Source organism: Elgaria multicarinata, chromosome 3 (assembly GCF_023053635.1).
Source record: "Elgaria multicarinata webbii isolate HBS135686 ecotype San Diego chromosome 3, rElgMul1.1.pri, whole genome shotgun sequence".
In the NCBI taxonomy this organism is placed as follows: domain Eukaryota; kingdom Metazoa; phylum Chordata; class Lepidosauria; order Squamata; family Anguidae; genus Elgaria; species Elgaria multicarinata.
Window position 1 is genome coordinate 70,418,468 of NC_086173.1, and position 576,716 is coordinate 70,995,183.

At 40.6% G+C, this 576,716-nt stretch overlaps 5 protein-coding genes across 5 annotated transcripts in view; 3 read left to right on the plus strand and 2 right to left on the minus strand.

Annotated features, from left to right (window-relative positions):
• The window catches only part of SLIT3 (slit guidance ligand 3), a 538,785-nt gene extending 501,806 nt beyond the window's left edge, over positions 1-36,979 (minus strand). The window contains exons 1-3 of the mRNA XM_063120567.1: positions 36,795-36,979; positions 1,760-1,831; positions 617-688 (exon numbers count right to left, since the gene is read on the minus strand). Coding sequence (XP_062976637.1) covers positions 617-688; positions 1,760-1,831; positions 36,795-36,979 — 329 coding nt within the window. The remainder of the gene's footprint in view (positions 1-616; positions 689-1,759; positions 1,832-36,794) is intronic.
• A 59,244-nt stretch (positions 36,980-96,223) lies between these two features.
• On the plus strand, positions 96,224-121,210 carry SPDL1 (spindle apparatus coiled-coil protein 1). The gene is made up of 14 exons (XM_063120565.1): positions 96,224-96,240; positions 98,628-98,774; positions 101,524-101,636; positions 102,777-102,958; positions 103,677-103,853; positions 104,633-104,827; positions 105,104-105,253; positions 105,978-106,076; positions 106,996-107,106; positions 108,052-108,192; positions 110,610-110,719; positions 112,700-112,887; positions 113,975-114,260; positions 120,583-121,210. The coding sequence occupies exons 4-14, from the start codon at positions 102,794-102,796 to the stop codon at positions 120,734-120,736; spliced, it is 1,776 nt and encodes a 591-aa protein (XP_062976635.1). The 5' UTR covers positions 96,224-96,240; positions 98,628-98,774; positions 101,524-101,636; positions 102,777-102,793; the 3' UTR covers positions 120,737-121,210.
• Positions 121,211-127,540: 6,330 nt separating this feature from the next.
• Positions 127,541-444,681, plus strand: DOCK2 (dedicator of cytokinesis 2). The gene is made up of 52 exons (XM_063120569.1): positions 127,541-127,642; positions 133,183-133,266; positions 138,035-138,075; positions 143,973-144,028; positions 145,002-145,098; positions 146,957-147,105; positions 148,996-149,131; positions 150,088-150,242; positions 152,769-152,850; positions 155,151-155,286; positions 156,565-156,640; positions 157,276-157,349; positions 157,668-157,793; positions 161,427-161,551; positions 164,431-164,529; positions 167,501-167,573; positions 167,672-167,775; positions 169,989-170,172; positions 170,271-170,368; positions 176,446-176,535; positions 177,018-177,118; positions 178,499-178,633; positions 189,965-190,073; positions 200,180-200,250; positions 202,045-202,151; positions 225,335-225,483; positions 235,899-235,994; positions 341,846-341,944; positions 345,013-345,107; positions 362,939-363,017; positions 370,106-370,206; positions 370,302-370,360; positions 374,588-374,736; positions 388,362-388,447; positions 395,061-395,217; positions 397,267-397,307; positions 398,816-398,906; positions 400,361-400,480; positions 402,293-402,382; positions 403,952-404,056; positions 405,790-405,931; positions 413,027-413,108; positions 421,588-421,672; positions 423,327-423,413; positions 423,743-423,919; positions 424,054-424,137; positions 426,916-427,053; positions 432,528-432,655; positions 434,756-434,930; positions 437,034-437,154; positions 438,851-438,993; positions 441,759-444,681. The coding sequence occupies exons 1-52, from the start codon at positions 127,603-127,605 to the stop codon at positions 441,825-441,827; spliced, it is 5,496 nt and encodes a 1,831-aa protein (XP_062976639.1). The 5' UTR covers positions 127,541-127,602; the 3' UTR covers positions 441,828-444,681.
• Positions 247,061-274,615, minus strand: INSYN2B (inhibitory synaptic factor family member 2B). Its single transcript, XM_063120568.1, has 3 exons — positions 273,297-274,615; positions 269,142-269,216; positions 247,061-247,264 (listed from the first exon to the last, which is right to left on the minus strand). Exons 1-3 carry the CDS (start codon positions 274,598-274,600, stop codon positions 247,084-247,086), a joined length of 1,560 nt encoding a protein of 519 aa, XP_062976638.1. The 5' UTR covers positions 274,601-274,615; the 3' UTR covers positions 247,061-247,083.
• An 11,609-nt stretch (positions 444,682-456,290) lies between the features above and the next one.
• On the plus strand, positions 456,291-458,541 carry FOXI1 (forkhead box I1). The gene is made up of 2 exons (XM_063123284.1): positions 456,291-456,864; positions 457,929-458,541. Exons 1-2 carry the CDS (start codon positions 456,291-456,293, stop codon positions 458,480-458,482), a joined length of 1,128 nt encoding a protein of 375 aa, XP_062979354.1. The 3' UTR covers positions 458,483-458,541.
• The last annotated feature ends 118,175 nt before the right edge of the window (positions 458,542-576,716 follow it).

Here is a 576,716-nt window from a genome sequence, read left to right on the forward strand (position 1 = left end):
ATAAAACCTCAGCTCACTGAACAGCACATGATATCAGTGATATAAATTATATAAATAAATAACATATAACCAAGTTTTAAACAGGGCACACTGTAGAAGGTTTAACTTTTCTATACAATTATAACAAGTTGAATATGCGTCATCTCCAGGTTTAGACCACATTTTTCAGGATATAGCCAGCTGCTATGATGACATGTGTATGACATTGACTGGTTCGCACGATTGCTGAGGGGGAAATAAGCCACGGTAACTTATTTCCTCTACCACACGTGCCAGCTGTATTCCAGGCAGATTTGCATCATTACCTTCACTGGTGCATCTTGCCTTGTCATGCTGACCCAATGAGGGGGCTTGTTGCTGTGTTTAACAAGCTACTGGAACCCCTGGGCTGTTTTACAATTCTAGGCTGGCTTGTTAACCACCACAACAAACCCCTCTCTATGGGATTGCACAACACAGCAATCTGTACTGGTAATTATGTGAATCCAGCCCCCGGCCCCCAGTATGCATGGTAGGGGAAACTGGTGACGGTGGCTAATTTCCCCCTCTGATCATGTGAAAGATAGTGTACAACCTCTTAACTGGGGAATTTGGTTTAGCAAGACATAATACTTACAGCCGTTCTAGTTGTTTTAGATCTTGAAACGCTCCACGTTCTATCACACTAATTAGATTCTCTTCCAAATGCCTATAAAACACATGTATTGGTGTTAAAAGAATAAGCAGCCTTCAAATTATTCAAATTGGGCATCTAAAAGATTCCCCCTCCCTAAACATCTATATGTCTGTCTGTGTCTCTCTCCAGAATAAATATACACACAGACAATGCCTTTAAAAAAATGCTTTCTCTGTCATTTTGTTTGCTTGCCTTTCTCATGTGTCACATTAATATGTGACATAATGACTATGAACAGTGGAACTTACTTCTGAATAAACATACATAGGATTGTGCTGCTAGTACGTAGTAATCATCAGCACTACTCAGTTAGCTAGACTTCAGGCCTAATTAACAACCGATGCACACATCACTCAGTAACTGTCAACTGAATATGTAAACCATCTTCATTGAACACTATATTAGAGGTACTATCAGCTGATTGATATCTTTCCGTTTTTGATCTGTCATGGCTCTTTCATGCATACAAGTTATTACTTGATGCTGCAGTGTCTGAATAATGAATAGCCATGGGCGAACTTTGCCTAAGGCTGAAATTCTAAGCATACTTACTCAGAGTCAGAACCAAAATTCCACTGAGCTCAGTGAGATTTATGTATGAATAAATGTTTTCCAGATCACATTTTTAGGTCTGCGCATTCTATTAGTAAGTATTCATTAGTTTGGTAATTCATTAGTACATGGTTATTTCTACCATGGCATCGCTTCAATAAATCAGACCATTGTCTACTTTGCTTTTTCTTTCAGTGGAGACTTCTTGTCACTTATACTAGTCTGATAAACAAATATACTGAGCTGTACTGAATTTGTTGCCTAAAGCCAAGTTTTGAACAAGTAGAAAGGTATAATGTATTTATCAAAATCAGATGAAAAAATTACCAATAGTGGACCACACTGCACCACTGAAAAATTAAATACTTGGGTGCAATCAAATATATGCTGAATAGTTGGATATCTGCTGAAGGCAAAGTAATAAAAAAAAATCACACAGTCTGACAACACATAGGTGAGTGCATTGCTTATGGGAGCTACTGAATATTAAGTAAAGGAACTGCTTTAGGGAACATGTTTTTTCATACTCACAGAACACGAAGATTCTTAAGCCCAGCAAAGTCCACCTTTGTAATCCTTGTAATGTTGTTTCGGTCTAAGTCACTGCAAAGGAGAACACAAATTCTGGTTTGACACAAGCACTTGCCAGGTATTTCAACTATTTAAGAAATAATTTAATATCATCAACTATCCGAGCACATCTACTTTTCCGTACAGGATTCATAAAATCCACTAAACTAAGGAGAATTTATGAATGTCAAGTTTGTAAAGACTGGTGTGCTAAACAAGACCAGTGGTACTTGAATAATGTTACTCTTGCCTGTTGCAGGTTGCACACTAAAGGATCTACTGTGTTTCACTTTGTGCAACTCTTCAACTCCAGGGTTGACACAACCACAGATGGATTTTAGGCCTCCTCTGGGTATCCTCAACTGAAGTTAGTTAACTGTATGGAAGCCAGGGTACACTTGGAAGCCAGAAGAGTGCCTTTTTCAGCACTGACCAAGAGCAGAACCAGAATTAAATGTCGCAAACAAGCCCTGGTCGATTTTGCAGATGAGAATCTTAAGGATATAGGTCAGATGAACAGGTGCCTTTGCTACAAAAGTTAGTACTTTTCTCAATATGGCATGCAAGAAATTTTGCAGAATCTGAAAAATGTCAAACATTGCTGAAAATGCAATTTTTTAAAAAAAATTTTTTTAAAGCAAGTTCCTAGCTGTCATAGATTCAAGAAGGCCTGGAAATTGAGTATGTTGCAGCTACAAAAGACTCCATTGTTCAGGAAACAGAGCTTTGGTACTGAACATGACTACAAACTCGACAGCTTTAAAGTGGGATTCTCAGTGTCCTTAGGACTGCAGCTTAAATGGACAATTTTAGAAAATCCCCCAGCCTGATTAGCACAGCATTTTATAGTATGTCCGAACACAGAGTCCAAGTGTTACTGGCTGTAATGTCTTTAATAGGTTTTCCAAAGGAAGATCTTAAATCTCAAGACGAAGAGCCAGAAGCAAGGGACAAACTATTTTCCACAAAGCTCATCCCCACCTCTCCTTCGTATTCTAGAATTGAAACACACACACACACCCTTTCCATGGTCTTTCCATTTAAGCAGAGATGGGGGAAGGGAGCAACTATAGCCCAGGCCCTGGATCTTTGCTTTCGGGCCCTGGATCTCTGGAGGCCAAGCCAGGCTCAACCTATTTTGCTATCCACCGCCTTCCTTCCTTCCCAGAGCTAATACAAAGTTCCACAAGAACTCACAAAAACACATCTGAAGTCTAAGACTTCAGGGGAACTCCTTCAAGGCTTTGGGTGAGTGGAGGTGCACACTGAGACAGCAGGTGGCTGCTCCAGAGAGCCCTGCCGACCATTCTCTTGCTGTGGAAAATGCCACACTGGGGCTCTTAATGAGCCCTAATGGGGCTCTTAAGAGCACTCACTGGAGATGGCAGCAGGCCCTCCTGTTGGGGGCAGGAAGGGGTGGCGCAATTAAGCGCCACGACCATATACGACTGAAATTTACAATGCAATCCTATGCAATATACTCAGAAGTAAGCCCCATGTTGTATACCCACCCTCATTTGCTTCTATTTGCGGAGGCTGCCTTCCTTCCTTGCTTTTATTCATGGCTGGAGATCTTGCTATTTTATTGCTGTATTGGAATCATTTTTATTTTTGTCCCAAACCCTTTTGTGCTAGTTGGTGGCCTTTGTGCCCACCCTTACCATCCGCAAGCCCTTTTCTGCTGGTTGGTCCACCCGCTTTTTAAACCTGTTTGGGTTGGTAATGGTGGTATTTCTAAGTAGGGTTTTGATGCAGTCAGAACTTGTGGTCAGGTTTACTCCTGAATAATCTAATCATTCTGGGCTTTTTAATACTGTATGTACAGCTTCTTGCTGTTGCTTCTGGAGAGCTTTTGATAGAGGAGTGCTCATGTAAAGATTTTTATGGTTGGATGCTCAGAAACTGCTGGCCTTGATTACCAGCATTTTGGATGTTTTTATGCGTTGCTCTGGGGATATTACCATCATTTCCCTAATCTTCTTTCTGTCTCCCCATTTGCAGTGGGTTGCTCTTTGGTTACAAAAACTGCTTTTCATTGTGATCATCATCACTACCACCACCTCCTTGTGTGGCTGTGTGGATTCTCCCCCACTGTTTTGCATTCATGATCTTAAAGTGGTGAGGATGTTCATATAGAGAAGAGTGAAATTGCTTGTGGAGCAAGTTAATGTGGACTCAAAAGATTTTTTTCTGATGCAGTTCTATGGGTAAGCTCTTTGCATCTCATCACCCCTAGGCCATATTTCTTATGACCCATCCTCTGACTAGGGCTTGTGCCCTGCATTTCAGTATCTTTTTTCTGTGGGAGAGAGTAACTGAGAGACAGATACAAATACAGGCATAATAAAAATATTTTGAAAAACGCCTAGGAAAAAGAACAACAATCCTGAATGAGAGATTCAGGGTTGAATCTCCAATTCATACTCTAGGCTTCTAGAAATATTCTGGAAACCTAGAATATTTAAAAAAGAAAAGAAAAGAAAAAAGATGTTCTAGTGCAGCATACCTATGCAGTCCTGAAAGTACATCACAAGGCATGCACACCGCAAAACAGGCTGGCCTGGCAGAATTCCAAGAGATCCAGAGTAAACTAGAAAATCCTTCAGGGGGAAAACAACCCCCCACTTTGCCTCTGACACTGGGGAAAAGATGGTCCAAGCTAAGAAGGCAATTACTCTTATTCCAAACAACTGAGAGGATTCAAAGTCCCTTCCCTTCCTTGGATAGAACAGAGAAAAGGGGATACAATTGGAAAACCCTTGAGGAGGAAAAAATCCTCCCAGTCAGACATTTCATAAACAAAGCGACATTGTACAAAGAATTAATTTTCTCCTTGGGCAGCAAATAGCTTGAGCTGGTCCTGCGTTTCACATATTTGACAACTATCACAGAGCTTGTTCTTTGTTGACTGCTGCACTGAAAGTCTAGACATCTGCTAGCCCCAACCTGAAGATGGCTCTTTCTTGCTCCTCCCACTTCTATTTGCACCTCTCCCTGATCAGGGCCTCCTGAATCCCCAAGCCTTCAAACATTTGGTCACCCTCCCTAGATCATGAAAATATGACCTTCTCACTTCCCCAGTCGAACAACACCTCTCTGTTGCTCACTGCTCACAATCTGTACTGAGTTTCCTGCCTTGACTCTATGGTTCTTAAGGTAGGAAGAAGGCCTTTGAGAGAGATCCGGATACCCACAAAAATGCAAGTGGCCTTATAACTGCTTTAAGTAGTTATTTGTTGTTTTTGTTAGCATTATACTTGTATTCACTTTGCCTCCAAAGAACTATAAGCACCTTCATATGGTTCCCAGGCGGATCACTTAATTTCAGCAAATTTGAATCATGTCCTTCAATTGAGTCAGCTTGGCATTTTCCTTTTAATCTTGGGGCTGTTCACACATCGTAACCCACACGCAGTGGTTGAGTGTGAGTTGTTTTGAACCACGTTTTTTTTGTTGAACCGTGGTTTAACATGTTGTCTGAATGCAACCAGTGTTGCTCATTAACCATGTAGTGTGGCTTATTTTTACAACAAGTCACCATGAGAAGCCATGATTTGTTGTTGGGTTGTTCACTGTGGTTAAGTCACACTGCATGGTTAACAAGCTACCCTGCCTGCGTTTAGACAACATGTTTACTCTCCCTGTGGAAAATGTGCTCTGCTCAGATAACATGCTAAACCATGGTTCAACAAACAACCTATGGTTCAAAACAACCTACACTCAACTACTGAGTGAGCATGGGTTAGCGTGTTGTAAGAACTGCCCCCTTGTCTTTAACACAAGAAATAAGCTCAAGTATGAAGACCAAGCTGCATGTCACCTGTCAACCATCCACCTGGGCCTCCTCCTAGAGTCTTTTCTTCTACAGACACAACCACTGGCCAAACCTAACACTGCCCTCTGTTGGTTTATCCACTCAAGAACAAAGAACATATTTTCATTAACTTCAAAGTTAATGAACTTTTACCAAACTACTTAAAGAGAAATAAATATGTGAATTGGGGTCAACAGGTTCTGTGAATTAGTGTGACCCACTTTATTATAAAAAACTGAAATTGAAATCTAAATCCATATGTTACTTAGACTGCTGTTTTGTGCAAAAAGCCAATGTTGTCATATTTGCAAATGTGAATATTATTAAGGGAATTGTGTGGTAATGGCAACGAAAAAGAAAGCTTCAGAGGCATATTCATTGACAAGTGTAATACACTATGACAATCATAATATTGATGGCTCTGAAAAACTAGTACCAAGACAGACACCAGCAGAACATTTTTCCTTAGAAGAAGCAATTAATATTCTAAGCTATTTATTTATGTATTCATTCATTTCTAAGCAAGGGTCTGACACTAACACAGATGGGTATTACAGAAACCATTTCCAACTGTCTCACAATATCTATGCAGGAACAAGCAAAAATAAAAAAGGGCATAGCCCAATGATGTGTGCCCTTATTAGTATTTCCCTCTCATTGCTACATTTGTAGGGAAACCATTCACTGAGAATTGGAAGAAAGTTAAACTAAATCATCACACAAACAGCTGCAAAACTCTGTTAAGCTGCAGGGGCCAAAAAAAGATACCAACATGTTAACATAAATATAAGGTGTTGATTTAATAGCAATGTAGTTTCAAGAGCATGATAAGGGAGACAGAACAACACACAGTTATAGCGAGGAGAAGTAGCAACGTTACAGATAGTGTAGATTTAGAAAGCAGTGAAGAAGGGCCAAATTTTATTATCATGTATTTAATTCTATACATGAGAGTCAAGCGGCATAGATTTACACTCAAACACTGTATGGTTCAAACATACTTTTACTTGTAACCACTAAGCAAAATAAGCCACAGATGGTCATTACCAAGGCTATTTGGTATGTCATCTTTAAAAGCGTGTGAGGAAGCATTTGTTAGGTTGGATGAATTCCTGGAGGAGAAAGCTATCAATGGCTACTAGTCCTGATGGCTATGTGTTACCTCCAGTATCAGAGGCAGTAAGCCTATATAAATGGGAGAGGGGGTGCTGTTGCACCGTGTCCTGCTTGTGGGTCCCTGGTTGATAGCTGGATCCTTGGTCTGATCTAGCATGGTTTTTCTTATGTGAAGCACAGAGCTCACATATTAAGAAGAGTTATACAACAGTTATTGAAGAATGCTACACTATTACCAATGACTTCAAGACCAGATAACTTTGATTTACCTGGAAGACTGCCTCCCAATGTAATTAGACAGTTCTGTGAGCTCATTCTTGGTCAGTTCAAAACATGAGAGACTACTAGCATCAATGGATTCTGAAGACTTGTTTCATATGGAAAAAGAAAATGTCTTACTAGGGGAAACACTTGATGTGTACACATAAGAAAAATATGAAGATACTTATTTCCATCCAATTATAAAAGCCAAAGAATTTTGTATGAAAAAGGATATGTGATAGAAACTTCTAAAACACAAATTATTCAAGAATTGCATATGCTTCAGGAAAAACTGCTTTTGAACAATACTGTACATAATAGCTCTTTAACATATCTGTTGGGTTTGCTAATTCTTTATCTCCAACAACACTGTCTATTTCCAACAAAAGGCAGTTTCTGACAGGTAAATAACATAACATTTGGGAATAGCATTCCCCCTTACCCCCAAAATCTATGAAATGTGATACATCACCCACATGAGCAACCTGGATGACCTATGGCCATGTTTCTCTTTAAGCAAATGTGACAATACCGGCTCTAACCAATAAAAGCCTTGTATGGCTGATTAACATTGTAATTTGGATTCAGCACCCAAAGTCCAACAAATGGGTTGGACACATTTGCAACCCACGTCACCACTTTTCTACCTTTACGAAGTGAGGTAAACCAAAGTTTTCTTTAATTACTCAAACACCATAGTTTAGAATGCAATTATGCTGCAGTTACAAAGCAGTTAGAATTAAAACTCTAAGCAAAGCTGTTTATGTAACAGTAAAGAGCAGGTGCAACAGACTAAAACACAAACAGAAATCTCAAAAGTGGAGTAGTTTGACTGCCATCTAGGTACTGCCTGACTTCAAGGAGTTCCTGTACAACCTAACTTACGAGGAGAACTTATTGGGAGTTTAGTAAATGTGACTCAGAGCTAGAACACTGAAAATCTTACCAAGCTTTCCAAACTTGTTGCAAATTTAGGGCTGCACACAACTATGTTGGAAGTTTGAGTGGTTGTGCAAAGCATGAACAGAATAATGAAAAACAAAAAAAACTAACCGGGCAGAAACCATCTGTCTGAATTGCACTGCCTCCCTGCATTGCAGTGATTAGCAACATGTTAAGAGCTATTATTTATTTTTAATGATGTATATCCCATCATTTCACTATGTTCGGACCACACAATAGTCAATGGTGGGTTAACAGTCAACTCCATGGTTGATTACTGAGGGGGTACTCCTCACACAATATGACTATAATCAACTGTGCTGTGGATTAAGGCCGGCATCAAATTGACTATTAGTCAACAATGTGTTTGATTGACACATCCTCGCCTTCTCTCCCCCTCAGTCCTTCTGCTGGTATCCCATCAGCCATTCTGAGTTCTGCTGGCTGGAGCAACCACCACCACTTTGGTCACTCTTGCCATGGGACTCTTCAAATACTTAAAAGGTTGTCACACAGAGGAGGGCCAGGATCTCTTCTCGATCCTCCCAGAGTGCAGGACACGGAATAACGGGCTCAAGTTAAAGGAAGCCACATTCCGGCTGGACATCAGGAAAAACTTCCTGACTGTTAGAGCAGTGCGACGGTGGAATCAGCTACCTAGGGAGGTTGTGGGCTCTCCCACACTAGAGGCATTCAAGAGGCAGCTGGACAACCATCTGTCAGGGATGCTTTAGGGTGGATTCCTGCATTGAGCAGGGGGTTGGACTCGATGGCCTTGTAGGCCCCTTCCAACTCTGCTATTCTATGATTCTATGACTCTGTAGTTGCCGAAAATATCCAACTGTGTGCAAAAAAATAGTCAACGGTGCCCAACAGACAACACGATAACCAATGGTTGTTCAAATAATTAACTCGGCTCAGAGTTATTTGCGTTCGGTCAAATACCAACTGTGGTGTGAAAAAGTCCTGACAGTTGACATAATAACCAAGTGTTTCTTCATGGAACATTCCTAATATAACTGACAAACACTTCTCGAAAGATGAGAAATCCTCATAATTACTTCAATATTTTAACTAGGTGTTTCCTCACCTCATGAAAAGGTTTACCACCGTAATTAACTATTGCATGTTGTAGCTTACAGAATGCAAAGCTGACATGCGTTACAGGCAGACAGTGATCTGATACAATGTACCAGACTATTATGCATGAACACCGAGACACTCCTTGCCTACCAAAATGTAAAAGAAAAAAGATCATTATAGGGGTACTCACACCACCACCCATTTGTAGAATGCAGTACATCAACTTTGAAACACCACACTGCAACCTTTTTGTTGCAGGGCTCTACTACTTGTTCATTCTAATACAGATTCCAGCCTTCCCATACTCATGAAGCTAAAGCAAAAAAAAAAAAAAAATACCACACACACACACACACAAGAGGGAGGCATGAAGAGACTTGGCATAAGCCCAAGGTCTGTAGATATGAATATGTAGGGGGAAACCCCTAAGGGGATGGAACACACACACACAACAAAACAACCCCATAAGAGTGCAATGACACAGAATGTTGAGTGAATGACAGAGAGAAACTGGCAATTGGGTGGGAGGGGGAATAGAATAGAGTGGTTGGAAAGGGAGGAAGTGATGTATAGATATACTAAAGTATAGGAGGAAATATCTAATTGTCTGGATAGGTCAGTTCCTAGTTCTCACTGAGAAGCTATTTAAAAATGTCCCCAGAGATGGAACAGAGAGCTGCCCATAGACATCAGTGGAGAAATTAAATAACTGAAAACCCAGGGAAAAAAAAGGGGGGGGATAGCCAAACAGGTCAACAGGTCTGAATATTCTAAATAGGCAAAGAATGCTGACTGACTGTTAAGGATGATAGCGGGGTGGAAAACCAGTGGGGAGGAGGTTGCTGTGGCTGGAGACCTGAATAAATGCACTTTACACTACAACAGTTTTGTTGCAGAGCCCCATTTCTAAAACACTTCTGATTGGCTCCACTAAATCTCACAAGATCTAGACACCTCTGGCAGATACAACAAAATAAGTTTGCATGAACTTTATCAAGCATAATCTACCATTTAGGCCTCATTTTTGTTTCTTTGAGCCCAAGCTGGGTCCCATGGATTCCCAAGTAAAGTATACAACTTCCCCTTCCCCGTTTTGAGTTCTTGGAAACATAACTATAATTCACACCGTGTTACACTGACACTTTAGACTGAGCGTCTGGTCAGAGAAGAATTCCTTTCCCTGAGCTGAGGGAATCGTGGGATTGTACACAACCGCACATCACTTTGGGAAGAAATATCATTTGGATCAGGCTAGTCAGGTTCTCTCAGAACCTCCTATACATGCCCATCAATCCTTAGTCAAGACAGTGCTTTGCAGTCTCTGGCAAGGAATACTTTGGAGCAAGTGACTGATTTATGTACGCTGTAAAAGGGGGCAGGGGAAGTGAGCACAAGAATGTTTAATGGGGACAGTACCACAAGCATGGCTATTGGGACCATTACGTTGCCCAGCACCCTTCCCAATCAGCTTGTGGCTGATTGAGCTATGTGTGGGGCCTACAGAAGCAGACCAGAGAGAAGACTGCTTATCTCCAGTGCATATAAAGGGAAGGCCCTTCAGGTTCAGCTGCTCAATTTTAAGAATATAAGACGGGTCATGCTAATCAGACTAAGTGTCTATTTTGTCCAGCATACTGTTTACACAGTGGCCAACCAGCTGTCAACAGAGAACCCCTAAGCCAGACATTAATGCAACAGAAACCTCCTGTCCATGTTCCCCAGCAAGCAGTGTACATAGGCATAATGCATATAACCATATAACCACCACTACTAGTAATTGATAGCCTTCTTCAGGAATTTATCCAAGCCCCTTTTAAAGCCATCCAAGTTGGTGGCCATCATTACCTCTTGCAGTAGCGAATTCCATGGTTTAACCATGTGCTGTGTGAAGAAGTACTTCCTTTTATCTGCCCTGAATATCCCACCAACCAGCTTCATGGAATGACCCTTGGTGTTTTTTTTTAATGATAATATATGATTGATGGCCTATATGGAAGTACCAAATAGTCAGCTCTAATACAGTTTATTTGTTTCACTTGGTCTAACATAATATGCGGATGCTGCACATTTTAGATGATTCACATTTATGATCAAGCTAGCAGCTTTCCTTTATTATAACTGGCTCTTAATGTTAATTACAGGCAGAATCAGAATGCCCACAGTGCTGTAAATGTGACTTTTAAAGTCAACATAGGGTACGTTCAGCAACTTTTCAAAAGTAAAACCTGACCATCACAACAAAACAAAAATCACTGTAATAGGTCCACGTTTTCCAGCTGAATTAGGAAACATCACCTGTTGAACTCTGGAAAAACTACTGCTGTGTCTTGCTAAAATTTAATCTTTATAATCTCAAGTGCCAGCCAGCCCAATAATTAAACAAACTGGAGACCAATTTGCTTCTGCAGGCTTGGTTTTCTCCTGCCAGCTACCAACCACCACCATTGCAGCACTTCAATCCCGGCCATTTCAAAATGCAGACGGGAGGAACAAGCATTTTGTGGTTTCCTAGTAATCACAGGGCACATTTGTCAGCTATATATACTTGCCATGTTGTTGGTTACTAGGCCATCACAGAGAGCCTCCCTTCTCCTCTACTGAACCAAGGGAGCAGTCATCTGGCACAGGACAAAGAACAGCAGAGACACCTGTCAATGGACTGAAAATGCCCCAATATATCAAGAGAAATGGATGACCACAGCCATCACCCAGAGCACTGAAATCTTTAGTTTACTCATAGGACTATCAAATAGCCACCCTGCACTCATAAACAACTAAGGTACTCTTTTTCTTTTCTTTTTTAGTGTTAAATTTAACCTTGGAACAAATAAAATGCAATATCGTCACTGCTGAACTTATGGGCAATGGAAGACTGGCAGATGATCTTGAGCTAAAGAATCTTTTGGTAAGATTTTTCCAATACAGACAATAGCTCAGCTTCAGAGCGTCAATGGGCAAATTCACAGGTAGCAAGAAGCCACCATGGGTACATTTCCTCATTGGGCTTCTCGTCGCTGTGGCCACTACCATTTCAAATATTCAAGCCACAGCAGCAGCACCATAGCTTGTTGTTACATGCAAACCTGGCAAGGGCGGGTTGTTGGGATAATTGACAAGCCATCTACAACCCTAAAATGGTGATGGGTTCTGGGTGGCTTGTCAACCACCCCAACGACATAACCTCACCAGTTTCACATGTTAACAACAAGCTATGGTGCGACCCCACCATGGCTTGAATATTCAAAATGGTAGCCATCGCCACAATGAGAAACCCCACAGGGAAATTCACCCACAGTGGCTTCTCTTCCATGTGAACCAGGTCAATGTGGTGCAGTGGTTACAGTGTTAGAAGTTGGGAGATCAGGGTTCTAGTCCCCCCTCAGCCATGAAACTCCCTGGGCTCTCAACCTTAGGGTGACCATATGAAAAAGAGGAAAGGGATCCTGTATCTTTGTTGCATAGAAAAGGGAATTTCAGCAGGTGTCATTTGTATATATGGAGAACCTGGTGAAATTCTCTCTTTATCACAACAGTTAAAGGTGAAGGAGCTATACTAGAGTGACCAGATTTAAAAGAGGGCAGGGCACCTGCAGCTTTAACTGGTGTGATGAAGAGGGAATTTCACCAGGTTCCCCATATATACAAATGACACCTGCTGAAATTTCCTTTTCTATGCAACTGTTAAAGATACAGGAGCCCTGTCCTCCTTTTCATATGGTCACCCTATTCAACCTAACTTACCTCACAGGGTTGTTGTGAGGATAAAATGGAGAAGGAGAGGCATGTTCACTGCCTAGGGCTCCTTGCCAGATGGGGGAAAAGGCAGAATTCAATACTGTTAGTTTTACCCTACCCAGTACCTGTTTACCCTACCCTGTGCCTGTTTGCATTCTCTTCCCCTCCTTTTTGTTTTATTATGATTTTATTAGAATGTAAGCCTATGCGGCAGGGTCTTGCTATTTACTGTTTTACTCTGTACAGCACCATGTACATTGATGGTGCTATATAAATTAATAATAATAATAATAATAATAATAATAATAATAATAATAATAATAATTGAATAAGACAACTGTTAGACGATTAGGAAGAAAGTAATAATTATACCTCTGTGTTCCTTGAACTGTATGGTAGAAAATTCCAATTTAGCCATCAGTGGTGGAGATGAAGAAGCAAGTGGTAAAGTTTATGCTTCCTTTGTACCATTACTCAGGTGTGGGACTAGCAGCAAGTACTCTGGCTTTTTCAGCTCAGGCAGCAATAGGGATAGGACAAGGCATCCTTGCCTCTCACAAGACTTGCTGTTGCTGTGACCTCCCATCACTAGCTCTTCCTTGTAAGTCAACTCGGGTTTCATAGTGGGCATCCCAGCAGCCAGTGCATTATTATCCATGACACTCTGGAAGTTCTCAAGAAGAAGACCCAGACCTACTCTGGACTGCATTCAGGCCCGGCTAGTGCACCTTGGGAGAAGAACGTGCCACTCACAGTTTCGTCACCTAGGAATATAATTTCACCTCACCCTGACCTGGCTCCTTAATCTGAAAAACCTGTTTTCAGAGACAACTAAGAGCTGAACTACACATTACACTAATCACATAGCATATAGCTGAGGGTTAGTTTTTTCTTTACTGTAGAGTAAGCACACATGGCCCAATTCAGGTTGGGATCACTGCACACCAGGAGGGAAGATTAAACCTGCCCCCATCTGCTTCCCAAAGTTTTGAGGGATTAGTACCCGCCTCTGCTCTACTACAGAAATATTTTCTAAATTGTCATTTGCAGAAGAAAGGTGCAAGGTAATCCCTAGACTGCATTACTTGTCAGGAGCAGGGTTTTGGTTTGCATAATGCAGGGGTGGGCAACTTGTGGCCTTCCTGATGTTTTGGCCTACAATGCCAATCTGCCCTAGTCAGCATAGCCAATGGTGAGGGCTGATGAGTACTGTTGGCAAAAACATCTGGAGTTGTCCACCTCTGCCATAAAGAGAAAGAATACAGTGTCTACTGCCTCCATTTCTGCTAAGTAATTCTACTACCAGTTCCCTTTCCTTTCTGCCTGATCTTGCAAAGTTTATATCTCTTGTATTTTTGCATTGGTTTAGTGATGGCCTTCTTTTACCCCCAAATAATTAGAGAAGGTAGTAGTTGTCAAGGTCAAAGTTTATTTATTTATAAATAAACTTTGGCACTATCTGTTTGACTTTTTTCTTTTACCCCCTTCAGAATAATTCAACTGTGCTCACCAATGGAGGTTAGAAAGTTCAACTTGCTATACTGCATTTACTTTCACTGTAAGTTTCTGCAAAGAAGCACCCATCTTGAGGTAAGTACGTGGCAGGGAGTACACCAGGGAGTTTCTCAAGAAGAGAAAACACAGTGGAATGTAATGATTTCGGATAGAAACATAAACACAGACTACAATGGCATGGAATGCCTACTTAACATAAACACCAATCATGTGAATTCAGACCTAAGCTGTTACTTTGGAGGGAGCTTTACCAATAAAACATGCTGTAATAGCCATTTAATGTGAAGCATATTTGGTTAAAACCTAGCAGAGTTTTAAAAATGTAGTATAACTTTCTACAAACAGGAATGTTACAAGCATGTGAGCCAATCCTGATACGAAAACAAGTTTGAATTGCTTAACCACACCATCCCCTCTGCAAGAGCAATTACATTAACTATTGCCAGTCATTGGAATACTGTTGATCTCTCCATTGCAATACCAGTCTTAATCAAAGCTTTAAAATGGTGTGATCGTTTAGGGGCAGTTAACATTACAAAATAAACAAATTTAACCTTTCATCCCAGATCTGTTACTGAACTATTCAAAAAGCTTTAAAATCAATTTTATCCTGCTCATTTCCTCCTACTGTTTAATGATATACATACCAAGTCTGCCAGGTTTCATCCTACTTCAAATATTTTCTTAATTCATGCCTTTGTTTTTTTCTTTCTACTTATATATTTTAAAGCTTTCTCTAGCCTGCAAGCTGCCTTGTTTTACCAAGAGAAAGGAGAACACCAATCCAGCCTTTCACACTGACCAAGAGGATTAACAGCTGCCAAGAGCTCATGGACTAAATATTCCAAGGTTCTTATCTCTAGGTTATTGTCCTGACATAACCACCCTTCTCTACAAACAATTAATTTTAGGGTGTTTCAGTGCACCCATGCCACTATGTTTCTTTGTGACACGTATGTGATAATATCCCATTATTTTATATATCTTCTCCAGGATAAGAGAGAGACAAGTCAAGAGCAATTAACCTTCATGGGATTCCTGACTTTATTTCAGCTGGCATCTGCCTGTTAAGGGCACAATCCTCTGCATGTATAGACAGATTTCCCACCCACCCCATCGCCAGAACTCCCATCATGCATGGCTGGCTAGGACATGCTGGGAATTAAATGACTTTTTCTGTCTAAACATGCTTCGGATTGCACCCCAAGTTACTCTCTAAATCAGGACTGTGGAAAGTGGCCCCCTCCTAATATTGCTGGACTTCAACTCCCATCATCCCTCACCACTGGCCATGTTGGGGTGGTGGTGGTGATAGGAGTTGCAGCCCAACATCATCTGGAGGGCCACAGAATTCCTACCCCTCCTTTAAATGAGTAAAAATGGATCAGAGGTTGAAATTCATTCAAGAATTGAATTAGGTTAAGTTGGGTAAGAGAGCACTAATTTCATCACCAGTCATTTAAACTTCACCACATCTCTCTGGCCCAGTCCACAGGCTGCTGCTCTTCTAGTGATAGAACAGGCAGGTGGGAGTCCTCCGCTTCCTCTCTAGAATACCTCGCAGTTAGAACAAAGGGTGGCAGAAGAAGAGGCTTTGGGGAGTAGTGTACTATCATTTCACCAAAGCTCTTACAGAAGAGGAGGAGGAGAATTAAGCAGAAGCTTTATGTTCTTTGGTGGTTGGGTATCTCTTAAAGCAACACACTCCCCTTGCCTTAGATCTCCACTAAGGCAAAGGGAGATGGTGCTGGAGCAAAGGATGAATCCCTACTACAAACAGCCACAGTCGCTGAGAGGAATGGGTTGGTGTGGGGCAGCACTGGTGGTGCTAACAACTCTTGCTCCTTTCTCTCCAACAGCACAGTTTTACTATAATTTAAAGTTTATCAACAGGTTTTCTAGTAAGTACTCATCAGCAATGGAGCCCCCTCTCTCATTATTCCACAGGACAATACAGGGAAGATAGAAGGCTGATTCAAGTTAACTCTTTGCCACCTGCAGTACACAGTTAATAAGAGCCTGTATTTCTAGGGCAAAGATTTAAGAAGCAAGTCATTTGTTCATTTGTTGTACTCCATGACAACTCCTTATACTAGGGTGACCATATGAAAAGAAGGACAGGGCTCCTGTACCAGTTGTTAAATTTCACCAGGTTCCATTTGTATGCATGCAGAACCTGATGAAATTCCCTTTTCATGACAACAGTTAAAGCTGCAAGAGCCCTGCCCTCTCTTGTATATGGTCACTCTAGAGGGCAGGGCTCCTGCAGCTTTAACTGTTGTGATGAAGAGGGAATTTCAACACATGCTGCATGCATACAAATACCACCTGTTGAAATTCCCTTTTCTATACAAGTGTTACAGATACAGGAGCCCTGTCTTCCTTTTCATATGGTCACCCTGCCTTATACAAACTCTAGAGAAAGGAGGAGTGAGCCATCTCCATAAATTCTCACAAACAGGCAAATGATTTCAGTTGCAGCTTAAAACAATGTGCAGTTATGTCCACTACCGCTCATTCCTGTACGAAAAGGAACACAAATGCCATACAGCTGCCTTTAATGGTATGAACCCAATCCAATAACCTTCAGCAGAAGGTGGCTGGCAAAGCATGCAGAGTAGCACACTGCCCAGCTGGTTTTAAACATTTTATTTTCCCAGCTACCATTACAAGAAGTCTGCAAAGTTTATTTTTCAAAAGGAATAGTATAAAAATAGATCAAAGTGAGCATGTCATAGTGAATATATGAGTCCAGAGATGTATACCAAAAGAAAGTAAAATCTAAAAAATGAAAATAAAAAAGCTCCATTTATAAACAATGTATTACTACTATTATATATCCTGAGTCAGAACTTTGTGTGGAAAATGGTTAAATAAGCCCATGGATATACTAGTAGCAAACGTGTGAGTTCAATCCTGTCAAAGCAGATGACTTTGTATGTCCTATATCTGTCTATGGTTTTGGCCTTGGCATTTTTTTGTTTGTTTGTTTGTTCCATGGCATTTTGTCCTTGGCTAGATACTTCCTTCTTCCATTGAAAAGTGGTATTCTGCATACCGCAAACTTGTTCTTTCAAGCAGAATGTCAAGATTCCTTCCACCCCAGGAAGCAGGGGTCACCTGTGTTTTAGCCTGTGTTTCAGGCAGGGATTCAAGAAATTGAACTTATGCATGGAGTTGAACCAACTGAAAAGGTTTTACCTGCCAACCCTTTCCCAAAGAAAAAGATTGCTAAAGAATCCTGTGACACCCATTGATGGTTAGCATTTCTTTTCTTTTTTCAGTTGTAACTTAAGGTACTTATTATTTACAGCTATAGTCTCAAAGACATTGAAAAAACACCACTTAGCTCCAGACATGCTGAACATTCGAAGACACAGATTTTCCAAGCTCAAAACAAGCTAAAATTATTTAGGGAGCAACTGCTGTAGGAAGAGGATGATAGATTATGAAAAACTTCTTAATTAAGGTCAGCAGTTTGTTGACTTCCAAATTGTTCTAATAAGAACCAGAACTGCTGCATTTGCCAGGAGAACATGAGGACACTTTTAAACTCCCACCCATCGGCCAGATGCATTCTCATGTTAATTTTTTGCCATGTGCTTTTCAAATCCCACTTGCACTGTTTTTATTACGTTGGTGTTTCTACATATTTGTGCCATTAAGTCATATTAAGAATTCTGCTTTCAACCATTATTCTTAAGGGCTTGGCACTGGGTGACAGTGTATCTTTTGTTCCAACCTTCCCAATCATAGAATAGATATTTCCTAAAACTTGCATGGTGGGCTTATCTTCCGTCACTTAACTTTGAAAATTACTTCTAAGCATATTTATATTTTGTTCAAATAGAAGTCAATGGTTAGGGAAACAAAATATTTAATGGACATTGCTACCTCCACACCAACTGTAGCAAAGTTTTATACCTTGCCACAGGAAAACAGCATATAAGAGACCAGATTTCCTCTGCCTTTTAGAGTGAAGTTTGTCGAAAGTGGATGGGTCCTTCTGAGAGCTTCAGGCATTAGCAACACTGGAAGCTGAAACCAATATATCCTGGTGATGCCCAGAGTGATGGCAAGATGCCTAATTACTTAAAGGAAGTTACTTAAAGGTTTATGCTAGGTGTGTGCAATGGAACTACAAGCATTAAAACCTCTTGCCAACCTCAGTAACAACAAACAGTCTTGTGGCACATTAAAGACTAGCCATTTTATTCTTGCATAAGCTTTCATGGTCACTGTCAGTGGACCATTTGATGCATGAACTATTAAGCTCTAATAAGCAGATCTATATTCACATAAAGCTTCATCCCATGCACCTGTTTCCCTCGAATTATCCCTAGAGCGCTAAGCTGTCGGCCTTGTTGTTGCTACCAGGCGGCAAGATCCTTTGCATACCAGGAAGTGGTTTAAGGGGGGAAATGTAAAAAAATCTTTAAAAATTAATGGATGACCCAATCCAATTTCAATTTGGTATGCTTAAAGCTCTCCTTAATATCTATTACTGTGCCAATTTTGAAGTCTTTATCTTTAAAGCTTAAACAGATGTAAGCATTTGTTTAATTCATATCAAATCCTGCTCCTGTGCCCCAGTGGTCGCTCGGAAGATACACTCGAAATCTGGTAGCTAAATATTGCACTTCTTTTGGCTTTACAGCACAATTAAAGCAGGATGCATGGGAGTACTTCACAATAAAAGCAGATTATAAACTGGAAAACTTCGGAGTCCTTTGCATGCAATTCACAGTGATTCCCCTATCTGCTGTAGGAAGCGGGACTGTCGTTATGCTATTCATTGGGGCAGGGGAGGGGTGGTGAATGAAAGAATAGGGGGATGGTAGGTGGGTGGGAAAAGCCAGATCTGCCTCATTTCACAATTCTGCAACAGATTTAAAGTTGATGGAGAACCTCCAAGTTGCAAACAAGCAGCCCTACATTTAATACAGTGGTCTAAATTTCAGCAGCATCTTTGGTTGGGACACACTGCTTGTTGCCCCATCTATGGTAGATGAGGATCTGTGCCTTCTAATAATGCATTTTAAGATCTATAGAAATCTCACTATGATTAAAAAGTGCCAAATTAATGCTATAACTAATATGCCTATGTTAGATATGCTCACATTACATATGTGAGCATATCTAACATAGATACTACTTTACATATGAACTTTACACATTACCTACTTTACATATGAACTGCAATTTAAACACCAACAGTAGCATGAAGACTAACTCCCAATGTTACCATCACTCTCCCATTTAGACACAGATAAGTGTCCTGTCCAAGACCCAGGATGAATTCCTAATGGCAACCAAACAGGTTGAGGCCTTCCCATGGAAGCAGAAACAGCTTGACAACTGATGTGTCTCTGGTAGAAGTTAACATGGAAAGAAATTACATAAACTTTTATTTGCACTAGCCAAAGGCCACGGCAAGAAAAGGGGATGAAATAATATAATCCTTTCGTTGGTCCAATCTGCCAATTTGGCTATTGAAGCTAGCAAAAGTGAAGATGCTGCAACCGCTGATGATGCACAAGAAAACTGTGGTGGATCATTATGTGCAGAGGAAAGATGTTAGGGTTTTTAGTTGCTAAAAAGAAAATGAAAACCCGCAATTATCTACCCATCCTTAGATTTTTCTCCCACTTGGCAGGCCATGCCATGCCCACAGAGGAAGTAACCTTTGGCATCAATTGTGTCAATATTCTGAGCCCTGACCAGATTTTTCTCTAAACCAATTATTGTTCCTCTAAGTTAAGCAACAACCAGATAATTGACGCCATTCTTTGTAAAAGACATAAAGCCAGATTAATCAGGGTTCCCCACATATTCAGTTGTGCAATTGGAATGATTCAACTCCAGCAAGCTTGTATGTTATCATACATACCAATAACAAACTAAATTATCTGAGTGTGGCTCCTCATGTAGCCAAAATGGAATGATGTACACATAAGAGAGTGGTATCAACAGTCTTGGAAGAACCTCAAGCTTTGCAGAAGTACAAAAAATGTTTTTTTGGGGGGGGGAAACTAAAGGAGAAATAGAAACCCGTGCTCAGTGGGTACACAATGCTGACATGGGGGGATGGGGAAGACAAAAAAAACTGAGGGGCAGGGAATAGAATGAAGTTTTCTGGAAGAAGTTATAGCTGGCTAGAGCAGTCCACACTGCAACCTTTTTGTTGCAGGTCTCACTTATTATTTAAGTTCGCTTTTGTGTTCTTCACGTTGCTTACAGTACTCAAAGTGGCAAAAATATTGGCTTCATTTATTCATTACATTTCTATACCACCCAATAGTCAAAGCTCTCTGGGCTGACAAAGATTAAAAACCTTAGAAAAACAGGATTATGCATAACACAAAAAAATAGTTTAGCTACAAACAAAGACACACACACATACATATCCGAACAATATCACACGGCTTGATTAAAAACCTAATGATATGCTGTGAAATGCCTGGGAGTAGAGGAAGATTTAATTTGGCACCAAAAGATAACAATATTGGCAGGCCTCACTGGGGAGTTCATTCCATAATTGTGGGGCTGCCATTGAGAAGGCCCTTCTCTTGTTATCACACTCCAAGCCTCCCTTGGAGGAAGGCCCTGGAAGAGGGCCTTAGGCAAGCAACACAGTGTATGGGTAGGTTCATTCTTTATCATCTTGTAGTTCTTCAGCCTACAGCAACAGTGGTGGCCCAAGACATTTTACAGTCTGAAGTGGGGCCCAAATGGTGCCTTCCTTCCATTATGGCCTACACTTTTAAAATACTTGTTGCACATTCAAACACCAAATCTACCCACCTGCCCCACTATGGTGCCAACTGAAGCTGGTTGCTTCACCATGTTGCATAGCAGAAGTGGCCCTGTACAGTGAATAAAGCACATGCTTAAGACTTAGGAGAGATTCACATGTTAACTTTTTTGAGGAGGGACATATACAGTTTTTGCTCTTTTCAGAAAACTGAGGAAAGTCTATCTGTATCAGAGGTGGGGGTGGAGAACCAGCCCTGAATCCCAAGTACTTTGTGTCCATATTCCTCAGGCACTCAAGCAGTGTAAAAGGTTAAGGAAGCGACAAAACCTTCCCATCTTTCCTGGTTCCTTTAAACATTCTCCAAGATCTGATGCTCCCTAATCTGGGTGCCTTCTGATTGTCAGTTGATAATTTATTATAATCCAAGATCAGCACATTCTGAACGGCTGAGAGTCTTAGTAAAGCTTCCCTGGGACAGACGAAGGAAGTGACATTAACGCTTCAAGGATATGACATACTGCTAACAAGTCAGAACTGTCCTCCTCTCTACGGACATACTCGTTTGCCTTCTTCATGCCTTTGACTCCTGGTCTCCTTCATCTCAACCTTGTCTTTTGCTCTCAGTATTATCACCAGTGTATACCTGCTTGACAACACTAATTTATGACTGAACTCTAGAAACCAATCACAGATGAATACTTATTTATTTATTTATTTATTTATTTATTATTACGTTTCTATACCACCCAATAGCCGGAGCTCCCTGGGCAGTTCACAAAAATTAAAACCATTCAAAGTATAAAACAACAATATAAAACCATAATATAAAATACAATATAAAAGCTCAACCAGATAAAAACAGCAGCAATACAAAATTACAAATTTAAAACACCAAGTTAAAATTTATTTATAGACCGTTAGAATGCTGGGAGAATAAAAAGGTCTTCGCCTAGCATCTAAAAGCATATAATGTAGGTGCCAAGCGAACCTCCTTAGGGAGCTCATTCCACAGCTGGGGTGCCACAGCAGAGAAGGCCCAATTACTAGTGTTGGTCCTGTATCCAAACTACCCATTGACTGATAGCCAGATTCCTGAACCATTGGAGCAAGAGCCAATGTGATGAAGTGGCCTAAAATGTTGGATTGGGATTAGAAAGACCCGGGCTCAAAAGCCCACTCAGGCATGAAGCTTACTGAGTGACCCACGATCAGTCGCTGGCCCCGTTCGGACATATCCACCTAAGCCCTTTAACCCAAGGTTATGCATGATTGTTGTGTCTGCCAACTACATCCTCATTTTGTCTCTTTCCTCCCCAACCCTTCTTGGCACGCCACAGTTGAAGTCTTCTTGGGTTTATTAACCAGAGCTTCCTGTTACATCCAAACTGAGAAACTATGACTGCCAGGATCAGACAAAACAAAGATCTTAAAGTTCAAACCACACTTCATTATCCTGGTTTGTTCTAATGCTGGTAACTATAGTTTCCAAGTTCAGACATTACAGGAAACTATGATTAATTAAATCAGGAAAACGTCAACTGTGGCACATAAAAGACAGGGGAAGGAAAGGGGGACAGTAGGATGGAGTAACCGAACCAAGGCACACACCTATCTTGGATTAATAAAATGTTTAACATCTGAAATCTTTCAGCCTAACCTACTCACATAAGAATAAATATATTCTATGTGTTGGTATTATTAGACATGTAAAATTTCCAGAAATTTTGAAGCCATGGGAAAAAACCATTTCAGAAAAAATGAAAAAAATACATTAGCACTTTTTACAGATTGAAAGTCACTTTGTTGCTTTAGGAACATAAAATGTGATTATGTACAAGTTGGTTTGACATAAAACTATTACGTTTGGTATATTAAAAGTACAGTGGCATTCAAACAATTATTACAAATTGAATTTACTTTTTAAGATTTTACCTTTTTTTGGTAACAAATGGAACTGCAAGCCCCTGAACTGTAAGGAACACCTGAACTGCAAGGAACCTCTTTGGTTTTGCCAGGTTATGAGCCCATTTAAAAAAAAACAACCGAAGAAACCATCAACATTAGTAACAAAAAAATTATGCCTCCACTAGTCCTCCACAGTGTCAAGCAGACATAAAGCACCCATTCCCATAAAAAGAACTGAGAAAAAAAGGGGGACCAAGATTCAATGAATATGCATGAAATTTAATCAGACTCATTTTCTCAGCTATCGCTTTCACTATCAGTTTGAGTCTCTGCTCAATGACAGTGCCCACTAAAGGCAGAAATGATCTTGCTCTTGCATTTGAGAGTTGCTTGTCCTTGGTGCACAGAAATTGTAATAATCTAATACAGTACATAGTTTTTAGAAATCATTTGGAGAAGTAAATATCTGAACACCTTGTCTTAAACATTTTATTCATCATGCAAAAATAAAACATTCCATAATCCATTTTTAATTTTTTAAAAAAATTTCAGGGGGAAAAGAGGCTTCGGAAAAAAATGGGGGAGGGGGGACTGGTATTTTCCCTAATTTTTCCAGTTTTTTTTCTGGGCCTTCAGATCTCTAGGTATTATATGTTTATGTTTTTATGGCTTGTGACACAACTTTGAAAACTGTAGGTGTAAACAGCTTATCAATACTTGTAAATAAATAAGGGGAGGGGCAAGGACCATGTGTGCTCCTTGGAGAAAGACTGGGATTAATCATCATCATCAAACGATGCACAGGGCATTAAATACATTAAAACTAGTAGTGAGCAACAAATGCCCATATAAGACCTGAAACATCCGAGTATCTGTTGCACTACTGCCCAAAATGGTATAGCAATATTAAGATGCAATGCAATATCTATAGGGCTGATTACATCCATATGATTAACTAATGCATTTTCCATGTTTTAACATTGTTACCAAGCCAATGAATGACTGGGTTTCTGCTTGCACTGTTGAAATGCAAACCAGGAGTTCCCTTGTTTGTTTGTTTTGTTTTTTTAGCCAGTTACAGCAGGTATTCCTTTAAGAGGGTAGTGGTTATGCAAAGTACAAGTATTTTACTAGGGTGACCATATAGAAAGGAGGACAGGGCTCCTGTATCTTTAACAGTTGTATTGAAAAGAAAATTTCAGCAGGTGTCATTTGTATATATGGAGAACCTGGTGAACCTCCCTCTTCATCACAACAGTTTTAAAGTGCAGGAGCTATACTAGAGTGACCAGATTTAAAAGAGGGCAGGGCACCTGCAGCTTTAACTGTTGTGATGAAGAGGAAATTTCACCAGGTTCTCCATATATACAAATGACACCTGCTGAAATTCCCTTTTCTCTGCAACTGCTGATACAGGAGCCCTGTCCTCCTTTTCATATGGTCACCCTAATTTTACCAGCTCTCATTTGAGAAGCTGTTGGACTATCAGGAACTGCGTGAGCAGACCTGCAAGCATTTTACATGTACTTAAGTCTGTGGCGACACTTAATTTTTAATTCGGCTAGTAGTAAAATACACCACTGCCTCCCTTTTTGGATTACACATGTGAAGGAGCCACCACTGTACAAAAGCATTTGCAAAGGGAATCTGCTTGCTTATGAGATTACCGACTTGCTCTTTCTTTGAGGCTGTGCAGACAAGATTTCAACGATTAAGCAATTTGAACAGGAGATGAGGGAAGCTCACAAGCTGTAGAAGCACCATCCTGGTTTTGCCATTCTGGCAGCTCTGCTTTTTGCATGAAGGCTGAAATTTGTCAATGGTAACATGTTTTCACTGAAAATACTCGGAATAACCAAAAGGATGGACTATACCACACAACAGCACCTCTTTCTTTCCATTGTAGATAATGCACAAGCTTGCAAGGAAAACTCATCCCATAAGCATGGTAGAACTGGATATATAAGAGAACCACTAGGTGCTTCCCCCCCCCAACATAAGCTCATGAAGGAGGGGCATGCCAAGATGAACAGCAGGATAGCTGCATCCTAGGGTCTGGAAGGAAGCAGGAAATGGCTAGCATATTGCTACCCCTGGTTCCAGCAAACACTTTGTGGGTCAGAGACTCCACAGACTACCCTAGGAAGCCCTCTTCCTGTTCCTTCCCCAAAACACTCCCTCACAGGTACCAAAGCTTCAGTGAAGGGCTACAAGACATACACACGGATTAGATCAGGGTAATTGACCTTTTGGGGCCAATGGGCACATCTGGCAATTTGAAAAACATTCCTGGGCACTACCACAAAATGGCTGCCATGGGAGTCATGACTACTCATGAAGGACAAGTAACTTGCCCAAAAGATGTTCCAAGGCAGAGGTGGGGACTGATCCCCAACACACCAAAGAATGCCTTTGAAGCCACAGTTTTCAAAAATAACCTAAAATCAAACTTTTCTCTCCTCTTCCTCTGCCAGCCAATTAATTCTGCCTACCTTTTTCTGTCACTTATTCTGGGTCACCAGCCATGCATTCACTCATGCTTACCACATACCTACTTACATGTTTGCGTGTGCGCGCACACACATGCACACACACTTTTTCAGGATGCATCCAAAATCCCCCCTTAAACATTTCCTCTCTCCCTTTCTTTTTCACACACAGGCAAACCCCATTCATTCATTCACTCACACAACCCTCCCCAACCACGTTGCTACCAGCCCTCCTGCTGCTTTCCCTACTCCTTCCTGCTGACTTCCTTGCCGCCACCGCCCCTCCCCCGGCTGGCTTACCACAGCTTACCACTGCTCTCCCTAGTGCCCAACTTACCAGTCAGAAGTGACAGGAGTCCCTTCTCCTTTCCCCCTTCTCTCCTTTGGGGGCTGGGTGTCCTGCAGAGGAAAGCATTGGCCTGCAGCCACCTGCCATCTACATTTCCTCAGCAAGTCTCTGAGCAATGCAGGTGGCTGAGAAGCATTCATGGGAAATGAAGGTAGCAGCAGCTGGAGGCCCTCACTTCTCTTTGAAGCAGTCCCAGCTGCCAGGAAGAAAACGATTAGATAATGCCCCAGGAAGGCCTCATCTCAGTATTCTTGCTCACCTGGGCTACTTGCATTGCCAACCAGAAGCATGTTATGCTTTTGAGACAGCTGAGGCCTTGAAGCTGGATTTCTTATAGGGGCACAAAGAGGCATGCCATTGCTACACCACTGCCTCATGTGTTGTCCATAGCTGGTGTAACTATCCCATGGCAGGGAAAGTCCCTTCCCAGGTGCAACCCTCAGGAGCTAGACACAGGCCTGGTTCAGATGACATATTAGGCAACAGAGGGGGAAGAGGCAACTGACCATTCATTATTTTTCCTGTATTCCGCACACTACATGTTGCCCCTGAAAGTCCCTGCATCCTTCTGGGCTGCTGGTGCTCCTCCCTTCCTCAGTCCTTCCAGCCCTATCCCATCATGCATTGAAAGTTCTGCCGGCTGTACAGGAGCAACCGGGTGCTTCCGGCCACTTCTGCTGGAGAACTCTATGACCTTCTGGAATAGTGCATTCGATGGGGAAGATTACACAACAGAGCCTGCCACACAACATTTTAATCAACAGGTCTCCAGATAAGCAATGTAGCAGCCTGTTGCTTTTCTCTGTGTTTTAAATCAACAAAACAACTTACTGTGTTATGTGTCCCCTCCCCCCACATGACACAATAATCAACACAATGGATGGTTGCCTCTCCCCCCGCCCCCGTTGATTATCGTATCGTCCGAACCAGGCCGCAAATGCCAGTGGCAACCAGATCCTTTCCCACACTCAGCCTCAGAACCCTGAATTGTGCTCTTTACTCACCACAGAACAGTTCACTAAATGAGTACTCTGCCTCACAATACTCCTTCACAAGCTGATAGTTTCATTTACACATGCATGTGTATGTACAGATTGTTAATCTCAAGAAATACTTTTCGCAGAGAATAACCATCTACTAACCACCGAGCCAGGGTGTTTTTTTTAGAGATGTTGAAGCTTAACTAACTAAACTCTGCACTGTAAATGAAACAAACCAGGCTGTAACACAAAATGTTCCCCCCAAAGTTGGGAGAAGTTCATTCATTCCATCCAAGAATGCATTTAAGCATTTATGTAACATAACACTGCAAACCTCATAAAAACTTCATGGTCAGCAAGCCCGAGTCCAAGCATTCAAAATGTACATGTTCAGAGTCTATATTAAGATAGTTTATCCTTGCTTTGAGCAAAGCTAAATCTCATCAACTGTTCTGTGACATGCAACATACATAAATCGTGCAGTGTAAAAATCGTTATTCATTTTCACATTGAGATGATGTCACATACTCAATCTATAAAGGGTGTTAGGAAATCCATTAAACAAAAGCTATAGGCTTTTAAAGTTAAAAGACTTTAAATCCAGATATTTCAAGCAAAGAAATGCAGGGATATTTCTGCAATCTTACTTCCAGCATTAAAAGTTTGGCTGAAGCATTTTGCAACTTTTACTAAACTCACGTGCCCCATTAACTATACTACTTTCGCTTCTAGTAACAAGCAAAAATACCCTATAATACAGCATACTTTCAGATCTCTGGAAATTATGGATCCCAGCTCAAATTATGTTTTGTCATTAGCTCAATACAGGCAAATAAATGGGACAATAATTTTATATCTCATTTCCAACCTTTTATTTTAGGTAATCCATAACAGTTTTAGCAACCTTGTAATTAAGTAGGTGGCTGGTCACCTGTGGTGAGCGAACATTCTGGCAGGTGACTAAGCACAGCCTGCCATTGCTTTATGTGAGTTATACAGAAAAAGACAGCATAATGAAGCCCAGTATTGGGCAAAAGGCGGAATGATGATGATGATGATGATGATGATGCTGTGGCTGCTTTTTTATTTCCAGACAGAAGGCAGAGAGGTCCCAGGCCATAGCTAGATGGGGCAAAATCCGGGGCAATCCCTGGGATCGTCCCTGTGCATCCGACGCACAGGGGATCCTGGGAGCAGGGAGGGATGATTGCCCTCCCCTTCGAGCCCACTTTTTCCATGGTCTTGGGCTGATCCCAAGACCACAAAACGTGTGTGCGGGCATCGAGGTTTGTCCCGGTTCCTCATAGTTACTTGCGAGGAGCCAGGAGCCGCACACGGGGCGCAGAGCTCCTGAGGGGGTGGGGTGGGGTGAGCAAGGAAATTCATTTAAAATAAAATAATGCTCACCTTTTGCGCACAACCGTTCATGCACTGTTCTTTAACACACACAAAATGGCGGCCGCAACATCCTTTCCCTGCGAGGTTGTCGCACGCCGCGTGTAAACAGAGGGAGAGATCTTGCAATAAAAATATTGCGAGATCCTCACCCCTCCGTCACGCTAGACCCATAGGTCTAGTTGAGGCCCCATTTGCTTTTTAGGCTATTTAAGATGCAATCTTACATATACTTATGTGGGAGTAAGTCTCAATGAGTTCAATGGAATTAAATTCTGTGTAAAAAAATAGGATTGCACTGTTAGTCTTTTATTTTGTTTTTATGCTGAGATTTCTGGCTGCTCTATTGGTTTAATTTATTGTATTATTTTATTGATGTTGCTTAATTAATTTGCTTTTAAATAATTGTTGTTTTTAGTCCGAAGAGCCTCAAGAATAAGGTATTAAATAAGCTAAACAAACAAACTGCTGCAGTATGTCTGTGACTGCCAGAACTACACAGAAGTTTCCCACCATATCCTCTGCCACAGTGGACACCTTGGTGGAAAAACCCAGCCAATTGGATCACCCACATGGTTCCACTATTCACATGCAAACCCTAGCAGTATAGGATCACAGCATGGGAAAGCAGCTCCCCTACCAGTGCATGTTAATGAGATCAAGGAAAGAGAGCACACAAACCACAAATTCTGTCGAATCTCCCCGAGGAGCGAAACATCATGGTTCATATGGCTGCTGCAGCACCGGTTTGCACTTAGCATTAGCATGGGCTTCTTCCTGGTTTGTTTACTAGTTGTTGTCATGAAGAGGAGCAGGAGTGAATGGGCTGCATGCACCAGCATATTCACAATAAGTCCTGGATTATCGTTCCATACAAATGCAGCCATTGTCGCAGTCTGGTTGTATTCTCAGGCTACAATCCTAGACACACTTACCTAGGAGTAAGGCTCACTGAATACTGATTCTGGGTAAACCTGTTTGTGGTTGAATTGTCATTCTCTTTTCGGAAACGAGAGAGAGAGAGAGAGAGAGAGAGAGAGAGAGAGAGAGAGAGAGAGAGAGAGAGAGAGGCTGTGTACCACCAGAAGCAGCAACAGCAGGGGAAAGAGGAGGCAAAGTGACTGGAGAAAAGCAGGGTAACCCTAGAAGTGTGAGTTGTAGCATGCTTACACACCTTAGTTTTGAAGTGGAGAGGAAAATGTGGATATTCAGTTATAGCTTTACAAGTTTCATCCAGCCTACACTGCTCCCCGCTTGGTGGGGGGGGGACGAACCTGTGGAAGGTCCCCACATTGTTTCATTTCTGCATGGAAGCACTGAAAGGAGATCACTGAGGAGCCACCCTAAGCACAGAAGGCGTAGAGTAGAAACATTTTAAATAGATAAAAACAATATGAATAAAATTATTCGAATTGCCTGGGCACGTCCTTAGGTTATTTGAGGCTCTATGTGTCCAATTCAGCAATGACACTGACTCCTCAGCTCAAATTAAAGTGAACAGTCAAAAGAATAGTTGGAAGTAGGATTATTAAGCATTTGCAGGTGAATTACCAAAATATCTCTGAAACTATTTTGCACAGAACTCCCCCCCACCCTTTGACAGTAAATGCCAGAAGAAGAAGAAAACACACACAACGTGTTTCAGTTTAACTAGGAACCGACAGCTGGGCTAGAAGCAGCATGCCCACACTGTGTCAGAATTCAAAGTGACCCATCAACATTTCTGTGAGAGAACTGAAAGACGGATGTATCATATTGGCATGAAGTACATGCAAACCTTGATATGCCAGTCAGTGCAGCCTACAATATACGAGCCTCCTTACAACTCCTTTCATTATTCATAAATGGGACTACCTGTTTAAACTTATTTTAATAGACTGTTAGGGAAAGCAGTTCACCATTGTGATGGATGCTTTTAAAGTGGCCACGCTCTATGAGCAGGAAATGTCTAATGAGTTATAGCTTTTAGCAGCACATCTTAATCCAACTAAGAAAATGAAGACCATACATGCTCTAGCTTTGCAACAGCAGAACCTGGTCATGTGAAAAGTATTTGAAAACATCCTTGGAGGGCGGGGGGTGGGAAGGGGAAAAAATAGAGGCTAGCAATCTAAATTCTTTTTCATCTTCCTTTTTCCTTTCTTGAGGTTTAAGAGGAAAATAGTTTCTGTGGATTTAGGGTAGGCACTCTGGGTGTTTACTATGTGAATCATCCTAAGTATTTTTTTATTTTATTTTTAACCACCATTTATGTCCTCTGTATTTAGTCTCCCTAATGCTATAAGGATGTATCGCTGAGACATTTCTGCATTGTTTATTTAGGCTTATGTGTGACATTGCTAACATCACCATAGCTCTGTAAGAATTACAACAGACATTTCGAGGCAAGCCTAAAGTAGGCCATGTAATGCAAAGTACAGAACTCTTCATTCCCTGCCAATTACGGAGCTTCATAACAATTACTAGCAGCCTTCGTTCAAAGAGAACCACATGCCACTTACTACATATATAGCAAACATTTCACATTAGTAGATTCTAGTTTCGTTGGAGGTCCCATGTGTAGGGCAGAAAATGCAAGGCGGTATATAATAAATTAATTTAGGATGCAATCCTATGCTGGGAGTTGTAGGCTTTTCTCTGTCTAAACATACATAGGATTGCACCTTTATTTATTTAAAATATTTGTATACCACTCCATATCCAAAACAGAGTGGTGAACATAAGAAGCAAAACAGTAACAGATCAAAAGATTAAAACACTGTATTAAAATTATACTTCTAAAAACAGAATACCAATAAAAACTGTGGCTGTCAGTTAAGGAATGCTTCCTTGAATAGCACTATTTTCAGGAGGTGCAAGGAACAACACAGTGTTGGCACCTGCCTGACCTAGGGACAGGAAGCTCCAGAGAAGGGGGCCATCACGCTGAAGGCTCTTCTCCTGGTGAACTCCAGTTGGGCCATAGATCCATGTGGAATCACCCTGTGATGACTTCAGTGACCAGGCAGGTTGGTAAGGGAGAAGGCACTCTCTCCGGTTCCTGGGTCCAAGTTGTTTAGGACTTTGTACACTAGTACCAAAACTTTAAACCTGTCCTGGTAGCAAATAGGCAGCCAGAACAATTCCTTCAGCAAAGCAGTTGCTTGCTGAAAACGGGCAGCTCCTGACAGCAGCCAAGATGCTGTCTTCTGCACTAACTTCAGCTTCCACTAACTTCAGCTTCAGCTGCCTTTAGGGCAGCCCCATACAGAAAGCATTAGAGTTTTGAAGAAAATCCTTCAAGGATTGGACTCTGCTTCAGACAACAAAGGGTTTTAATCTAGCACTGCAGACCAGCCACTGACCCTGTTCAGACAACACGCTATAAGCCATGGTGATTAAGCATTTTGAGCTAAACATTATGGCTTAGCATGTCAAGTGAACCATTCCTAGCCATGGTGGCTACATAACCATGGTTTAAACACACTCACTAACCATTTGCTGCAAAAGGGTGAGTGGCCTAACCATGGCTTAGTATGTCATCTCAACAGGGTCACTGGTTGCATACCCCAATGCAGTGGGAGATGACGCCACTTCAGCATCTTCTGTCTATTGTCTCTTCCCTTGCCCAATTGTCTGCAATTCCCTCACCTGCTGTGGACTCCACTAAGCAGGTGTAAGGAGGGCCCATGACAAGACAGGGGAGGGAGTAGGTCAGAAGAGCTGTGGCAACTTTGTTTTGCTCTGCATGGCAGTAAAGTGTACACATCTGATGTGTCCCACCTATCCACATTTTACAACCATTTCTTGTGTGGTATAGTGGTTAGAGTGCTGGACTAGGACTCAGGAGATCTGGATTCTAGACCAGACTCAGCCATGAAGCTCACAGGGTGACTTTGGGCCAGTCATTGACGCTCAGCGTAAGCTACATCACAGGTTTGTTGAGTGGATAAAATGGAGGGGAGAAAGATAACATAAGCCCCTTTGGGTTCTTTGCTCAAGGAAAAATGGTGGAATATAAATGTGATAAATATCATGGCAACGCAAGAAGTTCATTTTTCTTATTCTTGATTGTGGGGCCAGCGCTACCATTAGGCCAACTAGGCAGCTGCTGAGGGTGCAGACCTCAGAGGGGTGCAGTACTGACCTTTAAGGGTCACAGTTTTATACAAATCAGCTGTTTTAAGAAAAAACACAGTAAGTTCAAGTTTTGTGGGTTTTATTTTTTCTACAAAACATCTGTTCTTAAAAATTGAAGTTGGCAATTTTGGTGTGTGTGTGTGTGTGCAAGTAGCTCACCTTGCCTAGGGCGCAAAATAGTCTGGCAACGGCCCTGCCTGGTTGAAAAGCAAAGGAGGGAAACATCTTAAAGGGCTTATCCCATTCAATGATACTTCCAGCACATCTCCCACGGAATTCAATAGGGCTTAACCCCTAGTAAGTGAATTTAGGATTGCAGTCTGTGGAGACAAATGATCAGATGGACTAGAAATGTGTCTAATTTCATATATTTTTAGGCACAAAATTTAATTCCAAATAGTTATCAATGATCACAAATCAGGTGGAAAGAAACAAGCTTTTGGATTTCAGCTGTTACATCTGCTTTCAAGATCCCCAAATGTTTGCTTTTGTAACTCAAAAGTCAGGGAAAGGAAATGGACTTTTGCTACAAATGCTGATTTCATAATCACAAAACCCCAAAGGCAAACTCTCAAAAACCTTTGCATTGCAAGACTTGTGACTCCAAGTGTAAGTTAGTTTTTAAACATTTGTTTCATCCTTTAAAATTTTCTGGCAAAGTAGTAACTTCAAAAGTATGAGTGAAAGTTAGCCCCCCCCCACACACACACACACTTAGGAGGGCCAAAGAAGTCAAATTATCAGCCATGAAAGCCTTACACTATCGTACTTCTAAATGACATTAGGGGATTGGTTTTCAAACTATTGTGGTCATGATTTCAAGATTACTTTCAAGCATGGTCAAATTATCTTGGCCAAGAACATCTGCCCCATACTTACATGCAAAAAATACACTAATCCATTGCGCATTTATGTGGAAGGTAAGTCCCACTGACCTCAATGTTCTTAGTAGCGTAACACAGGTTTCATATACAAGCAAGAATGTATTTCTTTAACCATAAGCTGTAAGCTAAATTGTAGGTTTAAGAAGTCTGAATGCAATCATACATAACTAAGTTCAGGCAAACCTAAATCGGAAATATATTTATAAATCCTGCTTTTAGCTAAGGAGAAGCAGACTCATAACGATACTTGGGGTTTAAACATGATGCCCGAAACTCAAGCATATTTATATTAACAGCAACAGGCACAGTAAAGCTGTCTCATATTAAATTCTTCTCACAATAAAAGTCATTCCCATTTTGTTAATGAATTCTGTGCTTTTGCGGCCCATGTAGAACTTTTCACATAAGACATTATTAGGTTTTGCTTTCTTATGTCTCACACTGGCAAAGTCTTGCATCCATCTAGTATTTGCACACCAAGGAGCTCAAAGATAATTGAAGATTTGTAGGCATTATGTTTCTCTTGGTGGTAGTTTATTATAGCCAATTCTAAGTATGTTTACTGAAAAGTAAGACTTACTGAGTACAACAAGGTTTACTCCCATGCATGTGAGTACTGTATTGCCTACATTGCAATCCTCTAGACAGATAAGCTACTTAAATTGAACTGAAATGAGTACTTAAGCAGGCTGTGTGCAAGGTTGAACATCAAGTCTCCTGACAAATTACAGTTTTGAAGAAATATAGGACAATTTGGCCACTACAAACTAGCAGTATGCAACTAAAGGGTATGTACAAGTAAATATTAACTTGCTATAGTAAGGGTAATTTCATTGAGTCATTACATATAATATTTTGTTTCACTAGATTGTTCTACAAATGCACTGACGTTTTCTAAAGTCTGAAAATTGCTGCTCTCTCATAGATGTAACCACCAAGTGACCCAAGCATGCAGGGCAAAGCTTGTCATGCCACTGGGCAAGCAGACCTTGATCCAAGGCACCAGATTATAGTAGTGTTCCCAGCAGACTGATGAGCAAAGAACTAGAAAGCAGGGAGAACCAGGGAAGTAGGTATTAAATCAAGTCTCTACCCAGCTTTGGTCAGGGCTTATGACATTGCGCTGGCCCAGCAAGTATTTGAAAAGTGCTTCTCAATTTTTGATGGGTTGGGACACACTCTGAACAGCTGCTTCCAAAAGGTGTTTCCTTCCCAGTCCTTCAGAACAAAATCTTTAGCTAGGGCTGTTTATTGTCCCATTAGTATCAGCGAACTTGATCTGGAGCAAAGTGCTAGTTCCATAAATCTTTCAGATGTGTGGCACCCAGAAAAGCATAGTATCAGAGAGCATGTGAGAAGGAAGAACCATTGTCCTAATTCTGGCCAGGGTGCCACATACCAAACAGAGGCCAGCAGTGCAAAATAGTTCACCTTTTCATGTAAATTGATAGGTAAGGATGATCAGTTAAGTGTATTCAAATTCAGACTTCTGAGTGAGGGAACTTCGAGATCATAACATTGCTATCAATGCGGAACCATCATTTTTCTACCTAGGAAATTTCACCTTGGCTTGAAATTTAACATGTAGTATCAAAAGGATTCTTTAGCAAAAGGAAAATCTTGGCAGACATTTTAATTCATTATTTAGGCATGGGGTAAGAGCTGAGAGACATTATCAGGGAACTTCGAATATCCATTAACCATCTTCAGGCCAACTTTTTCCTGAGATTATATTTACACATCAGGCTTTTAAAATCTCAGCCACTACCATGTAAATAAGACCTCTTTGATCCATACTTCAGTTCAGTTATTACTGGCTCCAAACAGTAGGAAGGTGGCCTCAAGTGTTCAGTTCTGAGTGTTTCTAGCTGCATAATGAACTCAACTGTGTATTTTAGGTTATATGACTGAAGCAATCAGCTGCTGAGAGTAGTACCTATTGTGGTAACTGACACCCCAGCCCTAAGCACATATACTTAGAAGTAAAGCCAGTTTAATTTCCCATGGAACATACTCATACAGATTTGACAAAGTCAGTAAAATAATACCTTTATTAGGACCAACTGATATTTATCATGCCAGCAGGAACAAGAGTTGGTCCTAATAATGGTTGTATTTTAAGTGGGTATTTTACTGACCCTATGGTTGTTGTTGTAATAGATCAATATGACTATTTGATTTTTATTTCCAAAAACTTTCTGACCATTCTTTAGTTACGTTAAAGGAACAAAAAGGAAATATTACATTGAGATGCACTGAGATAAGTAGTGGCTCCCATGCTTTGGAAAATAATGTAGAGCAGTAACCAGAAATATATACAGATTACATGTTAGCCTGTTATAACAACTACAAAAGAGAGATTCTGGGCATCTTAAAGACTCATTGTGACACAGACTAAAGCCCACTTCCTTAGGTAACTGAACTGTTATTCTACAGTATATAACATAGAGAGTAGAGACTTGTTTTGTAAATAGTGTTAAGTTTTTTTAAAAAAAACAAACCCAAATGTTTAGTCTCACTATTTAAATGTTTTTAAATCTGTACCTCTCTGAACATAGGACAAGTCCCTGTAACCATCTTCCATCAACTGAGTATAACACTTCCTGCATCAGATGAAGCATCTTTCGTCCATGAAAGTTTACGGCACAATGAATCTTTTAAGTCTTTAAGGTGCCACAGGACCCTCTTGTTCTTCCGAAATGTATACCCTACACAATACTAGGCCTTTTCATTTGTTGGCTGTATGGCTGGTTTCATAAACCCACTAAATACTGAATGAAAACTGATCACACATTAGATACAAAAGGATGAGATTACTATTGCCGTAATTATTCTGGTCAATCAACAAGCCACAGGAAAGGTAAATGACCGGCCACCCATTAGGTTTGGATTTCTTTGCTAATAGCTCCTTTGGCCACTTCTCTCCCCAAATCTACTTGGCATGTTGCATGGACGCGCGTGCACACACACACACACACACACACACAAACAGAGAGTTATGTGGTACTCATGGAAAGCCAACTGCGGAGACTGAAGGCTGAGTTAGTCCCAGATTGTTCCTGTTAGCCATGCAAAGCTAGCACAAGGCAGCCTATACAGTCACGGTGGCAAATGCAGTCAGATGGCAGCCATATAGATGAGCCCAAAGAGGTGCAATGGGGATGTCCCAGTGTGAATCAGCCTAACGCACAGTGCTTGTAGTGAGACATTCCAGTGAGCATCATGTGGAAAAATGCCAAACATACTTGTTGCATGTGGGGTTTATTTCTTTCTCCTTCTTTTCTCGTTTCCTTCCTTCAACATTTACACACAATGGCTAAGCTGCTACGCAATTAAAAACACACTCACACAAAGACTCTCTCTTCCTGGAGTGCTTTCGGCTCTGTTTCTTGCCAAGAAGACAGATGAGCAGCCCTGTAGCTTCCCCTTGGCTCACAGTCCACCCCACCCCAGTGTACGCCTCAGTGCCATTCGACGACCCGTGGCCACAGCTTGATCTCGAACACCAGCTCAAGCCTAGAATAAGCTCCGCTCTCCGCTTTATCTAAGGTGTATCTGATTTCCCCCACGAGTGTTTCTAGATAGCCTGGCCGGCACCGCAGCCGCGTCCTCTTCCCCCGCCTCCCCCCCCACCCCCCGGTCTGGTACTCACAGTCTCTCTGCATTCCTGGGGATGCCTCGTGGCACTGTTTTGAGTCCCAGTCCGTGGCAATCCACATTGGATCCGGAGCAGGTACATTTACTAGGGCATCCCTCCGCAGGCAACCAAAGCGCGACGCTGCACAACCCCAGGAGCAACCAGAGGCGACCCGAACTCTTCCGCCCTGCCGACAGCATGCCCGGTCAGAAGTGGGGAGCGGACTCGGGGCCGGCAGTGAACCCAAAAACCTCGAATCCCAGAAGCAGCAGCAGCCCGCGCAGGAGCCACGCAGCAATCTCAGCACAGCCGAGCGAAGCGCATCTCTTTCAGATTCCCGGGCGGATCTTCGCTTTGCGTCGAAAGCCCAGGCAAAGCAGGATCCGGGGGGCGGGGGGGAGCGGCCCGATCCGGCCCAACTCTTCGTAGCCGAAGGCACAAACTGCCTTGCCGTACCCCGCTTTGACTAGTCCAGGTGACTGGGCGGCGGGGAAAGGCTGGAGGGGCTGGGTAGCTCAGGCGTTCACTCGGCAAACCGATCCTGTCTTGGCTAGCCCAGCGTGGCCCCAGGAGGAGAAGGAGGCGGCCGCAGCAACGCGCAGATCCCGAGATCGGAGCCACCGGAGCTGGGGAAGATTCAGGGGCGCTCTCCGCCGGCCGGCCGCCTCTCCATGGACTGGGCAAGGCGAAGCGGGCGGACACCGGAGCCGCGGGAGCCGCCCCCTCCCCTCCCCAAAATAACACCTTCGGCGCCGATTGGCGGCCGCGCTGCTGACGTCATGAAACTTTGGAACTTTGGCAGGGAAGGTAGGGCAAAAGTTTTGGGAGCGCGGCGGGCTGCCGAGCGGAGTGGCGGCGCGCAAAGCCTCCGGGGCTTGCTGCTGTAGTTTCACCGCGCCATTGGCAGGGCGAGCGCTGCCTAATTCCGGCTCAAACCACCAAGTGGCACCTTGAAGGCGAGTAAATGTATTGTGGTATAAAGAAACTGTAAAAGAGAGAAAGAGAGAGAGAGAGAGAGAGAGAGAGAGACTCTGAGTGTGAGCAGAGTGCCTTTCTCTTACTGCAGCCAGTCTTCACACACCTACTGGCATCCTGGCAGATTTGAGCCCTTCCTTTCACCTCTCGTTTTAGGAATGAGTGTTGATCAGCTCTCCCTCTCTGACCCTCTCCTCCATTTGAGACTGATGTAACTATGGCAGGATCTACACTATGGCTTTAAAATGGTTTATAACTATAATGACAACTGTTGTGGCCCAGAACACACTCGATATGCAGTTTTCAAACCATTTTCAAAGTGTCACATCTTGCTTGGTGTAGATCAGGTATTTTATTGCTTGATCTGAAACAGGATTCAACACCTGAACCAGGGAGCTTAAATACTTTATTTGCACAGGGTGTTTTTTTTTTTTTTTAACTAAACACCTATCTCCCAGCCTCAGGCTAGAACCTTGTAAGATTTGTGTAAAATCTTACATCAGAACCACATGAGTTGCATAATACATTTCACCATCCAGTTTGACCACCATGGCCAGAAATATCAAAGAGTCTATCTCCATGCTTAATAAACAATTGTGGCCTTAGATTCTGTTACAAAATTACAACTATCTGTAACTCCATTCACAAGGGTTGGAAAAGAATTATATCTCTGAGAATTTGCAGTGGGGACAGGCTGCTATTTGGAAGTTCCTAATTCAAATCTCAGCCAAATCATAATTTCAGGTGAAGTAGGCCATGTTTACTTCATGACTGGCCAAAGATATTTTGCTGCCTCAGGCAAAAAAAATGGAACGAATGTACAGAAGCTGAATGGAAATTGAATCTTACTGCCACACTGATGACAGGACAGTATCCTCTACTTCAGCTGGTCCAGACCCCCAAGGCCCACTTCGGACTCCCAACCTGCAACATGGGACCCACTTTCACAGTTTTCTCCATGACCAACATGGCGGCAACAGCTTTGCTGCGACTCATCTGGACTGATCTTGCAACCTGCTTTCGGGTCTATTATAACTAAGAGCAGCAGTCTTAGAGGGCACAAGGCAGGCACTCAGCATCTCTCTGACACTCCCAACATCCACTGCACAAGACTGCCATATTACTCTGCTTAATGCAGGACTTTTGAAACTCTTTCAGCCTGAGGGCTAATTCAATTTTGGAGAAGCTCTCTGGAGGCCCCATTCCAGTGGAGGTGTAGGCCGAATGCAAAATGGGAGAAGGCTAAAGGCAAAGGGTGCAGGGCCAAAATACCAAAAACATCAGCCTATTTTAGCTTAAAGCTCTTACTGTTGGTACTTAAGTGTTGGCAGAAGCATTTCAACCTTGTTGAACATGCAAAATGTGAGAAACCACCAAACATTTGGCTGTCAGGGGGAACAGGTCTGTGGCCATCTGGTTCTGAGGTTCTGCACCCCTGACTTACTGGTGGTGCAAACCTCTACTTGGAAGTATGTCCCACTGAGTTCAATGGGGTGTATTCCCAAGAAAGTGGGCAGAAGAATAGGAGAGTTATGCTAGCGCAGTCTGACCCTTGCAGAGTTTGGTCCCCTCCAATGATTCTTTAATTGGACTTTGGTGCCTCTAAGTACACAAAGGAAAAGGTGGGTAGTGGTGTTGAGTGAGCTGCTGTGCCTCAAGCACAATCCTTCACCTGAAAAATAGGAAATAATAATCTTAACCTGCCTTACAAGGTTAGTGTAAGGAGAACTGAGATAATTTTTGTGCAGAGTTTGACTACTTCAAAAATAGACAGAAAGAAAAAGGGGGGGAAAACACTATACAAATAAACGAACATTTCTTCAACACCGAAGTCATTATAGGCAGCCTTCATGGAGAGCAGGACTTCTGGGGCTAAGGAAACAGTTCTAATCAGGACTGACTTCTGGCTCTCATAAATTAAGTGGGGCTTATAACTGAGGAATATGTTCGGCCATTATTTTCAAGTCCAAAAACTGGCTCTTGGTTTTCAGAAAAGATTTTAGAGTGCAAACCCATATCTGTTTAGACAGAAAAAAAGTTCTACAACTGGCTAGGGAATGCTGGGAGTCGGCCTTTTCTCTCTCTCTATCTAAACAGGCACAGGATCGCACCCTTAATGAGATTGCTGGTCCTGGGGTTCAAAGGGGCATCTCTACCCTATCATACTCCCCCACTCTATTGCACCTCCACTCCATTTTCGGATTGCACTGTTTGCTTTAGATGCCTGGAAGCCTTCACTACTTGGTTCTCTGAATCATCGGAATTGTGAAATATTTGGAAGAATCGGGGTTATAGTTATCCTTCCCAAAGAAAAAAATGCGGTCAAGAAAACTTCTTACATGCAATAAAGTGGAACAATTTCAAAAGGCATGCATAGTTGAGCTTACTCTTCCCTCTTCATGGAAGTGACCTAACTCTGTGGGTCACAGAGACTGGAAGCAGAGACCTAAGCGGTTGGATCGAACTCGACAGTTGGCAAGGGATATAATGAATTCCTTACCAGGGAAATTTGAAGCTTTCCTCTGGACACTAGAAAGTGACAATTGTAGCTCTGTGTAATCTGCTCTATTATGGAGACCATAACTGATTATATAGAGCAACACATGCATTAACATAGATGGTTTTATTGGGTAGGCGGGAATCACATGGCTTTTTAAAAGGCATTTTTTGCTACGTCTTGCTGAATGAAACTTGTTTCAAGTCTAACTTTAGTTCATTTATTTGTGGTTCATTTTTTTATTATTCATTGGTTTGTTTACATAGCATCATCAGTGTGCTCCTAATCTCTAAAATCAGGGAAGAGCCATTCTGCCACATCCGGTACAGCCTGGGCGTGGGGAAGCGTTTGCGAGTGGGGGAAGAATAGAGACGTACCCTGGGCCATGAATGGCTCGCCCTACTCAGAAAAGTCTGAAAACCAGGCCAGACTGGATGTCCCTTTAGGTTCCCCCTTTGCAGATCTTAAATAAATGTGGCCCTGTTTAAACCCAAAGTTCTGTGTGTCACCTCTTTATTTACTGATCTCCGTCTCACAAGAAACAGATGCCAGCTCCCACAGCATTTAAGATACTGGCCAGCACTGAGGATGCGGAAAAGCCTTCAAGTCCATATTTTCCCTGCCTGGGTGCATAGTTTCTCATACACTGCTAGGTTTCCCAGACACACATTTATAGTTAGCAGCAATGGGAAAAGCCACCCAACACGTTAGCCTTTTACATAGAATTCTCAAGTTTCTGAACTTTCAAGCAAATCTCATTTTTCTTGGTTTTTTCCCCACTCTTGTACCACCCTCTGGTGGTAGAAATGCTTTACATTTTTAACCAGCTATAACTTTTTCAATAGGTCATCCGTTCTTATGTTCTGAATTTAAATGGTTTTTCTAGACATCAGAACTTCTCTTCATTTTTAGAGGCCGCAGCGGAAGAAACATCCTGAAAAACTTTCCTTCTTTTCCTTCTCTGGGCCAGACTTGATGTGTGCTTGCTATGTAGCTTGTTTTTATTTTAATACATTACAGATGTAGGGAGGGGGATCTTTTCTGGGAAAACAGGGCATGGAGAGGGTAGGCTTATCTCTTTCCTCCCCAGTGCAGTTAAAACAAAAATCTGCTCTACACACACACACACACCCTACACTACTAGGAGCATTAGAGGGGAAAGTTCCCATTGACACCAATGGGAACTTTTTTCTTCTAAGTATTTTAGCCATTTCAGTTGAATTGCAGAGGGAAGAGATAAACCTCCTCACCCATGTGCTGCATTCCTGGGAAAGTTCACACACACTATACATACCCCTGTAATTAATTAAAGTTTTTTTAAAAATGGATATGTAGCTGCACACTGTGCATTAAACGTAATGTGACAGTTGTACTAATTCACTTCAGCATTTCATTTTGGGGGAAAGGAATTACTGTGTGTAGTAGTGGACACGCACCTAAAAAAGAAGGTTGCCAAGTTAGAAGAAGTGCTGAAAGGGGCAACTAAAATGATCAAGGGGCTGGAGCATCTCCCCTATGAGGAAAAGTTACAACTGCTGTGTTTGTTTAGTTTAGAAAAAAGGCAAGTAAGGGGAGACATGAAAGAGTGTGAAACATTATGCACAGCATGGAGAAAGTGGACAGGGAGACTTTTTTCTCCCTCATGATAATAGAACCTTAGATCATCCCATGAAGCTGATTGGTGGGAGAGTTGGTGCTGCTAAAGGGATGCGCTTCTTACACAGTGCATACTTAATCTATGAGATGTATTGATGAACACCATCTTTAATGGTTTTAAAAGGGAATTAGAGAAATTCATGAAAGATAAGGCTAATAATGGCCACTAGTCATGACGACTATATGCTACCTCTAGTATCAGGGGCAGTAGGCAGCTGGCCGGCCACTGTATGAATAGAATGCTGCGCTAGGATGACCCTTCGTCTGGCCTAGCATGGCTCTTCTTATGTTAAGTGAAATGGATCCAATACTGTCATTCTATTGACCAAATTGCTTCTATCAGCAGAACTGTAAGCAGGAAGATTAGCTCCAAATCTGCTCCAGAGGACTGGGAAACCTCTGGAGCAGATTTTCTGGTAGAGAGGGCTGCAATGGTGAGCAAGGAGGGAGAATGCCCTGATACACTAGTGAGCTTCTGCACAAATGCCATTGGTCGCTCATGGAAGTTTGCAGATCCTTTACTCAACATCATCAACCTCCAGGGTATTTTCCATGCTTTTTGACCTTTATCCTGCTTTTTTAAAGTACATGACACTTTACAGAATAAATTAATGGGGACAAAATGTCCTTTCCCAAAGGAGCTGACAAACTAAAGATAGGTAGTGAAGAAACAGCATGGAGCAGGGAAGGAATGAGAGAGAGCCAAGGGTAACAAAGGGATGGATATGAGCAAATGCAGTTACATGCACTTTTTGTGGCACATAATGTTGAGGTTGAGGAGGACTCTGGGTAAAGGTCATTTTATGTCTCAGCATGGTACCCAGCCTCACCCTGCTGCACCTACTTTGCATCCAAAAGTGCTCCCTTTTGTGCTCTGTTTCCTGGCAGGTCCTATAAGCCCCTGCTTAGCAGACTTATCCACACCAGCTATATTTGCTGGCCCTGTCATTGATGGACAGTACCCAACTCCATTAAACAAGCATTGCAAATTATTATTTTTAAAAATGAAATGTATTAAGGGTGGAATTATACAATTTTCCCCCCTGTCAAAACATGCATAGGATTGTACCAAAGTGCATGATGCAGTTCGACAATGACAGCGTGAACAGCCAAGGGGAAATGTGAAAAATATTTATTTTTTCTAAAACTTGAAAATTATAGAATTGTAAGCTTACAATATACTCACATAAATATATCTGTTTTGGGCATTCAGTAGTGGCTGAAATTTATTTTTTATTTTTTTAAGATGAAATATTGTCTCCGGTAACCATATTGTGGAACCGCTGCAGCTTGAATTCTCAGTTCTTCTAACATAAACATGAAAATCTGTTACTTTGAAGAGTTCACATTTTCTACTTGGAAAAGCTACAGCTGGAAAGGCGGATATTAAGGATAGGCATAGCCAAATCAAAAATATATGTGCCATGTCCAGTGTGAAAGCCACATGAATGTAAATGAATGCGACACACGTTTCTTAAAAAGCTATGAAATACCAGCTGGGGAAAGATCAGGCTGACATTTCTGAGTTGTTTTTTAAAGTCACATGCCTAATTCTACACATATGCCCCACTCTTATCTCAGACCTAGATACATTGCTAACAAGGAATTCCACTCACCCTTGGGAAGAAGTCAAATTTGCCACATTTAATAGGTCTGGAACAGAGGGTAAAGTAAGGTGAACAACAACCAATGTATCTTCTCTCTGGAAATGCACCTAACTGACAGCTGTTCAGAAGACAGCTTAAACCATGGCTTTAACCACGGTGATTAAGCCAGAAAGCCAGGCTGTGTTCAGAAGACACCTTAAACCATGGCTTTAACCATGGTGAATAAAGCAAAAAGCCTTATTCACCATGGTTTAAGATGTCTTCTGAACACAGCCTGGCTTTCTAGCTTAACCACCATGGCTAAAGCAATGGTTTAAGGTGTCTTATGAATGGGGCCAATGTAAGACTTGGGGAAATAGGGACAATTCTCCACAATTTGGGAAAAATAAAGAAAAATAAACTGCTCATTATGAAAAGTCTCACTTTTCTCTAGACTACATTTCAATAAACAATCCATCAGGGTAAGTCCTACCATTAGTCAAAGGGAGGCAGCTGCCTCAGGCAGCAAATGCTGGGGAAAGGAGGCGGCAGTGGCTTGGATTAAACGTACTGATGAGGAAACAGGCATGGTAAGTATCTTAAGGAAAGAAACTGGGACCAAAGATGATTTACAAAGCAATTCTAAAGTGCAGATCCAATGGCTGACAGGTATTAAGATAAGGCAAACAGCAACTCTGCTGGTCCATGGCACCACCTCCAGAGGCCCCAGTTACATCTGTGGAGAGGCCCACAGCCATAAATCTATGGTTGGCAGTATTTCTGCCAGCAGTGGGCCCCCAAGTGGGTTACTCTGAGGGCAGCACAGAGATGGCTTCATTTCCCCAATGGATCAGGGAACAACAAGGAGCATGAAAAATGCTGTAAAAGTTGGGGAACACCCCAACCCCACCCCACACAGTTGCACCAATAGTTCCCAACACATTTCAAGATTTCGATGGAAATTCTAAAACCTCCTAAAGAGCTACTCAGGGCAACCTTATTACCTTCTCTATAAAGTTAAGAACTTTCCCTTGATAAAAGAGACACATCCTGAAATGCATTAGGGAGAATATGTATATTGGTCCAGCTATATAGCTAATTCTTCCCTGCCCCATTGTGTTTCAATGGGGAAACATTAACAAAAACAAAACAAGATTTGTCAGGCTAGAAAGCCTGGTAAATCTGTTACCCTACCTCCTACAGCATCACCATCTGTACTTAGATAGCACCTCATGTTCATGACTCTAAATTGGCCTTCCCTAATCTGGTGTCCTCCAGATGTGTTGCACTAGAATGCCTAAACTTCCTGACCATTAGCAATGTTAATTAGTCCCAAACATCTGGAGGGCACCAGGTTGAGGAAGGCTGTTCTAAATTGTAAATATTGCATGTCATACATAGGCAGGGCCCAAGGGGAAAAAAGATGGTTCAAAGCCAGCTGAGATGCAAAAATGAGGCTGCAAAAGAGGGCAGGGCACCTGCAGCTTTAACTGGTGTGATGAAGAGTAAATTTCACCAGGTTCCCCAAATATACAAATGCCACCTGCTGATATTCCCTTTTCAATACAACTGTTAAAGATACAAGAGCCCTGTCCTCCTTTTCATATGATCTCCCTATTCAACCTAACCTACCTCAAAGGGTTGTTGTGAGGATAAAATGGAGAAGGAGAGGCATGTTCACTGCCTAGGGCTCCTTGCCAGAGGAGAATTCAAATGCTGAAATTTCCTTTTCAATACAACTGTTAAAGATACAGGAACCCTGTCATCCTTTTCATATGGTCACCCTAACCTGACATATCTGGGGGGGGGGGAGGGGAATGGAGCCTAGATGGGACATTGCCCCTGGCAAGCAGATTGTGTCAGCTAACTTATATTACTTGATCTCTGAAACAGTGGGTTTCCTTTGGACCCTATATATTCCCTTCCCTTCCAGGAAAGTTTGGCTTTAGACCTGAAAAGAGAATAGGCTCAAATGTTATTCCAAGTGGGTCATGCCCTCAGTCATAACAAGGACATCACAGGATAAGTTAAATGCCTTTTAAAATAGTTTAAGGTGGATAGCCACTAATGGTCTTTTTTTAAAGGGACTTTTATTTGTCCCACACAGGCAGTAAGCTGTATCTCTTCTTCTTAATGCAAGATGGCCTTGAGTCACATTGAATAACACGTTCTGTGGATTGCCCAAAGACCTGTGCCAGGAAATGTATTCTTGCTTGCCTCTAAATACAGTTGTCTTTTAAACTCACCTTAGGTGCATTCATATTTCATTTAGCTAAGTGCAACCGAGAGACATATTTGTGAAGGAATTAAATTTTAATCAACAGGTTCCATTCAAGTGCTGTGTCACTTATTGCCTTCAAGCTTGAATCTTGACCAGTTATTAGTACATGTTAAGATTTTTCCTGTTCAGTTAATTGCATTTCAGTAGCTTTTAAAGCTGAGGCAATGAACAGGGGAAACTAAAGTTAAACAAACACTTAAAATATTAAAGACTAATCACATCTTCCTGTTTAAATGTAAGTTAAGTGAGCTTCCACCTGTGCACTTAAAGATAACATACCTGGATTCATCTGGTCTGGAGGTTAGGTTCCTCATACCCTGGATATGTACATAGTTGGAGGCAGTGAAGTACCTGGATGTGAGGTTTAAACATCAGGATGTGATAAGCTTGAGTGGTGCTTCATTTCTGAAATAAGAAGTCCCAGGGTCAAATCCTGCCTGTAGCTGTAAAATATGCCTTTTCTGACCTGGAAGTGCTGCTCTGATATCTCAAATGTGCCTAGGGCCTGGACTGGCTGTGGTTACACAGCAGTGAAAGCAAAGCAGTCTGTCTCCATCAAACAGAATACTTCTTTAGGATTGCTACATATGTTTAAGCCAGGAGTGGGGAGCCTTTTTCTGTCTGAAGGCCAAATTTAATCTTAGAGAAGTTCTCGGGGACTGCATTCCAATGCTAGATGTGCCAGGTGTCATACCCCCACTGAAGACTCCTTCACTTCAGAAGAACTGGACAACCAGAAGCCACCCACAATCAGCAAAGCCTAGGTTGTGTGAATAGACCAGGAGGGGCCCAGGCCCTCAGGGGTTGCTACCATGAAGGCATCACCTATGGAGGACCAGGACTCTGCCTCAGTGGGGGAGGCAGCTCCCACGGGCTCTTCACCAGCTGGGAGTGAACCTTCTCCAGAGCTTATCTCCTCAAGGGTAAAGAACACACAGTCAGTGGGAAATCAGTATTCTTCTGAGGGGGAGGGCAAGGTGAGATTAGCCAATCCTAGAGTATGGCACAGACTAAAATGGCTGGAGCTAAAGGAAGCTGAGAGAAAGTCAGCCTGGCTAGCATCTTGTAAGAAGCTGTATCAGAACCAGTCTCCCTGAAGTTAACGCTTTCTGGGGAAAGGCTTTCCATTCTTCTTGAAAGGACAATTGTCTTGCTTAGTTTGCATAGTTTTGCCTAGAGGAAAGTTCCTAGAGATTAAACTCTCTTCAGGTGGGAAGAGATGTTTATTGTTTGAATAAAGCTTTGTGGATTACTTAGCAGACCTCTTTATTGTCTTCTAAGAAGGTGGGAGTTCTTGGGAAACACGATAGATAGGTACTGTGTCGAAGACGCACTCCTGCGCATCAATATGTTTGTGTAAAAAAACAAAACCAATGCCCATGTACACACTCCTCACAGTGGATTGGCTGTTTGCTGTGCTAGGAGCTCACTCCGAACAGCAACAGCTTCATGAAGGGGAGGCACACCAGCCGCGGACTTCAGGATCGTAGCAAGAAAGCCGAAGAAAACAGTGACAAAACCAGTCAGTGATATTCCTGAATAACTGAGTGGTCGCCCCGAGATCACCGCTGGAGTAGGTGAACATTATATGGCCTGGTACGGATGACTGCGATACTATTCAGAAATAAACGGCTGGTGTAGACACAGCCTCAGAAGGAGTGCTAGACTGATTCGGAGGCATCCTTTTGAGAAAAGGTCTCCTTGCCCATAGGGGGCTTGCTGAAGGAGGACCTTTTCAGCTGCCACTCACAGCTAAAGCCTGTGTGTGGTTTTGACAGCCCCTGCATAAAAAAGCAGTGTAAGGCTGAAAGAGCTGCTGGAAACAACATTGACCTGACCTTCCTGAATCCAGCTTCCCTTGTCTTTGGACTGTTGCCTCTACTGATTCCTGGAGTGAGTACTTCTGGACTGAACTCTGACTCTAATTCTGTCTGCTCCTTGTCTGCTGTGTTGCCTTGGGACCCTGTTGTCTGGACTAGATGTTGACCTTCTTCCTGCCTGCCTTTTGTTTGCCTTTCTCCTTTTTCTTTTTCTGTTTTTTTTTTTTTTTTTTTTTTTTTTGTCTTGGAACCTTGTTGAGTGAGACTTGGACTGTTGAGACCTTGCCTTTTGCTTTATCCCTGTTTGTGCTGACCATCTTGGAACACTTAAACTCTTGAACCTACAACTGCTATGCTCAGACTCAGGAAATGTGACACTGAAGGCAGAAAGAGTGGGGCCAAAAATACAAAACAAATGTCAGTATATTGTAGCTTAAAGCTCTTACTGTCAGTGACTAATCCTTAGGAGAGACATCTCACCTCGTTAGAATTGGGCGGGCGGTGCACAAAAGCTGAGAAACCAACAAATGATATGTGGTCAAGGAAAAGGGGGTGAGGGCCAAGGAAGGGGCATGGCCATTTGGGTAGGCCAGGAAGGCACGACTGGGACCCCAGAAGGCTGAACTTTAGGCTGAACTTCCTCACCCCTTGAGAAATGAGGATGAAGCCCTGGTGATTCCTCACACAAATGAAGTCATGGCCTCTCTCTCTCTCTCTCTCTCTCTCTCTCTCTCTCTCTCTGTGTGTGTGTGTGTGTGTGCGTGTGTGTCAGTGTCAGACAGTCATGTAGAGCAGTGATGATTGTGGAAGGACATTTAATAAAGGAAAAGTATCAAATTGGAGGGCTCCTAGTGCTAGCAATCAAAAAGCAGTGTGCAGCTGTTCTACCTTTCACTCCTTAAGGGATTTTTGTTCTGCTAAGAGAAAAGACAGAAGAAATGGTGAGAAAACACAGGAGACTCAAAAATGCAGGATGACAATGATGTCTCGACTCACCCCCACCCCATAATATTCCATGAATGAGGCATAGCAATTGCATGATGAAAGCCTTTAGGCATGATTCTTGTTTATTATTATTATTTTATTATATTAAGCAGATTCCACAGTACAAAGCCTTATATCATGAACAATATCTGTACAATTCAACAGTTGTTCAATAAGCTGTTCATACACAAACTTTCCAAACAGGTAACTGGCAAAGATAATTACAATTTAGAAAGTGTCTGTCCCAGTGCTTTGAAACATTAATCTAGCAGTAACATACAGCTGCTCAGTTATGATTAGTGAAGCAAAGTCCAGAGTACAGGCAGTACTATCATTAATCCCAGGAGCCAAGTTCCTTGGGTGCCAGTCACAAACGCCACGGCTATGTTACATCAAGCACAATCAAAGGTAGTGTAGGCTGCATCCTCAAATACCATTATTTCCCATGGAAAAAACATGCATTTCATCTTACACATGCATTAAAAATGGATAGTTCTCCATAAGTACCTGTGTCTTCAAGGACTGCAAAAGAAAGTCATTCCTATTACAGCTATTTCATGATGGGGGTGGGGGGCAGGGGGAAGTAATCCACTTCCATAACTGTCAACGGTATTAAAAACTCAGAGCATGGGAATGTGTCCTTGTGTGGATTTTGTGAGATTTTGATCATATTCACACCACAAGTCTTATTTTTGCAGTGTTCAATCAGAAGGGGAATTTATGAGCTCAAAACAGTAGATTTGTTACTTATAGGAAGTTAAACAGTGGAATACCAGAAGCAGCTCAAGTTGCACCTTTTTCACATCTGATGTGTGCTCTATTTTTAATTTGACTGATAAACTGCAGGTGCGCAAGTGAAATATCCAGCCATAGCTATTCCGCTAATTAAGTAATATTCATTCATTGGTCATTTAAATTGATTAACAACATTCCTAGACCCCTCAACCAAAAGTGGGGGAAAGGAGAGGGGGGAGAGAGAGAACATGAGAAAACGTGAGAGAAAGAATGCAGGAGCATCAGCAAAGGAAACTAAGCAATTACAGTGTCCATATCCATGCCAACTATAGCTCCTAGACCTTGAGGCATGATTCAACTACTGATGGTATGGAAGCCAGAGGAGCTATTCAATGATGTTCCCTCTGCTGTGATGATATTTGTCCTTGAATGAGTTCTATCCAGTACCACCACTGGGAGATAATAGAAACAACCCAGCCTCCAGCAGCAGTATAAGCAACTGCTGGAGGTAAGCAAAAGAAGTGCAGAGATGGTATCCAGAGCTGCCGAGGCCCAAAGTAGGTGCCACCTGGCCCATGCAAGCTGCACATGGCTCCAAGATGCCTGCTTCCCACCCAGCCAGAATGGCTTGAGGCAGGAGGGCGGCTTTTGCTGGTAGGAAGGGGGGTGGAAGAAAGATGCTGCATGTGCAATGGCACGTGGGCAGCGTGAGGTGTGGGCGGGGCAGAGCCTATAAAGGCCTGCCCCACCGAAGCTGGGCCTCTTTCGCTTCTCCGCTCCCACCCTCCCTCGCTTTAACTAGTATGGGATTAGCCAGTCACCCCCTTTGGAGGGGGGCTGAGTAGGAATTTTACCTGCCACAAATTTGTAGTTGTGTACAGGTTGTTTGCCTACTCCATACTGGAATTACAATTAGCAGAGGGTGAGTAAATAGGTGGATTAGATTGGATTGACAGGCGTGTGTGGGAATTTACAGGATATTACAATAGGGACAGTGAGCACTCTGGCACCTTTTGGTGATTGGCATATCTGGAAGTCCTGCTCCTCGGGGGCTATGCAACTCTCATGTCAGGATATGTTTTGTCTTTGGGGATCCTCCTGTCTCATCTACTTGGCTGTGCTGCACTGAGTGGGGATAATGCAGGCCATTCCCCCCATACACTGAAGTGTAGCTTGAATAAGGGGGTGGGTTTACCCGACCCCTGTGTTCAATGGAGGGGCTCACCCAGCTAGGTGCCTGAAGAAAGTGTCTAATAGATTCCTGCACTTTCACATGCAGATCCAGGGAGGGGTAAAGTTCTCTTATTTAAATAAAGAGCCCCTAGTTTATCCCAAGCTCTGGTGTCTGTGTCTTTATTCCATGCTTCCTTCTCCACTCGCAAGCATCAATAAGGCTATGCCATACGGATGCAGTGTTACATCTTTTTTTAACCTCTCAACCCATCATCCAATAGTTGAGGTTCTGCTGGCCTGTGCAAATGCTTCACATGCCTGGAGCATGAAAATGTTTTTCACAGTTCCAACCTAGCTGCATCTACAGGGGATCCATTGTGGGGCTGCCATTCAAGGGAAAGAGTTTTAGCCCTCACCACTGCCATATGGAATGATTTAACTGATATCAAATAAAATTGCTTCTAACTTGAATTCAGCAATGCATCCCTGACTACAAATAAAAATATCTTATACCAGTTAAGAATGGCACATGTGCATTTAAACCACCCTTTGTCTTGGTAGAACACATGAAATTCTGAACGGGAAAGCATTATGTACCTTGCCAAGAAAATTGACGTGCACACAATCAACTGATCCAACAACTCCTAAATGTTTATTTAGCAAGATGCCCCTGTGTTCCCCTTCTTACAACTGGCAACTTGCTCCTCTTTCCTTCTCACTCTTTTGGTGTCTACATTATTTTGATTGATAATGTAGGTGCTTTAAAAATACTACTATTATTACAATGAATGTATTTTGTACTTGGGAATCTGTAGCTGAGTACAGAAATGAAAAGTGAGAAGCTGTCCTAAGAGAGGTTGCTGTTTAGAGGAACTGGAGTAAGAGTCATCCTCCATATGTCAAAGCAGGGACAAGTAGGGTTTGTTTTGCCACTTGGAGATGGCATACAACTGCTTGGGATCTTAGGCTATAGCTAGATGGGGCAAATCCCGTAGTGATCCCCGGGATCATCCCTGTGCATCCTCAGGAGCTCTGCGCCCATCAAGGGTGGGGTGGGGGGAGCGGGGAAATTAATTTATAAATAAAAAAACCCTACATTTTGTGCACAAACGTTCGTGCGCTCTGCTCCTTTAAGGAAAAAGGAGCAGTTGGTCTAACTGAGGCCTCTGAGTCTGGCAGTATTGGCTCAAGATATTTTACTGCTTGAATAGTCTGCCCACCCTCACATAAACACGCATGCACACATTATGGCCAACATTTGAAAAGGCTTGCTTCTGGCAACCGTTCCAGCCATCTTTTGTGTCACTGTCATACCCAACCACTCTGCCGCCTGAAGAGGGTTGCTTTTACCCTGCTGTATGGAAGGGTCAACCCTGTGGGGGCTTGAGGAAACATTGCACCTTAATACCTTGGGATATTTTGTGTGATGTAATGCTTTCCTTTCATTCCACGTCTCAACAAGAAGATTGACTGGATATATTTTGGACACATGCTTCTCATACTTTTCCCTTGACAGATTCTTTTTCAAAAGACTCTTGCTTTTTCAAGATTGGTTGTCAAGATACTGACTGAAGCTTTCATACAATTATGTATGGCAATTCTACTTTTAATAGGTACCTTTCCTTCTTTCCCAGATAACCTCTATCAGACCCCATGTTCCTTGCTCTGCTTGTCATGTCCGATTGTGTATGCTTTAACCCTCAGGAGTAGATGTGTGTGTGTGATCACAGATTGGATTAGCTTTCCCAGATTAATACAGAAAATATATATTTTCCCTGTATTGAGAAACAGACAGGAATGAGTATAACAGAAAATGTCATCCTTTATTTGCTTTATAAGAGTCTGAATCTTTGAAGCTTTTAGGGTTATATGAATTAGAAAATTCAGCCTCTTATGTTAGAATGACCTTGGGCATGAACTATATGTACAAATACAGAAAGTATACCTGAGTTACAGTCCTCAGATTTTACAATCCAGTGGGCATTTAAAATACAAGAGATAGATACTTAGGCCCCATAAGCTAAGTCATGAAAGTCTTGTCTGTCAGAGTTTGCATTCAAAGTAACCAATGTAATTATCTGGAAGAAAAGTTTTTTCAAAGACAAGTTCTTAATACATATTTAGAAATGTATATATAATAGACTTGATAGTAAGCAGTAGTTAGCTCACACAAAGTAAGCCCATTTAGCTATACTAACCAGTATTTCAAGGACCTGAACATTAAGTACTTCAAATGAAATACAGACGTGACTTGAGGCGAGGGAAACCTACCTTCGTTTTTAGTAGAACCACATTTGTCTCTCATGCACACTGGATATTTCCCCCCTTTTATGCCTGCAAAAAGAAAAAGAAAAAGAAATCCCATTTAAATGACTTCTGGGCCCATGGTAATGTTTGAAACTTTGTTGGTGCGGGGTCTCGTGGTTTGAGAAAATATTTTCTTTGGCATGCAGACCTGCACTGAGTTATATTCCCATTAATAGAACTGTAGCATGCAAAACTGGACGGAGGATTGTATCCATTGCCCTTCTCTGTGGATTAATTTCTATTTATGGGCAGGTACATTCTTAAGCTTCATTTGAAGTTCGAATAACTCAATAAAGATCTTACAGTCAGCAGAGATATCTGTCTTCACGTGCGGTGATTTTATTCATTCATTCAATTTATACCTTGCCACATTTTAATATGATTTCAGATAGACTTTATAAACAATTCAAATTACATTGGTTGACACTAAACAAAAAAAAAATCATATAGCAGTGGTTCATGTTTTTTTTTTTTTAAAAAAAAACCCAAATAGGGGTGCAGTTCTATTGTTGTATTATATAGTTCTAAGTTTTGTAAATTGACCAGAGAGCTTTGGCTACTAGGTGGTATAGAAATGTAATAAATAAACAAACATATGAATGAATGAAGGAGGAGGGCCTTCTCTGCTGTGGCACCCCGGCTGTGGAATGAGCTCCCCAGAGAGGTCCTCCTGGCACCTACACTGTATTCCTTTCGTCGCCAGCTGAAGACCTTTTTATTCTCTCAGTATTTTAACACTTAATTTTAACTTAAATTTAAATTTTACTGTTCTAACTCTGTATTTTAATCTTATATTAATTTTTGCTGCGTGGTTTTATCCTGGTTGTGCTTTTTATACTGTATTTTGTATTTGTGTTTTTAACCTGTTGGTTGTTTTATTATGGTTTTAATTTTTGTGAACCGCCCAGAGAGCTTCGGCTATTGGGCAGTATAAAAATGTAATAAATAAATAAATAAATGAAGGTGCAATCCTATGCATGTTTATACAGAAAAATGCTGACATCTCCCAGCAGTTGTAGGTCTTTTTTCTGTCTAAACATGAATAGGATTGCACCCAAAATGAATAAAATAAAAGTGAAAGAGACATGGGAGGGGGTAATCGCTATTGCTCAGAGAACAAAATAACTATATTCTTGTGTTACAGGGGATGTTAACCAGATCTTGATAGCAATTTTAATGTTTCTTTATCGTTCTTTTGTGATATGGCCATCTGTTTGTTTTGTTTTGTTTGCTTTCATCTGATGTCACACTTTAAAAATGCAAAATGTGATGGTAATAAATTATGCTTTAGGCATACTTAAAGACTTCAAATCTCTAAATAATCTGTTTAATATTATGGTCCTGGCTTCTTATAAGCACTCCTTATGTAACTAGATTGAACCAATGACCTCTGACATCACAAGACATTCTTCAGGCCCAAGAGACATGTTATGAATATAACTACGTTAATGTGGTCTCAATTTGTCTTGTCATAGTAAGGTTTCCCCAATATCCATGGCAGGGATCTGGAGGAATATTCTACCCAAGCCTTATTACTCAAGCCAGTCTGTTTCCAGAAAGGATAAAAGTAATATCTCAATTCAACTTCTTTTTAAAGTCATACAATGCAACAAGGAAACAGGTTAAGTGTTTGGTGCTCCATTTCATTTTCCTCTAACTACCTTTGTCATTACTAACCATTAAATATCATTCTAGAATTTAAACATATGGGAACAAATTAGGTCAGTGCAGTTTCCAACGTCCTCCAAGAGATTTTTGGTTTCCTGGTATTCTTCACTTCCTTATGATTTTATTTATGTTTATTATTATTATTTTTAATACATCCAAACAATACAATACAATATAAAGCAATACAACATAATACACAATAATATAAAGTAAACAGTTTGATAAACATATGTTCTAACTTAATTCTCTTCAACATAATCATAATTAACATAAAAGTGCTCCCTCCAACCACAGGATCTTATTCACATTTCCAAAATTTCATTACTTCTTCTGGTGGTGTTTTCCCTCTCCCCTTTAATAATACAAATTCTAAAAACTGTTTCCATATTCCTTCAAAGTCATTCATTTTTATCATTCCTCTTCTAACTTTTATATTACATGTTAGTTTATCATTAATAGCAACATCCCATATTTCTTTATACCAGTCTTCTATATGATAATCCCCTTGAACCTTCCAGTTCCTAGATATCATTAATCTTGCTGCTGTTAACAAATTCGTTAATAATTCTTTTGTCTCTTGATTACAATTCAACTCTCCATATACTGATAACAATGCCACTATAGGTGTCTCTTCAATCTCCATTTCTAAAATTTATTTTATCCCTTTAAACACCATTTTCCATAATTTTTGTACAAATTCACATTCTCACCACATATGTAAATACGTTCCTTTCTCTTGACAACCTCTCCAACATGTTGCAGAATTCGTCTTATTTATTTTATTTAATTTTACAGGGGTTAGGTACCACCTCCAGACAATCTTGTAATAGTTTTCTTTTATCTTCACAGACATATTTCTCAACACTCGTTGTTTCCATATCCCTTTCCAACTCTGTTGCCCTATTTGTTCCTTCAAGTCGGTTTCCCATACCGTCTTGCCTACACTTTCCGTCTCTCCCTTTCCCACTAATATTCTATATATTTCACTCGTTAGACCTTTTATTAGTTTGTTTTCTCTTTTCTCATTTTCTTTTTTTAAAATCAGCTCCTCAAACTTCGTAATTCCTCTACACTCTCCATTGTCATTTAACCATTTCTTCGTCCACTGTTCTAATTGGATATAATTTAACCACGTTATATTTCCCTCTTTTAATCTCTCCTTTATTTCTTCCCTAGTTCTCATCCTTTCTAGCCAATCTTTTAACTCCATTACCTTTCTTTCTTTTAAGATGTTATTTATGTTTTTAATATGCTACCAATTTTAGTTTACAGCTACTGTTTTCTATAGATGCATATTTACAAATGTATGATTATTTCCCCAGAGCAATTGAGAACCAAGCACAGCATTGAGCAAAAATTAAGAATGTGAAGAATGAGTGAAACTTATGTGGCTAAACATTGATATTTGTATTCCAAACTTTTTCTAAAACTAGTTGTTGATATTTCTTCCTTAGCATATTTGTAATATGAAAATTTTGTAGAAAAAAATGTATTAGTCTCCGTCCTTTTCTTTCAGTCACACATGGTTGGTGGCTGTGATTGTTTCCATGATAAAAGTATACAGATCCTGAAAGAGGTTAAGAAGCAGTAATAGATTCCAAATCTTCCAAGATAAGTTTTCTTCACATGCAATCCTATACATATCTGCTCAGACGTAAGTCCCATTAAGTGTAATGGGGCTTACTCCCAGGTAAGTGGGTACAGGATAGCAGCCTAAGATATCCCAACTGCACTGTTGTTGAAGTACTAGGGATTTCATAATCATATCTATCATCCTTTACAGGATTTCTTGCAAAAATACCTCAGCTATTTTTTCAACTCAAATGTCACTTCACATTTTTTGGAACTCAAAAGACATAATACATCTTTAAAATAAACTCCAGAGCTCCTCTCCCTTTTCTAGGGTGACCATATGAAAAGGAGGACAGGGCTCCTGTATCTTTAACAGTTGCAGAGAAAAGGGAATTTCAGAAGGTGTCATTTGTATATATGGAGAACCTGGTGAAATTTCCTCTTCATCACAACAGTTAAAGCTGCAGGAGCTATACTAGAGTAACCTGCAGCTTTAATTGCTGTGATGGAATTTCACCAGGTTCCCCATATATACAAATTACACCTGCTGAAATTTCCTTTTCTATGCAACTGTTAAAGATACAGGAGCCTAGTCCTCCTTTTCATATGGTCACCCTACCTTTTCCTCACACACCAGAATGATAAAAGAACTTATGCGTACAAGAACACGAATACAGCTTAGGTGTGATTCAGGGCAGGAGTGGGGAAATTCTAATTTTCAAATTCTAATTTGGGAACAGTCTTGTGGGCCACATTCTAGCAGTGGGCAGGACTAAGGTTAAAGAGCAGGGCCAAGGACAGAGAAAACAAAGTGGGTAGGCTCCGATGTAATTCTTACCAATTTGGATATTTTCTCACCAAGGATACAAAACACAGCTCAATTGTATGTCTGTCTACTGGGGAGTAAGCTTTCAGGCCTACAAGGTTTAGTTCAGGTTTATGCTGGGTATTTAATAGCAGTGATCTTATCTTCAATCACCGATTGGAGATAACAGCACTAATGAGCCAGATGGGGAACCCATCTCTTCATAAGTTACTGAATTTTGCCTACAATATTTTTTATGGCTTATTCTTAAATTCAAAGTTAGAGTGCAAATTAGCACAGCTAACTCAAATCTGATATTACTTCTAGACCAGGGTTATGTGACACCACCCTAAGGTTGTTCACTCCTAAGTTCCACGGAGCTCAAGGGTACCTATGGTAAGTGTGCCTGAGGTTGCAGTCAATACCATTTTTAATGAGGACTAGGAAGTAGCCAGACTATTTGTCCATGTAGCCCAGTATTGTCTATTCTGGCAGCAGTTCTTTTAGGAGGTGGGTCTTCCCCACTACTTGCTGCCTGTTCCTTTTAACTGGACATGTCAGGGGTTAAGACCTTCTGCATGCAGGCAAAGCTATGGTTCTTCCCCTTAAAGACCCCTGAAAGGATGCTATACTACACCTTTTGTTCTTCAATACAACTGCCAATATTTTTGCTCCCTTAAAGTTCCAGTGTATTTAATTGCTGAATTCCCTGTGTGGAACTAAGTTCCATGCTGTTCCAGACTACCGACTCCGAATACTTACATTGTCATCAATTGGCGCTTTGTTTGACACAAAAATAGTTCATAACCCAGAACCTAATTGAATCTGTGGATGGGTTCTGAAATAACACTGATGGATGAAGTCAAAGCAGAATGCTGGAAGCACTCCAGGAAGACTCCCATGAAACAGATGTAAACTGAAAGCTGATACGATGTAGTCCACTACAATCCCTTCCTGACTATTGGGACACAATTTATCAGATATATTCTGTTGTTTCACATAGTGCTACAACTGGCCTCTATTCTCTTCTAGGAGTAGGAGTAGACATCTGGCTAGTGTTGGAATATTTCTCAAACCTATTTAGCTTGCCAGACATATTGTGCCATCCAGATCTCTTTGCCTGACACCAATTATATGTTTGCTGGGTGAATGCATGGACGTTTAAAGGGAGGATGCAGGAGTTCTCCCTTTTGCACAAGATTCTGCAGGGTGTGTGAATTGCTCATACTCCAGTCCGTCATCATAAGAACATAAGAGGAGCCTTGCTGGATCAGACCAAGAGTCCATCTAGTCCAGCATTCTGTTCACACAGTGGTCAACCAGCTATTGATCAGGAACCCATAAGTAGGACTTGAGTGCAATAGCACCTTCCAACCCATGTTTCCCAGCAACTGGTGTACTTAGGCTTACTGCCTCTGCCACTGGAGGTTGCACATAGGTATCAGGACTAGTAGCCACTGATAGCCCTTTTCTCCAGGAGTTTATCTAACCCCCTCTTAAAGCCATCCAAATTGGTGGCCATCACTATCACATCTTGTAGTAGCAAATTCCATAATTTGGCTATGTGCTGTGTAAAGAAGTACTTCCTTTTATCTGTCCTGAATCATGTGTGAACGTCTCTTAACACAATTATCCTATCAATTTTAAAGAAGTAAACAGTTCTTCAGCAATTAGTACATGTATTTTAATTTCCTTTTAAGATGAACTTTCCCCCCAGGAAAAGGCATAAACTGTTGGGTTGTGTTTTTTTTAAAAAAAATGTCTTCCACATTTCCAGAAGCTTTGTATTTTGAATCGTGCCTGCTAAACTCAACTGATTTCCATACTAAATTTGTAATTAGAACGGAACCTGCTTATAACACAATTGGATTACTTCACCTGCAAGATATTTCTTCAGTGCACAAAGATTGCAAATCTTATTTGTTCGGCCCTTCTAGACACTCCTGGTAGAAGCAAACGAGTGATTCTTAAACTCTGGCTTTTTTCCCAGATGCCACATCAGATACTTGACGTGAGTTTTATGTTAACCCAATGTCAAGTGACAGCTTTCTTTTAAGACCAAAATGTTCTTATGGGATGTGAAAGAGAAGTCACACTTTCATTGAAACACACACACACATACACAAGCAGTATTAATTATATCCAGTAAAGGACAAATAAGGATAGGAACCACAAGAACTTATTTCCTTTGTATATTCAGGGCGTTTTAAAACAATGGCTAAAGAGAAACAGATGAGCTTCTATCCTTGCTCCAGCCAGCAGTTTATCCATGCAAGAGTAGATTCAAACAATATCTAGAAGGATAACGACAGTTCACTATGCCTGATTTTTTGGGGTGCAACAGACCTAAATTCAATCTACCATTAAATCAGATTGTAGCATTTTAGGTGGTCTCTTTATTATATAAAATATACTGCATGGGCCAGTGTCAAGCACACGAAATGTTTGGAAGTTCATTTGTAGCTTTTAGGTTTATGAACTACACAACCACAGGACACTCACTGTTTTAAACCCAACTTTCCAATGAGTTCTTTCTTTGACTTCACAACCTCTGCTACATCTAAAACCGGGGCAGGATCTACACTAGTGCTTTATTTATTTATTGCATTTATATCCCACCTTTTCCCTCCAAGGAACCCAAGGTGGCATACATAATCCTCCTCCTCTCCATTTTATCCTCAAAACAACAACCCTGTGAGGTAGGTTGAGCTGAGAGTCTATGACTGGCCCAAAGTCACCCAGTGGGTTTCCATGGCCGTGTGGGGACTAGAACCCGGATCTCCTGATTCCCAGTCCAACATTTTAGCCACTACACCACACTGGCTGTTATAAATGGTTTATAACAGTAGTGACAACTGTTGGGGCCCAGGACCCACTCCATTATACAGTTTTAAAACCGCTTTCAAAGTGTCATATCCTGCTTGGTGTAGATCTGGCCCAAGTCTAAGTACTCATAACTGCAGTTACATCCATACCCTTTTCTCTTTTCCACTTTGATTCCTTATTTCCCTGTTTCCCCCATTGTCTATCTGTAAAATTGTGAACGGGTTGAAGGGGTTGTTTTGCTTATGTTAGTGCAGGCACACTGTTAGCGTTCTATGTATTTATGTATACATAACTAGACAACGATCTCATGATTATGCCTACTTTTAAAGTTACCCTGCCACTTTCTGTTTCATTTCGTCAGAAGGAGGATATAACAACTATGAGTGAATTAGGCTGTGAGCTTGCTTTCCCCGAGTCCAAAAGAGCAAAGATTAACAGCACTAACCTTCCACTGCCCAACTACACCAAATTTAAAGAGTCTCAGCCCTCTGGCTGCCCTCGCTGCAGAAGTGCAATGGCAGCCAGAGGTAATGCCGAGCGCCTCTTTTGTGTGCCAGAAGGAGATGTTTGGAGGACACAGAAGAGGTGGAGCCCTGGCAACCTCACTGCACAGTCTAATTGCCTGTGCCTTCCCTTCAGTCTCACTGTCGCCACAGTTACCTGCACACCTGGGTGCCTGACTTTCAGAAAATTAAGTGCTACATGGTGGGTCTGGCTAGCTGTGTGTCTGATTTTGCTTTAGTTGCAGTGGTGCAAAGCCATTGATTGTACTCTTGCATTTACAGTGAAAACAGATGTGCTTTGTTGGTTTAGTTGCTTTAATTCCATAAGTCATATTCTGGATACATTGTGACATTGCATACTTTCTATGAGAGAGAGAATAGGGCTGAAATCAATGTTACTTAGTTGGACGGTTTTCTCCAGTGGTTCTGTTTAATGCAACAGAGTTCCCAAGGGATTCTCTAATATTTACGCAAAGAAGTCTGTTCAAGGATTTGACATCTGCATTTAAATCCAGAAGGCCAGCTATTCTGCCCCCATCCCCAATAACTAAATGCCCCCTCCTAACAGCTTCCTGCATTAATCTTACTTTCCTGCTGGAGGAAATCTGAAGTTAGTTTGACTATTTGACATTTATTCCTTTCTTTATAAGTTACTTTCCCACATACCAGAGATACAGCTGATACCAGTGACAAAATGGATGACAACTCATTAAGTTTTAGAAAACATAATTATCTTCTTTCTTGATCATTCAGGGGAAACTATATTTATATTATTTATACTGCCAAAAGATTCTCATGCAACAGATATATAAATCAATATCTGCAGTAATAATAATTATACACACACATATTTTATATAATAATGTAGGTAAATAAACATTGACAGTGGGCCCAATGCAGCCACATTTGTAGGGCAACCCTATCTATACCCTGAAGAAAGTCTTACTGAACATAATGGGGCTTACTTCCTAGTAAGTGTGATCAGGATTGCAGCCTTTGTCTTCATGAAGGGCTGTTTCACAAATGCATATTCCTCATTTGAGACTTTATTATGATTTGCAATTGTGGGTTTGAACTGCTTCCACAGAAAAGAATTGTTAATGATGTGATGGCTGTTCACATGAGCAAGTCATCACTTAACATCCCTTCAGACATTTGTTCTACATCTTCAAAGAATGAATGGAGAGGGGCTGTGTGTGCAGTGCCCACCCCCAATGTTGCTATCCCTGATGTTTCTTCTGGCCTTGCCATCCTGACCTCTGTGCGTAGGGCAGAAGGTCTGAAGGCTGGAAGCACCTAAACTCCCTCTTCAGATCTCCCACCTAATGTACGGAGGTCTGAAGCCAGTAGAGGCTGCAACTTTGGGGTTAGAGCCACAACACACTTCCCCACCCCCCTCTGCATGTTCTTGAATGCCAGAAGCAAACTTTAAGGGGCTTTAATGCTTCAGTTGTCAAGTGATGGATTTGCACATATATTGCCAATTGCACTTTGAACTCTAGTCTTTGTGCAAGGTGGTTCCATTCTGACATTTCAAGCTACATCATATGTGTAAACGACACTGCAATTAGTATAATGTTTAGCTTTATATTTTAAGTGATGACACATACACAAAGCTGGACACACACACCCTATGGAATGGAGTGACCTTGCAGTGGAGCATGGGTTATGGCATGTTTCATGGTCTTGACACATCCTCTCTTCATCACAGATGACAGCTTGAATGACGTATCTCCATAGTTCTTACCAGGTCATAACAGACCAGAAGACACTTGACTCATCAGATTTGGAAGACTTTTTCACAGCGCAGCCTATAGCTCCCTTATCATAAGAGCCAACAACTGTTGAATAAAGTAACTACCCTTTAGGGTCCCAAATAGCTTCCCATCAGAGGTGAAAGCTATAGCACTAGATGGTCAGCCAGCTTTTTAAGTTCTCAGAAGGCCTTTGCACTCTGCTGAAGCAACAGCTCACATTGCTATACCTGAGAAGCATTCAGCCAGTACTCTATCCAAGGTCCTGAACAGTTCTGTCTAGTTCTAGCCTGGGTCCAGTCAAGTCTAGACCTTGCTGACTAAGGCCACAGCTAGACCTAAGGTTTATCGTGGGATCATCCGGGGTTCGCCCCTGCCTGAATACTGGATCCCCTGTGTGTCACCTAGATGAACAGGTTTGACCCCTGGATGATCCAGGGATAAACCTTAGGTCTAGCTATGGCCTAAGACTTTTACTTTGTTCAAGCTTCCCTTCCCTTTACCTCCTGGAACCTGCCTTGACAAATGTGGTTCTACTGCATCTGCCACTACACCATTCCATTATAAGGTACTGCAACCACAACTCTGGGAGCTCAGAGGCTCAGAGCAAGATAGGACAGATTCAAAATATGTTTGATTGCCTCACTGCTAAAGGTTTCCAAATTTGGTTTGTCTGGAACATAACAGGAAGGCATGATCAACTTACCTAGAAGACTATATTTCACAAATGAATTTGCATCAAATTTGCAGTAAGTTATGTTGCACTGGGAAAACTCACAGTGTGTATGTAAGTAGGAGTAATATTTGTATGCACGTATCTGTGTAAATAAAACTTTCTTAATGAGTAAAACTGTGTTTATATTTTGCTTTGAGGAACCTGCTTGCTGCCATTCTGTGCTTCCAAACCACTCATGCTGACATCTGCATCTTGTGCCCAAGTGGTTAGGTTGGATTATGTGGTTATGTATGATGCTACTGATCCCTGCCACATTAGGCATTGAGCATATGGTTTTATGTAGGTTTGTAACATCTGCTTTTATTTGTTAAATGTTCTGCTGTTTTAATATTCCTAATATTGATAATTGGTGTTTAATTGATTGATTTTAATTAGTGGCTGCTCTAAGAAACCTTCAGAGTAGAAGAGTAGGATCTCAATAGTAAAATAAATAAGACAATTACAATCCCATATAAAACATACTACAAGACTGGCTTAAGGCATGTAGTGTGATTGTTTACAGGCAAAAAGTTCTAGGAGGCTCATAGCCTTTTGTACATGTGAACTACACTGAACAGAGTTTATTTTGGATGTAGCATTCTTGGAATTTTACACAAGCCTTGTTGAATGAGAACATACATCATTAAATAACTGAATGCTCCATATCCCCTCTTCAAAAGAGTTCCTCTTGATGTTTCTTGCATCAAGCATTTCTACAGTCAAATTGAGAGGCCCATCCCTTGGTTTTGATCTTGTACTTTTGTACTGTTTAGATTGTGTTAAGCTGTTTTGATTTTATCTTTAAAAAAAAAGGCAGGATGGAGACATTTAAAAACACACACATGAAATAACTAGAAAATGATACACCATTTCATGAAATCATTGACGTCAAGATTTTAAAGCACGTCATTTATTTTCCTTTATACTTAGTATCATATCCCTTCCAAAACACATCGCCTAATTTTTGTCATTTGCTCTTCAGTTTCCTTTCTGTTTGTAGTGGCTGATTGCCTTCATGCCACATTTCTTCTATCACTTTCACAGATGCATTTTACAGAACCACCATGTCCCCACAATAGAGTAATAATAGCAGTTCTCTTCCAGGATAATGGATTAGAAATTGGAGCACCTTCTCTACGGGGAATACACTTGAGGCTTTTCAATTTAGGGTAGCGGGGGAAGATTATTAAGAAGGGAAACAACGGAGCTTCATAAAGGCATGAGCAGTGTAGAGAAAGTGGACAGAGGATCTTTTTTTCGCTTTCCCATAATAGAAGCCATGACATCCAACTAAATTGATTGGCAGCTGATTTTGCATAGACAAAAAAAGTATTGCACATTATTAACTTCTGGAATATACTGCTGTAATATCTGGTCGTGGCAGCAAAGAGATGGTATTTTTTAAAATATTAAACAGTGTTATTCCCTCTCAGTTCCAATGTTCAGGCTGTGAGAACTATTGCTGATGTAGCCAAAAATGGTACTAGCCATGTACAAGAGGCAGGTATTAGCGGAACTCCAAGATTTGCAGAGGTAAAAATAAATAAATAAATCATTAGGAGGGAAAACCCCCAAAGAGGGGACCTCTGTCCAGAAATAGGTATCCTCAGTGGCCATGGGATGCTGACTGATAGTTTTGGGGGTTGGGATGGAAAAGAATAGCTAGAAGAGCAGTAATCCTGAACAGCAGCACTCCACACTGCACCATTTTGTTGCAGGAGTTCTCACTTATCAGTCGCTATATTGGCCATGATAGCTAAATGGAACCTCCATGGAGAGCTCCTCTGAACACCAGGTCTGGTCCAAACAGCTGGGGAGAGCTATTACCTAAGGTGACCATATGGAAAGGAGGACAGGACTCCTGTATCTTTAACAGTTGGTTAGAAAAGAGAATTTCAATAGGTGTCATTTGTATGTATGCAGCAACTAGTGAAGTTCCCTCTGCATCACAACAGTTAAAGCTGCAGGAGCTATACTAGAGTGACCCGATACAAAAGAGGGCAGGGCTCCTGCAGCTTTAACTGTTGTGATGAAGAGGGAATTTCACCAGCTGCTGCATGCATAAAATGACACCTGCTGAAATTCCCTTTTCTAATCAACAGTTAAAAGAGACAGGAGCCCTGTCCTCCTTTCCATATGGTCTGCCTATATTACCTCTGTGCCTGCCTTGATATTCAAGGTTGTAAGTGGCATATTTTGTGGAACAAAACAGGAAGCAAGTTGCTTATAAAGATATAACTTACTAAATGTGTCCACAGCACTGTAAACAATAAATCTACCTCAATTAATAAATTGACCAGTTGTGAATTGGCTGACCTTTCTAATCAGCCAGTAACTCAGGTTACAGGTTATGCATTTAATTCAAGAGAGGTGTGTTCGCTTCACATATTTAACCACTAGATGGCTAAGAATGTAAGCAGCAATACTGACAACAAGTTCAGATGCTGCGTAGTGAAACCGCCCAAGACAGGCCAAAAACTATTGCTTTGAGCAAGCAACGTGGCTTTGAAGCTGAGAAGGATACTCCTTGAAAGGATTCCAGACACCTTTTAAAATGGGTAAAACACCATCTGTCAAACTGAATGCTGACAGTGCCAGAAAGTTGAGGCTTGCTAGGTGGCGGTGCTAAGGGGAAGTGGTGTACGAATTAGATGGAATGAAAATAGTTCATGAAAATAGACAGGGATGTTTTAAGCCCTTTTGGTTAACTCCTTGCTGAGGTGTTGACATACCCTGATGGATTTATCTATGTGTGGTTTCTCTACATATTTAGCAACAAACAAAAATGGAATGGATGCCTTAAAGCTTAATGTTTCCCCAGGGATTGCGGGGTTGTCTTGTCTGGAACAGCATATAGCTCAAAAAGAATAAGATAAAACTGATTCTTTGTCATTTTCTGCTTCCCTCATTTTTTATGATTTTTACACAGCACTCTTTAGGTTGTATGCAGAGATGCCCTATGAAGAGAGCAAAGCCCTATGAAGAGAGACTGAAAGAACTGGGCATGTTTAGCCTGGAGAAGAGAAGATTGAGGGGAGACATGATAGCACTCTTCAAATACTTAAAAGGTTGTCACACAGAGGAGGGCCAGGATCTCTTCTCAATCCTCCCAGAGTGCAGGACACGGAATAACGGGCTCAAGTTAAAGGAAGCCATATTCCGGCTGGACATCAGGAAAAACTTCCTGACTGTTAGAGCAGTGCGACAATGGAATCAGCTACCTAGGGAGGTTGTGGGCTCTCCCACACTAGAGGCATTCAAGAGGCAGCTGGACAACCATCTGTCAGGGATGCTTTAGGGTGGATTCCTGCATTGAGCAGGGGGTTGGACTCGATGGCCTTGTAGGCCCCTTCCAACTCTGCTATTCTATGATTCTATGATTCTATGATTCTATGTATTGTGTTTGACGCTTTTCCCATTATCCCAGTTCTGTTTCCAGTTCTTGGCATTCTATCTGTTTTCTATTTCTACGGCAAGAAGGGTTGATCAGTTTTTAATTTTCTAATCTTGATTATTGGAATGTTTTGCTTTCAGGTGGTCTTCTCCCTTTATTTTCCATCTTCTTGGTAATATGTCCAAAATTCTTTCTCCCCCAGCATTATTTATCTTGCTCATTCGTAGGATGATGTTGATTATATTATATTACTCCTCCCTTTTGCTCTCTTTACTAGTCCAAGTTTTATCTAATATTCAGTCTGTCTGTTTAGTTATTTGCATACCCCTTTTACAGCTGGAGGCCCTCACAAAGCTGTTTGAAATTAAAATAAATAACAACTAAATACTAAAACACAAAACTAAAACCAACCAATGAAACATCTTACTTAAAAACAGCAACCGCTTTTCAGATCAATAACTTCATTAAAAGTTAGGTCCTTAAGGCCAATTTAAAATGTACCAATGAGGGAACTATCTGCACATTCCATAGAAGGGAATTCCATAGTGATGGAGCCGCCACTGAAAGAGACCTGCCTCCCTTATTTGCCAACCTAGGTAGCATATAATAATACTGTTTATCAGGTAACTCCACCTATGCTGGTGAAATACTTCTTTCAAATGTCAAGCTACTGAATAATTTGGAATGTACTATTTTTCCAAGTCCTCAAAATTTACTTGACTCCTTCTCCACCATAATTTGAATGAAAATGGCAGGTATTTAATCCTTGTTCAAGAGTGGGAAGGAAGCAATGGCAGAAGAGTCAGCCTAGTTCAGTCTGAAGGGCAAGTAAAGCGGCATTAACCAAGGTTACAGTTCACAGATAGGATATCTACAGCAGAACAGGGTAAAGTAAGGAGCAGGTAGATAGACAGGCTGAGGAATAATCCAGAAAGTAGTCTATTAGCATCCCTCAGCAATGGGTTGCTCAACCTGATGACTTGCCATGTCCTTCTGGTTGTATAGAAGGATGTGGAATGTTTTGGTTGCCTCAAGAACATTCTTAGAGTTTTCTGCTGGTTGTCTAGAAATACCAGCAGCTTCCTCTACATCTAATTTGGTGATGCCATGAGCAGGGAACTGATGTCTGGCATATATATATATATATATATATATATATATATATATATATATATGCCTAAATTAATGGCTTGCGATTTCTTCAGATGTGCAAATCAAGCAGTTAAAGTCACCAGAAATATCTTTCTAATCTCTTTTAAGCATCTGAATGTTTATCCAACTTAACCATAATCCATATTCACATCAATACATTTCATCAAAGCTATGTTTTCATTCATATATTTGACACTGCCCTGCAATCTGCCCTGCAATCTTTCTGGCTCAGTGATTCTGTTTGGATTGCTTTCATATTATTCAGATCTGCCTTGAATCAGTCTATTGCAAAGCTATTTTCTGGCCACTCTCAGTTGTTGCAACAGTGCAACTGCACTCATCCTGACCTATTTGCCATGTAATTATTGCCCAACTAAAATAATCTACCAACAGATAGCCATTGAAATGAGTTTGCCATGTTGCTAGATGCACACATAATCTAACACTGGGCTCATCTCAATTGAATCTTGACCAGTTTTGACCGACTGAGAATAAACAAGTATTTATGCTTGACCATTTCTGTCTCCTCTCCATAAGTTGTCTTGGCAACTCTGCTCTTGGAATCTGATCTAAGAGGCTGCTCACTCAGGTTGAATGCTCTCACTTTGTGTGTATGCAGCGCAAGCCCTTCCATGCTTATATGGCTGTTTACTTGGGAAAAATGCCAAGCTCTCTAAATGGACTCTATCTAAGATCTGGTATGTGTCAAGGGTCTTCCATTACTTGGATGAAGCTAATGTATGTCATGAATATAAAACTTTGTTGAATAATGACACTCAGCCTAACCCATCGCCATTGCCAGCTTTACGTTGAACGACTAAATGCACACGCACACCTGCTTTCCCCCACACACTTCACTTCAAAGGATAAAATAGGTGTCTGTTATATAAAACATCATAATTCACAGATTGTAATAGATAAAATCGCATTTGTTCATTGACGTGATTAAAGTTCTTCAGTTGGGCCACAAGGGCTAAGTCCTAAATCTAACATATCATTAGCAGAAGGAATTGCTGTGCTAGCAGAACTCCACTGCCTTTTCCTCTTGAGCAACTGCACAAGCAAACCAGTGTGTAAAAACCTAAGATCTGCAAGTGGTTGCACAAGTGGTCGGATTCTCCCCTTGCACATAGTTCAGAAGTTGCCCTACACTAGCACAACATCATTTGCACTAGCCAAATGACATCGTTAGATAAAACCCTAAGGCTGAAAACCCAGGGATGAGTCCAACTTTATTCCGTGGAATTTACTTCCAAGTTCAGGATCATATTTTTCTTAAGGTGGTGTGTGTGTGTGTGTGTGTCTGTGTGTGTGTGTGTATGTGCATGTTATACTTTGTTAAGTACTTACTATGAATCTGACATAAACTGAAACCTAATTCCAAAACACTGCAAATGTCATTCTTTTTTGTTCCTCCGGTTCAACTTTCCCTTGATTCCAACATGTCTGGGACTAATTAGCCTGAGAACTAAAGCTGACTCCTGTGGTGGTTCTTTGGCCACTGGCAAGCAGACTGGTGGCTCTACTAAATGGCCAAGGTTGTGGTGGGCCATCGGCAGGCTGGATGAGAGCCTTCCCACCATGAGAAGGCTAATTCCATTCAACCATAATTAGGGACCGGCTAATTCAATGCAACTGTTGTACAAAGGATTGGCATCCCCTTGGTGTTTTGATATGTGGGCGGATGTTTACTCAGGATAAGCACAGAAATGAAGCTAAAAGTTTTCAGTGGGCAAGCCACAACGAGGAACAAAGTACTTTGCCTCCTTCATAGATTGGAACATTTGCATTGGGATAATAGGCCTTGAACTATGAAACAAGCTAAGTTAGACATCCCACATAGTCAAAGTTACAGGCTCTTTTCAAGCTGAAAGGTACTTCTATCTCAGCCATTCATCTTCTGACTCTCACCTGGTGGATGAATTCCTGTGCTCAAGGCAAGAGCATAATTGGCAGAAAGATGATAACCTCATTTAGATTATGACTTCCCACACTGCAGATTAGGTGATAAAGCACAGCACTGGGATTGTGAAGAGTTTCCCAGGGTAAGGCAGGTATCACACTTCATACAGTGAGCAAACCTGCCATATGGACCACACCTTGGATCCTGGTGCAACTCTATGGACTAGGAAGTACCAAAAACAGGAGCATCCATTTTCTGTTCAACTTCCTTTGCTTAATCATTTTTAAAATCAATGTTGTCAATCAATTCTTTCTTTGGCCTGGTTCAGATGTGATGCAAAGCCATGATTTCTTGCTACATGAACAAACTTGTATGAACCTCTGGCATTCACATTCCCTTTAGCCCTCCCTTTTCATGCCGCAAGAAGATGTTTTGTTTCTACTTTTAAACAAACTACATCTCCCCCATTCCTCGTGGAACTATAGTTTTTTAGAACAAGCTAGAATCAAACCATGATTTTGGAGCCTGGCTTGTTCTGGAAAAACACAGTTCAAACCAATCACACTTTCCGGCGTTTGGCTGTAATGGGGGACTGGTTTCTTTTAAAAACAGAAGTGAAAGCTTCTGATTTCCTAACAGCCATTCAAAGGGAAGAGAGGGAAAGTGTCTAAGCCCAAGTCTCATCCAGTCTTGTTCACATTATAGGAAATTATGCTTTCTAGTTATGTATGGACCAGTTTTTTATATTACATTGAGTTTTCAGGTTCTGTTGTACACTGATTTCCATCTCATCTTTCTAACTGTTCTTTGATGGTGCTTTTTCTTCTTGATTGATTGATTGCATTGTTATACCGCCCAATAACCGAAGCTCTCTAGGCGGTTCACAAAAATAAAACTATTCAAAGTATAAAACAAACAGTATAAAAGCATGATATAAAATACAATACAAAAATATGTCTGCTATAAATCCTCCCACCAATCTGCGAAACTGTTTTATGTATTTCATATGGGAATGTGCATCTCCTTTTGAAAAAGCTCAAATCCAATACCAAAGCAGGCTTCTTCGGAGCAATTCAAGCTTTGTCTGAGAAGTGGTGAACTGGATGGCTCCTGAAGCTCCAGGTCCACTTTGGAAAGTCAGACAATGTCAAACTGTTAAAAGTTGTTACATTCCCCCTTTAATCCAGGGATTAGGAAGAGGGAGAAGAGGGGAATCACAGTACTGACTGGGCAGAAAACAAAAACAAAGCTTCAGGCTGTTTTACATTCATCAGAATACCCAAGTCCAGTGTGGAGAGAACCTCTTTTAGCCTGAGGCTCAAATTCTATTTTGGGGAGGCTCTTGTGTGCCACATTCCAGTTGTGGGCTAGTCCAAAGGCAAAAGGGGTCACTCTCCAAAAGAGCAGCATATTGTAGCTTAAAGCTCTTACTGACAGTGACAAAGCCTTAGAAGAGGCATTTCAACCTGTAAGAATGGGAGGGGGGGATGCACAAACTTCAAAAAACACCAAATAGTTGATGGCTTGGGGGGAAAGAGTGGGGACAAGGGAAGGGGGTCTGGGGAAGTCCAAAGGGCCAGATCAGGACCGCACACAGGGCAGATTCTGCACCCCTGACCTAACCCTGCATCCAGTATAGCTAGAGTGACCAGAGACAAAACAGGGCAGGGCTCCAGCAGTTTCACTGTTGTGATGAAGAGGGAATTTCATCATGTGCTGCATGCATACAAATGACACCTGCTGAAATGCCCTTTTCTACACAACTGTTAAAGATGCAGGAGCCCTGTCCTCCTTTCCATAAGATCAAGTTCAAGGGCCCTGCTCTCTGTCCCACTGCTAAGGTCAATCAGGTTGGTAGGTACCAGGGACAGGACCTTTTCGGCAGTGACCCCCACTTGTGGCACTCCTTCTCCCAAAAACTGCACTTGGAACTCTTGCGGCTTTTGAGCAGACCCTAAATAATATTTTATTTCACTAAGTATTATATTGCTTTTATTGCAGCCTGCTATATCGAATTTTGCTAGGTGTTGATTTTATGCTATGCTGTTTATCCCACAATTGTTGTAACTTTTCTATTGCAAGCTACCTTGTAGAAGCTTGCTTTAAAAGGCAGGGTAGAAATTCAATATATTTATTAGATGGCAGCTCACTCAATATGGTATGGGGTTGTTGTTGTTGTTAAATTCCTGTTTATGTTTTCACCCTAGTCTGAACCATAGCCTGTTCTTACCCTAGTCTTTGTCACAAACCTTTACTCTGGCATGCCAGGGCTTACTGGACATTTTTAAAATAAATAAATACATACTTGCATAGTCTCTAGCTCAAACTTCCTACAACCTCTAGAGCTGGCATGGGGAACTTCTGGCCCATGGGCCAGATATGGCCCCTGGGGGTTTCCTGTCTGGCCTGCAAGATTCTTCTGCTGTTATCTCCCATCAGTGATCAAACATAAGAGGGGATTTATAGGCAATTTAACTTTAAGTAACCTGCACAGAATTGAGCTGTGCTTTGCAGGCCTGAAAGCTGTCACACTGGGGCATATTCCTGATTAGACGTGTATAGAATTAATATAAAAAAATGTCCAAATGGGTTAGAATTATATCCCCATCCCATACCCTTAGCCCCACCCAGTGCTGGAATGTGGCCCCTGCACTGCAAGAGGTCCCTCCTCCCTGCTTTGGATTCCCGCAATGCCGCACCGCAGGGCTAGTCTTATCCTGACACCATGTTGAGTGGAAGAGGCCACTTATGCAAAAGCAGCTTGTCCCACCCAGTAGGTATGCCCTGTCCCTCCTGGCTTGGCGGGATGCTGCGGTGGGGTGGGTGGGCAGCTCCAATTCCATCTGTTCGCCGCCGCCCTGCCCCCCAGCATCCCGGCTTGTCTTTGGCTGGGAGCCCCCAGCCGAAACCAAGCCGGGAAGCTGGGGGAAGGCAGTCAGACGGCTCCACATTCTGACTTTTGGCGTGTGCCAGAAGTCAGAACGTGGAGCCATTCCTTCCCTCCCCCCAGCGTCCCGGCTTGGGTTTGGCTGGGAGCCCCCCGCCGAAGCCAAGCCGGGAAGCTGGGGGAGGGCAGTCAGACGGCTCCACGCCCCCCAGTGTCCCAGGTTGGCTTTGGCTGCTGAGCAGGCGCCCAGCTGAAGCTAAGCCAGGGACGCTGGGGAGCAGGGCGGAAGGCTTCGGAACGGCGCGCACCCGGAAGCTGCCCTCACTCGGCCAGAGTAGCTCTGGGAGTGGGAGGGCGACTTCCGAGGGCGCCGAACTTGGCGCTCTAGGCGGCTGCCTAACTGGCCTCTATGGAAGTGCCGGCCCTGTGTGGGGCTGCCCTTAATGCTGGTTCACAAGCTGGAGCTAGTGCAGAAAGCAGCAGCTTGGCTGTTGACAGGAACTGCTCCTTTTAAGCGTGCAACTTTGCTGAGGGAACTGCACTGCCTATTTGCAACCAGGCCAGGTTTAAGGTTTTGGTACTAGTATATAAAGCCCTAAATACATGGGGCCAGGATACATGAGAGAGCACCTTCTGCCTTATCAACCGGCCCAATCACTGAGGTAATCAGAGGGCATGCTCCTGGTGGTCCTTCATAGATCTCTGGCCCGATTGCAGTCCAACTGGAGAATAGCCTTCAGTGTGGTGGCCCCCTTTCTATGGAAATCCCAGCCTCTCAAGGTCAGTCAGGCCATGTTGTTTCCCATGCCTCTTAGAAATATCTTTATTTCTGGAATCCTTCTTTGACTAACCAGCCATGGTTTTATCTGTATTCTATTTCTTAAAAGTAATACTTTTTAATATGAAGTTTTAATCTTTTATCTTATTTTTTTTAAAAAAATCTTCTATCGTTCACCACTCTAGAATCTGTCCAGATGCAGAACAGTAGATAAATGTTGTAAATAAATAAACAAACACAGTTACCTGAGGTTAAGTATGCTTGTTATGTATGTTTTCTGACACTGCAGCCACAAAAGTGTTGCTTAAACTGAGCAATGCAGCTCAGTTAGAAACAGTTGGAGCCGCCTGACATGGTCTGAAACTCTGGACACAGTCACTAGTACCACAATGTATTCCATGCCAATTCCTCAGTGTGACTCCAATAAACATAGCCATGCCAATTCCTCAGTGTGACTCCAATAAACATATCACGATTGTGTCGATGGGAATTCTTTTTTTGTCATCCAGTTGTCCATGGTTTCGTAAGCTTTGCATCAGTGATCTTCCCAGCACAGCATCAAGGAGAAATGTCTGAACTTCCTCAACTGTAAAGACACTAACATCTGTCTTATATATGACTTTTAAAAACACACGTCCATGTGCATGTAGACTTCATTTAGGAGTCTTCAGTGAGCAGAAGTTTAAAGTAATAGTTCTTTCTTACTAGGAATGACAAAACGTAGGGGCTCAGAAAATAAAAAAACTACCACCAACTACAATTTTAAAAGCAGTGACTGTTTCCATTAGTGCTCTTTTCTGTTTTGGCTTTATGGGATTGAGCATGAAATAGTCTCACTGTATGCTTTCAGCGATCCTAATATGTGTCTTGGCGATTGCAGAGAGCCAAGGTTTCATAGTCAGTTAAAACTGATCTATGTTGAAACAGCTTCACCTGGTAACCCTCTCTGAAAATGCATTAGAAGGACCTGGTTATAAAAGATATATGTCAAATAACTTGCAAGGAGGGGATGCAGAATGGGAGTGACTGTAACACAGCGAGGAACATGAAATAAGACTCATGGTATGCAACAATATGGTTTCAATATTTATATTAATGCTGGCCTTACAATACAGGAATCTCACGACCACCATGGAGAACATCCCACATAACTTCCAAACTTGTAGAATATAGCAGGATAGGAATACATGATGTTCCAAAATTTGACAATGTCTATTTACGCAGGGTTTTTTTATATAGCAATGATGGAAATAACAGCTGAGCAGAAGTAAATTACAGTTTTGAAGGCAAGACTATGATCAGCTTTTGAAATTAATATGCTGCAATTTGGTAAGTTGCTAAATTGGGTTCTCCCAGCAAGAAATAGGATACAGCAAAGAGGGGGGTAATAGCAATTTTTCACATCTTATTGGTAAATCTTATAAACAGTCAAGGTTTGGAGCTTCCTAAAGTTTGGGTTGTGCCCTTTCTGGTTCACTGAAAATGAGAGGAGTAGTCCTAAGTCTGTCTGTTGCAGATCCAGTTATGTTTTCAAGAAAAGGAAATGCCGAGGAGTGTGGTGTCGTGGCTAAGGTGTCGGACTGGGAATCGGGATATCTGGGTTCTAGTCCCCACTCGGCCACGGAAACCCACTGGGTGACTTTGGGCCAGTCACAGGCTCTCAGCCCAACCTACCTCACAGGGTTGTTGTGAGGATAAAATGAAAAGGAGGAGGATTATGTACACCACCTTGGGTTCCTTGGAGGAAAAAAGGCAGGATATAAATGCAATAAGCAAATAAATGCAACAAATATAACTGCAACAAAGAAAGAACATACTGAGGGAGAGAGTGCCACTGGCCATTTAGGGGCAAAGTCTGAGATATGCTGGAGTTGGACAAAAGCTGTTGGTGGTAGTTGGTGGCACCAACGGCTCCTGGGTTAGAGATTGTGTGTGTGCGCATGTGTAAGAAAGAGGAGTCACCATCTGGTAAACCTTCAGAAGCTCTGAGCTGAAGAAGTGATGAAACTGCTGCAGCAGCAAAAGCAATAGTCCCAAGAATTCAGTCCAGACGAAATGCAGCTTGTTCTAAAGCAAATCCCCAAGAGACGTGAATGTTCCTTCTCAGTGTCCTATCTTGGTTCCTTTCCCAGACTGGGACTTGTCAAAGACTCAAAAGATCCCACCACCCGTTCTTCAGCAACTCTGGGTGGGGTAGGGTGATCAAATATTTATTAGCTATTCTTAGCCATCACTGTTGAAAAATGCTTATTCTGGCTCTGATTTGTAGTTTGACTAACGGTTCATTCAATTGGTTATTTTTTTGATTGTGTCATGTTTTCAATTTATGTTATGAGTTGCCTTGAGGGTGCCAGTATCTGGCTAAAAGGTGGGATATAAATATTTTAAACAAATAAATACATAAATAAGCTTCTGAATGGCAGTAATATACATTAACTCTAATTGTGATTAGAGTGTCTGACTAGTGCAGAGGACAAGGTATAAATTCCCACTGAGCACTAAAGTTCACTGGGTGAGTCACTTATTATTTCTCAGTCTAGCCTATCACACAGGGTTGTCGTGAGGATAGAATGGGAAGGAGAGGACCATGTATGACGTCCTTGGAGGAAAAAAATTAACTTAACTGAAGCAGGAAACATTTCTGAGCATGTTTTCAGCTGGAGTCTGGGGAGTGTTTTAGAAAAACCAGCTTACTCATCCTTCTGGACTTAAGCTAGGGTGTCTGGTCCTGTTTTTTGCCACTGCTGCAAAAAATAAAATAAAAATAGATCAAACCATACTGGGCCATACCAGGAGTCATTGTGATAGGCAGAAGCCATGTCTTGATTCAAACATTATGTTAACACAGCTTTCCTCAACCTGGATCCTCCAACTGTGTTTTACTACACTTCCCATCATCCCTAGTCCAACACATCTAGAGGGCACGAAGTTGGGGAAACTGTGTTAAAAGGTTCCTGTGGGCCAAAACAGACATATTTAAACGTATGTCTAGAAACGACATCCCCCCGATTTTACTCTAAAGAAGGCACAGCCCCCCCCCCGATCTGGGTTGGTACCCTAGTGTGGGTGGGGTGGGGTGGGGTAGGGGAGTCTTTAAAATCTGGTTCAAGGGCTCTGTTCCCACTCTATGGTAAAACTTAAAAGAAGACATAGCTGCTAGAGAGGCGCATTTAAAATAATGTCTGCTTTGGCCCTCAGTGGAATCTGGATAGATGGAAACAGGTTTAATTGGAATACAGTTTCAAGAGCATTCGGTGCTGGGAAAGTTGCATAAAAGCTGTAGGCAAAAATAGGCAACTTATGCTGGCATGAGCAGCTGCACTTGGCAAAGCAGGGGACCAGACAAGTTTACAAAAAAATAAATAAACAAAACCGCACTGTTTACAGGAGGGTAAAATAAAGATTCAAATGAAAAGCATCTTAACATTTGGCTTCAGCCATTGGTAAACCACTTCCTGCTTTCAAGCTGAGAACGAGCCATTATAGCTATTTCTGTACTAGGTTCATCACACATAGAATGACACTGTTACAACTGCAAGTGAGCAGTCTTCTTTGAAGACCTGCCCTTTTTGATGACAAAAGAGGTGGATGGGAAAAAAGTGACGGAAAACAGGATGGTTGGACAGTAGAGGTGCTTTACAGCATAATCGAATACTGAAGATCTGGCTGAGGAGCTATAGAATTCGGCAGAAGCCCGGCTTCATCGCCATAACATTAGATATGCGGCTACCATGAAAGGTACACTAGCAGGACACCCTGGATATGCTGGGGAATGGCTGAAATGGGACTGAATAATGGGAAGGGAAAGGGGGTGACCAACCCCAGGGGAGAAGCACCCTTATGCCATAAGCAACATCCGTTCAGATCACAGTCATGCCCCTATCGACAGCACAATTTCACACCACCCCCAAACCTGTTTCAGAAAATTTCTCTCAATTGGGGGTGGGGGGCAGGGGAAGTTGAGTCTTACGCACCCAAGTGGCACTACTACCCCTTCTTTCTCATTTCCCTCAGAAATACGGACTATGCATCCAGGCTCAGGGGCTCTGAAATTTCTACGCAAGTATCCGCTTTTGATTTCGTCACAAAACTGAGATCCAAGCACTACACGAAGAGCATTTTGTTTCCTGGTTTTTGGGTACATAACCACTAGGTGGCACTGTGGTATAATAGCAGAAATACACAAAAAGAAATCACGCTGTCTTTCGCTTTCACAATTAAATGCTGCATTTTTCCTGCTCTAAAAAAACCTTCAACGAAAGTGCTGGCTAGACATGGAACTGAAATGTCATCTAAAGAACCCATAAATAATGATGAACATGTGATAAATGCCTCATGTAGAAAGGCATTTATCACATGTTCACATGCAGAGCTCCTGTTTGTTCCAGCCACTGACTATTGTTCACAGCTCTCTGTGTGTGCATGCGTCTCCCCTTTCTCTTCACAGAACCTTCTCCCATAGGTTCAAAATGCACCCCACGCTTCTTTTCATGCAGATCTGGAGGGAAGCCCACCCCATAACCGACAGGGAGTGACTAGGATGTTAACCTACTTAATCCAAGTAATGGATTAACTTTACAGGCTCTGTGACAGACAGTTCTACAATAAGTGAAGTGATTCCTAACCTGGAGCTGTTATAAAAAGTGCTGTTATGCTGTCTCTGCCTTGGACAGAGTCACTGTCCAATGCACAGGAGCCCTGCTTGAGTGACCAGTTGGCAACTCCACACAGGTGTTTTCCCCTTTCAGGATCACCTCCATCCTGAAAGCTTATCCAAAAACCTTCAACATTGCCCCATGTGTTGTTTCTTTGTTGCTAGGGAGTGGTAGATTGGGTGCCCTTTTCTAAATCCCAGTAGGATTTGGCTTCAGCTGGCATCAGGATGAAACTGTCAGGGAGCCTGATGGGCTCAGAAGCAGCAGCTTTTCATTTTTGTCTGCTCATTCAGGTTCCCTGGACTGTGAGGGAGCAAGCCTCTCAGGCCTGAGCTAGATAGGCTTTATCACGGGGCGATCCCCAGGATTGTCCCTGTGTGTCTACATGACACACAGGGGATCCCGGGATCGGGGAGGGATGATTCATCCCTTGCCCCAGGATCTCACCCTCCACTTTAGGCCCAGTTTTTCTGTGGTTTCGGGCTGAGCCCGAGACCATGGAACTTGTGGCTGGGTGTTGCGGTTTGTCCCGGCTCCTTGCGGTTCCTCGCAAGGAGCCGGGACCCACGTATGGGGTGCAGAGCTCCTCAGAGCCCATTGGGGGTGGGGTGGGGTGGGGGGAGTGGAGTTTTTTTTTTAAAAAAAAGACGTACCTTTTGCTCACAAGTGCTCCTGCCTCTTTAAAAACAAAATGGCGGGTGCGACGCCACTCCATCTGAGGCCGTTGTGTGCCACGTGTGAACAGAGGGGGAGATCTCACAATAAAAATATCACAGGATCTTCACCCCTCCATCCCGCTAGGTGTAGCTGAGGCCTCAGAGTGCGCATGGGATGGGGGCCGCTGCTAGGGTGTAGTAGGATGCTGTCACTCTGGGGGAGGAGGAGGAGGAGGAGGAGGAAGAGATATGTGGGTGTGTTTTAGGCCTGTTGGACTAGTACCCAGAAGGACTGGCCTACCAGGCAAAGTGGAGGGGGTGAATTGGTTATGCTGGTTACTGAGGGGTGGAGAATGGGATCAAAGGAATTATTTGGCCCATCCATGAGTCAGGCTATTGGTCCATGCAGTGTTCCTCCTGATTGGCTTAGGTGTACTTGAGTGTGTGGGTGGTGGCGGCGGCTGCCTCTTCTCCTAGTATATAAAGCATAAGTTATTCTACTGGTGCAGCGCTCCTCCTCCGGCCCCTATTCTCCTGCCTTTTATAATTAGGGGCATGGGGAGACAAATGCCCCATGATGTGTATAAATTATCTCTGCTGCTGTGGCTCTATAGAAATTGCTGCATTTGCTCAAATCCTGGAAGCTCCCTATCTTTTTACCCTGGCACGATGTTTGCTTACCAGAGATAAAAAGGTGACGTATGTATGTGTTATTTTCGCCTTTCCTCTGGTGACGTTAAACTCCCATGTCCTGCTTCCCAGTTCTATGGCCTATGTGTTAAGCTATGCATGTCCGAGACCCATTTTTGGCAAAAGAGACTTTCTTTTCCTAGGTGGGTCTTGAACCCTTTTCTCAGGAGAACTGTGGGTCAAACTAAAAATTCTATTTACATGGGTCTGATTAGAGAGGGGGGATTTAAGCTTCTCCCCTTCTGTTTTCCACCCAAAATCCCCCCCCATGTGTAAGGTAGTGGGTTTTTAAAAAAACAAACTACGGACATTCCCCCCCCCCCCATTTTAATCCCCACCCCCACCTCCGGCAGTAGTATGTGTGGAATTTCAGCTGAAAACAGAAGGGTAGAAACTTAAAATTCCCTCCCAAATCGCCATGGTCCAGATCCAAATCAGGCCAACATGTGCTTACACTAAAATAAGTAAATAGAGCCATGTGCGATTAGCAGAGTGTTCAGTTTGTCCCTATGTGTGCTCTTTGCAGGCTTTCTGCCCAGGGAGCCATGTGGATGCTGTGTTCTCCTTCCTTCCCTTTATGTGTTGTGCTCTAAAACAGTGGTTGTGGGAAGCATATGTGGATTTGAACCCCCGCCAATTGGTTTATCTGGGGACTGGGAGCTAACCATCAAATAATGTAGCCATCTGTAAGAATTGTAGTTCGTGATGTATTATGTGTTTTATTTTTTGTGTAAGCTTCCTGTGTATGAAAATACAGAAAAGTGGGATATAAATTATAGTAATTACTTTTTTTTAAAAAAAGATTAAGATTATGGTAATATAAGCAGGGAAGGCTCAGCACGATACTTCACAGGACAAACAACACAAACAAAACACAATGGAGTACTAACTGTCCATGCTTGCACTTAGCATAGGAAACACAATTATACATACAAGTATGAACTGGAAACTATCCAGTGCAGAAAAAGGCATGGTTTGGTTCCAAGTGCCAATGTACTTATGCAAAGCTGATACCTGAAGTCATGACACTTAAAAATCTGGTTACCAAAGCAGATCTTGGCTTGCCCCCGCCATCATTTAAAGCCCAGGCCATTCTTATTTTAAAAGGCCTATGCCATAGGGCTGTTTTTATTTTGTGACAAGACAAAAGGGAGGGTGGGGTTTTCACTTACCACCACCATCAGCCAAAACACGCTCTAGCTGATAAGAGACAGAACTATAACTGGAAACAAGCCAAGAGCAAGACAATGAAGTAAGGCATTGATACAAAAGTATGGGCCAGTCAGCTAAAATAGTACAGGAACGGGTTCTGACGACTGCTTCAGATCATGTATTTGTGCACACACCTTCTCTTATTCCGTAGCATTCCAATTATTGCTTTCGTAGAGGTTAAAAGAGCTTCTAGTTCGAGACTCAAACAAAGGACATAGAAGTGCAACTAGTGATAATGAACTGAAACAAGCATCAGACTTGTGACACTGTCACGGGCATCCATGGGATAGTGCCTGTGAAATCACAAGGGATAAACCACACTCTTCCACCATGTCCTGCACTGTGTTTAGTACTGTGTTAAATTTCTTCATATAGAATGCTTTGATTACTGCATCCTTTTCTGTAACACTGGAGAGTGCTTTCCAATATATCTCAGAACAATAAAACTCAATGCAATAAAATTACAAAATCAAACCAATAAAGCGGAATCAGATAACATTAGACTTCTATGTGGAACAAAAGATTTTCCAAACCAAAAAAGTATTATCCCATCTCCTAAAATTAAGTATGGATGAACAGTGACGAGTACTTCTGTTAGAAGAATGATGCAGAGAATTGGACCTACTCAGGTCCTGCTACTTTCCCTGCATGATCTTTAAATCCTCAGGGGTTTTAAAGTGTGTGTGTGTGTGTGTGTGTGTGTGTGTGTGTGTTTGTGTTTGTGTTTGTGTTTGGTAAATAGTAAATATATAGCCACTGTACTATAAGAGTGCTCACTCGGACTTGTAACCTTTAAAACAAAAAAAGAATCTAAGGCAATGGCTAGACCAGGCCTATATCCTGGGATTGTCCCAGGATCATCCCTGTGCATCCAAATGACACACAGGGGATACAGGGAGTAGGCAGGGATGACCCCTCCATTTGCCTGGGATAATCCTTAGGTCTAGCTAAGGCCTATGGCTACCATTCAAGCAATATTGAAATACTAATATTCTGCTACTTCGGGGTCCTTTTCTTTACTTCTTTTAAGCAGGCCTGGCATCATGTGTAGCCATGTTTGGGCTCCTGCCAAGGGCCCATTCCCCAGCAGGAATCCACTGAGAAGTGCCCCCCGGGGTTGCTCCTCTTTTTCACCATTGTCCACTGATGGTGTCTTGAGCAAGGGCCCTCAAAAACCTGGAGCTCACATTGCCTTTAAGGTAAATATGCTACACAGCTCATATAAGAACATAAAGCTTGTTCTAAAGCTTCTATTTGTGGCTTCCTCGGTTCCTGCTACTTTGGCTTTGTCAGTATACAGCCTCCTGTGTTGTACCTGTCTGGGGTCATTGCTGTATCCTGGCTTGCCAAGAAGGCTGATTCTTGGTTCCTAACTACTGAGAGGTTTTGCTGTGAGCTATTATCCTGTGAAGATTTATGGCAGCTCATGAGGAGTACAGTGTGACAGGTACTGTTGCAAACCAGCTGCTTCTTCTGAACTATCATCAAAGGAAACCCCATATAGAGTGAAGAGCTTTTGAACTTCAGATGTCAGCAGTAGGAATACAAAACGTTAGCTGTAGAAATACAAAATGTTTAGCAGGTCCCCATACCATGGGCTTGAGTATATTACAACACTTAAAAGGGCTAGGGTATCTTACAACACTGTTTTTAAATAAGTGAAGTCTGAGGTTGCTTCAAAATTTAACACAATTCTAGCACTTGGGGCCAAAAGAGACATTACTTTAAATCTGGCAGCTATGTCTCTTTTTCTTTTGATTTTTACTCCTGAGTAGGCATAGGGCCTCCAGTGCAAATTGAGACCCTAGGATGGGGGTGGGTTAGAGAACTTTTAAGATCGAAATTGGGGCCTCTGCATTTACTCTAGAGTAAAAATGAAAAAAATGTAGTTGATCGATATGGATTTCAATGTCTGTTTTGGTCCTCATATTCAAGGTTGTCTGTTTTTCATACTTCAGCCCAGCTTTATCATTAATAGATGTGTGAACTAAGCCAAACGGAGATGGAAACCATTGAGCAAAGCATTCTAGTACAATAGGAAATTCCTGCAGAAGAAACTTGCTTAATGCGTAGGATAAATGTGGCAAGGGAACACACTGTCCTAAAGGAGAAAACATGTCTGTCAACAGAATGCTGTTTTTAAGCAAGTGAAGTAAGATGATCGCTAAAGTTATAAATTACTCAAATAACACAATAGGCCACAGGCAGATGAGAAGATATATTCCCAGATTAAGTAATAGTCATTTTAAATAAAAGTTGTTCTGTGGGTTGTTGTTTTTTTTAAAAGCAATCAGCTGCTCTAAGCCAAGACAATTGAAAAGCCACCATCTGCTGCTAATCCAATTAGACAGTTCAAAGCTACTTTCGCAAAGCAGGCTGTTATTGATTTATTCCATAAACGTATTTTTCAATTATACAACATGGAGGTCTACATTCCTTCTAATTATGCTTTCCTTAGAAATTATAATGATCCATGGATCAAGGAGAAATTTGAGTGGTACAAGAAAAAAGAAAAAAATGGATTCCCAGTGACGTTCCTCCGTACATGCATCCAGACACATATCACCACACTCTTCACTTCCATTGTGCTATGTATGTTGCTAATGTGTCTTTCCATGAGATAATGAAGTCTTTTTCAGAAGTATGAATGCAGGTAACATATAGAGTGTGATCCATACCCATGTCTGCATTTCTGGAAGATAACATGCAGAGGCCTTGTATAAATAGGTCCCAGTGGGTAGATAGAAATATGCAGACTGTAAAAGTTGTTGGGTCCTGAGATAGTTTGCTCATGGGAATATAGGACTCCAAAGAGTGAAGAAAGCGAAGAAAATGGCAACATTTAGACCATCCCTAACACTATTACAAATCCTAGAGTTAATTTGTCTGCATTTTAAGTGCTCTAATATTTACATTTGTTCATATGTATGATTACATCATGTGAACAGTTCATTGTGTTTTTAAATTGGTCTTACAAAACTCTTGCTGGGATATGCATGCTGCCAAACAGCTTTGTAAATTGTTAATAATTGTTTTATTTCAAATGTATTTAGATCTGTTTCTCACAGGCTCAAGGCAGCTTTAACTGGGTGGATCCAGCATAAGCCACCTCTAGTTGGAAGGGCTCCTTCCGGCTGTGGGTGGCTTCTGGTCCAGCAGGGTAATCTTGCTGGCGGAAAGGAACAACTAATCTTCAAGATTCCTCCACTCACCCTGCAGCCCCTGTGTTCCCCTGCCAATCTGCTACAGAAGATTGGGGGATCCTCTGGAACAATGGGGAAAGAGGTGTGGGAGTATTCTGAGCAGAACTCCATTCAGGGCTGCACAAATGGAAGGAATAAATGCAGGATCCAACCAAGAGTCTATAAATACATATTTTCCTCAAACAGTCCATGGCCCAACATTTTGGCACCAAACACTTTGAACTGAAGCAAATTCATAAACACAGTCCAAAGTACATGTGATATGGGAGGCAGGGTTTGCCTCTGATCCTGTCTCCAGTATCAGAGACAGAATATCTATGTACACCAGTGGCTGGAGAACATGGTGAGAGAGGGTGTGGTTGCACTTGTGTCCTGCTTGTGGGTCCCCAGTCAGCAGATGGTTGGCCACTGTGTGAACAGAATGCTGGACTAGTTGGACTTGGTCTGACCCAGCATGGCTCTTATATTCTTCCATGAGGCAGGGTGGATCCCCCACCTCAGATGGAGGAGCAGAAGGAGCTGAAAATTGTGCCGTTCTCCCTGCCAGGAAGTCCCACTGCTGACTTCACCAGCTTGTGCTGGCCACTCTCCTGCCAAGCCACTTTCCTGCCAAGGCATTTTCCACAGTGTGTCATGCCCCTGCTGGATGAATCTTCCTTCTCCAAGAATCTAGAGTTCCTAGAAATGAACAACTAGAAGGAGCCATGTCAGGAAACTGGGGAAGCATGGGCCCTCAGGGGAGCTGAATATAGGCCTCTTTCTGCAGGAGCAAGGAACTTCCACTGCCAATACAAAGGCTTGGTGACCACCTAGCCCCCAAGACCTTTGAGAAGAAGTGCTTGACTTCAAAGGAGGAGTCCTCAAGAGGAAAGGACTCCTTCGAAGCAAGACCCTCCTTCTGAGTAGGAATGTTTCCTCAAAGGCCTGTAACAAACTACAGCTGAGCCCTGGGTGGGGCTCAGGAAGCTCTAGCAATATAAGCCTTCAGTTTCAGGCTAACTTTTGCTGAAACAACGTTATTCTACAGGTCCTGTGCCTTATATTTCTGTCCTTGTGATTGAACTTCCATGCTACTGACCTGTACTCCAGCTTGACTCTGCTTCTTGGACTGTGTGTTGTATCTTTCTGCTTATTTGTGTTTGAACCTGGCTGTGTTTCAGACATCTCCTCTGGAAACCACCTACTTGCCTTGTAATATGATGCTTTGGCTGTTGTTTTATATCCCATACTAGCCTGATCCCATACTAGTGTTAAACCTTTGTGCTTGATCATTTGCCTGCTTAATTCACATGCCTATTAGACTTGCCCCTATACTTGCCTAGTGTATGCAGATGTTATGCAAATCACTGTCCTCTTTTGTGCTTTGTTTTTTGTTGTAGTGAGGCATTCCCTCTTTTTTTGCAATTAAAAAATGGCCACCCTGGTTTTAGACTACATAGAATAGGAAAAGTGTCTGTCACAGGCTAGCTGCTGGCAGACAGAACCCATTCGAGCGCCTAAGTCCTGGAATCCTGTTCCATCACAAATGAGCTGTCTCATTTGTTTCAATGGATGCAAATGTATTTGCTAATAGATTTGTCAACTGCCTTGTGACATCAGCAAGAATATTCTCATTTGAATGTTCTCAGACTGTAATGGCATAAAATAGAAGGCCCCAAGGCGGCATCATCATCATTTCCTTAAGCAAGCGGAAATGGTCTACAAGACTTGTGCAAGTACTGACCTGGGGAAATCTCTTTGCCCATAAATGCAGGATGGCTTGTATAGAGCAGATACCGTGGCCTTTGCACCAGAAACTCCTTTAATATCACTCATAACAGAAAACATATGCTAAATACTGATACTGGGGATCTACAGTGCCAAGATTAGTGGGGGAATACTACAAGTGGGAGGTTAAGTGAACGTTGTGGTGTTTAGACATAGATTGTTAATACCGAACAAAAACAAAGATGGAGAATTGGTATTCCATTCTTCCATTTGCATTTTAAGGAATACACAGAACTCTGTTTCTGAGTAAAATACTCAACTAGTCTGTGATAGAAGCCCCATGTGAAAATGGAAGCAAACTTCATATTTACTAGGTGAAAGTGAATAGAGCTGTCAAAAGACATTAGAGCCTGAAGATTAAAATTCTGTGAAGTCTGCTCCATTAGCTCGTGCATGCACGAGCCTGCTTAACATCAGGGAAGGGGATGAGAGAGTTCAGGAATCCTGGCTCACAGAAGAATACAAGTTACGTTGGCAGGGCTTCACATAGTATTGCATAAAAGTGTGAAAAAATTGGATCAGGCTTTTGGCTCCAAAGAACAATGAAGCAACCCACAGTGACAAGAATGTGATGCAGCATCCTGTTCCAATAACGTGCATGGATGTCTTCCAAGATCCTGTGCTTTTGATCAAAAAGTGATTTACGGAAAAGATACCCAAGTAAAAAAGGATGATGATCAGGGAAAGATGTGAATAGCTGCGATGCTCTCTTGTGGCTGAGGGCTGCCAAGGCCTACATCGCACCCTGACCATAATATATCGAGTGCAATTCATGTCCTGGCTGTTGATTTCTTGCTTTCCTCCAGTATGTCAGATTCAAGTGAAGTAGCCACAAGGTCTTGGGTCATTTAATTAATGGTCCTGTCATTCGACCTTAAGTGCAACCTAGTGTGAAAGAATGAAAAGAAATCTCCATCTGTGTTGGAGAAAGGGTCCGAGAGCCTGAAATTACTGCTGTCAAATGCTTCTGTTTTCTCTTTCTGTTTTTGTCTAAGGTCCCTAAGCTTCTCAAATGGAAGATGCCAGGTATTTACACCCAAGGTTGTTGGCAGCAGAACCCAGGTGCTTTATTCCTTGCACCACCACGACATCAGGTGGGCAGCGGGAACTGCTGGCTCAGCTGCTGTTGTGCTGTAGTGCCACTGCTGCAGATGACTGGAGGCTTAGTTCAGCCCAGCAGCAGGATGGGATGAGCCATCAGAGTCCCGTCTGGTGTGACATAGCTGCAATCTGTCACACAGTGTAGGATGAGTTTGTGCAGACTGCCTGGGAAGCTTGCCTGATCTTGCTGAAGTTCTGGCCTAATTCCCAGCTACCAGCTCTGGTAATCTGCTCATACAATCTCTTGTGGCTTTATGCAACTGCTGAGGAGCACAATGGAAGGTGCCCACCTGGGCCCCAGAATTGAGAGGACCAGATTGCTACTCTGCAGACAGACAACTAGCAGCTCTAAGATCAGAGGTGGTTCTATTGGAGGCAGGAAATGGTCAGCTTGCTGAAGGAGCCATTTGTGAGATACGAACCAAAAAAGAGTGTCCTGGATCAGACTGAAGGTCTGATCTAGTCCAAGGCCAGATCTACACCATCCAGGATATGACACGTTGAAAACAATTTGAAAGCTGTATATGGAGTGTGTCCTAGGCCCCAACAGTTGTCACTACTGGTATAAACCATTTTAAAGCATTAGTGCAGATCCTGCCCAAAATTCTTTCATACACTGGCCAACCAGATGCATCCGAGAAACCCACATTTAGGACATAAGTGCAAAAGCGTCCTCCCATGCATGTGTTCCAGAAACTGGTATATAGATACTGCCTCCAATATTGGAGACAATGTTTAGCCATCATAACTAGCAGCCTTTTTGTAGATTATTTTATTGTGTTTTATTGCAATGTTTTTATTATTTGTTAGCCGCTTTAGGCTTTAGAATATGGGAAAGTGGGATAATTTTTCAAATAATAAATTAATATGAAGCTCCTTTAATAAATACAAAATCTCTTTAGTCACCCCTCATTTCTGTCTGTCTGATCCCAGGTCTCTATTTTGACATATTCTTCTCTTTAGGTTCCTGTATCTCAATTCGTTACTGATTCTGCTACCTCTGGGCTCCTAATCCTTAACTTCTCTGCCTCCTGGGATCTTACACAGCTGGCTCTTCTTACCCTATACAGCTCCTTCTGTCCCTAGAGCCAATGTTAGGCTTTAATTTCAGACAAAGTAACCTCTCAGTTTTCTCTGAAAAGACCAATTGTGAATGTTCTATTCTCTATGCATTTGGAATGTTTGTGAGCAATTTAAGAAACCAAACAGCTCAGACAATGGGAGCAAGAGTTATCGTTGGGAAATCTCTCTAACACCATAATCCTATTCAAGTCTACTCACAAGTCTTATTGTGTTGTGGGACTTACTCTCAGGTAAGTGTGTATTGGATTGCAGCCTTAGAGCAGTATAATATAGAAAAGCATACTTTAAAAAAATTAAAAATATTTAAAATAAAATGCACACATCCCTTAAGGTATAGCTAGGCTCTTCTTTGATTTCGTTTTGCATTTTTTGAGTTAACCAGGTAGGGTTAACTCAAGAAAGTGGAACATTGAATGTGGTTTCTTCAGGAGGGCTTTTTCTGCTTTGCATCTTTAAATGCGAGTCAGCCAAATCAAAGTCATGCTTTGGCAAGCAGGAGGTCTATGAAGCATCTATCCTGAAAAATATTCAAATATTATTTTTTGTATGCTTTCCATTTTTCCAAAAATTAAGGGTTCACATTGCTGAGTGAATAAAGACTAAACCAAATTATTGAAAAGACAGACAAAACAAAGCCTTATGATCCCTTTTAAAATGAATATTTTGACATGTGTATTGAACTTCCCACATTTTAGCTAATGTTCAGGTCATGTTGATCAGTATAAAAAGCTGTAGTTGGATTCTGGCTTTAGAGGCCCATATGGAGTGGTAATCCCAGACATTATGGAATCCCGTGAAAAACAAAAATCATGATACAATTGGCTGGCCTAGCTAGTTTCATACAGTACAATGCTTTCACATACTCCTAGCTCTGCTGTTGCTAATAGTCTCATGACGGCTTAAAATGACATAATCTTTCAAATATGTAGATGGTGGCTTCTCATGGGTGGAATTTATGTATAGAACCATTTCAAAGAGTAATTTGTTTTTCACAGTCTGTGAGCGAAGCAATTTCAACCTTAAATTATCATATGTTAACAATAACTGCTGTCTTAGTAATACAAGTAAGTGATATGTCAGACAAACACTGTTTAAGGGTGGGCTTTTTTTGGCATGTCAAGGTGGTAATTATCTATCTTTGGCACCAACAACTTCAATGGGAGCTGCAGTTTTTCTTGTCTGATTAATCTGCTAAATGCTACGTTATTCTCTTGTAGTGTAAACTTATCGGATAAATATTTGTCCCTTGCAGTTCCTGTCACGTAGTCAGCAGCATGCATGGAGAGGGGGCAAGATCACTCCCACCGGTCACATACCTGATCTCTGGTGGTCCCACCCTATCCTACATGTTAAGCTGACTATGTAAAGGAAACAAATGGAAGGAGCTATTGGGCTTTTACTATTATATTTATTATTATATTTATTTGTATCCCGCCTTTTGCGCAATACTGGGCCTACATGAGGTGTTTATCGTGCAGTCAGCATTCCCTACTCATGGTTGTTTGTCGGATCTTTAGATGTTGACGGGATCCTCCAGTTTCACTTCTGTGTCTAACAAGCACTTTTTTAGAGCATTTAATTGTGAAAGCAAAAGAAAGTGTAATTTCCTCTTGTGTATTTGCATTATTCTGCTCTGCCATAGTGCCATCTAGAAGTTATTTAGTGGAAAAGCAGGAAAGGAAGCGCTCCTTGTGTAGTGCACGGAACTCAATTTTGTAACAAAACCAAAAGTAGATACAGCGAATTAACGACCAATTAACAATCCCTTCCTACCCAGTTTTCCATTCCACTCTCAGCCCCTTGCAATAGTTAGCATTCCATGTTAAGCACTGACCTGTTTGGCAGGTCTCCCCCGCCCCCCCAGATCTTTTATACTTCTACAAATTCCAGGATTCTGCCAAGCCTAATACCTCCCTCTTGTGTATGTGGCACTCACACTTGAACGTCAGAAATAAAGGGAAAGAGGCCACTGGATCCAGTAACAGTGTTCCTAGAATAAATGAGAGAGCATAGCTGGCACCATGTTTGTTAAGTAGCTGTTTTGAACAGACTTTAATGTCCCTTTCACTTTCTGACTCTTTGCATCTCCACACTGGTGGAATTATTTCATGCCCCCATCATATGCCTGGGTGATGTGCAAGCTATTTCTGTAGAACATATATAAAGGATTCTGGGACCTACAATACACAGCCAGAGGGGCTGGGAGTGGGTGGGAATAGATTGCCAAATCCAAATAATACCTTGGGAAGACCTATTACAAAATCACAGCTTGTGGTTACCTATAGTTGCCAGAACTTATTCAGAGTTCCATTAATAATCTATATCCCCTTCTGAAAAGTGTTTTGCTCATTCAGGCCTTGGGAGGAAGTCTGTTCCTTGCATGCAGACACTCCTATTACTTGAACCTGTGATTCACCCAATTTCAGTATCCTGAATACACTATTTTAGAATCCAAGCCTTGTAACAAAATCTGGCTACAGAAATGCCCCTCTGGCACCCTTTTATGGGAGATGGTGTTATGAAGGATACTATCAAAGATTCATTCACTTTTTAGTATTGCATTTATATCCTACCTTTTTTTCCTCCACGGAACCCAAGGCAGTGTACATAATCCTCCTCCTCTCCATTTTATCCTCACAACCACCCTGTGAGGTAGGCTGGGTTAAGAGTCTGTGACTGGCCTAAAGTCACCCAGAGGGTTTCCATGGCCGAGTGGGGACTAGAACTTGGATCTCCCAACTCCCAGTCCAACACTCTAACCACTACACCACATTGGCAGCATGCATGCCATTTTATATCAAACAGGAGAGTTTCTTTGTTAGAAAATGATTAGGCATAAATCCAGCATTAAAAATAGCAATACAGAGAAACTAGCGGGTGACCATTTTTTAAACTTCAAGAACATTCACACCACAGTCCTATTCGTGTCTACTCAGAAATATGTCGCTCAGAGCTCAATGGGATTTACTCCTTCCCAAGTCAATGTGAAGACTATTGCAGCTTCAATCTCTGACTTCAAGACCTAATTACAAGATGGTAGAATGTGAGCCTGCTAAGTTATACTTTGTTAACAAATGTAATACTGTTTCTTTTTTTCTGAATAAATTTTATTGGGTTGATTAACTTGAGCTTGAGGAAGACCTATGAGAAACTCAAAAGCTAGCTCATTGTTTTGTGATTTCGACAGAACAATCCTCCCTGGAAGGACGTCTCAGAGAACATAGGAGGGCGTGGATTCTTCTCATTCCAAGGCTGTGATCTTGGAAAGGGGGGATCTGAGCAGGGATTTCCCCTCCCCCTCCCCACCTCCCAGCTATAGCAGAAAGCTCTGCAGGGGCTACTTTTCCATGGTCATTGTTGAGAGCTTGGAAAAGGGTTGGGGAAGTAGGAAAGGGGGGCACATTGGTGGACAGAGAGGAGAGGGAAGAGGAGAGAAGTGGATCTGCTAGATTCACAAGCCTTTCCAATGCCTGTCCCGCCCTCAGCAAGACAAGCCGGCTAGACAGGCTTAGAGGCCCATCTAGCCAAACATTATTTTAAAGATGCAAACACATCCAACAGTCTGCCTGCCCTGCCTACCTGTTGCTGGCATGCCTTTAGCTGGGCGGAGAGCTCCAATCTCAGAACCCTTAGTGCAATGCTATTTTCTGTTTTGGTTTTGTGAGTTTTAGTATGATATTGTTCTCCTCTGGATTTTTTTCCTAATAGACCAAAAGAGCTTGGAGCATTATTGTCTACTTCGGATAGTATCACATGTAGTTGTCTGGGAGGGGAATCCTAAAACTGAGGAAAATGGCCTCTTACTATGTAATAATAGAACTTTGTCTAACAAGCAAAAATTTGCCATCCAGACCTTAGACAACAGTACCTAATTTGGTTCCTGTTGTTTTTGTAAATAGTGCATTATGTAAAATTAGTCTCTAGCGTTGCTAATATGGGGGCTATCATTTTTTCTTTATTTTTGTTGTCAAGATGTATCTTTGATTAGCACTAGACAAATTAACTGCTGGTGTTTGCATTTTCAAAGGAAGAGTAGCCATTGCTTCTTTTCCCCATTGGACAACCTACAATATTTTGCACTGGGCTCACAAATAAGCTTAATTTGCTGGCAAAGTGTGTGTTGAATCACCATTATATGGTTTCTCCCATGTCCTAGACCAGAAACATGTCAACCTCTCTTTTCCCTGTGAAACTTGAACTCTAGCCCACCATTTTATGATTTTTAGTTGATCTTCCAGTAAACAATAATAATATTGTTCCCGTTTGGATTTTTACGGTTACTATTCAACTCATAAACAGTGTGTAGATTGACTGCCAGCCTATGAAAACAGCATATGTTTGGATCCTCTTTTATCAGTGGATTTGTTAATTTCATGAGATTAGATTACATATTATATCTCTGCTCTCATAACAGGTTTGTCTATCATTTAACTTCATCTTATAAATTAATGTTCCCTTTCTGGGCCTCTGTGTGTATATAATATATCTCCAACACCTTCACTGTCTGATGAAGTAATCTCTGTTTTATAAATGCTCATGCTGCAATAAATTAGTTAGGCTTTAAAGTGCCATACGACTCTTTTCTTTGCAGGAATTAGCAACTTTTCAAAATGCTTCTTCCGAGGGGTTTTTTAATCTCAAAATGTAACAAGCCATTTGTCACTAGCCATCACAATCAATCTTAAATAAATTGTATACAGATACATTTCAATATATCATGGTTCCAGGATTTTAAAAACAACCCATACATCTAAAACCAGGAAATTGCACACTTGGAAAAATCAATTAAAAATAAACAAATCTTTGTTTCATCACCGTCTGCTCTGTGATCTGTTTCCATGCTTATATTGTAAATCATAGGGTTGTTCCTAGTTACCGCTCACATTCTGGCAAATGGCTGCTTTTGTGTCTTGATGGACTTAAGACTTCCATTCTTTTCCAAACCCTCCCTTGGCTAGCTCAGAGAATGTAGGAATGATGCCAGGAGTGTCTGTCACTGTTCCAGGCTTGCTCTAGTGGCTCACATACCTGTCATACTCGAGGTGGTGGTTCCTAAAACAATTCCTTCACTTCCTCAATAGTATTAATTAAGGAATATAATTTTGAAACTTCAGTGGAGTGAAGAACCACCACTTCTTGAAGCTTTTCTCTGCTTTGCTACAGGCAAGTCATCAGGGCAGCAATATCCCTTTAGGCTGTTTTGCTATTTCCAGTGCAACTCTCACTCAAACAGCCCATTGACTCCACTTGTCATGGACATTTAATAAAGGGCAAGGTGGCATTTTAGTTGGGTAAAAGCAGGCTTCATTTTCCCTGCCCAGCTCCCTAAGACCCATAGTTGGAGATATAAGACTAGAGTTGCAAGCTTTCAGCCCTTTAATATACGTTTAAGTCTCCAAAGGCAACTGTTTGTTTCCTTTCCTAAACCTTCCTAGTCCTTCTATTCAGGGTTCTCTCCAGCCAGGACACCGTTCTCTATTTTTATTTTCCAACTAAAACTCAGCACTCATACTAAGCCTGCTCAGTTCTCAAACTCCCCCCCCCCATTTTTCTTTTTCTTCTTCTTCCTTTAGTTTTTTTTTTAAAAAAAGATGGTTCGTACTTCTGCAAACCTCAAGTTTCCTCAAGTACCTCCCTTTTGTTTCTTGGTGGCCTACTTTTGCTCCAGTTCTGTTAGCACTCACCACCTGAGTTTGCTATTAGAAGGTGTGAGGAAGATTCTCAGGTTTGCAACCTGGCAATGCCATACAGGAAACCAACTTCCAGTGTGGGGATTATTGCTCAGTTCTGGAGTCTTTACAATATTCCAGCCCTTGGAAGAGATGTAGTGACCTGATTTGGAGACAGTAGGGCATTTTTATAGCTGAGATTGTGTGCCTGTGTGTTTTGTGGGTAAAAACTGCTCATATAGTTCATACAGCTGAGAGCAAGACAGGATACAGCTGGGCTGGACAGACCAGGATCCTGTTTGGGAAGCAGGTATAGGAGCCAAACAGAAGGGAGGTACAAATCATGAAATCAAGTAGAGGAACAATCTAGAGGCAATGTGTCTTCCCTCAACAATATGTTGCCCAGAGTAGGAATGTAGTAGCCTTGGAGTTACAGAGCAAAACTTGGAGTATAATTGGTTCTTCATTAGACTTCTGGCCAGCATGTCTGTTCCTTGGCTTGAAATACCTTCACCTTACTCTTCCAACCAATTAACCTGCAGGTCCAGAGAATAGAAGATAAGTGACTAGACCAGGGGTGGTGAAAGTGTTCTCCAAATATTGGTGGACACCCATGAACCTCCAGATGTTGGTGAACTCTCATGAACCTTAGCCATCATATCCAATGGTGAAGGATGATGAGAGCAGCAGTCTAATGACATCTGGAGGGCCACACCTTCCTCATCCCAGGGCCAGACTGTGGGACCAGGAGCAGCCAACAGAAACAACCAGTTTGCTTGTGCTGTCATTACCTGCTATGTCTACGATCAGGGAATCCCCTTTGCACATGGGATTCCCAGAACATTATGGCAGATGAAGTTCCAGAAGCACATAAAGCTTTGTTGACAAATACTTTTTTAAAAACAAAACAAAAGAACTTTGGCTATTGGGCGGTATAGAAATGCAATAAATAAATAAATAAATAAATATTTTATAGCAAGCAAGTGGCTAATAGCACTTGGAATATTACTTTGTACATTACTGTGAGACAAGGCAAGGGCAAAGTGTTTCTAAATCCCATCCCTCCAATATGAACAGTAACCAGCCCTGTTATGAGTTCTCCTTATATGCACCTCAGTTGCTCCATCCCATTTGTCTGTCTTTTGGGGAGTGAGATGCCTAACGGATGAAGACTCTAACAGAATCCCCATTGCTGTTCGTTCTGGGGAGGAAGAGGCTTAAAGAACCCAGCTTGGGTTGAAAATGTGAGAGATATGTGAGCCCTTGGGATTAGGGGTCATGTGGGATAGGCAGGAAGCCTTTGGCTGCCAGGCAGAAGGATGCTATTACACTCATGTCCTACTTATGGACTACCCACAGGCATTGGGCTGGCCACAATAAGAACAGAACACAGGGCTGGATAGGCCTTTGCTCTGATCCAGCAGGACTCTTCTTACCTTCTTAGGTTTTACCTCTTTTTATAGTCAACAAGAAGGTTGCATGTATTGCCATAAACAAGTGCCCCAACCGCTGACCTTATGCTGACAGATTTCTTCCTGTAGTTTTATAGCCTCATAGATGTGGGAATGGGTGGGATGGAGGAGGAATGTGCCCATGCCTGCACCTGGATCCCTGCTGTCAAAGTATCTTTCAATCAACAAATCTGTCATAAGAAGTTGTAAAAACTCCCCCCCCCCCCCGCTTTGATCTTTCTCCAATAATTTCACTGGGAACATGTGAGGAAGGGAATGAGAAGCAAAGATTTCCTCCAGGGTAAGGTGAGAAATATTGACATTGGCCATGTGGCCAAATCATTGTAAGAGGCTCTAACTGTGTAGCTCTCTCCGTGCTGGTTAATTTGGTTTTTATGAATTTGCTTAGTAATGTATTTCCAAGACGGTAAGTATTTTACCCACACTATTTTCATTTGAACTGGTTCAGATGTTGCTTTTCAAATACATACTTTGTATCTTGCTCTTCCTATGGGGATACTAATTTTTAACCTCACAGCAACTCAGAAGTAAAACTCCATTGAGTTCAGTGGGACTTAGTCCCAGGTATAGGATATCAGCCTAGATTTCTTCCTTTGGTTCATGGGACTACAAAGTGGTTCGCTATGAGTGGATGTGTATACAACTGGGCTCTTTTTCACTGTTAATAAACTGCCTTACTTAACTTGGAGCAGCCCTGTGAGGTAGATACAGTAAAGACAGACCAATTGTATGCACATGCTATCAGAATTAAGCACTTCTGAAATCCCATTGAATCAAAGGAAGAAATCTAGGCTGACATCCTATACCTGGGACTAAGTCCCACTGAACTCAATGGGGTTCACTTCTGAGTACACATGTATAGAACTTTATTAATAACCATGTATGAAACTTTTCTATTGACATCAATGTGATTTAAAAGCCTTTTACTTCCCTGGGCTATGCCCAAGGTGTACCAGATGTAAGGCTCAAGGCAATTTCCATCCTCCACAATCTAACGTAGCAATAAAAGAGTGACACTGTCAGTCTTATTTTAGAGTCATTGTCAAAAGTAAAATGCCTTTAAAGGATGCTAAATGCATTATTTGACCAAAGTACTGTAAGATAAAGAAAGGATGCCCCCAGTGGAGGCTGGTGGCTCTGATGTCAGTGGGGCTGTAAATCCATCCTGGTCTTCACTCAGAACCAGCTACAACTCTAAAAATGCTATCCAAGGTGCTAGATGTATTTTGGGGTGGGGCAGGATTCAGTACTTTGAATAGCTCCTTTAGAATTACGGCTGAAACCCAGAATGGATTCACAGCCCCAGTGAAATTAGAGCCGTCAGCCTCTACTAGATGCACAAAAAACTTCCTATGGAGCTACTCAACTTCACAGTAACTCAGAAGTAAAACCCAATTGACCTCAGTGGGATTTACTCCCAGGTATAGGATGTCACCCTTAAGCTCCAAACTTAATGCCAAAATTTGTGTAGGCCGACTGCCACAAGGTGGTGCTAATGCCACAATGTCTGAATAGTTAGGCTGCCCATGGCTCAGAAGCATTCATATCCGGATTTTGACAGTTTGGCAGAAAGTCTGGCGTAGTATCAGAACACCCTGATCTATCTGGCAGCGACAGGAAGCTATGATAGTCGCTATGTATCGAGTGTATGACAGAACTCAAGGAAATTTGCCTCCCGGTCAGCGTCTAACAAGCAAACACCATTTGCAATACGGGCAGGCTCCTAACTACGACTGAGCATGCTCAGTGCCCTCGGCCGGCGGAGGGAGTCCTTTCCTTACGTCCGTTGCTCTTATATAGAGCATGCTCAGTTTATTGGAGGTTCGCTAAGTGTCGTACAAACGGCTAACGGTCGCTTTTTCGAACCAGCCTCGCGCGCGCGTACGGTTGCCTCGTCTCGCAAATTATGACTCGGCGGCGCGCGCACCCGGATTCTGGCGCAGGTCTCCCCGCCCTCCTCCGGATGTAATAATTATCGCGAGGTTTGTTCCATCTCGCGCGGGCTTGGGGGCGAAATTTAAACGGAGGTCGGCGGAGGCGGCCCGTATGGAAACGTTGGGGAGTGGGTGAGCGTCTGCCGTAAAGGGAGCCTTGTGCGGCTGAGGTGCTTGACTCACTTGGTTTTCTGAGGGGAAAGCTGAGGGAGTGGCGCGAGGGTTTCAAAAGGACGGACGGACGGACGGACTCGGCGAAGAGGGTCTTGCTAACCTCTGCCCTAGTGACCTTACCAAAGTGGGGTGGGTTCGTTTTGTTTCAGCTTTTCTGGTGCTTGGGGGTTTTCACGGCCGCCAAAACAGCGAGGTGCAACTTTCCTTCCTCAGTGCATCTCCGTGCTGTGAAGAGATCCACCTGCTGTCAGTGAAAGGCCGCCTCCACCCCACGTCCTCCTCCAGGCTCCTTCAAATGAATCGCTGCGCCGTGTTTCTCTTTCTCATCCTGTCCCTTCGCAATCCCACAGCTGTTCAAGTGGAGACTGCTCCTCCCTCCTCCCCCTCAAATTGCTTTCCTCAGAGCTCCTCTTTTCTTCGGGTGAGGCCAATCTGTCACCCTAGCCTTTCAGAGGGCTAAGAAAATAAGAGGGATGTATGTGCGTGTCCCCATGTTTGTTGTTTGTTTTGCCCACTACCGTGTTGTGGGAAGGAGAACTCGGCATCACGGATTCACAGGAATGTGAGTGGGGACCATAGCTAGAGGAGGGGTATTGATCTCTTGCTATTTTTGAACAGGCTCAATTCTCCTTATCCCTCTTAATTGTCCTGTATGGCAGAGGTCCCCAACCTTTTTGGCACCAGGGACCGGTTTCGTGGAAGACATTTTTTCCACAGACCGAGGGGCGGGGTTGAGGGGATGGTTTGGGGAAGCCCCCCGCCCCACCCCCCACTCCCATAGCGGCTTCTGGCCGGGTGCGCCGTTCCGAAGCCGCCCCCACCCCCAGCGTCCTGGCTTCGCTTCGGCTGGGCAGGCGAGATGGCGCCCCCGCGCCCAGGTACGCTGGGGTGGGGGTGGGTGAAAGCAGCTCACCTGCGCTTCCCAGTTCCTAACAGGCCATGGACTGGTACTGGTCCGTGGCCCGGGGGTTGGGGACCCCTGCTGTATGGCACTGAGGTTATTGTGGGTTGCTGTTTTTGCTTTTGTTGCTGTTTGGATTTTTTTAGTTGCTTTGACTTTAAAAACACACCCAAGGCAACTTACAACAGAACTATTAAAACATACAAAATGAAATATCTAAAAACAAATTCTATTAAAAATACCAAAGCATAATAAAACAATTAAAACATCAGTACGGACCGTTACCAAAACATAAAAAGTTTGTCTGTAAGAGATCCAGTTACCTTTCACTGGCTTAGGATACATTCTGTGCTCCATGACTACCTTATCCTGATACCTTTTTAATTTTTTCAATCTCTACCCCATATTTTCTCTTTGCTTCTATGATGTCCCTGTTGTCTTTGTTAGGAAGTTCTTGGCAACTTCCCCAGCCCACTTGAAGGAGACGTACGCAGTAGTTTGTGTCTTATGAAACTCACTGAGACACTAGCATTTAGGTAGTATCACCATTTTTCAGTGATGTGTTCAAAATGCGCCCATTTCGTTCATTGGACGTTCTGTTTTTCTGCATTTAAGCGTTCTCCCTCCTCTGAACAACTTATTGGGTGCTGACATTAGTGGTTCAGTACCTATAGTTTGTTGGTGGAGAAAAAGGGTTGTGTGTCTTGCTGCTGAAGGTAGAGTTGCTGTTCCATGTGGAAGGGCAGCCTTGTTTTGCTCTTTAATGTTGAAAAGGGGGTGAAGAGAAAGAGCAAGGCTAGAGCTAGGAGTGGGGAGAAACAGCAAAATAAAGGAGAAATAGCAAGGCTAGAGGCTTGGAGTAGAGAGAGAAAGAGCAAAGGGAAAAGATCAGAGTAGATGGAAGAAGATTGAGTAGGGCCAGAAGTAACTCTTTCGTTCTTTTCCTGTCCTCTGAATAGGTGATTAATGGAAGGTTCAAGAACAGGAAGAACCTGGTGCCCTAACATTTTTCAAGTTATTTAAATAAAAAATAGTTTTGATGGGAGCAGGGAGTAGAGAGCTTCACAGGCACTGCTGGAGGTCCCTATGGCTACCGTGTTAAGGAACCCTGTTCTAGCCTGTTACCGGAGTTCCTTTTTTAACTAGAGATACAAGGATTTGGATATGGTAATGTCAGCACTATAGTTTATGCTCTGCTACTGATCTGGAAGTATTACTGTGTTGTGGGGCATGGGTAGGTACACATTACTTGTTAAAATTCAGAACCCGTAGGAAATAAATACTCTAGGCTTTTATACCTCCATTGCTATCTATCAAACTAACTTGTTTCCTCAAAGTTTCCCCTTTTTCATCTTTGCAGGGTATTAGGAGCCTGTAGTAGTTCCTGAGTGCTGGATTATAGCTTGCAAGTGCTGACAAGAAATATTTGCTCTTTCCTGCCAAACTATTCAGAGAAAGGAAAAATTCTGAAGTGCAGTGCATTGGAGGAAACTATTTCCTGTGGCAAGTATGATTATCTCCAGCCTTCTTCCCAACCTTGGAACTGGAGAAGGAGGCAGGGACCATCCCCGCAGCTGTGCTGAACTTAGGAAGCTTAATGCCTTCATAGTGCAACTGCAGAAATGGTCCTTACCTTGCTCCCTAACTCCAAAATTGAAAATAAATAAAAAGCTGCTGCTTTATTTGCTTCAGATGCATAGTGCCAAAACAAGACAGCTCTTTCAGGTTGTTACTGGTCCGCTGAGATCTAGTCCAGGAATGGGAGTAGCATTGGGAGACTTCTGCTCAGCTCCTTGGCAGTTATGCTGTGGGGTTCTATAAGTTCCATCTTGTCTCCCATACTATTTAACATCTATATAAAACAGCTGGGGGTTGTCACCAATTTGGAATGCACTATCAGCAATCTATGGATGATACCCAACTCTGTCTCTCCATTTCATCTGAATCAGGAGAATTGTGCAGGTGCTGGACTGGTGTTTGGAGACAGTGGTCGGCTGGACGAGGGCCAATAAAGTGAAGTTAAATCCTGATGAGATGTTGTGGGTAGGTGGTTCTTGGGGATAGAATTCAAGTAGGCCTACCTAGAGTAAGTCTTGACTAAATTAAGTCCCATTCATTTCAATGGGTCTACTCTAAGTAGGAGTTCAGTTTAATTCTATCCATTGTCCGGAAATTAGGTAGACCACTGTCCTGGATGGGGTAGTACTCCCCCTTAACCTGGCAATAGTAGTTCTTGCTTGGATAATTTTCTGTTGCATGTTTTCTGCATGGAACTTTCTTTAAAATTAGTCTTGAAGCAGCTAAGTTGGTTTGGAATGCTGCTGTCTTTGTGTTGACAGGCCAGTGAGATGTGAACATATTACATCAGTTTTAAAATCTCTGCACTGGTTGCCAGTGATCTGGGTCTAATTGAAGGTGATAGTACTAGTGCACAGCCTAAACAGCTCAGGACCAAAGTACTTGAAAGGTTCACCTTTCCCCAATACTGATTATCTGGAGACTCTTTGCTTGATGTGGCCTGTGAGGCTGCCACGTGTGGCAGGGTGCTTTCATCAGCCATTCTAGGCTCAAAGTCATCTGGTAAAGATTTGGCTGTCCCCATGCCACTTAAAGACCTGTTGCTTGCCTCTGTTTTAGAGTATTGATTTTAATGTTTATGTTGTGAACTGTATTTTATGTAATTAGTTAGCTGCCTGTGAGAAAAGGTGGGACATAACCACGTCAAACTACTTTGACGTGACTTACAGAATAAATGGAACTTAGCACTCAATATGGAATGCAAATTACTTATAACTATGGAGTGGCCCTTCCTCATCCTTGTAAGTCATAGTTAAAAGGGTTACAAGTTTGAAGGAAAGAGGATCATTTCACTATCACTATGAAGCAGCCAGGGATCAAAACCAGTGGTAATGTATCACAGAGGAAGAAAATAGCTCCATGGATTGTTCTTCTGCATGATTGTTAAAACAATAAACCATTAATATATGGAGAAGAAAGAATGAGAAATTTACCAGTTCTTTATATAAGAGTTTTTCCATGAAAAATAATATATTGAAAGACATTGGGGATAAAGAACAATCCATATAGCTGTGTTTTCTCCATTCTTTCAACCAAACCCCCTCTCATTCCAACAATAAGTGGGAGGTAAATATTGTATAGCATACAATCCCAAACACACTGATTAACTAGGGAGTCATCCCATTGAATGTAATGGGATTACTTCTGAGTAAACATGCTTAATGTTGCACTCTAAATGTATAAATCTAACTATATTAAATCCATAAACTAGAACCAGATCAAACTTGATTTCTATAGGTTTTACCCCTGAATTTCCAATAGCATTTACAAATACTCTGAAGCAGTTAGTTTATATAGCTTCTCCTATTCCTGCCTCTTCTTTACAGTTTAAGATAGTAAAAGTGCTGTGGCACATCTCTAAACTGCTCAGCTATTGGGCCAGCAGTGTGTACAGCAGATGCAAGTCAAAACGTTTTAATGGTATAATCTCTACAGGATTTTTACTGTTAATTTCACCTAACAGAATTGGGTACGAACTAATCTAATGTTCTGGGCAGGCTCTGAAATTCTTTAAAACTGAATAAAAGTGATTGGGGGAAACTTGCTTTATTATTGTGACTTGATACGTGTTGGAAGGGAAAGAGACTAGAACTATCTTGGCCTTGGTTACAGAGAGCCACTGTTCTTTGACAGCCTTGTAGGCTTTGGCAGCCATGGAAATAATGAACAGCTGCTTCAAGTAGATTGAAAGGGATTTGCATTTCAATTATCTCACCATGTGATTTTTACCTATTCTGGGAAGCAACAGTAAGGGTGATGGAACAAACTTGAAGCTATTTGAAGCAAAAATAAGCAGATTTACCAGTTAAAAGTCTGTATTGGATTTAAGTTTGCAATATTATAAGATGGAATGCACTTGAAGGTAAGTCACTTGTTTTTTTCTTTATGAGAGGAGTGATGTGATTGAAAACATTTGGTTTCTTTAGCTTTCAGGATTGTACTTTGTAAAATGTTGTCTTAATAATTTGTTGATGTCTATAGCAGGAGTTTTGAATTCTGGCTTCAGTTTCACAATGTTTACAGTTTAGGCTTTCAGTTGATGGTTGAACTTATACTGAGTTTCTAAACATTGCTGTCAGGTTCTTGCTTTTGAACTGATGCTAGATTCTTCTTTAGTGCTTCTTCTGGATTCCAAAAACAGACAAAATACTACTCAACTTCTACTTTCAAATCTTTAGGTGTTTCGAATGGTCAATAATGGAGACTATAATGTATATTACTGTGCAGACTGAAGCTACCTAGCCTAATCGGGGGGGAAGAGCCTAAAGGCACTTATATTCACTGCCACTGTGTAAGTAATAGATAATATCAGCCAGTTTTTTTTACTAATGAATGATACTAAATTTTTTGCTTATGCTACAGGCATATTAAAATTCAGATGTGAATGAAATCTGCATTGCCACTTGTTAAAAATAAATGCACTCATATTTTGTGTTGCTTTAATAACTCTTGGAGAAGTACATATGCAGTTTCAGTGGGTAGAAGAAGGGATTCAAGACGTATTCACAATTTTTGATATGCCAGTATAACGGTGGGCTATGGAAGTTCTACAGTTTGTTAGTTCATGGCTCTACCTGTTAGGAGATGGGTTGCTAGAATTATGCAAGTTCTATGCTATATAAATAAATAATAATAATAATAATATGTCTGCAAGACAAGACATCATTCTTTGCAGAGTCAAAGTCAGTTTGGTTGCATACCTAATCTGAAAGTGACATGCTCTCATAACCTCTCATTTGGATTACTGCAACGCATTACATATGGGACTGCTTTTGAAAACGGTCTGGAAACTTCAACTGGTACAAAACAGGGCAGCACATTTACTAACAGGGACTGGCCAACAAGACCACATCATGCCAGTCCTCTGCCAGCTTCACTGGCTGCCAGTCCAGGTCCAGGCCCGATTCAAAGTGCTGGTATTAACATTTAAAGCCGTAAACGGCTTGGGGCCAGGCTATCTGAAGGAATGCCTCCTCCCATATGTACCTGCCCAGACCCTAAGGCCATCCTCAGGGGTCCTTCTTCGTGAGCCTCTGCCAAAGGAAGTGAGGCAGGTGGCTACCAGGAGAATGGCCTTCTTTGCTGTGGCACCCTACCTGTGGAATGAGCTCCTTAAGGAGGTTTGCCTGGCATCTACAGTATATTCTTTCAGATGCCAGGTGAAGACCTTTTCTCTCAGCATTCTAACAGTCTATAAATTAGTTTTAACTTTGCTGTTTTAAATTTGTATTTTAAATTTGTATTTCTGCACTGCTGCTGATTTTATCCTGGTTGTGCTTTTACATTGTATTTTATATCATGTTTTTATACTATTTGTTTTATACTTTGAATGGTTTTAATTTTTGTGAAAAGCCCGGAGAGCTTCAGCTATTGGGTGGTGGTATAAAATGCAATAAATTGATAAATAAATGTGTCTGTTATTTACATACAGTATAAGTGTTAAAGAAAATGGAGACAGATAGAGACACAATTTCACGTCTTCGATGTCAGCTCAAAGAAGCCGAGGAGGAAAGAAGAAAGGCAGCAGAATATGGTTTAAAGCTGGTGGAGAGTGAGAACTTGTTGCAGAATCGGTTAGATGAACTGCAAAATGAATTAGTCACCATAACAGAGGTGAACTTTTAAATACTTAAGACAGAGTTTGGTGGTGGTGGTGATGATGTATTAAATTTATATATTGTGCAACTGGCAGATACCCTCGGAGCAGTTTTGTTTAACTTGATTCCACTCTTACTTATATGGAAGTATAATAACCATAGCTATTGCATTTCTAGGGTTGGGGCTTTTAGAACAAATTACTAACAATTTTTGAACTTTGAGAATAACTGAATATCTTAAACGTCTTGCATAAATTAAGGATGAGGTTTCCTACCAACTGTTGCCACATTATGGAAAGCATATTTCACAGTCCCCTGTATCTTGGGATAACTGAAATTTCTCTTCTGACCATAGGCTGTGGTCTGGGAGTTGTATTTACCATTAGTAAATATTAATAAGTATTAGTAATAAATAATTAGGTGGTATAATTCTGTGGGATTAACTTTGCTATCCTGTATGGATAGCATTCTTAACTGCTTTCAAAGTAATAAATTGTCTTTAAATGTTGGATCTGCTAAGCACTTCCATGTGTACAGCATATATGGGACTCTGTTTTTCCACTATGCTATTCTGGTGGGCCCTCTGATCTTAGGTGCTTTCTTTTGTGGGGGATAGGAAGGAGGACCTGGAAAACCCAAGTACACATTGGACCTTTCCCTCCTTGCCAAGGCCTACCACACATTTGACCTACCACCACATTCGCCTAGTCTTCTGTCCTGCACTTCTTTTCCAGAATTTTGAACAAGAAAAATATACTCTTCAGAAAGATGTAGAATTGAAGAATAGAATGCTGGGAAGTCTAAACCTTGAATGTGAGGCTCTTAAACAGCAGCAAAATATACAATTAGATACACTGCGTGGACAACTGGAAAGACTACATGGACAAGAAATAAATGAATTTAAGAATAAGGTTTGTAATATGCATGCAAAGGATGTACATCTTACTGACAATAATTGAAGTAATTACTTAATGCATACACTAAAAACATTTTAGACATACTTTTCTTGTTGACAAAGCTCTTTACAATGTGAATAGATTTCATTGCTATTGCAGCACTAGATATGCGATTATTAGCTACCTGTTGCACTGGATTTGCTATTGTATCATATGCTATATAGTGACATTTAAAGTTTTATTTTGTTTGGGATCCTGAAAAGTATATTTTTCTCAAATGGCATATACAGCCTTTGTCCTATTTTCTTAAAACAGTACACAGTTCAGAAGTACTTGAATTAAGAGAAAACTGTAGGAGGATGGCCTGACTTCGGTTGGCATATATTAGTTGGATAAATGCCTAGATGAAGACACCCAGAAACCTTATGTGCGGGCCTTGACAAATACACTTGCCATGGCAAGCGGCTCTCCCTGCTGCTGGCTTTTCCTGCTTTGGAACAGGAAAGGTGAAGTGTAAGACTGCTTCCTGACGATGTACAGAATGCCTTCAGGAAGTAATGCCAAACCTTACATACTCTCCCTTGGCTTTTCTCTTGAGAAATATGGGAGAGTGTTCTGGCAAGTACAATTTTTGGTTTAGCCAACGAGACCTGTCAAAAATGGTTGGTCCTTGAAAGAGAGGTTCTTATAAATATAAACCAAGATGGAAAAATGTGTTGGCAAATGTGAAGAGGGACATGTTTAAGGGGCTTTAAACACAATATGTCTTTTCTCTGGAATATGCTGTTTCGAAGGTGGAAAAAATGAAATCAGAGCTAGATGAAACACTGCTTAGTGAGAAACAGTTGAAACACAAAGTGGACCATCTGAAGGAGGTCATTGCTTCTAAATCAGAAGAACTACGTGTAATGTCAGAACGTGTTCATGAAACCATGTCTTCAGAAGTGCTCAATCTTCAACTTGAGCTGCTGGCACTTGAACAAGCAAAGGTATGCAGCAAATTTAGTAGAATTCTGTTTGGTATTCTGTGTGTTTGTAGATAAACTACACATGTGATAGCTGGGGAGATCAATCTTCCCACTACAGAATCCTGGGTTGTAGCCGGATCTGTAGGTGAACATGCTCTAGAATCTTTGAAAATAATCATCCTGATATTCAGCTCTGTGTATCAAACTGAAATCACTCTCTTTTTGTAAGTGAAAAGACCACGAAGTCTTTTCCAACTGCTCAGTAAATTACACATGTGGTATTTAATTTTGTGACAGGCAGAGCTTGAGGACAGGTTACGTGATCTGCAGTACAGCAAAGAGCAGCTAGAACTTGGAAACAGCAATCTGACTAATCGCGTGGCACGTCTTGAAGAGGAGAAAGAAGAGAGAGAGAGAGATCTTGTTTCTTATTGTAATGCATTGGAGGTGATGTAACATCCTTGCTGCTAATAGCATTGACAGATGGACAAATATTCATATTTAGTACTAAAATATTAAAGCTTACATTTTAACAAATGTTTTTTGTTTTTTTAACTGACTTGCTGAAATCTTTAGCATAAGTTGGAATATTTTCCATTATGTCACTACAGAGCTGTTTTGAATTGTGAAAGGCCTGTTACAACTTGGAGTGCAAGAGGGTGGGAAGTAATCTTTGGTAGCTTGCTGTAACAAGTTTGCAAAACACTTTGCTGATAAAGTCTGCTTAAGATCAGACTCGCTGGATATGCTCTGCTTCTGCTTTTTCAGTTAGGAATATATTTCAGGTTGAGGCTGTGGACAGGAGACTTGGAAGAATGAAGCTGATTGCTTATTGTCTTTGTGCTTGTCCTTTCTGACTGAATCAAGTAGCAACAGTGTTAAGAGAAACTGATGAGGCCATTGTCAAAGACATCTCTGGAGCCACTATTCTGAACAATTACTGGCCCATCTCAGATTATTCTTCCTCTCCAATGAGTGAGAAGTAGGAGATGTTGTGACTTGCCCTATACAGTGATAGATGTATTGTGTTGATGCTAAAACTGGTAGGAGCTAAGTACTTGAAAGCTAAGTATGTGGAGCAAAAAGAACGTAGTGAGACCGAAATGTTGCAACATGTATTTAGCTGTGACAATGAGATGGAATCTAATTACCTTTCTTGACTCACATTTAGAAAGCCCGTGAGGTGAACAGAGATCTTCAAGCTCAGCTTGACCATGCACTGCAACAGGCCCTGGATCCCGCTACTAAAGGCAATTCCTTGTTTGCCGAGGTACTGATCATATTGTGCTTAATAGAAAGTACATATGGCAATGAATTTTAGCAGAGGTGTTTTTAGTTCTAAAGGCCTCTTACATTTGGTCACTTCTGAAGCTGACCAGTTTTTTCAAATCATTTGTACAATTTCAAAGCAGAAGGCTACTTTAAGGCTTAATTTTTAGGCAGATATCTTAATTGATTCTAGTAATGCTTTAAACTAAACAACCCCAATGTGTTTGACTGGTATCCTTTCCTAGCTGAGATACTTCAGGAACGACTATAACATTGCTGTGCTTTTTCTGTTAGGCCAAACAATCCAATAGTATCTGTACAAGTAGCACTGTGATGGTATCAACCTGCCTAGCATCAGAATGCCAATGTAATTGAGATACCTCCTATCCAATTTCCAGTGTGTATTTGCCAAAGTTCCTATCTCAAATGAGAGCACTCTTAAATGCTTTCTAGGAATATTACAGAGGCATGAATGAATTATGTCGTTGCTGAAGGATGAGTCAGTGTGAACTGCCCAACAAATAAGAAACCTTAATTAATGGATGCATGTGTTTTTAATATAAAAAGCCCCAGTAATCTCTGGTGGTGGTAACATGTAACCACTAGATGGTCTGACATCTACTAAAGCACAGAGTGTTCTTCAAATGCTTGTAGTGGAAACAGTTCAGCTTGGTTGCCTGGCAACTAAATCGTTTGGTAGTAAACTGGCAACTAATTCTTGCCATGTGGCACAGAAGCTTCTGTTGATGTGGTTAATCGGTGCAGAGATACCTATTGTCGCTATCGTACCAGATGGCCTGAAAGACAAATTAATGCAGTTTTTCTGGAGAATTGTTTGACTTCGTTTTAATTTTTAAAACGTGTTAAATTTTAAATGATGCCCAACAACTTCAAACAATTGTTTAAAAAATGTATTATAGGTGGAGGACCGCAGAGCAGAAATGGAACGTCAGTTGATTAGTATAAAAGTAAAATACCAATTGCTACAAAAAGAGTATACTTTCACTAGAGAACAGCTGCAAAGAATGAAGGTATGATTAATTCAAAGTTTCCTTTGTTAAAGTACAAACTTTTTTATTTATTGTTTTGCTGGAGTGCTTTGCTTCCTAATAATGAAGGCATTTCTATTTCATGTGCATCAGTTGGGGAATGTGTGGCCCTCCAGATTTTTTTCGACTGCATCTGGAGGGCCATATGTTTCCCATCCCTGGGGTACTTAAATAACAACTACATAATTGTTCTTGAAGTGATTTAAAATGTGAGGACAGTTCTACAAAAAAACAACCTTTATTTTTGCACAAGTTGGAAAAATGGGCAGTGTTTAAGAAACTGAGCTGAGCAACGAAGTCTTTCCATTTCAATCAAATTTAGGATCTCCTTTGCCATGTTCGTACGCTGCTCTTCTACAAACAGATTGGCTCCCATAATGGGCCAGTTTGCATGATCAAGCAGCCCACCATGGCTTATTTATTATTTAAGCCATGGTGGGCTGCAGCACATGGAGACAGCCATTTTGAATATTTGAGTTACAGCTGTGGATTGTCATGAAATCTGAGCTCAGCGATGGTGGGTTATTGATGTGGTTAACAACCCACCCACAGCCCTAAAGCATCCCATTGGTTCTAGATGGTTTGTGAACCATGCCACCAAACCATCCTTACTGGGGTTGGACAACGTTTCGGCTTGCATATTCAAAATTCGCCAGCGCGTGCCACATCTCACTGTGATGATTGTGTGCACAGTGTCAGTGTGTGTTATCACTTTGTAAAATATCATAATGCTCAGCGCTCAGAGTGCTTTTGAAATGCCAGTTAGTTTAAAATGCAGTTTGACAAGTGCCATGTATTTGGTGGTGGTGAATGCAAAACCCGGAGCTAGTCTAATGGTTCTTTAAATCTTGGTCATCCTGTGTAACTTCAAAGACTTTATTGGCTGAATGTGTGCTGTAACAGAATATTTGTAAAAATGCTTTGTAGCTGCAGATGGCTACACTCCTACGGATGAAAGGTTCACAGGGAGAACATGATCAGATGGAACGTTTGCAAAGCATGCTTCAACAAAAGAATGGTGAAATAGAAGAACTTCTCATGAAAGTGAAGCAATTGGAAAAGTTCACGGTATGATCATGGGCCATTAAAATCACTTTGTCCAAAACATTGTTGGCAGTTGGGTAAGGAATGGCATAGAATTGGATTGGAAAATGTTATACAGTAAGCACACAACCAGGTAATCTGAATAACTGATTTGACCATAGGCATGAATTAGTCCACATCTCAAGATATACAACTGACCCTGAAGAGAATAATATCAATTGGATTACAAACAATTATGCTGGCAAGTACAATACAATACTACATTTACTGCAGTTTATGATCCTCACAGCATTTATATCTGGATGATATAAAACCTCAATTTTGGGCTGATCCAGCTTTACTGGACCACCATTTGGATGTCCAGACTATCCACTATGAACACCTCCCACTATAATTGCAGTTGCCAAAAAGAGATCCCACTTGTGTGTGTTTGTATGCCTACCTAGCAGGGTATATTCTCTGGATCCAGGATTAAAACTTTCCTCATCAATGTATTTTAGTAAGCTGTGGTTGGGGTTGAGAGATCATTCAATACAACCTTGGGTATGATGTTACGTTTGTGTTCTATGGCTGAACACGTGTTAGAAAAGCTCAGTGATTGAGTACTGATTTAAAGGAAGCCACCCAATCTAGAGCCCATCCACACTCTTGCATACTTGCTTACCTTGGCTGTCTCATATTCCTGACTAGAGGGACAGAATTCTGATTCTCAACTCTGTTATGTGATGTGATCTCATTAGACCCGTGTACAAACTTGCACATGTTGTAATGAGACCTACACACCCGCTTATAAGGAATCTTTAGACATTGGCAATAGAGTGTCTGTGGCTAAGTAAGGCGATTCTTACTCAGATCTACACCATTGAAGAGGATAACACTACAATGGCAACTTATTGAAGATTAAAAAGATTCTTATGCACAAGCTATTTTGGGGGAAATTAGCTGAGCAAGTAGAGGCTTAGAAGCAGTTTTAAGACTGAAAAGGAAACTTTCTGAGACTTAGAGCATACACACACATACACAGAGCAGGGGAAAGAGGGGAGGGAACCTCTAAAAGCAATGTACCTTTCCCTGGGCTGAAGCCCTTTCCTGTAGACATGAACTGGTGAGCATTGCAACTCCTGGTCTCAGGTGAAGAGGAAGGAGGAGAGACTCAGCAATTTTGGCAGCAGTGTGGCATCTTACCTGGGGGGAGTCCTAGTGGTTTCAGCAGCATGGCCCCATGCCTCTGGGAAGAGGGGGCACCTGACTCAAAATCTGAGGGTTTTTATACAATCTAGAGAAAAGCAATGACATCACTGCTCATAAGCATTGGGCGTGGTGCTACTTGCTGTGGGAGAAAGACATTTAGAGATGATGGCTGTACTTGCTAGAAACATTCTTTTAACAAAAGATAACTTTATAAAGACAGGTGTCCAGGCTGGACTTCAACAACCGGAACACATTAGTGTATGCATGACCAGGTATATTACCAGATATCACTCTTGCCATCCAGCATTCATATTCTGCTCAATTTTACCCTCACCTTTGCCTCTGCCTTCTTTGCATTTTAGGAGGTCTATTAGAAAATTGATTACTTGACTTAGCCTTTTGTGATTGCTCTCAGTCCCAGTCTTGTGCTTTTGTCCCAACTCTGTTAGAGATGTGGGATGAAGATGCCTTGGCTTTTGGGCTGCCTCAAGATGGAGTCAGTAGTGCTCACTCACCAGAGAGCTACTTTGTAACAACTATTTTGCAAGGAGAGATAAGTAGAGATTCATCTGTATCCTGCAAAACCTAGCATCTTCATCCCATATTTGGAGGCATGGTGAGGACTTGCTGGAGTGTTTCCATCTATTACTTCAGCTTTTGCACCTGTGGCAGTCATTCCAGCTCTGATTTGTAGCTCATGCCTGGCACAGGGAAGTGCTTTTGAAGGGACAGGTGTATTCCAGCTTGGCATTCTTCCTGCAGATGTGCAGAGCCAAGCTGTTTTCACTGCCCAATCCCAGAAGCTAGGCCAAGGAACAGCCCAGGTTTGAATGATAACTTAGTATAACAACTCTCCTTGCTGAAAGGTGTACACGTTTTTGTCTTTTCCAGTTTGATTCCAAAAATGCTAGTAGCAACCAAGTTAATGGATATACCTTTAGGCATGTAACCCATTGGTATCTTTTGTGTGCTGATAAATTCTCCTCTATAAGGCCATAGTAAATATGAATTACTCCCCCCCATAGTTACATTCTCCTCTATAAGGCCATAGTAAATATGAATTACTCCCCCCATAGTTACATCCTTATTTAATTTTTTCCACGAAGTGTGCAGCATAATTTTTATTGGATTTGAATCAGATACAGTTATTCTATCGTAATGCTACTTATTTGTTTTTCTTTTTTCAAATCCAGATTACTGAACTAATCAAAGGCAAATAGCTTTAATTTTAATTTTAATTGTCTTCCCAGAAGGTATCTGAAAACTCAAAAGAAATGAAGCTTTCTAACACTTCAGATTGTGCAGATTTTGAAGAAGGCTATTACATTGATTTGCTTCAGATGAAACTTGAGAATTCAGAGTAAGTCTTATGAGTTCGAAGTATGGAATGGAAACTGACAGCCTCATCCTAAGCATATTTACATAGACTTGAACATCACTTCGCTAGATCTATTATGACATTGGGATGTCGGGATTAATAGTCAATCCAAAGTTTATTGTTCTAGCCAAAGGCCATGACAGATACATCAAAAGAAAGCATCCATACATATATAGTAATACAAATATCTCAAAAATACACAAATAACTTGAACTTTACCATAACTAAAACTCAGCTTTCACTCAGCAGTCTGAATCTCCATGGCAGTTTATGGCAATTTTGTCTAGTTCTCTCTTCCTTATCTTTTTTGCTGCCAGTGCAAACAAAGCCACTTTATGTGTCACATAACTGTTGGTATCACTCAGAAGATTAATAGTCTAGTTCCTTAGGTTTTCTTGTTGGCTAGCTTAAAGTAGCCCATGCTGAAACAAGTACTTTGTACTTTGTATGTATAAATATTTTTGGGATGGAGACAATGTCATCTAACTTCTGCACAGGGGAGAGGAATTATACAACAATTCCTCACATGTAGGGCTCACCATTGGCAAGGGTATTGTTCCCCCCAAAGTGGTTTTTTTTTGCACTTTTATTGTGTCAACAGCATCACCCTTGCCCCCATTTGGCATTTTTCCAGATTTGGGTGGGTGAAGGGAGGGAATGCAGAGAACATAAAAATAATGGTGGAAAAAATAGAGAAAATTCTGAAAAGTGGTATTTTATTTCCAGGGAGTAAGAAAAGAAAAATCTCAGGATTTTCCTGAGAAAAATATCTTCTGAAAAATATTGGCTCAGGTCCAGTTTTCATTACTCAGAGTGTATCTCTTTCCCCAAGATTTTCCAAAAGTTACATTTCTGAGGGCTGATTGTGGATACATTTTGTCTCTGATGCAGGTAATGGCAACGCCTCTCCTTCCCTGCAAGCCCTATATTAGATGTGAGAGGGGAAAGTATTGCATCCAGCTCCACAAAAGAAGTGTAGCTAGTGCTGTGCCAAAATCTGACTTCCAATCTCCTGAAAGCCCCATGAAACAGGCTTCCATTTTTCTGCCTCATTCTCAAGGCATTTTATAAGTTATTTTGGTGATGTTTTTGACCTTACCTAATCACTCCATTTGTGTGTGTGTGTGTGTGTGTGTGTGTGCGCGTGTTTGTGTTTCATTCTATTACACATCCCTCCATTGGTCTTCAGTCTCCCAGGCTGCCTGCACTTCCTGATCTGAGGAATCACCTCATGATGTTTTCTCTTGGGTGGAATTGCAGGAAGTCAAGGAGGCTACAGGCTACTAGAGGTGATTGTACAATGAAAGACAGAACACTTGTGCACACTGTTCAGCCTCCTCCTAAGTAAGGAAACGAAAGAAACTGGAATGCGCTCGAGAATTTCTCCTCCTTTTTCCTTTCCAAACTGTTTTTTTCTATCAAATTGAGGAAATATTATCTAGGTATGATACTTGTCTGAGCTGTAGAAGGGTGTAGTGATTTGTGGCAGTGGTTGTTGGAAGCTTCCCTTTTATTTTTGAGGTGCCCGTTTACGAACCTTAGGAGTTTGCTTCTAAATCGTATTTGGATGAATGTCCTTGGCATCTCTAGTGAGCAAGTGGTCTGGTTTGAGCTGTAAACTCCCTGCAAGTCTGCAAAATTGTATCCATATCCTACAGGTGGTAGGCTATCACTGGCTCAAAACCCAATTACTGTTCAGACCTGGCGCTCTCCGTACATTGTCATTAGTAACTCTTAGGCTGTGCTCCTAATTCTGCTTTGCATTATGGTCTCTAACCAATGATTTTCCACACTTTTACTGCAGGTTAATATTTTAACGTTGTACACATACAGAGGTGAGAAATGTGAGAGGAAATAGAAAAGTAGTAAGCGCAGGCCTGAGGGGATAAAGACACTGAGAATGCTTATACGGTTGTATGTTGCTTAATACTCATACACATCCCTTTATTATATTTTGGGCAGTAAGGAGATAGAAAATTTGAAGAGTGAATTGTCTTTACAGCGGATGAAGGCTTTATTTGAAAGTCAGCGAGTCTTGGAGATGGAGCGGAAACTTTTTGGAAATGAAAGACAGCTTGAATCTTCTCAGAGTGAGAACATAAATTTGCGTGTGCTGCTGGATGAATTGAAAATCAAATATGAACCTGAAGGTAACGATTTCTATTCCCTAGTAGAAATTTCATCTGTATGCATCCATTAATGTGGGAGTAGCTAGTTATAAAGGTAACAATTTTTCATGAATAACTGGGGAAATCTTTGTAACTTAATCTGAGCTTTGTAAGCATTCTGTGATAGGTATCCTGAATGAAGCTAGCTGTGAGTGTTACGGCTTTTTTCTCCATTCGGTACAAGATGTTATAATGTGATGAGTTGATTAGTAGGAGTGTTGTACTTTGTTTCCAATAAAGCTAATCAACTCTAATAGGAAAACTGAGAGGCCTGGCTGTTTGGAAACTCTACCTCAATGCATGGCTATTTACTTCCCCAGACTTCTGGTTCCTCAGTTGCATTTAGCTGTGCATGAATGGTACTGGTTGTAAAATAGTCTCTTTATTAGAATCTTTAGGACTTGTGGCAGTTTCATGACCAACTGACTTACTATTCCAATATAATTAAAATAGAGTACCAGGATATAGCCAGTTACCAAGTGGTGAATTCTACTGTTTATTTAAACTTGCATAATTAAGCAATTAAAACAATTTCTATACTCTAGAATCTACTTCTTGGGGTGCCAGCCTTTTGGGGTAATGTTTTACACAATCTCTTCCTATTTTGAACATTGTGTACAGAATACAGTGATGCTCTAATAAGACTTAAGCACTGCATATGCAATCCTCACAGTAAATGCTTTAGTGACACAAATGTTGAAACATCTGTTCATCTTGCAAGTTCTCTAAGTGAATGGACTGTGAGGACTTTCTTCTAATAAGAATGCATCTATGGCCTTAGCTAGACATAAGGATTATCCCTGACAAATGGAGGGGTCATCCCTGCCTGCTCCCGGGATCCCGTGTGTCATTTAGATGCACAGGGATGATCCCGGGACAATCCCAGGATATAGGCCTGGTTTAGCCATGGCCTATGTGATTCAACTCCACTTAAGAGTCTTCCGAACAGTTGTACAACATGCCTTTCTTTTAAGAAAAAGTGAATTAATACTCTATATGTATCTATATGGAAATCAGATTTATTTGACCTGGATAATTGTTCTGGTTTGGTTTTTGTTCTGTCCTCTAGAGTTAGTGAGAGACCAGATGGATCTCAAGAAGGCTCCAGGTGACATGATTTCAGACAATTTAAATAGAAGGTCCTCTTGCTTGCTGTCTCAAAACAAGGAAGAGGCAAAACCAAGTGAGGATGCTCTGAAAACGACACTTCAAGCGGTGTCAATGAACGTAGTTGCTCCTCCAGCAATGGAACAGAGAAGTGATCAACCTGGAAGGAAGAAAGTTAGAATTAAGGAGGAAGAATTTGACATAAATAAGAAATATGGAAATGATATTGGACCTTCTCATGCCACCAGGTCAGTGTCTTCTAATATGTATGTGCAAGGCAATCAGCACAGACCTGCATCTCTGTTTTTTCGCTGCATGAACTATGCTATCCACTTTTTCATTTACTTTCTCAGTGTTGCATGCAGTGTAATTCCCCAATTCCAGCTGCCTAGTTTGAAATTTCCAAAATTCTTTAAAAAGATCAAACTAACAGAAAATGAAAAGGACCTGTAAATCATGGACTTCAATCTTCCTTACAGCTAAAAGGCTTTTTCACTTTTTAAAATCATTGTAATAATCTAGCGTTTCCACTATAATTTCCATCTGCATTAGCAATTGTATATTCATCGTACTGTGCTTTCCTGCTCATTATAGTGTTTAATGAAAATCCAAGCTAAAGAAATTGCAGTATTGCCTTCCAAAAGCTGTTTTTAGCTTTTAAACTAAACTAAATGCACTATATATTATAATAAGTGGATCTAGAATGTAATAATAGAGACATTGAAATCGTGGAGAAAAATGGTAACTAAATGAGCTTTTCCTAACATGGAAGACTGTTAAACTCTCAGAAGTAAAGAGTTTAATTACAGCTTATTTTTCTCTTGTGTTCTATCTCTTACCTTCACCCTCTGTTCTGTTCTTAATATACATTTTTGTATTTAAAAGGGAGGATTAGCATTAAATATTTGACTTGCCCAGAGGCACTAAGTACCCTTTAAAAAATAAATAAGAGCAGGTACATCGCAGCTAGACTTACTTTAATGTTACCTTTTTCATTGCTGTGAATGCATACTAATTGGGAAACACCACATCTTATCAATTATTTCGTCATTATGCAATATAGGTCCAGTGTATAACTTGTAACGATTGACTTTTTTAAACTAAGGCGCAAAACATAACATTTCATACTTGTATTGTCCATCATAGTAACTTAGTAAAAAAGAGAAACACATCTGGATATTTGTGACTTGGAAAAGGAAAATATGGCTTCACAGATATGGCTTTGCACGTTTGAGTTGGAGCTAGAAATGGAGGATGCCTTAATAAAATGATGAGCAGAAGAATTTTAGGATAATTGTGCTCTCTGGATTTGGTTGTTGCCTTTGCTAGGTTAGTGAAAAGCTTGTGTTTGAACTTTTCTTCCGTCTTGTGGATTTGACATGGGATATGTCACTTGGGCATAACTATGTTTTTTCTGCCAAGTACAATAACTCAGAAGATTTTTTAAACCATGGCAGCTACTTTTCTGCCACGGATAAATGAATGCAGTACTGAGGCTAGCTCCTAAGTGGTGTGTGGGAATTACTTCACCTCCAAATAAAATTAAATTGTATGTGGAAATACATACCGTATTTCTTCGATTGTAAGACGCCATCGATTGTAAGACGCACACTAATTTCTGTACCACCAACAGGAAAAAAAACCTAAGACACACCTGCAATTCTAAGACGCGCCCCATTTTTAGAGATGTTTATATGGGAAAAAAAGTGCGTCTTAGAATCGAAGAAATAGGGTAATTGGCTTGGGCAACTAATACTAAAATAAACCTGAGTCTGTTTGCTTTTTAGATGGAAGTTCTACCTGACCCCAAGATTTCAGGGAAAATCCTGAAAAGGTGCATTCTGTAATTCTGGGGTTGGCTGCACAGTGCCCCTGTAACCCCCTTGGCAAACATCCAAATATTTGCCATAAATGGTAGAAAAGCACTCTTTTCCTCTTGCCCAGAATATCTCTGAGCTAGAGATGTAAAATTTCCAGAAATTTTGAAGCCATGGAAAAAAACCATGGGTTTTTTTCTGGGTATTTTTGGGGAAAAAACAAATTTTTGGAAAAACTGAAATTATACAATATTAGCACTTTTTACAGATTGAAAGTCACTTTGTTACTTTAGGAACTTAAAATATAATTAAGTCCAAGTTGGTTTGGCATAAAATTATTACATTTGGTATATTAAAAGTTCAGTGTATTCAAACAATTATTACAAATTGGATTTACTTTTTACTTTTTTTTTGTAACAAATAGAGCTACACGCTCCTGAACTGTTAGGAACACCTGAACTGTAAGGAACCTCTTTGGTTTTGCCAGTTTATGAGGAGCAGGCAAAAATAAGTTAAAAACAATAACAGAGGAAACCATCAACATTAGTAACAAAGAAAATTATTTATGTCTCCGCTAGTCCTCCATGGTGTCAAGCAGACATAAAGCACCCATTCCCATAAAAAGAACTGAGAAAAAAGGGGGACCAAGATTCAATGAATATGCATGAAATTTAATCCGACACATTTTCTGAGCTATAGCTATCACTATTCAGTTTGAGTCTCTGCTTCTATGGCAGTGCCCCCTCGAGGCAGAAATGCATCTTGTTCTTGCATTTGAGAGTTGTAGTCTTAGTTTGCAACCTAGGACTTGCTTGTCCTTGGTGCACAGAAATTGTAATAATCTAATACTGTACATAGTTTTTGGAAATGACTTGGAGAAGTAAATAGATGAACACCTTGTCTTAAACATTTTATTCATGTTGAAATAAAACATCCTATAATCCATTTTTTCTTCATCCCCTTCCACATTTTTCAGAAAACCCCCAAAACAGGCTTCTGAAAAAATGGGGAAAACATTTTTTTTCTGAATTTTTCCGGGTTTTTTCTGGGTCTTCACATCTCTATTTGTCTTCTGCCCTCAACAGCCCTTCTGTGGAATGGATGTTTTGTTGCAGTAGTAAATTTTGTGATTGCCCAGATCCCATGACTGTCATTTTGTGATAGTGCCTGCAATACTTTAGCAACAATCCAAATGTTTCCATGAACCCAAAAGGTTGTAGATCCACTAATGGCAGGCATCCACATGGAACCATTTCAGTAATATTGTGGATATGTAACGGTGAGGATTGATTTAATTCAGGTGATTTCTAACAGTGATTTTAATTGGTAAGACCAATGACTTATTTAAAACAAATGATTTTAACCAAGTTTCCCATTGAAACTATTTCATATATTTCCTAAACAATGATGAATGTTTGACCACTAAATCATGATAGTTTACAGCTAGAGTATCATTTATACTGTTTCATTCTTATAGCAAGGCATTGTATACATTTTGCAGGCTTTCCTTTTTATCTACAAATGGAGTACCTTAGAAATATCCCCATATAGGATTTTTATTATTCTTAGATGCCATGGTAGTTTGAGGTTAAATATGAAACTGTAAGAAGCTGACCTTTTTTTTATCAGTGTTGCGCCTTTCTCCTTCCATCTGCCTTGGTTCAGCCCCACTCTCACAAAAGCAATGTAGCAAGCACAAATGAAATGACTAGGACTGACAGGTAGAAGTAAAGTCTGACAGTTACGGGATAAAATAGATAAGGGTTTTTTTTAATCAGGTGAAAAGAAAATGTCTATGTTTAAAGTATGGTGTAAATATTCATATTTTAGAAATGATCAAATTGGTTCTTTAACATAGAAAAACCTAACTCCTTGTATCTGGTAGAGGCATTAATTTAATTAAGAGAAACTGTGGGATAATATGCTATTCATATTATTTTATGTTATCTTAAATATTTCAGAAACCTGGTGTTGACAATTTTAAGAAATTAAAATTGTAAATTTAAATTCTGTTGTTTAAAAAAAGCATCATTGGTCCCCCCTCCCTTGCTATGCAAGTGTTACTGTATGTTCAAGGCAATTCTATGTTGAAAGTGATAAAGCATGAGGTGCTGCTGCTGCTGAAGCTGATAGGCAGTGGTTGGGGTATGGTAGGTTTCAAGATGTGAATTGAGTGGATGTTAGCCGTATGTGAAGAGGGTATTTGGGTAGGAAAATCTTGGCCCATGAAATAGAAGGGACCGTCAGTGGTCAAAAGAGAAGGAATAGATAGTGGGATTGTAAAGGAAAGATATAACTTAAAAGGGAGGATGTTGAGTGGTATCTGAGGGAATAAAAAATTATGGGAAAAGTTCATCTAGGTGTAAAGTTGGAATAGACCCCCTGAAAATGTGGGGCCAAACTTACATGTTGATAATACAGATAGGGTTTTTTAAGTGAACATTAGTGTGGATTGATTTAATGCAAATTTAATGTTTATATGTGCTAACTAATACAATTAAACTTCTATAATACTCTATATCTCTGTGAGTCTGTCTGTCTGTCTTCTTCTCCACTGCTTTGCCATCTTGAGTTGGAGAGCAATTGCCTGAAAGTTGGACGGCAAGATCAGCTCGGTATAGGCAATCTGAAACGTTAACCTGGGAGAGAGCAGCACCTCCTCTTTGCTTTCCAATTAGGAATTGCAGAGGGGAGTAGTATACTTTTCCTCATATTTAACAACAGTGTGACTTCATGATACCAACACACATTCATTGTTTCATTAATGTGAGATGTGCTGGTTGCTTGGCTTGGTAAATCACTCTAAGATGAGAGTGGGGTCTGGAGTTAACAAGACCTGGAGGAAAAGGTTCAAGAATGACTGTGGGTTTATAGATATAAATAGCAACAGCAGAGCTACTATCTGATGCAGTACTTTAGAAAGTCTGGACAGAGGCAAGAGTCCCAAGGGGCAAAGAAAAGAAAAGGAAGAAAGATGGATCAGAGGGGAAGAAAGATGGATCAAAGCCAGCACAACAAGTCTAGTAAGTTATTATTTACACAGCCCATCTTTTTGGCCACGTTTCCGTGCACGTTCCCACTAAAGATGCAAATTGAGCTTGTAACTGTACAGTTTAAGTATAAAATTCAAATAAGGCATTTGTCTCAAACTTCTGACCCTCTCCTACATCATGGAAATGTCTTCTGACTCTTTACTACAATAAAGGGTTGTATGCAACCCCCAAAATAGAGAATAATGCTAAGTGTTAATGTTAATTGTACCAGCCACAGGATTGCAACCACATGCCTAATCGGAGTCTACAGTACAAACCTGCAAAGATAGTTGAATGAGGTGGACCTATGTCTAATAGTGATGCATTCAGTTCACTTGGTTTAGGACAGCCTAGTTGATTGTCCTCTTATACTTGTTTCTAAAGCTTTGCCTAAACCCATTTTGCATGGCCAATCCCATGCCAACAGGGGAGTGCATGTGATTAATGAGATGATGATGATGATGATAATAATAATATATAATAATTTATTTCTTACCTGTCTCTCCATTTTGATCGTGTAGGTAGGGTTAGTTATGTGGCTTTCAGCCACAATTAGCACCCTCTGTAAGGCAGGGTACCAGTCAGGTAGAAAAGTCTTACACAATCAGCCTCACCCATGCTATTGTGTTAATCTCAAACTCCCTTGCAGTATGGATTACTCTACATGGAAGATGATCTCACAGTTCTGAATGTGTTAATAGGGTCTGAGGACAGGTACATTTGTACTGAGTTTTGGCTATTGGGCGGTATAAAAATGTATGTATGTAATAAATAAATAAAATGCTTATCTTATCCCATAAGAAGGAGAAAAGCATTACTCAAGGTATTGATAGGATGAATTTAGGCTTCCCAATTCTCCCTGTCCTTGGGTGGAGAAAGGCCCATACTGCTTCAATTTCAGCAGAACGGGAACTGAACCTTTTCCCTCTCCTTTTCTGCCTTGCCTTTGATGGAAGAGAGAATGGTGCCAGTGTTTCCAGAGTGCTTGCATTATGGCCCTTAGTTTGTCCAGACACTGTATATTCACAGACGTTGTTTGTAGAATGCAAGTGTCTGGGGCTGAGGCAGACCTTCCTTCCAGTTGTCCATGTTTTCTGTTTAGTCTAGGTCTCATCTGTTATTAATACTAAATAATTTTGACTTGCCTGACCACACTTACCAAGGTCAGTAATACATTAAAGGTTTAAGAAAAGAATCACTATTTCTCTTCCACTTTATGAAAGTTTTCCTGCTTGTTTATCTAGAAGCAGCTCTTACATATCAAAGGTGAGTGGCTATTTAAAAGTCTGATTTAACAGGATTCTCTTCCAGGAAGAAGAGAATCCTGTAGCATAACCCTCAGTTTCAGTACCCTCTCTGTACTAGCCAAGTCAGAACATATTTCTTGCTTGTGTACCAGATGTATCCACAGAGTGTTAGTTTGATATGTTTGAAGTAGCTGCTGATAAATCTAGTGGACAAATAAACACTAAGCTTCCAACTGTACCTGTGTGTGATGTAATTTGTTCATTTAAGCTTTCTTTTTATGGCTTTTTTGTATGTCTGTGTCTTGCTTTTGGGCATGGCTTCATGTAAATGAGTTTAAAAGTAATAGTAACAAGTGAGCTAGGAAATGCTGCCATTATTCCATGGTATTTAACATTTGAATAGCAGTTTAATAAACATCAGATTTTATATTGTTTATGTTTAAAGTGAAACTAGAGTGGTTGCTTTACCTATAGGTTAACCTCTGAACCTGGAGTAAAGACAGAAGAAAACTATGGTGCTGCAGCTGAAGATGCAAGTAAACATGAGAAGAAAGGCAAAAAGAAAACTTACCCTATAATATATATGTCTTCCAAACAAGGTCCTGAAACTCAGTGTGCTCAGCAATAAAATAAATACCTTTTCATGTTGTTGAGGGCCTTCGATATAATTGTAGAGCAACATATTGGAACTTTAAAATTGTATGATTTCTTCAGTGCCTTTCATTAAATACCTGGGCCTTATATAAGCCTTTAATGGTGCCTTTAATGGTATAGATATGTAATACTGAAACAAAAAAGTTCAAATCTACTGCTACAGTTTGGAGAAGCTATACAGCACACCTCAAAAGCTATTAATCTACAAGGAAACCAAGCAAGCCAACCATAAGATAACTTTAAAAGTGATATTCACATTAATATCATGAGCTCCACATTGGAGAGTGTAATACATATGCCGTAAGTCATACTTGGGGTATGTAGATTAGTCATTTTCTCACACATACCCCTTAAGTGTTGCAATAATAAGTGTGTCTGCTCTTTTAAGATGTACTAATGTGTTCAAAGTTGTATAAAATGTTGGAATTAAAGCTCTGAAGCTATTGTACTCAATTTGTAATTTTCATTCTTAATAAAGAAATCTTAAACCTAAACCAAAGTTGTACAGAAATTAAAGATAGAATGCAGCATATTCTTCTGGTTCTTTCATTAGCCAATTGGTTCTGTGATATTAAACAGTCCAGATCAAACTAAGCATTTTAGTCCCATTTACCTGATTGAAGCATATGCTTAATTTGTCATCTACACACTACGGTTTGTATCCAATGGTGGTGAGCTGCCAGTGGGAAGGAAACAGTGGCAGAACAGATTTCCCTTCCTATATGCATCCCCAAATCTGCCCCAGAGGGCTGGAGGAGCTTCCTGAGCCTATTTGGGGCACACATGGGGGGCTGTGGGGGCACGAGAGGTCAGGGATGTCCTGCTTGTCAAGCACATTTCTGTTTGAGGGTTAGGTTCAATCCAACAGTAAATTTATTTTATTGTGGATGCACTTTACAGAGCTATGAACCCTGCTTTAAAAACAGAAAAGAGCTCTAAATCCAGGTTCAGATTGTCAGATTATATGCAATGCCAGATAGAAAAATAAAGCAAATCAAAGTGGAAAATGATGACTCATTGATAATTATAATTCCAAGATGGTCTAAGGAGAACAACTGTGATCTATGTATAAGACTATTGGAACTGCAGACATGAACTGTTAGTTACTGCTGTATACTTTTCTAAGTTTTTAAACATCTAATAAGTAGTTTCCAAAAGAAAATGCATGAGGGCTGCTTGGTGAATAAGTGTAAAAAAGAAAAGAAAAATGACCATGAGTTGTGATGGCCACGGATCATTCAGGGAGTTGTTATTGCTAATATAGTAGGAAACATTTACAACTCTGCATTTCCATCCAAGACAGCAGAGCCATTAAACCCTTTACTGCCACCAAGTGGTCATCCATGAAAGTTGGCAGTGATATACTTGGAACTCAAAATTACACAATAGTTGCAGATTAATTTTCCATGTATCCAGAAAGTTGCACACAGCCTGAATTATGTAATAAGTGGGACCTTAAACAAAAGGTGCCAGCTGACCATGTCCTCTTCCAGGATACTCCACACAACTTACACCCACACTAATAGTATTCTGTGACCACTGAGCATGCTCAGTCCTTGTTGAGCAGTTCTTGGGGTGGGCAGGTGCTCTCCAATTTTAATCTGATCAGTTTAAACAAGAAACAATACCATTCCAGATAGATTGTTGAGATTTATAAGCTCAAGAGGGATTTGTGTATGAGATGGTTCTGTTGGTAATTCATACTTTTTTATTTCAGATCAAGCTTCTTGGAAATAAGTTTTGGCTGTGATTAGAGGAACCACTACTCTTTTGTTGCCTTCATTTCTTTTGAAGCTTTAAATTGGAGGTATTTGGGCCTACTGTTGGGGGCCATAGACACATGCCATATACCACTTTCATAGTGCAATATCTTACTTGGTGTAGATTAGGCCCTGGTTTCCACATACCAATGAGTATTGGTCTTTAATATTGTATTTGCTGCAAGAATTGTAATAGCAAGAGATGGAAAACAGTTGCAGGGCTGAGCCCAAGGGATTGGTTAGAAAGAATTTGAAATGTATTATTTATAAATGGGACTTGGGGGGAAAAACACTATTTAGTGTGTGTTATTGCTACCGAGCAGGAGTGTATGTTCCGGGTTTCTGCCAACCATGCACTGTTTGTAAGTAAGTGCCTCAAATAGGGCATCTCTTCCATCCCTCTGGTTTTTCTTCTTCCAACTGGCACTCATTTTGTAACTACTAAGCAAGCTTAGTCCTCATTGTGCTGTTTTCTGAAAACTTTAGGGTCTTCTGACTCTGACAATATCTCCCTCTCGTTTCTTATTGTCCTTGTTTCGGTGCTTTTGTAATCTTATGACAGGTAGTCAGATAGGGCAGGTGTCTAAGTGTGCATGTAGGTTCTATGCTCCTTTCTGAGCTCAGATTTCAACAAAAGGGGTGGAATGGGATTGTCCTGAGATGACTGCTGTTCCCATGGCACAAGAAAAAGAAGCACACCGGTAACTTGAAAAAATGGAATGATTTCTTTGGGAAGCTATGACTCTGTAAGGAAAGTGAAACCTGAAAGACTCAAAGTAACTTGTTAACCTGTGGGGACAAAGGGAACTAGGGAAATGAATGGTAAGGAATTTTTCCAGAAGGCTGTGTTAGATTGCTAATGGAGGGAAGATGTGATGAATAGATATTTAAAAAAACATAAAGCCATAACCATGACCTTCCACCTATGCCTTGGATCACTACTTTATATGTGAGGATATTGCCAGACAAGCAATAGTATAAATTTATTATTTATTTATTTAAAATATTTATATCCCGCCCTATATCACTAAGATCTCAGGGCAGCGTACAGATAAAGCCCTAGATATTCCATTAAATAATAATGGATAATGCCAATATTCTAAGTAACACCATACTGTCATCCCTGGGATGATAGATAGATAATATCTCTTCTCTCAGGCAGTTAACAACATATGCTGAGTTTTTAACTGACTCCAGAATAGTTGTTTTAAATGGAAGTTGTTTTTATGCTTTTGATGGTTTTAAATTTCTGTACATTTGTTTTTAATGTTCACTGTTTTTAACCTTTGTAAACCACCCAGAGAGCTTCGGCTATGGGGTGGTATATAAATGTAATAATGTTGTAACATAGGGAATTGTCTTTTAAATTGCTTAATGAAGCTTGCAACAGTTGTAACCACTGACTTAGTAGTTTTGCCTGTCTGACGGCTGAAGGAAGGAAGCCTGCTGATGGGGTGATGGAGATTGTTTTTGTCCCTCTATTCTCCCTTATAGCATTTCCATTAGACAGGCGTCTGAGCCCATCTACTCTAGTCATGCTACTGGGGATAGGCCCAGGGGCTGGGAGGCCATTGGATCTGGGTGAACCATGGCCCCTGTCCTCCTCACCCACCAGCACAGGCCCCCATCTGTTCCCTTTCCTCCATCCTCTGAGATTGCAGCAACCTTAGGTACAGTAGCCATCGCAGAACTTTCCATACAGTGTGGAGGGACTGGGGAATCTACACTCTGATATCCTCCATGGTTAGAGCTCCAACCATGGAGGAGGGCATCCACAACACCCTGTTGTGCCCTAGACAAGCTGCTAACTGACAGGTCCCAGAGCCCTGTGGTTCAACAGTCACATTGTGCATCCCAATAGGCTCCTGCTGTTCATCACTTGCCATACATGTGCTGGTCGCTTTGCTTAAAACACATTGTGGTTTGAAAGGGAGCTGCATTATGTTTAGAAAAATGGATTTTCAGTGTCCAGTTCAAGCATAACTCACAAACTACTATAGGTTTTGCTACTGCAATAGTCTAGCCAAATGTGAGATGCTTAGGAAGGGCAAAACTCAAGAAGCAGGTATGGTGGTCATGATATTCTGTTTCCATGCTATGCAGTAATAAAAGGAAGAAAGCGATTGATAGGCCTATACATAGTTTTAAAAATGCTATAACCATGGTTTTGAAGTATACAATCATTACAATGATTTGTGATCAAATTGGATATCATAGTTCCATATTTTACATGGCAGTTTAAGCATGTCTCTTCAGTACTGTAGAAGTCTTATTTACTTTTATTATATGAAGTTAGCTATTTGGAAACTTGATTAATTTAGAAAAAATAATGGTTCAGAGTTCAAATTGGTTTTAACTGTAGCTAATATTAAACTGCTCAGTGATACTTGAATTTCAAAGGACATGAGAATGAAAGCTTTTTAAAAGGCTTTACTGGGTAAGTGAGCACACATACAGCAGAATAACACATGTTTCAAATTCTCAGCTATGCTCCTTAATAAAATATAAAATTAAAAAAGACAAATCTTGCCAAGCTGAGAAAAGGAAGGAAAGAATACTTTTGCCTCTATCTGAATGGCTGCAAAATGAGTGGGTGCAGAAAATTATCACAACAGGAGAATGACTATGCTTTTGAAGTAAGGTAAGACTCTTACGTATAAGTATGTACATTAAGTGCACAAACTTATTTCTATAATCTTCCAAGTCTCATAACTAATAAGTAACCCAACAAACCCTGAATAAGACCAGCGCATAACACACAATCCATAAAAACATGAGAAGCAAATAAGAATAGCATTTCATTTAAAAGAACAATAATTGTTCAGCACTATTTCATGAATGTCTAAGAACACAGAATTTTTTTTAGCTGGTGGCAGAAAGCACAATGTGGGATTTTGTTAGAGTGGATACCACTACTAAAAAAAGCCCCCCTAAGTAGTTATCACAAAAGTACAATAAGATGTACTCTCCAAGTCTTAGCAACAAGCAGATAATGGGTTTCTGAAAATGTATTTGCGCCTCATCCTTTCCTGATTACTATTTGCAGTTTAAAGCTAAACTAAGCATAATTGTTAACTCTCCCTTTTTCACATCCTGTACATTACTTGGATATATAAACTAACCTAACGCATTGCTAAGTTCTTCTAGGCATGTGAAGAATAAAAGTAGAAGTTAAAGTGAAAGGAAAAAACCAAGACTTGGAAATATTTCTAAGTTCCTTCTTTAGAAAATGTTACAAGTCCCAACCTGAGAAAATATTCCAAGTCCTAACTTCAGAAAATATTCCAAGTCCTAACTTCAGAAAATATTCTAACTCGTAAATGTCAAAAGAAGTCCATGGTTATCCAAATTCTTGGGTCCACTAATCTAGAGAAAATTAGAAGTAGCGAAAGAGCGAAGCGAACTGTAGCCCTCGCTACCTGTGCCTTTTATACAGTTCTGGTGAAAGCTGGGGTGGGGTGTTGCTATGAGTGATGACACCACCATCTTCCAATCACAAATGGGATGAGTAAGTGATTAAACCACCCATTCACCAATCAGAAGTTAGGTGTCTCTCCCTTCCCAACATCTCACATGTTATGCTCACGTGGTTTGGGGAACATCTCTGGCCTTATCACTAATGAGTTAATTTGAAGTTTATTAAAACATGGCTAAAAGTTGGGCATGTTATCTTGAGTGATGTATTTCTCTCTGGTACATCTCTGAACTCACACTCATTATTTGTCGTATTTGGTTATATCCACCCGAACACCTCCTCACTTGTGCTCAGTGCTATGACTTCCCCCACCCAACTGGCATCATGTAAGGACATTCTCTTATTAGCATGTGCATACCATGAGATGTCAAAGCAGTAATTTTCCTTCTCTTAGTGGGCATCTGAGCATGCCCAGTTCTTCTATTCAGCTTGCTCATGGACTCTGTTGCCCACCGTGGCCTTGAACAAGACTTGTAAAGTCAACTGCATTTCCCCCCTTTTTTTCAAATCCAGTCCTGCAAGTCTTAGGCCTTAGCTAGACCTAAGGATTATCCCAGGCAAATGGAAGGGTTGTCCATGCCTGCTCCCGAGATCCTCTGTGTGTCATTTGGATGCACAGGAATAATCCTGGGATATAGGCCTGGTCTAGCCATGGCCTTAGTTTAGGGTGACCATATGAAAAGGAGGACAGGGCTCCTGTATCTTTAACAGTTGTATTGAAAAGGAAATTTCAGCAGGTGACATTTGCATATATGGGGAATTTCCTCTTCATCACACCAGTTAAAGCTGCAGGTGCCCTGCCCTCTTTTAAATCTGGTCACTCTAGTATAGCTCCTGCAGCTTTAACTGTTGGAATGAAGAGGGAATTTCACTAGGTTCTCCATATATACAAATGACACCTGCTGAAATTCCCTTTTCTATGCAAATATTAAAGATACAGGAGCCCTGTCTTCCTTTTCATATAGTCACCCTACCTTAGTTAGGCTCTTAATGAACTGAAATCAATTAGCATAGAATCAAAACCTTAAGGTCTTCATGCCCATGGCTCACGGGTCTTTTAAATATGAGTCTATTCTTTGTGTGTGTGTGTGTGTGTGTGTGTGTGTGTGTGTGTTAAACACACGTTGGCTGCTGGAATATAATCTGTCAGGTTCGCCATTTCCCTAAATGCATGATAGTTATCTTAACACAGTGAATTGACCAAATTTGAATACTTCTCTGATTGGCCTTTGTATGTGGTGTCTAAGCGCTATGATTTGCTTAGTTTGGAGTAGTATTTTAGAGAGACTTGTGTTCCTATTTGCTTATACTATTGTCATTTTTTCCTGTCAGTAGAGTGCTTAATTTGCCCCCTCCTCCACATACAACTATTACTTTCATTTAACGTAAGAGCCTCATCGAGGAGAGCGCACAGAGAAAGAGGAAGGAAGCTGAGGGATTGTGAAAAGAGTAGAGCCCACTGCTGCAGTTGCAGCAGCCAAACCTGCCTTGTGATTCATGGGAGCCCATCTGCAGAATTTGCTGGGATTGGATCCAATCTGCCTCTAGTAGCGGCCAGCCATTCCACTGAATCACAGCTTCCGTGGCCTGCTGGAATTGTTGGCAATGGCTCCGTGGCACAAAAGTGATAAGAAGGTTGGAGTGGGTATGTATCATGCTGTGGACTTTTCATTCTCTGCAGGGTGTTGGGAGAAGTGCTGAAATGCCTGGAAATAAACCCATCAGGTTGCAAAAAAAGCACTTTTAAAAAAAATTGTTGTGTGACTTGGGACCATTTTGAACACACATATTTTGAGTATGTATGATTGATGAAGGTTGCTTCCAACCTTACTTTGCTTAGTACTGATCCCTGAGTCTCAAACCCCTGTGGAAATAATCATTAGATTGCTGTTGACTTTCAAATTTAAAAGATGAAAAATCATTATAAGGTGATAACCAAACTGGAGGCTTAGAAGCTCAGTTGTGCAACTTGTCTGCTTTTAGCTCTGTCATGGACAGGAAATGCAAAGAGAGCAAACACATTTTCGGAAACCAGTTATCTGCTTGGTGCCAAGACTTGCAGAGTAAGGACATGTGATTGTACTTTTGTGATAACTACTTAGATTGTTTCTTCCACTTGCTACAAATTCTCCTTGTTTTCTGAAATTTTCCACACATTTTGCAGTAGTAATACAATTATAACTCTCCCCAAATTACTTTTAGGGAAGCATAAATTGTACAATGTTAAGGGGATTTCCAAGTGAGAAATCAGTAAATGAGTGAGCTAGCCACTGCTTAAACCAGACTTCCCTACAGACATGTTGGACTGTAACTCCCATCATTCACACCCAGCATTGGCCATGCTGGTTGGGAATGATGGGAATTACAGTCCAACACAACTGGAGGGCAGCAGCTTGGGGAAGAAGGGCTTAAATATTCATTATGCAATGAAACTAAGGAAATACCATAACTCAATGTGTGCAAAAGGTCCCAGGTTCAATCTCCAGCATCTCAACATATGGCTGTAAAAGACCCATCTTAAAATCCTGGAGAAGTTGCTAACAATCAGTGTAGAGTTCACACTAGGCAATACTGGGCTTGATGGACCAATGACTTGACTCAGATAAAGCAGCTTCCTATGTTCCTGTGATGATAGCAGGACAACATACACATTCTAAAATACTTGATGTTCTAGGAAATAATCCAGGTAATAATTTGATTTGCAGAAGGAATGTTGGATACAAATTACTTTTCCATTTCAGTGCAATGCTGTAGGCATATTGAAGAAATAATTCAGAACTCATAGTACGTTTGGTTGTTACTATTGCAAAATGAAGGAACTGGGATACCAACCCCTTTGGTAAAAGAGCAGAATTGTGTTGTTGAGTCCTAAGCTGCTTCTCAGGCCTATTGCTTGAGTTTCTCCTTTGACATGGGACTCTCAACAGTTGCTGAAGGAACATGACGAACCCAGGACCACCCAAGATGGGTCCATGCTGTGGCTACTCCTCAGACTCATGTCAATACTGTTTCCTGAAAGTTCATGCTGGTGTGGGAAAGAGCCTCAGTGTAGGCTCCTCCCATGTGGCCTGGAGCCTCATATATGATTCCCATAATGCAGGAAGCAGCACTGCCTCTGAAGATACCACCCTACCAAGGTAGCCTAAGAATCCATTGTCTTACATGCGGTAGTTGAAGTGTGCTGTCAAATTGTAGTCCAACTCAGCTGGACGCCAAGTTGGGGAAAGCTACCTTAAACTAACAAGTGTAGTGTGGCATAAGTTTTCATGGACTAGGGCATACTTGGGTTAAGGAGTTTTCTTTCATTGGTGTGCATGTGAACTGGGGATGTTGGAGAAATCATGAAATGGATTAAAATGACTTTGGATTTCTATGAATTCGACTCATTGATTCTGCAGAGGACTGGCATCTTCCGAGTTGCATGGATTCCATGGAGTTGTGGACCATTTTTTATTTTTATTTTCTGGAATTGTATACAGATGTAGCTGTATGAAAATATGAAAGTTACTGCAAAATATGCTAATACATATGGCTCCCCCCTCCCATGCTCTGCTCATCAGTTCTATGCTGCACTAAGAAAAATACACAAAATGTTATGCTCCAGCAGAATTTACTTAAATTGTAATGGACCTTTTTGATATTTTTGTCTGAATGCTAAAAAAAAATATGCTTATTTATTTATCTATTTATTGCATTTCTGTACCACCTAATTGCCAAAGCTTTCTGGGTGATTCTATTAAAGAATAGCCAATGGTACAAAAGAAGCCCTGATAATTCACAAAAAGCACACAAAATGGATTAAACAAAATCTGAACATCCCTACTGTGCACACACACACACAAACACACACACACACACATATTAACCAATAGGTTTTTAAAATAATAAAGGGATTTTCTTCTTGGGCTCCTGGTATTCATATATAGTTTCCTGTATGTCAGGTCTTCAGAAGCATGCATTTTCTGACCCGCCCCAGTATTAGTTTTTAAATGGCAACTTTGTCATTTCAAATGACTTGGGAGCACTTAGGCTGTAAATTTCCACTTACTCAGAAAACATCAAGCCTGCAAAACCACTTCCTTTGTCAGTTATGTGATGTCACCATACTAACTTACTTATTTCCACCCATCTGATTCTTGACAGCTAGTTTCTTTAAATGCCAAAATAAATAGGAAAGATATTAAGATAGATGAGCAACTGGTTAATTGGGAGACTCAGATCTAAATATTGATTTAAGTTTGGAGTCAGTGAAACACATTATCTGTAATGGATTAGCAATGTGTAGGTATCTATTTGCCAATGATACCTCAGAAGTTTGAATGCTATAACGTATCAATTCATTCAAGAGGTCCTTTGTATTCAAGCAGGTGAGTGGGCACTTTAAAAACTAACTTAAATCTTCTACAGAAAACTTTCCCTTCATACTCTCACCTAGAGGGTCTCTTATGCAGCCCCCATGGTAGCCACTGTGGCTACAGGGCCACCCGCAAAGCTATTCCCCATCCCCACAAGTGAATGGAGTGATTCCTCCACTTGCACAAAGCCCCGCGCTGCTGAAAAACAGCTGGAGGAGGTTGAAGTCCAGCCCCCTCACCAAGGACCCTTGGGGCAACAAGGTCTTTGATGGGAGGAGGGGAAGGAAGGACAGAAGAGGAGCCAGAAAGAGAGAGAAGAGCCAGAGACGGAAGAAAGGAAAGAGAGGGAGAGGAAGGCAGGCAGAGAGAAGCCAAAGTGCAGGTGCACATTCATGCCTACACAAAAACACACATAAGTGGGAGGGTGCCCACAGCATTTTTGTGATTGCCCTCAAGCCCCTCACAGCAACTAATTTGTGGGCGGTACCCAGGACACTTTTTCCAAATTTATTATTTATTCGTTTGTATAAATAATTTGTATTAAAATTTATTATTTATTCATTTGTATACCATTGTATATAATGAAATCCCTCAGCAGATCACAATTAATATTAAAAAAAATATATGTATTTTATACATATTTATTACATATTGAAAATGCCAATATGTCCTCATGGGGGTAGAAAGGTTGGAGACCCCCTGGTCTAACCGGTGCCACTTCATACTCTACAATAAATCTACTCCTCAATAAATGTACAATAATCCACGATAAAAGGTCAATTATTCTGGGTTATTTCATCTCTCCTCTCCCGCCAAAAATCCCATCAGAAAGTATGATTTAAGTGAATTAATATAACATATGAATAGAAGAGCCTTCCTCAGCCTGCTTGTGCTGGCTGAGGATCATGGGAGCTGTAATCCATCACATTTAGAGGGCATCAAGTGGATTAGAATCTAAATGATGGCAGCATTAAAGAAACAACACCTTTATGATAATGCAGCAATGAAATAAAGCAGGTATTTGTACAATATTCTTTAATTTTCTGAACATTAATGTAATATCCCTTGTAATATCCTTTACAGTAAAATGGCATCTTTGTCAATCAAATAGATCTAGAAAGAAAGGGAAAAATTATGAGTAAGCATCAAAATATACATAACTTTCACAACTGAATGGTGCTATATAAATAAATAAATAATAATAATAATCCCAATGTCTTTACCTTAAAGACAGCTGCTGGGGCTTGCTGGACCAGAGCAAGGGAGCTAACAAATTTTCCACTGAAAATACCACTAGGCTACTATTTGCCCCAATTTGAAGAAGGCTATGAGTGCCAGCCGATACGCCCACCATTTCCCTCCGGCTGGGGCAAATGGCAGCTTTCAAGGAGGAGAGCTTTTTTGGGATGGGGGGGGGAGAACCAATGTAGGGCACAGTTCCAATTTATATTGTTGGCCGGCTGTAGCTGCTCTTTGTAAAATTATGTTGTTGGGAGCTCTGATCATCAAGTCTACTTTAACCCTTAACTGGGGTGCCCTTCACAAGAATAGGTCGCTGAAGTAGTCAAACAGCTTCTGCCGGAACTAAGTTGCAGTTAATTTTTTTTTAAAAAATAAATAAATTAGAGAAGACAAAAGGAATCTAAAGGTAAGCCTTCCTCTCCTATTAACCAATGCAGGGGCCAGGTAGGAGGAGGTACAGTGAATAAGGGTAGAACAGAAATGGAGAAGGTAGTCTCCCAAAATGTTCAGAACTTTTAGGGTGTTGAAACAGCCCCCACATTTTTTGGAAGGGTCACTATTTTAATGACAATGGAATGGAATGCATTTAAAGAATAGTTTTGTCAAATACTCTATTAGTGAAGATAACTTTCTAAAGTTTTACATACTTAAAGGAGAGAGCCAAATGTAAGGTCAAAATGCACTAACATTTGCTTTTAACCAACCATTGCTATGGTATACTTTTGCTGTTGTTTTTGTTTCCCTTTCTTTTGCTCTATCTTGACACTGCCTTCTGTGGCTCTCTCTCTCTCTGCCCAAAGTATTGGAAATAATGCCACGATTGATTTCTGAATGTCACTGGAGCTAGGAGCACAAGGGGAGAACTTGGAACAACTTGAAGCCATTAAATGTGTGTGGAGGACTAAAATGTATTGACTGTTTTAAGACAGTTCAGCATAAGCCAATTTATTTCAGATTGAAAGCCCAATTCTCACTTTGGAACAAGTCTAATTCTTATGTCCTCCAAGTTGATTTAACAAAAACGTGAAATGTTTGCTACACAAATGGCATTTATGCCTCAGAGCAGCCTAATGGCTGGAATCCAAAAGTTTTGTGACCCTAGGTGGCTGCTCACTTTTGTGTACGCCCTCTATCCGCTGCAATGCACCTCCTCTAGTGCTCCTGGTCCGGGAAATCTCTGGAACAGTATGGAATGTACTACAGGTACAGGATAGGGGAGATTGGTTAAAATGGGGGGGTGGGCTTGTGTAAATGGAGCTTCTTTCTATTTATGCTACAGGACAAAAGGGGATATAAACTACTTAATATACTTCCTTAAAGTCCCTGGTACTTGTAATGTGGCTGTGCTTCCTGGAACCGAAAGATTGCCTTATAGTTTCCTCATTTCAGAGAGTGCCCACTTGCTAGACCCATATTTCTTACATTTGAGGTTTCAGGTGTAGAATTACAATTGAAACAAAACCAAATAATCACCCGGGCTTATTCCTATAGTTCTGAAGTGTGGTTTGGCGTTATGTTCAGACACAGTCATTGTTTCCGAAAAATTAATTTGCTTGATTCCATGACAGTTTATTCTGCATTTTCACAGCAATCTACAATTTCAGTGCTGCAAGAGTGCCACAGTTATCTCTGCATATTGGTGATGTAGTCCATATACTGGAAGACTGTGAAGGTGAGAAAGCAATGTTACATGTCATGCTTTCTGTTGGTCTGAATATATTGCTACAGCCCTATTTTGGTGATGGCTGCTTCACATCATCCACTTGAATTATGAGCACATTGGGAGAAAAGATTTTCTGGGATAATGGTTTTATTACTGTTTCCTTCTATACACAACCATCATGCTGGCTTATTAGAACCAAACATGTTTGTTGCCTGAGTACATGGGTGAATAAATGAGATTTCACTCAAACCAAATGGTTACTTATGTCTTCAAGCTTAAACTGTATTGTGTGTATTAGACTATGGAGAATAATTAAACTAATTCATATTGGGAGAAGAACCTTGATTGACCTATCTCTTTTTGTCACTGTGTTCATTTTTACTATATGGCTATTTCAGATAAAATAATGAAAATTAAGATAAACAGAACACATCCATGTTGATTTTGGTTAAATTATACATGGAAATGGCTTATCCGTAACTTTATCCATAAAGCAGGCTTTGTAGGTTTGTAATGTGTCAGTATAAAAACATAAGAAAAGCCATGGTGTATCAAATCAAAGTCCTATCTAATCAAGCACAATGGCCAACCAAATGCTCCAATGGAAAGCTCACAAGCAGGGCAGGAGCATAACAGCACTCTCAGCCTCAGGCTCCACAGCAACTGTACTGCATACTGCCTGTGATACTAAGGTAATTAAGGATGTTAAGGTGTTAAGGATGAAGAGTACAAACAGCATTCCACCATATTAAAAGCCGTTATAGGGGTGGGTGGGTCATTCTAGCATCCTAAAATGGAAAATGTTTCACCAATCTTTCTGAAACGGGGTCCTGCCAGAAAAAATGCTGGTTTTACATACCCTGCGCGTTTCAAGAAGATTGGTGAAATATTGAGGGCAGGATTAGCACTTTAAATGACAAAACGGGGAATTTGAATATTTGCCATTGAATTTGTCTAAAGCTGTCTAAGGTGAATGCCATCATGACATCTTCCGGAAGTAACTTCCACAGTTTAAATATGCGTTGTGTGAAGAAGTACTTCCTAGCAATCATACTTGTGGAGAAAGGTATCACCATGCAAGCACAACATACAGTTTTGATTTGAGTTGTGTTTTCGATTGATCTATGTACTACTATGAAATCAATGAACTTCTGGTGCATATGTGCCTGAGAACCTACAATGCCTCCTCCAGTTGCTTTCTTGAGCTTTTTAATAGTTCATATATATATATATATATATATATATATATATATATATATCCCCAGTGCTGTCCGTTTGCCTTAGCGCTGTTTTTATAATGTGTTTAAATAATCTGCCTTATTAGTATTTAATTTTGTACTGTTTAGTGGTTTGCCATAAATGTCTCTAGGTACAATAATTGCCATAAATAAATAAAAGTAATTATTAGTCTCCGCGGAGGAGACCAAACCCTCCAGCCCAGAGCAGAGGGGTGAGGGAAGTGGTCGTATCCCCTTGCCCTCACTCAACCAAGCAGCACTTGTGGATCAGATAAAACAGTGAAACAAAAATGTGCCGGCCCTCGTTGTCTTGAAACAAACCATTGCGATCTTGCTCAGTTTATTTTTAGCTTATCTGTTTTGAAGGCACTGTGACTTTTCAGGGTTTGCCCAGCTGGAGAAGTGACAACTTTTAGATTACATAAATGTAACGATAACAGTTGTGCACAGAAAAGAAACACAAAGCAATAGCGCTTTTGGAAATTTGAAACATTTGGCAGAGTTAATGTATACAATGATGCATAGCCCCAGAAAGAAGGTCTGTGGGTTGATGTCACAGATGAGATGAGCATAGATACCAAAAAACAAAAACAAAATACCCTCCCCACAAAAAAACTCAACATGCCAAGCACATTTCCCACCAGAAGAGGTCTCTCTTGAACTACATGCATTGAATTTATGAAACTTGATTCTTCCACAAATGTTTAGTTATTTCAGTGAAGTAAACTGACAGCCTTGGCCAGAATGCCTGTATTTTTTTGTTTTGTTTGGGTCCTTGGCCACTTTATCCTGTACAGAGTATATTCTAAGTGTTCTACCCTTGAGAGGGTCTTAACCCTTAAAAAAAATCAGCCTCAAAAATGTTTTTAAATAAATAAATTATCATCCTCTGTTGCCAAAAAATTGTCTCAGCTTCCACTTCTGACAGGGTTCACCAATGGGGTAAGTGTGCATTGTTTCCTGTTTTTGAGGGTGTTACTTCGTTTGCATTGAGCTTGCATATGAGCCCCCAGGTTCAAAGTAGGGACTAGATGACATGCCAAAAGGGAAGTGGAGACACTTCCAACCATGTTGAACTGGCTGACAAATGTGGTGACTTCTAGCTGCACAACAACTTCTTGACATTTAATATTTATCTCTTAGCAACTGTACATACCAATACACATTATTAGCATTCTAACCAGCTGGTTGCTGCAGCATGGTAGCCTTGAGGTTTAGTAAGATGCCCATTCCTGGGTTTACCTGTGCCTAGATGCAATAGTTAATACTGATAATTGAAGCAAATACTTTTTCTGATAGCAGAGAATATTTCCCTGCCCTGTACCATGGCTGTACAGTATAGTTTCTGCATGCCTGCCATGTCCTGGCTGCTGTCAGTGAAGCTATGCTTAGACTCAGGTGGCTTTTCCCTCTAGGAAATGGCTGTCAAAGCAATTCTGGCTCCTATTGGTAGATTATAGTCCAGTCCGACAGCCCTGCAAGGCAAAACAAGCCTCAGAAAGGGATGCTGCTTTATTCAGAGTAGGGGGAAAAATCAACTGGAGGAGAAGTAACATTATTACCCAACCCCCATGCACCTCACCCCAAAACTGCAGAATATTTTGGATTGTCACAATGGTGTTTTTGTTGTTTTTGTTTACCAATACAGGAGAAATAGTGAAGTGAAATGTTAGTTGAGAGAACCAGTAAGGGCATGTCAGAGGTTTATAAAATTACGCACAGTGTAAAGAAAGTGTATGTGGAGAGTCCGCCCGCCCCTGGCCATAGTACTATTCTAGAAATACTGAATCATGGAAGAAGTCAAAAGGAAGTACTTCACACAGGGCAGTGTTAAATTTGGGAATTTGCTTTCAAAAGACCTGGGGGGGTGGGTCTCTTCTTGGTGCCGAGTTGGCGCTGCATTTCCCCCAAACCCTACACTTTTGTTCCTGTGGGGTTTCCCCATGCCACAGAGCAAGCGTGGGGTTTATGACTGTCACCCATCCCATGCCTCCTTGAGACAGGTGATGGAGGAGGAGGCAGCAGCAGCAGCAGCAGCTGGGGGAGAGAAAATATTGCAGGAGGCAGCTGGCGGGGGATAAAAAAAAAATCTTTAGCAGGAGAAGGTGCTGGGTCAGAAAATAAACTTTTCCCCATGAGGCATTCTGGTGTCCATTCTTCTTGCTGACATCCTTCCCTCTGTCCGGGTGGATGGTGACCAAATTAGGGTTCATCATCCACCAGAAATGCCCCCTGATTGACTCTGTAGCAGCTTCCTGAGTAAGAACAGACTGTTGGAAGAGCCAGGCTGCCCTCACTCTGGCTGGAAAAGTTGGGGTAAGTCCCCAACTTTTCAGCCTGGCATTTTTGGCTCTTTGCTCCAGGGCAGCTTCGAATCTGCATCTGCATCATCTGACACCATGCAGATCCTGCACCACCCTGGGGCAAAGAAGATATCAAGACAGCCCCTAGGTGATGGCCACAAACATAGATGGTTTTGGAAGGATATTAGACCCTGGTGTTCCTTTATGAAGAAGAACTGGGTGAGGGAAACATGCGAGTCTGAGGCTTGCTGTGGCTTCCTTATTTGGCGGGAAACCATGGTTTCCATTACATCTGAAGTGGGGCCAATGTTTATTTCATTTCATTTCATTTATTAATTCAATTTCTATAACACCAAATAGCTGGGCAGTGCACAAAAGTTAAAATCATAAACTATAACAACATGATCAAACGTAATATAAAAGTTTTAAAGGTTTAAAACAACAATATAAAACCAAAGTTAAACCCAACAACAGTAATGATTATGAATACAGAATCAAGAGTAAAAGGCAACACTAGAATACTGAAGAGCAATCAGTCCTATTTAATAAGATCTGAAAATGGAGCCTTTTGTTCTTGTAAAAACCCTTACTATTTAAAGCACACAGTAATTCCATTTTTGTAGAACATTTGTCTTTTCTCCTGTTAGGGAAGCAGTGTTAGGGTAAATCTGAAGCTGGTACTGTTGAAAATTTCCCTCATAGCCAATTGTAGCTAATTGGCATCTGCAACCTAAATGGCTATTTATTCAGCAAATAATTTCTAGCCTTTCCGCCTGTCTTGATATAGCTACCAAATGATTCCCCCCCCCCCGGATTTCCCTAATAATTTGTGTAGTTCGTTGAAGAGAATGAGCTTCTATTGAGGTTGAGATAGCGTGTTGAGATGGTATAGTGAGTCAACCTTTGGAGTCCTGAAGAGAATTCTAGTTTTGAGTATGGGCAATCTCAAATGTTCTTCTGCCTCATAATCAAATACTATTATTCTATTTAAAATCTACCTGAAAAAACATGAAGATCGAGTAAAGAAAATACTAATTCACTTTCAGCACAACCCTATGCATGTTTACTTGGAAGTTCATCCTACTGTATTCAATGCAACTAACTCCCAAGTATGTATATATAGTATGTATATTTAGAATCCCAATCTCAGTTTTGTAGAAATTGAATGTGTGGGCACAGTTTGGACATTTTTTAAAAAGTATATAATAGAAGATATGGTTCTGCTTTAAATTTTAGATTGGTACAAGGGATACCTTGTAAGACATAAAGGCACAACGGTAAGTTTATTCTTATTGACTTCATTATTCTTATTTTTTTTTGCAATTTATTTATTTAATTTTTCAGTTACTATCCATTCTCCTCCTTCCCTTTTTCATATTTGGAGGTTAATTTTGAGAATATTACTCACTTACAAGACAATCCTATACACATCTATGCTGAAAAGTCCCATTGAATTCAGGATGTGTATAGTAGGATTGTAACCTAATTCTGTTTGGGTGGGAAATGAATGGTTTTGGATCTGATGTATGTTTTAATATGATGGAAAGATGGAAGGATCTTCTGTTAAGTACATTTAGTAAGGAAGATTGACATTGCCAGGATTCACCTAGTTAAATGCACTCAAGATATCTTTGGGCTTGTGTTTCTCAAGAGTAGCCCTTACCTCAAGGAAACCACTCCTGAAACTGAGGTGAAATTCAAAATCATATGGCAATTTAGTTTGTTGTTGAAAGACGGGGAAAATAAAAATCACACTAGGTTGGATTAAACTCTTGTAAGGTCTTTGGAACCTAGTCTTCACTTCCAAGTACAAAATGTTGGTCAGTGAGGACTTCAATGCCATTTATTTATTAACATTTTAATTCCACCTTTCTTTAAGTGTGCTCAATACAGCTTACAACACACAATTTTATATCATAATATAAGTAAAATATACAATCAGAACCATAAAGACAAATGCAATGGGTTGGGGGCAAAAGTGCACCTTCTGATCATAGAAGGGACTGAGGCCCCCACTGCAGGAAGGAGGGAGAAGCAATTTTCATTAATTTCCCCTGCAACCCCCAGCCTGACAAAACAGCATTCCAGGGGTCACGGGGGACCTCAGGAGAAACTGCCAAAAATGCCTTTCCTCTCCTTTTCGCCATTGGGAGAATCCTGTGAGCAGGGTTCCATTAATGGGAACACTGGATTCCAGCCATTAGCAACAAAAGTATTATGAAACAGCTCCGCACAAAGTTAGATAAAAGCTTCCAAGAGTAAAATGCCTGAATCGAAATGCTACCATGAAAACTAACACATTAAGGGAATAATCCTGTGCATATTTAGACAAAAAAGTCCTACAATTCCCAGCAGTGCTGGCTGTGGTATACTGAGAGTTATAGGGCCTTTTTTCTGTCTAAGCATGCAGAGGATTATGCCTTTAATAATTAAAATCAACACACTGTAAAATGCAGTTCAACTTCCTCTTCTCAGTATTATGTTGACTGTGACAGTTCATAAATTGCTCATATGAGGGCTAGAGTTCTGTTCCTGATCCTTAGGTTCCACCCATCTCTTTCATTGTGGGTGTCTACCCAATTATTTTTTTTAATTATTTTTTTTATTTATTACATTTATATCCCACCTTTTTTTCCTTTTTAAGGAACCCATTTATCCTTCTATATTTTGAAGATTTCCTTTTAGAAATGCATAGCTAAATAATTGTCACATTTCTTTGACACTATGGTCCTGTCTTGACGCCGCAAGGCCTCAGGCTCCTGCATTGGAACTCCTTCCTGGCATCTGCACAGGAAGGAAGGCCAATGCAGAGTTGCCTCCACTGCTGGGTTGAGCACCGGGGTGGGGAGAGGAATGGGGCAGCTGGCTCTCCTCCCTCTGGCCTCCCTCTGCATGCCCCGTTCCTCTCCCCTCCCATTTTTTTAATCTATAGATGTGAACAGAGGGGGAGGAAAAGCTGGTTTGGACGCCGCATGCCCCTCTTTCTATCCCCCCGGCTGTCCTGTTCATTCCCCCCCTTTTTTAGGTTTGCATCTACAAATTTTAAAAAAATGGGGGTGGGGTGGAGCAATGGGGCAGCCAGAGGGGGAGGAAGAGAGGGATGCACAGCACCTGAACTGGCTCTCCTCCAGCCGGTGGTGACCAGTCAGGGGGTGCCATTGGCTGTGGCATGCTGTTGTGTTTCTCAGAAAGCTCCTGCTTTCGATGGGAGACAAATGAAGAGCCCTGCTAGGTTATCCACAAAGCTTTTATTAAGCAGCAAACATCTCTTCTACCTGAAGAGAGGCTAATCTCTTAGAAACTTCCCCCTAGGCAAAACTATGCAAACTAAGCGAGACAATTGTCCGACTAAGGAGAACAGGAAGCCCCTTCCCAAGTGCCTGTAACTTCAGAGAGCCTTGTGCGAGGGAGGTTCTGGTGCAATCTGAGTCGGACTGACTTTGTCACGCCTTCCTTCTGCTCTGTGTGTTTTAGCTTCTGGCAGACCCTAGCATCAGTTAGCTTGTCTGGGTGCTCTCCTCCGGAAGAAAGCTCACTTCCCACTGTGTGTGTAGGATTTAGCTTTGAGGAGATAAACTTTGGAGAGAGCTGACTCCCAGTTGGTGAATTGCCCGTGACACCTTCCTCGCCCCTGGTACAGGCTGGCTGGTGTCTGGTGCCACGTCTTCTAGGTCTGAATCTGATTGATTACCTGAAACACCTTCTCTCAAAACAGAGGCAGTAGGGTTAGACACAACACATGCCTCCGCTTAAAAAAAGTAAGTGTAAGTGCCCGACTTTTTTAAAGCGAAATTTAGGGGGTTTGCTTTGGGGTGGCTTTAGGATGGCGGCTACATCATATAGATGACCTGCCGCTATTCCGAATCCACTCCAGGACAAACCCCTCATCAAGACAGCCTCTATGCTGTGCAGTCAAATCTGAGAAGACATCTGCAGAACTGACTTGAAGAAAGTAACCTTTTAGTTCTTTGTCCCTAAAAATGCAATTCAGAGTTTCTTATTTTGTTAGATAGTATGAAAACTCATTTCCTTGTTCTCTGTTAAATAGAAATAGCTTTCTGTTTGTTACCTAGCACAACAATTCTAAGCAATATAAAACTTAAAAAGTACTTTAATGGCTCTGTACTTTAGAAATTGCTTTTATAAACAAACCTTGGCCTTTTTCTTATTGATGTTATACCCACGTGATCAAGTGATAATGGAATTACTCATGTAAGTATCTGTGGAACTCTTACTTTTAAAAGCTTAATGTCCCTTTTTTCATTTTTCCATTGTTACTTCACTCACTTTGTTTTCATCATGTAATGGTTGTGAAGCAGCTCTTAGACAGATTACTCTACATGAGATGATGCAATACAGGTCCACGTACTAGTTTTGTATGTTTAGATCCCTCTGGACCTACACAGATCCCTCTGTGTGGTTACACAGGTTGCAAGGTGGGATGGGGTACACTGGTGCCAATTGAGGCTTTTCCCCCTAAGCCTTGCAATCATGGTGGGAGCAGGGTGGGCAGTTTATTGGTAAAATAATGGCTGGGGATAGAAGGATCAAACCTCTGCTGCCTGCTTGTGATAGTGAAGGTTATTAGGGGTTCCTAATACAAACCAGACCCCCAACTTTAAAATAAGTAAATGTATAAAAAAGATAGAGCTACTAGCTACATCTTGTAATAATAATAATAATAATAATAATAATAATAATAATAATAATAATAATAATAATTTCTTACCCACCTCTCCCTCTGGATCGAGGCAGGGAACTGGGCATGTTTAGCCTGGCAAAAAGAAGATTGAGGGGAGACATGATAGCACTCTTCAAATACTTGAAAGGTTGTCACACAGAGGAGGGCCAGGATCTCTTCTCGATCCTCCTAGAGTGCAGGACACAGAATAATGGGCTCAAGTTACAGGAAGCCAGATTCTGGCTGGACATCAGGAAAAACTTCCTGACAGTTAGAGCACTACGACAATGGAACCAGTTACCTAGGGAGTTTGTGCGCTCTCCCACCCTAGAAGCATTCAAGAAGCAGCTGGACAACCACCTGTCAGATATGCTTTAAGGTGGATTCCTGCATTGAGCAGGGGATTGGACTTGATGGCCTTATAGGACCCTTCCAATTCTACTATTCTATGATTCTATGAACAACATTAGATACAAATACCATAAAATACATAAAACTGATTAAAACATATAAAACTAGTACAATATTAAAAAAACAAACAAACAGTCAAATAACTTAAAATTCGACTGGTTAGGACTGCTGGAAGAGATTAGTCTTTATAGCCTCCTAGAATTCAAAAAGACGATTAAGTTGATGAATCTCTCCTGGCAGACCATTCCACAGTCTGGGAGCAGCAGAAGAGAAGGTCCTCTGGGAAACATGAAGTTTGACCCTCAGTTTACCCTCTCTAATTCCAAATGTGTTCCTTTCCCCTGTCATTCCTCTGTTTTTATATTCAGCTGTGCCTCCTTAAGTCACATATCTGCTCACGTTGGCCTTTTCCTTCTTCCTTTTGATTTTCTCTTCACTTTTTCCCTAATAGTCCAGTTTATGAACCTGGGAAGAAGGGTCAGGCCTGTACATTCTTCCCTTTCCACACCAGCTTTGGTGTGAAGATTCCGGTTCGCTTAAACCAGAGTGCCACATCTCTTATGAAACTGGGAACTCTGGTTTAATATCAGTTTCCTAGCTTGACTGCTGATTACTAGAGGTACAGAGGTGGAATGTTATATATGCTCTACTAAAGATAGGGCTCCTAAATAAATCTCAGGCTCAAAGCTTGAAGACAGAGTACTGGAAAATAAGAAGCACAGAAATACATTAATATATAAATTCCACTTGAGCCTCTTGGGAATTGTGAAATAACATCTAAATGAAGATGCTGTCTTGCATGTTTGTACTTGGAGGAAATCAAGGGTCCTGGGAGGACAAATGGCAAGCTATGCTACTCTTCACAACACCATTAACCGTTATAAGGTCATCCATAGTATACCAAACATCAATTACAGCTAAAACTGCAAATCTGCTTGAGGATACAGGAAGGTCCCTTTTTAATGAGGTCTGACTATTTATCCATCTTGTCCAGTGTTATGTACTCCCAGGCAGAACTCTTTTACATCCCAGGGTACCCAATCCTTTTAACAGGAGATGGTTGGGGACCAAACTCAACATACAATGTGTTCTGCAACTGAGCTGTAGAAAAACAGAATGCTGCAGCATTTGCAAGCAACACTTGGCTGGGCACTGTCAAATACTTGAGTCTAAAGAATGAACAATGGGTGTTAATCTGCAATGTCTACAAACAAACCCTGTAATGAGGGTAACATTATGGTAATACTTTAACTCCATATGTTGCGTTCAGATTTAGTCATAATTTGAGCAGACCCACTGAAGTCAATGAAGTCTTTGTACTAAAATAGTGCTCAAGTTAGCTAACAATACATTACAGATAATACAGAAATATAATCAAAATATAAAAACACACCCTTTAATAAACATAAAGAAAAAAACAGAATAAAGAAATGAATGGCCTCAGCTTCTGAAATGACCTCTTCAAGAATGAGTGGGGCAGCTGTAAAATAGTGCCTCCATCGCAACCCAGTCAGATGGTCCAGAATGATACCTTGGTGAATGGTATTGAAAGCTGAGGAGAGGTCCAGGAGAATCTATAGGAACACACTCCCCTGCCAAGTTACTGGTGCAGATTCTCCACTAAAGGCACCAAAGTAGTCTGTGTCTCATAACTAGGCCTGAAGACAGATTGAAATTATAATTTGCTTTATTCAAAAACACCTGGAACTGAGAGATCACCATACACTTCAGCACCTTGTCTGACAATGGAATACTAAACATTGGCTGGAAATTATGCAATACTTTGGGATAGAGAGAAGTTTTTTTAAAAACACCACCACCACCAACAACAACATAATGTTCTCATCACTGCCAGTTAGTCATGGTTAACTTAGAGCACATTTATTCAATGGGTCTCCTCTAAGAATGACTAAATCTGAACCTAGCTGTTTAGGTTGTAGTTGTAGTAGCAGATTTTATCTCATAATAAAACTTACCAAAACTTTTTCTTGGACCTCTGTATATTTAGTTCTGCTCCTTTTGGTTTATTATCAAAGATACGTTAGTAAAGCATAATGGTTGTGCATTGTTCTCTTCCAACAGGGAATATTTCCAAAATCTTTCATCCACATCAAAGAAATTACCGTTGAGAAAAAAAGGTATTACATTTAGATAACTCTTTTGAAGCGTTGTATGTTCCTTGGACATGGTAAGTTGTTTTTGGAAAGATTCACATGTAGGGTAAAATATATTGAAATTACAATATTCTGGTCTGGCTGTTGTCTTATAATCTACAGCTTGGGTCAGATGGTGAAGCTAATTGGAACACATAATTAACTATGGGAATTCACTCCCACAAGATGTAGTGATGTGGTCACTTATTTAAGTAGCCTTCAAAAGAAAGGGATCACAACATTTCATGATGTCTGTCAACAGCTGCTTAGAGGCTATCTTACAATAGCAAATGCTCAAGGACAGACAACAGGAGACAATGGCTGCCTTTGTAAGATCATAGAAGCATCTAGTTGGCTGCTGATGGAAACAGAAAATAGATCAGCTTGGTTAAATAATTTCCTTAAAGAACACTTGAAAGCAATCCTCACAGGCATTGATTCCTATCATAAAATGGATAAACCCAGAGGTGCACAGCCAGGAGCTGATAGGCAAAGATTTGTGAAGTATTCTATCCTGAGTGGAAGACCACAGAGCATGAAGGGCCACTCACTGGTGTGTGATCAGGCAAGTAGCAGTCCACAGTTTCAGTACCTTGGACAGCTCTGAGTTAACACTTTGCTTTTACAAGGTCTGGAGCTCAACTAGCCAGACTAACCTTACCAGGCACGGTCCCTTTCCTAAAGTGTGGAGAGGCTTAAAAGGATAGGCTTCTCCTCTCTGTCAGTTTCCTAAGGGTGAATTGCGCTGGAGAGCAGGTGCTGGTGTACATGAAGCCCCTGGTGTAGACAGGATTGGCTCCTTGGAGGGATATGGCCAGTGTTTGTGTGCGCTGTCTCTGGAAGCACCCAGTTCAGATGTGGCAGTTTCAAGCTGTTCCACTCCTCATCTGACTGAGAGTGCAAGCTGCTGATCAGGATTGGGTCATAACATTAAGAAAGTGTTAATTCTTCCATTCAGAAATGTAGAAAATATAATACCTGCCGAGATTCCTTTGGTGCAAGAAGTTACCTGTACACTTTGGGAATGGGGCAATATCTGGAAGCAACTCTATGTGGTAAGTTATTTCCCACCCCCTCCCAGGGGAGTTTTATGACTGCAGGAGAGAAAAAATTAGCAGGGCTAGGGCCATCCATAGTGAAATAAAAGATCTCTATTCTCTTATAATGAGATATGATCTTGCTATTGCTTATACAGACAGGGATGCGTAGATTATAGAAAAAGCTGGGAGCCTATTGTAGAACAAAATTCCTTAAAATAAATTATGATAAAAGCAAAATCATGGCGTTTGCTAAAAGTCCCTAAAGTCATAAATGCTCATTTTTTAAGTATTTGGATGTGCATTTTTCAGAGGATCTGCCCTTGAAGGCTACAAATCTGGCTGCTTCTTGACTGATGAAAGTCTGTTATACCTTCCTAAAAGCAGGGGAGGTCAGTCGGTGCAGCCAGCACTGAAAATATTTGAGGGGATGATCTTGGCAGAACTTTTTCATGGTGTAGAGGTTTGGGGATTGGGCAAAATAGATGATTTGAATATTACACAAATTTTTTCGAAGCCTTCTAGCCTTTCCTCCTAGTACTCTAGCTTCTCTTCTTAATGGTGAATTGGGGCTACCATCAATTTCTAAATAACAAAGTTTAGCCAAATGGGGTCCGACATATTGATCAATCTTCTCCAATAAAAGGGAATTGCCTTGCTAACTCTGATAGAAATTGATAGTAGCCCCACTCCACCATGAAGAAGAGCAGCTGGACATGGGTGGTTGGGCTTTTTCCTGTTTTGAAAGACTAGTCCATGGTTCCTTTCATTGGATTCCTTTTATTTAAGTGAATCCAAGGTTAAAATTAAAGAGATAACTAGATGAATAAGCCTGGTGTTTCTTTATTGCTGTATTTTGTCTTTAATTTCACAAACAGAGCACTGTTTTGAGAAGGTTGATAAGGAAGCAATCCTTTCATTGAGGAGTTTGGGTTCTATCATTAAAAGTTTGCCTGGATATTTCCACTTTGGGTTTTATGCTGCTCCAGTCTTGGACTGACCTTTAATGCATAATGCACTGCCAGTCTAAGGTTGAAAGCACCTGCTATTCAGAAGCTACTACTTTTGCTTATGGGGGAAAGCTGCTAGTATACATTACTAAGCAACTTGTCTCATTTTAATGTGTTGTGACAGCCTGTCTAATTTGAAAAAAACAAACCAACAAATCTTGTGTGTCAAAGGATAACCCTAGTGTACAGTACATCGAAACCTTAAGTGGAAGCGTCATTATTAGAAATAGCCTCTGTTAACTTCGTTTGTGCTTTAGGTGACACGATCAGTACATCTGCATAAAGCAGTGTAACTCAGTGAGCACATTTAGCCCAAGGCACAAATCAGAAAACTTAAAAGCTTCTTTCTCTTCAAGATGAATTCCACACACCAAAAACAAACTAGAAAAATGCCACCATGACAATACTGTAGGGATCCCAGGGAGATTATGCTCCCTCTTCTTCAGGCCCCTATCAAGTCACGCTAAGATAAGTAGTCATCCTCTTTCCCTTGGTATGGGGAAGCCTATCCTAACCCAACTTTTTCTGTTGTCCCATCTAGTCTGTCTTTTTACTTCTGTTTTACATGGATCCTCTCTTTCTCTCCATCACTCTAAACAACTTTCATCTTAACCAGCTAGCCTGGCCACTGGTCAGAGATGATGGGAGTTGTAATCCAGCACATTTGGAGGGCACCAGGCTGGGGAATGCTGCTTTGAAGTATGCTTGAAATGCACTATACTGGAATGCAGGGTAGCTTTTGATTTAACACCCCCCAAATATCTCTGTTTTCCTGCCATACAGTAGTGGTTTAGCTTCTGGAAAGAAGCAAATGGCATTTGAAATTTCAGATAAATTGAAGTTTTGAAATGTTTTTCACATTTCAGGCGAACAAACAGGAACGCTTCCGGCAGGTACAATCTCTGATGTGTGAGTTAATGGAGTGGAGGTCACAGCTCCTCTCGGGGACATTGCCCAAAGATGAGCTCAAAGAACTGAAACAAAAAGTCACTTCCAAAATTGACTATGGCAACAAGTAAGTCTTCTTGTTCTGGCTCTCCAATATATTTCAACTCAGGTTTGTTGACTTGAATTGTGTTCACTCTGGTACTATTTTTTAAGAATAAGCTAATAAAATAATAATAATAATAATAATAATAATAATAATAATAATAATAATAATATGTTAACACTGCTCCAACTAGGCGTATTATAACAGGACGATAACCTGGCAACCAGGGCTGGTGCCAGACTATTTTGTGCCCTAGGCAAGGCAAGCTACTTGCACCCCCCCAATAAAAAATTGCCAACTTCAATTCAGCTGTTCAAGAAGAGTTTCTGAACTGTTATATTTTCCTTTTATTATTATTTTTCTTAAAACAGCTAATTTGTATAAAACTTAAAGATCAGTTCTGCGCCCCTCTGAGGTCTGCGCCCTAGGCGGCTGCCTAGTTGGCCTAATGGTAGCACTGACCCTGCTGGCAATCCATTTTTGGGTGTTGTCATATGTGTCACTTACAGGCTACCTCTAGGTGAATGTGTGTTGTGAACCTAGGAGACCACCTCTCTTCTTATGTCCTTCTAAGCCAGGCTGCTGAAAAAAGGAGTTGGGAAAGTGCTGAAGAGAGGAAGTCTCTCTCTCTCTCTCTCTCTCTCTGTGTGTGTGTGTAGGATTAGTGGAACTGGGAAATTGGCAGATTATCTAATTATAGTGCAGCTAGTAAAATCCCTTCTTGGCAAACCCTTGATATATTACAATGACATATCATTGTCAAGTGTATGCTCTGATGGTGATGATGGTGACGATTATTACCACTATTTTCTATAACACTTTAAAGTGTTCTAAGCACGTCACACTGATGACTTCAGAGACCTGTAGAAACAGCTTTCATAATAGGTTACTATTAGGGGTGGTCTAGCTCATTTTGCTGCCCTACGTGAAGGACATAATGGTGCTCCCCCACCCATTCCATAGATACAACCCAACCAGATTGACAGCTGAATCTTAAGCTCAACACTAGCAACAACACAGCGTCTTCCCCTATACCTCAGGGCAACAGACTAGCTTAGAGAGGCTGATGCCTGCCTAGTGAATTCAGTGCTAAGGTGAAATTTGAACTAGGGTCTTCCCAGGTCATACTTTTGGCCATATAAATAACACCAACTCTAGATGACCACTACTAACTGACCAATTCTAGACCTCTACTACACTGACCAACTCTAGATAACCACAACATTATGCACAACTTATCCACTTCACTGACAAATTCTAGAGGTTAACTAGAGTTGGTGTATATAGTAGTGGTCATCTAGAGCTAGCCAGTGTAGTGGCTAAGAGCTTGAGATGAGCATGGATATCCCTGGCTTAAAGCTCAACTCAGCCATGAACTCAAAAGGTGGATTGAGACACTTCATGTAGAAGAGTTCCTATCTGCCATGGGTACTTGTCTGAAGTCCCATTTATAATGATTTTTGGTTCATGAATATAAACCATAGAATTGGGACAGGCATATAACATAATTTGGAGCATGCTTTGGAAAAGTGGGTGGGGAGGGAAGAAAGAATTAAAATTCCCCTTCTCACCTCTGCAGTTCCTGGCTGCTCAGCCTTCCCAGAAGCTGCTATTTAACAAATGATTTTCCCTGAGTATATTGTTTTGTTTTTAAAGAGCTTGTATTACATGGTCTGTTAACCCAAGTCATTTATTAGACACCTGACGTACTATATGGTTTCATGTGAATGTAATCATTTTAAAAGTAATTTTTAAATACATATTAAGGAATCTCATCCCTAGTACAGGCCAAAACAAGCTCAGACTTGAAATGGGTTATTTTTTATAAGGCAGGTGATGTGAGGGATAGATTTAAATATGGGGGAATAACTGTTAATGTTGCTGATTGGATTTTTTTTCTCTATATGTCTGCAGGATTCTTGAGCTAGATCTGATAGTTAGAGATGAAGATGGGAATATCCTGGACCCAGACAAGACCAGTGTCATTAGCCTCTTTCATGCTCATGCCGAAGCGACTAACAAAATCACAGAACGAATTAAAGAGGAGATGGTATGGAGTGTGGGTTGGACTATTTATACATTACAGGAGAAGCTTATTCTCTTTTCCTGACTTTAGCTGGTGAAACCTTCCAGCCATATTGTGTATATTGAGAAGAGCTTCCCAACATTGTTGTGAGATCAGCAGCAACTGCACATTCTAATACTAATGTTAGGCCTTCTCCTGTAGTCTAGGGCCCTTAGAACGTGGCACGCTTGAAGTGTTCCACTTTCTGTTTTTTTATGGTACAGGAGTATTTCTAGCATTTCTAGCTCTCCTTGAGGTACCAAATATAATACCATGAATTCATATATAGTTGGCTGGAAGGAGGTAGCTGTCCACTGTGAGGTTTGAGTCCACCCTTGAAATGAATGCTTATGTCTGGAGATATTCTCAGTACCCTTAGATTATTGTTTCAGCACCTCGTTAATTCTTGTATTTTGCATTAATTCTTGTATCTCAGGAATATGAACCCAAGGGTTAAATCTGCACCTAATAATTAGCCTGCCACAATGTGGTACCATAGATGCGTGGTAGAGCACCTGCATTGAGCTGCTTTGCATGCAGAAGGTCCCAGGTTCAATCATCAACATCTCCAGGTAGGGCTAGGAAAGAATCCTGCCTGAAACCCTGGAGTGTCAGCTGCCAGTCAGTATCAATACTGGGCTAAATGGACTAATGGTGTACAATATAAGGCACTTCCTATGTTCCACCAGACGTGTTGGATTGCAACTCCCATCAACATAACCATTTGGGGGCATGTTGGGGGTTGTAGTCCACCACTACTGGAGGACACCTGTTGGAGAAACCTGTAATACGTTGTGGTTCAAATTGTGCCCTATCTACAAAACTATGATTAGCCATACTGTGATATATAAGAAAGGGGAGAAAGCATGCCTGCTTTACCAATTGCTTCTAGTTTTATTTTGGATAATGTTATACCACTCTTGGCTTTTGTTTATGCACAGTCGAAGGATGAACCTGATTATGGAACCTACTCCCGGAACCCTTCGTCCCCCACCCACAGCCTTTATGTCTTCGTTAGAAATTTTGTCTGCCGAATAGGAGAAGATGCTGAACTTTTCATGTCTCTTTATGATCCCCAGAAACATATAATTATAAGGTAGGTTGATTTTCTTTGACCAGTGCAAGGTGGCAGTCTTTTGCATCAAACTCAACTGCACTTATGTGATAAATGTGTAGCTCCATACAATGATCCACTGAACTGAAAGTGAAAAACACCCATTTCACAGTGGGAGGAGATTGTAAATCAGCAGATACTTCACGTTAAATCCTTGCATGGAAACTTTAAAGAGACTTTCACACTAATAATGAGAAGCTTTACAACAGCAATTTCAGTATTCAAGCAGGTGTTCAGTGCTTAAGGGAGAGAACAGCTAAAGAATCTAAGAGATTATGAATATGCATATTTAACTATAAAACAGAACAGGAAAAGGCAGAGAATATACAAGGAAGAAATCAAAATGCCCTGTAATTAGCAATTCTAAGTATCTCAGTAATCTACACACACACAAAAAACAATGAATAAACTATGTTGTTACTGGACTCAATCACATGTTAACCCATGTTCTGAAATGTTAAGTGAAGAATTTACGTATTACATATCAGTAAATGCATTAGAAATAAACTGAACGTTGGAGTTGGGTGAATTTAATGTGCACTGTGAAGCTTCAAATAGCTCTGATAGCTTGCAGTCTATGAACTAGTGAATTCTGTGACAGAAGGTTTGAAGGGTTTATTATAAGCAGCCTCAGTATGCTTTCTTAAAATAGTAACATATAGAGCCAGTGTGACAACATGATCTCTTGAAAACCCTCATCCTTTATGTAATGGCTTTTCTTGCTTAATACCGTTTTTACTCCTCTTAGAGGAAAGAAGCTAATTAAGCTATGATTGTTGTTGAACACAGAAGCAAAGTATCTGTGAAAGGACTAGACTTCTGTTTGAGCTGTTTTGAGATAGACACAAACTCAGCTACTGGTTAAAGCATGAGGGATATATAATTGTGAACGTCACTCTTGTAACACTGGAGGGAAAATGTGGTAGCAGCCAGTCTTGGGGGCTGTCTATACACAGTTTAAAGCCGTGTGATGGCTGTCAATCTGTGCGGTGACAGATGACGTAGATGCAAATTTGCAGCCACCACAGAGCTTTCCTGAGAAACTGCGCAGAAAAAAAGGTGGGGACGTACCCTGACTTTTTTGGTGGGAGCAAGGTCACCCTGGCCGATCTGAGGTGTGGTACAGGAGGAAGGCAACCAGTGATTGGTCACCAGAAACTAGAAAGAGGGCAGTGGGGGTGGGGTGGCTTGGCTCCAGTACCTGGATGTCCCACGCTCCCTACTTGGTGCTGGGATTACCCGACGCCACCCCAGGTAAGTGAAACCGTGGGGTTTGGGGAAAATGTGGCACCAACTCGGCACTGTGAAGACATCCCCCTGTTCTGTATCAGCTTTAATCTATGTTCTGGAACATTCTGGCACATTCTATTCTAGACTGCAGTCATATGGAGCTAGATGGGTAATTAGCTACAGCTGTGTAGCTGCAGATCCAGGATTAGCACCTGGGCAAGCCCCAGGAAAGCCTAATATCAGGGCTGACACCAGTTGCATTCCTTTTCCTTTCCCCACCCTTTACATTTTTAGTAGGGCAGCAGGTGCACTGTGGAGTGAAGTGCTAGTCAATGCCACCAGGATGGCACTTTGCCTATGGCACTCTCAAACCTGGTACTGTCTCCACAAAAGCTCAGGTTTGCCATCTCATTGAGAAACAGACATACATCTGAAAACATAAGAGGATGCATACTTAGGGAAATCAAGATATTCTAGGGAAGCAATCTCACTTTTTCCTCAGAATGGGTTGCTAGAAGAAACATATTTTTAGTCTGAAAGAGAAAAAACACAAATGGGAATTTGCCTGCTTTATACACAATCCATTAAAATGGGTTGGATCCAGAAGAAGAAGGCAAGGGGTAATCACTTTGCTGCCCCCTCCTACCCTCATCAGCCCCCAGAGCACCCTAAAAATGGAGTGGGAATGAAGAGTGGAGTGGGAGTGAAGAGGAGAGATGCTTGGGGCTGATGGAGAAGAGAGAGAGTTGGCAGAATATTAGGCACAGACAGCTGTGAGTAGGGTAAAAGGTGTCTCCCCCCCACAGTTTTCCACACACCTGTTCACCCCTGTGCCACTGTCCACCACACTCAGCATCCTCCACCAACCCTCAAGGGAGCATTCTGGGAATAGTCTAGGGAGTGGTGTGGAGAGGAGGTGGTGGAAATGTCCGCTTCCACCAGCCTCCCTTTATGGCTGGGTACCTCAATTTAATCCAGCGTCCTTAATTGTAGATACAATCTGCATTGCAACCCTGTTTCTTGGATTTAGATATCAGCTTGGGTGGCATAACATTATTTTGTCTTTCAAGTGATGATTGTCAAAAGCCATTGATTGAAACACTACAAAGAATTATATAATATTTCAGTATGTGTCCGTTTGTAGAGGTGGCACTGTGAACTGTTCAGTTTTGAAGGGAGCAATGGATCTTATATACTGTTATTCTCCAATACTATGTTCTCAGGCTATTAGATGACATGATCATACTTTACATAATATAATGTGTTCTTTTTCAACAGTGAGAATTACTTGGTGAGATGGGGGAGCAAAGGTTTTGTCAAAGAAATTGACAATTTCAACAATCTGAAAGTGGTTTTCACTGTGAGTAGCCTCTTTTTTTGGTTTGTTACGTTTTTATCCCACCTTTTCCTCTAACAAGCCCAAGCGAGTATACATGATCCTCCTCCTCTCCATTTTATTCTCACAACAACCCTGTGAGGCAGGTTAGGCTAGGAGTCAGTGATTGGCCCAAAGTCACCTAGTGACCTTCATGGATGAGTGAGAACTAGGACCTGGGTCTCCTGACTCCTAGTCCAACACACTAACACACTGGCTGATGGCACACTGTTTATATAAGTTACTTGCCAACCACCAGTATCTTTACTGGAAAGTTTACTGACTCAAGTATTTGCTATCTGCTATCTTATCTCCACAATGTTCTGTATTTTCAGGAGACACAACTTACTTTTGCTGGGTGATTTGACCTGATTTAACCACTTGAGTAGAGGAACTTATTTTGACTTGGGCAGAGTGATCTCTTAAACTGCAATCTGAAACACACTTACCTGGAAGTAATCCCCACTGAAGTCAACCATAGCAATGATATATATAGGAAACATTTGCATGCAAATGGAACGTTGGGGCCAAGGCTAAACCCCTGGAGAATTTATGCTATATTAAACTGATGTAAATTAAGTTGAGCTTTTAGCTCCACTTGCATTCTTCATCTTTTTCAAGATTAAGAATACGCAGGTATATTCAGTTTATGGCTAGATGTAGATAGTCTAGATACATGATCTAGTAGAATAGAAGTTCTAATAGAAGTGGTAATTAACCCATATAACTGTAGCTTCTTCATCGCTATATTTGTCAGAAGTTAATATTGTGTTACAGGAAAAAATATCATTATTAAACTTATAGGCAGATGTTACATTAAATAGGGGAGTGATTGATTAATTAGTCAAGGACATCACTAAATTATTGCTCACTAGGGGAAGAGAAGAAATCTTACTTGTCATCAAGGGACCAAGAAGATTATTATTTTTTTGTGTTGCAGTACAAGCTTAATAAACTTATGGTTGTTCAGTTTTATCAGATTTATTTTGTTTGTTTTTTAATCAGACTGCATAGGTAGCTCAAGACAAGTTTAAGTGAACACACTTGAAGTATTCTAGGAAGTTTCTCTTAGCAGCAGCTACCCCACCAAACTTCAAGTTTTCTTATTAAACTCCCTTTTGCCCCATCTTAAAAAGCAGCTGGGATATTGGGTTTGTGAGGGAAAATTCCATTTGTATATGTGCAATTAATCCTTAGTTACCAAGTTTAAAACTCTTGAGCCAAATCCTCAAACTGCCTTTTTAGTTTGGATGAGTTTAAAAATCAATTGGTGGGGAGTCTCCTACCGAGCGCAGAGCTCTGCAGAAATCAGATAGATAATGGGACAGCATTGGCCCACAAAGGCGCCTGGAAATTCAGCTTAAATTTCAGAACTTTGATAGATCAATATATTTATTTATTTATTTATTTATTTATTTTATTACATTTATATACCGCCCCACAGCTGAAGCTCTCTGGGCGGTTTACAACATTAAAAATAGTAAACATTAAAAGTATACAATTTTTTTTTAAAAAAACATAAAAACAGTATTGGCTCCCATCCCATTTTATCCCTACATTTTATCCCCACATTTCGTCTTAAAATGGTCAGGCTGATTCTGCTGTGGTTAGTCATTTGCTTTAGTTGACCTGAAAACGCTTCAACAGTGCGGTCCTATACATGTCTATTCAGAATTAAGCCTCATTGGTTTCAAGGGGACTAATTCCCAAGTAAGTATGTAGGATTTCAGACCAAAGGGGAAGGCTCAACTGGGTAAGAATCTGTTAGTTGCTTGTTTGCTTAATTACTTAGTGACCTGATTCTCACAACATGGCAGGCTCATGGGGGATTGTTTAACCCATGATGTACCAGAGTGTTGGCATTTTGATTATATAAACCCTACTTGGGGATTGTCATATTATGTGAACCTGGCCACCGAGGGCTAAACAATCTTCACATAACATAGGGTTATGTAGGGTTAGGGTACATGCCATGGTTCATGGTGGGTTAAATAATGTACAGTGAGCCAGTCATGTGAACTGGCCTACTAACTTGCTCCTCAAGGTACTTCAAAGGCTTCACTTAGCTATTTACAATGTTGCCTATTCCAAATCCAGATTTCATTCTACTCAAATGCAGTTGTTACTGAACTGACATTTTGTGTTTTTTTTAATGAAACTTATGTCATTTTCCCATTATGAATTCTTTCTTGCACCAGTAGAAGTTCTTGTAAATTTGGAATTTCTCCTTGGCATGAGATTTTTCTGTGGATCTATTAATGGGCCTTTGTTTTCATATATCTTAGGATCTTGGAAACAAAGATCTTGGAAGAGACAAAATTTACTTGATTTGTCAGATTGTACGTGTTGGAAGAATGGATCTCAGAGACACTAACACTAGAAAATATACTCAGGGCATAAGACGGCCTTTTGGAGTGGCAGGTAAGAAAAAAGAAAACTAGGACAGGCTCCAAAAGATTCTACATGATCTTTCTCATATATCTATATCTATATCTATCTATCTATCTATCTATCTATCTATCTATCTAGGCTTTTTAGCCACTCTTTACTCACTGAAATCCCTAAATGGATGCCCCTGAAAATTGGGTGGAATTTTGTTAGGTGCAAAGGTCAGCCATTAGGTAGAAAAATCTGCAACTTGTGGGTTGAGAAGCATTCTGTGCATAGGCCTCTCTGGATCATAGCCCATATAAAATACTTGCTGCCAGCAAGCACCTTGAATACTTTATAAACTTATTTACTTTTCCCAAATAATGTTGTAGGTCTAATATTTTATTCTAATATTGAAGTAAATGTTGAGTATGGAATTTTAACTTCTCTATTTATTGAGAGATTAGAAGAGATTTAAGAGATAAAAGTAGCTGTCCAAATTTAGGTCTCCCTTCTAAATTTGTTCAGAGTGCTGCTGCTAAGTGTTCTTTGAAGATTTTTAGTGCTCAAAAACATCCATGAGACTGGGTGGGTTGTGGCAGAATGACAGAAATGTGTACATGGCACAAGAGATCCCATGGGTGATGGAGAAGATATACAGGAGGGTAAGCACTTAAACCATCTGACTACCTGGGAATACTTCGGCATAGGATGTTACATTAGTATTTTACAGGGTAAAAAAAAACTAACAATATAACATACATGAGCAAAATGTGGATGCTAATGTATTATTTAAGCAAGCACAACAAATTAGCTATCTCAGCTTCCTTGAAGTCAAGTTAATTGCCATCTACCTAGGGTTCTGGTATTTATTGGCTGTTCTCCATTGCCACATAATTAAATTAATTGATATTGCAGGAATTGGAGGCAAATAATCGAACATTTTCTTGTAAAATCTGCATAATTGAGAACACATACAATGTTTACTCTGGCATATATTGGCTTTCCAGTAGCAGCGACATCCTCAGCAACATACTGACCATGCTGAAGAATACGTTTCATTGTGGCATTTTGCCTTGTGATAAAGATTAGACTTAAGCAGTAGAGAATGCAACGTTCATTTTGAAGGATACATGGAAAAAGTACTTACATTTGAAACTATTTAGGCTAATTTACACCATAAAACCTAAGAATGTAATTTGAATATAATACCTGACTGTGGTCCATTTTTACAGAGTTCGTGAGGTACGTGATCCTAATAAGGGGGGAAGTTAGTTATCTATCTATTTCTTTCTTGCATGTCATGATGGATTATTTTTCCTCCCTCAGTAATGGATATTACAGACATCGTAAAAGGAAAAGCAGAAAGTGATGAAGAGAAGCAACATTTCATCCCTTTTCATCCGTAAGACAATCTTACTGTTTTGTGTTTTTAGTATGTAAAATAAAAATCTTGTATCAAAGTTGCCACAGTTTTGTCTTGCACCAAAAGTAGAAATGGGCTGCATGGCTATTTGAAGACAACTTCTACTCATGGAAAGGCAGTTTTACACCTCATACTAAAGTGATACATAAGAAAAGACTAAGTCGAAAGATGTTTTTCCACTTCCACAATTCGCACCGTTGTGAAAGGGAAACTATGAGCATGACTAAAAAACTAGTTATCATCGCACTGATTGAACCCTTGTGCAAAAATGTGTGGACCAGCCCTAGCAGCTCTTTTCCATAACTCCCTGCCCAGCACAACCACTGTACTTGATCTTGAATCTGTTGCTTGCCTTTAACATTTCCATTGGTTTGTGGCTGTGACATTATTTTCTGTTCATTAAGCTGGGAACTCCTGTTGTTTGACTGGTACACATTCTTACAGTCATCTCTTCAACGTCTTTATCTGCCTGGTACTACAGGTATATTGTTACAAATGGAGGAAACAGAGGACGTCTAACCGAGTGTTCATTCCAGTTGTATTTCTTGCTTAGTTTACTGCATTGTTTATATCAGTGTCTTCAGTTTGCACAAATATTTTTCTTCTTGCTTTAGAGTGTCGGAGAATGAGTTTTTGCATAATCTCTTAAGCAAGGTCACAGCATTCAAAGGTGATAGTGGAGGACAAGGTGAAGTATATTTTGTATCAGTCCTTATCTACACTCGCCCCACACCCTTTAACCTAAATATGGTGGCATTATTGATGGCCCTTAGGGATAGTTTACATTGCTGCCAATGCCATGCTGAGTGCTTTGGGAACATGTGAAAGCAACAATCTTGAGTTTGCTGGCACCACATGAGATGCTTGCTTGTGGGTGGCTGTAAATGTGAACTTGTCCTTAGATGTGGGGCTTGTGAATTGGGCTTTCTCAACAGATTGTTCAAAGAAGCAATTGATAGCTCAAGATTTGACTATAAATATGAATTGTCTTTCTGTTCTTTTACAGGACTGTGGGTAACTATGAAAATGCTTGTGGGAGACATTACTCAAATTAGGAAGGATTACCCACATCTTGTTGACAGAACAACAGTAGTTGCTAGGAAGCTTGGCTTTCCTGAAATAATCATGCCAGGTATGAGGTTGTTGGTTTTGGCTTAGGAGCTGAATTGCAGTTTTGCCCCATTTCACCCCACCCTCCTGTTCAGATACCACATGGGATAAGGGATATGTGGAAACTATTTTTAATCACCCTGTCCTTTCCCTGCCATCTACCAGAGCCACCTGGAAATTCTGCCTTTTGTGTTGGGGAACCCTGTTGAGTGGAGTGGACTGTGATACAGGGAGATGTGGGGAGAGGGGGAAGAATTGGAAAATCGGGAGGAAGGCCTCTTTTGTGAGGAAAGCAGAAAGTGCCTCTATTCTACACTTTTCCCTTCCCCCCTCAAATCCCTACAACATGACCCACTACTCTGAGCTGGGTACCCTGGCCCTCAAGGGAACATTTCAGGGGGGACTCTGAATCTAGCAGGGAAAATAGGTGCGGGAGTCTACTTCTACCTGTCCTCTTTTGTGGACAAATAATTTGATCTAACCCAACGCATTTCATGCATTTCATTATTTATAACATTAGGAGTCTGTCATAGATTCACAGAAACGAAAATTAAATGCTTTGTTTTCTAAATAAAATGAAAAGATATATTCTAAATAAAATCACCAAAATTTCTATGTGTGGGTTCTGAGATACCGAGAAGGTGAAAATATTTTTTTACATGTTTCAGTGTTCCCATTATTATTTAACAAAGCCAAAATTTAGTTTATCCAAGGACATGAACATCAGTTGATATGCAGGTTTTTATTTCATAAATTAATGTATTTTAGGATCAGTGATGTTGAAACAAAATTCAACCATATGTGTGCATTATATTAGCAAATTACAATATAGCTTTTCATTAAATCCACTGGGAGAAGTTCTACTTTATTAACCACTACTTAAAACCTCCAGGTTCTTAAATGTTACATGTTGATGGCTTTTTAATCTCTAAGTTTGTTATTACCGGAACTGATTATGATTCACCACTTTTCCAATGCAAATGTTAATTTTTATCAAATAATTTATTCTTTTCTTTTTGTGAATGCATCACATCCTACATAGCTTACATTGTATGGGGGCTTTCCCACCAGTATCAATAGGGGATACTGGGTAATCCAACCTATGGAGTTTCTTATTTTTAGCAAATGCATATATTTCAGGGCCCAAGGAACTCTCTGCTACTATAACTCAGAGTTCCAAAAGCTGACTCTTTTCCTCTTTTACCAATTCTCTTAGAATATTTGTTTTTAGATATATGTGTGTGCTGTCTTTTTTATATGTTTTAAGTATATGATTTTGCAGTTGGTATAATGTATTTTAATGGTTTTTAATCTTTGTGAACACCCTAGAGCAGTGGTTCTCAACCTTCCTAATGCCACGACCCTTTAATACAGTTCCTCATGTTGTGGTGACCCCCAACCATAAAATTATTTTCGTTCTTCTCTACATGATCCATTGTCATGGGATGGTTTGCTAATGAAAATAATACATAACAATAGCTTTAATAATACAAAAGATGATACATGACATAGTTCAGTCAATACAGTTTCCTAAGACCATCGGAAATATGTATTTTCCGATGGTCTTAGGTGACCCCTGTGAAAGGGTCATTCGACCCCCAAAGGGGTCCCGACCCACAGGTTGAGAACCGCTGCACTAGAGAGTTTCGGCTATGAGGCGGTATAGAAATATAATAAATGGAATTAAATACTTGGTATAAGAGGCTGAGACATGAGATGGGCATCACCATTAGAGACAAGATGAATTATTAAACAAATGAATTTATTAAAGGGGTATTTTGTACAAATGGGAATACTAATATTTACTTTGGGGTTTTCAAAAGACTACTTGCTGACACTTCTTAAGGACTCAAGAGACACTTTTTTCTAATACAAGCCTTTTAATGACTTATTTTCCCTCAGGCCAAATTCCCTAAACCTCCATCCCAGCCATATACACTCACAACCATGTCCAACTCTTGGGTACAGTCTTTCTCTGACTCTCCAAAACTCCTCCTATTGTATTTCTGGCTGCTTAGACAGTTTATCTGGGTTTTTACTGCCTGCTTGTGTAACCTTCTTGCAAGATCTTAGGGCAGCCTCCTGGCATCGCACAGCCATCTGCTCCCTACTCCTGATCTTCATTAGTTACATATAGTTATCACACTGAGAAGAAAAAACTTAATTTTCAGGCCTTAGCTAGTCACTTTGTTCTCAACTTTTCCCTACTCATTCTGTAACACCACCCACCAACCAGCAGCCCTTCTCCCTGATGCTCCACAGACTGATACTCTAACCCTGACAATCTGCATTTCCCAACCACTCTTTTCCACCTAGCTAGAATCCCCAGCCAATCAAATTGAATTTACCTGATCCAAGCCCTATCTATAAATATTCAAAGCAATTGTCTCTTTCTGCTCCCTCAGAACATCACCATGTAACTATTACACAGACCTTTGACAGTAACAAAGCAAAGCTCAGGCTATTTCAGATACATTTTAGCCTCTTAGAGACTACACAAAGTAAACATTACAGAACAACAACAGTTATATGGATGGCATTTCTTGACAGTGATATTGCCTTTTGGGACTTTAGAGAACTTCAAGTGTGGTCCATGAATGGTGTAATCCATTGCCTTGAAATATATGAAGACTGAGTTCCAAATGGTTGCTGTAGGTCTGCCAAAGGACTTGTGAGCAGTGTGTGTAGTTTTTATGATTTAGTTGAATTGTCTCCCCCAACTTTGCCATGCTTTTTGCATGGCAAAGTTGGAGAGGGCATTGCAAAGAGGTGAAACTTGTCATTAACTTACCACTGGCATCATCGTGCTTCTCAGAGTCACAGCAGAGCTGTTCCATTTCTTTCCCAGAGACCCCCAGAATAAGAGCAGGAGGCATGGCCCACGCTGATTGCCTTCGCGATCCTGCTGGGGGGTGGGAGTAGCCATCAGGACTTGCAGGAACATGAACGCGGCTGCACTGAGAACCACAAAACAGGCAGAGATTTGGGGGTGGGGTGGTTTCGTGAACTCTTTGACCCCTGTTGATCCTCCTAGTTTTGAGCCAGAAGGTTCAGTCCTATTTTGGACTTCTTTTTCTTAAAGCCATAGGCTCTCATAACAACCCCAAAATATTGCTTTTGAGTCTCTCCTTGGTTTCAAAACATCTTTGCTAAACAGCTGCGTGTGTGTGTGTACTCTTTTAAAAAATGCAAGTCCAAAGCATCTTAAGAACATGATACTAGACCTAAGATGAAATTGTCCCCTGTGCACCCCCCTGAGTTTTGTCCCTTCCAACTTTTACCCCTGCTATCAAGTTTGCTATCGAGTTTCAGCTGTGGTATTTCACTTGGTACTACATGGTACTGACTGCACAATTCTTTGAATCTTACATGGCTTGTCCCCACTTGCTGGTGTGCCTTAGCTATGCTTAACCAGAAGGTGTCATTGCAGGACGAGAATTACATATTGATGTAGAAACAACATTAAGCCCTTTCCTGACAAGAGGATAAAGTCTGATAATAAACATCAAAGTTGAATTTCATCCCCCCCCCATTGCAGTTTCACACTTCAGAATATCACTGAGTATGCAAAGGCATAGCTTTTATGTGTTCTGTTACATTAGCTGCTTGCAGTCCTTTTTATTTTGGCATCTAACTTTCTGCATTTCTTTCATAGGTGATATAAGAAATGACATCTACATTACCTTGCTGTATGGAGACTTGGATAAATATAATAAAACCACTCAGAGAAATGTAGAAGTCAGCACATGTGTCTGTGATGAAGAAGGGAAAGTGATACCAGTAAGTGTTGCTCTGTTACATGCATATTAAAGACGAACAAGTACAACTTTGCCATACCCCATTCCCTAACAACAAATGCCATTTCTGATATGCTTGTGCCGCAGTTCAAATCTATTGGCTAGCATTTGTATAATGATGAATAATACTGCAACCAAAATCTTTGCCCATGGAAATCTGCGCCCATAGGCTTATATTTGCAAAGCATCTTGTCACAATCATGAGCTACATTTTGAGAGATACATCAGAGGAGGGCCCTTCTCAGTATGCCTTCAACAAGAGACATAGTGCATTTAACATCTACAAAAGAGAGGACATTTTCTGTGGTGGAACCCTGACTTTGGAATGCCCTCCCCCTGGAGATCTGCCTGGCACCACTGATATACTCTTTTCAGCACCAGCTTAAAAGTGATTCATTTGCACAGGCATTTTAAAACAAACTTTATTTTTTCCCCAATTTTAAATTCATGTTTATATTTTTTTAGCTGATTGAAATAGCGTTATGCTTCTCGATGTTACTTTTTTGCTGTTTAGATTGTAGATGGTTTTTATTGTATTGTTTTGAGGCCATTTTGAAATCCTTTGGGGGATGAAGACATGTTTTATAAATTTTTCAAATTAAATAAAATAAGAGCAAAACAACATGCTAGCTAGACTTCACATACACAGCTTCAAAATGGTTCGTGTTTAGCTCACCCACTTGCTGATGAATTCCCTAGCTTCTTCTCCCTACTCCTACTTACATGAACCATGTTGCTTGTAAAAGGTATTATTGCTTTGTTACAGGAGTGGAGGTGTTCAATATAGACTGTTGATACATGAAGGTATACTTTATTTGCTTTGAGGCTTTTTGACAGATTTCCAGTATTTCTATAAACAAACTGCTGGCTAGAAAGGACTTCTGTAGCATGGATACTTAAAAATAGAAGTAACAACTTGAGTAAAACAGAATTTGTTCAGCTGCAGAATGAAGGGATACATCCTTTGAGCGTGGGTAGTATTAAAGAGGGGGTAGTGTTCCACATCTATGATGCTAGACTGATATTGCTGAACATCAGTTCATCAAGCTTCTGTGTCGGAGAAACTTGTTCCATTATAAGTTAATCCATATTAATTTGCAAGGGACCCAGCTACTTTATTTATTTATTTATTGCATTTCTATACCGCCCAATAGCTGAAGCTCTCTGGGCAGTTCACAAAACTAAGACAATTCAAAACAAAACAACAGTATAAAACCATAATATGAAATACAATATAAAAGCACAGCCATGATAAAAACAGCAGCAATGCAAAAATACAAATTTAAAATACAAATTTAAAACAGCAAGGTTAAAATTAATTTATAGACTGTTAAAATACTGGGGAGAATAAAAAGGTCTTCACCTGGCGTCTAAAAGAATATAATGTACGTGCCAAGCGAACCTCCTTAGGGAGCTCATTCCACAGCCGGGGTGCCACAACAGAAAAGTGTCTTCTCCTTGTCTATGGTGGGAAGTAAGATCATGACTTCCTGCTCCATCCACAGGTCCATCCATGTGTAGGGTCACCCTTCACATTAGGCAAAATGAAGTGCATAGGGAGTGGGGGTGAGGTATTGGAGGACACAGCTGGAGGACAGCAGTATTGGAGGACACGTCATAATATCTGTGTAATAATTCCACAAATACCTAGTAGACTGAGTAATTAGTTAGAGCAAAAGTAAGACTTCTGGTTCCTGCCTGAGCATAATTAACAACTACTAGCAAACAGAAAGGAAGTGAAACTAAACTAAAGCAACAGCCTTGCTTCTAAGAAGCTGTGTCCAAATTATTATAGGGCATAGTTAGGGTAAGTCGCCAAATTCTGCTGACCTTTTCAGAGTCTCAATTTTAATGGTAAGGAGTGAAACAAAAAGAAAGCTATTGGGAGGGGAAATTGGTAGAAAGACTATACAAAGAAGAAATCTAAAATAGATTTAACAGTGGAATCATTTGTATGTGTGTGTATGGAACTGTTAAGAAAGGGGAAAGGGACAGAAAGGCAATTCTTCAGCAGGATGTAGCTTGCTCAGATCACTCTTACATGCACTTGAAAAACTGATGAATTACACTAGCTAACTGAAATGCAAATGGGTTTACGTTAGTGAATTTTCATTGGTAAGACAGAAAGTATTGTCCTTTTTCTGTGCACCTATACTGATGGGAGAAGCAAAGCATTTCCTATTTGGAAAAAAGAGACCAATACAAGTATGACTTTTCTCAGACAAATGTTGTCTTTTACAGTGCTTCTGTCATGTGGGGATTTTTGTGTACCAGCATTTAAGCCACTAAACAAAATTGCTGTTTTACTCTTATTATTACCTCAGCAAGTATGACTCTTAATACCAGATCCAGGTACTTGGGGCTTCAAGCAAAGTGTCTCCTAGCAGTTGCTCTATGGTTTTACCGGTAATGGGCAGCAGCAGTGGTGATGGCAGGTGTCTGAGAGTCAGATGCCATTTTAAGTTTCGTGCAGGATTTGAAATATTGGGGGAAATAAGAAAAAGCAGCTGACTCACAGCCATCTACTGTATGGTAAAACCAGGCCAAGGAGTCATGGGCAGATGGGTGGCGGGACAACAGTGCCAATTGTTGATGCTGGCCTGATTAATATTTTTATTGTTGCCCTGAGTTATATCAACTTCCCACATAATTTTCAGTGACACATCTTTAGAACAATTTTTGGGTTTCCCTACTTTGAGGCTGTACATTTCCTCTCTCTGGAGGGGCAAGAGACAAGGAACCCAGAGCAGGTTGCATGGATGGCAATATTAAAAACTAAGGAATATAGTTCTGTGATGAAAATATTAGGTACATAAAAACTAAGAAGCTGCATCTCTTATCCCCCCCTTCTGTCTTTGTAAGAATGCAATTTGTTTAGGAGCTGGGGACAAGCCCGTGAGTGAATACAAATCTGTTGTCTACTACCAAGTCAAGCAGCCCCGCTGGATGGAGACATTAAAGGTATGTCAAGGAAAAGCCTTCTTCTTCTTCTTCTTCTTCTTCTTCTTCTTCTTCTTCTTCTTCTTCTTCTTCTTCTTCTTCTTCTTCTTCTTCTTCTTCTCCTCCTCCTCCTCCTCCTCCTCCTCCTCCTCCTCCTCCTCCTCCTCCTCCTCCTAATTATTTATTACATTTGTATACTGCCCCATAGACAAAACTTTCATAAGGTTAAGACACTCAAAAACAATATATAAAAATTAAAAACCACAAAAACATACAATATTCACATACATTTAAAACTTCTATAACAACTTTTTAAAAAACGATGAGCCTAAAAAACACACCCAGGCTCATCACATATTGCTAAATGCCTGGGAGAAAAGTCTTGACCCGGTGCTGAAAAGATAACAATATTGGCGCCAGTCAGGCCTTGTCAGGGAGATCGTTCCACAGTTGTGGGGTGGGCACCACAGAGAAGGCACTCTTTCTTGTTGCTGTCCTCCAAGTTTTCCTTGGAGTAGGCACATGGAAGAAGTCCTTAGATAGTGTTCGGATAGATTCATATCGGGAAAAGGCGTTCTGTCAGGTATTGTGGTCCCAAGCCGTGTAAGGCTTTATTGGTTAAAACAAGCCCCTTGAATCGGGCTCAGAAACATACAGGCAGCCAATGCAAGGTCTTAAATGCTCTTCTCCCCATTTAAAATCTCCTTATAAGTAAGCTAGGGCACTACTGCTTATGCTAAATCAGGGACTCTTGAAAATGTAGCAGAAGAAATGCAAGTCATCAAGGAGCTGCTTGCATTGTTTTGTTGTCAAGAAACAATAGGAGCAATTTTTTTCTTTGAAAAAGTGAACAGTTAACTCACCATGAGCCTACAAACAGACTGGATAGAAATTCAAACAATAATCATTATAAGACTGTGTTTTTTTAATTTTATTTCCTCCCAATTTGTTTCATTATGATGTACCTTCATTTTTTTTAGTATAAGTGTACAATTCAGTAAGTTGAGGAAATAAAGAAAATAACTTTTTCCCCCACCCCAAACCCTCTTACAATTCATTTCCATCTGGTGTGTCCTTGTTAGTGAAGAATCAATAGTCATCTCTGTAGTTTGCATGTAACTTTTAATAAGGAAATTCTTGGAAGGTTGTGATGGAAATAATTACAAAATGGCTGTAGGCTACTAGAAAAGCTTATTGTAAATCTCCCCTTTTAAAGAGAGAGCACTATAGAAAATTACTGTAATAATATGGCTCTTAGGTAGATAATGAGTTTAATTCCATTAAGGTGTTTTGGCAAGAGTAGACAGAGGGCAGCAGGGAGAGAGAAGGCATAATAAAATGCATTCCTGGGTAGTAAAGCACATTTATTTTTCTGTGCTTTCAGATATTTCTAAGCAGTGACCATTTTGTAAATGGTGTACTTTAATGGAAATCCAGATTGAGCTTATAATGAAATATTTGGGGCTTCATTAACAAGCCTTTGGAATCATCCAATTCCAAGTCAAATTCAAATTTGATCCGGCTCCAGCTATTGGGCGGTATAGAAATGTAATAAATAAATAAATAAATAAAATTGAATTGAATTGTAATTGTTCTTTGTTTTTAGCCGTGTATATTTCTATTGTAGTTTTTTTGTTGCACATGGCCTAGATATGTTGTACATGACAGGCAGTATTAAACGAATAATAAGTAATACTCAGCAGCATCTGAACTTACTTCTATGATTAATGAAAATAGTGGGATGGAGCCGGCAAATTGTGAACTTTCCTGGCCCCTCCTTCCCACTGTGGCTGCCTACATCATGTGAAAAGCTTTTACTGAGGATCAGGAAAGTGTTTGAAACAACACGGGATGTCGGTGGGGCGGAGGTGAAATGGGCAGAAACCTGAGTGAAGCACCTTGCATGAGCAGAAGTGCCTTTTCACTCATACAAGGCTCCTTTGTATCCAAGTTTGTGATATCCTGCTTATTTAAAGGATGGTTCAGGCATCAGGAATTTTCTCCATGTAGAGCCACACGGCAGTTCTGGGGTGCACCTGTGCTGAGGATGAAACTTGACTTGGTACCTTCCCCATACTGGCACTGCTCCTTACAAGGATTTGCATGAGCATGTGTGGTGTCCTTTTCTGGTATCGCTATAATGTGAATCATCCTCACAGAGTGGCAGCTGTATCTGGGGATGGATCAGGTCAGATGTTTGTTCATCTTCATGGCTGCACCTCTGGGAATGGCTAGGCTGCTGCTTTCAAAGGAATTTTCATTTGAATTGGCCCTCTGTTTCTACATCTGTAGATCATTTTATTGCTCAACGTTTCCTTCTCTATTAATCTAATCCACACACAATTTAAAAAGCAAAGAATGCAGGTTGCCTACATGTATTAGAAGATGCTTTAGACAGTTTCGGGGACTTCAGAGCAAGCCCTTTAATGCATCCATGACTTAAGTGATGTTATCTTATTCAGTGGCTGATTTGACAGATACATATAAGAAGGTGTATGGAATAGTGGTTTCATCTGTGGTGTGAATCAGCATGAATATGTAAAAAACTCCTTCAAAGGCATATACCCTGGCATTTGATGATGCAATAGCAACTAAGGAGTTTTATTTGGCAAATAATAAAAGTTAGGCCCTGAAAATCTGGAATCTCATTTGACAAATAATAAAATACATGCTCTGAAAAATTGCAGCAGAGCATCACATTAGACCATTATGTGTAAATGGCCAACAGTGAGAAGGACAGCATGTCTCTAGCCATGGGCAGGATCTACACTACACTGTTGGGGCCCATGACACATTCTATCTACCATTTTCAAACCACTTTCAAAATATTATGTCCTGCTTGGTGTAGTTCTTGGTTATATCCTGCCATGGTTACATGTTGGCTTTTGGTAGTCCTAGCTCAGAACTACTGGCAGACCTTTCCTCCTTGTATTCATCTTATTCTTTTACTTTGCAGCTAGCTCTTTGTTTCATATGCCATTTCTTTCAATAGGTAGCACTCCCCATTGAGGACATGCAAAGAATTCACTTGCGCTTTACGTTCAAACATCGGTCATCTCAGGAGTGTAAGTAACCCACTTCATTTTTGTTTCAATAAGCAAAATTAGGTAAGTTGATCTCTTTTAGAAAATAATAATAATACACCAAATTTTGTATTGTGCAGCTAAAGACAAAGGAGAAAAGAATTTTGCAATGGCCTTTGTGAAGTTAATGAAGGAAGATGGGACAACTTTACTAGATGGTTTTCATGACCTGGCAGTTCTAAAGGTATAATCTTGTAGTTTACCATGTTGACTTTCATTCTGCTTTGCGTAATCCAGTGACAACCCCTTATTGGTTATCAAAATATTACACTCCCATTCTCAAAGCAGCCCAAGACTTACTCAGTTATTCCCATAGCAATGTAATGTTGTGATATGCATGCATAATCCATCTCCTCCAAAGCTTGAGGTAGGTTGCCATACTGAAAATAACATTACCTGTTCTATGATTACATGTCAGTAGAGTGGCCAGCTTATGATTTTTTTAAAAAAAATGCTGGTGCTTGGGAAGGCTAAGCGGTGGGACTTGGAGATTTTTAGGAGGCGCTGGAAGCAATGAAAAATTGGTCCTGGTTGACCTCCAAAGGTAGGGAATTCCATAGGAAGGGGGCCACCACACTGAAGGCTCTTCTCCTGGTGAACTCCAATTGGACCAGAGGTCCATGTGGAACCACCAAGAATATGTCCTCAGGTGACCTCAATGACCAGGGAGGTTGGTAAGGGAGAAGGCATTATCTCAGATAGCCTGATCCCAAGTTTTTTTAGGATTTTGTACATTAGTATTAGAACTTAAACCTGGCCTGGTAGCAAATAGGGGTGCTTCAAAGATTACCCACCTTGCACCCTGGTAGCAAATAGGCAACCAGTGCAGTTCCCTCAGCAAAGGAGTTGCTCGCTGAAAAGGAGCAGTTTCTGACAGCAGCCGAGCTGCTGTATTCTACACTACCTACAGCTTCCAGAGCAGCTTTAAGGGCAGTCCCACATAGAGCGCATTGCGGTAATCCAGCCTTGAGGTTACTAATGCCTGTACCACCATGGCCAAGTACAACATAAAACGAATATAAAATATAGAAGCTTAAACCTACAGTATAAAAATACAACATTTGTTCCAGGAAGACTTCCTTTAACGACCAGCCGTAGTTTTATTTGCACTTTTCTTTTAAAAATGTACTTTTAATGAGTTTTATTCTGTTTTATTCTTTTATTCTATTTGTCCACCACTTGAAAATTCTTGAATGGGGAGTAGTATATAAATATTGTAAATAAATCAGAACAAACCTAGCAGCAATGCAGAGATTTAAAAAACAGTAAAAGAATTTAAAGAACAAACCTAAAAGACTCTAATACTAAAATGCTGGGAAAATAAAAAAGGTCTTTACCTGGTGCCAGAAAGAGCACAATGTAGGTGCCATGCGAACCTCTCTAGGGAGCTCATTCTACAGCTTGGGTGCCACAGCAGAAAAGGCCCTTTTCCTGATAGCCACCCACCTCATTTCCTTTGGCAGGGGCATCTGGAGAAGGACCCCTGAAGATGATGTTACATTTAATTTAGTTCTATTTGTATTTAATTCTGTCATCTTTTTTAATATGAAATATTTCTATATTACTTTACTACTAAAAACATAATATCTAAAGACGATTACAAAATTCAACATAAAATAACAGTAAAAGCATAATATTTTTTTTAAAACATACAACAGTAAAAATAACATGAAGCAGACAATAAAAACAGTAATCAATCACCATTAACAGACTTTGAAAATAAAGTGATTGACCTAACTCCTAAATGATAGAAACACTGGTGACAGCATACTGGGAATTGTAGGACTTTTTTTTCTGTTTGTCAATTTGAATGACAACCTGGCAGCTGTTGCCCAAATAACTGAAATTAATCATTGTGATTCCCTTTTGGAAAACAATATAGGGTTAGGGTTAGAAACATCTTCTAGTTTCTTCGAAGAGAAAACAAGAAGAGCTGTGGAAAACAGACCTTGCCATGGTGGTGACGCATAATCTGGTTACATCCAGATTGGATGACTAAAATGCACACTACTTTGTGGGTGCCTTTAGTTCAGAATTTTCAGTTGGTTCAGAACGTGGCACCAAGAATGCTAGTAGGGGCTGAGCATTCAAAACATACGACATCAATTCTGTACCAGTTACACTGGCTGTCTCTTGTTTCCTGGGCCGGATCTACACTATTGCTTTAAAGCACTTTAAAGCAGTAGTGTAGATCTGGCCCTGGTTAATTTAAAGTACTATTTTTGGACTGGGAAAAGAAAATTAAAACATTTTTTAAAAAAGTTCTTTAGAACATTGCACATGAGTCTGTAGTCTTCTTTGGGTTATGTCCCCGTCCAATGCTGGAAATGTGGAAGAGTGTGGCTCTGTATAAATGTAAATAATTCCAGTGATTCTCACCCATGTCTTGTTTTCAAGGGGGATAGTAAGAAAATGGAAGATGCCAGCTCTTACTTGAGCCTCCCTTCCCTACGCCATCACGTAGAACCTAGAAGCTCAACCTTAAGTCGGAGTTCAAGCAGTGTAGGAGGGCTCTCAATAAGCTCAAGAGATTCCTTTGCTATTTCAACTCTTGTTTGTTCGACCAAGCTAACTCAAAATGGTAAGAGGATAAGCTTCTGACAAAAGTATTTATGTTGCACTTGAAAGGTAATCTCACTCTCTTTCCGTGCCTGAATTTATTCCTGCTCTTCTCTGCAGTGGGTTTGCTGGGCCTTTTGAAGTGGCGCATGAAGCCAGAGCTTTTGCAGGAAAACTTAGAAAAACTGAAGATTGTGGATGGTGAAGAAATTGTGAAGGTATATCTTGTTCAGTGATGCTATTAAAGACACAGTAGTGTAATTTAAAGTTTGGGACTTTCTAAAGAGCAAGAAACTGTGAATAATGTTTTCCTCCCAGATGACTATCATTGCTGCTGTTTTTTTTTTTTTTTTTGGTAGAGCATCTGGCATGTTGCTCACCTTAACAATTTACAGTAGAATTGTGATCTGTGATTTCAACACATCATTATTTGTCCATCTTTAAGTGTATTCGTTAAACAAAAAACCTACGGTTTACAAAACAATATTAAGGCTCTACATTTTTCAACCAAGCACCAAAAAGCAGGGAAATTGGGAGTTAAGGCTCACAAGCTTTAATGCCACATCCTCCCTAAGGAGGCAGAAAGTGCCAGTGAAATTCTCATTCTCCCAAAGCAGATAAACCATGAGGACAGGATGGAGAATAGGATATGCAGAGGTGACTGTGAGGTTGTGGAAAACTAATGACAAACAACTTAGGGCTACCTACTCTTTTTTTTGTTTAGAGCAGCCCTTCCCAAACCAGGTGCCCTCCAAGGTGTTGTACTACAACTCCCATCATTGCATCACCAGCCTATGTTTTCAGTGTCATTTTGATTCAGAGAGGTTTTTTCTTTCTTTTGTACTTTAAACTGCCATCCTTTCCTCAATCTTTCACCATTCTTCTTGAAATTTTCAGGATATGTAAAACCATCATTTCTTTCTGGCACATGTAAATTTCAGCAAGATTGTTGAAACATTTTCAATTTTATGAACATTAGAATGACCCACCCCTCAATTATTGCTTTATAATGGCGGAATGCAGAATCTACTCATCGTCCTTAACTACATGGACACTACAGTGTCCATGTAATACACTGCACATCATTCAATTTAGAAAGAACTGTCTTTATAAAATGCCTTGGTATGAAACATTGTGTCATCCCTTGGTTCCTCATGGGATTACTGTTTCCTAGCGAGACAAATTAGAAAACCTAGTGCTATTCCTCAAATTCTTCCCAAAATTCGTATAAGAAACATTAGCAATTTTGTTGATTTGGTTTTCTTGCCATTGCTTAAACTGACATGGTTTTCTCTCAGTAGTCTGCATTTCTGTTATATGCTAAGTGGGAAAGAGTAGTCCCTTGAGAATGGCTCAGAAATAGCCTAAGATGGCTAACTGAGTAGAGGCAAAGGGCATGCTATCTACTTCAGTAATGTAGTCATGTTTTCTTTTTCTAAGGCATGCAGCCTTACTTTATTCAGAATTTTTGGATCATGCCCATCTTCCAATTCTGAAACTCGGACAAACCCATGACATTCTGCTGCCTGAGTCAAAGGACAAGATTCCCCTCCTCCGTTCCACCTACCAAAGCTGACTGGACTGGTGGTTGGATATTACTTCAACACTGCTGATGGGACAGCATCCTCCACCTCACTGAGAGCAGCAGGCTAGCTTAGGAGGTGCAGGGCAGGTTGCTTGGAAGACCCAGCCCTATCATTGGGGAACAGTCAAGCGGCTGCCAGCATCTGCTTCACATCATCCAACATCTGCTACCTGAGGCAACTATCTCACTCTGCCAAATGGTAGAGCCAGCCCTGTTGGAACACAGCAGAGCTAACAACCAAAGATATTAAAACAGCCATAAAAATAAGCATCACAACATTTATATTAAAACACTACAAAACAGCTATGATAAATGTTCTAGGATTGCAACTAACACACTCAAGATCAACATTTAAATGCCTGAACAAAAGCATATGATGCCTTTAGGAAGGCTAAGTTTCTTTGACAAGGTCTACCTAATCACCAAGAAATTCTCCACAGGCCTAGGCATCCCTGGATATAATAGTTATTGAAGCCAACATCTTATATGCCTATACAACATGGTATGGCAGTTTTGGCCTTAGACATTTTCTAGAGGACATTTTAGGGTGGGACAGTGAGTATTTTGGCCAGGTCTGCCATAGGCCCCACAGCAACAGCAGACCAAACAGGGTTTGCCAGACTCAAGTCAGCTGGGAAAGCCTTCATTAATTCCACCTGCCTCAGCTCTCCCAATGTGGTCACAGGAGGGGGAACAGGAAGCTACCTATACCCCTCCATCTAGGTCTGGCTGAGGATAGTCCTGCCTTTCCCTAAGTAGATCTGAAATACTTGGCTCTAGTCAGTGAGGAACATTTACATTGCATCAGAGCTGTTAATGGGAATATCTTTACAGTTTCCTAGTGAGGGAAAGGAATGATTTTTATTGGAGGCTGGACTCAGTTTTTTGCTGAGTGAATAAACTTAAGATCCATGCATTTAACTGTCATGTGCCTGCTACTTGGATTTTAGCATCTAGTTTTTAGATGAATTTGATTTGCCTGTTTTATTCATTTTAAGCTTGTTTCTGACTATTTGGCTCCTGTTACTTCTTATTACAGTTTTTAGTGATCGTGACTTCTAAAACCCAAGCATACAGTATCTTGTAATACTGTATGCTTGGATTGTAATTTCTAGGACTTTTACCTTTCATATTAACATCTTGAATGCACATTGAATTTTTATACCTAAGAGCACTTTAACTGTGTAATCCTTTAACTGAATAAATATGTTCTTGGGAAACTGTGATTATAATCGGGGGGGGGGGGGAGGCAGGGGCACCCTTGTATCAGTTATTACATGTAGTAGTAGATATGGTATTGGGGAGTCAGAAAAGCCAGGTGAGGGATGGGGGCGGTCAGAGAGGCGATCTCTCTCCTGCTCTCTGGCCTTTCGACCAATCTCAGTGTTCTTGGTTGTCCTGCTAGCCTTCCCTCAGCCCTGTTGCTATTGGTGCTGAAAGCAAGATTAGTCAATAATAGAGTCACAATAACTCATTACTAGATCATGGGTGAGTGGGCAGAACTGGCTTGTATCACTGAAACTTGATTGGATGAAGTAGATGGGGTTGATCTCTCTTAATGGTATCCACTTGGGTGCTCAGCTGAACACCAGCATAGGCCAGAGGGCTGGTGATGTAGCATAGCAGTGTTCTATAAGAATTCCATCTCCCACTCTGGGCTTCCTGTCTAGATTATTATTATTTATTTATTTATTTATTTATATAGCACCATCAATGTACATGGTGCTGTACAGAGTAAAACAATAAAATAGCAAAACCCTGCCGCATAGGCTTACATTCTAATAAAATCATAATAAAACAATAAGAAGGGGAAGAGAATGCACCAAACAGGCACAGGGTAGAGTAAAACTAACAGTATAAAAGTCAGAACAAAATCAAGTTTTAAAAGCTTTAGAAAAAAGAAAAGTTTTTAGCTGAGCATTAAAAGCTGCGATTGAACTTGTAGTTCTCAAATGTTCTGGAAGAGCGTTCCAGGTGTAAGGGGCAGCAGAAGAAAATGGACAAAGCTGAGCAAGGGAAGTAGAGACCCTTGGGCAGGTGAGAAATATGGCATTAGAGGAGCGAAGAGCACGAGTGGGGCAATAGTGTGAGATGAGAGAGGAAAGATAGGAAGGAGCTAGACAGTGAAAAGCTTTGTAGGTCAACAGGAGAAGTTTATATTGGATTCTGGAGTGAATTGGAAGCCAATGAAGAGATTTCAGAAGTGGAGTAACATGGTCAGAGCGGTAAGCCAAGAAGATGATCTTAGCAGCAGAGTGGTGAACAGAAACCAACGAACTGATGTGAGAAGAAGGAAGGCCAGTGAGAAGAAGGTTGCAGTAGTCCAACCGAGAAATAACCAATGCATGAACAAGAGTCTTGGCAGAAGAGACAGACAAAAATGATCGAATACTGGCAATATTATACAGGAAAAAATGACAGGATTTAGCTACTAAATTAGATCCAGATTGAAGTGTGTGCAACACAAGATGCAAAATCGGGACACAGCAGAGATTCTGCTGGTGTACAAGCAACTATACAACTGTCCCAACATGTCATCAGCTCAACTCATGTAGCTGGGCACACATATTTTCAAATAAAAGAAAACAGTTTTAGAAATGCCAAGCATTTCTAACCTGCATGTTGCTCCTCTATGCTGACTGTGCTCTCCCAAACCATGCGTCCTGCCCTAGTGAAGCTCTTTTTTCTCAGATTGGCCTCAATGCTGAAAGCAGCTAAAGCTGCGTGTGCGTAAAATACTGCAAGGAGAGGCAGTAGCATTACTGTACAGCAAGTATAATTCATTTTCTCTTGATCTGAAGCTTCACACAAATATTCTTCTGGGACACTCACCTTGATTAAAGTAGAATCAGCAAGCTGCTGCTTTAGCACTCCCCAAACTTATCAAAATTCCAGGCATGGCAGTTTGTAACAATCATAGATCCCTTGATTCAAGACTTTACACTTTAATGCATGATTACCTCATAGTAAGCATAACACCAAGGCCAATTTGAAAGGCGACTTGCCTTTACCGGAACAAATGAAAAAAAGAAAGAAAGATGCTTATATAGGTGTACAGATAATAAAAGCCACCAATTATCTTCCTTTTTCTGTTAATGTACATGAACATTATATTAATCTCTGAGCACAAGTTGAGTGTAGCCTAACTTGGGAAATATTTGTGTTAGTGGTATGGTTTATTTCTCCTTATGAAAATGAGTGCAAGTTATTTTGCTGTGAATAACTTATGTACTCCAGGCTGTGACTATGGAAACTAGGGAATACATGTTTCCATGAAAAAAAAAAGTTGCATGAATGCTAGGATTTAAGGAGCACTGAGGAAGAGGGCAAAATTGTAAACCGTTATTCTTCTGAGTGCAAACTGCTGCTTAATGGGCTTAAAAACAAGCTGAAATGGGCCAGGTTGTTCTATAAGGACTGTTTCTTGTGTTTCTGCATTTGAAACTCCTATTCTGTCCCCTGTGAATAAAAAACAAAACAAAACTAAACAGATGTCTTAATATTTTCTTAGCATTGCGCTAATATTAAGGGTATTAGTGCATTTCATATTCTATTCCCCACCCCTGGGAATTTTCCTGTGCCGAAAGTTCAGAGTACCATATAGCTTGCATATTTTTTGTTTATTTTTTATTTATTATTGCATTTATATCCCACCTTTTTTTCCTCCAATGAACCCAAGGTGGCATACATCCTCAACCTCCTCTCCATTTTATAAAAAGCATCCATTCATCTCCTGACGATCTTCATGGTTTTGACACCCATTTCATTAAACTGTAGTGGAAGAACTTCTTTTGGAGAAATAAAAGTTTTTGTCATTCTCTATACTGCCTTTCTGTCTATAGAACACTGCAGCCTCTTCTAAACTTGAATCCCAAGGTGTTGTTGAACTACAACTTCCATGATCTCCAGCTATTATAGCCAGAAATGATGGGAGTGGCAGACCAACAACATCTGAGAAAGTCTGGAACAGAGATTCACAACTGGCAACCCAATGGCTGACCCTTCCTCTCATCTATGTTTCATGACACATTATGGAAGGAAGGAGATCTGAGCTGGTGAAAGTGGAAGGAAGAATCTTCTTCATGTTGGCATGTTCCACTCTATCCTTCCCCACTTGGCTAGGAATCTAGGTAACAATAGAAACTGAGCTCTGGCATGTTACTATCTTACTATCTCCCCGTCCCTTTTTATGTTTTAAATATCTTGATAGGGGTACAACACCGCCTTATACCATCAGGCCACTTTGGATCGGAAAGGTGGTACTCCCCATTGTCTAAATTATTCCTCATTCATACTTGCCCACCTTTAAAAACAATTGTAGACCAAAGCTTTAGAGTCTCTAAGATATAAGGACCTGTGTTACAATACAACTTGGAAAAATCACAGATAAAACTCAGGAAAAAGGAAATGTAATCCACAAGCAATGTTTAGCATTAAAAACACCATGATAACCACTCCTGTGCTTTGTTTCAATTAAATGATTGTAATGACCAAAATAAATCTTCAAAGATGTGGTGAAGGTCCAGGTGACAGGCCTAGAGGGATGGATCCTTTGAGGCCTGAAGCACTCTCCCTGAGGTGGGGTGGAAGGTTTTCCACTTAAAGGAACTCATTTTTGTTTTTGTTTTTTAGGAATCTTTATCCTGTCACAGAGCCAAAGTGATTAAACTGTTAGTTCACTTTTTTCATTCCTTCTTTTCCTTTCTTTAGTTCCTCCAAGACACTTTAGATGCCCTGTTTAATATCATGATGGAACATTCTCACAGTGATGCATATGACATCCTTGTCTTTGATGCACTGGTAAGGATTACAGTACTAAATACTACAGATATATTTGGTGCCCTTTCCCTCCGCTGTTCATTAACCTTAATCTGTGGGCTATGTTTGAGGAAACTACTCACTATAGGGATAAGGCACTGCCCACAACTGAAATAGCTTTAGGATTGCAAACACAGATGTGTTATATCCCTGAAGAAGGAACATTTGGCTTTAGCTAATACAGGCTTCTCCAACTTTGTGTCCTTCAGATGTGTTGGACTCCAGTTCCCAGCACATGAGATTGGCACATCTGGAAGGCAAGAGGTTGGAGAAGGCTAAGCTAATAGATATATTACCTGGTAGGGTTTTTTTAAAAAATGTTTTTTATTTTATTTTTACGAGCTCATTGTAAACTTCAGCTTTTAAAGAGTTGTTTTCTTTAAAAAGCGCACACCAAAGTTTGTAATTTATGCTTCCATTTTTCGGCAGTAGGTGAAAACACTAATCCTACTAATCTGTTACAGATTTATATAATAGGACTCATTGCAGACAGGAAATTTCAGCATTTCAACACTGTCCTGGAGGCTTACATACAGCAACACTTCAGTGCGACTTTAGCCTACAAGTAAGTTTATTACATAGTTTGTGTCATTATGGAGAAAAGTCATGTGTAGATCACATACTTTGCATGGAGAAGGTCCCAGACTCAGTCCCTGGTATCTCCATATAAAATGTTCTTGGCAGGGAATGGCATCTTCCTGAGACTTTGGAAAGCTGTTGTCAGTCGTAGGAGACATTCTCCAAGAGACAATACTCTCATTCTCTCTCATTTTCCAATACTTCCATTTGCAAATAGTCCCATTCTCCAAGAATTTGGAGCACTGTTGTCAGTCGTAGGAGACAATACTCTCATTCTCTAGGTGCTCGCTAGATATTTTGGATTACAATTCCCATCATGCTTGACCATTGGCTATATTGACTGGGGTTGACATAGTAAAGCTCCAGGTGACAAATAAAACTGTTGATGGGTCCTTCTTCCCTTTCTGAGGACACTGTGAAAGTCTCAAAATTTGGTTTACGCTAAGGTGTCATAAGCAGTGATTTGGAATAAGACCACCTATTCAAATGCTTGTTGGTATAATTCTATAGTCTTGTTGAGATGACTTATACATAGAGACATTTGCCTTCCACATATGTGTATAAACTGTGTAATATGTTTCTGAATGTTTCCTTAAATTGCTTTAAATAAGTGAAATTTCTAACTTTTTTAGAATATGGGGTGGATTCAGATTGAATTAGTTTACGCTAAGGTCCTATTGAAATTAATAGGAAAGTTTAGTCATGACATTTCAGTGGGAACTAAGTGCAATATACGAGCAATGCAATTCTATGCATTTCTAATTAAAAGTAAATTCAATGAGGCTTATGTCCAGGTAAGTGGGTATAGGATTACAGACTCAGTCTACATCCAACCCAATATTAAAAAAATAGATTTTTGTTTGTTTATTTTGATAACTTAGAAAGTAAGTGGAGCCTATGGCAAATAGTATTTTCTTTACAATGTCTTATTCCACCCTTAGCTATGAGCTAATAATATTTAGGTACAGTTCTTCTTTCTTGCTGCTCATCGCAGTCCTTGCCAAAATACTCTGCATGCTGCAGAAACATAAATACTGCAACTCTAAGTATTACTGGTACAAATTGTTTGGCTCAAAGAATTCCCAGCCCTCCACTGAACTTGTACTGTAATATTATTCTGTGCAATGGCTGTGGCCACTGCCCAAGACCTTCCTCTGTGATAGATAGAAATAATAACAGGAAATAAAGGGTCATGCTACTGTATATTTCCCCCTATTGAATTGTGTAATATTTGTATTTGAATTATTACATAATAAACCCCAAGTCTGCCACATTACAGCATATATTTGCTGTGTTACACTTCTTAAAAATCCAGTGTGACAAAGTCATTTTTCTCTCTCTTTCTAACATATTTTCCTGATTTCAGGAAGCTAATGACAGTTTTGAAGACTTACTTAGATACCTCCAGCAGAGGAGAACATTGTGAACCTATCCTAAGAACCCTGAAAGCTCTGGAATATGTGTTCAAGTTCATAGTTCGGTCAAGGACTTTGTTTTCACAGTAAGTATTAGATTTTGATGACTTTTTTAAAAAGCACTAAAGTGTAGTATAACAACAGTGCTATACAAGGTTGGGTGAGGAAGTACATCCAGAGCCATTTTCTGGTGATGTTTTAGCTAAATGGATTATAAATTATTTGGTATGATAGCTATATCCATGTGCCGAAATAGGGTATCTCTAAATCATAGATACTGGGCACCAAAAATATGGAAGGGCATCTCCTTTATTCTCTGACTTTGAACAGCCCAAGACATCTGGGGGGGATCTACACTACTGCTTTTAAAGCGCTTTGAAAACATTTTGAAAACTGTATATGCAGTGTGTCCTGGGCCTCAACAGTTGTCAAAACTGTTATAAAGCGCTTTAAAGCGCTTTAAAGCAGTAGTGTAGATACCCCCCCTGGTTGATTGCTTCTGAAAATAAATAAATTAATACTAATACTACTAATAAAAACTGCACTTGCCTTGCTAGCCTTGTCATACTCACCAAGGCAATTATTAAATTCTTCATAGCACAGTTACATGAATCCTCATACTTTTGGACTTTAGGAGTAGCCCCCTGGCTTTGGATACTGTGCAATCTGAGGGTGCAGAGATTGCTGATTGTAGTAGTTTTTCATTATCACCAAACACTTTTAATGTGTTAATTGCCCATGGCATAGTATCCATAGGTATTTTACCATGAACACCCCTTTCAACATGTGTCTGCTGTATGTGTGATAGGAGCACCACATATACAACAAAAACCATTGTGGACTTCTCTGGGCACAGTAGCAGTTCCCTTGGTGGCTGCCAGTTTGACCAGTCAGTTGACACTTTTGTAGATTCTGTTGTTTAGGTCATTAACAGTGGGATCCTATGCATGTTGACTCAGAATTGAATCCCAATAGGGCTTACGCCCAAGTAAGCGTGCTGAACGTAAGCCCCTTTGAACTCAGTGGAATTTACTTCTGAGAAGATTGCACTGTAAAAGCATTTTATCTTTTGACTTGAAAGTAAATTAGAGTAGGAATTGCACTGGCTGCCTATGCACTTCCAGCTGAAATTCAATGTCTTGGTAATGATATTTAAAGCTCTAAATGGCTTGGGAGCTTGATACTTGAGGGAGCGCCTCTGCCTGTATATGCCTGTCTGAACACTCAATCAATCAATCTTTATTTATAGTCAACAGACCACCATTACAACATATAAGTACACAGTAATAAAATACATGATGGTAAAGAAGAAGGGATACAAAATCTTGAGCTCTGTTGGAGGAGCCCACCTCCCATTCCACCAACGTGAGACATATGCTATGGTGGGACATGGGGGAGGGCTTTTCTCTGTTGTGGCACCCTAGCTGTGGAATGCCCTCCTCTTGGAGGTCCAACTGGCACCAGCACTGGCTTCATTTTGGCGCCAAGTAAAGACATGGCTGTTTAACAAAGCCTTTGATGTCTAAATTCACCCAGCTAGCACATTGTTTTAACTGTTGTAACTGGTTTTTGCTGCTAAATTCTACACTGGTTTTAGCTTGATGGTTTAATTTGTTTTTAGCAGTGTACATTTATTGTTTTAGATAGTTTGTATAATTTTATCTGTAGACTGCCCTGAGATCCTAGTGATATAAGATGGGATACAAATGTTTCAATAAAATAAATAAATAAATAAATAAATTTACTTGGTCACAACAGAACCCCCAACTAACACTCCTTGTTGGGACTTTTTCTGTCTTGCTACTTCCTTCCACTCTCCTTCCAATTCTGAGTTGTATAAGGCCTTGATTTATTTACAGTGTATAGTTACTGTATATTCTAATAATAACAACAACAACAATAATAATAATAATAATAACAACAACTAGCCAATTGGCTGTGTAGTCTTGTTTATCCAAACCAGGACTTTACAGCTGTTTTGCCTGACCTTTATGGGTGATAAAATTGATGCATGGAAACATTGCCAAGAATTTTATTGAATAGATATATAGATTTTAGGACATGACTTTAAAATTTCTTGTAATTGAATTGGAGTGTGTAAGGTCAGAAAAAGGCAAGTATGATTTGCATACTGAACTTGGTGTGTACTTGAAATATACTTGGTGGGAGCATTCACTTCTTTAAATGTGCTCTGGCAGCCTTCCTTCAGTGGTGCCTCCAGCTGCTATCTACAACTGCTACCATTCCCACCCAGCATTTAGGCCACAGGTTGGGGAAAGCTGCTCTATTTTTCTTTTAAAATTATAGTGATTGATTGATTTCAATACCCCACAGTTTAGGATATCTAGCCACTGCCCATTACAAAAAGTAATGGAAATTAAATGATAGGGCAGAACATGGTTCATCTCATCAGAAAATAGCTCAAGAACCCTTGATTTAGAATTCAGCTGAGTCCTGTGGTATTTTAAAGATAAACACATTTATTGCGGCATGAGCTTTCGTGAACAAAAACCTTCTCCTCATGCAGGACAGAACATAGTTGCACACCTCTGTAACCAGGCAATACGATCTGCGGGTAGCATCTAGAACATCTGGAAAGTGATCCAGAGAACTGTTTTGTGTATATTGTGGGTTATATCCAATTAATCCCTCCTGCTAACAGAGTGATTTCTATCACTGGAATGGAGAAGGGGCAAGTCCCCTTCCCCCTGCAGCCCCTTGTACACCCTCAGAATATTTTTTGGAGGCTACAGTAGGGAGAAGAAACTGGATTTCACTGTGTGTATGATATTGCAGAGTTGCAGCAGGGGTCTTGAATTCTATCTTTAAAGCAGTAATCCCACCCTTCCTCCTACCCAGGCGCACACACTTTGGAAGCTGCTTCCCAAAGCTCCCCCAGGTTTCACATGCATGCAGAATTTCTCATCCAAAGTGGACAAATTTTTTGTGAGGTGCATGAAACCCTTCATGCAGATTTAAGCTCCAGTTCTTTGGATTCAGGGTTGTGTCATTATGAACATAGGCAACGTGCATGTCAGTCATCTTGTTGTACTGCTTTCAAAATGTATAGAAAATGCAAAATCAGGACGTTATGTACATGTGATATTTGATTGATCAAATAGAGTAAGTAATTGGATAGATGCTGCTTTTACCATGGCAATGGGTTTGTGTGGTTTTTGTTTTTTTCATGTATTGGCAATGCTTGGAAGGATAAACAGCCATGGGGTATTGCTGATGAAATTTTGGTAGCAAAGCCAATAGAAGCTGAGATGGTACAAAGGTAGCCTGGCACTAAATATTATATCTGATGCAGTGGCACGATTTGCTGCATTGGCAGACGTTTTCAGACCTTGTGCATGTAGTCCATAGAGGCATGAACTGCACTTATAAAATAGCCTCCTGTTTTGCAAGAGAGAAATTCAGCACGGCATTTTAATACGGTATAGCAATCTCACTCGCTTTAATTGTGTTCTTCAGAATCAACCCATTACTGTTGCCAAATGGGCCCAGAGAGGAGAAAGGAGTCTAAAAACCCAATAAATGTGTAATCAACTTGTACGTTTCATTTCAACAGTTAGTCTTGGATTTGGGGTAATGTTTGCCTTAAGATCTACCATTTTTAAGAGCATTAGTACTTTCAGAACAAATGGAGAACTTGAGGCTTGCCATTTCAGCATGAATTTACTCTTGAATACATTGTTTTCTTCTATAAATAATTTAATTTAATTTTAGCATATACAAAACACACACTGTCAGACGTATTAAAAAAAGAGAAGTCTGAGAAAACGAGAGAGATTCTGCCCACTGCACTCTCAACCAGGTGTAAATAAAGCTTCATTGTGTAAAGAAACTGCCCTTTTGTTTGCAGTACAAAATTGCAAAATAGAAATAACTCTTCAATGTAGTTGTTATCTTCCATGCAATAGGGGTAAAAGAATAGAACAGAAAATAATAGCACTAATTGGACAATTGATAATGTTTTTCATTGCAAAATGCCACAATGAGAATAAATATTTTAAAAAATTAGGAAGGAGCAGACAGGATCCGAGGACTATACCATTGAATACTTCCTTGAAATGTCTGAGAAATGAGTTCCTTATTTTCTCAGAAGTATCTAGATGCGTTTTATAAGAAATGCATTCCTTGGGTGTCAGAGCCAGAATTTCTGCTCCCCGAGTTTGAATATCTGGAGGACACACGGCTTTCTGCACTTTCAGTGCTAAACATTTCACTGAGGAAACAGCAAGTCACCATAGACAGGGTTGCTGTGGCTTTGAGACCACACATTTATTTATTGCATTTATATACCGCCCCATAGCCAAAGCTCTCTGGGCAGTTTACAAAAGTTAAAAGTTACATGGGCAGGATATAATCAATTAAATTGCACAAGCAGAAAGTTGAAGGAGAAGTTTATCATGTCCAAAGCCAATGTTATACTATTGCTTTGGAAGATTATGGCTTTATAGATGGTATAGCCAAAAATGTGTATTTTTTTGAGGGATAGAAATATAAGTGTAATGACGGTTCAAGTTGGCGGGGGGGAAAAGGAGGGATGAGGTTCTGTTTTAGGAATATAAAATCCCATCTGAAGCCCCACCTGAAGTATTTCAAAGGAAAACTTAACACTTTTTTAAAAGACCAAATGAATAAGAAAATCATGATGATAAGAAAATGTTTGTAGTGCATTTCAGAAAGGTTGCTTCAAGGACTAAAGATCTGAAAAACGTGCTGTTTTATATGCTCTTTGGATTTTGGCAGCAGCAAAAGTTATTAAACATAGTGCATGGTATCGAATCACAATTTCCAAAACAAACCTTCTGCATTGGGAATCTTCTTTGCACAGATACTATCTTCTGTTCATAACTTTTTCGTTTCTACTTAATCTAGAAAAATCAGATTTTACATATGATGCTTGCCCTATCCTGTTCGAGTATAAACTTTTGGACACTTAGCAGAAACATAAATCCCAGTCAGTTAAAAAAAATGTCCAAGTTTTTTAAATTCAGCTGAGCATGAAGAAGAACATTAATTATACATTAACTTATTTTAACGTTAAGGCTCACATTTGTTTGTTTGTTTTCCTGACAGAAAAGGGCAAGGAATCTGAGGTGCAGTATTTAGTTTACCAAAACTATTTTGCCTTGTGTGTTTGTTACAATTAGGCTCTTTGAAATAAAATCCTGGGATAGAGCATCTTGTCTGTGAATAAATCTATTATTGACACACACAGAGAGTGATCTAGATATCCTGATTTGAGTATAGAACTGTTGGTCTGAAGTGAAACACAATGTGCTTCCCATTAGCTGAAGTTACGTCTGCTTCCCTTGTTTTTCATGTATTCATTGATTAATTAAAATCTAAAATATTTCAAGAACTGTAGTATCAAGTATTATCTATTTTTTTGACAATTATTTTGGTTTTGGAAGTGTTTTTTTTAAAGAAGAGCTTTAAGCATCTCTTGATTCCTTTCTGCAAGTTCCGCATCTATTGGAAGTCAGTCTGTTTTTCCTGTCACTCAGTATTTCAGTGGTCTGATATTCACCAAATAGGACATTTTAGAAAATATTTTCTAAATATTTTCTAAATATTTTCTAAATACAAAAGCAAAGGAATCACTTCCCAGCAATTTTAGGAAGCATCCATCAAAGCTCTGTAATCACTTCTTGATAATCCTTTCCTGATTATCTTTACGCATATGTAACAATATGAAAGAAGTACTGGATTTCGCCTGAGTGGGTCATGCTTCTTGAGAGGAAACAGGAAGTGGTTGAGGTCAATATCCACTGCTTTTGGCCTGCGGAGAGAGAGAGAGAGAGAGAGAGGCCAGTCTCTGAGAGGTCATTGGAAAGGTTTTGTTTAAATAAAACTTAGGTTTCTTTGGAAGTCTGTGTGTGTGTGTGTGTGTGTGTAGTACACTAACTTTGAAACAACTATAGACTATGGCCCAAGAGAATGTTCTTTTAAAGATGTAGCAAGTTGCTATGTCTTTTTTTCCTATTTTACTCTGGTGGAGGACTAATGTCACCTGATCTAGATTGGGACCCAAGGGGAGGTGTTAAATGGCAGCAACTGCAATTTATACTGCTAAATATTGATTCATTTGTTCTTTGGACCGAAATGTGTGGAGAAGGAAAGTGCAGGGCTGCACCACTGGCCCATCCTTTGACACTGTCCATGATGCTGGCTCTACCCCGTTGACATCAGTGCAATGTCTGCAAGGGAGTGCCCATGCATAGGTGATGCTTTGCAGATGTTGTGCCCAGTACATATGCGTCAAGGGGATGGGGCAGTGGTTCATGTGAGACTGGAGGTGGAGCTATCACTATGGGCCTACTCCTCCTTGTCCACATGTTTAGCATATGCATGAAGATGGTCTGAGGAGGACTAATGTCACCATAACAACTGTTGAGCGACTTCTTCAAAACTTTTTATCCTGCATTTAGAACAAAATATCCTTTTGCTAAATTTCTATCAATATCTTTCAGACTACTCATTGTTTCACAACTCTATTACCTAGATCACTAGTACTATACTGTAAATCAATATGAAACATTGTTTAATTAGGAAACTGATATACTGTATAGCTGGGGGTATGAAATAATTCAGCACCTGTACTCGTTAGTCAATAAATGCTTAAGCAGTAAATAGCCGTAGCATACTGTTGAGTTGTTTATAGTTCTGGTGCTTTATGATAAAGTGATGTTAGATGCATGTTTTGTAAATATAGGTGATGTGTTACCAATACAGGAACTTGTTCACCTTAGCCAATGCTGGTAGAATGACATATAGTTGAAATAATCAGCAAAATTATGAGTAAAAACAACCAAAAACTGGCTTTTCTTGGCAATGGCTTGGATCCAGCTTTTCTTCCATTAGCAGGAGCAGCCCATGAGTGGGTTTCTGCTCCTAAGGCCCCAGTCAGTGGAAGGGAGGAGGCCTCCCCTAGCCTACAGCGCCACTTTCAGGACTATCCCAGTGGGTCATACTGTCTACCGGAGCAGTTGGGGGGGGGGCGCAATAGAGGACTGCAGCGGGTGGGGGAAATCCATGAAGATTGCCACTACCCTTTCTGCAAACTGGATTCCCCCACTGGATCAGAAGCCTCTTGTGGATAGAAGGGCTTGACCATATCTTCCATTCATGATCTTATCAATCATATCTATGATCATATCTTCTTTCCATGGGAGGCTTATGCTGGATCCAACTCAGGAAGAATACAGTATAAACATTGAAGTCTACCAGTCCTGCTTCCATATTGTGCTGCTATAATGTATGAGAGAATCTGACATCTACAATGTGCTTGACCTCATCATATCTTCATGAAAGGGTAGAATTTAACTTTTAGTTGGGAATAAAGGTTACGGGAAGTAGTCACTCTAATTTGCAGATAGTGTTGCTCTTAGGTTCTGTGTATAAACTCTGGGCAAGTTTTATCCTTCTCTATCCATAGTAAAACTGTATGCATTTCCATCTTGCTTCAGCCTCATCTAATGGGTTAGATTAATTTGCTAATAAAGAAGATTAAATCAGCGTTAATGACCACTGATAAACTTGATAAAATGAAGGCTGCAGTGCTATATTATCTAATGTGAATGTGAAATAGCCCTAATTTTACTGTTAATTAGCAAGCTTGGCGCATTACTTCTTTTTTCTTTTTTTTGAAAAAAGGCAATACATATTAACTGGTATTTGATTCAATCAAGGTATACAACTAGATGATGAATTACTAAATCCTGATTTTGCCTTTTGGAAATACTGCTGGGATATGATATTACTTCATGCTGGTCGGTAATCCAATTCACATTTGCTGTTTGATTTTCTTAATATCTTGACTTGACACAGAATTGGATAGTGATGAAGTTACGGAGGAAACAATTATGAATGACATGGGGTACTTTAATTGTGCTGCAAGTAACTTGATTAGAAGTAATCTGAGTGTTGCATGACACAGGCTTTTATGGTACAGCCTTATTTATCTAAATAGAATGAGGAGTCAAAATGCTGAGGCAGTTAGTGTGTGTGTGATGTGATGTGTGTGTGTGTATTACAAACACCCACACACGTATGCAACAGACTATCATTTCCTGGCATTTCCTAAAGCTCTAGTGCTGAGTTAATCTACGGTTGTTGCGGCATTTCCTAGAGATGCAAAGAGGTCATCATGATTCTTGATTAATCATTTGACATGATTCATCAAGATTTATACTAGTTTAAATTTTTAGCTCAGGTGTGTACTTCTAGATGCTGTTGAACTCCAGCTTCTGTACATTCCACCCAGCATGACTAGTGGTCAGGGATTATGGCAGCTGTCATCTGACATCTTGGGTGGAGGATATAGGTTCCCTACTCCTGTTTTAGCTTTCAAGGTACTAGGTTTGTTTGAGAGAATGTCTCTTAAGAAATAGAATTCTGTATCATCCATTCTGAGAGTGTTATGTGGTATGTGGTTTTACGAAACATCCGATTATATACACAGTAGCCAATGTAATGACAATATAATTTGAGAGAACCTCTGAACCAGGGCATATGCCACAAATCTTCTTCATGTTTACTCAGAAACATGTCCCATTTGGTGAGGCTTATTCCTAGCTAAGTGTGTGTCAGATTGCAGCCTAAGTGATGTCACTAATCAACTTCAGATACAGCTGACATTTGGATTTGACCTTCTCAGTGTTGTCATCAGTGTCTTCCATGAAAGTGTTGGCAACACATTAATCAAATTTGTGAATGATACAAAATGGGAGGAATTGCACACAGGCAAAATAGTCTTAAAATGCTTTTTATTGAATTGAATTAGAAAATTGAACTGCAAGGTTGATAAATGGTCTAGTACAGAGGTGGACAGAAGGTAGATCTCCAGATGTTTTGGACTTCATCTCCCAGAAGCCCATGGCCAATAGTTAGGAATGCTGGGAGTTGATGCCCAAAAACATCTGGGGAATTTACCTTCTGCAAATATTTTTTTACAAAGAAAGGTTTAAGGAATATTTAGCTTAAGGAAAAGAATATTAATGGGACACCATATAACAATTCTGTAATATTTTAAAAGGCATAAGATGGATATAGGATAGTATCCATCCTATCCATTAAGCATTGGACAAGAAACAGCCACTGTGGCTTGTTTTAATGACTGCACACCACCATTTCCCTAATTACCTTCCTGAGCACGGCTTGTTGTATCATCTGAACCTGGACGGCATGGCATATTTGAGGAGAAAACAACAGGCCATTGGTTATTTGAGGGTTGTTACCCCCTCAAACAAGCCCTGCTGCCTACGTTTGGATAGCATGACAAGCTGTGCCCAGGTGGGTAATCAGGGAAATGGCATGCACCAGGGATTAAAACAAGTGGCTTGTTTTGATCATGTGAGCCAGGTTCTTAATGTGAAACCGTGAACCCTGGTTTGAACAGAATGACAAACCACATTTAAATGAAACCCACAATACAAGCTTCTGTAGTCCTTTTCCTGGTAGTGCAGGTGAGGGAAAGGGGAAGGGAAGCATGTGAGCTCAAGGCTCACTGCAGCTTGTGCACATCACACGGAGCCATGGTTTAGTGTGATGTGCAAATTCAGCAAATGATTTAAAATTATAGCAAAGTGAACCTTAGGCACTACTGGGACTACTGGGACAGTCTACCTATGGAAATTGTGAAATCTCCTTCACTAGAGGTCTGGCATCCATTGGAGTCCGGGCTGGCATCTGTTGGAGTCCAGGCTGGATTAAACAACCAGGCCAGTGCCACTGCCAGGCCTTAGATGGCCCTTGGCAATGCACCCATCTCTTCCTCCTCACCACTACTTCCTCCTCACCACTTTATGCCAAATCATTTGCCTCTCTGGGCTTGTAACAAAGACTCCTGTGCTCTCACCTTTCTAACAGGGTAGAACAGAAGGAGAGACACTTCCCCTTTATTAATCAACAGCTGCCACCACCACCACACTGATTATTTTAAACATGTGGAATCCAAACCTCAAGTATTCTTAAGGAGACGGGGGGGGGGGGGACAGAATTCCAGCTCCCCCAAGTAACTAGGTAGTATTAGGTATGAGAGCTTGTGAACTGTGTTCAGGCAAAGCTTGTTTCTCTGCTCCAGGCTTCTAATTCAACTTCTATATAAGGATTCAAATAAAAGGAGTGGGGAAAATCAGGGATTGCATAAAAAGAAAATCAAAAGTAACTTCTGGATAAACTTACATGGATATAAATTTCAAGTGGGCAGACTTTATGTTACACAAGGCTCCTCTGGAAGCTGAAGTAAGCAAGCAGCTGTCTCCAGGGTAAAAATAGAGATTGTGATGGGCCTGAGGGGGTTACGGTCATAATGATTCACAGAGATCATATAAATATTTGGGTACCCCATTTCATGGTGTGTTCCAAGAGGGGTGATAATTGATGGGGGTATTCTTAAGTGGCAGAGGGTCGTGCTATTGCAAACTTGCTCTTTGTGATAAAGGCCAGATCCTCACTTCTCCTCAGAGAAAGAGGCCCCCCCCCTCATCTACACCAAGCAGGATATTCCACTATGAAAGAGATATGAAAGTGGTATATAAAAGGCAGGACCCACACTACTGCTTTATAGCGGTATTGAAGTGCACTGCAGGATCTACACTACAGGATCTACATAGTGGTAATAAAGTGCACTGACAACTTTTGGGGCCCATGACACATCTACACCAAGCAGGATATAGCACTATGAAAGTGGTATGAAAGCAGTATATGGTATGTGTCAATGGGCCCCAACAGTTGTCAGTGCACTTCAATACCGCTATAAAGCAGTAGTGTGGCTCCTGCCTTTTATATACTGCTTTCATACCACTTTCATAGTGCATATATCCTGCCTGGTGTAGATGAGCCCAGAGAAGATAACGCATGCAGACGTTACTACTCTTCTTTATAACTCTCAGTGCTCACTTGGTCAAAGATGGCAGATGAACAGTCAGCAACAGCAAGAAGGAGCAAGAGCAGCAGTGCCAGGAGGCTGCAGGGATTGGCAGTGAATGAGTGTTCCCAAGCCATGGTGCTAGTTCTGCTCCAGGCCAGAAGTTAGATTTGTGTTCCACTATGTGCCTTCTAGCTCTATGATTCCAAGGATGTTCCTTAACGACCTTTAACAGAAGCAACAACAATCTAGTACATTTTTAGGCCATAGCTAGACCTAAGGTTTATCCCAGGATTGTCCTGGCGTCAAACCTGTTCACCTAAGTGCCACACAGGGCATCCAGCGCTCAGGCAGGGATGAACCCGGGATGATCCTGGGATAAACCTTAGGAATAGCTACGGCCTTAATGCTAGATCCATGGATTGGTACAATGACACGTTGCGTCTTTTGGGATATATATCCATGTCTCTAATAATAACACAGGCAAACTGGGTGGCCTCTTTTTTGTAACTAATGCAATCATGTTTTCTTTCAGGCTATATGAAGGCAAAGAACTGACTGAATTTGAAGAAGCCATGAGGAGGCTTTTTGAATCAATCAATAACGTGATGAAAAGTCAACATAAAACAGCCATTTTATTACAGGTTTGCATATTTTATTGTTTTAATGGAGATACAGGGTCCTTTGTTACTTCCATAAACTGAAAGGAAGCGCAATGTCTTTTTTAAAAAAAACATTTTTAAGCATAGGATTTCTCAAGAGATCTCAGAAACTTGTGTGCTCAGTGATAGTGACAGTTTAACAGTCTGAAAGATCTTCAGTGGTCAACTACTCTAAGTAGCTGCCCAGAAGTAGAATACCTTATTACAGAACTGTGCAGGGTTCCCTTTAAATGTTACAGGAACAATGTGGGTGGCATTTTTCTGTAAGGCCATCCCATGGAATTCCTGTGAATGTGGCCTGCTGTGACGTGGAAGTGGAGCCTATTGTGTGGGGCTTTCCAACAGAATTAGTGCCTGCGAAACTCATCTAGTTCACATGGTTGCAGGCTTTTCAGTACTACCTCCCTCACTGCTAGTTTAACATTTAAAGGGCATCCCAGTTTTTTATGGAGGCACATGCTAGTAATTGCTAGATTTTATGTTTTAAAAAATGGACAGCCATTAAGTGATCCTTTGTCTCAGCAGCTCTCAGTACAACATGAAACCTGTATTGGACCTAGCAGAGATGAAATCAAGCTGAATCTGCCTGACAGCTCCCACATTCTGTCTTAAATATGGTGACCGTGTGAAAAGGAGGACAGGGCTCCTGTATCTTTAACAGTTGTATAGAAAAAGGAATTTCAGCAGGTATCATTTGTATGCATGCATGCCCCTGGTGAAACTCCCTCTTTATCACAACAGTTAAAGCTGCAGGAGCCCTGCCCTCTTTCGTATCAGGTCATGCTAGGCAGGACTCCTGCAGCTTTAACTGTTGCAATGAAGAGGGAATTTCACCAGTTGATGCATGCATACAAGTGACACCTGCTGAAATTCCCTTTTCTATACAACCTGTTAAATATACAGGAGCCCTGTCCTCCTTTCCATATGGTCACTCTACTTAAGACTGTTGACCAGTCTTCAGCTTAATGCCTAGCTTACTCCCTCCCTGTATGTTTCTTAACATTGCATCTGATTAGGAGTTCTGGAGAACTTGAAAGTTTTCCCACTGCTTTGTGGAAGTTTAGTTGTTATAAAGATATTTCTGTACTGTGGCTTTCGGATTTTTGCCACTATTTTCCCCAGTTTCCACAATTTCTTTTTTAAAGTGTGTGGAATTTTATGGCTCCCCTTGGCAACTTGGTGCAGGAAGCAATCTTATTATATTAATAACATTTACTTGCAAGTAGGTGTTCAGGGCAGAGGACAAATTGTAGCTGGGATTTTTTAGTCTTATTTGCTTTCCTCTGTGGTAGTAATGATCCCATGTTTTCTGTTCTTTTGACTGAAATGTATTATACATATATGTGTAAATGCACATTGGGCTGCCAAATAGCTGCATCTGAGACCCAAACTCCTTTTTGGTATTTGTAGCCACCTTTCTTGGAGGTATATTCAGATTTATTTATCTGTTTTGATGCAGTGTTATTTGTTTTTTTGTGATGGCGTTGTGAGACCTTATAACTAAAGTAATCCTGCTGCTAAGCTCTGGACAATCAATCAGCCTGCAAAGTAGCACGGCTGAGTAGGATGGTAAAAATAATCAATCTCAGCTCTTGAATCCCGCTATTTAGCTTCAGTTTTAAAGATCTGCAGGTTGGACTATATGTGGTGATAAACTGGAAATCGCGAGCTTGAAAATGGATGAAGAAGCTTAAATTCTGTTGACTTCTTTGCTTTTAAAAGAAATTTAAGCGTAGTATTGTATAGCTGTTTTTAAAATTAAGCTAGAAAGCCCGAGATTATTATTATTGACAATAGTAAAAGGTCAGCATATAAGAAGTCTTTTTCTATAATTGTCCTCTTCATCTCTTGCACTAAAAAGAATAAAAGTAGGGTGGGTTTTTTTTCATTGTGGTGCAATTGTAAATCTGTTTTCCTCGAACACCTGATTTCATTTGGGCTTTGTAGTTTTAGACAATAAGTGATAGCTCACACAGAGATGATTTTAAAGGTGTAGTTATCTCGAAGACAGAAATGTCCTAAACATGCACAAATATAATAAATTATGGTCAGCAAATGAATATTTCAACAAAATTGTGGGAGAGACTGAAATCACACAGAAGGGAAATGCCACTTTAAAGTCAGACTTCCGCAGCAGGAGAAGATAAGGTGCCAAATACGTTAGAATAGATAGACACTAAAATGGAAATATCACAGCAGCATGTACATGAACTGAGTATAAATGAGATCAGACGACCACTTTGATCATAAAACTATAAGTTCAGCTTATGATGCTGAGTGAAACTGCAGAAATAATCTTAGTTGCATCAGTAGGGGGTTGGGGTGGAGAAGACTCCCCCACCTACCTCAAATTCTCTCAGATTCCCCCCCCCCCAACTTCTGGTTGGTATACTACTATAAAAGAACCTGACAGTGTCTTGATAAGATTTTTTAAAATTTATTCTTCTCTATCTCCAAATAATAGTCACCTTGCTCTGAAAAGACGGTCCTTATAACCAGGCACTTAAAAAAATATCTATTGACTTGGAGAAATAGCTGAGGCTAAAATAACATCCTTCAGAATTAATTGTTTTTGTTTTTAAAGGGTGAATAAGTATTTTATTTAAAGAAGAAAGGCATGTTTATGTGGCCTGCTTCTTAAAGTCCTTCAACCTCTTCATGTGCAACTTATGGGGTTATTCCTTCCAAGGCACAAATGTGTACCAAATAACGGCACTGGATTCCAGACAGCTTTCTTGGCACCAAGGTGTCCTAACCCTCCCACTTAAATACAATATAATAAAAACACACATTTTCTTACCAGCATTTGGGATTGTTGTGAAATACTTGGTGCTGAAAATTGTTGACTCAAAGGAAGTGCTTACAATGTTAGGACTCAGACCTCACCTCTACTTGTTCTCAGTCTTTTTGGCAGATTATATTTTCCTTTGCCACCCCACCCCCCATGACAGCCATTTTGTGCTGGTGCCCAGGACAGTTTTTCAAATTGCCAAACATTTCCATGATGAAAAATGGTAGCCTACCCCTGCATAAGAGACAGAAATGTTTTACACTGCTCTGTGAAATATTTTACACTGCTATTTGAAACAACTGTATTTTTTAGAATGTGATATTGTGGCTTTATTTTTTACCCCTTTTTAAAAAAAGAAGTAAGCTGTCTTGTGTAGTATATTGACCCTCCTGGCTTGCCATACCAGAAAGTGGCTGAATCAGTTTTCAGGAACTGTGTTTTCAGTTTCTCTTCATAATTATCTGCAGCAGTATGCTGCATGGCTTGTTCTCAATAAGCCTTATTGATCAAAGTAGTTATTGACAGTTTTATGGCCAATACGGCTTGAGTCCAGGTTATCTGAAAGACCGTGTTCTCCCTTATGAACTTGCCTGTGCCCTGAGATCTTTAGGGGAGGCCCTTCTCTCATTCCCGCCATCATCACAGACTCATCTGTTTGGAATGTGGCAGAGGGCCTTATCGGTGGCTGCTCCAAGGCTCTAGAACTCCCTTTCGAGGGAGGCTAGCCTGGCTCCCTCCATGCTATGTTTCCAGAGGCAGGCAAAACCCGTTGTGTTCTGGTAGGCCTTTGAGAATAGTCTGGACCTCTTTTAATGCGCTGGATTTTTTTTTATTGTCACTTGTCTTTTAAATGTTTTAATATTACAGCTGGTTTAATCATATTTTAAACTTTTGTATATTTGTATTTATATGTTTTACTTGTCTATGTTTTAATTTGATAAAGCTGCCTTGAGTCCCAGTATTGGGAAAAAGGCGGGATGCATAACAACAACAACAACAATTTTACATCTCAGGTATGGCCTTCTCTTCATGATATATTTCAGTGGCCCAAACCAAACATTGCTTTATTTGACCGTTTGGCTACTAACCAATAGAGTCAACATGGTGTAGTGATTAGAGTCCTGGACTTGGACCAAGGTGACCCAAACTCATCAGGTGGCCTTGGCTAAACAGCTATTGCCCAGCCTAACTTACCTCACATAAGCCCCATGCAGAAGATAATCAACTCTGTACATGTGCTAAATGCTCTGCATTTGTTCTGGGCATGGTTCAGCTTGCACGGAAACAGCTTATGAGTGCACTCAGGTTCTGTTTTGAAAAGCCAATGCATGTGTGGACATTGGAAATGGGGCTAGCAAGCACGATCCTATTTCTCTTTCCATGCATTTCTTCTCTTCAGAATAAGCACCATGAGGATAAAATGGTAGATGGGGAACACCATATGCAGCACCCTAAGTTCCTTGGAAGAAGGGTAGGATTAAAAAAAAATGTAATAAAATCAATAAATCAGTCCCTTCTCACCTCCCCATTCAGAGTTGCACTTTAGTATAGTACATGAATATATCTTTTCATGGTATATCAGCCAAATGGTATGGAAGGGTTTGGCATAGAGAAGGGTTTGGCATATGGCAATGGAAGAAACTAAAGTTATGCTTCAGTTATGTCTGTTTGTATGTGTTTGTCGTGGTAAAACTAGATGGGAAACTTTTACCAAATATTTGGGAATGTCACCTATGAGCACTGAGAAACATAGCAGTGTGTCATTCTTTGGGGACATGTAATATATGATTTGTGTGTGTTTGTATATGTATGGAAGACTGTAAACCACAAGCAGCACTCGTTCAGCTTCAAATGCCTCTCTATTGGACAGTGTTGTTGTGTAATAAGGACTCGAAGAGAAACTCAACAGAGCTATTATTTCTTCTGCACCATATTTTTGGTTCTTGACATCTCTTCTGCTTCCTTGACTGTAGCATAGCATAGAGGCTTGCTTGTTTACAAACCCGAATGAACCTGCCATCCGTCTCATCGTATATCTTTCACTTTCATAAATTTGTTGTGATGGAGTTGACTAGAATATTTAAGCGGCAGTGGAAGTAGCGTATATATCAAATGCTCATCTCATAAATTTGCAGTATCCACGTGCATGTGAAATATGTCCAGAGGCTTTGCTTATCATATGTCTTTTCCAGGCTCAAACTTAAGTGTAGGCATTGAGTGCAAGCAAATTCATTCGTTTACTTCAAGTTCATTGTGCGTGAATGTAAGATTGTGCAATGCATGCTACCTTCTGCTTTCATAGTTCAAGGCCAGTAGAGAGTGAGGTTATGTATTACTTTATGTATTATTTTATTTATTTAATCAGTATACAACATGGGTAGGAAACCTCAGGGCCCAAGGGTCAAATCTTCCCCCCCCCCGGAGTTCTTTTGGGTTTCCTCAGAAGCCCATGGCCCTTTCCTTTCACCCAGCCACTGATACTTCCATGGTTTCCTGACTTTTGGGCACCTTTTTTGCTATTCTAAATGGTTCAAATGTCTCTCCTAAGGCATAGTTACTGGCAGTAGGAGCTTTAAGCTACAATATAACAGCATTCTTCGATTTGTATTTTAGGCCCCACCCATTTTCCTTCCGCCCCACCCTCTTTGCTTTCGTTCCCAGCTGTCGATGAAACATGCCCCTTGAGCTTCTCCACAATTGAATTCGGCTGAAAGAGGTTCCACATCGATGGTATATGACCATTCTTACAAGAAGCTCAGGGTGACCTTTATAGTATTGCAGCTATTTTTCCTCATAAGAGCCCTTTGAGGTTGATTAGGCTGAAAGACAGTGACTTGCCTAAGACCATTCAGTATGCTTTGTAGCTGCGGGAATTTGAACTCAACTAAGTACCAACGCTTGATCCACTACATTGCACTGTCTGATACGTTCTGATTGATATTAGTCAGGTTTGTGATTGATATTACTCAGGTTTGTGAAAAGCATACCCTTTAGCAATTCACAGATGGAAATAAGGATACTTCTGGATTGCAGTTTTTATTGTCTGGATAGGTGGTTATTTTTTTTTCCAGGGAGGAAATGTGAGGGAAGCAGGGCATTAGCATTCTGTGTCCTTTCTGATGTCACTTTGTGGTATGCGCAATAAATTTTACTATATTTAAAATGCTTTTGACCCTAGCCAGATAATTGAGAGCCAAACTAAATGCAACTTGGAAGTTTCATTGTCAGGGTTTCTGAAGGTTTTTCTGGATTGATTTTTTTTTAAAAGGCTAAGGTGCCCTTGGAAAGGGGAGTAACCCACGTATCCAGTTGTCCTAATTTAAACTCCCTCCACCCAATACCTGTAGTTTTTTCCTCTGGAGAAAAAACATATAGATATTATATGGGTGGATAAAAGAAAGGGTGAAACCTTTCTTCTTCTCAGTGCTCCAGTCCTGATTTGAATCGGGTTCTCCTGGAGCTGTTTGATCTTAGCTCCACCCCGCACTCCCTGCTCTCCCTGGATGATCCTGTGCATGGATCTCCCTTGTCACATCTAGTTTGGCCCTCAGTGTCTAGGAACTTGGGATAGGAAGCTGAAACCCAAAGATCTCTGGTGTACATGTGTGCTCACTAACACATGTTTAAGATGGGAGCCTGTATGTCTCCCTAACAGACAAAATAAGGAAGGTGTTCTACCAGGAACACATGCCATAAAATTGGGACAGTTCCTGGCAAAGCCAAATAATTGGAGCGAATGAAATGTGCACTCATTTGTGGCAAGTGACCTGGCAATGAAGTAATATGAGGATATTAAAGGAGAGTTGGTTCTTTAAGCCTACCTAGAACAATTATAGGCATGTATCAGCAGTGGCAGTGGCTAGTAAAATGTTATATAGGCCTATAGCACTGATAGACTTATTGCAAGGTTGGTGGTAAGGCATTTCTCATTAATACTTTTCATTCTGAATTGGGTTGTTGCTAATGAGTTCCTTCCTGCTGGCTCAAGTCCAGTTCTTTTTGCATTTCTGATTGGTTTATTGAGGTTAAAATGCATATTATATGCAACTTCTTTATTTTCCCCTCCCCTCCCCTCTTCCAGGCAATGATATAGGCACCTGAGTGTCTCTTCATTATTTCTTTTGCCATGTAATCTCTCTTTTCCGGGTTCTCCACCATGAAGAATGTTGAAGGATGCTACAAGCTAGTATAGCTCTGAATTTTCCTTCCCTTTGATTAATCTGTCAGCCCTTGTAGGGTCAAAATGGTAGTGATAGCTGCCAGCTAATTTGTTTGTCTGTGCTTTTGTCTCAAGGTCTGCTTTGGAGGACCTGAGAAATCAGAGCACCCTATGAATTATACTAGTTGTTGTAATTTCCATTGATAGTATTATTTTTAGCCAGATATGGGGAATCTCTAGCCTGTGAGCCAGTTATGGCCAGCAGTAGGGTGACCATATTTTGGAAACCAAAAAGGAGGACAACATGCCCACCAACATGTCCGGTCCCACTGTGCAATTAAGACAAATTGTTCTACATAACATCTTGATGTTAAAACCACTGAAATAAAGAACAAGTGAGATATTCAATGTATCTGAAATTAACTTCACTTACTCCTAATTTTGTAGCTTTTGCTGTACTTTGAAGCTTTTGCTATACCCTATGTGATACATTCTCCCCTTCCCTCAAATATCTTTTCTGGCTGTATCCTCACTCAGCTGCAAGCTACTGCTGCTGTTAAACAGGTTTGCTGCCGGTCTTGCTGGCTGGCTTTTTATTTTTAAATTTAATTTTTTTAAAAAAACACTTGTGTATGATTGTCACAAAATTCTCTACCCTAACATTAGGGTGGGTGTTGTGGGCGTCAGACACTACTTCGCCCATTCACAGGTCTCACTTATATACATTAGTTTCTCAAGGCTTGTGCATTGGCACCACTTCACATAGCCAGACTTTGAACTCTTGTCTACCTCTTGCGAAAACACATGACTCTGAGACCCTCTTTCTAATGCCCTGCATTGCATGCCAGCATCACGGGGCTAAGTTACAACAGGTGTCTCTGGGTTGTCTGTGCAGCCTCTGTTGGCTTTCTGTCTAAGTCATTGCAGCCAAACCAAAGCCTCCAGCCTCAAAAAATCTCCCCCTCTCTCTTTCCCACAAAGTCTCCTGATTGTCCAGCTGGGGCATGCACTTGTGGCGGTTGGTATTGCTTATTGCAGCTTATTGCTCGGTCATGTCCAGTGACTCTTACTTTAAAAACTTCCACTGCCAATCACCTCTACTTCCTCTCCACCCGCACAACCGCTCAACTCTGATGCACTCTTAAAACACTTTGGGTGGCAAACCAGCCTCTCAGGGCCAAGCTACAGGTGTATCTGGCTTGCACTCAGCCTCTCTCTGCCTTATGTCAGCCAGCCAACATTGCGTCCAGCCAAACTCCCCCTCTCTCTGCAAAAATCTCCCAATGGTGCAGCCAGGCTGTGAACTTGTACCCTGTGGCCAGGGGTAGAGTGCCAGCTTATAGCTTGGTCGCATCCGGTGACTCTTGTTTTAAAAAACTCCGCTGCCAGCCGCCTCTGCCTGCACCAACACTGGACTCTGAGACACTCTTAAAAGGCTCTGTGTGGCACACCAGCCTCTCATGGCTCAGCTACAGCCATCTCTGAGTTTTGTCTCTAGTCTAACTCCATCTCTAAGAGATATGCCAGCCAACCATAGCTGCAAATCTATCTATTTTTCTCTGACATGCACTTCAAACGTTCTGCATTGCATGCTTGCAATGCAGACAGAGCCTAGCTCACAAGTGAACAAAGTGAAATGGAAGGGAAGGGGTAGCAAAGCAAAAGAATGACATGCCAGGTTTTCTGCAGAGATGAGAGGCTCTCTCTCAACTGGCACCTCACTGTTGGTCATGAGAGTTTTTCTTCTAAGGATGATCTTTCATCGCCCATGATGTGGAACTCTGAGAAAAAGGCCTGTGAAACTCTGAGAAAAAGGCCTGTGACCCATTCTGTTTTGTCCTGTGGGCTGCTTTGACTGACCTCTCCTTTCCCACATTTTCATCTGTGGATGCCTTGCCTCTGCTGAGCTCCAGGTGCCCGACTGCCCACCAGTGCCCGCCCAGCACTTCTTAGCTAAAAACTGGAAATCCCCTTGATGCCAAGGGCTGAAACTGTTCAAAGTGGAAGACCCCAAAGAGGAGGTTTGATGACCTCAGCTTGAAAGATATAGCTCCAGTGAGTTTTAAAAATAATAATTTTAAAACCTCAAACTTTAAAAAATCCCGAAAAAATCAATGGATGAACAGATGTGCTTTAGGCTTACCAAAAATCCTGACAAATCCAGGATTTTCCTGTCATATGGTCACCCTAGTGGGGTTTCTCCATCTGTCTTGCCAACTTCTTTTCCATGCCCTGTCCACTTTTCCAGGTGGGGAAATCTGTTTTCTTTGATCAGCATCTGATTGGAGAGAAGAGCTTTTCCCTGCTGAGCACTGCAAAGGGATTCCTTTCTTAGCACCCAGCAAGGAAAAAGTCTTATCTCCAATCAGATGCTGATTCAAGGTAAGAGCTTTTTCCTGCTGAGGAGAGGGAGTGAAATCTAAGGAGGAAGCTGCTAAGTGATTTAGTCCTGCTGACTCCTGAAGCTTGTCCTGTCTGCTTCTGAGTAGACAAGCATAGGTTTGTCCTGCTAATTTATGAATAAACATGCTGCTCAGGCTTACTTCAGAATAGACATGCAAAGTGTTGGTATTTGGGAAACTATTTAAAAGTGCTGTTGGGTGATTCAGCCCTGCTTACTTTTGCTAGACATGCAGAGGCTCGTCCTGCTTAATTCTGAGTAGGCTTCAAATGTTAAGAATCACATTTTGGTTCTACCTGCTCTGCCTTTGCCATGTCCACTTTGTCTGTTGCCCCATCCACAGATGGAATGCGCCCCCTGATTGGTCCAGTTTGGAATGTAGCCCCTTGACTGAACAAGGTTCCTCCCCCTTGGCATAAGCCATTTTCAGTTTCATTTGAGAATCTCATAAGTGAGATAAATGTAGGCAGGGATTTATCCTTCACTGTCCACAGTCAGTTTTATCCTGATTAACTTCTCTGAAACCTCTATGTTTTGATAGTCCAAAATGTTAATGCCTATGAACATTACTTGGCAACATGTCTCCTTTTGAATGCTGTGGGACCTAGTTCTGAATAAAAATGCATAGGATTAGTACGTAAAGACCATAAGTTGTATGTTGAGCTTTAGTTTTCACATGTTTTGGGGACATACACAAAAAATGATCAAGTATGCCTTTCTTTCTGTCTTTCTTTCAGGTGGCTGCCTTGAAGTATATCCCATCTGTTCTCCAAGATGTAGAAACAGTGTTTGATGTCAGATTACTTAGGTAAGCTATATTCAGAGTGCAATAATGTCTAGATTTATTTATTTAAGCATTTCTATGCCGCCATTCAGCCAAAAAAGGCTCTCATGGCAGCTTACAAAAGTATTTCTTGACAGTCCCTGCCCACAGGCTTACAATCTAAAAGATGATTAGATGCCTGCACTTCTGGCAGGACTAGATAACCTCCCTTGTGGACTGTGGGAATGCTGTGGATGTCATATATCTTGATTTCAGCAAAGCTTTTGACAAAGTGCCCCATGATATTCTGAATAACAAACTAGCTAAAAGTGGGCTAGATGGAACAGCTATTAGGTGGATTCACAGTTGGCTACAGAATCGGACTCAAAGAGTACTTATCAATGGAACCTTCTCAAACTGGGGAGAGGCAACGAGTGGGGTACCGCAGGGATCAGTCCTGGGCCAAGTGCTCTTTAACATTTTTATTAATGATTTGGATGAGGAGGTGCAGGGAACGCTGATCAAATTTGCAGATGACACAAAACTAGGTGGGATAGCTAATACCCTGGAAGACAGAAACAAACTTCAAAGTGATCTTGATAGGCTGGAGTGCTGGGCTGAAAACAACAGAATGAAATTTAATAGGGATAAATGCCAAGTTCTGCATTTAGGAAATAGAAACCAAATGCACAGTTACAAGATGGGGGATACTTGGCTCAGCAATACTACAAACGAGAAGGATCTTGGAATTGTTGTAGATTGCAAGCTGAATATGAGCCAACAGTGCGATATGGCTGCAAGAAAGGCAAATGCTATTTTGGGCTGCATTAATAGAAGTATAGCTTACAAATCACGTGAGGTACTGGTTCCTCTCTATTCGGCTCTGGTTAGGCCTCATCTAGAGTATTGCGTCCATTTCTGGGCTCCACAATTCAAGAAGGATGCAGACAAGCTGGAGCGTGTTCAGAGGAGGGCAACCAGGATGATCAGGGGTCTGGAAACAAAGCCCTATGAAGAGAGACTGAAAGAACTGGGCATGTTTAGCCTGGAGAAGAGAAGATTGAGGGGAGACATGATAGCACTCTTCAAATACTTAAAAGGTTGTCACACAGAGGAGGGCCAGGATCTCTTCTCGATCCTCCCAGAGTGCAGGACACAGAATAACGGGCTCAAGTTAAAGGAAGCCAGATTCCGGCTGGATATCAGGAAAAACTTCCTAACTGTTAGAGCAGTACGACAATGGAATCAGTTACCTAGGGAGGTTGTGGGCTCTCCCACACTAGAGGCATTCGAGAGGCAGCTGGACAACCATCTGTCAGGGATGCTTTAGGGTGGATTCCTGCATTGAGCAGGGGGTTGGACTCAATGGCCTTGTAGGCCCCTTCCAACTCTGCTATTCTATGATTCTATGATACTGGTTCTGGCGCATTTAAGTATATTTACACTTCATATATCCATGGTTCATTGTAGCTGCAAACCATAGTTCTGGTGCTACAAGCCTATATGATTTCTGGCAGAAATTAAGTGATGCAATTCGCATAAGAAATTTGCTTAGGAAGCAGGGGCTTCTTGCTACCAGAAACAGAACCTTTAACTGTTTATTTATAGAATAAGAATGAAATAATAATATGGGGGTCAAAGTCTGCCATTCAATTATCCTGTTGTGAAAAAGGGAATAATTCCTTATTTATACCAATGGTTTCATGTCACCTGTTCTTAGAAATCTGTTGCAAGTCAAACTGTTTGCAAGACCATCCTGTTTTAGCAGCTCATTTAAAACACACACACCACCATATTAACCTAATCTGGCCTGTGTTACATGATTCTGTTTATTCACAGCCAGCTCTTGTATGAATTTTACACTTGCGTTCCAGCAGAAAAGCTACAGAAGCAAAAAGTGCAGTCCATGAATGAAATAGTACGGAGCAACCTCTTTAAAAAGCAAGGTAAGTTAATTTACACTGACCTGGTATTTTCAGTTCATAAAGCATTATCTGAATATTAAAAGCAGTGTTAGCTACATTAAATTGTAGGAAAGTTTAGCCTGAACTTTAAAGTAAGCAAGCTGATGGTCAAAATCCAGAAATTTTTTGAATCTTGTTTAAATTTTATTTTAAATAAAATTCTTTTGGGCCAAGGTGATCAAGAAACATTTTTTTCTGGAAATCCAAAATCTCAATTATACTAAAATAAATATTAAGAGGTAGTGGGGGTGGTTATGTAGCACAATGCTAACTACTTAATAATCTTTGACTTTGTTGTTACAATAAAACCTTTCACTTTTGTTGTCATTTTACATATGAGGAGGCAGAAAACTACTAGCTCCAAATAAATTTATTGATGAGAGATTTTGGTGTTTTTTGCACAAAACAAAATCTAGAAATTCTCCTGAAATGTAAATATGAGCTCTTGCCTTGATATATAGTTGAAAGAGGTTTAGAAAGTGATCGATGTGTGTGCACCACTCTTCTGATAGTATGCAACCTTCAAGTTTCATATGATATTCATGGAGCTGTTAGTGACTTAGCCTTTAGGCAGGTATGCTGTAAACTGAAATATATGGCTCATGTTTTACTGCAATTATATCTTCTGTTCAAGAAGAAACGTTTATGATAATGAATAAAACTTGAAATGTAGGGGAATTCAAAGTATCAAGACAATGTGAAAAACCACATTTCCTTTGGGGTTTAACATAGTAGCTTGTACAATCCATTTTTGGGACAGTCAAAGTGTTTTATCAACAGCAGTTTCATTAAATCTAACATTAAAAATAATAATTCCTCCAACTTTAACCCATTCTACATTCCATATTGCTTTGCTGTGTCCTTGTTGGCTTGAAGCCTACAGTTATAAAGTGACTGCTGGGCAAAGTGGGTCCCTATTAGTGCTGTGTTCAGACTTTTTCTCTCCAGGATATGGGGTGGGGAGTGCATAGCTTCAGGGATTAGGAGTAATTTCTTATATTTTGGGGTGGGGGGACACACACTTGCCACAATAGATATTGGTCTGAACCATGCTGGATCAGACCAAGGGTCCAGCATTCAGTTCATACAATAGCCTACCAGTTGCCAACCAGCAGTCCCATAGTTTTCTTCTTATGATTTACACAGAAACAATTTCTAATATATGAAACCCACAAGCAGGATATGCACACAACAGCATTCTCCCACTTATGTTCCCCCATCTACTGGTTACATAGACTTACTGCCTCTGATATTGGAAGTAGCATTGATATCCTTATCCTTGAAGACTTTGGCTAACCTCCTTCTAAAGCCATCCAAATTAGTGGCCATTACTACATCTTGTGACAGTGGTTAATAATACTGAATAATTTAACTATGTGCTGTGTGAAGAAGTATTTCCTTTGATCTGTCCTGAATTTCCACAAATTCATGGGGTATCCCCAGATTCTAGTATAACGAGAGAGGGCGAAAAAGGTCTCCCAATCTACTTTCTCCACAGTGTGCATAATTTTGTACACCTCTAACATGTCTCCTTTTACTCACCTTTTCTCCAAGCTAAGCAATCCCAGTATTTCTAATTTCCCTCATAGGGGAGTTGGTCTAGCCCCTTGATCATTTTAGTTGCCCTTTCCTGCAATTTTTCCAACCCTAAAATGTCCCATATTTAGATGTACATGGTGTTCCAAGTGTGGCCACACCATAGATTTGTATAAGGGCAGTATGATATTCACAGTTTTATTCGCAGTTCCTTTCCCTAACACTGAATTTGCCTTTTCACAGCAGCAGTACTGGGTTGACATTTTCATTGATCTGTCCACCACAATCCAATATATCTTTATTGGTCAGTCACTGCTAGCTCAGATCCCATGAGATTATCCTTGAAGCTGGATTCCCCCCCACAACATGCATTTTACACTTGCTTACATTGAAATGTGTTTGCCATTTTTTATTTGCCCATTCTCTCAGTTTAGAGAGATCCTTTTGGAGCTCCTCACAATCCCTTTTTGTTTTAACCACCCTAAATAATTTGGTGTCATCAGCAAACATGGCCACTTCACTGCTCACTCCTAATTCCAGAGATTTATGAATAAATTGAAAAAACAACAACATTGGTCCCAATAGAAATCCCCCACTATTTGCATTCCTCCATTGGGAGAATTTCCCATCTATTCCTACTTTCTGTTCTTCAACCATTTACTGATCTTTCCTCGTATTCCATTCCAGATGAGACAGCAGAGGACTGCAGGCTTTCTTTCTATTAACTGATAAAAAAAAGTCATCGGGGTAGTCATGCTTTTCCCCCTCTTTCCTTTTTTTCCTTTTCCTTTTTTCTTCTTTTAAAAACATTTTCATTGGACCATTACCAGGAGGGAACACTTCCATGCTGCTGCGTATTGCAACTCCATCACTGCTTGAAGTGGTAGCAAATATTTCTTTCTACTCAGCTAAAAGAAATAATACTGCAGCCTTCAGCCTCTTCATATCTGTCTGCGGCAACTTGCAGCAATGAATTGCATAAATTAATTGTGTGTCTTGTGAAGAGGTACTTTATTTCATCTATCTTGGATCTACTGTCAATCAATTTCATTGGGTGTCATCCAAATCTAGTATTATGAGAGGGATAAAAACTTTATATCCACACTCTTTCTGTACCATGTTTAATTGCATGATCATGGTGATTATTAATTTATTCAATTTTTGAGTTGCCTTATAGCCGAAGGTGTCAGGATGACATACATAATAAAAACAAATGTGACACCTTTTTTCTAAACTAAAAAGCCCCGTATTCTTTAGCATTTCCTTTAAAAGAAGGTGTTCCAATCCTTTGATCATTTTGGTTGCTCTTTTCCCTACTTTTTCTACCTCTCAACTATCCTTTTTGAGATAGAGCATTTAGAATAGTGCCTAGTATCCCAAATGTAACTGTACAATAAATTTGCATAAAGACATTATGATACAGACTTTTTATTTTCAGTCTCCTTCCTTATAATTAGTTCTTCCTTATAATCAGGTGGTTTTTTATATAGCTAATGCAAATTGAGTTAATGTTTTCATTTAGCTATCTATTGCAACCCCATGATCTCTTTCCAGGCAGTTCAGACCCCAATGGTGTATATGTAATGTTAGGATTTTTTGCCCCAATGTTCATAACTTTCCATTTCTATTGAATTCCATTTTCTCTTTTTTTGCCCATTCCCTGCCTAGGCAGGATCTATACTACTGCTTAAAAAAGTTTATAACAGTAGTGACAAGCGTTGGGGCCCAGGACACATTCCATATACAGTTGTCAAATCATTTTCAATGTGTCATATCCTGCTTGGTGTAGATCTGGCCCTAGTTAAGAGGAATCCTTTTGGAACTTAGTTTGCTTGGTTTTTCCCCATCTGGAATAATTTGGTGCCATCTGGAAAATTGGCTGCTTCATTGCTCAGTACTCACTCTAGGTGTTTTCTGAGCAAGTGAAATACCTGAAGTCTCAATATAGATCCTGGAGGACCCAATTTCCTCCAGGGATCTAATTTCCAACTTAATTTTGTCCATTTTCGTTCCTTCCCACCTTCTGTTTGCGTAAATGGACACATCTTTTTTATCCCCAAGGTTCCTTGAGAGCTGTTGGTAAGGAACTTTGGCAAAAGTTTGTGGAAATCCATGTATATAACGCTAATCAGATCCCCCCCCCCAGTCCATGTACTTGTTCACAGTGTCAAATAACTATAAAAGTTATGTGAGGCAGGAATGACTTTATGGAAGCCATGCTGATTCTTTTTCACAAAGCTTATTCTTCTATATGCTCAATAATTCTAGCTTTAACTATGTTTTCTACTAAATTATTCATAGAAGGTATTAAGCTAACTGCTCTGTAATATCCTGATTCTCTTCTGGATCTATCTTAAAAAGGGTTTTAGAGTAGGAAAAGAATCTCTATGCTGTCCCCCACCCCCACCACATTCTTAGTTGCTTAGAAGACAATGTAAGGTTTAGAAAAAGTCCTTGAAGGAATTAAGTCCATTGTCAAAGAACAATAAAGAAATGTTATTCAGAGTGTTTCTAAGTATGGGTGAGACTTTATTTGTAAAACAGTCAGGTCCCTTTCATCACTGTTGGTAAGAGAGGCAATCCATTTTTAATTGTGCCTGGAGGCTTGCACAAAAGTCTCAAGAGCTTTTACAAAATTTAATGAGAATAAATAAATGAACAAACTCTTCTCACATTGAAATACTGTGTTTTCTTTTTCAGACAGTGTTGGGTTTTTAAAATTGGGATAAAGATTTTTTTTATGCTTTGTAACTTCTGTATAAAAAACTGAAATTATTTACTTGAGTCTTTTGGAACCGGGTATTTCCATTAAATGCTACAAGTTCAAACCCCAAATTCTACGGGGAATTGTTCCATATTTTAATGGACCACTTTTTCCAAATAACTGCAACTCCTTGAAAGATTTGTCAAGTGAACCTTAATATAGAAAACCATGGGGCTTTCTCATATGCCTAATATTTAATGAAGTTCATTTCTGCATCGTAAAATGGCAGCTGCTGAGTTGACGAAGTATTGTCAATTTTAGCAAGAGAGAGTGAAGTGCTTAATTTAGGTAATCTTGAAACTACTGATTCTATAGGAACTCACTGATATACTACTGAGGATTATTTATATTGTCACATTTAAAGAAGGAACTGAAAGCACAATGAAGAAGTAATGAAATGCATGATCTTGCCACTGAAATAACTAACATTTAAAATTAGAGAGGAAATACAAAGATAAAATAGTACAATCGGCAAATTAAGTGCGGACCAAATTAATTGACAGTTGATCTTTCTGCTATCATGGCTGGAGGTGCTCCACTGTCAGGAAGGGCAAAAAAGGAGCAGTGTGTGTGTGTAGGGGGCAGGATCTACAATCCTGCTTTATAACAGTTTGTAACAGTATTGCCAACTGTTGAGGCTCATGACACATTCCATATACCAGTTTCAAATCACTTTCAAAGTGTTATATCCTGCTTGGTGTAGATCTATGGGCCTTGCTAGACCTACCTGTTAATCCAGTGGGGAGTAGGGGCGAGCCCGCGCCGCAGCTAGCGCGGGCCGTCGCCACAATCTACACGTGACACGCGACGGGGTAAGGGAAAGCCCCATCGCGTCAGCCATTTAAAAAAAAACTTAAAGGGGCCATGTGCGCAGGAGCGCACCAACAATAAAGTAGGTCTTTTTTAAAAAAAGGGTTCCTTGCTCCCCCTACCCCCGATTTCCCCCCCACAATGTCTGATACCCCCTGCCCACTCACCTGTCTGCCCCCTGCCCCCCCGCTCGCCCGCCTGCCCCTACTTGCTTGCCCATCCGCCCCCCCACTCGCTCGCCCGGCACCCTTGCTCGCTCGCCCCCTGCTCACTCACTCACTCGCCCCCCCACTCGCTCGCCCATCTGCCCTCCTGCTCGCCATGTCCGATGCCCCCTCCTCCCCCCGGCTGCGATCTCCGATCCCCCCTCGCCATGATCTCCCCACCCTGGCTCCGCTCTTCCCCCCATCTCTCCTGCCGGGTCCACTCTTCCCCCCTTGGCCCCCATTTCTCCCCCCATGATTCCCCCCACCCCGGGGCTACAGAAATACCGGGCCACAAGCGGATCCAGTTATCCCGGGTCAAGGGAGGGTTTAGCCCGAGCTGATCCCGGGATCCCCTGTGCGTCATCTGGATGCACAGGGGTGAGCCCGGGTATCAGCCCGGGCTAAACCCTCATCTAGCAATGGCCTATGACAAACAGCAGTCAGCTTTCCTTGTATCTTTGAGAGATAGGCTTCTACCACCCACATGGGTGAATCAAGGGTTTTATACTTCAGGAAATGGATAGGGCTTCCTTTAAATTCCTTTGCCAAGTGCCAAGTCAACACTCAGGCCAAGCAAAAGAAGTAAAGTCAATTCTGGTTTCCAACTGAGTATTGAGTAATTAAAAAACAAAAACAAGCAGAAGTTCAGAAATGGTCAGTTGCTTTTAAAACAAAACAAAACACAGTATTAGCTAACTAAAACTTACTGATCTCACCAAGCAATTTGTAGGTTGGGGAAGAATGAATCCACCTCAGACTCTGCAGCATAATGTAGTCTTTCCTTGACTCTGCCAGCTGCTCAAAGACAAAGGGAGACTTCACAATGAAAAGTATTTCTATGGAGGCTGGGCAGCTTCTAAAGAGGGAGTTTCAAACTGACCAATCAATGTCCTGATCACGTGTCCTCCCAGTGATTCTGGCTTGTATCTATTTGAGATAAGGCTTTGTCATAAGGAAGTCAGAAGCCTCACATGTGGAGTAATGCAGACTTTTGGTGTCTCTAGAGTACTGGTCATGTTTGGGCATGGTCTTTGTTTAGAAACATTTCTAGAAGGCAGGAGGAAAGGCAGGTTCATCACAGGAGCAGATTGGTGGAATTCTTCTTTCTCTGGACATGCCCCCAGAATTAGGAGGAAACCACAACAACCCTGCAGCTGGAATTAGAGATTTCTGTCCCATTAGAATCAACAAGAAGGATTAAAATAAAATAAAAAAGAGGGGGAAAGCAGGAGGGGGGGGGGAGAGGAGAGATTAAAAACCACTCATTATTTCCTTCTATCCTGGCCAGCATGAGCAGGGAATTAGCAGTTCTTCCATCACAGATTATCTCCCCCACTTCTTGCCCATATGATTCCTGTGCCTGCAAAGTGTTTTCAGGGATATAGGTGACTCAGACATAGATACCTAGTTGCCTTGTGGATCTAGTAGATTGTGAGCAACATCACACCGGGAGCAAACACACTCCCTACCATCACTTCTCCGCCCGTGTTTTAGTTCCTCAGTTACTTCCTCTTTCAAAAGAGGAAGTACACAAGGAGCACGAGGCCCATTGAGTCTGCTGTTCTAATGGCACTGCTTCTCCTGCACCAGCAGGAGAGAGCAGCAATTCCGTGTTTAAAAATACATTGGACTTTGTGGAGAGTTTTTTTGTCGCGCAAGGAAGGCCAGAAGGGACGGAAGATGCACAAGAGGCAGACGATGTCATGTGAGGGACCTGAGCAAACTCCGTGAGTGCCTAGTAACAAGTGTGCAATAAAACACTCGTTGGATGGAACTATGTAACTTTATATGGGATGTTGATGACAGTACTACTTAAAAATTCAATATAGCTTTAATTTAAGGGCGTTCTTTGTGCATGTGTTTTTTTAAAGCTAAATAAGTCAAAATGCTTGCAAAGAAAAAGTTCTACATATCACCCACTGTATTCCCCCTCAAATTCTAAAATCCAGCAGAGATATAACCACAAGCCAGCACTAAATCCTTACAATTTCTTTGATTTGGTTAATGTTAATATTTGCATGCTGCTGTTCCAGCAACAAAGTTGAGCTCAAATAGGCTTGCAACAATATCAAGGCATTAAACAACAACATATAAATAATGTTCTGCTAAAATAACAATATAGTCCTATTGAAAAACACAATATCAATAAAGCAAAAAAGAAACACCTGAATAATTACTTAATGCAGCTCAATATAAACACATCATTATTCAAAAATAATTTATGAGAAATGGTTGCTGAGCAACTAGCCTATTGCGAGCTGGTAGACAGTAGACAACGTTCTAGTTGACTCTGGTTTTCCTCAGAGCGTCACAAAAATCAAAAAGGTAGTCTTCTGCATGAATGCAGCCCAAAGGCTACCACCATCCAGGCAGCAACTTGTTACAATTTTATAGTTTCAGCTCCAAGGTCTTGCTCAGCTGAAATCTGCAAAATAAGTTGGGAAAAGCTTTTAGTTTTGACCTCCCTTTTTAAAAATTCTGCTTGCCTTCAGCCTCCACATTCTTCATCTGAATTATTGTAATTATGCTTTAGATCTAGTGGAATTATTCCAGAAAGAATCCTTAGCCACGTTTCAACAGTTAGCAATGTTTTATCATAATTTTTTTTTGAGGGGTGTGTGTGGAAAAGTGGAGTGTAAATTTTCTGGGAATTTGATAAGTTTGCTGAGCATTTTGGCACGGTAGCAGCTGACTAGTTTGTATAAGCATTTCCCAAAGATCTTAATGGAGCCCTCCGCCATTTGGGCATGGACATCCATAGGACTGTGCTTTAAATCATTTACTGATGATGCCATTTGAAGATCAGCAGAGCTGAAATTTATGTGGAATGTCACTTTGAATATAATAATGGTGAAAAGGACTAGAAAATGTTTAAATTTGAAGTGTGTGTGTGTGTGTGTGTGTGTGTACACGCTAGCATTACATAATATTTTTAATGTTCAAGATGCTTCCTATACCTTATCTTGCAATCCTTATAATAACCCTGGACATGAAGTCAGTGTTATTATCCTGATATTGTACATGGGGACCTGAGGTGAATGCCTTGTGAAAGGGCCAAATTAGATCCAATGTTTGATCTGTCCTTCCAACATTTTTTTTCTTTTTAATTTAAAGCACTTGTGGGGAACTCTGATTTTGACCAGATGAGCATTGAGAGCAGGGAAGGATGTTTAATCCTTTCCCCCATGCTGTTTGCCAGATCTAAATTTTCCAGAAGCTTAGATAAGTCTAAATATCACTTCCAATGACAAACTATAGTTTGGCCCTTTGTGAAAGAGAGGAAGGCAATCTAGATATGATGTCTTTGAACTTAATGTGCAGATTTTTCAAAAGGCAATTACATCCACTAAATGAGGCCAAGGAAGGGGTTAGTGGGCAGATTATAGGATTGCAACAGGCGGGGAACCAAAATGCAACCCTTTCCTCCATTTTGGGTGAAGCATATGCATTTCTTCCCAATGCAAATAGCAGTTTAAGAAAAAGAGGAATTATCCTCAGGAGCACAGAAGGGAATGAAAAGATTAAGTTATCCCTGCCTTGATAATATCTTTCCACTCCCCTGATGATGCTATTTGCATGTTTTAAACTTCATGTGTAGTTTGGTCCTTATAAGAGCTACGCTTTTCTTCAGCATTGACATTTTCCTTTGCGTAACTACAGAACACTTCACTTTTATTTTGCTTTGAGGGCAAGTTTGCCCATACACACAAGTGAGTAATGATGAAATTTGGATTTTTGGAAGTGAGCCTATTATTTCACATAAATTGTCGAAAAGAGACATGAAATAATTTCAAGAGTTTTCCATAGCTTCCATTTAAAAAAATCTACACCTGAAAAAATCCCTGAAAGAGATGTATTTGTCAACATTAGTTGTACACGACAAGAAGCCCTTGTGAAATTGCATTTTATACAGATGAAATCTGCTGGTCTAAGCAAGATGATGGTTAGAAATCTCATACTGAAGCGGCAAATGTTCTTGTGATTTGAATGCTATGTGGAGTATAGAGAGCTTCTTATACAATCTACCTTATATATGACAGTATTTGAAAGAGGAAAGCTGAAACAGCAGACCGCAAGTTGATATTGGATACAAACTTCTGCACTGTTGAGGCATCATGCCTAATATAGGGTGCCCACAGGGAAAGGAGGACAGTGCTCCTGTGTGGAGAAGGGAATTTCAGCAGGTGTCATTTGTATGCATGCAACTCCTGATAAAATTCCCTTGACAGAGAAATCTGAGAACCCCACAGATTCCGGCCTTTCAAGTGAATGTGCACAAACACCCCAAAGACACACTGATGCCCTGCCACATATTCTCAGAACAATAAAATTGAGACAAACCAGAAGAATCACATTCAGCCCTGTCCTGACCTCCTACCTACATCCTGATCCCTCATTCCTCCCCCCTCCGGCCATTTGTTGCTCTTTCCTTGGAGTACATCTCCAAGGATCTTACATTCCAGACCCCAGCTGCATATCACATAGACAGGAAGGCACGTCCTTCCCTCATCCAAGCACCTCAGGACCCCTGACAGGACAATTTATGGTGCTATCAAGAGCAGGCTCTGGTACTTTCCGCTGCCCTTGGGTCGCTTATCAAGAACAAAAAGTTACACTTGCACCAGTTATAGCTGTAATAGAGAAGGCATTGTTTATTGTAGAATAGTTTCAGTTTGGGAACATTTATGAGACTTGTAATCAATCAAGGAAGGGAGGGGGGAGAAAAGATGAGTTCATCAAAGCAGTGTGAACTAATAAAAGTTTGCTGTGCATGGGTGATAGTCAGAGAGTCCGGCCTTCAGCCTGCTAGAGGCTGCCTTTCTCCTACACGTGTAGTATTCTGAATAAAAGCCTTTGTGTCGGGACTTGCCTGGAATCTGTTTCTTCGGTCTCTAGGAATTTCCCTGGCACCCTCTTCATCTCAACAGTTAAAGCTGCAGGAGCCCTGCCCTCTTTTGCATCTGGTCAAGAGGACAGGGCTCCTGCACCTTTAACAGTTGTGATGAAGAGGGATTTTCACCAGGTGCTGCATGCATACAAATTACACCTGCTGAAATTCCTTTTTCTATGCAACTGTTAAAGATACAGGAGCCCTAGCCAAATAGGGTGCCCTAACATGCCCAATTGGGATGAGGCTGTATACTCCCAATGTCCCTGACTTTCCCATGTTGGGTGGGGTCTGCATAGGGTTCTACTCTGGTTTCCTTGTGAACTAGAAACTTCCACATGGCTGGGAATCCTGCTTTATCTGAATTCCCAACTGTGTAAAAGGGGCTGTGTTCCAGGGAGCATAGGAGAACCCTTCTACAGATGTCTGTTCTTTCCCAATTGGGTGTTACTTCTGTTCTTAAAGATCCTATTTAGAGAAAAAATAGCTGGTGAGAGAACATTGTAAGGGGAAAGAATAAGTAGGAGAAAGGGTTTATCACTCTCTTCCTACCTGCGCCTTCTATGCTTTATATTATCACCATGCTGTGCTTTGCAGTGATTTGGTTGGCAACCCAGTTCTGACTGGGATAGAGGAGAAATTGGTTCAATTTGCATTTTAACTCACCTAATTTTGCACTTTTGAACTACTATGCAACTGGAACTCAATTATCCTTCAGAAGTCACACGTCTCTGAGTTTTACAACAAAGTTCTCAAAAATGCATAGAAAACGTGTATATTAGGGTACATAATATTAAAATGTACTGTATTAGGAGAATGGTTTGCATACACATGTAAATAAGGCAAAAATGCAAGTATTAGAAGAAAATGCTTATGAATTTTCATGCAAACTTTTTTAAAAAAATCTCAAAGTTGGCATGATCTGAATTTAAAACTGTAAAAATGAGGAACTGAGAGAAACTGAAATTGACAGATTCATCCATCCCTAATTCTGACACATGTGTTTGCTCCTGGTAAGCTTACGTCATATTTTCATTTAATACTAAAACTGAAGACCAAATTCCAGTAGTAACAAGAGCTGAATAATTTGGTTATATAACATTTAGCTTCGGGCTCGTACATCAGTTTTTAAGATATCATTCAGCTAAGGACAAAAATTCTTGCTGCCTTAAAAATCTTAAATGCAAACAAGAGTTCATGTCTTTTGTGAAAGTTAATAATTATGTTAAAATATGTTACACACTGGTATTTCCATAACTACAGTTTACAGAATAGTGAATTGGACTGTCACTGTACACTCTCTCACACATAAACAAACCTCAAGCAGTAAATATTTCTGTACAGTTTACAGTTTATCCGAAAAATAATTTGTTTTAAAATCTGCCACTTGAATTACAGCAAGAACCTAAACATATAGAAGATCTTTTGTGAAAATGGTATGCAATAGAATAGGCATCTAATGCATTCTTCATATAGAAAATCAATTTTATAGAATTATACAAAGATGCATCCTTTATTGTTTAATAAAAAGAGAGTGCATGTTAGAAATCTTCATTAGAGACACATTGCAACTGGAGGTTTATATATTGCAATAGCCTTAGATGCTGTTTGCTTCTCAATCCTAAAATCCCTTGGGCTGCATACTTTGTTTTGGCCTAGAAAACTGGTCTTTACTCAAACTGCAATTGTTGTTGCTGCTTTCTTATTGTCAAAACACGTGTGAAGTGGGAGGTCGTTCACTGGATCTCCCAACTTTTAAATTTTATTTTCAAGTAACTTCAGGAGGTTGCTGGTTTGATCATGAAAGCAGCCTGCAGAGATGGGAATGGCGGTGGGGTCATTCAGATCTGGATGCCTGCTTCTAGGCTCCCTGGGTTCAATCCTGAGAAGAAGATATTGCTTTGCTCTCCGAGCAGTGAGAAGTTCCAGAAGTGCAATGAGTATATGGCATTTTGTCATATTTGAGTATATTTGTAATATACAGGTTGAGCCTGACATAGGTAGATGGTTTAAACACTCCAACAGATAGCCAATGTCCATTGCTAAACATCAGGTCTCCAGAGATGGAGACATCAGGTATTATCTCAAAATGTTCTTAGTATATAGAACCTCAAAAAGTCATGTTTCTCCAACCTAAGCTACATGTTATAGAGTGAGACAGAGTGCCAAACTACAGCATAGGCATGGGTGGCCCTAATTCAGATTGGATCACCACATTCCAGGAGGAGAGAATTAAACCTTCTCTAGAACATTTCCCCCAAAATCCCCACCTGTGGTGGGTGGGTGGGGGAGGCCTCCATTGGTGTCAAAACTGCATAGCAGTGTAGCATAACAATGAGCTCCCATGGACATATAATACATCACCCAAATATCTGAATATTAATACCTCTTTGCCAATTCCAAGTCTCTCACCATGTTTTGCCTGAAGGCAACCCACTGTAAAAGTCCTGTTCAAAGAAATCTGACAGCAAAAGTCATTGCAATCTTGTCTTAACAACTTTCTGTAGCATATTGAGTTTTTTTCCCATGCATTTATTTAGGGCTGATGCACATGAGATTTATGTGATTTTATGTGATTTTAAATTGGGGCAGGCAGTGTTTTTGTAGGAACATTTGGTGATTTGGAAAATGGTCATGGTTCCACAACAAAATAGCTGTCATGGAAGGCCTGGCCAGTCTCAAAGAAGAAGTAACCAGTGCCCAGGTGGGTCTGAGCCCCAACATGCTTAATAACTCCTTTGAACCCACAGTTGTCAATGCCAACAGAAACCTATCTCAAAGTATGCAAACTCTCAATACATACATGCATACAGCCACATATTGCTTCTTTCCCTCACTGGAAGCATACGGAAAACTACATTCAGTCTTTTTCAGGATTCCTCAACCCCCACCATTTTTTACCCTGCAGCTATTAACCATCTTCATTAAGAATGTCTTATGTAGCCCAGAGATCACAACTGCTGGTAAGGAAATGTGTTTATTTATTTATAAACAACAACAACCAGAAGGGTTGCGGCATCTTGGTGGGTGCCAAGAAAGGTGTCCGGCTCATATTGGTGCCCACAGGCACCACATTGCCTACCCCTGCTTTAAATTATTTTCTGTAGTCGCTGTCTCCATTTTGTAACATAGTTCTCCACATGAAGAGGGTGATTTTTTTCTATCACTACACACCTCTCTGGAAGATCCTTTAGTGATAGTATAGAAAAAATAGCTCCATCGGCTGCACACAAACAGCTGGCTGCAAGGAGGCAGCCGCCACATGGAACATTAACATGTACTGATAAATAGCAGCAATGTAAAGATAATGGGTACACCTGGGACTTGGAGAAGGGAGACCTCAGTTCAGCTCCTCGCTCAACCTTGAAGTTCATTGGGTGGCCTGGTATAAGTCATCTTCTTTCAGCCTAACTTTCCTCATGAAGTTATGACGATAATATAGGATGCCATGAATGCTTTAAGGAAGAGCATAAACACGAAAACTATACCAGCCTTCACATGGCAGCTCTTTTGCGTGTATTAGCCCTTGGTCTGAACCTAGTGTGACAGAATATTGCTGTGCTAATTATTATTAGAGTGTTATTATTTCTCTTTTCTTACTTCTGGCGGTTTTTCTAGACGGACATGACGGGCATTGCCAAGTCACGCTGTCTTTTACTGATTCAGGAATTTCCTGACTATTGAGCATGTTATAAGTATGACTGCTTTCTGGATGTTGATGTGGATGTGTTTTGGTAGGCCCCGTTTCTGAAGGTTTTCTGTATAGTTTTATGATGTGATGCCAGTGACTGTTGTTGTTGTTATTATTATTATTATTATTAATAATAATAATAATAATAATAATAATTAATTAGAATATATTCTGACAGTAATGCCACCTCTAAAGAACCAATATTAGAGAATATTTGTTAGAACCAGTAGAAGGGAACTAGTTGGTCTGTCAGCTGAATGTGGAGATTCAGAAAGCCCTCCCAAGTGCTCTTTTTTTGCTCCTTGTTTTTTTTCTTTAAAAGTTGACCCCTGGGCCATATTGCAAATTGTTTTTTGACGCCTTCCTCAGTTTCAAAAGCAATATACCATATAGGATTAGTGGCTGTTGCTTGAGAAAACCATGTCTCAGGCTCCCATAGGCCCTTTCTACACCTAAGGATCATCCCAGGAAAATGGAGGGATTGTCCCTGCCTGCTCCCAGGATTCCCTGTGTGTCATTTGGATGCACTGGGACGATCCCGGGATGATCCTGGGAAAAAAGGCAGGTGTAGAAATGGCCTTAGATACAAAAATAGTTGAATGGTTCTTTGGATCCTGCTTGGAGTTTCCTTCACTGCAATGTAGTTTTTGCCTGAGGGAGCTGCAATGGTGAAAACTGCAAAAGCTGCTTTGACTTCATGTATTATTCCACTTAAACAGGTTCTTTGGATTGCAGCTGTGGTCCTCCTTGTGTTTTGGCTTTTGTAGTAGCATGCTTCGTAACATAAGATTTAAATGAAAAATAAATAAATGGAACTTATGAGAGGTGAATGTCAGTATAGACCATAGGACTCAAATTTATGCACAACCTATTAGACAAGCAACTACATATTCAAAACAGTTTCCCACCACGATAGGTGAAATCAGTTTCAATATTAGTTATCACAAGCTTATCGGGGGTGGGAAGTGAAATTACGATTCAATTATGCCTGCTATTATTAAAGAAATCTGAAGTGGAATGAAGATGAATAGCTATATAAACTTCTATTTCCAATAATAAAATGTCTGTATAGCTAAATTAAAGGCTAGAAAAAGAATGATTTTATTATTTTAATAGCAAAAATTAACATTGTAAATTGAATATTAGTTAATTCAAACACATGATTAATGGAAAATGTATAGGAATTGCTTTGCAATATTTCATAAATAACAGGCATCCAATCTTGCATAGTTAGCATATTTCCCCTACTTTGTTGCAGTTACTGCATCGTCTAATTTTCTCATATGCAGAACACTCAAACTCATGATTATATATTATAAACAGTGACAAGAACAAATTACTGTTTTCTAATATATATGTGTGTGCTGTGCTGTTTTGCCATCCTTTAAAAGGAGATTTTTAAAGCCTGCAAGAAACAGATGCTAAAACTATTTGTATCTAGAACGTGGTGGGAAAAAATAAATCTGTTGTGATTGTTCCTGCTCTTTTGTTCCATTCAGAAAGACAGTCAGAGAAAATGCAAACTTTTGTTTTAGTAAAATGAACGTGAGCCAGATATCTATGGAAAGTATCAGGAGGTCTTCACAATATTCTATGTTAGGGTAGTATAACACAGCTGAAACAGACCTTACTTTAAATCCGTACTTAGCAGCTATGTCTTTCCCATTTTTACTCTAGAGTAGGTTCTGGTTCAGAATGGAAGCATGGAAGCTTTTAAGATCTGTACTGAGCCCCCTGCAACTACTCTACAGTAGAAATTGAAGTAAAATGTAGCTTCTATATAAAGTAATGTCTGAGTTGGTTGACAGACAAAGCTCCCTCCTGTCATGTGCAGCTCTCATGTGGCTGCACATGCATCTTATGGGTGTTTTCAATGCTGTTCTATTGCCTGGCCAATTCCCCATCATTTTGTATAGGCATTTTTCTTTGTCCTGTGTATATTAAGTTACATCTGCTGTTTCAGCCCTTCTCTTCACTCAATAACTTTTTCAGTTCCATAATGATACAAGCATATAATGCCCTGGCTGCCTAATTGCACTCAATTCATCTTCTCTTACTGTCCTTTAAGAAAGAGTTACAAGCATGAAAAACAAGCTTTAAAAACAACAATTGAGAATTTGGACAACTGCCAAGGAACTCTTATTTATTGGGTCATAGAAGAAATGCACCTAACTCATGGCACAAATACATTCTTCCCCGGAGATGTTGAGACTCGGGACTGTAAATGTTATTTTCATACATTTTGCGGTCTTGGGGTATAACTAGGTAATACATTCAAAAAATAAATCATAAATAATAATTTTCCATAGGTATTTCAGTTCATCCAAACAAGCTGAAGCTATACACTAGGGATGTCAAGCTAAAGTGTATTTAAAATTAAAATTTGTACAAAAAGTAAGGCTTCAGGTTATGTAGTAAATTGTGCTTGCTAAGTATACCTCAATTATTAATGTCAGTGGCTGGGATTTGTGAACAGAAAGGAAACATTCCAAAGTTTAAGAACAGCTACAGCTCATTCTGGACCTGGGAATAGCATTAGCCCAACTTTATTTCCAGATTCTGCCATAACTCCCTTCTGGTGTAGGCTTGTACCCCATTTTATACCAGTTTGGTATGTCCTCCAACCCCCAAGAGCAGTTTTTGGTATGTCCCCCAACCCTCAAGAGCAGTGGGGGCAGAACAACCACCCTTGATAACAGGAATGGCACTCATACTTCTCTGGATCCAGCCCTCTTGTGCCTTCTTCTCCCCCCACCAAGTCCCAAAGGTTCTTCTCAATTCCCACCATTTTGACTGACTTCTGACTTTCATCAGTCTAGTTCTAAATCCCATGCCAGGCCATTCTCCCACTTATCATCCTGCCTACCTTGCTTTATTCCTCCCGCCAATGAGCTCACTTTCTGCCTGGCTCCTCTTTCCATCTCAATAATATGTGTAAGATCGAATTGGGAAAATCCCCACATAAGGAAGCAAGAGAGGCTTGAAGGAATATGTTCATAGGAAAATTATAGCTTAGTGTAAATAATAATGTGCATAATAAAACTGTAGGAATCCTACCAGAGTATCCCAACACACATTGGAAGTGCTGTGTAGTCTATCATAAGCCCCTTTTAATTGGGGAATTGCTCACCTGTGTAGAAGTTGGGTCATGGTAACAAAAATTGGAAACCACAATTTGTTATTTAATATGTTTGAGAGGAAAGACTTCTCTTTTCCTCTAATGCCATTATTTTGTCATCAAGCCCTTTCACACCATTCACTATTCCCCATCTAACATATTCCTTTCCTACTGCAAAATAAGCTTCTGATGGGAAATGTATTTTTCTTTCTGATGGTGAAGGTGGCATTTATTGGGATGCAGGGAGGAACATTTCGGTAAGAGAAGGGTGGCAGATACCTGCCCCACTCTGAGTTTGGGCCAACAGATTGGCCCTGTTCAGATGACATGCTAAGCCAAGGTTTTTGAGCTAAACATTATGGCTCAGCGTGTCGTGTTAACCATGACTTAGTGTGTCATGTGAACCATTCCTAACCATGGTGGCTACATAACCACAGTCTAAACACACACACTAACCATTTACTGCAAAAGGGTTAGCAGGCTTATTATCATCATCTATTTATTTCTTACCCACCTCTCCCTCTGGATCGAGGTGGGGAACAACATTGAATACAAAAATCCATAAAACTGATTAAGAACATATAAAACTAATATGTTATTAAAATAACAGCCAAACATCTTAAAATTTGACTGGGTAGGCCTGCCGGAAGAGATCAGTCATTATAGCTTTTTTAAAATCCAGAAAGACTGTTAAGTTGGCAAATCTCTTCCAGCAGGCCATTCCACAGTCTGGGAGCGGCAGAAGAGAAGGTCCTCTGGATAATGGTTTTCATGTTTTGGAACAGTTGGGTCCCTGGCTTAGATGCTGAGTAACTGCTTTTCATTTCTCTCCTTCTTTCCCAGAATCTGTAATAGTATGCTTATTGCGCACACAATATGACAAATAGCCATTGCTGTTGTTCAAGAGATTATCCATGAAGCATCTTGGAAGTAAATGACGGCAGAACATAGCTTAGTTTAGACGTAGTAATTCCTTGCCAAATGGCTCTTCTGCTTAATTGCCCCTGCCATTCAATTTATTTGCTTTATTGTAAAATGCACGTAAGCCTCATGTTTTATGTCTATTTTGCTGCCTTCGTAGCTTCGGTCTCATTTTCATCGTAAGGCAGTTTTAGTAGAAAATAGAATTTTAGGAAGTTAGCTTTGAAGGAAGGCATTTATTACCTGCAAAGTATACAAATACTCTGTTCAGATTGATTCAGTCAGTCAGCCAGGTATTGGTGAGGAGGAGGAGGTGCAATATTGCTCTTATTATTTAGATATATTCAGGGCAGTGAGGGTGGCAAAGAAACAATATCTTGCTGCCCCTATTGAATCCTCTATGTGCCACCCAGGAGAGATTTTTAGGGTTTATTTCATGACGACCCTAAGGACACAGACCCACTCTGATATATTTGCTAGGCACGTCAAAGATGAAATTGCTTGCATCTGCTGGGATTTAGACTCTAGTGTTATGAGTGAATCAGGAAAAGTATTCAGAGCACAACCTTGTCCAGTTTTCTTGGTACAGCTGGTACAGCTCAAGGATGTTGACAAAGTGCTTGGACAGATTCATGCAACCCCTTCCCTACTGGGCCTTACCTCTCTCGCTTACTAGAACTGGCAGGGAAGGAACAGCTGGCTAGGTTAGGGAGGTGATCAATGCCTCCTTGTGAGAGGGAGTGGTCCCAGTTTTCCTGAAAGAGGCTGTGGTGAGAGGACTCCTGGACCCAGAAAATCTCAGAACTGGTGTCTGGTGTTGTTGTTGTTTATTCGTTCAGTCGTTTCCGACTCTTCGTGACTTCATGGACCAGCCCACGCCAGAGCTTTCTGTCGGCTGTCGCCACCCCCAGCTTCCCCAAGGTCAAGTCTGTCACCTCCAGAATTATCATCCATCCATCTTGCCCTTGGTCGGCCCCTCTTCCTTTTGCCTTCCACTTTCCCTAGCATCAGCCTCTTCTCCAGGGTATCCTGTCTTCTCATTATGTGGCCAAAGTACTTCAGTTTTGCCTTTAATACCATTCCCTCAAGTGAGCAGTCTGGCTTTATTTCCTGGAGTATGGACTGGTTTGATCTTCTTGCAGTCCACGGCACTCTCAGAATTTTCTTCCAACACCACAGTTCAAAAGCTTCTATCTTTCTTCGCTCAGCCTTCCTTATGGTCCAGCTCTCGCAGCCATAGGTTACTACGGGGAATACCATTGACTTAACTATGTGGACCTTTGTTGTCAGTGTGGTGTCTCTGCTCTTAACTATTTTATCAAGATTTGTCATTGCTCTCCTCCCAAGAAGTAAACGTCTTCTGATTTCCTGGCTGCAGTCAGCGTCTGCAGTAATCTTTGCGCCCAGAAATACAAAGTCTGTCACTGCCTCCACGTTTTCTCCCTCTATTTGCCAGTTATCAATCAAGCTAGTTGCCATAATCTTGGTTTTTTTGAGGTTTAACTGCAACCCGGCTTTTGCACTTTCTTCTTTCACCTTTGTCATAAGGCTCCTCAGCTCCTCCTCGCTTTCAGCCATCAAAGTGGTGTCATCTGCATATCTGAGGTTGTTAGTGTTTCTTCCTGCAATTTTAACTCCAGCCTTGGATTCGTCAAGCCCAGCACGTCGCATGATGTGTTCTGCATACAAGTTAAATAGATAAGGTGAGAGTATACAACCCTGCCGTACTCCTTTCCCAATCTTAAACCAGTCCGTTGTTCCGTGGTCTGTTCTTACCGTTGCTACTTGTTCGTTATACAGATTCCTCATGAGGCAGACAAGATGACTTGGTATCCCCATACCACCAAGAACTTGCCACAGTTTGTTATGATCCACACAGTCAAAGGCTTTAGAATAGTCGATAAAACAGAAATAGATGTTTTTCTGGAACTCCCTGGCTTTCTCCATTATCCAGCGGATATTGGCAATTTGGTCTCTAGTTCCTCTGCCTTTTCTAAACCCAGCTTGTACATCTGGCAATTCTCGCTCCATGAATTGCTGGAGTCTACCTTGCAGGATCTTGAGCATTACCTTGCTGGCATGTGAAATAAGTGCCACTGTACGATAGTTGGAACATTCTTTAGTGTTTCCCTTTTTTGGTATGGGGATATAAGTTGCTTTTTCCAGTCTGATGGCCATTCTTGTGTTTTCCAGATTTGCTGGCATATGGCATGCATCACCTTGACAGCATCATCTTGCAATATTTTAAACAGTTCAGCTGGGATACCGTCGTCTCCTGCTGCCTTGTTATTAGCAATGCTTCTTAAGGCCCATTCAACCTCACTCTTCAGGATGTCTGGCTCTAACTCACTGACCACACCATCTAAGCTATCCCTGATATTATTATCCTTCCTATACAGATCTTCCGTATATTCTTGCCATCTTTTCTTGATCTCTTCTGTTTCTGTTAGGTCCTTGCCATCTTTGTTTTTGATCATACCCATTTTTGCCTGGAATTTACCTCCAATGTTTCTAATTTTCTGGAAGAGGTCTCTTGTCCTTCCTATTCTATTGTCTTCTTCCACTTCCGCACATTGCTTGTTTAAAAATAATTCCTTATCTCTTCTGGCTAACCTCTGGAATTTTGCATTTAATTGGGCATATCTCCCCCTATCACTGTTGCCTTTTGCTTTCCTTCTTTCTTGGGCTACTTCCAGTGTCTCAGCAGACAGCCATCTTGCCTTCTTGGTTTTCTTTTTCTTTGGGATCTTTTTTGTTGCCACCTCTTGGACAATGTTGCGAACTTCTGTCCATAGTTCTTCTGGGACCCTGTCTACTAAATCTAGTCCCTTAAATCTGTTCTTCACTTCCACTGCATATTCATTAGGAATATTAGTGAGCTCATATCTAACTGATCTGTGGGTCTTCCCTTCCTTTAGTTTGATTCTAAATTGTGCAATAAGAAGTTCGTGATCTGAACTACAGTCAGCTCCAGGTCTTGTTTTTACTGTCTGTATAGATGTCCGCCACCTTTGGCTGCAAAGGATGTAGTCAATCTGATTTCGGTGTCGGCCATCTGGTGAAGTCCATGTATAAAGCCGTCTTTTTCGTTGTTGGAAGAGAGTGTTTGTTATGCACAGTGAGTTGTCCTGGCAGAATTCTATCAGCCTATGTCCCACTTCATTTTGTTCTCCTAGACCATGCTTACCTGTAATTCCAGATGTCATTTGACTGCCCACCTTAGCGTTCCAGTCTCCTGTAATGAAAATAACATCTCTTTTTGGTGTATTATCCAGTAGGTGCTGCAGATCCTCATAGAACTGATCTACTTCTGCTTCTTCAGCATCTGTGGTTGGGGCATATATTTGGATCACTGTGATGTTAAATGGCTTACCCTGAATTCGAATTGAGATCATTCTATCGTTTTTTGGATTGTATCCAAGCTGCTTTATCCACTTTATTATTAATTATGAAGGCTACTCCGTTTCTTCTGTGATCCTCTTGTCCACAGTAGTAGATCTGGTGCTGATCTGATGTGAAGTGGCCCATTCCAGTCCATTTCAGTTCGCTGACACCCAGTATATCTATATTTAATCTTGACATCTCGCCAATAACCACGTCCAATTTGCCCTGCCTCATAGATCTTACATTCCAGGTTCCTATGGTGTGTTGACCTTTAGAACATCGGATTCGTTGTTCACCACCAGCACCGTCGGCCGCTAGCCGTCCTTTCGGCTTTGAGCTAGCTGCGTCATCACGTCTGGGGCTAGTTGAACTTATCCTCTGTTCCTCCCCAGTAGCATTTTGACCATCTTCCAACCTGGGGGTCCTATCTTCCGATGGTATACCGACATATCTCTGGTTGTACTGATCCATTTAGTTTTCCATTTAGTGTCTGGTGGCAAATGCTCTTTTTCTGAGCCCTTGAGTGGGTGGTTGCCAATTAGCTCCAGATGCCCATGGATGAGACCAATTATCTGGATCCATTTCAGTGAGGATTCAGTCTAGGTTTTGAGAAGGAACCAGCCTTGGTCACCCCTATGCTGACATATGTCAGTAGAGAGACGAGGGGAATGTGACCTTGTTGATTCTCCTTGATATCTCAGCAGGTTTTAATAGCATCAACCATAGTATCTTTCTGGGATAATTGTCTGAGTTGGGAGTGGGATGTACTGCATTGCAATGGTTTCACTCCTACTTAGATGGTCAGCTCCAGAGGGTGATGCCTGGGTGATATTTATTTATTTAGTTAGTTAGTTATTACATTTTTATACCACCCAATAGCCGAAGCTCTCTGGGTGGTTCACCAAAATTGCTCCTTAGACAGGGATAACCTGGCTTCAGTAGTTTATGCTGTGGAAAACTCTAAGTTAGATTCTACAGTGCGCTGTACATGGGTCTGTCTTTGAAAATGGTTCAGAAGCTTCAGCAGTGCAAAATGCAGAAGCCAGATGGATAACAGGGATCAGAAGGTCTGAACATATAACACTGATCCTGGCCTGCTTGCAGTGGCTGCCTGCACATTTTCGATCCTGGTTCATAGTGCTGGTTTTGACCTACAATGCATGAGATGGCTCATGGCTACAATACCTAACATAGCGGCTCTCTCAATATGAACCTACCCGTGTTTACTGTGATCATTATTTGAGGTCCTCTTCCAAGTGCTTCCTCTGAGAGAGGCTCGGAGGGTGGCAGCAAGGAAGAAGGCCTTCCCAATGGTGGCCATCCTGACAATGGAACAATCTCTCCAGTGAAGCCTGCCTGGCACTAACACTGTCAACTTTTTGGAACTGAGTTAAGACCTGCTTCTACTGTCAGGAATTTGACACCGTATGTTAAGAGTTTTTAACAAGTCTTGGGATTTTTTATTGTTGATAGTTGAAAAGTGTGTGTGTTTGTGTCTATACATTGTATGTAAATGGTTTTTTAATTATGTTACAATTTTTGCATTTTATGGCTTTTAAACTTTGTAAACCACCCAGAGAACTTTGGCTACTGGGCAGTAGAGAAATGTAGTAAATGAAATAAAATTTAGTTATTTAGCAAATTAATTTTACTGAACAAATGCCTTTCTTCACAATTACATTGGTAAGATGCTAGGGAATGGAAGCTGAGATTCTCTAAATTGAAACAGGATGGAATAAGGGGTAGCAGTAGCAGGGAGAGTTGCATTATATACTTTTTATAAAATGGAAATGTGAAAGTATTTGTGGCTTTGATTCTTCTTTTAAGTAGCCAATTATTACTTTCAGAATGCAGAGACGTGCTGCTCCCTGTCATTACCAAAGAACTGAAGGAATTACTGGGTCCAAGGGAAGAGACACAGATGCTGCTCCAAGAGAAGAAGTATTGTGTCGAATTACTCAACAGCATCCTGGAAGTTCTCAGCTGTCAAGATGCAGTGAGTATTGATGAGGACAATGATTATGTCGCTGGTTCCAGTTGGTTGTAAGCCTGTGCTGATGAAGTTGTAAAATATTGATGCTGATGACTCTAATTTAAATTCTAAATATAACAGGGCCCTGATAGATGAAAATAGTTCGCACAGTTTTTGGTGTGACACTGGATACAAAGTGGCAGATTTCCTCTCCTGATTTTCATTTGCCTTGATGCGACATCAATCCTGAATTAGCTTCATTTTATTTAAACAAAATGAACCAAGTTATTTTGTTACATTGCATCATTAATAGTATGCACACATGCCATGGGCTCTCTCCTTTTTGCTATGGTTAAGGCTACCCAAGATTAACTGTGGTTTATCTGTGGTTTTGAGGAATTTAATCTTAATCATAGTAAGCGCCAGTGTAGATATAATTCTAAACCCCCACTGGAGCAAACATTGGCATGCAGAGAGCTGGAGCCTGGGAAGTGTACAAGTCCACAAGACATCCCTGAAATCTAAAGCACAGTTATGTTTGTGCTGAACCACTGAGGGTTGTCCAATTCTCTTACTAGTAAATCTAGTAAGAGGGTACATAACCAACTCATTTTTATACATTTTGTGCTTCTGAAAACTGTTCAACACTGCTTTGAGTTGTTAGAGGAATATCTAGCTTCTAAGAGTGAATGATACAGGTAAGCTTTGAACAGCATCGGTAACTCCCAGGTTCTTTGCTATAGCAGTATTATAACATGTAATGGTTAATATCAGCTGCAGCACAAACTTTTCATATTTTTTAATATGCGGATTACATGCATGTACACATCAAATGACTAAAAAAAGTAGGTATATCTATAAAAGAATGTGCATTTGGAGAATATCTTCAGATTCACAAATAGATTCCTGGGATTTATTTTAAGAAATGCAGTTTTAAAACTGGGACACAAAGGAGGGCTCCTCCAACAGATCTCAAATCTTGGGCAGGCATATATAGGGAGAGGCACTCCCTCAAGTACCGAGGTCCCAAGCTGTTTATGCCTTTGAATGTCATTGCCTACACCTTGAATGTCATTGCATACACCAATCAGAAAAATATAGGCAACCGATGCAAATCTTTTAAGTCCGTTGTTATATGATCTTTATAAGATGTTCCGGTGACCAGTCTAGCTGCTGCATTTTGCACCAGTTGCAATTTCTGAATCATCTTCAAGGGCAGCCCCACGTAGAGTGCTTTGCAGTAGGCTAATCGGGAAGTTACCAGCACATGGACTACTGTGGCTAGGTTGCCCCTGTCCAGGAAAGGCCGTAGCTGGCAAATCAGCCATAGCTGGCAAATCAGCTGAAGCTGACCCCAAATACTCCGGGCCACGGTGTCCATGTGCACCTCCAGTAACAAGGATGGATCTAGGAGTACTCCCAAGCTACACACCTGCAGTGCAACCCCATCCAGAACAGGTTGTTTACCCAATTCTTGGACTTGGGAACCACCAATCCACAGAGCTCTGTCTTATCAGGATTCATCTTCAGTTTATTAGCCCTCATCCAGCCCATTACAGCCTCCAGGCATTGGTTCAGCACCTTCACCACCCCAACGTCAAGGAGAAATAGAGCTGAGTATCATCAGCAAACTGATGCCACCCATACCCAAAGCCCCTAATGGCCCCTCCCAGTTCATATAGATGTTGAACAGCATGGGGGATAGACTAGAGCCCTGTGGCAACCCCAGCTTAATAGCCATGGGGTGGAACAGCCATGGGGTGAAACTCAGTTGCAAATTTCAGAGAAGTCTGAATTTTGAAGGATAATTGTGTTTTGTTTCACGTATTGGTTCAAAAATGGTGCTATATAAATAATAATAATAATAATAATAATAATAATAATAATAATAAGTGAAATTAGATAGGTTTGCATTAAAATGCAAACTGTATTCATTACACCTCCATCCCCAGGGAAAGCTGTTCACAAGAGACTTCCTGGAACCTTGCAGAGGTATTTTAAGTTAGAACTCAACATTAGTGAAAAGTGCAAGAATGACTGAGTTGACACAAGGGGTATATTCCTACTCTTCTTGGTTCTATATTCAGTTATAGTTGAAGGTATAGCTAGTATGTGCAGCAGGAAAATGTGTTGAATGAAAGGAAAAGAAACCCTGTACAGGATTAAGAAGTGAGAAGATATGTAAAATTGCAACAAAATATTCAGTTTCTGAACAAAACCTCATTTTAGTTTGAAATGTACATCAAAAAATAAATGTTAACATAATCTAGGGTCTTACTTTCTGCTGCCCACAGACTGTAGAATGGCCTGCTAGGAGAGAGTCATCAACTTAACACTCTCTTTGAGTTTAAGACAGCCATAAAGACTAATCTTTTCCAGCAGGTCTACCCAGATGAATTTTAAACCTAAGAATTTTAAGACGTTCTGATAGATATTTTAATATTGTATTGGTTTTATATGCTCTTTTATTCAGTTTTATGCATTTGATTTATATTGTATTATTGTATTTAATATTGTTCTCCGCCTCAATCCAGAGGGAGAGGCAGATAAGAAATAAATATATCATCATCATCATCATCATCTCTTTCTCGCTCGTGGTGGTTTTTCTAGGCGGACATGACGGGCTTTGCCAAGTTGTTGTTGTTATTGTTATTATTATTACCTGCAAGTTTAGTGCAGTTAAATTAGAAACATATGGCAAATGTTTAGAATCCAACTTGTGATGCATGAGATGATTATGTAATTCACACAAAAGGACAGCCTGACAAAGGTTAATTTACTCACAGGGGCTTATCATGTCATGTCAGATGCCTGTGGATGCCATTTTGACATAGTGCCTGGCTTGTTGTGTTTTGCAAACCCAGGTGATAGGGATTGTTTGAGGATAAGACCCTAAAACAAGACATAAATTATTTGAGGGTTGTCTAACTCTCAAACAATTCCTGCCACCTGTGTTTATATAACAGCAGAAGCCCTGGCAGGCCAGGTGCCTGTGAGCACCGTCCAAAAATTGTGCCCTTAGGTTCCCATCATGACACAACAGCCTCCAGGGGTGAATTAACTGACAGTGGGCTGTTGTGTCATGTGAACCACGTCACCCTGTTAACAGTCTAGTCCTCTGGATGTAGCCTTTCATTTTCGGCTAGGCACTTCAGCCAAATAATGACACTGCCCCTCCTCTTTGGGAAACAAACAATAAGAATGCTTCATTTAACATGAGCCTGTTACATTCCCACCACCCTCCAGCAAACTTTGCAGCTGGGTTAATTATCTAGGTTTATAAATTAATCTGTTACAATAGGAGAAAGCCTATAACACTGAAACTTATTTGAATTGTGTGGCTGTAATGCCCCCTTGACATCTAAAGTGTAGTTGTTTAAGATAATTATAGAGTGAACGTGGTATAGATATTATAATGTGCTTTCATGTTTTATATAGCTTTTACCGCCCAAGATTTGGAGCTACTGATATCTTTTCTCTTGCCATTCTTGGCAATATTGGCTTGTGATAATGCTAAGTTGACTAGCACAGCTCGACAAAGTTGTGCTTTCAATGTGAAAAGTCCATATTAAAACTGAAAGCAGATCTGATTCTGCTCTCCTTCTGCCTTTTTAAAAATAATGCTTAGTTGTTGTTCTCAGTTGCTTTGAAAAGTGACTGTCTTCTCCATGATGAGCTACTTGCTGTTGCATACATTAAATTTCAAAACTCCCTTTTTAAATTTAATTTAATATTGTTTTACTTTTTTTCAATGAAAAGTAAATTCTTTGTGATATGTTCTAAAATTGTACATTGGGATCTAAAGCTTGCTAGGCTATAAATGCAGAGTGTCTTTTTCTGCATACTGTATAGTGAAAAGCAGATGCACAACTGAATTAATGCTTCCGTTCTTTGCAACATGTTGATCACATATGAAAAGAACATTACAGATATCTTCCATGGCAAATACTTTAGTTCCCATTTCATTTTTTTATTTATAGATTTTTAATTTTTATTATGAATTTTCATACCAAACATGTTGCAGTGGAAAGTTGAAACATACGTTTACGGGCACATCATTCTTGCTTAAAATATTCCTAAACAAGTCACCAGGGATTGGGAATATGTAGTTCCCCATATGTTTGACTACAACTCCCATCTTCCTTCACAACTGCCAGTGCTGGCTAGGACTGATGGGAGTTGCAGTCCAACAGCATCTGGAGGATCACCTCCTCCCCATGTCATAGAAACCCCCCAACACCTGCCATTATGGCTTACAGTTTAACAGATGTGATGCAAAAGGGTTGGGAAGGGAAAAGGAACAGAAGGTAATTCAGCACATAATGTCACATACTGATCAGAAGGCATGGCATGGAGGCAGTTTGGGGAGGGAAGGAACCAACGGGAAGTTGGTCCCACCCAGCCAGACGGATGGGGAGAGCCTCAGTGACTCACCTCTCCCTTTCATGTACTCATGGAAGCAATTCTGGGATAGGAGGAGCCAAATTATAATTGGTTCCAGTTCAGCTGATCGAAGATGTCACACTGTTTCACATTTCTTTCTCTCTCAGAGGCAAGTAGATTGAATTGGTGCTGAAAGTGGTCATTCTGGGAAGGCTTGAGCCAAATGGCACTTGGTCTAAGAGAGGCCAATTTAATATTTGTCCCATGTTGTGCAGATTGAATTCTGTGGAGCTCTGATAGGCATACAGAAATCTGCTTAAGCATGAGCTGTCACATTTTATGTCAGGAAAAGCTCCATGCACACATCACCCTAATTGTAAATGAGTATCCTCCTAACCTTATCATGGGAGGTCTGTGTGTATAATAGAGCTGAGGCATCCTTGCTATTAGCTTTAAATGCTACTTAAATCTCTGATACTTCTTCTGAATTTGAATGTCTTTTCACAGTGTTTTTAATGCATGCGTAACCTGTGCCTCATCTATACATGCATAGAGTTTTTATTAATTAGTATGCATCCTGTCTTTCCACTACAAAGAGTGCTCAAGGCAACTAACAACAATAAAAAAGATGAAATTGATGTATAATGAAAATATAAGAGCAGTTCAATTGAAAGCACATCAAGAAAAAAGCAATAAACTGCAGTCACAATCTAAAACCACTTCATTAAACAAGTCAGCTAAAAGCCTGTCTGAATGAAAATATATCTGCCTGGTGAGACATCAAAGATGGAGCTAGACTAGCCTCCCTTGGCAGGGAGTTCCAGGGCGTTGGAACACCCACTGAGAAGGCCCTATCTCATATTCTCACCAAGTGTACTTCTGTTGGTGGCTGGAAAGAGCAAAAAGCTTTTCCTGGGGATCTTAAAACTCAGGGAGGCTCATGTGAGTGAATGTGTTCTTTCCAGTCCCAAGTCGTGTTGGGCTTATAGGTCATAATCAACATTTTTAATTGTGTCCAGAAACAGGCCAATAGCCATTGAAGTGGTTGAAACAAAGGTAGGGTGACCATATGAAAAGGAGGACCGGGCTCCTGTATCTTTAATAGTTGTATTGAAAAGGGAATTTCAGCAAGTATCATTTGTATATATGGAGAACCTGATGTAATTCCGGCTTCATCACAAGTTAAAGGTGCAGGAGCTATAGTAGTGAACAGGTTTAAAAGAGGGCAGGGCACCTGCAGCTTTAACTGTTGTGATGAAGAGGAAATTTCACCAGGTTCCCCATATATACAAATGGCACTTGCTGAAATTTCCTTTTCAATACAACTGTTAAAGTTACAGGAGCCCTGTCCTCCTTTTCATATGGTCACCCTAAACAAAGGACTCAGAGATTCTGTATAACTGCCCCCAGTCAATAGCCTGGTTGTAACATATGGGACCAACTGAAATCGTGTTTCATTACATACTATCTCAGAGAAATTCATTTGCCTCTATACATATCTTCTGTGAAGAGAAAGAGTCTGTTCAGTCCTTACTCTTTGTGTCTGATTAAGTATAGTGTTATGCTAGTCTAGTTCGGTTTGGGTCTTTCCCAAAACTGAAAGCCTGAATGCCATGCCTTTAAACATTTTTCAGCTGATTTGCCAATACTTCAAGCTGGGCCCCTTTTGACAAAATGTAAACTTTAAACTAATTAGTCAACATCTACTCTGAGGGATTCTTCTGGGATAGGAAAAGGTATAATTAGAGAACTCTTATGAGACTTTGGGCCTAGAATTACTTGTTAGGTTTATCAAGGCGGAGGGAAGGAGGCGGAGGACAGCCTCCTAGGGAAACTCTGTCAGAACACAGCAACGCATATGACAGGTCCTCTGAAAATGCCAGATCTGCCAAAAGGAACTGGGCAAACTGCCAAACAACCAGATGCTGCTTTTGGAAAGAGATATACCCCACTGTGGCATCTGGCACTGTAACTGCTGATCAAAGAAAGAAGATGAAGTTTAATATGCTTAGGGAAATAAAAATAGGTGCAAGGCCATTATCTGTAAGTTTCAACAACTTCAAGAAAGTAAAGATGCCGATAGGTATTACGTATTTATTCTTAATTAGACTAGGCAAGGTATTTGTTCAATGCTTTCAGATGCTGAGTTGCACTTATGCTCTAGCCTGTATTTTAGATTGGTGAAAACACTGGAAAAGAATAATAAACATGCCCAACCTGGTGCCCTGCACATGTGTTGGATTTCAATACCCATCACCCCAAGCATTGCCCATGTTAGCTGAGGCTGATGGGAGTTGTTCAAAACACCTGGAAGCCACCAGATTCTGGAAGACAGCTTTAGATACTCAAGATTTCCCCAAATGTCTTTAAAGTTTGGATGAGTGTAAATGAGGAGTGGGGAACCTGTGGTCCTCCAGATGTTACTGGACTACAACTCCCATCACCCCTGACCATTGCCCATGCTGCCTGGGGCTAATGGGAATTGGAGTTGCCACCCTGTAGACATACCAGTGCAAATAAAGTTAGAACCTGCTACAGTAGTTAGCAACTAACTGGATTGTCATAAACATTCTTAGGCAGCACCATCATGATATATTTATTTATTTTTGCATATATATCCCACCTTTTTTCCTCCCAGGAACCCAAGTCGGTGCATATAATCCTCCTCCTGTCCATTTTATCCTCACAACAACAACCCTGTGAGGTAGGCTGGGCTGAGAGTCTGCGACTGGCTCAAAGTCACCCAGTGGGTTTCCATGGCCGATCTCCCAACTCCCGGTCCAACACTTTAGCCACTGCACCACACTGGCTCTCCATATTTAAGACAAGGATAGTGTAAACATAGATTGAAATCACCTGGAGAATAAGCCAAATGAAGGCTAGTTCAAATGTTGTTTTCTGTCAGATATTGAAAGAATACCTATTCCGCTTTCCACATGGAAAAGTGAATGCCTAAACTTGGTGATCCCATCGTTATTTGACCTCAGGTTGCTCGTACCCTGTGGCTTTCTCTGGGCAGAAAATGACATCCAAAGTGTTTTTGAGAGTGGCTTCAGGAGTTCTATGTTCTAAGTGGCAAAGGAGTGCAAGCAGATATTCTAATCATATTATGCAGAGCTATGCACAAAGAATCTCTAAAAAGTCTCTAATCTATTTTGTGGGCAGAGAAATTGGGGCGACAATTTTACCAAATTTCTCCTAGGAGAGAAGAAATTCTCCAATAATTTCTCACAGGTAGGACTCACTCTTGGCAGAGGTTGCAGCACATTTTCTTTTTTCCTCCTAGGTGTTTTGCCTTTTTTGCTCTGCTACTGCAAGTGGCAACAGCATCACATGTATGGGTAGCCTAGCCCCCATTTGCATCCTCCACAATGCAGTAGCTCCGGGGTAGAGGTGGAGCTAATACTGTGCCAACATGAGTTTTCCAATTTGGGGGAAGTTTTCCTTTCCCATGAAAGAAGATTCCATTTTTATTCCATATTCTAAGAGAGTTTTATAATTTATTTTGAATTTCTTCGGTGGTGTTTTAATCAGTGCTAGAAGGCTGATGATGCTCTCTGTGTGTGTGTTCTTTCTATTACACATGACTCTATTGCTCTGCAGCTTCCCAGGCTGCCTGCACTTCCTGAACTGAAAAAGCCCTATTGCACAATGAAAGAAAGAACACTAGTGCACACTCCTCAGGCACCTCTAAAGCAAAGTAAGCACAAGAAACACAAACCCAATCCATGAGAATTTCTCTGAATTTTTCTTCACCATTGAATTTCTTTTCAAAAGCATTTTCTCTTTTATCAAATTGAATGAGAATGCCCCCCCTCCCAAAAAAAATGGAGGAGATTTTTTTTGGCAGAGCACTAATATTACATTTAAAAAGAATGATCTGCATCTAAATTCACATGCACCTGCATGTGAATTTCTTTTCAAGTGTTACTTCCAGAGTCTAAGAAGAGAGGACCCCCCATCCACTTATTTAGACAATTTAAAGATACTACTCAGATTCAGGCAATGCAGGCTACTGAAGGATCAATACAATCCATAAAAGAGACCATTAAACACAATTATGAGACAATGGAGCACTAAACACAAATATAATACATAGCCACATGCAAGAGAAGTGGATCAGATGCTCATTAACCTTTCTCCCCACTTCTCCAGGCTTTCATTCCTCCTGCTGCACTCTATATAGTTCAGACGGAGTGTCCATGGAGATAGAAATGCACCTCTATTAGGGTTGCCAACTCTTGAAGTAAAAAATTTCTTGTGCTTTTGATGTAATGTCCAAGATGAGAATGAACATGGTGAGTTCCAAGAGTCCTAATTTGGACGTGATATCAGAGGTAGATATTTACGACTTTGAGATATTTAGTCCTGCATATCAGCCAGGATCAAACTTGGGAACACTTGAATCACTCTTCAGATACTCAAAAACACAAGAGTTCATGACTACTGTATTTTAGCTTAGGACTGGGGCCAGTATCTGCAGAATGTTTGAACTCTGAGTAATTTGCAGAAATAGTATTTTGTTCTTTTTAAAATAAATAAATAGTAGAAAGAAGTAATACTCCAGCAACCTATGAAAGGCAGTCATATTTTTCCTATGAAAATCTCTACAAGACCACTGGCAGTAGAATATATTAAAATGTGCTGTTTACCTCTGCTGTTCAGGGAATTTAAAAATTATCTTCAGAAATATCAATCATGGGCACAACCTGAGCAGAGCATGCAGATGTATAGCTTTCATGAAATTGTTATACAACCGGGAATGTATAAAATACTAATGGTGCAATCCTCTCCTTGAGTTACACTGATGACTACTACATCCCTTTCCCCATAACGGAACAAAATGTTATGCCAACATGGCAGATCTCTGAATAAACCCAATACTGCTGGGACAAAACCAGAACAAGGGTGAAAACAAGTGGAATTAGAGCAGAGCTTAAATGGAATCCTATGCTCCCTCGGATGTTGCTCTTGCCCTAATGCCAGTGTGATAATATTACAGTGACACTCCCTTTGGACTCAATAGAAATCCTCAGACAAATTGTTCTCCCTACACACACAGCCACACTGGAGGATAAGGTGCTTATCCAACACCAGCAAAGCTCCAGAAGTCTATATGCACAGGAAAAGCCTGTACCTGAAACAAAAGGTGACATTAGAATAAATATAAGGAAATGCAATGGAAAGCTTTCAGCCTTGCACTGTCTGAGGAGGACAAAAATCTGGCCAGCCTCTAGTAATTCTACAGAAATCACTATCAGATGATAGAGAGAAATCAATGATTCATCATATAATTTGAGAGCCAGTACGGTGTAGTGGTTAGAGTGTTGGACTGGGACTTGGGAGTTCTGGGTTCTACTCCCCATCTGGCCATAGAAGTGACTTTGGGCTAGTCATGGACTCTCAGTCCAACCTACCTCATAGGATTGTTGTTGTGAAGATAAAAATAGAGAGGAGGAGGGTTATGTATGCCACCTTGGGTTCCTTGAAGAAAAAAAAGGAATATAAATGCAATAAATAAATACATCTGAAATATATTGCAACTTAAAATGAAGGAGTTTTAGTTTTTATATTATATACTTAAGAGTTCTATAAGGCTTCAAATGGTATAATTAATACTGAGTAGTCATTAGACTTACACAATGATGATTCTTGTGATATTATTGCTTCAAGAATGAAATGGACAGTACCACAGGGTGCTCAGGGGTAGAGGTGTGGATGGGGGCAGGGGGTTAAATGTTTGAATGTTCCACTCATAAAAAAATCCAAATACTCAATATAGAAGAATGTCCACTGACCTACAAAAAAGTATGTCAGGAAAATAGCTAGGCTGAGTCTTTCTTCCATTCAACCTGGCAAGAATAAATATCATATCTTTGGAGAGATTTTGTTAATCTACTTTAAGAGCCAATTTGCATAGCCAGTTGACCTAGTAGTGATTAGATGATTAGTTCTCTTCCATGTTAACAGGTACTATGCTTATATGATAAGTCTGCCTATGCATTTTCTTTATGGATTTATTCATTATCTTGAAAATAATTGTATTTGTTTTACAGGTGTCAACGTATCAACACATACAGGAAATAATGATCCACTTGCTTCGCACTATAAACAGGACTGTCATTAGTATGAATAGAGATGATGCCTTAATTGTGAGTAATTCGTTTTGTAAAGTGCTAGGGCACGGGCGGGATACTGTGTAAAGCTCACAGGCAGGAACCCATCCTGGTATTGAAAAGCTTTAACTCCCAGATGAGAGCACATCAGCAGCCAATCGCCCTGCCACTGATAGAAGATGAGAGAGAGAGAGAAATAGAAAGCCCCATTCCATTGGCTTGCTGAGACTGCCTCCCACTTGGCTTTTTGCCACCAAGGCTGGCCTCTCTGTAGTTGGCAAAATGAAAGGAGGAGACAGTGAATACTTGGCCTACTGAGATCACTAGTTGATTATGGGGTTTTTTTTTTATGTTGACTGCTTTTTCTTTTGAAAAAGAATAGCATAATATTTATGTGATTAAACAAATCCAAATAAAGAAATGCATCCCAAGAGCACCTGCTGCCTCCATTAGCTAGTTACTCAGATGTTTGGGTGACCACATCTATTTCAGAAGTTAATAAAATTGTGTGGACAAGAACCAGTATTGAAAGCCTGCTCCCCAAAATGCTGATTCCTCTGCTGCCCTTGGGTTTATTATGGACTTGTTAAACAGAAGGAGTCCAAACAGATCCTTGTCTTGTTAAATACCTCATAAGGAAGCCCTTGGGCAACTACAGTAACTTCCCTACCTTCATCTGAGTAGATACTTGTTCTTCCTCCCTTTACCTGTGAGAAAGCAGAAATCAATCCTGACAGCTTAATGTATTTGGTGAGCCAGAAGGCACTTGGATAAAACATCAAATGTTGACATGGAAGCATTTTTAGGAAGGCACGAAATAGCAAAATGGTTGAAGATGGAATAATTTTCAGTATTTATTTATTTATTACATTTTTATACCCCCGAGTAGCTGAAGCTCGGCGGTTCAGTAGCCAGAGTTTACGATACTTTGCAAAACAAAGGACTAGAGTACACATTGAAACAAAAATGATTGATCCCCCTTTCTGCCATGCAGTATCACTTGATGTTACTGAGGGTGGGTAGTGTGCTGTCCAAAACTCCATGCAAAGAAAATGATTGGTTTGGCAATTTAAAGGAGAGTCTGGTCTCAGCTGCCAGTTTGATTGCAAATGTAAACACTCCAGAACTGCTGTACTGCAAACAGAGTGTTGATCCCTGTTCATTATTCTTCACACTTAAGAACTGTTTGCGTTCAAATTTGTTCTCAATACAATGTTATTTACATACCCCATGTGTTTATTTCTGACTGTCTATTGTGTCCATGGCTACCAGACGATTGCTTTTGTCTTGTGGCATCATAATGATGTCAGCTTGATTCCAACTGAGTTAATACCCACTTTTCATTGTGTGTTAGATTTCAAGCAGTGCATAACATGTATTATTAACATCATCTGTGAACATTTCTGTGAAAAGGTTCATTGAATGGAAACTGTCAAATCTCATCTTTGTTTTCTTTCATTGGATTATTAAATTGACTTAATGTCCTCACACGTTTAAAGCTTTTTCCGGCAAGGTGATCAAATCTTGTGAAGGACAACACCAACACTTTAGTATGTCATTTTTCCTCCCATAAAAAAAAGCAAAGCGAAAGCAACCAACATCTCCCACTTCAAAGAATTATGCACAATGCTGGTATCATAAATTTCAGCAAACACCTCTGAAAGCTGTCTCAACTGAGATGTGAAACAAGCAAGGATCCTTCTATAAAAAGCAGACCTTAAAAGAACAATGTGTTATCTAGACTGGCATGTGGGAGGAAGCACTTTGTGGCCAGGGTATAGAACTTCACAACAGATGACAATGAGAAATTATCCAAATGGCTGCCAAGTCTTAAACCAGGCTTCTAAACTGCCACTTTTCTGTTCACCTGTGAAAAATAAGAATTGCCTCCCAGGTGACCAGGCATGGTTCCAACTTTATTTAACTGGAATATAATTTGGTTGCCCCACCCCTTTTCACGCCTTTCTCTTTATCTAGGTCTTTGGTCTGGGCAGGTTTGCGGAGCAGCAAAACGTTTGTCTAATAAATTTTGTGGGCTTGTTTGCAAGGTGGTTTTAAATAATAATACTTGCATAGCACTTTTGAGTGTTCATTTTGCAGATAGGAAACTAAGGCTGGGAAGAAGTGGCATGTTTAAGGCCACCAAATTAGTTCATGGCAGATACCCGAAGCTCTGGGGACTTGCAGATTTTTTACTTCAGTCTCTTAGCTGTTACACGACACCAATTTAAACAACCCATGATTGTTGGGATGGACTGCAAATTAGTGTACTTGGAATCTCTGATCTTAGAGATTGATGCCTTGCTGTTACAGAAGGATGCTATGAGGATTTGCGGGGGAATCTTACATTTCATAACTGCTAGATCCAATGGCTTTAGAATTTGTTTTGGATGTTTTTGTATATTAAGCAATAATTTATTGCTTTTATGATGTAAGGCGGCCTGAGTTTATATTTAGAAACAAAAGTGAGGTAGAAGATACTAAAATAATGCTAATATTAATAAATAATAAAACAAGGCCTATTCCTCCAGTTTTGCCTTTGCTAACTAATAAAACTAGAGCTAGGGGGTGTCTTCATGGCACCGTGTTGGCAGTGCCTCCCTCCAAGACCCTGAGGTTTTCATCTCCCGGGGTGGCGTCGGGTAATCCCGACACCAAGGACAGAACATGGGGTTTCCGACAGCCATCCAATTGCCAGTCGCTTTCTACCAGGTACCACCCCTGAAGTGACGTCACACAGCGGAAAAGCCCTACTGACGTCACTCCCATTGAAAAAGTCGGGGTTAGTCCCAGACTTTTTCAATGAGCAGGTTCATGGGAAAGCCTCGCGTCATCGTCGTCATCATGTAAGTGACGCAGCTCAGATCCGCAGCCACCGCAGGGATTTCCCCTCATATAGACAGCACCCCTGGTCTCAAGACAAGATGGTGATTTGGGGACCGGGCGGGTCTCTCTGGGCAGGAGAACTCTGACATTGGTTTGCTGCAGTCTAGTCAAAGCAGCAGTTGTCTCTGCTATCACATCTCCCTGACTAATGATCACAGCTGCTCTTTTGTAGATTTCTTCTTGCAGGCCTTACCTACTTTGGACTGGAGGTGACTATGCCTTCATATCTAATGCTTGTATATGGCTGCTTCTTGCAGTGGCTGTGTTACAGATAACATTGCCCAGGCAGCCTGCTTTTCTAGGTCAGATATTCCTGGCTTAGACCTGCTGCTGCTCATTTGCAGTCTTAAGTTGTCAGAGCCACATGGCACTTCCTCCGTGCCAGGAAGGGTGCCATGCATAATCAAAGTGGCATTGGATAACCTTTTAAACAACACTTCCAGTTTTCTCAGCTTCCCATGAATGCTGCTTATCCTTGTTCAAGCATGCATGCGTGCATGCACACAGTTTCTCTCTTTTAATGTTAGACTGTTCACTAGAAATGAAACTTTGGGTTGGTACCTGTTTTAGGGTTATTTGCCTTTGGGGGGTTGTTGTTGTCCAATAATACAGTTTTCATAATTGTTAGAATAATATGCATATCTGACTGCCACATAGGGCTTTCCATCTAACAGAATAGCATCTTTGCCTACCCCCACTAGTTTGTTCAAATTTTTAATACCCTTTTTTAGCAGGTCTGTTTTATGACTTGTATGCATGATTTATCCCTGTCAAAGAAAATGCTAAATATGCATGCATAGTGTGCGTGTATGTGTATGTATTGGAGGGGGAGTTCAGATGACTCCTGCCACACATTCACAGATCCATGCTGGCTAGCTATGCCCCCATGTTGTGTTCAGTGCACATGAGAAGGGATTCTATGTGTGTACCAGTGTAAGTGTGAAGAGCTCCACATGAAGGAGGATCCTGTGCCAATCGGGATCTCTGTGTGTACATTGGTATGTAGATAAAATGCCTTCTCCAATGTGCCAGATGGTGAGGATGTGTGGCTGCCAGACACATCACCAGTGTTGGTTGTGGCTAGTCCATGACTCTTTTATGTGTTTTTTGAATTGTAAGGGGGGGCATCTAAACCTCCATAATCACTCACACGTATGCTATTTGTTGAATGAATATTGATGATATGGCTCGGGATGTGTGTGCAATCCCTGAGGATGTTTGGATTTTTGAGAGTGTCATGGGCACTCAGAAAATGGCTGCTATTTGAGGATGGCTATTCACAAAATGGCTGCCATGATGGGTGTGAATGGTCACAAATGCCCCTTTCCAAGAAGGCAAACTCGTAATACTAAAAGAAAAGTTACTTGCCCAAGAACATAAGGACAAGGCAGAGGTGGGGGATTGAGTTCCAAAACACAAAAGCACTCTTTTGAAACCAAATAAAGACTGCCTGGAGGGCAGTCCTGTCCTTTGAAGAATACCAAAATCGTAAGAAATAACATGAAAATCACTAGTGGCAGGAAGCCTGACATGGTGCCATGAGAGCTGTCCATGGGTACATTGGTGCCTCTGGGCATCACATTGGAGAATCCATATATAGGCTTTTCCTGTGACTGTTGTAGACGACGTTGTTGTTGTTGTTGTTGTTGTTGTTGTTGTTGTTGTTGTTGTTATTACATTAATGCAATACTTGCTATGCAGGTCAGAGTTGTCAGCTTTACAAGTGAAGATGAGCTTTTTGTACTGTTTGTTTCAGCTATTGCATCAGTAACTGAGTTGTTACCTTCTGACAGATGAACCCTGAGTACACAGCAAAAGCCAGTTGCCTGGGTCACCTGCCCTAAATCTGGTGCTGACCTGCATGGGAAAAACTCAGGAAAAGAAATCTGCAAGTTGTGTGTGACTTTCAAAAATAGGTTGTTTTGATATGGAGACTATTATAATGAAACTCACCGGATTTGATAAGCAAGGAAATTAATAAGGAACCCTATTGGGTTAATTTTAGTTGCTTTATTCTAATGGTAATTGTGCCTTAAATGCTGACAGATAAGCTCTGCTGAGCAGTAGGATCCTTCTTATTTTATGCATTGAAATGCTATGAGATACCCAGCAATTTGCAAAGCATCTAAGGGGAAAAAATACCCCTGCTGCTTATCAGATTTTAGAAACTAATCAAAGTTAGGAATTTGTGAATATAACTCTCTGAGACTTGAAGTTAGGAGAGTAAGAGACACATTAATTGCAGGGGGGAACTTTTAAAGTATATATATTAATAATAGGAATTGTAGGATAATTTCTTGTGAGCATGCCTCCTTTCTGGTGAGCATGCCTCCTCATTATTGGCAGAGATTGAGACCACAATGTTGACAATATCTCAATTTTGTATTTTTATTTTGTTGTTGTGATATAATTAGTTTTGAACACTTGCTTTGATGTTTTTGGCAATGACAGCTGAATCTGAATTTTTAAAAATAATTATATAGTAAAAAATATTATTTTATATGATCAAGCCAGCCATAACTGACTGGGTAGCTTTTATATGACCAAGCCAGCGATAACTGACTACTTGAAAGAAGTTGCTGTTGGACGCTGATGAGATATTATGTGCATAGCAGAGTAGTGTGTGAGTGTGTTCTTCCTTGCAAAGTTAGGGGGAAAACAAGGTTTTAAAGCACTGTGACTTTAAGAGAAGTGTTGTAATTTAGGGTGACCATATGAAAAGGAGGACTGGGCTCCTGTATCTTTAACAGTTGTATTGAAAAGGGAATTTCAGCAGGTGTCATTTGTATATATGGGGAACCTGATGAAATTTCCTCTTCATCACAACTGTTAAAGCTGTAGGTGCCCTGCCCTCTTTTAAATCTGGTCACTCTAGTATAGCTCCTGCACCTTTAACTGTTGTGATGAAGCCGGAATTACATCAGGTTCTCCATATATATATACAAATGACACCTGCTGAAATTTCCTTTTCAATACAATGGTTAAAGATACAGGAGCCCTGTCCTCCTTTTCATATGGTCACCCTATGTAATTGGCTTCTGTGATCCTCCCTGGGCATCTTGACAGCAGCACGACATCCTGGAAGAACGTTGCAGCCACCATTTAAAAAAAACAAAAAACAAGGAAGAAGAGCGCAGTTGTGGTCCTCCAGAAAAGTGATTTTTTTAAACAAACAAACAAACCTGACTCCTCTCCCCACCTTCGATGGGCACGGACTGCCCTCGTGGAACTTCGTGCCCATTTCAAGTGCCCCACTACTCGCGGGGAGGATGGGGTGACCTGGGAGCAGCGGCCACACATCCCGCACTCTGCAGGATGGTCGCAGAACTGTGGAAAAGTCAGGTTTTCCGTGGTTCCCTGTAACCCAGGGAAAGTTCCCAGTCCTGGGTGGGCCCTGGGATGCCCTGTGTGTCATTTGGATGCACAGGGATGATCCAGGGACTACCCCGGGATATAGGGCTGGTGTCGACATGCCTTGGGAAGGCAGCCTGAGGCCTCACCTACACCAGGCAAGATATTGCACTATGAAAGTGCTATGAAAGCAGTAAATAAAAGGTAGGAGCCACACTACTGCTTTGTAGCAGTATTGAAGTGCACTGACAACTGTTGGGGCCCATTGAAACATACTATAAATCGCTTTCATACTGCTATATCCTGCTTGGTGTGGCTTCTGCCTTTTATATACTGCTTTCATAGTGCAATATCCTGCATGGTGTAGATGAGGCCTGAGTCTTTAAGATTTATGGTTTGCTTTAGTGTTCTTTTCTCTCACAGGAATAGCCATTTTAGCTGCTACTTTATTTACTTTACACAAGATGAAGGGAATTGATTACAAACAAGCCGCAATGAAAATATCTCCATCCAGATGGTCATTTAAATGGCTGCGAAAGACAGACAGATTGAAACATGACAGAGATCTGTAGACAGGTGGCTGAGTTGTATTGCTATAGTTTTTCAGTTACTGCACACCTGAGAAAGGAAGGTATGTAAAGCTTCCATCCTGGAAAGTGGATCTTGATTAGATTTTGTAAAACTGACACTAGATTTCGGGAAATTGCAGAATAGGTTGGAAACAAGGACTGCTAGGAAAATAACAGTTTAATTCATTCTCCTTGCTTTGAGTAATTGCCATATCTGCACTCACAATAAACATAGTTATCAAATTATCGAGTCTTGAGACAGAAAAAAATATGTCCATTTATTGCAAAAGATATTATGCCAGTAAAAGAATCTAGAAATATACAAAACATTATATTTGATTAGTACATTTCATCAGGAAAGTAATCTGTATTGGAGCCTGCTTGTTTACCAAGAGTTGTGACTGTGGGTAAGAGAAATAGGCATTTATTGTACTGTGGGAGTACACAAACCTTTTATTAAGGAACTATTCATATAAGACTGAATGTTTTGTTTGGACAATTTCTTCCTAAAAATCCAGTTTCCTCTGTAGAGCAGAATAATTTCAAGTACAGTAGTTTCAGAATATGTAATATGTGCTATACAATATTTTACAAACCTTATCACTTAAGTATCTCATTACATTTGTACTTCATAGTTTTTGGCAGCACATCATATATTTGTTGTATACAACTTGTGTTACAGAGAACTATCACCATGTTGTAGGCATAGAGTCCTGCTGTTAAGACCTTCTAGAATATATACCAAAGATTTTGTAGACTGTCATCATACATAGTACTGTCTGCTTTGCTAGCATTGTTTTTAAACCTATACATAAAATATAATTAATCTACTTCTCAATATTGAAAGGCGAACCTAGTGTGAATTGCTCTTAAATTTTCCTTATCTGAAGAAAAAGTGGTGCATTTTTTATATATGCACTGTCTTTTCCATTATACTGATTTTCTCTTACGGCCAAATAACATCTGCATGCAGCCATATTCATAAGAATTGACTTGCTGGGTGAGAGCAAATCAGTCTTGTTAAGCATTCTGTTTCTAGCTTGGCTAGAAGATGCCTTTCGAAACTCACAAGCAAGATATGAAGAAGATGGCTGATATGCCCAGTGTTCACACTATGTATCAGAGGAAAGAGAGAGAGACCGGATTATGTCTTTGTTTCTCCTGAAAAAAATGTGACAGTTTTAAAGCTGATTGCATCAACCATTTGTTGCAAGCTTTGATCATGGACTTTATTCAGAAGTACCATCTCTTGCATACTCCTGGGTGTTGACAATGGAATTATGCAAACCGCCCCCCTCCCCAATCCAATTTGGCATACAGGACCAGAACCAGATCCAGCAAGGGAATCCAGGTGCGGAACCTGCGTATGCACATTGGCTGTCTCTGCTGGATCAGGATGCTTGTGTTCAAATACATGGGTGAGGTTGGGAGGTGTGGAGGTAATAGAGCATATAAATTGGTAGTTCATTGATATTCAGCTGCAACTGAACATCTGGAATCTTGGGCATAGATAGTTACAAATCAGGGAACTTCCTGTAACTAGTTAACTGTGGCGCAGTGGCTAAAGTGTCAGATTGGGATTCAGGAGATCAGGGTTCTAGTCCCCACTCGGCCATGGAAACTCACTGGGTGACTTTGGGCCAGTCACAGACTCTCAGACCAACCCACCTCACAGGGTTGTTGTTGTGAGGATAAAATGGAGAGGAGGAGGAGGATTATTTATGCCGCCTTGGGTTTCTTAGAGGGGAAAAAAGGCAGGATATAAATGCAATAATAAAATAAATAAAAATGTTTTAGTGAAGGAGGCTGCGGGGCTGATGGCTAGAAAAATATGCTCCATTGTAAATAGAGATGTGATGATAATACATCTGAACTTGGCACCTGTAGTCCATCTTTAGACTGTTGTAATTCAACGATGGGAAAACTAGAGGTGCATCTGAGTCTCATGGCTTCAGGTGATTTGAATCTTTTGGTGCTTGTAATTAATATAATTTTCAAATCATTTAAAATGTAGCTCTGACCTCAAAGATGTCATTGTTGTTGTTGTTGCTGCCAGCTAAATCACACCCTGGGGGGCAGCACTCCTAAGATCCTTTGCATACCAGGAAAAGGGTTTAAGGGGGGAAATGTAAAAAAAACCACATTAAAAATCAATGGATGACCCAATCCGATTCAAATTTGGTACGCTTAAAGCTCTCCTTAATATCTATTACTGAGCCAATTTTGATGTCTTTAGCTTTAAAACTTACGCAGATGTAAGCATTTGTTTAATTTGAAGCTTAAAAGTATCAAATCTTGCTCCTGCGCCCCCTTTGGCTGCTCGGAAAACAAGAAATGATTCGCTCCAAAAGTAGTAGCAAAATAGGTCGGGTCTTTTGGCTTTATAGCACAATTAAAGCAGGATGCATGGGAGTACTTCACAGTCAAAGCATATTATTAACTGGAAAACTTCAGAGTCCTTTGCACGCAATTCGCAGTGATTGCACAGTATAAAGCTGGTATGATAAAGCTCAAACTCTAGTTACCAGAAATCTGCTCCAGAAAGTAGGGGGTGGCACTGGGAGATGCAGAGGGAGGGGGCAATAATTATCTCATCCCCTTTCCACTTATGGGAGCATCCTGAGTGGAACCCTGCTCAGGGATGCTCCTGCCACTGAAATAAAATTCTGGATCCAATCCAGGTGCTAAAATGTTGGCACTTAACACATGGATTTGACATGGAGAGTCTCTATGCTAACAGCCTCCAAAAATGTGCAGTTAGGAGCAACCTCAATTGGGGGGGGGGGAGAGAGAGAGAGGACCTGCCTTAATGTTTTTTGTTCTAGCAGAATTCAAACAGCTATATTTTCAGGTATTGGTACTGTGTAGCATTATGCGTGCCTAAGCTCATTGATTTCAATGTTGCTGGGTTATAAAAGGTTCTGACTGAAGCAATGATCTCTCTTTTTGTATCTTCATGAGTTACATCCTTTAGAATGTAACCCTCTAGGCAGGAAAACACATCTGCTTGGATCCTAAGATGTTAATATAAGTAAGTTCAGGGAAGGAAAGTTTTCCTCTTGCCCCTTGAAAAGCCTCTAGAGGGGGGAGAAGCCTTCCTGAACACTGAGGAGGAGAGGAGGAGGGGATTGCTGAAGGAGAGGAGAATTGTCCGAAATTGGAGAAGGTTAATCCAATTTGGGGTGATTCTCTCCTGTCCCAGGAACTCCTGTGCCCATAATACATTGTTCAGGAGTGTCTCCCAGAGACATTTCGAGGGTATATGTGTTTCCAAAAAGGGGATGGAAACCTTCCTTCCATGAACATCTTTAAGTTATCCTAGGATTCAAGTCATTACTTTTTTTGTTCTGCTTAGTAAAATCGTAGTAGAGCCATTTTCAGAATAAGTCATTTTTCCCCCAATGCAGTTATTCATTGTGCAAAACTTTTGTTTTTAAGAATGCTGTTATTAAAAGTGACTCTGATGATCATGGTGTGCTTGCCAGAATTACCCTTTTTATAATAAAATGTTGAATTATCACTGGAAAAATATGGTTTAGGTTATTTATAATAGTGTTTCTCAATATTTTAAGACATTTTTCTGTTCCAACATTTATGCTGACTGCTAGCTTTGATTATTTAAGAGGAGCACCTTTGTGAAATGTGAAGGATGGATGCATTTTCGTATGATCGATACAGAGTTGCTATAAAGCAGTTTGTCAGGGAAATGAAGCTATAAAATGTGACTAAAATCCTAAATCTGGCAGCGTCAGAAATTCTGAATCAAGCTAGGAAAAACAAGGTCTCAAATTATTCTATCATGCTCAAGTTATATAAGTGACAGAATTGCTAAGTAAGGGTGTCATACAGAGAAGGAAAACCAATGTTCCATTCATTTTACTAGCTTGCTCTGTTAAGTTTCAGAACAATTTAATCTGCAATACCAAGTTGAGTTGGATTTCTAAATACCTTGTTACGGTCTTGATTTGTTAGATTGAGCTTTATATGTATTTTAAAACTGGCATTTTCTTTCCTCAAATGTAGTGCTCTAGACCCAGTTCAGACATTGCATCCAAACCATATATTGGCTGTCATCCTTGCACACTTAGACTCCTACCTCACTTCCTGGTTTCTGGTAACTATAGTTTCCTATGGTTTCCAAATGTGGACATCATGACAAACTATAGTTACCACAAACCAGGAAGTGAAGAAGGAATGGGAGCACATGCGACAAGGAGTAGGAACACACAAGTGTGAAGTCCGTTAATGATGGTCCAACCATGATTTGACCATGACATCTGGACCTGTTCTTCAAGTTCCATACCCAGGTTTTAAGGCCTTCAAATCCACCAGAAGCATTTCTTTTTTTTGGACTTCCTTCTTAATTCCTGTTTTTCAGTGACTGGGTGGTCAGATGGTTGCCTTTGTAGAGTCGTCACAGGCGCAATCTCTTCCACTTGATCCAGTGTTTTCAAAACTTGGTGAAACCTGCCTTCTTGTTGTCTGAAGTCATATTCCACACTACAGAACGAAAAAAGGAGGGAATGATGTTAGCGAATGTTGAAGTCTGTGTTTCAGGAAATACTTATATTTGTCATTCTGCCTGAAACGTTGCACTTCATATGGTCTATGAATTACTTGAGTTACTTTGCCTGGTATGCTGTATTCCCTTCCCAAAATGTGTTATGAAAGTTTTGAAATCATGTATGTGTGTGGCAAACTCAATTTATATGTGTAGAAGAGAGGATCTGAATAAGCATTCCAGTTCAAATTATCGCAGCTTGAGGTCATGCCCATTTAAAAGATGTAATTCCAATACCAACTGGTTCATAGTTTTTGGATTTCCTATTGCTTTTCTCCGTGCTTAAAACTATTCTAGTTAATCTGGCAGACTAAAGCTGCCAGTTGCAAACAGGCAAATAATTATGAAGTAAAACTTCTGAGAAAAATGTAAAAATGAATGTCTTGACATTTGTCTTGTATATGCTTTAGCTGATGTTAACCAGCTGCATAGAGGTTGTTAATAGAATCCCCCCCTCTGACTGTAAAAGGAGTAATCCTAGTTCTTATGTAAATACAAATTAATTAATTGTGTATTTTTAAAAAAGAGTAATATGATTTTTCTTGTAGTGTGTTACTTGTTTCCAGATAGCTCAGACTGTAGTGAAACAGGATGTCAGGGTTTTCTCACTTGGTGACATTTTAGCCCTCTGTCCAAATGTTTAAGTATGGCTATTAAACAATAAAACAAACCAATAAAGTGATCAATATATCTTTACCTGGATTAGAGACATTGATTCACCATATGAATTATGCTATCAAAATGACACATTATTAATGTTTCTACAACAAGAAGCATAATTTTGTTCATTGCACGCTGCATATGTGTTGTAGCAGGAACCAAGCTTAGAAAAGGCATGCCCTCCTAGCTGAGAGAAAAGGGGGGTGGAATGGTTTTGCCATCTGCAGTTTTTGTAAGTACTTGTGTTTTTTGTTTTTTAAAAACTCTGCTGCCTGATTAATCAAGGATATTCTTTTTAGTTGATTAACAATGCATTCCTATACATAGATATAAGCCCCATTGAGCTTAATGGGGCTTACTTCCAGGAAAGTAAGCATAGGATTGGTGCCTAAAGTCTTTTGACTTTTATGCTTGCATACTATACTTATTTTCAGTACTTTGCCATGATTCATTTGTAAGCTTGTAATTCAGTGAACTTTTGGCTTAGGCTTAATGAATAGCTTATTTAAACATTCAGCAAAGCAGTAAAAATGCTTAGTGTTTCTACTATATTACAGCTTGTATCCAGAGGGTCATGAGCGGAATGCCACTTGTGCAGTAGGGCTTTCCCCTTCTGCTAAAAATCCACTCCCAACGGTCAGGAGACCTGAGTGGAAATGCCTTTCATGGGCGGCAGGAGTTGTTTGGATCCAAATCTGTTAATGCTGAGGTTCTGCTATGTAATATTAAATAGGGAAAATAGAGTATGGGTTTATTAATTAGGAATTTTGCATAATATGAGATACAACAGTATGACTTCAAATATCATGGAGGATTAATCTATCGGCAGCTCCTAGCCATGGTGGCTATATGCAGCCTCCAGGTTTCAGAGAGTACCAGTTCCTGGGGAGCAACACTGGGAGAGAGCTTTGTGCCCATGGATGCTTGTGGACTTTTTTTCCCCATAGGCACCTGGTTGGGCACTGTGAGAAAGAGGATACTGGTCCAGCAGAGATACAGCAGAGTTCTCGCTATATTCCTATAAAAATAAGAGTTTAAAATATGCCATCCCTTTTATATGAAAGGCTATCCCGATATTACTGTTAACTCAAGAGCTGCTATTACATATAATCAAGTTTTTTAAAATTGTAGTCCTTATATTAGTTTGTCTCACTCCCCGCCATCCTCCTTTCTCTTGTCCAGTTGCCTTCATCCAGTGACTGCTGTGAACTGCTTATGAGGTGCTAAGTTAAAATGACTTACAGTCCTAGAAATGCAAGGTGCAAGATTTTAATTCAGAAATTAATCAATTAAAGCTTTAACTTCTTAATTGGTTAAATTTTACTTGGTGAGGGCAGATCTAATCAGTGGAGCTGTGATTTAAGGACCCATTTGTTTATTTTTGAGGCTGTTTGTCTGTAGTATGTTTCTGTACTAGGGAATAAAACAGAAAATAAGAAATATGAGTTTGCTTTTAACAATGTGACAGCAGTTGTTCTTTAAATTAATTTATCGGTTATCTTATACTTCCTTCAGAATCTCAAAATTTCATCAATATTAAGGTTGTGAACCACCCAGAGAGCTTCGGCTATTGGGCGGTATAAAAATGTAATTAATTAATTAATTAATTTTGTTTATGTAAGAGCACAATCCAATGGGTAAACTGAACCATGGGTTCAACCTCTGAACTCTGAGGCTTACACTGTGCCCCCTGCCAATTACAGAACAATCTCCCAACAAGGCTCACCTGGCACCAACGTTACTACCTTTTTGGTGCCAGGTCAAGACTTTTCTCTCCCCCAAGCATTTAACAGCATATGTTAAATATGTTTAACAGCATATGTTAAATCAGTTTTTCACTGATCCAGAATAGATGGATATTGTATGTAATTTATTATTATTATTATTATTATTATTATTATTATTGCAACATGTTGCTGTACATAGTAAAAGAATAAAACAGCAACATCCTGCCACATAGGCTTTCATTCTAATAAGTTTTTATGCTTTTTATGGTTTTTAATTTTGTATATTTGTATTTATTGTTCCATGTTTTAATATTTCTAATCCACCCAGAGAGCTTCAGATATGGGGTGGTGTATAAATGCAAATAATAATAATAATAATAATAATAATAATAATAATAATAATAATTTTTGAATGGTTTCTATGGTTTTAATTTTTGTAAACTGCCCAGAAAGCTTTGGCTATTGGGCAGTATAAAATGTAATAATAATAATAATAATAATAATAATAATAATAATAATAATAATAATATCATCCAATGTATACAGTAGGAGGTGCCTTCCACCTCCTGCACTGTGTTTCTGTTAGATGGGCAATTTTGCCTGTCTAGTGGAGGCTTCGGGGAAGGGAAGGGAAGGGAAGGAGGCAGGGGCGGTGATAGAAAAAGTTGATCAAAATATGTTGTGATGAGACTTATAAACCAGTTCTTTTCCATCTGGCTAGTTATGTCATTGGAGTTATAGGCTAGTCTGAATCTCTTTGGTTTGTTTGTCCATAATAAAGATTACCAGTTTGTAGGAATCTTTGAACAAAGCAATACCGTCTAGAGCAGAGCCATCAACAGAAGGTCAGAAGACCAATCACCTGTTTCTGATCCTTTGTAGTCCCCAGTGCATGCCAAGGCACTCCTATAACATACCACACAAATGATGGAACTATATTGAAGTCTAAGGGTCTGACTCAGCAATGGCTACAGCAGTGTCAAGAAGTGTGGAAAGGGCAATTTGCAGGGAGGGTGCAGAATTAGCAGTGATGGCCTTTGGTCAACACAAACCAGACTTGGCTCTCAGGGGGAAGGGATGGCTGCTGTTCTAGCATGTGAGATAATTTTGGAGGTCAAGCAATAATTTGTAGGAAGAGGATTTTATGAGGTGGGGGGTTGTGAGCTACTGGTGGGTGTTTAGGCCTTTGGGGAAGCTGGTAAAGGGATTTCAGGAAGCAAAATGTAGAAAGGTGGCATTGGGATTGGACAGTGGGGGATATTAACTACTGTCCTACCTCCAGCCCCCTTCACCATCACGTGATTTTTTCAGTTAGAAATTATTATATATTATTTATTCAATTTATATCCTCCTGCCTATATACAAAATACCCTAGGCAGCAGGGTATTTTGGGTGTGTCCCTTAGGTGTCTCCTCTGGGCATGGTGGTAATCTGCTCTACAGTCCTCTATTTAAAGGGATGCCAGATCCTACTAATTCCAATTTAAAGATAAAGGAGGAGGAGCCTTACATTTATCCATCAACATTTAGCACCTGGACAGTAGACTGAACAGGCAGGTATACTAGTTGCATGATCTCAGTCTTCTGAATTATGGTGAAATGTACTGTATTTCCATTTAAAGTAATTATTTGCAGATAAATAGCATATGGCAATTCATAAGTGGTTCCTGCGTGAGGAGTTTGGTATCCCTGATACACAGATGAATCAGAGAACAGGGAGTAAATCTTGGGCAAATACTCTTAATAAGCATTTCATTGACTGGGTCAGTTTGATAAGGAATAGTGAACTTATGATACGTGCTGGCACATTAATGTTCACTTTTCTGTTTTTGTAAAATTTTGATCTAAAATATTCTTGATAGTTTAAAAAAGTCCTACTGGAGTCATGAATTTTAATACCCCCTTACTGCACAAGTGTGTTCATAATTCACAAACAGTTCACCCAGAAGAGATCACAAATAAAAGTTAAAGCTATAAATTGCAAAACTTGCTTAATTTTTTTTTAAAAAATGGTGCTAGATTGTACGGTAAATAGCCAATATTCAACCAAATGGCTGTCTTTAACCAGTATTCACTTGACAGAGAAATTGGAGAAGGTTCATCCAGAAAATGGCTCATGACAAATTGTGTAGGATCATCACTGTACTTGGTTCAGGAACATACTTTTAATTCTGATTCCAGTAGTCCATTTCTAAATATATTAATACTCCTAACGTGATAAAAGGATTTTTAATGTGGATTATTTAGATTACAAAGGTCTCCGCTGTGCTGGTCTACAGATGGGAACAAGCTGTAAATGCCATCTGCCAGTATAATCTTACACAGAACTTTCACAAGGTGTAGCACCTCCTAAAGAGGCAACATTTTCAAAACACATTATGATCCACTTATCCCTTGGGAAATATGCATAGACGTAAGCAAAGTATTTCAGTGTTTTCCTGCCTCCTGTCTAGCATGCATGATGAATAATCATAAAAAATGAGTACTGAAACAGCTCGCCTGTCTGTCATCGAAAACATTTTAAAACAGAATATATCATTGCACTGGAGAAGGGAAATTTAACTGCGTGAAATCTCTTACAGAACACTTAACAAATGATTCAAAGCAAATTGGCTTGCTTCTTCCTTTGCCAAAAGTATGGTCTTGCAATTCCAGTTTTCTTAACATATAGTAGTCTGTACGCTAGGCACAAGTCTACACGATTTAATTATATTTTCTGATCAGATTTAGTGTCTGGTAGTAGATAATGTGACTGATTGATTCGTTATTTATATTTGTTTGATACCTCATAAAACAAGTTCTCATTTAAAAGCTTAAGTTTGTTTTAAACCAATTCAAAATATAACAATAAAAAAAATCCAACATTAAATCTTGAAAATGCAGCTGAGCATACAATATCAGTGTTGTAAAATCCAGTACGAATCACAGGTACTAAAAACAACTAACAAGTATAGGAGCTAAATCCAACATCAATGCCACAGGGACTAAAGTAACAAGATCTTAAAAAGCCTGGGAGAACAAAAGCTCCATCCGACGAGCGTTTTATTGCACGGTTGTTACTGGGCGCTCACGGAGTTTACTCAGGTCCCTCACTCAGGTCCCTCACATGACGTTGTCTGCCTCCCGTGCCCCTTCCACTCCTTCTGGCCTTCCTTTTGTGACAAAAAAACCCTTATTAAGTCCGATGTATTTTAAAATACGGAATTGCTGCTCTCTCCTGCTGTGTGCAGAAGTAGTGTGATTAGAACAGCGGACTCAATGAGCCTTGTGCTCGTTGTGTACTTGCTCTTTTGAAAGAGGAAGTAACTTGAGGAAGGAAAACATGGGCGGAGAAGTGAAGGTAGGGAACGTGTTTCCCCCCAGTGTGATGGAGCTCCAAAACACTTAGCCTGGTCCTGTAACAACAACCATACAGACACCAGGCAAGCTTCCCTTTCATCAGGGGGCCACTACCAAAAAAGCTTCCACACTTATGGCAATCTTCCAAAAAACACATTGTTGTTATACCATATTGCTTGGAGGATGGGATAGTAGTTTATGACACCACTGCAGGGTAGCCCATTGTTGTTATATGTCTGCTGATGGATTGGGTTTTGTGGGTAGGGAATGCAGGCAGGGTGCTGTAAAGTTAAAGGCTAGCAGAATAATTGTATAAAGTTTACTAACAATGCTGTCCTCTACATATCAGAGAAATAAGTCCCTTTGAGCGAATGGGCCTTAGTCCCAGGTAAGATACAGGATACCTGGGAGTAAGCCTCATTTAGCTCTTTACTTCTTTGAGTATACATGTAGAGAATGAGATCTTTATATTGCCTTTTTGTTCAGCTCAGCCGCTCCACTTTAACTGATTCACCTAAAGAATACTTCGACTAGCTCACTGCCTCCTCCCATTATCCTCCACCTTGAGGATTCCCTTGCTAGAGAACACTTTTTTTTTTAAAGGCGGCTTCACTTTGTACTGAATTAAGAGCATCTACCCCTAAAGCTCTTTTTCTCCTGCAGCCACCAGCCACTTTTGGCTCCACTCCACCCCTTCGTGCTTGTTGCTGTCCTCCACTGGTCTCCCTTGCTAGCTGTCACAGAGACATATAGGTCACAGAGCAGTGAGCATATGCAAATGTCATGGCAAAGCAGTGAAATGGACAGGGAAGTGGTGCATACATTAAGGTAAAGCAGTAAAGCTAAAGGGAAAATTGTGCAAATCTCACGGCAAAGCAGTGAAACTAAGGGGGAAATTACATAAATGTCATGGCACAGCAGCAAAATGGAAGGGGAAATTGCGCAAATTTTAATGCAGAGCAGTAAAACTGAGGGGGAAATTATGCAAATTTCATGGCAGTGAACATTCACTCTTGCACACTTGCACAGGACTGACTTCTTCTTTTATAGTAGTGGTTTTAGAATTAGCGCAGGATTTAGTTATACATGAGATTTGACCAAAGATGTGACCCAGGATCCCTGGTCAATCTCACATCTCCCAAAAAAGGTAATACCTATTACCTCGGCGGTACTGGAGTTCAATCCAAACTCAAACTATAACTTAGCTAACAAACCATGGCAGCTTCAGCTTCTGAAACAGAATCTAGTTTTCTCCAATTACCCGAAGCCCAAGGGGTTCTTAGCACATTCAGAACGTATAACACACTTTATACAGGTTATAACAGCTTGTACCTCACTACAGCTTAACTCAGACTCAGTCCTTAAAGTAGAATATAACTTTAATAAATACAACTCAACTCGAGCCATTGTAACATTTGTGTCACCCAATATAGCTTTCAGAATCTACAAGGCTAAAGAAACATTCCAAAGGATTGGCATGAGGGTGAGCAGGCATTGTGAGGATGTATCCCCAGTTTTCTCTTTGAGAACCCATTGCTTCCCCAGACTTGTTAATAATGTTCCACCGGTAGGGAAACTGATTGATCTAAATATGTCTGATGATTATCCCCCTATTCTCTGCCAATCATTCGAAATTAACCATAGTGTAGGCTGCCCAAATAACAATAATAAAACCGACTGCATTAAGAAAATTACACCAGACAGTACCAACTCTGTCAACAAGGACCTCTCGCCTGAAGAAATCCAGCTAACTGACAGCTATGATGCTCTACCGGTGCAAGAACAGCATAAGATTTTATTGAGACTTTCTAACCTTAGAAAGCTCCTTATGCACAATAACCAACACAATACAAAGTGCCTAACGACAATCAGCCCAAAGTCCCCTGATCCCTATTCTGTCATGGAAGCAATTCCAGCAGAAGATCCCCGTGATATGTACGAGGGTGCGCATTGAACATGCGCTCTGCAGCAACCGTATTCCAAGGGAGGTGTGGCCTTGAGCCCCAAGATTGTAATATCAAAATACAGCAATCTACACCAAAACGCAGCACTTGGCAGTGTGGGCAATTGGGAGCTCTTAGCTGATCCACACAGGTCTACTAAAAACGACCCTAAAAGTAAAATTTTAAGTTCAAATTACTCATCATGGTCTAACACGAAACAGCCAGAACCCCATGAAGGTGCTTCCTCAGATCCTATCAAATCATGCAAGCTAACCAGAGGGTCTACCCAGCCCCCAAGTAAATTTTCTTAACGGCTGTATCCTGGAAAACCTGGAAGGAATCCTGGACACAACCACCGGGCAAGATTGACAAGGAAAGGGGAAAATAACTCCTCCCCTAAAACTCCTCTCCTGGAATAGAATCATAGAATCATAGAATAGCAGAGTTGGAAGGGGCCTACAAGGCCATCGAGTCCAACCCCCTGCTCAATGCAGGAATCCACCCTAAAGCATCCCTGACAGATGGTAGTCCAGCTGCCTCTTGAATGCCTCTAGTGTGGGAGAGCCCACAACCTCCCTAGGTAACTGATTCCATTGTCGTACTGCTCTAACAGTCAGGAATTTTTTCCTGATGTCCAGCCGGAATCTGGCTTCCTTTAACTTAAGCCCGTTATTCCGTGTCCTGCACTCTGGGAGGATTGAGAAGAGATCCTGGCCCTCCTCTGTGTGACAACCTTTTAAGTATTTGAAGAGTGCTATCATGTCTCCCCTCAATCTTCTCTTCTCCAGGCTAAACATGCCCAGTTCTTTCAGTCTCTCTTCATAGGGCTTTGTTTCCAGACCCCTGATCATCCTGGTTGCCCTCCTCTGAACACGCTCCAGCTTGTCTGCATCCTTCTTGAATTGTGGAGCCCAGAACTGGACACAATACTCTAGATGTGGCCTAACCAGGGCCGAATAGAGAGGAACCAGTACCTCACGTGATTTGTAAGCTATACTTCTATTAATGCAACCCAAAATAGCATTTGCCTTTCTTGCAGCCATATCACACTGTTGGCTCATATTCAGCTTGCAATCTACAACAATTCCAAGATCCTTCTCGTTTGTAGTATTGCTGAGCCAAGTATCCCCCATCTTGTAACTGTGCCTTTGGTTTCTATTTCCTAAATGTAGAACTTGGCATTTATCCCTATTAAATTTCATCCTGTTGTTTTCAGCCCAGCACTCCAGCCTATCAAAATCACTTTGAAGTTTGTTTCTGTTTTCCAGGGTATTAGCTATTCCACCCAATTTTGTGTCATCTGCAAATTTGATAAGCGTTCCCTGCACCTCCTCGTCCAAATCATTAATAAAAATGTTGAAGAGCACTTGGTCCAGGACTGATCCCTGCAGTACCCCAATCGTTGCCTCTCCCCAGTTTGAGAAGGTTCCATTGATAAGTGCTCTTTGAGTCCGATTCTGTAGCCAACTGTGAATCCACCTAATAGTTGTTCCATCTAGCCCACTTTTAGCTAGTTTGTTAATCAGAATGTCATGTGGTACTTTGTCAAAAGCTTTGCTGAAATCAAGATATATGACGTCCACAGCATTCCCACAGTCCACAAGGGAGGTTACCTTATCAAAAAATGAGATCAAATTTGTCTGACAGGACTTGTTCTTGACAAATCCATGTTGGCTTCTAGTGATCACCGCATTGATTTCAAGTTGTTTACAGATTGACTTCTTTATAATCTGCTCCAAAAATTTCCCAGGGATGGATGTCAGACTGATTGGTCTGTAGTTCCCAGGTTCCTCCTTTTTGCCCTTTTTGAAGATAGGGACAACGTTAGCCCTCCTCCAGTCATCCGGCACCTCACCCGTCTTCCATGATTTTTCAAAGATAATAGACAAAGGTTCTGAGAGTTCTTCTGCCAGGTCCTTTATTACTATAGGATGCAGTTCATCGGGCCCTGGAGATTTGAACTCATTCAAAGAAATTAGGTGTTCCTTGACCATTTGTTTATCAATCTCAAACTGCAATCCTGCCCCCTCAACTTCTGCTTCAATTTTTCCAGGGGGGTCATAGACCCGCTTTTGGGAGAAGACTGAGGCAAAGTAGGAATTGAGCACTTCAGCCTTTTCTTTATCATCTTTTATCAATTTGCCATCCTCATTAAGCAGTTGAACCAACTTTTCTTTTTCCTAAAGCTTTTAAAACTTGATTTTGCTCTGACTTTTATACTGTTAGTTTTACTCTACCCTGTGCCTGTTTGGTGCATTCTCTTCCCCTTCCTATTGTTTTATTATGATTTTATTAGAATGTAAGCCTATGCGGCAGGGTTTTGCTATTTTATTGTTTTACTCTGTACAGCACCATGTACATTGATGGCGCTATATAAATAAATAAATAAATAATAATAATAATAATAATATTTTCTTTCCTCTGTCTTTTACTACTCACGTATCTGAAGAAAGCCTTTTTATTGCTTTTAGCATCCCTCGCTAATCTCAGCTCATTCTGAGCTTTAGCCTTCCTGACGCCATTTCGGCACTTCTGCACCACCTGTCTGTACTCTTCTTTTGTAGCCTGGCCTTCCTTCCACTTCCTATATATATCCCTTTTTGTTTTCAGGTCATCTCTAAGCTTTTTGTGGAGCCACATTGGTTTCCTCTGTTGTCTTCTAACTTTTCTCCTTGTTGGAATTGTTTGTAACTGTGCCTTTAAAATTTCCTTTTTTAAATACTCCCACCCATCCTGCACTCCTTTTCTCATTAGGCTCATTTGCCATGGGACCTTACTTATCATAGTTCTGAGTTTATTAAAATCAGCTTTCCTAAAATCCAGAGTACGTGTATGGCTACACTCAACTTTTGTCTCTTTCATAATCAAGAATTCAAGTATGACGTGGTCACTTTCTCCCAGAGTTCCCGTAACTGCCACTTTATCCACTAAGTCATCCCTATTGGTCAATATCAAGTCAAGGATTGCCGATCCTCTAGTTCGTTCCTCCACTTTCTGTAGGAGAAAGTTATCACCCACACATGTCAGGAATTTCTTGGAAGGGACACTTTTGGCAGTATTGGTCTCCCAACAGATATCAGGTTAATTGAAGTCCCCCATCACTATTACATCACACTTCCTTGAAACACTGGCAATTTGTTTCTCAAAAGTTTCATCCTCATCTTCTCCTTGATTGGGTGGTCGGTAGTAGACTCCAATTATCATATTCTTTTTATTCCTTGCCCCATTTATTTTAATCCAGACGCTCTCGACGGGGCTCCCAGTCTGATCTGCCTGTATTTCTGTGCAGGAATAGGTATTTTTAACATATAGTGCAACTCCACCTCCTTTTCTATTTCTGTTCTTTTTGAACAAGTTATATCCTTCAATTGCTATATTCCAGTCATGGGAGTCATCCCACCAAGTTTCAGTTATACCTATCAAGTCGTATTTGCCTTCATGTAATAAGAGTTCAAGTTCGTTCTGTTTGTTTCCCATGCTCTGGGCATTAGTATATATTGCGGGGTGGAGCTCTAAAAGTGGGAACCAAAGCATCCTCGACTACCTGACAGGCTTTGATATTGTCCTGATACAAGAGTTATACATTCCAGGGTTGCCTTAAACACACACACACACCACTGTTTCCGACAGTAAAATAACAGTACTTGCTTGAATCCCCATTTGAGGTTCCATATTGCAATGAGTGCTATGCACCCATAGCATTCACTGCAATATATGAGGCAGATATATGTGTTTATTTTAATATAATAATATATTTTATTGTTATAGTTGATGTTGTTTTCTTGTTTTATTCTTTTGTTACTTTTATTATATATTATGATTTTGGATTATACTTTGCATACTGTCCTGGTATCATAAGATCAAGAGTGGCATAAAAGTATTTTTAATAAATTACTAACAAAAAATAATATTTCCAAAAAATGTTGTAGAAACTTGGGTCAGTCGCAGCTTAGCGCAGCATGTTTTAATGGAATAGAGAGTTCTATCAGGGTCAGGGAGTGACGGGCACTCAAGGGTTCACTGATGATGATCCCGCACGGCTCACCCTAGGGTCTACGAGCACCCCGCAGCCACCTGCATTCCCTGAGAGCCACCAGCTTCCATCTGCTCCTTCCTGATGCTGGGTGTTTTCTGCTGGTGGCTCCCAGGGGATGTGGGAGGCTGCAGGGTGCTTGCAGACCCTGCAGTGAGCTGAGCAGGGTCTCGTGTGGCCCTGCTCATGTGGCTGGGTGGGAGATCCACTGAGATCAGCAGCGGAGAGGCTACGAGTACCCTGACCCCAGTAGGTCTGTCCCTCCCTATCAAGGCATTCTAGGAGTTTAAGCTTTTCTTCCTTGGATGCATGGGCTGTGCAGGATGTGGTGGCTACTCTGTGAAATGGTTGTCGAAGCCTCTGTGAAATGGTTGTCGAAGCCAAATCTTGCACAGCCCTAGGAGAGACATATATTTATTGAATAAAGCTTTGTGGATGATATGGCAGACCACTTTATTGTCTCACATCTCAGTGAGAGGGCTTGGAAACATGACAGGTATCTGGTTGGTAACTGTCGGAAAAAGGCTGCTAGACTATATAGGCCTTTTGGTTGATTAAGTAAGGGTCTTTTTATGCTGACAGAACACAGTTATTTCACTGTTTCACTCTATTTCACTTTTCTTGTGTAAAAGTAATGTGAGCCCACAATCTAATACAGAAAAAAGTGTACCAGAAACTGCAGAAATGTGGAAAGCACTGATCTAGTTTTCACCTTGAAGTAATTAAAAATGTAATTGCTAGCAAAAATCAACACTATTTGTCTACTTTGTGTTTCGTTTTCTTTAATCTTAAATAGTGACCCCCTTCTATCAGTATGTTTACCCAGTTAATGTAGTTTGAACACAGCTGACTATAAAATACACACACAAAATACAATTTCTTAATTAAAAATAAGCCCAAGCCAACTTTTCTGCTTCCTTCAGATCTTACATTTAGCATCCTTAACAATTCATACTTGCTGCCCCTCTGAAGCTGAGATAATTAGATGGCAAATTCTCCCTTATGTTTATAGTAAGCATAATTGCAAGTCTTAAGGGTATATTCTTCCCCCTCTCATTAATGTGATTCAAAAGAAAACTATACACCATTTTTGTTTCTATGGAAACATTGACCCTTGTAATTTCAAAGTGGTATACAGAGAATTTAGCAAGATGAGTCACGTTAACATCAATCGGAGTTAAATAATGCAGAGATATGTAATGTGATTTTTGTGAGGTTGTGGTGCCTGTTAAGTAACTCACAGTGCAATTCTATGCAAGTTTGCTCAGAACTAAGACCCATGTTGTTCAGTGGAGTTTACTCCAGGGAAAGCATGCATAGGACTGCAGCCTTTTTCTACAACAGATGTACTGAAGCACAGCCCTTCTGTGTTCTCTAGTTTCAAAGAAACTGTTTGAAACACACTCTTGGTCCATCTAGACCAGTATTGTCAATTATGACCAGTAGTAGCTCTCCAAGATACTAGAGACCCTTTTTATTTGAGTTACCAAGAATTGAACCTGGGACTATCACTAACCAAGTGTCATTACATTTTAACGAATTCTGACATTTCTCTTGAATTGGATTCCATCTTGTACCCCCATCTCATATCTCTTGGCTAGTTTTTTTTTTTTACCTGCTGGTTTGTGCATTGAATGGATCACATTATTTATTTGTGTAACCATTATATAGTTAGAGGAGTTTTTTTTGTGAAATTCAGTGCATCACTCCACCATGAGCAAGGTAGCTCTGAACAGGACATCTCTGTTTATTTCTTATTAACCTAAGCCCATATTAGGAGAATGTCAGCAGGGGAAATGTCTTCAATATATCCTTTCCTTAGGGCATTTTGGCCTAACCATTGTTAACTAATTGGGGTTGTAGTCAGCATCTGTTACAGACACTGCCTTTTAAGCACTTTGCAATTCCACCCCAGCCCCATTTTGGAATATTTGCTTCCAGTGAACAGAGGCTGTGATCTGTATTTGTTTGCTTCTTTGCAGACTGAGGCTAGCAATTTCATCTTTTCTGGTTAGAAAAACAACAAGTCACAATTTCACATAACATGTAAACTGCCTCAATGGTTGTTTAAACATATGATTTAAAATTGACCTACATGTCGTCAAGCTGTCTTGGTGACCTGTAGCCTAATGAGGAGAAGCAGTATAAATGGGTTGGGAAGGTAGAGAAGATAATTAAAATCACAGGGAATCTCAAATGTGAAGGAACCGTTTTAATGAAAGTGGGTTTGTGCCCTAGAATATTTTCATACAATATTGGGAGAGAAAATGAACCAAGAAAAATGCTCTTACTTACTAAAGTTGAAAAATTAATTAAGTATAAGTATAATATGGTCTCTTGCTTTTCAACACCGAAGTCAAATTTCATGATAGGCAGCTCAAAGTAAAAACCAATGATAAAAAACCAGCAGCAACAATAGCAATAACAGCAATCATGTACCAGGAGAAAGTAATATATTTTCCAGCCTTTTAAATGCCTGCAATGATGGCGCATGATGGACCCCGATGGCAACTTATTCCAAAGGTGTGGAGCCACTGCAGAGAAGGCATGTTTCTGCGAAGATCGACATGTCTGGGCTTCATCAGCCAATAGTTACATACCCCACCTTATTAAACAGGGAAGCAGATCTCCCCAAGCTTGCAGACAGAAGTAGACACTACATATACGGTTGTAGAGGGCCAGAGAGGAGGCGATCCCAGACTTACCTACTTCTGGGATCATCTCCCTGTGTCTACATGGCTGTGCGATGTCCTGGATGGGAGGAGGGACGTCGCGTGTGTTGCGGGCGCCATTTTTTTTAAAGAAAAAGGAGCTGGAGCACATTCATGCTCCAGTGAAAAATAAGGTAACTCCCCCTCAAAAAACTGACCCTGCTCCCCATCCCACCCTCGATAGCTCTGGACTTCCTCTGTCCGGCTCCTTCCCTCTAATGACCCCTTCTACTCACAAGGAGGAGCAAAGAAGCCGGGATGGGCGGCCACACACCTCCCATGGTCTCAGGATATCCCGAGACTGCAGGAGGAATCAGGTTTCTCCAGGGAGTACTTATCCCTGGGAAAACCTGTGCTTGTCTCTCCCTGCTCCCGGGAGTCCCTGTGTGTCATTTGGATGCACAAGTACTCGGCTGTGACCAGCCCAGATTTTCGGGCTGGTGTAGACACGGCCATTGTAAGACTAGGGGAAAATATAAGAGATCTTTTCAAGAACCTAAAAAGTTGTCAGAATTGAATTTGTTTGCTATCATCCATGACTATGGGACACAAAATAACAGGCTTTAAATTACAGGAAGGTAGATTTCAGTTGAACATCAGGAAGAACTTTCTGGTGGTCAGACAATAGAAGCAACTGCCTAGGGAAGTGGTGGCCCTCTGCTATTGTTGTAGGTATTCAAGCAGAGACTGGACAGCCATTTGTCAGGGGTTATCCATAAACTGGATTCCTGCACTGAGCACGGGATTGGATTCAGTGGCCTAAATGGCCCTTTCCAATACTATCATTCTATATGATTCTAGTTCCTCTCATCCCAGCCAGCGTTGAAGAGTGGTAATACATTTATTACTCCCTACAAGAAGGGAGCTCCACTGAGCTGTCTTGTTGTAGAAGTGCTAATTTGAGCTAGTTTTCGAGGTTATGCTCTGAAGTGCTAGCTTCCTGTTGTGCTAGCACTCATTCCTGCTAGTGCAACATGTATCATGCTGGTACTGCCCAATGTTTCCCTCAGATCACTTTTACATTATAATAATTTCAGTTTTGTGTGGACTGGAGTTGCATGAATGTCACAGGCATCTATTTTTAATGGTGGGATAGAAATAATTAGAAATAACTAAATAACTATGTTAGAGTGTCTGTGATGTAACTAGTAATGAGTGACACAAGTGACCTACTCCTTGGTCATGTCATTTCGTGAAACTAAAACTAAAAACCTACTCCCTCAGAAATTGAGTATTCTTCTGTGACACTAAAGTACTGGAGTACTCACATAGCCTCATGTTTTTTACCGTATTCACCATGAATACGGTATTGCACTTTTGATGCTTGGATGTGGTTTTTATTCTCTGGAGAAAACACACATACCTTAATCCTTTCTTTTCTTTTAAATTTTCTTGATTTCTTGTGAGAAGTTTTATTATTCTTTCATGGGTTTAGTAGGAAAAGCCACTTGTCTATTTTCATGCACATGCAAACATCAAGAAGCCTTAGTTGCCAGCAGGTTCATAGTGTATGTGCACATAGTAAAACAGATAGTCTTCATATAGGACACATACTATACTGCATGGGTTATGTGAAACAGTCTTTGGTTGTCTTAATTATGTGTATGAAATCTTTCATAACTTGTTAAACTTTTTAAAGAATCGTGATGGCCTTTGTAATACTGCTGCTACTAATTCAGGAATTTTTGCAAGGTCATTCATCTACAAAATGATACATCATCATCATCATCATCATCATCATCATCATCATTATTATTATTATTATTATTATTATTATTATTATTATTATGCCTTTTGTCCAATGCTGGGCCTCAAGAGGCATTACAAAATTTAAAACATATACATTTAAAACCTATAAATAGAAATATACAAAGTTAAATATATATTAAATATATTCTAATATTAAAACATTTAAACATTTAAGCTGACAGTTTTAAAAGTCCTTGGCACAGACAGAGGTCCAATTATTTGCCAAAGGCCTGCTGGAACAAAAAAGTCTTTGCCTGCCTCCTAAATTAATAATGGCACTGCTTATTGAAAAGAACTGTAGCTAAAGAATGGCCTGGTTCACACAGTTATTTCTCAATATTCAGGGTTAACCAATTTGTACAGGGAATATATTTTCAAGCAGAACACAGCGTTAACAGTAAATTTACTTTGTAGTTAATGGGTTTAATTACTTAGGCAGTTTCTTTTCTTTTTTAGTGCAATACTGTATTAACAAATAAGGCCTGTCAAAAATGTCTTGGTGTATGCATTTCTTTTTAATTACACCACCTCTTTGTATTAGAGATTCAACACTACATTCTTTTTGATTCTAACATTGATTTTTTAAACTTTTATTTATATTGATTATGCTATACAAAGCGTTTCTTATTTAATTTTGGGGGCAACGTAATTTTTACTTTCGAACACATTGAACTGAGCTGTCTATACATGACCAAAGCCATGTGGTGTCTGTGAATCTGCTCTGCATTAGTTATATGACACAGCTGCATATTCACAGCTACTGTGGGGCTTTCCTGAGAAGCTGCACTTTGAGAAAGTCAGGGATTTACCCCAACTTTTTCAGTTGGAGCAAAGTTATTATGACTCTTTTGCTGTCTGACCTTGCTGCGCAACCGATCCGGGGGGTGGTCCCTGGAAACTGGGAAGAAGGCAGGGAGTGGCTCTGGTACCATGATGACTGACAGATTACCTGACACCACCCCAGGTAAGGGAAAACATAGGGTTTGGGGGGAAGGCGGTGCCAGCTCAGCACCATGAAGACAGCCCCTGGTTCCAAAGGTTGTGTGAGTGGAATGCCACCCGTGCAAACAATCTTTCTTTCCCCCTCCTTCCTATAATTTCCTGTGCACCTGTCCTCCAAAAGCTTCTCTGGAGGATTGGGAGGCCTTCTTGAACAGGAAGTGCTGTGTCTGTGAAGGGGAATCAGGTGCGAGGGACTTTGGACAAGCAAATCTCACACAACATTTGGTTGAAAACCATTATTTTGTTGATTCCAGTAGTGCTAATTTGGGTGATCAGAAGGTCTCTCTCTCTCTCTCTCTCTCTCTCTCTCTCTCTCTCTCTCTCTCTCTCTCTCTCTCTCCTTGAAAATCTCATCTGGAGGGTTCCCAACCCTCTAAAGGAGATTTTTAGGGCTTGTAGGAGGAAAGGGAAATGGTTTCCTTCTGCTTCTGTTGATGAAAGCAGTTCCGTTTCTGTTTGTAAGCAGAATATAAACATATTGATTGAATGAATATTATTTGTTGTTTCTATATAGTTACACATATGGGGCTAAGGTTATATAGTTACACATATGTTACACATATGGGGCTAAATCCTAGGTTCCTGTGAGCATGGAGAATTGCAGGAGGCATTGGGGCGGGGAGGTGGGTGATTTCCCCTTTCCCTGCAATTCTTCTCTAGAAGGGCTGTCGTTGATTTTGTGGGGAAATTGCCTTCTGACTTCTGGTAGTGGGAAGCTCCACTGGATTAAGGGCTGTCTGATTCATGAAGAATCTTTCCCTAAATGGAAGGGCAACTTTGAATCAAACCAATTCACTTCATTTTATTTCTGATTTTCTTACACTCTGCTAATATTAATGTCTGTTAATGTCACTTCAGTCTGAAACGTTTTAAATATTTGGTTCTTTTCCTTATCAATTCCTTTCCTGTATGTCTCACACTTTTGTGTATGGTGGTGGTGGTGGTTATGTATACACCCCTTTAATACTTTTTCATCAGTTTCTGATTTTCTACCAATTTCTTGTTTAGACAGTTCTTTCTCTCGCTGTGTTTATTGCATTATTATAATTGCTAGCTGTTCATTTTCTTTAACATAGGCCCTGCTGTCAATATATTTTCTATCTTAGTTTTGTATGACTGAATGCTTCTCCCCAATTATTTTTAATATATTGTTCTTTCTGACTTTTGCATATTCCATTTGCTTTCTAAATTGCTAGCAATTTTCTGTTGGGATTGTTTGCATTATTGTCAATAGTTTTGTGCCCCAACCTCCCCGCACCAGGTTATCTGCATTTCCTTGTTTAAGATTCTACCATTTATTTTCAGACTGTTATCAAGGGTTATACCTTATCTATGTTTTTCTATCAGTCAGTGTTTTATTCTCTTCTCCTTCTTTCTTTTCTAAGATTTTTCTATTTACAATTTGTACTCTGTATGATGTTTGCTCTTCAGGGCCTAGACTATTGCTTTTTTTTATATTACACAGTCTGTTCCCCTTTCCCTCGGTTTCAGCTCCCCTCCCCCTTTTCTTCAAACTTTTACTTCTCTTTTTTTACCAAATCTGGGACAAATTGGTTGCAGTTTTTCAAATTTATATGCCTACTGCATGCAAAGCAGATGCTGTACAACAGCCCCTCTCCTAATCAATGTTAAACTGTAATTTAGCATTATATCCAAACCAGGCCAATGAATAACTCTGTCTACTATGAGATGAAAACTTAAAAATTAGGTTGAAAATATGTTCTTACAACAACAGTAGCAAAATTACCCTGGATAGGAAAATGGTGAATCTAAATTCTGACAGACAGGCAGACAGACACGACTTACTAAATGTAAGAATCCAAGATAACAGCAGAAATTAGTCTTTCTGCAAATAATAATAAAAGTATTAATTATTTGAAAATGTTACATAAATTAGCAAGAGTTTGCATAGATGCATGAGATGTGAAGTATGCATGCTAAATACTTAGAATAGGAGAACTCCAGTTACAGGTAAGCAACCTGTCTTTTGATGCCTTGGAAGAGGAAATAAACAAAGCTCAGAGAACTGACACAGTTGTTTTGGATAAAGGATGACTGGTCCTATAATTTGAACCTGAGATTAATTGCCTTTCCAGACCAAGCAATTGGATGAATTGCACAGAGTTAAACTAGTTCTTTGTACTATATTAAGAGACTGGTTGAAATTGGAAATAAATCTACTTTTTGTTGGTGTTCCAAAAACACTTTGCTGCTTGTACTTCACCCATAAACTGGCAGAGAAACCACTATCAGACAGTTGCCTTTATTGCATATATTAAAAACACAATGAATGTGATGGTACAAGATTATTGATTTTACTTGTTTCCTAATATAGAACACTCTTTGTCCCCAGAGTTAAAGCTTGCTCTTCTTTGGTTTTCAGTTATTTATTTGTCCACGTAAAATGTTCCTGCATTGAAGTTTAGTGACAGTAGTATGATAATTTAGGAATCAGATGATTAAGGAAAATATAACCTTGTAAGAAGTATGATAAAATAGCCTTTTCACTTTGAACATTCTTTTCTACTTTATTTTGAATTCATAAAATACAAAGAGACGTGTATGTAAAATAGAATATGAAGGTAATGATAATGAAGTTTCCATTGTTACTGTTGGAAGAGCAACGTGGGGCATGAACACATTTCTCCACAGGAACTTTTCTTGTGTCCAAGGTGGCACCTAGGGCCAAAGGGAAAGTTTGGAAGGGGCATGCTAAAAAAAAGATGTGACATGCACTGAGGAGATAACTCTGTATCACATTTGCCCTTGTATTGTGTTCCAGCATAGCTTTTACTGACCTCACTCTTCTCCCTGACCAAAACGCAATCCATATAGGCTGTAGATCATTCTCTCTCTCTCTCTCTCTCTCTCTCTCTTTTACCACGGTAAAAACACTTGATTTTTAAACAATCTGAGTAAACTGAGCAATCTTTTGAGTCCAGGAAGGAAAAGCAAGTGGGTTTTGAAGGAACTTTTGAGGGCAATAATAGTGCTGCTCTGTCTTTCTCACTGATCTTATGTTAGGTTAGATGTAAATGTATGTTTTGAGTAACTATAATGTGTGCAGTATTCTGTAATCTAATATAAAATCAAACCAATGGTTTAGCCAGATTTTGCTGTTTCAGACTAAAATTCCACATAATCCAATACTTTTTACAACAGTACATAGCCAGAAAACTGTTAATTGATTTGAACCACGGTAACCAAGTTCTGTTTCTATCCAGTTACTGATCTATGACAGGACAGCAATTTTGTCCCATAATTGCTAAATGTCCTTAGGAATCTTTGTTGCAGAGTTTGTGAAAAGTTTTTTTTAAAATCCCAACAATATAATATCTACTAGATCACAATTATTATTTACATGTTTGTTGACATATCAGTTAATTAAGGTGAAGTCAGATTTCCCTTTCTGAAGCCATACAGCACCCTTCTCATATTTTTTTTGTTTCTATAGTGCTAAACAATTTCACAGTAAAAAAATTAGCTTAAAATCTTTCTCACTTTGACTATTATAGCCTCAAATATGTTTTTCCCTACTTTACTTAAGACAAACCAGACATTATAAAGTCATTTCCTGGTTCATACCCCCACCCCCACTCCAGCTTCTTTGTTAAATATTGGCATTATATCTTTAAGAACTGACATAAAGGCATAATGTATACATAGAGCCACAGACGTGTTTAATTGAGGTGGCAAAGTCTTATGGGTAGCATTCAATAGTGCCACAACATTGCACCAGGATAACCCAACACTACTGCAATGTCATTGGCACTTAGTAGTGCAAAGGGGAAAAGAGTATTTATATGCTACCGGATTTTGGTGCTGCTGCCACATAATGTTGGCCGCAAATCAGCAACTTTTCCCTTTGCTGATTTGCTGCCAAAATTATGTGGCATTGGCACCAAAATTTGGCAGTGAATTAGCACTTCCCCCCTTGCACTAACGTGAAGATGTTACACTAACATTCATTTCTCCTACCACAACATCATTAGCACTAATGCTGTGCCACCATTAGATACTACCCTATGATTTTAGGTGGCCGGATCACGTAACTTGACATGAAAATATATGACATAAAGAAGGTCTGAAAGCAAGCCAGTTTTCCTTTAGCGTCTGGAAAACTTCTGGGCATACAACCTTCAGTGAATAACAGAATTGGATTTTCATGTATATGTGAACTGCATGGATAAATAGTCTCCACCACAGAAAGGGACCTCTAGCGTAATACTAGTGGTGTTAGATTGCACAACAGTTTTTCTGGGGAATCCTGTTGCCCAAGCTAATGCCATGTAGTCACTTACACTAACGTAACATGATTTGCTCTATACCTGTACTTATGCTTGGGGGAATTATTTGGCTATGTCAGTGGTGCTTCACAAATCCATGTTAATTTTTTTAAAGTCTTTAGATTTCTCCTGTGTTTGTAAACTTCTACTTCCCAAAATGTCTTATGAGAAAGGTTTCTGCTTTTCATAAGTTCTATCCACACCATGGGTGCAAATCTTCAAGCTAAATTAATGGATCATTGGCTTCAGTGAAATCAGGATTGTGCCTTTTGTTGCTTTTAACAATGTAAGAATACCTGTGAACTGAATACTTAATTATATAGCCTATTGAGACAGATACATACAATTACCCATTGATACGAGGTACCTGTAAATGATACATGCAGTGTTCTGGCAAGTGCTGCAATTGTTGAGATCTTGGCCAGTGCGGTAGAAGTTCCGCCTGCAATAAACAATAGCTACTATGATTTATTTATAAAACCAGCAATTCTACAGCTAACTCCTTGGTCATATAACATTTGCTCTGTGCAGGCACTTTCCTATGTCACTCTTTAAATATTAAGGTATGTTGTAAGGAGTTAGTTTTAACCTGACTTCAGTCCTAAACACACTTAATAGGAAGCCAACCCATTAAGGACAGTAGGTTTTACTTCCATGTAAACCTGCATAGGTTTGCACTATTAATCCTTAAATGTATAACGCGAGTTCACATAGTCTTTCACTTCATGGGAGCAGTCCTGAGCTATACTCAGAATAGATCTCATCAGGAGAAAAGTAGGCAGTGGTATATGCATGGATTCAACCATGGTTAGTCTTTTGATTGCTGTAGTTGGAAAAAGTGTTGCTATGATTGTGGAAATTACTGCCTGTTGCATCTGTGGGCCACTTCACACATTATAATTTTTATTTATAAACTTGAGATGTTTCAAATATTAATGCAACCATTTACATTTGATGACTTAGATTGGCTGCTGGTATCTGAGGAGTTGAACACTCAGTGGCAAATCTGGGTTTGCCTGAAATAGTCTTCTCTATAGCTCACATTTACAATTCTCTTTGTGATGATGAACATATGTGTGAAGCTAAGGACAGACTATGGCTGTTTAGATGCTGCAGGAATTAACAGTACCAGGCCCAGAATGATTACAGTACATGAGCAGGAAATGTTCTGGGCAATAGAAGAGATGTAACAAGAACAGAAGCAACTGTTAAAAGAACACATTCATTAAACATTACTTCTGAAACATATCTGAAGTCTCCTGGTTCTGCTGGGGAAGGCTGGTGGCTCCAATTTTGGTGGGATTCCCATCTGGGTTTTAGTTACAACCAGCCAGAAGTCTAAAGAAGCTATCCAAGGTATTGGACCCTATCCCTGAAATGGGTCCAGCATCTTGAATAGCTCCTTTAGACTTCTGGCTAGTTGAAATTAAAACCCACGCCACTGATCCACCAGCCTCCCTGGGTTCTGTACTTGTGCATCCTCATCATATTTGCCCTTTTTGTTTCTTAATATACATAAGATTTTTCAAGTCTTCTGCAAAGGCATACAGTCATAGAAGATTTTGATTTTTAGTAATATGCTTTGCGGCATCCATTTCTTCAGTTGCTACCTGCCTGAGCAAATGTCTCACAGCCATTCTAGGAAATAGTCATGGTTGGATTCAGAAGTCATCTGTCAGGAATGATTTAGAGACAACTGCCATAATTTAGGCCTATTTTCAGAGAAATGGCCTGGGTGTAACATTTTTAGTAGGACTGTCATTCCCAAGGGTCAAAAATTGCCCATTAGTCACTGACAGCTTGGACTGAATTACGGGTGTGAGATTGTTCAGCCCAAAATGAATCCTTTTCTGCTCTCAGAGGATCTAATCTTACTGCTCTCTTCAGCGCTGAGTGATACTTGTGCTACCATAAAAGATCTCTGAAAACTGCATACATTACAAATGTAATGCCACAGTTATAATATGAGTCCAGGAGAATGCTAGAAACCTGAAGCTTGATCACTTATAGAGTCAAAGACTACATCTATATTTCAGACAACATATATGGGAATTAATAATTGAAGTGTGTTTTGGAAAGTCCCTAAAACATGTGTGTATGTAGGTACACACATACAGCCTTCCTTCCGCTAAGGAAGAGCCTGGTCTGGCAATTAGATTATTTTCTTGTTCATAAAGTAACAGATAAGAAAACCAAGAATACTTAAGGGACCCAACTTAATTTGTTTTAAGGAGCAACCAGTAGTACATAATCCATGGGAGCAAATTAGCCTAAACTAATATGAAGATTTTACAGTTTCCTGTTTTATTTTGTTTTGCTTTTCGAGCTTTGTAGAACGAATTTGTATTTTCTGTAAATATCAAATTATGCATCCCCCCTTCCACCACCATAACTTTGTACAAATCTGTTTTTACTTAAGGGAAATGAAAACTGCTACCATTGTGACTGCATCACTATGGATAATAGAATGCAGATACACTTTTAGAACTACTTAGGAATTTCATTGTCTGTTGATGTGCACTGAGGCAGATCCAATCCTAAACCTATACAACTAGAATTGAAATAAAACTTGCCTTTTGCCCTAATACATCACTTTAAGAATACAAATTAAGTTCTTCTGATAAATATACAAATTAGAATCCATAGCGTTCAGGGTTTTCAGGTGATGATTTATTCTGGCACTGTTTTTAATATTTAAAGCAGATTTCTTGGTTCCATGCCTATCAACCAATTACACAATACCTGAGCATGTTTCCTGGTGATGAACTAACAGTAGCATACAAAGCCATGAAAAACAAAGAAACATAAGCACTACTCAAATGGGGGGGGGGGGTTGTATTGATAATCACCCCATGCGAACTCATGAAAGTTGTCAGATACATTCTGACCATTTAGTTCAGCTGTGCTACGACTAGGCTGGACTAGGCTGGAATTTGAATGCCTCTGTAGGAGCTGAGTAGAGAAGGGAGGCTTCTACGCAGGAATTCTTCTCCTGTGGTGTTAACGTGGCAGATGGCCAGCTCTATACTAGCAATAGCCTTTTTGTGATGCTTTTTCATGGAAGTATACCCATAGCTAGACATTTTGAGGTGATGTCAGGGGTAGGTGAGAATCAATGCGTAACAACGAGAATATTAAAATAAAGGCAGTTTAATGTCTTTTAGGGTGAAATCCTATGGATGTTTAGACAGGAAAAATCCTACAACTCCCAGCATTTCGCAGCCAGCTGTCCAGGCTGAAAATGCTGGGAGTTCTACAACTTTTTCCTGCCTAAACATCCATAGGGTTGTTCTCTTAAATGTTATGCAACTGTAGTAGTAATATTTTAATTGAATATTTTTTTAAAAAAAATAAGTTACTTTTATTTGTCAGTCATTTAACTGCCTTTGCAACACTGGAAGGTGGAAGGATTGGCCTAGGAACACTGTGAAGTTTTAGTTCTTAAAAATAGAATACTGCCTACATGCTTGTTTTGAATATCCTCACGAGTGAAAGTGCTTCAGACTGCTGTATAAAAATGAAAAATAATAAAGCTGAAATCTAGGAAGGGAACCAAGCCCTCAACAGCCCAGAATGGAAGGCAGAAAGTTCAGCCTTACAGCTAGAGGACAGCATTTTTAGCAAAGAGGAGCAGCTTTTTTTAAAAAAGCGATTGAGCAAATAAAAGGAAAAAAAGAAATTCCTCCCCCTTCTGCCTGGGGATGTGGTAATTGACATCTTCAAAATGATGCCTGGGAAAGACATTCTACTGCTTCCATGGACTCCTAGTCCCACTGCATATCCAGTGAAACTAATGCAGTATGAATAGGCAATGCCTGCATTCATATTCTCATTTTGAGTTATACACATGGTTCCCGATCCAGCAAGAGATATATACTTAGAACCCTGGCTCTGTACATTGCTTCTCTTGTCAGGATTAGGGTGTAAAATACAATGGGCTGGTTCAAGATAACAGTTGCTCCAACAAACCACGGTTTACTGGTGGTTTGTAACCATCCTTGTCCTCTCCCCTTCTTCTCACAGCAGCAGACGAGACTTCCTAATTTCTTAAATGCCAGGTTAAGCCAGTTTTACAGAACAACCCTATATGTACCTACTCAGAGTTAAGTCCCAATGAGTTCAATGGGGTTTATTCCCAGGTAGGTGAGTATAGGATTGACCATTCATGTTCTGTTTCACATCTGCTTATTTATTTCCAAATGAGGAAATCCCAGTGCTGTCCTTTAGCAAATTACCCACACCCTAAATGAGAATTAAACATACCAGGAGAAATAATTTTTCTCATGCTAGCTGGGTTTTTAATTTTTTTTACATAAATAAATCTTACTGGAAAAAATATCTTTTAAAATTCATGCTGTAAATGTAATTAGAAGGCTATTGAACAACCTCGAGAATTTTATTTTGCAATCAGCTATTTCCTAAGAATACCCTCAAGAGCAAAATGTAAGAGAAAACAATGTGTTGTTTAAAAGCCGGCCATTATTTTAAATAAAGTAATATTAAATATCAAAACACACCATACCCTTCATTGAGGGCTCTGGCCTTTTCCATGTCTTGAATTACATTCAAAAGGACTTTAATCTTCTCCTGGTTTGACTGCAAAGATTCCTCCACGGACTGGAGCCTGTCTTGAAGGACGCTCAGCTCGCTATGTGCCAAGTGTATTTGATTAATTTCTTTAATCTCTTTGTTCTGTGGTTTTATTTCAGTCCCTGGAAGATAAGCATTTATGTAAAAGCCTTCTATGCATTTGTCATACTGTGGCACTTTGGTATTGGTAGAAATGTTCTCTGTTGCCATTTGACATGAGGAAACAGAAGGTGATGCATTATTATTGGTGAATTCTGTTGCTTGATAATCATTAGTCTGTGTCTTATGTCCAGAGTCTGTTTTCTGCTGTATTGGCTGCTGAGGTTCTTTGAGGGAGCAGTATAATGGACTGTGGTGTAACTGAGGTGATGACAGAATGGTTCCCTTAGTACTAGTGTCATCATTAGATGCAAATAGTTCAGTATAGTTTTTTTCTTCACATGAACCATAGTTGGCTTCATTACCCACGTTAGCTTCATTACAGTTATGACTTATGTAGGGGAGAGATTTCTCCGATCCCGTAAGCAGTGAACAGTTCTCATTGGATTGTCTCATAGCTGTCGAATAATGAACTGAGCTGCTTAAGTTCATTGGTGTATCTGGGACATAAAAAGGAAAATGGTCTTGTGCAGAACCTGGATGTGTGTATTCGGGGACCTGGGTTGAAATGGTTGCCTTTTCCAGTATTGCAATTTTATCCGAACCCAAATAGACAGGCCCATTGCTTTGTGCTTTAGGCACCCTTTGGAACAGTAGATTGGTTCCATCCTCTAAATGCTGTGTAATGCTTAAGTAAGAGAGACTAGAAGAGATGATGTCCTGTTCAGAAATATTGCCATTGACCTGAATGGAATATTCAGACTCTTGGGGCATTTCTGTTAAGGACTTGCTTGTTGTAATTCTTTTTTTTTTAAATACCGGAAAGTGCTTCCTGAGGCTAGGAGAAGTCTGTATGGCAATATTTTGTAATCCTTTGTCAGATGAAGGTACACAGAGGGAATTGTTTACTAGGTTGTGGGGTTGGGATGTTTGCGTTTTACCCAGTGCACATGAGTCTTGAGCAGCTCCTGCTTCAAGTTCTGATTCTGCCACTGGTGAATTGTCTGTTCCATCATCTTTGAATCGGACTTGTTGAGATTTGCTCCGGCGATGGTGGGGCTTACTCTTAAAATCAACGGAATCCAGGCTGTTCCGCTTTAGCAGCACAGGGCGCACTTTAATGCTTTGCTGAGCCATTGAGTCGTAATTCAGTGTATCCAGACAATGTGGTTCTCTGCGACCCATTTCATTTGGTCATTTGAACAACATCTGGCTTCAAGGCCCCAACTCAAAACAGATTCTATGGTTAGTGGATGAAACTGAAAGCTGAACTGTTAGTGGGTGAAAAGCTAACTTTTTGTTCTGTTTGTTCTTACCATGTATATTTTAGCTATTTCTGGGTGGGTCTTTTATTACTTTTTTATTCTTACCTAAAATATTATTTTATGACTTAAATAGCAAACTTACCATTTAAATATCTGATCCCAGATATTTTGTATTTGCATAAAGTGTAAATAACAAGCATAATAACAGCTTGGGGCACTTGCCTCCTTGATGCATAGTTTTGCTGGAAGAATATATCCTTTAATAGTAAACTTAAAGTTTTCCTTTAGGGGTTTTTCTTCTTGTTGTCCCATCTTTTTACTGTTCCTGTTAAGACTAATCTTAAATAGCTGAACAGAAGCCAGTGACTTGTGTCCAAATGAAAGTAAAGCATCCAACAGGATTAACTTGAAGCAAATTATTGAAGTACGTTCCTTGATCTTGTTCACGCAAATGTGAGTCTGAGGAACTGAATGACTAAGATGAGATCCAAAAATATTTTTGGTCTCTGAAGACCAGCCTTTGTGGAATAGCATACAAGTGTTTTCTGAAAGAAAAAGAAAATAGTTGCCAGTGAACAGTCTAATAAATGCTCTTAATCTCCTCTGCTGTCTTATCCTCTCTCTCTCTCTCTCTCTCTTTTTAATATACAGAATATTTTGGGATGAAGTCAGATAATAGAAACAAATGAGAAAACTATGTCTTACCATTATGCACATGCAGTATATATCAGGTGTGAAATGGTGTCACCAACCTAATCTTATGATACCAGTTCATGAAAGCAACTTTGTTTTTTTCCTTACATATATATTACTGATACAACTTTTATATGTAAAATCCCAAAGGTGAGGACACTGAATGCTTTCACACTAGTGCTCTTTAATGCTATACACAATAATTGGAATTTGAATGATGGTTCCAATCAGCCCTTAATATAACATGAGATTCCCCCCCCCCTTAAAATCTTCAGTGGTTATCCACGTAGCAAGGGGGCAAAAGTGCCAGCCGTTGAAAAGAACTGGTAGTAAAGGATGCAGTCTGCAGGTGCTGCCTGCCATCTCACATGATATCTAGCCCCTAGGTGACATCTAATGCACAACTGTCTCCATAGGCAGTGGGAAGCCAAAGGTGTGTGGTGCAGCAGGCCTGATCCTGATCCCCCACTGTGCATTGGATCAAATATGTGCATAGGGCTTGAAAATTCCATTAATAGACTCATATTATTTATTTCACATTCACCTGGTTATGAAAAGGGTAGAAATCCTCTTTTTAAAACACACCCCAAACTGCATCATTATTTTCCTGCATATGTTGTTTCTACCCAGGTCTTTGCAGATTCAAATCTGACCAGAAGGTATAAAGTACATTTTTATTTATGACATTTCCCCCCAAACAGAAATTATTTTTATTCCTGATTTTGATCAACTTAATGGTAGGTGACCTTCACATTTCATACTGAACTGTTTTAGGATATTTGATACTCCAAATTCATAGCATCCCCAAGTATTAGAAATCTATGACATTGGGGGTGGGTTGGGGCAGAAAACTTCCCACCTCTCTTCACATACAAATATTCCTTATTGTTCTGGAAACTCCTTCAGACTCATGATTAAATAGTTTGGGTCTTCTTAGTTTTCTCTGTCCACTTGGCTCTTTATTTTGCAATGCAATTTGTGACACGTTGCATCAGGTAAGTTATTAAATCTACCCACATGCAGTCATAATACAGCATTCATTTAAATGAATAATGCACAAAAAATGACACCTCTGCATAGTATTAGAACTATTTCTCTTACTCCCTTCTCTTTCTCCAAATAGGTGCCTCCCTAATAACATTTCAGTTTGCTTCATTTTTAGGGCGAACAATAAAAGTTAAAACACTGGTTTAAATTTTGCTGAAAACTGTCTCCTAAGAAAAAGAAAAACCCATCCCTGATCAGTGTGCTTTTTCTTTCTATTTTTTGTTTATGAGATGTAAATACTGAAACATTTATGCCAGCAAAATGCTAACACAGCACAGAGTGCCAAAATTTTCCCCTGAGATAAAAGGCGTTTTAAAGGAGGAAAAAACCCTCTACTGCTTGAGCAGGAGTATATATCTTTCTCCATATAAAACTGCTTAAGAATTTTGTGGTCATGTAGCATCATCGAAATGCCTGAGCAAATTTCAGTATACCCTGTGACAGCTACAAGGGAGCAAAGCTATCAAACACTTCCTTACAATACTCTTGAAGGAAATCCACGGCAAGACCATTTTGGTAAGTCATACTAGGATAGATTTTAATGACCGGCATAAACTTACATAACATAAGAAACCCCAGCAGTTTACAGCCCTATTTTGTGCTAAGGTGTAAGTTCAGAAGGCCAGAAAGAACTCATTACAGTTTAATGGGCTTCAGAACAAATGTTAATAGCTTCACCTTTAATTTAAGTCTTCCTTTATTTTTATAGCACACCTGTGTTTTTTTTTAATGGCTCTGTTATTAGACAATTCCTGGCTGTCTTTAAAAATCCATAGGGCTTGCAGTCTATTTAGATATATCAAATGTCAACCTGTGGAGAGGGCGTATGCTGGCCCCACTTGCTACTTTCCTGCACGAGCTAGATCCATCCCGACCTTTCCACGTCTAGCAGGAAACCCTGAAGGGAGATTCTAGGTGTGTTTAGCTGAAGAATCCACCTTGTAAATGGGAACAATGATTGCACAGGTTCCTGATTGCAGGGAGAATTCTGAGCAAATCCTTATTTCTCTCTTTCCTTCCCTCCCTCTCTCTTCCCCCTCAGGTAACACAAGCATGGTTATTGGCAAGGCTTCACTACAATATAGTGGGAAATATTTAAACATTCTCAGTGGAAAATGAAATACTTTGGTCCTTTCCCAAGCTTCCCTCTCTCCAGTAATTATTTTGAGGACATCTTCGCTTTCACTATTAAGGCAAAATCCAAAAGCTACAGTGAAGATGACTTAAAGCTCTTCTCAGGCTTAGGACCATTTGCTGTAGCGGAGTGGTTGAGCACATGCTCTCGCATGCATGAAGTCTCCAATTCAGCGCATGGCATTATTCAGCGCATGGCAGGAGATGCCATTATTAAAATAATAATAATAATAATAATAATAATAATAATAATAATAATAATGGCATCTCCTGTGAAAAGGAGCTCAGGTAGAACATCTGCTGGGACCTTGGAGGTCCATTGCCAATCAGAGCAAACCATACTGGCATAGATGGACTAGTGATGTGACTAGGGATATGAACATGCATGCAAAGGTTATATAGTGTGGGAGCACCCAACAGAAATCTCAAACTGTCAATTGTATTTGACTGGGTAATGTTTCCTTGGCCTCTATTATTGGATGGCTATACAATCTAAAATGTTGAATTTGACAGCACTGAGGAATTTCTGATAGCATTGGAATAGGCCATCTTGTCTTGACTTCTCACTCCTGATACGTTCATAGTTATGGGCCGAAACAAGCATTTCTTTAAATCCATATCTAGCTGCTATAGGTTTTATTTTACATTTTTGCTCTAGTAGGCACAGGAGGCCAGATCTGGATTGAGACTTCTAGATTTTAAGATTCAGATTAGCCCCCCTGTGCCTACTCCACATTAAAAATGAAAAAAGGCACATTTAAAATAATGTCTACTTTGGTCCTCACCAATGTTGGCTTCAGGTTTCGGCGGGGGGGGGGGAAGCTTGGCAAGACACTGTCAATAGTCCCCCTCCTTTAGTGACTCTATCTTTTCACTGCCATTGTCACCAGCTGCTACTGCTCTTCCCCCTCTTTTCCATCATTGCTATGACTTGCTTGCTTGACAAGTAAGGAGATAGTGAATGAACAGGCAATGGCATCTACTGCTCCTTCTTCTCATTCGCATCATTGTCTGCGCCAGAGCAGAAGGCAGGTGAACAAGCAGATTGCAATAATGAGGAGGAGGAGCAACTACTGGGGCTCTTGTCAGAGGCCCCCACTGGGGTGTGGGCCCTCAGCTGGTGCCCAACCATGCCTACCCTTGACACCGGCACTTGCCCTGACATTGTACAAAGTAGAAAACCTGTGCAAGGGGGCAGTCATTATCTTGCTTATCATGCAAGCTTTTTCTTACAGTAAGAGACTTTTCTTTCTTTCTTTCTTTCTTTCTTTCTTTCTTTCTTTCTTTCTTTCTTTCTTTTTAAAGCGAAGCAAAGTTGTAGTGCTGGCAAAACCTCTGCTTGACTGGGCACATGCTGACCTTATTGATTCATTGAAAGTAGACAAGCAAAATTTATCATGTACGTGACCTGTCACTAGCCCACCTTTCTGATGTGCCCACATCTAGATCTTTGTACCACTGATGAGGAAAGAGAATGAAGAAGGAGTAGATGGGGGTGGAGAAGCAAGCAAGCTTGAATTAGGAACTGTACTAATATTTCTTTTCTTTTTTGTTTCTTAATTTCCAGTTTCTGGTCAGAGCTTTCTGTATGATTTTTTTAAAAAAAAGTCTGATTGTCTTTCTTTCTTTTCTTTTCTCTGTCTTCTTTCCCCCTTTTTTGGCATTAAAAATGAATAAAATGTTCTTCAGTTTTCAGGAATTGTCAGTGCTACATTGCTACTACTACTTTACTGTTTAAAGTAAGGTTGAAAGCATAACACTTTATCTTTTTTAAAAAAAATGCACACAAGGACAAGACAAAGTCATTTAAGATTTTGTGATTCAGGATGTCTCTATAAAGCAGCAAATAAATTGCACCTGTGATTTATTGCCTGTTCTTGTAACTTTTTAAAAGAATCAGCAGATTGATCTTGCAGCATAGAGACCCTTGTTCACTGTGCTGCTTCACAAAACATTTATGACATATTTTCTGCTCTATTTTTCTCTTGGCAAAGATGTCTTTGCTGAAATGTATAAAACCATTTTTTTTCTTTTACAAGTTTGCATACATTTAGAGTTGGCTGTATGGTCTACGCACAGGTGATAAAGGCTGCAGCATGAACTGTGTACAAATTTCTCCAGATTATATAACTGCCATAATGTGCATGGAAGCTGCTGAGACATGTTTGCTCCACTTGAGTAGGAGTCCACCCCCACACCACAGTGGTCCTGAAAGACCCAACTGTCCTGCATGGTGTACATGGTCTGATTCCTCCACACAGCAACCAAAAAAAGAGAGTAAATATTCTGGGTATGAGAGCCATAATAGGAATGTGAAGAAACCATCACTTGCTCCCAATTCAGCTTAGAGTGGCTCCTGCTGCTAACTTCCTTTTGTTCAGGCAAACTAAATATTTTCGGGGGTGTGTGTGTTCTGTTTGTGTATTTCTGCTTTTCTTTTGCTTTGTTAGTGTTGTATTTCAGAACTATTTTTCAACCTGCTCTCCCTTTTCTCTTCCCCTGCTCAGACTGTCTTTGGGGATCTGTTTCTTCTATGGATTTTAATGGCTCTGTTCAGAAGACACCTTAAGCCCTGCTTGTTAAGGCTTTTGGTTAAGCAGTAGGGTTCAAGGTGTCTTGTGTAATGCGTTTTGCTAAGCTCTGCTCGCTCACTAACCACAGTCAGACCATTTGCAGCAGGGTTAGCGCCTCTAACCATGGCTTAAAGTGTTGTGTGCGACAGCGCATCTTGTGGTTAGTGCTAACCCTAGAGAACCACAGTTTTGCTAACCACAGATCCTGAAGTGTCGTCTGAACAGGCCCAATGTGTTTTCACCACTACCCCGCCCCAGTTCTGTCACAGACAGAAGGAACTCCGGCTATTGGGCAGTATAGAAATGTAATAAATAAATAAATAAATAAACTGAGCCCATAGGTCAATGTGTTCTCTCTCTCTCTTGGGTAATGTTGTCCTTGGAAAATCTTATTCGATCTCATGGCCTCATGCAGATATTGATCATCTGCATGCTGATGATACACAGTGATATCTTTCTCCTGATGTTCAGGATCTTATCTCGGCATGTCTTTCAGATATCTCAGCTTGGTTGCATCATCGTAGTTTAAAACTTAATATGGCAAAGACAGAATTGCTTGTTTTTCCTCCCAAACCTTCTCCCTATTTTCATTCTCTATAACTGTCAATAATGTTACACTTACTCCAGTTGAGGAAGTTCGTAGTCTTGGTTTTATATTTGACTCCTCACTCTCCTTTATTCCTCATATTGCGGCAGTAGCTAAGTCCTATCGTTTTTTCTTATCGTTTTTTCTTATATAATATTGCCAGGATCTGATCATTTTTGTCTGACTCTTCTGCCAAGACTCTTATTCATACTTTGGTTATTTCTCGGCTGGAGAAATAACCAATAACCTTCTTCTGATTGGCTTTCCTTCTTCTCACTTCAGTTCATTGGTTTATATTCATCACTCTGCTGCTAAGATCATCTTCTTGGCTCATCACTCTGATCATGTTACTCCACTTCTTTAATCTCTTCATTGGCTTCCAATTCACCTCAGAATCCAGTATAAGCATCTCCTGTTGACTTCTCACAGTCTAGCTCCTTCCTGTCTTTCTTCTCTCATCTCACATTATTGCCCTGCTCGTGCTCTTCACTCATAGAATGCCATGTTTCTTACCCACCCAAGGGTCTCTACTTCTCTTGCTCGGCGTCGTCCGTTTTCTCTCGCTGCACCTTGTACCTGGAATTCTCTTCCAGAGCATTTGTGGATCACAAGTTCAATTACTGTTGTTAAAGCTCAACTGAAAACTTTTCTTTTTCCTACAGCTTTTAGAACTTGACTTTGTTCTCACTTTCACACTGTTAGTTTCATTGTCCCCTGTGCCTATTTGGTGCATTCTTTCCCCTTTCTTATTGTTTTATTATGATTGTATTAGAATGTAAGCCTATGTGGCAGGGTGTTGCTGTTTTATTCTTTTACTATGTACAGCACCATGTACATATATATATATATATATAAATCATATATATATTATTTATATATATATAAATAAATAATAATAATCTTTGTCTGCTTATATGTATAGGTGACAACAAAGAAACATTCTGAGTATGTGGAATGTGACTTTCCTTCAAGTAACCCATGGGGGATGAAAATGGAAGTGGAAAGCTACTTGCATGGGAAATGCTTGCTCCCCCAGAAACCCCCATGCTCTCAGTTAGTTTGCCCTTTCCTCTGGCTTGAAGGGGAAATAACGATGAGTCATATTCTCCAACCGCAGTGCCAGCTCCAGGATTTTGAGGGCTCTTGCACAACTGTCACTCAGTGGGACCCCCTCAATGAAATTAACTTCTTACCACCATTGTCACACTCTGCTATTGCAACCCCTTGCTTGTTTGACAGAGTTAGAGGTAGAGGAACAAGTAGGCTGCAGTGATGAAGAACCACTCCAGGAAGCTCTTATCTGTAGGCCCCTGCTAGGATGTGGGCCCCTGGCAGATGCCTAACCATCTTTACTCTTGACCCTGGCCCTGACCAGCCATCTCCTAATCTTCTTGTGCCATTTTAACTGTAGTGTCCCTAACAAAATAGGTACCTGGCATTTTTGCCAATGGCTATTTAGGGAGTTTCAGCAGTCCTTTTGGCTCCATTAATCCTCTGCTGTCCAAGCCCCCAATCTTACTAGAGTTGAGCAGAAGCAGTGCTGAATAGCTATTGAGCTGCTGTTCTTATCATGCTATAAACTGAGATTAGTATGTATCATAATATCCAGCTGAAACAGAACTGAAGTTATTATATTAGAAATTACTTTAGAAAAAGGGTTAGAAAAGCAGTCCCCAATAAGTGTCCCCAATATTTTATCCCCATTAGGTTCAATGGCCAAGCATTGGGCATGAAATAGGGCACTTACTTGCTTTATATTTTTTAAGAGTTTATATTATAATGTTTTTCAAATAGTAAATTTCTTATTCTGTAACAAAGACTAGAATTGATATTTTTTGGGGGAGCACCAAATCTTCCAGTTCTACTTCTCATTCTTTTCCTCCCACCACTAAAAAAAAGTAACTGTTAAAACTACTCAGAAGCTTACTAAATGTTTCATTTTTATTGAATTTCTGGTTTATTTTACATAACATTCCTTCTTAGATTTTATTTAAGAGTGATCAATCAAAATGTTAATGCTATCAAAGCAGAGCTTGGTCCACCAAAATGATTTGCCCACTATATGTCTTGCACAAGAACCTAATTATTTGGCTGTGTTCTGACCTTATTAAACAGTTTGGTTTGTGCCCAGTGTTAGTCCTGGTTGAAGTAGACCCACTGAAATGAGTGGGACTTAAATTAGATTAACATTGAATACAACCCATTGGCTGTAGAGTGCAGATTTAATCTAATATTCTTAAATGGTTTAAGAATGTTAAATAAAGTAAGTCAGTTTAAGGAGACAACATGACACAAATGGCAAAAAGAACTTCTTCACTCTTGTTTCAAAACAAAATTCAAGTAATTTGTGACATAAGCTAATCAAATCAATAGACCAGAGCAGTGCTCCACAGGTTTATAACCTCATCAGCTTTCTAAACATGTAGTTTGGCTATTTAAATTATTCGATGCTCATTCATTAACTAAATAGGATAGATTCTTCACAACTTGGCATAAACATTTTATTAGTAATTTAATGGCATTTGCCCTTGATAAGATATTCATTTTAATTGACTTTCCATTATTTACAGCCACCAGCATTATAAAAATGGTTGCTCATAAAAATGTGCATGCCAACCAGACAATTGCTTATGTCAAGTATTTAAATGAGACTCTCTTTTTAGAGCATGCTGTTCCCTGAGTTGTTGTAAGTGCATTAAAACATTATAACTAATATAATGAATAAAACACATTCTTCTTCCCTGTTATAATTTTCAAACTGCTTAACAGTTCCTTCAAGCAAATGAAAATGAATGAAAATGTAAGTGTACCTGGCCTCTGTTAAATACTAACCTCTTGGTTTTTAAGACTTAATATTTTATGGTGCAACTCTGAACAATTAAATGCCTGACACCATTTTTCCTTATGCCATATATTGTGAATGTGTCTCAAATTTGCACACTAAATGTTAGAAAGTTTTAAGCAATTTAAGAATGTCATTGGGTAATGTCACAAAATTTTGGTATCTCTACCTATAAAATAGAAAGTGTGTGTGTGCTACTGAAATGTGGTACTGGCATGTAGAGTGGCTGATTTTAAATAAAGCATGGGTTAGCAAATCAGGTCAGTATGTGCAAATCACGTCACTATCTCTCAGTCCTAACTCAGCCCCCACTTTCCTGACCACTCATTAACTGTCTGTCATGTTTCTCAAAACGTCTTGCCTTCTTGGGAAACAATAAAGAGGTCTGCTAAGTAATCCACAAAGCTTTATTCAAGCAATAAACATCTCTTCCCACCTGAAGAGAGTCTAATCTCTAGGGACTTTCCCCTAGGCAAAACTGCGCAAACTAAGTGAGACAATTGTCCTTTCAAGAAGAATGGAAAGCCTTCTTGACAGGCTGAGGAGGGGAGGCAAAGCCAGGATGTCCGCCCACACCTCCCACGGTCTTGGGACAATCCTGAGACTGCGGGAAAAATTGGGCTAAAAGCCATCCCGGTTATCCCAGGGAAATGGAAGGATCTTCCCTCCCTGCCCCCGGGATCCCTTGTGCATCATGTGGATGCACAGAGATGACCCCGAGGCAATCCCTGGGATAAGGCATGGTCTAGACATGCCCCAATAGCCAAAGCTCTCTGGGCGGTTTACAAAAATGACCATCCTGGCTCTCTGCCCATATCTACCTGTTAAATGTAGATGTTATATAGTAAATTTATGCCAATAAAGTATTCTGTGTTCTGGCTGCATTCAACAGTTCTCCACGTCCACTGAGATCTGCTTCCCTACTGCATGTTATTCAGATATCTGGGCAATGCTGGGTATATTTTGAAAACATATTTTTAGGTTTGCATCTTTTTTAGCTGGTAGAAAGTGTGTTGAATGTCCTGATTGTTTTTGAAGTTTAGATGGCTACTCCGGCCAAGGCATGATGGGAGGTGTAGGCATTTCAGGTAAAACAAAAAATGTGGTTTATCATGAAGCTCTAATTTAAAATACAGTTCTTATTAACACAATTCTCCATTTATTCTAACAAAACAATTTACTAACTCAACCAAACTAAAAACAACAGCCTAAAAATGAATAAGTTGCAGAGAAATTTATTATTTATCAAAAAATGTTATAAACATTATTCACAGACCTGAGCAAAGCTGGGCATATCAGCTAGTTTACTAATAAACCTAAGAATTACTCTGCAGTTGCTTAATGACCCAATCCCCAACAAATACGTGACTAGAAGGATGCAGCCGAACAGTTGACTGGTTATTTCAAAGTAGCCTGGTTTACATGTACATATCTTAACTTCAGATGTGTCCACACATTCTGTCCTCATGGTATGCCTTCCTTCCTCCCATCTTAGTGCCCCACAATAAAACACTTCCTTGGTTAATTAACATAGTTTCTAGTTACTCTTGAATCATATAGGTCCCTCCTTTGGATAGAGTTGGATGGTGGTATATTGGATGAATCCCTACCTAGAACATCTCTCATCTCAGTTCAAGACCACTGTTAGCTTATTTTAACAGCACAGATTGGATTGGATGGTATTCATCTTTGTTACCTTAGATACTATTTTATGGTTTGTGCTACTCAGTGTAGAAGAAGTCCCAAAAACCTTTTGTGGCATACTTTCAAATGCTAGGCTCTGTCTGCTCTCCAATTTCTATTTTTTTCTTTATGCTTTCCCACCAATTTTGGTGTGTGTATGTGCTATATTTACATGGACACTGCAGTGTCCATGTAGTTAAGGGCGATGAGTAGATTCTGTATTCTGCCGTTACAAAGCAATAATTGGGTTTTTTTTGTCATTCTAACATTCATAAAATCGAAAATGTTTCACCAATCTTGCTGAAATTTACATCTGCCAGAAAGAAATGTTGGTTTTACATACCCTGAAAATTTCAAGAAGATTGGTGAAAGATTGAGGGAAAGATGGCAGTTTAAAGTACAGAAGTAAAAAAACCCTCTCTGAATCAAAATGACTGATAACATAGGGTGGCAAGGATATGTGCTCATGATTTCTAAAGTCAGGAAATCCTTAGTAATTAAAAAGAATGGCTTTTCTTTTTTTAAAATTCCCTGCAGTTGATTTTTTAATGAATATTTCTTTGCCCCATTAGAGTGAATACAGAGGCCTGCTTCACCCATAGCGTGACTCATGCTCAGTAGCATTGCTCTCCCCCTCCCTCCTGCCTCTAGGTAGATGTATGCTGAAAATAAAATGGCCGCCTGGCTCCTCTAGCAGTCATTTCCTTAGCAGAATCATTACTTATGATTGTTGAGTTTTGGTTTAACCACTAAGCAGCCTGGTTTCAGACTCTACCACAAGGAAGCTATGGAATTGAATGGGATTGAAACTTTAGTTCATAAGCAGCCCTGGCTTTCTGAGAAACAGACTCAGCCTGGTTCTCTTTTGGAACAAAAATATGCTTTTTGAGAGTATTTTGGGCTCTCTTTTCCCAAGGCCAGTTTGCTTTTTTGCTCACTGGGGAAGCAAGGCATAGAACTTGGCAGAGATCTCTTTCAGCCTTCCTCTGGATCCATGATAACCTGTCTTCAGATCTCTCCTTGGAATAGGCAGCTATACATACCTTTTAACCCCCAATGCACACACAGTGCTCCTTTCCTTTTTTTCTAAGAGTTTGGTCCATACTGCTATAAAGTTGAAAGCTTCAAACACTTCATTTAATTAGTTTGGGCCGGTACAATGATGGGAGTTGTAATCCAACACTTTTGGAGGGCACCAGGCTGGGGAAGGGCTGCTCTAAACAAAAAAAGAGAAGTAGGTGGCTCTAAGTTGTTCGTCATCAGTTTTCCACAACCCCACAGTCACCTCTGCATGTCATATTCTCCATCCTGTCTTCATGGTTTATCTGCTGTTTTTTCTGCTTTTAAATTATATATTGTTTTAACTTGGTTCGTGGTTTAATTTGTTTTTAGCTGTGTATATTTATTGTTTTATACTTATGCTTTTATCTGTACACCACCCTGAGATCATAATGATATAGGGCGGGATACAAATGTTATAAATAAATAAATATCTGCTTTGGGAGAATGAGAATTTCACTGGCACTTTCTCCCTCCTTAGGAAGGATGTGGTGTTAAGGCTTGTCATCCATAACTCCCTATTTCCCTGCTTTTTGGTGCTTGGTTGAAAACTGTACAGCTTTAACGTTGTTTTGTAAAATGGAGGATTTTTTGTTTAATAAATGTGTGTGTTTGTGTGTGTTTATATATAGTGCGCACACACATGGATATTTTCATTCTGCGATTGTTTTCTAAGCCTTTTTGTGAACTCTTATATATGTGTACATGAGTGAAACGTGAAGGACGTTGATTCATTGTATTTCGAAAGCATCACTTCTTGGATATCTAAAGTGACTTTTCACTTTGCAATTTCCTTGGTTGTCAGCGACTTACAGAGTGGAGACTTCCACATTCCTACATTTCAATTTTTTTTTTTAAAAAAAAAGTTTAACTGCAGTCCTCAGACTGCCATCAATCCTCCTTTGATTTTGCTTTGTCTTCACTAGTAGTACAACTGTGCCTTGAGAACTGAAGCCTTTCACTACGCTAATGCTGCCTTTAGTTTTGCTTGCCTTAAAGAGGCAATTCTGATGAAGAGTTAAAATTTCTTTATGTCTTAGGAACCCAGAGAACTTAAGAGAGAATAAAATATACATTATGATATTTTTCATGTTATCTTTTTTTCCGTGTAACTTGTTAAAGTTTCAAGCTTGTCCTTAAAAGTAGTTCACTGGGGAAGAAAAAAAGTTATTGCAGAGCACTTACTACAGTGTTAGTATGTTTGACACCAGGTATATAACTTTGTATAAGTGACAAAGCAATAACTTTTTCTTCCCCTGGGAAACTATTTTTAAGGACAAGTTTGAAAACTAACAAGTTTTGGGGAACCTAAAATATCTTTTTTTGCTATTCCAAATTCTTCTAATGTCACATTAAGTTTACTTCAGGTAAGTGCAAGATAATTAAGGCAATGGTATGGGATACACAGGTTTATCCACTTTTCTTTTAGTGTTGTGACTAGACTCAGAACAATGAGATATGAGAAACATGAGGCTGTGATAGGAAATACCACTCCCATGTCAAATTCTCCTCTTCCCTCTCCTCATATCTGATGGCTTCATTTTGTACATATTCTCCACTCCACCAATTCCATGTTTGCTTTGTGTGGGCAGAAAATGCACAATGTGGTCATGTCAGGACTGTGTGAGTTTTGCTACATGTTATAGAGTGGGAGAAGGAGAACTTGATGTGAGGTACCCAGGTGACCAGTCAGCCAGCAGCACAGTTTCTTTTTCACGAGCGTCAGTTGTACTGTAGTTTGGAGAAGGTAAGAAATAGCAAGCATGTCGTCTGAGTAGTGGCAGAAACTCCTGTGATTTCTTAGTTTCTCCATACACCTAGGTAATTGGTTCCCTTGCCATACCTAGGGAGGTAGTGGGCTCTCCCACACTAGAGGCATTCAAGATGCAGCTGGACAGTCAGGTATGCTTTAAGGTGGATTCCTGTATTGAGCAGGGGGTTGGACTCGATGGCCTTATAGGCCCCTTCCAACTTTACTATTCTATGAAGTCCACAGCACATAGGAAGTGAGTTCATCTCTCACTTGTATTGGTGTATGGAGAAAATATGAAATCACAGGAGTCTCTGCCACTACTTGATTGGAGGCAACCAAATGTAAAGCTGGATACTAAGGTATGATTTGTGGTTCTCTGGAAGAACTGTGTTCAGTGGCAGCACTGTGTTTCTCTTGTAATAAGTTCAACCCTAATGTCCTTTGTGCTTTCATCTGCACCCAATGAGCAGCTGAGAGCAGAACTGTTAACATCTAGACACAGTGGCCAAGATCCCAATGCTGCTTTACTGTAGCATCCTTTGGCTACTTGTTAGAAGAATACTTATGAGCTCTTGGAAATAATTAACTCCCAAGTGACCCGTGCGTGGGTAAGATTAGGATGCAGCTGAGCACTGTTTTATGTGACCCAAGAACAGAGAGAATCAGCATTTCATACGACAAATGGCAATGGGAGCCCCAAGTGCTGCATAAGAAGGTGGTTACTGTGCATCTGAGAGATGCTCTGGCTTTTAATTGAGCGATAGGTTCCCTATGGTGATGACCCAGATCCTCTCTTGTTCATCACGAAATGTGATACTCTCTTTCTCATCCACAATTCTTTTCCATATTTCAAACCGTTTTCACATCAGAATAGCAATTTTCTTTTGTGTGTGTGTGTTCTCCCTGTTTGAATATCAAGTGCAAAAGAATTTCAGAGAGGGGTCTTCTTAAGATGAGGGAGCCCAGGGCAGTCTCTGCTGACATGCTGGCTTGCTGGTGTTTTGTGTGGTGCTAGTAGAATAATGCACTTTGTATCATAGCAACTGTCGCATAGCCCTTGACATGAGCCATAACCAGTCTCCCTCCCACCTTCTTTCCAAGTGCCTTCTCTAATAAGCATTGTTTTTTCTATATAAATTAACCTTGAATGAGGCATGACAAACAGTAGTTGAATCAGACCTTTAGCAATAAAATATAGTCTTGAAAATATTTTATGGAATTCTCCCAGTACCTGTTTTATTAATCCTATGTATGTATCTATCTATCTGGGATGGGTAAATCCTTAATGGTCCATGTCACTCATTCATGAAATTTCCACATGTGTTCATTCATAATTCCATGCTCTCTCTTTTCCACATTAATCTGAAATATTTTTTTTTAAAAAAAACAGCACAAACATTTAATCCAATACTTATTTATGTACACATTATGCATTTATAATTTTTCCTCTCAAAATATGCATTTAAAAGATATTTTCTACCAAAATATGCATTTCTAAATTTATTTTCTCTAAAAATAAGCATTTTAAAATGCATTTTGATACTTTTTTGAGCCAAGAACTGCATCAGAATAGCCAGGAAGTGCAAGAACTTTTAGACAACTACGTACTGCTCTACACATTAGTCCAGAAGATATGGATCATATCTTCAGTTGATATCAGAATCCACGAAGATTGAATTCCTCAGGTGCATCTTCTGTCTATCTATCCATCCATCCATCAGACTACTAATATTTATTTATTTCAAAATACTCACATAGAGCATATAAAAAGCAAGTACTATCCCTGAAGGAGCATAGTCCAGCACTTTAAAAAGCTACCAAGGAGCTTCTTACCAACCTTCTTCGACCAGCTCCAAATCTCAAAAGTATTTCCTTTTTCTCTGCCTAAGTCAAAACTGCACAGCCTTGTGATTTAGATACCTTCCACAGTTGGCTTTTACTTAAATACTACTCTGATAGGCTATTAGTGAACAAATTAAGGCAACACCTGCTATTCACCATCCACTGACAGGCTATACAACAAGCTAGAAGGAGAGCGCTAACAATTTCCTTCACACATAGTTTGGCTCATAACGATAAATTAAGTTGCTAACTTTTAATGGAGCTCAAAATCTGCCATTTCAGTTGGTGACCTTATTCTGTCTCATGGTGTGGCCTGCTTTTGGTTTATGTTACAAATAACTTACTTAAAAGGTTGGTAACTTCATTTAGAACTTCCATAACCAGAGTCCTTTAATATGAACCCAACAAGCTCTTATTTACCAAAGGCATACTATAAATATATGGGTTTGCCTGATCACATAGGAGATGAATTTGCATGATCCATGATCCAGTTTTAAAGGAACTATTGTTTTTTTAATTGTCAAAACAATTGTGCAGAAGTTCATCAGTCACTGTGCCAGTTTAAATAGCATCTAAACATACATTTTTGTGCCAGCACAGCATCTGTTGATTTCTATCCATGATCAAAACAAATGTTCATTTCTAAAATACCGATTTCTGTGTTTCTGTTAAATTGATATATTTACTATTCTTGCAGTCTTGTGTTTAAAAAGATTTTAAAACACAAACGTTCATCCTTCCAATCCTCAACTATTCATAAAGGCTTCAGGTTAAAATGTGTTACAGTTTGATAACTTCAAAGTGTAGCTGAGTTGGAGAAAACTTTGGCAATACTGTTTGGCTTGGTGGTGTTAAATTAAGGCAGACTGTAGCTGTGTCTGGATATTGTTACCCCGTAGCCATTATATTGAATAATGTTATATGTCTAAGTTTATGAATTGTTAGGACTAATTCATATAATACCATGAGCTGTTTCCTCTAACTAGCCCGTTAACAAACCTGGGCTGCAATCTAACAAACATTTTGCAAAAGTACATGGAAAGGTTTCAAATGCCTGTGGGACTGTCAGTGTTTTCCCCCTAAAAGTTTGCCTTTTGCAAAGTAATTCTGGCACTCTATGAGATGATGAAGTGTAGAGGGCTTGCAATAATGAAGAGTGGAAAAAAGATAAAATTCCTACTCAGAGTTGTCAGGCTCTATGGATTGTAGCTCATTTGGTCTCCATCATAGCCCATCTTCTTTTTAGCAGGGGCCACTCAAAAGAACATAAGGAAGGCACTGCTGGATCAGATGAAAGGTCCATCTAAGTCAGCATCCTGTTTCCCACAGTGGTCAACCAAATGCCCACAAGCAGGTCATAAGGGCAATAGTCCCCTCCCGCAGTTGCAACTGACATTGAGAAGCATGGTGCCTCTGATCTGGAGGTATTATCATGACTCCAGGTAATATGTTAATACTGTGTGTTAATACATTAAGGAAGTCCCTTGTGGCCTTGGAGGTAACTGCATGGAATGAGGTTTCTGCAGCAGTGTTGTATCTTCTGTTGTAATACAAAACCACAACAAACCAGGCAGGTAGGGTTTAAGAATGATAAACCAAAGTGGGACATCTTTGGCTTTTTACAGCATCTGTTGTTTAGTGTCAGAAAAAGCAGCTCCATACTTCTCATCACTGTATGAAGCATCAATCAGCTCTATGGCACCAAGAACCTTTAGGCCAATGCTTTATCAAATCCTTTCATGTTTATATGCAGGGTAAGGAAGAATTATTGCTCTTCTTAGTCCTCCCTGGGTGTGTTTGAAAGAAACTCTGCAATGGTTATGTGGGTTAGTCTGTTCATTTTTCCGCATGTTCAGACTAATACTGATAATAACATTAGCTGACTATTATTGTCCATTACATAGCATTTAGGAGTGGACATAGGCCTTAGCTAGACCTAAGGTTTATCCCAGGAACATCCCGGGGTCATCCCTGTTCATGTAAATGACACACAGGGGATCCCGGGAGCAGGCAGGGACAACCCCGGGACAACCCCGGGATAAACCTTAGGTCTAGCTAAGGCCATACTTGCATATAAAGCTTGACTTTCAAATAGTAAACATTCTTGTATATGTAACAGTTGGACATGATTTTAGGGAACAAAGCTCTCTCTTTCTTTTATTTTCTTGAAAATGTCTAGGGAATTTAGACTGCCAGATCCATATCTAAGCTGTAAGGCACTGAGAGAGGATGAATTCTCTATGTTGATGGTGTACATTGATGGTGCTATATAAATAAATAATAATAATAATGTTTTACCAGCTCACTGCTCCACTAGTCTCTTTGCCAGCTTCTTAGAATCATAGAATAGCAGAATCAGAAGGGGCCTGCAAGGCCATCGAGTCCAACCCCCTGCTCAATGCAGGAATCCACCCTAAAGCATCCCTGACAGATGGTTGTCCAGCTGCCTCTTGAATGTCTCTAGTGTGGGAGAGCTCACAATCTCACTGCTTACTGTAGGGCAAAACTGGTTGCTACACCAGGCAGGAAAGTAGGGTGGGTGAAAGGACAGACAGAGAGCCAGAACAGGAGTCTGCATTCTGTCTTGATGCCTTTGATGTTGTAAAGGGTCTGGCACCATCCCTGACCCTTACAAATTTATGGGAAATGTCTTTAAGAATTATCTTATTGTCTCCCACAGTGTACCACAATATATGACAATTATATTATGAAGGAAACAATAAAAGTGACACAGTTACAGATTTGGTCATGACAGAGAGTGTATTAGAAGCCCTTAGGCAAGGAGAAGTGGCAAGAAATATATTAAAAAATCCTTACAGCTAAGGAAAAATCCTTCAACAAAAGGATTGGAAAATATGGAAAAAGTTGAAATATTACAGTTTTGAGAGGAAGGGGAGAGACAAGGCAGAAATGTAGCAGTGTGTGTGTATGAGCGGGAGTTTCCTTCTGAATCACAGTTCCAAACAGGGATGGAATTTGTCTGCACTTGCTTTTGGAAGCAATGCTAAGGCGGAACAGTTGATAGCATTGCTTAGAATCCTAATTAAAACAAAGTAGCAGTGTTCCAATAAGCACTTTTGTGCACTTCTTTTAAGTGCAGCGTCATCAACTCTCAGATGGAATCGATTTTTAAAAGAATTACCTCGGCAAGACCACTGCCACCTTTCTTGATTTCCTACACTGCATTTTACCTGAATTTATGGTTGCTTCTAATAATACATTTTAATAACTTGTGCTTTCAAAATGTGGGTAAGAAGTGCACCAGCAAATTGTAGACTCATGCACCTTTACAATGTCATTAGTTCTCAGGCTCAAATACGATGCCCACATCCAGCGAAGTTCCTGAGTTTATGTGCTATATTCTTGTATAGAACAAAGATGCTGAAGGATGTAATTTGTCTTGTTCCCTATATACATTGTAATAACAGGAATACTAATGGGCATGGCATGTGGGGTCTGTACAAAACAAAACATATGTATCTTTACAGATTTAGTATAGTTCTCCCTATATATAATCTGTGCTGTCAGAATTATTACAAATCAGGTTATAGATTTTTACTTTAGGAGAAACAGCTGAGCTCTAGTTATGTATGTGACCCGCATAAGCACATAAAACTTTTCTATTAGTCTCCCTGGAGAGCTCTTCTTTTAAAAGCAAATTTATTTAACCTCTGTTTGAAATCTAAATTTCACTGCATGCTTTTATGTATGTTTATATAATTGTAGTGTCTTTCTGCAGATTTTAAACTCCAGTGGATAAATAATTTGTACATAATGGTTCATCCCAAAACAAATCCTTGTTTATGCACTCATTTGCGGGGATTTAAAGGTCATTTGTTTAATCAAGTTAAGCTTCAATTCTGAAAGGCAAGGCAAGTAAAAGATTTGTTTGGATTTCCTTTAAAACATCCTGATAAAATTAACATACAAGGGTTACTCAAGCCTGTTTTTTTAAAATGTATTAGTGGGGTTGCCATGTGTTACTTAATCTCTCTTTTTTGTTCTTTCAAGAAAATATTTCAAGAAATCTTCATTGGAATTCTGACTCTAAGTAAAGGGTGAAATGCATGCTTCTCTTTTAATAAAAAACCCCAGCATCCACAGTTTTTGATAGCTACAGTTTTTGTAGTGCCTGAAAACTGCATTTACAACTGCCAGCTTTGCTTTCTTTCTCTGATATTAGAAATTTTAAATTTCCACAGTATAGGATATTGTTTAATCTTAATATCTGATGCCCTGTACATTGATGAAATAAACATTTATTTTATTTATTGAATGCCAGTCCATGTTGAATTGGAAAAGGTATTTCCAAATTTGTGACCCATTCCAAGGTAGTGAATTTGGGATGCTATTTCAGTGATTTTGAGGGTAGGGGCATCTGGAGAAATTCTAGAAAACTACAGGGGTGGCAGCATTGAAAAGGGGCAGGCCTCAGTGGTAAAGCACCTGCTTTGTATGCAGAAAATCTCTACCCCTGTCCAACCCCTGTCAACTCTAGGAGGGCTGGCAAAGAATGCTGCTTCAAACCCTGGAAAGTCGCTGCCAGTCAGTGCCAACATTACTGAGCTAGATAGACCAGTAGCCTGATTTGGTATTGGGAAGCATCTTATACTCCTATGTTCTTCTTCTTGCTTTAACCATGGTTTTTCTTCTGCCTCAAGCATAGCACTCCTATTGGCAGCCCAATGGCCCCTATAGCTCCCCACCACCACACCCAGATGCACCCTTTCAAATGACACTACATTATGTTGTAGTGCTATTCGAAGGACATTTTGTACGTTTTTAAATGAGAATTAGCTGTTCATGCTGGTGAATCCCTCAAGCAACAGTATGTCATTGCTGTTTTAATGACAGAACAGAAGGAAGGAAGAAAAGACTAGAGATTTATCTTTTTAATAGAGATGCACATTCTAACCCTTTCACTAACAGGAAGAAGGCTTCAATAAATGTATTTTAGTTTCGGAAACTGCAGCAGTGATGCTTGTTTCAGAATAGACAAATTCCTCTAAATTTCAGCTATTTTAATAGGGAAATGCCTAGTGCCAATTGTATAAAAGATAACTTACCTAGCTTATTTAAATTGGAGAAAGTGGGTCTCCCATGTATGACTAAAGTTGTCAAAGAACAATAGAACATTTTCCCCATCTCCAAGACCCAGCAAAGGATCAGAGCTACTATGGAAGTGATTCTGAAGTGCTGCTGCCCATGGGGCAGGGAAATGTGAAGGGGCACCAGTACAGGTATAGTTCAGGTAAAAGCATATAGCCAGTTTACTTCAGTCTGGAGATGCAAAGGGTCAGACAAAGGGGAATGTGCCCTTTCTCTAAAGAGGTGTTTCAGGGTTGGGTCCTGTCCAGGGTGCTAGTTTTGTTTCAGAAACCCTTTCCTTCACAGAAAGCAGCTGTTGAATTTAGGCTCCCAAAATGAGGGGTTCATTCTTCACTTTTAAATGTTTATTAAAGTGTAAAAATTATTGAGATTTATCACACGAACAATCAAACTTTCTTTAATTATAAAACAGCCTTTTCAGGTAGGTTATTCTACTTGTCTTACTGGATGGTTAAAGTAATGAGACGGAGTATAAGAAAAATAAGTGTATCTGTTTTAACAGAACACAATTGTTCTTCTGGAGGCAAACAATTTTACCCAGGTAATAAAGAAACACTGAAATATGTTTCTATTCTTAAAAACACAGAATATTAAAAAACAACAACAATTAGTTGCCATATCATCCAAACTTCAACTCCAAAAACAAATAACAAATTTTCTAAATCATTGTCTGTGATATCATTCCCAACAGTCAATGTGCCATGACTGACAACTTGTTCTTTGGTTATTTTTTGTTTTCCTCTGGATGTACATTTTTGAAATGACACCTGGATGAACTCTATATTCTCAAAGGCAAATTATTGTATATTTTTGGACTTGAGATAGGTCACAAAACCCTAGCATGGTACTTGGTATTCAAATAAGTGACAATCACCATGTGCTTTATAATCTAAAGAAAAATCAGGACATCTTTGCTTAATGCAAATTATAAAGAAGTGCCTGAATAGAAAATTATGAAGAAGTTTCATTGAGATCAACCTTAGCAATCCCCCGCCATGCAAAACCCTCATGCACTTTTATTTTTTTTTCATAAACAGCTTCATGACAATGTGAACTTTTCTAATACCAGAACACACTACAGAGGAAAAGCAAATAAAAGTATTCTTTGCAGCTAATAATTTAAAAAAGGAACACCAGGTTCTGGATTGTTTGATATAAAAAGTGAAGTATGCAATTTGTTTGCCAGAAATACTGTAAAGCCTGAAAACAGGTGCTACACAATGGTGATTCCTTGAGTGCCCTGCAAACAGTAATGGGAATTCATTCAGGTTTTTAGCAGTCTTTCTAAAGTCTGGCTACACATTTCTCCTCTAAAGCTTCCTCAAATATATATGCAGTTCACTTCAGTTTGCTATGGCTCCATCCTTTGCTTTAGCTTTGAGTCCTTACCTGAGAAAATACTGCTCCCTTCCATAAAATATCAACAGTTCAAATTTTGCCATTTTAATTATACATATCTTTTAAGTGGCAGAATTAAGATTCCATGGGTAAGAACGATATGCCTTGAAGTCTGTGACATTTTGTCTGGCAGCCTTATTAACTTACGTTCTGCCTGTTTTTTGCTCTTTGCTAACCTCCATCTTGATGCACAATACTTGCTTTGAATAATAGTGTGTTAAATTGTGCTCTCGTTTCTGCAGAACATGATTAATATTCATCTTCCAGTTTATGACTGTGATTTTAAAAGTATTCCAAAATACGGAATATCTTTTTTTTTCCATTTTTGTAATAGCTTGAGATTTGGTTTGCAAGCGTCCTTTTATCCTTAAACATTTGGAAGTTTTTGTTTCTTCAAATCAATTTCACAAGCCCTGGCTTCATTTGCAATTTATCAAATGTCACACACAAGGCAGTACATTTGACTATTAAACACACTGAAATAAACACACACACCCCAAAGCATTGTTCATGTCCAGCAAGGGCCTAGGATACATTATTGGCTTTCTTAAACACTGCATTTTACATTTTTGAAAACAACAACAACTAAACTTGAGTATCAAAGTTTGAACTAGAATAAGAGTTGTATTTTCCCCTGCCTTGAAGTGAAATAGTAAGCTGAAACCACATATAGATTTAATTAGCAAGGTATTTCTGAGAGTTGGAATGGAAGCTGCCAGAAGCAAACCCCTATTCCCAGCCTTGGGGTTGATCTCTGCATTTTTGCCCATAGTAATTCTCTCTGTATTTTAGGAAGCTGGTCTTCCCCTGGAAGCCATGGAAGAAAAGGGTTGAGGACAATTCTGATAAATATACGCTATTGTACTCATATGGGAGAAGAGACTGTACAGTACACTGCTCTTTTTTAAAATAAATAAATAAATAATATTCCTGTCGCTTACTTGATGCCCTTGCTCCCTTCAGTTGAGGAAAATGGGAAGGGGAGAGAGAGATTCTTCCTATATTTACCTGCATATTTGAGCTTCGCCATTTGCAATAACTATTATGAAAGAGGAATAGCACTGAAGCCATCTTCCTATTCATTGTTTCATTCATACCTTATGAGATAATTAAATTTAGAGGAGAGCTTGGGGAAATTGCTCTTAGGATTAATTCAGACATTGCACCTAACCGTGGTGAAGATTAGTTATAGTTTGGTGTGAAGTTCAAAATTACAGGCCATGGTTTGCAAACCAGAATCAGAAACGATGATTTGAAATTTGATTTGCAAGTCCCGCTTTGTGCTTCGTAGAGCTTGATGCAATGCTGGAAATGACAAATTACAATACAGCCATTCCTTTGCCTCCCTGAAACTTTTGATGAGAATGCTGATCAGATCTAAAACAAATCAGAGAAGCTGCTCGAAACTATGTCTTGCCTGTAAGTTTGGGAACTCAAACCTTGTTTTAAATTCTGAATTATTGTTTAACACAATGCCCGAATTAAGCATAACTGTATAACTAAAACATAATCATCCATGCATAGCAATACTTCTTCCAACCACCACAATCATAGTAATTACTGCCAATTTGAAAAATATTTATAATATCTGAAGCAGGGTTGTAACATCTTGAATGTACAAATTATTGAATAAGCAGAACATTGGTGCTCCAATATATAGAGCCTAATAAAATAGGGTTTAGGAAAGAGAATTTTCACAGCTCAAGCTCCATTCCTGTTACTTGTATTTCTAGTGCTTTGGCTATTGGGCGGTATAAAAATGTAATAAATAAATAAATAAAATAAATTAGTGGGTCTCTGTATGGAAAAGCATATTTAGAATAAGGGAAGCTCAACAAAATATTCCTGTATAGTTGCTTAGTTCTCTTCTCTCTTCCACAATCTATAGTGCATTATTCACTCCGTTTCCTAGATGGCTCCTATATCTTCTAGGGTAGTCTTTAAACACCATTGATTCTGTCGTCTGCATTGTTTCGTTATTCTGGTCAGCGGTTTCCCTTTCCCATGGGAAAAAATCTATTTATTCTTGCTTTGTGCCAATATAATTCTTTTTAGTTTTATAATTTCTAACTCAAAATCATGTATAATACTCTTTTCTCACTCCTCCAAGATTATAGCCGTGCCTTTGCAGTTATGAAAAAGTGAGCTGTGGTTCTTAGAACAGATGCTATACCATTTTTGATTGCCAAACAGGTGCTGCTGTTGCAATATTTTACAAGCAAGGCTGGTCTTTCCTTGGGAAATGCAAACAGTACTATGAACAGTGCCCTGATTTAGTGATCCTTGGGGATTTTTGTGATGTTGGAAGGAATACTCTGTGTGCATTTACACAGCACAGGTAAATAGAAACCTTTCCATTGAAGCCTGCATGCAAAGGTGTTCCCTTAAATTACTCATAGCAGGCTCCAATTTGAGAGATTTTTTTTTATTTTATTTTGCCAAAACACATAGGTTTGGATCCAGAGAAGCGCAAGCAGAGACAACTCATATAGTGGGGCTTCCCTGCTTCCTTTTCCCTGCCACAGTCCCCTGTGCCACCCCTACTTGAGGGTTGGGAACGACTATCCAGCCTGAGATGCATTGGGGTGGAGGCATATGGGACTACAGTAAGAGGAGGGAATCAGTAAAATTTGGAAATAACACTGTGTGTGAATGGTAGCTCCTTTTTATTATTATATATTTTATTTTATTTTATTATTTATCGCACTTTTATGCCGCCCAATAGCCAAAGCTCACTGCTTGTGCAAAGCATCTTTATATCTAATCCATACTTTATTATGAATGGAAAGTATATTGTTCTTGGACTGCTTCAATGCAGGCTGTGTAGCAATTAATCCTTAGCAATCTTTAAAGCCACTTCATTGGTTAACAATATTCCTTCAAGCAGATGCATGAATCCAACCAGTAGTTCAAAATATGTGATGATACTACTACTGCTACTTATTACACTACAACTACGTTAAAAATTCAGTAAAATGAAACAAAACAAGCACTAACTTTAATAAAATATCAGAGGTAGAATCAGAATAAATAAAAAATAAGGATTAAAAGACAAAAAACTCCAGTTCAAAAACTGTCTTAAAAGCTTTTTTAAAAGCAAACAAAGTTTTTACTTGCCATCCCATGATCTACCAGGGAAAGTACAAAATGAACTTTGCTGCGTAGTAGGGGTGTGCACAGACCCCCCGCTCCGCTTCACTTGCAGATCCGCCATTTTCCGGATCGGGCCGCTCCGCCCCGCCCCCGCTCCGCCCACTTCCGCTCCGCTCCGCCCGGAGCTCCGGATCCGGATCCGGAGCTCCGTTTCCCCCCCCCCATAGGCTTGCATTGAAAGCTAAAAAATTATACAACTTTTTTTCTGTTCAAGTTAGAAACCTCATGTTTGGCACCATGACACCTCATGGGGATATACACACGCATGCCAAGTTTCAAAGCAATCCCATCATCCCCTGATTTTTGGCGAATTTTTGAAAATCGGGCACCCCACACACACCATCCCTGCGAGGTGGGCAGGGGAGGAGGGAGGGAAGGCAGGCAGGCATGCAGCTGGCATTTCTGGGGGCATAAGGAAGTGAGCCAAGGATAAGCCAGTAATGCATATAAAATGGAATAAATCAATCAATAAACAAAGGAGGGGTGGAATTAAAAGCAGCAGTGTTGCTCAATAAACAACAAGAAGAACTTTTTTTAAAAGGCTATATCTGTCTTTTACCAGCAATAGGGGGACGTGCCCGGGGGAGGGGGAAGTAGCTGCCAGTTCAAGACACTGACAGCCACAGCTCTGAGAAGAAGTAAAACGCTCACTTCGACTCAGAACAGGCATTGCTCCACCACTGAAAAGTGACCATTCACTTCAACTCATGATAGGCATTGCTCCACCGTTTTACTCTCTTTGGAAGGCTCTAATGGCCTTCCAGTGCAGGAGAGAGTGGGGGCACGTCCACGATGAGATGCCCTAGGGGAGCTCATCCCCTTGCACCACATCGATTCAGTTGTTCCCCAAGGTTAGGGTGGGGAGCAGTGCTGTGTTTCTATCTCTTATTCTTGGCTTAGTATATGATTTCAGGTTGTGTTTGTGCATTTGGTGGGGCTACTGTGTTAAAAAACACGGGGAAAAGCCCGTTCAGATGAAGAAAGAGAAGTTTCCCAGAATCCCAAGTTACCTGTTTTGCCTATGCCCTCCTCCAACTTTGGGATCATCATGACCGGGAGCTGACTCTGCCCCTCAGCCCTTTGAAAAAGGTATTTTTCCCGCCGATTTTTTAAAAACGTCTAGCCCGCGACCCGTACGATGCAGAAAGTTGAGAGTGGTCTCAAAATGACCCCCATCCACGACTCTCTGTGCACAAGAATTTTCAGAACGATAGCTTAAAACCCCCCCAGTTATCCCCGATTCTTTCCCTCAATGCAATCCTATGGGCGAAAAGCCGAAAACGCAGTTTGAGCCGCGCGGTTGACCCGATTTTCACAAAAATATAGCCCGCGACCCGTACGATGCAGAAAGTTGAGAGTGGTCTCAAAATGACCCCCATCCACGACTCTCTGTGCACAAGAATTTCCAGAACGATAGCTTAAACCCCCCCCCAGTTATCCCCGATTCTTTCCCTCAATGCAATCCTATGGGCGAAAAGCCGAAAACGCAGTTTGAGCCGCGCGGTTGACCCGATTTTCACAAAAATATAGCCCGCGACCCAGACAACGCAGAAAGTTGAGAGTGGTCTCAAAATGACCCCCATCCACGACTCTCTGTGCACAAGAATTTCCAGAACGATAGCTTCAAAAACAACGTAGTTATGCGCGATTACTTGCCGCAATGCAATCCTATGGCGAAATGTTTTCAAGATGGCGACCGGAGCGCTCCGCCTGAACTCGGAGCTCCGAAAAATGGTCGCTTCTCTTCGCCTTGCTTCTAGGGGGTCCGCGGTCCGCTCCTACTCCGCCTCTGGGTAAGGCGGAGCAGGCCAATCCGCTACTGCTTCTACGCTCCTAATCGGAGCGGAGCACATCCCTACTGCGTAGGCCTTCCATGACTGCAGTGCCACCACCAAGAAGGCTCTATATCGGGGCAGAGAAAATGTTGGACTCCAGCTCCCTTCAACCCCAGGTAGCATGTCCAATGGTTAGGGATAATGGCAGTTGGAGTTTTCAGGGCCACAACTACCTGAGCCCTGGACTAGATTTTATATGCATCAGATAATGGGTTTCTTTTAAAAAGCCTTTGGGCAACAGGGTATGGGGATAGTTTTAAGTATATAGGAGGAGTTCAGACAGAGTCAGATCTGCACAAGTGAAGAAACAATGATTTTCTGTGGCTTCCCAGGGCATACGTGGATATGTGGGATTATGATGTATGAGATTTGTGGTACTTCCCACAACAAAATAGATTCAATCTATTTTTTTTGTGACGCACTCCCTAGCTGAATCTCCCCCTAGCTTGTGAGGTGATAGACCCTCCTGTGTAAAAGACAGTAAGCCCAAGTAATGAGTTGATATACATGGTTATAGATCTTTTTGTTGGGCCAGATGCACACCAAGCAGGTTATAACACTTTGAAAACGGTTTGAAAACTGTATATAGAGTGTGTCCTTGGCCCCAACAGTTGTCAATACTGTTATAAACCATTTTAAAGCAGTAGTGTAGATCCTACTCTGATAACAGTATAGTAATTTCCAACAATTATTTATTGTTCATTTCTATATGAAGCTTTGGTTCTATAAGAGCCTAATTCTATAACTTCCATATCTCTAATGCATTGTTCTTTCCCCCTCACTCCATGTTCATTTTAAACTGAGCTTTCTCATTAGCACCCTTTTCACAAACTTATTCACAAGTGCCAGGACTTCGCATATACTTTAGAATTGAGTCTCCTTGAAAATATTGCATGCAAATCATTGGCTACAGATTTATTTAGCAAAGTTTTCTTACAGGCAGTATAGTTTGGGGCTTTTCAAGCAGTATGCAGAAGATCTGTAATGTGGGTGGAGACGCTTATAGATTCAGAGACGCACATATTTCACGAGCGGTTCAAATGAAGCCTTTGGACAATTCAAGATAAAGACTTTTCTCTTTCCTCTTCTCAGCATTAGGCTATAGCAAAGGACACATGTCCATTAGGACCATAAACTAAGCTACAAGGTTATTAGAAAGGAAATGTATCATATTTTCATATGTGCAATGGATGCAAAGGTGTATTCTGCACTGATGTGCATATTCTCAGCACAGTTACATATTCAGCACTTTAGACGATATATCGAATTTCAAATTACTATTAAAACCACAGGAATTTTCTGCACTGAGGCTCTTGAAATCCATCTCAATTGTGCATAAATGAACCCTTGTTCTGAGCTTAAACGTTTGTAACTTTGCGACTAGCATATATCACCACTTTTGCACAGTGAAGAATTAAAGTTCAAGATCCTGTACTATTTAATTAGGCCCTGGAAATTAAACTATGTGCTTGTTTGAATGAGAGAATTGTCACAAAAGCTTGGTTATTTAGGACCTTGGCATCGTGAGATTTTTTTAACCACACTTCCTTTCCGAGAATGTTCCAGACTTAAATATCTGATACTTCTTATCTATGCTGAACCAAGTCTGATAAGGGAAGTACAGCAGGAATAGAATCTTTACCAAAAAATAATATATTTTTTTATTACTGATGAAGGATGACTGGCCAGAACAAATAATACTGACTTTCAGATCCTTAAGCAGAATAGTAGGATTACTTTCTCAAGATTTTTTAAAAAACTTATCAGTAGTGCACAGTTAAATCGTTGAAGGAATTAAAATGTCATTTTTAGCATAAATTTTGATAGAGCTCCTGCATTTCAAAACAGAGAGGACTGTGGCTTCTAATTCAAAGCACAGTAACTTAGGTTGATATCACAAGTGACACTTAAATTGTCATTTAAAAATTATTTCCTGCATTGTAATGCAGATGGGGGGGAAATCTTATTGGCGAAAATGTATATGCAGTTTTTAAATGGATGATTTCTACTTCCTGTGCAGCAATACATATTCAGATGTTCATACTGAAAAAAGAAAACCATTCCCAGTCACTTGTGGAGGTGCTTTTAGTTATACACTACATTACTTGCGTATAATAAGTCCCCTTAAGTTTAAGAAGGCTTACTCTCAGGTGAGTGGGTATAAGATTGAAAAGATTAAATATGTGAAGCATTCCTAAAGGCAATGCACATTTATTGTTACCTGACCTTGAAGATATCTGTTGTGTCCCAATCTAGAAGCTCCCTCACTGCTTTCACTTCAGACCATATGTATTCCTCTATTTGTTTGTTATTTGAACGAATTTATTCCCTGCCCTTCAATAGAATTCCCAGGGTGGCATCGAAAATTTAAAAACTTAACAAAACAAATGTTTTTGTAAGCCATATTAAAAATTAGAATAAAACCACAAAGAGCAGCATGAAAACAACAAACCCAGCCAAGACAAAACAGATCAAATTGAATTCAAAGGTCTGAGAAAATAAAAAGTGACTGAGTGGGAACTAGAACCCAGGGCAGGATCTACATTACTGCTTTAAAATGGATTATTTATTTATTTATTTATAAAGTGCCATCAACGTTCATGGCTCTGTACAGAATAGTTTATAACAGTAGTGACAACTGTTGGGGCCCAGGACACACTCCACATACAGGTTTCAACCCATTTTCAAAGTGTCATATCCTGCTTGGTGTGCATCTGGCCCAGATGTCCTGAGTCCCAGTCAAATGCTCTAAGCACTACACCACTGTGGTTTACTAGGCCACTGTTCCACACGGTCTTTCAAAATGGCTATAATCACTTAATAGTCTTTCTATTTCTATGCATTCAACCTATATGCGAGTGAAGTGGACAATTACCAAGAAAGCACAGTCACATCTGATTTCAAAAGAGAAAACTTCTTAAAATTGTAGTTGAAAGGGAAAATCAAAAGAGTCAAATCTCTCAAGAATATTTCAGGTTTATTCAAACCTACAACAATAAAAGCTCAGCTAGAATGTATTCCACACATCAGGAAATGAATCTCCATGTTTAAGAAGATGCCATTATGGTTAATGAGTAGAGTCAAAGATATTGATAGAGCAAGAAGGCTTGCTTCCAAAAATGGAAGTCTTGCCTAGATGAGGATAACAAAAAGTTTCACAAAAGAAATGCAAGCAGTCAGTAAGGGATGCAACAAACAAACAAAATTGAGAAACATAACTGAAAACGTGGAGCAATAGTACAATAAATAAATAAATCTTTAAATACATCAGAGGCAGAAAACTGCCTAGGAAGGCTGTTAGATGGCGAGGGAATTAAAGAGTACTAATGAAACTTTAGGAGACTGTAGAAAATATGAATGAATTCTTTTGTTTGTCTTCACTGTGGAAAATGCAGGATTGATACCCATGACTTAAGAACTCAAATGAGAAGTTGCTGATTTTCTAAAAGAACAATAACTAATTTAGCAGTCATAGGATAAGTAGAGAATATGGGCTGGTAAATGGTTAAAGGACAAGAAGCAGAGAGTAGGAATAAGTGGACATTTCTCACTATGAAGGGATGTAAGGAGTGGGGTCTCTCAAGGATTTGTACTAGGACTGGTGCTTTTTAATTTCCCCCCCATACATGATCTGGAATTAAGGATGAGCTGTGAGATGGCCCAATTTACAGATTACACAAAATTATTCATAATGGTAAAAAAAGGGGGGATTAAGAATGGTTCCAAAGGGATTTCTGCAAACTGGGTGAATAGTCAATAGAACAGCAAATGTATTTCAATGTAACTGTAACACATTTTTTGTACATATAATATCTTGATGGAAACTGAGCCCTTGGTAACAGAGCAAGAAAAAGATTTTGGGGTCATGGAAGATAGATCAATAAAATTGTCAATCTAGTCAGTGGCAGCTGTGAAAAAGGCAAATTCCATCTTAGGGATCATTAGGTAAGGGGTTGAAAAGAAAACTGCTGATATGGTAATGCCTTTATACAAATCTATGGTGTGACAACAGCTGGAATACCATGTCTGGTTCTGGTCATGCATTTCAAAAAGAATGTTGTAGAGATTGAAAAAATGTAGAAAAGATGCAGAAAATGATCAGGATGCTAAAGCAACTTCCCTAAGAGGATAGCTAAAAAAAAAAAAAAGTAAGTAAGGGGGGGCATGATCGAGTTGTATATGTATGTGTAGGAGAAGTGAATAGAGCATAGTTTTTCTGCCTTCCTCATAATACTAGAACCTGGGAATCTGCTATGAAGCTGGATGAAGGGCAAGTCAGGACAACTGAAGATACTTCTTTGCATATTGTGGAGTTAAACTATGGAATGTGCTACCACAATATGTGATGATGGCCACCGACTTAGAAGACTTTAAAATTGAACTACGGCCAGATCTATACCAAATGGGATATAACAACATGAAAACAGTTTGAAAACTGCATATGGTATGTGTCAATGGGCCCCAACAGTTGTCAGTGCACTTCAATACTGTTATAAAACAGTAGTGTAGATCTTGCCTAGACAAATTCATTGAGGATACTGGCTGTTACTTATGATAAGTACTATATCCAGGATCAGAAGTTTCAGAATCTTAACTGGGGAACAATAGTGGGTAGAATTAGAGAATTCATGTCCTGCCTGTGGCTTTCTTGGAGGCATCTGGTTAACCATTGTTATCCAGATGCCTCCTAGAAACAGGATGCTGGACTAGATGGGCCCTTGGTCTGATGCTCTTACATTCGCTACTTAATTTATTTGTGAAAAAAGAAATTATTCTCAACTGAGGTTTGGTTTAGGGAGTCCCCCCCCCCCCCCGGGAAGCTATAGCCCTATGCAGACTTGCTTTATCAGGGTTCCTGATCACCCAGAGGCTTCTACTTGTATTTTTATTTATTTATTACATTTCTATATAACCCAATAGCCAAAGCTCTCTGGGCGGTATTCAAGTGAATGTGAAGAAAAGCCCCCTAGGGCAGTGGTTCCCAATTAGCTGAGTACTGCGGACCCCTTGTTTTTCAAATGCCAAGCCTTTTGAAAAAATTGTTATCTCTATGGTAGTTACCTGTGCGAAGCAATTTTTTGGAGAAAATAAGGGATAGCCCCTAATAAGCAAAGGATTTTAGGTATACTAAAAAGCAGACCATAAAATTTGTGATATTTGTGATATTACCAAGCAAAAATAACAATGATTTAGTTAGGAATATAAAGACGAATTTAATTTTACTAACGTCTAGTTTACAATTGAACAAACTATGACATGTCTAGCAGCTACTAAACCTAAATGTGATGGGAGAAATCATGCCTCTTTTTGTCCTAAACAATCCCTTCCATATCCGGTTCAATATTTCCTACTTTTAATCTCAAATCTGGATCAACGTTGAGCCGATTTCTATGCTTGTTCTTCATATAACAAAATGTCTAAAATGTTTGTTCACAAAGAAATGTGGAACAAAAGGGAACTAGATGTTTCAAAGCTTTTTCACCTAACTTCTTATAATCAGGAAAAACCTTCACCCAGAATTGGTCCAGTCTATATTCTTTGAAAAATGATTTCAATGAACCATCACAAGTCACGTCAACAAGTACATCTTGCTCTTCCGCAGATAGAGTTGTTAGTTGTACATCACCACATTCAAAAGGGTTCCTTATCTATGAGTTTTCAGGATTAGGTGCAGGGAAGTAATTTCTGAAGCTAGTCGCTAAATCACACAAGTGCTCAGTGATGTAGGAATTCGTCATCAGTGGATGCCAGAAATGAATGGGGAATATGTGAATGGTGCCACGGACCCCCTGGGTGGGTTACGCGGACCCCCTGGGGTCCACAGACCACCAATTGGGAACCACTGCCCTAGGGGCTTTGACTCTGTGGTAGAATATCTCCTTTGCATGCAGAAGGTACCTGGTTTGATCCTTGGCATCTCCATGTAGGGCTAAGAAAAAATCCTGCCTGACACCCTGTGGAGCCTCTGCCAGTCAGTGTCACCAATATGGACAAATGGTCTGACTCAGTATAAGGTAGCTTCTTATGTATTTAAGTTCCCCAGCTCAACATGGGCAGGCTGAACATTTGCATAGGGTTAGAGTTGTAGTGACAATGCTTTATGGGTTTTTCAAATGTATTTTTTCTACAGCTTGATCTAGTTTGCAAGTTTACTTAAATATTTGCTGCAAAGCTAACTTTGGACCACATGTGTCTTAATTAATCACAAATCTCCATGGTTACAGAGAAAACAGAAGTGGTAATGCTATTATGATGGATTTGATCCTTTCTAAAAACACTGTGCTGCTGTAAGAGACTGAGGATATGGAAATAATAATTTTTGTCCCAAGAGTTTTTACTGAAGGGCAATGTAGTAATTGCATAAAGAAACAAACAAATAAATAATAAAAAATAATGTTCTGCAGACAATCAATCCAAACATTACATGGAAGTTGTGTGTCTCTTTTCTTCTGACTACTGCAATATAAGAAGTTGGACCTCATGGATATCATACCCAACGAAATCCATGAGCTCCTAGAATCATCTGTAGCTGACACGTCCTTACCTGCATGTGAGATGCAGGAATTCGCACATCATGCTTCTGTGTAATGTGTGAAATAGTGCTAGAGTTGTGATGGTAAGTGCGATTTGTTGAAGTCAGTAGAGCTAAGTAGATCCAAGCACACTTTACAAACCAAATATTATTGCTGCTTATTTTCTGAAGTAACCACACAAAGTGTGGATGCTGTACATAAATCTACACATATCTTGGAATTTTAGTTCAGTCAATGTTCTTGGAAGCTTATGTACGTGTGTGTGCGAGCACACACCCACCCACACCCACACCCACACCCACACCCACACACAAGATTTGTTGCAGGAAACTGTCATGACTAGGCCTGTTCCCCTTAGAATCAGATTCTGAAGCAGAAGAGACAGTGCCAGAAACACATCTGCCTATATGGGGAGTGGGGGAGATGACTCTCATCATTTCCAGAGATGACTCTCTCTGGAAATGAACCTTCACTAGACCATATCACTGAAATCATTAAGAACACACAGTCTGTGGGAAATTGCCTATCCGCCACGCCCTGGCACATGGACGTGCGGGGGCCGTTGCGGGTGGGGGCGGAGAGACGCGGCGCTGGGGGCAAGCTATTGGCGCGCCCTCAGTGGGACCACTCGGGGGAGGAGGCAGCGCAGGATTTAAAGCGTTTTGCCCCTCCCAGCGCCCTCTTCGGCGCGAGTCTCCTGCTCGAGCACATCCCGTGCTCGGAGCTTTGGTGGAGCGAGGGAGAGCGTGGCCTCCGGCGTCGAGGACGCTGCGACGAGGCAGCAGCGTTTGGGCGCCTGGAAGAGCTGCGGCCCGGCAGACGGGGCCCAGCACTTGAGTTTCTCTCGGGCGACGCGTCGCAGCGTGCGCCCAAGAGGGAAGGGACGCAGCGCAGCCAGCGGCTGCCTGCACGGAGGAGCGGAGGCATTTGTTGGGGAGAGGCCCAGGCGTCATTTCATCTCCCTGGCATTGATCGATGGAGCAGCTTTCATTGGCCTGAGAGGCCTCAGGTTTAAGGAGGATTAAAAGCCCTTCCCATCAACGTTCTGTCATCCCGTGGGGGGGGGAGGTTTGATAGAGGGATTTCCCCCCACCTTTCCTAATAGATCTTTACCCGGGTTTACTTGCGAGTAAGGGGTTTTGGGAGTTTATTCATTCTGGGGGGAGGTTGGATTGAGGGATTTCCCCCCACCTTTCCTAATAGATCTTTACCCGGGTTTACTTGCGAGTAAGGGGTTTTGGAGTTTATTCATTCTGGGGGGAGGTTGGATTGAGGGATTTCCCCCCACCTTTCCTAATAGATCTTTACCCGGGTTTACTTGCGAGTAAGGGGTTTTGGGAGTTTATTCATTCTCTCTTTATTATTTTGGAGATCAGGTTTACAAACTTAATATATCTTTTATTGGGTTTACTGGCGTGTAGGGGTGTGGGATTCTATTCACCCTATACTTTGCATTCAAGATCCTGTTTATAACCTAAATCAGTTAATTGTTGGCCATTTTCTCAGAGGGTAACCAATTATGCCCCCTAAAAAAGGGATGGGAGGGAAGAAAGGTAAGGGGAAAGCCCCCCCTCCTAGTAAGCGCACTAGGCCACGGCAAGATTCTTCTTCAGATGACGACACAGGGACTCCTGATATAAATTTGATATTAGCTCGTTTAAATGCAGTAGAACAAGAAAGGGGGATTCCACAAAACCCGGTTCCTGGGCCTACTGTTCCAACACCTTCAGTGTATGGGGGGAGACACACCAGGCAAAGAGAACAGAACAAATTGTGGCTTTCTGTTGCAGCTAGGTTAGATGCCATTGAAGCAGAATCAAGACAAACACCTTCCCAGACATCTCAGGGCATGCAACTGGTAGCAAATGAAGCAGTGTTAGCCTCAACAGCACTCCCAAGCACAGCTACAGGGCTTGAAAGGAACTTGCCATCGGCAACTGCGGTTTCTGGTTTTCCTCAATTGCAGAGTCAAGGTGAGCAAGCACTACACAACACTGTGGTTCCTGGTCAGACCTGGGGTACATTCCCTCCATGGGGATGGTATCCTTGGTTGGTGGGAACAGGATTACCTTCAGGGGCAGGCTCGGGCATGGCACAAGTCACAACACAACACACCCACACCATGCCTGGATCTGTTTCCACATCTGTCACAGCTGAGGTTCCAGTCCCTCAACAGACGCCTTCTACAACTAACATGCAGTCAATAGAAACACAAACTAGCCCCGAAGTCTTTACTGCAGCCCAAGGGATTAGTACAGGAACTGCTTCCACTGAGATTAGCGATTCTAGTTCACAACCAATTCAGCAAACTTCCACCGTAGCAGCTGCTTGCGCTGCGGTTTGGCAAGGCCCTGCCGGAATTTTACCTTCAAAAGTTGGGAATACTCAGCTGGATAGCGATCCATATGCTGGAGTGGAATTGGGCGCAATTCCAACTGTCAGCACGGCAGCTCCTTTAGGTTATCACATTTCTCCGGCTACTCGTGAGAAAATTTGGAAAGGTGAATATGTTGACATATTTTCATTGCTCTTCCGTGAATTGGAAAGCAATGATAAAGATAAAAGCATAGAACGAGATCTTGAAAGGCAGAGAAGGAAGAGGGTGGCACGGAATTGGGCCAATTGGCTTCCAGGTTTCCTCATATACATGGGAGTTATTCAACAACACTTTCCTGAAAGAGGGTATATTCTTACCAAGTATTTGGATATGATTTATAGGGCCTATACAGAATATGAGGGCGGGGCCTGGTTGGCCTATGATGAGTCTTTCCGTCGTAGAGCTGCCATCGAGCATTATTTACGCTGGGACATGAAAGACCACGATCTTTGGCTTCAATTTATGACGCCAGCAAGACCAGGCTTTGGTGATAGATCTGACAGTGGTCACATTGTGGCAAGAGTACAGCCTGCCCCCCCTCAAAGGAGTGGGGCAGGGCAAGGGGTTCAACCCCGCTTGCCGTGCTGGGATTTTAACTCCCGTGGCACCTGTTCAAGGCCACAATGTCGCTTTCGGCATGACTGCCCTATCTGCAACGGACCTCATCCAGCATCCAACTGTTTTAAGAACAGGGCTGGGAGGGGTCAAAACAGGGATGGACAAGGAGGAAAGAAACAGGGTGGACAACAACCCCCTCCTAAAGGGTCCCAGCCCAGTTAAACTTTCAGTTTTAAAACAATTTCTTATGAAGTATCCAAGTTACAGCGATGCTTCCTATCTGGAGTTAGGTTTCACCGAAGGTTTTCGGATTCCTTTTCAAGGCCCACGGGTGCCTTCATTTGCAAGAAATCAGAAATCTGTTATTTTTATGGAGAACCTAGTTCGGGAAAAAATTGACAAAGAAGTAGCAGCAGGCCGGGTAGTTGGACCTTTTGATACTCCGCCCTTGGCAAACCTGCGAATTTCACCTTTAGGCATAGTACCCAAAAAGACACCTGGGGAATACAGGTTGATTCACAACCTGTCATACCCTAAGGGAGAGTCTGTAAATGATTATATTCCAGAACATCTGTCTTCTGTGCGTTATACTTCATTTGACGCAGCTGTAACAATGGTGCGCAGGAATGGGAAGGGAGCATTAATGGGGAAGTGTGACATTAAGTCTGCTTTTCGCATTTTGCCCATACATCCAGAAGATTTTGATCTTCTGGGCTTTAGTTTCCAAGGAAAAATATTCTTCGACAGAGCGTTACCAATGGGCTGCGCCATAAGTTGCGCAATGTTTGAACGTTTCAGCTCCTTTTTGGAATGGCTTTTAAGAACCAGGACTGGAATGCAGGATGCCATTCATTATTTGGATGACTTCCTTTTTTCCGGACCGGCCAATTCAGATCAATGCATCTTTTTGATGGAGGAATTTCAAACAATGGCCAGGGAGCTGGGAGTTCCATTAGCTCATGAGAAAACAGAAGGCCCCACTACCAACATCACGTTTCTAGGCATAGAAATCGATTCGATACATCAGTGCTGCAGATTGCCTCATGATAAACTGGATATTTTACAGTTTAAACTACAGGCAATGGCGGAAGCAAAGAAGGTTACATTGCTGCAACTTCAAGAAATAGTGGGGCATCTTAACTTTGCCTGCAGGGTAATCGCACCAGGTCGGGCCTTTATCCGACGTTTGTGCGAGGCAATGAGGGGCCTTGTGCAACCTCATCACCGCGTTAGGGTATCACGCACTATGAGGGAGGATTTAAGAGTGTGGCTAGGTTTCCTGAAGGAATACAACGGGGTTTCCTTTTGGAGGCAGGAGCTGCTTTTAAAAGCTGAGATGCAAATACATTCAGATGCATCGGGTGCCAATGGCTTTGGCGTGATATGGGGCACTCGTTGGTTCATGGCACAGTGGCCTAGGGAATGGCTAGAGTCTGACGTCTGCAAAGACCTCACATTTCTAGAATTTTTCCCGATTGTCGTGGCAGTATATGTTTGGGTTAAAGAGATGTCCAACTCAGTTGTACACTTCTGGTGCGACAATCTAGCCACTGTACATGTTATTAACTCCCTTTCTTCACATAATACTCGGGTTATGTCTCTGGTTCGAGTTTTTACAATGCACTGCCTGCATTATAATATTTTATTCCGGGCAAAGCACATTCCGGGATTGGAGAATCCCATAGCTGATGCTTTGTCACGTAATCAGATCGACAGGTTCCGGAGTCTGGCTCCTTGGGCCCAGCAGTTCCCAGAAGCCATGCCAACGAATTTGTGGGAGATTGGCAGGCAGAGATAGAAAGAGCGGTGTGGCAGTCCATAGCCCCTAGCACCAGGGCGGCATACAGTAAGACTGGTGGCGAGTTCAATTTCTTCAGAGATAGCGTGGGATTACAGCAGGTATGGCCAATTCCCGTGGACCATATTTTACAGTTTTGCGTGACTGCACGGAATAAAGGTTTGTCTGCCAGGACAATAAGTGGGAAGTTGGCTGCCTTAGCGTTTCTGGCCAAGCTGCGTGGCGTGTGCGATAACACGTCTGACTTCCGGGTAAGACGTGCAATACGAGGTTGGGCTAGGATTAGCCCAGCCAGCCAGGATCACAGGCAGCCCTTATCGCCTGAAGTATTATTGGGTTTGAAGGATGTATGGCCTTCTCTCTGTCATTCTTCATACGAAGTCACTTTATTTCATGCTGCTGCTTTAACAGCATTTTTTGGAGCTTTCAGAATTTCTGAACTCTTGGTGGCTTCTAAAACTGATTCCTCTGGCTGGGCGTTACAATTTGCAGATGTGCAGTTATCTGACCAAGCTATAAATATTCATTTAAGGCGTTCCAAAACAGATCAGGGCGGCAAAGGAACGTTAGTGCCATTGTTAGCAGCCCCATTAGCTGAGCTATGTCCAGTTAAGGCTCTGAGAGAATTCCTCTTAATCAGGGGTCAAAGTGAGGGAATTCTATTCCGTCACCAAGACAGGCTTCCACTGACGAAATACCAGTTTTGGACTATTACTAAGAGAGCTCTGTCGGCACTTGGCCTGGACAAAAGGAACTTTGGCACCCATTCATTCAGGATTGGGGCTGCCTCCACAGCTGCAGCTATTGGTTTTTCTCCAGCCCAAATTCAATCTGTGGGCAGGTGGAAATCCAAGGCATTTCATTCTTATGTTAGACAATTCCCAAAATAGGTTCATACAGTTCTCCGTTTGAAATGTTGTTGTTATGTTTTTTTTAGATGGCCAGGGGGAGCGTTCCCCATTGCGAGTGATCATCTGTGGCAACAGTTTGATCTACTGGGCTGGACGGAGGGCATCCGCATCGGGTATCGGATCGCACCTCGGTTTGGACCGCTTTGCCAGCATCCAGTGGGTTGGCAGGCGGGGCTTGCGTTGGGAGCGTCTCCTGCCCACTTTGTTTCAGCAGCGTTGGTTTCTTGCCCCCCCTCAAGTTTTACTTATCCATTTGGGGGGTAACGATATTGGCGTAATCAAGGGAAAAGCCCTTGTATTGCAAGCGTTAGCGGATTTCCAAACAATCCAAAGACACTGGCCCGAGGTGTTGATTGTTTGGTCTTGCATATTGCCCAGAATCACTTGGCGTGTTAACAGCGATTACAGGCCAATGGAGCGTGCCCGGCGTAGAATTAACAGTGAGGTTTATAAACAACTGGTTGCAGACGGGGGATTTAGCATAAAACACCCTGCGATATCTAGATCCCGGAGGGAGCTCTATAGGCGTGATGGGGTCCATTTATCGGACCAGGGCAATGACTTATTTCTGCAAGAGCTTCACAAGGGTTTGTTGGAGGCCATTAGGCTTAGGTGGGGAGGGTTGGATTAAGCTCCGCTTATCCTTCCCTTGTGGCGGTTATTTGCGGGCATTGTGGGCGAGCATAGGAATGGTGAGCATTCTTTGGCACCGTTAGTGGTGAGGGGTAACGTCTGAGGCTCACAGCTGGGAGCCTTGTGGCAACAGCTGGTGAGATAGGGCTTACCTCTGAGGCCAACCTTTCTCACTCACCCGGAGTTTTGTAACACGGGGGGAGCGACACCGGAAGGCCTACCAACCCCATCCTGGGGAAGCCAGAGGGGGGGTGGAATACAGGCCACACCTCTCTGGCTACGAATGACTCGCCCGATCCCTTTAAGGCCAGATGGATGGCCAAGATAGGATGCCCGCTTAGGCCTCCACCTCTTGCGGAATTTTCAATAAAAGTGGCCCTTATTTTAAATCCATTTTATGTTTGTCGTCTCTTTATTTATGCACTCCACTCACGCAATTGCCTATCCGCCACGCCCTGGCACATGGACGTGCGGGGGCCGTTGCGGGTGGGGGCGGAGAGACGCGGCGCTGGGGGCAAGCTATTGGCGCGCCCTCAGTGGGACCACTCGGGGGAGGAGGCAGCGCAGGATTTAAAGCGTTTTGCCCCTCCCAGCGCCCTCTTCGGCGCGAGTCTCCCTCCCTCCCTCCCTTGTAGGCAGTGTGGGTTCTCCGGTTGCCCGTTTGGGGGCCAAGTAGGAATTTTTTGCTCATATCCTAAGTTGGCTATGAGTTTTTTCGCCTACTTCACACTGTGAGACAAAGAGGGAGTAATAATTAAGTTAATCTGGCGTTACTGGTCACAATTTTGATTCGGCGGTTATTTGCGGGCATTGTGGGCGAGCATAGGAATGGTGAGCATTCTTTGGCACCGTTAGTGGTGAGGGGTAACGTCTGAGGCTCACAGCTGGGAGCCTTGTGGCAACAGCTGGTGAGATAGGGCTTACCTCTGAGGCCAACCTTTCTCACTCACCCGGAGTTTTGTAACACGGGGGGAGCGACACCGGAAGGCCTACCAACCCCATCCTGGGGAAGCCAGAGGGGGGGTGGAATACAGGCCACACCTCTCTGGCTACGAATGACTCGCCCGATCCCTTTAAGGCCAGATGGATGGCCAAGATAGGATGCCCGCTTAGGCCTCCACCTCTTGCGGAATTTTCAATAAAAGTGGCCCTTATTTTAAATCCATTTTATGTTTGTCGTCTCTTTATTTATGCACTCCACTCACGCAATCAGTATTCTTCCGAGGGGGAGAGTACTTCAGGGCTAGCTGATCCTAGAGTACGCCGCAGACTAAAATGGGCAGAGCTAAAGGAAGGTGAGAGAAGCTTGGCTAGCTTCTCACCAAAGTCTTCTTCAGAACCACTCTCCTTGAAGTTAAAGAGTTCTGGGAAAAGGCTTTCCATTTTTCTTGAAAGGACAATTGTCTTGCTTAGTTTTGCCTAGAGGAAAGTTCCTAGAGGTTAGACCTCTTCAGGTGGGAAGAAATGTTTATTGCCTGAATAAATTTTTGTGGATTACATTGGAGACCTCTTTATTCTCTCCCAATAAGGCGGGCAGTTTGGGGAAACACAACAGAAACACCAATACCAGTATATAGGTAGCAATATTTCCCACCCACCAGAAATAAAGTGTGGAGCCACCTAACTTTCTAAAAGTTTAGGATTGAGATACCAGGGTATGAATATATTGAACAGTCCTCTTTAGTTTTGAGAGTTCCTTGTTCTATCAACATCTTGAATCTCTTCCGTTTTCAGGGTTAGATTGCCTTGCTAATAAACCATACCTAAAAGGTTAAGGGTAGTATTTGGCACTTGTGCCTTGTGTATTGTGGTAGATTCAAAGATAATCAGAGAATTTCACTGATGTCCCATAACTGATATAGTAAGTAGATGTGGTCTATAAAGAACTTGCGGCTGATGCTGTTTGGATGGAGAAGATGAATGGAAAGCAATAATGTAAGAAAAAGTGGTTGTACTTCTAATTGAGATGAGTAGTTTACACATGTTGTACATTGTCTTGATATTAATCAAGTGGAACTCACAATAACATGCAACAAAGAGGACAAAGACATGATGACAACATGGACATCTGAGATTGCTCAGAGTTGTGATAATAACAAAAGAGATTGTTCAAACAATGTCATTCAGAGAAGTATTACATTGATTATTGACCTCCAATCATACCACTACTTTAAGTACTCCAAACAAAAATACTAACGAGAATTCAAGCTACAAGTAAAATTATTTTACATTTTGTGTTTGTTTTGCTTTTGACTTTTTGCTAATGAATTTGGTTTTAAAGCCTGTCAAATCATGTTGAAAACACTATTTTCTAAAACTATAAAAAGGTTGGTATTTTACTCAGCTTTTATAAAAATTCAAATGCACTCCAGATTTATCACAATTAGGAATTGTATTTGTTTAGCAGAACTAAAAAGCTGGAGATTGCTTGTCATTTTTCTGCCTTTTGTGAGTTCACTTTTGTGACTCTAAACATAATAAACAAATGGTCAAAAGGCAGGCCTGGCTTTCTGCACATTGTAATAACACCAATTTTCTACAGGAACTTGCTTTAAAATGTTTCATTAAATAGATTTTTTTTTTAAAGGGCAATGTACCATTTCAAGAAGCTGTGTCTTAAATTTTATGTCCTGTCATATTCAAAGCTTTGTTAGGAAAAAATGTAGCTTTCTTCCTATACAATAGAAGCTCTCAAGTTAACCCAGGCCAGGAGCTAGGACTATGCTCAGGCATGTGTTTTGAGTGGTTAATGGACTTAGGATAGGCTATAAAATGGTGTGACATTTTGCTTTTTTATCAGAACGCCCAACTATAAAAAGAAAATTCCAGTGGCTGGGATTTCAAAATGAGACTAGAAATATAGCCTTTGTTGGATGAGAGAGAGGAGGGCTTTCGACAGGATCCATTACCCTTAGAACTATTTTTTAATGTTGCTTCTTCGTTCAGTATTGGAGAACAGTGGATGTACTGTATTTTCTGGCGTATAAGATGACTTTTTAACCCAGGAAAATCTTCTCAAAAGTTGGGGGTCGTCTTATACGCCCAGTATAAGATGACTTTTTAACCCAAGAAGATCTTCTCAAAAGTTGGCGGTCGTCTTATACGCCCAGTCGTCTTATACGCCGGAAAATACGGTATATTGTCCCAGCACATAGATATATAAAACTCATGCTATGAGAAGAACGTCCTAATAAAAATGATGGTGGGAGAAATGACTCACTCATCCTGACTATAGAGAATCTACTTTTGAATTAATTATGGTTGTGTTTTTGAGAAGTTGGCTGATTTGTGGGACTAGTATGAGCTATATAGTTCCCAAATATGTAGCTTCAATTAATAGTGGCAGGTGAAATGGGTTTGAGGAGTGGACACAGTCGAAAAGGACATGTCTATATTCATTTTCTTTCAGAATTGTTCTTGCCTTTTAGAACTAGCCCTATTTGGAGATTGTGTTATCTACGTCGCTGTCAAGCTTCAGCTCAGATATAACTATACACACCCATGATTTTAATTGCTTTCTTGTGTTTCTAGATCTGTGCATTCTTGCCTAGCAGCTGTATGTGTTCTTGAGCTTTTGTTTTTAATTTTTAGAGACCTTGTATTAACACAATGTATTATGACTTCTATTGCAATATAAATCTTAGGAGGCTACTTAGGTTTCTCTTCTGTTTTATATGTCTAGTACTTGCTTCTTTTTGCAGATTATATTACAGTGTGATTACATTTCTATTACTTGCTACTAATATATGTCAAGGCTTTTTCTAATAGGTCCTGTGTACATTATCATGCATATAAAATGATATATAAGAAGTTATATTTTTTGCTGCCTCAGTCTGACTTCTTGGAAGGCTAGCTCACACAATGATCAAGCATGTAGGTTATCAATATGCAGAGCCATGGAAGCAAGCATCAACTTTACCTGCTTCTTCCTGTCCTCATCTTGATTGAGAACCTGGCCTGTGTTCATTGGTACCAACAGGCCTCATTCACACGATCTCTGTATAAACAGGCCTAAATGATGCCATTTCCCCCGTTACCAGCCATATTTATTTAGAAATATGTTCTGCTGAACCCCATAAATTCAGGGCCTGAGCATAGGGGCAGAGGGGATGGGGAAAGGGTACAAGTCACACAGCAAGGAGGTCCAGAAGACCTAGCCTAAGCTGCACATCACATTGCTGTGAGGGGTGGAAATGAGGCTAAATTATAGATTATGCTCTTATTTCCCTTATCATGCAAATTTTACTGCATCTATAGTTGTCTCCAGCTCTTCTGAGATTTACTGGAGACAATCAGAAGCAGTGTTGGAACAAAACAAGCAATAATCTGAACAGCTGCGAGCCCAAGCTCTCTTCTGAGAAAGGAAGAGGAAACTTATAGTTTTGAGAGACTGAATGGGCCTTCCTATATGCCAGGCTGTCTCCAGAAATGCGGGTTCAAGAGTTCCTTATTTCCTGCTGGTATTTCCTAAAGCCAATGGGAGGAGCCACCCAACTGCAGCAACAGGGTTTCCGAACCGCAGCAGGAGGGAAGGAAAACTGCACTAGCAATCATGCATCTTGACGTCACAGTAGGAGTCAGTAAGGCTCATAGTGTCCTGCAACAAAATGTTGCCATTTGGAATGTTCCTGTTCACTGTTTCAGCCATCCAGTCATAGCCTCTTCCAGTGATACTCTATTCCATTTCCTACCCACTCAGTTTTCTGCCTCCCCCCCCAAACAGTCCATCAACATTTTGACTGCTCATGCCCAGTCTTCTTTGAACTGGCAGTTCGCCCCCCCCACCTTGTTTTTTCCCCTCACCTTTTTTGTTGTTGTACTTTTGCCTCTTTCTCTCCTCCTCCCCATCTCTTCAAAACAGACAAAAACTTTTTGTGAAAGTGTTAGGGGGAAGAGAATCTGTGTCCCATGCCCAGAAAAATTATGCTATAATTTGTATTGCAACCATAAAAAGTGTTCTAAGTAAGTGAAACTCTTCCTTTGACTTGCGATTTAGATCTCTTCCACTGGCTATAGGTCATGGCACAGCTTTCATTTTATAGCAAAAGCTGATTTATATGCAGGATTTGAATATAACTTTTGAATTTCATTTGTTTCATGTAAAATGATTTGGTGTTTCAAGCGAAAATTATGTTGACCAAATAATGTATGCAAGCAATGGGCAGAGAAATTAGTCATTTTGTTCGTATTTTATTGAACTTATATTTCCTTTCTGATATTGACTAGGTTAAATTTATTGGGAAAACGCCTACAGTTGAAAATGTCACTTCTGTAGTAAATCTCCTTCTTGTCAGGGTGTTAAGCTTTCATATATTCGGCTCTCATAGAAGCTTACACACAGTTTCATTTCACAAATGAAATGGTTATTACTTCTAACGCAATTAAACCCATATATGGTTATAGTGTTCAATTTTAGGATCAGATGTTCCCTATTAGCAACTTGTTGTATGCTTTTACAAACTACATATATAGATTAAATGAACAGTAGTTAGATGAGAACACTTTAAATTCAAGGTGTGCACTGCAATTAACATTTTTAAATGCTAAGCATTTCTCTGTTTGCCTGCTCTGTTCATGTGTGAGAAGTCAGATCTAACCTTGGGATGATAAGAATCCAAACCAGAGCTTAAGAACACAGGGCCCTGTGCAAATACATATTTTGTGGCTGTCATATCTGATGATGTGTAAATTATACAGAATTTATTGTATAAATTATATAATTTTTTGTGACCCATCCATTCGGCTATTGGGCAAAATAAATAAGCAGGCTGATACAGAAGCATGTGCACAGCATCCATTACTCATTTTAATCACTTTATGTCTTCTCTCTCAAATGTTCTGCTGCTCATGCTAGCCAAGCTACTGGTATTCAGTGCTGCTGCTAGGGCTGGACTATAGGGCATAAATCTGGGGCCCTATAGTTTTGGAGGGCCCCCAAATGACCCCCACATGACAAGTGGTGCTGTGGCAACAGCTGCTTCTCCTCCTCCTCCTCCTGAGGACCCGCTGCCAAAGGAAAGTGCCACAGTGGCTGGACTAGGCCCCATCTCTTCAGTGCGACCTTTTAAAGTAGTTGTCCTACATTCCTCATTGGGACATAGCCAATGAGGGCACCAGAAAAGCAAAAAGACTTGCCCCATTCACTGCTCCAGTACCTTCGTTGTTTGCATGCCAACAAGGCTAGCATCTGATTGGTCAGGCTCACTGCTACTCAAAGTTACCAAAGGAAAAAAATACTTTTATTTAAAATGATGCACTGCGGGGCTGAAGCCTTGATCTGTTGGTCACCGCAGCACTTGTTGGATTCCAGCTACCATCATCCCCAGGTAGTGTAGCCAATGGTAAGGGAACCTGGAGGCCTACAGATTCACCACCCCCACTCCCAGAGACTTCCATCATACCTTCGTGTATTCTCTAAACATTATTTAACACAATAGCAATCTTGTCCTATGAATAGCATGCCTTGCAAGGAAGGTGATACATCATCATCATACAGAATTTAGGAATCTCTTTAAATTACTAGGTGCTGTACAATAGCAATTAAGGGGACACAGCATGCAATTTTTAAAAGATGCAAAGTAGCATTTGGCTTGAATATGATGCAATAAAAGCAGCATGTAAACTGGGCAAACAGCGGTTCATTATCCTTAGCAGTAAACTGTTTCTTCTCCTTCCACCACTCAGCAGCAATTGTCCCTTCATAGAACCAACAAAATACCTGTCAGGATTCCAAGCCCTCCCATGGAAATGGGAGGCAACAGGGACTTGCTGTGCAATCCACAAAGTCTTTATTCAGTAAACACACACACACATACACACCTCTCTACACTTGTCGTGTCTGTGAAGGCTGTCCTTTAAGCTTAATTAGCCAAACAAAGCAAGGCAGTTGCCTATCAACTAAATGGATGGTTTCCCATCATGCCCGACAGGCTTTAACTAGACTCCTTCTTCAAGGAGGGTCTTCTTAACTCAATTTCTGATGTGCAGCAAGTCTGGCAGACTGCCTCCTAGGGATGGGGCGAAAAGCCCTATTGGAGGGAGAAAATATGCAATTTCCCCACCCTGATGAAATTGCAATACACAGTGCACCAAGACTGTTAACAGGGGCTTTAAGCCCCCCATCGGTTGTGGGGGGGAAGAGTAGAAGGGTTTTTCCTTTCTCCTGTAATGGCTATATTACTAGGTAGGCTATATTACTAGTCCTGTCTGGTGAACCAATGTATCACCAAAGTTCAGATCTGCCAAGAAGATGGTGAGCACACACAACACAAGAAAGGTGATGGATAATTTCAGCATGGCAGATTCCCTTTATAGCAGATAGACAAGTCATCTACCTGTAGCTTTACTAATGCTGCCATAATAATTGATCGCCATCACAAGAATAGAACATTAACATGTGGAAGAGGTAGAGAGACCAAGGATGGATTCATGCTACCATTATTCTCATGTAGTGAATATAGAAAAGAACAGTCAACAGTTGAAATATAAACCACATATCTGGTCTTTTCCGATTCGGATTATCATCATGTTCAAGTAGCATCAGTAGGTTGGAAGAAGGCTTGCCTGCAATGAGCTTATCATCTGTGAATAGGATATAAATAGATGCTCTAAATTTCTTTTTTTAGTATCCTAGTGCTCAGAACTGTGTCACTGAGTTAAAAAGGTAAAGAACAGGTACCATAAATTGGGTAGACATCTCAACCCCCTTGAGATGAAGACACCAGCTCTGTTTTTGCTCCAAGGTCTCACCTAGCTGTGCTAGTCAGGGGTATTGTCAAGATGGGCCCAGGCTCCCTGGTTTGGAGAGCAGGGGAGGAAATTTCCCAAGACTCTCCAGGAATAAGGAAGGAATCTTCTCAAGAGCTTATTGAACAGGAGGCCTAGGTTAAGAGGCCATCTTCCCTCTCCCCCTTCTTGAGAACGCAGCCTCTGTCAGAGAGGGAGTGAGCACAAGAATTGATGTATCCTAGAGTCTGTCACAGGGTTAAGCAGGCAGAGTTGAGAGGAGGAGGGAGGCATTAGTGAATGGCGAGCTCCTCGGGGGCCCATCCTGCAAGCTTGCTGAGCACTGACCGGCTGATCCTCTTCTGGCTGAGCCACCACGGTTGAGCATTAATCTGGTTGCATGTGTCTGAGGCTTCCAGACAGTGCGCTGGGGGGAATTGCACACTTTCTGGAGGCCCTGGACGTGTGCTTTACTGCCCCCCCCCCTGCACCCATCAGGGCCTGAAAGGACCTCTTAACACTTGCGTTAAGAGGCCCTTTGTGGCCCCAATGGGCAAGGGAGGGAGAGAGGTGCAGGAAAGAGGGGGCAAGGATGGATTCATGCTACCATTATTCTCATGTAGTGAATATAGAAAAGAACAGTCAGCAGTTGAAATATAAACTATATATTTGGCCTTTTTCGAATAGGATTACCATTACGCTAATCATGGCATGGCCAGGGGAGTCTGTGCACTTTCCGGAAGCCCAATAAGTGTGCTTTCCTGCTCTCCCTTGCGCCCATCGGGGCCTGAAAGGACCTCTTAACACAAGCATTAAGAGGCTCTTTCAGGGCCTTATGGCCGCAGGGGTGGGGAGGAGGAAAAGGGCAGAATAGCTGCGATGCTGATATGAAAGCATGAAGGAAGAGCTTATTTGCAGCTAAGTTCCCAGGCTGTCCTGGCCACAGGTAAGATATCTACTCCTGTACCCTGGTATTAGGATCACTGTGTTCCCAACTTCTTAGATGGGCTTCGACCTCCATGGTCCCAAGAATCTCTGTTGTGCTTTTTCATTTTATACATTAGAAAGACAACTTAAAATGTTAAGGGCATAGGACTCATTTTTGAGTTGATGTCATAAGCAAGATGAATCTTACAAGACACCTTTAAAATTAGGAAGACACAGAAAAGCAGCATGAAAAGACACATCAAACTCAGCAGACAGAACGTTTTCGCATCTTTTCAGTTACTCTGCATGAATGCTTCACTTCCCTGCCATTAAATCATGCATAATCTATGCTCAACTTTCAGAAAGGGAAAAAAATCTATTGTAATCCACCAATAAGATTTTTCTTTCTTCTAAAGTATTATTTTGTGGCATGGTTATAGCTGTAAATCACCATCTTCATGTTTGTATTGAATCTTAATTCAAAATGCATTAGGTAATGTGATGTTTAAGGGAAGCTGGTATGTTTGCTTAGCTTTGGGCTTAATTTCAAAATTGAAAAATGTATGGTGTGCTCAGATATACCCTTTACTTGGAACTGTTGCTGGATTGCATTCACACAGATCCACAAGTGATTTTATGCACTGAAAGAATAGCCTCCACTGTGCATAAACCCCCACTCCCTAACTAAGAAGCAATTGGAGGTAAGAAAAGCATGTTCTTCCTGCCAACCAAGCAAGTCAGGCAGTCAAGTACTCTTTCTATGAGTATATAAAGTCCACCACCTTCCTACTGCCATTTTAGTTTATTTATTTATTTATTGCATTTGTATAGCCAAAGCTCTCTGGGCAGTTGCTACTTGGACTGGGCTAATGTTTGGGATTCAGAGGTTAGCTCTGGAGGGAGAGCAATGACAGTGTCTTTCAGATATCTCAGCTTGGCTGCTTCATCGTCGCTTGAAACTTAATATAGCAAAGACTGAATTGCTTGTTTTTCCTCCTAAACCTTCTCCTCATCTCTCATTCTCTCTTACTGTCAATGATGTTACGCTTACTCCGGTCAAGGAAGCTCGTAGCCTTGGCTTTATATTTGACTCCTCGCTCTCCTTTATTCCTCATATTGAGGCAGTAGCTAAATCTTGTCGATTTTTCCTGTATAATATTGCCAGGATTCAATCATTCTTGTCTGTCTCTTCTGCCAAGACGCTTGTTCATGCGCTGGTTATTTCACGGTTGGACTACTGCAACCTTCTTCTCTCTGGCCTTCCTTCTTCTCACATCAGTCCGTTGGTTTCTGTTCACCACTCTGCTGCAAAGATCATCTTCTTGGGTCGCCGCTCTGACCATGTTACTCCGCTTCTGAAATCTCTTCATTGGCTTCCAATTCACTTCAGAATCCAATATAAACTTCTCTTGTTAACCTTCAAAGCTTTTCACGGTCTAGCTCCTTCCTATCTCTCCTCTCTCATCTCACACTATTGCCCCGCTCGTGCTCTTCGCTCCTCTGATGCCATGTTTCTCGCCTGCCCAAGGGTCTCTACTTCCCTTGCCCGGCTCCGTCCATTTTCTTCTGCTGTCCCTTACGCCTGGAACGCTCTTCCAGAACATTTGAGAACTACTTCAATCGCAGCTTTTAAAGCTCAACTAAAAACTTTTCTTTTTCCTAAAGCTTTTAAAAGTTGATGTTGTGCGGACTTTATACTGTTAGTTTTACCCTACCCAGTGCCTGCTTACCCTACCCTGTGCCTGTTGGCATTCTCTTCCCCTCCTTATTGTTTTACTATGATTTTATTAGATTGTAAGCCTATGCGGCAGGGCCTTGCTATTTACTGTTTTACTCTGTACAGCACCATGTACATTGATGGTGCTATATAAATAATAATAATAATAATAATAATAATAATAATAATAATAATAATAATAATAATTTGGTAGTGTGATTGACACTGGTAGAGTTGTGTGAGAGGAAAATTTCACTTCTGTATGGTTTTGCAGACATCATGAGGCAAGCCAGGGACTGTTGCAGATGAGGATATCCTGTGGGATTGTTTACCTTGGAAAAAAGGAGGTTAAAGGGAGACATGATAGAGGTGTACAAAATTATGGATGGTGTAGAAAATGTGGCTAGGGAGACATTTTCCCCCCCATCTCTCATACTAGAATCCCATGAAGCTGATTGGTGGAACATTCAGGGCAGATAAAAGAAGTACTTTCCATACAGCACATAGTTAAACTATGCAATTCACTACCACAATAATAATGATGGCCACCAATTTGGATGGCTTTAAAAGGGATAAATTCCTGGAGGAGAAGGCTATCAGTGGCTACTAGTCCTCATGGCTATGTGCTACCTCCAGTATCAGAGGCAGTAAGCCTATATGCACCAGTTGCTGGAGAACATGGCTGGAAGGCTGCTGTTGCACATGTCCTGTTTGCATTCATTCCCTTAACCATTTTGTGCACTGAAACAAGCAGCATGGTTTAGTGTGTTGTCTGAACCAAGCCAAAGTGAACAGAGTGCTGGACTAGATGGACCCTTGGTCTGATCCAGCATGGCTCTTCTTATAAGTTGAATTAAAAGGCTGGATATGGTAGCCTGTTGTCAAGGAGGCTGAGCAATATAATAATGTCATCAACCAGCTCATTCTGGTGAGCCTTGTTGACCTGGCAACTCTCCTGATGATGACTATAATGGCAGTTTGTTTTATGTCTGATGGAAGAGGAGGATTTGTCCAGTGAAACACCTAAAAGAAAGTCCCAGCCAGCTATTCTGTCCTTGGAGGCAATATTTTAAGATCCTAGATCCAAGTTCCTGTCTTATGTGGCCATTTAGCCTAACGCCTGATGATTTGTTCTTCCTTAAGGAATTAGTTTTCCATGAATGCTGGGCTTGTCATTGCTATGGTGATTATACCCAGCTTTCATATCCATCCTGACTATGAAAGGCGTTTTCTTTGACTAAAGAATTATAGTAACTGGAACACTATATTACAATAATATGACTGAAAATAAATTCTGGAGGATTTAAATAAGCTAATTGCTTCATACAGAAAACAAAATTATTTTGGATAAGCACATAATAGAGAAAGTGTCAGTCAGTCATAGCTCTTGGGCTTCACTGCTTAACAAATTTCTGGAGGATCACTGCGGCCCTATGGATCTGGGAACCCTGGATTCAAAGCCCACTTCTCTGCTTTGGTATGTGTGTCACTGTTACTTCCCCATCTGTAAAATGGGAGCCATTGGTAGCTGACAAATCCAAAACAGCATGAAGCATTTTCCTTTTTTTAATAGCATAAAAATATATGGCTTTTGTAGTCATATTCTTTTAACACTTTGTGGCCTCTTTAATCATAAATAAATAAATAAAAATAATAATTCTTGCCCATTTTGATCAAGGCATGGAACAACAATAAATGATAAAATACATAATTATGCTATCTAAGAAAAATACGGTGGGTTTGTTCTAAGTAGGACTAACACTGAATACTATTTCCCCCCCTTAAAAGCCCTGTATTTATAGCTAAATGATGATAACCATATTGGTGAATCCTAAACAGTGCACTATTGCCTATGAAGGGAATCTGGGATTAAGTCTGTGAGATTATGGGAAATTGTATGTCCTATTCTTATTCTTATTTTAAACATTAACTATTTTAACAAAGAAACCAGGCAGGTTTGGCAGCTGGCCTGAGGACCCCTTCGCAGAAGAAAGACCCAGCATCTCAAAAGTTGCTGCAAATAAGAAAAGGTTTTCACCTGGTGCTGAAAAACATCATGCTTGGTTGCCTTCCTGGGAAGAGCATTCTGAAGTCATGACATCACAGCTGAACATGGGTCACCTGAAGAAGGGCCTCAGAGGAAGTGTTTAATAATGAAATAAATCAAATCTGAGATTGTTGAAGTATAAGCCTTTGGTGTTGGTTTTTTTATTTAAACAAAAATATGAACAGGGGGCAATGTACATTGTGACAGGTTTTAGCTATTGCTTCTGTACAAGATGTTTGAGATCTGTGTTTTTAAAAACATGGTGCAGAAAATAATGAAGCATATAATAATTCTCATTTGTCTCGTAAAAGAGATTCCATTCCTTAGCAATAGGCAACTGTCTCAAGAGAGATTTAGATTGCAATCCTGTACGTATTTACCTTGGAGTTTTTTTTTTTAATTCAGTGGGACTTACTTTGAAGTAGCCATGCCTAGGGTGTGCTGTTAAAAACATTTCTATTTGAAGACAGTTTCAGTTGGTTCCTTGATTTATTGTTAATTCTGAATTATTTTATTCCATTGGGTTTGAGTTCTCTTTCCTGCTTTTTGTGTTAATGAGTCTACTGTAGTTTGCAAAATATCTGGATTGCTGTGGTAGGACAGGTCTTTTAAAGTAGTCTGGACCATTGTTATCTGACCAAGGACTTGTTTTTTCCCAAGAGAACGCCATATATATATGGTAGCTTTGAAGGGGAGGGAACCATTTCTGGGCAGAAGAGCTTTATTTTTACATGAGACTGTTAATCTGCTGTTAATCCACTGTATTTATATTTGGTTCCACCACAGATTTGAGATTTTAGCACTACATGAAGAGTGTTACTTTTTTTGCTTTCCCTCTACATAACCTCTAGATGGCACTGTAGGGTAGTGGAATAGCACAAATACACAAATGAAAAAGCTGTTTCTTTAGCTTTCACAATTCTATGTGGTATTTAACTACCTGAAAGTGCTTGTTAGACACAGAAATGAAACTTGAGGATCACGTCATCATCTAAAGAACCTGTAAACAACCATGAGTAGGGAATGATGAATGCATAATAAATGCCTCATGTAGAAAAGCATTTGGTCCCATTAAGTTGAATGAGCCCTTCTGTGTATGTGTGTATAGGATTGCAGCCTTATGCAGGTATCTTTTCCAGGAGTTCTAGAGATCACTCTACACAGGAGTCCTGAGATCAGTCCTGCATTTATTTCAACTTGTCATCTGTCATTCATTCATCCTTTCATGAATGGAATAATGATCAGGGGGCTTGTGACTTGCATCTCTTTCTTTCTTTGCATCATATAAATAAGTAGATTATTCCTAGTAGATGGAATACATATAGGGCTAGACATTCCAATTTCCAGGGGGCAATAATATAAGGCACCCATGCACAGCACCTTCAGAGCACAGAAAACATTTTCCAGAGGGTGATCATGTCAGCAAAAACAGCACGAGGGTCTTGTGATGCCATATACCATAATAAATTTATTGGTCTTTAAGATGCCACAAGACTCATTGTTATTTTTGGAGTACAGCTCATATTTCTAAAGCTGACTACAAATGAAGCTGATGGGAATTCAGCAATTATTAATTTTAAATGCGCTCTATGGTTTACCAGATGGAATAATGGAAGTTAGTGTTCCTTTCTGAATGCTTGAGATACATTAAAATTTAGTTTCATGGCAAACTTTATTTTTCCACCCATATGCAAAATACTTAGGTATGATTTAGATGTCAAGGATGGGAATAATATATAGACAAATGGGACCAGTAACAAAATATTCCAGTGTGAAGTGTTCCAGTTCAAGGTTCCAGCCATCCAGCCATGTCCATTTCCAGGGTACTCCATTCCATTCTTCCCTCCCCAACAGTCAGCGTTCTGTGCCACTGGACATGTTCAGTCCTCGTTGGACTCTTTTTGGGTTCCCCTCTTCAGGTTGTTCCCCGCACCAAAGATGTTTTTGTATCTCTGCACAACTTCAGGTTTTCCAAGCTTGTTGATATCTTCCTCCTCCTTCATGAATGGTGCTGCTTTGATTTTATAAGAATACACAGTCATAGAGTTCCCTTATTCTATAAGTTTTGTTGCTGTTCTAGATTGGATATTAAGATGTCCAGTAGTATTATTTCAAGATTTACATATTTACTTTGGCTCTGCCTTGAGAGTTCAGCTAGGCAAGCTTCATTGAGCCATCTAATGGAGCCCCTTCATTTTTTCCAAGCTTCTTTTGGATATCTTTTTCATAGTTCAGTAGCTCTGATCTTGCTTCCAGCTAACTGTGGTTATGAAACATTGCACTGCCAAATGTTAAGGGCCATTTGGTAGTGGTATGCACCGTTTCTTTGTACCTCCCTAGCACTGAAGGAACAAAAATGAACTCTGTCTGTCCTAGTGAGTTAAATAAAGGTTGAGCAAATGGAGGGAGACCAGATCTAGTATTTGATTTATATTTTCCTGCCTTACAAATGATTTCTTAATAGCTGCCTGGGGAAGAACTTGATTTGCTTACTCTCTCTCTCTCTGTCTCTCTCTCTGAGTATTTCTACGAAGAAATGGATGACTTCAGTATTTTAATGGCAAGATATCCTTTGCATTTGCTTTAATAAATATTTGAAAAGTGGTATGATGATCACATTTTTTAAAAAAAATATCAGTGACCTTTATGTAAGCCAACCTTCTGATCAAAGATTAATCCAGGAACAAATGGTGGTAGAGCTTTAATAAAATAAGGTGTCAAAAATCTATGATGCTCCCCTTAAGCACGTTTAACAACATTAGGAAATCAACACGATAACTAAATGGAAGCCAATGTAAAGTTAGTGAAATATGAGTCCATATTTTATATCATGTGAAAAGTCTGAGGAAAATGCACTTAGGAATCTTTTACCTCCCTTGGATACCTTCCAGAAGGATGTTGAAATAATCTAGTAAAGAGATCACAAAAAGCAAAGATAAGCATTTTGTTGACCTCTTTGGAACGGGAATACCTTGTACTGTACCTAGGATGATAAGGACACCAGTGAAGTGAGATATTCGTTAAAAATGAAATTAAAATCTATGATCACACATCAGTGCTTTGACCTCTGCTGAGAAAATTAACACAGTACCATTTACCCAGTGGAAGACACAGGCTTATCACCGTTGTGTCACTAGCCCACCTGCCTAGGGTTGAAAACCAAACTTATACCTGTAATATGGATCATGTGGTTCTAACAAAGTAATACTTGTATTACTGCTAGTATCTGTGCCATTTATTTGATATGTTTATTATCCATATTTATGATGAATAATAGATATATTTATTCAATACATTTATATTCTGCTTCTATATTAAGTGTCTTAAAAATGGTGTTGAACACATATAAATATCTAAACCAATACTATCAGAATTGAGGGAATTATGCTAAATTTGAGGTTGTTGAAAGGGTGACTGGGAGGGATTGCATCATTGGCCTGGGTTATTCCCCTATTCCAGGTAGAAATAAACAAGACTGCCATTCAAAACTTCAGGAAAGTACCCCAGGGGATTTCGGAAAGCCATTAGGATCCATCAGTGTCTGGAGTGGTTCTCCAATCTTGCAGTGTTACCTGGTAGCCTTAAGATCTAATCTGATTGAGTCTATGGCAATGGAACTATACCGGGCTCCCTCTCCACAGATCCTCCTCCACCTGCCCCAAACTGGACATAGATTCAGTCTGTGTCCTGCTACATGTGTTGGGCCTGATACTGAGATAGACCCATGGTTGTTATGGTAGCCATGAAGTCCCAAGCTACCCTGACAAGGCCACATCTGCACAGATAATCCAGGACTAAACATCTTGGGGATTTAAACCTGTAAATTGGTGTACAAATTTTGACTTGTTTGGAAGCATAGAACCGTAGTGCCCAATTCAGATATAATGGGAAGCTAAGTTTAATGGTAACTTCCTTCTTTGTTTGCTCACTCGTGTGAATGGAGGAGTGAAGTGAAAGTATTCATGCTGTGTACACTGGCATGCTGATCATACATATCATGATTTATCACGCCTGTAGTTATTTCACATGCAAATTCAGCCAGAGAGTACTTATGCTGTTCAGGCTAATTTGACATCATTTCTGTAAGTAAGGTTACAACCCTACTTGGAAGTAAACTGAGATGAACACAATAAGGCTCCCTTGGAAACATATGTGTTTAGGTTCAGGTTTGCAAGATTGCTTTAAATAATAATTCCAGTATGGCCAAATAAGTCTCCATCTTATACCTTAATGCAGTATAGACTCCTTGGTATCTAAAGTATTTATTATTTTAAATAGTTATTTGCCATATTTAAGGGCAAAAGACCTCCCAAGGTGATTTCCAACACTCAATATATTCTATACATAACCATACACTTCAAAGCAATAAAACCATAATACCAAATTAACCACTAATAACAATCAGCAATAATACTAAAAAAACCCATCCACCCAGTAAAATACTAAGACCCAATAAACAATTACAGCTAAAACCAATTCAGTTTGGCAACCTTGAAAAACCATCCAAGTGGTGCTTTTGGAGAAAGTCTTTCATAGCAAACTACATATTTAGAAAGGTATGGCCCAATAGTCAGGTTTTTTTGCTACATTTCAGAGAATGGTTGCTTTCAGTTTTCTCACAACTGTTGGGGCCACTGCAGCATCCTCTATGGCATATTATAGCAAGAGATTCTGGAATGCAAAATGTCATGATCTGGCCCTGAGAATGGTGGAAGCAATGGATTTTATTGAAATTTCATATTCAGGACTTATTAAAACAAGTGTCCATTGTGCAATTCCTTGCAGGAAATGAAAACCTGTCCTTCAGTGATAAAAGTTTATCGTACCTTCTGTCAAACATTCTGCAAGATAATCTTTTTTGGGAAGGGCATCCTCCTAAATCACAGAAGGAACTCTGCTCAATAAATTTAATTTAAATCCCTGCATAATGCTATTGCAAAGCCCAGACTCTTTTCAAAAGATTAAAAGCAGAAGGTTGCCCTGCCAATTCCATTTGAGTAATGTCTACTGTATGCCAGAGTGTATGTTACTGTTTTTAAACATTATTCTTTGCATGTTTCCTGCACAATACTATTTATTATTATTTTCAATCAAATTATGGTGATTCCTCTATTTCACTACTGTAGCTGAAATACCCCAGAACTGATTATCTGTTTGGTGTCTGTAATAATAAGAGTGATCAGGATTTAAAAAGACAAATATGGTTGCCGCCACACATTTAGGTATCTGTGCATATGCATAGTAGGCTTGTAATTAGTCAGTCAACAGTGGCAAGTCATCAGTGGAACTGCCAGATCTAGAAGCCATAGCATTGTGGATTCTCTTACTGAAGTGAAAGAACGTTTTAAAAAACATCAACATTCCGTTTTGCATATCCATATAAAAACAGCAATTTGAAAACGGTTTTCAACAGAATATGCATTAATAGAGTGTTACTGAGTATTATGAATGGTCAGTTTGAAATTCTTTGAGATTAAAATTTTCATTCAATTAACTGGCTTTATACTTTCCAAGAAGTACACTTCTTTAATCGTAATAGAACATTTTGATTATCCCTGATGTGTACAGAAATATATTGCTGAACACCTGCATTGTACATATTGCTTGGTTCACTAATAAAATCTAATTGCAAGTTCCAAAACATCAACGTCAATGAAATAGTATTTATATTGCAGTTGAAGAATACTGTGTATTTTTTTCTCCTTGGCTAGAGGTGTAAGTTTTCTTGAAACAAATTACCTAAAACATCTATGCCTTCACTTGCTCACTTCCATATTGCTCTAATGTCTAGGAGGTATTGTACAAATCCATAGGGACAGATTCTATGGCAGGAAAAAGTAGGCATTAATGATGAGGCTAGACCCCTTCTTTCTAGTCAAGTACACCTTTGAATCTCCTGCTGTTGTTTGTCTGATTGAATTATAAGCTTTCCAGCCTCTGGCTCCCTCCATCTCTCTCTCTCCAGAAAAAAACAAAACTATTTTAAGGCTTGAAGGTCAAACTCGGTCATGGTTCTCCTCATATGATTGTGTAAGTGTTGATGCTAATCTGTCAGAAGCATCTTGAAATATGCAAATAGTTGCAAAGTTGCATGCTAAATTAGTTTTCTCTTTTTCTTTTCATCATTGGTATAACCTATGAGCGTAATTTCTGACTTCCTTACGACAAACCACTGTTTTGGACCATTGGTTGCTATCTTGGTTTTTATGGGCTTTAAGTTTAGTCCTACAAATGATGAGGTGCCTGTTCTCTTAGAATTTAAAAAACAAAAGTCTAACAAGTCAAACCCTTTGCAACAAATCAGTACTTTTCATATCTCCATGGATGAATCTCCATGTTTCAGACCATCACATGCCTAAAGCAGAGATTATGGCCTTAGCTAGACCAACTTGTTATTGCGCAATGGAGGGGTGAAGATCTCACAATGTTTTTATTGTGAGATTCCCCCCTCTGTTTACACGTGTTGTGCGACGGCCTTGGAAGGAGAGGACGTTGTGCTCGCCGTTTTTTTTTTAAAGACACATAAGATGCGCACGAGCGCTCATGCGCAAAAGGTAAGAGGTTTTTTTTTTTAAAAAAAATCCCCACTCCCACCCCACCTCTGATGGGTGTAGAGCTCCTGAGGAGCTCTGTGCCCTGTGCACGGGTCCTGGCTCCTCGCGAGGAACTGTGTGGAACCGGGACAAGCTGCAATGCGGCTTGGTGGAGAGCATGGAGTGAGTGAGGTTTAAATAGGGGTGAGTCAGTTAAAAAAACAGTTGAGGTTTAGAGCCAGAGAGTAGAGGGACCATTTTGTTGTTGTTTGGGGATAGATATAGAGGGAAGATTAGGCTAGGAATAAATGAAACGTTAATTTCAGAGCTTTTATTGAACACACAACTAAATCTTCTTTACTATTTTATGTGTAATTAATGAATTATAAGTTCTTTTGTTCACCACATACAGTGTGGTATTTTTAATTTAGGTAGTCTCTCACTGAGACCAAAGATATTAAATAACGGTTATATGGTGGCAGCCCTATTGAGTGGTCAAGCCTAGTGGGGAACCACAAACCAGGTGTGAGTGTGTAGATAGGGAAGAGTTGAAGTGTTAGAAGAGATCCCTCTTTTACAAAGATCAAACATACTCATAGCCTCAGGGAAGGGATCTCACAGGATACAACAGTCCACCATATCCATGCATGTCTTCTTACTACATGTGGAAACTCTTCTTTAACAGTGACTCCTTTGACTATGTAACAGTGACTCTTGAATGGTCTGAAGAAACATTGACCAAAAATAAATATCTCTTGCAAGTTGTGGCTATGTAATTGTCTGGACCACATAAAGAGATCATGCTATAAGTATACACTCTAACACGGAGAATGAGAACACATCCCTGGAAAGCTTCTTCTGCTCTTATCTTTGGTCACTGATGGGAGCAAAGATTTTGAGCTGCACATTTTGCAGGCAGGAGAGCTGCTTCACAGAACTGAAGTGTGCTGCTGAGTGATTCAGTCCTTCTTATGTCTGAATGCAGAAGCCTTGTTCAGATTACTTATGAGTAGGCTTAAAATGGTGGTTGTCGTATTTGAACCCAGCCACCTTTTGCAATTTGGCACTCAGGGTGAAAAAGGTTCACTACCCTTGCTATAACATTTGAAGGGGAATTATCTATTCATTTTGCAGCTAAGAACATGGCTGAATGAGTGGCAACAGTCAGTTAATAAGCCTTATTTACTTAACTTTTTCATTTAAGAAAACATTGGGAAGGGAACAAATCTACGCCAGAACATTGAAAGAATCTCCAAAGGACCTGGGGAATGCAATTTTTTGTTAAGAACTGGAAACATGCATCTAACAATGGTTTGGGTCCCAATGAGTATAACAATATGAAAGCAATTGCTTGCGTTAATATTTTGGTTACTAGGGAGATACAGAATTGGAGGAAAGGACCATAATTTTATAACCCATAGCAGCCTTTTAAAACCTCAGAACACTACTACTACTGAACGCTGCTACTACTGTCTTTTTCATATTGGTGCCAAATTACATATCTGATATTTCCCATTAAATGAATTCAGCAGGTAGATTTTGTCCTCTTGAATTCTGCTAGATGTCCCTAGACTGCATAGCAAATACGGGTCCAAGAGCAAAGCAGATGCGTGACTTTTTCAGTCTAAAACCAGAAGCTGTCAGTAAGATGTGCAAATGGGGCAACCTGGACTACTCTCCAGTCACCTATGAAAGACAAGAAGACAGCTCCAGTGAACTATAAGACAGGAGGCATAGATATAAAAAATAAATCTCAAATTCCTTGAAAATGATAGAGTTGATTATTATGGAATGTATGTGGTTAAGTGGTGACAAATATGAGTGATCAGCCTTCCCCACCCGGGATGCTTTCAGATGTTTTTGACTACAACCTCTAGCATTCCTGACCATTGGCCATGCTGGCACAGGGGGTTCTGAGAGCTGAAGTCCAAAACATCTGGGAGGCATGAAGTCGGGGAAAGCTGGCTCAGATCCTGTATTTTAGAGACAATTAATGCTCACAAAGCAAGTAGTTGCGCAATAGCCTACCCCCAACATTCACATTTTATGGATGCTCTTTGTTTCTCTAGCTGGAGCATTGCATAGGCAAAGGGATATACTGTTTTCAATGGATTGGATCCAGAAAGAGTTAGTTGCAATTAGTTCCCAATGAAATCAGTAGGGCTTTAGTAAGTCATGACTAATAAAATGATACTATGTATGCTTAATTGAAAGTAAGCCCCACTATGTACAATAGGGCTTACTTCCATGAAAATGTGGAGAGTAACTTATCCCATTGATTTTGATGGAAACTATGTGCAATTAACACCTTGCAATCCTATATACCCTTATTTGAAAGTGAATCCCACTGATTTCAGTGGGTTTGCTTTTGAGTAGACATGTACAGGATTGCATGTAAGACTGGATACAATACTTCACTTTCATTTAAGATCTAAAATTGCTAATTAAGGAAATCACTATTCCAGATTCATTTGGCAACTTGCAATGCAAAATCATGATGATCAATATTTATTTATGCCTAAGTATATAATACATTGGGAAATAGTACATTTACCTCCTGTTTTTCAGTTCTTTGCTCAAAATACTGCCATACTTAGGACATAATACTATTTTATGTTTAGACAGAAAAATGTCCAATGTTGGGAAGCTTAGACATGCTGGCAGTTGTAGGACTTTTTTCTGTCTAAACATGCATAAGACTGCACCTTTAGTAGTCTATAATAGGAATGTAATGAAAATTGTTCCAGTTAATGTATAAAGGCCTATGGAGGAAGATTATAAATCCCTCCAGGCAGGGTAACAACCATGTATGCCGATAGACCTATATAAATAATATAACAATATTATTAAACAAACAAACAAATAAATAAATAAATATAAAAGTTTCCATCAAGCATAATGACAAAGCCATATATCCCAAAGTGTAGATTATGGGCTCCAGCCGTCAAAACTGTAGCTCACCAGAACTTTTATGGGTATGAATTGTTATGCTTTGCATCCAACAGTGCCCAACCGTTAGAAGAATGACATTTGCTAGTAGAATGGATTCTCCCTTCCACCTGTAGTCCCCCCTTCATTCACCCTAAAATCTGTTCAGTTGGGGTTGGGGAATCCTCCAGGTCAGATTTCAGGGGACGTGAGAGAAGGGCTTTTGTGTGAATAGATATCTGCTCATACAACATTGGATGTAGCCTATATGTGGAATGTGTGCAGCTTGGCTATTTTGCACAGGTAGATCTGCCCCTCTCCCTGTGTCTATGCATGTGGGGGAATCCCTGATGTCCAATATTCCTGGTTAGCTCTACACCACCTTCACAGATTGGTGAATTTGAATGTACATTTGTGGAGCCCCCCTCCCCCCTCCTGTTAGGAAAGTGGGATACTTCCCCTCCATTCAATGTTGTGTGTGTATATATATGTGTGTGTTGTGGGGAAGAACAGGACATCTACAGCACTATTAGAGTCACAAAGGGCTGGATAAGGGCACCAAAGGTTAACTATTATGTTCGTGTTCAACCAGTACTAGATCAGTGTTAACAAATGGCTTTATTATTCACACACTGTCCTACCCCCCTTTTCTTTTAGAGCTTTTATTTTATTTTTGTGGCTTTTGTATGTTATTTGAAGTTACTACGGCAACCTGTCACCATCTGGTGTTGTAAAGTATGATGAGATTTTGGTTGCTAGGTACTGAATTTTGCCATCTCTTTTTGTAGAACCCAAGGGTATACCCCCCACCCACCCCTGCAGTCTATTAGAATTGCATATCAAACTCCCAGGGATTATGGCATATATGTTTAGTCATCTATCCTTATAGTCTAAGCTCTGTACACTTTCATAATATGAATAAGTTCTCACTGCGTATTTATTTTATTTTAAATTCTAAATAATGTTATTTTCCTCTAGCTGACACTTCACAGTATATGTATTAAGGCCAGCCAGCTTTTATTACTATTTTTCAAAGTCCAGTGAATCATCTTTTCACAATTTCTTTTCTATCCAAAGGCTTTGAACATTTACTAAAAGAGTGTCTCATTTTTCTTTGACATCCTGTTTCATCTTTTATATCATGTTAGTAGATAACTGAGTAACATCTACCTTGTCATTTACCCCCATCTGGCAGTATTTCATCTTTTCAGATATTTGTCAGCCAATTTAGTTAATGGACATTGTTTTGCTTAGAGTTTATAGTCTCAGTCAGATGGTGAGACATTGCTGTGCATGCAGTCATTAAATTTATGCACATTATTGATCGCATATATTGGTAATATCATCATGTCTTCCAAACAGAATTCTTCCTCTTAACATTCTGTTAAGTACTCCCTCATCAGTCAAGAGTTTGCTGTGATTACACTTATTTTTACACATGTTTGACCTAGTTTCAATCATGCATATCAGCGCGATGATTCATTAGACACATTTTTAACAAGGCAAAGCATAGCTGAAATGACATGTCAAGATTCCGCTTGAACAACTTCATCCCCTTTGCTCATATTTATTTATTTATTTATTCTTATTTGTATCAAAATCCTCATTCCTGTGGCTAAAGTGTTTTTGGGTGTGTTTTTTTAGTGTTTTTTTTAGATAACCACAACACTCATCATGATTGAATAGTGACTGTATTTGCAGAAAGTGCCTTTATTCTTGGTTATAAATATTAAAGAGAAATCGAAAAGGTGCTGTGGTAGAGGTGTTTGCTGTAACGTATGTGCATCTAGTTATCCTGTCTTGTGCCTAATGTTCTTGCACATTGTGGATTTGCTTTCTTCCATTTCCTAGTTTACTGCTTGGGTTGTGCTGTCTTAAAGTATGCTTAAGTTTCAATATTTTGAAGGGGGGGAAAAGATAGATATATTTCAGAACTTCTGGGTAACTTGGAAACAAGACATCCTATCTTGAAATCTGCTCATGCTATTCCTTGTTTGGAGGAAGGTGAGGGAATTATAGGTAAATTTTAGAACTCAGTAGCGGACGGTTAATTGTAGTATTAGAAATGTCTCAAACAGAAAAAATAATAAAAACAGTCAGTTAATTATAAGGTTAAGTCATTGTACAGCTTTGGTATGTAGAAGTAAGTCTTTTCAGCACAAACCTACTACTAATTTGTCCCATCTCTAACACCCATTAATCAGTGACTCAAAACTGGATAGCAGAACCATAATTTTAGCCACTGGCAGCGCAACTGTTTTCATGAAACAAAGCATGTCTTCTGTTAGTTCACACTGTTCCTATTTGCAGTTGGTAAGTCTGTGTACACATGCAGGGCTACAATACATGTGCAATGCTGAAATTCCCAGCTAGCTGGATTTTAAGCATTAGCTTTCTCATAGCGCTTAACAATTCCAAAATAGTTTTGATTCTGTTCAAAGGGACCTCTTCCAAAGGCTATTAAAGATGCTGCTTACGCAGCGAGGGGGTTACTGAAAATCATCTGGGGATGGAAAGAGGCAGGGACATTCTACAAATCTTTCAAATATCATTAAAGACATCAAACTTAAAAAGCATTCTTACATGTCTAAGATTTTCCAGTTTCTACTAGCAATGATTCCCCCAGTTTCTACTAGCAATAAAATCAGGACATTTGAATAACAATGCTGGACTCACAACAATTACAATTTTTAGCTTGCTCTTTTTGGGCAGGCAGCTGACATTCTCTCTCTCTCTCTCTCTCTCTCTCTCTCTCTCACACACACACACACACACACACACACACACACACACACACTCACTCATTCACTCACACACAGTTTGGAACATTTGCCTCCAAAAAGTAAACTACTATAGCAGGGGAAACAAAACAGAAGTCTATCCTATTGAGAAGAGCATCAGTAACAAAAGCTACAAAAATCCTTACCTGAAAGATCTAGGATTACCTGCTGGAAATAATTCCTTTTAGACCCCCACAGATAGCCAAAGCTCTGAGTAGCACAAATGTTACTCCAAAAGCAGGAATAAGTTCTCGTTTATCTTGTAATTTTCACAGTTTATATGCCAGAAGTGTACTAGGTCTGCTCACGTAGGAATAAATAAAAGAAAAAGCAGCACCAACTGAATAGAAGCTACCATATGAAAGTAAAAAAGACCTCTAGTGGCAGTAACCTGAAGTTAAAGAGGCTTCTTTTCTAGCTTTAAGTGGTAGACAAAATGGTTGGGTACGTCAAACTGCAGATAGTTTACACAGTGATGTGTGACCTTGCTGTATTTGTCATCATAAACAAATCACAAGGTGAAATCAGATTTCTTAGGCCAGTTGTATATATGAAATGAACATCTGGCTGGGAAAATTGAGGAATTATTGGAAGGACCAGTACATTGATCTAAAAAGTTTGATATGAAGCCAATATGATGGAGGATGAATGGATGGATTTTTCTCATGGGTGTATTACTTCCAAAAATTACCAAAATGCTAATTTTATGCATATATGTGTGTGTAAGAGAGAGAGAGAGAGAGAGAGAGAGAGATAGTGCACGTATGTGTAAGTATTAAAATATTGGATTTCTAGCACAAGAAGTTTTCATTAGTATTTAAACCCCAGTAATTTTGTTTCCATGTGTAGCTTGAAGAAATATGAAATTTGTTCTAAATCGATTAATTAGATAAGTAAGAACCTTTGATTTCAGTTTGGCCAACTTGCAAGTTAAATAATGTACTCAGAGCTGCAGTTTAACTTTAAAGGACTTCTAAAATATCAAACCCTCCAAACAAATAGATGCTTAAATTAATGTAATTAGCATGTCACACAGGATGTATTAGAAGTACAAATCATAGCCTTTGGACATTTGGAGCACAATCCTCTGCATTTTTGGACAGAAAAAAGTACTACAACTCCCAGCATTCCTGGAGTTGTAGGACTTTTTTCTAAGAGCTCCATCCGACGAGCGTTTTATTGCATGCTCGTTACTGGGAACTTACGGATTTCTCAGAGGTCCCTCACATGACGTCATGTGCCTCCCGCGCGCCTTCCACCCCTTCTGGACTTCCTTGTGCCGCAAGCAAAACCAGAAAAAGTCCGGTTGCTGCTCTCTCCTGCTGTGTGTTGGAGAAGCAGTGTGATTACAACGCCGGAATGGGCCTTGTGCTCCTTGTTTACTTCCTGTTTTCAAACAGGAAGTAACTGAGCGACGACGGAAAAGTGACGGTAGCCAGCATTTCTTCCTAGGGGTGATTGAGCTTAATACCTCCACAGGACTGCACTCTGAAAAGACTGTCTATAAAAGTCAACTTGCAGAAAATCGATGGACTCCAACAGAATTTTTTCACTCCTATCTCCATGTTTGACAGGATCTAATTTTTCACCAGTTTTGCTACCTTGCTAATTTTTAGATGACTTGGCTTTTTCTTTTCTTTTCTTTTTGTGCCACCCAGCTTTTTTTCCTGCCAAATCAGCTGCAGTATTAGCCAATATACAATTTAAAATTTAAATGCATTTAAAGGAATTATACAAATAGGGATTTTCCCCATCTGGATGAGAGATCGAGCTTCTTTAAGCGAGCATTTTATATTATGCTTGTGACTGGCCACTCACAGATGTTCATGGGTCATTTTGACCACACCATCAGAATACTGTGCATCTCCTGTACCATTCCCTGGTTTTAGTGGTAAAAAATAAACCTCAGAAAACCTGATTCTTTTTGAGATATATCAGAATTTGTTGGGTGTACTGTGTACTGGTGAAGTTGTGTTGTAAAATGCTCACTAGAGGGTGCTGTCCCATTGAATTGGGCCACATGACCAGAAACACTGCTGTCTTTCTCGTGTAATTACAGCATGTTGGAAATGTGGAAGCAGGAAGTAGAGCCACAGTAAGAAAACGTGATTCCTTCTGTCTGAAGGAGCTAATTGTCATTGGAATCATTCAACAAATCTCCAGCTTAATAGTTTTTCATTCAAATAATTATGAAACCTCCTCAAGAATGCATTTTGGGTGCAATCCTATGGGATATGCCCTAGGGACGCCTAAGCCTCCAAACCTGGAGGCTTATATGTATTGAATGCAGAGCAGGAAGCACCTCGTGCCTTGTGCCTCTTGTATTTTAACTACATGAGTTATAGTGAAGGCTTTGGGGAAGGGGAGAAGGAGGCTGAGGATATCTTGTAGCCTCATGTTCCCAGACTCCTCCACTCCTTGTCCCTGGGAATGCCCCCCTTTTCCCCATCACCACACTCCATTTTTGCGAGCTCGGAGAGGTAGCCGGCATGGTTCTCTCCACGCTGACTACGATGGGGAGGAGGAGGGAAGTGTGGTTTATGGACTCCCAGCTTGGAGCCAGGGAACTGAACAATCCTACGTTCCCCCAGACGCTGTCTAGGGAACACAGGATTGCTCCCTACAGGGATTTAAAAAAATGATTTTAAATATCTGCGTTGGATTACGCATATGTGTTGTAACAATACCCTGTCAGTTTTTCATCAAAACTACTCATTTTGAATAGTGCAAATCTTTGAAAATTGCAGTTAATGCGGCATCATCAGAAGCACCTGGTTGTTGTTTTTTCTACCATCAGATACTTGGCATATCTCAATTTTACATGTATGATTTCCCAGTCATTTTAAGTATATTTTGGTGCCACGTAACAGAAATTAGTTCTGCTTCCCTGTGTAAGTCAACCCAGATGTGTATATTAATGTTGTTATTTTCTCTCTCTTGTAGAGTCATTTTGTGGCCTGCATGACAGCAATATTGGACCAAATGGATGACCAACATTACTCTTCATACATTGAAACTTTTCAAACAAGCTCAGAGCTAGTGGTAAGTTGTCATGAGAACGGGGGGCAAGTGGGTTTCGTCCCTGCCACCTTAATCTTGTACTCCAGCCAATTTCCTACCAAAGGTCCAAAACTTACAACAACAACAACAACAATGTAGTAATAGCGACCACCCCTCTGACTGTTCACCAGTCTGCCAGGAATACCTTCATTCTCTTTTTGAAAGAAAATCAAAATTCTCAATTAATCAGTATTAAATAGCACAACCCTAGCAGTGAACATCAAGTTAAAAATGAAACTGGTTAAAAAGAAAAACAATTGATTTATTTTAAAAGAAATAGGAATCTACCAGCAGAAGAAAGTATGAGATTTTGGAATCAGGAATGAGATCCCGAGGTGTTATATAGATATGATATTGATGTTATTCAACATTTATGTAGTATGTTGTTTCTTTAATTGTTATGGTGTATGTTTATGTATTGTAGAAAATAAAAAATATTAAAAAAAGAAAAAAAAGAAAGAAATAGGAATCTGTATTTTTTCCAAATAAATAAATAAATCTTAAGTGAAGATAAATAAAATGAAGTAAAAACAACAATAAATACAACAACATATTTATTTCTTATCCACCTCTCCCTCTGGATCAAAGTGGAGAACAACATTAAATACAAAAAATCAATAAAATGCATAAAACTGATTAAAAACTATATAAAAGTGATGCAATGTTAAAATAACAATTAGATGTCTTAAAATTCATCTGGGTAGGTCTGCTGGAACAGAACAGTCTTTATGGCTTTCTTTTAAAAAACACACATTACAAAACCATCAGAAATAAAACTGCACACTCTACTGTGTCTATAAACCATAACTGGCCGGGTCACTCTTCAGGGAAACTTTCGGTAAAGAGATGAATTTTAAGAAGACGTCTGTGGGGACCTGCCAAATGCCAACTACTAAAGCATTCCAGACAGTGGGTGCTGCAATGCTAAATGCTGTATTGCAAGCACTTCTGAGGCAAACCTCGGGAGTATGTGGCACGCTCAGAATTCCACTTAGCAGAAAGGAGCATATGGCATCCTCAGAAGTGCCACATAATATCAACACCTGATTCAGGGAAAAGTTCTAAGGAACTTCCCCTGTAGTCTCTATTAGACGGTTGCATACAATGAAATTAACATACACACACTAGCAAGCAGGCTGCTTGAGAATGGAGGTTTGCTTTAGATGGCTAGCCGATTCAAATCTGGCCATTATAGACTGTTTTCTTCATATAGGTGTGGAGCAGCATTCACAAATTGCCACTTCCTCGTGCTGTAAAATAGATGAATTCAAAACCTCAACTGTAGCGTGCCATCATAATTACATATTTGTTTCTTAAAGCCAACACACACACACACACACACACTTTGGGAACGAAATCATACAAAGGAAGCTTGACCTTTGTTACTTGCTTTATTTATTAATTAAAATGCTAGCGAGTTGACCCAGCTATGCATGGGTTAGATTAGCCTTGGTTTGATACAGCAAAGCCTTCAAATAAACCTACACAGCTATCAGAGTTGGACAAATTCTGTCCACCCTGTCTCAGGCCATAGGTAGATGGGGCTTTATCCCGGGGCGATCCCTGGGATAGTCCCTGTGCATTCACATTGACACACAGGGAATCCCGGGATGAGGGAGGGATGATCCCTCCCTTGCCCTGGGATATGGCCCTACACTTTAGGCCCACTTTTTCCGTGGTCTCGGGCTGATACCGAGACTGCGGAAAGTGTGGCCCACCATCACAGTTTGTCCTGGCTCCTCGCGGTTACTCACACACGGGGTGCAGAGCTCTTCAGGGAGCAGGAAAACTTTTTTAAAATTAAAAAAACACTTGCCTTTTGCGCACGAGCGCTTGTGCACTCCTTCCTCTTTAAAAAAAAACACAAAATGGTGGGCGCAACATCCTTTCCCTCTAAGGTTGTTGCGCGTCATGTGCAAACAGAGGGGGAGATCTCGCGATAAAGATATTGCGAGATCTTCATCCTTCCATCGCGGAGTGAAGATCTCGCGTTATTTATTTTCAACTGCTTGTTTGTGAACATTTTGTAAAATTGAAACAAACATGTTCAATTGTGACATTATCTGTTTTAATTGGTTTGTATTCATACTCTTATACCAGTGCAATTTTGTATGAAAAGTAGTTTTTTAGTGAGGAATATGAGCATTAATCCCTCTTACTTTTGTTTTGTCATCCAAGTTCATTGCTGCATTTACATGCTGAACATGTACATTACTTTACAATGCTTCGGGACCAACATGTACAGCCCAGGTGCATTATGGGCAGTATCCAATGGAGCACTGCGCCTCCAGTGATTCTGTTGCATCCCCCAGCCTTTTCCATTTTGCAATTCCATTCTGTTTAGCCTTACCGGGAGCAACTGGAAATGAGCAAAAGTGCTCATTTCTAGAATGGGGCATGTTGGTTGTTGTTTATTACATTTGATCCACATTGTTGTTGTTGTTGTTGTTGTTGTTGTTTATTACATTTGTATACTGTCCCATAGCTGAAGCTCTCTGGGTGGTTTACATAGGATAAAAACACTTAAAAACAATATACAAAAATTAAAAAACCACAAAAACGTTCAATTTAAACCCACAAAAACATACAAAAATAAACCCAGGTTAATTACATATTGCTAAATGCCTGGGAGAAAAGTCTTGACCTGGCACCGAAAAGATAACAATGTTGGCGCCAGGTGAGCCTCATCAGGGAGATTGTGCCAAAATTGGGGGGCCACCACAGAAAAGGCCCTCTCTCTTGTTGTGAGCTCCACCAATCTATCCCAATCCAGAAATGAGTGTTTCCTTTCATCCTGGGGCTTCCTATAGGAAGCATTAAAACTCCTTTTCGCAGATGTTGGTCCCACCTATGTGATGGAATCAGCAGGAGGGGCTGCTTGTGAAACAGAATTGGTGGGAGGACCCACTTGCGCAACAGCCACATTGGATACTGCCCCATGGCTATTTTAAAATTGAGCATGCGACCACTCCTTTCTATAGAAACAAATGTGTTATTATTTTATTTGAATATGACGGATGCAAATTCACAGTAATTTTTCTCCTCGTTAGGACTTTTTAATGGAAACCTTCATAATGTTTAAAGATCTAATTGGAAAAAATGTCTATCCCTTGGACTGGATGGCCATGAGTATGGTGCAGAACAGGTAATCAATACCCATAGATCATGTCTATACAATGTCTGGGACCACAGGGAGCCACTGATGTCTGGCAGTCCACCAAGGCATAATAAATTCAGAATTGAAAAATAGGAGTGTCAGGATTCTGCCAGGCCACATCACATGACTGCTGGGCTGCATTCTGTTCAATGGCTCACAAATTTAAGAGCCCTGCAATCAAAAACACAAACTTATTCATGTTTTTCTTATTTTTTCTGCTGGTGTTAATGCTCTTTAACCATTTGGGGGCCATAGAACAGGCTGAGATTAAAAAACAAACAAACTCCATTACATTGGAAGAACTGCACTTGACAAAATAAAGCTTTCCTAACTGCGCTTTATATCTTGCTGTCTTTATTTGTTATTCTCTGTCCATCAGTGTGTTACGGCCATCTTCCCAGCTACTGCTAGTGCACATGAATTTACTACGGTCCTCAAATCATCATTGAGATCAGGGCTTAGCCCTGGTGGCTGCTGCATATGGATGAAACTACCTCTGTCCTTGTCAAACCTCTCTCTCTCTCTCTCTCTCTCTCTCTCTCTCTCTCCATTTCCAATGCAACAGAGGTGATGTGCATACTAAGTTGAACACATTTTCCACCTGATTTATACTTTGGTGCCTCATTTTGCAAATACTCATTTCCAGTCTTGAATGTATAACTGAGCAGCATGTGCAGTGTTTTTATTTAAAGGTATGGTGTTGCTATCAGACTCATATGAATAGGTTTTCCTAAAGGCAAACCTTGGCTAAAGTCTTGGACTTGTTGATGGAATGTTATAGGCTGAGATATTCAGGAGATGTCCCTCAAGTGGCAGAAGCTTGCTGCTTGATAAGAGATCACTCTGAAATATTTTGATTAGGAAAAAAACCTGTCACCTTCCCCTTTCCCAACTAAGGATGATGTAATTTAGGTCTGTGAAAGAAAAGACAAGACTAGCCGCAGTTGCAGAAGAGTCTGTGTGGTGTACTGGTTCGAGTGTTGGAGTGGCCATATCTTATTGTTTACTTTACGCAACAAAATGTCGTCCTGCGGAAGTCTGTTGCTCTTTTGGACTCACCAGTTACAGCTGTAAAAGCCTGGATTGAAGGAAGTTTGAATCTTTGATCCCAGGTGAATTTGCGATTTCTTGTGAAATCACCAAAGCTTTGAGGTCCAAGGGGGCCCACTCTACTAAACATACAAGATCAGAGCTGATTAAGAATAGCATCAGACAGTTTTAAAAGCTTTAGTTTTGCTTCTCTAGTTTGTATGGATCTTCCTCATTATTACCTTCATAAATCACTTGTTTGCATTTTTGGTCACTCATGGCTGCATTACTGTAACAGACTTATTGCAGTTGTGTGCTGCTGTTTTTGTAGGGCAGAGGCAACCATAGTTCTGGAGGGAGAATTTATATATTTTGTGAAATGATGTATAGTTATGTTGATGAAATCATGTGCTTGAATTACTGGTTCTGCACATGTGTCTCCTCCCAGACACCCATGGCTATGGAAAGCATTTTTGGGGGGATGCTTCTCTGGAGATATGATATGGGTTAGTGAAATTTGCTGTTTGTATCTGTGCTTCCTTGCTCCATTTGTAGATGTGTAAACAAACAAACAAACAAACAACACAGGAACACCTTAAATCTCCAGTGATGCCTCCTTCCAGAGGAAACCAAACCTTGGTTAAGTGCTGAACTCCTGAAATGTCTAGACTTGGACATAACAGTGTAAACAAAACAAGTAAGGAATAGATAACAGAAGGCAAATATTCTACTAGCAACATGACCCAAAGTGATGTAAAATATCTGTGTATTCAGCCTAGTTCTTAACATTCATTTCTGAAGGTTCAGGGTGTCGCATCTAGAGCACATATTTTGTCCCTGTTTATAACTAATTAAACGTATTGTTTAGAGATAAAGCGTCGCTTCGGTATCACAACACATCTCTCTGAATACCACTACTAAACAATTGTGGAGCTAATGCCATAAAAAGACTGAATTTAATTTGATGGATTCTTATTTTAGTACTGTGAATCATCTCCACTACTTGGAACAGAAACACCACTGCAGTGTACACGTGAAAGACATTTTCTACAAAAAATAAATAGCTAAATACCCACACAATGCTTGGGTGTAAAAAACACTGATGTGATGGATGCTTTGTACACTCATCTTTACGGCTGCATTCTCAGGCACCACAGAATAGACAAACAATGACCAATTAGATAACTACTCGAGCACCAACTGGATGTAAGTAGATATAAAAGTGCTTCTCATAATGCATAGGAAGAAATTGATTAGCTCAGCACACTGTTGGAATTATGTAAGTGATTACTATAGCAGATTAGAGACTAATTTTGCTTGTTAGCTGTGTTTTTTTTAATTACTATCAACCAGCATCCAGTTACTGGTCCTAACAGAATGGCTCTGAGTCAGCCCCCTCCTCACCAGGACTGTGGGGAGGAAACAAGGGAAACTCAGCTCTTGTGTGTATTGTTAGCTTCTTCCCCAGCCCTGCCACATTGCTCACCTGAATTCCGACAGCAGCAAGGACCCCAATATTACATTGGCCTCTGGCCCCATAAGAACTAAACTGAGTGCCCTAGCTAAAACGTGACATCGGGGGGCCACGGCCATGGCCAGAATGGCCATATTGTTCACAGCGGCAGGGTGAGTAGTTCCGAAGTACTCCTGTATCAACAGAAAATGTCCAAACCTATTTCATATATTTTGCAGTCAAGTACAAAAACACCTCTGGAGGGAAAGATCCTAGCATTTTCTTGACACTTGGCAATGCTCAAAATGCGGAGTGCTGCATTCCTTGTTATTCAAAGCGGGTGGGCATTGACCCCTTGAACACTTCGCTAGCATCACTTCTGTCATTGCTGCTTCAGTCACTAAGTCTGCTCCAGTTGTTGCTGTTACATTACTTGTTTTGGCCTAATTACCTGGAAACTGACACAACCAATCTAGATATTGTCTCCCCTTTATAGATGTGCCTCCCCCGTCCCCCACTGCTATGTTGGCTAGCAGAGGAGTGCACACCAAAACAAGGAAGTCCCTAAACCGATCCACTTATGGCTCATCATGCATCTTTTCTGCCCAGGACAGGCTCAAAGGCCCCTCCTAAGTACAAAAGCCACCATAATCAGGAATCCAAACAGGGCTATATGCATTTTGGCTATGTTTCTGTTCACAAATTGATTCCCAAGTAGTTTTGTGTGACAAATTCCATTGTCAGCAACTATTAGCCACTTGTCCCACTCCACTGTTTTTGTTTTTTTAAAAGGGATTTGGTTATAACAAGCAGACCTTTGTGTAGACATTTCTCTTGCACTCTGACGCTTGTCACCCTTTGTAGTATTTGTCTGTACCGGTTATTAATCTAAATAATGTCTTTTTAATACTTTCACGATTTAACAGCCCTTTTGTATCTCAGACTTCTCACATCTAAATTGTTCTGCACAGCTAGAACATGTCAGCATCTGCATTATTTATGGGTACAGTATTTTTTAATTCTACAGTGCAATGACAACACATCGATCCCAGCTTGCCTCATTCTCCTTTGGGATTATATTTACATTGCATCAGTTCCTGACATTAGCAATTCACGTGTGAGAGATTACTCTTTCTGTCTGCATTATCACCCTCCTGACTCATAACTCTGGGTTGCAATTTGATGCAGGCACTCATAAAGTTTCTTATTGCTAAAACTTACATTTAAAAAAACGATGAAAAGTGATGATACAGAGTAAGAAGCAAATATTACAAAGATGTTGATCTAGCTGTATAACTTAGTAATTCTCTGTTTTTTTCTTACTGTTTCTGTTCTTTTGCTGTGTTCTGTGTGTGACCAAAGAACAGCATTCACCATTTAACACTGACGTGTTGGCACTAAAATCACTGCAGAGAAATCTGCTTTATAACACCTCTTTTTAATTTAGTGTTTTAGTTACTATTTGAAGATGTTTGCTGCCTTATGTATTTAAAAATCTAGGATGGAAGCCCAATTTGAGTTTCATAAAATGAAAAAAGTGACACCCTCCCACATCAATCAGTATTTTGTTTTGCATTTATTAGGGAAGGAGGAGGATTAAGTCAAAGTATTTGCTAGTTTTTACATTTTCAAAAACAGAACAGCCATTATGTCTTTGTCCCAGCGACTTCATGTGCAACCAGAAATGTTTTGTACCCAGTAAAATCTAAGCTAATTAACAGTGCAATTCTATACATGTATAATGAAAAGTAAGTCCAACAGAGTTCAGTAGGGTTTACTCTCAAGTAAATGGCTTACTTACTGACTTACTTCTTAGTAAATATGCATAGGATTATTCTGTTAATCTTCCTGATATCTCCTGCTTCTTCAATATCTTGCCCAGTCTTTTCACTTCTCCTTCCTTACCACATTATTTTGGGCTCTGTCTGTGCGCAGGGAAAGCCCTGTGGTGGCTGCAAATCTGTGCTGCGTCAATTATATGAAGCAGCCGCAGATTCGCAGCCACCGCGGGACTTTTCCGCAAAGTTGAGCATTGAAAATGTCGGGGACTTACTCCCACATTTTCAATGGGAGCAAGGTCAGTACGGCTCTTTTGCTGTCTTTAGTCACTCCGGGGCCAATTGGGGGCGGCAGTCCCTGGTGGAAGGCAACCAGCGATTGGTCGCTTTCCAACAGCAAGAGTTGGGAGATACCTCAATGACCACCAGAAACCCCACGCTCCCCCCGGTATCGGGATTATCTGACGCCACCACAGGTGAGTAAAACCACAGGGTTTTGTAGGGAGCAGTGCCAACTTGGTGCTATGAAGACAGCTACTTGTTTAATATCCAGCCTGGAGAACAAAAGCTTGCTCACTATTTGTGATATTTTCATTGGTCCTAATAAAGGTACTAGCCTACTGTGGCTTTTGGATTTTTCTGCATTTGAAGCTGAGCATTAAAGTATTTCCTGAAAGACTAATAATCCAGCAAACATGGACCTAAAAGGCAGCAGATGTTTTGTAGGATTTAACATTCAAACAAAAATGTTATTCAAGGAGAGCTTTTTTTGTTTCTTTAATTGACAGATTCCACCGATAAGCTATATGCCAAACTTTAATGTAGTTTGTAGCAGTGCCTCTTTGCAAAAGCATAATAGCATCACCATATGTCCCCTGTGATTTTTTTTCTTTTATTTTTATGCCGTATGATAAGATGGACAATGGTAAACAGTTTATGTTACTAGTTTCCTGCAATGCGCACAAATCTAAAAACAAAATGCAGGGTATTAGGTGGGGAATGAGAACAGTTTGAATTTACAAACCGATAGTTCCAGTATCTAAAACTAGCATTATATACACTGGGTTGGATCCAGCTATTTTTCCACCAGTGAGAGCAATCTGTGAGCAGAATTTCACTGCTGGCAGGATGGAGGGAGGCTATCTTCGCTTTACATTAACAGCCTCTCCATCAGTGGAATGAAGACCCTTTGAACACATATTGTCCCTATAAAAGCAAAGCATGGCTGGCATTTTCAAACATGACACCTCCTTTTCCCTCCCTCCAAGGCCATATTTGCGACTGCCAGAAGCAGCCAGTGCAGTTCTTTCTGTAGTGGTTGTGAAGGGCGAGGTTGGGCGATCAAAACTCAGAGTCCCCGTCTCGAGGACTTAGCCATGTCTATAGCCTTGGGAGGGGAAATTCAAACAACCCTTTGTTCCCTGGGATACTCCCCCCGGAACTACAGGACTGCATTCTTAGTCAGTTACTATTACCCTTGTAGTCATTGGGAGCATAGCAGGCGTTAGGCTTTGTTGTATGTTCACAAAATTTGGGCATTGTTTTAGGTTGTTTTTTTTCCCAAGCGTATAGACTGCAGAACATGTCTAAGCTTCATCATTCATAAAATGTACAGAGAAGTAGGCATAACAGTGAGATATAAATGGATAGACATGCATTAAAAGAAGACATTAGTATGTGTTTGATTTATTTAATCAACAAAAATACATTTCATGTATTGCTTAAATTTATTAAAAAGGGGAGGCAAAGTTTCAAATGATGCCCCAAGTAAAAAACACATGTTTATTTTACAATGTGTTGCCTTCCTCAGGGTGAACACAAATCATGGGCAGCAATGTTCTTTTTAGAGAGCAGTGTTTTCTTTCTAGCTATCCTCCCATGAATACCATTGTTGTTCTTACTGATCGTTGAGTCATGAACCTTAGCCAAAACAAGAGTGGCCTGCAGATTCTTGCACGGTACTCTGGGATTCTTTTCTTTTTTCTTTTACTTTCTAGATGATGCACCAGTTTGTTCTTGGAGAGATATTGGTAGATGATCGCTCCTTGGTAGAATGACTGTGGTCTTGAACCTTCTCCATGTGTAGACAATCTGTCTGACAGTGGACTGATGGAGCTCCAAATCCTTAGAAGAGGTTTTGTAATCCTTTCTAGACTGATGAGCAGCAATAACTTTTTCTGAGGTCCTCAGAGATGTCTTTTGATCATGGCATGATATGTTTCCACACGATTGTACAGGGAAGACATAACTCATAAAGTTTCTGATCCTTCTATAGGGTGGGGCCTCCCAAATTCACCCTTGAAGATCTGCCTAATTATTTAAATACGTGATTCTGATTATTTCCTTTAATTGAGCTGATGCAACCAGGGGTTCACTTAGTTTTGCACAAGCCCTGACTCTTAAATACTCATTGTTTGCCTAATTTATATATTGTTTTATTTTGCAAGACACCAAATTTGTTCATATGAACCCTATTGGATATTTAGAGAAGGATTGGTTTTGATTCACAAAGGCTATCATGGTAAAACTGTGGAACTTCCATAATTATCCTTAGGGTTCACAAACTTTTTCTCACCACTCTATTTCATATGATCGGAACATGTTGGACAAAAGGGACCCTGATTTCACCCTTCTGACCAGCGTGGTGTGTTGGGGAGACGCGGTGAGGGGGGGAGAGATGCAGCAGAGACGTGCATCTGCTCTCCTGCCTCTGGGGCAGGAGATTTTGTGCTGGCTCTGGTTCACTGTCCCATGTAAAATCTGGAACAGTCATGGACAAGTTCCCCATATCTCACCACGCCCTCCGTTAAGAGTATCCTAGAAGGAGCCTGTGACACCCTGCCCCCCTGTGTCATCTCAACTTCACCTGAGACACCCACAAGCACCTGACAGGACTATCCACGCCGCTAGCACCCAGGACCACTTCAATCCCATGTGCTAATGACGTGTTTGAGGGTTTAAGTCTACTGCTGCTGCTCCTGTCTCGACTCTTCTTCAATCCCCACAGCTCCACAGCCCAGCAACCTAGCCCTCATTTTTCCATTCCGCTGCCACCATTTATTGTTTTGTTCTCAGACACCTCCACAGACCACACCAGTTGTTTGTAAATATAATTGAAATTTATTTTGTAATCTGCCCAGAGAGCTTCGGCTATGGAGTAGTATATAAATTTAATAAATAAATAAATAAACTCAAGTAATTGTGTGTATAAGCTTAATTGTTTCCTAGGTTCAAATGCATATGGTTACAAGGTTCAAAGCGTATTGGTTTCAGTTACTTCTTTATTACAAGCTTCCACTACAGACTACTAAAATCATCCACTTCTCTCATATAAACCATCCATTTCTTTCTAACCCACTTCTACCTTCACTTCACAGAATTCTAACCCACACACTCCCCCTCTCACTCCCTTCTCATAACACTCAAACTCTCATATTCTACTGACTCATCTCACACTGACACTTCTTCCAACTTACCTACAGATTCTCCTTCTCATACTACACAGGCTCACCTCACCCCCTTCACTTACTTAACTATATATAGATACATTTCTCTAGCTCCTCCCACTCTTACTCAGCCAATCTGCACTCCCTCTCAACCATCCAATCAACACGCAGGCATTCAACCCCCCTCTACATATTGCAAGTACCTTGAGGTTATTTCCTGAACCTTATACATAATATAAACAATAACTTTGTACATATATTTACATTTACACCATATAAGGCAGCTGAACATCACAGAGCCTTTCTGCCTTTTCCACCCACTCACAGATTTTCGTCATGAGTTTCCCCCCCCCCCCCAGTTCTCCAGGTTCTTGTCCTCTTTGTCTTCCTTTTGAGTACATCAGTTCTATTGCAGTGAGGGAAGTTGCATAGCAAGTGGTTTCTGCAGTGGCAATTTTGTCAGAGAGAAACAGGAGGGGAAAGGCAGGCACCCTGTCAGTTAGAAAGAGTTGTATGTTTTCCATGATTGTGTGATAGTATTGCACTGATCCCTCATTTATCACTCAGTAAATAGTTCTTACAGAATAAAAGCCTGGTATGTGAGAGTATACTACTTTCTGCATATAGATGATCTCTCCAACTGATCAAAATGTGAAGTATGAATCAGTCCTTATAAATAAAGCTTTAAACCATGTGTAGCTGAAGTTTCTAATCCCATTTACATGGTATAATTTTATATATGAACCTGCGTGCTCACTCTTTGGAATGTTTAGAAAAAATCTATATACCTACAAAGCGTCCACAGATTTTTCTTTTTAAAAATTAAATACATCTGATTTTACATCTGCACAAGCCCTTCATTTGCAAAGAATGTGGCGTCCGGAAGACAGTATTTTGCGTCTGACTTTGAGGTATAATTTGCTGATTCACTATAAAGCTCTTTCGTAGTATTCCAATAGTTGCTTTGAGGTAGTAAGCTTATTGCCTCCGTCTGCACAACAGACTCTCATGTGGCCCGCCTCTCTCTGTCTGCGTGCCTCAAGGTGAAAAATTAAAGTTAGCACTGCAAGCTCAGCACTTTCTTTATCTCTTCCAATATTTTTTCAATAGCAGAGTCAAGTGTAAAGGCAGTATCCTTTTGCATTTACCGTATCTGAACAAAGCTCAGGGAAGATGAAAGTGAAACGTATTTGTATTGGCTTGTAATCCTTTATGCTCTTATCACAGTGGATGCTTTGCCCCAAGGAAAACAAATATGTAATAGACTTTCATATTTCAGCGGGGGGGGGGGGGGGAAATGGAGGACAAATAGTACAATTCACAGAAAGCATTTGTCATCTTCTCTTGATATATAATCAGCTATGTTCCCCCTTTATAAAGAAGTATGTAAAGCTCTGAAGTACTGCAAGACATTCTTTGATTTGCTACGTACTGGAAATCAGGGGCAGGATCCAAAGAATCATGAAAGTAGTTTTAGGCTTGTTTTTCTCAAACAGTCACATGGTAAACTGCTTTTGAAATTGAGGGGCATTTCAAAGGCAGTTTATGACATGGCTGTTCAAAGAGAGGAAGGAAGCCTACAAATTCCATTGGGCTAGTCTGAATCTCTTGCATGAGCTCAAGGCTATAACTCTATAAAAACATACCTGAGAGTAAGGCCACAGCTAGACCTAAGGTTTATCCTGGGATCATCCAGGGTTCGCCCCTGCCTGAGCACTGGATCCCCTGTGTCACCTAGATGAACAGGTTTGACCCCTGGACGATCCAGGGATAAACCTTAGGTCTAGCTTTGGCCTAAGGCTCATTGAACTCAGTGGCATTTACTTCTGAGAAGACATGCATAGGATTGTTCCGGAAGTAGCTCTTTTATATTTATTTATGAAGTATTTATACTTTGCTTTTTGGCTGTAAAATGGGTCCTAAAGTGGCTTAGAATAAAATCACGGCAAATACTTATACAGTTTAACACACCTTTAATAGGAACAATACCTTTTTATTTGAACACACCTTTTATAGAAATCAGGAGTTTTCCCTGAATTTGGAACGGGTTTAATATGATACACATAAGATAGCCTGGCTATCTGTGTATGCCCAAAGGGGGTTGGGTTAGGTGTTGTTTCTCAAGCATCAGTTCCCTGTGCTGCATGGCTACCATTGGAGGGCTCCCTGGTGGTAGCCTGCAACTTCACCCCATTCCTCATTCTTTTCTCTCGTTTTAACCCAGATTTGGTCAGAACCTCTGGCACTTTTGTGCAGTCTGCCCTGATGTTTGAGTGGCAGGGATTGAGGCCGACACGCCTGCTTCTCTTTGATCTGCCCCCCACCCCATTTCCGCTTCAAGCCATTGCTACCAAGACAAATAGCCCTGGAGAAGTGATGCACAACATGTTTTGAGCCCTCTTCTGCACAGGGCTCAAAACATATTTTGAGTCCTCTTCTAACACACTGTTAGAAGAGGAAAGGCGCAAAGTGCTAAAAAAGCAATTGAGTGTGTTTGCAGCTTTGCATAGTCACCTTTCCGCCTCCCTTCGTGCTAGGGGTCTGTGTATTGGGAACCAGCCAACCTGATTGCATCATCACACAACAAGGTAACTCCTCTTCTCCTTTCTGCTCTCTCCGCTCATCTCCAAACTTTTCTTTTTCCTTCTCAAGCATGTGAGAGACTCCTGATCTCCCAATCTCCTCCTTTCGACTTCTCATCCCAACAAACCCCTCCTCTTGAGCATTAGACATAAGACAGCAGCCTAGTTTAGCCTTCAGAGCCCCACGCTCCATGAAAGCTCAGCTAATTTCTCCAAAATATCCGTACTCATTGAAGGCTTGAAGTTTTATTAGACTTGCATTTGAATTTCAATAGCTCTACCGAGTTAATTGTCCCAAATCAACTTGTGCATTTTAAATTTGTGTTTGTAATGCACCATCTGAGTCTCTCTGAAGTTTGTGTACGTATGTGTGTGTATCATTTTGAGTTGCTTCCCTTGCCATAGACAGACATCTTATTGACAATGTTTGCTTCTTCTTCTTTTTTTTTAGTGAATGCATGTCTTGTAGAATGTGTGCAAGTTTGTATGTATCTAAGAGGAGCACATTCGGTAACAACTGAGTCAGACCATTGATCCATCTAGCTCAATATTGTTTACTCTGATTGGTGGTAGCTCTCCAGGGTTTCAGACAGAGGTCTTTTGTATCCCTACCTGGTGATCCAGGGATTGAGTGGAGACCTTCTGCATGGAAATCATGTACTGTCCCACTGAGCTATAGCCCCTCCCCTCCATGATCTTTAGCACCATCACTAACTATAGAACTGGGTACATTTTTTCACAAAGAGGGGGGAATTCTGAGATGGGATTGGAGTTTGGTTGGGAAAGGGAAGGGCCAATTTCAAAGATTATTAGAGCAAAGTGGTTACTACCATAAAACAGTGATCAGGACATACGGGTGGCAACCATATGGGTCACCCCAGATGACATGATGAACTCCTGCATCACTCCCAATGATCCCAGAAAGTATTGAGGATTGACATGTGAAGTTACCATGCTATCTGGCTGACCCACAGGGCTGTAGTTTGCATGTTTACAGCAACAGTGTGAAGTCTTGACAACAGTGTTTTGGCTAGCAATTATGTCTCCATATAAATGTATGAAGTAGTTGTAAAAATGTAGGGATCATTCCACTTTTCTTTCCTGCCTTATCCACATATGTTCTGCTGTCATCTTCTTTTGTAAAGGTGTTTGCTTAATATAGTTACCCTACTCACTCAGTAGGACAAAGTTTCACCAAGTGGCTCATCTTAAAGTTCTAGTCATGGTGGTGTGGTTGGGAATTTCCTTGAGAACTCCCACTCTAGTCTGAATGCAAGTTCAAATGTGCAAGAGTACCTTGCATAGTCCTCTCAAAAGACTGTGCCATCTAGAGTGGCCAAATTCAGAAGAGGATAGTTCTCCTCCACCTTTAATTATTGTATAGAAAAGGGAATTGCATGACAAGCTACTCTTGTTGAAATTTCCACTTTGTCAAGGCTTGGCTCCTCAAGCAATTCAACATGAGAGGCATTTTTGCATTCAGGCTTTGATTTCCATAGATCAGGTTGCATAGATATGCATTCCAAAGACTTGTGAAATAGCTTGCAGGACTTAAACTCCACACCACAAACAATTGGCTTCTTTACAGTAGGGGCTCCTCAACTTGACTCCTGGAAGGCAACCTTAAGCTAAATTCCTTTCAGCATTGCAGTTCCTAGCAAAAGATAAACACAATACCAAATTATCATAAACAGGAGTTCATAGAGTGACCAAGAGAATTCAGCCCTGGTAGATATCCTATTATAAAAGGCATTGATCACCGCAGGAACTTATCAGCTACCTTAACTTCCAGGGCAGGCCTAGTTAATGTCCTCCTTCTGACAACTGTTTTGGCTATTGGGCGGTATAAAAATGCAATAAAATAAATAAATAAATAAATAAATAAACCTGTAAACGCAGGTAAATGCATAGCTGTGCCACCTCCTTGATTTGACATCTCATCCTGGGTGACATACCCTACCTGCCTTCCTCCTCAGAATATTCTTGGGCATTAAAACATGGGTGTGACATGATACCTTGTCTTGCAACTGGAACCAGTTGCAGAGTCAGGCTGTGCCAGGTTCCCAGGCCTTGAGGTTTCCAGTCTAAATCATCCCTCCCTGATTTGGAATCAGACCCAGACTCCTCAGTGTTTAATCTCTCTGTCATGCTTGGGTCACTTTACACACTTCTGTGTAACTATTAAAAGTGCAGGAGCCCTGCTCTTTTATTCATTTGGCCTCCATAGTACCACCTCTGTATGCAGGTGATTATTTGTTTTTAGGTGTCTCATTATCAAAACGTTCCTATGTGTGGAAAGCTTTTATACAAGGGAGAAGTCTGGCACTATCTCCTTTCAAAATTTTGACCTTTAAGAGCATAAGAAGAGCTTTGCTTTTTAGACCAAAGGCCTCTCTAGTGTAGAATTCTGTTCCCACAGCGTGCCAGATAGATATCTATGGGAAGCCCACAAGCAGGACATGAGAGCAATAGCATCCTCCTGCTCATGTTCCAAACAACTCAACATACTGACCATAATCTTGGAAGGAATATATATCCATCATGACTAGTAGCCATTCATAGCCTTAGCCTCCATGAATTTGCTCAATCCCCTTTTCAAGCTGTTCAAGATGGTGGCTGCCATGCAGCAGTGAATTTTAACGCATTGTGTGAAAAAGTAAAGATTGTGTTTTTCTTTTTAAAATCATCCTCTCCTCATTAAAAAGCTCTTGCTTTGAAATAAAAACTTGGAGTACATTAAAAAGGAATGTGGAGTAGTATGGTAGTCTGCTCTTTTGGGTTACAGACTACATTTACATCTGTAAGGTTAAATTCTCCTTCAGGTGAATTTGATAACGCTAAGCACCCTAGGACTACAGTATCTCCAGTTAATGGCTCATAGCAGAGAAACTATAACAGTAGATAAACATCAGTTTTACAATATGTGAAGACGCAGTGGAAGGAAGCAAATTATGGGAATGGATTCAGTGCGTAGGTCTTTCAACAGAAATATTGAAGTGAGAGTCTATTCTCTTTGCAATAGATGATATGATATTAAGAGTTTCATAAGGAAGCATTTTACTCTACCAAGGAAACAGTCAATTCAAATTAAATCACTTCATCACTTTGATGGCTACATGACAAGTCCTGCCAAAGTTCATACATCAGACATCTGTGCCTCTGAAAAATTTCACATTCATAATGGGCTGTCATATTGTGTGCCCAATTCCGTCTTACAGTATGTTCTTCTCATAAATTGGTGAATTGTCTCACTGTTGTCAAAGTACTCCTGTCACTCTTCTTCTAAAGTTAACCTTTTTACCATCCTTGCACTTGTATCTCTTTGTTTGTCAAGCTTTCTCACCTCCATAGTATTTTGGACACATAAGAAGAAAATGTCCATTACAGTCCTTCCTCCGTCACACAGGTTAAGAACATAGGAAGCTATCTTATACTGAGTCAGAACACTGGTTCATATAGCCAAGTATTGTTGACACTGACTGACAGCAGCTAAGGTTTCAGGCAGATTTTTTTCCTAGCCTTAGCTGCAAATGCTGGGGATTGAATTTGGGACCTTCTGCATGCAAAACAAGTGCTCTACCACTGAGACTGTAAGTTGCTAAGATCCCTAGGGACTCACACAAGAAGATTCCCCTTACATTAATTTTAAGAAGTATTTCCCATGTTCTGCTGCAATGATTCACAAGGTGACTTACAACCGTAAGTCAGTCACATAAGCTAGACAACAAGGGTCTAAAACCAATTAAAAACATTTAAACTAAATCACAAAAAACATACAGGGTGCAGCCTATGCAGTAGTACCACCGGGCACTTCCAAGGAAAGCTCAAAAAGTGGCAACAAGGCAGTAACTATTTTAGGGAAAATGTGAATTTGGAACAAATGCAGAGCCAGCAACTTCCTTGTTACTTTTGAAATGTTGTAGTAAATAGAAAACATTTGTTTCCAAAAGATTAAACATGTAAGGAAATGATCTCTACATGTTTAGCCAGAAAAACGTCCTACAACTCCCAGCTTGCCCCAGCCAGCCATGCTCGCTATGCTCCCTTAGGGCACATAGGATTTTACCCTAAGTGAGATACTCAACCAAAGTACAGTCCCTCAAGCCAGAAATTTGATGGCAGTTTCCTCCAGACTGCCAATATCTTCTTGTCCTCTCACAATTAATCTCTACCTCGGGTGTTTCCAGATGGAGGGCTCCTAGCACTACCAGTCCAAAGACATTGTCTAGCTATTCCATCTTTTTCTCTTTAATGGATGTTTTGAGGAAAGAAAAAAGACCGAAGAAGTAGTGGGTAAACATGGGAGGATTACAAGTAGAGATGATGATATTTGGAGTGTCTGTTAAATTCTGTGAATAAGGCAGGGTGGAGCACCTGGAAGCTACCCTGGTTTATATAGCTGTAACTGAAGGCATGCCCACTACTGTTTCACTGGTAAAGGACAATTAGGAACCCAGTATTAGTCCATGTAAAGCCAACCACATGAAATGATAAACAGTTTGGTACAACCAGCCCTCTCAAGGCAAAACACTCATAGTAACAAAAAGCAATATCGTGCAGTCCCTTGTTGGGATCTCTCATAATAAAATGTGTGTATTGCAAGGAAAACATATGTCATGGTGTGCTAATTGCGTGCTAACTGCTACCATAGAGAGTGTATGTACATTTTTCAAGAGCCACCAGAGGGAAAATAACATAGCGACTAATGTCTGTAAATGTGAATGGATTAAATTATGGCTCCTTTACTAAAAGATTGTACCCAGGATCTAAGGAGCACTTTTGTGCATGCAACAAGCCTTCCAGTTTCCCCCCTCGCTACATCTCCTAGCACTGGATTGAAAGCTGCTACCAATTTTTCTCTGAATTTCAGGAGCAACTTGTAAAACAGTGTTAGGTAAGAGGCTGTAGTCACACAGTCACCAAGTTTGCACAACACAACAACCCACCAAGAATGGTGACCCATGGTGGGTTATCATCATGACATCTGAATATGGCGTGATTTCTGAAGGGTAGCTTGTTTTTCATTAATAAGCCATCTGGAGAACCCATGGCTTGTTGGACTGTTCAGCATGGCTTATTGTGATCTCGGTGCCCTTCACCATATTTCCGTAAAAATTGAGAAGAAAGGACACTGGAGAGGATCCCAAACATGTTTGCAACCTTTCTTTAAAATGTTTTTTTTTGGGGGGGGGGGGGTCTTGTGCAAGTGCACGTATTCAAAAGTCCATGACTATGAAATTTGCCTAATTTTCCCTTCTGCTTTATTACTTAGCTTTGAAATTTGCATATCTTTACCAATCCGTTCACTGTGTTTCTTTGAAATGTGCATAGCTTTACTGATCTTCCTCAACCTCTGCTCTGCCTTGAAATTTGCATATCTTTACCAATCTATAAAATGTCTGACAGCTAACAATGGAGATCAGTGGATGGAAGCGACTATCATGAAGGGGGGCAGAGTGGGGAGTCAAAAACAGCTAGTGGCTGCAGCAGCTTTTCAGGTGGGTGTAATTGGTGGTACATAAAACACCCTTTAAAAGAAAAGATGTTCACTAGCAAGGAAAGCACCAAAGTGGAGGATGAAATTGACAAGGCCATTGACAAGAAGGGGACATCCATATGATTGGCTAAATAGCAGACCGGCTGTTCAGGAGCAAGTACAACTATATTCAGTGGTGATTACTTTTTGGTAATTGTGTATAGGATTGCTGTGATGCCACCCCCTTTGGTCCTCCTTTATTTCTCTTATTAAATCAAAGGATCCCAACTATGGAGTGGGTCATCAGAATGCTGCACCCTGGCTCTGTGACTCACTGACCCTTTTTGGCCTCACAGCAGCCAGCCCAGCACTCTATATTTTCCCTACACCTTCACCGCTGCCACCATTGAACACTGAACCCTACTTCAGGTACTCCAAAAATCTACTCCAGTTTGCAAAACAGAAAGAACTTTAATTATCAATAAGTAAGGTTATGCAGTTACAAAGCTTATGGTTTCATCAGGTTCAAATGCTTGTTTGTTTCATTCAGATTCAATTGCAATCCTGCCTACGCTACCCCTCTAAATTGCACTCCCTCCTCCCAATCACTCTGTTCCTAAAATAATAACAGCCATTGTTCCTACACTCTCTCAACTTTCTTCAACCCTGACTCCAACAGAACTGAACTCCAGATTCTAACAGAACCCAACTCTGACCAACTCACTCAGATACAGTCTCTACGGCTACCCTTAACTCCTTCCCCTCACTACTAACAACCAATCCAGATATTTGAACCACCAGTCAATCAGCATTCACCTCTCATCCTCTTCACTGTCTCCCCGTCCCACTAGATCTAAATACTTACCAACCTTGTATGTGAATTCCACATAGCACATACTTTTTAAGGGCAAACATCATTAAAACAGCACAAATACTTTTATTTATTTATTACGTTTATATACCGCCCCATAGCCGAAGCTCTCTGGGCGGTTTACAAAAGTTACATCACATATAAATAACTGGCAATGAATGGTAAAACATCATAATTGCAGAACTTGCACAAGAACTAGAAAAATAAAGTTTTTAAAAGTTCGTGAATGAGTTACTGCGTTCAGAAGGGCTCAGGAACTCGAGCAGACCAATTGCAGACAGGTTGCTGATGTAGGGATCAAGGAAACAAGGAGTTCCACTGCAAAGGTGTCTGGGACACCTACTGGAGTTGGAAGATTGAGGGTTACTGAAGGGAGGAAAAAGCCACAGCAAGCTTCAGAGCGCTCAATTGTCTGTCAGGTTAGCAAGCAAACAAACAACCCAGGGTGGCCTAGTGTGACATGTGAATTCCCTAGCATCTATTAATAAGGTCGGCATATAAATATATTACCTTAATAAGCTGCCATGTCTTTTCCAGAAGAGTATAGTAGTAGCAGTAGTTTCTGTTCTGACTTCCATATTAATCTTTTGAGCAATTGCAGAAAGCAGTGTTGTTTACATGTTGTGTGTCTTGCACAAACAATGTTTATATTAATTTATTTAGATCACATATACCCAGTTGGAAAGAATTGGTAAATAAATAGGATAACTTAATAGCAGTGTGTATTTCATATTTCAAGGCATTATGTAGGAGGATATTTCAAATGAGCTAGGAGTCAATCTGAAGAAGTTGATATTTCTGCCTGGCTGATCAATTAAAAAAAAATCCTAAACCGTAAAAAGAAAAGAAGGGAATCACTATGTCTTGGGAAGCAACTTGACTTGACTGTGAAAGAATTATTATGCTATATTCACAAGAACAAATGGTAATTGTGCAGTAGACCAAAAAGACATGGGCCTTTTTGTGTGTGGTAAGTACTAATTAGAACATATTGCAAAACAGAAACTGAAAGAAATAATTTCCCTGTGTATAATGTATTATTAATTATATGCAAGCAATTTGTATTCTGTGAGTGCATGACTACTTATCATTCATAGTTTATCTTTAGTTCTGCTTCAATACTGTCAAAGATTATAAAATTCTATTGCATATCTGGATTCATTTTTAATATTATTTTTCTTTAGAGTATTTCTAAGAGCCATCAACAAATTTTCTGAGACTATGAACCAGAAGTTCCTAGAAAACATGAACTTTGAAGAACAAGTGAGTGGTTGTTGGATTTCATTTATATGAAACTGTTAAAAAAGCTAAACATTTTTTTACATTTACTTATATCAATATCTAAATAGTTTTCTATGTTTTATTTATGTGACCACTGACACGTAAAAGTCAGCAGTGGTGTGTTTGTTGAATCTTTTAGCCCAATTCTGATATTTCAATTTATGTATTCACAGTCTGATACTTTTACATGTTGAAAGTTCTGATCACAGACACTCAGGACACATGCAATAGTAAATCATCTGGTCTGCCTGAATTTTCATTAAAAAAATCAGTATATCAAAATATTCTATTGTCATTATCCATTTAACAGATGCATGTAATGAAACAATTATTTGAGGAAACTACCCAACACGTGGGGCAGTATCCTATTAAGCACTAGCACAATGTAAATTGTGCTAGTGTAAATGACCTTAAGTGCAGTGCCAATAGTGTTTGCCGGCATAAGGGGTTCCTCCAGAAACATGTTGACTGGGTTGTTGTTGAACCATGCGTTGTTTGTTGAACCATGGGTTAGTGCGTTGTCTGAACCCAGGACATTTTCTGCAGCACAGCTTGTTAACCATGCACTAGAACAAGGCACCTTGAGAACCCATGGTTTGTTATTGGGTTGATCAATGTGGTTAACAACCCACCTTGCATGGGTAAAAAGCCACCCTGTGGAAAATGTCCTGGGTTCAAAAAATACGTAAACCAACATTTCAATGAACACCCACAATTCAACAACAACCCACAATCAACCTCTGAGTGTGGGTTAGCATGTTGTGTGAACAGCCCCATTGGTGTTGCACTGGAAGTCACTTATGTTATGTAATTTACATTAGCACTAGTGCCAAATGTAGGATATTTCCCATGGAGTCACATGTCAATTGTAGTAATGCCTCAAAAAGACAAACACTTACCTCCTTTAATTCAAGGTTTTAAAATTGAGGCAGTAAATCTGACCAGCGAGCTAAATATTGTAATCCTGAAATAGCAAACAGGATTTAGTTGTGGTAAAAGGATGTTGGATAATGTGAGGAAGTTAATGTGAAATCATAGTGTGAAACATAGAAAAGGCTCCTTTTATTTTCCCCAACAATAACTCCTCTTAAGAATACAATAAACAAAGGTTATAAAATTTACAGTCTAAATGTCACAGTGTGAATATAAAATATTTATGTATGTGGATGATACCTGTTTTTAAGCCTGAGCATGGCTGGTATAACACCACTTTCTCTTACCTCATTAGATTTCTTTAACATAAACTACCGAGCATAGTCAAGTGCAATAGGGCATGATCACTACGACAAAATGAAGCTTTTTTCTTTTTCTTTTGCACCCACACGTCTTATCCGATTTCATTATTCTATTCAAAGGTGGACAAGATAAAGAGGATCAGCAACAGGAGTTAGGTGATGTCATGCATGTGGTTGGACTCACCTGAGGAGAGGTGATAGAGACCTTTAACCTCTCTGTTTCAAAGCTGTGTTCTAGCTGAGTCTGAGCTTGCAATCTGGAGTGTAGAGGAGACTTAACAATTCTTTGTTTTGGAACGATATATTCTTTAGTTGCAATGGGTAGTTGCAATAATAGGGGATTGTACATAGGTATGCACTCTAGGTTTACAAGAAGTGTTTGTTTTTCACTGATAATTCTTCTATGATCTCAAATTCTAGTCCAAGTCTGTTAAGTTCTTTTCTGTTACCAGTAGCTAATACATTTTACATCCATAGCTGGATGTTCCAGCTATCTTCAATTAAATGCAAAGGGTCCTCCTGTTATTATAAATATATAATAAATGAATGAATTTTAAAAATAGAGCCTGCAGAAATGTGTATGCTTTTAAGCATACACATTTTTGGACACATGCACCAATTGACTAAATGTATTTGTGCACATTTTGGAAATGGACACATCTTTCTTTGTATATTTTTCAAATATGTATATGTTGTCCGGCACATTTGTTTCGATTTGCGGAACACATCTCAAGCTTGGAAATGTACTGATTTCCAACTGCAACTTGCAATTCAGTCCATGTGTTGTGAATTGGTTACATCCATGTTAAAACAACAACAACACCTCAATGAAGTGTGTGTGTTTGTGCATGCATAAATGCCGTGCATGAGGTCAGTGTTGGGGGGCACTGGCCCTGATCCTATACTTTTAAGAGTTGTGTAGAAAAGAGAATTGCATCAAGTGAAACTTATTACCCACATACAGTGATATAAAACACAAAATGCCTTGCATATCCTGTTGCCAAGCTTCTTCATAACACCCAAAGTGCAATTTGTATTTTGCTGTCTCTGCCCTCCACCCTGTTATAAGATGTGCAACTTGCATTCACATCAAGGCCTGCATTTCTCACTACAGAAAAAGATACAGAAGTTCCAGTTCAGACATAACTGAAAAAAGTAGCAACAGGAAGCATGAGACACTTCTTTCTCTTCCTTCTGTATCTCTGAACATCCCACACACCTCTTAGATTTTACATTTTTTAAAAAAGCGATAGGCTCAAAGAGCAGCAGCAATGTTTAGAAAATAAGTAATGTTTCTAAGTATGATATAATCTATTTGGATTTTTAAAAATTGCTTTTGTAGAAATACTGTTCAACCCTATGCCTCCCATATCAGACACACTTACAAAAGAAAACAAAGAATTTCACTAGGTTCAATGAGATTGCAGCAGTACATTTTATTAAATCGCTTTCCATTGGTGAAGACTTTTAGTGCATCCAGAAACAAAGCTTTCTCCTGTTTGCAAATGAATTTAATGCTTGTGGAAACATGCCAGACTGAATGTATGCTCTCAGGACTGGGCATTTTGCCACTTAGTCACACAGCAGGGGCAGAATTGGGCATCTCAAAAGGGGTAAGTTTTCTGACTTTGTTCTTCACTGGGCTCATCTGCTGCCTTGGAGGGAGGGCCTCTCTGAGCAGTCAGAAGCTAATTCTTTCTCTGTGCCTATTCCGTTTCTGACCCTGACACAAAGGGAGCGATTAGGATTGTGCCGTATACCGCTCGGATACTCTTTGTTGCCTCACAGTTAAATCTGGCTGCTATCAAAAGACGTAACCATGTTTGTCTATAGCAGCAAAAGAGTGGGGTGGAGAGTGTTACGGCTCCCTTTGGACTGCTTTGATTGTCCATCTAGCAGAATAGTTGTTATAGATCCGAAATAGCAAAGGATGAGTTTGGGCATCAGTTGGGCTGTGCAATGACGACGACGACAACAACAACAACAAGGAAGATAGGGTTTTCTATTTGTCTTTCAGATGGGAAATCTTTTCTTTCATTGTGCGAGAAATAACAATTCTACTTTGCTGTTCAATAAGCATTTGGGTTCCTAACCCTGTTTAATTTTTCATCCGTTTGGCTCCTACCAAATTACAGCAGTAAATTATTTGATCCTACTTTTTGAAAGTGCCAATCAGCTTATGTTTCGGTCCTTCTGCAAGTTTGTTTGATAAAAGATGGTAGGAGAACACTTGCACAGGATATACCGTTTGAGGATTTGATTGAACTGTGATGTGAATATAAATGGAACTTATTGCAAGGGTGGTAAGTACGAAACAACAGTGTGATGCTATCGCCTTCTGAATTAATTGTAGTATCACGTGTGAAAAAAGAAATGGGAACAGAGGTGGACAGTAATTAAGGGAAATCTCCTGGCTATGCTGGTGCAGGTTCAAAGTGAGCTTAATGGAGTTTCTCAGTGCCAATGCCCTCCCCAGAGAGGCTCGCCTGGCACCTAAGTTGTGATCTTTTCAGCGCCAGGTGAAGACCTTACTATTTTCCTAGGCTTTAAAAAATGTGTTAGTGTGTTTTAAGATTCTTGCACGGCTTTTACTTAAGGGTTATAACCTAGTTTTATTCTGTTTTAAACTTTTTAATGTTTTCATATTGAGAGGTGTGTTGCCCTCCTGGGGCATGTATTCAAGATGTGATGGAGAGGCTACCAAGATTTACCAAACTAACTGACTAGTATTTTTTACCTTGATTCTAACCAAACGAGAAACTTGAAAGAGCCTGTTCCAAAAGTCAGAGTATTGGTAAGATGTTGAACCCCATTTTTAAGTGGCAAAGACTTGACCATCCACATTTCTTCATGCCTCTCTGCACCTCATTTTCAGCCAGGTCAGCACTGGCCAGTGCTTTGCACAGCTGTTGCATACCAGCTGTTGTTGTTGTTGTTGTTGTTGTTGTTGTTATATTTCTCTTTTAAAAAAACTCAAGGTGACTTAGAACAAGATTAACACATACACAATTTTAAACAGCTAAAAAAAAATCCACTAAAATACCACAACCCCATTAACAATGTAAATATCAGTGACAACGAAACACTCTGACTGATGCATTACAAAGCCCCTTATATGCCATTGAATACTCTGGAATAGAAGAAAGTCTTAGCCTGGTGCCAAAAACATGACAATGGGTGTCGCTGAGAAGAGCATTACACATGTGTGGGGTGGGGGCACCATCAAAAAGGCTCTGTCCGTTGTTGCCATTCTCTGAACCTCCCTCAGAGGAGGCACTCTAAGATATTGACTGTAGTGTATGGGGGGCGCTACAAGATGTAGAATGATTTTCTTCCTAGCTGATGCTTTGAGGCCCTGTCCTCAAACAACTTCCCTCAGGTGTCCATCTAATGGGAGCCAAGTTCTTTCTATGCAGCTTGCTCTACCAACTGAAACCCCAAATATCAGTTGAGATTTGACTGTTGCCTTGCCTTTGAAATATCCAGGTTTGCTTCAACAGGGCCTGCTCATTTCAATAAACTGAAGCCAGAGCTGTAGCTGTAATTTGCCTTTACAGATGTACATTTAGGAAATATGGGGAAAGATTGGATGGTCAGTGATTAATAATGGTGTATTTCCATTCAGTAAGGGAATTTATTTTTTAAAATGCAAATGTCTGTGTCACCTGTATCATTAGCTACAGTCTCTCCAGAGCCTTTTCAGAAGTACATGGCAGTGAATGTAATCTTTTATATATTTTAATAAGGCAAAATCCAGAGTCAATTTATTTGGAGTTACAATTATTCTAGATTGGTAAATCAGCTGGGGTCATGTTTAGACATTAATATTATAAAGACAGACTGTCCTGTGTTTGTATTTAAAATGAGATTACTCTGTAGGAAGGCATAACATATACAGTATCAACTAATGTATGTGTTGTCAATGGAAGTGCATATATTTATATGGGAATAAATGTTACCCGCAATGTATAGATTACTGAAAGATTTCAAAAACAGGGTCAACTTTGGGTGTCCTTTTCCATAGAAGAATCTTCACAGTAAACATCACTATTTCTATGAATTTCTGGCACGAAAGAAGAACTGCTTTGATCACCACGAAGCCAATTTTGACATTTCTACAGTGATGCAGTAAACTAGGGACAAATTCTGCCCAACAATTCCATCAAAGTATATCTTAATGGTTTTCCTCACAGAAGGAAGGTAGACAGGATTTCCATCAATTCATCTGGAGAGCCAATGTGGTTTAATGGTCATGACTGAGGAGATCTGGATTTTAGGTCTTACTCTGGCATGAAGCTCACTGGGTGACTTTGGACCAGTCACTGACTCTCATTCCTAAAATACCTCATAGGGTTCTTGTGAGGATAAAATGGAGAGGAGGAGGAGAAGAATCAGATACGCCAACTTGTGTTCCTTGGAGAAAAAAATAAAATAACTATTCAGCTACTATGAGGACAAGCCATCAGATTTCAGAGCTCTTTGAAAGACTGAATTATAAAGGGAGGATTTGCGGGAAGATGAAGGTTGGGAAATAATGAGGCGAGGCACAGATGTGGAATTAAACAGGGCCACATTTTATTGAAAGTTCTGCAAAGGGGATAGGCCTAAGTGGGCATCCTCTCTAAACCGTCATCATGCTGTTGTTTGAATTGGGTGAGGCATTCACAGCATGTAAAGTGGTGCCTGAAACTTCACCATCTCTCAGACCTGCCCCTTTTGGGGTAGGGAGGCCTTACGGTGTCACCCCGCTTCGTGCTGCAAAACTCTGAGTGGGTGAGGAAGGTTGGCCTCAAAGGTAATCCTTGTCTCACCAGCTAGAGCCAACGCTGAGCTTCGGCTATTGGGCGGTATAAAAATGTAATAAATAAATAAATAAATAAAGCCGCCAAACTCCTAGTAGCCTAGGAGTTGGTAGCCTCAGACATTACCCATAACCACAACAGTGCCTCTGAATGCTCACCAACCCTAACCCTGCTCAAGGTGCCTGCACATACCTGCCTACCAGCCAAATATGACCGAAACAGTTAAACAGTGAACCAGACCATCCTAATTATTACTCCCAACCTGTCTTGCAGCGTAAAGTAGGCGGAAAAACTCATAACTGAGACAAATAGATGATGAGCAAAAAATTCTTACTCGGCTCCCAGCAAGCCCACACTGCCTACAGGCACAGAAGGAGGGAGAGAGCGGGATGTTGAAGAGGAGGAAGGGAGGGGCAAGAGCGGCTAAAATGGAGCTGAATCCCCTCCTCTCCTCAGTAGTGTCATGTAGAGGTTGCCAATAGTGCACCTCCATCCCCACCTGCAACGGCCTCCCCACGCCTAGACATGTTGGCCATGGGACTAAGGCATTTGTGAATAAAGTTATCCTTGGCCATATTTTACGCTTGTTCTTATAGAACCTAATTTCATCAAAATCAAGCTTTGTTGTTTTTCTTCTATCTTTCTACAAAGCTATGGTTAACTTATGCCACCATAACAAAATATAATTACACTGGTTGTTTGGATCTGGGGAGTTGTGATTAATTTGGGATATGCACAATTTCACAGGCAATGCTGTAACTTGTGGTTATTGTTATTAGCTAATGAACCCCATATTAATCTTCTGATGTTACTAAGGGAATGTAGGCCAGCGGGTATAAAAAATCACACTCTTGCCTTTATTCTAATTGCAAGGTAATAACAGCTTACAACTTCGCATAATATTAAAACCCTGCACTGCTTCTGCTGGTTGCCTTAATAAATTATTAAGGTTTCACACAGCTTAATATCACCTTCCTTTTTAGGTGAAACCCATTACAACTATTCAGTGTTCTGTCTTTTGCTTAATTTACAGCTGTGGAACAACTATTTTCATCTTGCAGTGGCTTTTATCACCCAGGATTCCTTGCAGCTAGAACAATTCTCCCATGCAAAGTGCCTTAAGATCTTGAACAAGTAAGTCTTTTTTTTAATGATTTGAAAACTGTATTTTCTTCTTATTTACACAACAAAGCTTTGATAAAGGTAATGTCTCCTGTATTCCCTTACAGATATGGAGACATGAGACGCTTAATTGGCTTTGCTATCCGTGATATGTGGTACAAACTTGGTAAGTAAGTGCAGTCAGAAAGACAGCTGTTCACCAACCTCTTCAATTGGAGGGACATTTCTAATAAGATGAGAAGTTGATTAAACTTGGTTTATTATTATGTTACTAATTGCCTGCACTCCTATTTGCAGTGTGTCTGTTTGTCTGTATATGCGGTGGGGAGCAACATACATGGCATAAAAGCTTCTAAATGTGTGAATGCGCTTATGAGACTGGAACGTGTGGAAGGATGGGGAAAGAGTCCCTTCGTAGTGCAAAGATGTGTAACTGAAGAAATTCCATTTATAGTGAAAGGGAAAGAGAGCAAAAGGTATTGTTAGCACATTGTGGACCCCAGCAAGTCTTCAAACTTGGCCAACTTCACAAAGCTGACCTTAATGTGGTCCATCCTGAACTAGTTCACTTTGGGTGTCAGCTTACAGTGAGGGCATTGCCTTCCTGCCTCCAATTTCCATGCCTTGGAATCATTTTAGGAAAATGAGCTCCTGTCCAGAGAGAAGGATATCTGTTTTGATACTGGGGCTGGTGGTAAGCTTTGCAGTGATCTGTATCTAGCAAACACACTCACACACCCCTGGATGAAAAAGTTCCACTCATTTAGAATTTGTATTCCCCTTATCACATTAGCATTCCCCTTTGCCTTCTTCATACATATGCAATTCAGAAGGACTAATGTGTTCTATTCAGAAGCAGATAGGGTTTTTGGATTCCCAATTCCCACTCAAATTAAACAGTACTTGGATGTCCAAGCCTGTGCAGGAGTGAAAAGGGTGGGGAGCAGGGCTGAAAACATCTAAGCTTGGTCATGATTCAATTACACCACAGTCGCCAGGAATTCAACTGTGAGCTGGCTCAGGCTATAATGATAATTTATGGTAGATGTTTTCTGGCCTTTTCATGCTTTTCTCGCAGTGTGTGTGCATGTGTGTGCAAAAGAAGCCATCACAAAAGAAAGCAAGTACTGAAAGGACAGCATATATGGCTATATCCAGTGGTGTCATTCTGCTGCTGGAAGCAGCCTGTGAGGGGGAGGTAATTCCCCCTTCTCCACAGCCCTCCCACCCCCTGAAAATCTGCTCTGGAGGGCTGGGAAACAGAGCAGATTTTCAGGTGGTGCAGAGGGCTGTAATGGGGAACAGAGAGAGAGAAAGTGCCTTTGAACTGGTGGACATCCGTTAGTGTGACATTGAATTTAACACATAGTGCCCCCTGTTAACACTTGAGCCCTGGATTTCCACTTAATTAAAAGGCAAAAAAAAGTAGTCAAGGGTAAGTAATAATAAAGGGCAAATTCAAATGTATTAAGGATGCCCACTTACAGCAAGAGGGCAATCCTATGCACATCTACTCAGAGTAAGCCCCATTAATTTCAATGTGACTTACTCTCGTGTACATGTGTATAGGATTGCAGCCTCAGTGTATGTTCCTGTGCAATATGCCATATTTCTTCGATTCTAAGATGCACTTTCCCCCCATATAAACATCTCTAAAAACGGGGTGCATCTTAGAATTGCGGGTGTGTTTATTATTTCTTAGAATCAAAGCTTTTTTTCTGTTGGTGGTACTGAAATTAGTGTGCATCTTACAATCGATGGCATCTTAGAATCGAAGAAATACAGTAGTTACGTAGGTGTCCTGCCACTTGCGGTTGTGTTTAGTAGCTAGGTAACAAACTTTTATTTTTTAAATGTGCCTATTCTCTTCCGTGCAAATGGAGAATCCTCTTTCTTAGGTACAGATGTGTGAAGAAATAATTTAGTGAATGAACACTAATTTTTATAGTTGTTCATTGTTATTAGTGTTTTTGCACCCAGATGCGACGGTACTTTTTATTTCAGTTGGTTCTAAGCAGGATACTAAAACAAATAGTGTTTTGTGTACAAATTACTAATGTGAGATTAAAACAACAACAACAATGAAAATTGTGAAAGCAGCTGTTTAATATCCAATTGAAAAGAAAAAGAACACGATTCTTGTTTCACAAATGTTTTTTTTTAAAACCACTAAAGTTTTAAAGTTTTATTATTATAAAGGGCAAGTGCCACATTCAATATATGTTATGTAGGATTGTCTCCAGGGGGTGAAAAGTGTTTACTTAACACATTTTTCTTTTACCATTCCTATTAGCATCTTCTACTGGTAAATTACTTTATACACAATCCCTATTTGCCTAAATCAATACATCTGTATTTAGCTACATTTCAGTTTGTCCATCAATACTCTTTTAGATGCTGTGTAGCATATAAATGGTGTCTAAGTAACTAAAATCTTCCACAGTTTTAAGCAAAGGTTAAAAACAGCTGGTGGTGGAGAGGGGGAGAAGAAAGGAGAGATCAGGACCACTGTGCTAGGGGAGGGGTCTCCCTGCACCATTTCCCCAAGCAAATCCCACCCCCAATGGCTATTTGCTCCACAGTGGGAGATATTCATTTACTTGGTGGGGGTGGGAGGTCTAAGATATCTGAGCACCTAAATTAGTCCCTATTATCCATTCCACTTATATAAGTGTGCAGCTCTGTAGATTACAAGTTGAGAAATTAGGCTTTGAAAAACAGGGTCCAGCTTACTCATGGAAGTGGTGCTCTTCTGCTGCATGACATGGTGCCTTCTGACAATCTGTGATGCTGTAAATCAAGCTGAAAGCAGCCCACAACTTTGTGGTGGTTTTTTTTCATTTGCCTTTTCTGAAACAGTAGGCATTATTTAGCACTGCTAGAGGGTGGATATTAAAAGCTGACAAATAGTTTGAGCCTTTCTGCATTTTATTCTGGCCTGCAAAAAGCCATATTTGAGGAATATTCAAACCCTGTTTTTTTCTGTCAGGGATGACATTTGCAACCTCATTTCTTCATTTTTTATCGTCTGTCATAATTGCAAATGTCTCCTAAGGCTCCCTATTTCATGTGGCTTTTAAGTCATTGTGCAGCCAATTTATAATAGAGTTACCAGGACACTATTTCTATTCTGAGCTTTCTAATGGTTGACATTATTCATCCAGAAAAGAAGGCAGCTAGGTTTTGTCCATTGTGACGAAGACAAGAGAACATGTCAAATGGCTACTGTAAAATGTTCTCTGATAGATTGGTTCTGATGGGAAGGGGTGAGAAAAAATATTGTTCCCAATTATTTTCTTTTCCAAGCATCCTCAGCGGTGAGATGTTTGAAACTGGAACACTGAATGTGTGTGAAAGTCTGCATTCATTTGGCTGTCTCACTTGATTGCTTGAATTGCTATTAGAACCAGCATCTTGAATTGTCAATGCACTACTGCAGCAGTGCAGGTGTAAGGTCTTGCAAAACTGAGCTCTATGTAAGACTGCCACAATGACAGTAATAACACTACTATAATAATGTAAAGCACTATATTTCACATTATAATTGCTTATATATTATGCTTTTTGCAAATTGCTCAAAGAACTTCCTAAATCTGTGCAAAGAAAACCAATTATTATATACATGAGGTGGGCTGAGGGTGGGAGGTAGTGGCTTGCATGTAAATTCATGGCTGGAATTTGAACCACAAGCATCCAGGTCATCATCCATTTTCTTAACCCACTACATGGCACCAGTTCTTAATACCCGGATGAAGAGATGGAAAGCTTGCGGTAGAGAATGTTCAGAACGCACCAAACTGTGATTGGAAAACACACACACCTAAATACTGATTTGGTAATTTACTGAAGACCCATATTATTAGCAATTGCCCAGAATGATGCAGCCTGTGATTTTCCTGCACAAGGAACATAGCAAGCTGCCTTATAGTGAGTCAGACCATTGGTCCATCTAGCCTAGTATTATTGACCCTGGCTTTCCAGGGGTTCAGGCAGGATTCTTTGCCAGGCCTACCTGGAGATGCTGGTGGTAAAACCTGGGACATTCTGCATGTAAATCATGTGCTGCCTCATACTGAGCTATGGCTGAGTCAGTACTTTTGCCATACTGGAAATCATCACATGTTTCTTGTGTTGGGGTGGAAAGTAGAAGATCTATAGAACCTATGTGAGAATGCATTGGTTGCTCTTTTGGAAGTACCTATCATTTGTTTTCCGAATGACAATGATTGGAACCAACAATTGCTTAAAAGTTTTTTTTAATGAACCCAGGAAGAAAAGTACTTATTAGCCCATTATTGGAACAGATATGTTTGAACAGTATTTAAATAGCTACAGATGATCTGTCTATAAATGTTCTCCCCTTTTTGATGTTCTCTTTTGCCCTTTGTTTCAGGGCAGAATAAAATCCGCTTTATTCCAGGGATGGTTGGACCAATCCTAGAAATGACCCTTATCCCTGAAGCTGAGCTACGGAAAGCCACCATCCCAATCTTCTTTGACATGATGCTGTGCGAACATAGAAACACTGGAGAATTCAAAAAGGTGATACACGTTTTGTGTTGCATTTGTCGGTATAACTGCCATTATGCTTAAACAACAACAGCAACAGATGGATGTATACCGCAGAAAGATACCACTTGACCTTTTCTGTGGAAATGTGAATATTATATAGAAGGAAGGGAAAGAGCCTTAATACTTTGCATGAAGATGTGGAAGATTAAGTTGATCAAACCTGACTTAATCTGGCCTTTTCCTATCACAAACGTATCATTCAACTGAAAAGTATAATCTAAGGAGCAATCCTTAAAGAATCATAGAATTTCAAATAAGCCAAGTATAAACAGAAAACACCTCAAAGTTTTCATTATATGGCCCATTTGACAAGGAATGAAATTAATTATATGGATGTGAAAGGTATGTAGCAACAAATGTAGTCGAATGAAACAATGTTGAAGGGAGTTTTGCAAAAACCCTGCTGTGTGGAGGAACAGGGGGCATGTCTACATCTAAGGGTGTAGAGGGAGAGAGGGGGGAGGATCGTGGGCTTACCTGCTTCCGCGATCTTCCCCCAGCATCTTGACGGCCGTGTGATGTCCCGGAAGGAAGGAGGGACGTTGCGGCCAACATTTTTTAAAACAGGGGAGACGGAGCACAACTGCGCTCCACTGCAAAAGTAAGTTTAAAACAACAACAACACCTGAACCTGCTCCCCCCAACCTCCCATGGGCATGGAGCCTCCCCGTACAGCTCTGTGCCCATTTTCAGAGCCCCACTACTTGTGGGGAGAAAAGGAAGGGGCAGGAGCGGGACCACACCACCCGCGGTCCATGGGATGCTCCTGGGACTGCGGAAAACATTGGGTTTTCCGCAATTCCCAATATCCCGCGGAAAGCCTGTGGCTGTCCTTACTTGCTCCCAGGATTCCCTCTGCGTCATATGAATTGCCAGGGACCCACATGAGACCAGCCGGGATTTAATGGCTGGTGTAGACAACCCCAGGGATGTAGTAACTGTAGTGTGGAACAGTGCGGAATTGGTCCCATTTGAATTTTCAGCATTGGTTTTAACAAGTGAGTCTCTAGCCCTTTTACTTCTACAGAGATAAGGAAAAGTGTGCAGGCAGTATCCTAATTTATTGCACTCTAAGAATAAATGTAAACATATTGGGCTACCGAATTTATGTTCTGGATGCTTTTTAATTATACGTTACATCCTTGCCACCCTCCCTTCCCCACATACACCACAACATGTCTGGTTCTGGTCCTGTATAGGGGTAATTTTCTCTCTTCTCACTTTAATCTCTCGTCCATTTATTTTGTGAGCTGCTCAGGGAAAGAATGACCACTTAGGATTCAAACAAACAAAACCACCACAAAATCCACCCATTTTTACAGTTGGTGCACTCTGATCTCTATATGTGTGTGTTAGTCTACGCAATGCAGTTGTATTGATTAATTTGCCACATTTGTTGCTTATGCATTAGATTTTAAAACATTGAGCAGCTTTTGTCTGACAGCTAGCGCAGTGGATATTGAATCACAATTGAGGGTTCAAAGAGCAGTTGTGATGCAGACCATGGTAAATTCATAAGGATGGCTCTATCTATTGGTAGACTTAATGCAGAAAGACTGTTATTAACTACTCATTATTTACTCTCTCTGATGAAAGAGGAATTCAGCATGGTTTATGGCTGGGGCACATGTGTGCACTGCATTTTATTTAAGACATCATGATTATATCAGTTGAGCCTGGAACAAACTGGCAGGTGGGATTATTGTTGTTTGTAGCACAGCACAAAGCTTTTGGCCTAAGTCCAAGACTCAAAACCATTTTGCTTCGCTGCATCTGTTCTTCCCTTGTCTTAATAGTTCTCTATTTCCGTTTTTAATTACTGCTTCTTATTCTTGGCTTATAATTGTTTCTCTTGGGGATTAGTGCAAACAAACAGGTAGAAACCCTCCGTCCCCTCCCAAATCTTGAAATGTGTAACTCAAACTAAGTGCTTCACAAGGATAACCTCTGAAGAGTCTAGGAAATGATATGTTGCATGTAGACACACAGTTCAGTTGCTAAAATTCAGGTGTTAGTTCCCTTCAATATCACAACATAAAAAACATATATCACATAAGTTGCCTAAATCTGCACCCAGGGAGGGGAAAAGCTCAGTGCTAGAATATAAGCTTTGCATGTATAAGGTTTAGGACAGAGGTTCAGATCCTTAGGCAAAGAGATCAAATCCAGCCCACCTGAGGTCCCAATCCATCATTCTGGGATTCCCAAGATGGCAATGCCTCATTTTCCTTGCCTACCAATCATTTTGGTGATTTCCTGGCTTTTGTACAGTTTCTCCCTCATTCTTAAAGGCTGAAATGCCTGTCCTAAGTCTTAGTGACTCACAAGTAGAGCTTAAGCTACAACATGCTGGTGTTTTGGGCCTTGCTCCTTTGTTCTTTGGCCTCACCCACCACTGGAATTCAGCCCTCGGGCTAGTCCCTGGTCTAGGACTGAGTTTAAGAATCTCACATAGCATTTGAAAAAGACCAGTGCTGTCGATCTTATACAGCAGCTGCTGAAGAAAACAATATTGGACAAGTTGGACAATGGCTTACCTCAATGCAAGACAGTTTTCTTAGGTCTTATGCCGTTAACTCATTTCATTTCATCTCTTTCATTTATGTGATTTAAGTCTCTTTGTGGTGGACTTAGAAGCCCTATGTAGATGTTCAGCCTGGTCTTGTAAGGGCTAAAAGTGGGGAGAGGAAATGGGTGTGCAAACAAGCTTCATCCCCATTATGACCCACCCCTCAGTCCCCAACGTTCTAGTGTTGTGTGGGGAGATCTGAAGGGAACATCTACTTACATTTACTTGTACAAATATGTTTTTCTACAACCTGGAACCCTTTATCAGCAAAATGGGGAGACTGAGGAGATAGGGACTTTGGTATTGGGGCCTATATATGCACTGATATTCCCTCCCCATTTTTTGATCTGAACACTTGCATAGGCCTAGAGTGTTTGCAGTATGAACTTGCCAGCCCAAGTATAGGAATAAAAAGGGGTGAAAAGACATAGCAAGGGCAGGAGGGCAGGATGGAGCATGCTGTTGTATGGCTTTTTCTTTTTTTTTCTTTTCTTTTTTTTGTTCCGCTGCCTTTCTAGAGGCTTCATTACACAGCCACTAGGTGGTACTCTAGTATAGTGTAATTGTGAAAACACTAGTGTATCACACCCCCATTCACAAAAATACCAGATGTTCATTAGAAAAAAGCCCTGCTGAAATGGTTGCAAAGCCAGGAGAGGCCCTGATGTCATCATGTAAAGGACCTCCCAGGTTCCTTCATTGAGGAATCATGAGCGCGCAATTAAGGCCTCATCTAGAAAGGCTCTTAACATCGATGTATTATTTAAATTTGTTTATTTGTTAATATTTTGTATAATTATTTATTTACAATATTTGCAATCTGCTTCACATCTAAGCAGATTCTGCAGCGGTGAACAACGGGAAATCAAATGATACACAGAAAAAAAAAGAATATATATATATATATATATATATTGATGATGTAAACTTTGTTGTCTTTTAATTGGTAGTGAAGCATCTTGAAATGATGTTATGAGCTACTCTGAGCATGGTTTACCGTGGAAAAGTGGCATACAAATAAACATCATGATGATGATGGTGGTGATGGTGATGATGCAGGTGAAATGATAGGCAGAGTGTTTCCAAACAAGGCTTTTATCATGCCATCATTCATAAAATTTTAATAGGGGTTTAGGTGAAGTATTTTCCAACTACTTCTTTTGTCTTTTTTTATTGTGGACAATCCATTAAGAAAGAAAATATGAAATAGCTGCAAAATGCTTTCTCACTGGGAATACTGGAAGCAGCCTGAATGTACTATGAGTAGATCTGTTTGTTGGGAGCATTCCAGTCTTCCATTTAACATACCGAGCTATTGCTTCAGCATACTGCAAATATCCTAATGGTATTTTAAGTCACAACAAAGTTCTTTTAAGCCAGACGCACTTTAAATCCCCAAAATATGCCTTTCACAGACACACCTGTGTCTGTGAAAGGCTATAAAAGGCTATAAAAAGACTAGCTCACTACAAGTCATCATTGAGATTGATCACGATTTTTAAGATATTAAATATTTTACCTTCAATTACATTTTTAATGAAAATCCTATTCGTTCTAGAAATGGTGCCTTGTGTGGTTTTGTTTTCCTTAATCCAGATAATACTGGTAGAAATTAGATACACGCACATGTTGGCAATTTTGATTCCTTCCATAAAATCCAAGGGTGTAGAGAGTTGCCAGCTCAAAGGTCCACATACCAAGTGAAATGGGTTTTCATCATAATATTCCTATTGAAAGGATAGTTTCTGAATGAGCTAGCAAAGGTTTAATTTGGTGATCTGATAAAACATCTGCCAACAACAACAACAACAACAGAAGTGGGGGGAAAGATCCAATGTCTTCTATTCAAAACTATTTTTAGGATGGAAAATTGGTAAACTGTGCTGCACAAATTAAACATCATTGAAATAAACATGGGTTTAAGATTATCTTTAAAAAAAAGATTTGTCTTTGGCTTAGAAAAGATTAATTCGTAGGCAGAATACTATTTTGATTCTGGTAAACGACGTGTTTTCATGTTGCAGATCTCTATTTAAATCCTTCACTCAAAATTTCCATCACATATTTTAACCAGCTGTGAGCAGATTTTTAAATTTCTTTTATTTCCTGGCAGTTGCTAGAAAAGCAAGAATAAAAGTACTGACTTCGAATGTTCATTGATGGGATGTGGTTTCATGGTGAACTCTTGTTTCCCATGACACAGGTGGTCTCTTTATAAGAACACCCATGTCAATAACTGGTTGTGATATAATGTTGGAAGGTATAATAACTGTCTATTTGAGAAGAAGATAGATGACAAGCAATTGGAAGATGTGGAAGAGATGTGTATATTCCCCTTCTGGCATTACATTTTCCACAGATCCTTTATAGGTAGTTTTGGCCCAAGGGAAGAAGATGTTCACATCTCTTCCAGTAGCTGTTGCTCTTCAGCTTTAATCCCCTGGCTCCCATCATTTCCGTCAGCCTTGAGGCAGTACAAGCACAGGAACAGCTGGCTTTCGTAGTAAAGGGAAACTCAAGCCTGCCGGGCAAGTCGTACCTCAGAATTGCCACCAGCATTACCTCCCTGATGGATCCGGCCCAATCCCCAGGCATCAAGCCAGGCAGAAGGACAGAATCCTGTGACACAGCCACCTCTGCTAGTTAGACAGAGAATCCACTCACTATGTCCTTCTTGCTGGGGGTGGTGTGAGCTCTGCTTTAAGCTTTTACTGTGCCTAAGGGCCAAGTTAATATTATATGAAGACGTAGTGTGCAGCAGCTACATCTTTGGTTTTTCTTCCAAATGCATCATGGGGAAGGGATTATTATTGGGACTGCAGTGCATCATGGGCAAAGGATGTTTATCCCTTCTCTTTGCAGCTATGATTTGGATGAAAAGCCACAATGACTTATGGATATGTGACTTTAAAAAAAGTTCCCGTTGGTGCCAATGGAACCTCCCCCCCTCTTTTTTTTTGAAGCTGCATAGCTGGCTGGGGGGGTGTATTGTCTTGATCACGGCTTGGGGAGGCAAGCGATAAACCTCCCCTGCCATGTGGTGCAGTAAAAATCCCCCCTGGTTAATTAAAGAAATGCCAAATGCTACACATTCAGAGTAGCATGTACTTGGACACTATGGTTATGCAGGTAGGGAAACCATCCTTCCAAACAGAAACAAAATAGAATCAAACAAATTGTGAGGGTACCTCCGTTTAATTTCATTTTCTTGCATTCTGTGCAATAGACTCGGGAAGGGGGGATATGGGGAATTTTGGGCTGCGGTGGTGGGTTTATTTCTAGCATCCTTTTGCCACTGCAATATATGTGCTCCCATCTCATTTGCTGTCATTTGTGCCTGCATAAGCCTCCAAACATGGACCAAACATGGACCAAAGCAAACAGCCAAAAAGAAGAGAAGCCAAGCTTCAACCGCAAAGGAGCTACTGTTTCTAAATAGCACAGAGAGGAAGACAATTTGCAGCCATTCCTGGGATATCTGGAGAGGTCCTGTGAAAACCAAATATACAAGGAATCAGTTATAGCTATCATTCTCAGTCTCGGTCTTTTGCCTCCCTATTCACCTATGGAGAAGTAGTGCAGGACCTGGGGAAATGAGCAGAATGTCTCACAAATGGCGCACAGATTGTTGCCAACAGTTGGTGACACAGGCTGGACTGAGTCTATAGGAGCCAGATATGCTTTGGACTTTATTGCTACCTTGGATGAATGTCTGGCAGCGCGCTGGTACCCTCTGGCACTGGGTGAGAGCATGGACACCTGTTTTCCCTTGGCTGCATCTCCAGCTGCCACTCCAGCAAAGGAATAACAGGCCAAGAACATCAAAATGAAATTTAGATGTCTAGGTATTTGCAGATGTCACGGGAACAGCTGACATGCTGTGCCTCAGAGTCAGGGAAGAAGAGGAAAGGGAGAAACCAGACTTGAGGGAGAATATAAATACGATAGAGGGACACAAACCAGATAGAATTCATAGGAAGGTGTGTCTGTGAAAAGTCTATTGCCCAAGGGAGTGGATGGCAGCTGATAGTTCTAGGTTAGAATTAATATTCATATGAAAGAAAGAGAAGGGTTATCTATTGTCATTTAAAGCCTCAGCATTTTCAAAGAAATATGGGTTTAGGAGGGTTTGCCCATTTTTGTGCCCACTTGCTTTCCATCCCTCGTTTGACTCCACTTGCAGTTTCTCCTGGTTTGTACTGAACTTTCATTTAGGTTTGACCTTTACTTCTGGCAAAGGTTTGTGTTTGGAAGATACCATAGCCTCTAGTAGTAACATAGGCTTGTAGTATCAATGAGAAGCTACACACTAGCAACCTGGAAAGTTATGGTCAGTGTTTTGGGCATGTTACCTAGTGCTTCTAGACCTAATGGGTAGAGACAGACAGACATGTTGGTGGTATTTGGCAAGTGAAAGAGAAGAAATTCATTGTCCTTTATTCAGTTACTCAGAATATTGCACAATAACATGGCTATGTAAGAAGTGACTGAAGTGATTTTTAGTTTGAGGGAACACAGAGGCATCATGATGATGAAGGCTTGGTCATCAATAATCAAATCCAACTAGCCTCACAAAAAAAGAAAGCCCAAGAAAATGGAGGTGCTTTGTATAGGCATTGTTGATGGAAGGGGATAATTAATCACATCAAGCATATCTGAAGAGCTGAGCAGAGCATAGAAGTGACATGTTTCCTGTCTAGTAATAGTACAATCTAGGTAACTAAGGACAAAGGTAAAGGAAGAGGAGGACCAAGGGATAGAGGTATAGCACTGATCGGCAGGTACTTTTAAGGACGTTTAGGTGGTAGTCAAAGGCACGAAATGTGTGGCTCCTAGTTTGTGATGGTCTCTAAATGAGACAGAGGGTGGCTATGTCTCTTACTTTACAGAAGGCAGTCCTCTATTTGAAGGCTCTGTCTGTTTGAAGGGCTGTACATTGCAAGTCTGGTTGAAAGGTAAAGCATGTCAGGAAGGGAGATCCGGAGTCTTGAAAACTGACCAGACACACAGGCCTTAGCTAGACCTACCTGTTAGCATGCGACGGAGGAGGGAAGATCTCATGATGTGTTTATTGCAAGATCCCTCCTCTGTTTACCTCAGAAGGAGAAGTGTCGCGCCCGCCATTTTAAAAATTATTATTAAAGGGCCAGCAGCGCACAAACGCTCGTGCTCAAAAGGTAAGTAATTTTTAAATTTAAATTATTTTCCCTGCTCCCCCAACCCTACCCCTGATGGGCATAGCACTCCTGAGGAGTGCTGCGCATGCAGTGCCCAGGTCCTCGCGAGGAATCATGAGGAGCCGGGTCAACCCGCAGTGCCCGGCCATACGTTCCGCGGTCCTGGGCTCAGCCTGAGACTGTGGAAAAACTGAGGCTAAAGGGGAGGGCGAGAACCTGGGGCAAGGGAGGGATGGACACACAGAGACGATCCCAGGATTTCACCCCGTCTAGCTATGGCCACAGTCTCAGTCTCCCCCACTATGTTGAGATGTAGTGTATTTCTATTTAAATTACAATTCTTTCTGAATTTTCATCTGTACACATAAATGAGCTTATCCATATGTAAATGTTACGCAACATTTATCTTCGTTTTGGGTGATGTGTTTCCTCTTTTTTGGCAATTCATAAGTGACCACCCTAGTAAGACAACTTTTTTTAAATGAACAGTTGAGGGAGGGATGTACAGCAGAATTACAAAGTGGGTGAGGCTGTTCCTGGCACAAGAAACAAGGGTGGATGATGGAAGAGCTCCACTCAGTACCACAGTTATCATTATGAGCGGGCAGCCCACTGCAAGTCAGCAAGGAGACCCACTGAGTGCTAGCTCCCCTCAGAGCAAATACTACAGATTAAACTATTCAGATGAAAATGAATAAAGCGAAGAGAACATACATATATCTTCGGTCAGCAATTACTGCCTGAATGGAGATTTCTACATGAGGTATCAGGCAATATGGTATTTAACAAGGAAGTACTAATCTATATGCAACAAAAATGTCTATTTTAGGTCGTGAAGTTTTTTTGTTGGTGTGTTTGATTCACTGTGGTTTGTATCTATACAACTGAATTTTTAATTTTGACTGCTTCCCCTTCCTCTTCTCTCTCTTGTACTCACTGAGTTAATATATTCTTGATGGTTTGGGTAACAAGAAAATAAACTTTTATCCCCAAAGAAAACTCTCTGATGTTATTTTCACATTTCAAATGCCTGCTTCTATTATTATTATTATTATTATTATTATTATTATTATTATTATTATTATTATTATTATTATTATTTTATATAGCACCATCAATGCACATGGTGCTGTACAGAGTAAAACAGTAAATAGCAAGGCCCTGCCGCATAGGCTTACATTCTAATAAGTAACTAACTTATTACTTACATTCTATGTAAGTAACTAACAAGCACATGGGGTTCTCATCACTTCCATATCTAGTAAACGGAAAGACTTATTTTCCATTTATGCACTGGAGGCACAATGCAACGGATGACCTTTCATTAAATTAGTAATCATGAGCATCTCCAATGTTTATCCTGTATGGTTTTAGCCTCCATAGAAGGAGACTGTGCACCTCCCTAAAACAACTATATTCCACTGGCTCTTTGTTCTTGCAGTTCTATAAGAGCGCTTAAATCTTAAACTCGGTGCCTCTTGTCCTGCCTTAGGGACAAGGGGTGCTGAATAAATCTGAATAAATGATTCCCCTTTGAAGTGTTCTATTATGCAGACAGCCTTCTATTCGATCACACCCCACCCTTAATCTTTTTCCTATGCTAAGCTTTTTCTTCCACCTCCACTTTGGGATTTCAAACCGGTTATGATCCAATGCTATTCTTTGACCCCTTTTATATTCTAGGAATACTAAAATATTCTAAGGCCTAATCCATGCCATACAGAGGGTTATTTTTTTTATTCCTTATGTGTTGGAGATGATGTTTTTATTAGCACATGATGACAAGTCATTTTTCTTTTTGTAAGATAGTGTCACATTGCTGACTCATACATTGTTCCTCCTTTTCATAAACATTACTTCATAGCCCACGACACTGCTAACCCATTACAGTTTAGAAATAAAACTATGTGGTACTGGCGTTATACTTACTTAGGTCTGCTTATTCACCCTTTAAATCTTCTTTTCATGATTTTAAACTCTAACTCATTCTGTGTGTTTTTTTTAAACACAAGTGGACTTCCGCTTGTGTAATAGGACTTCCCTTTCTTCTTCTCCCTCTTGTACTCCATGGGCTACCCCCAAATCTGCTCCAGAGGGTCTCCCAATTTCCAGAGCAGATTTGGGGCTGCATGGGGGAAGAGAAATCAAATCCTCCAGCAGAGATGGACAGGTACCATTAGATACACCCTATTTTGTGCATCTACAAATCAGTACACTGAATACACTGGGCTCCCTTAAGTTGTTTTTTGAAGTATTGAGCAAGACTGGGCCATGATGGACATCAAGCTGTTTTTTCAATCTACTTCCAGTTTGAGCTAAATTCCTTAGGGTGCAATCCTATGCATGTTTAAGACAGAAAAAAGTCCTACAACTCCAGGCATATCTCAGCCACCATGGCTGGCTGGGGCATGCTGGAAGTTGAAGGGCTTTTTTTCTGCCTAAACATGCATAGGATTGTGCCCTCAATGTGGGGGAGAGGGGAAGCTTGTCAAACATGTAGCTGCCTCATAGTTTTTCCATGAAGTCTGTATTATCATTTGAACATTATGAGAAGCAGAGAGTAAAGTGATATCTTGTCAACCTTTGTTGTTTAAACTTTGAACTTTCAGGCTTCACTGGAATTGTATTTGGGCAAAAATGCTTGAAGCAAAATAATTTCACAACCAGCTTGTTTGGGTTCATTGGCACATCAAACGGCACTGACAGAAAGGGCAAATCTCCAGAAGAAACAATCTATTCTATATCTCTTCAGATAGGCTTCCTCAGTGCATGGGTGTGTAATAAATGCTGCCAGGCACCAGATCAGTGACCTCTAGACATAAAAGTCACAAGTCTTTAAGACCTTAAACTATAAAACCAATGGCTTGTCACCCAAGTGAGATTTGCTCAGAGATGATCCCACAAGGCTTATTTGCCCATTACTATTTAGAGCTTCAACAATTCAAAGCAACCCCTTTCCTCCACACATCAGTCTTATTGCTCCAAACTATCTTTGCTTTCAGCATAATTTAGAATTAGGTATGTTTTCTCTGTTTCTCACTCCCGTAAAACCCCCGTAAAACAACACTCTGGCTTTACAGTAGTACTTTAAGAGGGAGACTGGTTGGCAAAGAAAATAATAATAATAATTTAATTCTGTAATGTTGCCTTAATTCCATATTCACCAAGCTGTTAGCCGTCAATACTCTTAAATATTTAAATGGTTGGGGTGGTGGTGTCTTTTTTTTCTAGTCTGAAAACTTGCCTGCTTCCATTATATATTCAGCTTTATTTATATTGAACTTAAATTCTATTTTTCTTTTTATTTCTGTGTTCCACTTATCTATGTAGTTTGCCTTTTTGTGATACATATTCTCTTGGTCTGCAAGAGTCAGTGCAAGCCATTTTAGTTTCATTCCATTTTAACAACTTGCCAGTGAATGTGCCGCTCCATTATCCTCTTGGTTATAATGAAGCCCACCAACCATATGTTCTATAATCCAGAACTAAAATCTAGGGGGGCGGATACAATATTTACTTTAATTATTAAACGTATGTCCCACATTCCATAAAAAATGGCACTGCAAGAACTCCAGAGCGATTCATGCAACCACTTTGGGATAAGTATGGTGAATTAGCTGTCACAAACATAAAGGGGCTGGTGTTTATTGAATGGTGCGTTTTGAGCTGTGTGCATGGAGCCACACATCCATTTCACTGTGTGCATATTCAGTGCATGCAGAACTTCTCTGCACTCCAGGGATTGAAAGCATTAAGTATTCAAGCAAATTGGCCTTTAGTTTAAGATCTTAATATAAGAGGCCCCAAATTATTTTCCTACAAGCTGAGTTGCCTCCTTATTGGGGAACAATGAATTGTGGGGGCAAGCAGAATAGAATCATAGAATAGTAGGGTTGGAAGGGTCCTATAAGGCCATCGAGTCCAACCCCCTGCTCAATGCAGGAAGAAAGGCTGGTAAAGAGCAGTTGCACAGCTGCAGCAGCATCACAGCCCCAGCATCTCCTTCCCAGTAAGGGGCTGCTGAGCCAGTCAGCATGATGATCGGGTGGGGCCAGCAGAGGGAGATTTCTCCTTTGTTCTGCCTCCAGTTCAACCTGAGGCTCCCAAAGACAGACCTTGCAGTGCTGACTTCCCCACCCACCCACTCCTGATACTAAGATGTCTCGCAGCGGCAGAAGTAGTTGCCAGTTATGGGGCTGGGAAGGAATTTTACCTGCACACCAGTTGGCAAAGACTGTGCAGAAATTTTTCTTTCCCATTGCAAGACTAATTCCATCGTAAATAAGTTGATCTGGACTATCAGTAAATTGTTTGTGGATGCTTCATTTTATAACATTTGTCATAATGGGAGCAGGACTGGGCTCCCTGCTCCTCCACGGTGAGGATTCCCATAAGGGATCTTAGGGACATGGCACCAAGACCAGGCCAGCATGGGGGCTGAGAGCTGGCCAAGTCCATGGTGGTGGAAAGGGGTTCACCTTAGCGGTCTGCGCCTTGGTGTGCCCCTGGCCCTTCCTCCAGTACCAGTGCTCCTGGCATGCGGGCCGGGAAGAGGAATCAGTCAGCTGCTCAATTACACCAAACTTATTCAAGTGAGTCAATAAAGTTGTGGGCAATTTATTATCCCAGCTATGCCTGTGTGTCTATTTGTTCTTGGCCCTTCACCAAGTGGACCCAATTAAGCGCTGCCCACACCATGTGCAGATGATCTCATGATATACACTATCATGTGTTTTTAAAAATCTCTGCACTCCATGGATTGAACAGTATTCAAGCAAGTTGGCCTTTAGTTTAAAATATTAATATATGAGGTTTCAAATTATTTTATTACAATGTGCAGATGATCTCATGATATAAACTAACATGTTTTTTTTAAAAAGTCTATTATTTGAATGAATGAATGAATAGATGTTAATATTCATTAAACAAAAAATCTATGATTTACAAAACAACGTTAAGGCTCTACAGTTTTCAACCAAGCTTTTCACGGTCTAGCTCCTTCCTATCTCTCCTCTCTCATCTCACACTATTGCCCCGCTCGTGCTCTTCGCTCCTCTGATGCCATGTTTCTCGCCTGCCCAAGGGCCTCTACTTCCCTTGCTCGGCTCCGTCCATTTTCTTCTGCTGCCCCTTACGCCTGGAACGCTCTTCCAGAACATTTGAGAACTACAAGTTCAATCGCAGCTTTTAAAGCTCAACTAAAAACTTTTCTTTTTCCTAAAGCTTTTAAAAGTTGATGTTGTGCAGACTTTACACTGTTAGTTTACCCTACCCTGTGCCTGCTTACCCTACCCTGTGCCTGTTTGCATTCTCTTCCCCTCCTTATTGTTTTACTATGATTTTATTAGATTGTAAGCCTATGCGGCAGAGTCTTGCTATTTACTGTTTTACTCTGTACAGCACCATGTACATTGATGGTGCTATATAAATAAATAATAATAATAATAATAACCAAAAAGCAGAGAAATTGGGAGTAAAGGTTCACAAGCCTTAACGCCACATCCTCCCGAAGGAGGCAGAAAGTGCAAGTGAAACTCCCATTCTCCCAAAGCAGATAAACCATGAAGACAGGATGGAGAATATGATATGCAGAGGTGATTGTGGGGTTGTGAAAAACTGATGACAAATAACTTCAGGCTACCGACTTCTCTTTTTTTAGAGCATCTCCTCATGTTGAGAGTTGCAACCCAACACATCTGATGAGCACCATGTGGGAGAGGGAATGGCACTCCCAGTTTGGAGGTGCATATGGGGAGCACTTATAAAGCCATGGATGGTATAAGAATGAGTCTCATGCAAAAAAATTATGTGTACAATACTTAATGATTTTCCTTCTCTTCTCTGAACAGTTTGAAAATGAAATTATTTTAAAATTGGATCATGAAGTGGAAGGAGGCCGTGGAGATGAACAGTACCTGCATTTGTTTGAGTCAATGTAAGTTTAACCATGGGACATATCCTTAATTGTAATCGTTAAGTTGTTATATTTTACAGTTGAATGTTTGTTTTAAAAGTATAAACCATAAAAAAATTAAATTATAATTCAGTCCTACTGCTACATGAAGTTTCCAAAATATGGTGACCAGGTCTATATATGTTTAGCTTCAGTAATACTACAGAACCTGTCATCGTAAGAAAATGCCCTGGGAAATTTGCCTAGTCTGAACATGGACCACTTTTTAAGGTTCTTCAGAAAAAGAGGCTTACAACTGGCCACTGCTTTGGCTTTGGCAATGGTACCATTTATCCATAATCACATAGTAGCAAGTGATATCTCCTCCTTGGTCACTAGGTATATAAAATAGTGAGGGAGCAGGGGGAGGGCAGCGAATAAAAAAATGCTGCAGCTGTAAAATGTTCCCATTCAAATTTAGGGTGTTCCAGACATCAGCTTCCCCAGTGATGGGAGCTCCCAACCCAGAAGCAAAACAGAAAGTACACCCCCAAATTGGGAGCTATTAGCACGAGGGATTGGAGCTAAGTTTTGTGTGATAAATGCTGTTACTGCCAGTATGTTCCGGACAGCAGCAACCACTGCAGGCATTAGCAAAGTTGCCATTTGCCTTGCAGGTGGCTGACAAACAGCACCATAACATGTCAGGAGTCTGATCATCTGCAAATACATTACAGTTGCAGGAGAAAGCTGATTTTGGCAAGTGCCCAAAGTGGATTGTCATTTTGTTCTTGCAAAGGGAAGTTGCATTCAAAAATGGAGCTCTTTAAATGGTGACAAATGGAGGAGCGTTGACTAACATTTTTATATTTCTGAGACATTGACATAGGCCCTTTCTACACCTAAGAATTATCCCAGGAAAATGGAGGGATCTTCCCTACCTGCTCCTGGGATCCCCTGTGTGTTATTTGCATGCACAGGGACGATCTCTGGAGAGAAAAAAAACAGGTGTAGAAACGGCCATAGGAACATAAGAAGAGCCCTGCTGATTCAGTCCAAATCAGCATACTGTTTCTCACAAGAGTTAACCCATTGCCTATTGGAAGCTGATTGGAAGGACATGAGAGCAATAGCTCTCCCCTGCTGTTGTCTCTAGCGATTGGTACACAGAGGAATGACACTTCAGATCTTGGAGGAGATATATACCCACCATGATTTGTAGCCATTGGCAGCCATTAGAATCCTCCCATTTCATGATGGCAGGTTAGCCCGGTGCGAGGCCCGGGCTAGTCCCCTTGCGTCCAAATGACGCACAGAGGATCCCGGGCTCAGGCAGGGCTCAAACTGCCCTGGCCCCGGGCTAACTGGCACCACTTTTGGCCCCAGACCGCAGGCATGTAGATGGGTCTGCTGCTTTTCCTGGCTACAGCATTTACGTGCGAGTAGCCAGGAAAAGCGGCGAACGGGCTGCAGTGCTCCTGCCGCCGATGTCCCCGGCCTCTGATGCCCATCGCTGCCGAGTCCCCCTGGCCTGGGGATATGGTGGTGCCGGGCATCACAGGCCAGGGACATGGCAGCGCCGGGCATCGGAGGCCGGGGACTCGGCGGTGGCAGTGGGCAACAGAGGCCGGGGACTCGGTGGCAGAAGGGTAATGAAGGCCAGGGACATCGGCGGCAGTGGGTAATGGTGGCTGGGGACATTCGGGTGGGGGGTTGTAAGCCAGGGGAGGATCGGGGGGGAGGATGGGGGGAAGGGGGAGCAGGGGACCTGATTTTTTTTTTAAAAAAACTACCTTTTCCGGTGGTGTGCTCCTGCGCACGCTGCCCGTTTAAGTAAAAATAAAGATGGCGGACGCGACGGGGCTTTCCTAGACCCCATTGTGTCTCACGTGTAGGTGGGGCTGACAGGCCGCGCTACTTCTAGCGTGGCCTGGCCCCTCCTCACCACCGGATTTTACAGTAGGTCTAGCAAAGCCCTGAGTGGATGACCATCGCTACATTACGTGAAAGCAAATTCCTAATTCAACTATGCACTGTGAAGAAGTACTTCTTCTTTGTTATCCTGAATCTTGCACCATTTAGTTTCATTGGATGACCCTCGTGTCATTCTCTGCAGCCATTGAATTGGATTGGCCGATGATTGTTGCTGTGGCCTACTTCCATGCCTGACAACTGTATTCCTCAGAAACCAGGACTTCATTTCAGAATACATTATGTATTGCTTTCTATTTTAGAAAAAGGTGATTCATTTTCATTATGTATTTTGAGTTAGATCCAGACTGCCATTCCATGAGTGGAAGGGCACCTTTCATTCACAGAAGAAACCAGGATCTAGGTTGAGGAGATTATCTTTGTTGATCCCCCATTCTACCTGCAGTCCCCATCATCACCTCTCATGCTGCTCCAGAGGATCCCCGAGCCCTCTAGACTAGCTCTTCAGGAGGCACACGGGGCTGCACAGGAGAGGAGGAATCATGAACATCTCCTCCCTGCTCCCTTTTCTCCAGTGTGAGTAGAACTTTGCTAGTCTGGATCCAGTGCTCTGAACTTGATACTATGCAATGCTTTAGCAAAGAGGAAATAAATTAAAACTACTTATGCATGGAGGTCACACAAAAAGTGTTGGCGATTATGTTGAAATGTGCAGAGCAATTTGTATGCAGTGATTGCATACAAATGACCCTGTGTTCTAGTATTATGGGAGAGGGAAGCATTTTTCTCCCTCTCCCATAATACTAGAACTCGGGGTCATCCCATGAAGCAGATAGATGGGAGATTCAGGAAGTACTTCTTCACGCAACAAATAGATAAACTATGGAATTCACTACAAGATGTACTGATGGTCACCAATTTGGATAGCTTTAAAAGGGGGTCAGATAAATTCCTGGAGGCGAAGGCAAGCAATGGCTACTAGCCCTGTTAGTTATGTGCTACCTCCAATATCCGAGGCAGTAAGCCTGTGTGCACCAATTGTTGGGAAACATGGATGAGAGGGTGCTGCTGCACCCTTGCCCTGCTTGTGGGTCCCTGGTTGACAGCTGGGTGGCTGCTGTGTGAACACTGGACTAGGTGGACCCTCAGTCTGATCCAGCATGGCTCTTATGTTCTTATTAGAAACTATGTAGAACTTCAGGGAAAAATGAATACAAGCAGAGTACTGCAGAAATCGGAAGACAAAGAACCCTGACAGTAGTCCTTTTCAGAGGCCGAATTTTTGGGCAAGAGGTTAAAAGTGTCTGTTGAAATATATCAGCTTGGAACTTATAAAAGCATGACGATCTGCACTTTCAAAATTATAGAGATTCCTAGAAAATGCCACAGAAAGCATTGCAGTATTTTATCCTGACACTTCACAGTGCTGCTCAATTGAATTGTTCTGAGATGGCAGAGTCTAATGAAATTCACCATGTTATAGATTCATAGATATGTATTATATTCTGCCAGATTGGGAAGAGCCTGAGCGAATAATTGGGGACATGACCCCTTTTTGCTCTGAAGTATTCCAGAAACACTGTGCCACCTGAAGAGAGGGTTTCATGTGGTATGGCTAATAAGTTGGTTGCTTGTTAGTAAAGAAAATGAGTTCCTCACGTTATCCAGCTTGAATACCAGAAATACAATTTAAATGCTGTGTTAATTAAAAACAATAGGTACAAGATAATACTACAAATGACAAAACTAATGAGCCAGTCTTAGGAAAAGATGATGCGGCACAGCTTTGGGATTGTGTCACTTCAGAACATGGCAAGAGGATTATACACAGGAACCTTTTATCAAGTCAAACTATTGGTCCATCTAGTTTCATATTGTCTACCCCAGGCATGAGACTCTTCAGCCCACCTGACCTGCCAGCTTCTTCCCTAGGACTTGCCTCCCTCTTCCCAGGCAATAGTTCTTATCTCCAGTCAAAGGGCTCCCTTCTTCAATCAGCTGATCTACATGGACCAGCTGAAGACAGGGGCTGAGGAGGGCGTCTGTATGAAAGTGGGTGGCCAATGCTGCTGCTGTCATGTGACTCCTGGGAGGTTTTCTGGGTGGCAATCTAGTACTCAGGCCTAAAAGAAAAGTTCTCCGCCCCTGGTCTACATTGACTGGCAGAAGATCTCCGGGGTTTCAGGCAGGAGTCTTTCTTAGGCTTATCTGGAGATGCCAGGGATTGAACTTAGGGCCTTCTGCACACAAAACATGTCCTCTACTATTGAGCTGTGCCCCTTCCCCATTTGAATGTTCCTCCATGACACAAAATCCTGCACACCAGTAATTAGTATTTTAGACAAAAGACCTTGATGCAGTAGCTTTCAGAGGCCCAGAGAAGCTGTTTGCAGCTTTATGGATCTTTTCTCAAGGAGAACTCTCAATATGCTTAGGAGGAAGAAATCAAAGCATATGGAGCCAAAATGGGTAATTATCAATGGTGTTTGGCTTGCAAATAAATGTAGCAAAATGTTTTTGCAGAGGAAAGAAGTGAGGCTTTCCTCAATAAACAATAAGTAATCTTTAATAACCTTATGAAACATAATGGGCTGGTTCCAGATTTAGCCATGCTTAAAGTAGATCCATTGAATCAATGAGACTTAATTTATTCAAGGCTCTCTTAAGTCCCATTGATTTCAATGGATCTACACTAAGGCTGGCTAAGGCTGTATCCAAACCAGTGCAAGGCCCAGAGAATGCCCTGACCGCATATGGCACAGCTCTCCTGCTGAAGTCCAGCAGTTCTGGTTCTCAGTAATGCCTGGATGAGAAACCACATAAGAACCATTTCTAAACTGTATAGAGCTGCTCTTTGGAGGAACAGCAGGTTGCAAGCAAATAATAATAATAATAATAATAATAATAATAATAATAATAATAATTATTTTAGGTTCCACTATGGGAGTCATTTATTCCATTCCTCACGGAAAGTCAGTGGGTGAGGATGAAGGTTAACATCTCCTGCAGAAGTAGAATTATGTCCCTATTAAAACATAAAGTAGTAATATCTAATGCAAACATAAAATATTGCATTTGCCCCCTGAATAATGCTAATAAATTACAAAATATCTTTGCATATGTAACAGATACCAGCATATTATAAAATAGCTTCGCATTTAAATGAAGACTGCTAATGAAGCCTGGGGAAATCAAGAATTGTGCATAATACAACAGAGCAAGAATTCATGACAGGCAGGGTAATTGCGTTTTAAGATTGTGGAATGTAACTGAGCATTTGCTAACTTCTTGTCATTATTTTCCAGTGCAATATCCCTCATAATTTCAATAATTTATCAGACTTAAAACCCTTAATGGAATTGGTTACTTACTGCTGTAATCACTTAATAGCTAAATTGGAGTGTAAGGCGGTACAGTGCTTTACAGGATGAGACTATAATAGTGCAAAAACAAAATTCATGGGGCAAAAAATTCATGGGGCAAAAAGGAATTTCACTTTGCCATTGGACAAGAATCCCCTGTCTTATATTAAAGTAAACCCTAAAGCATGAAGGAATTACTGTCAGACAACACTATAGCATGATTTATTGATTTATTTACATTTACATCTGCTAAGAAGCCATCAAGGTGGTGTTCTAGTCAAAGTGTCAGGACTGAAAATGATCTTGCTGTATAGAAGAGACTATTCTCTCAGTACGGTACATTTTCTGGCTGTCATGGTTGGGGCTGATTAGGCAGGAGTGACAGGACTTGCTTAAAGTAGTGCCGCTAAGCCCAAAGTCTAACCCCGTTTTTGCAGGATCATTCGCCCACTTGCAAAAAGGAGGAGGAATTTGTAGTCCCTTTTGTGGGGGTTGGGGGGTTCAGGAGAAATTTCTGAGAATTTGGGGGGGCTGGGCTTTTAAGGATGATTTTTTTCTTTAACATTTTAAAAAAGCCTCCTTTGCAGTGAGGAAGAATCTCCACCGCAGCCTCCTCACTTCCTTTTCCTGTGCCAGATCAGGAAGAGAAACTAGTCGCATCCCTGAAGTCTTCTATGGCGTGTTGTAAAAATTAATACCAAACTAAGGGTGCCCCAGTTTGGATTAAGACCACAGCGCATGAGGAGGATCAACCCACCCCATTCTGCGCACTGCCTTCACAAGCCAAATTGGAACCATCACATGCAGAAGCTCCATTTAGGAAAAACTGTCCCAGGGGCACCAGTGAGATGGTTTTTCCTAACAGTAATTTCTGTGTGTGCGCATCTGTGGGGGGGTTCAATTTGGATCAGGAATGTTGCTGGGGAAGGAAGGGTTAACTGTCCCCTCTCTGTGAACTTTGGTCCAGATCCAAATCAGATCTGACACATGTGGCAATTATGCTTTAGGAAAAGCTGTCCTGTAGGAAAAACTGACCCTTTAGTACCAATAGGACAGCTTTTCCTAAGTGTAGCTGCCAAGGGTGGAGGACCCTAAAACTAGCTTTTATATTATTTTTAATTTAGACCAGCAGCCACAAGTTCAAGTTTTGGAAAACATGGGATGCCTGTTCAAACTCAGTCTGATTGTAACGTGTGTGTGTGTAAATTGTTGGTGTTCAACAAAAGTGATATTATTTTTATATGGATAGTTCCCTCATTCGCAGTCCTAGAGATATGCAGTCGAACAATTTTATTAATTGATTCCATCTCTCCCTATCTCTTCATTCTCATGCATTTCTGTTTTGTTCCCCCACCCCCCAGACTCATAGAATGTTCCTCACGTAACACGAAGATTGCCAAAACAGTCGAAACATTTGTAAGCCTAGTAAAAGGTCTTTTAGAAAAGCTGCTGGATTACCGTGCTGTGATGAACGACGAAAGCAAGGACAATCGTATGAGCTGCACCGTGAATTTATTGGTATGTGGTGTGCTGGGGACCTGCATGGAGCATTATTTCAGATAGGAAATCAAGAAATCATTACACAACCATGGTGGAGAAATGTTTTGAAGTTGTGAGCAATTTACAAAGCATACTAGAATGGGATCTGTTTTAAAGATAGAGAATGGTAACTACTAGGGATGTATGAATAGTGTAAAATCTGTTCTGTCTGTGTTTTGCCTTTCTGTCATCCACCCATCAATGGAATCAGTTTTGTTTTGTTTTAGTTTCTGAATGTGCACAAATGTGCAGTCACATTTGTGTAAATTTGCACATGAGAAGTATCTTGGAATTGTTGTAGATCACAAGCTGAAAATGAGCCTACAGTGTGATGTGGCTGCAAAAAAATCAAATGCTATTTTGGGATGCATTAATAGAAGTATAGCTTCCAAGTCGGGCGAGGTACTGCTTCCCCTTTATTCGGCACTGGTTAGATCTCATCTTGAGTATTAGGTCCAGTTCTGGGCACCACACTTCAAGAAGGATGCAGATGCTGGAATAGATTCAGAGGAGGGCAATGAGGATGATCAGGGGTCTGGAAACAAAGCCCTATGAGGAGAGATGGAAAGAATTGGACATGTTTAGCCTTGAGAAGAGAAGACTGAGGGGAGGCATGATAGCACTCTTCAAATACTTGAAAGGTTGTCACACAGAAGAGGGCCAGGATCTCTTCTCAATTATCCCAGAGTGCAGGACATTGAATAATGGGCTCAAGCTACAGGAAGCTGGATTCCGGCTGAGCATAAGGAAAAGTTTTCTGACTGTTAGAGCAGTACGACAATGGAACCAATTAACTAGGAAGGTCATGGGATCTCCCACCCTAGAGGCCTTCAAGAGGCAGCTGGACAACCATCTCTCAGGTATGCTTTAGGGTGGATTCCTGCACTAAGTAAGGGATTGGACTCGATGGCCTTATAGACCCCTTCCATCTCTACAGTTCTATGATTCTACATGCAAAAATGCACAATTCCCCTCAAAATGTGTATTTTCACACTTTAGCCTTTTTATTTTTGTGTATTTTTCTATGACGAAATTTGCACAAAAGCCCCAAAGTTTAGAAAACCAGTCTGCAGCTCCATGGAATATACACCACAGGGAAAACATTGGTCTGCTGCGGATTCCACGGGTTTAATTCATAAAAATCCAAACTCATTTGCTTCGTTGCAGATTTCTCCAGCACACCTAGTAACAAGTAAAGGAAGTTTTAAGGGCATTGAATGGAAACGACACTGTATCATATCATAGAATTGGAAGGGGAAAATAAACCATCTACCCCATATTTTGTGATATGAGGTAGAAAAAATCCATCTACAAACCCCCAAGAGATCACAGCATGCATTCCTAAATAAACTGCACCATCGTTAAGGGATCGGAGAGCCACCTATACAGACCTGTTTATATCAGAAAGAAAATGTGCCTTAGATTGTATCCACCCCTGGCCACCCATCAGCAGAATGGAAATGGCTGGTGGAACAGTTTCCCCCTTCCAAACTGCTGCCCCCAGATCTGCTCCTGAGGGTTGAGGAACCTTCCAGAGCAGATTTGGGTGGTGTGCGGGAGCTTGCAGGATGGAGGAGAGTAAGGGGAAAATCCCATCGTGCGACATTGGATTAAAGCCACTCTATACATGTTATATAGTATAAGACCTGTTACTCACCTTTCTCAAGCAAAAACCTTTTATTAGCAATTGCTGTCATAGAACTCAGAGATTTCACCTTAATACCAAGAGATTATTCTTTTTAGGACAGCTCTGGGAAAATAAATTGTGGCCCTAGCCTGGGACACTGCATTGCGGATAATTCATTGTATGAACACTGGTTTCAGTGGGAAGTAGTATAAAAATAATACATATTAATGTTAGTCCTAATTAAAGCTTTGAAATGTTAGTGCTGAAATATGATGCAATCGCAAAACGATTCCCTGAATGAGACATTTTGTGTATTTAAAGAACTTTGCAGAATGCAACTGTCTACAGTTAAGCATTTTATGTGCCAAAGTGATCCAATGTCATTCATTTTCCCTCTTTAGAATTTCTACAAGGAGATAAATCGTGAAGAGATGTATATAAGGTATGGTAATTGCTCTTCTGTTTCCGTTGTTGTTGGAGATAGCAATATTGCTTTCCTCCATACAATCTTTAGGATGTTATATGGAATTGTAGTGAACATCTGATAGTACACCATTCACTTCACGTTTGTAATATCCCAAGGCTCAAGCAGACCTATAAAAAATATTGTTTGAGCCTTCTGCAACTTGACTACATCATACATATTCATTAGCAGCAATTTCCCCCCTGGTATTTTGTTTGAGTGAACCAATCAGATGCCTGGCTTATAGTATTTCAAAAAAGGGGTTATGTAATTTGAAGCAAAGTGGATGATACATTTAAGGTTGACAGATGGAGTCCATTTTGACTGCTTTGCATTTGACAAAATCTGTAAATAAAGAGCTGCTTTGAAGGATGTGCTACGACTGCAGTGTCTTACTAGGTAGTATTACATTCGGAATTTGAAGTCAAAAACCTCTTTGCAGAAATAACTTCTTGCAGCTTTTTCTCTCAATCCATAAAAACTATGCACCATTCTGTTATGAAGATAAATAGTCTTGTTAAATTGTGAAGCCATTAAATTATTTGAATAAATTCATAGTACGAGGTCTGCATCTTTAATCCACCTGACACATGCAAGTTTGATTTTTTTTTCTGTTTTCAACTTGTATGCGACTATACGTTCTATAAAGAAGACCAACTAGCATCTTTCAAACATGTACATTAGAAGATGCAAGATTGTATGTGGAGTGTGAACCTGGAGATGTACAGTGCTTGCAGCTTGGTGTTCATTCTCTTTCTTTCTTTTGGAACAATAAAAACTCAAAACAAATGCTTAAAAAACCCTTTCAGCTGCATTCTAAATCTATTTCCCTTTTAAAATTCTAAAGTTAACATGTTACCTCAGTCTTTTAGTGAAATGTATACATATTTTTTTATGCGTATCTATTTCTTCCTTTGGTATGGATATCTGGCAAACCTTTTGTTTCTCTGTGGATTTGTGTAATGTCAACTGCAGTAATATATGTCTTACGTTTAGTTAGCTACAGGAAAGAATCAACGCAAAAAATTCTGACAACAGAATACAATGTGGTGAGAGTGGAAAAACAGAGAATGTGAAAGTCTGACTTTCTCTTGTGAGGTAGCAAAAGTCAATGCACATGGATAGTCTTCAAAGTTTTCATGATGTTCTCCTTTGTATTTTGGCTCCAATGGCTTCATATTTTCAAGCTTTACTTCATAAAGATGAAGCTATATACTGTACTTTATTATTGACAGCACTATTTTTATAGGAAATGTAAGCTATAAATGAGTAAAATAAATAAGCATAATCCTTGATACAATTTCAGGGCCTTTTAATCTCAATTATAGTTTGATACCTCATTGTCGGACTAAAATTCGAATATTGGCAATCCTACTCGTTACGCCAATAAGTGAAAAAGTCAATTCTTTATGAACTCGAAGTAATTGTGAAATCAGGACATCTTTCCTTTTGTTCTCTCGCCTTTCACTTGCTTCATCTATTCACAGGTACTTGTATAAACTTCGAGATCTCCATTTAGACTGTGAGAACTTCACTGAGGCTGCATATACGCTTCTTCTACATGCCTGGCTTCTTAAAGTAAGCTGCTTATTCTTGGTTGGGTTGATGGGCCTACAAGTAGCGGAATGTCGAGAGAAGGAGAATGTTGTCTGTTCTAACAGAGTGCTAACGAAAAGGGCCAGTGGTTTACGTTCTGTATGGTTGCTTTGAAGTGTGTGAAATGAATTGAATTTATCTCGCCAGTGCATACTAACAGTGAACACAGGTGCTGAGTGTTGATGGCCATGTAGCCAAAACTGAGCTTCTGAGAAACACAAGGGAGATATCAGCATGTTCGGGGGACCCCCCAAGATTTGCAGAAGGAGAAATAAAACAAAAACCACAAAACAGCCCATGAGAATGGTCTTTGGGGCCCAGAATGCTGTGTCTGTTGTGGTGTGTGGTGTGGGGAGACTAGAAAATGGAATGGCATAGCCTGTAAGAAGCGCTGCCTGGCTGCCTAGCAGGCTGGAACACCCGTTATTAATCTTGTTCCTTAACTGATAGGTTAAATAGCTTGTAGAAGTTTAGCACAGCTCTAGTACTTCACTAACGCAAGTAATTTGTAGTATAGTATAGAAATTGCTGTTCAAATGGCTGATTTCATTACTTTAAAGTCAGAGGTTTAAGAAGTAGGGAGGAGCTGGTATTGATGTTAATCTTTAGAGGTTTAAGGGGGTAGCAGTGGTGGTGATGGTGATGGTGATGACAATTCCATTGAAACTGCCTTCCTTTACTTTGATCTTCCAAAACATGCTGCCTCATTAACCCGTCAACTAGAATTCATGTTTCAGATGCATGTAAAACTGCTGACATTTTGAAATTTCCCTGAGGGGTAATTACACATTCTGTGTAAGTTCACGTATTAAAGCCTTGATTCTTAAAAAAGAAAATCAGCTTCTGTGGGAGCAACTGAGTGTGGAGAAATGGCTGTGGAGGGGTGCACCACTCTTTCCTGACCCACCTTTTCTTTGCCAGGTCCAAACTGTGGCCCAGTGGGGTTTCCCACCCTGTAGGGTTTAATTTACTTCAGTTGGTTTAAATTTAGAAACCGAAAGATAAAAGAGCCTCAGTACTGAAATGGAGGGGAGGGGAGCTCATTTCAGTTATTTGAGAAATAACCCTTTCTGTACTCAGGAACAGTACCCAAATACAAATTATATGTGTTGCACATCAGTTGCAAATGTACATGGATGGTTTAAACACACACACACACACACACACACACACACACACACACACAAATGCACATAAGGAGTGATTGGACAAGGGTTGGACCCCCTCATGTGCATTTTATAAGGGCAAGTAGCAAACAAATCAAATAATGCATGTTACATCACTTCTGACATGCAGTGAATGTATTTTTTATTCACCTATTGTCCCAAAACTGTCAAACCCAAGATTAGTACTGCATCTGTTGTGTCATTCCAGCACCTAAAAAAATGTAGCGATGTACTTCTTTGCTGATATATTATTCTATATTTACTTCCTAGTGGTCTGATGAACAGTGCACTCCTCAAGTCATGCAAACAGAATTTCAGAGTTCACAAACACATCGGCACCTAAAAGAGCACTTGTATCAGATGATAATAGAGTACTTTGACAAGGGAAAGGTAACTGATGATTATTTTTAAATTCCATCTGAGTAGGTTTATATAATAGCTTTTGCGTTCGTTCTATGATCTAAACCTTGTTGAAGTTAAATGGGGGAACTGAGACAGCAGGAATTTGAAGATGTCTTCTCACTATATATAAAATAAGAGAGGTGTATGTGTGAAAATGTGACACGTTCAGTTTAAGGTCTCTTCTCATGCGAAGGTGTAGTTCTACACAATTCATGTCTCAAAAATAGTTTTGCTGTGTGTTCTTTTACATTTCTGTGAATCTTCACCTGCAGCTGTACATAACTATGGGCGTTGCTAGACGTACCGGGTGTTCCGTCGTTGAGGAGCGGTGAAAGCGGCTTTTCCCGTTCAGCCGTGACGCCTCATCATCCACACCTGCCTTCGATTTGTGGCGGAAGTTTGCGCCGGTTGTGCTGCTGCCGCCGCGAGAACGGTTGCGCAGCCACACCGGCCTGATTGCCGCGGCTTTTTTTTTCGCTCGCTGCACGGTTTGCGCACGTCCGAAAGACCGCAAACTTGCGCAGCCGTCAGCGATGCCGCCGCCGGCCCTGGCGGCGGCAGCGGCGGCAGTGCCAGTGCCAGCCGAAGTGCTGCTGGTGCTGTTGAGGGTCAACATTGATGCGCTCACTTCCTGATGGGGGTCGTGGCGGGTGTCATATGACCCGAGGTCAATCGTCTGCATGGCCACTCTGTGCCTACATCTCCCATCATGCCTCTGAGGTGTCGGCGGCGATGATCGCCTCTGTGCCCTGTGCCCCATCCCAAGGAGCCAACCCACATCTGGCCGTAGCCATGGCAGCAGCCCACAAACAGCTCTGCCCTCTGCCAGCCTGGTACCCACACTAACAGGCAGCGTACAGCACCGCCATTATGCGGCCACGGTAGCTGCCCACCGCAAGGAGTCACCAGCCACTTTTCCGGTCCTCCGTTCCTGCGCAAACTGTCACTGGGGAAATAAAAAAAAAAAGCCGCTCCGCCGCGCTGCCCCAGCTGGCGGACTGCGCGCAAATGGCGGAGGCGGCTTGACCGAAGCCGCTGACCACTCCCCCTTAGCACGCCTTTTCCTGACCAGTGCCGACCGCAGTGACCTCACATCCTCCCACACGTACTCCGAATTACCGCGGGACAGCAGGAAAAGGCGTCCTAAAACTCACTTTTTTAAAGTCGGGAGAAAGAGGCTTCACCGCGGGATAACGGCGGATCCTCGTGAACGTCATCTGGAAGCCTCGACGTGACTGCGGAAGGTAACGCGCGCTAGAGCCTCGTCTAGTAACGCCCTATGTCTTCTGAAAAGAGATGGGTATGAAATAGACCAGACTGGTTGTGCTATCCTTTAAGGCACCTACATATAATACTATTGTAAAAATAAGCCCACCCCCAAAAATGGCTCAATGCAAACATTACTGGTAATATTGGCAACATTCTTGTGGTGTTCTGAGATAAAAGCTGGCCTACTTGTAACTCCTAGGGCGGAATCCTAGGCAAATTTAGACAGATAAAGGCCCACAACTCATGGCATGGTAGCTGGGGAATGTTTGCAATTGAAGGACTTTTTCTTGTCTAATTGTGCATAGGAACTCCATCCTTATTGAATTGTACATCTTTACTTCACACTTTTTTCTCTTGTGTTTTAGATCGTATAGTGATTGTTGCACACAGCTCATATTTGTTTCAGATCATACAGTTAATGTGATCTTAGATAGAGCATAATAAGTAAAGCTTTCAATATTGAAAACAATATTTGTTTCTGTGAGGCTATAGTATTGTAATTATATTTCTGAATATCCTGCTGTGTTGCAGATGTGGGAAGAAGCAATATCCTTATGCAAAGAACTGGCAGAGCAATATGAACTGGACATTTTTGATTACGAACTTCTAAGCCAGAACCTGGTAAGTGTGTGGCTTTCTAAAAATATTACAGATATTCAGTTACTTGTAATTTCATATTTCGCTTAAAACCTTTTTTGTTGTTCAGATCATGATTTTAAATAAAGTGCATGATGGGTATTCCAAAATTTAATTAAAATCAGCTTAATTCACGCATGCATGTACATCATTGGATTACTCAGTGTGCAAAGATTTATTATTTATTTATTTATTTAAAACATTTATATCCCTCCCTATATCACTAGGATCTCAGGGCGGCTTGCAACTCAACATGTAATATCAGGTGGAATATGATTCTTCATGGCTGTTCCATGAATACAAAATAATCAGCAGCTGGTGTTGCAGTTGTTGAGTGAGGAATGTTCATGTGTAAACCTTAGAATCCTTAATCTACTACTATTTAGATAATATTTTGTAATAATTTAACTGCTTAAAGATGCAATCCTATGCATGTTTAGACAGGAAAAAAATCCCCAAGCTCCCAGCATGGCAGGCTGGAGAATGCTAGGAGTTGAAGGACTTCTTTCTGTCTAAACAAACGTAGGATTGCACCTTAAGAGAAGTAAATCTAGAAAAATAGATAAAATAGGCTTTTGCTTTCCCTCCTTGAGTTATTTGGTGGAGAGAAATCAAAATGCAATTGAGAAGGAAAAGGTTTTAAAAAGTTTTTAAAAGTTTGCCAAATCAACATTCGTGTGAGTTTGGAATGTTTCCAAATAGGCTTCCTCCATTACTTGATGTTATCTTTTCCTTACATTTCCCCCCCCCAGAAGAGATGATAATTGTGGGGTATCCCTCGCCTTTCTAAACCACAAGCAGGATGAAAACCCTTTGACCCCATGAAAAAAATATTTTTGTCCTTTTGAATTATAATGGTTTGCCGTTCATCTTAGAAAGCTGTCCCCTTCATTTTAGACATTCTTGTAATGTCTCCATATACTTTTTGTTTGTAGTTTAGATTTGTTTAGGTTCATTATAATAGTTTGGAAGATACCACTTTCATCCTTTGCCCTTCATTATTTATTTATTTATTTATTGCATTTTTATACCGCCTAATAGCCGAAGCTCTCTGGGCGGTTCACAAAAATTAAAACCATTCAAAGTATCAAGCAAACAGTATAAAAGCATGATATAAAATACAATATAAAAGCACAACCAGGATAATGGCTACTTTGCACATTTTTTTTGCCACGTTTAGCTTTGTACCAAGCCTTAGCATTACATCCCAAAATCGCCCCAAACCTTATCAAGCTGTGAAAGGTGGATGCAATTCATTCTAGTCATTTAGCGGCTTTTGCTCCAGATTTTATCCACTAGAAACAACAGTTTCCTCTGTCTTTCAGCTTTGCTTTTAGATTAAATGAGTAGCTCATTGTTTGAGGGTGGATACTTATTTTACCATTGGGGTGGTACTAATATGCAACTGTACTAATATACAAATGCTTAAGAAAGCTATGCAAACCTTAATTGCATATTTACAATTATGAAAAATGGATGTCACTTGTTCATCATATGAGCCAGTTTTGGTGTAATATGATACTAGAGGGGCTTATCCCATGTGTTTGCTTTCAGACTCAGCAAGCAAAATTCTATGAAAACATCATGAAAATTCTGAGGCCTAAACCAGACTACTTTGCTGTTGGATATTATGGACAAGGGTTCCCCACATTCCTAAGGGTAAATGTGTACTATAGCTTAATAACAGTTTGTACTAGCCCTAAAGAATGCCAATATTCTGCCAGTGAAAATGGAGCTATTCATTGAATGAGAGAAAGAGAGATTTATCTTCATTTCAGTCTGCAATGCACAGGATTTCTCTTGCAGCTATCTGAGGTGTCATTTGTAACAATAGTGAGCGTCATGCTTTCAGAAAAATATTTGATTTATTGTGTTCTCTTTTCCTGCAGCTTTCAAGGTTAGAAGAGAAGGTTTATAGTGATAGTAATGGAGTGATAAGGGAGTATTTTGGATTCTTACAAGACAATCATAATTAAGGGAAGATTTATAACTGGAACAATCTTAATGAACAACAAAAACTACAATATAAATAGCCAAGATAATGAAACAGGCATTTTAATGGATATCATATCTAGTGTACTTTCATTCTTCTTTGTAATTTTTGTAGGTGAAATCTCATATGAAAACTTATCACATCTGTGCCTTAAATACCCCTTTCTTACTTCTTTCTGCTGTTAGTTGCTTAACATGTGAAGTCCTGCTGCAGTACACTTATAATTTATCCTCCTTCACTTTTAATATAACCCAAGTTTTTTATTAGAAGCTGGACACCCCTGGGTCAGATCTAGCCCCCCAAGGTGTATCCAGCTTACTAAGGAACTCTCCACTTATCAACCCAGAGGCAAGAGTGGTATGCAGTGGGAGCTTTGTGTACATGCACTTCCTGTTCCTGTTCCTTTGGAAAACATTGGGGTTCTGCCTCACAACTGTCTGTTCCCCTTCTTGGACTGGTCTCTCTATATACCTAGTTGCTGGCTACGACCTTGAATTATCACTGGTGGTATGACAAAATATTGCATTTGCAGTCCATACCACTGCTGTTAATGGGCCTGCTCAGATGACATTTCAGGGTCTGTAGTTAGCGAAACTGTGGTTCTATGGGGTTAGCACTAACCATAAGACGTGCTGTCGCACAAGACACCATAAACCCTTCCCGTTTCCCGGTTTCCTAAACCACACACTAACCACATACTTTTTTGTTGAGCTCCTGAGTCTTCTGAATGCTACGCCCCATCCCAGCATCCCTTGCAGTACGAGCCCCTTAGAACCTGCCATTTTAGGTCTACTTCTTCCCTCTTCAGCCATTCATTTTATGCCAAGTGCTTTGAAGGTGATATCACAACCTCCATTGACGGAAAGGACACTCGCTGTTCAGGAATATGCATTTCTCCCCCTTTCTCACTGGCCAGGATGGTCACTGGCAGATGCAAAGCCATTTGTTCAAAATACCATTTTAAGTGTGTTTCCCACTATGCTTTACCCTAGCAGCCAGTTTGAATGGCTGTATCAGTGTGAAAGCATTCAGCAGCGGAGATAAAGCTTGCTGGCTAGAGTTCTACGATTCTGCCCCATAACCCTGGCGGGATCGCATAAGACACTTTAAACCAAGGTTAGCGCTGCTAACCTTGTTGCAGAACAGGGTTAGTGAAGATGGTCTGAATGTGGTTACAAAGTGATCAGGGTTTAGCAAAATGCATCGCACAAGACACCCTAAACCCTGCTGCTTAACGAAAAATGCTTAACCAGCAGGGTTTAAGGTATGTTCTGAACAGGGCCAACATGAAGTCTGTAAATAATGTTCTAATGTGTAATGAAGATTATTTCAACAACTCCCCCCCTCTCTCACACACACAGGTTTGTTGTTTCTAAAATCATCTAAACCTTTCTTACAGAACAAAGTGTTCATCTATCGTGGCAAGGAATATGAGCGGAGAGAAGATTTTCAAGCACAGTTGATGAGCCATTTTCCAAATGCCGAAAAAATGAATACTACTGCACCCCCTGGAGAGAATATCAAAAATTCTGCTGGTCAATGTATCCTTAAGTATGAAGTTATTATGAAATGAGAAAAAATACCTATTTAGTAGTGACATGGAAGTCTACAGAGAGCAATATAGAAATTCTTAATGTATTAGATCCACTTCATATATTACATTTTCAAGATGTGGTCATACAATGTTATATATACATGGAAAACCATAATGAATGCATGATTGCAAGTGTTTGTATTATGCAGGCACACTTGCCAAGAAACTAGGCTTGGTTGTGTCTCTGTGCACTCAGGGGTCAGCACAGTTTGCGGCTGTGGAGTTCGTGACACTGTATTTAGTTTTGGATTTTCCAGCATTTAACGTAGGCTTTTTGTTCTGAAGCCCAAACTTCTTTGTAATCTGGGACCTGCTGTAAAAAAGCTATTCTTGCTTTGATAGCATGCATCGACTGAGTTCTGCTGCTCCTTTTTCAGTTGGCCATGTGCCCATCATAGTCAGCCACATATGTCCTCACCTTAGTTTTCAATTATATACCTATTAGACAAGGTTTGAATTGACCAACATTGCCCAAGAGACAGTTCCAGATACCCATGTCTTATCTCCTCATAAACAGGACAAATCAACAAGTAGTGAGGTAGATGTTTAATTATACCCTTCCAACAAATTGAAAATGTCAAATTAAATGGGATATTCCTAAAGCAGTACCAAAACTGTGGAAGTCATCTGATGAAGCAGTTAAATGGCCAAAGCGCTTTTAATAGGCAACTTCGTAACAACCATTAAATAGCTTTCGTATTTAATCATGTCATATCTAGAGGCTGCTTTAACCTCTGAAATCATGGGCAAGTCAAACTTCACCAAAATGTCTTTCCGTTTTTTGTTTTTTTAAAAAAAGACTACTTCAGCTGCCTCTGGTTGCAGATCAGAAAAGTAAATTTGAGAGAGGCCATGAAATGTAATTAACTGTTCACTCCTTTGAAGCCATGCTGTCCTTTTTAAAGAACAAGTGGAACTCATCTCTGAGACACAATTTGAGTAATCTTTCTGCTTCCATTGATTTAATTTTAATCCAATGATTGAAAATATGGGGGAAATATAGAAAATCACTCATATCACTGCTATTTTATTACTGTTTCCATTTAAGTTCACCTAATTCATAGTGGCCCAAATAACAGCTCTGAAAGTAAGTGAAGATACAATTTAGCTTTATCAATATAAGCATTTTATTACCTCCCTTTATGGTGCCAGAAGGTTAGAGTTCTATTAAGTGTCTGTTTGATCTTTAACAGATTCAGAGAAGTATGACTTAACTTGCTCAATTTTGGGATCAGTGATATACCAAAGCAACAAAAGTCACTACATTTTTAAGCTACCAGAAGGTATCTCAAACTCATCTGCATATCTGGAAATAAAATCATACCATGTGCTTATAGTATGAGATCTAATTCAGTAGAGTATGGGATCTAATTTAGCACTTATTCCATTTTCCATGGAAATGCACACATGGGCCATAGCTAGATGGGGCAAAATCCCTCCCTTGCCCCGGGATCTTGCTCTACCCTTTAGGCCTGGTTTTTCCATGGTCTCAGGCTGAGCCTGAGACTGCAGAATGCGTGGCTGGCCTTGTCCTGGCTCCTTGCGATTCCTTGCAAGGAGCTGGGACCCACGCACGGGGCATAGTGGGGGGAGCGGGGAAAGTAATTATTTTTTAAAAAAATCACTCACCTTTTGCGCACAAGTATTTGTGCGCTGCTGGCCCTTTAACCAAAAAATATGTATGGCAGATGCACCGCCTCTCCGTCTGAGGTCATCACACGCCACGTGTGAACTGAGGGGAAGATCTTGTGATGAAAAAATCATGAGCTTCACCCCTCCATCCCGTTAGAGCGCTAGGTCTAGTTAAGGCCATAGATCCCCTACTGTTATGATCCCGGGCTCGAAGGGGAGGGGAAGAACCTGGGGGAAGGGAGGGATCATCATGTGGACACACAGGGCCGATCCCAGGGATTGCCCTGGGATTTCTCCCCGTCTAGCTATGGCCCCTGTCTGTCAGGGGTAAAGTGCTAAATGCCTGTTATTGGAACACAATGCAGACTGCATGTATTCCTCACTGCCTTATGCTTATGATTCCACAGCTCAGGTAGAAATGCTGGAGATAGACAATAGCTTTTTCAGAGAGCTGAAAGTGGCATGATAAAGATATTTCTGCTCTCAGTGTACATACACATTTGTATTGTCTGACTTCAAAACCTTGCAAAATTGAGGAAGCTGTCTTATGCTGACTTAGATCATTAGTCCCAATACTCCAGTATTGTCTGCAACAGTTGGCAGAGATCTCTCCAATCACTTGCTACCTGGGGAGAGATGCTGGGGACTGAATCTGGGACCTTCTGCATGCCAAGCATCTGGCCTGCTACTGAGCTCAGGCCATGCCCCTGAACATATTTACCAGAGGTGACTCCGAGATGAACATAGACACCCCCCCCAAATGCAGTAATGGCTCTCTCGTGCACCTTTAAGACTCTGAAGAAGTACTGTCCATCTGCAGCCTAAGAGAGGAGAGGTTTTGACAGAATGATAAACAGTTATGGCTTAAAGGCATACATGGAACAGCTGTCAGATCATGTGGCTGCACTTGCTGCAGAAGGCTTTTACACAGTGGATGAGGCTAATATTACATTCGCCACTGCAAGCCGAATCCATAAAACAACTAAGAGCTCCCCTCCGCCATATATTTGTGTGTTGTTCTTGTTAACAGTATATCCCAGCCTGTGTATGTCTCACAGAAATAGTATAGGTTTGGACTACAATCAGACATCTAAGTCCATAGAGCACTAGGGCTTATTTGCAAAGTCAGAAAGCAGTTTCTTTTTCCCTGAGACCCCCACCTCCCCCACTACAAAAATTGTATACTGTCAATATATGCGAGTTTGCATCACAGTAGTTTTATTTATTTAGTTTTAAACCTCTGCTGCAGTGGCACCTCAGACCATGTACACCGTACCTCCAACAACAAGGTCTATAAAATCATCATAAAAATATAATAAATATAAAACATTCAAAGCCCAAGGTGCCGTAAAACAGCAACCACCTGGCCAATCACTCAGCAAAACATTAAAAGCACCATTATAATAGCAGCAGAGATAAGTTTAAATAAAATAAGTGAGAAGCCTGGAAATACTTTCCTGAATAAAAGTCGTCACCTGATGACAAAACGACATCAGTGAAGCATCCAATCGAATATCTCCCCATAGAACAATGAAAGGAGTGGATTCTTCTACCCGAAAGGCAAGGCTCAGCAGTCTAGCACGATGCACTCCCCTCAATAGTGGGAAATGGCGCAAGGTTTCCTCTTGTGAAAAAAGGGAACAGGGAAGAACACATGGGGTAAAGGTGTTCCAGGGCATTTGTGGCTTTTTAAAATACCAATAATGCTAGCTTCTGCTATTTTCTCTTCATACTGTAATTTTGTTTGCATAATATTTCTTGCTTTCCACCTATTGTTTTGAAGTGAACGAACATGCAACAGGGTGTCGAGAAGTCGTTTCTAAGCAGTTCACTGTTTATTCAATACAGTGATATTTTTGGATCATGTTTTTTAAAGGCCAAGATCGCATTGTAAAATGGCCATCGAAAGCCTTAAAAAGCTTAAGCCTTTCTTTTACAGGGATGTTTTTATAACAGCTTGTCAAAACACCATCTCTGCCTCCATTTCTCAGGCCCCAACACTCAAGCTAAAAGCACTTAAGAGCCAAGCTCTTTTTGTTCTTAATTCACCCTTCACCTTCCCTTTCTTCTGGGTTTCTTATTCTGGGAAAGAAGGCTGTTGTGCAGACACACGATTGCCTTTTCAAAGCTAGACAGGCTTTTGTTACCTGTAGGGTGCAATTTAGAATGGCTATTTTAGTAACCAAACAAGTGCTCCTGATTTGGTTTATACAGTATGCGGCAATATTTTCCATCCACCAGTAAAGAAAATGTGAACCTTTTTAAAGTCTTTTATTTATAAACTACAGGCCCTTTTACATGTTATAAAAATCATGCAGGAAATTGCATGACTCCTGTAAGTAGATTGCTTTTAGCCTGTATGGAAGTGACTACTCTGTAGTACCTTGTAATGAATGAAGTAATCTTAAAATAGCAAGTAGTCTTCCCCAAGCTGATGTTCTCCAGATGCCTTGGACTGCAACTCACATCATCCTTGACCACTGGTCATGCTACCTGGGTATGATGGGAGTTGTAGTCAGCACATCCAGAAGGCATCAGATTGGGTGGTGGCTGCTCTAGGATTTATTGTTGTCTGCCAATATGTTTGTACAGGGGAAGTGACCATATGAAAAGGAGGACAGGGCTCCTGTATCTTTAACAGTTGCATAGGAAAGGGAATTTCAGCAAGTGTCATTTGTATATATGGAGAACCTGGTGAAATTTCCTTTTCATCACAACAGTTATGCTGGAGCTATACTAGAGTGGACACAGATTGAGGGACCAGCTCTGGTGCCGATAAAAATGATTAAAATCTTTAATAATTCTTGTCTGTGTCTAGAATGCTCGACGTTTCGGATTAGAAATAATCCTTCTTCAGGAGCTACAATCAATCAGAATAACACAGTTTTAAAACTTATTTACAAAACCAAACTCACATGGGATACAACACCTATGGTATTCTTAACATTTCAATAGCAGTTTATTGCCTATACAATTAAATTTGGAGCATTTTTAAGACCATACAGATTAAAGATTTTTTGAACTGTAACTCTGCTAGGGTCATTTACGCTATTGTTTGTCCTTGTAACAAAATGTACATAGGGAAAACAACAAGAGCATTAAAGGTAAGGATAGGGGAACATCTCTACAATCTGAGACACCAAAAACCAGGGGCCCCAATGGTGAAACATTTTCAAGAAAAAGAACATCTTCCTGACTCCAATCGATTTTGGGCCATTGAAAAAGTGAAAGGTCGTGACCAAGTACTAAGCAAAAGAGAAATCTTTTGGATATTGACTTTAAAAACCCTTGTGCCACAAGGACTGAATGATTCTTTGGAATTTAATACATACACGCACTTTAAGTAAGACGTTGACAACTGTAGATTGCCAGTCTGACATTCTAGTCTGGGCTAAGTAGGAGCAGTATCTCTTAAAAACGCTCCATTAGAGTTAAGGAATTCCATTTAATCACTCTTATCAGAGAGCACGTGATCCAGACTTGAAGCTACGAGCCAGAACTCTTAGAGGCAGTTCAGCAGAATGCTCAGAAAGGAAAAAGGCTCCAGAAAATATTTAAAATATAAGAATAAGGTTTTCAGCGTCAGGTCAGTGTTTAAGAATTGTACAATATGTGTTATGCATATAGTTTACTATACAATTGCCAGCCCAGGACAGTTAAAACTGTTAAAAGTTTTGAAATTCAAAGGTTTTACAATGCAGGCTTTGCAAGAATTTTAGTGTGATAATGACTGTGGTTCATGTTTAATGCTCTAGTAAAAATCATTTGCTGCACTTTGTGAGAATGTTTTTTAAAAATTCAAAATTTCTTATAAAACTATGAATCAAATTACATATATATATATATATATATATATATATTATAATTTAATTGTATAGGCAATAAACCGCTATTGAAATGTTAAGAATACCATAGGTGTTGTATCCCATGTGAGTTTGGTTTTGTAAATAAGTTTTAAAACTGTGTTAATCTGATTGAATGTAGCTCCTGAAGAAGGATTATTTCTAATCCCAAACGTCTAGCATTCTAGACACAGACAAGAATTATTAAAGATTTTAATCATTTTTATTGGCACCAGAGATAGTCTCTCAATCTGCGCCTGCACAGTGGTGCCTTCTTACCCTGCCAACTACACACTATACTAGAGTGACCAGATTTAAAAGGGGGCAGGGCACCTGCAGCTTTAACTGGTGTGATGAAGAGGGAATTTCACCAGGTTCTCCATATATACAAATGACACCTGCTGAAATTCCCTTTTCTATGCAGCTGTTAAAGATACAGGAGCCCTGTCCTCCTTTTCATAGGGTCACCCTAATTGAATGCTATTTGTAGAAGGTGGAATGGTACAGTTTCCTCCTTGCTGGTGAAATTGATCAGAAATGTCAGTTTCACTAGAGAGCAGAGAAGGAGACCAGTGAAGAAAATTTGTTCTGGTGAAACTGAAGTTAAAATGTGCAGAACTCATTCACAGAAAGTGTGTAATTCTATAGGAAAAATATAGTGGGTGAAAAACTAAAAAATATGCTTCAGATAAAGGACGTCTGAAGATTGGAACACATGGAGGTTGAAATGTGATTGTGAGAGAGCAGTCTAACTATTCTTAGACAGTGTTCCAGAGGCCATTGGATTGGCTCTAACCCCTTCAAGACCTTAGAGACAGCTCAACCCCAGAAGGGTTTTCCTGATGCCACAGCTCTCATTTTGGCTCCACTCAGCCACTGTGATTTTTTTGTGGTGTCTCCCACTATGAGGTTAGAATTTCAACTGTGTAGAAGGGAGGAATGGGCATGTCCGGGGTATTCCAGTGGGCAGGGAGGGAGCAGCTGAAAATCCAAGGGATCCTAAGCCCTCCCATCTCCTAACTATGGCCTGACTTGGGAAAATAAGAGCACACTTAAATGTTTCATTTTTCTTCCCTGCTCTTGACTTCCACCCTGCTGACAAGAGCTGGCAGGGCTTGGGTGAGAAAGGAGTTCTCTGATCTCAGAGCACTCTGTCGAGAGCATAGAACAATTTTCTAAATCTGTCCCCTGCACAGACATCAAATGATTTTTATTTATTTTTATAAAGAATATTTAAGTTGCAATTCTTTTATACATGCACTTCAACAACAGGAAAAAGACTAAAAAGTGCTTTATGTATGTGGCACATGGGAGATCAGTTGGATTATTTCACCTTGAAAGGCATCTCAATCAACATATTTTAGCACATGTACTTTTAAAGCCTAAATTATACTGTCTGCACAGATAACTATGATTATATTTCATATATTCTTGTCTCCACTGCTTTTAATTTCTCAGACAATTTGCGAGGAGTTTTAATTTTGGTTTCCAGACTCCTAACCATATTTTGTAACAGAGCATAGCAGAACATACTTTAATGTTTATGTCCTTAACTCATGTGATTTTAGATATACAGTGCTTCACAGTACAGCCAGTTTTGGAAGAACATCCCCGGTTCAAAAATAAGCCAGTGCCTGATCAGATAATCAAGTACGTTTTACTCTTTTTTTTTTGCTTATATAAAATGCTTGTGATTGAATTAGAAGGTTATCAAAAGTGCTAGGTTCCTTCCCTACCAATTAGGAATCTGAAATTTGGTGCACACCTAGTCCAAAATAAGCCAAGTCACATTTGGGATGGAATTCTCAGATTAGGGATGGGGCATCAGCGAAGTTTGAGCTCACCAAGATACTCTGAGCTCCACTTTGACATTCTTTGCATTTGGACAGAAAAAGTGTGCATTTCGATACACTTTTTTTAAAAAAAAGTCTGCACCCAAATGTGCACTCCTTCCCATAGATTAAGGCATGAAAATGTGTATTTTTTTTAAAAAAATGCACATTTTAAAAGTGTGCATTTTTGTGAACTACAGATTTTACAAACATGAATGCAAGTATGGGAATATGCAACTTTTTTTGTGAAAACTACTCTTTGGGGCTGTGAACCGAGCAAATTTGAGTTAAAAATGAATCAAAATGAAAAACTTTTCTATCCCTAGTTCAGATTTGGGAATTTGTTTCCCCTCACATAATCCTAATCTGCATCAAGCAGGATATAGCACTATGAAAGCGGTATATCGTATGTGTCAATGGCCCCCAACTGTTGTCAGTGCACTTCAATGCCACTATAAAGCAGTAGTGTGACTCCTCCCTTTTATATACAGGTTTCATGCTGCTTTCATAGTGCAAAATCCTGCTTGGTGTAGATTAGACCATACTTGAATGGAAGAATAGAGATTTACAGTAGCAGCCAGGAATGTAAGCCTGAAAACGGGGCAAGCCACATATGCAGTAGATTGAAATGTCAGGCAAATGTCTTCTCCACATAGAAGGAGGGATTGTCATAGGTAGCCATGAACATCTCTTTGTTTGTAAAATGCATGTGCGATTTACTGAGAAATAATGAAATATAATGGGATACAAATATAATGAATGAAGGATTTTATATTTATGATGCTTTCAAGTAACACTGAGGATCATGACAGTATTCATAATCACCAGCAATTTCTTGCATAATACAGATGTCTCTTATTCTCCCCTATGCGAAATTACCATTTTTAGAGGATAAATCATGTCCAGGAACTAGAACATCCATTATTATGTTTTTTACTTTTCTTGGTGAGCCTGCTATGTTTGTTTCTAAAGATGAAATGTCTCCAGGTGTTTCAATGTTATCTTATACTGTGTGAATGATAATGCATTCAAGCATTGTAGTCAATGTAGAGGGTTGACTCCCTTGTTTTCTATTTCAATAGGACCAGCAAAATGCATCCTGACCTAATCTTTCAACTCTTGTCAGCTAGTATTACCATACAAAATGGAAATGTTGATGATAGTGTGGGGACAAAATGGGGGATTTCCCGAGATTTCTGGTAACGTTAGGGATTAGTGGACCAGGTCTTTCCACTTTAGCTCTTATTTGTGTAGTTGTGAATCCTTCACTGTCAAAGTGCTCTGTTCTGCACTTCCTTCTGGGTTAAATACCTAGAAAATAATATTCTTCAAATTCCATTTTCATCCTTTTTCTTACGCCCTATGCTCTGATTTTAGACATGGCACTACTGAATTAAGTCATTCTTTGAAGGCTGGCCATTATCTGATTCACATGCAGGTTTAGATTCTGGACAGTCAATAGATAACATCTTTAGTTCACCAAATGTGTTTCTTAAATATTAGCAGCCAAGTGATTCCCTTTGTATTGGTAACTTTTAAATTTGGCAGCATAAGGTAACTTTTCCCCAGCTGCATCCAACTGCTAATGTAAAGACTCTTCTACCTTGAGTCACACAAATTACTGTCCTAATAAGGGACACCTTGAAAACATGCACTGTGCAAGTCTTTTTATCTGTCCTTCCATCTGTCATGTTGTCGCTGCTCAAGTTTATCCCCCCCCCCCCATCATTAAGGGAAAAACCTACTGCTGAACCACCAATCTAGCTGCCAAATACAGCTGATAGAAGAGAATGATAATTCAAATGTAATGCAATAGCTGTCATCTATTAGAGAGAACCTTTTGAGCTTTTGTTTCCTTCAGTCATTTGTGCTGTAATGGGAAGATGGCAAGCATGCCATGGTGCTAACTTTTCAGGAGAGTTTGCTAACAATAAAACCAGCATCAGTGGATACACTCTCATAGGGTGGTGGGGATTCCTTGGTCCTTTGGGAAGCTGGAACTCCTATTTTTCCCCATCCACATTTTTCCCTTCCGACATTCTCCTGTCGCTGTCTGATTTGTACTTCTGTCTGCTTTCTTTCTGCCATGTAAACATGAATAATCTTTGATTCCCTCATTCAAACTCTTCCTACATCAAGGCTATTGCAAAATCTTTCTCCCATTTCCTCCTCTGCATCTCTGAGTAGTTTTTTGTCTCTGTAACTACTGCTTAAGTCATCTTCTGTAGTGATCTATTGGCTATTGTTTTGAATAATTAGTTGAATAACAGGACACTAATGTGGCACTAGTCTTGATCCAGTATAGGTAGATTGGTGGCTGCACAAAAGTAATGGTGGAAGGGGAAACTTCACTGCAAGCAGAGGGGAGGAAGCCACTTTGCTTTGTTTTCTTCATTGTATCTGCTCTCCCAGACCAGATCAGAATAAATAAATTACTTTTATGGATATGTATATATGCGGATATGGAGCCTTAATTCCAGGAAATCTGGCAGCTCTTTTAAGAGAGGAATCTAAAGGCAGGAGGAGGGCGAGAAATCAAGATGGCACCATGCCTCACCTGATCCACCCATGGGGTGCCCTATTTTTTCTGGTACCACCTTTGGCGTACTGATGGCAGAGCAGTAAGGGCAGTGAAGGTTTCCATGCCTGCCCATGGAAACCTCTTTGGGGGCACGCTCTGTGGGCTGAGTGATAAAACTGCTAAATTCTGTAGGATTGTGCCTAAGAATATGGCATTGCTAGCTGTCATGTTAAACTTGGTTAATATATGGATTTTGAAACTGCCTTTACAGAAGACAATATTTTCTCTGTTGGGTAGTTTGTAATTACGTATTTCTACTGCAGAACATAGCTAGACTCTGCTAAATTTTTGTTCACCCCTTTCCCCCATGGTAGGAAAGATGTATAATTCCTACTTAATTTAATTTCTTAATTCTAGTAGTGTTCCTGAATATATCTATGCTCAAAGAGCTCTGTATTGTGATTTCTCCTGATAGGACTGTGTTGTTGTTTTCACTTAGTAAATGTGACTTCAGTGGTTCTAAGCAAATAAGCAAGAGTGTGAAAAATAATCTACCACCAAGAAAGAAAACATGAACCAACGAATGGATTAAACAGTAAGAAGGCTACAAGAGCTGCAAAAATGCAGTATATAGCCAGCTCTATAGAGAGAATTTTCCAATGTGTTCTGAGATTAAGGCAGCAGTCCTTGATACATTAACTCAGAGTGGGTCCCATTGATTCCATTCAATGGAGCTTAATTCTAAGTAAACATGTATACAATTTCTCTGTTTTAAAGGAATGCAGAGTTCTTGGAGTAAACCAAGGCAATGGGTTCTTGGAGTGAGTTTGAGCAAAAGCTCCATCCGAATGGCGTTTTATTGCACACTTGTTACTGGGCACTCACAGAGTTTGCTCAAGTCCCTCACATGACGTCGTTTGCTTCCCGTGCGCCTTCTGCCCCTTCTGGCCTTCCTTGCGCCACTACCCCCCCCCCCATTAAATGGTTTTTTTAAGCTCGGAATTGCTGCTCTCTCCTGTTGTGTGCAGGAGAAGCAGCGCCATTAGAACAGCGGACTCAATGGGCCTCATGCTCCTTGTGTACTTCCTCTTTGAAAGAGGAAGTAACTTGAGGAAAGAAAACACAGGCAGAGAAGCGAGGTAGGGAGCATGTTAACCCCCCCCCCCCCAGTGTGATGGTGTTTCAAATCACACTATCTTGACTTCACAAACACAAAGAGAGCATTTTATGATCATCATTATTATGACGGTATGTAATCTTAAAACACATCAGAAATAAATAAGTCTTTAATACAGCTATTTTATTTTTTTATCATTAAATGTTTTATATAATCCATTTTTTCATATTTTTATGTTTCTGTCTTTTGGGTGGACTAGTTTGCATACGTACATTTAAGAGCTCTTAGCTCAGTGCTAGGTCTCAGGTTTTACTATCGGCATCTCTTGAGGGAGTGCCTCTCCCTATACATGCCTGCCTGAGATTTGAGATCTGTTGGAGGAGTCCTCCTCTGCATCCAACCAATGCGAGGTATACGTTATGGTGGGACGTGGGAGAGGGCTTTCTCTGTTGTGGCACCCCGGTTGTGGAATACCTTTACCTTGGTGGCCCAACTGGCGCCAATGCTGATTTTATTCCAACGCCAAGTTAAAACATGGCTCTTTATTATGGCTCTTGGAGGGCTAAATTCTCCATGGTCTCACATAGTTTTAATTGTTTTTATTGCGGTTAAAAAAATTCTACTGGTTTTAATTAGTTAACAATTTCATACTTTTTAATCTGTGTATATTTATGTTTATATTGTTCTGATTTTATCTAAATGCCACCCTCAGATCCTAGTGATATAGGGCGGGAAACAAATGTTTAAATAAATAAATACATCTCTAGTTAAACAGGATCTTGGGTCTGAAGTCTGGAAAAGAGTCCTGGGGAGCTTTTCGCAATGGACAGCTGTTGTCAGTGGTAGTACAAAATATTTGGTTGGCTGAACTAATGGTCTAACATGGGAGTTGTAGTTTAAAAGCATTCAGAGGACCACAAGTCCTCCATGTCTAACAGTTTAAGACAGTTCCATGTGTGTTCAACTGCGTTCACCTTTCCCCTCTTTTTTTGTCTTCTGTGTGAATAAATGCATGAATACCAGCAAATTTAGGACAGAATATCATACACTTTTTATTAATATTTATTTATTCATTCATTCATTCATTCATTCCCTTTCTACATTGCCTAGTCATTGAAGTTCTCTGGGCAGTTCACAAAACAAATCATTAAACAATAAAATACAATAACTTAAAACAACGTAATATAAACATCTTAAGTTTAAAACAGAATAAAATCAAAATAAAATGTCAGCAGCAGTGCAAAGATCTAAAAATGCACTAACACAGTTTTTAAAACTGGAGGACTAGAAAGCCTGGGCACCGAAAAGACCACAGTGTAGGCACCAAGTAAGCCTCTCTGGTCTGGGTATTCTACAACTGGGGTGTCACCACTGAAAAGGCCTTCTCCTAATATTAATCTAAACTCTTAAGATTCTGAGTTTATTTCTGAGAACATTTCTGGAAATCAGTGTAGAAAATATATCATACAGTTTCCCTCTGCTTTTTGTGTTGCTGTCAACAAGAGGGTTGAATGCAAAAGTAGGTTTATAATTAGAAGTCAAAATAAGTATAAAAGTATCTAGTACAGAAAGAAGACAGCTGCATGGATTGTTCTTTACTTCTAACATATACACATAGACATAATATTTTTCAAGATGCCAAAATAACCCAAAACCCTGATCTGTATATGGAAATAATCAAAATGACAAACATCAAACCTCATTAGTATAACCTGCATGCATTTTATATTCAGTATGATATTCTAAAGGGCTTTATATAATCCTGAAGTAGTTGGACACATGCGCGCGCGCACACACACACAATCATTTTCAAAAGGAAACAGGATTTCTCCCCCACCCCCGGTGCCCCCAATATAGTTACCCGATCTTGGAGTGAGTATTTCATAATCAAAATATGAACAATGACATTTTCTTACATGAAATGGAAATGGGGGTTCATTTCTATAAGCTGAATCTTTTAGGGTGCAGTCCTATGCATATTCAGACAGAAAAATGTCCTCTAATTCCCATCTTTCCTCAGGATTGCACCCGTAAAGCTATAAACAAACAATTTTGTTCTTTTGGGGTGTGATTGTTTTCTTGTTGGACATTAAAACAGATGATAAATATTTTTGTTGCTATGCAGGCCATGCATTGTCATTAAATACTATTGGTGGTACCGATACTTTGGCATCACTTTCAGTTAGATATTTTCCTTAAGACGTGGCTACCCTTTGCAAAGTAGAGTTGCTTTATGACTTTATGCTTTTGAGTGTCTAGATTGCTGCACTGTAAGTGGAATTGTCACAAGAGCTGATCTTGTTAGGTCTGCAAAGTGCTTGAAATATCACACGTACCAGCAAGGAAAATATCATCTGCTTCACTGGCTCATTTACAGCTCACCATAAAACATAGTGCTTTATGTGTGTCTATAAAAATATAAATAAAATAAGGGAGTGGGGTTGATAGATTGGCAACTATAAGACGCAGCATCTGCAGAGTGAGATTTCAGTAAATTGTCTTTCAGAATGGTTGGATAGGCTTTCATACTCTTTTGACCTTTGAAAATAACATTAGCTGCTATTGATTTTCATACAATACTTTTAATGAGTGTCACCATTTTACTTTTTCCATTTTAAAAAAATCTTTTTTTTTACATTAAAAACAGTAACTTGATCATGTGCTTCAGACAACAAAGTCTATATGCTATTTACTGTTTTACTCTGTACAGCACCATGTACATTGATGGTGCTATATAAATAAATAATAATAATAATAATAATAATATGCCCACTACTCCTGGCAGTTAAAATTTATTGTAGGGCTCGTACCAACATAGTAAAATCTCTGTAAGACAAAGAAGTGATATGGTCCCAGACCAGGGATTGGGCTCACATCTATGGCTAGAGGCACACAATGGGCAGTATCCTATTTGACACTACCGCTAATGTAAATTACATTGTGCTAGCGCAAGCGACCTCTAGCGCAATGTCAATAGTGTTTGCTGGTGCAACGGGTTTTCTAGGAAATCCCATTGTGCCAGGTAATGCTATTGACATTGTGCTAGAGGTTAGGTATATTAGCCCAATGTATGTTAGTGGTATTGTCAAATAGGATACAGCCCAATATTTTTAAAGGCCATTGGAAGTCGTTTGAGATGAGTATTTCTCCTATGTTTTACACTGTCCTATTCTCCCCCTCTGGTCAAATATTTTTTTCCATTTAAAAATAAAATAAAAACAACAACAGCAACAACAAAACCCTGCAAAGCTGTTTGCCAGAGGGGGGTTTAGGATGAATATACCTACCACAAGGAGTGATTAGTTTCAAGTCGTTTTCAGCTCGCTGAAAAAGCTATTGTTTGTCGCTTTTACAGACTTCCATGCAGCTTCCACTCCTGATTTATGTGGTGCCAAAGCAAGTATTTTTCAAGGATTAGGGAGCATGAGTGCCTACCTATCTTGTAGTCACAGTCAAGTCAAGGTCCACTTCCAATGCTGCTTGTAATCAACTCTTGAAGGTCATAATCTTTCCTGGGCCACTGTTGGGTTTTTTTCTTTCTGTACTCTAAAAAGTGGCAGAAAGAGCATGAGTTCAATCCTATTGTTTCTGAGTGGTTAGATCATTTACAGATTAGAAGTGAAGCATAAGATTTCCAGTAGTGCCAGTAACAGAAACGTCAGACTTGGCAAACAGCAGCCATTTGAGGTTCTGGTATTCTCTAGTCCATGTATAGTTGGAAGACTTACGTGCCCGCTGTCGGCCCAGCCAGAACGGCTTGGACAGGGGCGGCTTTTGTGGGTGGGAAGGAAGGGAAGAAAGACGCTGCACGTGCAGGGACACATGAGCAGCATGAAGCGTGGGCGAGGCAGAACTTATGAAGGCTTGCCTCGCTGAAGCTCAGCCTCTCGTGTCAAGATATGGTTTGCCTTTGGGGACCCTCCTGTCTCATCTACTCACAGTTCTGCAGCACTGAGTGGGGATGATGCAGGCTGGTCTCCCAACACTTTGAAAGTGTCCCATAAGAGAGGGGCCGGTTTTACCCGCCTCCTGGCTTTGGAGAGTGTCTCGCCCATAATGGCAGGCTAGGTGCCTGAAGAAAGGATCTAATAGATTCCCGCACTTTCACATGCAGATCCAGGGAGGGGTGAAGCTCCCTTGTTTAAATAAAGAGGCCCTAGTTTACCCCAATCTCTGGTGTCTGCGTCTTTATTCATGCTTCCTTATCCACTCGCAAATGCACGCTACTTGTGAGGGAGATTCAATGGAAAGCTGTTCACCTATGGAAGAAAATAGGTGTGAGTGGCACTTTCAGGTTAGCAGGTTCATCCTGGTTCAAGCAAACTCATAATTCTCAGTGGTCATATTTTGTTGATAACACTATGTGCCCTTGAGATCCTGGAGAAATCTTGGTTTGGACACATCTTGGAAGAAACATTCAGAGTGCTACTTTGGTCATCTGGATTAAATATGCCCCTGGTGTGCTGAGTTTCCCATATGGAACTGTGCTTTAACTCAATAAATAAATAAAAAATAAATTATTCTTACAAACATGCTCAACTGGAAACAGTATTGGGAAAAGGGCAGGTTACAAATAAATATAATGATAAATTAATAGATAATTGAAGGGAAAGCTAACATACAGCTTAATATCTTTTTGTAATGTTTCTTTTCTTTTAGCTTTTATAAGTCTAACTATGTGCAAAGATTCCACTATTCAAGACCAGTCAGAAAAGGGTCCGTTGACCCTGAAAATGAATTTGCTGTAAGTATCTTCTCAGTAATGTTTTGACAGTGACTAGAAATTGGGTTAGTATAAAGTCAGGAGAGGAGGATGCCACAGTAGCACTGTTACTGCCAGGGGAGTTGGATGTTGTTGTTGAAACTAAGTTCTATGAAGTAAGATTGAAGTAAGATTTCTTCTCAAGAGTAAGATTGCTTAGTGTTGAGAAGAAAAGACTGCAGGGGTGGGATATGATAGCACTTTTCAGGGATCTAAAGTGTTGCCACACAGAAGAGGGCCACAATCCGTCCTCTATCATTCAAGTCTGTAGGACCTGAAATAATGGTCTTAAGTTAAAGGAAGGCAGATTTTGGTTGAACATCAGGAAAAACTTCCTAACTTTCTTTGCTTGAATAGCTTGCCAGATGTATTCAAGCGAAGACTGGACAGCTGTCTGTCAGGGCTGCTTTATACTGGATTCCTGCATTGAGCAGGCAGATTGACTTGATGGCCTAAATGGCCTCTTCCAGCTCTATGATTCTACTTTATCATTGGTACCTTAAAGTCAAGCAGTACTTTTGGCCCATCCTCACAAGTTACTCTGGGATAGATTTTGTCTATGTTGCGCCTGAGGAGGAAACAAGTACTCCCTGAGTTTTTCTAGCAGATTCAAGCCTAAGCATGAAGTCAGCATATCCAGGATTCTCCATGAGTATATTCCTGCTGACTAATCATAATTGAGGTGATGGTTGGTAATCCAATAATTCAATTGATGGAGCTCCCTGAAGGCCGAAGCTAAGCCTTGCTATGCACTCTGCTCCACTGCTGACTTGCTGCCAAGGTGAGGCAAGGTTCTAGGGACCTCCCTGCAACCTCCATTCCTGCTGTTATGCATGGCCCAGACAAATATGATTGCTTCTCACATGTTTCAGAAATTACAGGATCCTGGAGTTATTTCTGTTGTTGGATAGGTATGCAAAATTGTAGGTCACATGGAACTCCACTAGTATCAGTGAGTCTAATGGGATTTGCTCCCAAATAAGTGTGCCTAGGTTTGCAGTCTAAGTAATGCAAGACTCTTGCTCGCGAATAGACTTGTGAACTGGCATGCTCCAGCAACTAGACTCGGTGTACACCCAGAAAGGATTGATGAGACTCAAAAGAGGAAATCAATCAATCCAAAAACATCATGCCAGAACCTGCCCTTAGAGTAATAATTATGATCAGTAATCTTTAAGAAGGTTTTCTGTGTGTCAGCAGTTTATTGTTATATGATTTCCATATGTTAGTATGGAGTAGTTAAATATCATAAATTGTATAATTTGTTTATTTTATGAAACATTTTGGGTATAACTACATAATATCAGGCCAGGTGGAAAAATAAATGATCTGTTGGTCGACAGACTTTTTTTACTTTAGACCACCCTAGCTCAAGCCTAATATTTGTCCATTCTGCTAAATTGCTGCTCCTTCAGTGCTTGGATTTATCCTGTTCTCCTTCAGAGATTACATATCAGTGTCTTAGTTTATCTCTTCTGGTTTGGGGCTTTTTAACATCCCCTCCCCCAAACACACACACAATGTTGATGCCAGGAAAATAATTCCTCTTTATTATTTAAATTCCAGTTCTAGCAAGCCCTTAATATCCTAACAAAATGATTTCAGTGCTGCAATGTTCTGTGTGTTTTTTTAATAGTCTATGTGGATTGAGAGGACATCCTTTTTTACGGCTTACAAACTCCCTGGAATCCTGCGTTGGTTTGAGGTCGTCTCTATGTCACAGGTGTGTATTAGAATTCTAATTATTAATACACAGCTTAGCTCACAGAGATACAAAGTAAGCCCTAATGCTGTTTTATTTCAATGGAAAACTTTACAAAGCATTATGTTACCAATGAATTCATTACCTGTACTTAACAAGGTGACCCAATATACATTTGGGTGGTTCCCCCCCCCTTGACATTGGAAACTCTGATGAAATATTAAATATCTTTCAACTTAACTTTGCATGATCAACTTAGGATTCTCCCAGGTTTTCAAGTGCATCCATTCAATAGGTAGGTAAGAAAGTTTTCAGATGGCATAACTTATATTCTTGCTCTCTCCCCGTAGACTACAATTAGCCCACTGGAGAATGCCATCGAAACAATGTCTATGGCCAATGAGAAGATTCTGGCCATGATTAATCAGTACCAAAGTGATGAGACCCTTCCCATAAACCCTCTGTCCATGCTTCTGAATGGAATTGTTGATCCAGCAGTTATGGGAGGGTTTGCTAAATATGAGACGGTAAGGATTTTAATAGTTGCTTTGAAAGTAACATAATCCTTTGATTTATTTGTGCCAGCAACACAACCCTGGAGACATCATTGCCTGTTCAAATGTTAGGAAGGAAGGTTGAATGATCTGTTTTCTGCTTGCAGGCTTTCTTCATAGATGAGTACATCAGGGACCACCCTGAGGATCATGAGAAACTAAACAGACTTAAAGATCTGATTGCTTGGCAGGTAATACAAAAGTCTCTGCAGTCTTTTATTCTTCCCACCCCTTTGCTCATTGATCTGGATTCCAGTGGAACAGCACAATGTAACTTTAAATATAGCATATGTGCATGTTTTCCTCTTCTCCTTTAGAAAAGAAACTGTCAGAAATGTGACTAGATTTGTAATGTGTTATTAATATTACAAAAAAATAAGCTTTTCTACAAGTTTCTCATCAAGCTTTAATAAACCACCTTTCCTGAAAAACATATGTTGGGATGCAAGGGCATTTTGAGGAAGCTGGGCTGACATTGGATGGTTTTTTTGCCCCAAATATACCATTCCTTGATCCTAATCCCACTGTCTCTTGTGGTGAAACCAATGGATCCAACCCAAAAGGAATTAGTCATGCCTAAAGCCTATGGAAATCAGTGTGAATTATGTGAGACACAACTACCTTGAGCCATTGAATTCAGTAGGGCTTCAGCACAACTTTCGCTGCATTTGTTCTAAAATATTGTTTCCAATTGTGAAAGGCCCTGCAAAATCAGGGGAAGTCATAGCATGGAAATAATCAAATTGTATTATATTCCCCATCTTTTCTTATTGAAAGCATGAGTTAGTTTTACTGGGTAATTTCAACCTATTTTAGGGTAAATCTCCCCAACCTATTGCCCTCCAGATTTTGGGGGGGACTTCAATTCCCATCAGCCCAAGTCAGCATGGCTAACAGTCAGGAATGCTGGCAGTTGTAGTTCAAAATATCTGGAGGGAACCAGTTGAGGAAGGTTGTCTTGGGATGTACATGTCTAGATCCAATGGGAGAATGTCCATTAATATGTTCTGTCATTATATTTTATAATATATAGGGAAGGAAACTGTCCTATTGTTTTTACATACATACATATATGTATCAAGTCTTAGGCTGGAGTCCTAGGCAGCCATATGTATAAGCACAGGATAAATACACACAAGCTCGAGGCATCTTCAAAGTTTTTGCTGCAACCAAATACAAACAGTGAAACAAATCAGCTTCTTTTCCATTTCAAACTGGCTGGCGTGTTTCATCAAGAGATCACATGCAGTATCAACTTCCAAGATCCCACCAGCCTGCACGTATGGTTTCTAGAATTATGGCCTTAATAAGTATTAATAAACTAGCTCAGCAGCAGTTTCATAAACTCCTGTTGTAAGGAGTTGCAGCAAATCTTATTTATTTATTATATTTCTAATCTGCCCAATAACTAATGTTCTCTGGATGCATTACAAACAGTGCTGATGGAAGTTCCTACTGATATTGAATGTATTCTATGTAGTTGTACAGTCTGAATGTTATTGTTAATATTCCACAAAAAGAGGGAAAACATATAAGAAAAAGATGCAAAGGAAACGAATTTCCTATTGAGGACTTGCTTGAATATTGTTTTAAAGATGAAGGATGGTGCACTGACCCTTGCCAGAAACAATTGAGTAGATTGCAGAGAACAATCGGTAAAAAGGTAGCACAGAAAGGGAAAATCATCCAAACTTCCCATGAGCCTTCCAGCAGGACTTTTAAAATGACCTCTGAAGTGATCCTTCACTTTTCAATAGCATTGTTTATAAAAAGCTTTATGAAGCAATGTAGCAAAATGGATTCTGGTATGTATGTTGCACTCTTGCCTAAAGTCTTGAAATAAAAATGAAGACAAAACCAGGGGACTAAGTGTTCCCACACAATTGTAAACTTTGAGAATCTAAAACAGGCTCCTCCAAACTGCTGCCCTTCCGATATGTTGGACTACAGTTCCCAATATCCACAGCCAGCGTGGCCAATGGGACCAGGTTGGGGAAGGCTGATCTAGAAGATAGATAGGTTTGTATCATAGAAACTATCTGTAAGCTAGCAAACCCCAGTGAACATGGATCTCTGAAAAGATACATATGCATTCAATGAACCTCTTGTATGTGTGGGTTTCCACACTGACTTCAATGTCCACCTAGGTGTGCAGAGGAGGTGGGACTGCACAAGCAAGAATTCTGGATATGCATCATAGCACTCTTCGATCATAAATTTAAACAGCTGAGATTTTTCCTCTCTAGAAATGCTTGTGCAGTTTTAAGAAAAATCCTCTTTTTCAACTTACCTTGTGGTATTCTCTTGTTTTCAAAGAATGGGATGCCAGGCAATGTCTCAGGAAGAAAATCACATTTGCTCAGATTTTGGGGGAACTTGTCCACATTGGGTTCCTACTATCTATTGTTACAGTGAATGTTTGAGGGTGGGAGGAACGGGGTCCCAGCAAAACTCGGATCTCCTGGAAATATCACTTCCATTTTTATATTCTTGACAAAACTTTTCTTTTTCCTAAAGCTTTTAAAACTTGATTTTGTTCTGACTTTATACTGTTAGTTTTACCCTACCCAGTGCCTGTTTACCCTACCCTGTGCCTGTTTGCAATCTCTTCCCCTCCTTATTGTTTTATTATGATTTTATTAGAATGTAAGCCTATGCGGCAGGGTCTTGCTATTTACTGTTTTACTCTGTACAGCACCATGTACATTGATGGTGCTATATAAATAAATAAATAAATAAATAAATAATAAAACACTTAATGTTGCAGTGGGTAGAAGGGCTTTTAAGATCCAGAGTGGATCTATTCTAGACTAAAAAGTGGAGTAGTTACTTGATATGGGTTTAAAGTAATGTCTATTTGGGTCCTAAATGTTCCTTATTTCTACGTTACTGCAGAGAGTTTGACATGTTCTGTAGAGATCAGGGAGATTGATGGCATGGCTAAACATTTTCCTATTGTTCCTTCCTAGATTCCATTTCTTGGGGCTGGAATTAAGATTCATGAGAGGAGGGTTTCAGACAGCCTTCGTCCTTTCCATGAACGCATGGAGGAGTGTTTCAGGCACTTGAAGGCCAAAGTGGAGAAACAGTATGGGGTCAGAGAATTGGTATGGTTTTTCTCTCTTTTACTTCTCTCTGGCTTCTTAACTTTTATTTTAGCTCTCCTATTGTTAAAAACAGATCCAAGACCTTCATACTGCAAGGTTTGGCCAGTGATCGGAGGATTCTTTCATCCTGTGTAGCAGATCACCTCATTTGTTCCTTGAGGTGTAAAGCTAAGATTCTTCCATGTTTGTATGAAAGCTGCTCAGTTCTTCCAGAGAGAGAGAGAGAGAGAGAGAGAGAGAGAGAGAGAGAGAGAGAGAGAAACAAGCCTTATGAAAGCATGCTGACCAGCCAGGGCACAGAATTCACCCTCCCTCTAATTTTGAACAGCTTAGAGCTTTGATCCAGACTGACTATCCAGGGATCCTGGTTCTTGGAGGATTCCAACTGCTTGCTGAATCTGCTTCTGAAACCAGCCTTATTGAGTGCAGTAAACATAAATACATTAGCTGAGGCTAAAATGGTAGTATACAGAGCCTGCAGAATAGAATTAGCCGCTCTGTGTTTCTGACATCTCTTGGAGCAAAGCCCACTAAATAGCTGAATAATTAGATGAAATGTTTGATAGCACTAAAAATGAGAGGGGTTTTACGTATGGAATAAAATTTCTGCTCTTGCCTGGAACAAATTTCCCTTGCAGGCTTTAATGGTCTGATTCGGTTTCACTGATGAAAGGCTTTCAGGTGGTAAATTCTGAAGCTCATTCCTTGCGGGCTTAAGTCCTAAGTAATGCAAATTATGGCTATTTGGCTATTTTGTGTGTATAAATGGAAGTTTATTAACTTACCCTCATTTCTGTAGCTTATGGGCTTCTTTGCCGTAGTAAAGGCACAGTTTTCCAGTGGCTGGCATTTATTTATTTTTGCCACACAGATGAGCTTTCATAACATTAAAATTGCAAATGAGAAGAGACCTGGGGGCTGTCTACATGTGGGGAAAGCCCTGTGGTACCTGTGGATCTGTACCCTGTCATTTAGACAATGCAGGTGCAGGTTTGCAGCGAATGCGGGGCTTCTCCATGATGCTGTGTTTTGAAAAAGTAGGGGATTTATCCTGACTTTTTCAAAGAGAGCGACACCAACATGGTGCTTCTATTGTGTAATGTCACTCTGTGGCCAATTTGGGGCCAACCTGGGAGCAGAGCCTGGTGGAAGGTGACCAGAGATTGGTTGCCTTCCACCAGGAAGAGGGTGGGGCATCTCCAGGACCTGGATATCCACCCGAAACTCGGTGTTGGGATTACCTGCCGCCCCATGGGAGAGAGGAAGTGCAAGGTTGAGGAGGGAGGCCATGAAGACAGTCCCCTGTTAAAGGCTATTGTTGGTGGGGATTCAGAAGAGCACCCTTCTTTTGCTACCTCAGTCTCTAATTCCAGACTTTATCACTGCAAAGAAATTCAGTGCCATCTCGGTTAAGCAGCCCATGTCAGTTTCAGGTCAGTTAAAATGCATCATGGTTCTTCTCCCAACTACATTGCACTTGGAGATGGGTAAAAAAAAAGTGGCAAGCAACATTGGAAAGGTATTGAACAGGAGGGAAACCAACAGCAATGTATTAGTAAGAATGTTTGGAACTGGCACACCTTAAAGGTATTACAAGGCCTTTCAGATCAAGAAACTATTGACAATAATATACAATACAGGAAACTTTATGAGGTCTGTGGAGGTAATACAGCAGATCCCTAGACCACAACCTATTCTGCTTTTAGCCATCAAAGTCAAATTCCTTTCTACAAACAATACTTAACTTTGGAAGGTATGGAGCAAGCAGTTTGGTCCACCTACATCCCCGCTCTTACCCTTTTTGCACTATCCGATATTCATCTCTTTCTTCTCCCCACCGCTCCAGTCCCAAAACATAAGCAATATGAAATTTGAGAAGAAACAGGGAAACTATTTCCTCAGAGTTTTAGTAGAGAAGAGCAAGCCTATTTCAATTAATATGATTACAGGACCATGTATACCAGTTTCTGGGGAAAACAAGCAGGGAGATGCTATTGCTCAAATCCCACTTGGCTTTTCACAAACAGCTTGTTTGCCACTGTGTGAACAGAAGACTGGACTAGATAGCCCTTTAATCTGATTCAGCATGGCTCTTCTTATGTTTTTATTATTAGGACTATGCACCCCCTCCCCGAACCGCTTTGGATCCCGATCCGGACCTTCTAGATTGGGCCCAAACTGCTTTGGGTTGATCTGGACCTCTGCCAATCTGCTCCGGAACTGGATCTGGAGCGAGATCTGGAGGTTCAGATCAATAATCAGCCACATTTTGGCCCCCTCTTCCCCACTTACTTGCCTGCGCAGTGGACGGCGGAGGCAGGTAAGTGGGGAAGGGGGGACAAAATGGGGGCTGAATAAGTCCCCCTCCCCCCTTACCTAGTTCTGCTGTCCACCACTGCACAGACTGCGGCGGTGGCGGGCGGCGGAGCCAGGTAAGCCCCCCTCCCCCCTTACCTGCGCCCGGACCGCTACAGATGTAGGTAAGCCCCCCTCCCCTGACCTAGCTTCGCTGTCATCGCCACACGGACTGTGGCTATGGATGCAGGTAAGCCCCCCTCTCTGGCTCTGTTGCCGCACGGACTGCGCTGCTGCCAGGTAAGCCTCCCTCCCCCCACTTACCTGGGTCCGGAGCTTCGGAACAGTCAGAACCACTTCACACCATTCCAAACTGCTTCGAGCCGATCCGGACCTCCCCTAATCCACTCCAGAACTGGGCTTTGGAGGTCTGGATCAGCCCGCTCCGCTTCGGATCCGGGGATCCATAACGGAGCAGAGTACACACACTAATTATATTCCTAAAACCACTAATAAAACCCTTACCACACTGTATTGGGGTTTCAGGCAACGAGGCACTCTTATTCACATGTGGTGGTCTTGTCCCTTTGTATTAATGTTTTAAAGGCAGTATTAGCACAAATATCAGAAATAGCGTGTCAGATCATACCAGATCATGCTTTATTAGGCCTTTTGTTGATATTTAATGACACAAATCTGCTCCACAAAATCTGCTTACACTCCTGTTAGTATTAACGAAAAATCAGAAAATGTCCTCAGGACATATAATTACAAGCTGTTTTCAAAGAATGTGGAGTATTACCCTTTGTAGAAAAATAAACTCATCAAAGCTGGCTAGCTAGAGGTACAACTGAACAGGATGGCTTTCTGCCGGCATGGATCCAATTCAGTTCTTTTATCAGTGAAGGTGTCTCACATCACAAACAATCTGTCATTCAGATTTCACTCTGGTAAAACACGCTGATCTTTTAGGCATCTTTTTCAGGCTCTGGGAACATATGGCAAAACTATCCTGGGCACCACCACAATATGGCTCACCTGGGAGGTGTGGCAAAGGATAAGTAACCTGCCCCAAAGACTGAATATAAGGCAAAGGTGAAGTATGAGCCCCAACAAACTAAACAGCTTGTTTGAACCCATAATTTCAGCACCAACAGAAACCTATTTCACAACAATCCCAGCTGCCACTAAGAAAATGTACTATTTTTTTTTAAAAAAGTGGGATGGGTAGGAAGCCTTGGAGGGCTCCAGGAAACGCATCAGGGGCACCTTGCTGCCCATATGCACCACATTGCTGACCCACTGCACCAACATGATTTAGAAATGACCTTATTTAATGTTGTACCTGACCTGGCATAGTGGCGATCTAACTATAACAATAATAGCGTATTGGTCAACTTTCTAAAATGTATATTCAATGTACATTGATATTTTTGTTATATATTACAAGTTTCCTGTTTGTTTCTGATATGTGTATATAATTTGACAATCCAATAAAATTTGGGATTAAGGTGACTGGTAAGAGATGAGCTAGCTGGACGCTTAGCATGAAAGGATCCCAATCCCAACCTTACTGCAAACTGCAGCAAGCCATGGGAAAAGTCTCAGAATCTGGTAGAATGGAACAATCTGACATGAAGCACACAGGGAAAGCAGCAGACCAGCTCTAGTGTTTTAAATATACAAAAAAAAAAAAAAAAGCACTGATGTGGCTTCTTTAACCCCTTTAGATACAAACATCTCCCAGTTTCTTCTGGGCTCCATCTTGGGGGCTGAAATTTAGCACTTATATTGCAATGCACTGACGAAAAGCATTCCCCCCCCCCCCTGATATATGTGGCAAAATAAATTACTTCATCACTTCTGAAGAAGTTTCTCATAAATTAATAAGCTTGGGGGATGGCAGTATTTAATGTATCTTCAATATGTATGAAAGCCAATTACTTTAAAGAGAAGAACCATTCTGGTTTTGTCATCCCTCTCTGGGTTGCCTGGTGTGTGTGTTTTCCCTATGAAAGGCAGCTGTGCTGATTGTGTCTTCTCACTGCATTTGGGATTCACCAGATGAGAAGCAATTCCCACTGCACATAAAATGTAAAATGTATGTGAAAATAAACTTGAGAGCTCTAAATGGTTTTTCTGAGGCTCTAGCCGGAGGTGGCTCTCTGAGTGAAATGAGGTAGTGTCGGAATGGAGCCTGAAGTATGAGATTACATACCAATTTCCCTACAAGTTCCATAATATCTCTGCAATTGTGTGTGTGTGTGTGTGTGTGTGTGTGTGTGCGCACGCTTAAAGCCTCAAGTTTCAAGTATTAAATTCAGGAAGGTGGTAAGTTTTTCTACCATATAAGAATTGAAAATAGTTGCTTTACCTAAGTGATAAGATAAAAGAAAGCTCAGCCTCTACAGTAAAGTTAGGTGAAAATAAACAGGAGGGTAGACTATGTTCAGAAAAAAATATTTATTTATTACATTTTTATACTGCCCCATAGGTCTCTGGATGGTTCACAGCTCAGTCATGCACTGCACTAGCTAAGAAAATACTCCATTAATATCTACAGAATGTGTCGGGATGGATCTTTAATATCCTTTCCTACTTGATCTTTCCTGGGCATCATATACTGTTAGTTTGGGCAGCCTTTGTCAGCTTGATGGTTGGGAGGATGGAAAACGTTTGCATCCAGCAGGAATGATCTTATTCATTTTCAAGCACTGCTTAGACAGCAAATAGAAACCTCTGCATATTGTCTGACACGTTTTGCAAAAATAGGTAGCATGGACTACATACGGAGTTTCTTACAGAATAATTGAAGAACAAAAATTATCCCTCAAAACCAGTCTGATTAGAAACCCCAAGGTCAGGAGGCGGAAAAAACAGTCACAGGTTGGAGTAGTTTGGTGTTACTGAACCCTGCAACTCCCATGTGTTCTACAACACTAACGTAAACTATGATTTCCACTTTTACCTTCTGACATTTCAGTTTATTTACTAAGTCATTTATAACATTTACAGCTATGCTTAAATAAAAGGAAAACAAAATTCAGGGTGATTTTCCTTCCAGGGGAATTTTCAGTTTGTTCTGCCCCATTCTCCACTAGGACAGATATGCAGGGATGAATTATCCTATCCCTCCAAAAAATCATAGTGTTTTTCTTTCTCTTCTGTCTCCTATTAAGCCGGATTTTGATGACAGGCGACTAGGTCGACCAACATCTATGCTGAGATCGTATCGTCAGATGTCTATCATTTCATTGTCCTCCATGAATTCAGAATGTAGTACTCCAAACAAGATTGCTGCAGAAAGGTTAGTTTGGTATTGGCCACTTTCATCAACATGGGCAGGGATATGGCAACGGAGTCTTCCCAGGATGCAAACCAGGGAATTTTATAAATCCCTTTTAAATAGATTTGTGTTAATACTGAGAAACATACTGCATGTGATGGCTTAGCTGAGGCAATGAGGATTTTAATCTTGAAGAAATCATTCTTTTACTACTAAAAGGTACTTTTGAAATGAGCAATGGCAAGCTGTGAATAATTGGTTACCTTCTGAAGTCTTGTTCACTTGCATTCCAGCATTACTTGCTATTGAAGCTGCTTTCAGGTAGAGTCATACCCAATGCCCATCCAAAATATAAATTAAGCCAATGATAATGTCTGCACATTTCAGAAAGAAGACACGAGAAGACCCCTTCCCAAATATACACTCCTAAATTATCCTTCAACATCTATATAAGAATATGTTAGTGTACTGCTTATTACTACAGAGCTACCAAACTGATTTTGCTCATAAACAAACTGAGGATTGAGGAGTGTAGACGTGCAGAAAATGTTGAAACTCCAAAAAAGTTCAGAGCTTGAGCTTTAACAGTATGTTTTTTGCTCTGTGCCAAACAGCAGCTGATCTGACATCAAACTTAAAGAAAGGCTAAATGATCTTTTAAACAAGAACATCTTTGTGGGGCGGGGACTATTTCACCTTTGCCAGTTTATTTGTGCACTAGACAGATTTTGCTTTTTTGTTTTGTTTTCACCTTTGAAAAAACTGGAATCAGTGCTGTTTTTGTGATCAAACCAATTCAGCAAATTTTTGTTTTGTTTTCTCAGACTAAATATTTATTTATTTATTTATTTATTACATTTCTATACCGCCCAATAGCCGGAGCTCTCTGGGCGGTTCACAAAAATTAAAACCATTCAAAGTATAAAACAACAGTATAAAACCATAATATAAAATACAATATAAAAGCTCAACCAGATAAAAACAGCAGCAATGCAAAATTACAAATTTAAAACCATGTTATTTAAAATTTATAGATTGTTAAAATGTTGGGAGAATAAAAAGGTCTTCACCTGGCGTCTAAAAGCACATAATGTAGGTGCCAAGCGAACCTCCTTAGGGAGCTCATTCCACAGCCGGGGTGCCACAGCAGAGAAGGCCCTCCTCCTGGCAGCCACCTGCCTCACTTCCTTTGGCAGGGGCTCACAGAGAAGGACCCCTGAGGATGACCTTAGGGTCCAGGCAGGTACATATGGGAGGAGGCGTTCCTTCAGATAACCTGGCCCCAAGCCGTTTAGGGCTTTAAATGTTAATACCAGCACTTTGAATCAGGCCTGGACCTGGACTGGCAGCCAATGAAGCTGGAAAAGGACTGGCGTAATGTGGTCTCGTCAGCCAGTCCCTGCCTCATGGTGACACAGGGTTTATTCTAATAGTTTAAGATTATAGTGTGGCTTCTGATTGTGTATCATTGTCCTCAAGTGTCCCCTAATTACAATGTCTATTAATGCATAAAATCAATGTAATGTCCTGGAGCTAGTACTTCGCCAATAAACACACTGAAGAAACATATTGTGGAATTTCTAAATAATAATGAAGAATTACTGTAAATCTGTTAAGTTGCAGTTGGTATATGTTACAGTTCTACCAGGAGTATTTAGAGTAGGGAATGTTGTTGTTTTTTATTGTTGTTGTTTTTGTTTTGCACAAAGCTCCCCTCTCCACCCCCTCAATGTGATATTCAAGCTTATTTTAACCATGTCCTCCATCTGAACTCATCCCTATACCCTGCAGTACTCTCAGACAGCCCTGCTTGGATCTTCTGAGGTCATCTCTTTTTTTCCCATTTGTTGTCACTTCCTGTTTCATCTATCCCTTTCCAACTAAATCCATGCTGCTGCAACAACAAAAAAGTTACATCACGGTAGTTTTCCTTAGCTCATTCCCAGCCTGTTACGTTCTTCAATTTTTGCCTTCCCCACTCATCTTCATGCATATACCTTGTTCAGGAAATCCTGAATTATCTTGCATAGTAGAAACATCTGCATAGAAACGTCTTTCAATGGACTAATACTGCAAGGGGTGGTATAATTAAGAGAGCTTTCTCTCAATTTACACCTGCAGCTTTGAACTGGAAGTGATGTCACCAAAGGCAACCAAGTCGGTCTCGGAAGAGAATGTACGCCTGATAAGCACCCAGCCTGAAGTTAAGTTGAGAAGAGGTAGGAGGAGAGGAAAGAGAAGCAGCGTGGTATTTGCAGATGAAAAAGTGTCTTCTGAACTTCCTGATATGAAATGTGTAAGTTGTTATTACAGGGTACTCTTTTATAATCCTGAAGCACAAGCTGTCAGTTCCATGTTGGACATCTGCCTTCTGGACAGTATTTGTCCCTTAAAGTATCAATTTTGTAGAAAAGCTTGCTTTATTGCAAGATGTGACAGCGAGGTCTCTTTGGTAAGTAGTAGGATATACATTGCCCCAGTGGAATGTATAAATGAAGCTGCGTTGTTGTACTTAGCAATCACAGAGTTTGGGAATCTGCCCTAAACCAGACCTTTCTTTGTGCATGTTTGGTGGGAGGTTGTACTAGTGAATCAGGAGGAAGGAGCTGGCTGCAATTCTGTGGGCTCTGAGCTACTTTCAGGAGGAATAGGTGCTTATTTTGAATCTTGTTAAAGAAAAGCAAATCTTGTTAGGACATTGCAAGTTTGCAAATTGTGCTTCTATAAAAAGTGCCAAGCTGAAGACTACATCATTGGCACCTTTTCGTGCCATCTATCATCTGAGCACTTTGATCACACTAATATATCATCAGCCTGAGTTATATATCTTGCACTGCACAATTTTATAACATCATCCCTGAGAACCAAATGTTTTGAGTGTTAAAAAAGCAATGTCATTAAAGTAAAAATAACAACAACAACAACAACAACAACAGAGCAGACCACTAAAGAAGCCTTTTCTAATTTAGCTTGCTATTGAGATGCAGAGCTAAATAAAGATTAGGTTGGATCACGAACCCATTAGAAGAATGGTTACAAAGTACATAGAGTTATATCCCAACATAAGCTGTTTGAAAACCTTTCAAAAGGTTATCCGCCTTATTCACTCTTCACATCAGGAGTAATTTGGTCTCTGTTGTGTTCACAATAAAATGCAAAATATATAATTTTTAAACTTCTGTAATCCTAAATACCTGTTTCTTGAGGTTTAATATTTTATTTTTGGAGACATGCCAGCATAAATTGCTAAAACTCAATTTGTTCCTGCCAAGCAGATGTTGAAAAGGTTTGGAATTCTGTGTGGGCCTCTTGACCACGCCTTCACTGAATAAAGAAATATGGAAAAGAGAAACGAATATCAAGATTCAGTTTTCTGATCTTCAGAAGCTTATCAGATGTATTTAGGCATCAATTACTCAGTATGATCTTGTGGACTTTTCCCAGCTTGGCATACTATGGAATAAGTCTGTCTCATTCTATATGTTTTCAGCATCCACATTGTGGGTACCACTTTTGAGAACCTTAAGTCTGGTTTTCATTTTGCTTTTAAATGCAGTTGTTTAGCTAAAATAAACAACTATTTTGGGCCCATAATAAATATTATGAAATCTGCTCCTCTGAAATATTTGCCACTAAGAATAAGTATTTATAAGCAAGCAAATCTGTTATGTTCCCAAACAAATCATACCCTGTAGTATTCTTTATAACCAATTAACAAGTAGCCACTGGACACATTCAAACTGAATTCCCTTACACCTTGATTTTATGCATATCTACATGGAAGCTAGACATGGAAGTCTAATGCTGTTTACTCTTAGCTAAGTGTACACATGATTGCACACTAAGTAAAAAGAAATAGATTCCTTTTGTAAATTAGGAATGTTGATGCAATAAAAGAAAATGGGTGTGGGAATTCAAACATGTGGATTATCTTTCCTTTTTATTTGATGGCAAGTCTTCCCTTAGTTGGTAGAATAAGTAAAATATCAAGGACCCTGCAAACTCTTTTGTCTGTGCCCTTGGATAAGTCTCATTCGCTTCAAGAGATCTTGTGTGGATGTTCCCAGTGGACTATGCTCTTAACCACATTCTACTGAATTCAACAGAATTCCCATTGATTTTAATGACCTTGGATGTCAGTGAAATGAATGCTTTGTTTTATTGATGTTTGCTTATCAAATTATGTATTTTGCATTCTCCTGGGCTAGCCAAGAGTAGTTTCATTTGTGAGGAACCACAATACAGGAACAGCCCTTCAAATAACTGGAAAAATATACATTTGTCAACACAGGTACCTGGCTGTAATAATTTTACCCCACATGTGTTCTTTTGTAAAAATGGTTTAAATTAGATAATTCTGAGCCTGAGTACTGTGACAATTTTTTTTGTTACTGCACAGCTGTCAAGAAAATATGAATTTATGAGTGACACCAACCTTTCTGAACATCTGGACGTACCTCAGAAAACATCTGTTCTCAAACAAATGAGCTTTGCCAGCCGTTCTATGCCAACCATACCAGGTAAGCCAATTAGAATAAGTGAATGAAAGTGCTAAGCTTTTTGTCTAACATTAACTTTAAAATAATAAAATTGGCTTCTGCTGTCCGTTAAAAACAAATAGCAACATACCTTTATCTTTTAGAACTAAACTTGTGTTGGATATTACGTCTTTTAGTATTTTCTAGATCCAAATCAGATATTTTGATATAGATTAAGCCTCAGCTAATATATTACGCAATACTGTCAACATATTAAAAAAATACAGACACTCAATAGTTTTATCAAATATCAGGTATGTATATTGAGAGCACCTGCTCTCACTCTTTTGCGCATGAACACACACAGTGCTGAGGGAGTCCTTAAGAGTCATAGATGTTGTACAGACACTTTTGCCCCAGTTTGCAAGCACCTGCAATACAGAGTAAAGGCAAAGGGATGGAGACAGAAATAATTTACTGTTGTTGCTGCTGCTGCTGCTGAAAAGACCAGCGCAGGGGGCGTGTAGGGAAGGCAAATAGTACAGCACAAAAAAGAAGGGAGAATACAAGGGCACATATTCAGACCAACAATACTCCACCCGTGATAAATGTCATAATGGAGCCTGGTGTTCTGCTCCTTCCATGCATTGATTAACCGATGTTCCTGAGTGACCAGTTCCTGGTTCTCTCCCACCCTGATGTATTGGAAAATCAAAATATCAAGCAAATAGGATTTCTTTTTAACTTGCTGAATACTTGGAAGCTTCTTGGTAGAAGTCCATATTCTCTCATTACACCTGATTTGGATTAGGGCAAGACCCAGATGAAAATACCCTTCATCTTCCAAGGGGTGCTTCCATAGAGACCCTCAAGTGTGACAGTGAACTGATTAGCCATTTTGATTTTGTACATACACCTGGAACAGAAACCCTAAGAGCCAGGTTTCTTTCCCCCTGCACAGCTTCCATAAGAGCTGAGCGGTTACTGATTGAAAAGCTGTTTTCTCAGCTCTACAGGTTCCTCAGTAAGGAAGCAGACATGGTGTTAGGGATGGAATCTCCAACATGCTTTCCGTGTACGCCAGTGTACCCACAGACACCTCTCTTGGCATCCACCAGTTCCCTCCCTCTCTTGATTTATTTTGGTCTTACTATTTTAATAATAATAATAATTGGAAGGCTGACATGCAGCAAAGTGAAGTTCTGCCTTCTGGTTCCATCGTTATTTAGGTTCAAAATAGTTGTAATAGAGGTTGGGCCCCATTCTTCCATGTTCTTAGATGGAAGTTATTTTTCTTTTAGTCACACCACTTTGCCTTCTGAGAAATGGGTGTTTGTGATTGGCCATGCCTACCATGGCAGCCATTTTGTGAGAGTGCCCATTACATTCTCTCCAAATTTCAAATGTGCCTACTGAGCCAGGAAGGTTGGGTACCTCTGTACTAGGGCAATTACATTTTACATATGCTACTGAATTGTTATCGGGAACCAGCCAGAGAAAACCTGTGCTACTTTTTATGTATGCAGTTACTCTAGGTTGTAGCCACTGCTGGCTGTCCACCAAAAAAAACAGAAACTGCTGGCAAATAGGTTTCCCCCTTCCCCACTGCAGGCTCTCCAAATCTGCTATATTGTATGAGCAGCAGTCTAAATTTAACCCCCAACTTATCTTTGAGAATTAATTGACTTGGTTTCTGCCTTGCTGCTGCTTTACAATGGACATTTGCACTTTTTTAAAGGCTTAACTATGTCAGTGTGCTACCCAGCACCTGAGGAAACAAATGCATCACAGAGGATGAGCCAGGCAAGCATCCCTCCCATCTTGGAAGTCGACAGGAAAACTGTAAAAAAGAAGAAAATGAACCATATCTTCAAAACAATAGTAAGTGATTGGTTTCAGTTCAGTGTTGAGTATATGATGAAATTGAATAGTGGTTCTCTAATGCCACTAATTAATTACTCATGTGACTAGTGGTCCACCCATTCCTGATTTTTCAAATGGATTCTGTAGCTTGACTTCTGCCCAATGTGTTGAAAATGCAAACATGGACAGAGGAGGCACAGCCTGAATAAAGTATAGTGAGAAAATTATCTTCTCAGTCCATCTCTCATATTTCCCTATTCTGTAGGCACAGCATGCTCCAACACAGCAAATTGTATAATAGGTAAGAAGTCTAATTTGACCTCCACTTGTTCTTTTGGCCTGATTTATGTGCCAACTCCCCCAGGAAATTTTTTGAAGCTTTGTTATTTATTTATTTCATGGGAATTGGGGAACTACAAGCACACATTAAAAGTACTAGCAGGGCACTCTGTTTAGTTCATGATGCCAGGCAGGTCCCTGGGACACCCTTTACACAGTAGTGTGTTCCCCTACAGTTAACCTGGAGTCTCTTAAACCCAAACCATTTGGCTATATTAGAATGGTGCATGTACATAAATATTAATTCTGAGCAGTCAACTGAGGAGCAAAGAAAGTATCTTCCCATGGGCATTTATTATTATTATTTATTTATATAGCACCAACAATGTACTTTTATAGCACCAACAATGTACATTTGTGAAGATATTAACAATGCTGCATTTCCAGCACCACTCTAGGCAAAACTCCCATCAATTTCAATGAAAGCATATCTTGGATTTTAAAGTGGCACGCACAATTTAGGCTGTCTTGGGTTATCATTCATGCATTTAAAGCTGATAAGATCCCGAGCTTTCAAAAGCTGTCTTCTAACAATCTCTTGACTTTAAGGATGTAACTTATTCATTTACTCTGACTGCAAAAGCAAAAAGTTAGCTAGAAATGCAGGGGCTATTAGTATTTTAAGTGTCCAAAGGGATGCATTCCAAACACTAACATAATTACTTTGTACTTGTGTAAGCTCCTCCCTAATGTGTCTGAAACGCTTATATAAAAATCATTTCCATCGCCAACAGGAAGTCTGATCTTAAGCGTTCTGGCTGCACATCAGCAAGGGAAGTTTCTTTCCAATCACACTGGCGAGGGAGCAAGAGATAAGCCCTCTCTCTCTGTATACTGTGGAAATCAGATAAATAGCTGCATGCTATGTATAAAGCAAATGTCTTGTCCAAACTAAGAGAGCACAGAATTGCAGCCTTGAAGTTCTACATCAAGTCATATAAAAACTGAACAGGAAGAGAGGGTACCTACCGCTTAATCACTTCTTTCCCTAATAAGAACCAAGCAACAGCTTAGGTTAGGAGTGCATAACCCATGCCCCCTTGGTGCTCCCCAGTGTGGCCTGCAAACCCAGTGGGAATGCACCTATTTTCTCAGCAGCCAAGCTGATCAACTGGACTGAGGAAGTGGGCACTATTTCAGCACTGCTGTTAGCTCTGAACTTGCTGGCCATCTCTGGTAGATTGGAAAGGTGAAAGCCTTCCTCAAACCCCAGCACTACTAGCAGTGGGAAAGAAGCAATCCCAGTGGCGATCAGTGGAGTATGGGAGAGGATTTCATCTCTACAGAACCTACCCCAGGGATCCCTATAGCTCACTGGGCAGGGAGGGTTTCCCATCCCTGTGTACTGAATTATAAGTCTGTGTGCACATGTGCAGACCTCAGCCAACACTGGATGTGGTCCCTCATGGCAAAAAAGGTTGTACATTCCTAACTTAGGTATTAATTCATCAGTCAATTAACTGGGCACACATAGTTTGACCTCATTAGAACTCTCTACAAGAATGAATCTCTCAAGGAAAAGCAAAATAAAACCAAAGTGGAGCTATGTTGTGGCTACTCTACTGAATACTGCCACACCTAATATGATGGTGTCTGAAGGACATGGGAGCATCATCATCTTGGCTGTGGGCACACTTCTAATATAACTCCTCCTTCACAATATCCCAGGATGCATTTGGGAGAAGTGTAACCCTTTTACTGTTTGGATGGATTGCTATGGCCACCCTTTGGTGAGAGTGATACGTCACTATAGCCCTTACAGGAAAGGAAGTCACTGAAAAAGCCAATTGCTTTGAAACCCCAAAGATTTAACTACAGCTATTGCTCAGCTTCCTCCCAACTATTAGCGATGTGTCCAAAGACATTCTGAGTGGTGGCTATTCCTGGTGGGACATCACTGGACTGGAGAGTCCAGGCGAATATCTCTTGAGTCTAGATATGCTTGTTTGATCCATCTCAAGTGCTGTCTCCAGACCTAATGGGATTCTGGGGAGAAGTGATTTATGAAGCTTCTGGAACATGGGCTGCTATGTAACTGAGCCTCTGCATAGACCTCATGTAACTTAGCTACATCTTCCCTAGTTCTAGTGTTGTAGCAGAGAAGGGGACATTGCGATGGGAGACCACCATGCCTTAGCAGCTAAGCCTTGAGGTATGTTGAGATAACTTAGCCACCTTGGGAATTTTATATGGAAAGGCAGCCGATTAATTGAACATGCACCCCACCCCCCCAAAAAAAATCACTGAAGTTGAAGTGGGAGGAAAGCATTAGAAAATTCAACCATATAGAGCCCAAGTCTAACAGTAACTGCTAACTTTTAACATGGGTTCAGGTGTAACAGTAGAATTTAATGTGCAAATTGATATTCTGTGTGCTTAAAGCAAGAATGTCGGGAAAAGCAACATGTTGACATCCAACATTTTTTTCATTTGTTTGTATACAGTGCAAGCCCAAGCAACTTGAAGATGTGAAACATACTAGTGAGCGGCAATCTGATTTATCGGACCTGTGAATAAATCCCTTGAGTTGGAAGAGAAGTCATTTCCTAGCAAATGGAAAAACAACATTCTAAAACTGGAGATAAGGACTGGCTTAAGGGAACTTTCATAATACATATAAATCACTTTTACTGTCTACTGTTTTAATCAAAGCATAATAATAATTATAATTGCTGTTGTATTCCTTAATACACAAACTAGGGTGCAATAGGGAATTGTTGTTAATCTACAGACTGGGTCAGAGGCTCAGCCTTCCGAGAATCCTATGTATGTGATTGGTCACTGGAGCAAGCATGCACCTCCACTGTGCATAGAACATAATGCGACACTGATCACATGCCCTTAACCTGAATTCTGACTCTTCAGCATTTTATTTGCACTTTACATATAAATACCATATCTTGGCAGATATGTGCTTGCTTCTGTACTCCTCTGCACATACAGGGTTCCTGAAAGGCTGGCCTTGTAAACAAGGTCTTAGTGAGTTGATTGATCTGGTAAATTTCCAATGAGTTTTAAGGCCTGACTGAAATCATGCTTATTCTTATTATAGAGGTTCACTATAATCCATGAAAGCAGTCAAAGAACATAAAGTTGTCTCAGTGTATATTTGATTCCCCCCTCAACAAATAATAACTTTTTATATTTGAAACTATTTTTCCAAAGTTTTATCTGTATGAAAATTCCTTTTGCAATGCAATCTTATACATGTTTACTCAGAAGTAAATTCTATTGTACTCAGTGGAGCTTAGTCCCAGGGAAATGTGGATACATTTGCAACCCTATTTTCTTTCTATTTGGTAGTGCTGTACTATGTACTTCTCGTAATTTAGCAATCAGATATACAATGTTTCCCCCCATTTGCTCTGAATTATTTTTCCTGGAATTTCTCCAAATCCCTCCAAATATTGCATATTAATCTCCTCTTACTGACAATGGAAGTAACTCCTGCTACTCTGCAAATATAATTGTGTTTGTCTTTCTGACGTGATTATGAAATCCATTCAGTTTGTTTGCACAATGCTTTACCAGCCAAAATACAGAGCCCAAACTAGCCAGCATCATGCTAAAAATCAAAGAAAACAGTTTTAGAAAACAGTGTGAACAATAATTGGCTGAAGATTCAATAAACCTATACACTTTCAACTCAATACTTAAGAAAACTACAATTCAGTTAACAAACAATATATCCATAATAAGCAATTCATAAACAATACATCAGTAAACAATATGTCCTGCTTTGGCTGTTGCAGGCTCTAGATGCAGTAGAATTCATAACAGAGGTGGTTTAAGCCCAGGCAGAGGTTAGTACACAGGCAGACAAGAGGATCAGGAGCGGTCAAGTAAGAGGTCAAACACAATAAATCAGTAAGCATTTTACACAGTCCAGAAGCAGAGTTCTTAGGCAGTCTATAAGGTCAGTACATTAGGCACAATTCAGGATACAAGGCAGGATGGACCAAGTTGATCCAACAATGGCTGGTTTCTAGTGAAGGCTTTTAAGCCCAAAGCCTGCTGGACCCCACCTAGAGCTCAGCTGCAGTAATCAGAGCTCTCTTTTCAGAGCTCTACTCCTGAGGAATAATTTTCTCCTGAAGAGACCTTTTCTGCATGTGAGCTCTCCGTCATACAGGAGCCCTATTAACTTGTCGCTTGAGGCGACGATGCTACCGGGGGTCAGGGAGTTGCTCAGCCTCTGCCTCTGAGGCAGAGTCCCTTTCTCCTGACAGGCATGGCCCTGCAACACCTCTTCCAAGGCCTCAGGCTCCTGTGGGTCTGAAGACTGTCCCTGGTCTGGAGTAGCCTGAGCTTATGGGGCCTCTAGCTCCTCCTCTGAGGAAGACTCCTCAAGTAGGGACATGACACAGTATGGGAATAAAAACCATATTTTAGCAACAAAGGCATTCACCAATATTATACCAACTCCAGCAGCCAACAACGCAGACATATTGTAAAAGGGGACAATGCCACCATAGAGGTAGCAGAAGCCTAAGAGAAGAACTAGCTCTAGCAGATCAATGCAGCATAGTTAGGGAGGTCAGAAGAATCCATCCAAGGAGCTCACAGAACTTTCATTAGCTCAGCCCCCTGGACTTTGGCTCATTTTCCCATGAGCTGGCACAACTCGATGCAGATTGAGTTGGGTCAGCTGGAAGGTTTTGCTAGACTTTTTTTTTAAAAAATGCATAAATAGAAATGTGCACAAATTACAGGCACAAATTGCATAATTGACACAAATTTTGGCTGTAATTTGCATAAGGTAAGCAACTTGTGACCAAAATTTGTACGAATTTCACAATTTGTGGTTGGACTATGTGTAAAGTATGTAATTTGCGACTGAAATTTGCAGAAATTATACAAATTGTGCCCTGTAGCATGCTCATAAGACATTTTCAATGCATTTTGTTCAGGTTGGGGGAGGGTGGGGCAAAATCCTGTCTCAGCCATTCACCAGTCATGATGGTACTGGCAAGATGACTTAAGAGTCAGCTGGTCTCAGGTGTAAAAGAAAGTCAGAGTGGACTGCAAATGACACAGTCCCTCATTTGGCTCCTTGGCTACTGCTTCTGTTGCCAGAGCTCCTAGCTGTGATTGTGTGCCAAGTCTGAAGAGCGCTCACAGGGTTAATAATAATAAAAAATCTTTGTTTCACTGCCCCAGTACAAGAGTTTTGTTGTTTTTAAAATGTTTATTTCATAAATTGTCCAATTTTTTTTCAGACATCAAGAGTTGCATTTTTATTTGGGCTTACTATAAAGTTTCACCACTTAATCGCGTCAAATATCCATTTGCTTTCACAGTTTCTGGATGCTGCGTGCAACTGCACTGATTTAATAAACAATGCCCAACTTGGGCCTTTAAAATACAGTTTTTAACTTGCTTTCTTTAAGGTGAAAATTGAGGTTTCCATCTGCATTTTCTGGAAGTATGGATGTCTAAAATAGCCCAGTTGCTCATAAGAACTGATATTCTGCTGTCAATGGAACTCCGGTGTAGGGAGAGATCTGCATCAAGCACTGTTCACCTCCAGCACTAGCAGCAATTGATACCGATAGCTTCTGTAGTCTCCAAGCAGGGGACATCAGAGATTATTATATAATAGGAGAAAAGTTTGGAAGAAACTCACACAGTGAACTAGAATACATGAGCCATGTGCCTCTGGCAAAATGTCACCAAGTAATTCCCAGGAAAGTCAGAAATCTCCCCAAGTTTCTGAAATCTTATCAAAATTGTGAAATCTTATCTTGATTTCACAACACATACTCCAATTTACTATTTGAACTGATACATGCATCTCTCATAGTACTTTTTCTGATCCTTGTATGGTTATCCTCAAGTGTATTTACACACTGGCATATAAGCCAAAAAGACAAAGGAAAGCAAAAATAATTAGGCAGAATTGGTTCAACTCTTCCTATTCAATTCTTGTAAAATGCCACCCCCCCAAAAAAAACACCCCACCTCTGGAATTGACTGTCTCCACTTGTTAAAAATAATATTTTACTAATGGTTATTATTTATAAAGCATCTATAAACCTACCAGGAGTCTTAGTTTTGCACTGAGTGTTCACTGAATAGTAATAAAGAAAAGCAGTTCTACAATCTCTTACTAAACATCACTTTTCTTATTTGCATTTGAATGATGTCATCATGCTTGCAGCTTGTTACAGCAAAATCAGATGCTGTAACACGTACAGAGTTTTCACACACCAGGTGAATCATCCTAACACTATGAAGTGCAGAATAAATAAGTTATTTTTCCCATAATCAAATTTGGTAAGCACTATTCATGGCTTAATATTCATTGTTTAATATACATGCTTTTCAAATGTTTGTGAACAGCCATATCACATTATGTAGCTGTTAAAATATTTGCATAGAAACAAGAGGTGTCAAGTTGAAGGCAGTTAATTTCATTCCTTATTGAAAAGGTCACATGTGTTTGTTGTGCTGTCTCAGCTTGCCCCAGATAAATAGGTTGTGCATCTGTTAGGCGAAGTCAACTCTGTCGTCATGTGATTGTTTTAGTGTACCCCTTCCACCCACAAAGGTGGTCTAAAAATATTTTTAAATGAAATAAATAATGTAGTCATTTACTCAATGCACAGTCCTGTGCATGTTTATTCAGAACTAAATTCCACTGTGTTCTGTGCATGTAAGTGTGCATAGTTTCTGTTTTGACTTATGTTGTTCTGGGGTGGTGGAGGTGTTCTTCTCCAACTCACTGGTTTTCAGAAATAGCCTTTGCAATTCCAGAAAATCAGAACTTGTAAGATCGCCATCTCCCAGTTTGCAGAGTTTGCACACCAAGCAAGGTTAGCAGTCAATAAAAGACACACATGTATTTGGCTAGGAAAACAGGTTAAGCTGCCTTATACTGAGTCGGACAATTGGGCCCTCTAAGTCAGTATCAGCTACGCTCTGGTGGAAATTCTTGGAGGTTTCCAAAGGGTTTTCCCCAGCCCGATCTGGAGATTCCAGGGACTGAATCCAGACCTCTGCATGCAAAGCACTTGCTCTAACTGTGAGTTGTTGCACTTCCCTTGGTTAGTGCAAATTTGATGTGACTATAACAATATGACCAAAATGCAAAGAACAACCCAATTACTATGCAGAGAGAAGAGCTATTTCATGTAAATAGGGTACAAAACATGCAATACTCACAAAGGATAATGACTTGGGGAAATGTGGTACAATGTCTTAAGAAATGCCATGGAATGAGGCAAAGGTGTTCTTGTGTAAGCCCAGCCTTAGACTTTTTCTTTAGGTCTGCTCGCTGCAGTGAGTATGAATGTTAACCATTATGAAGGAAGCCACAGGCAACTCAAATACTATTCCAAATGACTAAGGCTATCCAGAAAGCTAAAATGTGGTACAGAGTCAAACAGCTAATGATTACTAGAAAATTCTGGAAATGGGACACTTGAAGTAGACAGCCAGAACATGGGACCTGAAAGCTACTCCAGCCCAGAGCAAGCAAAGCTTCACACCGGACATAATTTTGGGATTTGATTGTTCCATTACCTGTTCAGGCAAGGATTTTGATGAGATGCTTCCAGTATTAGGGAGAAGCAGACGTCTGTGCTTGTAGAACGCATGCTTCCAAACCACGTCCAAACCATGACAATGTCCAAACCATGTCATCTTGCAGAGGTTTCTACTCTGACCTGTGGAGTAGCTCTGCCATTTGTCTCATGTAATGTGGGATGCATGGAAGGGTTGGTGCTTTGTAATACTTAGTGTGTGATTCTTCAGGTGACAGCGCTACCAAAAACATTGTTCTACTGCAAAGAGCACAGAGGGAAAAGGTACATGGATGAAATTCTTCCAAAACCTACCCTAAATTCTGTATCCATAACTTTGAAAGGCAGTTTCACCACCAAATAGCAATGGATTAATGCATGGAAAATGCACAATTACAGAAACCAGTCTGAAGTATCCTCTGAAGTTTGTCGAATACCTAGTTTTATTCAATGAATATATTGCATTTTATCTTGCGTTCGCACTTTCTAGGTGGTGAAAACAATTTTCTGTATACAGTAAGCAGTATTGCTAAGGCAAACTTAGCAGAGATTTCTAAATTCCTCCATCTCTCTGCCTGAGGGTGGTGGTCTCAGATTTGAAGACCCCTAGGATGATGGTTCTGGGGGCAGCTGAGGACTTCATAGTCACGATGACAGCCATATGTCTGTCTCAACATGTTATTGGCCCAACACATGTAGGAGGGGGGCACACACTTTGTTTGGTTTTCTCGACTGGGGAGGAGGATGAGGATCTGAAAGTGGGAGAATTATCCTCTATCCCATTGTCATGATTAGATCTCTTCCTACTGAGGTTTAGGCTTGATACATTTCCATACACCTTTAAAAATGGACTGTGGTTTGTTGTAGGGTTAACCACTGGGTTGTTTAGCCTCACACATCATGCTCAACAAACTACAAATGGGCTGAGCATAGGTAGTTGAAGTAGCAGGCACATGGGAGGCAAGGTGCTCGCTCCCTCCTTTTCATCCCAGACAGCCCATTAGTTATTTCACCCATGGGCTGTATTTATGAACAAATGTAAAAGCCCAAACCTGGTTTGTACAGATCTTTCTCTTCTCCATTCTGTCCTCACAACAACACTTGAGGTAAGCTAGGCTGAGAAATAACGACTGCCCCAAAGACATCCTATAAACTTCATGGCTGAGCAATTAGCATTTCAAATACCAACATAAGAAATGCCGTTAAACTTAGGATTTCAGACATTAGAAGTCAGACTGATATAGCTGCAGTGTCAAAATCAAGGGCCATGAAATGGCTTGCCAGAACAAAATTCCACTTTAAAGAAGAAAAATATTTGTTCTTTGATATGAAATGGGTCCATCGAGTAGCCTTTACCCGGCTTCGATTCGAGCTGATGGACACAATGATGTTACAGGGTAGATTCCAAGGTATTCCATCGAAAGATAGACTATGTATATGTGGCAACCCTGAAATAGAAGATTTAGCCCACTATTTACTTGAATGTTTATATTCAAAATGTAGAGAACATTATCTATCTATGTTTTTAATACGCATGAGAGACTGGACAGCCAAGGATAAATTGTCCTTTCTCTTATGTGGTTCTAACTATTTTGTGACCCAGAGGGTTGCTCTCTCCGCTCTTAAAGCAGCCAGCATAAGGAAAAAGAATTAGAAAAAATTGATTAATTAATAAGTTTTTATCAAATCTTGTAATATACGAGGGGTCTTATTAACTGTTAGTCATATATAATATATCATATACGAACTGTATATTGTTTTAAAATTTTAAATCATAAATTTTAAGTAATGTCTGTTTGTTCTTAATGATTATGTGATTTTTTGAAATGGTCAGAAGACTTATTCAATAAAGGTATTCATTCATGGCTGAGCAGTTTTGAACCTGACTCTCCCCAGTTTTAGTTTAACAATAATGCCTTATATCCCACCTTTCCTCCAAGGAGCTTAGATACATTTCCTTTTTTTATCTTCACATGCAAGGGGTTTATTTATTTATATTTATTACATTTATATCCTGCCTTTTTTTCCTCCTTAAGGAACCCAAAGCAACATATATAATCCTCCTCCTCTCCATTTTATCCTCACAACAACCCTGTGAGGTAGGTTGGACTGAGAGTCTGTGACTGGCCCAAAATCACCCATTGAGCTTCCATCGCTGAATGAGGACTAGAACCCTGTTCTCCCTACTTTCAGTCCATCTCTCTAACCACTACACCGCACTGGCTCTCAGTGAGGAATAATATGTATATCTTCTTCTTGATGAACCCATTATCAACAGCAACACATCAGGAACAATCTTGTACTTTGGGGTTCATCTAAAGCTGTTTTCACAACTGATGCTTAAATTATTTCTTGCATTCCCCACATCAGTAATTCAAACATAAAGCCTACGTTGGCCAGAATGTACATAATGATTTCTGACTCCGTTTTCATTGTGTGTTATCAACATTGACATGTCATACTGAAAGGCATTTTCAGTATAATTTGTGAAAGCACCTTCAATTGTATATATTGCTGATTGAGAAATTAGTATTGCTGCACCTGTGTAAACATGTGAGTGGTTTGTGAGAGCCTCTCCATGCGTTAAAACCTGTAACATGAGAAGCAGTTGCTTGGCAATGGGAATAACTAACTTACTTGCAGGAGTGCAGCCCTGGAGGTGCCAGCCAGAATTCCCCCCCCCCCATTCATTTCCAACAGCATTCACAAGAGGGAGCTATTCACCTACAATATTCCAAACAAATTGGATCAGTGAAATAAATTACCAAAAGATGCCAGATCTGCTGGCAAAAAGACCCTTGTTTTAAACTTTTTTAAAAACTTCACTGAAATACTAAAATTGGCTGTATTTTAAATGCAACCCCCTAAATTTGAATTGCATTTATTTTCAAAATAAAAGAGAGCCTATGGCTGCAATCCTGGACGCAGTTACCTGGGAGCAAGACCCATTGACCCTGTTCAGACGACACACTAAGCCACGGTGATTAAGCATTTTGAGCTCAACATTATGTCTTAGCATGTTATGTGAATCATGACTTAGCATGTTGTGTGAATTATTCCTAACCATGGTGGCTACATAACCACAGTTTAAACATGCTCACTATTTGCTGCAAAAGGGTTAGCGGCCTAACCATGGCTTAGCATGTGGTCTGAACAGACCCACTGAATTACTTCTAAGGCCTTAGCCAGACCTACCTGAAAGTCCAGGAGAGAGGAGGGGAGACTTCGCATTGCAATTAACGTGAGATCTCACCCTCATTTACATGTAAGGCACTATGACCTCAGGAAGAGAGGTGTCGTGCCCGCCATTTTAATTTTTTTTTAAAGGGGACAGAGCGCATGAACACTTGTGCACAAAGGTAAGATTTTTTTTTTAAAAAAATAACTACTTTCCCCGCTCCCCCCCCCCACTGCTCCCAATGGGCACAGCGCTCCTCCTGGCTCCACATGAGTAATCGCGCGGAACAGGCCACATGCTCTGCGGTCTCGGGCTCAGCCTGAGACCGTGGAAAAACCGGGCCCAAAGGAGAGGGCTGTATCTCGGGGCAAGGGAGGGCTGATCCTTCCCTGATCCCGGGATCCCCTGTGCGTCATCTGGACGCACAGGGACGATCCCGGGGTTCACGCCGGGATATACCGTATTTCTTCGATAGTAAGACGCCATCGATTGTAAGATTTCAGTACCACCAACAGAAAAAAAGCTTTGATTCTAAGAATAATAATCTCACCCGCGATTCTAAAATGCACCCCGTTTTTAGAGATGTTTATATGGGAAAAAAGTGTGTCTTAGAATCAAAGAAATACGATAGCCTGGTCTAGCTAAGGTCTAAGTGTAGGATTGCACTGTAGGGAAGCTAAAGGTTTTGAAACAGAACAATGTTTTTCCTAGACTATTTCTACACAATCCCATACATGTCTACTCAGATAAGTCCCACTGAGCTTAATGGAGCCTATTCCTAGATAGGTGTGCTTGTCTGAAGAAGGAAGATGCACATTCTCAGAAATGACAGCATTTGACCTAGCACACTGTCTCTGTATTGTCAACATGCATTCAGGCAAGAGTGGTGTCATTTTGAAACAGATTACCAAGAATAATTCAAGCAACCAGAAAAGAGAGAAAAATAATGAAATTCATGACAAAAATTAACTTAAGCTGCAGACCCAACAACTCTGCCGTTCAGAGCCAGCCCAATGCATTTTGCTGCCTGAGGCAAAGCAGGAAATGGCGTCACCCCCACTATCAACCAAATCAAGTTTTTTAGTATCCAAAGCCAGGCAGAAAATACAACAAGCACACTTCCCCATCCCTGCCTATAAAAATGTAGTAACAAATTTGTTGCCCTTTCAGGACACCTCAGATTTAAGGCCAAAGGTGGCCACTTCATTCTACATAATTGTAGGGTCAGCCCTGCTTCTGAGTAAACATGCCTAGGATCGCACTGTTTCAGTATTATTGTTATTTGCTGAGTTTGAAGTGATTGTTATATGGAGAAGGGCCAGTGATTTGGCTCTGGGAGTTCCATACATTTTTCAAATGGAAGAGAGGACTTTGCAAATGCTGTTCCCCCATGAAGTGTTGACGCCAAAATGAGACAGAATAACATAACTAGGGTCTAATTCTCATAAAGTCCAATGAAATAAGGGGATTATGTATTTTGAGAGATTTATATGTGAGTTACAACAAACAATGAAATGCTCTTGTAGGGAAGCTTCTGCATGATTAGAAAAACAAGTTGACCCTTTACCCTACTAAAGTGGAAAGTGGCCTTCTCCAACCCAGTGCCCTCCTGATATTTTGGACTTCAACTCCCATCAACCCCAGCCAATCTTCAAGAATGCCAGGAGTTGTGGCCCAAAACATCCAGAGGGGACCAGGTTGGGGAAGGCTGGTGGAAAGGAACACTTATAAAAAGCGTCTCAAGACATACTGGGCTACCCAGTCTGAGATCAAGCTCTTTACTAACTGTTTAATATTAATCCGTTATATAGATTTCCCTGTAGGTTTGAGAACTAAGGAAGGAGGCGCTTTGCTTCTGTGCACTGCAGTTGGTTGTAGCCCTATACTTCCAGACAAATTGCCAAACAAAAGCGCTGACCGCTTGGACTATTTTGCTATACAAAACCTTTGGACAAGGGAGATATTTTTTTAATCTCCGGGAGCCCTCACTTCTCTTTCTTTGCCCTGGCCCCGGCTTCTTCACAAAACCAGTGTACGGAAAACGCCCATTGCAGTGTATTTTAAGTGTAAATAAGGGCATGCTGCCCCAGGGAGTTCGCAATTTAGACGCTAATCACCAAAGCCTACATGATGCGGCCGAACTTTCACTTACATGAAAGGAGCCTTTTAAAAGTGTTCACCTGTCCACATTTCATGTATTAGAAACTTTTTTCCTGGTATTTTCCAGCTGTATTGAAGTTCCTTCTTCTGCTTTCTTTCTTTTAACCAGAGCCCCTTCTCCTGTTGTAGGCTGAGCATGTTACTAACTTGTGGATCTGATTCTCCTGCACAGTTTTTATGCAAACACCAAGCCCAGAAAGAATAGCTTTTCTTTTTGTTATTCTTGATAGTGAATGCAAATAAAATAAGTGACTGGATTAACCGGCAGCCTGCTCAGTGTTTTGTGAAAGGCACTAACGGGCTCTTGGGACTGATCTACATGTACAGAAGAATCATGTTGTGGTGCACTGGACTGCTTCAGCTCAGAGGTGAAAAACTGCATGACTGAATGCTCCTCTGCATGTGGAAAAAACAGCACATGAGGGTGAAGACAGCAGCATTCAAAGGCCAGCTATCTCCCTGACCAGCTGGCTTTGCAAATGGGGAAGATTTCAATCATGCAATTTCCATCTGCATTTGGAAATACCTGGTACAGTGAGGAAAGGTTGTAATAACCTCTGAAGCTGTATAGTGAAATGGCAGAGAGTTGTAGGGCAAATGCTTTTAAGTTTGATAGCCAGGAAGAGCATCATTCCTGCTATGGGGAGTGTCCCACAATAAGGATTATTTATAATCAGACAACTGGGTATTTTTTATATGCATGCTTCACCTTGCCACCTCCATTTGGCAGAGGCTCCCGGCCTTTAACTGTTGTATGCTGGTGAAAGGTTCTACAGGTATAGCCTATACATAATTACAGAGCTTGGTGAGATGGGAAAAGCAGCACCCAACCCAGAACCAACCCTCCAGGTGTGTTGAGGGGGGAGGAGCAGGGCATCTGGCTCTCCTACCTATGAGCTCGCCCTGACTGCCCCATTCCTCTCCCCACCCTCTCACCCCATTTTTAAAAAAATCTTTAGAGGATCACATCTCCCCTCCTCCCCCCTCCCAAGGTTAGCTGTAAATGCACATTTACAGCTAACAAACAAACAAACAAACACTTTTCCCATTTAAAAAAAACCGCACTTACCAGAGAGGAGGGAGCGCAGATACTCCAAGGTGCCCTGGGTGGGCGGGCGCAGCGGCAGCTGTAAACCCACAGCTGCACTCCTTCCCATATAGATGCTGGGAAGGAGAGTCAATGCAGCTGCACCCCGGCTCGCTCCGCCAGGCGCAGCAATACCACCATTGTATAGACGAGGGCCTGGAGAATGTTGGGTTGGGGAAAGCTTTGAATTTGGAATTAGGTATGGTGGTGTCATTTCCTAAAGAAAACAACAACAACTTGTTACCTTCTGGTCTGCCAGGCAAACTTTTGTGTGAAACAATGACCATTTGAATGAGGTGGCTCTGTGTCCCATTGGGCATGGAGGTGGTGTGTTATATGTAAGTCATTTGAATTATTCCTCAGATTGACTTGTGGAGTGGCTTACAAAAAAAGCTAAACAGGAAAGGAAAGAGTAAACCTAGTTTGAAACAAATTGGTTCTTTTGATCTTGTCTTTCTGGCATGGAGTTTCATACCTCCGGCTTGCCTAATATTATGGCATCTTTGGGTCAATTCACGTTTCAGGGGGATGAAGCTGCTTTCCCATCTTGTCATGGCTGGGAAAAACCAACCTCACTGCCCTGCCTGTTTAGCTCCAGCATACAAACATTCCTGAAATAACGTGAAACGAAGATGGAGGTGACCCTTGGTGTAGTGCAGTCTTCCCCAACCTGGTGGCCTCAGTTGTTTTGGACTTCAACTCTTATTAGCTGCAGCCAGCATGGCCAATAGTCAGGAATGCTGGGAGCTGTAGTCTAATACGTCTGGCGGGAAAGGCTGCTGTATTGTAAAATTGCTGTCCTGGCAATTTTTATCAAGCTTTATGCATTTAAAACCATTTTGCAATTGCTGTCATCTCCTCCAAAGACTGAGATAAGGTAAAGCAAGGCTTGGCTATACCAGATTCACTTCTTGGTAAATTATCTGAGGCAAAATGTATACAGTGACTTTGAGGTAATTTGTGCCAGAGGCACAGACAAAGGCAAAAAAGGTTTTGGAGGCATCTATCTAGCATCTATCCTATCAGTGGAGGCTGGTGGCTCTGATTTCGGTGGGGTTGTAAATCCATTCTGTAATCCATTTAGTGCTGAAACCATTTTGGGTATGGGGTTCAGCACTTTGGATAGCTCTTTTAGAGTTCTTGGTGGTTCTAACTCGAACCCAGAATGGATTCACAGCCCTACTAAAATCAGAGCCACCAGCCTCCACTGCTCTTATCTATCTCTTTTTAATTACCAATGCTCTAAATGGTTTTTAATGTAACAAAGAACGATAGTGTAATTTCTTTTCTTTCAACAAGTGACTTGCCTGATTCTCTGGTATTCTATTTGCTTACCTCAGGCTTTTATGTTCCTTCCAAAACTTATTTACCCTGAAGTATTTTGCTATAAATAAAAGTCAAACAGTTATCACTTTAGGGGCAGGGCTTGTGCAGCAACTCAGCAGGTAATGCTTTTCCCAACATGCAGTCAACAAAGTGGCGGGGAAAGCTTCACCTGCTGAATTTCTGCTTGCCCCACAGTCATTACAGGCACATGAGCCCTGCCCCCAAAATAAACGGCTAGCAACCCTATTTTTAGATTCTGAAATCATTTAACAATAGAAATACTAATAAAAAGGTCACAATTACCTTCTGCATAAAGGAAAAAAGCTAACTGTTGGCAAAATATTTTTGACCTCTGAGTGAACATTTAAAAAAAACCATGAATGCTAGCCATGCGTAGACATGATTGTGTGTAATTGCTAGTCTTTTCCTTCCTTCTAAGATAAAAGATATACTTAGAGTGCTGCATATTTTGCTTGCAGGAGATTTGTGGTTGCAATAGCTGCAGGCAGGCATTCAACAGATTATGCTTTCCTCATTACTGCATCTCCATGTTGAAAAGCAGAATTTGTGAAAGAATCGTGTTGCTGCTGAAGCCATAGGAGGCTGCCAAGAAAAGGGGGCAACTCTAAATGTGCCTCAATACCGCATTTAAAATCAAATGTAAGTTCTTATTAGTTAAACTGCAAGGGACAACTGGCAAGGAGCCTTGTTTAACGTTTCACTTCTTTTAAAACCCAACCAGCCTCGCAGGGTAGTTGTGACTCTCAGCCCAACTTACCTCACAGGGTGGTTGTTGTGAGGATAAAATGAAGAGGAAGATTATGTACGTCTCCTTGGGTTCCTTAAGGAGGAAAAAAAGTAGGATATAAATGTAACAAATATATAAAATCCACTGAAAATAATTGGTTTGGGACCATGTTCCATCATTTGATTTGGCCACTGATCCAAATGCAAGAGCCTACGTTCCATGACCATTTCTTCAAGTTGGTAGGAATGACTCAGGAGGAGGAGAAAAATAAGAAATGAAGGACCGATTTAAAGCACAGTGCTATGCACACTTCCTTAGAAGTAAGCCCCAATTTGAATACAGTGGGTTTTACTTTCCTTCTAGAGAATTGTGAAAGGACAGCATGCTTCTAAGAACATTGCTCACTAGTTAATGTGCAAGAGAGGAGCCTTCATAGTTTAAAATACAAACATTCTTAAACAGGGAAATAAAAAATATTCCTAAACTGTAGATGCTTTTGTATTCTAGAGTTTTAAACAACAACAACAACAACAACAACAACAACACACACACACTGTACTATCCTTTTGCATTCACCATTGTGCTCTAAGAGCATTTGAGGTAGATGATCATTCTTATTGTATCCACTTTACCTGCAAGTGATTTTCTACTTTTTTACTGTCAATCATACTAGTGGAAAATTCCTCCATTCATTTTAAAAAAGACAAACAGTTGTAACTTTCAAATTTGGTTAATGTGACATCTATTACCGGCTTGGGCTGTCAGCATTCCAAAAAAGGGATATCACCCCTGATCTCCAGCCTATCAGGATGCACTAGGCTGAGCCTTGGAAAGTAAACCTAAACATTTACAGGTGTATAAGTACGAGAGCTAGCTAGCACAGACGATGCACCTGTCTCGGGGAAAGGACTAACGCAGGTGTGTTGAAACTTGGTCCACTGCCAGAACTAGATTATGAGCTCATTTGATCCACAGATACACTCACCACCGCGCTGCAGCCCGCAATTCCCAAACATCGGTCAGGAGCCTCCTGAAATGAACATCTACTATGAGAATTTCTTTCATCCTCAGAACGTTCCGAGCCCTCAAAGGCCTACAAACTTTGAAACTGGGGACTACAATCCTGCACCGAACCCTTACCTGTGGCTAAATGGGCCTTCCATTAACAGCCCACCTTACCTACCAGGATCCAATGGCAGTCCATACATCCCGCCATCTTACGGCATGCAAAGGCAACTCTTGCCTAACATGCACGGCTTGACAGGGAACGAAATGGGTTGGCTCCCGATGCCTTCTCAAGAGGAGCTGATGAAGTTGGTCAGGCCGCCTTATTCCTATTCTGCCCTCATCGCCATGGCCATCCACGGAGCACCAGACAAGAGGCTGACCCTCAGTCAAATCTACCAGTACGTTGCTGACAACTTCCCCTTCTACAACAAAAGCAAAGCTGGCTGGCAGAACTCCATCCGTCACAACTTGTCACTCAATGATTGCTTCAAGAAGGTGCCTCGCGATGAAGATGACCCAGGTAAGGAGACTTTTTAATAGTACCTTACTATTAAGTACCTTACTACCTTAAAAGAGGCCAATCACCATTATGTTTGCCAAGAGACCTACTGTGCCAGATTCTGACCCAGTTTTGCTAATAGCTAAGGCAGAGCCTGTTCTCTTTACTATGAAGGCTTAGGGATCTGGTGGAACTGTGCTTCTTCCTTTACCAACTGATAGCAGAAATTTGATAATCATGAGTAGTACATCATAGAAAGCACAGCGGCATTTGTTTGGTCATCAACATTTGAGTAATTAGTTAGTGGAGATGAGTGGGTGTGCCAAGATAAGTTCATTTGCTCTTTTGAGGTTGGTGATATGTCAAAAGAAGACTTTAAAATGAAATTATAAAAACCAACTTTTTGCTTCAAAAAAGGGAAATCTCTTTCTCTCTTAAAAACATTTTCAGAATGCCATTCTCAGCACCAACTTTTATTAGCCTCTGCTCTTTTACAGTAGCTTGATCTGCAGACATTGGCAGGTGATAATACCACGCTATGAAAAGCTTTACCTGTTGATTAAGACACAGGAGCAGATTGAGGCCAGTTTTCTCTTACTCTGGTCAGTTGGCAACCTTGCTCTCTTGCCCTGACTGTCAAGAAACTTCAATTGCCTGTTTCTGCAAACAATTCACATTCAGGGCTAATTTCTCTCATTTTCATTGCTTGCTGGACATAACAGTGGCTGAGAGGCACTTAGAAGCAACCTGTTGTTTCACCTGAGGTAAAATTTTGCCTTTCTCAGTGAAATCTTCTGATGTCAATTGATTTGTAGAATATTTATTAGGACGATGTGAACTCTTATGTCTGATAAGCACAAACTCTGTGAAAATGAAAGTTCAGTTTTATCTCAAGGCAGCCTGGAACTGATTTGAATACTCTCTCTCTCTCTTTCTCTCTCCCTCCCTCCCTCTCTTTTTCTCTTTCTCTCAAAGGGTGTTTTCCATTATGTTGCTTTTTCTGAATCCAAGCCAGAATAAGCCCTGAGAATCAGCTCATTGTTGGCTTGGATTATATTTATGTTTTGTTGCTCTTGTTCTAACAGGGAAAGGCAATTACTGGACTCTGGATCCAAACTGTGAGAAGATGTTTGACAATGGAAACTTTCGACGAAAGAGGAAGAAGAAGTCTGACTGTAGTGCCAGCACAACATCTCTTGCTTCTGACAAATCGGAGGACAGTGCCCTAAGTGGCAGCCCCAAGGCAGCAGAACACCAAGATGTATTGGAAAACTCCTCGTCTGGAACTGACAGCTCGCCTGAGAAGAGATCTCCGCCACCGCCTTCCACCACGCCCTGCCTTAACAACTTCCTGTCCAGCATGACGGCTTACATGAATGGGTCCAATTCGGTGAGCCGCTCAGTGCCCCTGGGACTTAACGCAGACGCCGGTGACAAAATGGGACAGAATATGGTTGGCTTCAATTCGTACTCTCCTCTTTCCAACATCCCCAGCCATGGCAGTGGAGATTGGTCCAATTCCATGTCCTCTAGTCATCTTGGCTATAGCAGTTCAGTTCTCAACCAGTTCAATACCAGTTTCTACAACAGCCTTGCTGCAAACAATACTCTGTATGCAAGAGAGGGAACTGAAGTGTAAACAAAAGTAGATCTTGTGACAAGAGGAGAATGTGTAAGAATACATAGAGTGAAAATATTTTGGAGAAAGGTGCTTCATGTTAGCCCCTAACTTCTGGTACCCATTTGTCCATTTTTGTTAGACAGGCCAAAAATTCTCTGTTAATGCATATGTTTCCAGGTGGTGGTGTTCACCAGACACAGTAGCTACAAGCTGCAATATAGTTGTGACCTTCAGAAGACTTCTGCTTGTCTTAGAAACTGTACAGAAGAGCACATCCTTTTTAACGCCATATTAATCGATCAGAAATAACTGGTTCTATATATTTTTTGCCATTAAAGCAGAGTAGAATGATCACTATATGCATAAATCAGTCTTCAAAAAGCCATGATGTTATTGCTTTGTAGCCACATTCAATACAAGTACAAAAGCAGGAATAAAATACCAAATGAATGTCAAAAACCAGTTTTAATTATGTTGTCTGGTTTAACTGAAAACATAAGGAATGATCCAGCCACTGGTAAGAACTTTTAAAATCTCACTAATTTTCAATGGGAGAGTTCTGGTGCCTTTTGCCCATTGAAACCAATGGGACTTAGAAGTTCTTACTCATGTACATGATACAGCCAATGCTATCTGCTACTTCCTTCTGAAGTATGTACATGCATTCTGATTGTTCTGTGTAAGATTATGTGACACTTGGGGTGGGGAAGTGTAATGGGTAGGGACTACTGAAAACTTCAACCAGCCCTTCCTACCACCACCACCACTCGCCAAATAAACAATGAAAAGTCTGGCTTTAAATCATCACTCTATCTGTTGGTGGGTTTTTTTTAATGCTCACAGAATTTAGGAGGAAAAAAATCTCAATAGTTATTACTGTTTGGGTCTGTTTCAAAACCCATGACATGACTTTTTATTACAAAACTTAGTTTTCAGCCCGCCAACTGCTGGTAGCCAAACTTGCCTTAGTAGTTCTTGTAGAAGAAGATTTGGTTGTATATGTGCAATCTGGAGGACAAAATGTGGTTGTTATGCAGTACTGCTAGAACCAAGACAATGCATATGAATCCATTTTGTGTGTATGTGGGGATTGGGAGTGATAATGTGAGAATTGTGAAGTACAACTCAAAACTTTTTCTTGGACATCTTTAAACTTCCAGACTCCTCTATGTATTTTAAGAACATCTAACAAGTCATGTGGTGATTACCATGGCATTTTTGGGATGGAGAGGAGGGGATGATTAAATCTAACTTTTTATTTTCCAGGCCTTTACATATATCTTGTCTGCTGTAGTGCTGTAAATGGTCCATTCGTTTGTTTTGGCCCTAAATGGGCTGCCAATGGAAGGACAGATTGCTCTTGTCAGAGGTTTGAATTGATCCCTTGCAGCGGCCTTTTGCAATTAGGCTGAGGACCACATAGACTTTCATGCAATCCTATCCATGTTTACTCAGATGTAAGTCCCACTTATTTCAATGGGGTTTCTCCCTAGTAAGAGTGCATAAGATCATAGCCTTAACCACTTACAAATGCTCTGTGGCAAAGCTGCCAAGGGGACTTCAATGTATTATGACAAACAAACACTGTTTCTTGATATTTTTAATTCTGTATATTTTTGGTTACAATGTCATTATGGGGGACATGCGGGGGAGGTATTTTTTAAATAAAATATTTGTATATAAAATCTTCTCTGTGTGAAATTTACAATGTGTGCCAAAACAAGTAAGATGGACATGGATTATTGTGACATTATTCTGACATCAGCTCACTTTCTGGTGGTTTAACTTGTGCTTTTCAGCTGGCTGAAAACCAGTATAATACACAATCATTCAAAGGGTTGAGCAATGCAATGTTGCATGCCTGATCTTCTGCCTTTTATCTCAAAAGAAAATCTATGTGAAGGGGCACAAATGGTTACCCCACACCCAATATATAGATCCACATACGTTGTGTAGAAAATGAGTGATAATGAAAAGTGAAAAGTGCATGATCCAGTCCCATCAATGTACAATGGGATATAGCCAAGGCTATGCCTAACCCTTCCACTGAAATCAAAGGAATTTGGCTGTTTTATGCCCAGTATCTGCTTCAGTATCTCTGGACGAAAGTGAAAAGGCTGTGCGTGCGTGTACGTATGTGTTTCTGCCAGCAGAACAGGAACTGCTGGCAGAATGAAGCCATTTTGGGAGGGGCGCAGGGGGCGCTTCAGCAGGATGAGAGCAAGGGAAAGTCCATGCCCTAGCGCGATGTTTCATTTAAGCTGTTGTGTGAATGAGTGGGTCTGCCAGGATTTATTTTTTAAAAGCTCTTAACTTCCCTTGAAGACATTGAGAAACTTGTATTTATTTACTTAGACCTGCTTAAGCAGAAACAGAACTTTAGTTATCCACCAGCATGAAGTGTGAGTTGTGAAAGTGTATTAAATATAATCCATATGCCTGAAAATTAAGTCTGCAAAACAAAAATTGAATATTTTACACGATGAAAGCTATTGGTTTTTTCAACCATCCTGCATCAGCTTAACTCCTTTTGCCACATGAAAACTCCCCTTAAGGTTTTCCAGCCTGCTCAAGCAAAGCTCTTCAGCCAGAGTTGACTTTAAGTGTGGACAGACCTGGGGAAAGAACAGGCATCCTGCATCACTTCCTCAAATTGCTCCTTTACTCTGAGGGTGACCATATGAAAAGGAGGCCAGGGCTCCTGTATCTTTAACAGTTGCATAGAAAAGGGAATTTCAGCAGGTGTCATTTGTATGCATGCAGCACCTGGTGAAATTCTGTCTTCATCACAACAGTAAAAGTTGCAGGAGCCCTGCCCTCTTTTATATCTGGTCAGTTAAAACCCATGCAGCTTTAGCTGTAGTGATGAAGAGGGAATTTCACCAGGTGCTGCATGCATACAAATGACACCTGCTGAAATGCCCTTTTCAATACAACTGTTAAAGATACAGGAGCCCTGTCCATATGGTTATCCTACTTAGTCTGACATTATGCACAGTGATGAATCTAAGGCCTTTGGGGCCATTGAACAAAGCCTAGAAAGGGGAGGGTGGGTTAGCTGAGAATTCTCTCTTATGGCCTGTTTGGTCTAGGTGAGAAGGGCAGCACAGAAGGGGTGATGGGGCCTTGGGCGGTTGGGCAATGACTGACCTTGCCATACTCTGGAGCTTGCATGGATTAAGTTCAGAGCAGTGAGCAAGCCAGCCTCCATGTGCTCCAAGCCTACCATGGCCAGGGGAGGCAGTAGAGAGGTAAGGAGGCTCCATGAGCTTGTGCAGAGTTCCATTGGCTTTCCCAGTAGCTGCTTCTCTGCTGTCTACGGTTGATGGGAGCAGTAGGCCAAAACATCTGGAGCACCACAAGTTGCCCAGACACAGATAGAAGAGTGGGAAAGGAAGGTGGTGAATCGTTTTTCCTTGAACTTAAATGGACCCTGGCCCCACCTATCAAATTGCTGTGATGTTCACTAGCAAATATTAAATTGCCTGAATTCATTCACATAATACTATCTCTTAATGCAGAATGACCCAAGATTCATCCAGTGCTTAGTCAAAAAAAACCATCACCGAGAGGGTCATAAACTCAGAAGTGCTTCATTAATGACCCACACCGGTGTTTGACTCGCACGTAATGACCTTCGAGCTTGACCTAACCCATTTCTATACAGACAGGTGTTGGTATTGACAGGTGCTGAGCTCTCGAAGGCTACGTGCCCTTTCACCTCTCTTGATTAGGCTAAGCAGGAAGAAGCCTTGAAGCTATCGGGAGGAATCGTTTGGTTCAGGAAGGATGGCAGGGGAAGAAATCGTTTCCACTTGAGTATGTGCACAAAACAAGTTGGCATGTTGTCCTCCACCGACTCCAGGAGCTGCAACAACCTGTCACATCAAGTAAATGTACAGAGGGCGCACGCACAGAGGAATGCTCGTGAAATATTTAGAGCTAGGGATTTCTGTGCCAACAGTTTAGGACTTGAAAAGATTGTTGTGGAGGATGGCGTGAGTGTGTGTGGTGTTTTTCTCTAGGTTTTGGCATGCTCAGATTGATATACAAAGACTTGAAATGAACAGCTGAATGAACATTTAGCTCTGTTTGTGTGGAGCAGCATCTAATTGTGTCCGTGCGGCGGATGGAAGGAACAAACCAGAGACATCACCTTAAATGGGTTATTAAATTGGCTATTAAATTGGCCCCAACTTTATTGACTTTGAATAGGATTGGCGGAGGCATAAGGGCGTGGATCCTGCCATTGGGCAGCCCGACTGCTGTCCGATTTCCATTCCTGGCCCGCCTGCCAGGAGTGCTGGTGGTCGGTGGAAGAGGCAGCCCCTTTCGTGAATCCCCTTTCCCTCCACCCTGGATGTATGGCAAGAAAATAATAGAACAAGCAATGTTGGGGAAGAAAGGGAACAGCATCTTAGGTTGGGAGAAGGTAGTGGCAGTAAGGTAACAGATTTCTGACTCAAATGGATTTTCTGCATTCTTAACAGCAAATCTCCAGTGAGAAGTCTAATAAGTGCAGCTTCTCACATGAATATGCTGCAGTGAAAGGGAAAACTATACTTTCTGAACTTCTCCCTGGACTACAATATTCATAAGAAGGGCACAAAATTCCTCACTAACCAGGAGTGGATAGGGAGATTTGTTATTACTTAGCCCCTTGAAGGATAGCTCAATGGTAGGTCCCAGGTTCCATCACTACCATTTCCAACTGAGAGGACAGCATACAGCAGGGTTCATGAAGATCTCTCCTGAAAAGCTGCTGGCAGTAAGAGCAGGCATACTGAACGCGAGGAAGCAATGTTCTGACAGCATAAAGCAGATTCGAGTTAGTATCACGCAGTTTCCAGTCACCAGGGTATACCTGAGGGAGACTGCAAAAACTCCATCATCCAAGTGTGGAGGAGTTGGAGCATGACCATGGCAATGGGCTACTTTGTGTGCTATTGCAGGTCCTGTGTTCGCAGTTCATTTAGCCTGTTCTGTACCTCGACACAAATCTGGAACTTGTCATTTTTGGAGTACTTATTACTAGCTAGAATTTCTCAAACTGGTGCAACTCTCATGAGTTGGAGTGCAACACATTTGGAAGGCACCAAATTGGGAAGGCTAGTTTAAACCTAGTATACCTGGCTCATTCATGGTGTTTTTTTTAAAATTTAGACAAGTCCAAAACTTAACTAGAATACATGTTAAGTTATCTGCTCAGAATATTGGGACCCATAATGGGGTGTGTGTGTTCAGTGCTCTCTTCTGCTCATAACAGCAGTTACATAGATGAAAGGATGCTGAAAACAGGTTCTCAACATTAGCATTTTCCTAGAGCTCCAGAATATAGTCCTTGTCTGAAGGAAATCATAACATCTGCAGTATTAAGTACTTAAAGAGAGCATGGACTCTGCCAATGTTTATGTCACCAGCACCTCAAACCAATAAGGCGATCGTGCATTTTCCTGCCCCAAATAGGTGAAATGCTTGCTAATGCTCTCTGTTTTCTTTTGCCTCCTATTTACAGGAGAGTGCCACGGTTTATCCCTTTATTGAGTGGTTCATCTTTGGTTTCATCCAAATGTAGTTCTGTGCTACCAATATAACTGACCTCCTCAACCCTTTGACATATTTGTGCTGAATGGTGTTTGCCTGGCCATCTCAACTCAACAGATTTATGCTTACCTTTGATAAATCAATGGCCATTTCTTTTTGCTTTCATTTCCATGCTATCAAAACATGACTGCAAGAGCTGCCTGGTATTGTACATTTCATCTCAAAGCAATTAGGCAGGGATCTTGCTCATGGCTCATTCAGCCTAAGATTTAACAGTCATACAGTGTGTGTATATGTGTGTGAATGGAAGGAAGCCCTCTGAGCAATTTGTTAACTGCACTATCACTCTGCTCATGTGATTTGAATTCCTCTGCATTTGCACAATGTGCAATAATAATCAATCTGGCTCAAGATGGGCAACTTTTGTTTCTTGAGCAAAATCAGCTTGCTCCCTAACACTGGATCTGCCACTTCCTTTTCATCTATCTGCCACTTTCTTATTCATCAGGAGGCTAAGAGAAGACATGGTAGAGGTGTACAAAATTATGCATGGTGTGGAGAATGTGGATAGGGAGATATTTTTCTCCCTCTCTTAAAATACTAGAACTCAGGGTCATCCCATAAAGCTGATTGGTGGGAGATAAATAAAAGGAAGTACTTCTTTACACAGCACATAGTTAAATTATGGAATTCACCACCACAAGTTGTAGTGATGGCCACCAATTTGGATGGCTTTAAAAGGGGGTGGATAAATTCCTGGAGAAGGCTATCCATGGCTACTAGCCATGATGGTTATGTGCTACCTCCAGTATCTGAGGCAGTAAGCCTGTGTGCACCAATTGCTGGGGAACATGGGTGGGAGGGTGCTGTTGCACCATGTCCTACTTTGTTGGTCCCTGATCGACAGCTGGTTGGCTACTGTGTGAACAGAGTGCTGGACTAGATGGATCCTTGGTCTGTTCCAGCATGGTACTTCTTATGTTCTTATCTATCTATCAATCATCTTATTGATCTGACCAATAGAAATAAGAAGGGTTGCTGGCCATTGGTACATAGTGACCATTGCCTACGTATAATTTGTTCCGAGATTAGACAGGTTCTACACCAGCCTTCCCCGACCTGGTGCACGCCAGAGGTTTTTGGACTACAAAACACATCATATCTGATCATTAGCCATGCTGGCTGGGGCAGATGGGAGCTGCAGTCTAAAACATCTGAGGGATGAAGCAGGTCAGGGAAAGCTGCTCTACATAAACTGGACATATAGAAATCCAATTTACAATTATTTTGTAGAGCCCGTCTATTCTCAATGTATTTCTATATGAGATACACAGTAAGGTGCCTTGTACCATATCAGACTGTTTGTCCGCCTAGCCCTATATTTTTATAATAATAATAATAATAATAATAATAATAATAATAATAATAATTTATTTCTTACCCACCTCTCCACTTGGATTGAGGTGGGAACAACAGTGAATATAAAAAAAAATTAAAAACTGATTAAAAACATAGCACACATGATTAAAGCATCCTTAAAACATCCTAAAAACATTCTAAAATTTCACTGGATAGGCCTGCCGGAATAGATCAGTCTTTATTGCTTTTTTAAATGCTAAAAGACTGTCAAGTTGATGAAACTAAGGGAGGTAAATGGAAACAGGCAGTGGAGGCTGGTGCTCAGATTTCGGTGGAGCTGTGAATCCAATTCGGGTTTCAGTCAAAACCAGCCAGAACTCTAGAGGAGCTATCCAAGGTGCTGAACTTATTTGGGGGATAAGGTTCAGCACCTTGGATAGCCCCTTTAGAGTTCTGCTTGGTTCTAACTGAAACCTGGAATGGATTCACAGCCCCACTGAAATCAGACATCCCCCCCAACCAGCCTTCCCTGGAAGCATGGTTACTTTACTTTTTTTTCTCTGTCTCTTCCCATTCCTTTTTCCTTGTGTGTTATGACTTTTTAGATTGTAAGCCTGTGAGCAGGGACTGTCTTGTTTTTATTGATTGTACATAAGCCTCTCTAGGTGCCTTTTTGACCGAGGAGTGGGATAAAAAATACTTCAAATGAATGCATGAGTAAATAAAATACTACTGAGGTCTCCTGGTAATTTGTCATTGAGAGAAGCTATCTATGTTCAGTTAATCAACCACATTGTTATGTTTCAGCAACATAATCAAAAGAAATTGATTGGCAATTGATCCTGACCAGACAGAAGAAAGTACCTTTTCACACATAATTAAATTGTAGAACTTGATGCAAGAAGATGTGGGGATGGCTTCGATGGTGTGGATTATGCAAAGGCAGGAGGATAGTAGGTATTAGTAATGATGGCACTGACATCAGGAAAGAGTTCAATACCTTCTTGTCCTACTTATGGATGTCCCAGAGGTATCTGCTTGGCCACTGTGGGAAACAGGATGCTGCGCTAGATGGACCTTTGGTCTGATCCAGCTTTCCTGAGAAAACAAAACCCAATAGTTAGGTGCCTATTGCCTTTGCTAGCGGACCCTGTGACTGCCATTTTCTTAGGACACGGGATGAGTATATTCCACAGCGACACCAAAGCAGACCTATACTTAAAAAGGAATGCAAGCCCCAACAGTAAGACAGTCAGTGTTATGCCTGTTTGTCTTCAAAGCATTCGGGAAGACTTCTCCATAAGAGAATGTCATGCATGGGATAGTCACAGATGAGGCAGCAATGGGATTACGCCCCCTCTAGAGATACTGCAGGATAATTTAGAGGTTCAATATCTTACATACCAACAAGGGGTTTTGACTCCTTTCTTTGAACTTAAACAGCTTATCGTTGGCTGCCACATTCCAAGCCCTGTATATGCAAAATGTCATGCAAATCAGGCTGAATCCTCTATGTTTGCCTCTAATGGGGCAGGGGGGATGGAAGCAAACATTGGCTTTCGTTCTAGCTATGCTGTTCAGGCTTATGGCAGGAATTCTAGGAATGCCAAGGGAGTACCACGTTTGCCCCATCATGCTGTGGCCTGCACAGTGTTGTTGTACTGCTAGTTTCTTCATCATTTGGCCAATCTACTTGGGTTTTGCATGAAAGATGTGTGCTGGATGATTAACTCCCTTATTCCATTTCTAAAGTCACTTACCTTCCTATCAACACTCATAGGAAAAGTCTCTGCATAAGGAATGTCCATATAATATGCTATGGTGTTTAATTCCAATTGCATTCCACACATTTGAAGAAGCCTAGTCATATAGATGCCTATAGTGACTTTGCTTTCCCTCCACAAACCATAGAATTATACACATTCTCTATGGAATTCTCCACTCACTGGAACATCTCTATGTAACCAATTAATTACCAACAAAGCTCATGGCCAGTTTACTGTGTAAATACCATACATGAAATGTTTTGACTTGAGCTTGTAGCAGCTACCTCTCCCCTGGAAGCTGATGTGCACCCCTGTATGCAGCGACACCAAAGAATGACATTAAAAAAACTGGTGGGACACTGCCTCGGAATATGGAGGCCTAATATAGCGGTATGATGATTAAAGGATATTATTCATTTTCATTTATCAAACGTCTTTTCAATATTTAGTCCAGGGAGCTCAGGGTGGCACATGTGAAGTTTTCTCATATCATAGTCACATTGGATTAACTTTCCTCAACATGGTGCCTGAAGGTTGCTTTGGACAACAGCCACCAACAGCAAGGACATTGGTCAAGGATGATGGGGACTGTAATCCAAAACATCTGGAGGGCACCACATTGGGGAAGGTTGAGTTAGTTCAACAGACTTGCCTAAGCCCCTCTCTGTGAGCTTCATGGCTGCGTACACGTTGTCTAGTGAGGGGCAGAGCCTGTCGTCCTGCTTAGTATACCCTTTTCTCCCTCATTGTTCGAGCTTCATCTCATGCCTCAGCAGCTAAAGCAGCAACGTAAAACTAAAAAACCTTTGCCCACTCCAAGTCTTCCAATGGACTTCAATGACCCTCACTAGTCCATAGAGGAGTGGGATGAGGTGTAAGGCACCATTGATTGTGTGTCTATGAACAGGGATTTTAGAGGTGAAAACTCCATAGAGTAAATTATTATGATGGCAAGGCCGACTGGGTGCAGTGCAGGTTAATGAGACACAGCAACAGTGGTAGGCCACTTTACTATGCAGGAGACCACTAGGGCCACTGAGTTGTGATGCTTCAGTTCTTCTAAATGCTGACAGGCCATTGCTCACTTGGTTTCAAAGAGATTCTAAGCATATAGGCAACTGTATTTATTTGTAATTTAATAAAAAGTTTGATGGGCTCCAACTCAGGAAATAAATGGAAACCACGGTCCCATAGTATATTCCTTAAAATTAGGATTCCTTACATGCTGAGTAAATTTATACATAGAGCTCCATCAGACGGGGGGAAATCACACTTGCCTACTGTTGTTTCTCCGCCCCCACTTTTGTTGCCTGATATTTCATCTTTCTCTAAGGGTGAGGAAACAGGAAGTAAAAGAGTGCACATGGCCCATTCAGGGGCCACCTTCAACGCACCGCTTCTCCTGCAGCTTCTCCTGCAGGAGATAGCGGCAACTTTCACCTTAAAAAATAATATGGACTTAATGGGGCTTTTATTGTCACACGAAGAAGCCAGAAGGGGTGGGAGGTGCTCAGGAGGCAGACAATGTTGTGAGAGGGGCCTGCGGAAATCTGTGAGTGCCCAGTAACGAGTGTGCAATAAAACACTCGTCTGATGAAGCTCATAGTCATAGTGTCCCAAATTTTATCAACCCATTGCTGATTAGTTGGTTGCTTTGGAGACTTTCAATGAAATATGATACATGACTTTGCAGCTGTATATAATTGCTTTAGAAGGTCTTTACGCAGGACTCCAAGTCATTGGGTTCAAAAAGCCAGGGAACAAAGCAGGGAGGGAAAGAGGAGACAAGATTTTTTTTGCAGCAAAGTCCCCTGGGATATGTGCCGGAACTGGTTGGAAGACTGAGGGGGCAGGAGGGGGAAACATTGAAAAATTCCTTACAGTAGTCAGCAGCCATGTTCAAAAACCCCTGCACCATTGAACATTCCCACCAAATATGAAAGCACCAACCAATCTGTCCAATGGCTATGCTGGCTTGGGTTGATGAGAGTTGTAGGCCAAAACATCTGGAGGGCCACAAGTTACCCACTCCTGATCCAGGCAAACATATGTGTAACCCACTCTGTATCCTGAGGTTATAAAGAAAAGCCTAACAAGCATTAGAACCAATTGTAAGCAATCCCAAAACATGGTTGAAAAAGCTACATTTCACCGAAGGTAGTAAAGGACAGCTAAGCTATAAGACAAAGTTTCTTATCATGAGCAAAGGATCGCAGCAGTGGCAGAATATTACATTCTGTAATTGTGGTAAATTTGACTATGAAGCTTTATTGCTGATTCAAAATAACCCCACTTATCTTTATCACTGGAGATAAAATGAATGGAGAATTTCTATGAATATGCAAATACCCATGTAAATTAGGCACTCTGCCAATCTCCTAGCAAGTTACTGGAATTCCCTTTAGGAATGCCTTTTATGCAAGGGAACTGGAAGCTTCCCCACCTCTCTTTTTCTAAGGATGAAATCCAACTGGAACAATCTGCTGACAGATTAATATTCACCAGCACAGTGAATCCCTCTTCCATCCTGCACTCCCCCCCCCTCCCGGCCACACAACCCTCCTGTTCTACTTGGGAGGTTTAGGGGCAGAAAGTAATATTCCTTGCTCATGATAAGAAATGGGCTACATCCAAGGTGAAATGAGCAAACATCTACTCACACAACTGATTTTTCCAATCCTCTCCTGCAACATTTTTGTATTATTTATTTATCTATTTATTTATTGTAATGCTGAAATAAGCAAAGTGATGGCTTTCAAAGGATTTTTTGTTTTGTTTTGAAGGTTTTGGAAAGTATACGACAGTTAACTAAGCAAAAGCAGATAATCTAAAATCCTGCATCACTAGCAAACACGGAGTCTAATTGCTTTAGAAAGTCTTTATGCAGGACTCCAGGTCATTGGGTTCAAAAAGAGGAAGAAGCCTCAGCAAGCTCTTCTATCTGTTGACATAGTGTGAAGATAACAACCCACCATGGCTTATTCGCAGGGTAGCTTAGCATGGTATATTGAGTTGTTAATGAGTAAAGTATGGACTTCACAGAGTCCATATTTTGCTGATTAACAACTCAATACACATGCAAATCCTATGATTTTCAGTTTTTACAAATATTCCATTAATAATGTCTACATCGTGTAAGATTTAAATCTATTTATTTATTTATTTATTTATTACATTTTTATACCACCCAGTAGCCGAAGCTCTCTGGGCAGTTCACAAAAATTAAAAAAAAAAAAAAACTTCCTTAACATTTCACGTCAAATCCTTGTGGAGTACCGCGACAAAAATCATAATGTGAACTTCTTCTTTTAGCTTTGTTCTTCATTAAATACAAGTAAAATAAATGTGCTAAATAAGATCACTTTCGTGGAAAAAATTCCAGTGCAAATTGAAAAAATTCCAATGCACATTGCCCCATAAATTCTAATTCAATCCCCCCCCCCGGAAAACTGACACTACCTGTCATTGTCCCTCCCCCTCCCCCCAATAAGCATAATTGCACATACATCTAATATGTGCACTGTTCTTATGAGCTTCACTGTTGAGATAGGCAACAAGTTTATAAAATCTTGTCTTATCCAAGAATGCGTGCTTTATGTCAATAAGAAGAGCATTAAAGATTTAGGCATTTAAGTAACTTTACAATAGAACTTGACACAGTTTAAGTGTAGCATCTGGACAGTCTTTTCTGTGTTGAGAACAGGACCTTCAATAACATACAGGAATCTTATGATGAACTTTGAATGAGTTTAAAAAAATACTTCTCATAAGGTGTGACTTTATAAACCTGAGTATTGTATTTATGGAGTATTAATATTATGAGTGACATATTTGTATATTTGAGTTTCACTATGATGGAAGCTTATTGAGTTGAAAATGTTTGTATAACATTTTGGGAGGAAGTGTCATTTCACAAATAGTGCATTAGCAGAATGGCAAAAGTACTATGTTGTAATTCTGCCATGAACTTTTCTTTTCTTTTTTTACTGAAATACTTGCTGAACTGTGAGAAGCTCATGAGGAAGACTATGGAGTTGAAATGAGTCAGCAGTCTGAACAGTTTGTATTTCAAGAGTGAAAGGGTTTGCCTCCACTCTGTTGCAATTACCAGACCTGAACTTGAATAGTTTGCATACTAACAGTAGTGAAGAATTTTGCCTCTGACTGTTAAAACTACCCAGCAAACTTATAACTAGAACAAAGTTTATTGTAGATTTACAGTTTGAATTTATCAAAAGAACCAAAGGCGTTTCCTTCACTATGTAACTATCTGCTTTTAACTCATCACTAACTGTACTTGTAGTTTCCAATGAAGATTATACACATGGACTTTGCTTTTAATGGATTTTGTCATACAACCTTTTATACAAATTGTGTTAGTGTAGAAATGTTATTTGTACTTGCAGGTTATGTTGCCATACCATTCATTTATCCATCCATCCCATTTTTATTTCATTCTTTCTCCAAGGTACTCAGGGTAACATGCATGGTTTTTCCTCCCCATTCCCAAAACATGTAATTCTCACAATAACCTTGTGTGGTAGGTTAGGCTACAACTGAGACATAGTAACTGGCCCACTCCCACAACTACACCACAGTGACTCATCTATCTGTCTGTCTCACACATTTTGTTGTATATCTTTAATTTTCAATGATGATGTTGTCAGGTAAAACTGGAGTCAAGGGTGGCAAGAAGGTTGTGGCCAGAAGGGAGAGCATTTTTTCTGGCCCAGTATAAATTTATATCATGAGCCCCCTCCCACATGCATACCATAATTCCATCCCATCCATACAGTTTCATGAGTCATGAAAGAAAAATGTCTATATTAAAATTTAAATTTACATTGCCTACATTTCTGGAAAAACTCCAAAGGGGGGGTATGTGTGCACATTTTACTGAAAATTAGTTGCAATTGTTCTTTTGTAAATCACATTTAATGAGATAAGTGAAGGTAGCTCATTCGCTCTTTCAAAAGTAGACTTGAAGATCCCCCCACCCCCCAGATGCAACATTTCACAAAGGAACATCTCAGAGAACTCTACAGGATATTAGACTCACTTATATTTTGGGCCTGTAAATCCTACTATTTCCTACTGTCCATGATTACTGTGGTGCTTTGTCCCACCTGAGTTATCTCTCCCTCCTATGTATGCTCAGGGAACTCGGGGAGGGGTAGTTCTTGAGAGAACATACCACACAGAGAAGCACAAATCTCTGTCTTCCCTCATCAAACTACAAATCAAAGTTTAACTGCACAAATATACGCTCTGCCAGTGTGAAATTTGCCTCCAACAAATCTCATAAGATTTCGACAATAGATACTTATAGGGAAATTAGTTTCCAAAAATATCCTCAAACATGAACTACATTTTAGCCTCAATATTTCCCTCACAGCAATAGAATTGCAGCCTGTGCTAGTCCACGCTGGATCCCTAGGCCTGATGAAGTGCACATATTCCCACCTCTTATGTGGTACTGGGATGGAGAACCCCCCAAAAGGCAACATACCTCAGAAACAGAGTACGGAGCCAAGCTGTGGGTTATGGGGAGGAAGTTGGGTATGTTGGAATTTACTAGCTACACACCTTTATGCCACCATATGCCAAGGGCTTAGGGTAGGTATGACCAATGAAAAACCCTAATGGGGACAAAAATTTCAACTCTGTAAATTAGTATAGAATCGGGGCCCTAGCTCTTTGGTGAAACAGGGTGTACCTGTGTATGCAATATCTAGCCATAAAATTTACAGCCTTGTTATCTGTGACCTGAACTGAAAACAAACACTCATACAGGTGGAGCGTGCCATCTGTTTACATATAAACAAGTGGCCTAATCTAGCCTTAAGGCAACTGCCATAAAGGGAGGAAAGGAGGGGCAGTTAGTGCTAGCAAACCAATCACCCCAGGCAAAACTTAATTTGTCCAGGCCATCTGCAACCATGGGGAGGCCTAGACAGAAATCAGCTAAGCTGCAGGATACTGAAGAGGCTAGGAGTTGTCTTGGCATGGATCTACGGATGGCTGAACAATGGAGGCACAAAATATGAGCCTTCCTAAACTGCTGGTTGAACAGATCTCTTTGTTATGGTAACATGGCAGTGAGTCACCATATCTTGAGAATGAACCAGGAGAGTTTACACCAGGTGCGTTGCCCTGGAAGGCTTTGCCCTGAACTTCACTAGTTGCTCTCCATGCTACTAATACTGCCCTATCTTCTTTTTTTAATCAGAGAAAGATGGCTGTTGTCTCCACATAGAAAAATGGCCTTCTGTAAGATTCTTCAGGGACCTGGGAAAACGTAGGGACCTGGTCTAAGTAACTTTAATATCAAATAAGTACTTAAAGTGAGGCCTACCAGAACCCTCCATGGCTGCTTAGAAGAGCTCCAGCTTACTCAGAGGGAGGGAGCTTGAGTCCTAAATAAAACCTGGGTCACAGCTGCTCTGGATTCTAGTAAGCTAGAATGGCTAGGAAAACATAGACTGGACTCAGTTCTAAATATTAAACACACCCCGCCCCCTTTCTAACACCATTCTTGGAAATTATGCTTATCCAGGTGGTGCCCAAAGTACAGGACATCACTACTTAAGGAGCTTTAGCAGGATGTAACTTGTTAAGCCATTATATGTAATACTTATATTACTGTACTGGAAGAAGGAATAGTAAAAGTGTCTTTAAAATAGTTTCCATATTCATACATATTTTACTATTAGTTTGCAAGTAATTTACTTAGTTTATTTATTAGTTTTAACACAAAGTTGCCAGAATGTATATAGGTGTGATGTTAACATGTTTACCATGCATGCATGGATTTGATGTGCCTTAAATGAAACAGTACATTTTGTAGAAATGCAGAAAATAAGAGATGGAGCCAAACTTGCACCTAAAGCCAAACATTCCTCATTAAGGTAAACAACTGCCACCGTTTAGGCTTCAGTGTATTAAAATGAGCATTTGTACAGTTTTATGATTTGGGTCTTGTTATTTATTTTTACACTTGTATTTATTACACTTTTCATCTAAGGAGTTCCTCTTCCCCCATTGCATCCTCACACCAATATTGTGAAGCAAGTTAGGCTTGCTTCAGGGTCACCCAGCGAGCTTCATGGCTGAGAAGGGATTTGAACCTGGTTCTCCTCACTAACTACTCTACTACACTGGCTAAGCATTTCGCTCTGAAGCAAAGTTGAAAAGTTTCATTATGGTAGAGGTGGGTGTGGTGTGGTGTGGTGTGGTGTGGGGGTGGTAGAAGAAATGTTGTTGATCCTTCGAGAATGTGATTTGGGGACAGGGGGCAAGAGAGCGTTTGAAGTTGGCCCCAAACCAGGACAAGAAAACCCCCAAGACAATCTAATGCTAGATGCTATCCACTACGAAGAGTAGCACCCGAGAAAACAGAAGGAAACAAAACCAACTAGAAAGCAGATGATTGACACAGCAGGGGGTAGGAGGAACATGGAATCCAGCTTTGGTGCAGTTGGGTCATTTTAGACTGTAGACTAAAATCCCCAGGAGGGATTTCTTAAGAAGGCAATAGATCTTTACTTTACTTACTTACGATGTGGTAAGCCAGCCCTAGTCAGTTTGGGAGCCATCCTGCTTATTCTTGTCTTATCTTCTGCCCTTAAGTCCTGCCTTGAGAGTGGTGTAACAACTGGAATTCAATAAGAAACAACAACTCCAGACTCTAGCACCCTTCAACAGCTGAAAATCAGGGTTCACCAACTGTTTGCAAGCTACCAAAGCTTGGCCATCTCTCCTCAATAGGCTTTAGAAGCGTGGCTACTCTGAGAAACTAGGAAGCTGCAGGGTAATTGTTGATCTCTAACAGAAAGCTGCTCCCAAAACTACTGGAAGGAATTGGGCAGATTCTTCCAGCGGCTATGGAACAAACTACATGTGATCTTCAGTGGAGTCTGGTGGCTCCAATTTCAGCGGGGCTGTGAATCCAATCTGGGTTTCAGTCAGAATGCTAAAGGAACTACTCAAGGTGCTGAACCTTATTCCCAAAATGGGTTCAGAACCTTTAGTATTCTGACTGGTTCTGACTGAAACCCAGCACAGATTCACAACCCCACTGAAATCAGAGCCACCAGCTTCCACTGGTGATATTATTCACATTTCTACAACAACGTGCTTAAACTGGCCACAATTATTTTAATAACACAGCAACTGTTGGGCCTGAATCCAGAACACACTCCCAATCTCGGTAAGGCCTCTGCAGGAGTTTCCTAATGAAAATCATTTCTCTCCCTGTTCCCATCACCACCTTGGCTGCTTTTTACCTCTGACAATGCTGTTTACTGTAAGTAGCAGACAGGGGGGATTTTCAGAAAGACTCTGCTGTGTGGCCCTGATCCGGCATACATGTTCCAGATTGGGGCCTCACAGCTGCTTTTTCTTCAAAATAACTGCGGCCGGTTTAACCACACTGTTGTAAAAGCATGAATAACATTATGTCTAGACCAACTCTTACATGTTGGCTCACTCACTGGTAATATCCTCTTTCTCTAGCCCCTAGTCCAGTACCACTCTCCACAACAGTTTACATGTTTTAACTTAGCAAAGAAAAAACCTCTTGAATGTTTGCACAGTTGTTTGCTGGATAACTGACATGTAAGCAGCGCCATCCCTATCACTGGGCATAATGATGTGGTCGCCTCAGTCAGCAGATTATGGGTGTCATGAGAGCTTGTTTAATTTATTATGATTGTATTTGCAGTCCTAGGGAGCAGGCGAGGTACTTGTGGGATTTCTGTATTTATTTTTGATTCAGATGTGAAAATAACTAGACAAGCCTATGACTAGACTATGCACCTTGACTGGGGGGGGGGGGAGGGGTGCAGAGGCATAATTCTCTGCTCCACCACAGCCAGCAAAATATTTTGAAGCAAGCCGTGTATGTATGTAGGTTGAACTGACAGGCATCCAATTGAAATAGAAGATTTGCAGCTCCTGAATCCAGGCCACAGAGAATATACCTTAATCAATGCAATAGATTACCAGTTCTGATTTACAATATAGTGAAAGAATATTTGAGCCATGGATTATCAGACACAGAATCTAATTTCAATACCAGAACCAACTCCTGAGTAATGTGAAGAAGAGAGTGACTTTGATCATGTGCAGAGAGGCTTTTCTTTTTCACTGAGTAAATAACTGAAAAGTATCCCAAGCACGTTGTAGAGAAGGGATTGCATAATGGCTTCCTGGGTCAATGGTTGGATTTCTAGGCAGCCACAGGGCCTCATCAACTGTCAGTGTAATAATTAAGCACTGGTGCTTCGCAATGAATTGTCAAAAGGTTCTCTGACATTTGGGTTGCTTTTAATGTCAGTAATTGTGTTGTAGAAAAGAAAGGGCTGGGTTTAAATGAAACTCATATGTATGTTCAAGAAAAAGATCTAGTCCAAATAATTTCTGAAAAGACGCCTTAGAGGGCCGTTCCTGCTTCTGATAAGAGGCTTATACAAGACAAATCAGTGGAAACATGAAGGGATCAAAGAGAAGTCTCTAGTCTGACCCTGACTAAGAAATGCAAACGTGCTCTGCTAAGCATGTTAAAAGGAAATGTCTTACAGGAATGAATGAAAGATGTAAGAGCTGTCGGTCAGCCTTCAGTTTGGGTTGGTAATGTTGGCCATCCCGTATTTGGAATTGCAACACTTCCTGCAGCATTTGCAGCACTTTTCAGGCTGTCGCTGTTTTTTTTTCTTTTTCCCCCCACCTACCAGGGTCAAACAATAGGAAGGATTACGTTCTTAATTGAATTCTTTGGGGAACTTTAGACAGAACCACTGCGACATTTTTAAACAAGCACTTCACATTCTTAGTGTATGTGAGGACAGCTTAATGAGGTGAAAAGTCTCAGCACCCCATCCCTTCTGCCTGTCCCTTCTTGATCAGCCTTCTTTCTGATGCTGGAGTAAGAGTAAGAGAATCTTGTACACCCAACCTGAAAAAAGATATCTTGGTCACACCATTACCAGTCCTATTCTGCAGCATGCAGGCACAGAGGAGTCTTGGGTGTGCTGCAAATAAACCTGCAGTGAGGTCTGGCCAGCGTCCTGTAAGAAATCAGTACGCATGCTAGAAGCTCCAGAATCCTCTACACCATCTAGGGCTTCAGTGGCAGTCATCCAAAGATTCTCCAAAAAGGTGGAAAAAGTCCCTGGAGCTAAAACATTTTTAAAAATACTGTTTTAAAAGCTATAGTCTCTATTTATAGTTGCCACCACTAATGTGCTGTAAATCTCTGGGCGCATTTGAAGGCGCTTTCTGGTGTCAATTGTCTGTTGGAATGTTCTTATAGCCAGAGGGAAATATAATATACAGCCTTTCTTGTAACTGCCTGCACATTGGTATGGGGTGTATAACTTTATTGAGGTACTGATATAGATTTCCCTCTTGCGCTCACCGACAGTTTTTTAAATCCACAATCTGACTTGTTGAGTACTTCTGAGATAAAATGTAAAATTGTTTCCTAAGGCTTGTATCTATCAGATTAGGATCTTTAATGGCTGCAATACTATACATATCCCTCTCAGAAGTAAGTCCCACTGAGTTTAATGGGATTCACTCTCTGATAAGTGTGCATAAGATTGTGCTATATATGATAAATCATTTACCTCCTTATCCCCTCTTCCCAGTTATAAGTTTTACCTCTGGTGTTGTCGCTTGTTAGACTCTAGCACTTAGAGATTGAAACGCAGTCAAGCCAAACACACAAAACCCTACGCCCAAAACATGACAATGTATTCTGTTTGTAAATGAAATCCAATGTCATGCTAAATGGCAAGGGTCTTTATTATTTGCTTGCCCTCTTCTGGTGGTGAATAAAAGATCTGTTCAATCCAGGGTTCTCCTACATATGGAATTAAGAGACCCCAAACTGTTTCTCTGCCCCCCGGAATGGTATAATAAGACTTGCAAACTTTCTGGTAGAATTCTAATAAGAGGGAAAGAGTACGAGTTAATTTTAATAGTATCTGCAAAGAGAAGTAGCTAATCCAGGGGACTCTGTAGCTACCACCTGGAAAAAAGTAATGTGAATACATTTTGGGTTGTATCCAAAGGTACCCATCCATCAGTGTAACAGACAGTGCAGATGAAATTGATTCTCTCCCCCCTGCAGTGCCTTGCAAGAGAGGAAGGGGAAGTCCTCTTGCTCAAGCAGAAGTCTGTTCATGTCATCTTGGATGGAGCCCATTATATTTTCAATAATCTTTACTGAATTGTTAATAGCTTCCTTTTTTACTATATGGCATGGATTTTCAGTGAGAACATTTAAAACTATTTGCATACAACATGCAAATAAAATATAGAGATCTAAACCTATTACTTCTTAAAATAGATTTTAAATGTGTAATGGTTTATTAGCTATTCTCCTAGTTTCATTACCCTAATTACGTTGATCTTGCATACTTTGAACAAACAAATCTGAAACTTTATTGAATATGCAGTTTTACATGCATAAATCCCATTGATTTAAATCGTGCTGTGTGTAAGTAACTGTGCAGAATTACAAGCACTATTTCGTCATAAGAAAATAATAGGGTGCATGTGCATGATTACCTTTACAGTATATCTACAGGACTGGAGAGATTGGAGCAGTGGGATGGATTATTATTATTATTATTATTATCAGATCGAGGCAGGGAACAACAGTAAATATAAATACATAAAACTGAATTAAAACATAGTATACATTGTTAAAACATCCTAAAATCATTTTAAAAACACTCTAAAATTACACTGGATAGGCCTGCCGGATGAGATCAGTCTTAATAGTAGCAGGCCGGTGTTAGGCCTGTGAGTTAACCTTTAAACAAATTAAATTCATTCCCTCCCTCTCTTACCCTCATGACAACCCTGCAAAGTAGGCCTGAACTAGGCCTGTGACGTAATTTTAAAACAAATTAAATTAGTTTTTTTTTCTCTTTCTCTCACCCTCAATGCCTGCCCAGGGCCGTCTTGAAGCTGTCATCATGATTTTCCTTGCTGCCACAGAAAACAAGTCCCAGCATGCCTTTTGCTCAGAGTTGCGACCTCCTTCCCTTCTGTTTCCGATGGAGCCTAGAAACTGAGGCAGCCAACCCAGGCGCTCTCCCTTCAGGCCCAAGATGGCGAGCCATTTCCAGATGATGGCTGCCACAGCCTGATAAATCTCTTCTCTAACCCAAGGCTATTGAAACAGAAGAGTGAATGGAGGAATGACTGACAGCTAAGGCTAGAATGGAATGGTGAGCGGAGTTAGTGGCAGTTGGGGAAAATCAGTTAGTGGGGGCTGAGTTAGGACTGAGAGATAGTGATGCCAGTACTACACCTCCCAGCATGCCTTTAGTGGCCCTCAGGTGCCCATGTCCTCTGAAAGGCACTTTCCTCCTCTCGTGGCTGATGCAGCTCCTTGACAGAGCATCCAGGAGTAGCATCGCCAAGGAGGGGAGGTAAGTGGCTGTCAGTGGACACGCACAACTTTGGCCAAGTCCTGCTGGGACTGCCTCAGCCCACACTTCTCACCCACGAAGTGCTTCATCAGGAGCATATACTGAAGGGCCAGGACTGGGCCGGATACTTGCCCCCCTTCATCAAGCCTGTTTCTGGGCATGCACAGACTGCTTCTCTTTCCTCCTTCCCTCCCTCTCTCTGAAGGATGAAGGCTGCACATGTGCTTCCCTCAGTTTCTGAGAAAACTGAAATCAGGATGGGCTGCCTTTGAGCATGTCCAGAGTTCAGCCTCTCAAAGACATGCTGTTGTATCTAGTTATAATTTTAAAACCACTTATGGCAGGTGGGAGGAGGCACTGCAAATGGATGCAGCCCATTTATGTGGGTTGTTTCCTTTTACGTGGAATTGGGTTGACACTTTGAGACTGAGCTTAGGAATCACAATGGTTGCCAAAGGCCAGTAAGTCTGGCCTCCCACCCAAGGCATGCTGGGAATTGTAGGCGAAAACCTAGGTTTTTAAATTAAATTCTTTAAAAATACTTAAAACCCCCAAATTCATGTTTTTAGATTTTTTTCCTGATCCATGTACATGAAGACGCTGTCTGTGTGAACACCATTAAGGCAGTACTATATGGGGAAGTGGGTAAACATTTCAGGACATACATGACACACACATACTTTCTGCTTTATAGGTAGAGATGCTAATATGTGCCACATTGCAATGCCTGCTTTATGCTTCTAAAGCAATTACACATCTGTTTCCTTTTCAGTTTCTACCATTGAACAAGATATATCTCATTTCCAGATGAAGCCTGACTTTACCATTGGTTATCAATCTTAGTCATCCTATTCTTGTGCTGTTGATCATCCCAGGAACTTAGTGCCATTTCATCGCCATCCATTTGCATCGCTTTTCCCTCCTCCCTTGGGCTCTTCACTGATATGAGAAATATATCCCAAAACATGGTGCAACCTGAATTAATATTTAAAGGTGGTAGCCTGTGAAATTTGTGTGTATTTTTAATGACTATCTCTCTAATACACACATATGCCACTCACACACGTGGCCACTCACATACATCATAGTAAGCCAAGCCATTAGCAAGGCAAACACTTTTTTTTTAATACTATGAAACTCTGAACGGGTATCCAAGTACATAGATAAGCCATTATGGTATGTATTTTAAGACTAGTTTTGTGTTTAGACAGAAAAAATGTCCAGCATTACCCAGTCAGCATGGTGTTTTTTTCCTGTCTACACATGCATAAGATTGTACCCTAATTGACTTTTACTTTTGTATCCTTTTATGTTGGATTTGGAACTTATTGTTAATTGCCTTCTTTTATATTTGATTTTGTATGTTGCTTAGAGATTATATTTTATAATGTGATTTGACTGCCAGAAGTATTTATCATCCTAGATATCCAGTTGTGATCTGGATTAGCATGTAGGTGTCATTTAGAAACAATCATGCATGCATTAGTTGTTGCTTTTCTGCCAGACTTCATTCTGGGAATTTAGCCGTAAAGCCTCCCTTGTTCTACACGCCCCCCCCCCCCATTTTGTTATATGCAATTAATTAATTTTATAATTTTTGCCATGGTGGTCTCTACTCAGTTTCCAAAATTTAGCATGACAAAAACAGGATTCTAATTGAGTCTGCCGGCAGTCTCATTCATTCATGGAAAGTTCAGAGCTCAGATAATTATTGAGATCTGTTTAAACTGACAGTGTTTTGGCCACAGCTTACAATGTGCCTTTTTTGTGCCACAGCCAAGGGCACGAACACTGACAGGATTGTTATGAAATGTCCCGAAGCTGCTGCTGTCTCCCTGTGACATTTGTGGAGGGTGAGTGTTTACCCATGAATGAAGGTTATTTCTCAGGGAACCTGTCCATCCGTTGCACAAACGCTTCCAGTTTGGGCAGTTAAAAGTGCTCGTCCTTCCAAAAATAACAAAAGGGGGCAAAGAGATGAAGCAAACACCTAGATTCCAACCCAAATGCAGTTAGCATTGCTCTTCTGCAGTCATCTCTGTTTTTAACACAAAAGGGTCTGTCCTGTCCATACTGTGGAGCAGAAATCATGCATGGGGCAATCCTCACAGAACATAACAGAGCCCTGCTTCCCTCCTTCCCTGTAGCATGTGCATACATGGACATTCAGAATGCTAGGATGGTACAGGGAATGGGGTTTGTGTGCATGTTTGCACAGTTGCTATCCCCATCCAACCTTCCCCACTGCTTGGACAAGGATTGCAAACTGAGCTTGTAGAAATGGTTTCATTGCACCCATACTTCAGGCTCTGTTAAGCCTGTATCCAGGCACTGTAATCATGGTGGACTAAAGATGGGAAAACCAGTGATTTTCAAGCTCACCAAAATTCTTTGAAAATCACTTTGAAGCACATTTCAGCTTGCTCCTGTTTTTGACCTGTTTTTGTTTTTTTGTTTTTTTACTTGTTTCAGTAGGAACAGTATGCATTTCTACTCCTGCTTGTGTTTGCATTTGGGATTGTAAATGGGAAATGTTTGCGTGATTGATAAACAGAAATAAGATTCTTGTCCATCCCTATGCTGGACTAGATGAAGCCTACACTGTTTAAGTGCAGAGCTTTAGAACAAATTAAAAACCACCTTTATATGCATTTAGCTTAGTTCTGACAAGACAGAGGTGCTCTTGGTCAGTCGAAAGGCAGATCAGGGAAGAGGGATTCAACTTGTGCTGGATGGGGTAACACTTCCCCTGAAGACATAAGTTCGCAGCTTGGGTGTACTCCTAGATTCAGCCCTGAGCTTCGATGCCCAGGTTTTGGCAGTGGCCAGGAGGGCATTTGCACAGTTACAGCTAGTGTGCCAGCTGCACCCATTTCTCAGTTCCAAAAGCCTGCCAGAACAAAAAAAGGTTTTGCCTGCCTCTGAAAGTGCAGCACAAGGGAGCCAGCGTAGCCTCCTTGGGAAGGGAGTTCCCTCCTCTTGATAATTCCAATCCTTCCGGGCAATAGAAACGTGTTGCTCCTTCCACGGTCTCATGTTCCTCACAACAAGGTACATAATGTATGTATTACATTTTTATACAGCACAATAGTCAAATTCTCAAACAATGCAAACTTTCCCCTGATGCAGAAAAAATACTTGGGAAATTACTTGCATTTGTTGCAGGTAAATGTGCATTGCAGGAAATCTCAAGAATAATGAGTCCAAATGACCCATGCAATATTTGCTTTCCTCCCTTTTCATTGTTTGATTATTATTTTTTAAAGAACTGCTGGAAACCTCTTCTACTGTTAGGCAGATATTGGATGGCAGAGGTGGCAGCCCGCACCTGCTCCTCCTGAGCTCCCCACTTACTCTTCTCTCTTAGAAGACAGAGCTGTGTGTGCCACCTGTCCTGTCCTACACCACTAAAGTAGCCAGCTGCCCTCAGGTGTGGTAAAGGATGCCATCCTTGAAGATTCAGCTGCCAATCCTGTCACCTTTTGTATGTGGAATGGAGCAGGAGATCATCTTGTTATTTGCCTCAGGCAGCAAAATGTCTTGGTCCAGCTTTGACCATAAAATATACAGCTCCAGGCAGGAACACAAGAATGCCGATGGCATTGACACAGAATTATGTCAATAAGTCTTTAAAAAAATTATGTCAATAATGTACATTGATGGTGCTATATAAATTAATAATAATAATAATAATAATAATAATAATAATAATAATAATGCACCTTTCTCCAAATAATGCCACTAGTCATCAACATTCTTTTAGCTTGCCTTAATAGTCCCCAAATCTTTTAGCAAAATGGGAACCTCCAAATACATTTTGGAGCTTGTTTCAGTGAAATTTGGTGTTAACTCTTTAGCAAATTTGGTGTTAACTCTTTAGCAGTGTGTTGTAGTGGCTAAAGTGAGTCAGGAGATCCAGGTTCTAGTCCCCACTTGGCCATGGAAGCCCACTGGGTGACTTTGGGCCAGTCACAACCTCTCAGCCCAACCTACCTCACAGGGTTGTTGTGAGGATAAAATGGAGGAGGAAGAGGATTATGTACACTGCCTTGGGTTCCTTGGAGGAAAAAAGGCAGGATATAAATGCAATAATAAATAAATGGACCATCCAGAATATGTAACTGACCAGCCAACTAATTCTACAAAAGAACATGAATAGGCAACATTCAGGTTTCAGAAGCGCCTGTAATCATGCCTTTTAAACTCCAAATTGGAGTTATGAAAGGAAATATGGCCTCGGTATTTAAATAAATGACAGGTCAGCCGCACCAGAATCAGACAATGAAAGGAAGAGCAACAAATGTTTGAGATTTGCAAAAGCAAACTTTGACCATTTCTTCAGAGCTGCTTTGAAACCCACTTTTAATTACTGGGCTGGGCTGACCATCTCAGTGAATGGCATTCTTGACATTTCTTAAAGACTTAGAATACATTAGACATTATTAAAAAGAAGTTGATTAAAAAAATTTAAAACTCCTCCAAGACCAAAATACTTGTGGAAGGGCTCTGTTCACTTTCCCAAATTGAATGTTCCAAGGGTTCATTTTTGTAATCTTGTTTTCAATCAGTTATATAAAGATAGTTTATGTTTGTAAAAATGCAGCCATTCATTAACCGGTGCATCATATCACCAAGGCCCACAAATAAAGTGTTGCATTATATAGAGATTTTAACCTTTAACTGGGCAAATTCATGCGAGGGGTATGTGTCTCTGTGTAAAACGTGGCATTTGTATTCATATAAATCAAATGCATTATTTATACAAGCTTGCTTGTATGGCAGGTTGATTACGTTAGTGCATATACTGATATTTAACATTATGTGTCTATATTACTGCCAGTGTGGTTCCGTTCTTACAGCCAAACTGGCATGTAGTGGTGTGTTTGCGGCAGCATGCAACTAGGACCAAAGCACACATTACTTTAAAGATGTAACTAGGGCCACCGCTAGACCTAAGGTTTATCCTGAGATCATCCAGGGTTCGCCCCTGTCTGAGCACTGGATCCCCTGTGTGTCACCTAGATGAACAGGTTTGACCCCTGGACGATCGAGGGATAAACCTTAGGTCTAGCTATGGCCTAGGAGTTCCCTTTTTTTACTCTAGAGTAAGCACAGAGGTTTCTGGATCAGGACTCTGGCTTGGAGGCAGCACTTGCCTCTGCTGCTTTAACTCTTCTCCCCCCACCAACACCACACTAGGGTCCCAATTTAGATAGTAGTTCCTGTGCTTACTCTAGATTCTAGAGTGGGGGGGCGGGGAAGAAAAAGAAAAAATGATGTAAGTACTAAATATGTTTTTAAAGTAATGTGTGCATAGGGTCCTAGCTTCCAAATTAACCCACATTTACAAAAGCTGTCAAAATATGTTGAATACTGATGCAGTAAACCCGAGTTTCAACCTGGATGGTGATGAAACAAACACTTGACTATCCTCCTGCATGCCAGCTGTTTCTTTCCTCTAGCCTTGGGGAATGTAAAGATGTACATGCTATCTTTATTACAGATAGCAATTCTACACCACTGCAGACTATATAGCCTCTTTGAACTTCGCTGAAGTTGAGTGATTGGCAAATGAATGAAGCAGCAGTCTTCAAAATGGCATACGATGGGATAGTTTTTAAGCCATTAACTGAACTGGCCCCCATTGCCAAGAAGGTAGCGTGGATAATTCAGTCCAGTCTTTGTTTTTGTTCACTCACAGATGCATTTCGACTAATATGAGGGTTTTGAAACATTCAAGAGAGATGCTTTTGAAGTTGTGCGAAATTATTATAAGATAATCAGGATTTAAATGTGATGCCAAATCATTATTTAGTGCAGAGGTGTTTAATCTCTTTCAGACCGAGGGCTGAATTCCATTTCAGAGAAGCCCTCAGGGGCCACATTCCAGTGGTGGGCGGGGCTGAAGGCAGAAGGAGCGAGGCCAAAATATCAGCATATTTTAGTTTAAAACACTTACTAACAGTAACCAAACTTTAGGAGAGGCATTTCAACCTTTTGGAATGGAGGAAAAGGTTGAAATGATTGGTGGTTGGGTGAAAGGGGTGGGACCAAAGGAAGGGGGCATGGCCATATAGAGAACCCCAAAGGGATGGTTTGGGACCCTGAGAAGAACAAATTTGGCTTCTGGACCAGAGGTTCTGCATTCCTGGTTCACTTCCATTTTCAACTAGCTCTTGAAACTGATTTCTCACTGTGTCCAAACTGGGGCAAATCATGGTTAATCTTAACTATGGTTTTTTGAACAAACCAACCTCAAACAATTGCTTATGATCTTAGCTTGTTCAGATAAACCAAGGGTAGGTAACTTGTGGCCATCTAGATGCTGTTGACTTCAACACCTTGCAACCTAGCCAGCATAGCCAATAGTGAAGGATGATGGGAGTTACAATACACCAACCTCAGAAAGGTCACAAGTTGCCCACCCTGGGATAAACCACAGTTAAAACTAACTTCTGTCCCCAGTTCAGACAAAACAACAAACTGTGGTAGAAGCAGGTGCTTCTATTAGATGTTTTCTGTCCCCTCCTTGCACCTCTCCTGAGGGAGAAATGGGGAGCAGGCTTATATATAGAACCAGGGTCAATGTGTAGCTTTAAAGTAACTTCAATGATATATATATGATTCTTGTTAAAACAACTTTAAGGCTCTTTAAGAGGAGAAATGTTGGCACTTTGTTATCCTGTTTTTGACCGTGACTTTTTATGAATTAAGCTTGGGAAAAAGATTCAAATATGGGCTGCAATTAAAAATAAATCATCCCTGAAGAACACTAGCCCTGAAGGTAAAGAACAAGGAGTGTCCTTTCCCCCCCTGTAATTCAAATAAAGACATAATTCAAACACACTGCTAACAGATTCATTTGTGTAAATGACTTAGGTGATGTCTCTTCAAAACTCTAACAGTAACCTATTTCATATTTGCATATGTTTTGAATGAAGATTGCCAGAGCCATGCAAACTAGAGACTGAAAAAGAATGTTCCTTTTTAGATAGGCATCTTAAAATGCAAGATAAAAATCTAATGAATACAACACTTGGACAGTCTTGCATCTCCTTTGGGCTGACAAAGAAAATGCATTTGCATGCTTCTTAGTTGTTGTTGTTTTTCTTGCTGTTTTCTTCCATCTGTGGATTTAATTGCACAACCTCTCCATCAGCCACATTATTTTGATTTGTTATGTTCTTGAACTCCACAAATTCACTTGGTGTCTAAAACTAGCAAATCTCATAATAAAATAAAATAAAAAGCAAGTCTCACAACAACATCTAAAACTATTATCTTTGTCCAAAAAATTAAATGAAGACAGGTTCAAGGTTGTCCTCTTCTTCTACCAGCAAACAGGCCTGACTTATCCTTTTCCCCATACATGCAGAAAGCTAACATGTGAGCCAGTGGTACATAGTTACAGAGAGCAGCAGTTTTCATGATTGCAGCAGTATTTTCTCTAACTACTGTGATCATGGGAATCATTGCTGCCTTTAGGCATTACTGGGTTCCCCCACCCCACCCCATGCTAGTATGTATCCAAGGATGTTCAGGACTGCCAAAGGAAAGGCACATGAACCAGCCCTGAACACATATAGATGTTACTTATGATTGTTTCTCCTGTAACATTTTAAAGATGTGGATGTAGTTTTGCAAGTTGCTGCCATTACATGACTATACCTGTTGGTAAGGTATGAGAATGATTATATGCTTTAAGAGAAGACCCATGATTCCAGTCATATTTCTCAAACAACTCATTTCATGGATTCTTTTATTTAGCTGCATATCTTGTGATACTTCTGCATCTTGCCGAGGGACCGCGGACGGATGCAGGTAAGGGAGAGGAGGGAGGGGGGGTTTACCGGGCCCTGCCGCTGTCGCCGCATGGGCGACAGCGACAGCGGCAGGGCCCGGTAAACCCCACTTACCTTTCTTGCGGAGCTCCGGATCGAGGCAAAGGATCCGCCTTCACCTCAATCCTCTTCGCCACGCTCCGCCGGCCCCCCAATCCTCTTCGCTTCCGCTTTAAGGGGAGGCGAAGCACCCCGCTCTGCTTCTAATTCACCGGTCCGATTAGAAGCGGAGCACATCCCTAATGGAAAGGATTGGAAACCTTGCCTGTAGTTATGTTGGCTAGTTACCCGGCTGCAGGGCTGAAAGGGAATATGAGTGCCAGACTGTGTGGATTGTCTTTTCTTGCAAATCACCACTTTGCTTTTACAGAGTCAGACCCATTATCTTCCTAGCCTAGTAGTCTCTACTCCCACTCCTAGTGGTTCTCCATGACTGGAAACTGACTCCTTAATGGCAGATGCCAGAAACTGAACTTGGAGCTTTACAGTGCAGGGATAGGGAATCTTTGGCCCTTCAGACGTTGTTTGACTTCCCATAAGCCTGAATCAGCATGGCCAGTGGTCAGGGATGACTGGAGTTGTAGTCCAACAACATCTAGAGGGGCGCAAGTTCCCCGCCCCTGTTGTAGAAGTTTCATGTGCTCTACCACCAAGTTTTGTCCCTGAACAAATTGGTATTGCTTTGTTAAACTCTTCCTTTGGCATGGGATACCCAATTCACTGTTGCTTTAGTCTTGTGACACATTATCAATGTAATGAGTGCTATTCTATAGAGAGGGTAGGCTGGATTTCAGCCCTGTGGTTCTAGAAGTAAATATTTTGGTGAATTAGCTCAACAGTTAGGATTCTATAGAATCAAATTTTTAAACTGATGAAAAGTTTTACTTTCAACACAGACCTAAAGAGACATGAGCATCTGCTAACAATGCATTATTCTGAAAGGAAGAAAGAGATACACCTCAGCTTCCATAATTAGATATGTCAGTTACCAGATATTAGTCTCACTGGTAATTGCCTTGTAAAAGTTGCTATGATCATTTTAATTATCAAGCTTGAATGGATAAACTACGAAACCCACGAGCCTTGAGATGACATTACATATTATTGCTATAAACATTACTTTACAGTGCTATGATCTGTCACCACAATGCTAAAGGAATCACATTATATTCACACACAGGTGATTTTTTGTCATCACTAGTTGATGTTAATTGGTTTATAACTGTACAGTTTAGATAACACCCTTCCATTCATTTCACAAATGAGAAAGCATCAAGTAACTGAGAAACAGACAATGGTTTGCCGTAACCATATGGAAATTAGTAATTACATTAGTATTGCAATCACAGTTTGTAAGGGCTGGTTCACACAATTTGTTGTTTTCCATGCAAACCTGATTGTCTTTAGGGGGCTGTTTTCACGGTGCCAGTTTAACACCGTCTCCCTCAACCCTGTGCTTTCCCTCTCCTGGGGTGGCGACAGGTAATCCGAACAGTGAGGAGGAAGCATGGGGGTTCTGGGTGGCCATCTGGGTCCTGGAGCCACCCCCTAGCCCTCTTCCTGGTTGAAGGTGACCAAATGCTGGTCACCTTCCACCAAGCTCCACCCCCGGGTTGGCCCGAGGTTGGCCGCAGAGCAATGTTGCATGGCAGAAGCGCTTTGTTGACATCGCTCCCTTTGAAAAAGTCAGGGTAAATCCCTGACTTTTAAAAAATGCAGCATCGCAGGGATGCCCCATGGTGGTTGTGAACCTGCACCTGCATTGTCTAACAGACAGGGCGCAGATCCACAGCTAGTGTGGGGGCTTTCCCCATGTGTAAACAGTCCCCTAGGTGTGCACTCATGTGGATAACTCTATTGAGTGCACTGGTCGATTTTAGATATGGGCAGCAACAATTCCCATGAATGAGGTGGCATCTTTTCCAACCCCCATGATCACTTTCAGCATAACATGGGAAAACAAAGAATTTCTTTGTGATTGCGCCATAGTTATGGATTCCTTGCTTGTAAAGACCAGCCAAATTTTAAATGTTCTATGATGCAGGTTGATATTCAGTGCCTGGGTTAAAGATTGTTGTAACCTTATTGTTACTGAAAGTTGGGTGTACTTTATATTCAAAAATATAAGATAAAATGCATCCAGACTCAGCCTTCAGGAAAGATAAATGCAAATAAATAGTCAGGAGCTGCCTTATATCAAGTGAGACCTCTCGTCTATTTAGTTCATTATTTACACATAGGGGCTGTTCACCCAAGAGGCTCAGTGGTTGAGTGTAGGTTGTTTTGAACCGTGGCTTATTTGTTGAACTGTGGGATTTTGTGTTGTCTGAATGCAGCTGGATTGAACATAAGAACATGAGAGGAGCCATGCTGGATCAGTCCAAGGGTCCATCTAGTCCAGAACTTTGTTCATACAGTGGCCAACCAGCTGTTGACCAAGGACTCACAAGCAGGACACGGTGCAACAGCACCCTCCCACCCATGTTCCCTAGCAACTGGTGTGTATATAGGTTTGTTAATCATGCAGTGTGGCTTGCTAACCACCCTGAATAACCCAACAGCAAACCATGCATTCTTAAGGTGGCTTGTTGAGAAAAATAAGCCACACTGCATGTTTAACAAGCCACTCTGTCTGTGTTCAGACAACATGATAACCCGCAGTTTAACAAACAACCCACAGTTCATAACCCACATTCAACCACTGAGGGTGGGTTAGTGCCTTGTGTGAACAGCCTCATTGACTAACAATGGCTCTCTGGGGTTCATGGAGATGCCAGGGATTGAACCTGGAATCTTTTAAATGTGAGGCATGTTCTATACTGCTGAGCTGCAGCCCTTCCCCATAGATGTATTTTATGATTGTAGCTAAATGACAGCACTTCTTATCATTTCATAGCTCCATCCCCCATAAGTCTGGAGATGGCTGAAGATCATGCCCATTTAGGAGGTTCAGGCATGCCATTCCCTTGAGGAGCCACTTAATGATGTCATAGAAAAAGGTGAGACCTTCTTCCCTACAGCTTGTGTGCAGCATATGCCTCCCAGTTTATGTTAAATAGTGTTATGGTTAAGATTAAGAGAGGAACAGCCACGCGGCACTGTGATGTTATTTGCTGTGAAGTGATTTAACAAATGTTTGAACAGCTGTTGCCGAGCAAGTGCTATTGATGTAAGTGAAGTAATCCTTGCTGTTGTTTCTCTTGTTTATACAAGACTAGGATAAATCAAGTAGGAGGGAATATAGGCAGAGACTATGTGTTTATAGAGAATGATTGCCACTTCATGTAGTTTAGAATGAGTTCAAGAAAGACATATAGTACACCTCCCCCCAACTATGCCAAGGCTTAGTTGAAGAGCTTTGCCCAGTCTTAAACTGTCCAGTTACAATGAAGATGTTGACAAACTGGACTGAATTTAGAGCTTAGGGAGCATGCTGCCTTGAGAGCGTTTTACCCTTAAACCAAGGGTAAACCAAGGGCGACCAAACAATAATTTCAGATAAGTAAATAAAAAAAGAAACATCATGGAAACATAAGTAACATGAGAGCTACTTTGTAATGAATCATACAGTAAGAACATTAGAACATAAGTGCCATGCTGGATCACACCATGGGTCCATCTAGTCCAGTATTCTCTTGACACAGTGGCCAACCAGCTAGGAACCCAAAGCAGGGCTTGAGTGCAACAGCACCCTCCTACTGCATCTGATACTGGAGATGGCACATAGCCCTCAGGACTAGTAGCCATTGATACCCGTCTCCTCCAGGAATTGGTCTGTCTAGCTGAGTATTGTCTGTCCTGAAAGGAGAGACCCATAGAACCTTTAGCTGGGTTGGAATTGTTTGCCTAGGGTAATAAGTAATCACATATTTGTCTGTTTTCACAGATCTAAATTGGCTAGACACCGTCCCTAATTTTGTATGTATAGCGAATAATATTTCTTATTTTGCTAAACAGAATAACCAATAAGGAACTGGTGGTTTGTTTGTTTTTTAAAAAAATACAGGCTTGAATTTTATTGGTAATCAGACCTTTGATCATTTTAATTGCCCTTTTCTGTACCTTTTCCAGCTTTACAATATCCCTTTTGAGGTACTGTGACCAGAATTGTACACGCCATCAATTTGTATTAAGGCATTAAGATCGTGCCCACTGGTCAGCAGTTTCATTGTGCAATCCACCGCTGAGAACCCTTTTCTAGCCAGTCACAGCAAACTCAGATCCCATCATGTATATCTGGTTAGGATTTCCCCTCAATGTGCAGCAATTTAAATTTACTTACATTGAATCACTTTTGCCATTTAAATGCTCATTCCCCCCATTCAGAGATATCCTTTTGGAGCTCTCCGCTATGCCTTTTTGTTTTAACTACCCTGAATAATTTGCTGCCTGTGATTTAGGTCATTTGCCAGTGATTAGTTTGTTTTCACTTTGTCAGTAAGGTCTAGAACACCATCTCTTGTTGCCACTATTTGCTCAGGCTCCCTTCCTAGAAATATCAATTTAGGCACTCATATCTGCCCTACATCTTCTGCAGTGAAGACAGATGCAAAGAATCTATTCAGCTTCTGCAGTCTCCTTTTCTCCCTTTACCACTCCTTTAACTTCTTTGTCAATTTTATTTTTTGTAGTTATTTAGTTCGCCTTTCAAGGTAGAACCAATGATCCATCTACCATCACCCAATGGTCTAATCACCTCCCTATCCAATATCCTGCTTTTGATGTATTTACATTTTTATTGCCTGTTTGTTTGTGTATTTACAACATTTGTATATTGCTCCACATCTAAACAGATCCCAGAGCAGTGAACAACAAGAGATGAAATGAACAAAAGATAAAAAGAATGAAACGTGATATTAAAATTATTCTTTTAAAAAACAGAGTGTCAATAACACTGAGGCTAGTCAATCAAGGAGGGCTTCCTGGAGAAGAGCTGTTTTCAGGCACTGAAAACAATGCAGTGCTGGTGCCTGCTGGGGGAGAGATAGGAAAGGAGTCTTCTCTAGGTAGACTTCAGTTGGGCCATAGGTCCATATATATCCACCTCTGGTGACCTCAGTGATCAGTCAGGTTGGTAAGGGAGAAGGCACTCTCTCAGATATCCTGGTCCCAAGTTGTTGACCTTGACAGATATATGCTCCTCATAATCCTTTACTGCATCCCTTGTGCAAATTTGCTTTCCTATTTATTCTCCTTGGACAAGACTTCCATTTTGTGAAGGAAAATGTTGTGGTGGTTCTTGTTGTCATGCATTCCAATAAGCAAGGACCCATGAGATGCGTTGTTCTTTGAAGGCAACAAAGCTCTCTTACAAGGAATTCTCAGTGACTTCATAAGCTTTTATTGAAGGAAACCATCTCCAGGGCGCTTTAGGGAGACCATCTTAGTGAAATGGATTATAATGTGATTTAAAAGTTGAAGTGTAGGTATACTTCTAGTCCATTTAGGGAATATTCCAGAATAGCTCTACTGTGCAACTGAAATTCTGTCTGCTTAAATCTTCCCTTTGAAAAATCCATCCCTAATAGCAAATAATGATGCTTTGAATACTTGTCTCTGACCACCTTAAGAACAGTGTGGGATTGAGTGTTTTTGTTGTTGTTGGCCTCCTTTTTATTTCAAAGAGCACCCTTTAAAATAATCAGTGAAAGTTGGAAGTGTTCTAGGACCAGTATCAGGAAGGAAAAGCCGTTCCATTTAATACAGTGTTTCCTTACAAGATAGTGGCACGATCAGTTACACTTCAACTGATTAAAAAAAATAAAAATCTGCGACTGTAATCTGACAAAGCTGGCTTTACTGCCAGCTATGCACAATCATTGTAAAACATGTATTTAAATTTATATTACCACTGTAAATTCTGAGAGCGGAGGATGAAATAAACCAGTCTTACAGATCCATGCATACACTTTGTGCTGTTGAGCTACTAGTCAGCAAGAAGGCTTTTAACAATGCATTTTTAAAAGAACTTTTAATGGAGGGTAAGAACTGCTGGGTGTTTTATTGGTAGCTGTGCATTTATATATGACTTATGCCCTGTTTGGAACCATTTTCACTTAGGCAAAAGTCTCATTTATTCCAGTGGAGTTTGCTTCCAAGTATGTATGCTTAGGATATCAGTTTTAGTTGAGTGTCCCAAGAGTTGAATAAAGAGGAGAGAAAGCATGGGAGGGTGTGGAAGTTCTGGGATGTGGTGACTTGCAATAAGGTTGCATTATTTATCATTCTGTCAAGCAAGACACACTCCCTTCTCTTGTACATTTTGTGCCTTTTTCATCTGTTTTGGAAAACAAAGCCCAAAAAGAAATGAAAAGAAATACCCTGCTGTAACACAGAATGTATGAGTTGCCCATTGAATGAGCTACGCCTGAGGAGGTAAATCAGACCCACTTGCAGTCAGGCTATGGCCTAATTCTCACTAAAATAGTACACCCAGTTCTGGTTTGTGCCAAAACCCAGACCAGAAGTGGGGGATTACATGACAGAATGCTTTTCCATTATAAAAAGATCAAAAATCTTTCCCTATAGAAAACTGGGTCAATGAGAAAGATTGTAGCCTAGCTTTCTCCCTGACATGCTAGTTATGAGGAGGAGAAGGAGGAAGAGGTGGATCATATCAAAAAGCATTCCATCATATGAACATACACTTCCAATCTGAAGTATTTCAAGATAGAAGTTTACTATTTCAGTGAGAAGCACTGTAAGTGGCCACTAGTTAGTTTAATCAGACTCAATGAACATATTTTTAGGCACTGTTCTTACATTATACAATCTTATTACAGACAGGTCCTTTGAGGCTTGAATTGTGAAGGCTGATTGATATTCTAAATCAATGTAAGATTAACTATAACCCGCATGTTCGGGCAGGGGCTATTTTGCTTTCCAATCACTGCTAGTCCACATGATCTAGGAGGATTAGCAGTACATATGGATAGACTTGGATGGAGCTTTTGTTTTGCCTATCTAGGGCTGGTAGTTCAAAACACCTGCAGCGGGAACCATCCCTTTCATGAGGGTGTTCTTTCTGCTACCATTTCTTCTAGTGGTATTGTCAAGAAACATCTTTAGAGAAGCGGGAAGCCAGAGTTAGTAACTGTTTACCACTTATCAGAGCAAAGTCACAGCTTGTTTTGTGGAAATTAGTTTATATTCATGTACTGGGTAAAATGAGGCATACACTTGTATATTTCTAAAACTTAGAAATAGCCTTGAATATTGATAGGACACTGGCCTATCCATTACATAATCTCCTTGTCACAACCAGTTACCTGTCTTGATTGGTTGACTGACAAAGGAATTCTCTACCTTTGCTTTCAAAGACTAGTCAATTGCAAATTCACTCTTTTCAGCTAAGTACTCCTTACATGCTGGAGCGCACTTTATCCAGCCTTTTAAAAATGTGTGCAGGACGGTGGTTGTAGACTTGGAATCCATGATATGGAAGCTGGATATTGCACTATTGCCAATTTCTTTAATTCAGAGACTGCCTACCCATGGATCGAAGAGCTCCTTTCATCTGCAGGAGGCTTCTGGTCCAGCAGGGCATTTACACTGGCAGATTGTCAGAAGGGACAATTGCCACTGATTTCCCAAGCCCTGTGCAGACCCTTTGCTCCACTGTAAATCTGCTCTGGAAGGTTGGGAGACCCTCCAGAATAGATGGGAAATGGTGCTGGAGGCTGCACAGCCCACTGAATTTGACTTGAATGAATGTCTCACAAAGGATAAAGTGTGGCAGGGACGTTGAACCAATTGCCTGGCTAAAATGCTAATTAAATGTATCTTGATCCTCATATATATTTCTCTTTCCCACCCTGATCTGTTATTTGTTCAAATTAGATGTAGTGAGATCTACATTGCAGTGAAGTGTAGACAGAGGCCTTAGCTAGACCTAAAGTTTATCCTGGGATCATCCCTGTTCATGTAAATGACACACAGGATATCCCGGGAGCAGGCAGGGACGATCCTGGGATAAACCTTAGGTCTAGCTAAGGCCTGAATCATAACAACCTTCTTTAACCAAAGCAATATTGTGTTCTCATGCTATAACTGGCACTGTATAATAACGTTGTCCAGTATAAGATATGGTCTTAACACTGGACAATATTTAATCTGGTCTCAATAATTGTCAGCAGGGTATAAGATGCCTGTATGCACACAGAGGATAACCCTGCCTTACAGAGCTAACTATCTACAGTAAAATGGAAATAAGATAAAATAAAGTCATTCTTGATTTTAAAGGCAACTACTCAGGCCTTAGCTAGACCTAAGGTTTATCCTGGGGTTGTCCCTGCCTTCTCCCGGGATATCCTGTGTGTCATTTACATGAACAGAGATGACTCCCAGGACAAACCCGGGATAAACCTTAGGTCTATCTAAGGCCTAAGTGAATAGTGTTAGAAAAGAAACCATCCCTTCACCTTTTCATTTCATATATGAGAATATCCATGGTCATCCTTACAGTACCTTGGTGGTTTTGTTCTTTTAAAATACCTGGCAGCTGGAGAAACTTTAAAAGTGGAGAGGCGGAATCTCAGTACAACATGACTCATCCTGGCAGGGTCTGGTTCAGTCCAGATTTCTCTATGAAGAAACTGATTTCCCCGAAGCCTTGTGACCAGCTCACCAAAATCTTTTAAAGCCAGAAGTAGTCACGTGTACCTGTCCTACGTTGCAGCTGGATAACTGCTGATCATTTGGTGATTGCATAACCATTTTCGTTTGCAGTTAAAAGTGGGCCTGTATCCAAGGCATTTTCTTTCAGGCAGGCATGAGGATTTGAAGGCTGAGAAGTGTAACTGTCTTGCCTATGCCACTTGTATATCTTGAATTAGATATACAGGTCAAATTCGTCTCACCAATTCAGCCAACTGATGGATTGGATGGATTCCTGAATTCTCATGTACATCTATTGTCATCTACTATAAGAGTTATGGCTTGTCCAGAAGACAGAATATTTCCACTATGGTCATGCCTAAGTGTGAGTGAGGTTCTGAAATCTCACATTCTTTGTCTTTGAAGAACTTTGCAAATTGTGGTAAGTTCTCATCAAAAATGAAATTCTCACCCATCTGCACCAGCCAAATGCAATAGGTATAGCTATTCCCAGCATGGAGAGAACCACAATTCACCTGCCTGTCATGTATCTGGACAAGGAGCCTGTCAAAAAAATAAAAAATAAAGAGAAGGAGGAGTAGGAGTCAAAGCAAATTCATGATTGAATATGCAAAGATTCAAACTGAGTCTTTTAAAAGCAAAAAAACTCAAAGCCCTGGCCCTGGATGAGCAAATCTGTCAGTTTCAGTTTCTCCCGCATTTAATTTTTTAAAATACCAAGTTTGTTTTGTCATGAATGTGGAGAACTTTGCAAATGTTGGTAAACTCTTAACAAAATCCAACCCCTCCTTAGAAGTTTAAAAAATGTAGCTAGATTCACAGCTGAGATTTTAGGCTGCAGTTTGCATGTTATGTCTATGATATCTATGATACACAAAAACATAATTTTATCTGATACGCAGAAACATGATTTGTGATACCAACAGCAGATGGATTTGCCATTCCTGAAGCCCACATATCTGACTGTAGAATTAATCTGTCAGCACTTTCATTATATTTTACATCATTCCCATGTGTTTACTTTCAGCAGAAATGTAAGGTGTGATCCAGTGTTTTGCACTATTTAAGGATGTGTCATCAAGTTTCCTTTGCTTTCACATTTCTCTTTGGTAGGTTAGCTATCCAATATGCTACTGAAAGATTATAAATTTGTAGTCTATCATTTCTATCCAGGTTTCAGAATATCTCTATGTCAGCTTTGTCATTACTGCAGTGAAATGTCAGATCTCAAAATTTAGAGAAAGTGACAGACACTTGAATAATAGTGTTGCAGCCCATGGACAAATATATCCATAGGGATGGTTTTCAGGGCCATGTCTATGGGTGGCTGCACCCACGTCTAGACCTGAGAGATGCTCTCTTCATCACAGGGATGCCAAAATCAGTGGACTAAGCAGGAGGATGTAGAAAGACCAGAGAAAGACCGGAAGTTAGGCACCTTGAATTTCTACAAGTCCTGACCAAAGAGGGTTTATACTAACTCCCAACTACAAGTGACTAATCTCGGACAACCTACTCCTTAAGATACCTAAACAGAGCTATGAGGCCTGAGCATATGCAGTCCATGGTGGTTCAGTAGGCTAGGATCCAGCTTTAGGATTAAATTATACATTACTTTAAAGACATAGGGTAAAAATCCAAGGAAGTCCTACTTAAAGTAGGCCCATTGAAATGGATGAGATTTAAGTTAGTCACACCTTCAGATACTGTATGACAGGTTTGGTTTAAACATCTCCATAGAGAACCTTTTTATTCTCTCAGTATTTTAACACTTAATTTTAACTTAAATTTAAATTTTACTGTTCTAACTCTGTATTTTAATCTTATATCAATTTTGCTGCGTGGTTTTATCCTGGTTGTGCTTTTTATACTGTAGTTTGTATTTGTGCTTTTAACCTGTTGGTTGTTTTATTATGGTTTTAATTTTTGTGAACCGCCCAGAGAGCTTCAGCTATTGGGCGGTATAGAAATGTAATAAATAAATAAATAAATAAACCTGACCAAGGTTTGAGAGTTTGTAGGTATATAACAATATTTGTATCAACAGTACAAATAGCCCCAGATCTAAAGAGCTGTCTAAATAGCATTAGATCATCTTCAGTGTTATTTCTGTCATAACGTTCTCTCTACTTGCACATGTTAAATAATGCCACACTGGCTGAGCTATAAGCATTGCAAAATAGAGAAGAATGATATTGTAGCTGTTGTAGCATAGGACATGTTTCCCTTCCATTAGAACACAGATTCATTCTGTAACTAAGCAGTGGCTTTATTAGACCATTAATAACCACCTTGTGCTGTGTGGCCATGATGCCTTTAACATAACAACAGCTGTTAGCAGATGTAATGACTACTTTGGGAGAGTGAAAAGTGACCTTACGGTCCCACTCCTGTCATCATCTGACAAAGCAATTATTGCTTAGGGACAGCCAGCAGTTTCTTCTTGAGAGTTCACCTTTAATTAAGTTCTCCCTTGACAATCTGACTCATTCTTGAGCAGCGTCTCAATGTACAATATATGCGTATTAACCCATTCTGACCATTACACTCGAATTCAAAGCATCAAGGCAATGGCATTACTGAAAAGACGTAGCTGTTCCTTTACTTCTGGAAGTCCATGAATCTTTTCTTCTCAATCTGAATAGGAGGCATGGGAGAAGGAGATCAGGATCAGGATGCAGTGTGTGGGGGAAGGGTTTTAGTCCTTTCCTCCCATGCTGTGGTCACCACCAAGAAGCTGCTGTTAGAAGCTTAAGAGGGGAAGCAATTTTCATTAGGACTGCAGTGGGGAGAAAAGGATTGAACCCCCTTCCCCATGTCATGGCCCCAATTTAGAGTTCTCTTGTATATTGAAATCTTTTGTCACACCTCAAAGATCTGAAAATATTTTCCATGTCTTGGAGAAGTCTTCTTTGGCTAATCCCCCCCCCCCCCAAACTTCTCATGCCATTTCTATCTGCAGCCTTTCCTCTCAGTTGGTTGTTTTTGTAATGAATATAGTCTGGGATCCTAAGAGATACGTCAGGTCATCTTCAGGGGCTTCCCTTTGATTCCCACACAATTCAGTAGCAAACCACATGTCAGAGCACACAAACTGCATTTGAAAGCTTGCTTCTTAGTTTCAAAATTTGTTTGCCATGTAACAGGGGCTGGATGCGGGTAAAGGAGCCCCTTCAAGAAACACAAGCCCAAAGCTTTCTTTGAGAATGAGGAGCCATAAGTCATGAGGCCTTTTGGATTCTGCCCACATGCACCTCCCTCCCTCAGGACACGAGCGTCTTCTTCTACAAGGCCAGCCAGGATGAAGTGACCAGCTTCCCAGTGGCACCATGAGGGAATTTGTGTCTCTGAATGGAACATTTTTTCAATGACACTTTTTAAAGTGCTGGCCTTAGTGGAAGTAGGGCAGGGGTGGGGGAGGTGGCTTGGACTGCTTTTTAGGTACCAATATATTGTGGTGACACTGTTCAGCTTCCTCCTCCACTTCCGCAGGACTGAAGTGAATGTTGTGCCAGTAGTACACATAGTTTTACTATGATTTTATTAGATTGTAAGCCTATGCGGCAGAGTCTTGCTATTTACTGTTTTACTCTGTACAGCACCATGTACATTGATGGTGCTATATAAATAAATAATAATAATAATAATAATAATAATAATAGTAGGTTAAGGGTATTTCTGCCTCAAGCTGATTTGCCAATACATTCAAGATTTTGAAAGTACACGTCCCATAGTTTATCCTTAAAGAGTTGCATACATTAGTTCCAAGGCCTTTGGTAATGCAAGATGGAACTATGCCATAGAATAAAGTGACCATAAACAAGCAATCATTTAGATGCATACTGCCTCTGAGCATGGAGATTCTTTACGTTATCTTCCATTATTATTATTTTTAATATATGTTTACCTTTTCGTTGTATATGGGACAGTAAAGTTTTGCACAGATGGTTCACCCTTATGCCAGGAAATGTTTTTTCTCTGTGTATGAACGCTTACCAAAGGAGTTTTGAGTTACCCTGGACTTTTTCATCTTACAAAACTCTCCCATCTTGACCTTCCCCCCTTCATTTTATCCTGGCTTCTTCTTCAATCCTTGGGCTCTTAGTTTAAAGGTAAAATGGCTTTCTAGTCAGTGACTGCCAGGCCAGCTATGAGGCAGGTGTGCTGAGTGGGCCACCACTCCCTGCAGCTAGGTGGCTTCAGTGTCTACCAGGCAATTCTGTGCCCTGCCTGCCTGCTTCCTCACTTGACCTGATACCACCCACTGCTTTATTCACAAGCAGCACCTGTTGCCTGCCTTCTTGCGACTGCTGCTTTTAGTCCACTCCCTGAGGCAGGACCACCTCCACCTTCTGCCCGTGTTTACAGCAAACACTGGCAGCATGCCTGGCTCCTGCAGCAACTGGTCTTCAATCCCCTCCCCTGCACAGGCTAAAACAGTCAGGGAAGTCAGTCAAAGCTGCCTCCCTTTTGCTACAGAGCAGCAGCAACACTTTACGCCCTTTTGCAAGTTATTTCAATTCATCCACCTAAGAATTCACGTGTTCTTTGGTGTCCTCTTTTGTCACTCCTGCAGCTTTAACTGTTGTGACGAAGACAGAATTTCACCAGGTGCTGGATGCTTACAAATGACATCTGCTGAAATTTCCTTATCTATGCAACTTTAAAGATACAGGAGCCCTGTCCTCTTTTCCATATGGTCACCCTGCGCTCTGTTCGAACATGCCACTGGTCCTACTCTCCCGAGGAAAGTTTCTGGGTAGTGGAGAGCCAGCAGCAGTGGCAGGTGGGCAAAATGGAGGGGAAAATGTGGCTGTGGCTGCAGCTGCAGCTGCAGAGGAAAAGGGGGAAATAATTTTGCGGGGAAAGGTTTTAACCCTTCCCTCCTTGAACACTGTGGCCCAACTCTGAATTGGGACCGCAAGTGCTTATACGACAGTAAAAATACAGGCCTCGACTATATGAATCTTAAACTTTAAGTCAGGGTGAAGGAAACTACAGCAGTGAATCATTGATCTTCCAGAATTGTGTGAATCTAGGGGACTGAAAAGCAATAACAACAGCCACAAACTCCGCAGAAACAACATGGTGAGACAGAGCAGAGGAGGGAGGGGAGAGTTTTGGATACATCCTGTCATTCTCCACTTACTACTGTACCAGCGATTTCCCCTCACAGTGTGGAAAGTTCTACAGCAATGCTATTTGTAGTTTTACAGTGAAAAAAGCAATGATTAGTGGTGCTAGGAGCCCTAAGTCTCACTATACTGCCAACATGTATACATTGAGATTGGGTTAAAAATACGTAGGGGATATCTGCTGAAATTCTCTTCTGAGGCTACACACATTGCTGGCCCACTTCTCTGCCAATATTCAGAGTTGGAACATGAATATAGGCCTTGTCTACACCAGCCGTTTATTCCTGAATAATATTGAGGTCACCTCTACCGGGCCACATGACGCACAACTGATGCCACGGTGATCTCAAGTCCACTACTCAGTCATTCAGGAATATTGCTGACAATCCTAAAGTCCGCGGCTGGTGCTCCTTCGCGAAGCTGTTGCTGTTCGGTGTGAGCTCCTGACACAGCAAACAGCCAATCTGCTGTCAGGGGAGTGTGCATGGGCATCAGTGTGTTTCATCGCCGAGTGTTTCTTTTTTCTTTTTCTTTTTTTCACACAAACATATCGATGTGCAGGAGTGCATTTTTGACACAGTACCTACTCCCCCCCCCCCGCCCGCGTTACTGTATGTCTGTGCTGGTGTGCATCTCAGAGGAGGTACCCAGCTGTCCAGTCCTGCCCACTTCTCCCGATACACATTTGGAACCACTGTCATGAGGCACACGTCCTCCTGCAATGGCTATCCTTTACTTGCGGGGTACCTCCCTCACATGTGCCCCAACAATCGCAGAAGCAGGAAACCTCCCAATTTCCCCTCCTCTGTTGCAAAAGGGCTGTAGGTGTAGATTAGGCCATAGACTCACAAAGAAATCTTTTTGCCATAGTTAACAACATTGTAATTAGTAGTATGGTACCAGTTTTCTTTCTCGATACAGAGAGAACAAGTGGGGAAATGTTGTAGTAGTATCCCCTGTGCCCAACAGAAGGAATGCTCCTGTTCCAGGATCCAACCATTCTAGAGCAGAAGGCTTGTACAACTGTTTCTAACTCGGAGGTGGGGAGATTGAAGAGGGAGGAAAGGAAAAGGGACTTATTCTGCAGGGTCATGGGTCTGCATTATAGGCAGTGACTGTGATGCTGCAATAACATGCGAATCAGTCTGTTTCCACATTCTGAACTCTGTTAGGTTTTTGAATGCAACTCTGTTTTATTTTAAAGAATATCTGTGCTCCTTTCTAACGGCAGATCTACACCAAGCAGGATATGACACTTTGAAAATGTTTTGAAAACTGTATATGGAGTGTGTCCTGGGCCTCAACAGTTGTCACTACTGTTATAAACCGTTTTAAAGCAGTCGTGTAGATCCTGCCTTAGTTGATTGTGTTTAGGTATTACTGCTCTATTTATTTATATTGTTGATGTTTTATTTATGTAATTTGTATACCGCTTTGAGCACCCATTTGGTGGTGGGATAATTTCATAAAATGTTTAATGAACAAATATGAGTATGTATCTTTATTACACGGTCTCAAACCATTTCTGATGAATAAATAACGGAGCTCACTGTAGTGGCCATTATAGTCATAGAGGCAGAGATAAAGATCATAATGTGGATATCACTGCAGTTCAAACAGAGGGCATCAAATCAGGATCAAAAGCAAGTTTAGTTATCAATCCCTTCCAATTAGCATCCAACCCAGTAAACAGGCAATGTCTAAGCAATTAATTTACTCAAAGATTACTGCCTGCTTGTTTGTTCTGCTCACATCCCAGCCTATTTTCATACCTAGTAAGATACGTGATGTTCTCTGTTTCCAAATGAGAGTGTAAACAGAGGAGAAATTGCCCTGTAGAAATACTGAATGAGTGATTTGACAGGTAGGAACAGAAACAACTAGAAACAGAATTATAGTATCAAAAGCAGCAAAGCTCAAAGGGGGCTAAGGAGAGACCTTTAGATTTGGGATCAAGAAGATCATCTGTTTTTTATTTGTACTATATTTATATAAAGCTATCCAATAACATTGTTGTCTGGGCAGCTTATAGCATAAAGAGATTAAAGCTGCAAACCTATGCATATTTAGCCAAATCGACGACGACAACCACCTACAATTCCAAGCATTCCCCAGCCAGTATGGGGATTTTTGGTATGTCTAAACAGGCATACTGTTTATACTGGAACTTAAAAACACAATTTCCATTATTACAGTTTCTCAGAGAAAATAAAAGCTGATAACTAACAAATATGTAGCACAGATCACACTAAAAACACATATTTTTAAAAGGCCTGGGAGAATTTAAATAAAGAAGCAGCAGCTTTCACCTGAAGTTGTAATGACAACAAGAATGTGCAAGACAAAGACATTCTATAGCTGAAGAGATACCATCAAGAACGCCTGTCCTTGGTAACCATCTGTGTCACTTCTCTTGGCAGGGGCACCTCGAGCAGGGCTTCTGACGAAGATCGCTGTGTTTGAGAATGCAGAACGAGCAAGTCATGTTGGAGGGGGCTGTGAGAAGAGGCTGGGATAAGAGGTGTAAAAGGCATATTATTCAAAGTGTTTGGAACTGAAGGACGAAAATGGAAGTTGGGTGGGAAGTTGAGTGGGGCAGGAAGAATCAATGGGGTGACACTGGCATGTTTGAATGCAGTCAGGAAGGAGCCAGACAGGAGGGATGACCTGACAATGGTAATAATGGGTCAAAGGAGGGGAAATGGAAGAAGAGATGGCAACCATTATTATTATTATTATTATTATTATTATTATTATTATTATTATTATTATTTATATAGCACCATCAATGTACATGGTGCTATACAGAGTACTGGATAGGGATGAGGTTGATCACTGAAGTACTTTCTCGTTTTTGCTAATTACCCCTGGATTTTTAGCAAAATCAAACTTGTTTTGGGGGATTTATAACAACATAAGAAGTGCCCTGCTGGATCAGACCAAGGGTCCATCTAGTCCAGCACTCTTTTCACACAGTGGCCATCTAGCAGTAGACCAGGGACCAACAAGCAGGACATGGTGCAACAGCACCCTCCCACCCATGTTCCCCAGCAACTGGTGCACACAGGCTTACTGCCTCAGATACTAGAGGTAGCATACAGATGGGGTAGTCTTGCACATAAAGGAGCCTAGAAAGTAGCATATGGTAGCATACTATGACACACGAAGTGCAACACCCAGTGTTGTCCCTGACTCTAGGCTAAACTACATGGTATGTTAAATATACAGTGGGCAGCCCACCCTCTGTTTTTCTGCGGTTTTTTACTCTAACGTATCTGTCCCCCTGATCTGGATTGGTGGTACCAACTCATGCAGGTTGGGGAGTTTTAAACCTCCTCCTAGCCACTTCTTTTCTGAAATCCTCCCCTGCTGTACAGATGAGGAGGAAGTGGAGGAGGAGTGCCATTGGGGGAAAATTTAAGAAAACGTGACTGGTGGAGGGGGGAGGTTTAAACCTCCTCTTCCTGTAAGCAATGTGGATTGCTTACTTTAAAGTAAGAAACAAACAGAGGGTCAACTGCATACTATGAATTTGATATCGCGTGTACTTCTGGTGTCTCCAACACGATGCCCCTGAGCACCAATGTGTCCATGTATACCTCTATACCTGTCTCTCCTGATTTTTATTTAATTTCTTAAGATTCTTTTTCCCTTTTAACTTAAACTTGGAGGATGGCATGTTGCAAAGAAAAGGCTGCCCTCCCGTGCCATCTTTATGGTGTTCAAAAGAGTGGGTTTATATTTTGGAGCTCAGATCTGACCTTTGCTTTATAATTTGGTTCTTGAGCAAGTTATGTTTCTTTGCCTTCTGAGAACTGAGTGTTTTGTGACCAGCCATGTCCACCACCACAGTCATTTTATGAACGCTCAAGCCGCCCTCCCCCATGGCAGCCATTTTATGAGAGTGCCAATGACATTCTCTCAAAATTCTAAATGTGTCCACTGGGTAGAGTGACAGGGCTTCTGTATCTTTAACAGTTGTATAGAAAAGGGAATTTCAGCAGGTGTCATTTGTATGCATGCAGCACCTGGTGAAATTCCCTCTTCATCACAACAGTTAAAGCTACAGGAGCCCTGGCCTCTTTTGTATCTGGTCACTCACTGACCTGAAAAGGTGGGAAGGCCCTGGTGTAATTTGGCCCTCAGTACATGCTTTTAGGCAGCTGCTGTGCATTGAAGATGCTCTGCCTTTGTATTTGCAGTGAGCAAATGCTAATAATGTGCTTCAAAAGAAAAAAGTAAAAAAAGGCCCCATGCAAATGTGACCTTAGAACTTATTGTGTTCCTACAGTCTCCTTTTTCTTTTGCTCTTGAGGGTAGTAAAGCAATCTTGGCTTCTCCTCACTTCAGCATTTTGAGAAGGTGTAACGTCGTGATTAAGAACAAAATGCCTAGACTTCGTTTCCCTTGTGGTATTGAGGAGATAAAATCTTGGATAGGAAACTGAAAGAACACTCTTGTCAACTCTGATGCTATTAAGTCTTCCGGTTCTTAATCTTTCCCATTTATCCACTTTTGTGTTTATGACATAATGAATTAATACCAGGTCAGGTTTACATCTTCTTTAGTCTCAGGAATCTGATCAAAATGATGGCCAAAAAGAACTAAAGAGAAAGGAAGTTTTTAAAAGGTGACTGTCCAAACGGCAAGGTTATATTTGGGGATTTTAGTTGACAGTGGATAAAGTGTGGATCATTGCTTACTCACATCAATCATTTCCCTTGGCTACTACCTCTTAATGCAGTAAAATTTGGGACAAAGTATGGAGAAATGATACGATTTGCGTAGCCACTTCTGGGCTGTGCTTCAACCTGCCCAGGTCGCTCAGAAATTGAGCAGGTTCATAATGCACAAACTTGTTTGATGGACACAATAGAAATAAGGTAATTGATTGAGTCATACATTTCAAAGGCTTCTCCATGTATGCTGCAGCAAAAATGACAGAGAGTCTGGTGGCATTAACTTTCATGGGCTGGAGCTCACATCGTCAGATGCACAATCTGTGGTCACTGTCTCTCACAGAGCATTGTGAATATAATCCTATGTACATTGTCTTCAGATGATTTGGGATAAAAATGTGATAAATCAGGCATTAAAAGCAATAATTAATGTAATAATTAAACGTCTGATATTTACAGCATCACACGTTGTCAATTCCAAACCTTACAGGTACTGTTTTATTAGTTCTATATTTCTCTTCTAGGATCTGAGAGTCCAAGCACAGGAATAACCTAATTTGACCTTGCTCTGCATGTGGAATCCATTAGTGTGGGATTGTGGAAGAATGGGGGAAATTTTGCTGTGTTGTTTTTTTCCTGCAGGGTTATATAGTTCCCAGTAAGGTATTAGAATTGCAACATTCTGTTCTTAAGAATTAAGTCTTTTACAAGACTTTGTGAAGACAATTAATAGAGGACAATACATTTAATTATGGCAATAACTCAGCATCATTTTTTAAAAAAAAAAATCAAAGACAGCTTCATCTGGAAATGCAGTATTTCCAAATCCACGAGTGCTGGTGCCAGTTCAGGAATGATATCAGCAGTACAGGTATAACCAGTTTAACGGTCAAACATAAATGACTACAAACAATCCTTTTCATGGGCTCATACTTGGGCAGGATTTCAAGTTCTCCCCCCACCCCCAGAATAAATCCCATTGTGCATATTGTTTGACAGGCAAAACAGCTCGCCTGGCATATAGGATAGGAGACCCACTTTCAATGTTAATCTGTTACTGGCTGCAAGTTTCATAACAGGATTCCTCCAGCATGCTTCCATAGAAGATGAGTGACTCATTTTGAATAGACACCTCCAAGACTGTTCCCAGCAGTTCAAAGACCCTGGATTAGGCACTGTGACTCGCTCCTCTGTTCCCCAACTGGTGGGTTGTGTTTTTTTTTTTGTTGCCAAACTGCAGATGTCTCATGTGGCAATTGTGGTTGCATTTTTAAGATACGTATATTTGTATTTACAAGGCAAGTTGGGAAAAAAATTCCCAGTGTTTTGAAGATCAGAATGCCAGAATGTCCTTTTATGCATCGTTGCACCTCTTTCCTGTTGCGAAATGTATCCTTTTGCTTGGCTGCCTTCCCCATTCTTTTTCTGACCTCCTGGAGCCTCCCGCTACATCCACCTTTCTTCACTTGTTCCCAGAAGCCAAAAGCAGTGCAGTGGGACAGCATCATGCCTCTCACTCAGCTTGAGGCCGATACTGCAGGCATGAGAGCTGACCCCATGCTACTGGGACCTTGCATGGGCCCTGCTGGGGGACATCTATGCACAGTGTTGATCCTCTGCTGCAACTGTTTCTCCCTATTGGACCTGTCAGATGGTGGGAAAATATACAAGGACCTGAGATAGGGTCTCTGGGGCACACACATCCCAAGTGCTGTGCTCAAAGCACTACTAGCAAAAGACTACTTCATGCCAGAATTCCTATTTATGTATTTATTTATTTTGTTAACCTCAGGTTGGTTTGGTGTTGATGTTTCTGGACTGGCTGGGGACAATGCCACATTATGATCCATGGGGGCTGCATTCTGTTACGCAGATATCCAAAACAAAGGGCTTTGACACAATGGGGGTTAATTTCTTCCAATTTGCCACCAACAATACAATGTGGGTTTAGGTTAATGCCATCCTTCCCCTCCTACTCTGAAAGGCTCTGAATTGCATCTTCCACTGAGCTGAGAGCCTTTGAATAAAATGTTGTTGGATTTCTTGTAAATAATTTTGCTTCATCTAAGCTTTCCAGAATGGATACAGTTTATCCAGCTTCTGCTTTCACAATTTAAGGCTTTGCCCTTGGGACACAGCTTTGGCAGTTATTTGCCAGTCATAGCACTCCCTTGCATAGGGCCCACCTCTCTCATGCTTCCACTCTTAGGCCATCGCTAGACCTAAGATTTATCCCAGGATCATCCCGGGTTCATCCCTGCCTGAGCACTGGATGCCATGTGTGGCACTTAGATGAACAGGTTTGACTACAGGACAATCCTGGGATAAACCTTAGGTCTAGCTATGGCCTTAGTCTCTTCCTGCTCCACACCTTCTTTCTCTCTTACTTCCTTCTACTCTTGCCCCGGTGTGCCTTATACACTGTACCCACTGACTCTACCCATGCTATGGCCCCATCTTGTGACATTACTCTTCCTACCAGGTTCCCATTTGTTCTGCCCTGATGTTGCTTGGCAGGTTCTATGCTTGCCCTGTGTCCCTCCTGTGTCCCACTCCCTTACTTTGGTGTCCATAGTTGTTTCAGACATAATGCCAAATCATGATTTGTGCTCGTTAAAACTCACACATTCTGATTTGGTAGCAAGCCATAGTTTGCGTTTACCTCTCAAGTATGTAAATTATATTTTTGGCACACTATAGTTTGCCTCCAAACCAGGATTGCAAATCGTAGTTTAAACTGGATTTGAAGTCCTGGTTTTTGAGTAAACTATGGTTTGCTACTGAATCAGAAGCGAGAACAGAAATCAGAGCAGCTGAGGGTAGGACAGAGGAGGAAGAGGATTGGACTACAGAGCACATCCACACGTAGCACCAAGCCACAATTCGGTATTACTTCTGACTCTGAACCAACCTTATGACTTTTATATGTTTACATGCAATATTTTAAAGTTCCTTTTAACAATAACAGGCACATAACAGACAGAACTTTTTGTGATCATTATTTGTCATTGGACAGTTCCTTAGAATTCCCATTAGGCCCATCCTCTGAGCTTAATTGTAGTTTACTTGAATATTCCTGTTGACTTCAATGCATTGTCTCATTTGGGAGAACTACTGAAGTGAATAACACTTAGCAAGATCAAGCAGTTGACTAAAAAAAAGATAGATGTTTAATAAATGGCTGGCTATGATCTTCAACTATCATGACAGGTCTCCAATTTAAATTTGTAATATCGTGTCTTAACATGTTCCCTTCAAAGGGGAAGAAAAGGTAATGGTATTGCCTAAAGGCATAATGGAAATGTAAAGTTGAGTTACTCACAAAATGGATCTTATTGTGCCCTTGGACAGAATTTGTAAGAGAATTAACTGACGTCTGATTGGGTTTCTGAGCATAACGTGGTATTTGCATAGAGGGAGATCACAAAGTCAATGCATGTGTGGTGTGCATGCTTGAGTGACTTTACAATGCACCCAGGAAGTCTTCAAGGCAGATTTGAAATCAGTAGCAGCTGGTGTAGGGCAGACTCCCCTAGTGAAGCCCCATGCTCCAGTGATTACTATGCAAAACATGCTCACACCACCGATTAGGATGATAATGAGCAAATGCGCTGATGATAATGTAGTCTGTCAAAACACTGGCATGCTCCTCACATCATGCATAGTCTTTTGATATTCCGGAGGCATCTTGCTGTTGGTCTGGAGGAGGCTGGGAGTGTGTTTGTAGCTACATGCTGAAGATTTTACTTCTTGATACCAGTACCTAATGGGCCTCCAAGCAATCCTCTGTTGTGTTTCACAACAAGTTGATCTGTGGCACCTTCAAGGCTACTCAGATATGTACAAGCTAAGAACAGAATGACTTATTCACAACAGGTGATAGCACTATTTTTGTTGCAATTCTGATTTAACACCTAAGGATGTTAATTTCAGACACTGGGAAGAAGCGCCCAGTTTGGATGGCTTTAAAAGGGGGCTGGATGAATTCTTCAAGGAGAAGACAATCAATGGCTACTCCTCCTGATGGCTATGTGCTATCTCCAGTATCAAAGGCAGTAAGCCTATATGCACCAGTTGCTGGGGAACATGGATCAGAGGATGCTGTTCCACTATGTCCTGCTTGTGGGTCCCTGGCCGATGGCTGGTTGGCCACTGTGTGAACAGAGTGCTGGACGAGATAGACCCTTGGTCTGATCCAGCAGGGCTCTTCTTATGTTCTTGTTTTGCTGATGAATTCTAATTCAGCAATTTCATGCTGGGATATCCTTTTAAAGGCTTTTTGATGAATTATGGTGACTTTTAGTTCAGCAGCAGAGTGTCCTGGGGGACTGAAATGTTCTCCTACTCGTTCAACACATGGTATGGTTGCCATTTCTGATGTCAGATGTGTATCCATTTTATTCTGTGTCTTTTATTTCTTCTTTGTGGACAGCAGAAGATCGTTGTTTGGACAACTGCTGCCAATTTGAGTTGAAGTACAGTAGGTAGGCCATTATTCTGATTCAGCTTCATATGCTCTTACCTTGTATGATTTTACACCTACTATGATTTTATACCTAAAGGCTGAATCAAACGGGCCTGATTTCTCAAAGCCTCTTGCCACCTGTGTGGACATGATCCATGTGTTTCTTATTTTTCCATTAATGCATTGGTCTGGAAATAAAGTGGTTATAGGGCAGGAACTTGCCATTTCAACCCATGCAGATTTTGAGATTTGTAGTGTTTTTTATAGATCCCTGCCCACCATTTCAATTCTTCAACATGAACAATTTCTAGTTCCTGACCTCTGAAGACAGAGTTTACCTCAAAAGCAAAGAAACGGACAATAACATTGCAAAGGTTAATCATAAGCATTGTGGGAAAGATGAAAACATTGTATTCTGTATATGAAAGGAATGGCTCTGAGCAGTTCTCCTGAGCCATCAGCATAACTCTTAAAAAATTCTGCATTCTGCAGAGGCAGATGAAAGGCAAGGGTCTGAACTATTCACACCCAACTGTTGTTGGTACTACAACAGTATACATGATTTTGAATGAAGAGCATCAGGCAGAGGATAAAGCAATCAGCCAGTGTTGTAGGGGTCTGATGATTCTGACTACGTTGGTCAGTTTCCAAGCATTGATCTATGACTAGACTTGCACAACCTGTGCTGGAATAAACTGAGTGCAAAAATCACTGACCATGTATTGTGAACTGCTGGTGCCTGACCATCCCTCTGTCTGTGCACTCCAAGAGGAGTCGCAAAAACATGTGATTGATTGAGCTCCTGATTGGCCATCCCACATGGCTGGTAGGGTAGGCTGTGTTCATATAGACAATACGCTTAGGAGCAATTTGCACACTATTCCCACTACATATGGGCCCCCACTTCCAATTGCTCCATGTGACAGCCACTACTACATGCCAAACCGTACATGTGTAGTAGCTTATCACATAGATCAGGTGATTTTCTCCCTTCCAAAACAAATGAAAAAATAACATAGTTAGTGGAGTTTAAAGGAATATATATATATATATATATATATATATATATATATATATATACTGCCCCATAGCTGAAGCTCTCTGGGCGGTTTACAAAGATTAAAAAGATTGGATTAAAAAGACCGAACATTAAATATCAATATACAAAATTTAAAAACATAAAAACATAGAAAACAGTTAACATTTAAAACAATTTTTTAAACACTCAGCCAGGCCAAGCTATTGGAGTCAGTTAAAACTCAGCATATCGTGTTGAATGCCTGGGAGAAAAGGAAAGTCTTGACCTGACACCGAAAAGATAACAATGTTGGTGCCCAGCAGGCCTCATTGGGGAGATTGTTCCATAATTGGGGGGCCACCACAGAAAAGGCCTTCTCCCTTGTTGCCATCCTCCAAGCTTCCCTCGGAATAGGCACTCTGAGGAGGACCTTAGATATTGAACATAGTGTTCAGGTAGGTTCATGTCAGAAGAGGCGTTCCATCAGGTATTGTGGTCCCAAGCCGTGCAAGTCTTAATAATAATAATAATAATAATAATAATAATAATAATAATAATAATAATTTTATTTGTTACCCGCCTCTCCCTCTGGATCGAGGTGGGGTACAACACAAATAAAAACACCATAAAGTACATAAAACTAATTCAAACATTTAAAACCAGTGCATCATTAAAAGCAGCACACCATTAAAAAAAGAAGGTTAAAAAGTTATAGGTTAAAAGCAGCACCTTGAATCGGGCTCGGAAACGTACAGGCAGCCAATGCAAGTGGGCCAGAGTACAAGATAACAGCTAGTTAAACTATGGAATTCGCTACCACAGAATGTAGTGATGGCCACCAATTTGGATGGTTTTAAAAGGGGGTTGGATAAATTCCTGGAGGAGAAGGCTATCAATGGCTACTAATCCTGATTGCTATGTGGTTCCTCCAGTATCAGAGGCAGTAAGCCCATGTATACCAATTGCTGGGGACACATGGGTGGGAAAGTGCTGTTGCACTCATGTCCTGGTGTGTGAGTTCCTGGTCAACAGCTGGTTGGCCACTGTGTGAACAGAATGCTGGACTAGATGGTTCCTTGTCTGATCCAGCATGGCTCTTCTGACGTTCTTATGTTCTTACATGAAACGTCACCCCTATGATAGCTGTGACACACAAACTAGTCCTAGATATTTTTTTTATATTGATAACTTTGGTATCAAGCAATGTAATTAGAATGGTAATTTTTAAGCTTTAAGGCTTATGCACAAAGTTGACCATATATGCTCAGGTTTGCTTGGAGCCATTCTGAAGCTTTTCTGTGAAAAAAAATGTAGATGTGACAGCATTGCATAGCCTTTGCAATGCAGCTGTGCCCAGGGTGTATCACTTGACTTGCTCACTGAGCTGGCTGGGAGAGGGAAGCATTGAGAGGTATGAGCATTTCCCATATCACTTGAAGTGGGCAGTTTCCTAGCTGTGGTCTTTGAAAAAAACGCCAAGTGCCGTACGTTGTCCAGAGCTTCACAATCCAGAATGGAATGAATCAGGGAGCCATTTGGAATATGCCCTCCTCATTTCTTTCCTCAGCTGTGACATGACCTTTGCCCACACATGATCCCAGTCCTATGTTACCATGTTCTTTGTCAGGCAGCAGCAGTGTCATGGAGCCATGCTAGGAGTCTGACATTCTAGACAAAATGCTCATATTGCAACTGCTGTTAAATATTTTTGGAGCCAAACGATCTAAAATGTTTTTCAGGCTTAGGTAAAAATGCCACGTTGAGAGCAACATGTCCTCTCCCCCACCACCCCGCTCCCATCTCTGCCCCAAGGCTGAATAATAAGCAGCAGTACTATTGCGCTGGGATGACAAGAATGAGGGGAAACAGGGTAGCCTGGCTTGGAATTGGCCCTTTCATTTCAAATGCCTTATTGGGGAAGTTTGATCACAGAAGACAGGATCCGTCACTTAAAGGCCTTTTGTCTGTCCTTAATAATAGAGCTCTTCACAGAGTCATCCCACAAGCTGGTCTTCAAAGATGAGATGTTTTCCATTCAATAATGACCACTGTTAGGAGTTCTGCTGTTCCATCGCATGCGGGCTTGTCGTAGCCTTGTCCTTACCTATTTCCTTTTTAAAAGACAAGAACATTGGGCTAACATTGCCAATAGAGTCTAATTAGATAAAGTGGATGTTACAGTCAGTTAGTGAGCTCATCGCAGATTTCCCGGCACTCGGTGGCGGCACAGCCTTTACTTTTGGAGGAGAAATTTTATTTGAAATAAAGAAGCCATGAAATTAGATGATGAGTGTTTCATAAAGATTGAATTGCCATAACGCACTGGGGAGATCATTCAGTTTGCTTCGGGCTGTGGAATATTAGAAATAGAAGCTGTTCCTTTGGCAGGGAGAAAAAAATCACAATGCATTACACTTTTCATGTTTGAAGACAAGCACTTAATACATAGTTTCTTTATGTTGGAGATTTTTTTTTTAACCTACACAGTTATTACCAGAAAAGCAGCAGTGATTCATTTTGCAGTTTGACTAGCATTTCCCTTTTATAACTTGAAGAAAACCACTTAAAAGAACCTTCTAACTATCATAAATTGCCATTAAATACAGTCTAAACAGTGAGCCTTTCTTTCCAGTTGGTGCCCATTGTGGTATGCCAACTATAAAAATGCCTATTAAAGGGAAGGCTTAGCAGAGATTTGTTCTTTCATGCTTGAAATACCCAGCATTGTGCTGTAGATGGATCTCCTTTAAAATCATAGTCATCTGCCATTTTAAGGAGGCCGTCTATATGACCATAGCACAATCTGAAGCACAACCTAGGGAATGATCTCTGCCCCTCTCTGCAATGTGTTTGCCAAGAGGGGAGGGATCGTGCTGTGCATGACCCTGAAGAAAACTAAAGGACGTGATCTGCTGCATGATCTGTATTGAGATCTCTCCCTGATGTTCCCCAAGGGAGGAGAGGGATCAGCCTGTAGATCCCGCTCTGCATCACCTCTTTTAGAGCTTCATCACACCTACCCATTTCCCTCGAATTATCCCATAGGCGCATGAAAGCTGTCGTTGTTGTTGTTGTTAGCCCCATCACACCACCTCCGCCCTGCTCCTGTACGTGCCCCGGGAGCAGCCGTTTCCCCGGGCAGCAACAGCGGGGGAGGGGGAGGGGGAGGAAGGAAACTTCGTACAGGTGAGAGGTTCTCTTTATGGGGAGGGTGGGGGGTAACAAGGGAGAGACACTCCCTTGGGGGCCCTCCACTTTTTCTGTGTGTTTTTTTACTCAAGAGTAAGCACATAGATACACCCCACACACACTAGCAAAAGCAACTTCAAAAGAGCTTACAATTTCTGTGATTGGCAGGGATAGGATTGAGATGTTAGTATCTTCACTCGAAAGTAAGCGCCTTCCTGAGTGCAAGATTCAATGAATATGCATGAAATTTAACCAGACTTATTTCCTGAGCTATAGCTATCACTATCAGTTTGAGTCTCTGCGTCAGTGGCAGTGCCCCCTAGAGGCAGAAATGCATCTTGCTCTTGCATTTGAGAATTGTAGTGTAGATCTACACTTCTGCTTGTATCGATTTTTTGAGCCCTTGTAACGTTGTAACTTGTATCGCTACCTTGTATACTGTTGCTCAGTAGTGTTACTTACCTTTTCTTGTAACGTTGTTGCGGAGCACAGTGTTCGTTGTCTGGTTGTTTCTTCTTCTCGTTTCTGTGATCCTTGCAATTCCCAGACTGTCCTTTCTCTGTGCCTCCCACTTCCTTGTTTTTGTATTTTCTGCACCTCTCTAGTTAGCATTCCTTTATGCACATGCTCTTAATTTCAAATCTTTGTGGTGGGAGTTCTTCAGAGAGAGTGGTTTGTGGATTGTTGGAGTTGTCTGCCTCTTGAGGAAAATGTAGGTATGCCTGGTGAACGGAATGTGTTAAATCTTTCTCATTTTTTAAACATTATTTCCGTGGCATTACATGCAACCTACCTCAGGTAAAAACCTTTTAAAAAAAAATATTAAAGGATGTGCATATGCACATAGCCAATTTCTAATTTAATATATTTTTTTAAAAAAATTAAATTAAGGATGCGCATATGCGCATAATACAGTTCTAACAAAGAAACAATTACTGAAGGCGCGTAGAGGAAGTTATATCAGACAGGAAGCCCGGTGAGGGATCATGTGACATTAGTTTTGCAATGCGACACAGAAGACTTCGTAACAACGGAGCACATTGAAAGAAGTCTAATGACGCCGAAGTGTTACAACGAAAGGTAGAACGGTACAAAACCTTTCTGTATAACGTTATAAGGAACACATCACGTGATCATTGACGTCATCCAGAGCTATCTATAATGCTACAACTACAGTAATGAAGATTTGGCCGTAGTCTCAATTTGTAACCTAGGACTTGCTTGTCCTTGGTGCACAGAATTTGTAATAATCTAATGCTGTACATAGTTTTTAGAAATCATTTGGAGAAGTAAATATCTGAACACCTTGTCTTATACATTTTATTCATCATGCTAAAATAAAGCATCCCATAATCCATTTTTTTTATTCCCCCCCCCCCGCAATTTTTCTAATTTTTCAGGAAAAACAAAACAAAAAAGGCTTCAGGAAAAAAATGGAAAAAAACCAGGGTTTTTTCCCTGAATTTTTCTGGTTTTTTTCCAGGCCTTTACATCTCTAGTTATGAGATCTGCATTCTTTATGATTAATGATAGGTCTGTGAATGAATAACCAGAAAAGGACAATTCACACCTTAGCATCCTGGTTGAGTGAGATGTAAATTATTTTAATGAAATTGTAAGAACTTTGTCTGCTGTTTGTTTAGCCTTGTCATGTACAGTAAAAACTGCCAGAGAGTTTTACAATCTGTTCATTTCATTATAAAAGCAGCTTGATTGACTCGGTGCTTTAAAACCATAAGTATACAGATATGCAGTAGTAGGCTGCATGTGCATAGCAGAGGCACATTTCGGTGAAGGTTCATCTATAGTTTTTCTGACTTTGGAAAACTTCAGAACATCTGAACATACCATGAGCTGTGTTGGATCAGACCAAAGGCCTTTCTAGTCCAGCAAACCCAAGCAAATGCTCATGGGAAGTCTACTAGCAAGACATGAGAGCAATAGCACCCTCCCCCTGCATTGAGCAGGGGGTTGGACTCGATGGCCTTATAGGCCCCTTCCAACTCTACTGTTCTATGATTCTATGTTTCCTAGCAACTGGTTTTCAGAAGTACAGTGCCTCTGACACTGGATATTGCCATCATGACTTCTGGACAATGATGACCTTATCCTCCTTGAATTTGTCCAGTCCCCTTTTAAAACAATCTAAGTTATTGTGAGACCTAATTCCATAGTTGTGAGAGCTAATTTCATAGTTTAACTAAGCAGTGTGTGATTAAGTACTTCTTGTGTTTATTCTGAATCTCTTACCATTCAGCTTCATGGAATGATCCTAGTCTTGTGAGAATCCTACTATTATGACAGAGGGAGGAAAAAACTTCTTCCTCTCCTTTTTCTCTAGACCAGTGGTCTTCAACTAGTGGGTCGCTACCCAAAAGTGGGTCACAAGATCAGTCTAGATGGGCTGGGGCAAAGCTGTTGCTACCATGTTGGGCAATTATGAAATTATGGAAGTGAGTCCCATGTTGCAGGTTGGGAATCCAAGGTGGGTCTCTGGTCTGGACCAGTTGAAGACCACTGCTCTAGACTGCATATGATTTTATACTATGCATCTATCCAGTGCATTTGGAAGCCTCTTCGGCAAGACACTCAGTGAGTCTACCTTCTCATCACCATTGTTACTGGCTGCTATTGCTCCACCTCCTCTTCTCATCATTTCTACCACTTGCTTGCTTGACAGGCACAGAGCCAGTGAGCAAGAAGGAAGTGGCATCTACTGCTCCCCTTCTCACTACCAGTGATGTCTATGCCAGAGTGAGAGGCAGGTGAGCAAGCAGATTGCAAAGGTGAAGAGAAGGAGCAAGTCCAAGAGGCTTTGACAGTGGGCCCCTGCTGGGCTGTGAGGCATGGGCAGATGCCCAACCATGCCTCGCCTTGACACCGGCCCTGCCTCTATCATGTTCCCTCTTATTCATGTTATTTCTAAACCAAATAGCCTCAAATTTTGTAACTTTTCCTCATAGGAGAGTTGCTCCAGCCCCTGGATAATTTTGGTTCCCCCCACCCGCCCCAGCATGCATCATCTTAGACTTACTTACACTAAATAGCATTTACTATTTTATATCCCAGTTCAGCAATAACCCAGTTTGGAGAGATCCTGGCCATTTCTACACCTGCCTTTTTTCCAGGGATTACCCTGGGATTATCTCTGTTCATGCAAATGACACACAGGGGATCCAGGGAGCAGGCAGGAATGATCCTTCCATTTTCCTGGGATAGTCCTTAAGTGTAGAAAGGGCCCCTTTCAGAAATCTTTGCAATCCCTGAATAATTTGTTGTTATCCACAAATATGGACACCTCATTGCTCAGCCCTAAAGTGTAGGTTACTTGTATACAAGTAAAAAAGCAGCAGTCTTTGATTAGTGTCTTCATAAAAAAAATGTTTCGATAGTCCATATATACAGTCTCTACCAGCATCCCTATGAACATGCCTATTGACAAAAGTTTAGTGAGACAGAATTTAGCTTTGCAGAAGCCATGTCGACTTTTCTTCAGGAAGACTTGTTTTTCTGTATCAGGGCTGAGGGACCTGTGGCCCTTCAGATGTTGTTGGACTATATCTCCCATCATCCCTGACTATTGGCCATCCTTGCAGGGGCTGATGGGGGTTGGAATCCAAGGCTATCTTGAGTGCAACACATTCCCAACCCTGTTATCTATGTTTGATAACTTTATCTTTAATCATGCTTTCCACCAATTTATATGGCACCTACGTTAAGCTAACCGGAATGTAATTTCTTGAATGCCCCAAGATCCATTTTTGAAAATTAGTGTTACTTTGGCTGCTTTTCGGTCCTCTGGTACAGAAAGCAATCTTAGGAGCAAGTTAGCTCTTTTTTTTTTTTTTTAGAATGTCAGCAATTTTACATTTGAAATTTTGGGTGGGTATTATCCAGTCGCAGTGAGACATTAATTTTGGATTTGTCAGTAACATCTAGAACTCCATTGCTTGGCATCATTGTTTACCCAATTCTTCAGACACCCTTCTTGAAAATATCAGTTCAGGCATAGATATCTGTCCTATGACTCCTGTAGTGAAGACTGATACAAAGATTCATATAGCTTTCCTGCAATTTCCTTATCCTCCTTTAGCATATAGGCTTGCCCTATAGCTTGGTAAGCATCCAATTTCTGGGATCTATGATATGTAGCCAGTTCGTGTATAGCAAGAGAAGATAGGTCTTTTGTCTTCTGGATGAATGTTGGACTGCGTTTACTTCTCCTGTATTGTAATATGATATACTTAGAGACTAACAGAGTGCAACTAATCCATTTCCATTCTCCTGGGTTAAGGTTCCATGAAATTGGGAGGTAACCTATCAAGGCTATTTTGTCCATGAATTTTAGGTTTGTTTCTAGGACCAAGATGATACAGACAATAACCTCTATTCAGAACTGACAGTCAATAGAGAGAAATGCATCTTTTGTGTTAAGGAGCCTTCTGTATCGTTGCACTGCCAGCAATTCAAGAAGGGTAGTATGTTTTTCTTAAACTATCGTAAAGGGACCAATAAGCCCTATACAACAATAGTCTCAAATCTAGAAAAGTTGTGGTTTTAATGAAAGAGAGCACAGCCTTCCATTGATTTTAGAAGGATTCAATTCTCCTGTTCCCTGTTCCATTCTGCACACTTTTATTCTGGCCACAGGCCAGCGGCAGGAAACTATACTTGGCTTGGGTTGGTAAGCCTGTATACAACAGTTGCTGGGGAACATGGATGGGAGAGTGCTGCTTGTGGGTCCCTGGTTGACATCTGGTTGACCACTGTGGGAACAGAGTGCTGAACTAGATGGACCTTTGGTCTGATCCAGCAGGGCTCTTCTTGTGTTCTTTACTAGATCCTCTAATATAGGGGCAATTCCAAAGCAGTGAGAGTGGAAGGCCCAAATTTAGAAACCAATGCATGTTTCATTGTAATGACCTGCTGTTCTAGGGCACAGTCATTTACGGTATCTAGAGATTTTACCTCTTTGCCATAACCCACTTACTGTCTGACTCATTTACATGATCACAACATAATTGACTCTGATAGGACTATTAAACTTATAGCATAATCCTTTGCATGTCTACTCAGATGTAAGCCCCCCTGAGCTCAATGAGAAGCAAGAACATAAGAACATAAGAAGTGCCCTGCTGGATCAGACCAAGGGTCCATCTAGCCAAGCACTCTGTTCACACAGTGGCCAACCGGCCATCGGCCAGGGCTGAACAAGCAGGACATGGTGCAACAGCACCCTCCTGCCCATGTTCCCCAGCAACTGGTGCACACACAGGCTTATTGCCTTGAATACTGGAGATAGCACACAACCCTCAGGGCTAGTAGCCATTGATAGCCTTTGCCTCCAGGAATTTATCCAACCCCCTTTTGAAGCCATCCAGATTGGTGGCCATCAGTATATCTTGCCTTGTGGTAGTGAATTCCATAATTTAACTATGTGATGTGTGAAGAAGTACCTTTTATTTGTCCTGGATCTCCCACCAATCAGTTTCATGGGATGACCCCGGGTTCTAGTATTTTGAGAGAGGGAGAAAAATATCTTGCGTGAATAGGATTGCAGCCTAAATAATCTATTTAAGATGAATCTCTAAATGCTGAGTACATGGAAGTTTCTTAAAATATAGAGGCTGCGTTTCATCTGCAGGTTACTCCAAATAACAGGCCAAACATTCATTGCCTTTCTCCTTGAGACTGCATCAACTGAAGAGAAAGCTGTTTGTTGTGGCGCTACTATGACTGACGTTTTCAGAACAATGGATGATTTCAGCACAATGGATGGTTCCTTTCTATATCGGTTGGAACAGAAAATACTTCAGGGGTAATTGGAGAGGTGGTGTTTCTTCTCAGACATTTAAGCGCTGTCAGTTATTCTCCTATTAATCTCTGTGTTCAGATCTCTCCTACCAGGAACTCAAAAGTGTCTGTGGCCTCTGAAGTGGTGATCAGGGCTGTCAGAGTCAACAACATAAATCATCAAGGTGAGCAGGAGCTTCTGCAAATACAGCTTCCCACTGCATCCATGCTTCAGTTCATTTTATCACAAATATTTCCTCTGATCTAAAATTTAGCCCAGAAGGCAATGGATATTTCTTTAGCAAAAGATGTCTAGTGTTTGTCACACAGTTTATTTGACAGAATAGTTTATCTTCTAAAGGATTGCCAAGTGGATAATGATTCTATGGTTCGGTTGTACAGTCACAGTCCTTTAGGATTATTTTGTACAGTTTAGTAACAAGGAAATATTGACATCTAGTATATTATATCCCAGCATAATTCTGTATCATAATTCTGACCTAGTTTTTGCTGTGGTGGTAAACCCATGTCTGGACTGCACTACTTCAGGCTGCACATAGGGCCTCACATGACTGAATGCTCCCCACACCCCACCACGCCCCCATGCAACAACAGACACAAAGTCTGCATGTGCAAAACTGGATGTCTGGTTTTCTCAGTGGAGGCATTTTAGATTTTTTTAACTGTTTGCAATCCATGCAGAGAACATTAGTTATTGGGAGCTTCCAATTGCAATCTGGTGGTATAGCCCAGACACAGGTTTACCAATTCAGTCCTGTACCACTGTGCTCCACTTGTTCTCTCAAAAAGTGTCATCATGCATGAAGTCAAGAAGCACAACCCATGGGAAATTTCTTCCAGTTTGATTGTGTGTAGTTTTGGCCTGGTTTGCATGTAATGACAACCCAGATTATGGGTTGAATATGGGTTGTTGTTGAATCATGGGTTGTCATTACATGCAAACCTTGTATATGGTTTAACTATGGGCCATGAACAACCCAGGAAGAGAACCCATGGTTTATTGAATTATATTGTACTTGTTTTTTTAAAAAATATTTGTATTGTATTTCATATTTTAGCTGTTATAAGGCATTTTAGTTTTTTAAGTGTTTGCAATCCATGCAGAGAACATTAGTTATTGGGCTGATTAGCAATTTAATTACTTAATAAGTAAGTAAAAATTGTTTGGGTTGTGAACTCTGGGTTATTTGTGGTTAACAACCCATAGTTAAACTATAGTGCAGGGTTTGCATATAATGATAACCAACGATTCAACAACAAAAGCCTACGATTCAACAGCAACCTATACTCAACCTATATTCTGGCTTGTCATTATATGTCTGATAAAATCATTTGCCTAATATAATAATTTAAAAATAGCTATGGACTTGTGCCAACAGACAGCTGTGGTCCATTTATGCCACTGAAGGACCTGTCCTGAGACCTGTTGTACTAGTACAGAAATGCTTAGGCAATGGATTATACTATAGAGTCAACTGCCAAGCCAGTTCATCAAGACAACATCTTTGCAGAAACAGTATGGTAGTGCTGCAGGAAAGAAAAGAAAAAGGAAAAAAAGCACATTGGCCGAAGGTGAATTTGTGGAGATAAATAATGTTCGAGCTAAGCAACTATACTGAAGTTTCACAAAGATCAAAGACTTTTGTGTTCACTCTTTCAGCTAAGAAAGGGTTGTAAAATATAGTAGTCATTTCATTGGTGACAAATAGAACAGGAGAGAACTGCATTCTGTACTGTCACTACGAAGGAATCTCTTTACAAGGGTCAGCCACCATGCAAAAGACAATTCAGTGTAAGTGAAAAATATGAAGCTAAGTTCATTTCCGACTTGGAAAGTGGTTGCTTTATGAATTCGTTTTTGTTTGAAAGATCTGAAAGATGGAGAAGGAAATTAAGTCTAAAAGCCTCATAATTGCCTGAATGTGTATGGCGTCTGTTAAATGGTCGTGGTGGGGAGGGGAATGAACTACATGGAATAATGCCAATCTTCTAAGAGGTGCAGTTGTTACAGACTTTTACTCCATGAATTCATAGGAAGTATCACACTTACAGAAAACCAGAGGATAAACTACAGATCATAATGTATTGCAGTGCCATGTTAACACCAGCCAGAGCAGACTCCTGATGTTAGAGCCGTCCAGATATTTACTGGACTACTGCTCCCATCAGTCCTAGCCAACATAGCCAATGGTGAAGCATGATGGGAACTGCAGTCCAACAATATCTAGAGGCCACACCTTTCCCATACTTGTCTTACATGGTAGAGAAAATTGTTTCATCTAATAGAAGCTAAAATCCAATAGAGAAAGAGGTATTGAACAGCAAAAGAAGCAGACAGTGAACCCTTTACACTTTCCATTGAACCCCTGTTTCAATAGCCACACTTTCCAAGTTAGAAAACAAAATAACCATGGTTTATGTGAAATCATCATCATCATCATCATCTTGTATTTATTTTATTAGGGCGGAAAGCTTTAATTCATTCAAATTGGTAGGATTAATTTACTAACACTTAGGGTGCAGTCCTATACATGTTCAGACAAAAAGAAATCCTAATTGTTTTTAGCATCCCTCAGACACTATGGCTGGTTGGGGGATGCTGGGAGTTGTCATACTTATTTCTGTCTAAACATGCATAGGATTGTGCCCTTATGGCTGAATCCACTGGGGTGCTTCTGCCCCTGCCGATTCTCTTCTGCCCCGCCGATAAAGCAATGGGGATTTAATACTTCTGGGGCAACTCAAAATGAGTGATAATGCTTGTTTCTGGAAGGAGACAGGTTGGCAGAACTTGCATAAAGAAGCTCCAGTGACCTTTCTCCTTCCAGAAATGAGCATTTCCACTCATTTCAGGACTTCCCTTAGGAGGTGCTAAATCCTCCTTGCATAAGCAGTGGGTCCTGCATATGCAATGGAATTGGCGGGACCCACTGCTTGTGGAAGGGAATCAGTGGGGCAGAAAAAAATCCCTTTGGTTTCTGCCTATAACGTATTAATTGCAGGGAGCAATTGTAATAGGCAAAGGCACATTTTAATTGGTGATAATGAGAGTCAAGCTAATACTTGTTTATTTTTGAGGCTGTTTTGGTTCTCGTGGTTAATTCTAATAGGGAATGAAATAGAAAATATTTTTAAATGATCATTTCTAATAAAACTTGTAGTTTTATTAAGATATAATCACTCTTACATTTCATTCAACGGCACAAAAAGACATGGAGTTTATGGAGGTTATAAGTTATGAAAATGTATTTAAATATAGTAAATTAAAAAGATCAACTGTACATTTTTAATCTGTTGATATCCCTAATTTAACTGGTTGATGGACCTTGTGTAAATAGAAGCCAAAAGGCAGATCATTAATCTGATAAAGATCCCATTCCACTAAATATTTAAGATGCAATGGGCATGTTAGGATTTTAACACTTGATTTTGCAATGCTAGTAAAGCAAGATTTTCCATATTCCACAACCATGCAGAGTTTGAACAGTTCACATGACTTAATGTTGTAATTAATGTTGCCATTATTTCATCAATAAAGGGTGCGATCTCATATACACTTACAGAGGAGAAAGCCTTATTTACTTCAGTGAGGCTTACTTCTGAGTAGGCATGCCTAGGATTGCACTCCTAATTATCTCATTGGAGTGTTTCATTTACTGAATTGAGAGTTATAGAAGACGGGGAAAATACTATAAAGCAGGACGTCTGGGTGTGAATCAATGGAATGTCTTCTTTTTCCTTCATGCTGCATGATATCCATGAAGCTATAGCATCTGCTGCCAGCTTGTACTTACAATTACAATGAAAAACAAACACGCATGGTAGGCAGCATGTCTTGGGATGGTTTGAACAGGACTGGTCTGCTTCAGGTTTCAGGTTTTTTCTTTAGGATAACAGTGTGGAGCACTTTCTTGTTTATAGGATAAACACAAGGGATGGAGTGTATCTGTGTAGCACAAAGGAGCGGCTGCCAACCCATAACATTGTACAGAATGCAAAAATTCCACAGCTCACTCCGTCTGGGTTCTACACTGCAATCTAGCTGCGTGAGGGTTATAGGGTAAACAACATTTAAGTCATCAGAGAAGACAAGAGGCCAGGTATGTTTGGAACAATGTATTGATTGGACCATTTGCCTGCCTTCCAGCTGCAGGAAGCTAATCTGAAAGTGTATAGCATCTTCAGGGCACTTTAGTTTGAAGTTTGATTTTGTACTTTATTACCAGAAACAAAAAGCAGAACCCTTCACAAAATCTGCTACAGAAGACCTTTATTCCTCAAGGAAGGTGTTTTGCTTTTTAACTCTCAAAATCAGTTTAGTACTGGGTACATGCCATCACCTCCCTGACCAAAATACTCAGGGTGATCTTGAGATGGAGAATGAAATCAGGGAGGTATCCAAAGAAGAAAGTGTTCAGTAGTGATGGGTGACTACTTACCCTCACACAGGGTAAACAGATACTCTAGTCAATACAAAGATAAAATGTATAGATACCCTAAAAGACTGTGGCCTAGAATGGTTGGTCATGGAACTGACCAGAGCAGGTAACCTTGGATTTAATCTAAGTGATGCTGAGGTCCTAGTCATGAAACACTTGGATACTCAGTATGGACACAAGATAGCCTGGCTTTTACCAACTTTGAGACACAATGTAGTAGTTACCTCAGACCAGAACACATTGCAATCTACAGTTCTGTTCAAGCCAGGTGATGTTTATGGAGACACCAAACAGCTGGCTTTATTTGGAATCCCAGGGCCTCATTTTAAAAAAGGTATAGCATACATAATTTGGAATGGAAAGATCTTGACTAAGGTTTCTCCTTGATCCTACGACTCGAATAAAAATAACAAATGCAGAGACTTGCAAGGGGGAGACTGGCAAGGGGAAAGAGGCAAGCTAGATATGTGTATGGATCCACTTAGCTCAAGTTCCTGAAATACCTTAGCACAATCCCTAGACTCATGACTTGTCCACTGAAAAGTCCAATGAGCTTAAAGTCCACAACCATTGAGAGACACGGTTACTCTATAGGTCCAAAAGGGCAGGTCACCCAGGTCCTCAGCCCCATGGATACAGTGATGCACAAAAAATGACAAGCAACCAGGCTCCCAGTGTGTGGATGAACAAGTCCACTGAAATGGATATAGGCAAAATGCAGCACTGCAGCACCTAGGTAGACAAAATAACAGATCTCTTGAGGGATACAGGGCAGTAAGGTGGTTCAAGCAAGGGGACAGGAACTCTTGTCCCTGGAAATGTGGGTTAGGTATCAGCCTAAGAAAAGGAGAGTGCTGGGAATGATCAAACCAAGTGAACCACAGGTAGATTTTGGAATTTGGTGACACATGAGTCTGTCTACATTATGTTCCATGATTTTTTAAAAAATTGGTGTGCAGAGTGGCCAGCTCCATGAACAATTATAGACTTCAGGCTCAGGGGAGCACAAAGGAGCAAGGATTTAGGTGGAGTCAGTATATGGATGAACAAAGGATTCAGTATTGTGGCTCTGGGTGATGAGAGGGAACCTTCCTTTGGATTCCTGTCTTCTTCATTGAATTCAAGCTAGCTGGCTATGTAAGTATTACAAAAGCCATGTAAGAGGTAGATGTACATAGAACAAAGGGTTACCATGAGGTGTGCCAAGGTGGTGCTCTAACCTGATGAGATCGGGATGCTTCGGGCTGGACCTGTCAAGGCTTTAGATTGGCCAGTTGGAAGTTACTCTTTTAGGTTGTTTGAATAAGGTGGTGACTTGAAGGTAAGGAAAGTATTTGAATTTCTCCTGAGTTCCCAAGCTTTGCATACTGCAGGAGCGCAACCCCTTTGATTAGGTTACAATAGAGGACACAGGTCAATGAAGTTCAATTGCAATGAATGGAGATAGCTTAGCATACTAGCATCAAGATCCTCTTGCTCCTAGCTGCCATAAGATATTTGCCCATCTAGCCTTTCCAGAATAACATACATATTAGGCTAGGTTCCGGGATCACACCAACACACATTCAAGATCCAAATCACATGCCTACCAGAAATGACCGTAGCTGAGTTTCTCGGTAACAATGCTCAATCTCTCCCTTACTCACCACTCTGCCCCTTCCCCTGTTTACAAAAATGCCACAGACTTGGCCACAAGCGTCAGCTCTTGAAAGAATGTTCCAGTACATAAATTGAGTTATGTGTTATAGTTTATACAACTCTTTACATGACTGTGCTGGGCTGTGTATTTTGAATTCTCTGCCTTCATCAATGAAGGCATCCTCTTCGAAACACCTTTGTTCCATTCAGTTGATGCCTCCTTGTCAAAGGGATGAGTGTATGAAATATCCCACTACTTTGAGTGATATAAGACGGTGGAGAAACACCATCACTGAGATATGGCATCAAGATATTCCCAAAGTTCAAATGAGCTTTTGAGCCTTGCAGTACACGTTATCTTACTCCTACTAAAGTTCATTCAATTATTAACTTGTGAAATGATAAAAATCTTTACATTCCATGAGTAAAGGCACTTCTACCTTGTTGCAGACTCTCTGTGTATCATTATTCTTTGCGATCCTTCTTATGGAACATATTGCTGTTAAAGTACCTAGTTTCAGTAATCTCCCAGTTCCATCACTCCCCTCACTGCTGAAAAATTCTCAATCCTGAGAACCATGGAGTCAATTTCCCAGGTGAGCTGAGAACAGCAAACCCAGTCCCCATTTGCTGAATCTATGATCTAGTAGGGCCCTATTACTCAGAGAAGGTTGTATGGAAACTCCTGGCTAAGTAAGAAAAAAAGTGAAGCAGACATGGCCCTTAGAAGCAAGCATACATTCACTTTTTCACACTAACATTTTTCCATGCCATAGATGAAATTTTGCTACAGCCACCATACAGGACAAAATGACAGCTGAATGGATATGGGACTATTACTCAAGATTAAGTAAACATAAAACTGTTACCACAGGTGATTGCAAAAATAATTATTTGGCCAGAAACTATAATTTTTGTGTGGCTTACTTTCTTGGCAAATTGAAGGAGCAATGCCTATTGTAGATAAGATGAACGACAGTCTTGGCAGAATGCTTATTATTATCAATAATAACTTACATAGCACTTTAAATGTCTGTCCAGATAGTACAGAAATAAGAACATAAGAAGTACCATGCTGGATCAGACTGAGGGTTTGTCTAGTCCAGCATAGTGGCCGACAAGCTGTCAACCAGGGACCAACAAAGCAGAACATCATGCAACAGCACCCTGCCCCCCCCCCCCCATGTTTCCCAGCAACTGGTGCATGTAGGCTTACTGCCTCGGATACTGGAGATACCACATAACCATCAAGGCTAGTAGCCATGGATAGCCTTCTCCTTCATACATTTGTCTATTTTTAAAGAGCCATTTGAGCTCGTGCCTATCATTACATCATGTAGTAATGTATTCCATAATCACGTTGTTAGAAGAAGTACTTCCTTTGCCTTTCTGCAACCTGCAGCCATTGAATTTTATTGAAGAATGCCATATTCTAGTTGTGTGTGTGAAAGGGAGAGGGAGAGAGAGAGAAACTGACAGAGAGAGCAAGAAAGATTTTTGGAGTGGGGGGGGCAGATGTTGAACAAAATGTCTGGGTATGTTCAGGTCTGGAGAGGCACAGATCTGCTATTCTGTGTCATCTGTCATTATGTTACCTAGTCATTTGAAGATATCCTTTTGGAGCACTTCGTAATTCCTCAAAGTATATTCATTATACCGAATAATTTGGTGTCATCAACAAGATTTATTTATTTATTATTTTTTAAATCCTCCCTCTGCAAAATATGCTTTTCTGTTTCTTTAACAATTCCAGCCTTCATGTTTTTGGAATTCTCTCTATTTCAATTTACCTGAGACAGAGTCTAATAGGTAATAGGATGCCCCCAGATCCCCCTTTTAAATATGGGGTTACAGTAATTACCTTCCAATTGTCATCACAAGAGAGAGAGAGAGAGAGAGAGAGAGAGAGAGAGAGAGAGAGAGAGAGAGAGAGAGAAGAGCTTTTCATGTGAATTCTTTTAAATATTATTGGGAGAATGCTATCTAGCCCTAGAAAACTTGTTACTTTTTAACATATCAGTTAATTATAAATCATGTTTTGTCATCATTCCTTTTCAGATGTAAACAATGGTTACAACACAGCATACTTCTGACATCCTCTGCACTGAAGGGTGATACAAATAATTCACCCAGCTTCTCTGCAATTTCGTGGCCTTCTTTTGTTCCTTATTTCTTCCCACAACAACCCAATGGGCCTGGCTCTGATTTAGGTCACCATTACCCCTATTTTACATATGAAGAACGGATATTGGAGATATATATATATATATATATATATATATATATATATATATGGCTTAGTATGAAAGCAACAGTAAATGCCAAGGTGAAATATGGGGTTGAGTAGCAATTTGAATCCAAGCCTTAAATGATACCAACTGGACCACCATGGCTTTATTACCTGATAAGGAACAGTCACCCTTATAGTTATGAAGGGATAAAGAGACCAGAAGTTGGGACAGAAGAAGTACTGTAGTGGTCCCATAAACAGGAATATACTTGCCTCCCAAGGGCCAAGAGCATATTCCCAGTTGTCATCAATTCATTCTCCTCAGAAACATGGCTAAGAAAGGGAATAATTTATTCTGAGAAAGCACAAGACTGAATACTGTGTGTTTGTACTTGATGCCTGGAGGAGCCATCTGAATATCAGCATAATTGTTATTGTTCATCTAAATAGGGAACCAATGGCTGAATTAGTTCTATTGTTCCTCCACTGGGAACTTTGTGACATTAGGATTAGAGATTAAAGCAGAGTGGGATGGTTCCTGTTGGCTTTCAAAGACCTAAATTATTGCCAGGTTATGCATAGGAGAGAATTTCTGTTGGTGGCACCTTGGCATTGTGTGTGGAAGTTTTTTCCTCCTTCTCTAGCACTGAACTGCAAGAATGAAATGCATAGGTTCCTATGAAGATGTCTATTGACAACTAACAGTTCTAGTCCAGTAATTTATTTTATTGCCTTTTCTTCCCTTGTGAGATGCTCTCATTAAGACAATGTCCCTCTAGATCTACACTGGGATGATGGTTCAACAAGTATACAGAAAATTATTATTATTATTATTATTAATAATAATAATAATAATAATAATAATAATAATAATAATAATAATAATTTTCTTACCCGCCTCTCCACTTGGATTGAGGCAGGGAACAACAGTGAATAGAAAACACATAAAAGTTGATTAAAAACATTCTAATAGAACCCATGGCCCTTTTAGGGACACTGGCATGGTAGTTAATCAGGTGTTCATTAAAGCAGCCATGATCTGGATGATCTGGAGCTAAAATGGCTGAAGGTGCTACTGTCTGGAAATAAACTGGTGGTGGAATTAACTAGAGGTCACTTAAGGACCATGGATGAGTCAGAGGGAGTGCTAATAGGGATGTATTTCTATTTCTTTTTAATTGTAAATCTTTTTTTAATTTTGGAGGTCAAGAATACTTAGCTTCATGGTTTGCTGTACATCGTGGGATTGCAGAGATTGCATTAATAGTTTGGTCCCTTTACATAAAAACTGAAATGAAAAAATGTGTTTTAAAAAAGAAATGGTATTTGGGATATAAAAATAGGGTGACCATATGGAAAGGAGGACAGGGCTCGGCAGGTGTCATTTGTATGCATGCAGCACCTGCAAAGATTTCCTCTTCATCACAACAGTTACAGCTGCAGGAGCCCTGTCCTTTTGACCAGATACAAAAGAGGGCAGGGCTCCCACAGCTTTAATTGTCCTCTTTTTAATGTGGTCACCCTAACTGAGCCTTCCCATGCAACAACTACTATCCACAGAAAGGAAAAGCAGAAGCAATAGAAAGGAACAAGTTTGTTTTCTCTACCACCCTTCACTACAATGAAAATAATTTTACTCCAGTACAATCATTCCTGTCAAGAAATTTAAGGTGCAAAAACTATGCATGATTAATAATGTCCTACAACTCTTAGCATTCCCCAACCAACCATGCTATCTGGGGAATGCTGGGAGTTGTAAGACCACCTCCTCCTCCTCCTCCTCCCATGCATAGGATTGTGCCCTAAGTTCACTAGGTCCAAGACTTATGATCATGAAACAGTAAAGTACCAAGGGCTGCAAGCAGCTGCTCTTTGCTGGAAAAAACACACACAAACCCACGAAGTGAACAGGAAGCAGTAGAAAATTTGAGCAGAGGGTTGGAGAACTTCACCTTTGCTTATAAACTTATTTACGGGCTCCCACCACCCCTTCCTTGTAACAAGATCAAAGAATTGTTGCTGCCAAACACAAACCACCCACTACTTTTGGTTAAAATATATTGTTTAAGACTTCAGTTGAGTGTAACATCTAAATGAAAGATTCAACCTCATGGCTATCAAACCCAAATGTGCATGTTGCAGGCAATCTTATTTATTCATTGCATTTCTATACTGCCCAATAGACAAAGCTCTCTGGGTGGTTCACAAACATTAAAACCATGGAGACAATTCAAAGTATAAAACAAACAACAGTATAAAAATACAGTATAAAAGTACAATATAAAAACATAACCAGGATAAAACCAAGCAGCAATGCAGAGATCAATACAGATTTAAGATACAGATATAAAACAGCAGGTACATATGGGAGGAGGCGTTCCTTCAGATAACCCTAACCCTGGCCCTAGCCATTTAGGGCTTTGAATGTTAATACCAGCACTTTAAATCGGGCCCGGACCTGGACTGGCAGCTAGTGAAGCTGGAAAAGGACTGACATGATGTGGTCTCATTGGCCAGCTCCTGTTAACAAATGTGCTGCCTTGTTTTGTATCAGCTGAAGTTTCCAGACTGTTTTCAAAGGCAGCCCCACGTATAACACATTGCAGTAATCCACATGAGAGGTTATCAGAGCATGGATAACTGTAGCTAGGCTATCTCCGCCCAGATAAGGGCGCAGCTGGTATATCAGCCTAAGCTGATAAAAGGTGCTCCTTGCTACTGAGTCCACCTGCACCTCAAGTGACAGTTCTGGACCCAAGAGCACCCACAAACTATGAACCCGATCCTTTAGGGAGAGTGCAACCCCGTCCAACTTCCTCACATGGATTTGATGAAAAGGAAAGGTAGAGCTGGGTGTCATCCGCATATTGATGACACCTTAGCCCACATCTCCGGATAACCTCTCTTAGTGGCTTAATATAAATGTTGAACCGCATAGGGGATAAAATAGAGCCCTGTGGAACTCCATTGACTAGGTGCCATGGCACAGAACAATAATCCCCGAGCACCACCTTCTGGAATCGGCCATCCAAGTAGGAGTGGAACCACTGCAACACTGTGCCTCCAACTCCCAATCCAGACAACCAATCCAGAAGGATACCACGGCCTTAGCTAGACCTAAGGTTATCTGGGGATCATCCCGGGGTCATCCCTGTTCATGTAAATGACACACAGGATATCCCAGGAGCAAGCAGGGACGACCCTGGGATAAACCTTAGGTCTAGCTAAGGCCCATGTCTTAGAACAACCCTGAACAACAACACTCCCTATCCCACCCATAAAATCCCCCAAAGAGCCCCCATATCCCAGCCATGAAATGTCATCTATCTATACATCTATATATCTATATTTATCTATGTATCTATCTATGGCCCTCTCTTCCTTCCTTCCTTCCTTCCTTCCTTCCTTCCTTCCTTCCTTCCTTCCTTCCTTCTATGATGCAGAACATCTTCAGTGACTACCAAACCAGTTCCTGCTGTAGCTGTATGGGCTGGTGGCATGTCTGCAGCTTGATCAAGGACCCACCTGCCTGTCTTAGAAGTGTCTCTTTCAGCTGGCAAATGAACCATGATAGACCTATACCTTCTGCCTGCTTACACTTGGCTCCTTAGGGTCAAACTGGACATGACATTTGTCACATAGTTTGCCCTTGCGTTGTTGGGTTTTTCTTTAAGAACTATCCAGTGCGGAGTCAGGGGGGATGAGCCAGATCAGAACTGGGGGTGGGTGGATCAGGAGGTAGCCTTTGATCTCACTGCAGCCTTCAACAGAATTCTGCAACTAGTATTTACAGTGTGCCCTAACTTTGCCCTCCCAATAAATAGATTGGAATGAAGGTCGGCTGGAGTTCACGTTAGCCTGGAGGTGGGCAACTGTGGAGGATTGGAGGGCCATATTAGACCTCCTAGAAGCCTTCGGGGGCTGCACCCCTCTCTTGACACAGTAGACACAGTAGACAAGGTATGTGGGGATTGTGTGTAAGGAAAATTTTGTTCCCCACCCCAACCCCCACATAGCTGTCTGGTGGGGTGGAGGGAGCACGATTCTCCAGAGAAACAGATTGCACAAGGGTCACACACCTTGTTTCTCTGCAGAACTGTTGTTTCTGCTGAGCAACAGGTTACATGGGTAGTGCACACCTTGTTTTGAGGAAGAAACATAACTGGTTCATCTCTCTCTCTCTCTCTCTCTCTCTCTCTCTGTGTGTGTGTGTGTGTGTGTGTGTGTGTGTTTCTATTGGGAAACAAGGTGCACACTCACACTCTTCCCAGCAGACTCACAGGGAATCAGTTTGTTTGGCTGTGCCAGTGAGGTGTGTGTGTGTGTGGGGAGGCTGCTAATGGATTGCGGGTGGGGAATCCAGGTTTGGAATGATCCCTCATGTAATATATCTCCCCTATGTGAAAAACAAACAAAATTAACAGATCAGGAAGGTAGTAACCTAGACTTTTGCCTCTGTCCTGGTTTTCTATTGGTGGACATTTTAATATTGGGGAAAATTTAAAAAATATGGCATTCCCTACCTGAAGTCTGTAGCAGTGAGTCAGGAGGATCTACACTACTGATTTAAAATGGTTTATAACAGTAGCAACAACTGTTGGGGCCCAGGACATCCTCCATACAGTTTTCAAACCGTTTTCAAAGTGCCATATCCCACTTGGTGCAGATCAGGTCACCTTATTCTGCTGCATATGTGGAACCTTTCTCACAATTCCACTTCTAAGGTCTCTAATCTTTAATGACCACTGTGACACCAGAGTAACCCAGCCAATGGCAGCCAGCCTGAAGGTGACATCAAAGCAGATTGATCCCTTTCTGCAATATGTCACAGATGCACAAGCTATATATTACTTTATATTATGAATATTATTAACTGCTCAGTCCTAAAGTGCACACAGTTCAAGCATGGACATGGGTATAGGGTATAATAATAGTGAACATGCCTTGGAAGGTTAACCTTCTTTTAACCTCCTGTTGTAGAAAGGCATAGGGTCATACTTTCTGTTCTTTGTGAGTTGCTGAAAAGAGTCATATTAAAAACACCTTTTCCTTTCTATTATTGTGTATATATAAACTGAAGGGCCTGAAAGGGACATAGACATTGACATAATGAAAGCGAGCTCACTGCTTTGTGGTTTTTAGTTGGTCCTAATAATAAAACAGTATTATGACCCTGTTCCTGTTTGGATGGATATATATTTGTTCTAAGGGATCAACACAGATACCTTTATGTTTATTGGAGAGAGAGCCAATAAAACCCATTTCCTAAAATGTTACACTGCCCTCTACAGTCTGAATAGTAGGAGCAATATGGAACGAATTTGTACTTCCACGTGATAAGCTGGCAGATAGCACCATAAGAGTCCAGTTCTATAAAGACCAAATGTAAGATAGGGAGTGAGGTTGGGTGTCCATTCACTCCCTCTCTACTGCAGTTATATATCCGGCTGGCAGCTTCTTCCAGGAATGCTGCCTCAGGGGAATGATGAAGACATGCTACCAGGATTAAATGTGTCTACTTTGGTTGAATGATGAGCAAAGGGGGATGAAAATAGATGATTTCAAGTACAGGAAGGCAATAAACGCAAAGGAGAGCTGGTTATTTTTGGTTCTATTGAGAATATAGACTTATATTTAAAAAAAAAAACAGGAAAGGATTAAAAGCACTACCCTTCATGTTGATTTTTAAAAAATGCATTTTTTTTTCCTCTGGGCAAGGAATGGAAAAGCCATTGTAAGAATCATATCCTGCTCTGACAGGGCATGGGTATTTTAGCTTTCATGTGGCTATTTCTTTTGCTGCAGTGAGTGACAGACTCCATAGCACCATAGAAGGATCTAGAGCCAGTTTCTCAAAGGTGCAGCATTGACAAAGTGCAGTAAGCACTCACCCCGACAAGAACCCTTATTCAAAAAGGTCCATTTTTTCATCCCCAATTTATTTTAATCTAATGCACACTGACTGAATGAATGCCGGATGAATGATTGCTTATATTTGCAAAAAAGTAGCAGCATCTTTAGACATGCCATGTAAATGTGTGGCATGCATATATCTACCAATTGGGTAGGCTGAATAGATCCAACAGAGTGACTAGAATGCAGTAATGTGTGCTTTATAACATTATGGATAAGAACAAAGTGGGGGGCTTGAAGTATTTTTGTTTTACCCTACATTATTCTGTGTCAGTGAGTAGGGCAATTGTCCCTGAAGATTATCAATGATATTTCAGATGAATCGTCTCTGACAATGACCGGAGATGAATACAGCAGATGTTTTGTATGTATGACTTTCAGCTCCTTTACAGACAGTTAAAAGAAAGGCACTTGTTCAAAACTGTGAAATTGGCAAACAAATTTGAATCAAAAGCTACACACAGAGCCAAGTATGTGTTTGAAAAACCATGTTTGGGCTATTGAGGGTCATCTCTGGTACATTGTCAAATGTCAAACCAAGCAATTGAGAGTTTCTGATCCTTCCCCCCATATCACCTTAGAATGCTGCAGCCACACGATACCTATGTAAAAATAAACTGGCCTGTATCTCAAATAGGTGATATATCAACACCACACATGTAAAAATGGGTTATTCCCTTTCCCTGGGGAACAAGGAGGGAAGCCCAATGATCTCTTCTCAATCCTCCCGGAGTACAGGACATGGAATAATGGGCTCAAGTTAAAGGAAGCCAGATTCCAGCTGGACATCAGGAAAAACTTCCTGACTGTTAGAGCAGTACGACAATGGAATCAGTTACCTAGGGAGGTTGTGGGCTCTCCCACACTAGAGGCATTCAAGAGGCAGCTGGACAGCCATCTGTCAGGGATGCTTTAGGGTGGATTCCTGCATTGAGCAGGGGGTTGGACTCGATGGCCTTGTAGGCCCCTTCCAACTCTGCTATTCTATGATTCTATGATCTCTAACACAATTCTCAGAATTATTTCTCAGAATTCGTTGGGGGAAGTCATCACAATTACATTGATATAAAATCAAAATAATTTGTTGTTGTTGTTGTTCTAACGTATGTCCTACCCTTCAATGGCCAATTAGTTTACAAATCTCAGAGTGGCTAAATGAATAAAAGTATAAATATTACAAAATAAACACAACTGCCTGCAAAAAATGTCTGCTGCTGCAATACTTCCACAATATTGAAGTACAGGAAACTGAAACAATGTGCCCTTGAACTAACCTTCACTTTGTTGTTATGAATATAGAGACCAAATAGCATAATTCTTGAACTTTATTAAAGTTACATCAAGAACTCAGGTGATTTATTTCACACCATTCCCCAAGAACTGCCATTCTGACCAAACATCCACATCAATTAAAATCAGTGAGGTTGGCAATGTTCTCCCACTGAGATCTAGGCCATTTCTACACCTGCCTTTTTTCCAGGGATCGTCCTGGGATCATCCCTGTGAATCCAAATGACACACAGGGGATCCTGGGAGCAGGCAGGGATGATGCCTCCATTTTCCTGGGATAATCCTTAGGTGCAGAAAGGGCCCAAGTGTCAAAATGTACTCGGTTTCATGTGGATTTTGTTAATTGTATGTTGGTGAGTTCACGTAAGCAGATGAACGGTGGTACATTTGTAGAGGTTGCACCTTACTTCTGTACTAGTTGCACACTTGAAAGAAGAAAAGTACAAAACACTTGCTCCATTCAGACAACATGTGTGGGGATATACATGCATGAATAGGAGGGTGGAAACATGCCACTGATTCCGCCCTCTTGGTCTTCATGTTCACCTTAACCTGGGAAAGAAGACATAGGATCAGCACCCATGATTCCATTCTCTCATCCATACACTGATATTTTCCCCACCTATATTGTCTGAATAGGTATTGTATTCCCCTAAAGTATAGGTCCTGCAGTGAGCCCTACAGTATTGGAGGAAGATATATATTGTTTTAATTTTTGTTTTACTGTTTTATTGTTTTACTATGTACAGCACCATGTATACTGATGGTGCTATATTATTATTATTATTATTAATAATAATAATAATAGCTTGCCCCATGCCAAGAGTGAGGAAAAGTAACAATTAAACCATCATAAAACCAAAAATACTAAAATAATGTTTCTGCTAATTTTCACCCCTATGTCAGCTTAATTCTGGGTCCTCCCATGAGCAAGCTCAATGTGTTGGACAGTTAGGCCCCTGTACATTTTATAATAAGGACTTAGAATTATGGTCAGAAGTCAATAGATCGGTGCTGACATTACAAATGCAAAATACTCCAGACAATCCATCCACAGTAGGAACCAAGCTGCTGACAATTCCACAGACTTGCACCGCAGCCTTACTTAGCATGCATCCCAGTAGTGCAGCTTCAACGTGAAAAGGTATAAATGATGATTCACCAGGGCCCAATCTACACCAACAAGATATAACACTTTAAAAACGTTATGAAAATGGTATAAGTAATGTGTCCTAGGCCTGAACAGTTGTCGTAACCATTATAAACTGTTATAAGCAGTAGTGTAGATCCTGACTAGGATCTACACAACTGCTTTAAAATGGTTTATAGCAGTAGTGACAACTGTTGAGGCACAGGACACACACCATATACAGATTTCAAATCATTTTCAAAGTGTCATATCCTGCTTGGTGTAGATCTGCCCCCAGTTTCATAGTTGATGTGTGTGTGTGTGTATGTGGAAAATATAAGGCTCGTTCCCTTTTCCGTCGCAGTGTTGAGAAGGTGAATTGAAAGGCCTTCCTGGTTAAGCCTGCAACCTGGGATCTTAGGTGTATTGATGAATCCAGAAGCAGTCCAAGGCTATGACATTGAGTGATGAAGACAAGCCACACCTCAGTAAAGTGCCCCCGTTATCCTTTCTTGTCTAGGTTACAGGTCCTGCTACTCATTAGTCCTCTGGTCCTGCTTTAATTAATTTAAATTGGCTTTCATGCTACATACAAGCACGAGGCTACCTGGGTCCATGAGTAGAAAAGTACAGTTGCCCATCTTAGGCCATGCCTTAAGACAATTTTGTCAGTGGTCTCATATATGTGTGAAGAAACGGGTGGTGCTCCCAGATGAAAGGTGCTTGCGCTACCAATTAGATGGCATTGTAGCTGTTCCATCTTTTTGTCCTAAATGAATTTCCTGCAGTAAGATGCAAGAAGTGGTGTGAAAACATAGAGGGTGCAAACATGGAGGGTTGAAGATAAAAATGTCTGGACTACCTCATGGTAAAATTCAGTGAATGGGTCAGGGAAATGGTACTATCAAGGCCTCATCTGGAAAGTCTCACTCTGAAAGAGGAACAAGATTGACCTCTGCAGGTCACTGTAAGGAGAGCTCAGAGAAGCTCTCAGTATAAATTATGTGGTGTAGTATGGTGGTGTAGTGATTAGAGTATTGGACTGAGACTCAGAAGATCTAGGTTTTGGTCCCTATTGGGCCATGAAGCTCACTGGGTGACTATAGGCTAGTCACTGACTCTTAGCCTAATCTACCTCATAGGGTTGTTGTTGTGAGAATAAAATGGAGAGGAGGAAGATCATGTGAGCCATCTTGGGTTCCTTGCAAGAGGAAAAAAATGGCAGGATATAAATGTAATAATTAAATCATGAAGCAGTTTCAAAATAGTAAGTATTGCCAGTGCAATCCTACATATGTCTACTTAGAAGTAAGTTCTACTAGTGAGGCTGGGGGCTTTGCTAGACCTACCGGGTGTTCCGTCGTTGAGGAGCGGTGAAAGCGGCTTTTCCCGTTCAGCCGTGACGCCTCATGATCCACACCTGCCTTCGATTTGTGGCGGAAGTTTGCACCGGTTGTGCTGCTGCCGCCGTGAGCACGGTTGCGCAGCCACACTGGCCTGATTGCCGCGGCTTTTTTTTCTGCTCACCGCACGGTTTGCGCAAGTCCGAAAGACCACAAAGTTGCGCAGCCGTCAGCGATGCCGGCGGCGGCGGCGGCAGTGCCAGTGCCAGCTGAAGTGCTGCTGGTGCTGTTGAGGGTCAACATTGATGCGCTCACTTCCTGATGGGGGGCGTGGCGGGTGTAATATGACCCGAGGTCAATCGTCTGCATGGGCACTCTGTGCCTACATCTCCCATCATGCCTCTGAGGTGTCGCCGCCGATGACCGCCTCTGTGCCCTCTGCCCCATCCCAAGGAGCCAACCCACATCTGGCCGTAGCCATGGCAGCAGCCCACAAACAGCTCTGCCGTCTGCCAGCCTGGTACCCACACCAACAGGCAGCGTACAGCACCGCCATTATGCGGCCACGGTGGCTGCCCACCGCGAGGAGTCACCAACTTCCCATGAAGGCGGACTGTGGGATGCCCGGCTTTCCGAAAACTGACCCACGCAGAGGTTGCAGTAGAAAAAACAGGCGCACATGCCCCAGCCATCCCCAGCAGTGCACCAGCCACTTTTCCGGTCCTCCGGTCCTGCGCAAATTGTCACTGTGGAAATAAAAATAAAAGCCGCTCCGCCGTGCTGCCCCAGCTGGCGGGCTGGGCGCAAATGGCGGAGGCGGCTTGACCGAAGCCGCTGGCCACTCCCCTTAGCACGCCTTTTCCTGACCAGTGCGGACCACAGTGACCTCACATCCTCCCACACGTACTCCGAATTACCGCAGGCCGGCAGGAAAAGGCGCACTAGAACTCACTTTTTTAAAGTCGGGAGAAAGAGGCTTCACCGCAGGATAACGACGGATCCTCGTGAACGTCATCTGGAAGCCTCGACACGACTGCGGAAGGTAACGTGCGCTACAGCCTCATCTAGTAACGCCCTTACTCCCTAGTCAGTCTGTTTAGGATTGCAGCCTTTATGACCTAGTTGGCAAGTTCAAAGTAATCCAAAATAAACCATGGTAGCTTATTTAAATTGTGGTGTGTGCAGGCCATGTCATCCGAATCTGGGCGGCATGGCATATTGGAAGGGGAAACAACTCTTCAATGACCTTATAACAGCCATGCCTTGGTGGTGATTATTGAAATTGTATGCAGCAAGCATCCAGCACATGCCAAAAATTAAATAAGCCATGATGGCTTAAATAAGCGATGGTGCTTATTTTGATCATGCAAACTGGCCCTATATGGGCTTGTAAAACTGAAATAACTGTGAATTCAGGATGTAACAAATATATGTAACCTAGGGTTACATATGGAAAGGAGAACAGGACTCCTGCATCTTTAACAGTTGCATAGAAAAGGGAATTTCGGCAGGTGTCTTTTGTATGAATGCCTCACCTGGTGAAATCCTCTCTTCATCACAACAGTTAAAGCTGCAGGAGCCCTGTCCTCCTTTCCACATGGTCACCCTGTTCTTATTTCTTATGTATTCTGAATACAGGTTATAATGCTGCCCATTATAATCCAGGTTATAATGCTGCCCATTCCTGTAAAAAGTACATTAAGGGTGTGTTTCAGATATATGCTAAAAATCTGTTTAGCATACTCTTAGGTAGATGTAAAAATTGGACATTTAAATCCACATTGATTAAAGGAATATTTATCTTAGGGAAAACACATGACAGAGATGTCAACCATGCGTAGAAACTAAAAAAGCTTAAGAAGCTTTTATTAAAGATTAGTGGATTTCAAAATCATTTAAGAAGCAAGGCAGTTCGTGAACAAAAGGTTGTTCACGAAACTGGATCCTGCTTACTCGTACTTTCCTGCACACTAAATTTGCATGTAGTTTATGTGCTATTGACTGCTTCCCTTATTGAACAACACTTGGAACATCACCTGAAAGTTCTCTCTTCAATACAGCACCTGTACAGAGTCTCTTTTTCATTTGCGGTTGCCTTTTCAATGGTCCTAAGCTGCACTCCTATACACACTTTCTTAGGAATAGGTCCCATTGAGCTCAATAAGCCTTACTTCTCAGTAGACCTGCATAGGATTGTCCTATTAATACATTTCTTTTGTGTAAGCTCTTGAAAATTAGGCCTCATAATGTTATCATTTATCAGAGATTCAGTATGTATATTTTCATCTATGTATTTTTGGTTTATGCATTTGTGTTTGATATGACCATGATGGTTGAAACAACAAATAAACAAAATACTGTCAGGATTCATGCTTTCCTTCTGTCACAATTCAATTGGAGAATTTTTGTATAGCATTTAGAGGATCGAGATGCCTCCATAATATTATTTATTTATTTATTTATTTATTTTATTTAAAACATTTGTATCCCACCCTATATCACTAGGATCTCAGGGTGGTGAACAGATACATCATGCAATATAAAACAATAAATATACACAGCTAAAAACAAATTAAACTATGAATCAAGTTAAAACCAGTATATAATTTAAAAGCAATAAAAACAGTTAAAAGAATGTGCAAACTTGGTGAATTTAACCATTAAAGGCTTTGTTAAAAAGCCATGTTTTTACTTGGCACCAGAATAAAATCAGCGTTGATGCCAGTTGGGCCTCCAAGGGTAGGGCATTCCGCAGTCGGGCTGCCACAACAGAGAAAGCCCTCTCCCTTGTCCCACCATATACCATATTTCTTCGATTGTAAGATGCCATCGATTGTAAGATGCACACTAATTTCAGTACCACCAACAGAAAAAAAACCCTAAGACACACCCGCGATTCTAAGACGCACCCCATTTTTAGAGATGTTTGTATGGGAAAAAAGTGTGTCTTAGAATCGAAGAAATAGGGTATATTCTATGTTCCACATTGTCCGTACTTGGAGTTTTAGGAAGTTTGTTAATTTTGGTTTCTAAAATCATCATAACGTGGTACAGTTGTAAAGAAAGCTATGAAGTATATTATTTATTTATTTATTTTTGGGAATTGATACCTGCCACATTTGGCCCCCAGAAGGGCTCCCAAGATGGCTTCACAATTAAAAACACAAAATATAATGGATTAGAGACAGACAAATGTCCAGGGAAGGTGCAGGTGAAAGACGGTTTTCCTCCTGCCCTCTCTTTGCTACAGCATCCTTCCGAAAAGGCTCTTCCAAGAGTCAGGGCACCTTGTTGAATGAGAAGGTGCTGCTGATTGATTTTCAGAGATCCCCCCTGTGCTATAGTATGCCCCATTCCCCCCTGTGCTATAGTATGCCCCATTCATTCTCCCAACACTTGGGACAGTCTCTAGGGAGGGGGGGGTGCCAAGCAGAGAGAGACTAAGAAGGTCACCTTCCACTCATTACCTTCCAGTTGTTGTTCTGAATCCAACCTAATAACAACAATGAAGTTAAAAACAAATATAAATGAATAAATGACTGAATTGAAGGGACTGCACTCCTTTCGAAACTCAGGTTTGCAGTTTAGGCACGCTCTTGGTCTTATCCATAGATGTAGATTTGCAGGTTGAGCAGGTCCAGGAGCATCTGTGCACAATTAAGATCAGTGCACCCTTTCTTGAATCTAGGGGCCGATCCACACCAAGCAGGATACAACACTTTAAAAACGGTATGAAAATGGTATTTGTAATGTGTCCTGGGCCTGAACGGTTGTTATAACCATAAACCGTTATAAGCAGTAGTGTAGATCCTGCCTAGCTCTGTCGATCATTCCTTTTCTTGATGATTGTAACACACGGTACACGGGCTGCTTTTGAAGACCATCTGTAATCGTCATTGGTTTCAGAATGCTGCAGCCAGGCTTCATGTGGGAGTAGAATATAGGGTTCATGTTACCCACATTTGAACCAACTGCACTGGTTGCCTATTCATGTCCGAGCACAATTCAAAGTGCTGGTTTTGACCTATAAAGCTAAACGGCTGAGGCCCAGGTTGCCTGAAGGTCTGCCTTCCTTCATATAATCTTGCAAGAAGGGCCACAGAGGCTTCTTGCTGTCCTTCCTGTTATTCATAAGGTAACAACCTGAAAGAGAGAGGATCTCTTCTATAATGTCTCCCTTCCCCATGGCTCTGGACCTCCTTCCCCTAGTAGAGCCATATGTCTCCTCCACTGATTGGGTTTAAGAGGGCTGTTAAAGCTGTTCTAAATTAGACCCTTGAGCCCTCCTAAATATTTTATCTGCTGTGAGTTTTGTTGTTTGCTATTATTTGTTTATATTGTTTTAATCTTTTTTGTGTGTGCCGCTCTGATCTCCTTTGGGAGGATGAATGGGATCTAAAAGATTTTGGACACACACATACATATATGCATGCATACGTACATACAAGTTCAGGATTCCACAGTGTAATATGAGCCTATCATACAAACTCAGTAAAGAAATGTGTTTTAAAAATACTTCCAAAATACTTGAAATTATTTATAAAGTATTCACGTCAGACATAATAAACTTTATGAAGTGCTTCTCTAATAAAAGTTTTCACAGCATCTTTTCAGGTTCACCACTCTTTTAATGGGTTTTAGAATCTTATGCTGCCTTTTTTAAAACTAGAAAGTGAAGTGAGAACATCCTTTTTCCAGTGTAAAACTTTAATTTGATCAGCCATGAAAGGCAGACCAAGCTTTTTCAGCTTCATGACACAAGAATTGCCTTATTTCCAAACTAGACTGGCTTAAATGCTAGTTTCCAACATCACCTTCATATGATCTTCTGAAGTCAAGGGCAAGAAAAGTGGTAATAGTGTGTTTTGATAACATTCATATCACCAATAACTAGAAAACAGAACAGCCTGAACTTTTATAAACATTACATCAGATGTGTTGTTATAGACAACATGTTTGCTGAAGCTTTCAGAATGAACTGAACCCACAAGTCATGTATTTGTGACCAGTAGAAGATTTGTTTCCTGCTAGGACTGGAAAGAGGAATAGTACATTATACTGGTTGCACGAACTGAAACTATGAAATGAGGCCATCCGTATTTTGTGTAAATAAGCACAAGCATTCTCCAGTTTGAAGGGCAAAAAAGGGTGTCAGAAAATACAGATAATGGAAAATCCCACTGCCTGAAATCACTGGCTCAGATCCGAAGAGCTACTTTAGGCATGGCATGCTCAATTCACTGTTTCATTATTATTATTATTATTATTATTATTATTATTATTATTATTATTATTTAAAATGCCATTATGTATAAACGGAATTTCTTCAAGAAACATAAGCCCTAGGCTCCCTTGTTTGTATTTTGGTGGATCCTAGCCATTGGAAATTATTTTCCTGAAATTACTGATAATTTAATTGTCATTTGCGCACCCAGATAAATAAAATATCTATTTCAAGCATTATTTTTATGTGTCTTGCATGCTCCTATTAAATGTTCTGAAGGTGTGTTTTTAATATCGATTTCAAATATATTCTTTGTAATACTTAAATACATGCAAACAGTATCTCTGGGTAAGATTCACCAATCACTTAAAACCGACTTAGAAGACAGTCCTAGGTTGCTTCTAGATGGAGGGCTCATTCAGAAGACATGGTGCAGCAGTTCCATCTTTTCTTCCTTAACAGATTTTCCACGGTAAGGAAAAAGTTAAAAGTAGTGGAGGGCAAATAAAGAAAAGATACGAATGGAAGACAATGTCATCTGGATGCTCATAAAATTCTGTGAATGAGGTGATCACTGGAAGTACCCCATACATGTCTACACAGAAGTAGGTCCCACTGATTTCAATGAGGCTTACTCCCAGGTAAATGGGAGTAAAGTCCTAATCTTCAGATTGCAAAAATATTTAAAAAGCTTGAAATAATCAATTTTATTAAACTCAGTATTCTGGAAACAAAAAGAGTTAGTAATTTGGAGGACTATGAAATTTTATGTTTTAATTTAGTAATATGAGAAAATATGTACAGTTGTTCTAGTGAAAACAAGGATAACTCAAGATAATTACAGGAAAACATTTGAGAAAATCAGGCATAGAAATATATAGCATCAACCAGACAGAAACAAATTTAGATGAAGTTATAAATAGTAGTGTTTTAAAATGTCCAATTAGTCAAAGAACAAAAAATCTGCAAGTCTGTATCACCCTGAAGAAGCATGTGTAGCACCGATTCCCCACAAGAAACTTGTTAGTCTTGACAAAACCTTTTTGGTTTCCCCCAAATTCTGCAGATGATTTACATTCAAATTTGCTTCAGGTGAAATATGTTGACAACCTAGAGATGTGCCATGCTCTTCTGAGAAATTTTGCTCCTTTTATCAAACCCTTTTAAATTCCTACAAAATCCCTGAACTAAAACACTTGAATATTTTGCCTCAGGAGGAACCCCACGACTTTGCTTTAAGTTTTGCATAAGTCAAAATTTCAGTAGCAATTCCAACTCTTTAGCAAATGTGACCCCAAATAATTTATCACTATGTGGCTAGATAATACACAGAACATCCCATACTTGTTAAAGCCTTCCTAAAGTATGGACAAGAACTCATAAAAGAGAATCTTTTCCTGTCCTTTCGAGGCAAGGATCCAAACCATAGGATCAAAAGCAATGAAATATTATTATTTTGTTTCAAGAGTATCACATAGAAACTTTATTTTAAAAGGAATGTATTTAAAATTACAATTGCATTTTTAAACAATCAAAATTATATGATAATGTTTATTGCTCCAGGCCAGTCTTCTAGTTCTCCTAAAAGTAAGACATGTATCTAAATATTTTTAATGGTTTCCTTCATATATACCTGTATAAAACAGGAAATTAAAATAAATCATACATGGTTCAGGATCTAGCCAAAGTTCCCACTTTTCCTGGGTGGTTGTATGTGTCTTTTTAGAAAGCAAAGCCAAAGTTAAGTGTGTCTAATTGTATTGAAATTATATTAAGAAGAGCCCTGATGGACCAGACTAATGGTCCATTTTTCCAGAATTCTGATTCTCATAGTGGCCAGGCAAATGCCTCCTAGGTACCAGCATGAAAGAAACAGCCTTCACAGAAATCAGTGGTATTTAAAAAGTTTTTTATTTGGCTGGATTGGGTCCATGCATTTTTCATTTTAGGTCATTTTATTTTACTTTACTTATGCAGCTTTCATGGATGAATAGATGATCTTTTTATGATGAGAAACATGCCATAAAATGTGTTTCTCTCATACTTCAGCAAAAATATTTGTTTATTAAAATATATCTATATATTGTATATCAAAAAGGAGATTCTGTCATACATTTCTAACATAGCATAGCACTTGGTGATTTACATGTGTGTTCATAATGATAAGCATTGTAGAAGCTATTCCACCTTTTCTGTTGTGGCCAAAGTTTTCATGCACCTCAAAAAGCTCCAGTACATGAAATTTTCTTTTTTATATAAAAGCCTAGTAACAAAAGGGCAAAATAGGTCATAAGATGCCATGTAATGTTGAAAAGTGTTGGTAATTTTTCTTTATTAATACCAAGTGTTAGTTCATGGGCAGGATCTACACTACTGCTTTAAAATGATTTATTATGGTAGTGACAACTGTTGGGGCCCAGGACACACTCAATATACAGTTTTCAAACTGTTTCCAAAGTATTATATCCTACTTGGTGCAGACCTGGCCATGATCATCTGTATCACTGAATTCCAAAAATTGATTCACAGAAAAATATATATTAATGGGCTTCCAAATATGGGACAAAGAAAAATTATCTGTAAACAAAACTCCTCATGAACAGATAAGGCTTCACAGATTATGACAAATAGAAAAAAAGACTGCAGTCAAGGCTGAAGTACAACACACAGTTTGAATTTTAAAAACAAGTAATTTAAACATAACTTCTTTTCCTTCAATAACAAATATTCCCATGGCAGCAAGTACAAATATATGAAAACTGATTGAACAATTGAGGAAAAAGTCTTTTGCTACTCCCCCTTTGTTACTCTTTTTGCTACTTCACTTTTGATACACTTTTTAGAAGTCTTTGGTTGAAATGGGGAAATGGGGAGATGAAGGTTGTGGATCTCATTAAAGGCCCCTTGTGTTCCCCCCGTAACTAGAGAACAAATGAGCAAATTTGAATGCTCTAAGAAGTGCAGAATAAAGTGGGCTTCCTGCTTTCTTGCTGTATCAGTTGAAAAGTAAGTCCATACATCTCCCCCAAAGGACGGTGTGTGTGGTTTCAGTGCTGAGACATGAATAGATGCATACCCTCATGGGCCCTTTCTACACCTAAGGATTATCCCAGGAAAATAGAGGGGTCATCCCTGCCTGCTCCCGGGATCCCCTGTGTGTCATTTGCATGCACAGGAATGGTCCCAGGTCGATCCCTGGAAAAAAGGCAGATGTAGAAATGGCCATGGAGAAAACACATGTCCCACTTTAAAACATTACTGAAGAACAATAATGCACTCATGCTTTCTGTATCATTTGTTTGTTAGAATATCCCAACCTGAAATATGAAGTCCAGTTTTCACAGATGAACATGCCTTTGATTTCCAGAGTTAAATGTCCTCCCGCTATTATTAATTTCATTATAATTTATACAGCTTCATCAGTGCATCAGTTTCATAAGCAAATCAATTAATTAATTTACTAAAATAAACTGAACCTTGTCCCCAAGGACCTCACAGTCCTAAATTAAAGAATGACAGGATCTACACTACTGCTTTATAATGGTTTAAAACAGTATTGACAACTGTTGGGGCCCATGACACATTCCTTATACAGTTTTCACAATGGTTTCAAAGTGTTCTATCCTGCTTGGTGTAAATCCGGCCAACGTGAGAATGCCTAGTTCTGGGATTACGAACCCAACAAGCCAGCCCAAGGGATAATTGAGAACAGAAACTGATGAGTAAAAATCAATCAAATAGAAGCAGAACAAAGTCCAATGTTCCACCAAAAATAGAGATTTGATTACCCAAGACCACTTTCTTCTCCAAACAGAAAAGGCTATTAAGTAAACAGTTGGATCCAGACTTAGGCAAGGGCAGCTGGGTTGGCAGAAACCCTTGCCCCTTCCTCCCCATGGCAGCCCCTCCAGCGCCATGAAAATGCTACACAGAGAGTCAAGGGACCCTGCTGAATGGGGCGAGCTGAGGCACCTTCCAGAAGAGGGCAACCAGGATGATCAGGGGTCTAGAAACAAAGCCCTATGAAGAGAGACTGAAAGAACTGGGCATGTTTAGCCTGGAGAAGAGAAGATTGAGGGGAGACATGATCACACTCTTCAAATACTTAAAAGGTTGTCATACAGAGGAGGGCCAGGATCTCTTCTTGATCATCCCAAACTGCAGGACACAGAATAACGGGCTCAAGTTAAAGGAAGCCAGATTCCGGCTGGACATCAGGAAAAACTTCCTGACTGTTAGAGCAGTGCGACGGTGGAATCAGTTACCTAGGGAGGTTGTGGGCTCTCCCACACTAGAGGCCTTCAAGAGGCAGCTGGACAACATCTGTCAGGGATGCTTTAGGGTGGATTCCTGCATTGAGCAGGGGGTTGGACTCGATGGCCTTGTAGGCCCCTTCCAACTCTGCTATTCTATGATTCTATGATTCTATGATTCTATGAGTGTAGCCCTTTTGTCAAAAGTAGGCAGATCTTGGAACTAACCCATCTATTTAGCATCTATTTTGTTTTTAAAATATACTTCCATTTTATACGCTCCTCTCCTTGTTCAGATAATTTTGAATGATGATTTATTTTTATTTAATTTTTAAAAAATGTCTTTTAAAAAAGTGATTGTAAGAGATGGAACAATGTTTAGGGGAAGCACTGGTGATGAGGATGGCTATTTGCAGAAAAAGCTGCCTTGCCAGCCGCAACGTTTTTCCTTCCTGAGAACTCTCTCTGTAATGCCTCTCCATATTTTTCTTCTAGTCACAAAGCTATCCAAGTTCATTGGAATAATCATTTCCTTTATGCTGTTTGCTAGCTTAAAAAGAAAAAAAAAATCAAACTGACAATAAGACAAACACATTATCTTAAGAGTTGTGTAGATTCACGTCAGAGTTTCCTCTCAAAGGATTGGAAATCAAAAGAGCAGATGGCCACAAATCCCTTGAGAAAGACTCATCCCCAAATCTATTGAGGGATTAAGTAAAGCAAATTTGTCTTCCTGCTCCTTGACAGCAAGCATTTCAACAGCCCCTTCCATCTACAACAAAGCTGCTTAGAAATATCAATAGTAAGTGACAGAACACCTCCATCAAGTAGATACCCATATACGATAACACGGACAGAACAATGGTGAAGGGAAAGAACGGGATTTGGCAAAGGAACAGAAAAGTAGTGCAGAACAGGAACAGCGCAGAACCACTATAGTGGTTTGGGAAATAATGGTGAAGAAGGCCCTTTCTATTATTATTATTATTATTATTATTATTATTATTTATTTATTTATTTATTTATTTATTTATATAGCACCATCAATGTACATGGTGCTGTACAGAGTAAAACAGTAAATAGCAAGACTCTAAGGATTATCCCAGGAAAATAGCAGGATTGTCCCTGCCTGCTCCCGGGATCCCCTGTGTGTCATTTGCATGCACAGGGATGATCCCGGGGTGATTCCGGGGAAAAAGGCAGGTGTAGAAACAACTGAAGCTAGCTTTGAAAGGGGTTTGAAGGAATAAGGGTGTTTGGTTGATGGATAAAGATGGTGAGACTGCTCCTATCGTGAAGAAAAAACATAGTGTAAAGCATAAAAGCAGGTGTGGGAGAAGGAAACACCGAAGGCTGATAACAAATATTTTTTATACAGAATGACATGTTGGTAAAAGGAAATAAGAAGTGAGTAGAACTTCTTGACCATCCTTGTATGGTCAAGGGATGAATGCCAGAGAACCTTCTACCACTATTAGGGTGACCATATGGAAAGGAGGACAGGGCTCCTGTATCTTTAACAGTTGTATTGAAAAGGGAATTTCAGCAGGTGGCATTTGTATATTTGGAGAACCTGCTGAAATTCCCTATTCATCACAACAGTTAAAGTGCAGGAGCTATACTAGAGTGATCAGATTTAAAAGAGGAGAGGGCACCTTTATCACTGTTGTGATAAAGAGGAAATTTCACCAGGTTCTCCATATATACAAAGGACACCTGCTGAAATTCCCTTTTCTATGCAACTGTTAAAGATATGGGAGCCCTGTCCTCCTTTTCGTATGGTCACCCTAACCACTAGTACCTGCACCTCAGATATATATTACTAAGAGTAATATTGAGTGCAGCCTGGATCACTTTCTACTAGACCTTGCCGCATATCCGAATCACCCTTTCTTGCACATTACAGCTCTGGCACAACATGTAGCTAATTTCTAAAAAATATATATCTAAACCTGAAACAATGGACTTTTTAAAAACAGTAAGTAGGAGCAGACATTAATTTATCACAACTGAGATGTGGTGATTGAAAATGTCCTACCTGTTAATAACTGTGTATAAGATTTTTTTTTTTAAAAAAAATGCAAGCCAAGATGAAGATGTTCATATATAACTAGGAGTTGCAACATCATATTTAAAAACATATTTTTTTTCTAAAACTGCTGGACTGCTGCCATTTGAAAACTAGGCTTACTTATAAACTAAGCACATCTCAAATCTTGTCGTAGTTTTGCTGTAGTATTTCCAGCTGTAGTGGCAGGCTGCTAGTCATGTATAACAAGTGCTTGCTTTGGATGGCTATTCTAATTTCCATCAAAAGACACATCCAGCGAGTTCAATAGGACTTGGATGGACATCAGAATCTGCATCAGAGTGACTGAAAATATTATTTCTCAAAGCTAACAGGCATGCTAGCTTTGGGGATGCCTATGCTTACCCGATTGCCAAATTGGCCACTATGAAATGTTCTTTCCTGACCAAATGAATTATTCAATAATAGCCATTTAAGCATTCATATCTAGGACCTACACATGTTTCTCTCATAATGAAATTGTTTTATATATCTATGGTACCATACTGCTATTTGTAGTTGATGGTTTAAAAGGATACATTCTGGAGAAAATTCCTTTCAAGCAAGGTAGACAGCATGGTTAAATGAGCTGAAATAAATAAAATTAATACCACCAGATGAACCATTAAGTGGGAAAAGACATTTTCAAGAACAGTATCAACCTCATGAAACATTTACTAGAAAAGCTGAATGTATTTAGTATAATTAATACTTTTCATTCATTTTCAAGCTAACTTTAGAGCCTCATCCTGCAGAGACCAATTGTGCAAAGATGTAGTATATCTTTGAATATAAGAATAAATAACTCAAGTTAGTTTGACCCCTTGCAACCTGCTCTGTTGTTACATCCTTTTTCTCAGATACTGTCTGCTCCTTATTTTATCCTGAATTGTAGTAAAGGGAAGTGCTCAGAGGAGAATATTTTTTAGCTATAAAATAAGGTTGATTTTTTCTTGATGGGTTCTATATTGCCTTACCACAAAATCCTGTGAATGCTGAAACATTAAAAAGCAAAGCAAAGCAAAGCAAAGCAACTATTGCACTACAATCACTGTACAATATTCATTCAGGATGTCACCTTATAAAGCAATACAAGAAATAACTTTTGAAGTCTTCTGAACCTACTTCACTTATGCATGCATGAGGCTCGCAGAAAATGGTTTTCTTTTCATATTCCTTCCTTAAGCAATCCATAAGCCTGGCACAAAACTAATATCCTGACCCTGTTCACTGCAGTCCTGAGAAATTAGCTTCTTTCTCAAAATGAGTCCCTGCTGGGCAATTTATATAAAGCAATAAAAATCTGCAAAATACAAAGACAAAATATATTTTTGCATATAATATTAGCATTGTCAACACCAAAGACTTTATCTACTGGTTGGAAAGGACATATTCTGAATAGTGTCATTTGTTTGTGGGAATGCACAAAATAGTTTCAACAACTAACACTTGGTGTTTCTTTGCAAAATAAGCTCTTGCTGGGTGCTCAAGCTAAATGTGTTTGTGCCCACTTGTGTCTGTGTACTTTTGCAAATAGGCCTGTGCAGAGAAGAGAAAGGTCATTAACTAGAAGAGTGCCTGCTGCTTTTGGATTTGGTGATTTGAATGTCATAGCCCAATCAAAGAGAAAAAAAAGGGGAATCATCTCTGAGAAATCTAGGTGAAACTTTCATTGGTCTTGACTGATTAGATATTTTAATGCTGTTTGTCCTAATCTTTGCCATGGGAATGATGTTTATTATAGTACAGCACCCTGAACCCAAAACACTATCACCCATCCCAATGTGCACACAAGTGGGCTTCTCCATCAGCTACTATGAAGAAGGAAGGTGCTGCATATGCAAAGGGAAGAGCTTCCCCCCTCCACAGTCAACAAAGGCGTCCTTGTGAATGAGAGTTCCTTGTGCATATCAGAGCTTTCACTACTTGCACTCTCATGAAGGCTCCTCACCCTCCTCCACTCTCCCCACCAGCAGCCATTCCAGCAGGCTGTAGTGCGGGAGCTGAGAAAGGGAAGTGGGAGCATTCCACCTGCTGAAAGAATGAATTTGCCCCCTCTTCCCTCCCCATTCCTTTTTCCTTGACTAGAGCCTTAGCTAGACCTCAGGATTATCCCAGGCAAATGGAGGGGTCATCCCTGCCTGCTCCCGGGATCCCCTGTGTGTCATTTGGATGCACAGGGATGATCCCGGGACAATCCCGGGTTATAGGCCTGGTCTAGCCATGGCCTTGGTTTGGATGACATAATAACCCCTGATAAGTTAATTATGCCAGTGTGGCTTAATTCATGGTTTAATTAACCCATCATGGGTTATAGTGTCACCTGGTGGGAGGTTTTTTTAACCCATGATGGCTTATTTGGCCAAAATAACCCACTCTGAGAACACACAGTGTGCAGAGTGGATTATTTTACCCATTGTGGGTTATCGTGTGGTGTGGTCATCATGGGTTATTTGGGCTGATGTCTCATGTCTTTGTAGTTTGCAAGTCTATGGGCAGGGGCAGTCGTGTTTTACTGATTATATGTAAGCCACTCTGGGAGCCTTCTTGGCTGAGGAGGGGCATAAAAATACCTCAAATAAATAAATAAATGTATAAGATGCTGCATGTGCACTGTTATTAGTGGTTAGTGGTATAAATTAACAAGAAGCTGAATGTACACTGTAGTTAGTGGTTAGCAGTATTCTCAATGAACAATATTGGGGAAAAGAATAGGCATGCATGCAGCCATTTTTATAGGCATTACAACACTGGTCCTATACCACCTGGGTTATGACCTCCTTTTGGATCCACAAGTAAGTACTACTATAGCTATACCTAATAGTTATAAGCCCATGCTACAAGTCAGAGTATTTCTATGGCTGAGAGTGCCACCAGTTATGAAGGTTTAGCAGGGCATATACTGTACAAGCAATTTTCATTGATATTAATTCCTGGTATTCATTCCTATAAAGGAGCCCACCTACAGCTTCTGATTATAACCAGTGATTAGATCTAGTAGTGGCATTTTTTCTACAGTGCAAAATGCAGCATTATGAATTCCATTTTCTGGAAATGGATATATGATCATCAATATAGCAAATGAAATAAAATTTAAAAAATCACTAGTATAGTGGCCAAAGGGTACTCAGATAGATCATATTCATGAAATCCAACCCATGTACAATGCCAACTTTTTATGTGAGCATAACGTCCAGTCTACATGCATCATAGTTTAGTATCCAACAGTGATAAACAGTAGAGGTTCAAAAACAGTAATTGCTCTACAAAAAGGTTCAAAAGCCTGAAGTTGGAAATTATGGGGATTACATATCCTGTCAAGAAAGTATTATTATAATAACTAAAAATAATGGTCAGCATAGCTTCACACTCAAGGAAAGAATACAATATAGACGGGGACACCCAGGGCCGGTGCCAGGCTTTTTTGCGCCTTAGGCAAGGTGAGCTGCTTTCACCCCCCCCACCGTATCCCCCCCACCCCAGGTAGGTGGAGACAGGTTACCTGTCCCTCGCCTGAAGTCCTCCTGGCTTGGCGGGACGCTGCGGTGGGGTGGGCGGGCAGCTCCAATTCCGTCCGTTCGCCGCCGCCCCGCCCCCAGCATCCTGGCTTGTCTTTGGCTGGGAGCCCCCAGCCGAAACCAAGCTGGGAAGCTGGGGGAGGGCAGTCAGACGGCTCCATGTTCTGACTTTCGGCATGCACCGGAAGTTAGAACGTGGAGCCGTTCCTTCCCTCCCCCCAGCGTCCCGGCTTGGGTTTGGCTGGGAGCCCTCAGCTGAAGCCAAGCCGGGAAGCTGGGGGAGGGCAGTCAGACGGCTCCACATTCTGACTTTCGGCGTGCGCCGGAAGTCAGAACATGGAGCCGTTCCTTCCCCCCCCCAGCGTCCCAGCTTGGGTTTGGCTGGGAGCCCTCAGCCGAAGCCAAGCCAGGAAGCTGGGGAAGGGCAGTCAGACGGCTCCACATTCTGACTTTCGGCGTGCGCCGGAAGTCAGAACGTGGAGCCATTCCTTCCCTCCCCCCAGCATCCCGGCTTGGGTTTGGCTGGGGGCCCCCAGCCGAAGCCAAGCCGGGAAGCTAGGGGAGGGCAGTCAGACGGCTTCACGTTCTGATGTCCGGCACACACCGGAAGTCAGAATGTGGAGCTGTTCCTTCCCCCCCCCAGCGTCCCGGCTTGGGTTTGGCTGGGAGCCTCCCGCCGAAGCCAAGCCGGGAAGCTGGGGGAGGGCGGTCAGACGGCTCCATGTTCTGACGTCCGGCACACACCAGAAGTCAGAATGTGGAGCCGTTCCTTCCCCCCCCCCAGCGTCCCGGCTTGGGTTTGGCTGGGAGCCCCCAGCCGAAGCCAAGCCAGGAAGCTGGGGGAGGGTGGTCAGACAGCTCCATGTTCTGATGTCCGGCGCGCCCCGGATGTTAGAACGTGGAGCCGCCCGCCCCCACCCTCCAGTGTCCCAGGTTGGCTTCGGCTGCTGTGCGGGCGCCCAGCTGAAGCCAAGCCAGGGACGCTGGGGAGCAGGGTGGAAGGTTTCGGAACGGCGCACCCAGAAGCTGCCCTCACTCGGCCAGAGCGGCTCTGGGAGTGGGAGGGCGACTTCCAGGGGCGCCAAACTTGGCGCACTAGGCAGCCGCCTAACTGGCCTTTATGGAAGCGCCAGCCCTGGGGACATCCCCCACCATGAAGCTTATTATGGTTACTATGGTATACATATACCTTGAAAAAAGTATAGAAATATATATGGGGTTTCAGTGTGATATATGAAACTGAACAAGCTTTACTTGGAAATCACTTTAAGTATTGCAACATTTCGTTGTTGTTGTTGTTGTTGTTGTTGTTGTTGTTGTTGTTGTTGCTGCAATTTCCTGTTCATAATCACACAATGGCCTGATCCTATCACATATCCTGACCACAAATCTTACACTAATGGTCATTAAAGAGATATACATATCCCTGCATATAATTTGGATTAATGTCTCACTATAGCCCACTTAAGATGCTCAGTATGAATGTATGAAGAGACTGTCATGCATGAGCAGGCTAATCCTGCCTTCTAGGTAGTGACACACCAAGCCCCCAGTTAACACACAATTACGACCAGTCTGAATGGGGCATACACACATTGGGATATACGTGCATAGGACTTGCTCTGTGAGGCACAGACGTAACCCATGGTCAATTGGGGTCTAGGGATTGGGTCTAATCTGCTTGTGTGTGAAAGTCCCTTCATATTTCATATCAACTCCATGAAGAGGGCTGATGTCACCCTTCCCAGCTATTGTCCTCCTTAGTGCCAGTGCAAAGCTTGACAGGGGGCAGCAGCAAGAACAGAGATTGGAAGATAGATGGCCTTGGCAAATGCCCAACAATGTCAGCCACTAATGCCAGCTCTGGTCCTCCTCTTTCACTATTATTTTTCTTTTAAAAACCTTTTCAAGCTGATTCTGTCTTACTATGAGCTCCATCAGACAAGTGTTTCATTACATGCTTGTTGCTGGGCACTCAAGGATTTTCACGGGTCCCTCTCATGACATCATCTGCCTCCTGTGCATCTCCCGCCCCTTCTGGCCTTCTTCGCGTGAGAAAAAACCTTCAGAAAGTCCGATATATTTTTAAACACAGAAGTTGCTGCTATCTCCTGCTGTGCGCAAGAAAAACAGCAGGATCAAAATGGGCCTCATGCATGTTGCTTACTTCCTCTTTCAAAAGAGGAAGTAATGAGCAACAAAAACAGGGGCGGAGAAGTGACAGTAGGAAAGCGTGATTTCCCCCATCTGATGGCGCTCTACACCTATTTCTATAGAAACCTTTTGCAAATTTTATAGGTGAAGGTTTGTGGGTCCCCCACAATTTTGTTGGAACATGCTGATATGACCAATATTGAAGTTATTGGTGGATGCAGTATACTGCATCATTTTGTGTGGAGAACCATGGAAAACATGAGTTTACAATCATTAGAAGAGAATACATATGTACAAGAAAAAGACAAAGATTAGTGCTAGGATGGATTTCAAAAAGAAAGGTAAGGAAATAAATTAAAAGTGACATGGTGTCTTTTGAATAGCAGAATCATTTACGATCTCAATTTTATAAGCAGGAAACTCATCATAGTCCATGTTCCATAGTATAGTTAAATAAGAGAATATCAATTGAAGCCTATTTTAGTCTCAACTCAAGTTGTTTGTAGCTTTTGCAGACATATCAACTGGCAGATATTTCTAAAAAAATTATAGATTTCTCTATTTTTTCTTTCTTCTACTTTGAAAAACAATCTCGCCAAACCAATGAAGTCAATTGGTAACAGAAAACAACTTTCTACTTTTGGATCTTCCTTACTGGGGATGTAAGAAATAGGTGTGTGTGTGTGTGTGTGTGTGAGAGAGAGAGAGAGAGAGAGAGAGAGAGAGAGAGAGAGAGAGAGAGATCCACACAAGTATTCAGATTGCACATGAATTACTCTTATGTGGAACACATACCACAGAACAGATGGTCAACATTGGTAGTCCTGACAATAATGATCACCCATTGGAGAGAAGAAGAGGAAAGCTATATGATTATTTTATTTAGAGGGTTGGAATAAGGGTGATATTCAAGCACAAAGCCATAGGCAATCATTATTAAATTCCAGAGAAGGTTTTTATCACACAATTTCCCTATCTTGTTCATAGACTTTTATGGGAGGTCCAGGTATTGTTGCTTTCCACTCGTAATACATACCCTTGAACAACTGCACTTAAATTCACTCCAAAATTTACACTGCTCTCAGCTATATATACTGAATTTGCATTAATGCCAGACAAAGTTCGTTTAGGTTTTTCATAGTTTCCCCATCTTCCCTGCGAACATGAGCGCGCGCACACACACACACACACACACACACACTGTGGAGTGCAAAGAGGGTAGCGACTGGATCCTCCTGGAATGTGCAGTAAAATAGCAGATAAATGGAAACTGCAGCATCTCTGTCAGCCCCCAGAAGCTCTTCTTTTACAATGACAATGCATCAAAAAGAGCTTCTCAAAATAACAAAACATTACCAAGGAATAGCTTGTGTGGGACGACTGGAGGCCTCATCAAAGTCACTGGGGAGTTGCACTATTGCTTTTAGTGTACTGAGAAACAAGCACATAATACGTTGGAAAACAAGTTTTGTTGTCTTCCTCCACATAAGGGACTGATTGCCAGACACTTTGAAGGAGGGGGCATGGTGATGAGTCTTATCTGATGACAACTACATGTATGTGATTCCTGATCCCATTAGCCCCAGCATTACATCATTGAGAATTCTCCCCCACCGCCAACCAGTTATTTAGCAGGTTTGTCAAGCCTATCTGAAGCACCACTGATAGTTCTGTGTTCTTGCTGAGACCTTCATAATCTCTCTACTATGACAGGTAGAGCTCTGTTGAAATACATCTTTATTGAATTCAAAAGTTCTCAGCTCTATTCTTCCTTTGCCACCCGGGGAAAAAAAAAAACTTGGAAGAACATTCTCTCTCAATCATTTTAAGATAATCTTATTCCGAAATCAAAGTGTGGCAAAAACTGTGATGTATTCCAAGAATAAGCCCTGTGTTTACAAGAAACTTTCATCCATCACTTTATTTACTTCTAAATGTCAGCGAGTTGCACACTACTTGTGAAGAAGTTAGAAACACATGACGAATATAAAGCAGAGAAAAAGACAATTTCACTGGAAGACTAGAAGTCCTATAGCTACTTAATTCACCGCAAAGTGAGCCCAGGGGTAAATGCTATTTTTATAAGCAAAGTCAATGAACTTGCTTGTACAACAGGAAAAAAATGTGGAAATCCAAGCCAGAAACAATTACAATGTAAACTGCCCAGAGAGCTTCGGCTATGGGGCAGTATATAAATGTAATAAATAAATAATATAATATTAATACTGTCATAGTATGCCACAACAAAGGATTTTGCCCATATGTCTGCCTGGTTCATCTCCTGCCTATATGGAAAATATTCAACAATACAATTCTTACTTATTTTACAGAACCAAATAGCATGTCATAATGTGTTTGTATATATTCTTATGTGCCAAATTACTGATGAAAAACACATTCTGTGTTCTAGAACAGAGCTTGGATCCCTTCTATTTATGTAAGTGCTCCTCTCAAAGAAGGTGCCTCTGCCTGGCTTTTTGGGAATTCCCCCTCCAGAAATACACACTATAGCTCACCTCATTCAGGAAGGTCTCCTGGCCCTCTCTGTAGCATTTTTAGGGCGATGGAGAGGCTGCTGTGGGGAGGAGGGAAGAGGGACCTCCACTTCTGCCAGCCTAATTGTACGTGACTAAATCTGAAGCCAACCCCAGGCTTATTAAATAAGAGCCCTGCTGGATAAGTACAGTCTAGCTTGCCATTTCCAACAGTGATGTCCAGATGCTTCCAGGAATCCCACAAGAAGGCTGTGAAAGCAATAGTCCAACACTGTTGGCTCTCTCTAGGATGCTTGACACAGCAGGCAAGGCCTTCTCTGTCAAAGCATCACAATTATTATTGCTCACTTTTTAAGAAAGCAGTGAAAACTGCTATTTTGGAAGTCCTTTGGGTAAATTAGGACCAGGACACTATTGAGACAATTCATGGTGATATTTTCAGTGGATTTACTTTCTTTTTGTTGATGCTGACTGTCGATTTTTCAGAGATATTTCATACTGTTTTATGTTAGACATAAAATGATATGTGAGGTGCTTGACAGACCCTCCCCCTCCTAGTAATTTATGGTTTTTATTCTCTCTGGGGGGTGGGGGCAAAATAGATAATACACAGGAAGTGTATGAACAGATCTGACAAGTGGCTTGTTTGCATGTTTTTACTGATCAGCAGTCACGGGAGCTTCTGGTTTCACTGTCCATTCAAAATAGTCCTCCCCTACTGGGTGAAAGTGATACATGAGTGAAAATGAAGCTTTTCGGTGGGAAAACTGGAAGAAAGGAAAGGGTTATGCATGTGGCAGCCCTTGCTGCTATTGTGTTCCCCACCCCAGCCTCCAGTCAAGACAAGACAAGAAAAGGCAACAGGTAACAATAGCAAATGTCAGCCTGTTCACACCCTAGTTTGGCCCTTAATACAGAGGAAATATGTGCAATTCTATGGCCCAGTTCAGCTGACTGTTCCCAAAAATGTATTTGTGTTGACAAACATCACATATTAATTCTCAGAATGATATCCCTTACTTTCAAACCAGTTCCCAGAGTGGCTAGATGCTCAAACATAACACATGAATTGGGTGATGATTGGGTGATGGGTGATGATATGGGTGATGATATGAATTGGGTGATGATATGGTGGAGAGCAATTCCCAAGATCATGTTGTTCCCCACCTCGATCCAGAGGGAGAGGCAGGTAAGAAATAAATAGATGATGATGATGATGATGATAGCTGGAAAAATTGGCAATTGTGGGAACTACCATATCTGAGCTTAAGAACATAAGATGGATTAGATCAGTGGCCCATCTAGCCATCTAGTCCAGCATCCTGTTTCCCACAGTGGCCAATCAGATGCATCTGGGAAGTCCATAAGGAGGACATAAAGGCAATAGCCCACTTCTATTGTTGCTCCAGGCAGCTGGTTTTCAGTGACAGACTGGAGGTTGCATCCATCCATCATAAGTCTATTAGCCATTGGTTCCCCATGAACCTATGCCCAAGAGAAGGACTGGAAATGACTGTTTGTATAAAAATATTGTGTGACTCAGCCCTTAATTTTATTTATTTTGTTTTATGTACACAGGTTTATATAGCACTTTCCAGTGAACTACCAAAGTGGTTAACAATAATAACATAACCATAAAACTATAACAATAAAAATACCATAAAATAATCATTGGTTGGCAATAAAATTACTGGCTGGGTCACACCTCAAGGAAAACTTACACAAAGAGTTGAGTCTTAAGCAGATATCTAAAAATTGAGGCTGAAGATGCCTGTCTAACGTCAATGGGGAGCGTGTTGCAGAGAGTGGGGGCTGCATCATCTAATTTTCTATTACATGTACTCTTGGAGTGAACCTTAGGAGCATGTGGCTCTGTCATTAGTGCTCCTTCTGAGACCACAGGGACCAGGCAGGGTTTTATGTTTTATTTTTGTTTTATTTTTGTTTAGTCTTCTTGTGTCCAAGTCATTGACACTAATCATGACCCAGGCACTCACTCCCAAAGGGCGGGGATTTTAATTCTCCAGGAAACTTTATAGGAAAGCCCCCCCCCCCCGGCCCGATGGGCACAGCGCTCCTATGGAATGCTGTGCCCAGTGCGTGGCTTCTCCTGGCTACTCGCGAGTAAGCGAGCAGCCGGGAAAAGCCACGGAAGTAGCTAGACCTTCCTCAGCCCAGGTCTCAGCCCGGGGCTGCTTAAAAGCCGGGCCATAAGCGGATCCGGTTATCCCGGGTCAAGGGAGGACTTAGCCCGGCCTGACCCGGGGATCCCCTGTGCATCATCTGGATGCACAGCAGGGAGCCCGGGCCTCAAACTGGGCTAACTTCTCATCTAGCAACAGCCTCAGTCTCTCTGCCCAGGGCTACATGTGTGAAACATAGCTAGTGACTATGGCTTGACAGTCACAGTATGGATGGGTGAGAATTTTGTTTGTTTTTGATAAAAATTTACCAAAATTTGCAAATTTCTTCGTATTTAGGACAAAAAGAACTTGACATTTAAAAATGTTGAGTGTGGGAGAAACCTAAACAAACTGATTCAACCATCAGGGCCAAGTCTTTGAGTGTTTAGGAGGACCTATGGGCACATTTGGAAATCTGAGGAACTATCCTGGGCACAAGCATAAAATGGCTGCCAAGGCTGGGCATGGTTAGTCACAAATAATAATAATAATAATAATAATAATAATAATAATAATAATAATAATAATATTTATTTCTTACCTGCCTCTCCCTTTGGATCAAGGCGGGGAACAACATTAATACAGCAATACAATATAAATCAAATACATAAAATTAATTAAAAGAGCATATAAAACCAATACAATATCAAAGTAACAATCAAGACATCTTACAATTCTCGGTTTAAAATTCATCTGGTAGGCCTGCCGGAAGAGGCTAGTCTTTATAGCTGTCTTAAACTTGGTGAGAGAATTAAGTTGACAAATCTCCTTCGGCATGCCATTCCACAGTCTGGAATTGGCAACAGAAGAAAAGATCCTCTAGGTAACCGCTGTCAGCCTAGTTTTGGCTGACTGAAGTAAGTTCTCCCTAGAGGACCTTAGTGTGCAGGGCAGATTGTACAGGCAAAGGCGATCCTGCAGGTAACCTGGACACAAACCATGTAGGGCTTTAAAGGTAATGACCAATACTTTGTACTTCACCTGGAAGCTAATTGGCAGCTAGTGGAGTGATTTTAATGTTTGTGTAATATGCTCACCCCTAGATGTACCAGTGACCAACCTAGCTGCCATATTTTGAACTAGTTGAAGTTTCCAAACTAGGTACAATGGTAGCCCTATGTACAGTGCATTGCAGAAGTCAAGCCTTGAGGTTACCAGCATGTGCACTACCGTCTTTAGGACTTCCAACTCTAGGAAAGGGTGCAGCTGGTGCAACAGCTGAAGCTGATAGTAGACACTCCTGGCTGTCACATTTATCTGGGCTGTCATTTGAAGCGCCGGATCCAGGAGCACCCCCAAGCTGCAAACACAGTCTTTCAGGGGTAGTGTACCCCTTCCAGAACTGGTTGACACACCTCCAAACCTGGGTCAGAGCCCTTGAAAGCAGGCATCTCCGTCTTGTCTGGATTCAGCTTCAGTTTGCTTTTTCGTCTTCCAGCATTCATTCAGAGGAGACACACTACCTCCTCCAAGCATTCATTCAGAGGAGACACACTATACTTAACTGATGCTTTATCAAAGGCATAGAGAAATATATTTGGGTGCCATCAGCACGATAACACCCTGCCCCATGCCTCCAGATGATCTCTCCCAGCAGTTTCATGTAGATGTTAAACAGCATTGGGGATAGGGTGGTGCCTTGTGGTATGCCATACAACAGCTCCTTTTTTGAGGAGCAACTATCCCTAAGCATCGCCATCTGGAACCTACCCAAGAGATAGGGCCAGAACCACTGGAGCACAGTACCCCCAGTTCCCAACCCCCTCAGGCATTCCAGAAGGATACCATGGTTGATAGTATTGAATCTGAGGACAGGTCCAAAAGTACCAGCAAGGACACACTCCCCCTGTCAATACTCATGCAGAGATCATCCACTAAGGCGACCATAGCAGTCTCAACTCTGTATCCCTCTCTGAAGCCAGTTTGAAATAGGTCTAGAAAATTTGTATCAACCAAGACTACTGGGAGTTAGAAGGCAACTGCCCTCTCGATCACCTTGCCCCAAAATGGAAGATTTGATACCGGTCTGTAATTATTAAGGTCCGGGGGTGGGTAGAAGTGGCTGTACCACTGCTTCTTTTAAACATGGTGGGAAACTCCTCTCCATGAGAGATGCATTAATAATGTCTTGTAGTTGTAGTCTAACTGCATCTCCTCCCTGGATAACCAGCCAAGAACGACAGGGAACAAGAGGACAAGTTGTCTTCCTTACTCGTCCAAGCAGCTTGTCCATGTCCTCAATACTCACCAACTGAAACTGATCCACTGTAATCCTACTTGCAGAGTTGCTGGACACTTCATTGTCAGCTCCTGTTATAACAATGGCATCTAAGTTGGCATCCTGTTATAACAATGGCATCTGTGAAATGATTGTTAAATGCATCACAGGGAACTACTGAAGGCTCTAAAACTAGATTCAGGGAGAAAGGTGTCTGAATTAGACCGCTCGCCACCCTGAACAGTTCTGCTGAACGTGAATTCATAGACACAATGCATGTAAAGAAGAAAGTGTTCTTCGCTGCACATATTGCCACCCCATAGGAGCAAAGATGTTCTCTATGTCGTGTCCTGTTAGTTATAGGTCGAGTTTTCCACCGTTGTTGCTCCAGTTATCATCCTTCCCGCTTCAACTCCCTGAGATCTTCTGTATTCCAAGGAGCCCAATTGGAAGCAGGTCGGAGAGGATGTTTGGGGTTAGATCTTGATTCCATCTACTGATCAGGGCTTCAATCAGATCGTTGATGATACCAGTCATAGAACGCTCTAAGGCTATCTGGAATCCAAAAGGATCCATCAGCCTTTGAGGGCCAGAGACATTAATGGGAAATTAAGATGGCAGCAGCTAGAGGTTCCCACATTGCTTTGAAGCAATCCCAGGTGCCATTAAGAAAATATAAAAATATTTTTAAAATAAAAATTGGGAGGAGCAGGATGTCTCGGTGGGCACAAACGAACAGTTCTTCGGAACATTGGTGCCTGCAGGCATCACATTACTTACATTTGGCTTAGCTCTTAAAAGTCTGGGTTTGAATCCCTGTGTATTCAACCATGTTGGTGGTGCTGATTTAGGGTTGCCACCTCTTTTTTATGACAGGTTTCTCATCTTTAACAGCTATACTGCAGGCATACAACATGTTTCTTTTAATGCTGGGAAATGTAGGAGAAAGCAAAACTGATAGATTCATCCATCCCTCACATTATTATTATTATTATTATTATTATTATTATTATTATTATTATTATTATTATTATTATTTCTTGCCTGCCTCTCCATTTTGATCGAGGCGGGGAACAACAGTAAGTATAAAATACATAAAATACTGATTAAAAACATAGAATACATTGTTAAAGCATCCTAAAAAACATCCGAAAAGCATCCAAAAAGCATCCTAAAATTCCACTGGATATGCTGTACAGCAACTATTTCTATGCACAAGTATCTCTCCAGCGAGGGATAAGAATACAGAAGTCTATTTCTGCTTGTGTATGACTCCTTTCTGGATCAGGCTACATAGCTATAAACTTTCTTGAAGGTCTCCTAAATTAGGCTTTAATAATTACTTCTTCCCATCTTCAATAATTAGTTAGGAACGGTTAGTAAAATCCAGGCTATTTTCAGCCACAGTGAAATATTAAGGTAACTATTAGGGCTGACTAAAATGTTATCTTTCTAAAATGGTATCCATTCTGCGTACTCCCAAAAAATCTGAATCCAGCATAGTCATTTTCAGATTATGGTTTTCTGTCTTTCAAGGTTCCCTTGATACTGTTAATTCAGAATTAGTTATAGTGTTCCAACTGTGCCTTTATTTCATTTTGAACAATTTTGTTAGACATATTATATTACCTGCAGTGTTCTCATTGCCAAAGAAATATGTGATATTCGTGCTTAGCCCTTTCACAGTGGTTTCTGTTTCTGCCATTTTCAAATAGGTTCAGGTTACTGTGCTAGTTCAAACACGTATCAGCGCTAGTAAAGTTATCCTTGCTGCTTTACTCTCTGTGAAGAAATGCTGTATTTTTTTCTGTTTATGTTTTATAGTTTTTGTACTCTGTGAGTGACCTCTGAGTAAGTTATAATGGGCCTGTTCAGAAGACACCTTAAACCATAGCTTTAACCATGGTGGTTAAGCCAGAAAGCCAGGCCATGTTCAGTAGACACCTTAAACCATGGCTTTAACCATGGTGAATAAGGCTTTTTGCTTTATTCACCATGGTTAAAGCCATGGTTTAAGGTGTCTTCTGAACCAAAAAACAAAACAAAACACCAATTTACATACATGAGTTATCCACTGACCTGCTCAAAGCCCATCTCTGACCACGTCTATGATGCAAAACAGCTTGGCATGGTATTATGTTGTATCAGGTGATGGTGGCATAATAGCACCAACACAGCCCATTATGTTTGAAAAATGTCTTTTGTCAGATGTTTAAATAGTGCAATATATACAAGTATTGCTGTTCTGCTGGCAGCACAGCTTTTATTTAGTGCTTTATGCCTAAACATATCAAAAAAGATTAGGCTATAAGGACCACAGCAGTTATTAACAAAAATGGTGCATGGACTAAAATGCGTAAAACCAATGGTACTAAAATAATTACAAATAACATGTGAATTAATCATCACTAGTTTGTTTTCCATCAGTGGTATTGTCTAAAGTAACCATGTGCAACAATAGCTAAACCACCCAGAGAGCTTCGGCTACAGGGCGGTATATAAATGTAATAAATAAATAAATAATATTAATTTATCTTCATGAACCACAATGGAATTTGTTAAAGTTGGTAAACCCATACTTGTACAAATCTGGTAACTGAGAGTATTGATGAGAAAGGAGAACATTCATGTATAACCATGTAGCATTAGGCTAATCCCAAACATGTAAATGATAGTAATTCTGCATTGTTATGATCCAGAGCAGACACTGAAAATGCAGAACTGAGAAATAGGTTTAGATATGATTAAACTATGTTTTGATCTTTTTTGCTGAAGCTGGCAAGGTAGGAGGAGCAGTGGAGTGCCCTGTCCTCTATTCTTTGCTTTTTATCCTTTTTCTTTTTTTACCAGATGGGCTTTCAGTATGTCTACCAAAGGCACTTTGGAGTGAAGGAGAATGGGGGAGACCCAGGATAAATCGAATCCTGGCCTCTCCAGTCTCCTCCCTTTCCTGCCCACCAGAACACCCTCTTTTCCTCCTTTCAAAGGTCAAGTTTCCAACCTTGGAGAGGCAACCTGGACAATTCGCTCCATGCTGGCTGTGCTGGGGTGGGGAAGGAGGTTGGATCTTCAAAGTTGGAGTACTCAGAGGTGGGAATCCTATCCTATGACCCCTGGGGCACTCACCCAGGAACTCTAGGTGTTAAGCAGTTTATTATTTTATATAGATGCCTACAGTACAAAGGAATAACTCTAGAGAAAAAGAAATCCAATATCTTCATGCAAAACAATATGTGATGAAAAACAGTACTCCACTTCTGCAGTACAGCCACAAGCAAGGGAATCCTGAATAAAATACTTAGATAAACTAGGAATGCAAACACTCGCACATGTAAAATGCATTTGAATTTCAGAAGTCACTTTGTTTATATAGATTTACTTCTGACAGTTATCACCATGAAAAAGAGCTGCTATATTATCCACAAATTGGCAATTAAATTTAAAATGTTCTTACCACTGCTGTTTGTTTTAGTTTAAAAATGCATCTCATTTAACTTCAGGAGGAAGGGAAGATTGATTTGCATGTTCTCTGCAGTGTCAAGAGATAATAAACAATTTGAGGCATAAAGAACTAATCCTGCTTTGTATTCTTTTTCTGTCATGCTCTTGACTAAAGTAGTAATGAGTGAGTATGAAGAGGGCTTAAGGCTTTTGAAGTAATGCCATGTGTAAATGAGATCTCCCATATATTATCAAGTTGAATTAGGTGCTACAAGCATGTGAAAGCATTCATTTGAAAAGGAGAAATATTTACCCATGATGAATGAATATGGGCCTTTTTAAAGCCATGCTTAAATCTGGAATCTCCTTGTTTATGATACAGAAAACACAAGGTGCCCCTGTGTAAAATAATTATATCCCAGAATAAATTATGCAAATGAGTAACTTTAATTTGATTTAATTTGCCCTTGTTGCACTGTTCTTTGAATTAGGATGTATTATCAGGGACATGGTGAAATGTTATCATAGATGCCTCAGGTCAATATTAATGGATAGAAAAATGCACGAGTTCTGTAATCATAATAGTGTTTGCACTATCATACCTCTGTTTTAAATGCTATCATCCTAGGTTTTAAATTTGCTGATTACATTACTGTAATATGATTTACACTGAGGTGCCTTTGAAAATTGTTCAGAAACTTCAGCGAATTTGGAATGGAGCTATCTGGTTGTTGAATGCTGCCAATGGCATAGAACATATTATACCTCTTGTAGGAGAGGTATTCTACCTTCCAGCTAGTTTCTGGGTACAATTCAAAGTAGTGGTGCTAAACTTTAAAGCCCTAATGAAGGAGCCTGGGTATGTATGGAAATGTATGCTCCTATATTATTATTATTATTATTATTATTATTATTATTATTATTATTATTTTATATAGCACCATCAATGTACATGGTGCTGTACAGAGTAAAACAGTAAATAGCAAGACCCTGCCGCATAGGCTTACAATCTAATAAAATCATAGTAGAACAATAAGGAGGGGAAGAGAATGCAAACAGGCACAGGGTAGGGTAAACAGGCACAGAGTAGGGTAAAACTAACAGTATAAAGTCCAAACAACATCAAGTTTTAAAAGCTTTAGGAAAAAGAAAAGTTTTTAGCTGAGCTTTAAAAGCTGCGATTGAACTTGTAGTTCTCAAATGTTCTGGAAGAGCGTTCTAGGCGTAAGGGTCAGCGGAAGAAAATGGACGAAGCCGAGCAAGGGAAGTAGAGACCCTTGGGCAGGCGAGAAACATGGCATTAGAGGAGTGAAGAGTACGAGCGGGGCAATAGTGTGAGATGAGAGAGGAGAGATAGGAAGGAGCTAGACCGTGAAAAGCTTTGAAGGTCAACAGGAGAAGTTTATATTGGATTCTGAAGTGAATTGGAAGCCAATGAAGAGATTTCAGAAGTGGAGTAACATGGTCAGTGCTAAGATTTTCAGATTGTTCCCTGCTCTAGGTATTTAGCCTTCTGGGGGTAAACTGAAAAGAACGTAAGAAGAGCCATGCTGGAACAAACCAAAGGTCCATCTAGTCCAGCATTCTGTTCACACAGTGGCCAACCAGTTGTAAATTGGGAACCCACAAGAAGGACACACAACTGGTGTGCATAGGCATAAGGAACACATAGCCATCAGGACCAGTGGCCATTGATAGTGTTCTCCTCCATGAATTTGTCTAACCCTTCTTTTTAAAGCCATCCAGACTAGAGGCCATTATCAAATCTTGTGGTTGTGAATTCTATGCTATGTGAAGAAGTATTTGCTTTTGTCTGTCCTGAATCTCCCATCAATCAGCTTCAGGGGATGACCGTGGGTTCTGCTATTTTGAGAGAGGGAGAAAAATGTCTTCCTATCCACATTCTCCCCACCAAGCATAATTCTGTACACCTCTACCATGTCTCCCCTTACCCTCCCCCTTGCAAACTGAACAATCCCAGCTGTTGTAACCTTCCCTCACAGGGGAGATGTTCCAGCCCCTTGATCATTTCAGTTGCCCCTTTCTGCCCTTTCCCCAGCTCTACAAACTTTTTTTAAGGTGTGGTGACCAGAACTGTACACAGAACTGATATAAAAGAGCTTCTCCTTTTGGAACACCTTGCCTTTGACAGATGAACTCTTGGCCTTTTGAGGACTGATCAAGATGTTCTGTTCACAGATTCTAGTCACCTGTGAGAAAACTGGATTGGTTGTACTATTGCTGTATTAGAATATTTTATTTTCTAACTGAGATGTGAGCTGTTTTGGTGGTCAAAAGCCAAGAGCCCAGCAGCCAGGTGTTTATTTCACTGACACCTCTTCTGGAATCACCAAGAGGTCAGGGACACCTAGCTGGGAAATCCAAAACCCATTTGCCAAGATAGCCTTTTGAATAGGGTGACCATATGTGAACTGTCCAGAGAGTGTGAACCGCCCAGAGCGCTTCAGCTATTGGGCGGTATAAAAATGTAATAAATAAATAAATAAATAAATAAATAAGAAAAACGAGGACAGGGCTCCTGTATCTTTAACAGTTGTATAGAAAAGGGACTTTCAGCAGGTGTTATTTGTATGCTTGCAGCACCTGGCGAAATTCCCTCTTCATCACAACTGTTAAAGGTGCAGGAGCCCTGTCCTCTTTTGTATCTGGTCACTCTAGTATAGCTAGATCTGAAACCAGCTATAATTTTAGAAAATGAAGAGTGACAAAAGAGTATAAAGGACTAGTTCAGTGATAGCTGAATTACAACTGCTGCCTTAGCACTTTAAGATCTGGAGATACCTCTGTGTTTGCTTGTTTTTGTTTTAATTATGACACGAGTTAAGCATTCATTATCACTTTATCTACACTACTGTTTATCACATTTTAAGATAATGGGAAATGTAACTATCAGTACGAAATAAATTTCTATATTAAGAAGTGAATTCAAGAACCCATTTCTTCAAGTATTTGAAAGACCATTTGTGATGAAGTTTCTGTTCCAGACCATTTTGCAGAATAAGAGCTATTGCCCAGAATTGGTACTGAAATGTGGTTTCTGTGGACGTTTTGTAGGTTGTTATATAAATCCAATGTAGTTATATGTGATTGTTTAATGTGGTTGGCTTGGCTTGTTTGGATGTTGCTGTTCTAGGCCAATCTGATCTGTTCTAGATGTGTTTTGGGTATTATGGGGTTAGTAATAATATAGTATTGAAGGGTTTTAGTCCTAAAATAATGTTCTCAAGTGTCGGTAACACATGCCATTGTTTTGGGCATTTTTTTTTAAAAAAATAAAGGGTCCGTTCTGTTCCAGCTGTCACACTGCCCTGTCACTTTGTAGACCATGCAAAGCTTGGCAGGGAACAGCACACAGGGTAATGGGGACTGCTGGATCTGAGTGAAAGGAAAGAATCACCACATCCATCCAGCCTTTATAGTGAAACGTCAGGTAAGAGCCAAACCAATAAGAGCACCCCCAGGCTTTGGGGAGAGCATTCTAAGAAAACTTAACTATGCTAATGATTATTTCCTTCTTGCAGAGTTTTCCTTTTTCTTTGCTGTTTCACATACTTCATTGTGGAATTGTACCCTACTCTTGTCCTAGAAACTCAAAATTACTATAATGAATGCAAATTATATGCAAATAAGACATCTCACCTGTAAATTACTATTTCAAAACTCTTTATGCTTTTCCACTTATGCTCATTACATCTTTTAGAAAAGAGGTTTTCAAATTATCTGCCTTCAGAGAACATTCGCTATGTTGACTCAACTGCTGAGAAACCCCTTTGCCATACAGAGGATTCTGAAGCATATAGTAGGATCACACTCATTTCACATGGGGCACTGGCCAGTTAGCTTGTGTGAGCTCATTGTGGTGGTAATCTAGAGTATACCAATGCTCCCTTGTCAGAGCATTACAGGGGGAGATTGATTGTGGGGACATCAGTTTTTTCATGGAAGCTTGTCTACTAGTACTGATCTTCTCATTGAGGATCAGGCTCTAACAAGCCTCTAAGGAATTCAAGGGTTCCTGGCAACATAGCATAAAACTACTAGTTTATTGTATGCTTTTTAGTCTGTTTTTTGGGGGTGGTGGGTGGGGACAGGCTCATTAACTATTGTTTGAGTGCCTCCAGATATTAACATTACAGTCTTGAGAACTTCATCTCATGTTATACCACGTATCTCACCCACCATGATATTTTTTTTATCAACTTATAGCAGATGAATGAAATTGATCTTCTTCCAGATGCTCTCCAAATGACCAGAAAAGAATTAGCGTCTTTGGACAATACCACAGAGCACTTGCCAGTAAATAGTTTAGATGGCTGGTTTGGAGGGTGGGTAGATAGAGTCAGGGCAGTTGCTGAAGCTTCTAGTAGTTGGGCTAAGACTTCTCCCTTTCTTTACCCACTGGACCATGGAAAAGGTGTCATTTTAAAAATCAGTCAAGCTTCTTCTTTCAGTGTAAAAGTTAAAATCAGCAAATTTTGGAGGCAATCCTAAAATGAAGCAGAACCATCCATATCTCTGCCTCTTATGGCACTCTGGAAATAAAAGTGTTTACATTTTAAGAGATATGCTATGTTGAGTACATTTCTAAGAGTTTGTAACACATGTGTATTTGCACAGCATGGCAGTGAGTAATCAGACTTTAAAATTCTGCTCATACTTCATTTAATATATCCAGCATATGAAAGATCGGCACCTAAAGCTTAATTACAAGGAAGTGCCATAAGGTAATTACAAAGGTAGAATTCCTCCAACATATCTCACTATGCCTCCTACAGGATAATTCATCACTTTGTATAAGTGATGGATTTTGACATATTGTCAGAACAAACAAATTTAGTTTTAATTTTAAAATAGTGCTTATGCATTTGTGCTTGAAATATTAACTTAGATGGAGTCATTTCCTTGTTGGGAATTGTTGCTGTGATAAACATTCTTGGCTGTGCATAGATCAGTGATTAAAAATGACTTAACAGCTGGAAGAATGGATGCATGGAGTAGGTGGGTTGTGATATATTGAACTGATTATATTCAGAATAAATTGGATTTAAATAAAATAGTATTTTATTTATGCTGTACTAACTGAACAAGCTGTAACTCACCACATTAAGATCAGAGTTTGTTAAATGTGTTCAATGAAGTATCACTTGAGTGACCACCAGGCAGGTGCAACATTACAGTAAAATAAAATTTGCATAATATTAAACAGATATTGAATGTCCTCAGATCTGTTTAATCCATGACAGGTACATCCTGACAAGCCAGCAATGACAACAGACTAAATTCTATTTATGGAGCAGTAGGAACTGAGATTTGGTTTTTTTTTTTAATGCAATATACATATAGACAGAAGTCTTGTTCAGGCATTCGCCTGAATGTGTCAAGATTTAAACTGTGTACAGCAATGGGGCTGGCTCTGCCCCCTATGTCTTCTGGTGTGGAGGCCCCATGGTCTTTTAAGCTGCAAAGAAGGCAGGGCACTTACTGTGGGGGTGGAAATTGGATTACGATTCATACATGGTGGTAGGTATTCCCTGATCCCAGTTTTCCTTCCCTCATTAGGCTTTAACAGGAGCAAGCATCAGATTTCAGTTTAATGGCCACCTGGCACAAGGCTTGCATCTGTGATCTGCTTCCAGGCTATCAGGATTCCATGGCAACTTGAGCACAGTATGCACACACTGCCCTTGATCATCCCATTTTTGATCTCCTGCTAGTGTGCAGATACCAACTCCTTCTCTTTGGATGGCCCCTTTTTGCTGCCACCCGCTTCATATTCGAGGGAATGATATCTGTGGAAACCTAGATATGCTGGAATCACCCCAGACCATTTAACAAGAACAGAATGTTGGAATCACCCAGGGCGATTTAGCCAAGCCCTCTGTTTCCTAGGCCCTAAACAACTCCCATTTTCTCTTATTCTGCCCTCCAGGACAGGTTCCACAGCCTGTCTTCTTTCAGGACGGGCGAAACCTTTCCTTCAAGCCGGTCCTCCCCGCCAAAATCTGGTCTTTAATCTTCCCTCTGTCCACGTCCCTTAGTTGGTCCTTCACTCGGGTTTCTCTGAGACGCTTGCCTTTCATCCTGTTTCTCTTCCACTGGCCACTCCTCACACCAAATTTAAGTAGTATACGTTTATTTCTTTGCAACTGTGGTAAAGGTATAGGAGGCTGGTGGCTCCGATTTCGGTGGGACTGTGAATCCATTCTGGTTTTCAGTCAGAATTAGCCCAGAATTCTAAAGAAGCTGTCCAAGGTGCTGAACCCGATCCCCTAAAAGGGTTCAGCACCTTTAGAGTTCTGCCTGAAAAGCAGAGTGCATTCACAAGCCCCACCAAAAACGGAGCCCCCGGCCTCCAATGGGTAGACGAATATGTTTCCTTTGGGGCTTGGGAGGGTTTGTACTCTGTCTGACAGGACCTCAGTCATTTCTCAAAAGAGTGGAGGAGAAGTATAGGTCAAACCGTTGCGTGTCGTGTTTGTGCGCGCGGGCTTGTCTTTCAGAACTACAGCTCCCAGCGTGCACTCCGCTGTGCGCGCTCAGAAAGCAACCGGGAAACCCCTTCCCAGGATCGCTGTTTTAAGTCCCTGACAAGAGCTGGAGGCGCTGCAAAAGTCCTGCCCCCGCAGCCCCTCCCTCCTCCCCCCCGCGGCCTCGTGCTTATTGAGTAACGGTCGCGGGACAAGCTGCGTTCAAAAAAGGCTTCTGTGGTGGCGCCCTCGCATGGTGTAAAATGGGAGACGGCGCCACCTCAGTATAGGCTGTTGCATTTCTCTGCTACTCCGGGAGTGCGAGCCGAGGTGGGCCCAATAATTCATTTGCTCTCGCTGCGATGGCGCCGAGAAGAGCGACGGCTTCCCCTCTGCCCAGCCTCGCGGGGCTGGGTGGGTGGAAGGAATTTAAAACACCGCAGTCGCACGCCACCATTTAGAGTTCGTTTCAATAATAAATCACCCGATAATGCTAAACAATGTGTGTTTCTCTCTCCCCTTCCCGCCTCTGCTTTCCGTCAGCCTAGCAACAAATCATGATTTCATCATCCATCCGACAACCCTTTTCTTTATTTTCATTACATGCATTTCCCTCAAAACTTAATTTATAGAGCTCCCCACCCACGCTTAATTATGGCTTTTCTCTACTAAGAAACATCCCAGTTTCTTTTTCTTTTTAATTCTCCAATGGAAAATTAATTACACAAACGAAAAGCCAGTACGCACAGTTATGTGTGCTAGCCCACGAATATGTTTGCTACTTTTCTAATTGTTTATATCATAATAAAAATGACTTTCATTTGATTCCTTATGGAAGCATACCGGTATCTGATGATATGTACTCGTGGGCAGTGCGAGATGTAATAAAATATCCAAAATATCGGATTATCATATTACCAATTTTAAGGAACCAATATTACTATTGTAATATAATAGCACCCTCTTGTGGCTTAGGGTTTTAAAAACAGTTGTGACTAGTTTTCAACAGGAAAACCTTTATAAACAATTAGATAGTTTTCCTGCAGTTGTGATGGAAGGGGCTGACGAACGCCTTCCTATTTTCATGGCACATACTTCCTGGGAAAACCATAACTACACTTTACAACGAATCTAAGTCCCTTTGAGCTCAGTGAGAAGAAGGCCAGATCTACACCAAGCAGGATATAACACTATGAAAGCAGTATATAGCAGTATTGAAGTGCACTGACAACTGTTGGGGTCCATGACACATACCATATACCACTTTCATATTGCTTTCATGGTGCTGTTTGGTGTGGCTCCTACCTCTTATATACCACTTTAATACTACTTTCATCATGTAATATCCTGATTTGTGTAGATCTGGCCTAACTCTCAGATGTTTATAGGATTGCAGGCCTGGAAATGTTACAGAACCTCTGAGCTGGTTTTCCCTGACCAAACAACAACAATCAGGTTGTCTCAATTTGCCTAGTAAAATTATTGGCAGCAAGCAATGAGGCTTCCTGGTGGAAACTAAAATCTCATCTTCCTTGCATGGTTGTGGTTTGCCAGAGATAAGCTTCCTGCAAAGGAATGTGTGAAATTCACTTAGGTTGCAATCCTATGCATGTCTACATAGAAAAATATCCTACAACTCCCAGCATTCTCCTAGATTACACCCTTAATCTTTTAGTTGGTGTCTGTCTACCCTACTTGTATCCTTTCTATATTGAAAATCCCACTTTTAGTTGTGTATTCACTTTGAGTGACCATATGCTTCTGACAGAAAATAATTTTCCATTTTTATTTTTAGTGGAAACTAGGGACTCCACTCTCTACTTGGAGATTAAGAGTGCAATCCTATGCATGTTTAGACAAAAAAAAGTTCTTCAACTCCCAGTATTTCTCAACCAGCACTGAAGAATGCTGGGAGTTACAGGAGTGTTCCCCCACCACCACCACTCTTTCTATCTAAACATGGATTGGATTGTACCGTAAGAGAAGGAGCTGTTTTTCTTATTGTGCCCTGATCTCTATTTGTAGAAGTTTGAACAAGTGATTCTTTTGGGGATGTCCTAATGTATGGAAGTTTCAAGTGAATTAGCATATAGTTGACCCAAATAAAGTTACTTTTTTTAAGGTCTTATTCTGCTTTCATCTGTTTCTTTTCAGATGTCCAAGAATGATGCTGATCAGCAACTTAGTATTGACAGTGCAATTAAAAATATGGATAAAATATCCTCTGAGCTGAATAAACTTATTGGTAATTACAAATGCTGTATGCCATTATTGTTAGAATGAAAATGAACTACCCAAAAGGGAGTGTGTATATATGTGTGTGGATAAGTATTTACATGCTTATCCAACTGTATAAGAAAGTAAGAAAATGATTCTTTCTTCCTCTGATGCATGAAGGTCACAATCTCTGGATGTCCTGTTCTTGAAGTGTTCCATTTCTCAGGGGCACAGGCATTCTGTCAATGTCAAAAATAATTGCCATTCAGAAAACAATTAAGCCTATCATCCTAGGAAAGTTAGTTTCATGGCAATCAATGATACTTCTAAGGCTATAGGCGTATTTTGGCATAAGTGCCATTAAACTCAGCAGGACTTACTTCTGAGTAAGCATCCATTCATGTAGGGCTGAAGTGTATGAATAGAAGGCTATGCTATCTAGATTTGCTGAGTTGGGACCTTTATATAGACCCCCCAGACCCCCCCACAAATACCCTTATTGCACTTTATTATTGTTAACTAGGTAGATTATTTTATTTATTCCCCCAAATTATTAGTCACTGTGTAGCTCGTAGGGCAAGATACCATAAAAACAGAGCGATTGGCTTACCTGAAGCCACTAAGTGACCTTCATAGGCTCTATCCAATACAGATAGAATTTCCAAGGGAAATTCCCCATACCCCTTCCCAGTGCAGCCCCTTAAGTGTCTCCCGAAACTCTCCTGCACTACTTCTATCCAGTTTAACTCTCCTACTCCAGCCCTCTCACGTCTTTCCTGAGGATCCTTCACCTGTCAGGAGAGGAATTTGGGGGGTCATAGGGCACTGCAGTGGTGGGGCAGGGGATGAGAGTACCCTTGTATGAGCACTGCATTGGATGTAATCAAGTGTCTATAATGGTTGTTTTTTTTTTAGAAGTCTCTTGTTCAAATCTCTTGTTCAAATCTGCTGTGAGCTCACAACATTGCCTTAGGCAAGCCAGAGCTTCTTCTCAGTCCCACTCCCAGGGCATGTCTACATGAAGGGTTTGCCACGGGGTGGCTTTGCAGTAGCGGCAAGTCATCTACATGACACAGCTGCCATTGCGAATCCATCCAGGGTCAAACCCTGGAAACTCTGCTCCAAAAAAGTTGGGCACTTACCCCAACTTTTTTGGCAGTGGAGCCCATGGCGCCCCCTGATTGGTCACCATGGGTAGCCCCGTGCCTGTAAAAGTTTAAAAAAAAATGGGAGGAGGAGAGGAACAGGGTTGTTCCTCCCCCCTTTTTAATTTGATTATCTTTATCTCTGCAGCTGCACAGATACAGATACTTAATCCAATCAAAAAGAAATGCGGGGGGGGGGGGAGGAATGGGCAGCCAGAGGGAAGAGAGGAGAGTTGGTTTGCCCTGAGTCCCTGCCCCCTCTCGTATCCTCCCTCTGGCTGCCCATTCCTCCCCCTCCATTTATTTTTATTTTTATCTGTAAAGACGGGGTCTCAGTCTGGATTATGGGGATAATAATCCTTACCCATCTCAGATCTGTAAACTACTAGATTAAATATACATGAATAGTTTTAAGCACTTTGAAGTGCTATGTAAACACGAATAATGCAATCCTATGCATGTCTAATCAGAAGTCCCACTGAGTTCAATGGGTCTTCCTGTCACGTAATTGTATATACAATTGCAGCCTTAGGTTGTTATCCTATTTGTACTTACTTGGAGGTAACGCCTGCTGAATCAGTGGGAGTTATTTCTTAGTAGACATGCACAGGATTGTGGTCCAAACCTTCTTGGGCATTCTACATGAAAAGGTGGGAAATACATTTAACAAATCAAACTAATATTGTTATTTTACAGTCAAAACTGAACTGCTGCTTTGTGATCTTATTCTGAACTTCACTCATCCAGTGCAAATCGATGTTTCAAGAGAAGCTGAGGAAAAAACGCAAGAAGAGTTAAGAATCAAAACTGCTAGTTCCGTTTATTGTTAAGTTCTCATCAGTAGTAGTATTTTTTAAAGCATTTAGTTTTAAAATAATGAGAGTGGAAGAGTAAAAGAAACTTTGTCTTGCTAACTTTTTGATGGGCCCTTCCCATAATGGTAATTTAGAGCACTTTTGCAAAGCATGTCTGCAACTGAGCTTTTGAATGACAC

Coding starts and splice junctions, on each gene's coding strand:
- SPDL1 (XM_063120565.1), top strand. CDS start 102,794: ATGGAGACAGATAGAGACACAATTTCACGTCTTCGATGTCAGCTCAAA. Junction 106,077..106,995: donor GCAATTCCTTGTTTGCCGAG/GTACTGATCATA, acceptor AATGTATTATAG/GTGGAGGACCGCAGAGCAGA. Junction 107,107..108,051: donor AACAGCTGCAAAGAATGAAG/GTATGATTAATT, acceptor AATGCTTTGTAG/CTGCAGATGGCTACACTCCT.
- DOCK2 (XM_063120569.1), top strand. CDS start 127,603: ATGGCTCCGTGGCACAAAAGTGATAAGAAGGTTGGAGTGG. Junction 147,106..148,995: donor AAAATTGACTATGGCAACAA/GTAAGTCTTCTT, acceptor ATATGTCTGCAG/GATTCTTGAGCTAGATCTGA. Junction 374,737..388,361: donor ACACTGGAGAATTCAAAAAG/GTGATACACGTT, acceptor TTCTCTGAACAG/TTTGAAAATGAAATTATTTT.
- INSYN2B (XM_063120568.1), bottom strand. CDS start 274,600: ATGGCTCAGCAAAGCATTAAAGTGCGCCCTGTGCTGCTAAAGCGGAAC. Junction 269,217..273,296: donor GCCAGAGCCCTCAATGAAGG/GTATGGTGTGTT, acceptor TGTTTATTGCAG/GCGGAACTTCTACCGCACTG. Junction 247,265..269,141: donor ACTGCATGTATCATTTACAG/GTACCTCGTATC, acceptor TTCGTTCTGTAG/TGTGGAATATGACTTCAGAC.
- FOXI1 (XM_063123284.1), top strand. CDS start 456,291: ATGAGCTCATTTGATCCACAGATACACTCACCACCGCGCTGCAGCCCG. Junction 456,865..457,928: donor TCGCGATGAAGATGACCCAG/GTAAGGAGACTT, acceptor TTGTTCTAACAG/GGAAAGGCAATTACTGGACT.